The sequence below is a fragment of the Ambystoma mexicanum genome, chromosome 13 (genome assembly GCF_040938575.1).
Source record: "Ambystoma mexicanum isolate Mex_15411 chromosome 13, UKY_AmexF1_1, whole genome shotgun sequence".
NCBI lineage: Eukaryota > Metazoa > Chordata > Amphibia > Caudata > Ambystomatidae > Ambystoma > Ambystoma mexicanum.
This window is the reverse complement of record NC_090938.1, coordinates 577,470,526-577,883,861: the sequence shown is the minus strand read 5'-3', so window position 1 is coordinate 577,883,861 and position 413,336 is coordinate 577,470,526. Positions and strand designations below refer to the sequence as shown.

At 45.1% G+C, this 413,336-nt stretch overlaps 1 long non-coding RNA gene across 1 annotated transcript; it reads left to right on the top strand.

Moving 5' to 3' along the window:
- The first annotated feature begins 705 nt into the window (after nt 1-705).
- Nucleotides 706-240,467, top strand: LOC138521506 (uncharacterized). The gene is made up of 3 exons (XR_011283064.1): nt 706-816; nt 217,462-217,527; nt 240,112-240,467. It is a non-coding gene; the product is annotated as an uncharacterized lncRNA (long non-coding RNA).
- Nucleotides 240,468-413,336: the final 172,869 nt, after the last annotated feature.

The window sequence follows — 413,336 nt, the reverse complement described above, 5'->3', positions numbered from 1 at the left end:
AGCATAATGAGAAAGGCAAATCCCGTGATTTCTTCAGTGGGATGAACTGGACGAGGGACAGAAAAACATTGCATACTTACACATGGATAGAAAGCTGTTAATCTTAAAATGTTTGAATCAGTCATGGCCATTTAGGTCAGTGGTTGCTTTTAGGATTGTCTATTCGGGAACTGTTTCTTTCAGCTGAACATCTTAAAATAGTACCAAACTATAAATGTATAAGATATAGGTGCTTCATTCCATCGTTCTATCCACTCAGCTGAACCCTAAAATGTCCATTTCATACTTATGTTATCTGTTTTACAGACTTGTTTCCCAAACAAAATAAGCCTTGCAAAAGCTGCAACTGCTGTGTGCCGAACTAGGTGAACAGGGAGACAACAAAAATGCAGAGTGAGCTGAAAATGTGATTCTTGCTAGCTGTTTGTTTAAAAAGGGCCATCAAGCAGACCCACACCTTTCCTTTCCAGCTCGCTCCGGTTCTCTCGGTAGAACCTTGTGCCCAATTCATCTCCTTGATGTGACCCTTTGCGCACACTGTCTCGCTGGACTTTCCCCACCCACTCCCTCATTTCATTGATTGACCCTCTAATGATTCCTGCGCTCCATATCTGAAATGCTGCTGCAGGGCATGGGTCAAAGGGCACCCTGCAGTGAGGAGCTGCTAGGACTGTGGTTGGAGGATCCCAGACCAGGGAAATATCCCAAGGGGTCAGCTGTTGTTTGTTTGAATGTTTGCAACAGTAGAAGCGTGACTGCAGTGAAGCCCACACAGGGTGGCATTCATCTGGCTTGGCACTGGCACCGGCCTCCCAAGTAAGGCTATCGTACATAATGCATTTTGGAAAGCCCTGAATTACCCTGAATTACCTATTCATGTGTAGCTGACATTACGAATATCCAAGAGAACCTTCTTCTGAGGCAGAATGTGCGCAAAATTTCTGAATCCGGTTCACTGTTACTTTTCTTTTTTTAAATCAAGAAACGATGGTGTTGTGTCATCAGATAAGATGCTAGGCAGTGGGGTGAGTGACCGGTTTATTCACCAGTCTTCATTTATAACTATGTACAGTGGACAGTTGCATCAATATACTTTGATCATACTGGCTGGGCTTTTGGGAGTTGTATTGAAAAACATCTGGTATGCTGTCATTAGTGAGAGCGTATCGCTGTGTTCAATGCTATACCAGGTGACAGGAAAGTTGTAATTTACTACGTATATGAAATGATGCACGTTATAAGAAATGCAGCATTTAATGCATCAATAGCACAGAACAAGACTGAGTATGAGTATCGCAAAAGGGAAATGATTCTGACAGTTACCCTGTTCGGAAAGTACATCAGCGAAGTGGGAGCTTGTTCCGTCACTGATGCCACGGCATGACAGATGCATTAGTGGATTTAGCTCTTCTCCTCAGAACTTGAGAGCTGAGTGTCATGATATAATATCACTGATGGCCAATTGTGACCTTTTTTGGATGAAGGTTTGTAGTGTGTCTTTATTTGGCCTAATAGTGGCACAAGGAAGGATTTATAATTACATGCATTTTGTTTGCTGAGCATGTGCGTTCTTTCTAATCATTCTTGTATGTTCACTGTGTGACTTGTTCAATTCTTTCCCCTTCAGAATGACTAAATCTTCCAGATTTAAAATCACAGAGTCTTGCAGTCCATATTTCAGATCTTCTGCCGTATTACAGCCCAAAAATGTAATGGGTGGAAGGTTTTGAATTAATAATAACCTTTGGCACTGCTCTGGGCCACATTCCACACTACAGCTTGGTACCCTGTCTGTGCCATTGCAGTAGGGGAGAAGCCTTATGCACATTTTTAGTTTGCACTATTAGGTGTTGCTTGCGACACCTATACAGTGAACTATTGAAACTATTGAATTGGAGTGCAGATAAAGAGGAATGACATATGAGGAGGCACACATAGTCTATATGGGTTGTTTAGAGTACAGATAAGGAAACATGCCACAAAGTGTTTAGTTGTTTGTTTATTTGCCCACCCATTGACTGGGCATGCTAATCCCTATGGCCAGTCCCACCCAGTTCCTACCCCTCCCTGCCCAAAACACCTCCTCGTGGGAAGTCTTTGAGCTCCCTTTAACCTAGCTTTACCATCAAACTGTGTGCTCAAAGAGCCTGCCAGTGTTTTTTCAAAGGAGCCATGTGAGAGTTAATGGCTTAATTTGGAGTTGTAAACCCACAATTGGTGTAATAAAACCTGGTCTGCTTCAGGCACTCAATTTATGAACCCACCCCTTGTCCTTCTCTGGAATCTTGTTACAAACATTGCCAAACACAATCATTTTGGCTAGTGTAGAAGTATTAGGCATTTGGAAAAATTGTCCAAACTGTTGGCATTGGCAATGTTTGTTTTACTGGGAGCCAGTATAGGCTTCTTAGCGCTGGTGTGATGTATATAAGAATGCTAGTTATTACTATTATGAGTGATCTTCCACAATTTGGCAGAAAAGTTCAAAGTGGGACCAGCTCACCTTTTTAAAAGTCCAATGAAGATTTGTGAGAGGCAAATGTCCTCCACCCTCAAAAACCGCCTTCACTCTTGGATTATATGTCCAATCTCTATATAATTTCTTACCCTCACATTTTAGGTTTGCCTGGAACAAACTTTGCTCGCTATACAAGAGAGTGTCTCTGTGTCAGTCAGCTGCACAGTCATGCTTAACTGGTGAATCCTGCTAAAATTTCTGTTACAGCAGCGTCCATTTCTTTAAGGGACAGTTGAGCTGTTTAAGCTGGTGAGAGGTTTGCTGAATGTGCTGTGGGGTTTATTTTGTTTCCATGCTGTGTCTGCACTATTGTTATTTGTTCACTTTTGTTCTTTGAGTGGAACTGTCTACATTAGGTAGAGATTTGCTAATTGATGCATTTGAGAGAATGGTGCTTATGTAGTTGAGTGCTACACATTGGAAATAGGCGCCCTTGGGTCACGTAAGTGCAGATGAAACACAAGGCTACAAATCTATGCTTCATTACTTTACTAAGTTTTTTACATGGCATCGAAATGTTTTCAAGTATGCTGAAAGAGCAAGGTGACCCCACACCAGGGTATTACCACAACAATGTGTGCTGAAAAATTATCCAGAGAACTGAATTTTATAAATGTGAATTAACCATATTTATTTAGCTTGATACAAAAACTATAAATGGCAATTCATTATGTATGAATCATCAATAGTAACAACCGTTAGATTGCAGGTAAAATCACATTTAAAACAGGGAATCCAAATAGTATACTACAAGAGAGTATAAATAAATATGCATTACAGACAACAAAGCTACTAAAATTGAATATAAAACCCTACAAGAATACAAATACAGCTTGAAATCATTCATGCACGTGAACAGAGAAAAAGATCAATTGTGAATCTCACAAGCCAGAGTACACACATTAGCATCAATGTTAAATGTTAAATGTTAAAGGTATTTGTATCGCGCACCGTCACCAACGGAATTGGTCCCCAGGCGCTCTGGCGGATCTGTAAACGATAAGGTGGGATGGGTTAGTAAGAGGAAGAGGGAGTAGGATAGTGAGAGGAGTGGTGTTCTGTTGGCAGCTTCAACTCGGTATACACCGGGTGCTGAGCTTTGGTGCGGGTATTGGATCTGTGTCAGTCCGCCTGTGCTGTTGCTCGGCTTATGTGTTGTTGCAGTGCTGTGAAGTGCGTGCGGCGTGTGGTGCGAGAGATGGTTGTGTGAGTTTTTGAGTGTGATAAGTATGCAGAGTTTGAGGTTATATTAGTTAGTGGGTTACCTGACCTTTAGCATGCTAACATTCACAGTTTTGTCTAAGTGTGGCACCTGTTGGCCTTCACAATCCCATCTAGATGCGGCGGAGGCCAATGTTCAGAATTCTATCTATGTGTGTGCATGCTAACATTCACAATCCTATCTAGATGCGGCGCAGGCTGGTGTTCACAGTTCTAAGTGTGGCAGATGCTAACATTCAGGTTTCATCTAGGCGCGGGCATGATATCCTTCAATCAAAATCCTATCTGGATGCAACGCAGTCTAATGTTCACAATTCCATCTAAGTGTGGACATGCTAATATTAACAATTTCTAAGTGTGTACATGCCAATATTCACAATTTCATCTAGATGCGACGCAGGCTAATGTTCACAATTCTATCTAAGTGTTGACCTGCTAATATTTACAATTCTATCTAAGTGTGGACATGCTAATATTATGGCACTCTATGTTATTGGGAGGTAAGATAGAGTGGCAGAGGTTTTCTAGAGTAGAGTAATTGCTCTACTCCCCACCCATGCCACACTCACAGTTTTTGTTGGTGTCTGTTAGTGGCTGGCTTCCTTGGCGTCCCCTGCGGACACCTGCAGACACATCTTGGAGCCGCCGATGTCGGAGCTGCCCTTAGCCACAGGGGCTGCCGGGCAGAGGGCTGCCCTGGAAGGGTTCATGATATGTGGCCAGGAGACCAATCAGGTGCCGGGGGGAGGGTTGGGAGGCGGGATTGTGCTGGGGAATGAGGGAAGAAGGAGGAAGGGGACTCGAGCGCCGAGCGCGCTGGATTGCTATTTTAAACACTTTGCAGTTTCAATGCAGTGTCCCAGCTATCTTAGTATACTATTTGGATTCCCTGATGAAGACGTGGTCAAAATAATCCTACACGTCGAAACCAGTCAGAAACGGAAACTAATTGGGGATGTGATCATCTATCTATACTTTAACCATCATTAAATCCAGTCCAAATTATGACGACATATTTGACAACTGTTTAACATTATGGACTTTTTTCCTGTTGTCATTTGAATATCATCCAAAATGTATGTGAAAGTATTACTGTATATGTGTGTTTGTATGAGGACGTGTGTTGAATGAATTAATGAATGAATTGTGTGGTGTAGAAATGAGTAATGTCACCTACATTATTTTAAATGTTATTTTAACTGCATTCTAATTGTTGTTACTAGTGATGATTCATACATGATTAATTGTCATTTATTATATAATGTTTGTATCACGCTGAATACATATTTTTGATACAGATTTATTCAATGAGACCTCTGGATAATTTTTCAGCGCGCATAGAAATTTTTTGAACCTAGGTCCTTGAATCATATTTATTGTACTTATTTGTGTTGTAAAGGGAGTAGGGTACTCCATAGTGCATAGTTAAACATTGACAAATATATTTTGTGGCAACAAAAATGATGCAACATTTCCTCTTTGCACCTCAAGCTACAACAGCAGATAAAGTTAAAGAGGAGACCTGCAATACAGATGAGACACATGCAATTATGTTTAAAAGTGAACAAAACGACTTATGAGTGCATGGGATCAGCCGTTTTGTAGAAGCCAGGGCTACCATGTAAGTTGGAGCTAGTGTTGTAGCATGCTGCCTGTAAGGAATACTTTAGTCTACCCTGTGAAGTGCATTGCTGTTGTTCTTCGTATGTGCTGCATTTGTATATTGTAATTGTTCATTTGTAAAGCTCTTATACACAAGTGAAATGCTTCAAAGCATTTCTAGGCGGGAAGGGAAAAAGGGAATACAGTCTTCATTCTTAGGCCTTAAAGATTCCGATTGATCAAACAACAATAACTAGCATACTAGGCCAGAGGCATATCCACTAGTGTAAGTGCTTGACAACGAGTGAGGGGACAAGGGGTGGGGGAACATACAGAACAATAAACTACAGTACTAGGCCTGTCGACATTTCAGATTGCTTGGTGGTTGGTCATCCAATGCGCCTACGCATGAGTATTTCAGGCTAGACCAAGCAAGGGAGGGGAGACAGAGGGAGGACCGGGCAGACAGACTTGCTAGACCTAGTACATTCAAGGTCATGCAAGTACGCAGAACAGGAAGTGCGAGTTTAGGAGGAGGGGACAAAGTGCGACCAGTCCAGCAGGGGCCTGAGTTAAGTGCATAGTAGTTGCCCCTCTCATGGAGCATATTGCATTAATGCCAAGCAGAGTGCAGAGGCCCGGCGGCAAATGCAGGATTGGCGGGGGAGCCTGGGACCTGTGAGGCTCTGAAGGTGCACCAGGAGAACAGTCAACTAACTGAGCAGGTTGGGGAAGAGAAAGAAGGAGGGAAGCAGGAGAGAAGAGAAAGGAGGTTAGCAGGGGAGAGGGAGTGAGAAAGAGGAAGAGAAGAGGAAGGTTTTGTGGAGCTTCCGGAATTTAAGGAGGTCTGGCTCAAGACAGAGAGAGGCAGGGAGGCTGTTACAGAGGGAGGAACCTGCAGAGGATAAGGATCTACCACCGAATCTCTGTTTGGAAAAATGACTCACCCACAGAGAGTTGGAGGAGGCTGAGCTGAGTGCTCTAGAAGGAGAGTATTTGGGAAAAGAGTGTTGTAGATAGTAGGGGCCAGTGACCGAGAAAGCCTTGTGGACTATGAAGAGGTCCTTGTAGCCACAGGGAGTCCGTGGAGTGATTTAAGCACCAGAGACATGCGGTCCCTGGGTTTGGGGCCCGGTTCTGTTTTGGATAAGTTGAAGAGGTCAGAGAATAGAAGTGGGAAGACTGAGAAAGAAACTGTTACAGTAGTCCAGCCTGGAGAGAACCAGGGCTGTGGACACAGTGAGCCTCTGGGGAAGGTGAGTAGAGGTAGAATAAATCTGAGGAGGTGCAGCTGGTAGTGAGACTATTTGGGCATCTGAGATGTGAGAAGAGAAGGAGAGAGTAGAGTGGAAGATGACCCCCAGACTTTTTGCCTCACTGGCGGGTGGGGGCGCAGGCCCAAGGGAGGCAAACCAGAGTAAGAGTGGGAAAGTGGGAGCAGGCGCCCCCGTGAGGACAATCTCTGTCTTGCTGGCATTGAGGCAGAGATCATTAGCAGCACACCAGGACTGAATTGTGGACAGACAGTCAGGAATGAGAGAGGTGGAAGAAGAGGCTGAGGGTAGCCTGAAAGAGAGCTGTGTGTCATCCGCATAACACTGAAAGGTGGAGGTGAAGGCAGAGATCTTGTGGGCCAAAGGGGCCACATAGACATTGAAAAACCAGGGGGATAGATTAGATCCCTCGGGGCACCACAGGTGAAGAGAGTGATAGCGGAGAGAAAGGACCCAATCTCCACCTGGGAAGGACTGTCAGAGAGAAAGGACGCAAGCCACGACAGGGCCTGATCTGTGATGCCCAGGGTATCACGGAGATGGGAGATCATGATGCTGTGGTTTACTGTATCAAAAGCAGAGGATAGGTCAAGGAAAATGAGGACAGAGAGAGAGTTAGAGTCAAGGTTTGAGAGCAGGTCTTCATGGGTGTTCAGAAGACCAGTTTCCATGCCTCTGGATGCTCTAAAGCCAGACTGATGGTCATGGAGACAGCCAACACATTCAGTATGGAGGGTAAGCTGAGAGATAGCCAGAATAGAGGGGTCGGCAGAGGGTGCACAAGAGAGTGCTTGAGAGAAGTGGGGAAAACTCCAGTAGGTGAAGGAGAGGTTGCAGAGGTCTGGCAAGGCTGGAGCTAGAGAGTCAATGTTGTCATTCATGGTTTTGGAGGAGCAAGGGTCCACCTGTTTTAAAGAGGCTTTCATAGACCGGACTTGTCTAGAAGCCTCCTGACAGGCGGGATGGAGGAGAGGGGAGTGGGCATGGTGGGATGGCCGAGGGAGGCCCAGGAGATGATGGTGCATGAGGAGTGGGTGCAGAGGAGAGAGAGGTCCTGTGTTTTGGCAGTGAAGTGTACAGCACAGGCCCCACAAAGGGCCTGGGTGGGTGCAATAGAGGATGAGGCTGCAGTAGGGTAGGCCATCTCCTTACACACACAAAGTCAAACAAAAAAATGTATGGATAATCAAATGAGTATTAATATGGTATGTTACCGTACGTACGGGTAGCTGCTCATCCTTTTTCATTTATCAATGGTGTCTTGTCGCATTCAACAATATGCTTATAGGTGATAATTAAATGTGATCAAAAGAGATCAAAGGTGACGCAACCCTTTGCAATGAATATCCAAATTCATGAACAGTAATCTAAATATATGACTGATAGTTACTGATTGGCCTACAAATAATTCTGAGTGTCAATGTGTAGAGTCACTTGCCATAGGTGGCAAAACGTACAAGTCATGGTAGAGCCAAGACGTCCTGTTGACAGTTAGGACAACCGAGCTTGATTTTTCAATTCCATGAAATACTACTAACCTCATTATGAGTGAAAAAAAAGCAATTATTGGCGACTGGTAGTGCAGTCCACAACGCTGGCTCAATAGCCAAGGTCCTTTTTTTCATTTAGTCCCTGTGCCCCAAAACGGAGGCACCTTTGTACTGGGTTTGCACCCCACGCAGAGACATGTGCTCGATATAAAAAACAATATACTCTTTTGAATTCAGCTGTGCACACTCACTCCCCTCTCAACGTGGAGCAGATTGCCATTTTTAAAAGGACTTACGTGGGGGGTCTAGGGGACAGAGGGCCCACCCGTAAGCAGCGTGGGTGTAACGCTCACCTGACTCCCACGGAGGCGCTGGCCTGGATCGCGCTGCTGTGACCCCTTCTAAGGTGATGCGCAGGGTTCGGAAGACGGACTGGACCGGGCCCCCAAATCTGGCTTGTCTGGCTCGCAGAAGTATCCTTCTGTAGGCGAAAATAGGGGATTAACTGTCTGCGGGGTAATGCAATCGGCCTCCCACTTTCCCCTCTCACCCTCCTCGAAACCCTTCTGTGATTCCCCGTAGCGTCTCACCTTAGGGTCTGGAAGGACGAGCTCTCCATCCTGCTTCTGATGCAGGGGTGCGTTGGTATCCAGTTACTTCACTGGAGTTTCGGATTGGTGAGAACCAAACTTGCTTGGCTTCCAGGTAAGTTTTTTGATAAGAGGTTCCCCTTGTGTCCATGCATTAATGTACTAATGCTAGTGTCTTTTTCCCCATAGGGGCCGGGGTACGGAATGCCGGGGAACAGGCACCGACCCGAGATGAGAGGTGAAATTCTTGTAGAAATCAGGTAAGTCTTTAATGAGCGTTTTTTGGTAATTTCTTTTCATTCGCTCATTAACGCTGATGTCTCTTTTTCCCCTTAGGGGCCGGGGTCCAGAAATGCCAGGATGCGGCGCGGACCCGAAATTAAGAGGGAATGAATCAACAGGTAAGTCTTAACATGGAGATTTAGCTTTCCTTATTCCCTTCTCTCTCTCACCTTTTGTTCTTGCCTTTTTCTCCCTAGGCGCTGGGGCGTGACTGCGAATCCGGATGATCGCTGCTGAACATGGAGGCGCCCTGTAAAGGTGAGTGGAATGCGGCGCTGCAGCGATCGACGCGATGAGCTTTTAAATAAAAGTCTTCCTTTTCAGGATTGTCGGCGAGATGTCTCCGGGATGCGGATTTAGCAGGTAAGGACTTTTCCTTCTTCTGTTCTCTTCTTCTCTTCCTTTGCAGGTGATCCAGGATGCTGGCAGGCGTTACAGAAGTCAGGATGCAGGAGCAGACACGGTGAGCGTCCAGCTGCTAGATGCAGAACAACGCGAAGCACGTGTGGCTGTTCGGGTGGGGTTTAAATAGCCTTGGAAGAAGTTCCAGGTATGTATCCTTCCTCCAATCAGGTATGTATCCTTCCCTGACCACGCCCGGATGGTAAATTAGTCCCACAGGTAAAGTAGTTCCTTTCAGGCCTCAAGGAGGCCGGGATCCTGCAGCATGGTCTGCATCAGGTAATTGCACCCAAGCACTCCCATAATGAGCCTGGCGCCTATGGCGCCAGGACTGATGTCTTTTATGAGTCTGGCACCATAGGCGCCAGGACACTGTCCAAAGGGCCCCTATATGGGGTTGCTGGGTCTTTCCTTGGGGACTGGATGTCCGCTTTCGGGGACGCAGGGCTTGAACCGGCTCCCCGGGAGCAGGCATCATGACAGCACTCCCCCCCAAGGCCCCTCCCAAGGTTGTTCCCTCCGGGGGTTTTGGTTTGTCTGGGAAGAGTCGGTGGAATTTCCTGACTAATCGAGGTGCATGCACATGGTCGCTGGGTTCCCACGACCTCTCCTGAGGTCCGTACCCCTTCCAATCAATTAGGTAGAACAGTTTTGACCTAAACATTTTTGAGTGTAAAATGTTCTTCACTTCGAATTCGGGCTCTCCATCTATTAGAATAGGTTCTGGAGGTTTGAGTAGTCGGGTTCCGGGTACCACTGGTTTCAGAAGTGACACATGAAAACAGGGTGAATTCGCATAGTAGCTGGTAGATCAAGTTTAACAGCCACTGGGTTAATTATTGCCGTAATAGAATAAGGTCCCAGATATTTTGGGTTAAAAGTTCGAGGCCCTTTGAGTGGTAAATGTCTGGTAGCAAACCACACTTGATCCCCAATCTGATACTGAGGTGCTTCACTCCGATGTAGATCAGCATTCACCTTGTATTTTCTCTTGGCTTGTTGTAAATGCGTAGTTGCCTCTTTGAAGGCTTGGGTAATTGTAGAATGCAGATGTTCTACTGCAGGCATTCCGAGGTTCTGAGGTGAGTCAAGGTTTGAGGTTCGAGGGTGATGCCCAAACAAAGTATAAAAAGGACTGTGGCCAGTTCCAGAGTGTACCGAATTATTATATGCATATTCGGCTATCCAAAGAATGTCTTTCCAGTTGCTTTCAGATTGCTGTAACATACACCGTAAGTACTGCTCAAGGGTCTGATTTGTCCTCTCGGTCTGACCATCGGTCTGAGGGTGGTGACTGGTCGATAATCTTATGTCGATCTGCGCCATTTGACAACATTTGCGCCAGAAGTGGGAAATGAATTGGCTTCCCCGGTCAGAGATTAGTATAGATGGGAATCCATGTAGCCGAACAATATTTTCGAGGAATTCTTTGGCTAGGACAGAAGCTGAAGGTAAACCTTTCAAAGGAATAAAGTGGGCCATTTTGGAAAACAAATCCACAATTACCAGAATAGTATTGTACCCTGAACAAGGAGGCAGATCCGTAATAAAATCCATTGATAGGGTGTGCCAGGGTGCTGGCGGTATGTCTAGAGGTTGAAGGAGACCGGCTGGTCTTTTCTTTTGACTTTTATTTTGGGCGCAAACACCACAGGACATCACAAAAGATTTAACATCTTTTCGCCAAGAGGGCCACCAAAATTGTCGTTTCACCTTTTCCTCTGTCTTGGCAATACCGGGGTGTCCCTCTATTAATGTATCATGATAACCGGAAATAACTAGTTTGTGTAATTCCTTATGTGGCAGGACTAAGCGTCCTTGGAAATAAGGTAAACCATTATCCATGGTAAAGTCTGATCCCTTTTGTATCCAATCCTGTAAGGTTGTAGGGTCCAGGAGTTGTTTCACTCTGGCTTGAATGTCTTCAAGCGTCTGTAACGAAGTCATGCCTAGAATCCTCTGTTCTGGAATTATTGGTACTGGTTCTGAGTTTGTATCAGATTCTCCCATTCCAATTCGGGATAAGGCGTCTGCTTTGCCATTCTCGCAGCCAGGTCGATAGGTAATCACGAAATCAAATTCAGCGAAAAACAAAGCCCATCGGAGCTGCCGTGATGACTGAGCCTTGGCGGTTTTCAAATACTGTAAATTCCGGTGATCAGTGATCACTGTGATGGTATGTCGAGCGCCAAGCAGATAATGCCGCCAGGCTTTAAAAGCGGACTTAATGGCTAACAGTTCTTTGTCAGTGATTGCATAATTAACCTCGGGTGCCGAGAATTTTCTGGACCAAAATGCTACGGGATGCAGTTGGTTGGTTTCGGGATCTCTTTGGGACAGGACAGCTCCCATGGCTAGGCTGGATGCGTCAGTCTCGACCTACATAAGGGAGATCTGGACGCGGGTGTTTCAATATAGGTGCAGAGGTAAACTTAGCTTTTAAATCCTGAAAGGCCTGCTCAGCTTCTTCAGACCATTCAAAACGTTTATTTTTCCTCAAGAGTGCAGTAATGGGTTGTACCACGCGTGAAAATTCCGGGATAAACCTGCGATAGAAATTGGCAAAGCCGAGCATACTTTGAACCCCTTTTACAGAGCTAGGTGATGGCCATTTGAGGATGGCATCCACTTTTCTTGAGTCCATTCGGACTCCTTTGGGTGTCAGGATGAAACCTAGAAACTCGACTTCTGTGGTATGGAAAACACATTTCTCCAATTTAGCAAATAGTTTGTGTTGGCACAGTTTTTCAAGTACTGCCCTGATGTGTTTTCTGTGACCAGATTCCGAAGAGGAGTACACCAGAATGTCATCGATATATACGACAACACAAACATCGATGAGTTCCCGAAGGACATCATTCATAAAGTATTGGAAGGCAGCCGGCGCGTTACACAATCCGAAAGGCATCACCTGGTACTCGAATAATCCGTATTTAGTACGGAAGGCAGTTTTCCATTCGTCACCTTCTTTAACTCGTACCAGATGATAAGCCCCCCGGAGATCTGACTTGGTGTATATGCAAGCGTCCTTCACCTGGTCAAGGAGTTCAGGGATCAGAGGCAGAGGATAACGGTTTTTAACCGTTATCTGGTTCAATGCGCGGTAATCGATACAAGTTCTAAGGTCACCTTCTTTTTTGGGCATGAAGAACAAAGCCGAGGATGCCGGGGACTTTGACGGGCGAATAAAACCATTAGCTAGGTATTGATCCAAATATTTTCTCAAATGCAGGTTCTCAGGTTCGGTAAGGGCATAAATCCTGCTACAAGGGGGTTGTGCACCGGGCACCAGATCGATTTGGCAATCGTACGATCTGTGAGGAGGTAACGTGTTGGCCTGTTCCTTTTGGAAGACGTCCTGAAAGTCTTGGTATTCCGGAGGTAGTTGCATGGAGGCAGTGGTTACAGATGCTAGATTAATCTTCAGGTTTTCTGGGTAGCAGGTTTGTGTACAATCCGGGAAGGTTATTCTCTTAGCTCGCCAATCAATTCGAGGATTATGTGTCTCTAACCAAGGGATTCCAAGAATAACCTGAAACTGTGGAGCCTTGATTTCATCAAACACAACACCCTCCCGATGGCCGTCGGGACCAATAAGAGTCACCTCAGTAGTGGAATGTGTTACCGGTCCAGAGGCAATTTCAGTTCCATCGACTGTGGTGATGACATCTTTGCTAGTTTTAGGACGGAGAGGGAGGTTAATCCTAGAGACCAATTCACAATCTACATAGTTTCCAATAGCCCCACTATCGATGTATGCCTTTATTGCATGCAACCGCTTAGGCTGTTCTGGATCTACGAGAACCATTGGCACAATGAAATGCGAGGTCTGAGAGTTAGTTTTCAAGCTCGGCAAGCGGACCCCTACGCTTGTCGGGTGGAGTCGTTTCCTGAAACAGAGTCTTTATGATTTTTATCAGCGGCTCCTACTGCCTTTCGGGGCGGTTTTGCCGGGCAATCTCGTAGAAAGTGTCCAGAATTCCCACAATAAAGACATAATTTTAACTGCCGCCTCCTTTCACGTTCCTTTTGAGTTAAGGGTCCTTTAACCCCTCCAATTTGCATAGGCTCAGAGACATCAACTCCCTTGGGATTAGCATGGGTTTTGACCAACACCCGGGTCTCAAACCTGGACCGATCTGAATTTCTGTTTTGAAGTCTGTGATCCAATTGGACCACTAAGTCTATATACTCTGAGCATTCTTGGGGCGGATTTACAACTTAGGCCAAGACATCTTTAGGTTCTCCCCGTAGGCTTCGATAAAACAACGTGACTCTTTTATCCTCTGGCCATCCCGTTTCCACAATTAGTCTATTAAAGGTTGCAATATAGGATAGGAGGTCCTGATTGCCCTGTCGCAGGGATAGAAGTTCGTAATCCAGAGCCTGCCCTGAGAGTGTCGAGCAAATAACCTTTCCATGCTTGCTTGAAACCCTTGAAAATCACAGAGAATCGGGTCATCTTGAGTAACCATTGGAACTGACCAATCGGCAGCTCAGCCGCTGAGATATGACAATACAAAGGCTACCTTAGTCTGATTAGGGAAGGCCCCAGGTCTGCATAGGAAGTGCAAACGACACTGATTCATGAATACGGCGAATCGTTTGGGGTCCCCAGCAAAGCGTTCGGGTGGGGCCAGCGGCATGTTTCTGGGTAGATTAATCAGCACAGGGTTACTGGAAACCACAGGAGCGGGGTTCCCTCCGGAACCGGGTAGAGGAGTTTGCCCAGCTTGACCTTGCAAAAGCTGTCTGGCCAGGTCATCAGTTCTTTCCTTTGATATTATTAATTCCCTCCTGAGGGCATTAGTCTCTTGACGAGCGGCATGCACTTCGGCCCGTAATTCCCCTAGTAATTGGGCCAACTGATCAGTCTCAGAACTTTCCATAGCGCCTGGGTGGGAATTTGTAGGAAGGCTTTGCGTTCTGTAACGCTCACCTGACTCCCATGGAGGGGCTGGCCATGGTCTGCATCAGGTAAGTGCACCCAAGCACTCCCATAATGAGCCTGGCGCCTATGGCGCCAGGACTGATGTCTTTTATGAGTCTGGCGCCATAGGTGCCAGGACACTGTCCAAACGGCCCCTATATGGGGTTGCTGGGTCTTTCCTTGGGGACTGGATGTCCGCTTTCGGGGACGCAGGGCTTGAACCGGCTCCCCGGGAGCGGGCATCATGACAGTGGGTGCCAAAGAGATAGAGACAGGAGAAGGCAGAGGGACTGAAGGAAGTGCAGGCAAGGGAGCTGGGACAGTAGTGGATGGCAAGGGCACCAGTGAAGGAGGGGCGGCATAGGGCAAGGAGGCACAGATGAATCGACAGTGGGTGGCAAGGGCTCCAGCGTTGGAGGCGGGAAGGGAAAAAGGGAATACAGTCTTCATTCTTATGCCTTAAAGATTCCGATTGATCAAACAACAATAACTAGCATACTAGGCCAGAGGCATATCTACTAGTGTAAGTGCTTGATAACGAGTGAGGGGACAAGGGGTGGGGGAACATACAGAACAATAAACTACAGTACTAGGCCTGTCGACATTTCAGATTGCTTGATGGTTGGTCATCCAATGCGCCTACGCATGAGTATTTCAGGCTAGACCAAGCAAGGGAGGGGAGACAGAGGGAGGACCGGGCAGACAGACTTGCTAGACCTAGTACATTCAAGGTCATGCAAGTACGCAGAACAGGAAGTGCGAGTTTAGGAGGAGGGGACAAAGTGCGACCAGTCCAGCAGGGGCCTGAGTTAAGTGCATAGTAGTTGCCCCTCTCATGGAGCATATTGCATTAATGCCAAGCAGAGTGCAGAGGCCCGGCGGCAAGTGCAGGATTGGCGGGGGAGCCTGGGACCTGTGAGGCTCTGGAGGTGCACCAGGCGAACAGTCAACTAACTGAGCAGGTTGGGGAAGAGAAAGAAGGAGGGAAGCAGGAGAGAAGAGAAAGGAGGTTAGCAGGGGAGAGGGAGTGAGAAAGAGGAAGAGAAGAGGAAGGTTTTGTGGAGCTTCCGGAACTTAAGGAGGTCTGGCTCAGGACAGAGAGAGGCAGGGAGGCTGTTACAGAGGGAGGAACCTGCAGAGGATAAGGATCTACCACCGAATCTCTGTTTGGAAAAATGACTCACCCACAGAGAGTTGGAGGAGGCCGAGCGGAGTGCTCTAGAAGGAGAGTATTTGGGAAAAGAGTTTTTTAGATAGTAGGGTCCAGTGACCGAGAAAGCCTTGTGGACTATGAAGAGGTCCTTGTAGCCACAGGGAGTCCGTGGAGTGATTTAAGCACCAGAGACATGCGGTCCCTGGGTTTGAGGCCTAGGATAAGTTTCCCGGTTCTGTTTTGGATAAGTTGAAGAGGTCAGAGAATAGAAGTGGGAAGACTGAGAAAGAAACTGTTACAGTAGTCCAGCCTGGAGAGAACCAGGGCTCTGGACACAGTGAGCCTCTGGGGAAGGTGAGTAGAGGTAGAATACCTCTGAGGAAGTGCAGCTGGTAGTGAGACTATTTGGGCATGTCTGAGATGTGAGAAGAGAAGGAGAGAGTAGAGTGGAAGATGATCCCCAGACTTTTTGCCTCACTGGCGGGTGGGGGCGCAGGCCCAAGGGAGGCAAACCAGAGTAAGAGTGGGAAAATGGGAGCAGGCGCCCCCATGAGGACAATCTCTGTCTTGCTGGCATTGAGGCAGAGATCATTAGCAGCACACCAGGACTGAATTGCGGACAGACAGTCAGGAATGAGAGAGGTGGAAGAAGAGGCTGAGGGTAGCCTGAAAGAGAGCTGTGTGTCATCCGCATAACACTGAAAGGTGGAGGTGAAGGCAGAGATCTTGTGGGCCAAAGGGGCCACATAGACATTGAAAAACCAGGTGGATAGATTAGATCCCTCGAGGACACCACAGGTGAAGAGAGTGATAGCGGAGAGAAAGGACCCAATCTCCACCTGGGAAGGACTGTCAGAGAGAAAGGACGCAAGCCACGACAGGGCCTGATCTGTGATGCCCAGGGTATCACGGAGATGGGAGATCATGATGCTGTGGTTTACTGTATCAAAAGCAGAGGATAGGTCAAGGAAAATGAGGACAGAGAGAGAGTTAGATTCAAGGTTTGAGAGCAGGTCTTCATGGGTGTTCAGAAGATCAGTTTCCATGCCTCTGGATGCTCTAAAGCCAGACTGATGGTCATGGAGACAGCCAACACATTCAGTATGGAGGGTAAGCTGAGAGATAGCCAACTTCTCCAGGAGTTTGCCCAGGAAAGGAGTGATGGAGATTGGGTGATAGTTTGCCAGAATAGAGGGGTCGGCAGAGGGTGCACAAGAGAGTGCTTGAGAGAAGTGGGGAAAACTCCAGTAGGTGAAGGAGAGGTTGCAGAGGTCTGGCAAGGCTGGAGCTAGAGAGTCAATGTTGTCATTGATGGTTTTGGAGGAGCAAGGGTCCACCTGTTTTAAAGAGGCTTTCATAGACCGGACTTGTCTAGAAGCCTCCTGACAGGCGGGATGGAGGAGAGGGGAGTGGGCATGGTGGGATGGCCGAGGGAGGCCCAGGAGATGATGGTGCATGAGGAGTGGGTGCAGAGGAGAGAGAGGTCCTGTGTTTTGGCAGTGAAGTGTACAGCACAGGCCCCACAAAGGGCCTGGGTGGGTGCAATAGAGGATGAGGCTGCAGTAGGGTAGGCCAGCTCCTTACACACACAAAGTCAAACTAAAAAATGTATGGATAATCAAAGGAGTATTAATATGGTATGTGACCGTACGTACGGGTAGCTGCTCATCCTTTTTCATATATCAATGGTGTCTTGTCGCATTCAACAATATGCTTATAGGTGATAATTAAATGTGATCAAAGGAGACGGCAACCCTTTGCAATGAATATCCAAATTCATGAACAGTAATCTAAATATATGACTGATAGTTACTGGTTGGCCTAAAAATAATTCTGAGTGTCAATGTGTAGAGTCACTTGCCATAGGTGGCAAAACGTACAAGTCATGGTAGAGCCAAGATGTCCTGTTGACAGTTAGGACAACCGAGCTTGATTTTTCAATTCCATGAAATACTACTAACCTCATTATGAGTAAAAAAAAAAGCAATTATTGGCGACTGGTAGTGCAGTCCACAACGCTGGCTCAATAGCCGAGGTCCTTTTTTTCATTTCGTCCCTGTGCCCCAAAACGGAGGCACCTTTGTGCTGGGTTTGCACCCCACGCAGAGACATGTGCTCGATATAAAAAACAATATACTCTTTTGAATTCAGCTGTGCACACTCACTCCCCTCTCAACGTGGAGCAGATTGCCATTTTTAAAAGGACTTACGTGGGGGCTCTAGGGGACAGAGGGCCCACCCGTAAGCAGCGTGGGTGCCAAAGAGATAGAGACAGGAGAAGGCAGAGGGACTGAAGGAAGTGCAGGCAAGGGAGCTGGGACAGTAGTGGATGGCAAGGGCACCAGTGAAGGAGGGGCGGCAGAGGGCAAGGAGCCACAGATGAATCGACAGTGGGTGGCAAGGGCTTCAGCGTGGGAGAGGCTGACAAGAATGTCAGTGCTGAGTGTGTGGGCAAGGGAGGCAGGATAGTAGAAGATGTCAAATGAGCCATAATAAAGGCATGTGACCAGGTGGAGGCAAGGAAGCCAAGGTGTGTCTAGCTGGCAAGGGGGCCAGGGAGGCCTAAGTTGCAGTTGGCAAGGGAGCCAGTGAGGAGGGAGGTGGAAAGTTGATAAGGCGAGGGAAGAGCCTATCAAAAAGAAGGAGGTTGGGTTGAGGCCTTTGTGGCAAGATGGTACGATATTGATATGCATTTATGATGACCCTGGAGGTCGAGGAGGAGATAAGACGGACCTCCCAGCGGGTTCCACCATTGCTGTGTGAGGAAGAGTAGGGAGAGAGCAGAGCAACCATATGAAGAGTCCATATGTCGGGGGAAGGAACGACAAAGAGGATGTCGGTGAGAGTCTCTCTGGCGGAAGCGCTGACGTAGGTGTCAACGATAGGAAAGCCTGGGTTGGAGCCAAGTGTCCTCCTTAAGTTCCTTCCTGCCAGACTTGGTGAGCGGTGAAGGATAGGAGACAGAGAAACAGTTGGAGAAGGTAGTAGAGATAGAGAGTGCCATTATGAGGGGGCACAGACTGTGTTACACTTAACCAGGCTGAGCAGCTGAGGCAAGCGGGAGGGAGTTGACACGAGGGCGCATGCAAACAAGGAGACACAATGGGAATGGGAAGAAACAGTGGGAAGCTAAAGGTAGAGGGGGTACACGGGAGCAAGGGGCAGAAAAAAACTGAGAACCAGGGAGTAAGTATGATTTTAACTAGCAGAACAAAACAAATGCAGAATGGGAGCACACCTAAATATGATTTGTAAACCAGTAGTCACAATCAATGCATGAGGAAAGCACACCTATATATTCTCCTTATTTTGCATCACTAAACACTGACATTTAGCAACGAAGACGCCCTTCTCGTGTGCAAAGGTATGCCACCAATGTATGCATTGTACCATACTGTGGAGGCTAGCACTGGTGCATGGTATGTAGGAGTGCACTATCACAGGCTTTAAAATGCACCATTGGATGTACCAGTTTGCAGTACCGTAGGCATTTAATAGGTGGCATTATGGAATCTGGCACCAACCAACATGTGCCCACAGCGGTCCAGTGCCATATATGGTTAATAGGTGGTGATGTGCATTCTCTCACATCTAATGCACCTGTAGCCACACTACCCTTGTGTCACATTTGCACATGCGATGATAGGGTTTTGAATCAGCAATTCTTTATTTTTTACAGGATTTTGAACCATCTGAGTTAGTCCATTACTCTAAGGCTCTAATCGACAGTGTTGTGCACTAGGGCACAAACATTGGATGTTTTGGATGTACTAGCAAAAACTCTTAATAGGTGGTGCTCTGCAGTCAGGCACAAGTGTTGGTCATGCAGCCAAACTCAATATGGGCCCCTGGCCCTCAAGTGTCTCTGCACATACAATAGTTACTAAACATACATGTGCATCATAGAACACAAAACACACATGATTTTTGTACAGATTTGCCAAATGGCACCAACAATGATAGCCTCAAATCAAGAGCACAGAGGACACTAACATTCCTGAGGGTGAAGGGGGAGGTGAAAGCCAAAGGATTTGCTGTGGAGTGATACATTTATTTATTTGGATGTGTAGAGCCACTGCAACCCGCATGCATCAAGGCGCTATAAGAGGAACTTAAGAAGGCTTGATTCAGGGTTACAGGAAAGCCGCCCATCATAAGTAGTCTTAGTGCAGGGTGTACGGTTACACATACAGAAATAGGTACGTACCAGGTTACTTAGTTACAAATACAGAATTAGATACAGGAAATACATGCTGATTCATAGAGAGTCTGGTTTTGATGGCCTTGCGAAATCCTATCTGAACCCAACTCAAATGATAGTATTTCTGTGTTTGTCAAGGCCCCATGTGTGTCACTCTTTGTGTTGGGAACAGTATAAAAGTACACTAGTTTTAAAAATAAATGTACTTTCCAGATTGCAGTTTATTCACAAATTGCACAATCAATAATGGTAACGTTAAACACGTTTCTTTCCAGTTCGTATTTTCCGTTTTACCGAAGAAAGGCATGTTACAACTTTAGCCCATCGTTACACTTTCGGGATCTTTCTCACCGATGCAGAAGATTTGCAGCATGTGGTCAGCAGCAGACAGTTTCCTACCTGCTCTGTTTGAGTACAAGAACTTGACAGGAAATTGTGGGCAAGTCCATTTGCAAACTCCAAAAACCCACCCTGTGTCGTTCTGTCTGATAATTGTATATCTGCTACTTGGCCGCCACGTTGTACGTGAGTGCGTGATGACGTCACCACGCACGCAGTAACGCGAGCGTGATGACATCACACGCGAAAACAGTATTTAAATGCGCGAATTGTAATTTAAAAAAGCGCACCAGAAAAGGAGCTTGAGAGTGACAAGCGGATCACCTCTGTGAAACAGGTAAGCTAAGGAAACCCTGATTCCCCCTTAGACTTAGAAGTTTGTTTGCTAAACTAGAATGTAGCAAAACAAGGTTTTAATTAACCTAACCTAAATTCTAAAATAAATATATATGTGCCTTCTTGTCCAATAAGGGTAAAACACCCAAAGGAAATTTAAAGCCAACCCACAGAAATACAAAGAACAAAGTTGAATTATTGAATTGTGGCAAAATAAGCCCAAACTAAACTAAATTGGTGAGTGCCATTTACAAGGAACTATTTTTTTCTTCATGATTAATGTTCAGAAAAATGTTAGAAAATATAAAAGCATCTGTTACATATTTTTCATGTTAAATCATTTTTCTTTTTGTGAACTAAATATAAAACATTTATGTTTTCCTTTCTTTAAAAAAACAGCGATCAGATCTCTCCTGAAGATCCTTTGTGATATGAACAAAGGTGAAACACGTGTAGAGAGTAAGAGAACTTGTATATTGAATGAGAATAAGAGCCTGTATATGGAATAAATATACCTGAATTTTGAAAAAGTAATCAAGTGTGAAGAAAATTATTTGGCACTCAAAAGAATTTAAATATCTAATGGGAAGTCGCAAGTGGATATGTATTACATTTGTAAAATGACTTAACCCTACCTTTGGCAATCTAGGTATTGATGCAATACCACAGCTGACAACCCCATAAAAAAGCTAGAAAGTAAGAATTAGCCGAGAACAAAGTCCAGTAAAGGTTGCCAAGAGTGTTTAAAGTATATCTGCTACTTGGCAGGATGGAAATTAGCCCTTGAATTTCAATGGTTGCAGGAGATGACGTCTGCTCTTGTGGTTTACCTGTGGCTGTGGGGCACAATTAAACCCAGAGAGCCCCTTTGCTCTGAATCCCCAGCTCCAGAACGTGAGGAGGATGGGGGATATCTCCTTTTCTAGCACTCCAATCATGAAACTGGGGGTAAGTCCTCCCTATTTGTTTACGATTCCTACACCTCTACCTCAATATAATTTGGGAAGGCCAGGAAAGAAGTATATGAACCCCAAATGGAGGGACTCTTACTACAGATAAGAGCTATGCTATAGTCAAATTATATGTTCATTTGTGGTGTAATGTAATGGCTGATCAATTCAAACACACATTACCTAATTGAGGTCCTTAACATCACGGGTGAGCAGTAATGTAAAAACAAGCACTGTCAAAGCCAATACCTTTGGATAAAACCAGCCCTACTTGCTTTGCTAATGATTGCATTCTTTTTAGGTTTGTGTTAGAACCATGCCAGGAGAAATATTTCTGCTAAGATTAGCTTCAGTCTCTCACCTTTCAGCTAATTGCATCACAGCTCCCTGGCAATCCCCTGCTGAGCTTTTAGCTGTAGGTTATGTCGAATGTTGTGCTGTGCTATTTTGTGTTATGAGTTATTATACAATGCCATTCAATACTCCTGTTGTCTGACACTGCAGGACAGCAACTTTGTCGTGCAGATGATATTTAAGAGATCATCACCCGGGTTTCCGACTGTCCTGTGGATTTGCTATCCCCAATACTTTCGTTGTATCTTGGGTTTATGAATCAGGGCTCACTGCACGGTCTCAATATGGTTTTGCTATAATTAGGGACCATTTTTTCTGTGTATAGGTACAAGGTGTCATTCCTGCAAATGCATAAGGTAAATCGTATAAGTGGTGTTTTTGGGGTCTTGAGACTACATAAACGTTTACATTCTTCTTGACTTCTCAGTCCCTGTGATGTAGCGCCCAGTACGCTTCTTGGCCAGTCTCTGACCAGCAAGTATTTCCACCGTCTTGCCTATGGTATTTAATTTTAACGAGCACCTCCCAGCTATTATTCCCTTCCCCTTTGCTTATGATATTGACTTTCAATATAGATCTAGTAACAAGCCTTTTTGACAGGCTGTGATATCCCCCCGCCCCCTGCCCGACCCCCAGTCACAGATCAACCTCTGGGGCAAGGCTTTCAGCCGTCTAGAGGCTGTTGGTTCTCAGTCTCTGGTTCCTCTCAGGCTTAGTCATATAGAGCTCAGTTGGACTACAGCACATTCCCTTCTTTTAGTTCTGGTCTCAGTCAGTGTCTGCGATAAAGTACTGAGCAGGATTTAGGTTTCCCTTGCTTCCTGGGTCTGGTCTCCAGTGTATGAGATATACTTCTCAGCAGGCTTCTAGGTGTCTTACCTTCTCTAGGTCTGGTATCTGCTGGTGTCTGACATATACCTCTCAGCAGGTTGCCTGGTGTCTTACCTTCTCTAGATCTGGTATATACCTCTCAGCAGGCTGCCTGCTGTCTTACCTTCTCTAGGTCTGGTCTCCAATGTATGAGATCTACTTCTCAGCAGGCTTCTAGGTGTCTTACCTTCTCTAGGTCTGGTATCTGCTAGTGTTTGAGATATACCTCTCAGCAGGCTGCCTGGGTCTTACCTTCTCTAAGCCTGGTATCTGCTAGTGTCCGAGATATACCTCTCAGCAGGCTGCCTGCTGTCTTACCTTCTCTAGGTCTGGTCTCCAGTGTATGAGATATACTTCTCAGCAGCCTTCTAGGTGTCTTACCTTCTCTAGGTCTGGTGTCTGAGATATAGCCTTCAGCAGGATTCCAGTTGTCTTTCCCTATGGCTCCTCCACTCTTTCTGCTTCCAGGTATGTAGCCAGACTCTGTTGCTCTCCGGAGCAACAGGTGGGCATATATTGCCCTCTTGAGTGTCATGGGTAGTCAATAAAGTCCCTGGTTGGTGTTCCTGGGCTCTCGATCTACACTGGCACCGGGACTGTTCTAGTCTTATTTCTGTTTAGGTGTTATCAGATTTCCTCTTTGCTTTCTCAGCTGGTAACACTCTCCTCCGAGATAATAGGATTTAATGATCTTTTCTCCAGGCAAATGTGTGTTTAGAAATCCGAGCCGCCATCATGAGGTCAAGTGGAAACAGTGTCGCAACAATGTGGTTCAGCAGTGCAGGAGTGGGCTCGGACAGCAATACATTTCGGAGCTGCGCTTCTCTATCGGAAATGGGAAGTTTTGCTGAAGCAGATTTCATTGAGTTTTTTTAGAATGGATTTTGACACGCGCTCAATCTTCAACCACTCCCTAACATCGGGAACATTCCCAGAAACCCTAAAAACCTCCTACACCAAACCCCTTCTGAAAAACCCCTCACTCAACCCACTCCTACCCCAGAACTACTGGCCAATCTCCAACACCCGCTTGATGGCCAAACTCATGGACCGCACAGCATACAAGCAGCTTGGCCGGTTCACTAAAGCCAACAACCTCCTAGAGCCTGCGCACTCTGGGTTCAGACCACTCGGAGGAATAGAATCCTCTCAAGTGCACATTTGGGATGCACACTGGACACACATTTAGCCCTATCCCATAAAATAAACTCCTTCTTCAGAACATGTTTCTTCCACCTATGCATCCTAAGGCATATCTTCCCCTACCTCACCTATCCTCACCATTTCTCTGCCATCATCTCCATCTTCCTCTCCCGCTTAGACTATGCAAACTGCCTTTACCTAGGCACACCAGCGTTTCAGCTAAGGAAACTGCAACGAATCTAAAACGCTGCAGCCCGCCGGCTCATTAACCTACTTCTCAGTCTTCCATTGGCTCCCTATTGGCTGACGCACTACCTTTAAAGCCATGTGCATCACCCACAGGGCCATCCACAACACAGTGCCGTAATTCCTTCAAGACCAAGTCACCTGCTACCACCCCTCAAGGACTCTCAGATCTGGCACAGAATCTCTCCTAGTAGTCCCAGAGTACAACTCTGCGGATCCTCTTTCTCTGTCCAAGTGCCAATCATCTGGAACTCCTGATTGCTGCACATCCACAATATTGACAATCACCTGGCATTCAGAAAGGTCCTCAAAACCAGACTCCTCTGCTTGAAACCACCCCCTCTCTACAGTCTCATTAGGCGCACAGAAACGCTGACCCATACATACCAACACTCCTATCTGCCAATACCCCAAGGATGATGGCAGAGTTTGTAATGGCACACCGTGACTAACTCTTCCTTCCCAAACACAACAACACTCCGACCCACCAATACCTCACGGACGCCAGCAGCATTCATAGTGGACCACCGTGATAAACTCTTCCTTCCCCAACATAACAATATCGCATTGATGAGGCACACAATAACAAAATATTGTCATCTCATCAACCACCGGCCTGTCATCCCACTGGGCCCTCTCCCACTACTCAGACTTTCGTTGCAGGGAGACCACGAATAGCGAGACCAACCAATCGCACCGGACCAAGCAAAAGAGAACACTGCAGTCGAACTCCAGCCAAGCCTACGTATATATGTATACCTTACACCACATCTATGAACAGAGGCCACAGGCACAGCCACCGATCCATGCACCCTAGAATGCAGCTATGGCTATGTTATTCCTGTCTAGCAGCACACATATCCGTCTGCACTAAAACCCCTGGCGTGTCCCAACACCCCTGCGATTAGTATACAGCGACAACCAATGAACAAAAATAATAATTCACTCTAGCTGGGCACACATTGAATCTGCAGCACTAGAACTCTATCCTAAACCACCTACAGCACCCACTCACATGGCTGACCTCCGCAGGCTTACTGGAGCATAGCCAGCCCACCCTGCAAAAATGCACACAAGCATCTTTAATTTAAACTCCTAGAACCTCCTGCACATGGACTGTGGTCACCGAGGGAGGTACAACCACAAAGTGCATTGAGGCCAATGGTGAAAGGGTATTATATGCATGACAAACACAATACATATATTGACGGTAAAATCAAATCAAGAGTTAAAAAATGTTTTGGGTGAAATCTACTGCGATGAAAAAAATGTAGCTAAATCACATAGCACCCTGCCAATCTAGACAGTTGAGTGCTCGATTGTGGACTGAATGGTCTGGAGTGGATCCAGATGATATGTTTGCTAAAAGAATGCCCAGGTTCCGTGCAAACGCTTCCTAACTGTGGCTCTATCTCCTGCTCCCTGTGCTGCAGGTTGTATGTATGCAAGATGAATAGCCTTCCTCCATGGACTTGGAGGCGGTAATCTTGGTTAACTTTCAAGAGCCAAGGGAACGGGATATGAACAGAGGTCATGGTGGCGTCAGAGAGGAAACCCTTACCTTACCTTGAACTATGTAATGTGGCACGGGATAGAAAGGGATGCCTTCCTTATTCTCCTGTCTGGGATTGTGGGGTAAGGGTTGCAGGGCATGTACTCCTGTGTTCATGGTACATGCTGGTAGGGGCAGTGGGGAGGGGATTCTGGGGAGTCTCCAGGTGCCACCTCTGGGTAGCTACTCATCAATCCTGAGGACATCCCTGGTGCCTATAGTTCCCCGAACCCCAAGAAAACCCCATGCAAAGTGACTTCAGCATGTAGCAGAGTATATAGTCCGAAAAGAAGAAAAATAGGATTGTACTCTATTTGCTTCCTCTGGTGGGCGGGACACCACTGGAAAAATGCATGCTCTCTTCAGGACCTAGATACTCCATGTTATTCACATGCTTCCTTCTGGATAAACAACACCATGACAAGCTCTTACTTAAACTTTCGCCTCACCTACTGTGCTTATTCTAAATGTAAAATCATGTTCTCCTTCTGTTTTCTTCTCTTTTTGCCTCTGATTTCACTAATTGTTTCACCAGTATGGCAACACTTCTGCTTTCTTGAGCCTCTCCTAGAATCTCCTCTTCAGCTTCTTACTCATTTTTCCTCTCAACTCCTTTCTCTCTGTCTTCTTTCCATTCCCTTTTTGACACTGATGTTTCTTCCTATTTGCCGGTGGCTTATCTTACAACTTCCCCTCTGATCCTTTAACTTACTCCCTGATTCCCAAAATCTACCCTCTATTGTATCCATGTTTAAATGCCCTCTCTAGTTCCTCTTCGCTCACCTCCAATTTTTTGGGGAATTCAAACATGCTTTCATTCTTCCTATCCTAAAGAAACTATCACTTGATTCTTCCTTACCCTCTACCTTGCAGCCTATCTCACTTCTCCCCTTCCTCTCCAAACCTCTAGAATGCATAGTTCACACCCAAGTTTCTGCTCACCTGAATCTTTTCTCGCTTCTGCCTCTATATCAATCTGGGTTCCATCTTTCCATTCCAATGAAACAACCCCCTTCATCTCTAATTCACTTCTTTTCACTCTTTACATTAAACAATCACCTCTTCTTCATTCTTCTCTGTACTCTTTCTCGTATTGGTCTCAAGGGGTCTATTCTTAACTATTTCCGTTCTCATCTCACTAAACGTACTTTTTCAGTCTCTTATGAAGATCACTCATTATCAACTTTCCTTTACAATATGGTTCCTCAAGGTTCTGTTTTTGGGTCCCCTTCTTTGTATCCCTTGACACAATTCCTTTAATTTCTATTCTCTCCTCTGTTGGACTTTCTCACCATGAATATGCTGATGGTTCTCAAATCTTTTTCTCCCATTCTTTCACTTAAACTCTTCACTAACCTTTTTCAGCTTCCCGATGTGCCATGTAATCTTGGATGTCAGAAAAGTATCTTAAATGTAAGCCTTCTAAAACCAAGGTTGTATTTTTTCTCTGGTACTATTATTCCTCCTCCTCTACCAACACCTACCCTCTCTTTTCGCCATCATCTCTCGCTCTCTTACATGTTCTGCCCATAACCTTGGTGTTGTCTTTCATTCTGCGCTTTTGGTCCTCTCACATCTCTACTGTTATTCACTCTTGCCACTTGCATTGATTTAATATGCAGAAATCACACCCTTTCTTTCTACACTATTAAACTTCTTGCTTACTCATTTTGTATCTTCTTCTTGCTCTTCCCACTTATCAACTTGCCCATCTTGGCTGCATCTATAAAACCTTTAGAGATTTTCTCTTTGCTCTATTCTTCATGACTCTATCTTCCCTGCTCTGGCTGACCTTTGATCTTGTTTGCTTTTTCAATTTTTATGTATTGTATTTAAAGGCCTCTATGGGCTGGCTCCTCCTTATCTCTCCTCCTTGGATTCCTTTCACCCTCAAACTCGTACTCTTAAATTGCAATCCCAATTTTTCGTATCTGCTCTTCACACCCTCCCTTGACCCCATGCTCAATCTCGCGTTTCGTCTTTTTCTTTAGCTACCTCCAAACACTGGAATAGACTCCCGCTCGCTGTCCAATTGTCTGTCTTCATTCCCCTTTGTCCCATCTCATCTAAAATATCAACTTCTATCTTGCTGAATTGATCATGTCATTTTATTTTTCACATAAATTGTATCAGTTATGCATGTAAAGCACTATATCAAACAAAATACAAATATATGAACCACTATTAATATAAGGCATATATATTCCACGGGGGCTTCCAATCAACAAGAGCAGAGGTTGAGTTGACCATTATGTGAATCGGAAGCCCGAGATGAAATGAATCCTGCTATTCATAGTCACCCATCTACAATTTGATGATTTGTAAGGCCCCTTTTCCACACCCTCCTGTGTCCCCTTGGCCTAGCAATACATTTGGTGATGGGCGCAGTATAAATAAGTAATAACATAACATAAGGCAGACATGAGGTAGGCCGAGACAATCTGGGCTAATAGGATATATATGGATCCTGCCATCCTCCACCCATCTCCATATATTATTACCCCCTTCCCTGTCCACACCCCTAGACACCCACGGAGGCAGAGAAAATGCTGTATTCCCCCATTCTTGGTCCATGGTGGTTGATAGACTATGATGTCAATATTCCGGTAGTACCCAAACTGATCATTTCCAATTGATGGTATGGTAAATCTGGCCGAATTTGGACAGTACCATTCGATCATTTGGAAAGAATCATATTTGTTAATCACTATCAAACATGGGAAGCGAGGTTGTGGCGGGGCGGGTGGTCGAGTGTATGGGAAGCTGTGGGGGGGGGTTCAAGTTTGGCCAGATTTGCCCACAGCAAAATTGTCTTCACAGCTGAATTGACCACGGTCAATTTGGCCGTGAACAATTGTGTCACGACCAAATCGTATACATTTGATATTCCACTAGGGTCATGTCATAGCAGTGAGCAAAAGGATACGGGATTCAGAAACATATGGATGCATTAATGGCTGACTACTTAATGGCTTTCAGCCAGCTGATTGGCTGAATGGCCGATAGGACTCCTGAGATATTACAATCCTACTAGTCCCATCCACTGCACCTGCAAACATGGGAACATCTCTGCCCGCATGTGATTTTGAGCAAGGTGGAAAGGGTATGGGCTGCTATGGCATCCACAGAGTGTTGCACCTACAAAAAGCTATTAGATTGTATCGGAATCGACGTAAATGCGTACGGATATGCAAATGCATTGCCAGAGGCATTTACGATCATTTCTATCATCAGTTTTAAAACTGCATAGAAACCCATGTCACCCAGATTTGTGTAAATTATTTCCACCTCATAATGCCAACAATCACAATTGCACACAGGGGACTGCTTAGCCTGGTGTGGCTACAGTGCAAAATTGCACTACACCGGTGCAAAGTTTCTGATGCTCAGGTCTTGATACAGTTTCTAAAGAGGGAAAACAAGTAATCTTCTGGTGAGGGGATCAGAGAGGCAGGGGACCCCTCCCATGGCAAGCTAACTATTTTTCATAATGGTACAGGCCAAGTTCCCTTAATATTAAAATGATAACTAGCACACAAGAAAGAGAATATTGAACACTATGTTTTTCTGCCATGAATAATTTATCCATGGAAAGGGCTTATGACATGTTTTATAGCACAATAAATTCTGAAAGCTAAGAAGGATGGAGTGCATAAAAGTCTGATGCATGACAGATTGCAAAAGGAATAACAAATCACAGTTCAATCTGTTTTAATGAAGAAAACTGGAAATAGAAATACAATTAGGCAAAATGTGCACTGCATTTCGAAACCGATCCTCAGTCATCTGCTGAACCTAAGTGACACACTTGCATTGGCGGTAATTAATGCTTTGCATGCTTACTTCAACCGTGAGGTTGTTATGATAACTTTTATTTGCATTGTAGTAAAGTTCTACCTTAAGAAAACCTATCCAAGTACAGAGCAATGATGTTTTGCAAAAATAGGATGGATTTCGACTAGATACGGGTTCTGTGCACTACCTTTGGAGGACCCGCATAGTGATGCCCTTACTCGCTGTAATTGCCAAGTGTAGGTCCCCATCGGGGACTGTGGGTGAGTGGGATGGTTTCCAATGCTCTCTCCTGTGTGTGGGAGTAGGGTGGCTACCACGTCTTTCTTCTTTTAGAGGAGAAGAACGATGGGTTTCACTGTGCTCTCCGGTTCCATGTGATTTCCTCGAGATTTTTTCATTGTGGGAGAATTCATCAGTTTTGGTAGGAAATTTTACCGCAAATGAATGCGTGGGTGATCCTGTGCAGCCCCTCCACACCCCCCTCTGTTTTTTTTAGTACCATAACCCTAGCGCTGGCCAATGGGCCGGCTCTTGCCGGGTCCGAGATCTAACATCAGATGTCTGGCCGGATCTCGGGACCTAGACAGACTCAGCCCTGACCAGGCTATACCGAGCCCCCAGCTTCGCCGAGGGGAGCTGGAAGCTCAGTGATCTAATCCGCCCTGTGCTCCTGTTACCAGCTGTCATTCGCGCGTCTGCAGTCTCTATTCGCTTAGTCTGTTTTTTTTTCCTTCTGACCTGAAAGGTACACCACGGGAATCAATGGGCCATGAATATAACTAGGAGGGGGAATCACTGTTGAAAGCAGGCTTTCTACATGATAGGCACACTTTTGTTTTTCAAATGTGCATTTCACACTTCCATATAAAAACAAAAGTAGTTTCCAAACTGAAAAATGCTGCTTGCGTTCACTAGTTTTCTTTGACATTTTATGTTTGTCATACTACCAGACATACTGTGCAATTTGTGTGCCCTTTGTGTTTTATCACAGGCTATATTTATAAAGATGTAATATACGTGTTAAAATGGTTAATCACCAATAAATGCTTCGTTTATTCTGACAGCAGTTTTTAGGAAATTAAACTTTGAGTTCATGAGTGCCAACTTTTGATTTTTATTACAGGAGCAAATACCCCCACCTCCGTCCTGAACATAAGCAAGCGATCAGCCCAACCCATCCCCTGGCCACATTTTATAGCACCTGTTTTTTATTATAAGGAATTGGAAAATGTCATACGATTAACAACCAGTTTTGAATATATAACATCTCAGCAACGGTCTCTTAACCTACTGAGTTACCCTGGTTGCCTTCTACTGTAGAGAGTGTGTACGCATCCCTTAATGTACTAAAAAGCACTGCATTACCAACAGTATTTTGGGTGCACCACTGCCAAGGAAGTGATTTAAAGTGGAATTGATGTACAGTGTAGAGAGTGACAGAGTTTGTAAAGAAATTGCACAATTTTTAAAAATATTATTTTGAACATTTCCTTTGAGTGGATTTCAACTGCCAGCTCTGCCTCTTTTGGAACCCTGCCCCTTCCGCACTCCATCCCCACCGCAGCGCTTGTGGGATCCCCCTTTACATGTTTTCCATTTCCACCAATGCCTACCCCCCACCTACATTTGCGGTAGAATTAGTTGAAAAGAATTCGATGAGTTCTCCCTCGAAGGAAAAACCTGCGATGGAATCTACCTATCCCATTCTCGCTTGCATGTGGGAGGGAAGGAGAGCATCTACTTTCTTCAGCGTGAGGAGGAGTAGGTTAGCTTTCTCTCCTGCATGTGGGTGCTGAGGATGGATTCTCCTCCGAGCTCCTAAGTGAGAAGGAGTGGCATGGCGCCCACATCTTTCTCATGAGGGAGGAACAGTAGGGTGGTTTCCACTGTTCTCTCCTTTGTGTAGCAGAGAAGGCTGGTTAGTCTTACTCACATGCGCATGAAAGAATCGGGTGGCTGTCAATCTTCTCTCCTGTTTATGAAAGAGTAGTGTGGCTGCCATTAGTATCCTTGATTGGTGAAAAATGTGTTGGCTTCCGTTCTTTTTCATTTTGTTATTAGTTGGGCGCTTTAAGCACTGTCTATAAACCAAAACTATTGTCACAGGTCTTTAATATTGAGAGAGATGGCATGTGAGAAGGGATACAGAGTCTGGAGGTATTATTAGGCTTTTTACCAACTCATTAATACCTGCTTCTCGGCGCCCAAACCACACACCCTGAGGGTCTCGTTGAGTGATGTCTGTGCTTTCTGATTAGTCTTCTGAAAGGTAATGTCTTAAATACAGCTATGAACAAGATAATGGTGTAATAAGCATGTCTTAACCTAGGCTATCTTCAGTAGGGGTGTACCGAAATTCAGCTTTGAGAAAATATTCGCACGAATCACACCTCAAAATGATCCATTCGTCTTTGGCCTAATAATTAATATTCACTCAAAGCCGAATGCTACAGTTTCCTAAACACTACATTTCCCAAGGAGAACCGTAGCTTCCGGCTCCGGGTGTCTGGACATCTCTTCCTCTCGTTTCATTGCAGTGTGGGAGTTGTAGTTTTAAATGGCACCCTGCTTCTATGTTGCACGTAACCAGTCACTTCTCTCTGGACCACACTTCCCATTGTGGCATGCTCTCACTTTGGCAGCGGAGTAAGATGGCAGCACATGGAGTGATAGAGGAGCCGCTATTGTTGTAAAGGGCAGCAGAGCGGGAGTAGGAGACAGGCAGTGGCATCGGGTGGCGTAAGCAGCAGGCACCAGCAGCACGGTGAATGGGCAGAGGTAACTGGAGGACGAGAGAGAGATTCTAGTGAGGCAACAGGGTAATAGGGAATCAGGAAGGGGGGCGGATGAGGGACCGGGTGAGTAAAGGGGGATCCATGGGGTTGAGTGCCCGAGGGGCACTGCCAAGCATTGCAGATGCTTTGAGGAAAACCCTAAATGAGCATTTGCTGGGAGATACCATGTTACTTGTTCCTGGCCTTTGCTCTTGAAGTCAAACATTACCCTCCCCTAATCCTCTTTTCCCTCTGTCCAGACACCAAGTAGTTCCTGCACAGATCCCAGTACTAGTCTACGGTTCTCCTTTTCCCTGATTCCCTCCTCAAGGAGATGGTCTTTGCCAATAATCCTTAATGTACCCCTATGCAGCTCAGCCAAATTAGAATTTTCAAAATCCCTAATTCAATGGGGTAAGGGAAGCACTGAATTTAAATTGCACCTTCCATTTCTGTCCCACTTAAACCCTTTCACAATCCATCTCCCTCCTTATTGCATTTTATAACGATCTTTTCTTATCCACTCCAGTTTGCGCATTATAAGCTCCCATCACTGTCTTCCAGGCTTTTGTGCCTGAAACTCTTTTCATTCTGACTGTGAAATAATCCTCCTCACAATGTCCCCATTGATGTACTCATGCTTATATGTATTCCACCACCCCACCATCTTTAACCCTTTAACGCATCACAGTGATTGCATACATGCATACGATACTTTTCGGCTAGTCTTATTTACTTGCGACTTGCCCAAAGAGAAACACCTGTGAATGCACAACAATACAAACTGCTGCTGTTGAACTGTTTATTTTCCGATAATTTGTTCCTTTCATGGTTTATACAATCATCTTCTGTATACAACAGAAAAGAGAAATGCAATAAAAAATGGATGGTCATATTTTAAAGTGTGTTTTCAATTCACAAAGTGTTTTTCTTGTTTACATAACTATTTATTAAAAAGGCTACTGTTCGGCTCCGTATTCGGTTCCGGCCAAATACTTGTGCAACTATTTAGTATTCAGCCGAATACTTAAATCTACATTTTGGTACACCCCTAGTCTTCAGCCACTTGATTTATAAGCAATATGTGTGCCCTTGCAACTGTAGCTAGCAACACATTCCTTCTATGACCAATAAAAGCTTTTAGATCAGTATTTTCCATGCATTGTGATAATGTATCCATGTACTAACACTATTTTCCAGCTGTTGCCATTTTCCAGGTAGGAAATATTATTATGGCGGTGCCTGGAAAAAGACTGTCACATGCCTACAGAAAAGCCAAGCATGCTGGCTTTGCCAATGCTTGTTTACTGTTTTGTTGCTGTTTGAAATAGTATGAACGATTCAGTTGCATTTTCCCGGGTCATGTCTAGAACAGCATGATGGCTTATGCCTTCTCCTGGATCTGGAAGAGTGAGATTACTTCTGATAGTGTCACCTGTAGGTGGAAAAGTAGAATGGTTTCCGATCCTGTTCCCACTGTGTGGAAACATAGCTGATGAGGGGAAGGGTTGGATAACGTCTGACACCATGTACGGTGAGTAAAGAAGTAGGGTGGCAGCCTCCAAAGTGTCAAGTGTGTGAAAGAGTGGGGTGACTTCCAATACAGCCTTATGGGTGTGAAAGAGCAGAATGCATCCCATGCTGCCGCTGGTGTGTGGCTTCAGAAATTGTGTTCTCTGTGTGGAAGTCTAGGATACCTTCTACTATGTCTGGAAGAGCAAGTTGGCATCCAATAATATATGCAGTGTGTGGAAACGTAATACAGGGAGGCTTTCAATACTGTTCCCATTATGTTTAAAAGTAGACAGGCTGCCAAAATTGGTGTCCGGACATTTCATCGAAAACAATTGGTGGACAGGACATTTGGTTGATGTAATTTCGTCGGAAACCAAATGGTCGAATTTTTTATTTTATTTATATATATATTTTTAAGGTTGTAGTTTAGGGAAAAAAAGGGTTTTTTAGAACGAAAAGGGGCTTGGGGGGACCCCCCCCCATAAAAAAGGGGTAAAAAAAAAAATTCGACCATTTGGTTTTCGACGAAATTGGTTCGACCATTTGTCCAGTCGACCAATTTTTTTCGATCAAATGTCTGGTAACCGCCAATATTGTCTTCAGTGTGTGAAAAAGTGGGATGAGTTCCAATACTGCCCTTTGTGTGTGTAAGAAAAGAATGTTTCTTGCAAAAATAGGCCTAACGGCAATCCTGGCCGCTTTAAAAGGATCTAGAGAAACAGGATTTGGAGATTTTTTCTTCCCTACCAGGGGGGGAATTAAGTGGCAAGCAGGTACAGCAGAAGCTCTGTACATTGGAGAACCCAGCAAAATCACGAACCCCAGAAGAGACCCAACTGCAGTCAGGGAGGAATGAGAACCAGGGAGAACAACAAGAAAATGTTCTTTTCCTCCTCCGTGAAATTCTGATTCAAGTTCTTCAGAAATTGGGAGTGGGAACTCATTCCCTTTAGGCAAAATGAATGTCGGCTAGTAGTTGGAACATGCAGGGATCCTGTTCCTTCAAAACTTAAGGGATAAAGGAACAAACGTTTCGTAACAATGACATCATAGTTTTTCAGGAAACCTGGCTTGTTAATCCTATAGAAATTTAGGGTTTTATAATTTGTCATTAATCAGCACAATAAAAAATAAAAGGTAGGCTGTCAGGGCCTTCAGACCTGTAAAATTTTAATAAGATCAAACAAGCCAGCTTTCTACATCATTGTAATTAACATCTATGGGAAGCCCACCTGTATTGATCTCCAAGCATTTTTGATGATCCTGTCTTCCTTGTTGGAGAGTATTGAACTGGATGTTAAGGGTGCCCATATAAAACTGGCATGTGACCTGAATACCTACTGTTTCCAGAATGCAAATAAGGAGGAAGGGAAAAGAAGTCAGAGGTTTTCTGCCAGGGGAAGAAGGTGGCTGGAATTTCTAAATGATTGGGGCCTCAAAATGACAAATGTTTCGGTTTAATGTGATGTTCTGCCAGCGACAACCTTGCAGCGGGGCGATTCATCTTCCACAATTTACTATATTTTCTTTTCATCAGACCTATTTCTGTGCTGCTTCTCGTTAAGTGTTAAGCATGGGGGCGCAAGTGATCATGTGCAGTTGGAACTGGTGCTTTCTGATTTGACCATTGCACCTATGGATAGACATAGACAAGCAATAACATGCAAAAAAGGGAAAATCAGGCTGTCTAAATACAAAAATGAAGGAAATCGGCTAAATGAGAAATTGTCAATTGTTGATGAAATAGTCCTAGAAAAAAATTGTCAGCCTTTTAATTCATAGAGTTTATATGGTCTGTCAATTTGCCTAGCCTGGTGACATCAGGGAAGCAAGTCCGGCTAACCCAGTGACATCAGGGAAGCAAGTCCCCCATCGTCATGTATTTGACGAGGAAACTTGAGAAAGATAGAGGTCCCTTAGATAAAGAAAGTTAAGGGAAACATCTTTGAACCCCGAATCTTACAAGATGGAAGCTAAGAAACTAACACATGAGTTCAAACATTGGTCTAAAGGGCAAAAGATGCTATGCCTTCAAAAAGATGGTGAGTTGATGCTGAGCACAGTTTCCAAGAATAACTCTGGAAACTTCTGGTCAATTATCAACCGACTTGAAGTACATCATAATAATGTCCAATGCAATCTTGTAGCAGACACTAAGGGGATAGAATATCTGTCACACCATTTCAAGAATCCTTTTATTAGAATACTAAGCAAAAGTGTAGATGGTCCATGGCTATTGAATTTTCATGAACAATTAGAGCTAATAACTAAATCATCTACGTCCAGAGCAGCTGGCCCAAATGGGCTGACCTATCAAGTTCTAAAAAACAATGTGGAACTTTGGTCTTAATTGTTAAATTGGCTCTTTAAGGACATCCTTAAAAGGAACGTGTTTCCACCCTCCTGGAAAACAGCTATAGTTATCCCATTTTTCAAGGGGGGGCGATCAAAGGAACCTGGCGAATTATCGCCCAATCACCCTCCTTGATATTGAGAACAAACTATTCATGAAGCTGCTATTAAAAGATCTGGAAAGCTGGGCTGAAGAGGTGAGTATTCTATCTATCTAAATTCCTGACAGGCTATGATTGAAAAAGCTAGAAGAAAGGGAGACTCCCCATTGTATGGGGCTTGGATAGATCTCTCCAAAACATTTGACCAGGCAAATTGAGATTGTCTTTGGAATTAACTCTCAAGTTGGGGGATTCCAGAACATATCCTGGCGATGCTAGTGGAATTTCACAGAGATACCACATTGAGAGTGAGACTAGATGAGCAGGGTGATTTGTCTTAGTTTATTAAGGTGGAAAGAGGAGTCAGACATGAGGGCCCCTCTTTTCTTTAACCTTTGTCTGGCAGACATGGCAACATCAGCATTGGCCACGCCAAAAATTAATAATAGTAACATCTGTTGGCTGGTTTATGCTGATGACATTGTCCTACTCGATAATACAGCAATAGGGTTGCAACTCCTCTTGAATAAACTGGGTGATTATTCTAAGCTAAACGGCCTCCCAATCAACCCAGAGAAATCAAAAATAGTGGTATTCAGACAAGCGGGAAGGAGGGTGCACCATTTGCAATGGGCATTTGATGGTCAAATAACATCAAGAGTGGAAGAAGTGGTCTATCTGCGGTATGTGATTTATGTATCACCATCGATCGAGAAGGTCGAATCGGAAGTAGATGGAAAAATCATGCGGTTGGTATCCCAAATGAAAAAAGTATCCACTAAATACTATACATTTTCACTAATACCCCGAATTAAATACTATGTGGTCAAGATAGTCCCAGTGGTTTTGTACAGAGTAGAGGCTAAACCTTTACTCTGGAAGACGAACTGGCAAAAATGGAAGAGATTAATTTGGAAGAGGGACTTGGCCTTCCGCAAAGCCTTTCTACCTCCTGTTTGAGATATGAATTGGGATTGAAATCTTTGGGATCCCTAGCGGATTGGAAGTTGGTTTCTCTCCTTCGGTTGATTAAGACCTCACGACCACATACACTATATGCAGCCATCAAAGACTATCTTGAACACTCCAAATCATCCATATTATCTGATCTGGATTTGAGGGTTAAGGGAATTCTCTTGAGAGCAAACGCAGATTTTGAGACATTGGTTGCTACTCCCCTAAAAACAAAAAAACAATAGAACAAATGGACTGGATCATCACAATTGATGCCATGCGTACTGCTGCCCTAGCTAACTCGCTCTCAGTGTTAGACAAGAAATTGGGAGGCATCCCAAGATATCTTGAGAAATTCCCTGACTGGAGAGCCAGACAAAATGTTCTCGGAATTTGTCTAAACCCAGTACACACTGGAGAGGTTCTTTCGAAATGGGGACAGGGGGAAGTCGCTAAAAAACTGTGTGTGATATGTGAAAACCCTGAGAAGCAGACTCTAGAACATCTTCTGATGCAGTGTGAGGGCACCTGGTTTACAAGAATATCTCTCCTCCAGAAATTTGTGGATGGATCTGACGCCATCTTGACAGAAGTGTTTTGGGATAGGTTGATATCTGGCCATGAGACAGGCATGACAATAAAAGGGATACAAGTTCTTGAACATATCAGTATTATCACTTAAAGTTAGATATTTCTTCCTCTCCTTTTTATTTTTGCATTTGCATTTTCTTCTTTGTTTTTCCCTCCTGGACCTAGGTTAGTTAATTGTTTCTTGCTGTGAGATTACAATCGGAATCAATGAATATTATGTTTCATCCTTGAATTTTTTTATCTTATTTGCTAATTTGTGTAATGTTATGCTTGGTTTTCTTAATCTCTCTTTTTATGGTTGCTTAAAATGTTTATTGAAGTAGAACTAGTTGTTTTGAATTGAAATAGAATCTATTGTTCCTCTTCCTTTTGTAAAGGTTCTTGGGAACCATATACAAATTAAGAAAATGAAGACAAAAAATTCTGATAGTGCCTCCGCTGTGCAGAAAAGTGGGATTGCTGCTGATACAGACGCCACTGTGTGGAAAAGTAAAATGGCTGCTGATACAGTCTCCAGTGTGCAGGGGTAGACTGAGAACAAAAAGAGGCCTGGAAATAATGTTCAAAGTGGCCTCATATTACACATTTTCAGCAAGCCTAACTCATCCTATGAGCAAATATGGAAATAAAATAAGTTACTACATAAAAATGAGGCCCAGGGGGCAGAGGCCTACCAGGAAATCTCCAGCGGTTCCTATAGGCCAGTCCACCCCTGCCAGTGTGTGGAAGAGTGGTGTGGCTTCCGACACTGCCTTTTGTATGTGAAAGCGTGGCCCAATTCTGATAAAGTCTCTAGTGTGTTAAAGAATGGGATGGCTGCTAATGCTGCCTCGTGTGGGGTGCCATCCAACACTGCCTTCGGTCTGTGAAAGAATGGAAAGCTTCTGACATTGACTCCACTGTGTGGAAAAGTAGAATGGCTACCTATGCAATCTCCCGTGTGTAGACGAGTGGGAGGGAATCCTATACGGCCTTTTCTGAGTGAAACAGTAGACCACTGTTACTTACCGCTCCGTATGCTGATTGGAGCCTAGGTAAGACGACCTCGCGGAGGGAGGTAGGATTTAACAGATTCGGGTTCAGCCTCCAGGATTCCAGCTCCCCTGAATTCTATGATTCAGGTTTCCTCTGAGAGGGGCTCTTTTCTACGATGTACCTCTCTGCCGTTTGAGTAAAAACCAGCAGAGATGTCTATCGCCTAAAAGAGCGGGGAGAACACACACCACCAATAACCAATGCTGCAAAGAAAACACAGTATGATTAGACGCAATCAGGCAATATTGAATTAACCAGACAATTAGATATTTCTCTAAGTACCTAGACATGGTTGAGGTGGTGTTGGACCTTAATGATGAACCTACAAGAGAACCCAAGATATAAATATGCACAAGTGATAGCCATAACCTCACTATGACTGATACAACACCCAGCAGACCTGATAAGTGGGATTCCTAAGGAAAATGGGTACCAGTTGAAAGGAAAACAACGGCAGGTACAAAACAACAAATGGGAAGGTTAGTAAGGAAGAGTATACCCGGGCGGTACGAGGGTCGCACTAGTGACGGGTTGGTGCATACACTGGAAAGCGTTGCTACTATGCACTCGGTAAAGGGAGAAAAGGCAGGAAATTAATGATATTGTTCCAGGAATCCACACGTATGAGAAGGACTGATGAATGTCAGGTACTGAACAATACAGGAGAATTAGATGAACTTTACCTTAATTGTACATGCACAGGCCAAGTTGGCGGGGCACTCTTGTAATGTGCTAACGTGGTAATCCGCGTAGGAAGGTCTCTCAAATTGCGTAGAGCGGCAAGAAGGAGTAATCTCACCAGACAGGGCGAAGGCACAATGAAAATCCAGGGACAGTCCGAGGTCGGCAGCAGGGTTCACGGATCAGGCTGGAGGAAAAAGCAAATGCAATCCATGGACAGTCCGAAGTTGGCAACAGAGTTCAAATTCAGGTTGGAGGAAAAGGCAATGACAAGGTGGGTCGAAGATCCAGGAAGTCAGGTAATCAAGAGGAAAAAGGGAATAAGCACCGGAGCGGGATGGAACCGAAGGAACGTAATGCCACAATTAGCAGCAACAAACCGCTGAGTCACTTGGGCTTTTATGGTGCAGGGGGGCGGAGACAGAGACAGCATAAGTACTGTTCAATAGTAGCATTAACCCTTTCAGTTTGCCCATCTGTTTGCGGATTGTAAGATGAAGAGTATCTATCATCGATTCCAAGGGAAGCCGTAAGAGCTTTCCAGAAGCGTGAAGTAAACTGCGTTCCCCTGCCGGAGACAATGACAGACGGTAACCCAAAATAGCGAAACACATTAGACATGAACAACCTGGCCAGTTCGGATGCTGAAGGCAACCCGGAGCAAGGTACGAACATAGCATACTTTGTAAAGTAGTCCACTACTACCCAAATTGTGTTGTGTCCTTGTATTTCTGGTAATTCGACAATGAAATCCATCGACACCATCTGCCAGGGTTTATATGGAACCGGTAAGGGATGTAATAAACCTACAGGTTTGGTTCTGGACATTTTGCATTGAGTATATATGGCACACGTGCTTATGTAGTCATGTACATCGCGTGCCATGGACGACCACCAAGCCCAACGTCGTAATGCTTCCAACATTTTCTGGTTACCTGGATGCGCAGCAACAGGTGAATCATGAGACCACTGAAGGGTTAAAGTGTGAGCTTGACCAGGCGGAATGAAAACACGTCCCTGAATGAATGGTAGACCTTGCACCAGATCCAAGTTCAGTTCTGCGATCTCATTTGGATGAGTAGAGGCCCAATCCGTAGTAACGGATCGCAAGGAGGGTTGAACAGAACAGCCACATATGACTCTGTTCGGTAGAAGTAGCTTATGTTCCGCCTGTATGAGCCGGTCACCCGCACAAAAGTGAGAGAGAGCAAAAGCTGATACCTGAGCCTTGGCAGGATGATAGGTAATAAAAAATTGGTATTGTGAGAAAAACAAATGCCAACATGCCTGCCTGGCAGTGAGACATTTCATGGATTTGAAGGCCAACAAACTCCTATGATCTGAATAAACGGTTATAGGGTGTCGAGCACCAAGAAGATGGTGTCTCCATTCCAAGAAGGCATCCCCGATGGCCAGAAGTTCACGTTCTGTAATTGAGTAGTTTCTCTCATATGGTGTCAACTTGCAAGAGAAGTAGGCGATGGGAAGTATGTCACCCGAAAGAGAGCACTGTTCTGATAAAACAGCACCAACTGCATAACCTGAGTCATCCGCTTCTACAAAGAACGGGAGATAACTGGGTGCATAAGAACAGGAGCAGTAGTAAAAGCAGATTTTAATTGATCAAATGCCTTCTGTGCCTCTGGTGACCATACATATGAGACTTTGGCACTAGTCAGGGAGGTCAGAGGAGCTGACAGATCAGAAAAGCCATCCACAAAACGCCTATAAAAATTTGCGAAACCCAAGAAAGACTGTAGGGCCTTAACTGATTTAGGTATAGGCCAGTCTAGGATAGCCTTCACTTTGGATTGACTCATCCGAATCCCATGGTTTGTTAAATCGTATCCCAAGAACTCTACTTCGAAGGCATGAAAGATACACTTTTCTGCTTTTACGAACAAATTATGGTCTCACAGGCGTTGAAGCACAGGTTTGACATGTTGGACATGTTCGGTGAGATTCCGTGAGTAAATTAGAATGTCGTCTAAATATACCACGACGTATTGATCCAAAACATCGTGGAAAATGTCATTCATGAAAGCCTGAACAGTGGCCGGGGCATTGCAAAGCCCGAAGGGCATCACCAAGTATTCGTATAGACCATACCGTGTTTTAAATGCCGTCTTCCATTCATCCCCTTCTCTCATGCGTACCAACTTTTACCCTCCTCTAAGGTCCAGTTTCGTAAAGACCTGCGAAGAACCCAACTGATCGAGGAGAACCGAGATCACCGGAAGGGGATATTGGTTATTTATTGTTACCGCGTTTAAGGCGCGGTAATCAATACAAGGACGCAGGTCTCCTTCTTTTTTCGGAACAAAGAAGAGAGGAGAAGCGACTGGAGATTTCGAAGGCCGTATAAATCCCATAGCAAGTGCTTTATCTATGTACTCCTTGAGTACGGCATCTTCTTTGAGAGTGAGAGAGTACACTCTCCCAGCTGGTATCCTTCCCCCTGGTACAAGATCTATTGGAAAGTCATAGACCCAATGTGGGGGTAGTGTTTCTGCCATTCCTTTGTCAAATACATCCATGTATTCTGCATATTGAGATGGGACCGCGGGTGTGGAAGATTTAGTGATCGCCCCAATATGCATGGAAGGAGAGGCTAGTGCTCTAGCCGGTCCGTCTTGGGTTATACCGAGCAATGAAGTGCATTGGTATTACAAATGGTTGACGGGAATTGGATCTGATTCGTTGACCAGTCAATGGCAGGGTTGTGAAATTGCAACCACGGAATACCAAGAAGGAGTTTATAAGTTGGAGCCTTGATAATGTCAAAGGAGATTTCTTCCGTATGTCCATCCTCAGTACTCATAATTAAAGGAACCGTCTGATGGGTGACCTGGCCAGAAGCAAGAATAGAACCGTCTACGGCATTGACAGTTTCAGGGTGTTTTTTGCAGAGTAAGGGTATTCCTGACTCAGAGACATAACCTTGATCAATATAATTGCCTGTTGCACCAGAATCTATGATCGCTGTAGCTTTTAATGACAATCCCTGGGTCGAGGAAAAATCAACAGGGAGATGAAAAAGCTGAACAGGATCCTGCAAAGGTGAGTCCAGAGCAAAACATCCCGATGTAGGGACTCTATCTACTGTCGGGATTTGGTGTATCCCGCCTTGCATTTGGGTTTTTTAGGACACTCGGGTAACAAATGATCTGAGGCTCCGCAGTACATACACAAGTTGTGGGACCTGTGATATTCCTGTTGAGCAGGCGTCAGTGGACCCCTAACCGCTCCTATCTGCATGGGTTCAGGGGCAGGTAGGTTTGTGGACGTGACTTCAGCTGCTGCCGGGGCGAACACAGTTGTTCTTTTTTCCTCGTGTCTTTCTGCCTTACGGGCATCAATTTGGAGGACTAAATCAAGTAATTCTCCAAATGCAGTGGGAACGACTGGAACAGTGGACAAAATGTCCTTCAGTTCGTCAGATAGACCTTGATAGAAGAGTGCTGATTTCTTCTCTTCAGGCCAGTCGGTTTCAGCAGCTAACTGATTAAAGCGGGCTAAATAAACCGATAGGGTGTTATTCCCCTGTCAGTGTTTTAGTAACTCCAGGTTGGTGGCTTGAGTGGTGTATCTCGTATCAAATACTTTACTCATCATGGCCAGAAGGGCATCACAATTAAAGAGCACATGACTGTTAGATTCCAGCAATGGATTTGCCGATGCAGCTGCAGTACCACCTAGGAGTGATAACACGAAAGCGGCCTTAGTGTTGGAAGAGGGAAAAGAGGCCAGACGACAGAGTAAGTGCAGTTTGCATTGATTGACGAAAGTTCTGTATTGCTTGGGATCACCCAGAAAACGTTCTGGGGGGGCCAGAGGAAACTGAGTGGTAAGGAGCTGGTTCCTGACTGGGAGCTGGAAACCCTGACCCTGAAGCCGTAGCTGCAGTGCCACTGGGTTGGGAGGCTGGAGTAGTCACCAAAGACTGAATAGCATCCACCAGTTGACGCAATGCCTCCTTTGCGTTGGTCAAATCAGTACGTAGATCCAAGGCATCGGTTGTCTCTGTAGACATTTTGTAGGCTGCTAATTCTGTTTCTTAGCACTCCGTATGCTGATTGGAGCCTAGGTAAAACGACCTCACGGCGGGAGGTAGGATTTAACAGATTCGGGTTCAGCCTCCAGGATTCCAGCTCCCCTGAATTCTATGATTCAGGCTTCCTCTGAGAGGGGCTCTTTTCTACGATGTACCTCTCCGCCGTTTGAGTAAAAACCAGCAGAGATGTCTATCGCCTAAAAGAGCGGGGAGAACACACACCACCAATAGCCAATGCTGCAAAGAAAACACAGTATGATTAGAAGCAATCAGGCAATATTGAATTAACCAGACAATTAGATATTTCTCTAAGTACCTAGACAATGGTTGAGGTGGTGTTGGACCTTAATGATGAACCTACAAAGGAACCCAAGACTATAAATATGCACAAGTGATAACCATAACCTCACTATGACTGATACAACACCCAGCAGACCTGATAAGTGGGATTCCTACGGAAAATGGGTACCAGTTGAAAGGAAAACAACGGCAGGTACAAAACAACAAATGGGAAGGTTAGTAAGGAAGACTATAACCGGGCGTCACAAGGGTCGCACTAGTGACGGGTTGGTGCATACACTGGAAAGCGTCACTACTATGCACTCGGTAAAGGGAGAAAAGGCAGGAAATTTATGATATTGTTCCAGGAATCCACACGTATGAGAAGGACTGATGAATGTCAGGTACTGAACAATACAGGAGAATTAGATGAGCTTTACCTTAATTGTACAAGCACAGGCCAAGTTGGCGGGGCACTCTTGTAATGTGCTAACGTGGTAATCTGCGTAGGAAGGTCACTCAAATTGCGTAGAGCGGCAAGAAGGGGTAATCTCACCAGACAGAGCGAAGGCATAATGAAAATCAGGGACAGTCCGAGGTCGGCAGCAGGGTTCACGGATCAGGCTGGAGCAAAAAGCAAATGCAATCCAAGGACAGTCCGACGTCGGCAACAGAGTTCAAATTCAGGTTGGAGGAAAAGGCAATGACAATCCAAATAGACAAAGGTGGGTCGAAGATCCAGGAAGTCAGGTAATCAAGAGGAAAAAGGGAATAAGCACCGGAGCGGGATGGAACTGAAGGAACGTAACGCCACAATTAGCAGCAACATGCCGCTGAGTCGCTTGGGCTTTTACGGTGCAGGGGTGCGGGGCCTCCTTACGTGTTCTCTGCGCATGGGACGTCTCAGCTGATGCAATGTTCTCTGCTGCACCGCCAGGCGCCATGGCAACCAATACCGAAGCCACAACGAAGTTCTGGAACGCGCTTGCCCCCGTATGTAGCCACCAGAAACGGGATGTACTGCAGAACTGGACCGATATGTAACAACCACATTGTGATACTGTAACTCGTCTCCAGTATGTGGAAGAGTGCCATGGTTTGCAATACTTCCTAGTCTACGAAACAATTGTCCACTTTCTGATACAGTCTCCGGGGTGTGGAAAGGTAGAGAGCTTCTGATATGGTCTCAAATGTGGATGCTTTAATGTGTCTGGAAGAGCAGTTTGGCTTCCAATACTTTCTGTCACCATTGTGTGCAAATGACTGCTGATACAGACTGCCCGTATTATCTCGAGTGTGTGGGAGCTCAGGTTGGATTCCAACGCTTCCTCTCGCCTGCGAAGAGTGCAATGCACCAGTTACTGCCTCCACAGTGTGGAAAAGTGAGAATGCTGCCGATATATTTTATTAATTTATTTTATTTTATTTTTTACATTTATAAAGCGCTCACACAGCCCGCAGGCATGAGGCGATGTTACAAGAATTGTTTGTTTTTCTTAGTTGCTAATTGTGTATTTTTTTTTGTCTTAGTTACTATGGACCCGGGGATCGAACCTGTGTTGCTTCGTGTTGTCTTGCTTCCAAGACGTGCACGCTGCCGCTGAGCTATCCTCCGGCTATATGGATGGCATTGTTTGAAAAAGAAAGAATAGCTGCCAACACAGTCTCTAGCGTGGGAAAGAGTAGGATGGTTTCCAATGCTGGCTTTTGTGTGTGAAAGAGTAGACTACTTGCCATACTGCAACTAGTGTGTGGAAAAGTTGGATGACTTCTGATACAGTCTCTTGAAAATAACATCACTCACAGTCTCTGGGATTTCAAAGTGTCATAAACATTACTTTCCTGGCGTTGTATCATTCTTAGTTCTATGTCTTGAATGGATGATGCCAAGATCGCCAGGGTCTTGCATTTCTTCTCCTGGACTCTGCTACAAGGTACTCCACCCTGGTACCGTTGGTCATCCGATGGGAGTCAGGCCGCAGACATTAATCAAACAGTTGGATCCCAGGCTACTCCAGTCTTTTTGCTCCCTTGTGATCTCAGTGATACACCCTTTCATCTTTTGGTGGAACTAGAGACCACCTCCTAAAGTCTTGTTTCTCCATCTAAGCTCCTAGCCTTGAACTGGCTCCCACCAGCTTAGGAACACATTCCTGGCCCAGGTCTGAAATAGCACCACTTTACCTTCATACCAGCACTTGCTCCCATTCCCTCAGTATCCTGTTATTTTCCTCCATTCACTGCTTGTTAGTCTGCCTCCTCTCCACTTTTTCCTTTCTCTATCCCCTCTTTCGTCTTTAATGTGTCTCCTTCTCCTCTTCTCTTGGTGTTATTCCTCCTTCCCTTCCTCTCTTCCCAGATGTTCTTCTTTAATCTCCTCTCCTTCCTCTATCTCTATTAGCTCCTCCTCTTCCTTCAGTCCTTCCTTTTCTAGGCGTTCTTCTTCTACGTCCTCTCCTTTATTGGCTCTTCCGCCACCATCCCTCCCTCCACCCTTTCTAGTTGTTCCTCCTTCTCCTCTAGGAATCGCTTCTCCACCTCATCTCCTTAGGCCCTTTCTTTAGATGTTTCACCTACTATTCATCTCACATTCTCAGTCAAGTTCCAACTCCTACTTCTCGCTTCCAACTGTGCTTAGATTTTTCACATCCTCCACTCATTCCTTTCTCCTTAAATGTTTCACCACCTCCTCCTCTCCTTCCTTTCTCATTAGATGTTTCACCTTCTCCACCTCACTTTCCTCGTCTACAAATTTCTCCTCGGACTCTTCATTCTCTCTCTCCGTCTCCCTGCTCTATTCTCTCCTCCTTTTCTCCCCCACTCTCCTCTCCACTCATCTTGCTCTGTGTTCTTAAGCAGACTCACAACTCCCACACTACCCTTCTGGTTGACCCTCCATATGTAAGGTACATGGGGCTATAATAGGGCTCATGTTCAGAAGAGGCACTGCAGCCACCCTCTAATCAGCAGAATTTTTGATTGGCTGGGATCTAAGCAACCTACCACTTTCACATGTGTGTTTATTTGGGCTGAGGGCCACACTGTGTTTCTGCACCGGATCTAAAGGCTGTCCGCCATCTTAGAGTGAGGCAGCCCTCTCTTCATGACTGACTGACTCCCAAATGGCACCAGCCGGGTATGGCACTGCTCAACTCCAGTGTTTGTGTGTTCATTTGCCATAAGAGAAAGATCGCAAGCTTCCATGTTTCATTGCGGGTCTGACATGCAGTGCATCCAACCATCTAAATTCGTGGCCCTTCCCTCTACAGACACCTGACCATGAGCTCGCAAACACCACTTTCTATGCTCTCAAGGATTCACTCTTTTCCTGTATGTCAGACATCATGGAAAATGTAAGGGTGCTATACGGTACATGACATACAAGGCTAGCAGTGGAATGTAGGGATGCCTGGGACCAGAAACCCTTTAAGACAAGGCAGCAATACTTAGAGATGGATGGAGATGCAGAACTTACTCACACATTAATAATTAAAACGACTCAAGGAAGTTGGCAAAACATAGTACTGTTTTATTAACAATGATCTAAAACAGGGAGCTACAACAGACATCAATGGATGTTCGCTCGATTTCTCACACTCAAAGCATTTCATGAAAAAACTACATTCTTATACTGCAAATTCGTCACTACTGATGTCATCCTGCGTGGCAAGTAAGAAAAACCTACTAGGGGATGTGATAAGCTTAAAGGGAACATTTATGTATACGTTCAATACTGACGGGGGTTGTGATTGGGTCTCTAAGATTAGGTGGACAACTAAGCCCATCCCAAGTGCAAGTCATCTTCCGTGTCATACTAATACTCGACACTCTATTGGTTACACAAACTATAGGGCTCTTTGATACGTGGCCCTACATAATTGGTTGGCACGCTTGTACCCTTCTTGAATATTCCATTTACTAGCAGCTGCAAGCTGTTACTTCAGGTGCTAGGAGGGTCGGCCTGGTCATGCCTCCCCACCCAATTAGCCCAACATCTGTCATCACTCTTGCGGTCTGTCATTCAATTAGGCTTTGAACTTGGTCTTGTAGAGGCTCACTGTGCCTGAGAATAAAAGGGAGTGCGCAGTGGAGTAACTTTGCTGAAAATGTTGGGGGGGGACAGGTCCGGGGTGGAGGGAGGGCGGATGGTGGCTCGTAGGGATAATTTCGGCCAAATTGTTTAAAAGAATTTGGTTGAATGGTAGATTTGACTGAATTCGGTCACCACCATTTGTTCGAAGTCGAAGATACCGAAAATGAAGAGCTGGGGTTGCGGGGGTGTCCCCCGCTCCCCATGTTCGGTATTTTTGGGTTTGGCGGTTGTAGGGGTGTCCCCCCCACTTCCTCATAATTGGTGGCTGGGGACCCAAGAAAAAAAAAGAAGAAAAGGGACTTACAGCATCAGATCCGACCCGCGTTAGATGGATGGATCTGACGCTGCAGGGTACAGGTGAGGCGGCGGATGGAGAAAAGGTAAGTAGGGGGGTTATGGGTGAACTGGTGGTTTGGGGGGACATGGGTATGGTTTTTTGTACCAAGGTAAAGCATATTTGCAGCTAAAATGACTACGGTCAATTCCAACGTGATTTTGTACCTCAGTCAAACAACCTAAATCCTTGAGGGATAACACTAAACTACTACACCACAAGAGTCCATTGCTGACGCTCTTTTATAACTTTCATAAGACTGGTGGCATATTTTTTAAATTCAATTGGGTCCCCACACATCTTCAGCCAGCCTGCCATGCACCCAGTGACACAACATAACATTCACAAACTTAATTCCAATAGAAAGAAGAAAACCCCTCACACTTCTCACTTGGTAAATGCATCTCTACAACATGTTTTTTTAAAAATCAAGTTTTATTAAGTTTCGTTCATGTGATACAACAGTACATAACACGTATGAGCATAGATTAACAAAAAAACAATCGTAACACACCACCCCCACCACTTTCCTCCCCCCACCCCTCTACAGTTCAAGTTTACAGTACTTACTTGTTGCTTGTTTGACGGGCTCTTAGGAAACATTACAATGTCATCACAAAGTGCGCTTGGTACGCCGAAGTAATGAGTCAAACTGGGAGAAATTCAAGATCAAGTCAATGGGCAATGGGCTAGTGCCCCTGGGAGAAGACCCCCGGCCTAGGCGTAAGACATTAAACTGGCCGGCCATATTTGTCAAGAAAGGGGAGCCAGATTTCCTCGATATTGGACTTGGACTCATCGAGGAGGGGTGTGAGAAACTCCATGTCATAAATGGCCCGCACCTTGGTCACCCATGCTTTTTCCCACGGCATTCCAGGGTTCTTCCATTTTTTTGCCAGGCCGCATCTGGCCGCCACCAGCATGATCTGGAGCATATGGTCTTGAGCGCCCTCCTGTCCATCCCCGATGTTGATTCCAAAAAGGAGGAGCCAAGGGCAGGAAGACCGCTCAACCCCGTCCACCCCCTTGATCCAGGCCAGTACTCTTTCCCAATAATTCTGGACCACTGGGCATCCCCACCACATGTGGATATAATCCCCCCTCTGAGTCCTGCATTTCCAGCAGTGTGGGTCGTATCCTGGTTTCATCCTAGCAATCCTCTGCGGGGGTTAGTGCCATCGATGTAATACCTTAAGGGCTTGATGGCGATATTGGAGAGAGGTCGTGGAGCGATTAGCCCTCCTGCACATTTCCGCCAACCTTTCGTCATCAATTACTTCTCCTAGGTCCTTACCCCATTGTGTGCATGTCGGTGGAGGATCTCTGGGGGCTGAGAACAGGAAGAGCTTATAAAGGCGAGATATTATCCCCTTAGAGCCCCTCGCAGATAGGAGAAGCTTTTCGAAATCCGTGAGATCCCTCCGGAGGGTGTCACCCCAAGATGGCTCGGTAAGGACCCCCTTGAGTTGGAGGTAACGAAAGGGGGGCAGGGTACCTATTCCCAGGGCCTCCTCCAGGTCACTTAAGGGCAGGAAAGAGCCCCCCACCCAAAGATGACCAGTCCTGCTAAGGCCTGCCTCAAACCAGGTCTGGTATGCCGCTGGCTCTGCTATTTTGACCAGGAAAGAGGGGGCCCAGATGCAGCTCAGTGGAGAAGGCCAAGTTGTAAGCCAACAATAGCATCCTCCTTCCCTCCACAGGGACCACAGCACCTTTAAAATCGGGTGGTTCAGGACGCTTCTGGGGATCTTTTTCCTTGGGACCCAAAGCCATTCCTCTATTGTAACAGGGTCAAGGGGCCCATTATCCATGGCCACCCATTGTCTTTTGTACCTGGAGAGAAATGATCAACCAAGACCCTCAACTGGGATGCTCTGTGATATGTCTCCAGGTCGGGGTAACCGACCCCCCCATCCTCCTTAGGCCTGGTCAACACCTCGTAGGAGATCCTATGCTTTTTACCCGACCAGAGGAAGTTGAGAAGGACCCGCTTCGTTTCCTTAAAGAATGTTTTAGGGATCAGTATCGGGAGTATTTGGAAGAGAAATAAGAACTTCGGGAGGAGAACCATTTTTATGAGATTGAGGCGTGCCATCCAAGAGAGACCCGACCCCGCCCACCTCTCTACATCTCTCCTGATTGCCGAACAAAGGGGGGGGTAAATTGGCCACGTATAGTTCCTCAAGGTCGCGTGTGACCTGCACTCCCAAATACCGGAATCCCTCCTCCCTCTGTCTAAAGGGGAGTCGGTTCACAAAGACCATACAAAAGATTATTCGGTTTTTAGTAACGCTTGAGTTAAAAGTCATATAGTCTTAAGTGGGCTTGTTAAGTCCAGTTTATTTTCTTGTGCAAAAGACCAGCCAACACGTGTTCTGACATGATGGTCCTCATTCCGAGTAGGGCGGTAAGGGATACCTGGCACCGGTAAGGAGACCGGTGCCGGTAATCCCTTACTGCCCTACTATGAGGTCCCTTAGCGGGTCCCTTCCTTAACGCCTGGTCTGACCATGACTACCACCAACCTCGTAATGAGGGCCGATGTCTTTTTCAAGGCTATTAAATTCTTGAAGCATTACCAGATTTGATACTTGAAGCGTCCTGTAAGGAATCAACTTCAAAACTACCATCTACGTATGACAGGTCCCTCACCCTGTCTGGCCTGACTCAAAGTCAGCAGCCAGGGTGCTGAACTGGGTGTTGCAGGGCCTGGCGCGTGTGCTGCCACACTAGCAGCAGCACTTCCAGGTGCCGCAGCGCAGAGACTCGCTTTCCGGCTTTGTGTTTGTGCGACACACAGACAGGAACTAGGAAGCTCATTCAGCTTGCTAGTTTCTGTCTGGAGGTGCAGGGGGGTCAGAATCATCACATTCAGGGCAGTGGGATGCCCTGTGTCTGGAGGTGCGTGAGTGCGAGGTTAGGTCGGTGTAACATGAGACATGGCCCGGGTGGCATTTGAAAGTAGAGCAGGGGTACTTTTTTCTGTTTTTTTTTATAATTTTTAATTATGTTTGTGTATGTTTGTTGCGGGGCTGGGCTGCTGGCTGACCCTAGTGAGGGCACGTGTCACACTTGGACAATGTGAGCAGAGCTCACAGTACACATTAAGGCCCCAGGTATGAAGACACACAAACAATAACAAATGGTGCATTCTCTGTGGCAAGCCACAGCTCTACAACACCTCTAAAATTAGTCTTGCCACTTTTCAGATGCTACTAAAGCACCACCATCCTAATTTCAAAATGAAGTTGGCGAAAACGCTGCAGTGTTTCGGGACAGAAAAAAAATGCTTTTAGTGCCCCGGTCACGCAGATATTGTGGGTCGGGGTACTAATAGCAATATGCCCCTCGCGGTGGGGGCATTACCGACTTAGGCTTTGCTCGGGCCTATAACTATGGGTCCAGGGCATTACCTGAGTCGGTATTGCCCCCGCCGCTCAGGGCATATTGCTTTATTAGACTATGCATATCGTTAACATGAAAACAGGGCTACCAAGCATTCCTCGTTCCATCCTGCAGGTTGAGACACTGATGTTACTGAGCCACTGATGATAATGATTCCTTACAATACCAAGCCACCAATAATCCTGAGCCATTGACAATACTGTGCCAAAGCTGTTGCTGACTAAATAATAGTACTAGACAACTAATCCTAATGAGTCATCAATGACACTGAGTCACAAGTGAATCTAAGCCACTGGTGATACTGAGCTACTGATGGGCCTTACTGAGACGTTGATGATCAAAACTCAGTAGCACTTTTGCCATTTGGTTTGTACCGCTAACAAGATAAAATCCCTATCAAAACGGCAAGCATGAATGTGGCAATTGGTGTGCAAATTCCACTTTGACTGTGCAACCATTAAGTGTTGACTGACGGCAAGGTAGCTTAGTGGGTTGTGTACGGCTGCTCAAGTAGGTGTGTATGTACTTTTCTCCATTATACAGCTACCACTGGCTGATAACAAGGTCTCGCTCCCAAGCCCCATTTGTGTAACCATGGGGTCCATCTTGAGTGGGCCACATGTTCCCTTCGTTGGATGCACACACCACTGCACATTCCCATACATCAATTGGAACCTATTTGCTGGAAAAGAACAAAATGCTTTTATTTCACTGCAAAACATGCTGAGTACAAATAGTGCTAAATCCCTGTTCAGAGATATGCATGGTCAGTAGTGGTCCTGAGCCATCATTGAGGCCCTTGCTTTGATCGGACCTCCCATGCTCAAACTGGCTGTGAATGGCCATGAACGCGGGACTTAATGATACACTAGCACATGGATTCCATTATAGTCTTACACTCAGCAAATCAGAATGCAGTCTATAATATAGCTTTATAGACTTGTAGCGATGGCCGCACCGGGCCTAATGGGCCCTGAAGACCGAGTTAAAGGGCCGAGGTATGAGGTGTTGGGTGTCTTGACCCACGTTCAAGTTATTATGCTGCAACATTTGGTGCTGTGGGCTTAGGAAATCCAAGATGGCGGAAAAGCCCACATTTGCACCAGAATCCAGGAGAACCGCGCAGTTTTGCGCACACCAAAATGGTACCCTGACCTGCCACCCACCAGTGCAAAGAAAGATGGTTCTGTTCAAAATCCGTTTTTATTAATGTCAAAAATTGCTAAGATCATGGGCCCGAAACCACCAAACAAAAATCCAACTATGGTTGAGTGTTTTACTTTACTCTACTGCAGATCCACATCAATGCCATGTCAAGCAAGGATCATATACTATCAAGTAAAATCCTTTCTTTTTGAAATGTATTAATTCAAGACAGCTGTCAAAAATAGGTGCAGTACCGGCATTGGACACTGACCGGCGCTGGCGGGCGCTCTATAAATCCTGACAGGAGAGCTGTCTTGCAGAACTGTGCGGTGAACAGAAGGGGGTCTTATGTAATTAAAAGTTCAAAAGACTTGCTTTTCCTGAGAACCATTAACACCTCAGAGACACACACAACAGCCCAAGATATCACATGGCCCTGGTGATTGAGAGGGAGGAGTTTCCCCTGCAGCCTGCAGACACAACACAATAGACCCTTTCAATTGAATGGGGTATGCTGATTTTGGGTGTGGACTGTAAACAAGTCTTCTGGAAGAAGGAGAGGCCTGTGATCTCTGACTCACCAAGCTTCTGGGGGCGGGCCAGACTGGATTGTGGATTCATATTGCAGCAAATATATGTTTAAGTTAAATTGCTTATAAAATCTTGTATTAAGCTCACAGAAATGTACAATTTGGGGGTCCTTAATATGGAAAATGCCCTCACGATCCGAAACCAAACTCCACTTTGTGCGGTGTTCTGGGACCAAACCCCGCTATTTATTAATATTGCAGACACTGTGTTTAGGATAGAGACATAGTAATTTCCAGTAATATGCTCAGGGAAGGGGTGCAGGTCTGAGTAAATTTTGAGGAAAAACCAATATGGCGAAAGTCACTAAAGCACAAAATGTTGCCATTTTTTAACCCAGGCTCTGAGGGGGATCAGAGTTGGGCGAGAGTGTATCTTAAATTAATCTGTGAAATGTGTATGTAATTTCAACGATGTGTGTATCTGGGAAACCTGTTAGTTATGATAAAAATTCATTTTCGAAGTAAAAGCAAGGGGCGTTTCTTCAATAGACTGTAAGACTCTGACTCACTCTAACACACTATCCCTTCTCAAATCAGGTCACAGAGAATCCTTGACCTATCAAATCATGAGAGGGTTGGGCATGCAGAATGAGCCGACCCACCCACTTTCAAAACACATAAAAAGAGACTGCTTTGGACGGGCAAGACACTCACTTTCCACTTTCTTGCGAAGCATTTTGCCGGACCAGACAATATCCAGAAGGACCATCTCCAGAACTTAGAACTCAGACTACAGAACTTAAAGCAAAGGCCTAACCCACAAGCTGAGTTCTCTTCAGCAGGCCTCAAAATCCTTTGCAAACTATTCAACCGCCGGGCTGCGCGGTTTGCTGCTTGCTAAGAATCCTGTGTATCCAGAACCGTCAGATCCAATTCAAGAGACCCAGACCAGAACCCTGTGCCAGTACCCAGAAAGCAGTGCTGTATCTAGAATCCACTTGATCCAGACCAGCAGAACCAGAGACCCAGACCAGATCGCTGTGAGCAGAACCGGTACTAAAGACCGTCCGTGGCGACAGAACCAGCCAACCTGACCAGACCTTGACGGCCTATTTCAAATTTGACGGCCTATTTCAAATTTATAGTGTGAGTACTCAGCTATAACTGTGCAGAACCCATCTCTTAGTTTAAAATAATCTGCTTCAAAACATTTGAACCTGTACAGAACTGCATCATAGGAATCGTGTGTTCATTCTGTGATTTCAAAGCTGTAAAAGTGTCATTTTGTCATTCTGAAGTTTACTTTCATTTCGAGAAACTATCTCCACAAAATCGTTCGTTTCTCTGGGACCGCGTGTGCTAGGAATGAGATTTAACTTGAATTTTAAAGCTAAGATTCTAAGCTTTCCAACAAACATAAAACAGACTCTCTATTCGTTATAGTATAATCACGCTCGACGCATTCGGAAACATTTCTGAGAATTGAAAAATTAGCTCCTGTCAAAATAGCCGCTTTTGCTTGAACTGCTAAAATTCGATTTCAAGCTGCTAATCCCTCATTGAGCATTGCCAGTGTGACTTGAACTCATTTTGTGTAAATTTGATTTTATTAAGTTTTACAAGTGTGAGTCATGGTACATCAATAAGAAAAGCAGTACATATCTTATAACAATAGAACTAAGCCATAAAATTCCATGTATTCCGTGTTTGTCCGGCAGACACGATCTTCATACATAATGTTCGGTTGTAAACATGACTTCCCCCCACCCCTGTTGCCCACCCCCCTCCCTCCCGTGGTCAAGCAGCATTTGGTACAGTTCTTGCAGCGTTCATCTTATGATAATCAGAGTTAGTATGTGTTGTCGGGAACTTCCTCAATCCTGAGAGGACGTTTTAATGGTGGCGGACTCAATATTATTTAAGCCTCGTTTCTCTCTTCTGTCCTTGGGGTGGTCAGTCTATGGTTGAGGCATCCGTTGGGTAGGTGTATGTTCTTGTATTCCATCCAGAGGGCTTCAATCTGCGACGATCTTCCGTGTAGTGACGCTGTGATATGTTCCATTATGCAAATATTGTTGGCAACGTTGGTCCATTCGCTTTTCGTAGGGGTTGTGGGGGCTTTCCATTTCATTACCAGCATTGCTCTTGCCGCTAGTAGCAGTTGTGGGGCTATATCCTTTATTTTGATCCAGTCATCCCCATCCTTCTCGAGGGCGAAGAGCATGAGGTAGGGATTAGCTGTTCTGATAATGCTGTCGACTTCTTTAATCCATCCTAACACTTCAGACCAGAAGACTTTTATTCGGGGGCACCCCCACCACATGTGCCAATAGTCTGCATTTTCCCCACATCCTCTCCAGCATTCTGGCTTGGTTGTCTGGAACATCTTGGATAACCTGACTGGATCGTATTGCCATCTATGGAGCAACTTGATTGCGTGGAGCTTGTATTGGTTTGAGATGGATATTTGTGTGGCCGCTTGGCATATGGTATTCCATAGGTCCGGTGTAATCTCTTCAGCAAAGTCTCTTTCCCATCTGCCTTTTAGTGCGTCCGTGTTCACTCCCCCCCCTTCTATCAGTGCCGTGTACATGTCAGATATTAGACCCTTCATTTCAGTTCTTGAGTCGAGTATCTTTTCAAAGGGAGTGAGGTCTCTCATGAATTTAGGCTTCCACAGAGGTCTCGTCAAGACGCCTTTGATTTGTATATATTGGAAAGTGGATAGTGGGCCTATTCCGAGGGCTTCAGTTAATTCTGGGAGAGGGATAAATGAGTCTTTTCTTTGTAGTTGCCCAACTCTTTCCAATCCTGCCTCATACCATGCTTGATATTGTCCTACGTTTGGAATGTGGTCGTTGATTCCAGGGGACCATAAGTGGCTTAAAGGGGCTGGCCAGGTGGTAATGTTCTGCATATTCTTTCCCTGTGTCCAGATATCCCAAATGGTGCTCAGTATGGGGTGACCTTTGAGTTTTCTTCGGATTCTTTCCTTCGGGGCCCAGAGCCATTCCGAAACCGTGGCTGGTGAGAAATAATGATTGTCCATGTTGGCCCACTGAATGACTGTTCGATTACGCAGATGTGGAATTAGTACTCTCAGTTGCGATGCTTCATAGTATTTGTGTAGGTCAGGGAGTCCGACCCCTCCCTTGTCTTTGGGGAGTGTTAAGATCTTGTACGGGATCCTCGCTTTCTTCCCTTGCCATAAGAATCGGAGCATGGTCCTCTTGGTTTCAGTAAAGAAACCAATCGGGATCTTGATGGGTAACATTTGGAAGGGGTATAGGAATCGAGGGAGGGATACCATCTTTATTGCATTAAGTCTACCCAGCCAAGATATTGTGAGCTTATCCCATCTTGCCAGGTCAGACTGGAACTGGTTTAGTAAGGTGGGGAAGTTGGCCTCATATAGGCCACTCAGCTTTTTCGTAATTTGTATCCCCAGGTACTGTAGTTTTGTGTGTTCAATTTTAAGGCCCAGGGGAGAGAATTTGGTGTTGTTTTCATCTTCTGAGCCTTGAAGGGGAAAGAGTGTTGACTTGGTTTTATTTACTTTGAACCCGGATAGTCTACCGTATTCTTCCAGCAGGCAGAGGGCTCGAGGGATGGAAGAAAGGGGGTTAGTAATGTGGAGAAGGATGTCATCTGCATAGAGGGCAATTTTATATTCCATCGACCCCATACGAATACCCTCTAGGACGGGGTCGGCCCTCATCGTTATTGCCAGGGGCTCTAGTGAGAGTGCAAAGAGAATAGCCGAGAGGGGACATCCCTGTCTAGTTCCACGCTGCAAGTTAAACCATCTGGAATATTCACCATTCACGAATATTGAGGCTTTAGGATCTGAGTATACTGCCTGTATTGCTGTCATAAACCTCGTGCCCATTCCCACTTTACCTAATACCGCTTTTAGGAATCCCCATTCTACCCTGTCGAAGGCCTTTTCTGCGTCGATAGAGAGTAGGACCGGGTCATTATCTAGGGTCTGGGAAGTATGAATGAGATGGAGGGTTTTGCGCATCGTGTCAGCCCCCTGTCTCCCGAGTATAAATCCAACCTGGTCTGGGTGTATGAGTGGTGGGATTAGCGTTTCCAGCCTTGCAGCGAAGATTCTAGTGTAAATTTTCGCATCCAGATTAAGTAGGGAGATGGGGCGGTACGAGGCACATTTCGTGGGATCCCTCCCTGTCTTGGGGATCACTGTGATTAGTGCCCTGGTAAAGGAGTCCGGGGGTTTCCCCGTGTCCATTATCTCATTGAAAAGGGTCGTGAGGAAGGGAGATAGTGTTGCAATGAAAGTTTTATAGAATCCGGCGGTGTAACCATCTTCACCCGGGGATTTACCTAGGGTTAGCCTCTTTATGGCAGCTTGGACTTCCGATTCTATGATAGGGGATTCTAACAATTCGGCTTCTTGTTGTGGTATACGGGGGACAATTATCGAGGACAGGTACAGTTCTGTATCTATTTGTTCAGGGTTCGCTTCCGATGAATAGAGTGCCTCGTAAAAGTTAGCAAAGGATTCGGGGATAGTGGTGTGAGGGTATGACGTTGGGAAGTTATCCTCAGAGATTTCCAGTACTCTTCGTTCCGCTCTCTGCTCTCGAAGCCTGGCAGCGAGAAGCACATCTGACTTGTCCCCCTTTTCATAAAATTTTTGTTTCAGAAACCTCAGTTTGCGCACCACTTGTTCGTGTTCTAATAGTTTCAGTTTGTTTCTTTTCTCTCTGGCTCATTTTTATGGGGTCTATTTCTGCGTCTGGGTCAGGTTTGCTCTCCATTTGGTGGATTTCTGTTCGTAGCCTCTGTTCGATAAGGTTACGTTCCCTCTTTTTTGAGGAGCCCTCTCGTATCAGAATCCCCCTCCAGGTAGCCTTCCCTGCCTCCCAGACGGTCTGCTTGGACGTCTCCCCATTGTCATTTGTTTCGAAGAATTGGGAGATTTCCATCTCCATTTCATCTCTGAAGACAGCGTCTTTCCAGAGGCTCTCATTGCATCGCCATTTGCCACTCCTGGTCGGCAGATTCGCCCACTGGATGTCTGTGAGGACCATGTCATGGTCTGACCATGTAATTGGGGTAATGCCTGCTTTAGCTGTAGCCTCAGCGAGGTCTCTGGATAAGTATATGTAGTCAATTCGGGTGTACATATTCTGCGGAGCGGAATAGAAGGTATAGCCGTGTTCTTCGGGATGATGTGCCCTCCACGCGTCTATCATATTATACATTTCCATCATTTGCGCAAGCTCAGTTGGCTCAAGTCTGTTCTGCTGACTCGTGTTGGGGTTCCCAGGTTTACGGTCTTTGACCGGGTCCGCCCATTGGTTAAAGTCTCTGCCCAAGATAATGTGCCCAGTGGCTTCTAGTATTATCTTGGGAATCGTTCTGGAGAGGAATCTCAATTGACCCGTGTTCGGGGAGTACAGGGTCGCAATTGTTACGTTCACCTTACCTATTTGCCGATTCACGAGCAGAGCTCGTCCTTCTAGGTCAGACCATGTCCTGGTAGGAGTGAATGCTATGCCTTTCCTGATGAGGATTCCCACCCCTCCTTTTCTAAGTGGGCCAGAGCCCCAGTATTCATTCCCAACTCGTTTCCCAAGGATCGGTCTTTCTTCTCCTTTTATATATTTCGTTTCCTGCAGGAAGAGGGTGTCTATTTCAGCCCTACGGAATTCTCTGGCAACGAGGGACCGTTTCGTCGGTGAATTGAGTCCTTTTACATTGAGTGTCCCGACTCTCAAGGAGACATTTTTCCTTGTATTAGTGTCTGTTGTCATTGCTCTTTCGCATGGGAAACAGTCTCTTCATGTGTGATTGGTAATGCTTTGTACTCGTGGGTTGCTTGCTGCTGTGCTTGTTTTGGTTTAGTATGTGCGCTGCTTTGACCCACCTCGGTCCTGTGGCCTGTCCCACACCCTCCCTCCATCCCTTCCCTAGTCCTAATTGAAGGCGTCCGATCGAATCCGGCCTGTTGCTCCAGGTCGGCATCGGACCACTTTGGGGGGCCGTTACTTCACGCCCCTTAACCGAATATGTTATCTTTGTCCAGAGTGAGCCCCTCCTTGGTTCCCCCCTAATTTTGGTCATTAGAGTTAGGGAAACGTGTGCGTGTTCGTATCTCCGTATTACATCATTTGCTTATTTAATTGGAACTGTCTTACCAGTGTCACTTGGATTCAATTTTCTGCTTCTGGGGAGATGTTGCCTCTCCGGAATTTTCGTGACCCCTTTACTTTCTTTCTCCTGGGGCCTTGGATTCGCCACTCTCGTCCTTCTTCATGTGTCTCTCCTGGGCCGGCCTCCTCTCCCTGCGTGCCAAGGAGGTTAGATGTGCACGTTTGTATTTCTTTCTCGGATCTCAGCCTGACCCTGGTTCCATCATATTCGAATGAAAGTGAGAAAGGGTAGCCCCACCTGTATCGAACATTCTTTTCTTTGAGCATCTTTGTGAGCGGACCGCATGTTTTCCTTAGAGCCAGGGTCAGGGAGGAAAGGTCTTGGTAAATTGAGATTCGTGTTCCTCCTAGCGTGATCTCGTCGCTCCTTCTGGCTTTTTCGAGAATTCTGGCTTTGTCTCTGAAGCGATGGAATCGGGCAAGAACCGATCGTGGACCACCCGTGGGGCCACCTGCTCTGTGTATTCGTTCCGTTATCGGTTCATCCACTTCATCATCTGCTGTGAGGAGTTTAATAATATTGTGAAGTGTTTCCTTGAGATCTGCCTCCGTTTCCCCCTCTTTCTCAGGAATTCCAAAGATGCGTATATTGTTCCTTCTTTCTCTATTTTCCAAATCATCCAATTTGAGTCTGAACTCATCTTCCTTTCGTTCCAGGTCCTTTATTCTCTGTTCGAGTTGTATCTCTAACGTATCGATTGAGGTCTGGTTATTTTCCACCCCTTCAAGCCTGTCTTCCATGCTGTCGAGTCTTTGGGTAATCCTGTCTATTTTGCCTCCTATGCTAGTGCCCAAGTTCTTTATCTCGCCCAGAAGGGCAGCAATGTCTCCCTTCGTTGCCGCCGCTAGTTCATTTTCCGCAGTGATGTTGTTTGCCATTGCTGGTTCAGTCAGAGAGGGAAGGGTGGGAACGTAGGTGAAGTGCGGGAGCTTGTGCTTGAAGTTCATGCGGGGTTCTCTACAAAGCGACAGGCAGAGGAGGCACAAGCCCCTGTTTTGGGTGCCTTACCCTCTGTACCGATCCGCTAGAAGGCACATGGGGTAGTTCCTTCTTGGCAGTGGCGGGTTGGTTGCAGCTTTAGGTTTGGGTATTCGAAATACACTGCTGTGATGCTGGCGTGGAGTGTGTACTCGGTTCCTTTGGATAGAGGAGGCACACGCCCTGGGTACAGGGGCCTTTCCCTCCGTTTGGTATGGTTTCGGTTTCGCCAGCGAGGTGTACACCGGAGGGGCCTCAGGTCTGAAGATGCGTTGCATGTGTTTTCAGGAGAGTCGGAGCACTGTTTGGTTCACGTGCCGTGATTTGGGGTCTCACCTCTGGTGTCGCTCTCCCCGTTTGACACTACGGCGTTCTGCGCCGGGGTTCGTAGTTCGGAGGGTCGTCCCGTTCACCCCGTCTGCTGGTGGGTCCTCGGCAGACTATACTTCCGGTGGGTTTCTCGTCTCGGTTTCAGGGGTGCTTGTGATCGACCGGTGGGGCCCCTCTACAATGTGCAGGGAGGCCGGTCCGTGGGTGCACCACGCTTCCGAGGTGGAGCCGGGCGCGTCGTGTAATCTCTCCTCGACTTAGTTCCCGGGTGATCCGTTAGGTAGCCTATTGGTCGCTTGGGGGGGAGCAAATGCAGTCCGGGGGCCGTGGGGTGCAGATGTCGGGCAGCCCTGAACTCCGTGTTCGGCCACACGAAGGGGGGCGGGTAGTTAACAGGCCTCGCCTCGTGTTGTGGGGCCTTCGTGGATGCCCGGCAGAGGAGGTATCTCGAGCAAGGGTTTGGGTGGGTTTAGGGTTAGGGCACCCACCTGATTATGTCAGGTATTTGCTCAGGGCCGTGATCCTCCGCAATCGCGTAGGCTCCGCTCGCGAGTTCCTGTCGTGGGCTATTCCCGAGAATGCCTTGCAGCGCACGTGTGCCAGGTTGGTTTCGCTTTCTCTCCGGTTCGGAAGGCCGCCGCTTGGAAGTCAGATTTCGTCGGGATCCCAGGTCCGTTTTCGGTCCGGATTTTTCCCAGTGTTGGGGGAGATGTTCACACAGCAGCTTCACGCTTTATCTCTGGGGGGGGTCCAAAAGATGGGGGCTTAGTCCATCTTTTGGGGCGGCTGCAGCGGAGCTCACGCAGAGTCCATGGACGTCTCTGCGCCCCCTGGTGGCCACCTCTGACTTGAACTCATTTTAAGTAGCTATCACCTACCCTGAATCTCCTATAGGGAATTAAAATCATTTTTAGCATATTTTCACTTCTTTGCAAACCACATTTAAAGTATTTTGCCTGTGTTTTAAAATCATCCCTGTTTTCCTCTAAGCTCGCTGGGGGGAACTTGAACTTTGTATTGCATTTTGTTTGTGTTCCTGAAAATTGTGTGTCACCTTCCATCTCCTTCCATTGCATATGGGGGGAGTGAATTGCCACCAGGGGAAAAGTGAACATATTATCTCTTGTGAAACCCTATCAGTTATTTCTGTACTGCATTCTTTCCATCATTGTTTTCCTTGAAACTATAAAAGCATTCTCAGTTACTTTTTCCTTCCTATACCAACTCCTAAGTAATTAAACAAGCATACAATTGTCATATTATCCATTGTTGATCATCGTCATATTCTTCAGTGTGATATCAAATATTAATTTATTATAAAAGTGTGATATATATATTGTTTAATTTTCCAATAAATATTTTAAATTGCAAAACAAACGTACTTCTTGGCTCAGTGAGGTCAGGGGGATTCAAAGAGAGGGGCGTTATATAAGGGTTTATCATCCAGAGTATAACTTGTCATAAAAATATATAAATAAGGGCTTCTCTTGGGTGTCCCAGACGAGGCACTGGGATTGCTGAATTGAAGTCACTTAACAGATTGGGGGCTCGTCCGGGATTCTGGATTAGATCTATCACTTGTGCAGATTAATACAGTGTGCTAACTGACAGGATATATAAATTCCGTTGGATCACCATGCCGTGTTACACTGTAAAAACACCCCTCAAAGGAACGCTCTAAGGAAACGGTCTGTTTTGCAAAATAAAATACAAACTTCTGTAAGTCAGGAAGGAAATCAATTTCCAGAATGACGACCTTGGTAGATATCAAAATAGCCAGAGAACACCTCTTACATAAGCTATTTGTGAGAGGTGAGTGGGCTCATCAGGACCAGGCGGTCTGGTTGCAGGCAATCGCACCCCAGATCACTGAAACAGGGTCAGATATATGGGGAGATCAGGGTCCCTTACATGTGGCCCTGAGTGAACTATATATGGCCCCTAAGGCCATGGATGAGCACAACAAGATTGCCAGGGTAGCGGCATATTTATATTTATATATGGGAGCCATACAGGACAAATGTGCTGAAGGCCAAGATCTGGCAGATAGGCAACTGATGGCATTAGAGAAGGCCCAATCTGACCTGGTCTCTGATGAGCAGAGGCTGCAGAGGAGCCAGGAGTCAGAAAATGATAGTAGGCAGTATATTATTAAAATAAAGGAGGATATGGATATCCTGCAACAGGAAAGGTCTGACCAGGATAACAGATTTCTGGCCTTGCAGAAGGAGTACCAAGAAGGTTTAGACGCCCTACTGCAGAGCCAGAAAAAGCTGGAGCAACAACTGGACTTCAATAGGGCATGCGCAGAGTAGGTAGTCACCCTGCAAACCCACCTAGATAGGGAGAAGACAGAGAGCAATAAACTGATTTCGAAAGACCTGGATACCCAGGCAGAGTTTGATCAAGAACACCAGAAAGCTGGTGCCTTTCAAAGGCAGAGGGACGACATGGCGGCACAGATGCAGGCTCTTAGTCAAGAAGGGGACACCTTAGGCCAGGAAGTCTGCCAATTAAAAGAAAAAATTGAAGAAAATCACTTGGCCCTCCAGGGACTGGGTGACCTCCAAAAAGAGCATCAGAACTTGTTAAAGCACACCAGGAGGGTGGAAGATGCTCTGGCAAGAAAGGAACAGGCCAGTAGGGATGGGACTCAGGAGGTAACCCTCCTGCAGCAAAGACTGGCCCAGTATTCCAGGACCAACCAGGAAGCGCAGAAAGAAAATGAGGCTCTCTGTCAGCACAATGATAGGCTCCAGCAACAGGTAGCCATGCAGGAGAGACTGATAGAGTCTAGTAAGGCCTTAACTGAGGAACTGAAAGTGCTGGCTCTTGCATTGCAACAGGAAGCAGGGGCTGACAGAGATGAAGTTCACTGGGAAAGGGAAACACCTGAGCATAACCTCAGGAGCCATAGTACCAGAGGCCTTCATCTCTCCCAATCCTTGGACTCTGCCACCCCCATGTCCCCTGGCGCACATGAGCACAGGGCCACAGGGAGGGCAGATTACTATCCAGCCAAAAGTATGGGGTTCATAGGCCAGTACCTCCCAGGAATGGATGGGCGGGCATCTGGGTATGGGCACCCAAGCACAGTGCAATTTAGTGGGGAACCCCAGGAAAGTAGGCCCACTAAGGGCATCCTAAAAACCTCTGCCCAATTAGGTCAGTGGGGGGGGTACCCATCAAATCCTGGCACCAAGGAGCGATCTGAAGACTCCTCTGAGCGGCCCCGGACACAGGAGACTAGGTCCCCACATTCTGCCAGCCATTCCCAGGCTCGCAGAATCCGGGAAAACTTGGAAGATCAGACGGGCACCTCTGGGAGCAGTGCTTCTGAGTCAGAGGATGAGTGGACCAGGGTTACCCGAACCAAAAAGGCCAATAAGGCAAAAAGGGCCTTGCTTAAGGACCCCTTAAAGAAGATCAAGGCAATAAGGAGTGTCATCACCCCTTATCACAAGAACGCCAAGTATTCTGTTTGGGAACACTTGGAGTTTTATGAGCAAATGATGGAGACTTTCCATTTGAAAGACAGCAGTAGCTGCATTCAGTATGTAAAATGGACTTTCTCCCCAGAATACTCCAGTTTCTTTGCGGGGCTAGAGGACCAAATCATTCAAGATGGTCCACCGACAGGGCGGCCATCTTGAAACATTTTTCTGTTCACAGAAATCCCCAAGAGGCTCGCAAGGCAGCCTACAATTTGCAATGTGGGGAGGATCAGGCCCCACAAGAATTTGTGCAGGAGTTAAAGTGTGCTTTTGCGCAGACTACAAGAAGGGTGCGCACCGACAGTAAGGAATTTGTTATTACGTTTTTCCATGCCTTACCCAAATACATAATGACCCAGCTTGTGAGAGATTTTCACGAGAAAAGATCTTTAGACTGGGTCATTGCGCAAGCCACCTGCATCTATGAGGTGCAGAAACCAGTGGGAAATCAGAATCAGCCCATAAACCCCAAAACCAACAGCACCCCTGCTGCTGCCAAGGTGGCAGAGGTTAAGGCTGCCCCCGTTTTAGATTTGGAGATGGGGGGGCCTAAAAACCTGCATGCACCGAATAATTCTAAGCCCAGAAGGCCCTCGGGCCAGTCACAGACAGGGAGTCAAGAAGGTAGTCCCACAAATGGGGTCCCTCGCTCCCCTGACTATGTAAGTCCCCGCTATAAGGGAAACAGTCCAATCCTGGGTTATGTGTGGACTCCTCCGGCCCAAGGGGGGGGGATCCAACCAAGCACCCAACCCAGGGAACTTCCCTCCGCACTTCCCCCAGGAGGGCAGAACTTCACCAAATCCTGGGCAGAACTTGTTCCCCCAGGTATCCACCCAACTTCCAGCCCCAAAATCGTCCATCCTTCTTTCCCCAATTCCCTGAGCCCAGACAACCGAATTCGGGAGAGGGGAAGCCATGGGTGGAGGGGTACCCAAATCTTCCCAACCCGGGGTACTACCAAAGAAGGGATAGCTACCCTTCCCAGGATCAGCCCAGGGGAGAAAATAGAACCCCGTATCAGCCTGAGCGGGTTTCACAGTTAGAGCGCCAGGTACAAAATATGGCACGGGAGCTGGGTCACGTGCTGAGGGCTCAGCAGAACCCTCAGATGGGCATGCCGGCACAGAATGCACCAAACTCTGGGCCTGGTGCTCCAGAACAATGACAGGGGAAGCACCCCGATAACCCACCGGTTCCCAGGGAGGAGGCACAAGGGGAAGGGGGTGCAAAGCCTTGGAGGAAGCTTCCTTCCCCACTTGTAAACAGCCCCTGGAAACCCAGGAACCGGAAACAAAATCTCCTACCTCTGAAAGTCTGCCACCCAAGGAGCAGAGAGGAGGTAGGAGAAACAAAGGACCCAAACAGACCCATTTTGTGGAGGAGCTACAGGTCTTCCAATTTGAGGGAGAGGGACCCTCAGAGGATCCTGGGAAAAGGATCTTCTCCTTCAGAGATGGGGGAACTCCTCCCAAGGAAAAATGGGTCCCAAGGGATTCCAACTCAGACTGGGTAGATGTGGGGATTGAGCTTTCGCCGCCCATCATTCTATCCCAGAACCAACAATACCGAAAACCCCTGGTTCAAACCCATCCTGGTGACTGCCTCCAAAAAGGGGGGGGCGGCCCAGATCCAGAACCAGGGGAACCTAAAACTGAATCAATAGACTGGGTAGATGTGGGGATCGAGCTGTCGCCGCTCATCATCCTATCCCAGAACCAACAATACCAAAAACCCCTGGTCCAAACCCATCCTGGTGACTGCCTCCAAAAAGAGGGGGGCGGCCCAGAACCGGAACCAGGGGAACCCAAAACTATATCCAGTTGCCAACTTTTTCTTTCAGATTCCAGAGACTCTCCACAGAATTTTGCCCAGATCTCTTCTCTCTCAATGTCCAAAACCAGAAAATTAGCCCACCAGTTGTCCAAAAATGTGCATTATCTGTGCCCCCTTGAGGAGAAGGAGGGAAGATACTATGCCCCGGTACAAGTACAGGGGCAGGGTACAATTTCGGCACTGGTGGACACTGGATCCCAAGCTACTCTTCTGTCCAGAAGGGCCTTTGATTAACTAAATGCAGGAAGGGGGGAGAATTAACGAATTCCTCTCACCTCTCTTCCTGGACAACTTCAGAACTTTGACGGGAAGGAAATTCCCGTCGAGGGGACTGCAGATTTGGACATCAAAATTGGGCGACACAAGGTGAAACACCCGGTCATAGTAGTGACTCCAGAGGGCACCCCTTGTTTACTAGGGAATGACCTCCTGAGAAGGTTGTCACCCCTAATAGATTGTGTAAACAAGGTCCTCTGGACCCAGACTAGCCGACCAATAAAATTAAAACAGAGTGTCAACCATGTTAGTTTAAACGGCACCTGCCACATGGTTGAACAAAAATCTGACCAAGTAGAATTTCACTTCCAGAACAACCAGATTCCAGACGTGACAGTAAAAGCAGTAGGACAACAGACTGGTGATGGGGGGGGTCCTCTCTATTTCTGAAAATCAACCTTTCTTCCAGTTTAAGGTGGTATTCCACACTGGAAGGAAACACTCTGAAATTCTTTACTAATCCACAATCAGACATTCCCACTCCGATAGTCCAGAAAGATGTGAAATCAGCTCAGAGCCTGGCTGATATTCAGCAAATTGGAGAGCAGTTGTTCATCCCTGTTCCGTTAAATGTTGGGAAGGACTCTGTTCTCGCCCGAGTGTGTGTGAAGAACGGAAAGAGCTTCATCAGCGAAGCCATGTTCCGCCAACTCCAAAAAGATCCAGCCATTCCCACATTTAAACTGATAGACAAATGGGAAATGGATCTGGAAACACCCAATTCCAAACATCTCCTGCCAAGCAGGTGTATGTTCAAAATCTCCATTGCAACAAGAGCATAGTCCATAATTGTTGGGTCGTGCGAGACGTCACTGCCACCTTTTACTTAGGCAGTGACATTCTCAATTGCTTTGCCATTAGTTTGGACCTAATAAACTTCAAAGCTTGGTCCCGATTAGCGGATAATCCCATGGGCTTTGATGATCCAGAAAAAGCATTTAGGTCAGCTCAATTGCTTCCTTATGCAGTTGAAATTCAGGTTAGAAAGGAAGTCACCATCCCAGAAAGGACCCGACAATTCTCCCTGGAAGTGAAAGTTAAAAGAGGACAAAATTGAAAAACCCTGATGCTTATATTCAACTAAATGCTTCTCTCCAACAGCAAGGGTTGGGGGTAAACCCAACACCATTAGTCAACATAGAACATGACACCATTCCAATAGAGGTGGATAACACCATTGATTTAGGAAATGAACTGTTAGGACCAATCCCCAAGGACAGTTTTGACAGTGACAGTGACGACAATACAACACCAGACAGGATCTTTACCCGGCATGGCGGGAACTTCCTGGTGTACACTTCCTGCCCTTATGGTAAGGAAGATGTGACTTGTGACTTCAGGAGAGATGAGGAGATTTTCCAGGTCCATGAGGGCTGCCTTTCCCACCTGAAGCCTCCAGTCCAAATCAGCACTCTGACCAGGGACTTCTCCACCCAGCTGGAGGAGGCCGCTGAGATAGCAAAACCGGAAGTCTTTCCAGGCTTCAGGCAGATGGTGGAAGAGAGAGTCAACCTAGCTGACGGCTTTGTGACTCTGGAACAGAAGCAAAAGTTGAAACAGGTTTTCTTGGATTTCCAAGATCTCTTTGCGGTAGACTCATATGACTGTGGTCGCACCGACATCCACACAACAACAATTCCCACGCACCCTGGCATGACTCCAGTGTTTGTGAAGCAATATCGCTTGCCTCTTGCATCCATGGAGTCCCTTACTGAAATAATTAAGAACCTTGAGTCCCGGGGAATAATCCATCCAGTACACAGCATCTTCAATAATCCGGTGCTGGGAATATTGAAGCCAAACGGCCAGTGGAGACTCTGTGCCGACCTTAGGGAGCTCAATAAACGGGTCCAAACTTCCCGATGGCCTCTTCCCTACATTGACCAAGGGCTGGCCCAGATCCAGGGGTCACAGGTATTCACCGCAAAAGACCTGACCAATGGGTACTGGAATGTGCCTGTCAGTAGGGAGGACCAATACAAACTGGCTTTTACCTTTGGGGGCCAGCAGTACACATGGACCCGGACTCCCTTCGGATACCTCAACTCCGACAATGAGTTCAACATTTTCCTACATAAGGCCATGCCCGACCTGGGTGCGAGGGGTAACCTGGCTTATGTAGATGATGTCCTCATCAAAAGTTCATCTGTGGAGGAACACATAGCGGAGATCCGACACAGTTGAGGGCCGCTGGAGCAAAACTTTCCTTCCAAAAAGTGCAGTGGTGTAGAACCCGTGTTAATTTCTTGGGGCATGAGATTACTCCTCAGGGTCTCTGTCCCCAGGAAAAGAAAGTGGAAGCCCTCCAAAAATGAAAGAATCCCACAACTCTGCGGTAACTAAGGAGCCTCCTTGGACTGACTAATTACAGCAGAAAGTTCATTGAGGGCTACGCAGAGATCACCAGACCCCTGATTCATCTCTTGAAGGGGGCGGTCAAGTGGGAATGGGGTCCAGAACAATCTGAGGCAGTAAGACAGCTCAAAAGAAGCCTCTCACAAGCGCCCTGCCTAGCTTACCCTCTCAGAAACAAGGAGTTTTTCCTGGAGACAGGGTTCTCTAATACGTGCTTGACGGCAGTATTATACCAAGGTCAATAAAGTTATCTCCTATGCGAGCAAAACTTTATCCTCTGTGGAGGAAAAATTCAAGGATTGTGAGAAGGCACTCCTGGCAACGGTGTGGGCATTGAAGAATTACCACCCATTTATCCAGGGGGAACACATCATAGTGGAGACTCCACACCAGCCTCTGCAATATCTCCAAAGTGACAGAATCCGGGCCAGAAATGTGAGTAATTCCCGAACTACTTCCTGGATTCTGTCAATGCAAGGCTTTCCTGGCTGACTTGCATGATTGTGCCAGAGAAAACTGTCTCGAGGACGAAAGCCTAAAAATCAAGGACAACAAGGAGGCATACCTTAATTCCCCACACAAAGTCTTTGAAGAAGACAAGTGTGGGGGAATGCCCACTGTCTATGTAGATGGATGCTCTTACCATGTTGACAACAACGGGTAAAAAGAACTTGTAGGGAATGCATGGGTGAATGAGTTCCGAGAACCCTCCGCTGGATACAAAATTGGTCCCCGAAGTAGTCAGGTGGCAGAATTGATGGCTGTGTATCAAGCCATCCTCACTGCTGTCCAACATCAACTCCACGAACTGGTCATAATCACAGATTCAGATTATGTACGGCACGGGTTTGTGGAGCACCTAGTTAATTGGAAAACCTGAGGCATGTTATGTGCTAATAACAAACCCTTGAAACATGGGAAGTTAATTCAAAACATTGATGATCTGGTCACCTCGAACGGGATGACCATCTACTGGAAAAAGCTCAAGGGTCATTCCAAAGTAGAGGGACCAGACAACACTGGAAATGACTTAGCTGATCAGCTGGCCAAAACCAGGGCCATCCAAGGGGATCTAATAGGGATTGAGTCCCTGTTGGGGGAGATCCAGGTCACTGCTATCACTAGGTCCCAGACAAAGGCTCACAATGATCTTTCAACTGCACAATGGAGTAAGGAGACCCCAGATGTTGATTTGATCACGGCTCAGAAGGGGGATCCAATAATTGGTAAGTTTTACCAACACATTGAGGACCCTGAGAACTTTCCCCTAACGGATACCGATTACTTTGGGAAAGAGGACCTTAGAGTGTTGATGAAATGTCCAAAAATGTTCTGAATCCAAGACGGTTTGCTGGTAAGGAAATCCCAAGCTGGCCATGATCAGTGGGTGGTCCCTACCTCATTCCGAAGCCTGATGTTAAGTCACGCCCATGATGCGGCCACCGCCGGTCATAGGGGGTTTCATACAACACTTGAGATCTTAAGAGAGGTTGCTTACTGGCCACACATGGGGCAGGACCTCGGCCAATACTTGAAGGGGTGTCTTGTGTGTGCACAATTTCAGCCAACATCCCTCACACACCGTGTGCCTCTCCAAAAGAGGGGGATGACACTGCCATGGTCAGATTTGCAAATCGACTTCATACGCCCCGTGATTCGCTCCTCTAGGGGGAATAAGTACATGTTGATGGTGACATGCTTATTTACCAAATGGGTGGAATGTCTCCCGGCCCCAAACTGCAAGGCAAAACAGCAGCTGCCCTGATTATCAACCACATCTTTTCGTGTTTTGGTGTACCCCAAAGGATTGAGTCAGACAGAGGTAGCCATTTTACCAGCAAAGTAATGACTAAGATGTGGGAGATACTGGGGGTTAAAAGGAAGCTACATATTGCTTACCGGCCAGCCTCTTCTGGTGCAGTGGAGAGAGACAACAGAACCATAGTGAGCATCTTAAAGAAGTTTGTGGCAGATTCTGGGCTAAGTTGGGATATCTGATTACCTCTGGTCCTAATTGCCATCAGATCTACCCCTTCATCTGCAACTAAAATGTCACCATTTCAGCTGATGACTGGACGCAAGATGGTGCTTCCCCAGCATTTGCTCTACAGGACCCAAGAGCAGACATTGATAAATGCCTCCACAACTCATGAGTATGTGGAGAATCTAAGGAAACACCTTCAACATGCTTTTGCCTATGCTCAGCGGAATCTAGAAAGATCAACTGATAAGCATGAAGACCCATTACGATTTGAAAACCACCATGAAAGAGTACAATGTAGGAGACCGGATTTATCTATACAAATACCAAAGAAACCAGGCCAAACAGCGAAAATGTTTGCCTACATGGAAGGGACCTTTTGAAATTATAGACAAGATCTCTCCAGTTGCCTACAAGATCTGCATTCCCAAAGGTAGTTTGGCAGAAGGGGAAGACAAGTGGGGCAATATAAATCAGTTAAACTGTTGCCATCCCAGGCACACTCTGCAGCAACTGGAGGTGTCCTCCGCAATACCAGAGGGGGCCGCTCCAGAGTAATTCAGTCCCAACCCTAAAATATCCCACATATAGTTTCTAAAATATTATGATTCTTGAATGAAAATGTCTTCTGATTATAACTTGTTTTTTAAAAAATAAGAATGTAAATGTCTATTGATTTATAAAATGTATATGCCGCCCCACTATATCAATAGTGGGGGAGAAATGTCTACGAATAGGTACTGCCGCTTTGCTTTGTCATCCTAGGAGTAAGAAAACCTGGAGACTGACCATGGAAGACGACCTGGGGACCGGGAGCAAAGATCCGAGGGGCCAGGGGTACCGCCCAATACTCCCATCAGGACCAGCGAGGAGAACCGATCGATCCACCCTGATGGAGGAAAAGATGCTGAACTTTGTCATCTGCAGAATTGGAAGAAGATGATGCAGACATCCCAGCGCGTGGATCAAAACATCCTTTGCACCCGACTCCACTCGACTCGAAATCAAAGCGCAGTCGGGCGGGGGGGCTTGTTGGGTGTCTTGACCCACTTTCAAGTTATTATGCTGCAACATTTGGTGCTGTGCGCTTAGGAAATCCAAGATGGCAGAAAAGCCCACATTTGCGCCAGAATCCAAGAGAACCACGCAGTTTTGCGCACACCAAAATGGTCCCCTGACCTGCCACCCACCAGTGCAAAGAAAGATGGTTCTGTTCAAAATCCGTTTTTATTAATGTCAAAAATTGCTAAGATCATGGGCCCGAAACCACCAAACAAAAATCCAACTATGGTTGAGTGTTTTACTTTACTCTACTGCAGATCCACATCAATGCCATGTCAAGCAAGGATCATATACTATCAAGTAAAATCCTTTCTTTTTGAAATGTATTAATTCAAGACAGCTGTCAAAAATAGGTGCAGTAGCGGCATTGGACACTGACCGGCGCTGGCACACTATAAATCCTGACAGGAGAGCTGTCTTGCAGAACTGTGCAGTGAACAGAAGGGGGTCTTATGTAATTAAAAGTTGCCTACATGGAAGGGACCTTTTGAAATTATAGACAAGATCTCTCCAGTTGCCTACAAGATCCGCATCCCCAAAGGTAGTTTGGCAGAAGGTGAAGACAAGTGGGTCCATATAAATCAGTTAAAGTGTTGCCATCCCAGGCACACACTTAGAAAATTCATTTTCTAAGTAAAAGCAAAGGGGCGTTTCTTCAATAGACTGTAAGACTCTGACTCACTCTGACACACTATCCCTTCTCAAATCAGGTCACAGAGAATCCTTGACCTATCAAATCATGAGAGGGTTGGGCATGCAGAATGAGCCGACCCACCCACTTTCAAAACACATAAAAAGAGGCTGCTTTGGACAGGCAAGACACTCACTTTCCACTTTCTTGCGAAGCATTTTGCCCGACCAGACAATATCCAGAAGGACCATCTGCAGAACTTAGAACTCAGACTCCAGAACTTAAAGCAAAGGCCTAACCCACAAGCTGAGTTCTCTTCAGCAGGCCTCAAAATCCTTTGCAAACTATTCAACCGCCGGGCTGCGTGGTTTGCTTCTTGCTAAGAATCCTGTGTATCCAGAACTGTCAGATCCAATTCAAGAGACCCAGACCAGAACCTTGTGCCAGTACCCACAAAGCAGTGCTATATCCAGAATCCACTTGATCCAGACCAGCAGAACCAGAGACCCAGACCAGATCGCTGTGAGCAGAACCGGCACTAAAGACCGTCCGTGGCGAGAGATCCATCCAACCTGACCAGACCTTGACGGCCTATTTCAAATTTATAGTGTGAGTACTCAGCTATAACTGTGCCGAACCCATCTCTTAGTTTAAAATAATCTGATTCAAACCATTTGAACCTGTCCAGAACTGCATCATAGGAATCATGTGTTCATTCTGTCATTTCAAAGCTGTAAAAGTGTCATTTTGTCATTCTGAAGTTTCAATTTTGAATTTGAATTCAACATTTGAATTTTAAAGCTAAGATTCTAAGCTTTCCAACAAGCCTAAAACCGACTCTCTATTCATTATAGTTTTTCCGTAATCGTGCTCGACGCATTCGGAAAGATTGCCACAAATTGAAAAATTAGCTCCTGTCAAAATAGCTGCTTTTGCTTGAACTGCTAAAATTCGTTTTCTTCCTGCTAATCCCTCATTGAACATTGCCAGTGTGACTTGAACTAATCTTAAGTAGCTATCACCTACCCTGAATCTCCTATAGGGAATTAAAATCATTTTTAGCATATTTTCACTTCTTTGCAAACCACATTTAAAGTATTTTGCCTGTGTTTTAAAATCATCCCTGTTTTCCTCTACGCTCGCTGGGGGGAACTAGAACTTTGTATTGCATTTTGTTTGTGTTCCTGAAAATTGTGTGCTCCCCTTCCATCTCCTTCTATTGCATAGGGGGGGAGTGAATTGCCACCAGGGGAAAAGTGAACATATTATCTCTTGTGAAACCCTATCAGTTATTTCTGTACTGCATTCTTTCCATCATTATTTTCCTTGAAACCATAAAAGCATTCTCAGTTACCTTTTCCTTCCTATACCAACTCCTAAGTAATTAAACACGCATACAATTGTCATATTATCCATTGTTGATCACCGTCATATGTGATATCAAATATTAATTTATTATAAAAGTGTGATATATATATATATATTGTTTAATTTTCCAATAAATCTTTTAAATTGCAAAACAAACCTACTTCTTGGCTCAGTGAGGCCAGGGGGATTCAAAGAGAGGGGCGTTATATAAGGGTTTATCATCCAGAGTATAACTTGTCATAAAAATATATAAATAAGGGCTTTTCTTGGGCGTCCCAGATGAAGGACTGACTTAGTGGGATTGCTGAATTGAAGTCACTTAACAGAGGGACCATAAAGCCGGGTATGGCCCGAGCTGCGAGCTGCAGGTTTACAAAGCTATTAGAACACCCTTAGTATTCAATTAAATTAGAAAAAATTACAAATGACACATAAATGTTGCAAAAGTTTCATTTTTATTGGGAAAAGTGGTAGAGGGTGGAAAGGGTAGTTTTGTAAAGAAAAATATATATTTTAAGTTTAAGTGTGTGGCACCATAGAAATTAAGGGCGCAGTTAATAAATTGGCCATGTGGAAAAGGACTGGTGATTTCAGTGGTGTTCACATTGGGGGTGAGGTGGTAGCTAGAGATTCATGGACAGATGATGTGTTTGGTAGATCATCTGGTATAGTTTCTTTAGTTGGTTGGTCTGTTTTCTGTGGAAGTTTAGGATGTTTCTTCATTTTGTTGGTTGCAGTAGTGTATATGATAGCAATAAGAGAATAGGGGTTCGATGATGTGCTTGGAAGTTCATCTAGTAAAGTTACTCCCATTGGTTTATCTGTGTTTTGTATCAGTGCTTCTTTTTCTTGGTTGTTGTAGGTGTATTTGTCTCCGGCGTTGGGGTACTTAGGGAGGTTGAAGATTTGTTTTCCCATATTGTGTAGAAGTCCAGACCATTCCCTTTTCTTAGAGTATTGTGGGGCCCAGAAGCTTTTGATTGTGGATTAATTTTTGGGGCCCATAACAGACATTATTTGGTGAGTTTCGAGACCTGCATTGGCTAAAATGTGCACAGTTGTCACGCGCAAAGAGTGATTTGTGTAGATAATAGTTAATTTTGCTTTTTTACTGATTGTTTGCATCACTGAGCCAACTGTTTTTTACCAAGTAGTCTGCAGGTATACAAGATGTGGTTAAGTTCGGCTTCAGCAATTGTCATTTTCTTGGCCAGGATAAAGAAACATGGTGCTTTCTGGGGGAGTTCTTGGATATATAAATGCAAATATGTAATTGGGAAGTCCTCCTCATCTGGAACTTCAAACATTGCTCTATGAAAATCATCTCGTTTTTTTCAGTGATGGATTTGTGTTTTTTTGTAGTTTCATTGAATGTTAATGTGGCATGTTTGTGGCCAGTTTCGTCTATGCGAATACAGAAGCATTAGTTGGCAGGTATCCTTCTCTACCTCGTCATGGAAAATGTAGTTTGATATCGTAGCACACTTTGTATTGTAGAGGGATCGCATGGTCTGTATTGAAGATTCCACTTGTGTTTAGTGTATGCAGAATATTTTCAGTGATGTATGATTTCTGTGTTGTCTGATCTTTGCACTGACGTCTAGCTTTATAGTGATGGAAATGAAGATTTGTTTGGCACTCTGGAAGTCTTCCCCATGCATCAAGCTGACATTTTGTGAAAATTGAGGGTTGCTTAGATATCTATTGAGGCCAGAACGGATTGGAATGAGGCGTACAGCCTGATATTCAGAGCCTGATGCATTTCTAACTTCTGCGTAAAGTTTCTGCAGCAAGTTGTTAAGTATTGGAAGTGGAAGTTCTTCAAAATTCATGGATAGTTTGCACTGTGCTAGCCAGGTTTTGAATATATTGGTTGCCCATCTGGTTTCAGTTTGTGTATTGGCTTCACACCTGTTGATCTCTAGGGCATTTAAATCAGCATCTTAGAGACAATTGTGTCTTTTAGAAATTTCAAAAGTGTCCTGCTTTTCCTCATTTCCTTCCTTGCACCACTCCTCTAGGGTTTGGTTTCCAAGAAGGTCAAATTATATCTCTGCCATTTCAGTAAATATACACAGAGTGTAGGAGTACAAAGTAGAAGCTGCTATCCTGCAGGAGTTTACTTGGTTGTGGTTCTTTTTTATAGGGTAGTGGGCAGGGGTGTTGCTAGGTCTGGAAAAGATCAGGGGCTAAGCTAATGTTGGGACTCGTGGGACTCGGGGCTAGCTAGCATTTTGGTTGCAGCACCTGAGCTTCTATCCGGGGCTACAACCCAAAGACCCTGAGCTATAGCCCCCTCAGCCCCCCACTAGCAACGCCTCTGGTAGTGGGAGGTAATTAGAATTGGGGGTCAAGTAACTAAATGGGGAAAGTACATGCAGGTGAGAGTAGGTGTTTTTGTTTGTTTTTACCAGGAAGCTATTTAGTATTGGAGGGGTGGATAATTTAAATTTGGAAAATTAATCAGGTTGTCAGTAGTTGTTTACTGTTTTTATTAGTCTGGGTAATGAATTGCCAAAGTTATAAGTTTAACATAGAAATACAAGTATTATTTAATAAAAATATAAGAATATATTATAAAATTTAGCCGGTGGGCATTGTAAAAGATTTTACACAACAATATGTTTATAAAATAAAAAAGAGTGTATTCAGAACATTTAGCTAGCAAGTAGGCACTGTTGGTAATCAACTGTAATTAACTGTCAATAAACTTGATTTACCTTTGTTTAGCACGTTTAGTTTGTGTGTTGCAGCATATGTTTTCTTCCTAACGTTTCCGACAAAAAAGATTTCCTTTAGATGATTTGTGAGGTGTGTGGCCACGTTATGTACGCACGCACGCACACACATCAGCAATGTGACTAATGACCTATTGCCGGTGCGGCCGCGAGCTAGGATGTGGGCCGATGAGGAAGGGGATGCGGCATCAATGAAGTAACGGGCTGTAATGGTGGCGCTGATGCGAGTTAAGCAGCATTTAGAATTTTGCAGGCTTTATTCAATCTGCGGGCTATACTAGTTTGTATAGCCCGCTGATTGACCAATCAGGTTACCGAAAACACTGTTAGGGTGCTCTAATCTCTGTTAAAGACTTCATTCTGAACCTTCTAACTTGAGCAGTAGCCTGACAAGCAATGTAGAAACAATTGTCTTCAGCTGTGTAAAGGCAGAGAGGAGCCCGCACTACAATTCCCCAAACTAACAAACTGCAATGACATTATAAATGCCTTGCAAGTATTGTTACTCCTGTCTGTCCATGTTAATTAAATTAACATTACAAGTTACTCTTCTGTGCTCCTTTACCCAGCCTCTCTAAGACAAAGGAATGGGCACTTACTGGTGTCTCTGCCGCTTGTATATCAGGCGGCGGTGAAGGTAAGGCAGTTTCTCTGGTGTCCCACTGGTAATTGCGGTGGGATACAGGCAACATAGTCTTAGCAGTAATTTACTGCCCCAGAAATTCTAGTATAGCAGAATGACTATGGTAGAATAAACATATTTACTCCCCTATTGCTGCTAAATACTGAAGTTGCTTCAGCCACCCAGAGTACTTCCCCACCATTAATGAAACTCTTTAATATGTTGTTATGTTGCTCTGTCTTGCATCACACACATTCTGCTGTTTTCACAGGTTCTTGGACCTTCAGGATCTACCAGAGGGGTGGACGGGGCTAACGTAAAATAAGAGGGAGAAGGGCATATTTCATTTGTTGCAATGTTGATATCTGCAGGTACGAAAAGTTAGGGCATTCTATGAAGTGGAAGTTTCATATATGTTGTGAGTTGTTTGGAGCAGTGATTAATGCATGCTTCAGGTTGCTAATGTAATGTTTTTGCATTTGTATGTGGTGTTTCTCCAAGTGGTGTTAAATGAGTGGAAAGAGATATGTTGTTTTATGAGTGGTTAGTGTGCTGCATAGGGATGTTTAGTGTAGAAGCATGTGTTCTGGCGGTCCATTGTTTAAGCTGTGTTGTTTCGGTGCTGGAGTTGTGTGGTGAGATGTGGTGTCTGTAAGAATGGGAGGTAGAATGATTTTGAGGTGGTTATTGTTACTCTGTCTTCACTAACAAACCACCCAATAACTATGCCATTGAGTGCCGAAAGGCTGCTTCAACAGGCCACACCCAGCCTCTCTAAAACGAAGGATCCATATTTCCATTAGTGGATGTTACTACATTGTACGGGATATCTTCAAGCGTACACACCTCCATTGCCCATCTAGGGCTGACCATTTTCAATTCGCAACTAACCAGGAGATCCGCTTTTCATATTGCCATGACACAAATTCAGGACCCACAATTTCAATTCACTTGCCCAGGACTTCATTCTGACTGCCACTGACACCACAAAGACTCTCCAATGGTGTCACTCAAGCTTACATGGGATTATGGTAAAATGTAGATAGACATAGACCATAAACTACCAATAGAAAAGAAACAATTTGAAGCATTAGTCTACATCTCGACCCAACGAACAATGCAGGCGTAGCCCTCTCCTCTCAAATATCTCAGCTCTCCTTAAGTGTTACAAATGATTGGTGGATGTGCAAATGTGTACAAGATGCATACATTTGTCACAGGATGATCACAAGCAGATTATTTATCACAAAGGCTTTATCTGAGTGCCCAAGTCTTGAACCTATTAAGACGTATTAAACAGTTTAAGAGATATCATGTTTTCCAATGTCATGTGTGAAATAATTAACCATTCCTGAATTTTGGACTGATTACAAAGAAAAATGGTATGGTTAAAAATGTGTTACATCTGTGTTTATATGTGTGTGTGTGTATATGTGTACGCATGTGTTTGTATGGGCCAAAGTTTCAGTTTGTGGGCACTTCGAATAAGAGATGCACCCATGCTGCACCCCTGGATCCCCTTTCCCACTGCATTGTCGCATTCTGCTCCAACTTTCAGTGCTATGCGGATGACACTCGGCTCATTTTCAGGCTCCCCTCCACCTCCTCTTCTCCCTCCCTCATCTCTGACTGTCTGTCTGCCATCCGGGAGTGGTGTGCCACCAATGATCTCTGCCTTAATGCCAGTAAAACAGAGTTTCTCCTCATCGACACACCTGCACCCTCCTTGCCTGTCACCCTCTGGCCGGCCTCCCTTGGCCCTCTTCCTGCTCCCACCTGTGAGGCTAAGAATCCCGGGGTCATCTTCAAATACACACTCTCTTTCTCTCCACACATCTCTGTCATCTCTAAGAAGTCAAACTACCAACTGCACCTCCTCAGAGGTATTCTTTCTTGCCTCTCCTTCCCCCAGAAGCTTACTGTCTCTAGAGCTCTGGTTCTCTCTAGGCTAGACTACTGCAACAGCCTTTTTCTAACTTTGCTTGCTTCTACTCTCTGCCCCCTCTGCAACTCATCCAGAATAGAAATGCAAGGCTTGTCCTTGGCCTCAAGCCCTCGGATGGTATCTATCCAGCCCTGAAATCTCTTCATTGGCTTCCAGTGGCTGCAGGGGTTAAATTCAAGACCCTCTGCATCATCCACAAGGCTTTCTGGGGCCTGGGTCCAAAATACCTTCAACTCTCCCTCCATAAATACCTTCCCACTCGAGCTCTTCATTCCTCCACCTCCAACTCCTCAGGGTCATTAGCTTCTCCAAGCAACGAGTTTGGGGTAGATCTCTTACCTAGGCTGGTGCCTCCCTCTGGAACAGCTTCCCTGCCAGTCTTAAACTTCAGGGGGACCATCTCTGGTTCCAGAAGCACCTCAAAACCTTCCTCTTTGCTTCTGTCTTCGCTCTTCCTCTCCCTTGCTGAACTGTCTGCTTTGGTTCCGCACACCTGCCTACCCTCTGATTTCGGGGCCAGGTCCCTGCCCACCCAGACACACACCCACACTGCCTCCTGGCAACCCTTGCACTTGTGTCTGTATTTGTAACCCTACAGTCCCCTGACCTGCACTCATCAGACACCCCTTGTCTGTGCCTTAAACCTTGCACTTGCCCTTTTCCTGGCTGCACTACCAGTTGTTGCTGTTTTTGTCCCTTGCTCAGCACTTTCCACCTCTTCCCCTCTCCCTTGCACTTTCCCCCTTCCCTCTCCCCTGCGCTTGTGTGTTCTCAATGTCACTGGGCTTAGTAAGATCGCTGTTTCGTCCTCCCTTGTTCCACTCCCTTGCCTCGTTGTACTCTAAAACACGTGTGTATGAGCGCAATACAAATAAAATATCAAATCATATCACGCAGGACTGGGGTCAGCATGGGCATATATTACGACGGGCTGAAGGATTTGATTTGGGCACTGCAGCCTGAAAGGTGGGAAGCGCAAGCATATATTGTTCAGAAAGGCCCTTTTTGCGGGGCAGTAGCAGCATGAAAATGTGTTTTACAGGGGCATTGCTGGCATGTATTGTGAAGACCAGCCTCGTTTCTTTCTTTAGACACAACAGGCATGAAAGGGGGACAGGCCCATTTTAAGGATAACTTGCGAGAAAGTGGGGCAGTGCTGGCATATAATGGGGCGAGGGCATCCTGATTTAATTTTGATGACAGTATCAGCACTCGTACACAATGTTCCTTTGTGCTGTTGTTGATCTGGCATCTATTGGAGTGTTTCATGTGTCGACTGTAGAGCGGAGTGTAAATTCTGCATTGTTACTCCATTTTTCTGAAATACACGATTTCAACCAATTATTTAAAAAGATGTATAAGGGGAAACACTGGCCAAAACCTTATTGGTTTAGTTCACATGCGCTCACTCATTGGAATCAAGGGAAATCATCTAGTGGTTTTCTAGGAGTGGAGCATTGAAGTCCACTAAGATGGCGAGTTAGGTCTTGCTGCCTTCTTTCACCACACATTGTGAGAACCTGATTTCCTTAACTTAAAAAAAGTATACTTTTTCCATAGTTCGCGCCCTGGTCCTACTAGGCGAACAATGTTGGAATCAGGGTCCAGTGAATGGAAGTCAATTGGGGGTCAACATGGCAACGCTCTAGAGAGCCTGTCATTGCCTAGGCAGTTCCAATGGTACTGCTCCCTTGTACATTTCGATAGGCTCCTGTTATCCGTCCAGTGGCAGCAACAATACATTTTAACATCCGTGCAGGAAGGGTCGAACTGGGGCATAACATTGTCTCGGGCACCCGTGTTGCAAATGGCAATTCATTCCTTTTGTGACTGTTTGAGTAGTACCCAAGAGGTTGGTTTTTGATCAAATGTGATGTAAATTGTGCATGTAAAAAATATTGATTCAGTAACACTGGTCAAAACTACTAGCCGCATGGTGAAGTAACTTATCAAACTGGCCCACATCGGCCAGAAAAGTGGCCCACTTTCACACAAAAAACGAACCCACACTAGCATTTGGATTTTTGTTTCGGACATTAATTATCCTATTATCCAATAGGCCAGTCCGAGCCTGCATGGAGGTTCGCAGCAGACTAGATGTTAACATGTATTTTGATTCCTTTGTGGCAATTCATATGTTTTAAAATGCTGTCTGCATATTTGTGTACATTCTCAACTCAACCGTCCTCAGGCAGCTCGCCCCGGCTCAGCCAATCCCCCCCACCCGCCCTCCAATCCCCCCCACCCGCCCTCCAATCCCCCTCCATCAGCCTGGGCCCAGCTCACTGTTCAAAGCAGAGCTGGGTCAGGAACTGTGCCGCTGAGTGCAGAATGACTGTCAGCAAGGTTCATGCACGTGCTGTCTTGCAACAGCAGAGGTGTTCGTGGAGAGAGTGGTACACTGTGCGTGTGACTGGTGTACAGGGAGCGACATGCTGCCTGAGGGAGATAAACATGTCCATTGGGAGGGACAGATATAGAGAAAGGGGTGGGGGGGGGGGGAGGGGGATTTGGTGGGGTTTAGCAACAGACAGGGACCGAGAGGAAAGAGTTGAGGGAGATACAGGGGTTGTGAGAGGTGCACAGGGAGAGAGTGATGCACGGTGCATGCGAGCAGATTACAGGGGGAGTGAGTGAGAGAGGTGAGTAGGTGATAGTAACAGTGGGACGCCATGGGTACAGAGATGCAGGGACATGAGAGAGAGATGGATGGGGACAGACTGAAGTGTTAGACATGTGAAGAAGGGGTTCCGGCAGAGAAGACTGGTGCAAAGCAAAGAGAGCGTTGTGCACTGGGATAGAGGTGGTGCAGTGCGCTGGGCAGGTGAGAGAAATGTGCAGGTGGGATGGAGGCAGGCCAGTTGGAGATAGGTGGATAGGGGAGTGTGTTGCACGTTGAGATTTATACAGCGGGAGTGGGATGTAGGCAGAGAAAGGTGTGTGGGCCCAGGGAGTGTGGAGGTGGTTGAGACAGAAGTGCATGGGAGGATAGTAATGCAGGAGAGCGAGTGAGCTGCAGAGAGGGATGTAGGGTGGAGAGGGGTAGTGTCAATGATGAGCCTGGGCAGAGAGGCAAGTAGGAGCAGAATGCTGTCGGAGATGGGTGGTTTCAGAAAGATTGCTGCAGGTGATGAGAGAGAGAGAGAGAGAGAGAGAGAGAGAGAGAGAGAGAGAGAGAGAGAGAGAGAGAGAGAGAGAGAGAGAGAGAGAGAGAGAGAGAGAGAGAGAGAGAGAGAGAGAGAGAGAGAGAGAGAGAGAGATATGAAAGGGCGAGAGAGAGATATGAAAGGGCGAGAGAGAGAGAGAGAGAGAGAGATATGAAAGGGCAAAGGAAAAAGGGATACAGAGTGATGAAAGGAATGTAGAGGAAGGAGAGATGCAGGGCGGGAGCCAGTGTGTTGGAGATGTGCACATGACAAGAGAGGTGCATGTGAGCGAAGCCTGTGGGAGACAAAGAAATGAATGGTAGAGGTGTGTGCACTGGGGAATATGGGTGCATGAGATTGGTGCAACGTTAGGAGGAGCAGATGGAGGCTTGTGCAGAGGATAAATGGGTGCAGAGGGGAGAAGGAAGGTGACGAGAGTTGTGCACTGCAGAAGTGTGTTTACCAAACACCATCTATTAATAATAGGCATGCTTTCCAAAAAGCATGACACACAGTATTATCATATCTTTCAGTGCATATCCACAATGACACTAATCAAATGGAAGGCGCTGGCTAGGTACCCTTGCCCTATCAGAACCACCTGCGTCGACCTATGCAGGTGCTAACATTCCGTCTATTCCAAATCGTGAATGGCTCTTTGCGTCGTCGTTTTCATTTGTATTTGACATGGTGCTAGTCAGCATCTTATCAGAGTATGCCACAAAATACACCTTTGTGTTGCCACATTTGCCCTGTTTTCTTTGCTCATCTGACTTGGGATGTGTAACTTTTTTTGGAGTGAATAGAATGTAGGCGCTAAAGATTGTGTGTGTTGGTGTTTTTTGGTTGTTCATGTGATGGTGACACGCACATCCACACGTTATCTGCTGTTGCATGATGATATTGTGAATGTGCAAGGGCATGCTATGTACCTGCCTCGTGCTTGCACTGTGCTCCCTGGTTAGCCTAATGTATCATCCCTGGAAGATGCTGTGTTGATTTTTGTTTAACCAAATGCTGCACCCAGTGGCATAACACAAAATTTGGGGGCCCCCGTGCAAGCCATGCTGAGGTCCACCCCCCTCCACTATGCAACAAATCACGGGTCGTGCCACTCTCTGGGCCGGCCTAGATTACCATGCTTGCGCAATACGCATGAACGTGCTGCTGCAGGGGTACGCCGCACACCACACTAGGAGGAATATATAAATGTGTGTTTTAATGCATTATACAGCACACTTTCTGAGAAAAAATTGCTAAAATGCCACACCGTTTGCAATTGTTTTGTAGGGTAGCATAAACCCAAAAATCCAATACATGCAAGTCACTAACAGTGCACAGGAACATTAATGCTTTAATTAACATAATGTTTTGCTATTAAAAATACCATGCCACAATGAAAACATGTTCAACTGGCCACACAACCAAACCAAATCTGCTTATATACCTCTCTGGTATGACAGTCTCTGAAGCAATAAAGCAATATACAGTATATGCCCAAAATCTCTCCTACCTATTCTTCAGGGAAGGGTCTATTGATGTGGCAAGACGGTAAGGAGGTTAGCAAGAATCCCCCTGAGATTACATGTGCGACCAGCACAATATTGGCTCAATCACAAAGGAAATCCCAGGGAAACCCTCATGGGGGAAAAAACCCTGGGCTGAGCTGCTGGGGAGCACAGGTCCCGTGTTCCCCAAAGCCGGCGTGTAGAGATGTAACTGCCTTGATTCGATGTCCTCGGGATGGATGATGTGAATTCCACCACCCAGCTGAACTGGATACAAAAGTAGAAATGATTACCCCGGTGTGGAGGTTTGGAAAAGATAGAATATAGAACCCACTAGTTACCAAAGGTCTTACCCTAGATTGGAGAGGTTGGAAACTTAATTAGACTGCTGCAGTGAAAGATAGTTCGAGAGCTTGCCTCTCTTGTAGCTCTAACATCAAAAGATGAAAAGAGTCCTAGATCAGAAGGGAATTCAGCAAGGAAAGGCACCAACAGACGAAAGAAGAAAGAACCGCTAACCTGGAAGTATAGGTTGATAGGGTGCAGAGAGGAGTGAAGGATTTTGGGATCTGTAGTCCCACCAACACGGCGCCTTCGTTCCAAAGCCTACAGAAATAATAGCCCGTGATAACCAAAGAATGAACACTAACAAGGGTCGACTCCCCAATAGATTTCAGTCCGAACACGCTAAACCTACCCGTGCTCCCAGTGAACTCACGGAGCGTTTTGCAATGTCTGGAAGAGTAGCTAGGCACTGCGTTGTTCGTCTGCTGTCTGTAAATACTGATTACTTCCCGAACAGTGGGCGGAGCTTCATCCTGAAGTCTCGTCATCCCCATTGCTGAAGAAGCTAGTATGCCACCGTAACTTGGTGGGGAAACCATGTTGGAAGCGGACAGTCCTGCCATAGTGCCCCCATTGTGTTCCAAACTCGATGAAACGATCACAACAGCACACTTTCTGAGAAAAATTTGCAAAAATGCCAGAGCATTTGCAATTTTTTTGTAGGGTAACATCAATCCAAAAATCCAATACATGCAAGTCACTAACAGTGCACAGGAACATTAATGCTTTAATTCATATGTTTTGCTATTAAAAATGCCATGCCACAATGAAAACATGTCCAACTGGCCGCACAATGTAGACCAGTCTAGACACGTAATAACATATTACCGAAAAGCATTCCAGGCCACATTTAGACATATCTAGACTGGTTTCACCAAAATGTCAGTCAAAGAAATAATAATTATCATGGTTATTTTATCATAGATGACCAGAAAAATATACAGTACTTCAGTAAAACGGCTAGACTGGCAGCGCCCAAATGCCAATCTAGCCAGGTAATTACGCTTAGCAGGACTGCTTTATCAGAGATGCCCAATTAAAATGTCAAGCCAAACTAAGAAATGACTAGGCTGGCTGCACCAAAATGCCTCTCTAGCCACTAATACCACATATCATGCCTGCTTAGCCTGGGCATGGATCACCATTACTATGTATTGCAGAATCCTCGTCCCACCCTACCCCCATACATCCCCTCTCCCTCCCACGCCCTGCCCCAACCCCCAAAATTCGCTTCTCTGCCCAGAATTACCTACAGGTCCCTTTTCCTTGCCCCACTGCTTACGTATGAGGCTCCTTGAACCATAAGTAAGTACTGGGATGAGAAAGAGTGGGACTAGGAGTAATGAAGATTACATGTAACTAAGCCAGGCATTACCTCCATGTCCCTCCACCTCATCCCAGTACTTGGGTATGAGTCAAAGTACCTCATACACAAGTACTGGGACAAGGAAGAATAGGGCTATGAGTTCTGAAGATTACCAGTAAGTAACCAAGGGATTAAACACAAGTAGTAGCACAGCACCATTGAGACGACCGGGCTTCAGCCCCACCCCCAACCCTTCAAATTTGGGCTATGTTGACTCGACCTGGCTGACCTACAGAGCAGTTGCCAGACAGAACAGGACAAAGATATTAAATGGCACCTGAGTTCCGCTGTTAACAAAGGCCCAGCAATTACTAAGGTAAAGCATTTCACTGTTAGTACTTGCATTCAAATGCATAATTCTTTAGGCAATTGAAATCTTGATATGGGTTTAGTACATGCATGCCAGGGAAGTGGTTTGAAGAGTAGAGAGGGGACAGGAGACCGCTTATTCTCACAGCAGTTCATAAGTGGGTGCTTGCAGACGTAAAGGAGAGAGTTACTGCTTGTAAGATTGAAGCTGCACTAGAAAAGTCATTAGAATGTATAAAGAAGTTAGATGCCCCACACAAATAAGTTTGGCCCTCCCCCGTTGCCCATGAAGTTAGCACCTCTCCCAACATTTGAAGGTTTAGCACCTCCCCAAACCCCGAAATGTAGGTTTTGTTGCACCCCTGAACACAAGCACACACCATTCACCACACACAAACACCCAGCCACCCATACATTTAAGTGTGTACCCTTTCATCAAACAGGCAAACCCAAGCAGCCACCCATACATTTAAGTGTGCACCCTTTCACCATAAGGTCACACCCAGGCAGTTCATTTAAGTGTGCACACTTTCATCATTCAGGCACATGCAGGCAGCCACATATACATTTAAGTGTGCACCCTTCCACCATACACTCACACAGACAGCCACCTATACATTTAAATGTGCACCCTTTCACCATACTGGCACACCAAGGCAGCCCCCCATACATTTAATTGTGCACCCTTTCTCCATAGACTCACACAGGCACACGTCATGGGGTTGAGGGGAACCCTATTACTTCAAAAAGAAATGGTTTATTTTTGAAGTTACTCCGACTTCAAGAAGGAATTATTTCCATTAAGGAACGAACCATAAGGGAAATAATTTCTTTATGAAGGCAAAGTGACTTCAAACAAACTATTTATTTTTGAAGTCATAGAGCTCCCCCACCCCATGACACGGTGGCCTCCAGCCTAGAGGCTTCCATGTCATGAGGTGAGGGGAGCCCTCAGTCTTCAAAACAAAATAGTTAATTTTTTTAGTCACTCTGCCTGCATAAAGAAATTATTTCTGTTACTCTGTAACAGAAATAATGTCATTATGAAGGCAGTGACTAAAAAAATGTTTTTATTTTTCTTAGTCCAAGGGGGGCCCCCCTCCCAGGACATGTGGTGGCATATCCCCCCTACTCCAGCGTACCGCAGGTGCCCCCGTTATGCCAGTGGCTACACCATTCACCTGGCTACCATGCTCATGGTGTTTGTGTTAGTAACCGTTTACTTTATTGATATATAATTTATTTTATTTGGATTTGTAAAGCGCACTAGCAGCCCAAGGGCATTGAGGTCCTGATAATAATTGTGCTATTTTTTTTTTTTTACGTCAGGCATATCACTTCTAGTTAAAACATAAGGGTGAGGGTTATGTGGCCTTATTTCCCATGACATGGTTGGAGTCAAACGTTGTGTGATAGCACTTCCTGTGATGTCACTTCCTGTGAATGTCACCTGGCTTGGGATATCACTTCCACTACACCAGGCATTTTGGTGAATTGGCATCCATGGAACAGTGAGGGTCAAGAAGGGTGTAGTAGGGGCTAGTGGGCTAAGGGGGGCATCCAACTAGAGATGTCACTCTCCTAAGAAAGGGAAAGAGTCCCAGCACGACAGGTGCGTAAACAAGGCAGTTCTAGGCAGATGTGACGGGGGCACCACTTGTAAATCTCTGCCAAATTGGGCAGTTTTGACCAGGGGTGTTGTAAAAGACCAGGGGCTACGCTAATATCGGAACTGTTGGGACTGGGGGCTAGCTAGCCTTTTGGTTGTAGCTCCTGAGATTCTATCCGGGACTACAACCAAAATACCAGGGGCTATAGCCCACTTGCCTCCTTCCCCCACCTAGCAACGCCTCTGGTTTTGACCATAAAAACATCAAATGTGGCCACTGTTTAAGTGTACGGGGGGCATTATCAACTCTACCTGGGCCAACATTAATCCATGCACCAGCCTTGGGTACGAACAGAAAACTGACCCGAGCATACTTTTTAAGATAGTATAGCTAGTGATTGAACTATCTGTATGTGCTTGAGCATTAGCGCATGCGCAGGTCGGCGAGGGTTTTCGAGGTGACCAGTCTGCACAGCCACATGAGTTGTTGCTCCCCCCCACGCCCCCACTTTTGAGGCGATGGTAAGAGAACACCAAGTGCTCGCCAGCCTCCTTCAAGTTAGCGTACTTAGGGCGGCGGCTGTGAAGCATGTCAGTGGGGCATCCATACAGCAGCACCCTAGGATGTTTGCAGGATTTGAGCGGTCGCTTCCCACACAGCACTTTACGACGTGCGCCCCTTTCATTACACTGCAAGATGGCAGCCATTATTTGTCTATTAACAGAATTAAATGCCCTCTTAAAGGCAATGTACTGTAGCTGCAAGAGAAATCACAACTGTGCCTGACAAAGGGAAGCCTTAAACAGCCTACATGTTGAACAACATTGGCCCCATAATTTCGAGTATAATCACATAATTTTTGTCAGCGAAAATGCTTTTGAATAATACAACATCGCCGGGCTTTTATTTTCCATTCAATGGCGATTAAGGAAATGGAGAATTGCGGAGAGAGGGCACTATTTTAAACTGCAAGCTGTTTATAGACAGCGAGGGGATTTGGAAAAGGAATTTCAGACTTCCACCATGACATACCTGGTCTCTGTTGCTGGATGACGTCAGGGATGGGGCGGCAGGTACACCGCCACGCTCCCACACAGTCCCTCTAAAAGTCCCAGCAAGGACACGGCTATGGCAACTTCCTTATAGCTCAATTTAGGCAAGGGGGGTGGTGGGGGAGTTCTGCTTGAAATGGCTAAGTGGCAGCAACAGCTAAGGGCACAACCATGTCTTGCGCCCCTCCCCCGTGCATGCAATCTGTTGATGAAGTGATTAAAATGTACATTCTCATCAACAAATGAAACAGCTATCATGAAAAAGGACCCTACTAAAAAAAGGTAAACTCATTTATTTGGTGTATGCTTTTAAGTTGGGTAGACCAGATTTTAAAAGCAAAAAACCCGGACAGGGCAACTAACATAAAGGTAGGACTAGCTCCTGAAAGGGCTGTCAAGTCACTACACTTCAGTAGAGGTTGGAGGAGAAGGGGTTTAAGTGTTAGTGTTCAAATAAACACATATTCTAATTAATTTATCACAAACTAACACTATCTTAAGTTGTAAAATGCAACATTTCTTATGTGTCAGATTGTGTATTCATGTCTGTCAGCTATAAAGACGACTACCAAAAACCGGGACCACTGCAGTTTTCAATGGAGACATAATCTTGAGAAAGAGGGACAGAGCACCAAATACTGCGACAGTCCCGGGAAAACCGGGATGTCTGGTCACACTATTTTAAGTCCTGGCAGAGTGCTATAGCAACTGGGTCTCTGTAGATTTCTTGGCATTCAGCTGCTTATGTGTCCATTTCAGCTATGATCACTAAAATATTCCACAATCGCTGCTGTCTCTGCTCCATCCTTGGCAAATTATTGAGTACTTAAAGAAAGACACAGTAGGCCGAGGAAGGCCTAAAGTTCATTTTTCCTTTTGGGATTTGATATATCTCAGATGCTCTTGACTTTCCTGCCTTCCCACCAGGGATGTCTTTTCACCAAAATGCCAGGGGTAGCGGAAGTGACATCACTTGACCTTTGACCTCTGATGACATCACAGGAGGTGATGTCATTTGACCCCCCCCACCTCAAAGTGACATCACGAGAAGCGATGGAACATGACCTTTCACCCCCTGACAAAACAGGAAGGGACATCACATATTGTACACTACGAGAAATATGGTTGCGATATCACTATAATGCTATACATTTCATAGAAGAATGGATCGCCATATGTATCATTAATTTCAATGTGTATGGGACCTTATTACCAAATTACTGTGAATGCAAGCAGACGTTCAAGGCCAAATGATAATGATATGTTGTTATATAGCACTTACGCTTAAGCGCTCGCTTATACATACAATATAACCCAACCTGTGCTGGTTCTCATTTATCGACCTCAGAAGGGTGAAAGGCTGAGTTGAGGTGTTTTCGAACAGGCTAAATCAGTGACTCACAGCCTGAAGTGTGCCTGGAAATAAAACTTTGAGTCTGGCAATTATTGGATAGAATTCCAGAAAGACAAACGATGTGTTATTCCTATACTTTCTTATTTAGCGTCACTTCTGAAGGTGATACACTTGTGGAACCCTGTTTTTTTTAGAGGCCTGAACAAGAAAGTCAGCCACTCCAAAAATAAAGAGCTACATGACACTGGCCACAGCCCATGAGCTTACATAAAAAAAAAGAAAAGTTAAACAAAAAAAACGTTTTAAAAAAATTATCTTTTTTTCTAGGGGTAGCAAGGGAGACCACAGGGGTAGCAAGGGAGACCTCAGGGGTCGCAATTGCGACCCCTGGGGACCCCCAAATGACGTCCCTGCTTCCCACTTGGAATCTCAGGCATTTGGCAGAGGACATGGCTAGATGGAAGGTAGCTTGATTAGCTTTCAAGCTGGCTTCTATGAGGCTTAGGTCCACCATCATTAAATGCAGGTGTTGTAAATGTTCCCTCCAGCTAGTGCTATAGATCACCTTATCATTGAGGTATGCCGCAGCAAACGCATGGCAGTGGCATGCAATAGGCATCACAACTTGAAAGTGTGTTTTCCTTTTGTAAGTCTTTGCAGAACTGTCAGGTTTGATCTGGCTTTGGTAGGAGGACAATTGCCAAGGCCCAATGGCTGGTAAAGGGCTCAAGCATACACCGGATTTCCTCCCAGATGGCATCCCATATAGCTTTGAGGAGGAGGTAGGGCCTCCAACCAAAAAGATTTTCCTGGTGATGTATCAATGCGACGGGGGACTCCTTTGGCTTTTCCCGGGATATCATTGAATACATCCCGGTATTGATCTAAGAAGCTATGCAGCTCTCTGGTCTGGCAGTAGATCAGAATGAATGAGTTTGGTGGGTCTTGAACTCTTCTCCTCTTTCTTTGGGGCTACTAAATGAGGCATCAGAGTAGGTTATTTGGGCCTCCAGTACACTTTCAACCAGTTAATGTGATAGATGTGTGCAGTCTTCCGCCGGTCATCTCGTTAGACTTGGTAGTTCAAATCGCTAAGAACTCCAACCACTCCAAATGGCCCAAACCACTTGGTGAGGTGCTTATTCTGCAATTTAGGTCTTGACATCAAAACCTGTTTACTAACCGGGAACTGGTGTAGTGTTGTTTCCCGATCATACCATTTCTTGTGTTTAGCTTCAGCAGTCTTCAGGTTCTGCTGGGCTAGGTTCTACATCAGTTCAAGGCAACTGCAAGTAGCTTTTATCACCTCTTGAGAGCCTGACCAAGGGCTGCTATACCTTCCTAAGATTCACAAAGGATGTTCAGAATGTCCCACGAGTACTGCTTATATACCAACTCGAACAAGGAGAATCCAGTGGATGCTTGTGGCATCTTGTTGGCTGCAAATAGTGCCAAAGAAATCAGTTTGTCCCAATCCTTTGCATCTTCAGCAACCAGCTTCCGGAGAAGGTTGTTCAAACTTTGATTGAATTGGTCTCTGAGTCCATCCCTCTGTGAATGATGAATAGAAGTATGCAGAGGTTGTTTTAATTCTGTCATGCATTTGGAAATAAATGGAGTGCACTGATCCATTGACATTTCTTTGGGGAGCCAAGCCATGGTGGAGTATGTGTTAGGTGGTTTTAGTGTGCAAAAGGAGTGCCTCTGAATAATGAGTGACATAATTAGGGGTGTACCGAATAGTAGATTTGTATTTAGCCGAATACCGAATAGTTCCTTTCCAATAAGTACGTTTAAAACGCACTTTGAAATATGCATATCCATTCTTTATTTTATTTCACTTTTTGTTATCTACGGAACATGTTTCTGTATAGCACGACATTAATACAAAAGTTCAAAATTTGTGCACTTTATATTTTTGTGCGGTGAAGCCTGCGCAGGTCAAGGGCACAGGGTGTTGGCGGCCTGTGGCCGTACTCTCTGCTTGTTTTGGCCCAGGAGGGCCACCATACTGGAAGCCACGCCCCCTCACCTTCATCTATGGCACTACCGAGCCCGGCGGGGTGAAGCCCTCGCAGGTCAAGGACGCAGGGTGTTGGCGGCCCGCAAGCGTGTTAGCTGACCCGTGGGGCTTGATCGAAACATCTGCCCACCCGGCCTGAGAGGTGAGATTGAGCTGGCTATATCTGGGAGGGCAAGGATATTAATGCCTTCGGGGGGACCTAACCACCCTGTCACCACCACAGAACATTGACAATGGATGCAATGATTTGTTCACACCCTCCCTCCCTCCCCTCAGCATTCCTCTGCAAGTCTGCCCTTTTTTCAAGTTTGTCAGCCGCCATGGGGCCTGAGACTGGGTCCGAGCCCGAGCCCAAAACCAAACACAAGATGCGGGTGGAGTGCAGGAAAGGAGAAACCAATCCACCAAGCCAGGCTAGTACCACCCGCTATGCTTCTGACTGTATCACCTGCACTGATAGAGCTCCGGTTGCCACAACACTATCATGGAGCCGCCCTGTGAACCACTAATCCGCTCTTTTAATCTTATGGGGATGGTCTACCCCACAAAAAACATGATTGGCCGACCCCCGGGCGTTTACCTCTGATGCTCCCACCCCACTGTGCCAATCTCTGCTGCCACTCCTGCAACCACAAGGAACCCAGAGAGCTACTTTATGACTACTTCTTCCAGCCTTCAAATCACGGACTTTGGAGCCGGGGGGCTTTGTGAATCTCTTGCCTCTCCATTGGCCTCAGCAGTCTGCGCCCCACCCCTTCCTACCCCCTCCCGCCAGAACATATGTCTGGCTTCCGCCACCCTGCCCTCACTGGACTCTACTCTGGCCCTCCCTTTGCCTGCTCTTGCGCCCCCTGCCCCAGATTCGATGGACACGGAGACTGATGGGGCAACGGAGCACAGCTTCAATTGTAGCACCTCAAGTGAGAATATGTTGGCAGCACTATTGGGGTCTAGTTCTTTTGTACTCCTCACCCCACATAGGGCCACAAAGCTACCTACTTACGGAAACTAATCCAGTCTCAGTCAACCACAAAGGGGGATCCATAACATGGGGATCTGCCCCTGTGCATGGGTGCTTATCAAACTGGAATCCATAAAAAATCTTCTACTGTCCCTGATTGAGGCCCAGGTGAAGACAATGGAGGGGAAGGGAGGGGAGTGCTTGTCAGAGGAGCATTCTGGCTCACCCCCCTCTCCCGACCTCAGCCCCTAGTAAACGGGAAGCTAGCACAGTGCTCAGATGGCCTATGGCTGAGTAGCTCTCACTTGTCACCGGCCCTAAGGAGCTGAACACCAAATGCACCAAACCAACCCTGATGGGAGGCCCGTACGCCCTGTGTACTAAAGTCAAACAGACCCAGGAGGAGAAGACCCAGTGTGTGCAGTCATCGACTATGGGGGCGCACGTCCAAGCCACATTTGTATGCGGAGGAAAGAAAAACTAGTGTCTATCTACACGAGGTACTGAAATTGCTTCCTGGCAGGAAAGAACAGAGGGATGCCCTCTCTAACAAATCCCTCCACTGGCTTCGTACTGTTGGGGAATGTCCCTTTCTGACTACGGAAGATTTGGTGGGTCTTAGAATGCCCAATTTGGGAGATTCGTATGCTGACTCTGTTAAACTGTCCTTTAGGAGCGACCAAATGTCCAGCGACGTCCTGGGAAGACCTGGGCGCCTCGGCAGGGTGGCCAACAGCAGGATTATTTTGAGTCCTGATCCATATATGGGATCTGCAATTCTCCCTGAAAACTCACTAACCAATATGGTTCTATCAGGAGCAAACCTAACACCCCTGGGCACAAGAGTGGCTCGGAGTTGATGGGTCTTGGGTTTGCGCATTTTCAAATTGCGTTTGTTGTTCCCTACTTACTCTATCTTCTCTTCATTTTTTATTGTTATGTCGAAGTTAGAATGTTTTGCTAGGCTGAGCTTTGATGGCCTATGGCCGAATAAAGTTTTTTTGGATGGATTTTTATGCGTTCATATTTGTCACATGGTGGGGCCAGGCCCAAAAACCAAGACTAACACAAAAGTAAAGTATGCACACATGTAATATGTTCCAGGCAAGAAAAACATTATAGCTGATTTTTTAACTAGGATGAATAGATGTGAGGAAAGGACAGAAACTGCAGAAGAGGAGGAAAGGGAAGGTGCTGTGCAAGTGCTTCTGGTGTGCAATGCTGTCTTCAGTGAGAACGAGTGGGCTGTAACAATGTGGGACAATAAAGAATTGAGGCAATTTATGAAGCCCTTTCCCTAACAATATGATTTGCTAGAGAACATGAAAGTATTTGAGTGAGTGAGTGAGTGAGGCAGAGTCAGAGTTTCACTTTTGTGCAAAGAAATGTCAGTTTTGTGACTAGAGTGAAAAGTGCATTTTATTTATTTTTTTATTGAGCATTTGCTAGGCACCTATACAAGAGAATTGTGTTTCAAAGCACCAAAAGGCTAAATGGGAAGGGAAAAGGGGAAACTAACAATACAATGGCAAAACAGTAAAAATATACAGACGTTGTCCTAGTAGGCTTTGTGGCATTCGGATGTGCAAGTGCAGTGAGTAGAAGTGCAGGAGATAGGGATGGAATGAGGGGTGGCGGCAGAGGTGTGGACAAGTGCTGGTGGAGGACCCTGGGGGGGGGAGTGCTATGGGGAGCCAGCAGGAGGACCTCAGGCTAAGTGCTACTGCAGGTGACTCCCAAGGTGGGATGCAGAGCCACTGGCAGGGGCCCACAAGGGCAGTGCAGTGGTTGGGAGGGTGCTGGTGTTGACCAGCAAAAAAAGGCCTGGATCCAGTGAATTTCATGAGGATCAGGCCATCGGTCACAGCAGCAGTGGGGGCATTAACAGGGAAGGGAAAGAGGGAATGTAGTAGAGCAGGGTAGTATTTAGGAAGAGAGAGTTAGAGATAGCGTGGTCCCAGGCCCCAGAAGGCCTTGTGGATGACGCAGAGGGTCTTGAATTTGATCCATGCAGCCACCAAAAGCCAGTGGAGATATTTTAGGGCAGGAGAGATGCGGTCCCTGGGCTTGATGCCAAGCATAAGTCTTGCAGCCCTGTTCTGGATTAGCTGGAGGGGCACAGGGAGGAAAGAGGGAGATTGAGAAAGAGGATGTTGCAGTAGTCCAGCCTAGAGAGGATCAAAGGTCTGTCGACATTGAGCTTCTGAGGGAAGGTGAGGAAAGGGAGAATGCTTCTGAGGAGGTGGGGCTGGAAGTAAGACTTCTTAGTACAGTCCATGATGTGAGGTATGAAGGAGAGAGCAGCATCGAAGATGACCCCAAGTTTTTTGGCCTCAAAGGTTGGTGGGGGTAGGTCCCAAAGAGGGTGGCCAGAAGATAGGAGGAAAGGGCGGTGCAGGTGTCTCAAACAGAAGGATTGCTGTCTTACTGGCATTAAGACAGAGATCGTTGGTTGCACACGATGCCTGAATGGGGGACACACAGTCAGGGATGAGAGAGGGGGAGGAAGAGGTAGCAGAGGGAAGTTTGAAGGAAAGCTGTGTGTCGTCAACGTAACATTGGAAATGAGGAGAGAAGGAGGAGATTAGGTGAGCAAGAGGGGCGAGATAGCTATTGAAGAGCTACTGCAATGGGATAGAGCCCTAGGGGACGCCACAGGTAGAGAGTGTGGTGGTGGGGGAGAAAGGGCCCAGTTGCAGCTGGGAAGGGCGGTTACTGAGGAAAGAGGTAAACCTAGCCAGTGCCCAGTCAGTGATGCTGAGGGTGCCACAGAGTCGTTTTATGTGGATAGAATGGTCAACCGTGTCAAAGGCAGAGGAGAGATCAAGGGGATGAGAACAGCAGGACATTTGGAGTTGAGATTTTCGAGCATGGTTTCGTGGGTGTTCAGGGGAGCAGTTTCCGTGACTCTGGATGCCTGGAATCCAGATTGATGGTCATGAAGATGACCAACAAGATTGGTGTGGTGAGTCAGTTGGGGGGGACCAGCTTCTACACGAGTTTACCCAGGAAAGGGGTAGTGGAGATAGGGCGATAGTTAGCTGGGCAGATGAGATGAGTGTTAGGCAAACATGGATGTTGTAACACTGTGTGAGACTACACAACACTTGTCTACTTGGCATTAGGTAACCCACCTTTTGGTATAGGGCTGCACTACACAAGTTGGTAGTGTGGCTGAACAGCCAGGCCTATCTCAAAAGGGGTAAATGTGAGCTGTAGACCTGTAGCAATGACATTTGCAAATACAAGTGACCAAGTGACGCTTACACTCAAGGTTTCAGTTATAAATATTTATTTATTTAACCTCAATTCTTAAATAAGCATTCTTAATAAAGGGCAAGATATGTAACCATCAAATATACTTTAACAATACCTTTCGGTATCAGCATCAGTTAGTGGATACTATTTGGATATGCGTATTACACACTTCCTTAAGGAAATGCGTCCCATAACTTGTCAAACTGATATTCTTCCTTCTAAAATAGTTTTAGAACACTCAGACATTTTTGCAACGGTGTGCCCGATCTCTTAAAAAATGTCAGTCACTCCCATATTACAAAAACCTAATTTAGATCCTACAATACATTCTAACTTCAGACCTATCACTAATGTCCCATTTCTGTTGAAAGTATTTGATAAAGTAGCTGCCACCCAATTCCAAAATCTTCTAGTAAATCAAATATCCTACACCCACGACAAAGTTTTAGGAGTGCACACAGGACGGAGCCTGCGATGCTTGACCTACAAACAGAAATGTTGGACATAATGGATTATAGTAGATCAGGGCTGCTGATGCTCTTAGACCTTTCAGCTGCCTTTGATCTCGTAGATCACCTCAAACTTTTAATGCGCATTCAGGAAATCAGCAACTGTTCCACTAATACTGTAAAATGGTTCAGACATTTCTAGGTAATAGAAAGTCAAAGATCATCTGGGGAAATGCTTCCTCAGACTTAGAACCTATTACATGTGAAGTCCCGCAGTGGGCTTGTTTGTCCCCTGTCCTTTTTAACATTTTTTGTCACCCATTGTGTGACCTCTTGGACTCTATTGGCCTATATTTCACCAACTACGCTGACGATACTCCACTACTTTTTAAGCTGATTGGAGAATACATAAAGGACACTGGGCTCATTGCGTCCATATATGAAAACATTTGTGTTTGGATGGCAGAAAATGGGCTTTGCCTTAACAGTCAGAAGACTGCACTTCTTATTTTTGGATCAGCCCAAGCAAGGGAAAAACTAGGAACGGACTATGCACACGCTGCATTGATCAACATCTTATAAGCACAGTTAGCAAAGCACTCGGGATCACCATCAAGGCATCGCTTAATGCAGACACCCAAGTCACAGATGGCACAAAAAATGTACAGCACCATCTCAGGCTCTTACGTCTGATAAAACATTTTGTCTCAGATAAAAACTGTGCTACTCTGGTTATACCCTTACTTATGCCAAGACTGGACTACTGCAACACCTTATTAGGCAGAGCAAGACAATCCTATGCTAAACAATTGCAGATCCTGCTAAATGATTCAGTAAGAGTCATTAAAAATGTACCAAAGCACGAGCATATAACACAATATAGAAGAGAACTACACTGGCTCCCTGTAGAAGCTGGAATAGAATTAAAAATGAACATCACGAATCACAAATGTCTGTTTGGTGATGCTCCCAGATACCAGAAAACACGCATCACCATCCAGGACTCTGCCAGAAACACTAGATCAAAGGATTCCATGCGACTGACATGCTCCAGATTCCAACGGGCCAAGGGAAAAGAACAGTCGTACCCTGTAAAAACAGCTGTAGAATGGAACAAATTACCTATAAACCTTTGCTGCAAAAGAAGTCTTCCTGTTTTTAAAAAAAACATGAAAGTCTTTTCTATTTTCTTATATTTCATCACTGCTAGAGGTGTTTCTGTTGCTCTTTCTTTCTACTGACAGATCTGCCTTCTCAGGTGCTTATGGGCTATCGGCACGTTAGAAATAGATAAATAAATAAAAAATCAAAATTCCTACACCCGGAGGTGACTTCATTCACAAGGACAGTAATGGCATTTATATATGACTAGTTATACTTTGCAGATTCTGAGGTTGTAGAAAGGAAAGTTTTAAGGAAGAAAAAAAGGTTAAACAGGTTCTCAGGGCATGTGAGTATACTTAAATCTTTCCAATGAGATCTAGACAAGCCTTTCCCAGCAATAACAGTTAAAACAAGTTACCACCTCTGAGGGACAGAAATATCAAGGTCAAAGGACTAGAAGAGTCTGCAGGGAGCCAGGACAGCCAAAGTCAATTGGAGCATAGTCTATGGAGATGGGGCACTTCGAAGATAATTAAAGTCTTGCAGAAAGAGAGTTTTGTTGAAATAACTTGTAGGGTCACAAGTAGTTAGTGCTGTGAAAAGCAGAGTTAGGATCAACTCTAAAAAACGAGCTAACGCAAGTCTCAACTGAGAAGAGCACAGCTATTGAGACAATGAGGTAAGTACCCCAAGTCTAAACAGTACCTCTGGTTTGAAGAAGAGTGGTCTAGCTTGATTCTGTCCTGTTGCAGCGATGCAGATCCCGGGTTCCTGAGCCTCAGTCATGGGGACAAGAGGGAGGACGTCTGGACGACTCCTGCGGCAGGAATTTGGAGGACATCAGCAGCTATGGACTCTTCTCAGGTCAGCGGCACTTTGCGGTTTCAGCACGCAGTAAACAGCACCACCACGGATCTTGGATACCAGTTGGGCTTCCTTCACTTCTTCAGTCCTGCACTCTGGTGAGGGGACTCGAGCTCTGGTCGTCCTGCTTCTGGTGGGTTCTTAGGAGACTCCTGCAGCTTCTGGTCGGATTGCAGACGTTTCACTCAACTACGGATTTCTCGACCCCTGGCACTCAGTTCTTGCAGCAGCGAAGATGTACAGCCAATCAGGGAAGATGGTTCCAGTGGAGTTCGTCTCTGGGTTACTTGGTCCCACTAACCCAAGGGAAGAAGTTGTCCCTTCTGGAGCTTCTCTTGTTGATCAGAAAAGGGAGTTTCAGCACAGCAGCAGGGCTTCACCGGGCAATTCAAAGGTCCAGGAGGATGCAGCAAGCTTTGTTCACGGTTTATTCATTGGGTGTTCTTCCCAGTGGTCGACTCTGCTCTAGTCCCTAAACCCTCGCCTTTTAAGCAGGTTTCTCCCATTCATGCACATCCTAGGCTGTCAATCATACAGCAGGGTGGCTGTCCTGAAAGGACAGCAAGTCAGCCAATAAGGACAATTCAGGCATTACTAGAGAAAAAGGACAGGGGAGTTTCGAGAACCTCCCTCTCATCCTGCCTTTCCAGACACACTGGAAGGAACAAAGGGCTCAACTCGGCTTTGACACATAGAGTAAAACCCAGGAAAGACCTCACAAACAGAAAATGGTGAAAAAAGAAGACCGGGGCCATTTTGACAAAATGGTCACCCATGGTGCTATACTGCAGCCTAGGATTCAGCATGTGGTAGAAAGCCACAATGGTAGGAACATTAAACCACTGCACCCAGCCATTTAAAGTAGTGAGGGTAACTTAAAATGTTTTACATGAAAAAGTAGGGTAAGGGGCTACTAGGTAACCCCCAGCACTCCACATAGGATGGGGTGTACTAGACCTACAAAGAGAAAGGTAAGTAAAGTCAATGTCACTTACTATTCTTGGGAACAGTAGTTCACGCAGGAAAGGGTATTTAAACCTTATGAGAAATCTAAATAATTTCGCTGTGACACTGCACTGAAGGTGCTGTGTGTCACCATACAAAAAGTAGATGCCTATGGAGTTTGTCAGGCCCCAAAAACAAAGGAAACACATAATCCAAATCAGGTCAAAACACATGCGAGATTGAGAAAAAGGGCTTACTCCAGGGTTAAAATGAAAAAGTCATAAAGTCCAGCAGAAGAGCTGGGGGTCTCTAAGGTGGGAGGAATTTAGCACTAAAATGAGAATTCTTCCTAACAGTCAGCAGATGGCTTTTTTAAGAGAGGATGCCCAAGGGAGTATATGCATTTTTATGGTGCAGCCTCTTGGTGGAATTGAGCACTCCAAAGTTGAATAGAATGTAATATATGCAATAACCTAAAAATATTGTTTTTGGAGGCTGTACTGAGTCACAGTAGATGGAGGGTATCATTGGGGATTGCTAAAGGAATGCAAAACCTCCAACAAATCTACTGGGAGTCTTGATATCCCTGCACTCTATGTGCAATAAAGCCAATCTATTAGACAAGCATGCTGCATATTGTAATGGAGCTCTAAGGGAGGAAAATACACCTATCTCCAGAGTCCAGAGATGAGTGGGGGGGGGATAATGTGTTGGGTGTGGAGAGCAAGAGGTGCACGCAGCAGGTAACCGGGTGTGACAAGGGGCTGCTGGGAGCTGAGCACAAAGTCCCAGACTCAGCTCCCTCTCCCTGCAGGGGCCGTTCACAGCCGCCCAGAATGAAGGCTGCCTAAGACTAGCACAATCAGGGCCTCCCTGCCATCCTGCTGGGGTTGGGACATTCAGCCCAAAGAAAGACCACAGTGCAAGGACCTACCTGTCGCGGCCAGTCATCACGTCAATGTAGACTTCAGGGCAGGCACCCTACTCCTGCCGTTATGGAACACTTTAGTGAAGTTCTGGATAAGAGGGGTGGGGGATGATGGTGTTGGCTTCAATAAGAATGTCAATGGCACCTTCAGGGTCTCTAACCCAGAAAGTTGTCACATGTTATTGTTTACAACACATACACCACCAAGGAAAGGACTGCTTTAAAGAGACAGCTGTTTTAACAGCAGTGAAATGCAAACATTGTTAGTTATATTGGATTTATGGAAGCAGCAAAGAGGGAGGGTTTATGGTGCGATTTTAATCAAAGGTATGTTGGGTGCGGGGTGATGAGGGGGACTTCCAGGGCTATGTGGGGATTGTAGGGCTTTGGGAGGGTCTGTTGACTTCAGACACACCTTACCACATGCCACTGTAACTGACCTTCAGGCCTTCCTTATACGTATTAAAAAGATACATCCAAAACAATGTTCTTCCCGACAACATTTCGGCCACGCTTGTACCAGCCACATGTAGTCAACCTTTTTGATAACCCACCATCTAATGTCATGCACTGATAATGTGGACGTGCACATTTTCGACCTATGGTCATTGATCCTTAAATGTGTAGGCCTCCATGTGTTGCCTTCATATATGTCATCACATTGTCAATTTATGGCATAAACTACATTGGAACTATGACAATTAGTGTGGCTTTCAATTGGCACACTTAATTACAGACGGGGACATTTCGGTTTTAAAATAATTATATATTTTTTGTAAAACTCAAACTACTGGATAGTCAAGTCCTTTAGTAACATCTGTGACTACTCTTTGGACATCCAACACATTGAGCATTCTGTCTCAACACCCCACTCCACTAGATTAAAGGCCTTTTTTCACCCAAACATTATTGTATTGTATTCATTTATATAGCGCCCTTTCTCCATTTGTATGGGCTCAATGCGCTTTGTTGTTGGAATGCCCTCAGTGACTGCAGTGCATGTGTAGGAGGTTCTAATAGTTTAAGTTAAAATATACATGTGTGCATTTATGCTGGGTTAGGACTTAGGTGGGCTGTCCAGTAAGCAGCCCGGAGGTCGGGCACGTGGGTGGATTCTGTTGGTGGTTTAGGATAGAGTGCTAGTGCTGAAAGATTCGATGTGTGCCCAGCTAGACCAAATAATTTTTCATTGGTTGCCACTTTATAATAATGGCAGAGGTGTTGGCGTATGTCAGGGGTTTCAGTGTGGATGGCTATGTGTGCTGTTAGACTGGAATAGCAGCAATAGCTCCAATCTAGGGTGCATGGATGGGTGGCCATGCCTGTGTCCACAGACGTGGTGTAAGGTATATTTACCCTACCCTTGGATGGAGTTCGACTGCAGTGTTCTTTTTCTGGGTCCAATGTGTTTGACTGGTCTCGCTATTCGTCGTCTCCCTGGAGCGAAAGTCTGAGCAGTGGCCGGGGGGCTGGAAGGCAGGTAGTTTACGGGTGGGGGGGGCAATAGTTTGTTACGGTGTGCTGCTGCAAACGCTGCCGGCATCCATGGGGTATTGGTGAATAGGAGTGTTGTTATTGTGTCGGTGTTTCTGGACGCGTATCAGGAGTGTAGAATGCTTGAGGGTTTCAAGAGGAGGGAAAGGGAAAGCCAGGTTTTGAGGGCCTTTCTGAATGCTAGGTGATTGTCAATATTATGAATGTGCAGGGGTAAGGATGATCGGAGCTTAGACAGAAAAAGAGGATCCGCCCAGTCTGGAGGAGTTGTAATGTGGGACAACTAGGAGAGATGCTGTGTGAGATCTGAGAGTCCTTGAGGGGTGGTAGCAAGTGACTTTGTCTTGAAGGGATTTCGGGACGGTGTTGTGGATGGCCCGGTGGATTTTGCATATGGCTTTAAAGGTAGTGTGTTGACCAATAGGGAGCCAAAGGAGGACTCTTAATTTAGGGATGATGCGTACTCTGGGAGGTAGGTTAATGAACAGGGTGGCTGCATCATTTTGGATTATTTGAGTTTCTTTAGCTGAAACGCTGGTGCGCCTAGGCAAAGGCCATTTGCGTAGTCTAAGTGGGAGAGGATGAAGGAGATGGTGGCAGAGAAACGGTGAGGATAGGTAAGGGAAGATATGCCTGAGGATGTATAGATTCAAGAAACAGGTTTTGGATACGGAGTTGATGTGTTGGCAGAGGGATAAATCTGTGTGCAGTGTGCATCCAAGGTTTTTCACTGAGGTGGAGGTTGCCGGTGGGTGGGCCTAGGGATTGCTGCCAGGGAAAAGGTTGGAGAGGAGTGCTGTTTTTCCATGGACTAGGATTTCAGTTTCCCCAGATTGAGATGTGGTGTCTGGTTGTCATCCAGTCGTCAACATCTGAGAGCCATAATGACAGATCGGGATGGCTGATTTTAAGGATGATCTGGGTGTTGTCTGCATAGTTGCAGCAGGTAAGATTGTGGGAGCGGATGAGTGTGGGCAGAGGGTTTAGATAGATGGGGAAGAGCAGGGGAGATATGGATGCTCCTTGTGGGACCCCTTTTGTTACTGGTCATGAAGTGGAGGTGAACGGGTGAATGAGCAAGATTTGTGAGCGATTAGAGATGAAAGAGGAGCTCCAAGAGAGGGCAGTGACTTTGATTCCTAATGATTGTAGCTTGTCTAGGAGGATGGTGTGATTGATGGTGGCGAAGGTGGCAGAGAGGTCAAGAAGGATGAGTATAGAGCAGCCTTCTGCATCAGCTGTTCTTTTAAGGTCACCCCAGGCGGACACTGGGGAGGATTCTGTTCCTCGGAGTAGTCTGGAGCCAGATTGCATAGGGTCCAGGGGGTCGTTGGTTTCAGTGAAAAGGCCAAGCTTCTTGTCTGCTGTGTGGTCCATAAGTTTGGCCATATAGTGGGTGTTGGAGATTGGGCGCTAGTTCTTGCAGAAGAGTGGGTTGAGTGTAGGCTTTTTGAGCAGGGGTTTGATATAGGAGGTGTTTAGGGCTTCTGGGAAGGTTCCCGATGTGGTTGAGGATTGATCGTGTGATACTGCCTGCACAGGTTTAGAATAGGATGTTTTTGAGGGGGTTGGACAGGCAAGGGTCCTCAAGGGAGCCTGGTGGGCGACTTTGTGCTAGGAGCGAGAGGAACACCTGGTGTGAGATTGGAGAGAAAGAGGTGAAGGTTTGTATCAAAAGGGGGTTTCGATGGTGGTCGGGCTGTGGTTGGATAGGGGGCGTGGACATGTTTTCCAATTTAGAGATGATGCTGGGGTGTCGGTTGATAGGGACATTGTGGAAGTGTTCTGATAAGGTGTCACATAGGGACTGGGAGATGGGTGGGGAGGCTTAGAGCAGGCCGGGAAGCTGAATTCGGAAATGATTCTATGCAGTTCCTTGCTCAGGTTGCAAGAGTTTCAGATTCTGTTACCATAGAATGCTTTCTTCGTTTTTCTGATTTCCAGTCTGTATGCTCTGGTTAGTCTTGCTAGGGCGGTTTTGTTCTGGGCTGTAGGGATGGGTCTCCAGGTTCCTTCCAGATGGTGCTTGAGGGGTTTTAGTGATTTGAGCGTGGTGGTGTACCACCTGGGTGTGGGTCCTAATCTTTGAGAGGTCAGTTTTGTTTGGGTGAGCGGTGTAAGGGTGCTCGAGAGCCAAAGGTTGAAGAGTTTGATGGAGTGGTCCTTCCTGGGAGAGAGGTGAGGAGGGAGTTGGCTAGATCTGGGGAGATAACGACTTTATTACATAGTGGATTGAGAGGTGTTGGGGTTAGTGGTGGTTGGCCGTGGCCTTGAGCACGAGCCGCATTGGTCAGTGGTACGGAGAAGATGATTTTTGAGTGATCTGTCCATTATAGGGGACGTGGGGGCAGTGTGGATATGTTTGTGGTGCTGAAGATCACATCGAGGGTGTGACCTCCAGTATGGGTGGGTGTGGAGATGTGTTGTGTCAGGTTGAATGCTGGTTGAGGGTGAGTCAAACCAGATGTTAAAATCCTCTAGTATGGTAAATGTTGGATGGAGGTTGAGGATGGTTGTCAGAGCATCACAGAGTATGTCTGCAAAGTTTTTGCTGTAACCAGGGGATCTGTACATAAGCTGTGTGAGGGTGAGAGCTGGAGTTTTTCCAGAAGAGATTCGTAGTCTGTGGTGTTGGCTGAGGTGTCTTTAATTATTTGTAGGAATTGGTGTTTGTGTAGTGTCGCAAGTCCTCCAACCCTTTACAATCTTTTCTGAACAATAAGATTATACCCAGGTGGGAAGGCCTTGTACACAATGGGCTCATAGTCATCAGGAAACAAGGTCTCTGTGATGAAAAGGACATCTGGATTTTCTTCTGTGATGAGTTCAAAGATGCAGAATTTGTGTTTGAGACTGACCTGGCATTGATGAGGGCACAAGAGAGTTGGTGGGGTATGCGTGCAAGTGCTGGACTGGTCAGGTCTTGGAATGGTAGGAGGAGAGGGAGTGGAGAAGGGGGTGGCTGGGGCAGGGTGTGACCAGGTGTGGGAGTTAGGGGAAAGGGGGTGGTTGGGTGCGTAGAGTCAGAGGGGTGGGCGGTGGAGGGTGAGAGGCGTGGGGGGTGTAGTTGGACCAGGGGATGGGCAAAGAGTGCAATAAGGCTAGGACAGGGTTGGGTGCCAACGTGGAGGTTTGGGCCCCATAGTGAGGTGGCAGTGTTCGGGATCTGGGTTGGAGAAAGGGTGATGCTAGGAGGAGCCTGTGGTGGCCTTGGTCTGGACCTTTCCTTGACTTTCCGGTGGCCCATGGGGTGTGGGTGAGAGTGGTGGGGGGGGTTGTGGAGGTTGGGGGTTTGGCTAGGGCTGCTCTTGCTGCTCTAAGAGAAGGGAATGGTGAGTTGGGGGCGGGGTGCTATATTGTTCTGGAGAGGTGCTCGCGGGGTGGGTGGGATGTTTCAGGTTGTTTTACCTGGTTCATTGTGTTAGGGGGGCCCCAAGGCAGGATGAGCCGTGCTGGGAGCCCGCATGTGCGAACTTGTGGAAGGCCTAACTCCTTCCCTTTGCCCAATCAAGAATGCCAGGTCCACACAAGAGGCAAGGTACTACTGAGGTTTATTATAGCTAGTAAACCACAGGGATCACATGCGTGAAGGAAAGTTCATGCATCTCTCTTAGAACTCTGGCTCGCCGGCCAGTTTTGATGACTTGTGATGTCACAATTGGCATCAGTCTCTGGATTCTTCCTCAAAAACCTACCTATATTCGGGATAGGTTGCTAAATAGTAGGTCCCATATAGGAGCCTATAGAGATGTGATATTAGTGGACAAGGCTGTGTCAGGTGCTATGCTTGGACCATCCCCGAAAACGGTTACTTTGAGAATGTTACAGTGAGCAGGCTCCCTGATTTGTCAGTGACCCCCCTCATCTCCCCCTGGCGTCCTTGTTTCTGATTGGCTAACCCGCAAGCTCCCAAGCCTGGGAAAAACTCTGTTCCCAGTCTGCTGGCCACCTATGAATGGTGCATGTGTAATTATGTGCCAGCAAGGTGCAACTATGTGTCAGCATCATAACCTTGTGTAAGCCATAGCTGCCATGAGATAGTTCCGTTTCCCAACGCAGAATTGTAACATGACGGTGGCGACTTTGTTGCAGCCATTGTCTGGTGGTGAGACAGATTTATCTTCTCTTCAACCACCAAATCTTGGCAGCTCGGCCATATCACATGCTTGGAGACCACGTTTGTGAGCTCGGGGCTCTGAATTATTCTGTATTCTGTCGGAGAGTGCACCTCTCCTGCAGCCGTTGTTACCTTGGTTCAGCGTGAGGAATGTTGTTTGCAACATTGCGACCTAGGCAGTGACTTCATCCCTGCCACAGTAGTTCTGCTTGCACAGCATTCTGTGAGGCTGGGGGTCTCTCTGGGTCGGTCGTGGCCTCCTAAATTTCCTTAACCACGATCTGGCTTCTACTGTATGCATCTTCCATAGTGTCCATAGGTTAGTGCTTCCTGGCTGTCGGGTCCCTTGAGTGCTCCTGTCATACCTGGGGTTATTTGCATGTAAGCATCTGCAAGCATTTACACTAGCTCTTCTTGCTTCTTGCGTTACTGTGGTGCTGCAGCAAGCTAAATGGAAAAAATGATTAACGTGTAGACAGTATGTATATGTCACTGTCCTCTAAAACACATAGGACTATATATCTGTATTCTTCATGTAATTGGGTGTGTGAGCGTTCAGAGGGTGTGGATAGCACGTGTGTTTCATGTCTAATGTGACTATGTCATTGTGATGTCTCTAACGACTCGTGGCATGTTTTCTTGGTGCTTTAGTCAATTCTGTCCATGTAACTGTCTCCAGCTCCGTCTTGTACTTCTTCGTCCACGCTGGTTAAGGTCTGTACTACTGCTGGGAGGATACTTCTTGTGATAGCTGTCCATCGTAGGAGCAGTGGGAATTGGTCTGAGTTCATATGAACGGCGGCCATATTGTCTCTGGTGCTTCTTTCTGTTGGAGGGTCTTTCGGGACTAAGAGCACATTCTGACTTTCCCTCTTCTGTTGGGCGGTCCGGTATGGTCCAGGGTCAATGTTTTTCAGATCCCGCTCTCCATATTGCTGCTCTTGATTGAGCGGAGAGAGATCTACGTGGAGGCTGTAGCAGGTGTGGGAGAGGGGGTTGAACAGGTGAGCAGGAGGGACTTGTACCCTGTGGTTTTGAAGGGTGGGCGGGGGACTGTGAGACGATATGGAGAATTAAGAAGATGTGTTGTGCCATGGGGTGGCTCTCGCCAGGCCTAACTGGAGCACCATTGTGTGGCTCTGGTTTGACCAGTGTGTGGCACAGTGTTTAATTTGTGGGAAGGGTACATCGGATTATGTGACTGAGTAAGGGGGGGCACGTCCAACTGGGGTACAACAGTAGATTGAAGCAAGACACTTTGCATTTTCATGACTTGTCTGATGCCTGCATTCAATCAAAAAAGTGACAGCAGCCTTTGTTTACTTAACCTCTTAAATGCTGAAAACATCATGTCTGGAGGTTTCCAGGAAAGCTTAATGTCTCTAGAATGGGAAACTGTTTGGCTTCAAGTGAAAATTAATAAAGTATTCTGCCGAAGCTGAATAACTTTTTTACAGCCAGACTTAGGCTGAATACTTACTCAAAGCTGAATTTTGGTACACCCCTCGTCATAATACATGATCACTAGAATGTATGTATTCCCTGCGTTTTATGTACTTAGGGTTCCCATCAAATCTATCTCTATCCTCTCAAAATGGGTTTCTATAATCACTGTAACAGTGCCTTCCCCACATCATTCCAGGTTTTTGTTTTTACTGTTTGGACATTCGGTACAATACCACTGGACCGTTCATGAATGAACGTCTAATAGAGCCTCACCAAAATATAGACATAGGGCCTCATTCCAAGTATGGCGCAGCGAGAAAGAATTGGCGGTAACAAAATACCGCCACTTGTTCCACTACGCCATATTATTACAGGTATGGTCTTGGAGTTGAGGATTTACCTCTAGCAAAATGTTGGAGGTAAATCCTCCAACTCTTCACCGGAAAATCAGCAAAATCTGTGGAATCACCGCTGCTGAATTACTTCCACAGTAAGTATGCCAAAAAAGCCCCATAAAGTCCTATGGACTCAGAAAAAATCGGGATTTATGCCACCACCACTTGTAATATGGCGGTAATTCCACCGTACCAAGTGGCGGTAACAGTAATTAGGTTTGGTGGTACCTGGGAGAATTTACTGCCCAGATACTACCAAACTCGTAATGAGGCCATTGGGCCTCATTCCGAGTACGGCGCTAACCAATGGCGCTATTAACGCCTTGGTTGACGCCGTACCCGGACCGGCAGCGCCTTGGTGGTTGGCGGAATTACCGCCCCATTCCAAGGTTGGCGGGGCGGTAATTCCCCAATCCCCATTTACCCTTCCCCATTCCCATTCTTGCCCCATAGGGCATAATGGGAGTGGGGAAGGCGTCAATTACGCCACCGTAAATTACGGTGGCGTAATTAACATCAAGGTCCCTTAGCGCCATGGTATTTAACGCCTGCTAAAAGCAGGTGTTAAAAGCACCATGGCGCTAAGGGAACTCGGAGTATGGCGGTAAGGGATTACCGCCACCGCTCTCGTTAGCGGTGGCCGCTATCCCTTACCGCCATACTCGGAATGAGGCCCATTGTCTTTGTCACATCCTAGTGCCTGGCAGGTGGGAGCGAGATAGCTCCAGGATGGCTAGACAATATTGTGGGGGTACCAAAACCTGATAGCTGTTTGTTCATCCACTTGGGGGTTATTGTGTGCCTGATGGAGGAGCCCTTTCCTATCAACAAAATATGACCCCTTAGTCGACTGGCCTTCCTCAAGTGATATCGGCCTCATTACAGGTTTGGCGGTAAGTGGTAAAGTTGATGGTAAAGCCAAATGATGAGTTTGGGCCTGGAGTGGAGGATTTGCCTCGAGGAAAATCCTGGAGGTAAATCTTCCAACTCTCAGTCGAAGAATTGGCAGAAATTCTACCGCAGTTTATCTGCCAAATAATACCCATTAAGTCCGAAGAACTCAAAATAAATGTACCACTGGGATACTGCCCAGCTCGTAATGAGGCCCTAAACCTTCTGAAAAGCTTTGCATATTGAGGGATCCTCTCTTTGTTTTTGTACGAATTCTGAAGACAGCAGCTCGGAGGAACAGGTTTCTTTAAGGTTCATGTAGGTAGGAAAGCAGACCACACACTCATTCCTACGTGTCATTGGGTTCCACCTCTTCAAATTAGGGTCTCACCCCTAACCCAGCACCACTCTTCCCAGGTTCCTCCTTTTTTCGGTTCTCATGCTTCTCCTCCTTTGCTATACCACTTTCAGCATTCTCCTTAACTACTTCTCCTTTCTTGATTACACCTCCTTCTGCAGTTGTAAAACGTCTTTCTTAATTCTCCCCGGTCTGCGCCTCCTGTCTCTATATGATGCTGTTAAACCACCTCATCCTTGAATCGGCCCTTTCTTTTCAGACCTTTCCTAACTTACTTGAACAATTCTCTGGCCTCCTTTACTTTGCTTCCTTCCTTTTGGTCTTTCCAAACTCCACCATCACCTTCCCAACCTCCTTACACCACTCTCTGTTCTCTTCCTCCTGATCTTTCTCAAATGTTCCAACAATTTTCCCAGTTTCTCCCACGGTCATCACACTCCTTCCTTGTTCTGCTCCCCAACTCTTTCAGACTCTGCCCTTCATCTGCTCCAACAATACATAAACTGACTTGGGCTAAGGGCCCTTTTTTAGTTTCCTGCATCTCTGGTTCATAGTCAGAAGGTTGTGGGGAGAGCTGCACTGTGATTAGTTATATTCAATTGGCTATCACAGGGGGCGCCTAGTTAGACAGGGACTAGGACAGGTGGGGCAGCCATCTTGAATTTCATTAAGATATTCTATATAGCTCTGACTTCCGGCTGTGTGTAGGACTGAAGGGACAAGTTTGATGTAAATGGATGTCTTCCTCTGAGAAGCCCTCCTCCCGAGAGTTTGTGGGGCTAGCAATAGGCTTAATTTGTCCATTCAAAGGGTTTTGGTGTTTTCGTGGTACGCGGATCCAGTAGCAGGTCTTTGGATCAGACACGATTCAGAATATAGTATTCTCTCCCTCCAGAGGCCAGCGGTCCTGCTATCCTTACTCTGGCATAAAGGCACTCTGGGGGTAGTGGTTCCCCACTAAGGAAGCGGGCTGCATGCATAAATCCTTCTCTTTAATTAAATGAATTAACATTTTATAACACAATTATTACCAAAGACCAGTCTCTTAGGACAGGATGGAGATTTGAACCTGTGTTGCTCTGTGTTGTCTTGCTTCCAAGACAAACACGTTGCCCCTGAGCTATTCACTAAACCCACAGTTGCCCACCACCCGTAGGCAGGTGCAAGACACAGGTGCCAGGTGTGGCTCTTAGTACAGAGTGGCACATTTAGAACGGAGGCCTGCAAGGGACAGTGGGTGTTGCTTATATTGTGGCCTCTGCCTCTTCAAAGGACAGCTGTTACAATGAAAACAGAAATTCTGCACTGAGGAGAAGCGTTTGGGGATGCAGGCAGCAATCCCTTTGATCTGATGCTTGCGTCGTCAAGCAGTCGTCCATGGGCTGCTCCAGCGCTGCCTGCCCTCGGCAGATGGTGACCACAGGAGCGCTCAATGCATTGATGAATTCTCTTGTGAGTGGTGCGAACATGTAGTACCCGCCCATTTTTCTTGTGACTTGCAAGAGGTTGCAAACAAGACACGCCAATTGACACAGCAAATTGCGGATTGCAAAATCAGTTTTCTGAATAAATAGCAGATGTGGGGTTTTTGCATTAATAAAACAAGTGCATTATTATTTCCTGTCCGGTTCCTAGTCATTGCATCGAACGCCAAACCGTCGAATGTCATACCATAGAAAAAATGCATCGAAAAAAAAGCATCAAATGCTTTTTCTTTTACATTTTTTTTAATGGGGGGTTCCCCCATAACCCTCCTTTTGTGTTAACCTTTAAAACCCATTATAATTAAACTAAACCCTTTACCATTTAAAAAAATGCCTTTGATGCTTTTTTTTTCGATGCATTTGGATTTCTATGGTATGGCATTCAACGGTTTAGCATTCGATGCAATGACCAGATACCTTCCTGTCCCTACTTAAACAGATAGAAAAGGACACTAAAACAGAGTAAAGTATTCACCTATAAGACGTTATGACTGGTACATTTTGCTCTGGTGCCTTGAAATTCGGCACTGGCAATTTTGTACATGTTTTCCTAAGGGCTCAAATTGCCCTATTGCAAATGTGTATTGCTGCAACTGGGCATCTTATTCCCAGATGCAAATCAGGTAAAAAATGACATTGCACTGAGATGGAAAGTCTGTCTAGTGCGTACCCTTCAGTAAACTGTCTTCATGCCATGTGTTTTCATACAGTGCGGCTCATTATAAGTATCCCGGTATCCCAGTGGTAATTCCGGGGGACTACCGTACCATCTCCACCGCCCGATATCCCGGTATTACTGGGATATTACAGGTGTCGGAGACACCAGTAACTCCCCATTCCATGGAGTCCAATCGGACTCCATGGGATGGCGTTGTCCGAATCACCGGCACCTTTAGTACCAGTGGTAGTGAGTCAGGCATTTATCGGCCGCTAGGGCCCTGATCTACCGGCAGTTCAGGCCTGCTAGTAGATAAGGGCCCCTACCGGCAGACTTGTTTTCCGGTCCGGAAAGGTTCCGGTATACGTTATTACCGGCACCTTATTTCTGGACCGGAAAACTTGTAATGAGGCCGACTGACTGAAACATTACAATATCAGTGCCTGGAGAATTTCATCATACCACAGCGCAGCTTCCATCGCATAAGTCAGCCCTCCTGCGCAGACATATGCATCTCATTGTATAACGCATCATCAATGGGGTCAGAAAAAATCCCACTGCACATGAGCTTGTTGCAGCGCAAGCCTGTTGAGCATGTCCAAAGCAACAGAAATGCTCAATAGGCATGCATGGCAAGGTACACATATGCGAAGAGCTGTTTGTGATGTGCCACAGCAGAAATGTGCATGCAGATGTCCAGGAAGCCCTTTCTGTGATCCAAGCAATATTGCAAGAATATGAAACATACTGCACTCCAGAGGTGTTCTTCTATGACTCTCATGAGTGTACACCATTGGCTATTTATTTATTGGCTATTTGTGAGGCACCTACACAACAAAAGGTGTTTCAAGGCACCACAAGACAAAAAAAGGTGGGGGTCAAGGGAGAAAGATAACAATGAAGGCCCTACTAGGCCTTGTGACATTCGGATCGTGCAAGTGCAGCAACAAGAAGTGCGAGGGAGAGGGGTGGTGCCAGACTGCATGAAATGCAAAGTGCTAGGGTGGGAAGGGAAGTCCAGGGTAAAGAGGAGAGAGTGCAATGGAAAGGGGGGGTGGACGGAGGGTGAAGAAGGGTGCAGGGGCTAGGCAAGTGCTAAGAGGACACCTACAATGCTGCCTCAAGCAGGTAATTCATGTGTAGCTCCAAACGCTGTATGGACCCACACAAAAATGCTTCGTTTACACATTGTGCCCCTTCGGGAGAAAGGTGACGAGGGGGATACATTGCAGGCAAAGCATGAGCCATGTAACTAGCAAATGATCCCTGGCACCCTCAGAACTTAAGGGGTTAAACTCTCCCTGACTTCTTCAAGCTATCAGAACAGTAGTGACATCAGTACTCCTGAGATCTGATTTATACATTTTCAAAATATTAGACTCTGGTGTTAAAGCTCAAATGTTTTTAATGTGGCACCTTCAACCCCAGTAGTTCCCTTCTAGACACAAATCCCATACTAAAGAGTATTCTCGCTCCACTCACCCCTTATGACATCGCACAACTCACCACTTATCCCACACTCATTGCTGGCAACACCCTGGACCTTTTGTTGGACAGGCAAACTTGTAATGAGGCCGACTGACTGAAACTTTACAATATCAGTGCCTGGGGAATTTCATCATATCACAGCGCAGCTTCCATTGCATACGTCAGCACTCCTGTGCAGACATATGCATCTCATTGTATAACGCATCATCAATGGGGTCAGAAAAATTCCCACTGCACATGAGCTTGTTGCAGCGCAAGCCTGTTGAGCATGTCCAAAGCAACAGCAAATATTGAAGCAAATATGTCTTGGTGGATAATTAAATCTGGGTATTGTGGTCTGACCACATTGCTATCCCCTTCACACTTATACTACCACAAATATCCCACACACACACACATCTCCCTTAACCCCAAGCAAGAAAAACCAAACACATAACAGACATAGCCTTAGCACCACCCATACCACTCCACCTCCCCACACTCACACCCCTCCATCCTACTCCACCAATACAATACCATCATCACACATGCACCCAACATAATTGCACCCCAGAAATTACAAACAACCACCACAAACCATGGTTCAACAGTTCCCTCCACTCTATAAATCAGGAATCCAGATGACTAGAAAGAGCCTGCCAAAATAACCATGCCCCTCAACCAAGACACCCCTCAGACACTGCCCCAACAAATATAAAAAGCAATTCACAATGCCAAAGCCACCCATTACTTCCAAGAAATCCAATCCGCAACCAATCGTACCCAGAAACTATTCAACATCATCAAGTCCCTCTCGTGAGCACCATCCACAACTTCTGCACCCCCATCCACTGCAGTGTGCAACTCCCTCATGAACTACTTCAACTCCAAAATTTGCAACATCGGGACAGCCCTCCCCTTAGCTCTCCCGCTCACCCCTGCCCCACTTCCAAACATTCCAACTTGTGGGACACCTTCCACCCCATCAACACAGACTTCCTCATAATTCTCACTGCCAAAATAATTCCTGCACTCTTCTTGAATGATGCATGCCCACCTCAAGCTGCATCCAATTGCATCACCACCCTAGCTCTCCACTGGCTCCACATAATCAACTCCGGTCTCTCACATGGTGCTATCCCCACTACACTCATAATGGGACATATCTGACCCCTCCTCATAAAAACATCTCTCCACATCACACTCCATGAAAACTACCACCCCATTACCATCCTACCATACCTCTCCAGAAGCATGGAACGCTTTGTAACTACCCAACTGCAACAACGCATCACCACTAACAACCACAACCTACTCAATCCCTTCCAATCTGGCTTTCGGCCTGGACACAACACTGAGACTGCTACTCTTCACATCCTCTTTGACCTCCACAGCATCACAGACAAAGGACACACAGCACTACATGTACTCCTCGACCACTCTGCTGCCTTCAACACCATCAACCTCACCATTCTACTAGACATCCCATCCCACAGGATTAATCTATCTGGCACCATACTCGATTGGATCACCTCCTTTCTCATTGACAGGACAAAGTTTGTCTCCATGCCCCCTTATCCATCAGACCCCATCCCTGTTAAGTATGGGGTGCCACAAGGCTCTTCCCTATCTTCATATGTTGAATCTCTTAGACAGACCCTTAGCAAAAACAACACACATTTCCACCAATACACAGATGACACACAAATATACTTCCAAATATCATCCCCTTCACCACTCCACACCCTCAAAAACCTTTCTCTCAACCATTACCAATTGGATGGCCACCCACTTCCTCAAACGCAACCTTTCCAGAACAGAATACTTCCTTATCTGCCCCCAAGGCACAAACCTGACCTCACCCCCTGGCTCTAAGAACTCTCCATGGACCACCCACACAAATCACTTTCCACACTTGTTAAATCCTTTGGCTTCACCTTCGACCCCAACCTTTCCTTCACAAGCTGCATAGCCAATGTCACCAAAACATGCAATCTACAACTCAACCTCCTATGTAAAATCAGACGTATCCTTTTTCCTGACAACCTCTGCACCGCAGTCCAAGCACAGGTGCTCTCGAAGCTGGACTATTGAAATGCTCCCCTCACTGGACTCCCCAACAGCAGCCTTGCCCCCCTGCAAGCCATGCAAAATGCAGCAGCCTGACTCATCCTCCACCTACCCAAAGATTCATACATCACCCCCACTCTTGCCCAGCTCCACTGGCTCCCCACACCCTAGAGAATTGCCTTCAAAGGACTCTGCATTGTATTCAAAGCCATCCAACTCAAAACTGCATGTTACCTTCATGACAAACTCACACCCATCACCCACACAAACACCAGACAAGCCAGCCAACACCTCCTACACATTCCACTTTACAAACTCACATGCACACATAAACAAGCATTTACCCACTCGGCATACAGGGCATGGAACACTGTACTGCTTCACATATGCACTGTTTCCTCCATCACCACTTTCAGAAAGTGCCTCTAAACATACCTGTTTCCCCACACATAACCCTGCCCTCCTCCACTGCTATCACTTGTCTATCCAAAGCTTTCTATCTTTTTCTGAAAACATTTTGGCACTTCTTTTTTCAACTCCCACCTTTTCATTATTTGAATTATGTAAGACGCTCTGCGATCCTCATGGTAGGCAAGCACTAAAACAAACAAAAAATCATCATACAATATAATAAAAGGCCAGATGTATGTTTGTCCGATGCAGTCATGCGCAGTTGAGACTGCCTATTTCGCATTTGTTATCACTTCTAGAGATAGCTGTTGCCTTAGGAAATATATATTAGGCCAGCTGTACATTTGTTCGATGCAGTCATGTGCAGTAGAGACTGCCCACTTCGCCTGTTGTCATGGATATTGGGAACTGTTGCCTTAGGAAATATATAGTGGTCCTACTGTGTGAATGAAAACTGCATTGTCTTTATCCCACTGAAATTTATGTTTTTCTGATGCACAGTAGAGACTGCCCGCTTTGCGTGTTGTCACCGCCGTAGGGAGCTGTTGCCCTACTGTAGTGGTCCTACTGTGTTGATAAAAACCTAAAACTTTTTTTATTAACATGAATTGCAATCAATTACAACCAAATATACCACATAACATATTAACACTCTGAAAACATCTCTCCTCGCGCACTTTGGTCCATGTACACAGGCTTTCAGATGAGTAAATAAATAAAATGTGCCCTGTCATTCAATATATGCGCCTCCATGTGTCCCCAAAGCGGTTCAAAACACCCGATTTATTTTTTGGCTGGTGAGAGCCCATTGGAGCGAATGGGTCTATTGGGAGCTTGGCAGGTGAGTCCCCTGATTTCAAGGTGGTTGACATCCGCCAAAAAAACTTGAGTCAGGAGCCATGTTTAAGCTCTCTCTGGCTTCATAGGGCTGAGATCAGACCAGAATTAACACCCGTTATGCTGATACCTGCTGTAAACATGTGCAAAATAACACTCCCTCTGGCGTAAGAACTCAAAGATGTCCAGGCTGCGCTTTCAGTCAATATATACACCCGCAGGTTAGGCTCTCTCTGACGTCATAAAGCTGATTCTCACAGGGGAGTGTGGGCGGGGGGGGGGGGGTTCGCTGTTTCCAGTGGCTCACCTCGCAGGCACGATCGTGGCATTCTCCTATGATGGAGTATATCATGTTAAGGACACTGACATCTAAGTGGGCGATACACTTGACTTTCGCAACAAGCGTTGTGACATTTTGGAAGAAATGTTAAGTGGCTCATTTGTGCAGCACTGTTGCCTAAGATCCTACCCGCTATCATTCTGCAAATCAGAATAAGCACAATCTAAACAAAACGCCATTTCCAGCTAATTTAGCTAAAGACACTCACCAATAATTGATACACTGAAAGAAGAGCTTTTCTTTGCAAATCTGAAACCAACAAAAATCAATGTTTGTTTATTTACTCTTAAACTGGATTTTGGTGCAGCAGAGCAGAAACATTGGGCCTCATTAGGAGTTTGGAGTTAGCCATGCCGTTCTTAGCGGCATGGCTGCCTCCAAACTCGTGTCCGGGTCCCGGAAAAAGAGAATTACCGCGCCATTCTAACTTTTGCAGACCCAGTAATTCCCTTTTCTGGGGACCCGGATCCGGCACATCCCCATTCCCATTGGAGCCCCCAGAGGGCCCAGTGGGAATGGGGAGGATCCTAACAAAGGACCCGTTAATGACGGGTCTGTTAGCATCCTAGTCTGCTCGCGGGTGGCGGTATGCACGTCTGGTCTGGGCCAGCCGTGCATACCGCCACCCGCAAGCAAACTCGTAATGTGGCGGCCCGTAATGAACGGTAACTTACCGGCACCGTTCATTCCGCGGCCGCCAGCCTCGTAATGAGACCCATTGGGTATTATGCCCCTCTCGCCCCCTATGGTCGATTGTGGTTCTGGCCTTTGCCACCCCAAATTTTTCCCTTTCTTGGTGCCTAGCAGATGGACAGACTAACTCATCCAGCAAAGCTAGAGCCAGCCCCCTTTTGACATCATTTTAAATCCAGGGTAGTCATCTCTCCGATAGGTATTACATTTACCGACTCTTTTTCGGTGAACTGTTGTATGGTTCTTTTTATACAGTATTTCATATGTGCCTTTGGTCAGGTTCAAGGTACTGACAATTTTGGGAGATATGACGATTGAGGCACAGAAAAAGTTATTTAACCAGGATCACACAGTTGCACCGTGCAGGAATCATAAAGGGGATTTGGGAAGGTAAAATGGTAGCTGCCTGTGCCCAAATTGCACTACACCTTCCCTGTGTGCCGGGGGCACATTGTGCCTAAAGGGTATATGGTAAGGGGGGTGGGAGGGTAGCGTATATCCTAGGACATCCTTGATTTAGTGGTGGCCGACCTGTAATCCACCATGTTGCGGGCTAAAGCTACCATCAGCCCCTGCAAGCATAGTCTGTGGTGAAGGATCATGGGAGTTGTAGGCCAAACATCTGGAGGGTAATCGGTTGGCTACACCAACATGCGCTCAGATATGCAATGCTGTTGACCTTGCCTTTCGGTGCTTCTGACGTCAGGAAGGTTACATAACAGACCCCAGCCAACTTGTAATACCCGGTAGAGGGCATCAATGACAAGTGGCGCACAGTGTAAAATGCCTACTCCTCAGTGCTGGAAATGGACACAGTTCACTATGAGGGGGAGTGGAGAGTGATGTGAGCAAGCTGAGGGGGAGATCAGGTTGAGCAATGCTCATTCATTCAAGTCCAGAAGAAATCAAATCAAGTGCAGCTGGGGGGCATTTGCAGGAGTGACTGAGTCTTGATAATTTCAATAAAAGCAAGAAGCCTTTTGGGAACACCAGAATGGCCACAGAATTTTAATTCTGAAATATGTCTGTGATAGTGATGTAAGCCCGAAACCCTCCCACGCAAGTAGTTCAGCAAACCACAGGATATATATATACTCATACTCAAAGCATGCCTATTGCTGCAAGGCTTGGGCTATTTCTGTACACAGGTCAAGAAGTAATTGCTCCTCAAGCTTCCTTTAAGTAACAGAGGGAGCCCAAGGTGGGGAGCAGATCTTGGAGACTGCTGGACTAGTAAAATAAGCCGGTTAGGCAGCTCAGCAAGTTAAATGTCTACTGCAGAGATTTTTGTGCCACCTCCAGTCAGCGGTATGAATCCTGGCGGGCCTTACTAAGCCACACATGCTTCCAAGTTATATAACTTCCATTACATTAAATTGGATGATAATAACACCTGCTATTAGAGTACTTAGAAGCAGGAGGGATTCGGCAATGAGTGTTTTATAAAACAAGATATTATTAAGTGACTTCTGACATTCACATGCACTAGCCTGGGAGCCAAATGCATTCCTAATTATCGACACATCTGCAGTGAGGGCAGGGCTACACTGCCCCTCCCCCACAACACACAGGACTCTTTTGTGAATCAGTGCAACTATGTTTTCTAGAGGCCTGTTCTACTGTAGACTGTGTCCATCCAACACTGGCGGCTGGTGATTTCTTTAATTGGAGGGCCGTACATATTTGCAACAAATATACAAGAGCAACTGACCTTAGCAAGGGAGCCTGAAACAACAAAGTAGGGAGTAACCCGGAACATTTTCTGAATGATGAGTTAAAATGGTGCTTCATACAGCACACATTCTGTGACAAATTGGGTAAAAAGCCAGAGAGTTTGCAATCAGTTTTGTAGGGTAACTCATGAAAAAATCCAAACGATGCAAGTCACCGTCAGTGCACAAGAGCATTTCCTAACATATTTTCATGATGCCTTTGCTCGCAATATATGCCACTATATTTTGTTTTTGCTCTGGTTGTTTCTATACATTTGCATGATGCCAGTCATGACAGTATAACAAAACATGTCCAAGCTGGCTTTGCCAATATATGCCAGTACACACATGTAAGAACATACTCCTGTTGGTTTTGCAATTAAAAATGCCATGCCAGAATAGGAAAACATTTAAGACATGTAAAAACACTAATCATGTTTCTTTATTATACAGGGCCAGTAAAAAAAAATGCCATGCCCCGGTAAGATACTACAACTACACTGGCTGCCCCAAAATGCCAGTATAGACTCGTAATTACACTTATCATGCTTTCTTTATCATAGATATATGCTGAGTAAAAAATGGCATGCCACAGTGAGAAATGGCTAGACTGGCAGCACCAAACTACAAGCCTAGCCACATAAAAACACTCATCATGCTTGCTTTATTATAGATGCCCAGTATTAAATATCTCACTCCTCCTACCACCCAGATCAGCCTCCCGGGCTGGCACAAACCCAACACAAGGACATGCACATTCACTTGCTCATTTGCTTGGTCATTCAAACATACATTCAGTCAACATTCACTCTCTTATTCATACAGCATACACTCACTCATTCACATGTGCACCCTCGCACCACACACTCGTTTAGTTACATGCGCACCCAACCACCTATAAATCAAACACTTGCTCATTTAAACAGAAATACATACACACATAACAACATACATATCATGCATATACAATTCTACACCTACTTTTCGCTGTGCTCTGGATTCTGCTTCTCACCAAGATACTGGCTCCCATGAAGACGGCCCCAGGAACGTGCACACAAGAACAGGAACCAAGAAGTACAAAGCACTTCCTAGTTCCTGCTCATGTGCACATGAGCCAAAGTGCCACATTGTCAGCGTCCCATTCATTCTTAATGTGCGGGGAGGTACAGGAGCGCCCCTCGCATATTCAGACATGCAATTCCTCAGCCTTAATCCCCAATAGGTTATGCAAGGCTGGGGAAAAGAAACACTCGCAACCTTGCATGGTCCATTTGACATGTGCGCTGGGTAACAGCATTTTCCTTTGACATTGTAACCTGCGGCTCCTTCGTAATAGGCGAGTAGACTGACGGGTCGGCACCCCCTCACCCATAATGGACGAGCCACCCTGCCACCCTGCACTCTGGGGATAAGTCGCTTGATCTCTTTGTCCCTCAGTTCAAATGATGGCTAGTTAGGAGCTTGCAACCAGACACTGTCATAGCCTGTCATCTTAAAGGACCACCTTTACTTTCAGTCATTGTCCCCCACAACTTGGAGTTTCTTACACCCTCCCCTTTCCAGTCACCCACCATTCACACTTCTTAAGGACCGAGCCAAATACCCAGGTGTGAACTGGCCTTTAGGGAACTCTGGAGATTTCCCAGTAGGCCTCTGCACCTTGGGCCTCTTTTGTGTGGTATTTTCGAATGTTCCCATAGGAAAAGGGGTGGGCCTGCTGAACATGTGTAATATGGGGCCACTTTCAAAATGATTTCCAGGGCCTCTTTTGGTTCCCAGTCCACCCCTGCCAAGACCCCTCCCACTCACCCATTAACCACACACACAGCTGTACCCAGTGGAAAAATGTTGGTGGGGGATCGCACAAGGGCCGGGGTGGGGGTGGAGTTTGGGGCAGGGGCGGTATCTGAGGCGGGCCTTAGAGGGGGCAGAGCTGGCAGTTGACCTCCGCTCAAAGGAAATATCCAAAATAATAGTTTAAAACAGCAATATCAAACATTCGGGCAATAAAGGAATGAATGGCCATGTGCAACTGTGGGCCACTTTTGCATTGGAGCCGTGACAATTTTATGCCCCAGTCCAACCCTGGCAGCCAGTATGCAGACACATAACATTTGCCCACATCATCACTCACAAATCACACGTTTACTCCGTGCACGAACCTAAACAAGACAAAATTACACAGGGTCACGGAGTCAGGACACATTAAAATCTGGCCTCTAAAAAATGCAGCACATCACATAATATATAACGTATCTGATGTGCTGCATTTTATAGAGGTCAGATTTGAATGTGTGCTGGCTCCGTGTGTCTCTCTGGTGTTAGTTCTTAGTTGGTTATACACATACGTATAACCAACTAAGAGGAAACACCAGAGAGACAAAGCAAATGGATGCACAGTGAAAATTAAAGCACGGAGGTGGGGGCGGGAGGGGGGCAAAATAACAAAAATGCTATATGCCGTGTGCACAGCCCGCTTGCACCGTGGGGCAGATTAGACTCTGAGTACACCAAGGTGGGGGCTCGGAGATCTAATCTGCCCTGTGTGAGCAGAGCACTGTGCACAAGCTGCTCCGCACCCCGCCGTCGTGGGCTCTCTTTTTATTTTTTAAAAGTAACCCAGCGCAGAGCATGGTTTTGGGGGCTGACTCTGGCCGGATCCCCAGATCCCGCTACACATCTGGTGCCGGATCTCGGATCCGGAGAGAGCCGTCCCAATGACCAGCGCTGGCTGTGACTGCATGTATTTCTCGATAATTATTTGAAAATGCAGAACACAGCGGTGCGTGACATTGGAGCAGATCAAGCAGGGTCGACGTTCCAATCCCTCGAGAGAAGACAGCAAAATCCAAACATGCCCTTCGACCTGCAGTCTACAAATAGTTACCAGTGCTGCGAAAAAGTAGGAGAACAATGAATGATTTAATCAAAGAGTAGAGGAACGCCGAACCCTATAGTGCCTGTCCACTTCGACCTCTGTTAAAAAGTAGAACATTTAAAACACAAATACCACCAGAATACAGAATTCGTATACAAACCGAATAAAATACATAATTTCGCCAAGAAATGTGATACTCATTCCTTTTGGAGTTTTGTCAATAGTACATATATCAAAGGTAGTAATCATCTAGACATTATTAATAATGTCATTTCTGAAGGCACTTGGAATGAGTTTTACTCAAAGTAATGTGGATCCTTGGTGAACACCTCGTTACAGTTCTCGTGTGTCACTCTTGGTGCTTGGAAATATCAATTTTCCACTGAGGATATAGTGCACTTGATCAACAAGTCAAAGAAATCCCAGGCTATTGGACCGGATGTGTTACCAAATTTGCTTTTAAAAATGGATCTGAACGTATGGACAAAGGTGTTGCATAATTTGTTTCTCTTGGTTGCAAAAGAGGGCATTGTTCCTCAGCCATTATCCTGTCTTTTGATAAATGGGAATCATCAGAACCCAAGCAATTACCACCCAATGGCCCTCCTTGACTCCTCTTCGACAATGTTTGGCTGTTACCAAATTTGCTTTTAAAAATGGATCTGAACGTATGGACAAAGGTGTTGCATAATTTGTTTCTCTTGGTTGCAAAAGAGGGCATTGTTCCTCAGCCATTATCCTGTCTTTTGATAAATGGGAATCATCAGAACCCAAGCAATTACCACCCAATGGCCCTCCTTGACTCCTCTTCGACAATGTTTGCCTCTCTTTTGTTGTTGGATCTTAAAACCTGGGCAAATTCGATAGGTAAGCCCATGTCTTTGAGATAGGTCTCCGGGAGAAATGTGGAACTTCCCTGAATGGTTTAATACTTCGATTATTACAAGACAAGGCACGATGTGAAGACCAACCATCTTTACATATGGCTTGTGCAGACCTGTCTAGCACATTTGATTGTGTCAAAAGAATCAGATTATGGAATAAACTAGCCGGATATGGGATATCGAGGGGGTATTAAAACTGTTAATAGAGTTCCACTCCATCACATATATACAAGTTTGTCTCAACCAAGAAGGTAACGTGGGGGCAGCTGTAAAAACCTATGTTGGACTTCGACAAGGATGTGTTTTAGCCCCCTCTCTTTTTAACCTTTTTTCTATCTGACTTTGTAGAGGAATTGGTTGCATGCAGATTATTTCCGCCTAGAATATGTGAGTTCACAGTTCCATCATTATTCCAAGCTGATGATATTATCCTACTTGCCAATAATCCAATTGGGTTGCAGCGGGCTCTCGGTTGCTTATATGCCTATTTGTACAGGAATAATTTGAGCCTGAGCATTCCAAAATCAGCAATTTTGGTAACAAAACTATCTAAAGTCAAGCAGGGCCATACATGGTTTGTTAACAATATCAGGCTGCAAGAAGTTGATATTTTAGTATGTTTAGGCTTCCCAGTCTTTTCTAAATTAGCCAAAAAGGTATTATATGATAGATTGAAAACAAAATTGGCACCAATACTCGTCCAAACTCAGAAGTTATTAACTATTAACTCAAAAGTTATTTTGGCGATACTGTAGGTTCACATTAATTCCTCTGATTAGGTTTTCAATCAATCAAAAAATGTATTTCGGATTTTTCCATAACAATAAGCACATACACTATAGGAATCATAAATTAGACAGTAAAACAATATTGTGGGGGTTCCAAAACCTGATAGTTGTTTGTTCATCCACTTGGCGGTTATTGTGTGCCTGATGGAGGAGCCCTTTCCTATCAACAAAATATGACCCCTTAGTCGACTGGCCTTCCTCAAATGATATCGGCCTCATTACCGTTTTGGCGGTGAGTGGTAAAGTAGGCAGTAACTGTTTCCACCAAATTTACCACTAAGCCAAATGATGAGCTTGGGCCTGGAGTGGAGGATTTGCCTCCAGGAAAATCCCGAAGGTAAATCTTCCAACTGTCAGCCGCAGTTTATCTGCCAAATAATCGCCATTGAGTCCAAAGGGCACAAAATAAATGTACCGCCAGGATACTGCCCAACTCACAATGAGGCCCTAAGCCTTCTGAAAAGCTTTGCATATTGAGGGATCGTCTTGCTGTGCTTGTACGAATTCTGAAGACAGCAGCTCTGAGGAACTTTAAGGTTCATGTAGGTAGGAAAGCAGACCACACACTCATTCCTACGTGCCATTGGGTTCCACCTCTTCAAATCAGGGTCTCACCCCTAACCCAGCACCACTCTTCCCAGGTTCCTCCTTTTTTGGTTCTCATGCTTCTCCTCCTTTGCTATACCACCTTAGCATTCTCCTTAACTCCTTCTCCTTTCTTGATTACACCTCCTGCAGTTGTAAAACGTCTTTCTTAATTCTCCCTGGGCTGCACCTCCTTTCGCCATCTGATGCTGTTAAACCACCTCCTCCTTGAATCGGCCCTTTCCTTTCGGACCTTTCCTAACCTACTTGAACAATTCTCTGGCCTCCTTTACTGTGCTTCCTTCCTTTTGGTCTTTCCAAACTCCACCTTCAGCTTCCCAACCTCCTTTAACCACTCTCTGGCCTCCTCCTCCTGATCTTTCTCCAATTTTTCCAACAATTTTCCCAGTTTCTCCTACGGTCACCACAATCCTTCCTTGTTCTGCTCCCCAACTCCTTTCAGACTCTTCCCTTCATCTGCTCCAACAATACATAAACTGACTTTGGCTAAGAGTCCTTTTTTAGTTTCCTGGATCTCTGGTTCATAATCGGAAGGTTGTAGGGAGAGCTGCACTGTGATTGGTTATTTTCAATTGGCTCTCACAGGGGGGGGCCTAGTTACACAGGGACTAGGACAGGTGGGGCAGCAATCTTGAATTTCATTAAGATATTCAATATAGCTCTGACTTCCGGCTGTGTGTAGGACTGAAGGGACAAGTTTGATGTAAACGGATGTCTTCCTGGGAGAGGCCCTCCTCCAGAGTGTTTGTGGGGGCTCGCAATGGGCTTAATTTATCAATTTGAAGGGTTTTGGTGTTTTCGTGGTACGCGGATCCAGTAGCGGGTCAGATCCAGTAGCGGGTCTTTGGATGACACACTATTCAGAATATAGTATTCTCTCCCTCCAGAGGCCAGTGGTCCTGCGATCCTAACTCTGCCATAAAGGCACTCTGGGGGTTGTGATTCCCCACTAAGCAAGTGGGCTGCATGCATAAATCCTTCTCTTTAATTAAATTAACTCATTTTATAACACAATTGTTACCGAAGGCCAGTCTCTTAGGACAGGACGGAGATTCGAACCTGTTTTGCTTTGTGTTGTCTTGCTTCCAAGACAAACACGTTGCCCCTGAGCTATTCACTAAATCCACAGTTGCCCAGCACCTGTAGGAAGGGGCCAGGTGTGCCTCTTAGCACAGAGTGGCACATTTAGAACGGAGGCCTGCAAGGGACAGTGGGTGTTGCCTATATTGTGGCCTCTGCCTCTTCAAGGGACAACTGTTATAATGAAAAACAGAAATGCTGCACCGAGGAGAAGCGTTTGGGGATGCAGGCAGCAATCCCTTTGATCTGATGCTTGCATTGAAGAATTCTCTTATGAGTGGTGCGAACATGTAGTACCCGCCCATTTTTCTTGCGACTTGCAAGGGGTTGCAAACAAGAGACTCCAATTGATATAGCAAATTGCGGATTGCAAAATCAGTTTTCTGAATAGATAGCACATGTGGGGTTTTTGCATTTACAAAACAAGTGCATTGTTATTTTCTGGCCCTACTTAAACAGATAAGGACTCTAACATAGAGTAAAGTATTCACGTATATGACGTTGTGACTGGTCATTTTGCACTGGTGTCTTGCAGTTCGGCACTGACAAATGTGTACATGTTTTCCAAAGGGCTCAAATTGCCCTGTTGCAAATGTGTATTGCTGCAACTGGGCATTTTATGCCCAGATGCAAATCAGGTAAAAAATGACATTGCACTGAGTTGGAAAATATATGTAGTACGTGCCCTTCAGTAAACTGCCTTCATGTCATGTGATTTCATACAGTGGGCCTCATTATAAGTATCCCAGTGTCCCGGTGGTAATTCCGGGGGTCTATCGCATCATATCCACTGCCCGATATCCTGGTATTACTGGGATATTACAGGCGGCGGAGATACTGGTAACTCCCCATTCCATGGAGTCCAATCAGACTCCATGGGATGGCGTAGCCCGAATCACTGGCACCGTTAGTACCAGTGCCGGTGATTCAGGCATTTATCTGCCGGTAGGGCCCTGATCTACCAGCAGGTCAGGCCTGCTAGTAGATAAGAACCCCTACCGTCAGATGTGTAGTTTTCCGGTATACGTTATTACTGGCACCTTATTTCTGGACCGGCAAACTTGTAATGAGGCCGACTGACTGAAACTTTACAATATCAGTGCCTGGGGAATTTCATCATACCACAGTGCAGCTTCCATCGCATAAGTCAGCACTCCTGCGCAGACATATGCATCTCATTGTATAATGCACCAGCAATGGGGTCAGAAATAATCCCACTGCACATGAGCTTGTTGCCGCGCAAGCCTGTTGAGCATGTTCAAAGCAACAGAAACTCTCAATAGGCATGCATGGCAAGCAGGGGTGTTGCTAGGTCTGGAAAACACCCAGGGCTACGTTAATGTCAGAATTGTCATGACTGGGTGCTAGCTAGCCTTTTGGTTGTAGCTCCTGATTTTCTATCCGGGGCTACAACCAAAAGACCAGGGGCTATAGCCCCCTTAGCCCCCCTAGCAACGCCTCTGAGGTACACGTATGCAAAGAGCTGTTTGTAAACACCAATGACATGCTGCAGCAGAAATGTGCATGCAGATGTCCAGGAATATGACACATACTGCACTCCAGAGGTTTTCTTCTATGACTCTCATGAGGTTACTCCATTGGCTATGTATTTATTTATTTATTTATTGGATATTTGTAAGGTGCCTACACAATCATTGGTGTTTTAAGGCACCACAAGACAAAAAAAAAGATGAGGGTTGAGGGAGAAAGAGAACAATAACTTTTTTATTTTTTATTTATTGTGCATTAGCCAAAGTATGACTTTTTACACTGTTCTTTACATATAAAACATTTCACAAAAAGAAAATTCCAACAAAAACAGACAACAATACATATTTTATCTAAAAACATTTGAACCAATGAGAATAAAAAAGAAAGAAAATTAGAACTAAAACATTAATAAAACTTACAACTCTCATCCCGGTTCCCTATCCCTGGAGCGTGGATCTGGATATTTTTCCAGATATGGGGGAAGACTTGTCCTTTTTCTACCCATACTGGAGAACTATTGTGATAATTTTGTCATCCTCATCCTTTCTTCGGTGGTCATCCAATCCCACCTTTTCAGACTACCTTTCACTTTCATTGGGTTTTGGATCAACATATCTGTTGTACAGTCTGAACTGTTTAATAGATCTTGACATTTCAGTCTTAACTTTTCAAGAAATATATTAGTATTATCATGGAGCAGGATGGACAGATCCTCGTATAGGGCATCCTTTATAGGAACCAACAGGGACCTATATAGGGAAATCCATTTCCACTCCAGCCACGATCTTAAAGAAGAGAGCCCCAATTCATACCTCAAAGAGGCAATTGTAACACAATTTGGAAGAGATAGTATTGATTTCCAGAGTTTTGATTCAATCAAGTCCCAATTTACATCCAATGCGAGTAGATTTGTATCCATACTATACAGAATGATCGGGACCACCTTTCCTATATAGAATTTTATCAAATGGAGTATCAAAAATTTGCAGAATTTCATTTTTATCCTTTTCATCTGTGCCCCCAATTTAAGGGCCTTTAAATTAATCATTTCTAATAAATGACTCTTAGTCGGGTAGGATTTAATTGTGGCTCCCAAATATGTTAGCTCAGAGACTATCTCAATTTTTCTATCGTCCAATTCCCACGAGTAGTTCTTGATTATTTTTTTCGGTTGTTTAAATATAAGGATCCTTGATTTCTCCGGATTAATCTTTTTTTTTTTTATAACTCTGTTTATTGAGTTTGAACAACACTACATAGAAAAACAAACATGGATCATCGGCATACATAGGATGAAGGCAGCATAGCATTAATAACAGCTAGAAGGGGACCAAAGGGCCGAGGACCGCTAGACAATAACAAAACAAGGCAGACAACCAATGCTAACAGTGATATTGATCTACCCCCACCAGCAGATCTCAGTGAGCATCTAGCCATTTACCCCATATTTTTTCAAATTTACGGGGGCAGCCCTGTGCATTATAAATCCGGCGCTCTGAAGCTGCGCACCTGTCCAGCTCGTTCTCCAACGGTTCAAGCACAGTGGGTCGGCAAATCCCCAATTAGCTGCAATAAGTCTTTTGCCTGCCCCCAACGCAATTGCCAGAAACATTTTCTCATATTTTGACAGGTCTACTTCACCCCAGATGCCTACGAGTACCATTTTGGGATCCCTGGGAATTGGTGTTGCCAGGGCGGCAGAGATTCTACTAATACAGTCCTCCCAGAAGGCCTGTAACACCCGACAGTCCCATATCATATGGTAGAAGGTGGCAGGTTCATTTTTGCATCAAACGCATGTCCCGTCTTCTAGTCCACCCCATTTGGCCATTACAGCACCTGAGTGGTATGAGCGATGAAGGATTCTCAACTGTATTAGTCTAAGCTTGGATTCAATACCAATTTCTCTGGGAGACATTAATGCATCAACCCAATCTTCAGGTTCCAGGTGACCTACGTCTCTTTCCCACTTTGCTTTGAGCCCGTCTAGCTGTGTAGCCCCAAAGGAGTTAAGGGTCTGGTAGAGAGTGGAGGTGACCTTAGAGGAGATGCATTGCGGGAGGATATTGGTCTCGATGGGGGAGCAGGGGGCTGTGGTTGTCGTGTCAGGGAATTGGGTACGGATGGCGTGGGCCAGCTGCGCATTCTGAAACCAGTCCATGGGTGCCAGGTCGAATTGTTCTTGGATGGTCTCAAATCCCAGGAGGCGACCCCCTTGTATCACCTGTGCTAGTGTGGGTCTTCCTTTTGCATGCCAGTGACCAAAGGAGCCCATTCTCACTATTTCCGGGAGGAGCGCATTGTGCCAGATGGGTTGTGATAGTGTTGGCTGTCCTTTCCAGCCGATTAGTTTGTGTGCGTATCGACAGGCGCGACAGATATGGTGGTTCATTTTGGGCAGCGCCAGGAGTTGGTCGTGGGTGGCGTACAGGATTTGCAGCGGTGTTAACGGGGCCATGATCTCCAGTTCGATACGGGTGTGTGGCAATGTGGGGTCTGCGTGCATCCAGTCATTTACCACTCCTAACTGTGTTGCTAGGTAATAGGTGCATATGCAGGGTAAACCGATGCCCCTCTCCCATACTGATCTCTGGAGCGTGTCAAGGGCGATCCTGGATTGTTTCCCACCCCATAGCAGTGTGCGTAGGTTCTTGTCAATGAGTGCGAAGGTTTCTCGGGGGATGAGGAATGGGGCGTTCTGAAGAACATACAACAGTCTGGGGAGGGTCATCATTTTGAATATCGCGGCTCTACCCATTAGCGATAGGGGAAGTGATTGCCAATGGGGGGTGTCTCTGTTGAACCACTCAATTACTGGTTGTAGATTAAGTCGGAGGAACTCATCGAGCGTCGAGTCAAGCCGTATACCCAGGTATTTAAATTCCTTAATAGAGACATGGTATGGGCAGGTCTCCGGGATCGCAGACTCGCCACCCTGAATCGGGAAGAAGATGGTTTTGACATCATTAACCTTTAGGCCCGCAAAGTTCTGATATTCCCTGAGAATGAGGGAGACAGCCGGGCATGAGATGCTCGGGTTACTGAGGTATATGAGAAGGTCATCCGCATATAGCGAAAGGCAGTCCTGTCCTCTCCCCCTTCCGGCCAAACGAATCCGTTCCAGTTGGTATTAGCTCTAAGCCCAATTGCTAGCGGTTCAATGGCCAGGAGGAAGAGGAGTGGGGATAGCGGGCATCCCTGCCTCGTGCCCCGACCCAAGGGAAATCATTTGGAGGACCCGCCATTCACCCTCACCGTGGCCTCCGGGGATGCATAGAGAAGTTTTACCCATGATATAAATGTCTGCCCCAGGTTCATCCTAGCCATGATCGCCCACAGAGCATCCCACCCCACAGAGTCAAACGCCTTTTCGAAGTCCACCGCCAGGAGGGCCTCCGGATTCATCTTAAGATCATTCTTTTGGGCATATAGGTCAAGTTTATGCAACAATCTCTGAAGGCCGACCTGTGAGTGGTCCAGTACCACCACATCATCCGCATAGGCTAACCAATTAATTTTGGTTAAACCTATCCGTGGAGGTATTAGGCCACTATCATTCAGACCCATTCCTAAATCAACCAAAAAGAGAATAAATGAGAGGCGCTATCAAACAACCCTGGCGTACCCCTCTTTCAACCCGTATTGGGGGTATCAATAGCCCACTTTTAGAAATTCTTACTCGCATTCTAGTATTTTGATGGAGTTCAACTAGAATAGAGAGCAAGTGTGATGGAACTCCCCAAGCATACAATTTCTTCCACATAAGTGATCGATTGACCGTATTAAAGGCTTGGGTGAGATCAATCCAAGCCCCGAAGAGGGGTTTATCATGCTTGTTTGCCACATTTAGACAGCTAAGAGTCAAACCATTCAAGGAGGTAGATAGTCCCTTTCTGAAGCCAGTTTGTTGTTTCGGAATTATACCATTTGATTTGGCCCAATCTTCTAGCTCCCTTAGAATTAGGCCTACAAAGATTTTACTATTAGCATCTAATAGCGAGATTGGCCTATAGTTCACCGATAGGAGTCTATCCCCTTTTTTAAAAATGGAAATTGTGATTGAATTTTTCCAAGACTCCAGGAGCCGATGTGTTCTAATAATTTGATCAAACAGTAATTTAAGCAGATGGGCCCACAGTGAGGGATTCATTTTTAATGTCCAATTACTCAGCCCATTTGGCCCTGCCGCTCTCGATGTAGAAGAACTCTTTATTAAAAGTTCTATATCAGCTTTAGTATATGAGAGTGACCAGTGAGCTGATTCCCAACTACTATCTACATCAGAGCCTACAGCCCTGTATACCCTCGAGAAGTGATGCACCCATAAATGTTCTTGTATTATAGAAAATTGGTTTCCCACCTGCTGATCTTGCTTGGCTCCTAAAATAGCCCAAAAATTTCTTGAGTTTCTCTGACTCATTACCCTTAACATATCTTCGCCATCTCGCTGGAAAATAATTGACCTGAAAGATCTCTTCCAATTTCTATATTCATTATTAATGGAGATTAACACACTCTCAAACGATTTCCTATCGTGATTCGCTCTTCTTAACTCAGTTTTTTTAGATCCTATAGCTCTCTTCTGTTGCAATATCTGGTCGTTAAATGTATGCTTATGAAACGATTTACGAATTTGGTTATTTTGTTTCTAAGGATCCAAAACCATTAGAAACAGATGAAAATTAGATGGACTACATGTATCATACATTTGCAAATCCGAGACATCAGCTATCATATTTTGCAATTTGTTAGTCAAACTTTTCCCACTTTTATCAAATTTTCGAATACAGTTACCAGCCAAATTCACATTCAATTGATCTGTATATGTGGAAACAGTTGTGGACAATTTAACATCAATTACTAACTTAAGCATAGCATGGTCATCAGCATTTCCTTCCTCTACCAATAGAGTAGCACAGTTTTCATAAATATTGTTAGAGGCAAAAAAATAATCAATTGTAGAAAATGCTGGGCCCCTATGCCAAGTAAGGTTACTCGGGATATCATCCCAAGTATTTCCATTAAGCATCCAGAAATCCCAACCTTTCATAAAATGAACCCACATTATCCCATTCTGCGTCTGATGACGAGTTTTTCCTGTGGCTTGATCTTTTGTTGTTAGACATTGGGAGTTCAAGTCTCCAGTTATTAGTATATCGTCCCTAGGAAATCTGGATAACATCTCGACCAAAAGATCAGAGAGTTGTGATAGAAAATCCAAGAGGCCAAACTGACTAGGATTCCAATATAAATTTACCAAAATCCAATTCTGGCCCGTATTTAAGGGTTTCAATTCCAATACCACTATCAGAATCCCCCGTTTCACATTTGATAACAAACTGATTTCATAGTGAGCATTATTTTTACAACTTATCATCAGCCCCCCCGAAGGTCTCCCTCCATCTGACATTGCTGCTATTTGTTGGTACGTGATAAATTCATCTATTCCCATTTCACAAGTCAACCAGGTTTCCTGAAGAAAGATCAAATCAAAGGAACCAAAGATATAAGATTTTCTCGGTTCTAAAATGAATGAGTTGTAACCTCTCGAGTTCCATGATAAAAACTTTAAATTATTTTTTTCCTCTTTTTTTTTTTGCTAGAGGCTCTTCTGTTGAACACCCATTCTGAGGAGGACTTGTGCAATTATCTCAGGAACCGTATCCCATGCTGCCATTGATGCTATTCCCGTGTTGTTACTATTTTTCTGGATTTGATTACCCAGATAGTTTCCTTTCCGTTGTACAGACGGGGTTACCCCGGGCATACCTTAGAGACTTTGAAGCCCCTTAAACCCCAAGCTTCCTCCTCCCCCAAAATGGATTCCAAACCCAAATTCGATTTCAATATTAGTTCTACAGTGTTTGTATCAGGAGAGAGGGGAAATTTTACCGCATCAGTATCATCAGAGGAAAAATATTTCAGACCCGGAATATACTTAATTTCTAATAGAATCCTGGAGCGATTCAACGGGTCCCTCACTTGTGGTTTTGGGGTCAGTCTTGAGATATATACTCTGAGATCTCTCTGCTGATTTACGAAATTAGAGGCTTTGTCACATATAGTTTGTTTGTGCTCCCTCTGGGGCTGATTTTGCATATTTTCTTTTGACTCAGAGCTATTATCAACACAAAGAAGGCTTTGGAAGACTTCTTTACAACCTCCAGACACCGGATTTGCCAGGGATGTAGATTGCACCCCTACAATAGTCCCTATTTTGTAGCTCTCACCATTTGCTACCGGCGCTGGACTCTGCCCCTCCGAGCACATCTCCTGCAGTTTTTTTTTTTTTTTTTTAAATTGGAGCTATCTTTATTGCTGGACCCATCTTCATTTTTTTCTTTGCTGGAAGAAAAATTGGCGCAATACGCTTAGGAGGTTCCACTATATCTGTTGAGTGCCCACTGTCGTTTTCTTTTGGTTCACCTTCATAATTTCTTTTAATTGAATCTTGTCCCTTTCTTTAATATTTTTTTTAGAATTTTTTCCCTTTTCTCTTTCTGGTGGATTCCTTTTTTCTGCTATTGCCACCTCTTCAGCCTTTGCTTTCAGAAGTTTCATAAAACGATTAGTATCAGTTGTCAGATGCTTCCTTTTTTGTTTACGCTTCCCTTTCACCTCCTCTGGTATTACTGCCACATCTTCCATTGCCATTTTTTTCTTCTTTTTATTTTTCACTTTGCCACACAGAATCTTCTTTTTTCCCTTTGCATTCTGTTCCTTCAGATTTATAATAACCTTACCAGGAGGCTCCAAATCAGGCATTCTAGATGTTGCATCTAAATCTATTACCTGTGCCATTCGGATAAATTCCTCCATCACTGATTCTGATAATGGCGAATCATCTGGCAAAGGTTCAGGAATTATAAGTGTTTGCTCACAGTTGCCCTTCTCGTCATTCAATATTAGAGGCGGCTTCGAATTCCCCAACAGATTACTTAGGTCTATTTTCATCAAATCATATTGGACCGAGAGTTGATCCAATTTTAACGCTTGTACATTTCTCGAAGTTCTTTTTGGGTATCTCCCATACCTTCTTTGATGGCTGTTTTCAGAGCCGTTACCATTATGTCATTCAGTTCCAAATCCTTTGAAATTTCTAACAATATCCCTGTATGTTGCTGTACCTCCAATTTAATTGACTCAAAAACTTTCACTAATGAACTTAGCACAAAGTTTAAAGCAGTAATTGTTGGAGGAATTAATGGGGGATTTAAATCAATTCGACCTTCTTGCTGGATATTTCTAGATGAATCCCCAACATGCTTGGTTCATGGTGAGCTGCCTCCTTTCCCCTATTCTCTTCTTGTTCTTCCGGTATTTCATTCAATTCATAAGGTATATTAGTTGATATTGGTACTTCTAATTCCAATAACTCTTCATCACAGGGGTACAACTCGATCGTAGGCACTGATGGATTTGCCTCCTTCAATGACGGACTCACTTCGGAGCAAATAATTGTTCGTTGTGGACCTTGCGAGAATTGGGCTGATATCGTATTTTTCATTGTAGTCATTCTCAAAGTGTACTCTAAGTTAGCTGGCAGTGAATCACGAATAAGATGATTGACTGGAGTTTAAATTCCAACTTCTTGGCCTTGCCAAGCTCGAGGATCTACAGATAGATTCAATAACCCAGATGTTGAGGGCGTTTGATTGTCCAAAGAGAACAAACTGGGCGTAGGGCGCAATATGCCCCCATCTGTCTTATAACGCTTGAGAAAGGAGCTACTTTGCGCATTTTGTACACTCGCCCCTTGTTCCTTATCAACCCCTTCTATGATTATCTTTTCCAGAAAGAGATCTGGGTTCACAGAGCTCTGCAGATTATACATAGTAGTCATTTTACCAGTATTAATTGGTTTGGAACCAGGCCTCTACCATTTGGGTCATTGGTTCAATGGCCCGCAGATCCAAAAAAAAGGAAAAAGGCAAAAAGTTTACACTCAGGGTCACCGTTTTACCGGTTTTACCTGTTTTATCACTCAACACGCAAAAGCGCTCCGGGCTCAAAGGTATTTCACCCACAGTCGCCCTAGCACTCAGAGTACATGACACCTATAACCTGCAAGTACACACAGCAATCAATTACAGCGCTTAGCTAGTTGACTGGTGCCTGCGCCCGTGTAATCCCGTGTACACCGTACCGTTATCCCAGCCGTTATAGACCGTTTTACTTCAACGGCCTATACGGCTTAAACAACTTATATGGGTCCAGCGGCGTGCTACAATCAGCAAATAGCAAGCAGCAGACCACAGTCCTCCGAGCCTCCGTGGAGTCCGGGGGCTCCGAAGCTCCTCAGGGGAGCTGAGGGAGCTGCGTGCAGGAGTCGCAGACTTAGATCTGCGGGGCTTAACTCCCTGGCTCCCGCTTCTCTATCTCTGTCTCTCTGTCTCTCCGTGCATCCCAAATTCAAAAGAGGAGCTCTTGAGAAAAAAGGAAAAAAATAAAAACACACCGAGCAACTCCGACGCTCGTACTCGCACTGCACAGACTGCAGACTCAAGCTGCACCCCCCTGGCAAGACCGCAACCGGAACAGGAACTCTCGACGCTTCAACCTCAACGTCAACAAGGTGCCACTTCCGAGTCTCTCTCTCGATAACAATAACGGTCCTACTAGGCCTTGTGACATTCAGATCGTGCAACTGCAGTAACCAGAAGTGCGAGGGAGTGGGGGGAAGCCAGACTGCGCGAAATGCGAAGTGCTAGGGTGGGAAGGGAAGTACAGGGTAAAGAGGAGAGAGTGTAACTGAAAGGAGTGAGGGGGGAGAAGGGTGCAGGGACTAGGCAAGTGCTAATGAGAGGCCAGGAGGGCAAATGCCAGGGATTGCATGGGGTGCAGGGTGAGAGGGTCCACATGCTAAGTATGAGGAGGGGGAGGACTGGGCATAGGAGGCCTGGTGCCCTGTAGAACTCCGAGGGAACCAGGCAGCCAGTTATGGCCATGCTGGCTAGGTCTGATAGGAGCTGTAGTTCAAAGCATCTGGAGAGCGACAGGTTGCAGACCCCTGTACGAGCATATGCTCAATTAACGTTTTGCAGAACAGACAGCTACAATACTGCCTCAAGCAGGTAATTCATTTGTAGCTCCAAACATTGTATGGACCCACTCAAAAATGCTTTGTTTACACATTGTGCGCTTTCAGGAGAAAGGTGACGAGGGGGATATATTGCAGGCAAAGCATGAGTCAAATGATGCTTAGCATCCTCAGAACTTAAGGGGTTAAACTCTCTCTGACTTGTTCAAGCTATCAGAACAGTAGTGAGATCAGTACTCTAAAATATTAGACCCTGGTGTTAAAGCTCACATTTTTCAATGTGACAACTTCAACCCCGGTAGTTCCCTTACAGGCACAAATCCCATACTAAAGACAATCCTCGCTCCACTCACCCCTTATGACATCGCACAACTCACCACCTATCCCACACTCATTGCTGGCAACATCCCGGACCTTTTTATCACAAGCCAATGTGTCTTGGTGGATAATTAAATGTGGGTATTGTACTCATACTACCACAAAAAATCATACCACAAACACATCCCCTCAGCCCCCAGCAAAAAAAACGAACACATTACAGACATAGCCTTAGAACCACCCATACCACTCCACCTCCCCACACTCACACCCCTCCATCCTACTCCACCAATACAACACCATCATCACACAGGCACTCAACAAAAATTGCACCCCATAAATTACAAAAGCCCACAACAACCTCCACAAACCATGGTTCAACAGTTCGCTCCTCTCTATAAAGCAGGAAGGCAGATGATTAGAAAGAGCCTGGACAATGAACCCATGCCCCTCAGCCAGGGCACCCCATAGACACTGCCACACCAAATAAAAAACAGCAATACCCAATGCCAAAGCCACCCATTGCTACCAAAAACTCCAATCCCAACCAATCGTACCCATAAACTATTCAGAATCGTCAAGTCCCTCTCTTGGCCACCATCCACAACGTCTACTCCCCCATCCACTGCAGTATGCAACTCCCTCATGAACTACTTCAACTCCAAAACGTGCAACATCAGGACAGCCCTCACCTTAGCTCTCCCATTCACCCCTGCCCCACTCCCAAACATTCCAACATGTGGGACACCTTCCACACCATCGACACCGACATGTTCATCACCTTCACTGCCAAAACAAACCTGCATACTTTCCTGGATGATGCATGGCCACCTCAAGCTGCAACAAATTGCATCACCACCCTAGCTCTCCACTGACTGAACATAATCAACTCCGGTCTCTCACATGGTGCTATCCCCACTACACTTAAATGGGACAAATCTGACCCCTCCTCAAAAAAACATCTCTCCACATCACACTCCATGAAAACTACCACCCCATTACTATCCTACCATACCTCTCCAGAAGCATGGAATGCTTTGTAACTACCCAACTGCAACAACGCATCCCCACAACCTACTCAATCCCTTCTAATCTGGCTTTCGGCCTGGACACAACACTGAGACTGCTACTCTTCACATCCGCCTTGACTTCCACAACATCACAGACAAAGGACAAACAGCACTACTTGTACTCCTCGACCACTCTGCAGCTTTCAACACCATCAACCACATCATTCTACTAGACATCGTAGCCTACAGGATGAATCACCTCCTTTCTCACTGAGAGGACACACTTTATCTTCATGCCCCCTCATCGATCAGACCCTACCCCTGTTAAGTATGGGGTGCCACAAGGCTCTTCCCTATCTCCATATATGTTGAATCTCTTAGACACACCCTTAGCAAAAACAATGTGCATTTCCACCAATACACAGATGACACACAAATATACTTCCAAATGTCATCCCCTTCACAACTCCACACCCTGAAAAACCTTTCTCTCCACCATTACCAACTGGATGGCCACCCACTTCCTCAAACTCAATCTTTCCAGAACAGAATACTTCCTCATCTGCCTCCAAGGCACAAACCTGACCTCACCACCCGGCTCTAAGAAATCTCCACGGACCACCCACACAAATCGCTCTGCACACTTGTTAAATCCTTTTGCTTCACCATCGACCCCCACCTTTCCTTCACAAGCACATAGCCAATGTCACCAAAACATGCAATCTACAACTGAACCGCCTATGTAAAATCAGACATATCCTTCTTCCTGACGACCTCTGCACCAGAGTCCAAGCACTGGTTCTCTCCAAGCTGGACTATGGAAATTCACTCCTCACTGGCCTCCCCAAAAGCAGCCTTGTCCCCCTGCAAGCCATGCAAAATGCTGCAGCCTGACTCATCCTCCACCTACCCAAAGATTCACACATCACCCCCGCTCTTGCCCAGCTCCACTGGTTCCCTATACCCCAGAGAATTGCCTTCAAAGGACTCTGCATTGTATTCAAAACCATCCAACTCAAAACTGCATGTTACCTTCATGACAAACTCACATCCATCACCCACACAAACAAAAGACAAGCCACCCAGCACCTCCTACACATTCTACTTTGCAAACTCACATGCACACAAAATCATACAATATAATAAAAGGCCAGAGGTATGTTTGTCCGATGCAGTCATGTCTTAGGAAATATCAGGGGTCAAGTCCTAAAAATGTAAGTGGGGGGACTCATCAACAAACACAATGAGATGTGAAGTCACCAGAAATTAGCATATCAAGGTGAAATATGCACATTTCATTAAATTGGCTTTGCATAACCACCCAAATTGAACAGGACGATTGGCCTTTGCCTTTCATAAAATCAATACACACACAAAACCAAGACAGGGTATTTTCTTCTAATCGTGTTTTTGAAAAGATTAAAAGGTGTGCATGTGTTAAACTCCAAGAACCAATACAACTGTTTTTCCTGGGACTTGCAGTACCGAAATGCGATATTTCACCTTTAGTTGTTTGTTATTTTACATAAGGTTATATAGTGCGGTGGTGAAGTGTCTGCCATGCAAACCTGAAGACTGCAGTTTGATCCCCTAAATCGGCTATATTTCATAAATTCGAAGCAGACATCCAATGCTTCGCTTTTAGCTAGTAGGGGACTGAGTCCACCCTCTGAATAAAGTGGGGTGGACTCCATCCCCCTGCGTGTACCCTCGACTTGAGCACTGGGAAATATATATGGCCGGCTTTACTTTTGTCTGAAGCAGTAATGCATTGCAGAGACTGCCCACTTCGTCTGTTGTCATGGCTAGAGGGAACTGTTGCCTTAGGAAATGTGCTCCTACTGTGTGAATGAAAACTGTATCTTCTGTATCCCACTGAAACATATGCTTGTCGGATGCAGCCATGTGCAGTAAGGACTTCCCGATTCACCTGTTGTCACTGCCAGAGGGAGCTGTTGCCTTAGGATATATAGCTGTCCTACTTTTTTAATGAAAATCTAAAACATATATTTTTTATTAACATAAATTACAATCAATTACAACCAAATATACCACATAACGTTTTAATACTCTAAAAACATCTCTCCTCACGCACTTTGGCCAGAGTACACGGGCTTTCAGATTAGTAAATTAATAAAATGTGCCCCGTCGTTCAATATTTGCGCCTCCATATGTCCCCAAGGAGGGTCCAAACAACCAATGTATTTTTGGGTGGGTGACAACCCATTGGAGCGGATAGGCGTACTAGGAGCTTGGCGGGTGAGTCAGCTGATTTGAAGGTGGGTGACATCTGCCAAAAAGATGTGAGTCGAGAGCTATGGTTAAGCACTCTCTGGCTTCATAAAGCTGATAACAGACCATAAGTAACATCAGTACTGCTGATATCAGCTGTAAACATTCACAGAATACCAGTCCCTCTGGTGTTAGAGCGCAAAGGTGTCCAGGCTGCGCTGTCATTTAAAATCTCCACCCACAGCGTCACGCTCTATCTGATTTCGTAAAGCTGATATCAGACGCCCGTTCTCCTGATATCTGCTTTAAACATTTGCAAAATACCAGTCCCTCTGGCGTTAGAACTCAAAGGTGTCCATGCTGCGCTGTCATTCAATATATACAACCGCAGGTTAGGCTTTCTCTGACGTCATAAAGCTGATTCTCACAGGGGAGTGTTGGGAGGGGAGTGGGGGGGGGGGGGTCGCTGTTTCCAGTGGCTCATCTCGCAGGCACGATCGTGACATTCTCTTGTGCTGGAATCTATCATGCTAAGGACACAGACATCATACACTTGACTTTCGCAACACGCGTTGTGACATTTTGGAAGAAATGTTAAGTGGCTCATTTGTGCAGCACTGATTCCTAAGATCCTAACCGCTATTATTTTGCAAATCAGAATAAGCAAAATCTAAACAAATCGCCATTTCCAGCAAATTTAGCTAAAGACACTCACCAATAATTGATACACTGAAAGAAGAGCTTTTCTTTGCAAATCTGAAACCAACAAAAATCAATGTTTGTTTATTTACTCTTAAACTGGATTTTGGTGCAGCAGAGCAGAAACATTGGGCCTCATTAGGAGTTTGGAGTTAGCCATGCCGTTCTTAGCGGCATGGCTGCCTCCAAACTCGTGTCCGGGTCCCGGAAAAAGAGAATTACCGCGCCATTCTAACTTTTGCAGACCCAGTAATTCCCTTTTCTGGGGACCCGGATCCGGTACATCCCCATTCCCATTGGAGCCCCCAGAGGGCTCAATGGGAATGGGGAGGATCCTAACAAAGGACCCGTTAATGACGGGTCTGTTGTTAGCATCCTAGTCTGCTCGCGGGTGGCGGTATGCACGTCTGGTCTGGGCCAGCCGTGCATACCGCCACCCGCAAGCAAACTCGTGATGTGGTGGCCCGTAATGAACGGTGACGGTAACTTACCGGCACCGTTCATTCCGCGGCCGCCAGCCTCGTAATGAGACCCATTGTGTATTATGCCCCTCTCGCCCCCTATGGTCGATTGTGGTTCTGGCCTTTGCCACCCCAAATTTTTCCCTTTCTTGGTGCCTAGCAGATGGACAGACTAACTCATCCAGCAAAGCTAGAGCCAGCCCCCTTTTGACATATCATTTTAAATCCAGGGTAGTCATCTCTCCGATAGGTATTACATTTACCGACTCTTTTTCGGTGAACTGTTGTATGGTTCTTTTTATACAGTATTTCATATGTGCCTTTGGTCAGGTTCTAGGTACTGACAATTTTGGGAGATATGAAGATTGAGGCACAGAAAAAGGTTTTTGACCAGGATCACACAGTTGCACCGTGCAGGAATCGTAAAGGGCATTTGGGAATGTAAAATGTTAGCTGCCCAAATTACACTGCAATTTCCTTGTGTGCCGGACGCACATTGTGCCTAAAGGTTATATGGTAAGGGGCGAGGGAGGTAGCGTATACCTTAGAGCATCCTTCATTTAGGGGTGTCCGACCTGTAATCCCCCATGTATGCGGGCTAAAGCTACCATCAGCCCCTGCAAGCATAGTCTGTGGTGAAGGATCATGGGAGTTGTAGGCCAAAACATCTGGAGGGTAATCAGTAATTGGCTACACTAACATGCGCTCGGATATGCACTACTGTTGACCTTGCCTTTCGGTGCTTCTGACGTCAGGAAGGTTACATAACAGACCCCAGCCAACTAGTAGTGCCCAGTAGAGGGCATCAATGATAAGTGACTCACAGTGTAAAATGCCTACCCTCAGTGCTGGAAATGGACACAGTTTACTATGGGAAGCCGCCCAACTCCTCTCCGTGGGGGCGGGAGGGTGGCCTCGAGATTTTCCCAGCCGCACCTGAAATTTATCTTACTCTACCTGATGAGACATACTAATACACGACCCTACTTATGAGGATTATCTTCTTATTGAACTTATATTTGCCTAATTCAGTAGTGCCTCCCAACCCCCTATCACCTCATTGTTTTCTTTGTGGCCACAATTAGGGAGTGCACACAAACTACTATAACTACATCAATAGCCTCACAGCAGAGCGATTGATACCACCCATCACTGGATGATGTCTTTTGCCAAAATAGACGCAACAACCAATAACAGAGCTGAATCCCTTGGATTCAGTGAAGAAGAAGCCAAGAGGATATTAAGCCTCATCAAAACAACAGGAGATGAGCTTATCTCATCGGATAAACCTGAAGCCCTAATCAAACAGTTAGAGTGGAAGATACGGAGAGAGATCAATTTGAAACTACATGCAACCACACTGTCAAATTATTACAAAGCCCAGAGGATTCCACAAGGCTTAAGAGTGAATCTGGAACCCACCCTCTGTAAAGAAAATCCTGACTTCGTAAAGAAGTGGCGTAAGATCCTGAACAAGTGTTCCCTTGACCTGGTTCTCCTCACAATTGAGGAATTATTGAACAACTTATCTACACTCAATGAGGAAATTGACACCATCAAAGGCAATCTGAGCAAAAACTTAACTTCAGATCAACTCAAAAAAATCTTGGAAGATACCAATGACAAATTAGCCAAATATAAACAAGAATTAGAAACGAAGAAGATAAGGAAATTCACACGAGATACCCAAGATTATAAACTTGACATAGTATACACCTGGCAAGAGTATTACGGCCAACGGCCATCCAGACCATTCCAACCTCGTGCTCCAAGGACCGGACCACAAAATACCGACGCATCATCATCTGAGGCATCTAGTGCGGAATTGGAGACGCCTGTGGATCCAGCAACAGAGGTTCCCTCCACTTCATCAGCGGAAGAAAGCGCTACAGGTTCGGTCTCTTTTTTAGAAAAAGACCGACCAGACGAGGACAAGGGAAGAAAAAAATCAGAGAGGAAGAAACAAATGGGGAAAAAAAATAGTAGTCAACATCTCTTCGTACCAACTGTCCAAACTAGAGTTACAAGTCTTACATAAGGGTCTTTCCTTTGTTCCCCAATATAACACCAACTTACTTAGAGAAAAACTCGACTTTTTCAAACTAATGAGAAAACTGAAACTCAAAGTCTTTTTTGACTCACTTGAAGAGGAAGAATACATCACTGAACCTCCTGAATTTCTGGAAATGTCACCCAAAAGTGCCTTTAACCCTCCTATCAACAACCATGTATTGGCAGTCTTTGAAAAAACAGTACTTGACCAATTCAAGAAACTAGAATTCAAGTCTAAGAATCGTGGAAACTTTACGTCTGTCGAACGCCAGACACTCAAAAACTTGTTAGATAACAACAAGATCATCTTTAAACCAGCTGACAAAGGCGGAGCGCTCGTCCTGATGGACAAGAGTATGTATATAGCGGAAGTCGAACGCCAATTGGGCGATCTTGAGACTTAACAGCAGATCGATTACTATCCGACAGAACAAGTAAGAAGCCTCATCAAAGGAACCTTGGATGAAGCAGAATTGAGAGAAGTGATCACAGAAAAAACGCATCCGATCACACCGGTTATGTACATTCTGCCTAAAATCCACAAGAGATTAATCGATCCACCTGGACGACCAATCATAGCAACATCTGACAGTCTACTGGAACCGCTAGCGAAGTATCTGGACCGCATTCTACAGCCACTCGTACAAGAAACTGAGACATATATTAAGGACACCACGCATTTCTTGAGAATTAAGTGAAAGTACTTTTGTCAAGGAAAGAGATATACTCTTTACCATGGATGTGACATCGCTGTACACCAACATCGCACACGAGGCTGGACTGGAGGCCGTTGAATGGCTATTGCTGAGGTCGGACAATTGCTAAGGAGACAAACTATTCGTCCTAAAACTACTCAAAATAGTACTGGTGAACAATTTCTTCAAATTTCAAGATGATTTTTACCTCCAACTTTCAGGGACCAGCATGGGTGCCGCTATGGCTCCATTTTACGCCAACACTTATATGTATTATTTGGAATCCGAAAAAATTTCCTCACGTCTCCGAGGTGGGCACGCCATCTTACCCTCTTTGTCAGATACATTGACGATATTTTCGGAATTTGGTCTGGCCCAGAATTATGAAAGCCATGCACCCTTGAATTAAGTTTACTACCTTAATAAGTAAATTGAAGATCAATTTCCTTGATGTGGAGGTCTATGTTAAAGATGAGAACCTTGAGAACAGGATTTTCACAAAAGCCACAGACAGAAACAATCTACTATTAGCTACAAGCTTTCATCCACATCGAACAATGGACAGTGTTCCACTTAGCCAATTTATGCGTTATCGCAGAAACATCTCTGAAGACACGGAATACATAAGACAATCTGCCACATTACGACAAAAATTCAAAAACAGGGGATACAATCCGGCCACAATCACTGGCATTGAGGAAAAAGTATCTATCATGAAGCGGGACACTCTACTAACCTTGAAAAACCAACCAAAGGATGAACATTTGGTCTATGTAACAACATATTCGACCCAAAGCAAGAAAATTAGGGACATTATCCAAAAAAACTGGCCGATGCTCCAGATGGACGCTCAAACTCAGTCTCTCTTTCGACAACTACCTACCTTCGCGTATAGGAATAGCAAAGCAGTTAGAAACAGTTTGATCAGAGCTGAAACACCCAAAGATCTACCCACGGCAAAGACATTTAAGGGGACACAACCTTGCTTTAATTGCCAACATTGCAGCAACATCTTACCTGGCAATACCATCTCACATCCACACACTGGGAAGCCAATCACACTAAAACATTCCTGTACTTGCGACTCCACAAATATGGTCTATGCCTTAAAATGCCCTTGCGGTTTTTACTATGTAGGCATCACTATGAGAAAGGCCAAGCTAAGATGGTCAGAGCATAAGTCAAATATAAGGACAAAGAGCCTTAAATCCCCAGTATCGGTGCATTTTCTAGAGTGTAGGCACTCGATAGCTCAACTGAAATGTCTAATCCTTGAACAGGTGAAGGCTGGCCCCAGAGGAGGTGATATCCATAAAAAACTGCTACAGAGAGAAATCATATGGATAGATCTGTTAGACTGTCTCACCCCTCGCGGTATGAACTGTGAATGTTTCCTTTGATGTTACAGATGTGAATTTAGAAGTTGAGGCTGTGTTCTTCCTTTACTGTTATAAATGTGGAATCAGGACTTTACATACATAAGCTTGAATGTACAGGGCACACTGAGATGCCATATAAACCGAATGTGCCAATATGTGTATATGCCAATCTGCCAGACATATGTGAATATGTATGCCTCTAGAGAATGTGAACGGCTTAGGGACCGTCAACATGCCAATCTGCCAGATATATGTGAATATGTATGCCTCTAGAGAATGTGAACGGCTTAGGGACTGTCAGCATGACAAACTCTTTAGGGGTATTCCATGCAGAGAAAAGCTGTAAGTACCCATGTAGATTGACCATTGATCACTTCTCTTCAGTTCGACCAATTTTTTGATAGGAGCCGGTATGCTTGCTAGCTCCTCCCTCTGGGTCCCAGCTAACCGGCAGGAGGGGGGGCGCCCCACAGTCCGACTGGAACTGTGACGCCCCCCCCCTGCACCCCACTACTCACATTAATGATGACCCTCTTTTCTGCCCTTGCAGATGTTTTTACTTACGCATACAGATGCGCGAGTACAATTTGATTCTTCTCCTGATTGACACTATTGCAGTGCCGCTCGCAATACGGCTCTGTACGGCTTACTGCCCACACCAACATGGCGGCTTAAGCGCTAACACGCATGCGTGGCATCCGTGACAACCACTTTATCTAGGTTCACTTACGAGCGACTCGTCTTGGCGACGGGCCGCTCGGGTTATCCTCCCTGCAGAGATCCAGTAAGTACAATTGAATTTCAAACCAATATGATACTCCCTACGGAGAGATTCTCACTCCTATTACTATACGCGCTCGAACTAGCTCATCACGCTAGTACACAGGGGCGATGTTTTCGCGCGGCAGAACAGTCTGTCAGTGCGACTTCTAAATTGCTTTAGTATGAATCTGCCATCAGCTCTGGTGGGGGCTTTTCCCTTTTACCTGCAGATACCTGCATGAGACCTGAATCCCGCCACCATTTACCAACGATCTAGATGGGAGGCGACTCTCTCCAGACCTGACAACACCTTTTTGAGTCCAGTTCCCTCGACTCACTAGGTTAGTGTATTTACTAAGCCTATTAGTTACTTTGAAACACAATACACTATACCCCTTGACGAGTTAATTTGAATTATTCTTAGGACCAATGAAAGAGATTCTACTTGAATACATTATGAAAAATGAGCACATCCTGAAGATGGATTAATGGAATCCAAAATGCGTTGGCACCTCATACCAACTAGGAGTGCTTTTTTATGTTGAGAATTTCAAAAGGATTGATGTTGGAAACTGTACATGTTATCACCAATGATGTAATTGGGACACAACTTGTCATACACATTCGATTCACCTTCTTTTTGGTTTACCCAAATTTTTTATAGCTCAAACCGTACCATTGTTGTATTTTGAATTACTGTGTTTTACGACACCCTTCAGGGTGCACTGTGGAAACTAACAGTGAAACAGACAGAGACTTTTGTTTATATAAAACCTGTTTACTTTCTGTTTTAACCTGTTTTGAGTCAGTTTGGTCCTTTTCCTTGTCTTACTCCAGCAGGCGGACAGAAATATTGAAATACACACTTTAATGATTACGTATTGTGTTAAACTATTGAGCACATTTGTATGCTGCTCGCCATCTAAATTACAAATTTACAGCCTCAACTGTTATGGATATGTGACTCATTGGAGCCATCTAACTTCTGTTCTAGTTGAGATATTTGACCTGGGATATTATCCCGCGAGGAGTGCAGCTTTGGGCTCCTGGTCGGCAACGTCCAGGGTGTGTTTTTTGTACCTATGTATTTTGATCTCGAGTGGCCTCAAGATTTTCCCAGCCGTACCTGAAATTTATTTTACTCTACCTGATGAGACATACTAATACACTACCCTACTTATGAGGATTATCTTCTTATTGAACTTATATTTGCCTAATTCAGTAGTGCCTCCCACCCCCCTATCTCCTCAAAGCATTTCCTAATATATTTTCATGATGTCTTCGCTCGTAATATATGCCGCTATAATCTTTTTTGCTCTGGTTGTTTCTATACATTTGCATGTGGGCTGAACATACATATGCCAGTATTACCATATAAGAATATCCTCATGTTTGCTTTATGCATAATGCCAGTAATGATAGTATAACAAAACATGTCCAAGCTGGCTTTGCCAATATATGCCTGCACACACATGTAAGAACATACTCCTGTTGGTTTTGCATAAAAAATGCCATGCCAGAATAGGAAAAAATTTAAGACATTTAAAAACACTAATCATGTTTGCTTTATTATACAGGCCCAGTAAAAATTGCCATGCCCCAGTAAGATACTACAACTACATTGGCTGCACCAAAATACCAGTGTGGCCATGTAATTACACTTATCATGCATGCTTTATCATAGATATATGCCGAGTAAAAAATGGCATGCCACAGTGAGAAATGCCTAGACTGGCAGCACCAAAATGCCAGCCTAGCCACATAAAAACACTCATCATGCGTGCTTTATTATAGATGCCCAGTATTAAATATCTCACTCTTCTACCACCCAGATCAGCCTCCCAGGCTTGCACAAAGCCAACACAAGGACATGCACATTCACTTGCTCATTTGCTTGGTCATTCAAACACACATTCAGTCAACATTCACTCACTTATTCATACAGCATGCACTCAGGTGTTCACATGTGCACCCTCACACCACACACTCGTTTAGTCACATGCGCACCCAACCACCTATAAATCAAACACTCGCTCATTTAAACAGAAATAGATACACACATAACAACATACATATCATGCATATACAATTCTACACCTACTTTTCGCTGTGCTCTGGATTCTGCTTCTCACCAAGATACTGGCTCCCATGAAGACGGCCCCAGGAACGTGCACACAAGAACAGGAACCAGGAAGTACAAAGCACTTCCTAGTTCCTGCTCATGTGCACCTGAGCCAAAGTGCCACATTGTCAGCGTCCCATTCATTCTTAATGTGCGGAGAGGTACAGGAGCGCCCCTCGCATATTCAGACATGCAATTCCTCAGCCTTAATCCCCAATAGGTTATGCAAGGCTGGGGAAAAGAAACACTCGCAACCTTGCATGGTCCATTTGACATGTGCGCTGGGTAACAGCATTTTCCTTTGACATTGTAACCTGCGGCTCCTTCGTAATAGGCGAGAAGACTGACGGGTCGGCACCGCCTCACCCATAATGGACGAGCCACCCTGCCCCCCTGCACTCTGGGGATAAGTCACTTGATCTCTTTGTCCCTCATTTCCAATGATCGCTAGTTAGCAGCTTGCAACCAGACACTGTCATAGCCTACCCTGAAGTGGAGCATAGTCGGATCGTGTTGCCCTGCACACATAACATGGTGCTTCACACTAGCGGCCTTGTGGCCTGTGTCTGGTAGAGCAGAATCCATGTGCTGCATCGATCCTGAAGCAGGAGCTTCTATGGAGCTGGGCGCTCGTTTTATTGAAGCATCTTGAACATTATGCAGACCTCAGAAGTAGGTTAGCATTTAAATTGGAACCGATTTGTGTGATGAAGGGAGCATTAGCATTCAATTAAGTCTTTAATGAAACAGTGCTGGAAATGGGTGCGGGTAGAGCAGGGTGCAGGGAGAGAGAGAGAGAGTGCTTTTTATGGATGCCATTGGGGTAGAGCACAGGCTGCCAGGGAGTTGCAGCGCCCCCCATCCATTTCTGAGAGCTATTTGACTTATGTGCTCATTTATTTAATAATTTAAGCATCACCATACATCAAACGCTTAACAAGCATGGGTAAAAGTGTACAAAAAAGTAGTGGAACTATATTCCCTGTCCCCTTCGCCACCTCCACGCCGAACCGATGCCCACCTTCATTCTACCCACCTCTACGATAAAAATACCATACCTGGGTCCTGGCTTTCCTTTACTCCACTCCCACACCAATGTGTTTTACAAATGAAATAAACACATTGAAAGAAAATTCATCTTAAAGGACCACCTTTACTTTCAGTCATTGGCCCCCACAACTTGGAGTTTCTTACACCCTCCCCTTTCCAATCACCCACCATTCACACTTCTAAAGGTGTGGACTGGCCTATATGGAACAATGGAGATTTCCCAGTAGCCCTCTGCACCTTGGGCCTCTTGTGTGTGGAATGTTCCCATAGGAAAAGGGGTGGGCTTGCTGAACATGTGTAATATGGGGCCAATCTGAAAATGAATTCCAGGGCCTCTATTGTTTCCTAGTCCACCCCTCTAAATACCCCTTCAACTCACCCATTAGCCACACACACACACACAGCTCTACCCGCATCAATTTCTCGATAATCATTCTTAAATGCAAAACACAGCGGTGCGTGACATTGGAGCAGATCAACCAGGGTCGACGTTCCAATCCCTCGAGAGAAGACAGCAACATCCAAACATGCCCTTCGACCTGCAGTCTACAGTTACCAGTGCTGCGAAAAAGTAGGAGAACAATGAATGATTTAACCAAAAAGTAGAGGAACGCCGAACCCTATAGTGCCTGTCCACTTCGACCTCTGTTAAAAAGTAGAACATTTAAAACACAAATACCACCAGAATACAGAATTCGAGTACAAACCGAATAAAATACATAATTTCGCCAAAAAATGTGATACTCATTCCTTTTGGAGTTGTGTCAATAGTATACATATCAAAGGTAGTAATCATCTAGACATTATTAATAATGTCATTTCTGAAGGTACTTGGAATTAGTTTTACTCAAAAAGAAATGTGGATCCTTGGTGGACACCTCGTTACAGATCTCGTGTGTCTCTCTTGGTGCTTGGCAATATCAACTTTCCACTGAGGATATAGTGCACTTGATCAATAAGTTAAAGAAATCACAGGCTATTGGACTGGATATGTAACCAAATTTGCTATTAAAAATGGATCCGAACTTATGGGCAAATGCTGCATAATTTGTTTATCTTGGTTTCAGGAGAGGGGATTTTTCCTCAGTCATGGAAATCTTGCTACATTTTCCTGTCTTTTTTTATAAATGGGAATCATCAGAACCCAAGCAATTACCACCCAATAGCCCTCCTTGACTCCTCTTCGAAAATGTTTGCCTCTCTTTTGTTGTTGGATTTTCAAACCTGGGCAAATTCAATAGGTAAGCCCATGTCTTTGAGATATGTGAATGGTTTAATACTTCGATTATTCCAAGACAAGGCACGATGTAAAGATCAACCATCTATCTATATGGCTTGTGCAGACCTGTACATTTGATTGTGTTGATAGAATCAGATTATGGAATAAACTAGCCGGATATGGGATATTGGGGGTGGGGGGTATTAAAACTGTTAATAGAGTTCCACTCTGGCACATATATACAAGTTCGTCTCAACCAAGAGGGTAACGTGGGGGCAGCTGTAAAAACCTATGTTGGACTTCGACAGGGATGCGTTTTCGCCCCCTCTCTTTTTAACCTTTTTTCGATGTCTATGTGACTTTGTGGAGGAATTGGTTGCATGCAGATTATTTCCGCCTAGAGTAGGTTTGTTCACAGTTCCATCATTATTACATGCGGATGATATTATTCTACTTTTCAGAAATCCAATTGGGTTGCAGCGGCTCTAAGTTGCTTATATGCCTGTTTGTGCAGGAATAATTTGAGCCTGAGAATTCCAAAATCAGCAATTTTGGTAATGAAACAATCTAAAGTCAAGCAGGGCCATACATGGTTTATTAATAATATCAGGCTTCAAGAGTTTGATATGTTTGTATGTTTAGGCTTCCCGGTCTTTTCTAAATTATCCAAAAAGGTCTTATATGATAGATTGAAAACAAAATTGGCTGAATTACTCGTCCAAACTCAAAGGTTATTAACTCAAAAGTTATTTTGGCGATATTGTAGGTTCACATTAATTCCTCTGATTAGGTTTTCAATCAATCAAAAACATGTATTTCGGATTTCTCCATTAATAATAAGCACATACACGATAAGAATTATAAATTAGACAGTAAACCCAGTTTTAAATCTTCGCCATCCCCTCCACATAATTACAATTTGACGTGATACTGAGAGTCAGATCAAATATCCATTAGATGCTAATGACCTCTCTTGTCTTGTACTATGCATAATATACAATCTCAATTATGCAGCTCTGCTTATAAACTCTGCCAGATTAAGTAGAAAATGTGCATCCTCAGAGTTAAACACAGCAGACATAGCTCCCTTAAAAGACCTGATATGATGTCCTTGGAGGTATGGTTTTAGCCATTCCTTCTTCTCCTTGTGATACTGTGGGCGCATCAGAAGAAAGTGAGCCAGATCGTCGTCCACCTCCACGTGGAATTGGCATTTGTGTGGCACCTTCAGCCAGCTCGTCCTTTTAGGTAGGGGAAGTAAATTCAAATGAGCCAGAACTAGCAGTCTCCTAAGCTACTGGTGAGGTAACTTAACAATGGGACCTGGACTCGCCTAGAGGTTCTACATATCTGTGTACATTACGAGAGAAGATAGAGATCTGGTTTTTACTGGATTAGACTAAAGGTCCTTTTTTCTAGTCCGGGTTTGGATGTTTAATTTGGCTTGCTTCAGACTGCCCTTGGCGGAGTCATTTGCTGTTATGAACTCTTGCCAGAGACTGCCCCCACTCATATTTGCCCATGCTTTTGGATGTCTCCATCTCTGCGAACCCTATGACCACATTGTAGTAGTCTGGATGACCTAATTTGAGTTTTGCAATATAAGACAGAAATTGGGAGGATGCTAGTAATTCCACGCTCTGGAGCCCCTGCTCAATCCCCAGTGTGCTAGTTGGGCTACGGGGTGGGAGGCCTAGTAACTGTCTCAGAAACCTGTTCTGTGTTACCTCCAGCGGTCTACAGTCCTGGTGCCCATACTTCACTTCCGTACAGCATTAATAATGAGGTTTTATGTAGGCAAGGTTATTCGCTCAATAGGCAAAGGATTATAAATCTATAATTTTGATTGGGGCAAATTAGAAACCATAGAGGGCACGTTCTGGAAGAAACTGTTGGGTCTTCCCTTAACTCTACTCTATGTTGTGCTAGGACATGAACTGGAAATATTGTCTTGGAGGTCCTACATTTTCTGGGCCAAATGAAAGCTATATAGGAAACTGCTTGTTCCCTTGCCCAATTCTCTTCATGATATGTTACACTCTGCCTTAGTCAACAAATCATTTAAACCACTGAGTGTTTTCCATTTGAGTGTGAAATATTTGAAAAGGAAATGGGCAACTGTAGCGAAACCCTGACAGATAATACAGCTAGAATGTATACATCTATCAAATTATCAGAATGGTGCAGAGATCGGGTTTTGATATCGAAATATTCCCTTAATGAGGACTTTTGTAGATTGCATACATCCCCTTGCACACTTACAAAATACTTAGTACAATTTCCCGACCGTTCTTTCTGGTGGGCATTCATGCGGTTCCGTTAGAGGATTAAACAGTGAACTAAGGCATTGTCGCCTTTGTAATAATAAGGGGTTTGATGAAACATGAAAGCATTTATTGATGTAGTGTGCAGAGACTCATTCTTTGCGGTTGCACATTTTTGAGAAATGTGTAAATTCTTATGAAGCTATTTTAGCCCATAGTTCCTGGGAGAGCAGTAATCTTAACTCACTCTTTATTGTCCGTTTTCACTTTTTAATTAGGGTTCATGCTCTTTTGAAAGAAAATGTGTATATTTAATTTTGTGTTTTAATCATTTGATCAATTGTGGTTTCTATAACTATTTGATTAATTGCAAGTTGGAACTGTAATCTGCATATATTATGCATCATTCATGTTTTTATGTTGTTCACAAGATCCAATATTCATGTATGTTTTTATAAAGTTGTTTGATATTTAGTGTAAATGTTTAAATAAACTAGATGAGTTCCCAGCCTTGGTCAATGACTTCAAGAGTGCATAATTGATTAGTTCTAAGTAGCATGAAAAGCCTTCTACATGTACTATCCAGAAACCTCCAGATATACATGTGTCTCTGCTAATGCTGGGATAAGGCTCAGGTATATTCTCTCGCCAGAGCCTGCGTAGCGACCTATCATGCATTCTTTTTCCAGTCTTTCAGTTGGGCTTTCCTTGTTATACCTTGGATAACTAAAGCTATTCTTAGTGACAAATCACCCTTTACCCAAATAGAATTTATGAAAATATCCCTACTTTTTCTACAGAGCCCCACAATTATTCATTTCTAGCAGTTTTCATGTCCACATACAGAACCAACCTTAGAGTCCTTGCGACAGCGAACAAGGTAGTTAAACTTAACTCCAAACGAAAATTGGAGGGTTTTAAGCCAAACCAAGGGATTTTTGCCATACGTTCCCCTCCTTACCTGATAGCCATCTTTCTGGTTGTCCAAGCCATATAATAGAGCAGGGACAACCTTATGTTTGTACATCTTTATTAAGGGTTCTAAGGAGAAGCCCCAATATTGGTGTTTACAACGTCATAGGCCGCTCATCACCTTAACCGCTTTTGCCCTATTATTTCAGTATGTTTGGCCAAAACCATGTGGGTATCTGAATCTACTCATAAATCTACTCACAAATAACAAAACGTGGGCACACACAGCAAGATAGTAGTGCCCAAATGCCATTTGTAAGAAGGAAAATGATTTCCTGATGAGAAACAGAGTATTTATGCCTTCCTGGGGTTTAGGGTTAAATCTTGGTTTACTGCAAAGTTGTTTATAGCAGCTATACTTCTCTGGAGGCCCAAAGCTGTATCATATACTAAGCCATTGGTGCCTGCATAGGCGATATATTTTATTTGATGTTTATCTAGTTTAGGGGAAACACGCCTACCTTTAAACAGTGTCACGCCCATGTCTGCATTATATATTGCAGGGATAACAACAGGCAGCCGTGTTTCAAGCCCCGGCTAGTTTTTATAATATTTGTGCAAGCACCCGTCCACTAGCCCTGGCCCTTGCATGAATGTCTGAATGCAGTAAAACATAATTTGCTGTATAGGCGCATTATAAATACCAAATAAATAAATAAATAAATCCTGGATCCATTTCCCACTTGCTAAGTAACCCTCACAATAATTGCATCAACTAAATCTATCACCATGCGTTGTCAGGTCTGGATTTTGCCATCACAGAAAGTTCTGCTCTAAATTGAGCTGCACATTCCTTAGAGATTCTCTCATACATACCAATAACTAACCTCAGTTAAGAAATACACATCCCTACTACCACAAACATATCCCAGCCATCTCTTCCCCATTGTTTTTCACTCTCTATGTTGGTTTGTTCTAATAACTAATCGCTCTTCCTATCAACCCTCCCCATCTGCATTCTTAATTTCCCCAAACTAAAGTCCAGCGACACCCTGGCGGAGTCACAAGACACCACCTTTTTGGGCAAGTCCAGGTGCCATGAGAACACTCTGGTGGTGGGCAGGGTATAAGTATTGATTAAGATAACATAACATTAACACAATCAAACATGGCTGTGAAGTCTAGATAGGCCACGTATAGGGACGAATTTCCTGTTGTTAAGTCCTTTTTGTCGAACATAGATTTCGGAAAAGACATTGGGCCTCATTACACGGTAGGCAGTAAGGGTTTACCGGTACCAGTAAATCCTTACCGCCTTACTACGAGGTCCCTTTGCGGGTTGGGGTATTTAACGCCTGCTTTTAGCAGGCGTTAAAAACCAACCCGCAAAGGGACCCAGGGAGCTAATTACGGTACCGCAATTTGCGGTACCGTAATTAGCGCCTTCCCCATTCCCATTATGCCCTATGGGGCAAAAATGGGAATGGGGAAGGGGGAATTACCGCCCCGCCAACCTTGGAATGGGGCGGTAATTCCCCTTTCCACCAAGGCGGTGCCAGTATTTTACCGGCATGAACCATGGCGCTAATAGCGCCATTGTTCTCCGCCTACCGTGTAATGAGGCCCAATATCAGGTGTTGACATATTTGCCATAAGAGCCGTTTGTTCCAGCCAGAGAATGTCATTTCTTTCAGCCCAATTTCTCCACCTCCTTCAGTAATGGAGATGCAAAGGTCTTACTTGTTCCATCCACGAGGGCTATTAAGTAGTTGTTTGTGGGACTCTCACATGCTCCTGGTTTATATATTGGACTCGAGTATAACCCCAGCCAAGAAGTAGACAACGTGCTACATTTAATAATGTCTTTAAACGTGCCATATAATTTCTGTGTCCAAAAGTCCAGAGCAGCTTTAAAAACTGTGGCCCACATCAGGGGTTGGGGGAAGCAGCACTAATGCGGTGGTAACGCTATTACCGCTCCACTCAATCCCGAGTTTGGGAGGAAAGTAGGAGGTTTACCTCCAGCTTGTTGCTGGAGGTAAAACACTCGACGTTCAGCCCATATGCAGCGCTATTACCGCAGCGTTAATAGCACAGACGGTAATATAACCATTACTTAGGCTACAGCGACCCCCTTGACATGCACGCTTTCACACAGGTATGTCAGATATGAACTTTACTCAGCTGATTAATGTACCCACTCACTCCAAAGGCAGAACTCTGGACTGGATCCTCTCCCTCAACTCTCAAGTCACTATAGATTCCATCCTCCCCGTAGAATGGTCAGACCACTTTGTCATCACCTTCACCTTGGAATACAAAAGCACGGACCCCACCAGCCCCAAGACACCAGCCACCTTTGAATCTAGAAATATTAAAAAACTCACAGCAGAAAACCTCTCCCCCATTCTGCATATGGCCCTAGGCAATGTTACCCTCAATACAATCAATCCCGACTACTTAGCAGACTGTTATCAACAAAGTCTCACCCATACCATTGACTCACTCGCTCCTGTCACTACCAAAACTCGGAAACCAGACAAACGCTCCTGCTTCTGGTTTGACGAAGAACTAGTCTCCCTCAGACGTACTAAAAGATTGCTCGAGCACCTACATAGGAAAACTAACACCATTGATTCAGCAAAGGCTTTCAAAACAGCTAATAAAAAGTATAAATCAACCATAATCTCTCATAAAGCCAACGCCCTCAACACACGTATAACCAATGCCAACTCTGACAGTAAAGAACTTTTCTCCATTCTCAGAGAGCTTGAGAACCCATGCCAAGTGACAACACCCTATAATTCCAGCAAAACCTGATGCACCACAATACAAGATGCATTAGCCTCTAAAATTATGCTACTACAAAAGAAAATCAACAGCAAAAAAACACTCCTTGCCGAAAAAACACTTCCTAACATAGCCTCCAAACCTCCAACTAGTTCCACCTGCACCCCTTTCAATTCATCCCAGTCACAAATAAAGAAGTAGTACTAGACGCTATAATGAAACTCAAAGCTTCCATCTGCAAAGAAGACCAATTCCCTTCCCATCTAGTCAAACTGTGCACCCCTACCTTATCACCAGTCATTACTGAATTTGTTAACGCATCCTTCAGCTCAAACACAGTCCTCGCTAGCATTTAAAAAGTCATGGGTAACACCCCTCCTCAAAAAAACAACTCTGGACCCTTCAATCTCCACCAACTGCCGACCCATAACCACTGTCCCATTTCTACTGAAAATCATCGACAAAATAGCATACTCCCAAATTCAAAACCACTTAGAACACCATCAATTATTAGGGGACCGACAGTCAGGGTTCCGCCCTAACCATAGTACAGAAACAGCCCTACTCGACCTGAAGATCCAAATGGATGCCACTAGAGAATCAGGCAAATTCTGCCTGCTAATGCTCCTAGATATCTCTGCGGCTTTCGATTTGGTCGACCATGACAAACTCTGTGCCACCCTAAACAACACCTTTAACCTATCTAACAATGCCACAGATTGGATTAAATCCTTCCTCACAGATAGGACCCCAAGAGTTGCCATTGGTAAAGAATCAACAGATCCCATAACAGTCCCGATAGGCGTCCCTCAAGGTTCTTGCCTCTCTCCCACCCTATACAACACCTACACCAAGCTGCTCTTCGCAGCACTGGATGCTATGGGTGTCATCTACACCAATTTCGCAGATGACACTCAGATCCTTATCCCACTAACAGGTAACCATGAGCAAGACTCCTTGCTTATCAATAAGATCTACTCACTAACCCAAAACTGGATGGCCAACAACAGCCAGTGTCTCAATGATGACAAAACAGAGCTACTCATACTAGGATCATCATCCAAAATCACCTCCCTACAGCCTGTTTACTCATTGTTTATCATTGATGGCACCACAATCCCAGTGCTTAAACAAGTGAAGACACTCAGGGTTTACCTTGATGCGACGCTAACCATGTCTAAGCAAGTAAACACCCTAGCCTCCTCTACCTCCTACACAGCCAAACGTATCTCTCTCACCCATAAATTCCTGACACCAGAAAATTGCATCACACTAGCAAGAGCGCTCATATTATCAAAGCTTGATTATTGTAACATCCTCTTCCTAGGCACTTCCAACACCAACCTATCCAAACTCCAACTCATGCAGAACAAAGCCCTCCAAGCTGCATTAGGCATAAAAAAAATCTGATCATATCTCCAATATCAGGAGACAAAATCACTGGCTTCCCATCAAAGCCTGGATATTCTTCAAAGCCCTTAGCATCTCCCATAAATGCATCGCCAACAAAGCTCCTAAATACCTCCTCAACACAGTCACCAAGAAAACCCATACCAGACTCCTCAGACAGAACAACAGCGAAGACCTCGAAATCCCACAATACAAAAGAGAAAAAGCAGGGGGCAGTAGTTTCAAAGTACTAGCTCTTAGGCACTGGAATGCCTTACCTATTAATTTCAAGAGTGAAACGTCCTTCCCACAATTAAAAAAAATAACTCAAAACGTGGTTATTCAACCAGTTCTAAGTTGCTCCCAAATACCTAGTATCTCAGACCAACTTCGCATCTTCACTGAATATAAGTGTATATAAGTGTATATTAATGTATAAATGTAAACCTGTATCTTCTGTCCTAATGCATTGCTCAACACCAAGATTGTACTTGCTTTTGTCTGTAACTACGCCGTGATACCTCAGGGTCTGGGCGTACAATGAATGTAATAAATAAATAAAGAAATACTGCTTCATGGAGTCCTATGGACCCTTCAAAAAAAGGGGAGTAAAAGCCTTACAACAACTCGCGATCCAGCGCTAATAGCGCCGGACCAAGTTGCGGTAACGCTGTTTGCCTTGGCGGTATCCTGGCGGATTTACCATCGGGATACTGCCAAGGTTGTGATGAGGCCCATATGTTTGCCAAATCACCAGGTTCTGGAACTCTACAGAACTTCAGATTTTACACTCACTGATTTTCAAAGGGGTCTTATCTCTTGGACTGTCTTATCATTAAATATTTGACTTATGAAAATGTCCCAGGTCGCACTCGAAATTGGATTGAATTGTACTAGATTGCTTTGGACACTGGTTTTATTTACAACTGACCTAAAAAAAACACCTGTTCTAATTATTCATGACTTCTAACAGTCGTCTCCATTGATCCGATATCTGATCACATTTGTACCGTTTTAGTCCGTTTTTAAAATCTTCTTTATCCCTCTTAAATTCCCTTAGATAACAATTCTTCATCAGCCACTGCTGTGTTTGTCTTTTGCACAACAACTTCCTTATCATATGGGACTATATGGTGATGACTTTTGTAGAAGCCTACTAAACTGGAGCCCGGCTGCCTCCCCATTGATCAGACGATTCAGTGGACCACTTAGAAAAATTGAACGGTTCTGCATCTACTGCTAAAGTAGATACAAACGGATTAATGTGCCACAACGGTGAATGTAGAAAATGTGAGAGTGACCTAATATTCTTACTAGACTATCTGATCAAATTTCCAGCTGAGTTTACCTTGACATTTCCTACCCCTACTAACCTCATGAGGTCTACTACTACCCATCCCAAAACCGCAACAAGTAATGCATGGTCGCTTTACTTATTTTTATTTACACTAATACTATTTATCAGAAAAAAATTAGCCACCAATATAAAAGATGTAATTCAATGTGAATTGTGCTTTGCCACTTTCTATGGTAGGTTTACCTGGCTTGACCCGAGGCAACCTTGCCTTTGCCATGACTAACACACACACGTACAGCAATTCTAGCCATAACACACCACGCTGATTAGATCTTCTTGGTAACATATTTGATTCATCTGGAATGAGAGCAGCACCATCTGTCTCTTACTCCTAGGAAAAATAGTGGTGGGGGATTTTTGCTTTTAAGTCTCCCACCAAAAAAATGTTACAAGTTGGAATAAACAGTTTCCATTATTTTATTAGTATGATAATGATCGGGGGTTATATGTGTGAACAAATTAAAGCTTCTGAACCTCTCCCTCTGCCTTTATAGATATGTTAGCAGACAACACGAAAGGGGAACATTTTCCTCTTCCAAACTTAGTACTCAAAAGTATTACCACTACAACAAGCCTGCACTAAGCCTCGCAGCTTGACCCCTAATCGCTGGTTCTAAAATCATAGTATGACCATCAAAAATTGGTGGTTCTACTAATAAAGCTCCTTGAATTAAAACAATTCCATAGTTTAAAAAAGATCTGGACTTGGTACCCCAGCCATCGAATGTTTAGGACTCTGTGTGTTCCTAGATAGAACTCAAACTTAACTCTGCACATGAGCAACAACAAATCTTTAAGTTCCCTTTCTGCAAATGAAATGCAGCCACCAACCATGACCAATCACTAGAGGGCTTTGAGTGAACATTGACACCATTTATTACCCTTCTATCTTCACCGTACTATGAACAATATAACCTCAGCGGGTCTCCCCTCCCGGAGTAAAACCTTGACTGCCTCCTGGTACATTTGCCCTCTTTCTTCCAGCCTGTAGATTGACCGAAGTCCTCATTGTTAGCACCTTTCTTTAAATTTCGTACTCCAGGCAAAATACACGTCATAGCCCATTATCTGGAAACACTATGCTTCATACACACGCAATTTCACTATTGACCACATTTTATAGTGTGTTTTCTCAACATTTAGAAAAACCAGCCGTTAAGGTCGGGTCCTCGTAATCAGGCGTTAAGGGTTTAACGGCGCTGACACCTTTTACGGCACCGTTAAACCCTTAACGCCAGGGTCGTAATGAGGCCCAAGATCTTCTCAAGTGCCCCCCTCAAGGGGATCTTCTTCTCTATGTTTGGCAGCATCACCTTCGGTGTCCAACTGGTCTATCCAAGTTGTAATGCTTTCAACCAGGGTCAAGACCTAAAAATTAAAGTGGGGGGACTCATCAACAAACACTGCCAGAAATTCGCATATCAAAGGGAAATATGCACTTTTCAGTACATTGACTTTGCATAACGACCGAAATTGCACAGGATGAATGGCATTTGCCTTTCATAAAATCAATACACACACAAAACCAAGAGAGGATATTTTCTTCTAATAGTGTTTTTGAAAACGTTAAAAGTTGTGCATGTTTTAAACTCCAAGTACTAATATTTTTTATTTTTATTGTATTATTTATTTGTATTCAGTAATGAAACTTTTACAAAATTTCAATGAAAAGAAAAAAAACATCATATTGTTTATACATACAAACATACATATGTACTTCTTCTTAATCAAATTAAAACCAACAGTTACGCAATACAAACAGTATATCTACTTGTCAAAATTAATGAAATACATCCCCAATTCTCAAACCCCATCATGATACCCTGCACACAATACCTGGATATAATTATGAGAGAAACATCATTTTAGTAATCTTGTGCACAAACCATTAGTACAATTTATTCCTAAAAACAGCTGCCTTCGCAGCCCAGAATATGTAAAATATTAAAATTATAAATAGTAAAAGTGCAAGTTACCATATCTTGCAGTTTTAAGAAACTCAATTAAATTAATAAATGTCTGCTATATACAACCAACTTTCACTTACGTTACTTAAAGTCAATTACCCAGATGATAGATACCTGCTTTAGTCCTTCGGAAGTAGTTTCCTTATATAACACCATAACCTAAATAACGCTAGGTGCACCCTTTCACTCTCGGTGTTCAAGCAGTACGTCCAAAAAGAATTTGTTTTTATTGAATCGTAACTATGTACGAAACTGCCAAGCGTGGTCATAATTTCGGCTCCAAGGCTCGAACACTCAGTAAACCAGTGTTTGGCCGTCTCCAGCAAAACATTGTTTTTACAAACTCAACATGCACGTTCATGGCGTGGAATGTTATACCTTGCACCATGAGTAGACAACAAAGGCAATTGGTTAGTTCAAAGTTTTAGCAATACATTTCTAACCGCAGGACTAGGATAAATAAATATATATTGTTGTGCCCTGAGATAGGCATACGAAACATTTGCCACCTTGGCATAGGATCTTAAACTGGAAAGGTGAACATAATTATTTGTCCAGTCCCACAATCGTATTTTCTTTTTAAGTACATTTTTCAAAATGGGGAGAATAGTACCCCGTTTAAAATCAGGGGTCCAAGAAATATTAGAGAAACACTTTGTCATGCCGTTAAAATAATCATTCCCTTTGGATTTCCTTACAGCACCCGTAGTAGTAGACATCAAGGCGAGCAGTTGGCATTGCGGGTTAAAATCCATTTTTAAATATAACTAATATAGCATTCCCTGTCTGATAGTGGCCTGACCTTTTAACGATACCAGGGCAAACTCCAACCTAATAAACTCAATAGGCATTGATTGTGGCAGACCGAGTACCCTTTTCCAAAAGTATCCCTCGAGCTGGTCCAACCAATGCCAATCGTCCATAGATAGTGCATCCAAGCCATATAGCACCATGGGACACAGACATTGGGCAGACACCTTCCAAAGAATAACCTGAGGTCCAGTTCACCAACTTGGCACTCAGATTAGTCAATCATGTGGCTCTAATACTTTTGGCTTCTTTAATATGGCTGTAAGTTCTAGACAAGCTCATTTCCAGCCACAGATACGGGTATTTAACCACCCTTTCTAAGACACCCAAACTTGTACAAAAGACAAGGCATTTTGTCTTTTTGGGGACCATGACATTGGCCTTAGTTTTCTGCATATTAATGGTCAATGGAGATCGTGCTGTATCCTGACAGCACGATCTCCAGTAACCGGTCTTCTGGGTAAATATTGGCGGTAGGTCTGCCATATATATACAGTACAGCACGGTGCCACGGTACAACCCTGCTTAACACCCATGGTTGTCTGTACCAATTGACACAACCCACCCTGGTCATCTAGCCTTTTGTGTACCGCTGTATCACAATGCAGACCTTTAAGAACACACAACAACCAACCAGGGCATCCCCAATGCTCCAGTTTTCTCCCAAAGCTTCTCCGACAAACCCCATTTGAAGGCTTCCCGAAAATCCACAAATATGGAATACAATGCAGCCCCTCCAGGGGCAGAAGCCTCTCTATACAGCTTGTCTATCAACCTAATGTCGTGGGACGTACAACACCCTGGCTGGAACACAGTTTGGGCATAACTCAAAATACTAGCCTCCTGGACCCAGCTGTGTAATGCATAAAGGACAAAAGAGGCAAATATTTTCCCTGTGGTGTCCAAAAGGGAGCGAAGTCTATAATAACTGGCAAACTATGGTCCCTCTTTTTATATGCAGGCACCAGAATTGCCCGTTGCCATGAGGCCAGAATAATTTGGGAATAACAAACCCTATCAAAAAGTATATTTAGCAGAATTGCCCACTTCTAGGATCTTGATTAAGGACAGCATTGGCTAGACGCTAGACCATTCGGTCCCGGAGCGCTGAAGTTTTTCAATTTAATTATTTTATTTTCGATTTCTACTTCACTGATATCTAATTGCCAGCCCTCCAGTGAATACTTAAGAGGCCGGATCCAATCATGTGTTGCATTACTCCCCTGTTTGTACTCAAGCCACACCATTTCCTGTACTGTGTTAAAAGTGTTCTCCTTGGCCTCCCCCTTGGCTTTATTCAAATAACGCCAAATGGCCTTGGAGTTTCCCTTTCTCAAGTCCGTAATCATGTCTTGCCATTCTCTGTTTTTTTATGGAATACTTCCAACGTTTACGCAATCCTCTGTATCTGCACTTTAGTACCCGGCGAGAGTTAAGCAGAATGCAACATGCATTCTGATTGGCTCTCGCCGGGTCCTTACCCAGCTGAGAATCCTTTGATTCTCGGCTGGGATTCCAGCCGCCTTGTCATCGGCGGGGGGCGTGGCAGCCCCTCAGCCAATGAGGAGGCTCAAAGCGGGGCCATCCCCGCTCCGAGCCTCCCCACGACTGGGAGGCTGCCTTCGTCCCCCGCCGGGGACTGAGGTAAGCTTTTTATTTATTTGTTTTTTTTCTTCCCTTCCCTCCCTCCTCCCTGCCCTCCCCACCCCACTTACTTGCTTGCTCCTGCATCCCCGGTGGGGGACGATAGCAGCCTCCAGCAGTGTGGAGACTCGGAGCGGGGCCATCTCCGCTCTGCGCCTCCACACGGCTGGAAGCTTCCATCGTCCCCCGCCGGGGACGCAGGTATGTTTTTTTTTTTTTTTCATCCCCTCCCTCCAAACCCCTCTTACCTTCTGCTTCTTTTTCGGGAGCGGACGCGCTGGGAACAATTGTGTTCCCAGCGCGTCCGCTCCCAATGGCTGCCATGGAAAGGGAAAACGGACTCCGTTTTCCCTTTGCATGGCGGCCATTTTTTTGGTCGTTTTTTTTGTTGTTTTTTTTTTCCTGTCCCTAAACGCTGCAGTGTTTCGGGACAGAAAAAAATGCTTTTAGTGCCCCGGTCACGCACAAAATGCGGGCCGGGGTACTAAAAGCTATATGACCCTCGCAGCGGAGGCATTACCGACTCGTTATAACTATGGGCCCCGGGGCATTACCTGAGTCGGTAATGCCCCCGCCGCTCGGGTCATATTGCTTATTTATTTGTCTTATCATACCAGATATAGTATCCCTAGCATGCAACAAACCAGACGCCCATCTAATTTCCTTGCGCTTAATGTGCTTTGCGTCTCGAATTGCCCTATTGTATTTTTTAACAGCTTTTTCAGTGATCATCATAAGTAACTTGCAGTACCGAAATGAAAAATGTCACCTTTAGTTAGGTTTTTTTTCTCCATCAGGTTATATAGTGCAGTGGTTAACTGCTGAACCCATATGCATGCATTAGTAATGGCCGAACCCCAAACCCTCTCCCATAATGATAGGCTCACAACTTGTATCAAGTGTTGGCAATAAAAGGCAGTAGGATTTTATTGTACAGATATGGGTTATGGCAATACCAATATCACATATCATGATGGTATCATACTTTTGGGCACCGGGTCCTGAGGTTACCCTCTCGGACCTGTGCCGCCTTCTTGTGTCCCACGACTTGTTGTGGGCACCGTACAGTGCCTTGTACTTCTTTGTTTTCTTCTCCCCTTTTTGTAGGGTGGGCGGGTTCTGTGGTAAAGAAGCAAGAAGATTTGGAAGACACTGAGTAAACAGTGAACCTCCTGTTTACTTGGGTCCCCGTTCAGGGTCCACAAACAGATTGTGTTTTCTCTGAGCATGCTGCTCTCATATATAGGACCCAGGGAATCCCTGGGCCTTTGTTGTGTATGTGGTGGGGGCTGCTGTTGTCACAGCCCCTGGCCGGATAGCCAACTGTCTGACCCCCCGGTGGGGGGAGATCTTTTGAACCTGGGCCCTGCCTGACGGTTGTTTTCCTTATGGCGCTTAGCACCTTGCTGTTTGGAGGAAGGGTGAGATGACTGTTCGCACCTTACCCTTCCGCGGCTTTTGTGCTGCCGGGACTGCGTGTCTCCGTAGCTGGGGGGAGGAGAGGAGCAGGCACGGGGAGGTTGGGGCTGCCCCCTCCCAGCTGCCGATGATAACAGCAGTTACCCTGCCTCGATTGTGGGATGCCCATGCAGCATTGCCCAGAAGTGTTGGCCTGCAAACCTGACTCCCCGAGGTTGGCATTCTTTCATTCAAAGAGGACATTCAATGTTTCTCATTTTAGCTGGTGGGGGACTGAGTCCACCCTCTGAAAAAAGGGGGTGGACTCCGTCCACCCGCGAGTACCTTCGACTTGAGCCCTGCTTTCGATGATAAACAGACCTGAGGCCATGAGAGAGGATAAACTTTGCGTAGGTGCAACTAACTTTTGCTCCGTAAGTCATATCCCGCATTCAGGCTTACTCTTAAGAAGCAATAGAAAAAACACCAGTTCAAACCATGTTTATTGGTCTGATAGGGTGGTTTACATCGTGTGAGTACAGAGAGTGAAAATAATGAAGTTGGGTGTCTCACCCCCTTTTGCACCTTGCAGAAGAAGAAAGGTGCAGTGCCTCCGGCCCCTCCCGTGCCAACTGCCTTCCAGACTTGGCAGCCACTTGTCAGCCGCTACGTGCCCCGAGGGTTGTTTGGAAGGATGTATGCTCCTAGGTTCCAGCTTCTAGGCGCTTGCACTGCCACTGATGGCACGTCTTCTCAACGCTCCGCTCAACTCTCACTTTTTGGAGTGCAGTATTCTCCACCTGTGCAAGGTTCCGTTTCAGAGAAATGCTTTCTTCCTTGGCCTCAAAGCACCTCTGAACGCGGTGTCGGCTCTCGAGTAGACTGCTTCTATGCGTTCCCTTTGCAGACAAAGCAGTTGTTAAAGTGTCTCCATGCCACACAGCCGCTGGCCTTCTACAGTCAACCACATCCCCAAAATGCCTGTCAAATGTCTGTTGGTTCCGTCTTCAGGTGGAAGCATTCGAGAAATAATTAACACTTTCAATGTGCTGTATACACCTCTCCTAGGTTCCTGACCAACCAATCGTTACTGTGGGCAAATGCATGAGAAGCATCTCAAAGATCACGTTGGGCCTGATTCACAGAAGCATTTTATAATGGCGCAATCCAATAGGGAAATGCTCTGTGAATCAGGCTCTTTATTGGTTAATGCAGTGGTCTGCAACCTGGAGATCTCCAGATGTTTTGGACTACAACTCCCATGAGCCCTCACTATTGACTATGCTGGCTGAGGACAGGGCTGCCGAGTACGCGGGTGATCCAGGGTGCTCCAGGGCCGGGGCATCACCACCCCCATCACAACCCCCCCACACTCCCTGAAAAAACACAGGACTTTTTGTTTTACTACCGGCCCCTTCCTTGCCCCCGCTGGGAAAACCAAAAGTCTATGCCCCTGGCTGAAGACGATGGGAAATGTAGTCTAAAGCACCTAGAGAGAAACAAAGGTTGAAGAACCCTGGCTAAAGAATGGGATAACTTCGGTGAGTCATAAATCACTACAATTAAACAAATAATAAACCTTCATTCCCCAGTTCATATTCATTGCACACTGTGGCCCCAGCGAGTAACTAAGTGTAAATCGCAGAGTATATGCAGAGCATTTTTTTGATAATTGAAAATAGCAATCAGTGTGATGACGGACACTGAAGAGGTGAGAGCAGGGATATTGGTGGGTGGCAGGGACGTCACTTAGGGGTCGCCAGGGGTCGCATCTGCGACCCCTTAAGTCTCCCTTGCTTCCACTAAAAATAAATGTTTTTACATTGAGGCTCTTGGGCTGTAGCCAGCAGCATGTGGCTCTTTGTTTCTGGTAGAGCCTGGTTTTTTGGTAGCTATAGCCGGTAAGATAGCTTAGTGAGTAGAGCACTTGCTGCTGCAATGTGTGTGTGATCTGCAGGTTCGACTCCCAGCTAGGTCAACTCAGCCTTTCTTCCTGCTGAGATTGATAAGAGTACCAAAACAGGTTGGGGGATATTGTATGAATATTTGCTCTATATGAAGTGCTTACGCGTAAGTCATGTATAATACAGCATTATCGTTTGGCCTTGGACGTCTGATTACATTCTCAGTAAATATGTTAATATGGGACCATACACACTGATATTGATACATATGGTCATCCATTCTTGTATGCAATGTATATCACTCTACAGTGATACTATAACCATATTTTTCATAGTGTAATTAGAAACAATGCTATGTGATGCCACTTCCTGTGTTGTTAAGGGGTGAAAGGTCGTGTTCCATCACTTCCTGTGATGTCATCAGAGGTCAAGGGTCATGTGATGTTCGTTCCGCTACCCCTGCCATTTTGGTGAAATGACGTCCCTGGTGGGTGGGTTAGGAGAGCAAGGCTTCAGCGTCCAGTCGAGGCAGGAACAGCCGCTGGTGTGCTGCAGCATATACGGCTTCCAATTTCTGCCACATTGGCCCAAATCCCACACGCCCCACAAAGAGGTGCCACTTAAAACTTAAAATGTAATACTACACAATTTTAAACTACATCTGCAGAGGAGTCCGGCACTTTTATTTGTTTGCACCCTGCGACTTGGAACCATTTGTCACTTGGCATGCTGTAAGCCCTGCCCTGTCCTTACACCCTTCTGGATGGACCCAAACTAACCCCGCTCACCCAGCTGATTGGTCCGACACACTGATCCGCAGAGATCCATATGGTTTCCCTACGCTCTAGAAATTGTCAGATTTCTGGTTTGCTGTCGGAGCAGCGGTGTGGTCACTTGCTTCGCACCACGCCCAGGCCACAGGAACCAGCCTGGAACTGGTGGCGAGGCATTAGACGGAACGTTAGCTGACATTCTTTTGTGTAGGAATACTCAAAGGATGACAAGTGTGCCCCCGGTACTACCACTTCAGCTATTTTGTCTTCGCATTATTTAATCGTTGGTGACTTTGACCTTAAGTAGCTGCTATACTGCATGTTATTTACATCAACTTCCTGTTATTTCATCAGTGTCAAAGGCCATGCGATGCCACTTCCTGTAAAGTCATCAGGGGGATCAAAAGGACACATCACGCCACTTCGGCTGCCTCTATAATGTTGATGACATTATTCCAGTGCCTTGTGCAAAGAATCACTTGACCCAATGCATCAGGCACAGACAACCAGCTCTCAGGCAGTTTTCATCACCAGAAGCAATAAAGTTTGTAGAGTGTGTTATATAAATTCTAAAAATGGCTTCTCTGCTATCTTCACAGTGGGACGTCGCTAGCGAGCTACGATGGCGCCGATGATTGACTCCTCGGAACCGGTGGGGGGTACCCGAGCCTGAGAGAATGATAATGAGCTATAGATTTTATTTGGTTTTGGGGGGGGATTTATTAGGAAATGGCTTGAAAAACAACCCGTATCTTTAAATCTCTTTGTCTTTCCATATATTCGCCTACTCTAATAAAGGCAACAATCTATAGTTAAAGGGGCATTATGTTTCTAACAGAAAAACGGCAAGACCCCAGAAATTCGCCAGTTATGTTTCCTAAAGTAACTATAGCCTGCCCACCGTCATGTGCTGCTCAGTTCCATGTGTTAATATCCCAGTAAAAATATTGCTATACAAGAATGTAATATTAACCCATGGAACCTGTGGGGGACACCCCCATAACCCCCATATTAAGGAACCAAGGGACACCCCCGCAACTCCTGCTCCCATTTAAACCTGATAATAACCCCATCAATAATATCGCCTGTACTGTTATTGGTGGGGGGTTTATTACGTGAGACCGTGCTGCTCATGACGCTACACACCACATCAGAAATTACATCATTCATGACAACACTGATGTGTTCACCCTGTGCCTTAAAGATGGTTAAGGGGGTTAGTGTGTTTTATGCACATGTGTGTACTCAGGCCATAGTAAGGCGGGCATAGAGGGAAGGGAACGTGATTGTGGTGCATGCAAGGTGATCAAGCATCAGAGGTGGTAGTGATGGAGTCTGTCCGCTTCTCATGGTGTAACTCTACAGGCAAAGAAATGCGATGGAGTCTATACTCTGACCGTAGTATATGCCCTGGAGAGGCTTTGCGTACACAGATTTTTGGGAGTATATTCGTAGAGAAATCGCAGCCAAATTCAGTGAATCTGCAGGTAGTTGTGGCACCAGTACTGCATGTAGACCTTGAAAGAAGTGCACGTTCACGGGCACCATACCCTCGCCCAGTAGCACCAGAGTGGTACCGAGTGGCGGCGTCCCCCTCCATACCCCTCTTGCTCGGCCACTGCACTGGCCATAGTAAAATGATATTCATTTTGCAAAGTTGTTGCAAGAGCACTGCAGAGATCAAGGACAAAAGACAGTGTCCAAATTCCACTCTCTGAGCTGTGGTGTTCGGCCACATTAGCATAATTGACGTAAAACATTTTACCTAAAATGTTTGATCGAATTTTTCTTACCTTTTTTCTTTTCGTCGAATTTAATTAAATGTATATATGGTGGTGAGTAAGGGCATAGATTAGGTTGAGTGGAAGTGGGGGCGGTTGTGGGGAGGCTCTCCTGCAATTTAGAACAAAAAAAAGGTCAAATAAATTCGATGAAATGTGATTAGGTCAAATGTTTTAGGTCAAATAGACCCAAACCGTGTTCGGGTCCTACACGTTGCGCATGCCCATATGCAACGTGTCCTACGTCAGTAGATGAAGGCCACGACTTGTGGCTGTAATATATGTGGCATAGTTCTATCTTGTGGCCTATAAGCTGTGGGCTGGGGACAATACTGAATAGAACAATAACTCGAGTACATAGATCCGACTGAAGGCCATTCAACCAAACTCCCAGGGTACACTGCAGCATGTCCTTTCTTTTTACTCTAGCTACTGTTTCTCGCTGAGTGTGCACACATCACCGAAGTCATATGTGACGCCATCAGGGATTTCATGGATGACTTTATTTGTGAGGCAATGTGCGGCGCCATGAGCGGTGCGTGGCAATGGCCGGGTTATGTTACTTTAGGAACCTCAACTGGCACATCCTTGATGTTTTACGCTGCAACCAAAACATGCCTTTAACGTTGCTTCACATGTTTTCTATTGCAGCCGGAAACCCTACCAGTACGTAAAGTTTAGTTGGTTCATTTTGGGGGATTTGGCCTTGCCTGGGGCATGACCTTCGCTGCCAGATGCAGATGCCCACCGTGACAGAGCTAAAGGCCCACACGCACAAATCTATGTCCATATGCCCACAGAGGCACAGCTCAGGGACCATTGGCTGTATGCAAATGCTGTGGGCCACCATTGGTCCCTTTAAACAGGTCTGAAGGTTTAAGATGGGCCTGTGGACTTTGAGCTACTTTAATAAGGCTTTTAGGGCTGTATTCCATCCCGTTACCCCTTTGAGCACAATTGGATGAGAGAGGGCTGAAATTTGCCACTTTCTTGCTGATTTCAAACAACGGTTCAGCGGGTCCTCCCTGAAATTCGCCTCCCCACAATGGCGGCCATTTTTTCCAGGTCCCAAAATGGCTCTCTTTCAATGTCATGCCACGCTATCTTATATTTGTTGATCGGCTCCTGCCATTTGTTAGGGCGTCGAAGTGCTGTAGGTATGATGGCCCCTCAGAAGACCGTAATCTGAAGAGACGACATAAAGTAGCCTCGCAATGCAGGAATCAATAATTGTAGTATATGGGACTGCTCAAAACAGCTCAGATGTCTAGTGTAGAGATGTTGGAAGCTGAAGAATAGATAGAGAAGAGAAGGTGCATGTATTGAAAAGGTAGAGACTATGTGACAGCAGGACTGAATTCTTTTGTGGCACTCAGGTGTATGGTGCGTGGCGCAGCGCTATAGAAAGAGAGGTACTGGGAATAAAAGTGTATGAATCTCTGGTGCAGCTGTCTACAGTTGAGAGCAATGCTACAATTGACGTGCGGCATGCATGCACGCACAATGATTGACATGCGGTCACATGCAAATTACAACACAATTACAGAAGGACACAGCTAAATCGACCCGTACTGAAATGTGTAGATCTGCCCAGGTCAGCCGGTCACATTGGGCCAATCAGGAGCCACAAAGATACCCTGTGGGTCTGGAAATTCGATCTATAATAAATGTGATGTTGACGAATCTGTTTTTTTTCACCAAACCAGTCAAAGCTTGTAACCAAGACCAGAAATTAGCCTCTTGTGCAAATTTGGTGCAAATAAATTCAGCTGTAGGAGAAAGTAAAAAAGTGAATGGCTCCCTACTCGCACTGGCATTGCTCAGCACCTATATGTATCTCCTTCTCCGATGTATAGAACCCTTTGATGTAGCCTATTATACCCCTGCTGATGATAACCAATTGTTGTTGTCGGTTTACGGGAAACCAGACCTGCCTCAAAGTCAGACGCTGGGTGCCTGAGGACTGAGTGCTGTTAAACATCAGGGGCCTCATTACGAGTTGGGCATTATTTCAGCAGTACCTTCACTGGAATACCGCCCAAACGAATAACTGTGACCTCATTTAGTCCAGCAGAATTTCCGCTGGATTACAAGTGGTGGTGGCGGTATAATTCCCCATTTATTTTGAGTCCATTGGACTCACTGGGGCTTTTTTTGGCAGAATTACCATGACGTAATATCCTCTATGGTAATTTCACTGATTCTGCTGATTTTTCAGTGGTGAGTTGAAGAATTTACCTCCAGGAAACTCCAGGCCCGAACTCGTAATTTGGCATAGTGGTAAAGTTGGCGGATCTTGTTTGGATGTCTGACGGTTTATGGACAGCCAACCCCATGCTCTGAACTTAAGTGTCATCTTGGAACAATTCTCAGTAAAAGGGGTCTTCTTTTGGTTGTACAGACTTAAGCATGTGTCCCCCTTTATTCCTAGAGGTGATTAAGCTCGGTACTGCAGTGATTGACTTCCCTAACACACACCTGCATTTCAGTAGTGAATTGTATGCTGGACCTGAGGGGTACCTCCCATATTGATTGCAATTAGCGCAGAATGCATCATTTAGGCTGGTGGGAAGGCTCAAGTATAGTCATCATTTTACCAATCATAGATAAAGTTTTAACCAGGCGTTTTAATGAACCAGAGTCTATCCATGGAGGCCCCTGTCTATTTTGGTAAAACCACACCGTATGTAACCAGCCAGATCCTCCACTCTCAGAACCAAGGACTGACCGTGGTGCCATGGTGGCAAAGAGCAGGGATCATTTTGAGGGGATTTGGAGTGGAGGCCCTCGATTGTGGTATAGCTTACCCTCAAAAGTATGATTCCACACTAACCACCTCTTTCAGGAAAAAAAAAGTTAAAATCACCCCTTTTTATCATGAATAGCTTTATCATAAATATGTTACTGATGTCAATGGATGGTCGGAGCCTCAAGGCAGGTGGTTTTGCAGGGTCACGATTAGCCAAATGTAGATACTCACTCTCCTAAAAGAGGGCCCATCAATTAAAACTTGGCCCAAGCTATCGCAAAGCAAGTACAGGTCGGCTACCGCCATGCGCTGTGCATGACGTCTCTCACGCTGATTGACATTGGAAACCGGGTATTCAAAATCATGTTTGCAGCTGATTTGGGTTTTGTTTTGTTTTGCCCTGCTAATCAAATTTGAAGTCACTTTCATTAGTTCTTTATGTTGGCATGCATGTGATTGAGGTATGCTTGCTCTATGAACCATAAAAGGGGAATTTTTGAAACAAAGTTTTTTTTCACAGCATTTCAATGTTTTTTTTTAAAGATAATTTTAAACGTAACATCGCTAAAATCAACATATTTGTAAGTTATTTTTTAGGGATTATTAACGATATACCCTATCATAGTTAGAGTGACCACTCTCTAGTGGTCATTTTATGTTCCAGCCCTCCCCCTGCTCCCTGAATGTACCTGCAGCGAAATCCAGGGGTCACTTTTTGTGTACCTTTGGGAAACCAGAGCCACCAGATAACCACACCGGCCTTTATACTTGGGCATGGCCTTGGGCGGGGATTCGGCTCCCACAAGGCACCTAATGCACCCACTGGGCATATCCGATGGCCACTTTTCCTGGGTATGGCCTTTGGCACCCCCAAGCCACCTTAAGTGGCCACTGGGCATGACCACATAAATTACTCAGACTTTGCAAACATATTACAACCTTATGATCTCATTTCAGAATTTATAAAATGTGCATACCAACAGCCAGAAACAAAAATGTAAGTTGTTGCCTCTTCCATTGTCCACCTCTCTGGAAAAAAACAAAGATCTTCCATTTTCCCTAGTCCACACTTAGAACTGTTTTGCAATACTAAAGTAAGAAATCTGACGGTAGTAGCCATCTCTTAAGAGGCTGCTGCTTACCGCGAAGGCAGCAGCTTCAACCTGAGGTTATATTTCTTTGACCGGACAAACATACAATCTAGTCTTTTCTATTAGCACCCGGGGTGGGGGACGCAACCAATAAGGTTGCTTGGATCGCGGGCTGAATCTGCAGATTCCAGACCGTGTTCCAAAAAACCTGATGGCTGCTTGCACCTGCCTTGCCATCTTCCCCCATCCTCCCTTCCCTTCATTTCAATTTCCCATCCCCTCCCACCCCTAGCCCAACTTACCTTATTGCTTCAGCAGCGGCGGCACTTGCGCCACTGCTGCTGTTACTCCGTATCCCTCCTGGCCAGCATGGAAATGGAAGAGGAGCTCCGTATGTAGCCAAACCTTCCTGATCCATGGCGGCCATATTGAGAAAGTATTTCATTTCAATGAACAGGACGTTGTGTAAGAGGATTCAATTCAACACTACAGCTAAGTCAACGCCTGGTCTAGAATACTGAATGAAACCCTTATTGATATATCTTTATGCCCAGTTCATAAGTTCTGGATGACTACCCCTGTATAACACCCCTCTCTTAGAATCCCCCTGACCCCACTGAGTCAAGAAGTAGGTTTGCTTTGCAAATTTAAAAGATTTATTTGAGAAATTAACAATTTATAGATATATCACACTTTGATAATACATTAATAATTGATAGCACACTTAGGCATATGAGCAGTAATCGGCAATAAGCAATCCTACAATAGCACAGTTCTGGTGACTTATGACTAGGAACAGGGGAATAAAGTATCAGAGAAGGCTTTATGGTTTCAATGAATTGCACAGATGAAAAAGAATGCAGCACAGAAATCGACTTGATAGGACTTCACTAAAAGACAATGTAATCACTTTTCTTTGAAAATTCACTCCCCCCTTTATGCAATATAAGGAGATGGAAAGGATAGCACACAGTTCTCAGGAATGCAATCAATACAATACGAAATTCAGTTCCCCCCCAGCAAGCTTAGAGGAAAACAGGTCAGAGTTTTAAACACAGGCCCAAAATGCTTTGAATGTGGTTTGCAAGGAAGTGAAAAATATGCTAAAATGCTTTTAATTCCCTCTAGAGGTTCAGGGTGAGTGATAGATACTTTGAATGAGTTCAGGATCACTTTAGCAATGCTCTATGAATGGTTGTCAGGTTGCAAACGAATTTTGCAACGGATGGCAAGCAGCTGCAGATTTTTACACGTGAGCTAACCTTTCAATTAGCGGCACAATGTCAAATCGCGGCAGATTTTTCCGAGTGTGCCGGGCGCGATTTCAGAGGAACTACAAGGAGTAGCACTATCGTTTTGGGGTCCTAGGACAGCCTAGGATCTCAGCTTTCAGATGAAAGTTACATTTCGTTCCTAACCCAAACGGTTCCGGAGTTATGAACGATTTAGTAAAGGTAGATTTTCAGATTTAAAACAACTCAAAATGACAAGTGACAGCGTGCAACTTTGGAATTACATATGACAGCTCGCAGCTTAAGAATGACAGGTGACAGGATCTCTAGGAGACAGTTCTACTCAAGTTAAAATAGCTTGCATTAGATTATTTTAACTAAGAGATTGGGTTCTGCACAGTTTTGGCGGATACTCACTCCTAATTTTTATAAGGACTGGGCCTCGTCACGATCTGGTCAGCGGGTTTTCTTCACTCGCCACGGACGGTCTCGGCACACAGCGTCCGGGTCAGCTCTACTCTGCTGGTCTGGTCTGGGTCTCTGGTTCTGATCAGGTCTGTGGGTCCGGATACAGCGGTCTCCGGTTCAGCTGGTCTCTCTCTGGATACAACACTGCTTTCTGGCAAATGGCAAGAGTTCTTGCAAAGAATTCAAACAGCTCGCCTGGCTGTGAATAGTTGCAATGATTTGAGGCCTGCTAAAGAGGGATTTAGCTTGTAGTTGACCTCTCTGCTACAAATTCTGAAGTAAAGTCTTGGTCTCTGAAGGTGGATAGATTGAAGTCTCTGTGTTGGCTCTCTGGAGGTTGATGGAAGTAAAGTATGGATTTTCCCGGCAGAGCGTCCCGCAGCAAATGGAATTGAATGTCTCTATCTGTCCTGACTGTCTGCTCCTTTTATGTCTTTTGAAAGTGGGTGTGTGTGCAGCATCACTAGCCAGCCCCTCTCTCAACTGCCCATTGGTCAAGCTTTCCTTTCTCTCTTGATTGGGGAAAAGAAGTGGAGTGTCAGAGCAATGTCATTATATGGCCTGTAGAAAGGACACTCCCCTGTCAAATTACACACAATCTATATTTGACCTAAAGACATATTTCCCCGTAGACAGTTGTTTGGCATTGCATACAGACATCATGCATTTACTGATGGTAGCCCCTGTTCCAATTCTGTCGTTTCTAGGAGCTTGGGTTCAAAAATGGCAACATATTTCACTTTTTGGTCGGGTTACCAATATTGGATTTGTCCCCGCATTTACACAAATGTTCGCAAAGCATGTGGGCATTAGGTGGTGGAGTGTCAGATTTTTAACATACATACATTTAGAGTAATATCCTCTTTTCCGCTAAAAACCCCCCTGAACATACCACCGGGTCCTAACACGTCTTCAAATGTGCACAGAAAAATCACAAGAATAATGATATCACTTATAAAATTTTCACAAGTCCGCTCTATGAATGATCCATCTTTTTAGATTTATGTTCTGGCCCCAAAGGGGTGTGGTTTCCCCCAGCACAAGGTTGAATTTCTGGTTTTTCCAGTTCTGCCAAGCCAGCTTGCTCTCACAGGTAGTGCTCCTCCCCTTTCCTTCCAGGAGGAAGTCACTTTTACGACCCCCATAATAAAACATTTGCCTGAGTCAGGACAGGGCTTTGTTCAATTTCCTGCAGAGCCCAGGTAATTCAATCAGAGAAGTGTCATATCCCTTTTGGTGGGAACAGCAAAAGGCAGCTAGGCCTGGGAACACAGCTGTTGTGCAAGTCTCAACTCCTGTCGGGGGTAGCTGGTGGGCAGAATTCAGTTTCATTAAGCCAGGTTTCAGATAAAATGTCACTTTTTGTTCCCCAGTTTAAGTCAAGACAATTTTTACATATGCAGCTAGAATGCTGATTCTAAGTTCAAAACTATGACATTTCAACAGTGACAAACTATGTGACACTCAAAAGTGGGTCACTCAGTTAATTTAAACATTTTCGATTTTTGGTAGTTTTAAATCCAGTTTCAGTTAGGCTGCTGCAGACCTGCAGAGCTCAGCCAGTCTTGTTATGAACATTCAAGTCACTTCAGAATATAACTTTACATTGTATCCACCTCTCAGTAAGTCTTTCTTTGGCCTGCTTTGGGTTCATTTATTCAGTTTTACACAAAAGTCTGGTGGTTTTAAAACGCCGGCTTTCTGATAGTGGTGAGTACTGGTAATGCAACCATTTTGGGGATTTAAGAAAATTAATTCCCCACAGTTCTAGGTTGCTTTTGGCAATCAGCATTGCCATTCCCAATGGTTTCAGGCTACTGTGTGGGTAGTCCAATGGTGGTTTTAGGCAGTGCCCTTCTGTGCCCATAACATCGGCAAAAATGGGTGGCAGCCTATTCTTCATGCATTTCCCTGGGCATTTTCTGGGAAGCTCTGGCTATCATGATGTTTTCAATGCCAGTACTGCACAGTTTTTGTGGTAGGGCTCGGATGCATGGGTAAAAACCTCCCACATGCCCCTCTCTTGCGATGGCCATTCTGTTTCACTGATGGAACTCGCAAGATCTGGGATGTTTCCTCATCTTCTTCCAATAGATGGCACAGTTCAGCATCTTTTTCTCCATCCGGTCGGATCGATCGGTTCTCCTCGCTGGTCCTGATGGGAAGATTGGGCGGTACCCCGGGCCCCTTGCGTCTCTGCTCCCGGTCTCCGGATGGTCCTCCCTGGCCAGTCTCAAGGTTTTCTTTCTCCTAGGACGACAAAGGAAGAGCGGCAATACCTATTCATGGACATTTCCCCCCCCACCATTGATATAGTGGGGTGGCATATATATTTTAGAACTCAACAGATATGAACATGCACATTTTTTTAAATTAAGAGACAGGAACACATAAACTTGAGAAACACAGAATTTGATAGGCTATATGTAGGATCTTTTAGGGTTGGAATTGAATTACTCTGGAGCGGTACCCTCTGGGATTGCAGAGGACTCCTCCAGTTGTTGCAGAGCGTGCCTGGGATGGCAACACTTCAACTGGTTGATGTGGACCCACTTGTCTTCCCCCTCTGCCAAACCGCCTTTGGGGATGCGGATCTTGTAGGCCACAGGGGAGATCTTGTCTATAATCTCAAAGGGTCCCTTCCATGTAGGCAAGAATTTTCGCTGTTTGGCCTGGTTCCTTTGGAAATTGTATAGATAGACCCGGTCCCCCACCTGATATTCCTTCCTGGAGGTTTTCAGGTCATAGTGGGTCTTCATACTCTCAGCTAATCTTTCTAGATTCCGCTGAGCATAGGCAAAAGCATGTTGAAGGTTTTTCCTTAAATTCTCCACATACTCATGAGTTGTGGAGGCATTTATTAGTGTCTGCTCTTGGGTCCTGTAGAGCAAATGCTGCGGAAGCACCATCTTGCGTCCAGTCATCAACTCAAATGGTGACATTTTGGTTGCAGATGAAGGGGTAGATCTGATGGCCATTAGGACCAGAGGTAATCGGATATCCCAACTTGGCCCAGAATCTGCCACAAACTTCTTTAATATGCTCACAATGGTTCGGTTGTATCTCTCTACTGCTCCAGAAGAAGCTGGCCTGTAAGCAATGTGTAGCTTTCTCTTGACCCCCAGTATCTCCCACATCTTTGTCATTACTTCACTGGTGAAGTGGCTATCCCTGTCTGACTTAATCCTTTGAGGTAGACCAAAACGGGAAAAGATGTGGTTAATCATCAGGGCAGCCGCTGTTTCTGCCTTGCAATTTGGGGCTGGGAGACATTCCACCCACTTGGTAAACAAGCATGTTACAGTCAACATGTACTTATTCCCCCTAGCAGAGCGAATCACGGGGCCTACAAAGTCGATTTGTAAATCTGACCATGGCAGTGTCATCCTCCTCTTTTGGAGAGGCGCCCGGTGTGTGAGGGATGTTGGCTGAAATTGTGCACACACAAGACAACCCTTCAAGTATTGGTTGAGGTCCTGGCCCATGTGTGGCCAGTATGCAACCTCTCTTAAGATTTCCAGTGTTGTGTGAAACCCCCTATGACCGGCGGTGGCCGCATCATGGGCGTGACTTAACATCAGGCTTCGGAATGAGGTAGGAACCACCCACTGATCGTGGCCAGCTTTGGATTTCCTTACCAGCAAACCGTCTTGGATTCGGAACATTTTTGGACATTTCATCAACACTCTTAGGTCCTCTTTCCCAATGTAATCGGTATCCGTCAGGGGAAAGTTCTCAGGGTCCTCAAGGTGTTGGTAAAACTTACCAATAATTGGATCCCCCTTCTGAGCTGTAAGCAAATCAGCATCAGGGGTCTCCTTACTCCATTGTGCAATTGAAATATCATTGTGAGCATTTGTCTGGGACCTAGTGATAGCAGTGACCTGGATTTCCCCCAACAGGGACTCAATCTCAATTAGATCCCCTTGGATGGCCCCGGTTTTGGCCAGCTGATCAGCGAAGTCATTTCCAGTTTTGTCTGGTCCCTCTACTTTGGAATGACCCTTGATCTTTTTCCAATAGATGGTCATCTCATTCGAGGTGACCAGATCATCAATGTTTTGGATCAACTTCCCATGTTTCAAGGGTTTGTTATTAGCACATAACATGCCACTGGTTTTCCAATTAACCAGGTGCTCCACGAACCCGTTCCGTACATAATCCGAATCTGTGATTATGACCAGTTCGTGGAGTTGATGCTGGACAGCAGTGAGGATGGCCTGATGCACAGCCATCAATTCTGCCACCTGACTACTTCGGGGACCAATTTTGTATCCAGCGGAGGGTTCTGGGAACTCCTTCACCCATGCATTCCCTACGCCAGCCACCAGTTCTTTCTCCCCGTCGTTGTCAACATGGTACGAGCATCCATCCACATAGACAGTGGGCATTCCCTCACACTTGTCCTCTTCAAAGACTTTGTGTGGGGAATTAAGGTATGCCTCCGTGTTGTCCTTGATTTTTAGACTTTCGTCCTCGAGACAGTTTTCTCTGGCACAATCATGCAAGTCAGCGAGACCTTGCGCGAGGGGACTCTTCTTGTTTTGGCCATATCTGACCTCCACAGGAAATCCCTGCATTGACAGAATCCAGGAAGTAATTCGGGAATTACTCACATTTCCGGCCTGGATTCTGTCACTTTGGAGATATTGCAGAGGCTGGTGTGGAGTCTCCACTATGATGTGTTCCCCATGGATAAACGGGCGGTAATTCTTCAATGCCCACACTGTTGCCAGGAGTGCCTTCTCACAATCGTTGAATTTTTCCTCCACAGAGGATAAAGTTTTGCTCGCATAGGAGATTACTTTATTGACCTTGTCATGATTTTGGTATAATACTGCCGTCAAGCACGTATTAGAGAACCCCGTCTCCAGGAAGAACTCCTTGTTTCTGACAGGGTAAGCTAGGCAAGGCGCTTGTGAGAGGCTTCTCTTGAGTTGTTTTACCGCCTCGGCTTGTTCTCGACCCCATTCCCACTTGACCCCCCCCTTCAGGAGATGAATCAGGGGTCTGGTGATCTCTGCGTAGCCCTCAATGAACTTTCTGCTGTAATTAGTCAGTCCAAGGAGGCTCCTTAGTTCCCGCAGAGTTGCGGGGTCTTTCAGTTTCTGAAGTGCTTCCACTTTCTTTTCCTGGGGACAGAGACCCTGAGGAGTAATCTCATGCCCCAAGAAATTAACACGGGTTCTACACCACTGTGCTTTCTGAAAGGAAAGTTTTGCTCCGGCGGCCCTCAACTGGGTCAGAACATAACGGATCTCCGCTATGTGTTCCTCCACAGATGAACTTTTGATGAGGACATCATCTACATAAGCCAGGTTACCCCTCGCACCCAGGTCGGGCATGGCCTTATGTAGGAAAATGTTGAATTCATTGCCGGAGTTGAGGTATCCGAAGGGAGTCCGGGTCCATGTATGCTGCTGGCCACCAAAGGTAAAAGCCAGCTTGTATTGGTCCTCCCTACTGACCGGCACGGTCCAGTATCCATTGGTCAGGTCTATTGCAGTGAATACCTGTGACCCCTGAATCTGGGCCAGCCCTTGGTCAATGTAGGGAAGAGGCCATCGGGAAGTATGGACCCGTTTGTTGAGCTCCCTAAGGTCAGCGCAGAGTCTCCACTAGCCGTTTGGCTTTAATATTCCCAGCACCGGATTATTGAAGGTGCTGTGAACGGGACGGATTATTCCCCTGGACTCAAGGTTCTTAATTATTTCAGTAAGGGACTCCATTGATGCGAGAGGCAAGCGATATTGCTTCACAAACACTGGAGTCATGCCAGGGTCCGTGGGGATTGTTGTTGTGTGGATGTCGGTGCGACCACAGTCATATGAGTCTACCGCAAAGAGATCTTGGAAATCCAAGAAGACTTGTTTCAACTTTTGCTTCTGTTCCAGAGTCACACAGGCATCAGCTAGGTTGACTCTCTCTTCCACCATCTGCCTGAAGCCTGGAAAGACTTCTGGTTTGGCTATCTCAGCCGCCTCCTCCAGCTGGGTGGAGAAGTCCCTGGTCAGAGTGCTGATTTGGACTGGAGGCTTCAGGTGGGAAAGGCAGCCCTCATGGACCTGGAAAATCACCTCATCCCTCCTGAAGTCACAAGTCACATCTTCCTTACCATAAGGGCAAGAAGTGTACACCAGGAAGTTCCCCCCATGGCGGGTAAAAATCCTGTCTGGTGTTGTATTGTCATCACTGTCACTGTCAAAACAGTCCTTGGGGATTGGTCCTAACAGTTCATTTCCTAAATCGATGGAAAAATGTCGGTCATCAACCGCCATTCCAATAATGGTGCCTGCGGCTAGAGTAATACTCTTTAAGTCGCTGTTATCCACCTCTATTAGAATGGTGTCATGTTCTATGTTGACTAATGGAGTTGGGTTTACCCCCAACCCTTGCTGTTGGAGAGAAGCATTTAGGTGTATATAAGCATCAGGGTTTTTCAAATGTTGTCCTCTTTTAACTTTCACTTCCAGGGAGAATTGTCGGGTCCTTTCTGGGATGGTGACTTCCTCTTTGATCTGAATTTCAACTGCATAAGGTAGCAATTGAGCTGACCTAAATGCTTTTTCTAGATCATCAAAGCCCATGGGATTATCCGCTAATCGGGACCAAGCTTTGAAGTTTATTAGGTCCAAACTAATGGCAAAGCGATTGAGAATGTCACTGCCTAAGTAAAAGGCGGCAGTGACGTCTCGCACGACCCAACAATTATGGACTATGCTCTTGTTGCCAATGGAGATTTTGAGCATACACCTGCTTGGCAGGAGATGTTTGGAATTAGGTGCTTCCAGATCCATTTCCCATTTGTCTATCACTTTTTAATGTGGGAATGGCTGGATCTTTTGGGAGTTGGCGGAACATGGCTTCGCTGATGAAGCTCTTACCGTTGTTCACACACACTCGAGCGAGAAAAGAGTCCTTCCCATCATTTAACTGAACAGGGATGAACAACTGCTCTGCAATTTGCTGAATATAAGCCAGGCTCTGAGCTGATTTCACATCTTTCTGGACTATACGAGTGGGAGTTTCTGATTGTGGATTGGTAAAGAATTTCAGGGTGTTTCCTTCCAGTGTGGAATACCACCTTAAACTGGAAGGAAGGTTGATTTTCAGAAATAGAGAGGACCCCCCATCACCAGTCTGTTGTCCTACTGCTATTACTGTCACGTCTGGAATCTGGTTGTTCTGGAAGTGAAATTCTACTTGGTCAGATTTTTGTTCAACCATGTGGCAGGTGCCGTTTAAACTAACATGGTTGACACTCTGTTTTAATTTTATGGGTGGGCTAGTCTGGGTCCAGAGGACCTTGTTTACGCAATCTATTAGGGGTGACAACCTTCTCAGGAGGTCATTCCCTAGTAAAAAAGGGGTGCCCTCTGGAGTCACAACTATGACTGGGTGTTTCAACTTGTGTCGCCCAATTTTAATGTCCAAATCTGCCGTCCCCTCGACGGGAATTTCCTTCCCGTCAAAGTTCTGGAGTTGTCCAGGAAGTGAGGTGAGAGGAATTTGGTAATTCCCTCGCCTTCCTGCATTCAGTTCATCAAAGGCCCTTCTGGACAGAAGGGTAGCTTGATATTCCGTGTCCACCAGCGCTGAAATCGTACCCTGCCCCTGTACTTGTACCGGGGCATAGTATCTTCCCTCCTTCTCCTCAAGGGGGCACAGATAATGCACATTTTTGGACAACTGGTGGGCTAACTTTCTGGTTTTGGACATTGCAAGAGAAGAAATTTGGGCAGAATTCTGTGGAGAGCCTTGGGAATCTGAAAGAAAAAGTTGGCAACTGGAGATCAGAGCCATTGTGGGTTCCCATGGTTCCGGTTCTGGGCCGCCCCCCCCCTTTTTGGAGGCAGTCATCAGGATGGGTTTGAACCAGGGTATTTTGGTATTGTGGGTTCTGGGATGAGATGATGGGCGGCGGTAGCTCAGTCTCCATATCTCCCCAGTCTGAATTGGCATCCCTTGGGACCCATTTTTCCTTGGGAGGAGTTCCCCCATCTCTGAAGGAGAAGGTCCTTTCCCCAGGATCCTCTGAGGATCCCTCTCCCTCAAATTGGAAGACCTGTACCTCCTCCACAAAGTGGGTCTGTTTGGGTCCTTTGTTTCTCCTACCCCCCCTCTGCTCCTTGGGAGGCGGGCTTTCAGGGGCAAGAGATTTTGTTTCCGGTTCCTGGTATTCCAGGGGCTGTTTACAAGTTGGGAAGGAAGCTTCCTCCAAGGCTTTACACCCGCCTTCCCCTTGTGCCTCCTCCCTGGGAACCGGTGTGTTATCGGGGTGCTGCCCCCGTCATTGTTCTGGAGCACCAGGTCCAGAGTTTGGGGCATTCTGCGGTGGCATGCTCATCTGAGGGTTCTGTTGAGCCCTCAGTATGTGACCCAGATCCCGTGCCATATTTTGGACCTGGCGCTCTAACTGGGAAACCTGCTCAGGCTGATACGGGGCACTATTTTCTCCCCTGGGCTGATCCCGGGAAGGGTAGCTATCCCTTCTCTGGTAATATCCCGGATTGGGAAGATTTGGGTACCCCTCCACCCTTGGCCTCCCCTCTCCCGGATTAGGTTTTCTGGGCTCAGGGAATTGGGGAAAGAAGGATGGATGATTTTGGGGTTGGAAGTTGGGTGGATACCTGGGGAAAAAGTTCTGGCCAGGATTTGGAGAATTTCTGCCCTCCTTGGGGAAGTTAGGAGGGAAGTTCCCCGGGTCAGGTGCTTGGCTGGATCCCCCCCCCCTTGGGCTGGAGGAGTCCACACATAACCCAGGATTGGTCTGTTCCCCTTGTAACGGGGACTTACATAGTCAGGAGAGCGAGGGACCTCATTTGTGGGACTACCTCTTTCACTCCCTGTCTGTGACTGGCCCGAGGACCTTCTGGGCCTAGCATTATTAGGTGCAGGTAGGTTTTTAGGCCCCCCCATCTCCAAATCCAAAACGGGGGTGACCTTTACCTCTGCCACCTTGGCAGCAACAGGGGTGCTGTTGGTTTTGGGATTTTTCTGGGTATTGCTTTTATTTTCTATGGGCTTCTGCACCTCATAGATCCGGGTAGCCTGTTCAATGACCCAGTCTAAAGATCTTTTCTCATGAAAATCTCTCACGAGCTGGGTCATTATATATTTGGGCAAGGCATGGAAAAATGTATTGACAAATTCTCTGCTGTCTGTGCGCACCCTTCTGGTGGTCTGCGCAAAGGCACGTTTCAGTTTTTGCACGAATTCTTGTGGGGCCTGATCCTCCCCACATTGGAAATTGTAGGCTGCCTTGCGAGCCTCTTGAGGATTCTGTGAACAGAAAAATGTTTCAAGATGGCCGCCTTATAGGTGGACCATCTTAAATGATTTTGGTCATCCAGCTCCGCAAAGAAACTGGAGTATTCTGGGGAGAATGTCCATTTGACGTACTGGATGCAGCTACTGCTGTCCTTCAAATGGAAAGTCTCCATCATTTGCTCATAGAGCTCCAAGTGTTCCCAAACAGAGTACTTGGCGTTCTTATGATAAGGCGTGATGACACTCCTGATTGCCTTAATATGTTTCAATGGGTCCTTAAGCAAGGCCCTTTTTGCCTTATTGGCCTTTTTGGTTCGGGTAACCCTTGTCCATTCATCCTCTGACTCAGAGGCACTGCTCCCAGAGGTTCCTGTCTGATCTTCCAGGTTTTCCCAGATTCTGCAAGCCTGGGAATGGCTGGCAGAATGTGGGGACCTGGTCTCCTGTGTCCTGCGCCGTTCAGAGGAGTCTTCAGATTCCTCCTTGCTGCCAGGATTTGATGGGTACCCCCCCACAGACCTAACTGGGCAGAAGTTTTCAGGATGCCCTTAATGGGCCTATTCTCCTGGGGTTCCCCACTAAATTGCACTGTGCTTGGGTGCCCATACCCGGATGCCCGCCTATCCATTCCTGGGAGGTACTGGCCTATGAGCCCCATGCTTCTGGCTGGATAGTAATCTGCCATCCCTGTGGCCCGGTGCTCATGTGCGCCAGGGGACAGGGGGGTGGCAGAGTCCAGGGACTGAGGGAGATAAATGCCTCTGGTACTAGGGCTCCTGAGGTTATGCTCAGGAGTTTCCCTTTCCCAGCGAACCTGGTCTCTATCCGCCCCTGCTCCCTGTTGCAATGCAAGAGCCTGCGCCTTCAGTTCCTCAGTTAAGGCCTTACTAGACTCTATCAGTCTCTCCTGCATCGCTACCTGTTGTTGGAGCCTATCATTGTGCTGGCAGAGAGCCTCATTCTCTCTCTGCGTTTCCTGATTGGTCCTGGAGCACTGGGCCAGTCTTTGCTGCAGTAGGGTTACCTCCTGAGCTGTGTCCCTATTGGCCTGCTCCTTTCTTGCCAGAGCATCCTCCACCTTCCTGGTGTGCTCTAACAAGTTCTGGTGTTCTTTTTGGAGGTCACCCAGTCCCTGGAGGGCCAGGTGATTTTCTTCCATTTTCCTTTTTAAGTGGCAGACTTTCTGGCCTAAGGTATCCCTTTCCTGACTAAGAGCCTGCATCTGTGCCGCCAGGTCGTCCCTTTGTCTTTGGAAGGCACCAGTTTTCTGGCGCTCCTGGTCAAACTCTGCCTGGGTATCCAGGTCTTTCAAAATCAGTTTATTGCTCTCTGCCTTCTCCCTATCTAGGTGGCTTTGCAGGGTGACTACCTGCTCAGCACATGCCCTATTGAAGTCTAACTGTTGCTCCACCTTTTTCTGGCTCTGCAGTAGGGAGTCCAAACCTTCTTGGTACTCCTTCTGCAAGGCCAGAAATCTGGTATCCTGGTCCGCCTTTTCCTGTTGCAGCACATCCATATCCTCCTTTATTTTAGTGATGTACCGTCTGCTGTCATTTTCTGACTCCTAGCTCCTGAGCAGCCTCTGCTCAGAAGAGTCCAGATCAGATTGGGCCTTCTGTAATGCCAGCAGTTGCGTACTCGCCAGATCTTGGCCTTCAGCACATTTGTCCTGCATGGCTCCCATATGTAAATATAAATATGCCGCTACCCTGGCAATCTTGTGGTGCTGATCCTTGGCCTTCGGGGCCATGTATAGTTCACTCAGGGCCACATGTAGGGGACCCTGATCTCCCCATATATCTGACCCTGTTTCAGTGACCTGTTGCGCGATTGCCTGCAACCAGACCGTTTGGTCCTGATGAGTCCACTCACCTCTCACAAATAGCTTATGTAAGAAGTGTTCTCTGGCTATTTTCATATCTACGAAGGTCGTCATTCTAGAGATTGGTCTCTGTCCTGACTTACAGAAGTTTGTATTTTATTTTTGCAAAACAGACCTTTTCCTTAGAGCGTTCCTTTGAGGAGTGCTTTACAGCGTAACACAGCGTGGTGATCCGACCGGATATGTGTATGTGGTCAGCTGGCACGCTGTATTAATCTGCACAAGTGATAGATCTAACCCAAACATCCGGCTCGAGCCCCCAATTTGTAAGAGGATTCAATTCAACACTACACTACAGTCAACGCCTAGTCTAGAATACTGAATGAAACCCTTATTGATAAATCTTTATGCCCAGTTCATAAGTTCTGGATGACTACCCCTGTATAACACTCCTCTCTTAGAATCCCCCTGACCCCACTGAGTCAAGAAGTAGGTTTGTTTTGCAAATTTAAAAGATTTATTTGAGAAATTAACAATTTATAGATATATCACACTTTGATAATACATTAATAATTGATAGCACACTTAGGCATATGAGCAGTAATCAGCAATAAGCAATCCTACAATAGCACAGTTCTGGTGACTTATGACTAGGAACAGGGGAATAAAGTATCAGAGAATGCTTTATGGTTTCAATGAATTGCACAGATGAAAAAGAATGCAGCACAGAAATCGACTTGATAGGACTTCACTAAAAGACAATGTAATCACTTTTCTTTGAAAATTCACTCCCCCCTTTATGCAATACAAGGAGATGGAAAGGAGAGCACACAGTTCTCAGGAATGCAATCAATACAATACGAAATTCAGTTCCCCCCAGCAAGCTTAGAGGAAAACAGGTCGGAGTTTTAAACACAGGCCCAAAATGCTTTGAATGTGGTTTGCAAGGAAGTGAAAAATATGCTAAAATGCTTTTAATTCCCTCTAGAGGTTCAGGGTGAGTGATAGATACTTTGAATGAGTTCAGGATCACTTTAGCAATGCTCTATGAATGGTTGTCAGGTTGCAAACGAATTTTGCAACGGAAGGCAAGCAGCTGCAGATTTTTACACGTGAGCTAACCTTTCAATTCGCGGCAAAATGTCAAATCGCGGCAGATTTTTCCGAGTGCGCCGGGCGCGATTACAGAGGAATTACAAGGAGTAGCACTATCGTTTTGGGGTCCTAGGACAGCCTAGGATCTCAGCTTCCAGATGAAAGTTAAATTTCGTTCCTAACCCAAACGGTTCCGGAGTTATGAACGATTTAGTAAAGGTAGATTTTCAGATTTAAAACAACTCAAAATGACAAGTGACAGCGTGCAACTTTGGAATTACATATGACAGCTCGCAGCTTAAGAATGACAGGTGACAGGATCTCTAGGAGACAGTTCTACTCAAGTTAAAATAGCTTGCATTAGATTATTTTAACTAAGAGATTGGGTTCTGCACAGTTTTGGCGGATACTCACTCCTAATTTTTATAAGGACTGGGCCTCGTCACGATCTGGTCAGCGGGTTTTCTTCACTTGCCACGGACGGTCTCTGCACACAGCGTCCGGGTCAGCTCTACTCGTCTGGTCTGGTCTGGGTCTCTGGTTCTGATCAGGTCTGTGGGTCCGGATACAGCGGTCTCCGGTTCAGCTGGTCTCTCGCTGGATACAACACTGCTTTCTGGCAAATGGCAAGAGTTCTTGCAAAGAATTCAAACAGCTCGCCTGGCTGTGAATAGTTGCAATGATTTGAGGCGTGCTAAAGAGGGATTTAGCTTGTAGTTGACCTCTCTGCTACAAATTCTGAAGTAAAGTCTTGGTCTCTGAAGGTGGATAGATTGAAGTCTCTGTGTTGGCTCTCTGGAGGTTGATGGAAGTAAAGTATGGATTTTCCCGGCAGAGCGTCCCGCAGCAAATGGAATTGAATGTCTCTATCTGTCCTGACTGTAGCTCTTTTTATGTCTTTTGAAAGTGGGTGTGTGTCCAGCCCCTCTCTCAACTGCCCATTGGTCAAGCTTTCCTTTCTCTCTTGATTGGGGAAAAGAAGTGGAGTGTCAGAGCGATGTCATTATATGGCCTGTAGAAAGGACACTCCCCTGTCAAATTACACACAATCTATATTTGACCTAAAGACATATTTCCCCGATAGACAGTTGTTTGGCATTGCATACACACATCATGCATTTACTGATGGTAGCCCCTGTTCCAATTCTGTCATTTCTAGGAGCTTGGGTTCAAAAATGGCAACATATTTCACTTTTTGGTCGGGTTACCAATATTGGATTTGTCCCCGCATTTACACAAATGTTCGCAAAGCATGTGGGCATTAGGTGGTGGAGTGTCAGATTTTTAACATACATACATTTAGAGTAATATCCTCTTTTCCGCTAAAAACCCCCCCAGAACATACCACCGGGTCCTAACACGTCTTCAAATGTGCACAGAAAAATCACAAGAATAATGATATCACTTATAAAATGTTCACAAGTCCGCTCTATGAATGATCCATCTTTTTAGATTTATGTTCTGGCCCCAAAGGGGTGTGGTTTCCCCCAGCACAAGGTTGAATTTCTGGTTTTTCCAGTTCTGCCAAGCCAGCTTGCTCTCACAGGCAGTGCTCCTCCCCTTTCCTTCCAGGAGGAAGCCACTTTTACGACCCCCACAATAAAACATTTGCCTGAGTCAGGACAGGGCTTTGTTCAATTTCCTGCAGAGCCCAGGTAATTCAATCAGAGAAGTGTCATATCCCTTTTGGTGGGAACAGCAAAAGGCAGCTAGGCCTGGGAACACAGCTGTTGTGCAAGTCTCATGTCCTGTCGGGGGTAGCTGGTGGGCAGAATTCAGTTTCATTAAGACAGGTTTCAGATAAAATGTCACTTTTTGTTCCCCAGTTTAAGTCAAGACAATTTTTACATATGCAGCTAGAATGCTGATTCTAAGTTCAAAACTATGACATTTCAACAGTGACAAACTATGTGACACTCAAAAGTGGGTCACTCAGTTAATTTAAACATTTTCGATTTTTGGTAGTTTTAAATCCAGTTTCAGTTAGGCTGCTGCAGACCTGCAGAGCTCAGCCAGTCTTGTTATGAACATTCAAGTCACTTCAGAATATAACTTTACATTGTATCCACCTCTCAGTAAGTCTTTCTTTGGCCTGCGTTGGGTTCATTTATTCAGTTTTACACAAAAGTCTGGTGGTTTTAAAACGGCGGCTTTCTGATAGTGGTGAGTACTGGTAATGCAACCATTTTGGGGATTTAAGAAAATGAATTCCCCACAGTTCCAGGTTGCTTTTGGCAATCAGCATTGCCATTCCCAATGGTTTCAGGCTACTGTGTGGGTAGTCCAATGGTGGTTTTAGGCAGTGCCCTTCTGTGCCCATAACATCGGCAAAAATGGGTGGCAGCCTATTCTTCATGCATTTCCGTGGCCATTTTCTGGGAAGCTCTGGCTATCATGATGTTTTCAATGCCAGTACTGCACAGTTTTTGTGGTAGGGCTCGGATGCATGGGTAAAAACATCCCACAGTTGCAAGCTGTCCCGTTCACTGAAACGAAATGCATTGGTTTTAGCACCCCAGGTTTCCAGATTGCAAACCGTGTGTGCTAATAGCCATAACCACACCTTCCACGGGCTGGAATGGGTGCTAATGGCACCGGGACCCTTGTTAAAGGCCCCCTCCAAGCTCGGCCTATTAACTCGGGCCCCAGGCTGTTCCCACCCATTTCAGCCCGTGCAACGGGTGGGTATGACTTAATTGTTCAACGATGTCAAACACAATTCTTCAAAACAGTTATGGAGACATTGAAAAAGCACAGATGGACTGCAAAACATGTAATGACCAGTTTTCTCTATTAAATGAAAATGCAACAATACACTCATATGCGTCGCGAACAAGAATCTGTCCATTGATGTCTGCTTACTAATTGGTTTAGCACAGATACTCGTAAGGATAATCCTTTTCGTACTGTGTACACAGCTAATATGATATGATATGTGATTTGATAAGTCATTTATAGCGCGCCTGTACACAAGTGTTTCTAGGTGCCATTCAGTACCCGATTTCCCACTGTCCATTTCACACGCACAGGGGCACAATCATTTGGACATATTAAGGATCAAATCTCAAAATGTTAGTAGAAAACCACATCTTCCTAGGATGGTCAAAAACATAAAATTAGAGCTTTAACGACATTGTCCTACATGGATACTCAAAAGTCAAAATTAGAACTTTAAGGATGTTTTAGAAATGTCCCAGAAAATGACATAAATTTTCAATTTACATAATGGACAGTGGTCTGCAAAGTGGGCTAATGACAACTGATACCTTAAAGGGGCATTCAAACAAAGTTCTAAGACTGCATAATTAAACGTTAAGCACCCGTTCCATGGGCTTTACCAGGTGGTAATGACCCGGGGCCCGAGTTAAACGCCCGAGGTCATTAAATGGGGGCCCTGGTATGTTACCACCCAGTACAGCCTGTGAAATGCAGCAGAAGGGATCCAACCCTTTGAACATTTTGGCAACAATTACAATTGGGATCTAACCCTGTGAATTGGCCACTTTTGGGATTTAACCCAATTATATATTTTTTCTTTCTTCAGGTAGTATATTGGCCAGGAATTGGAGTGCGCGCCTCACCCCCCCCCCCTTTTTAATGCTATTAGCACCTATTCCACAGGCTGTGGAGGGGCTAAGTGGAAAGAACTACAATTCAGCAAACGGGCCACCTCGCGTCATCCCGTTCATTGAATGAACATACTTTTCCCAAAATGGCTGCCATGGAGCAGGAAGGCGCGGCTCCGTACAGAGCCCCTCTTCCATTTCTATGGCAGCCAAAACGGAGCAAAAGCAGAAGCAGCTGTGGCGGCAGAGGCACCCGCCACCGTTGCAATCAGGTAAGTGGGGATGGGGGGATTTAGAAAATAAGGTAAGTGGGGTGGGGAGAAGGTAGCGGGCAGGGGAAGTAACCACCAGGCAGGTCGGGACGTAGACTTGGATTGGTAGATTCAGCTTGTGTTCTGAGCCTCTTGATTGGCTGGCTACCCCAAACAACGGCGTGCTAATGAATAAGAGGGGATCTTTTAAACCTCCCAAGCAGGTCAAGATGAATGTAGTTTTATAGGGAATTTTGTACTGAGATCAGAAATGCAGGTAATATTTGTCTTAGATATGGGGGTAGGCCGTCCCCACATGCAGGGGTACAAAATAACAACTAGAGCTGTAAAATCAGTCAGTGGCACAGTTTCTGCCCTTGCCACACACAGCAAGCACAACTTTGACATGTGTAACATGCCCTCAGAAAGAATTGTGATTTTAAGACCAAACACAGACACAAAGCTCTGTTGCGTAGAACACAACTGCCAAGCAGCACACATACACACACACCCAGAGACACAGATGATATACACAGACACCCAAAGCATGGACGAAAGGGCAGACAGGCGGAGGAACACACACGCACACACACTCCCTCTATGTCACTGAAAGCACCAAGAAAACGACCGTCTCCTTACAAATCGGAGGTTTCGTAATGGCATACAAAACACAAGGTTTGGACAACAGATTGTGGCATCTGCAATTAAACACGTATGAATACCTTAAACATGGGAACATAAAATATAAAAGTGTGCACTTAAAACAAAAGAAAGTCTGAAGAAACGTTCTCCACAATCCTACACAATGAGCCAAAACTCCGTTTGATGGTTCTTTCCTCTTGCCACACTTATAAGAGCCTGTACAATATGCTCCAATCAGGAAACCCCTCTGGCAAGCACCATACCACCAATGGCAGAACTCTGGCACACCCTCACCTGTAAACTCTTAGGAATTCAAAACGCAGGGTAAACCCTTTAGAGACAAACATTTTATTTACAATGACATGCAGGGATCACAAACTCTTCGCATACATATTCTCAGTTCATGGGCTCACTAAAGAAAAAAGAAATGTGTGCCTGCCCGGCTATCAAAAGTCTTTTTTCTTCATCTTTCATTGCGTACCATTCCATACCAGGACCATTCCATACAGGACAACTCCTCTCTTCTGAAATAAGTCACGTGATTTGGACAACTGTCCCACAACCTTCTAATAATAACCAATCCTTGTCCATTTCACACAAGGGTTACTCTCTGTTCTGAATTTTGAGGATCAAATGCCAAAATATGGTCAGAAAACTGCATTGGCCTATTATGCTCAAAAGAGCAAAAATAGGACTTGTATATGACAGAAAACTATATAGCCTAACATTTTAGTTAAATGCTGGCGCCCAGAACAGTCTATCGTCTGCATAAGACATGAGCGGGCAGAGCTTACAAATGGTCAACTTGTTCTAAATGATTCGAACAAAGTTGTATTATTCCTATATGGAATTCTGCCTTGAGCCCAGGAAATGCAAGTCATATTTTCTTGACATGTTAGGGGGCGAGGGGTGTCTCATTTGCCTGTCTCGTGAGATGTGTGTGGAAAATAAAGCCAAGCTTAATGAAACGACATATTATTCACCTGTCTATGGTATTCCCAGAAATAACTGATTTTCAGCCAGGCTCTTCGCACAGTGAAACCACTCTGACACACACACACGCACGCGCACACTCACACTCACACTCACACTCTCTCTCTCTATTAAGGTTTTCAGAGCCATGGAAAACTTACTATTAATCAAGGCAAGCAAATACATAATGACAAAAACACACACAGAGGAATGAAAAAAATATTTTTTAAAATTAATGTGCAATTGTCATTTTTTCAAAAAAGGTCAAATTCCTCTTCCCAAAATAGCGAATTACGGTAACTAAAAATACTTTTTTTACTGTTAGTTAAGCTGACTAATACACATTTGGAGATGCCAAAAGTAAGCCACAAACTTTCATTTGAAATTAACTTTTTAAAAGATACATAGAAAGTCCATCCAACTACAAATCACACTTCACTGACTATGCATCACAACTTTGAAACACGGTTAATGTTTTGCAGCTCCACTGTCCCCTCAACCGAAAAGAAAGTCAGTAACCAGGTCACTTTACCCAGGAGAGGCCACCCTACCAAACCCCTCACAAGAAGAAACCTTTACTTTTACTGTGAAGCCAGGAAGTACCCAAGGGTCACTGCCAGGGATGTGCAGGCCCCTCTCACATTGGCCAATGGAAGCATTCATGCAAAATCTATCAGAACCGTGTACACTTCACCAAATGGCTCATAGATGGGGCACAAGACTTTTGGCTTACTGCACAAAAACCCAGACTCATTTAAAAGTGGAAAAGGTTGCTTTAATGTGACAGGCCAAAGCTTACAATTAAACGCTTACCTGGTTCCATGGCCTTACAGACTAACGAAATATTTAAACAACCAATTAACTAATTACACATTTTCATTTCCCCCAACAATTAAATAATTAAATGAAGCCATTTCCTCCCTAACTGTCCCTTGGACCCTACCATCTCCTTACCCCTTTTCCAGGCGTCCCGCTTTCTCCCTGGGGCCATGCCCCTCCAGGCTCAATACCTGTTCCCCCGGGGTGGCCCGCTTGTGCAAACAGCACCACCCCATCCTTTCCCGTATCATTCCCCCATTGTGCTTCCCTCCCCCCACATCAAAAGGGGCCATGCCCCCGGAGCCCAGAACCCCTTCAACACCCCTCAAACTCCCCTCTACACCAATCTCCCCCTTCCTATGACCTGCAGCCAGTCTGACCTGCCACATCAGCAACAGAAATTTTACATCACAACTTCACTAATGCCCCGACCTGTCACACAAAACTACCAGCGAATCGCCCCTTAACCTACACCAAAAACCCCTTAACAACGTGCCCTGGGACGTAAAAAAACCCGTCCACACCAACATACGATGGTCCTCCCCCCTTTTAATAACCAGACCCCAGACCTTAACCAAAATGAAGGGGTGGGAGGGTGGGACAATCGCCAAGTCCAACCGTCACCTGCCTCCCGAACCTTCCCCGGCCCCTTAAATACCCCGGAGAGGCGCTCTGCCCCCACGGCCACTCGCTGGCCGTGTCCAGCGCCAAAAACTTCCCCAGGGGGAAACGCTTCGCGTTCCCCCCGGTGCCCCCCTTTTGGCTTACTGCACAAAAACCCAGACTCATTTAAAAGTGGAAAAGGTTGCTTTAATGTGACAGGCCAAAGCTTACAATTAAACGCTTACCTGGCTCCATGGTTTTACAGACTAACGAAATATTTAAACAACCAATTAACTAATTACACATTTTCATTTCCCCCAGCAATTGAATAATTAAATAAAGACATTTCCTCCCTAACTGTCCCTTGGACCCTACCATCTCCTTACCCCTTTTCCAGGCATCCCGCTTTCTCCCTGGGGCCATGCCCCTCCAGGCTCAATACCTGTTCCCCCTGGGGTGGCCCGCTTGTGCAAACAGCACCACCCCATCCTTTCCCGTGTCATTCCCCCATTGTGCTTCCCTCCCCCCACATCAAAAGAGGCCATGCCCCCGGCACCAGAAAAACCCTCCCCCGAGGTGTTCTTTTTGCCCCCCCCCACAACTTTACTTTATTTCCAACTCTTTAACCAATCTCCTAGCCAAGAGCCCAGGTCCGCCAAATAGTGGTTGTTCCCATAAATCGACAAGTGTACACCATCCTCCCTAAAGATCATAAAGCCCTCATACACTATTTCCTTATGTTTCATCACCTGCACCGCCACAGAGGCACAAAACTTCACCATTTCTCTGTTGATCCCCTTTCTAGCCCGCTCTATCTCTCCCTCGCTCCTTGCTCCCCTCCACACTCTGCGCGGCAACAACTTAGTCCATAACACCTCTGCTTGAGGCCACATTTCCCGCACCCAGACTAAATCCCTTTTCATTTTCCTCAGCAGTGCCACCCCCGTATCCCTTACCAGATCATTCTCCTCAGCGTGAATAATCAACGCCTCCGGCGCCCCGTAGCGTTCCCGCAACCCCACCAACATAGGCAGCAACTGGTCCCAGCGCAGGCCCCCTAACCCATGCCATCTTACCACCAAATCCTTGTAGCTACACCCCAGTTGCCTGCCCATAACCCTTTTCTCTGCTTCTTTCCCAGCCCATTTAACAATTGAATGGTCGACAATCCACACTTGCGCCAACTCCCCCTCCTTTCGCACAGCATCTGAAAAAGAAATTACAAAATTACCACCAAAATACATACAACCCCCACGCTGTTGTCCGCCAAATTCTGCCACCTTCCTTCAAAATTCCCCTTTATGAAACTCCCTGACATACCCCTTGTATCTCCCAGACCTCCAACGCTCCAAACTTTTCACCTTATCCCCCGAAAAACCCAACCTGTTACCCTCCGATGCTGCTCCTATCCTGAATGAATGTGTACCAAAATCCTCTCCCTGTTCTCCTACCACTAGCAGAGCCTTCGCCAATACCCCCAAAACTTGTGCCGCTGAAACCGGCGACCCATCCTCATGCTTAAACACCAAGCCTGTCTTCCCTCCACACCGCTCCATCCACAACCTGCCTGCCTGCACTGGGCATAAATCCTTGCTCATCACCCCAACAAAACCCAGGAACCCTTCCCCCTCTGGTCCGTTTTAGACTTATTAATCTTGATGTCCAAACCCCCTTCTGTGATTTGCACATCCTCCCACTGCAATGCCCCAGACTCCCCTTTTCCCCCCACCAACTCCGAAACCCGAAAAGCCCCGAAAAATAACCACGTAAAACAGGTCGCAAAAAGCTTTCCCTCCCATATCGACCAGCAAACTCCCCCTACTGCCTTAACCAACTTTTGCAGCAGTTCAGCCGATATCGGCCTGCTCCTGTCCTTGTCCTTCTTACTTTCCCTTGCCCATCCTTCCATCATCCTACTCGCCATTTCCCCCCCCACTCGGCTGGAAACCCCAAAACCATTTCCCATAGAAAGCAATTCCTGCTAACTTCCCTGCTATAGTTGCTCTTGACCAGCCCCTGTCCATGCACCTCAGGAGGAAGTTCATGACATCATCCCTCCTCCGCTCTTCCGCATCCCATCTACCCTTCCAACTACGCGCTCCCCCCCCCAATAAAATCCTCCCAGGCCCTCCTGTATGACTCCTTAGACGCCCCGGACAATGAACCCTCCACCAAAGCCAGCGCTCTCATCTTCCCATCTTCCACAGCTCCTCCAGAATCTGCTGCCCCTCCTGATCCGCATCTGGAGTCAATCCACGGAATCTCTGCCATTGAAAACGAGATAATGCATCAGCGATGCAATTATCCTACCCTGACACATGTGTCGCCTTAAACAGCACATTCAATTCCATGCAACGCAACACATACTCTCTCATGAGTCTTGCCACCCTCTGGTCCCTTGCTGACTGCCTGTTTACCACATGGACCACGCATTCATTGTCCACATTGAAATTCACCTTCCTATCCTGCAAATCCTTCCCCCACAACTCCAATGCCACCGGTAATGGGAAAAATTCAAGGAATGCTATACTCCTTCCCTCCTTCAACCACAGATCAGGCCATTTCTCCGCACATCATTTCCTCCCCCAAAATACTCCAAAACCTCCTGCTCCTGCTGCGTCCGAAAATATCTGTACTTCCCATGTCACCGGGTCTCCCTGCAACCACATTGACACCCCATGAAACTTCTCCAAAAAACGCAGCCAAATTCTGCAGTCCTCCCTCACTGACCCCAATACTCTTATCCGATGATGTGGGCACTTCGCTCCCGCCATAGCCCTCGCCATGTTCCTACAAAACGTCCGTCCTGGGGCCACCACCTTGCATGCAAAATTCAAATGCCCTACCAGTCTCTGCATGTCAACCAGCGTCATTTTCTTGGCCCCTACCGCCCTTTCCAGCAACACCACCAGTTTGCTCACCTTGTCGTGCGGCAAGCGTGAGGTCATGGCCACTGAATCCAGTTCAATTCCCAGAAATGTCAACACCACTGCAGGCCCTTCAGTTTTGTCTTCCGCTAACGGCACACCCAACTCCTCCATTAGCTCCTGAAACAACTTTAGCATTCCTTTGCACTCTCCCTCTCTATCTGCCCCGCTAATGAACAAAAAATCGTCCAGATAGTGCAGCACACTCTCCCACCCCGAGTTAACTGAAAAAACCCACTGTAAGAAGGAGCTGAATCATTCAAACAGCACGCAGGAAATCGCGCACCCCATTGGCAAGACTTTGTCTATGTATATGCGGTCCTCAAACTGCAAGCCTAACAACCAAAAATCCTCCGGGTGCACCGGCAATAACCTGAAAGCCGCTTTGATGTCACACTTGGCCATGAAGGCCCCCCGCCCTTACTTCCTTACCAGCTCCACTGCCTGGTCAACACTTGCATAAACAACCCCACATTCTTCCGGGGCAATGAAATCATTGACTGACATGCCCTCCGGCAATGACAAAAGGTGTATTCATCGAAACTCCCCGGAGCTTTCTTGGGCACCACCCCCAGTGGGGATATAACTAAGTCACCCGGCAGGTCATCAAATGGCCCTACAATCCTTCCTGCCACCATTTCTTTGTTCAATTTATTCCTTACTACTTCAACATTTTCTTTGGCTGACTTCAGATTTTCAGCCCACCGGCGCACCCTTGGGCCCAGGTACCCCAATCTGAAACCTTGACTAAACCCCTCACTCAAAATCTTCGCCCCTTCCCTGTCTGGATAAAATTGCAACCATTTCTGCAGCACTCCCACTTTAATTGGCGTAGAAGCTTTTCCCCACAACCCCTCTGCCTGAACCTCTCCCCCTCCCCTGTCTCCCTTTTGGAAACACTGCGTAAGAGGGTGTTTTCCTCCACACTTGCTACACTCATGCCTGAACCTACACAGGGTCCTTGTGCAGCCGTCCTTATTAAACGCCCAACATGCTGCTGAGGACTGCCCTCTGCCTCCTCCCCCCGCCCCTTCATGGGCGGGGCGACCAAGAAAGGGCCGGAAAGGCACCGGCAGCCCACTTGCTGTGTGCAATGTCGGGGCAGGCCTCGTTGGGGCCATCCATTGCAGCCAAAGATCCATATCTATCTCCCCCCAGACTGCCTGACTGTCCTCCGCCATTCTCGCTCTGAATTCCTCATCATACCTTACCCAGGCAAAGCCCCCAAAACTCGTGAAAGCCTTCCTAATGACGTCCATATATTTAAGTAGGGCCACACAACGCTCAGGGAATTTTTCACAATAAACACTGGCATAAATGATAAATGCCGACGTCCAATTCTCAATAGTCACCGGTAGCCTTGGGTGCGCAGCCAGTTCCCTCTCCTCTTCTTTAGACCCCTCCTTAGCTCTCACTTCCCTATGGAGCAATTTAAAAACGTCTACAAATTCCCCCGCCTGAATCTTCTCCCTGGTCGCTGCCATCAAGTGCGCCCCCAACGGTTTTGTTATCCCCATGTATGGCAGTTTTTTCTCCTTGCCTTTCACTTCAACCTCTTTTTCTTTTCCCTCTTGCACCTCGAGCCCCAATGGCTCCACCACCTTGTCCGTTTGAATCTCCACTGAGCAAATGATCTTCTCAACCCCCAAGGCTCCAATGGCCTGTACACCAGTTTCCTTCCTTACCCCCTGCAGCCCAGACCCTTCATTTCCCATCCCCCTTCATGTGACCCCTCTCTGCCATGCAGAAGACCATTCCCTTTCCCGCTCACCTCTTTCCACACTGGCCGTCTGCGGTCTGGCATCCACACCAATGCTCCTCATCTCTTTTCTTAGAGGGCTCCTACTGCGGGGACAAAACATGTCAGCAAATTCACCCAGCCAACAGTTCCCCCACCCTCCTACCCCCCGACCCCCCTGCACCTGCCTTTCCAGATCCCACCTCCGATATCTTCTTTCCTCCCCCCTTTCCCCCACCTCCCTATAACCTTCCCCCTCCCACTGCCCCACATAATCCTCCAAACCACCCTCATCACCCCTCAAATACCATTGTGGATGCGAGCTCGTGCCCCAGTCGAGTTGATCATCCTCCTGCGAGCCCGGGGCGTCTGCCCCGCCACTCGTTTGACGTCTTCTTGGCGGGGCCGCGGAAACCCCTGCCTGGTCCTCTTCTCTCGGGCGAGGCGTCCAACCTCCACCCTGGAGTCCACGTTGCTAGGGGCCGTGCTGCACCCTCTACGCTCTCCGTGCGCTGACCGAGGAGGGGCCGTTCTCAAACCCTCTACCTCCACAGGACTCGCGGGGCTGCGCAGCGCCCTCCGCCTTCACTCCTCCTCCCCGGAGGGGCCGTTCCACGCCCCACCCTATCCTCCTCAATTGATGGGGACCTCTCCCTCCTTTGCCCACCCGCACTCTTCTGCAGGTATTTACCCCCTCTTCCCCTCTGCCCTGCCACCCCTTTCTGTGCCCCATCCATAGCCCCGCCATGGTTCGCTTGAGCCACCTCCTTCAGAGTGCTCACAGCTCCCCTAGGGCTATCATTCACTCCCTCACCAGGCGGCTGCCCCCCCGACATCATTTCTCCCCCGGACGCCCTCTTGTCTAATTCCCTCCTCATCTTCCTGCCCCTGGATTCCCACACCTCCCCTCTACCCGCCGCGGGGGTGCACGCCAACACTGCCGCGAGAGCCCCATCAGCTGCCGCTCTACACTGCGGTCTACCCCCCCTTATCGCCCCCTCACCCGTGACTTCCCCCACCGCCCCCTCCAGCTGGGCCTTAGATGCCTTGCTGATGATTTCCAGGGCCTCCCTCAGAGCCCTAGCATCAACCAGCCCCTTCCTGCCTGCTCCCTGCCCCACCATCGTGCACAACTAGTCTGATAGCACACTGAAATATTACTAGACACTCCCCAGCTAACTACGCCCCCGAGCCGGTACCTACCCTGGGGCAACTTACTCCCAGCAGGAGGAGGAAATAACAAAAATTGCGCTATAACCCTAATAACCTCAGAGAGTTAATTAACTCAAACCTACCAGCTATCTTTTTTTTATTTTTTTTATTTATTAACCCCCCCGCCTAGCAAATACCCCTGTCCTAAAGGGGGCCCCTTCTCCTAGCTCCCTCTTGCTAAGATACTCGAACACCACCCCGGGGCCCACCCACTGCCGATGCTGGGAACCCCTAATAACTCCCTTTCCTTTCTCTTCTTTTTCTTTTTTTTTTTGAAGCCTGGGAACCCCTATGAACTTAACGCATCACCGGCCCGGCTCCTGGTGGCTCACTATCCGCACCGCAATGCCCTGCAGTCACTTAAAAGAGGAGCGGTCCCTTTAAGAGGACCGCTCTGCCCCCTGCGCCCGAAGGCTGTCACCGCGCACCAGGGCCCTGCAAGCCCGGAACACACGGGCTCTGATAACGACCCCCAGCCACCCCCCTGCAACCAGTATGCCCCGAGCGGAGCGGGGCCGTCACCGGGTGCTGTGGACACTCAGGGGAAGATGAGGGATGTGCCGTTTCCCCACTCCCCGTGGCACCCCGGCTCCCCCACAGGCAACCAAAAACCCAGGCAGGGAAAACCGCGGCACAAACTGAAAAAACCTGCCAGACCGGATCAACGAGACATGCCGGCTCCGGTAAGCGGAGGTGGGTAAGGGGGGTAACTTATTTACGATACCCCGGATAATGAAGTGTTCAACAAAAACACCAACTTTTTTTTTTTTTTGTTTTTATAATAATACTGCCGCCGTTATAACTCCCCACTACCTGAACTATACCTGACCACCCCCCACCACTAACACCTGGCTAGACCCTACCTCACCGTCTCACTCGACACCCTAGGCCCAGCTACAGGGAAGGCTCGAGAGCAGGCGACAGGACTTCACAATCGCCAAGTCCAACCGTCACCTGCCTCCCGAACCTTCCCCGGCCCATTAAATACCCCGGAGAGGCGCTCTGCCCCCACGGCCACTTGCTGGCCGTGTGCAGCGCCAAAAACTTCCCCGGGGGGAAACGCTTCTCGTTCCCCCCGGGGCCCCCCTTCTGGAACAATATCCTCTACAAAAAACTAGGGGTCAAGTCCTAAAAAAAAGCGCAGGAACTCACTAATATAACAATTGAATGTGGCAACACCAGAAATTAGCATATCAGGGTGCCCCCTGAAAACAGTGAGGGGACTCTTGAAAAAAAGTGGAGGGGACTCCTGAAAAAAGGTGTGGGGGGACTCTGTCCACCTGCGTGTACCCTCAACAAGAGACACAGGCAAAACCTCAATGAGCAGTGGAATGTTTGCGTTGGAACAGAACATCACTTCAGTAGTCAAGAACAGTGTTCAGAGTGTGATAGTTTGAGGGTGCATTGCTTCCTTCAGATCTGGTCATTGGCACAACTATGAATTCTGCGCTATATATTCCCCCTAGATCTTAGAACCGACCAACCCTACTCCAGATTCAGACGGAAACTCCTAACCTGGCTACGGACTAATGACGCCTAACCTGACCGCCTCACTTTCTACTGACCCCTCACCCCCCACCCATTCTTGAATGCCCCCTTAAGGATTGCTATGCCTGACCATTGCCAACTGTATACCCTCTGGCATCCCTTGCCTGTATCTTGGTATATCTACTGGGACCACCTGGTCACTGCTAACTTATGGTCGCATCTATGTGATCACTGATTATAACTGTTTACTATTCATTGTATGTACCTACCTCTGTAACTATTCCTAAGTATCCTGTAATGTTCTGTAACTAAGCTTCTTAAGTATCCTTGTAATGCTTGCGCCCAGCTACCTGAGGGTCTTGGTCTGCGCTATATTAAATAAACAAACAACCAACAAATATAATCAGAGCTACAAATGAATGGCTGAAGAGGAGAAAAATCAGTCTTTCAGAATGGCCAAGTGAAAAAGCAGATCTAAACCTCATTGGTAGGTAGTGGCCTGACTTGAAGTGAGCGGTCCATGCAAGAAAGCTCTCGGGTGCCCTCAAGATGAAACAGTTCTTTGAGGAGAATTGGGGCACAACTCCTCAAAAGCAAGGTGGAAGGCTAAGCAATGATTACAGAAAATTCTCAAGGGCTTCCAGTGGCACTGAACCAAAAGGTTCACATATTTTTCACAGATGATATTTAATGGTGCTGGATGACTTGTGGGTTAAATAAATGTTGAAAACGCCTCGTGTTTAGTGTCATTTGTTTAATCACGTTGGCTGTATATATAATTAGTTTGAAATAGCATTTCCGTCTTGCAATATGTGAAGCATGGGAACATCCAGAAGGGTTCACAGACACTTTCTCCACACTCTAGCTGGGTAGAGGATGGAGAGGACTTTCAGGAGGGGTAGGAAGAAGGTGAGAGTCACATGATGCATGCAGAGGCGAGGAAGTGAAGTTCGAGTGAGTGGATGAGCTGCGAGGAGCTAGCCTGTAGAGAGAAGTGGAGAATGAAGCTATTCCCGGATCACTCCTAAAATCATCGGGGAACTAGGCCCACATCAGTTGGGTTCTGGCCATCCCACATGGCATGTGCCACACTTAACCTTTTTTCTCCAGGGAAATCTAGCCAGTCAGGTGGCGAGGCGGAACACAGTTAGCCTATGAGTTGCCTGACTTTCCCTTCATTTGCACTACACCCACATGCCCGTCCGATAGCACAGTGAGTAGAGTGCTCGCTTTGACATCTGTATAGAGCCTGCTGATGCAGGTTCGAATCCGGCAGGACCAAACTCAGCCTTTCATCCTACCGAGGTCGATAAATGAGCACCACACACCATGGGTAATAATAAGCAGCGCTCAGATACCCGAGGGTTCGTAGCGCAATATAAATGCTAAATTATTTGTTTTATTATTATGCCATCACAGGCTCACCCAGGTACTCTCCACCGATTTTCCTCATCTGCCATAACCCTGGTGACCTACTATTCACCAATCTTGCCACTACTGAATTGCTGTTCACTGCTGGTCCTACTGTCTTGGTATTCACTACTGGCTTAATTATTTAATGTCTGGTTGGATCTGGCCATAACTTGTGGATGTTGGTGACAACTGGTTGAATTATTGAATCAATGCTCACAAATGGACTTACTTGCTGCACTGCTGGTCGCTACAGGCCTTGGGGCCACGGTAACCTGGAGAATGGTTTTAACCAGCCTAACCTCTCTGCTACCTGCTCATGTGCCCATATAATGCTCCTCCTCATCCTCAAACATCTCCTAAAGACCCTCTGCCTACACTTCGCCTGGAGATTCCATGAGCGTCCCTCATCAATGCCCCCGAAGCTCCTCCCAAGCCCCTCTTATGACATTAGTATCTCCAGTGCGTGACACAAACAGAAGCTCTAGCCACTGCCTCCACAGCCGCTACCAACATATATACCTCAATCCTCACCCACTAAGAACATCCCTCCCCCCCATCTGCCTCCTGCCTCCCTCTGACCTCATAATTGAGCTCTGGAATTGCCAGCAGCTTTGCAACAAGACCCTTCCTCACTGGGCATTTCGAGTCAGACCACCCAAATATATCTGTAATGGCCATCACTGAAACATGGGTTAATGCCCATGGCACGGCCGCTCTTTTGCAGCGCTTTACACCAAATCTACAACCTTCTCCCACTCTACTATCTAGTAAAAGGGGCAGATGGTTGGGCCCCATGATTAGATAGACAACCCCATCTTCCCCCATCACCTGTGACCTTTCCCTCCCTCCTTTTAGAACAGTGTTTAATTCCTCGCCAACAACCCATCTTTGTATGCTCATATGTATCCAGCCTGACACTGTCTATTCCATCTTTTCTGATCTTGAACCACCCTACCATCTGAGACCCCAATTTTACTCCTGGGTGGCTTCAACTTTCTGAACCTCTCTGAGGCCCACACCACACAACTTGCCTCTACAGTGTCCAATTATTTCCTGCTAGTCTCCAATAAACCCACCAACCCACAATCTTGGTTTTCTCTCTACCTCCTTCCGCTTGTCTGCACACTCTATCACTCTCTCTGACCACTCGCCTGTACATATCATGTTTGTCCCCCTCATGTCTCCTGCCATGCCTTCCAAATAAACAAATGCATATTCACCCAGGGCTTCCTAGCAGCCAATCTCGCCCCAAATCAATTCCCCCCTCCAAGCTTTTGCTGCACTAAACATTAATCCCCATTGAAAAGGCCTTCTCGTACTTCAATTAGGCAATAGAATCCCTCTTCAAACATTGCTGCCCCGTTTGAGATTTTGGGTGGCAAAACCGAAGCTGAAATGTCCGAAGGAGAAAAGACCGAAAGTTATGGCCCCCACTAACAAGCTAACTCTGTCTTGTGGCAATCTTCTCTTTGCACTCTATGTTCTCAAGTCCGGCCCAACCTTGCTGTTCCCCACCCACCCTGCAAAGAGCCCTTCTACTGCTCCTTTACCTACCTTTTTCCTTACCACTGGACCTTCCTGGCCCTGCAGTTAAGAATTCAACTACAGTTCTGTTCCTCAAGCTTGCAGTGATTAGGCACCTCTTATCTCTATACCGATTTCCTGTTCCCAATGTCCCGCCTCCATACTCTCTTTATTGTTTACCCGAAGTTCGTCATAGTATTATTACGGGGCCGCTCCGCCTAGCTGTTACTGGCTTACAGTGATTCTGGTGGAAGGACAATAACATTTAAACAAACACAAATACAAAATGTTTGCAGAAGCAACACTAAAAGCTGATATTTTACTAAGGCAACCTCTTTAGCAAATCCTTGACCTTTACTCGGTCACTCAGGTGCCACCCATTTCCATCTGAAGAGAACCATGCTATCTTGTGGTGCGGACCCTGAATACTCCTAAATTAGACATCATTACTACACATTCACCCCCCTTCTGTCCGGGCTTCTTCCAGCTCGCTCTCATTTTGCTATGTATATCATCATCAAATTAGTTTGGGCTAATAGGTGGCGCGTGTGACAACTATAAGCCAAAACTATTGCATTAGCGTACAGTTAGGGAGGAATGGCATATGAGATGGGACACAGACCCTGTAGGCGTTGTGCAGTTATTTGTCCACCCATTGACTGCCCATGACCGTGCTAATCACTATGGGCATTCCCACCCAGTTCCTACCCTTCCCCAGCCAAAACACATCCTCATGGGAACTCTTTGAGCTCGCTTTAATCAAGCCTTACCATCAAACGTTGCACTTGAAGTGCCTGCCATTGTTTTTTCAATGCAGTCTTCTGAGAGTTAATAATTTAATTGGAGTTTTAAACCAGCTAGTGCTATAATAAAAATGTCTTAACCACACAAGGGGTTTCATTACACGGTAGGCGGAAGCCATGGCGCTATTAGCACCCTGGCTACCCCCTTACCGCATTCCGGTCCGTGTTCCCGGAATAGAGATTTACTGGGTCATTCCGACCTTAGAGGACCCGGTAAGTCCCCATTCCGGGAACCATTCCCCGTTCCCATTTGAGCCCCCATAGGGCTCAATGGGAATGGGGATGGAGCCAATAACGGGCCCGTTATTAGCTCTGAAGTCCCTCAACGGGTCCCGTCCATAACGCCTGGTAAAACCAGGCGTTAGGGAAGGGACACGCTAAGGGACCTCGTAGTAGGGCGGTAAGGGATTACCGGCACCCTTACTGGTGCCGGTAATCCCTTACCGCCTACCGTGTAATGAGGCCCAATGTCTTTAGCCACTCAATTTCTAAGCACTCTGCACGTCCTTCACTGAAGTCCTGTTAAAAACAAGCATTGGTTCAGCCAAGAGTTTTTGCTTCTGATTAAGTATTAGGCATTTTCCTGCTATTAGATGTCCATGTCCACATCCTTTTGCACCTGCCAACATCAATGGCCAGTTAATACCACTACGGCTGTGCCTGGCAAGTGCCTTTCCCATGCCTGCACAAAAGCTCAAACTGTTGGCATTGCCAATGCGTGTTTTTGTTTGGTGTTCACCACTGAGGACCGGAAACTGCACTCTATCCATTTTTCCTGAGCACGTCACAGACACACTACCCAGCCAGTCTATCAGAGTCAGCATTCTTGTGTCTTGCACAAAGTGCACAGCTCCTGTGCTGCTCCTCTTACCGATGCTGTATTGTTATGTCTTAGAATACCAACTAATCTGCTTGCTATGTTACTTCCCATGTCCTTCAGCGGCGCAATGACTCGGAAGTGCGCAGTGATGCTTGCATGTGCAACCCTTGGTAGATAGCAGTAACTTTAAACATGACACTGTCCCCCCTTGAGGGTATTCCGGCAGGAGCTGTTTCTGAGGAAAGTCTGTGCTTCAATTTCGCAGGCGAATGATAAAAATTATAGGCAATACATTGGAAGACCCCCGCAAAGGAAGCTTCACACGACAACAGACAAGCTGAGAGCTCCCCCGCGGACGGCAATGCATCGAGTATCGGAGTAAGGGCTTTTTTAAATTTTCTTTTTTAAATATTTGTATTGATAGGTTATCATACACCAGCATCATAACACAAAAAATAAAGAAATAACAGAAGGAGAAACGAAACACCCACTCTGGAGAGTCTAGGCAATGCATACGAAATATTAAGTACAATGTAGTACAAAAATATCTTTTAAAAAGTACTTATTTAACAAGTACGAAAATATAAAATGGTGGCCAGCCAAGTTACTTATTCCAGAGTTTGGGGCCTAGTGTGAGTTAGGGGGGTAAATAGTTCTGGCAAGTATGCAGTGTTTCGTTTACTTGCCCCGAAATCTTCCTTTCTCTTAAATTCTTCCTTTCTGGTTCCCATCATTACTGTCATGGGGTAAGTCTACTTCCAGACAGACCCCTGAGAAGAAACCCAAACGAAAACACAAATCAGTATAACCAAAGCCCCTCCCATTACATCGGAGGGGCTATAAAGCACCGCCCCATCCACTACCAAAGCTCACGAAAGGTCCTCTGTATGAGAGAGAGGGGATAAACCACTGGGAGGAGGAAGGGAGAATTGGAGTAATGAAGATTGCTGGTTACTAAATGAGGCATAAACTCCTCACCTACTTCCCCGTGCCAATTTTAGTATCGTGGTGATATAGCAAAATGGCATGTGTTTGCTTCCAACACATTGACTAAAACAAACACCACCAAAGTAAGGGATGGTGGCGGCTGTGTCCGAAGAACATGTATATACTAAAAAGGGAAGACAAGAAGAGGGAGTGTTACTCAGGTCTATCTATATCAGCAGTCGGCAACATGTGGCACGCCAGATGTTTTGGACTACAACTCACAAATGTTTTGGACTACAACTCCCATGATTCCTTAGTCTTGACTTTGCTGGCTACTGCTGATGTTCACTGTAGCCCAAAATATCTGGGGAGCCAAAAGTTGCATATCCCTGTTCTATATTGTCCTTGAGGCCCCCTGATAGGTAAGGGGGTCCTGAGGTGGTACGGATTTTGATTTCTGAGTGTACTGTAGCAATGACAGAGGAGTAACTATCGGGAGGTGCTTCACCTCGTCACAGCAAGGACTGAGGCACGGAAGAGGATGAGGAGGCAAGGGTTAGAATATTGTACCTTAGAAGCTATGCAGCTGGTTACTCATTATGTGGCCTTCCAGATGTTTTGGACTATAACTACCACTCCCATGGTTCAGACGCTGGTATTTTACAATCGCAATATAAAATGCAAAATGTAAAAAATGCAGCTAAATAAGCGCAAAGTGTGGCATTTTACCATCTGAAATTCACACTCATTTGTCGAGGGGATGAAGCAAAGTGAATTCTTGGATATCGTATGCCCACCTTCCCGGTATCGTCCGCCTCAGAATCACGATTTACAGAACAGACCTCCCTCTTGTTTGTTTTTAATCAGCAGAGCCCTGCAAAAATTGTACATTGTGTAGCATAAGAACTATAACACGTACAATGTCATGATGCTGCAAAATACCACATGCCTGCAAGTGAAGGGGTTATCTTATTACTCCACTAGGACTCCAACAGGCTGGCATTTTTCTGACCCTATGTTGTCCACACCATTCTCCATCCCTTTCTTTCAGTTCATTGCAATGAGCATCAGAAAATGTACTAGAATCTCTGCAGGCACCAGATCCTCTGTAGCATATTTAAGCAATAAGCCCCGAGCGGAGGGAGCATTACCGCTTCAGGTAATGCCCCCTACAGCCAGGGGTTTATTGCTATTGGTATCACGGTCCATAAGGCCTGGGTACTAATGGTGTCTCATTTAAGTTGTGAGACGCCAAAAGAAAACAAAAAATGGCAGCCACAAAACAGGGAGAAGCGACTATACCTAGTCCCTTCTCCCTTTCCATGAAGACTGTTGAAAAACTAAGGAAAATGTAAACAAACTAGATGCCCACCATGGAACGGGGAGAAGGGACTGCACATAGTCCCTTTAACTTTACCATGGCTGTCATTGAAAGAAAAAAAAAAGTAAAAGAAAAAGATGGCTGCCAGGGAACAGGGAGAAGAGACTTCACGTAGTCCATGCTCCCTTTCTATGGCAGCAAGGACGCGGAAGCGACCGGCCCGACAAATGCTTTGTCGGGCTGGTAACGACCGGTCCAGGGACACTGAGCTCGCATTTTTCAAGCTCATTGTCCCTCGCCGGGTACTAATTAAACATATGGACACAAACACATTAATAAAAACACACTGGAAGCAATACTCCCAGACTGTAGCATTCAAACTCACAGAACCGTCCAACCACGATATGAAAATGGAGTTAAAAAAAGAAACGTATATACTTTTTCCCTGAACTAAAATAACCTCAGGTCTACAAAAAGCACTATAGAGAGGCTGAGCCAAATAGTGGGTGTCAAAACAGCGAAGGACAGCATGTTTGCAATGTTATGAAACCTTGTTTTTGGAATAACCCTTCTCCCATGAGTTCTGCTCACTTTTCAGCAGTCTCAAGTAACGCGGGTAGCCTTCTGTATGGGGACACCACTGCTGTACAACGGTCAGGGCAAATGGCATTGGAAGTGGAGGGAGGGATGATTTGCTCCTTGGGGTGCAAACTAAGGTGGCGCTTCTGAATGCCAAATCAAAGGCAGGGACTTCCATTGCAGCTTGCATCTTACCCTATCGAGGCAAGGGTGGCATGGGCTCATAATTCCGGGGGGGTTGGGAGAGTGCGCTGAGCCCTTGAACTCGTTGCAGCATCATAATAGACACCCCTTGCAGCACCTAGCATAGGTTCTGATCACATGTACATACAACTCTTTAACAGCCCTTGGTCTTCATCAGGACCTATGTGTGTGTTGTCTCTTTTCAGCCCCAGCTCCTACTGTAATCGCTTTTATTTCTGTTTCCCTTGTTCAGGAGACAGGTGAAACCGCTCAAAAAGATGTCCGAGCCTGCCATCCGAGCTTCTCGTCCATAGCCTATAGCGCTTCCTTGGAGCTTATAGCGCTTCTTTGGTTTTCGAGCTGAAAATTAGCCAGAACTAATGTGCGTCCAAATAAACAATATCATTTCTTGTACCAGGCATGTGCCTCCAGAGTCTCATTATCAGCACCCCTTGGATGCTAAATTTCTAATAATGGTAATATCTGATCTTCCCCATAAATCCGTCATTTGTATTTTAGCTGCATTTACTAAGTATGTGAGTTTTGTGTACATGTGCAGTTCAACTGAAGCATGGAAAAATCCTTACACAATTCAGACTACTATTATCAGTGTTTTTAAAAAGACAGAAACAGCTAAGCATGTCCTGAAGTAATCCCACAAGTAGCGAGCGTAGGACTTGCAGCGAATAATAGAAAGACAGTAAAATGGCAGCAAGTTGATTTAAGAGATAATTAATGTGAAACCCAGCCCCACTCGGAAAATATCCTCAAAGAATCGAAGATGGCAACATTGTATAATACGAATACAACTGACAATGCAGCAGGAAAACTCATGTCACTGGGGAAAAAGTGATCTTGAGGCAGAAAATGAGCTGGAAAAGACTCCAAGCGACAGCGACAGGTGGCTAAAACGTTGACTTTTGTATAGGCATGGCAAAGGCAGTTAAGAGATGCTGACATAATTGTACTACTACCTGGCCATAAAATGACAACAGCTGGAAAATGGTGAGGGTATCTGACAGGATTTTAGTGCAAAGAATAGATGCGAGAACACACATACAGCTTATAAATTAAGTGGCGGAAGGCACACTTTGTAACAATATAATTTTATTACATCACAATATAATTTTATTACATCAACATCACATTTACAACTAAAATTAAGCCATTACTTCTAAGAAAACTGCTGAGAAATAACACTAGCAGGCCCTATACAGCACACAGTATGAGCTTAGTGCTTGAAAGAGCTAGCCCAAGGAAATCCCATAGTTTTGAGTTGGGGGGGGGAGCAGGTAGTGGCTGGAAATGGCCATATGCATTTGTATGATCAAAGCCAGTCAATTGGTGGTCAAGTAATCACACAACACCCACAGTCTTAGTATCTCTCCTATCTTCACTCACCATGACAATAGCTTCAGCTTGTAGGTATCACTTGCAGTGCCACCCAATTGCCAAAACTAAAAAGTGGTGTGGCGGAGAAACAGATCTGGGATGGTAAGGCCCGAGAGTCCATGGGAGAAAGGGGATAATGTAGAACAGAAATGGTGGGGTGAGTGGGGACCAGGGGAATACGCCAGAGATGTTCAAAATATGAAAAATAATTAGTTAACAAACAATAAGGGAGGCCGCAGAAAGCGAGGGCAGTGCATGTAAAGTGGGCTAAAATGTGTGAACAGCAAGTGGGAAGAAGCTGAGGTTCAAACCAAGTTAAAAAGGTACGTGGGGGAGGGAGAGCAATGGGCCAGCCCAATATATGTGGTCCACACAGTTGACAAACTGGACTTTAAATTTAAAAAACTACTAAAAAACTAAGGAACTCGGGCAGTAGTATTCAATGAATGCATGCTCTCTATGTTAGTCGATATTTGTATCCACTAGGAGAACGGAAATTCATTAGGAAGCAACAAATCGACCACAATGTCTAAGAAATGCTGATGACTAAATTGTTGATGGAAGTTCAAAAATCCTGATAGGAAATCTTCTAGACCTCTGCATGCAATAAAACCTTTCAAAAGTGCAAATAAGTCGTCGGGTCGTCCAGTTCCCAATCAATCTCTACTGCGCGCACGCTTGCGATCTGATTCAAATAAATTGAAGATATGTCGACATAATCTGTTGAAGCATTCCAGAAATGATCCATCTACAGACGACATAACTAAGACACATAGATCAGGAAAAAAAGGATACTTAGAGAGCGACAAGAGAAGCTGGTCAGAGGTAGCCTTAGCAATCGCGCCCCACAATTCATGCGTGTTTTGGGGTCTCTGTATATAGCCGTTATTGCAGGAGTTCTTCCAGGGTACGGGGAAGATGGAGGACTCAATTACTCCTACGGCATGAACATTTTAGAAGTGCCTCCTATTCTATCTTCTGTTTACCCTAAACAAATCAGAGGGTGTCCAGCTGATACGGGGGTGAGCAGGGCATCACTCTAAGGAAAATATTTGTATGTGGGTGGGAACTTACTTGGGCAAAGAGGCGTGAGGTGGGGGGTTGGATCATAATACATAGAAAAAGTGAGGCGGAATAATGTAGAAAGTTGTAGAACAGAGGGAGGCCACCTTTGGCTCTCTAGATGTTTTGGGTTACAACTCCCATCAGCCCTAGCCTGCCTAGTGAATGGGGAGGGATCAAAGGAATGGTATTCCAGAGCATCATGAGAGCCACAGGTTGCAGAGCCCTCATAAAGCAATATCTGGTATTGACCCTAGCACAATAAGGAAGATATTGTATGTCATATCCGGGAACTGGTTTATTAGAAAGTAAGTACAGCAGACAAAGTGTGGTTACTGATTCACGGGTTCATTATTTATGATATGGTAGACTGCAGCTGGTTTAAGAGCCCGGTGAATTCAGGCCTGGATTTGTAATGGAATTTGAATGGTAAACATAAGCCATATAGAGCGAGAGAGGGGTCATTATCACAGCATAATGCCCGCCTCCAAGTTACTGGCTGAGACAAAGGCAAATGGAATTAGTTGAGGAAGGGTTGTATCCCGAAGGACAGTGACCCTTCCGGGGGTCTTCATTTAAGGCAACTCTCATTTTGTGTTACAATGAACTAGTTTATGTAATGACAGCTGTTTGGCTGTCACTGAAGTCCGAATGTTTGAAATCAAGTCAATAATAGAGAATATTGATGGAATTCCAATATGTTTACAGGTTAATAATTAATTCAATTTGCTAGCAGTCCTTATGTTCCAATAATACACCGTGAGTGGTGTGTGGGGTACATGGGGAGACGGCAGAGCTCTTCCAGTTGAGTTGAGATTTTGCCTCAGCTCTTATTAATACATTCAATGGCGCTGATTAATCACTCCAAAGGGCAAATGTTCAGGCCTCCCAAACATGCTTAAAGAGACATCTGGTACTTCTCGCTGAAGGTACTGAATTATTGAAGGTATTAAGAGACTTATGGCGGGTGAACCTCTATAAGACTACCGTGAATACTGTGTGAACAAACATTGAGCAGTAATGTAAGTAAAGCACGCGTGACGTGTGTGAGGGTGAAGCAATTTTACCTGTACATATGCTTTATGTGGGCAGTACTGATATGGAACTGGCCTGCTGGTATCACCTCTTGAAAAATTGATGTGGTCCATTGATCCATAGCACTAGGCCTATTGCTAACACCTATAATGGGATTAAATTAGCGGGTCCCTTTATGAGTCAATGGGAAATCCATTGTCCAATCAATGAAAGGCATTCTGGAAATGAATGCTGGCATACGGTGCCAAAATCTGGGGAAATACTAAATTCCCAACTCTTAGAATATGCAGTTAAATTATATTGTATTATTCCCAACATTATTTTTGACACTTGGGTGACATTTTGGACTTGGTAGCTGTGAAACCTTTAAAATGCTAAATAAGATTGAGGGTGATGCATCGCTCACCCTCCAAAGGGTTAACAGTGCATGGAGGAGCATCTTCGTGACTAAAGTGGGCTGCATCATGATTTTGGCGGTAATCGGCAAGCAGCTTGGCCGGCCTGACGGAGGACTGCTAAATGGGTTAATGGTCCAGCGGGCAATCTATAGATGCGTGACCGATTTCAGTAAGCCTGGCCTTCTATCATTCGATGATGGAAGTACAACTATGGCGCTGCTGCTGCATGTTTGCCTATGGAACGCAATACTGGGGCCTTCGCGCGCAGACATTTTTCCATTGTCGCAATACCACTAACGAATAGACAGAAAATGGATGATCTTTACCAGTTTGCAAACATAAATGAAAATATAGTTGATTATCGACAGGCTGCCACCAGATTGATGTTGTAATACATTGTGTATTCAAATGCAGAGACTTTACCGTTGGCATTCTACCTGGCCAGCAGATGCGTAAATATATTCCCTTTGAAAACAAGGTTTCTTCCTGCCCCGGTAGCCCACGTTGCTCTTTGGCCCAGGCCAGACATGTTGAGGCTTTTTCTATAGATGTGACCACCCTTGGAGATTCTCCAAGTTTTAACAGGCTGTATTCATCACTCCTACTATAAACAGAACTTTATTTTTGCGCTGAAGAAGGCTCGGCCCATTGACCAAGAGAGAGCTATTTCAGCCGAAACTCAAGTAGGCATTTACCAATTGGAAGTCAACTCAAGAAGATCCGTTACTGCTTTCCAGCCAGAATGACGCAGCTTTCATCTCCTAATTATGCTCTTGAAGTATAACAGGCATCCTTTGCACTTTTGTATAGCAGTTTGATCAATTGCTGCCATCAGATTTCAGCACCTTATCACCATTTTTGCATTCCAATTGTTTTTACCGCTTTTCTAGAATGATTTTTGTTTATATCGCCTCTACACATAGCCGTTTATGCTCCATCTTTGGCAATACGGTTCCGTACATGTAGGTGATGTTGTGTGATTGTCTGATAAGCTGACTGTATGACTTTGATTTCAAGAGTTTGTATTTATGAATGAAGATATGATTTGCCAGGCTATATGAACCAAGATATGGTGTTACCATGCAATGTTTGCCCCTTTGATTTACCAACTATGAAAAAATAAATAAAATGTAATTCATTATGGAATGGTGTTTATTGACACTAAAATACTTTCAATTTAATATGGCATAGGAAATTTCTGTTTTGTGTTGCTTTTGGCTCTGTGTATTTCTATGCCAATGAATGATGTTTGTGGAGCAATTCATGTTTTTGTGGACTGTTATTCTCTAGACACGGATGAGCTCACACCCCCATGTCATATATTCGGTACCAGGTAATAATGTCCCCATACATAATGTTGCTGGGAAAAGCCATTGCCAACATTATGGGTCTGATTCACAGAAGCATTTTTAATGGGATTGCGCCATTATAAAACACTTCTGTGAATCAGGCCCTATATGTGGTGACATTACGTAAGGGACGTAAGAGTAAGTACTGTTACATATTCTATTAACACAATCATAAAAACCAATTCAATACTTATGGTATACAAACCCAAGTATAACCTTAGTTAGAATAGAATTCAGCAAGTGAAACCTAACGTTATGCATTCCGAATGGCAATCTGCTATTCTTGGGGAATAAGACCCGGTTAGTTATGTTGGGGAATACGACCAGGTTAGTTATACCTTTATAATACGATAATTATTTGAAGGGCAGCAGACCCTATTGGTCCTAACAGTGTTATTAAATTACAGAATCACTTGATTAGACCAACACTGTTACAAGTATGTCTTGCAAAATATGTAACTTTCTTCTATTAAGAATGGATACATTTACACCACCAGTATTACTCTTGAGAACACAATTGAGAGCTAGTAAGGCAACTCATACTTTCTAAAGGGGCAATCAGCTACTCTGGGAGAAGTATGAACACAGTAAACTATTTTAGAAGTGCACTAAAGCAGTTGAGGGAAAGCATAATCAAATGTTACAGCTTAAGAGCTGGAGTCTCACGGGAACATGGAGTAATGGAATACCGGAATTACCGGACCACCGGGGCTGTAATGTCTGGCTAGTCCGGAGCCGGTGAGTCCCCACGGGTCCGGCGCAAGCCTGCTGGTAAAACCGGCACGGCGAACGCCAGACTCGTAATGAGGGCCAATATCATTGGCATGAATGGTTCTGTACTCATCCAATCCTTAAACCCTAGATGAGAGTGCAGACATATAAGTGACCAAAAGTGGGCGTCACTGATGAGAGAAATGTATTTCACATGGAACGTTTGCCATTCAAATTGAAGTGGCACAGAATAACATTCATTGTTTTTTATTTCTTCAAACAACTTTTCTGTAGTAAAAGATAATTCTTTGTTCAAGTATGTGATTGTTTTGTGTTACGACTTTACTTGGTTTAGTCAAACATTACATACGAAGTCATTACCTTGTATGCGAAGCTCAGCCACATACGTGTAGCTACGTGATCAGATAAAAGGAATCATGACATAATGAATTGCCTTTTTACAGTGGAATTGATTCACTTTTTTAGCTATTCATATTTTTCTTAAATGACCTTTCGATCTTTAATTATGTGATATGTTTTTTAAGGCGTGTGGTGATTGACAGTAGTGTCACGTGATGGATTTGATTTGGTCTGGCTGCATTGTAGGGGAAAGTAAGATCCACAGACGTTATTCGAAAGACAAATGTGGTTGAACAAAATAATGCATTGTTTGTCCTACATTAGCAAATTTGCATAAGAGGACATTTCAAAACTAAGCCCTTGTAAACCTAAGGTTTCCTGGTGAGAATGAAACTAACTATAGCTGCTGCTTAATCAATCGACTCCTTCCAAGAGGTCAAAAATGGGTTCATTGGAATTCAATCACTCGCTGTGCAACATTTTCTGCTGTAAATTCTATAATGCACTTTGAATTTAATGTATCTACTATTGACCCAAACTAAGGATTTTGAGCCTTTAAGTAATTTAAGAAATGATTGACCCGACCACATCAATTTCATTGTCTTTTGCCAAAGGGCATGGAATCAATGACCTTCTCTGGCAGGGGGTGGGGGGTGGTGGGCACATTTTTAAATACAGAATGTTTGTGTCTGCAACAAAAAAATGTGAGAAATATAACAATATACAAAGTGTTGAACATGTGCATGATTTAAGTGATGGGAATAAATCCATATCTACATGGCTAGAAACACCTAGAAACACCTATGTACAGGCGCATTATAAATGCCATATGATATCATATCATACAAAGGGCATGTTTTCCAGCTGTATAACACAATATTCATCCTACACAAGGTACACAAGGTATTATTGTACCTGAATATAATGAAAATATGTCAGTGGGTTCCATGTATGTATCAAAAATGTTTATCCCAGAATAGTGGTCGAATGAAAGATGAGTCATTCTTGCACCATTGCGTATCTAAAAATGAATAAACTTGATCATTTGAACTGATTTTAAAAGATATTAATACATTTTACAAGTGGGGTGTGTACAATATGTTACCTATGTACAGAAAATATGTAGTCTCGTTATCTAATTGACAGCAACACAGAGGGTTGTAACAGATTTTAAGTTGAACGCTTGAATCTTTGCACCCCAACCTACATATTCTAGACATGCGTCCCCGGAGAAGGACAATTAGCTAATCAGGTGTCTGGAAACGCAGGCAAGAACTGCCAGTGTTCCAACCGCGTTCCATCAGCCACCGGAGCCCCTTCCTTGTGGTACGACCTTCCAACATGTTTTTTCAGCACCACGGTGCCTCCACCAGCCAACCTACCTTGCCCCACTCCTGGCCCACACATCAACCACAACCCCCCACCCCCACTCCCCATACCAATTACCTGCTGGCCCAGAGGTGCTGGCTCTGACTGCCACACTCCTTCCCCGTCGGACAGCCATAGAAATAGAAAAGGGATGTGGTCCTTTTTCTATTTCCTTTGGCTTATGCCTTCTTCTTTTAATTTTTTTTAATGGCAATACATGCAGAGCCCATCTCCCGTCCACAAAAACAAAATATTACAACTATTTGCACCCTGGATGAAGCCCTGTCGGGGTGCGAATAGTCGGGAGACATGGAGGGCCGGTAAAAGCCCCAAACACTCGACACGGCGCGAGCGATGCCTGCACTGTCCGACCATTGCTGGCCCTGTCGGCCCTCCGATGTGGGGGTGATACCTTAATTATTCAGTTTCTTCCAAATAAATATTTATTAGTTAATTGGTACTTGTTTGCATTTATTCCAGCACACTCCAGACACTAACGTGTGCAAAGGGCTGGACAGTGAATGTTTGTTCCAGTGTCCAGGCCCAACTGAAATGCGCAGGTCACCTTTGAAAATTAGGTGACCTGTGCATTTCAGCAAACAGCGCAAATGAAAAAATGCATCCTCTATGCTTTTTTTCCTTTGCTCTCATTTTTGAAAGTCTAGCCCTCTACCTTTTGCACTCTCTAACTCGTCATGTGTCTCTGTCATTCTGAGGGAAGTCTCTTTCAATTCGGTCTGTTTTTCTTTTGACGCTCTTTTACTGTCTCGATCAGTCCCTATTCTTCTGCGTAACCCTATTCATCTCTGTGTGTGCATGCGTTTCTCAATCCTTGTTCATCTTTCTGTCTCCCTCTATCTCACCCTCTGTGCCCCCCAATTAAACATTGCCTTGGTACTCACAGAAAAACACGATTATTGGTATTAATCAGAGCATGACTTGTCTTACTGAGCACATAATGGTATCAAAACCTTGAATAACTGTCAAAGTTATTTAATATTATGCTTTTACTAAATGCGCCTATTTAATAGAGCAAGGGGCAAATGGCACCAATGAAGGCTCCTTGCTGCTTCTGTAAAATTAAATAGCATTTTGGGAGCATAAGAATGACAACAAATCTTAATATGTTAGTAACATGTCTGTGATAAAATGGCTGTATGCTTGAATTACAAAGTACATAATGCACACTGGGCTTGGTTCTTGATATGATGTGATATGATAGTTTATTTATATAGCACATATAAGTCATTTTATTTTTCACAGCACTCACCCAAACAGTAAAGTGTTTGTAACCATATGTACTCATTCAAATGAGAATAAAATGGCTGTCAGAATGGTATATTTAGGACCCTGGTTTTTTTTTCTACATTATTTACAACTTCATTTTGTCAACCGACAATTTTGTTCCACATTTTCTTTTTACCACATCATTTTGACCTGTTACCGTTGACCGTCTCTGATGGCCTTGCTTTCCTTGATGTGCTAATTTCTATGAAAACGTGGGACCCAAAGCACCCCAATCTCTGCCCTACGTCCATATATCGGAATACTCGAGTCTAGTTCATAATCTATTCTAAGCAACAAAAATGTATCGTTTTAAATTGAATTGAAGCAATCATGAAATCCTTGAAGACTCCAAGAAATGAGCATCTGTGTATTTGTGGAAAAGACAGACGGAATGCACACATCCAGAAATAAATGATCATTTTAGTATACGGCGGGCGGGCGGGCGGGCGGGCGCTGAGGAGGTCCGATCATTCCGGCCCTGTGTAATGTTAATATGTTTCTGTACTGTGCCAAGTCACCAGTGTAGTAGTTTCAGAGCACCTCAGCTTGTTTGCGGGTGGCCTAGCGTGCAACCTACTTTGGGATGAATGGGAATGCTGATTTGTATCCACACAGAGCTCTCTCCAGGGACAATAACACACATGCACTGTTCTTTGTGCCTTGTACATTCGTTGAATGAATGTTTCCCAGATGTGGAGGCCCTATGCAGCCGTGCCATTTATGCCCTTCTTTCTTTTCCAAAGCTCTCGAGGAAATATCTGAGGAATACTTCTTGCATGAATTGTGAGGACTACAAGCTATTTGCCTAGGTATGCATCTTCCTTTTATTTCTATCTGTATAACTTAGCATTGCATTCTAGCTCAAAGTGGGGGCGGAAGGGTGTGTAAAGAAGGCTATCCTTTTAAAATGGAGCCAGGGTGCGAGAAACATCATTTTTCTGTGATATAAAAGTGTTATTTTTCAAAGCATCCTGTGTAATGCATTCACTATTTTAGGACTGCATGTGGATAAGGGGTTGCGAAACTAAGTGTGGTGTTAGGAGGTAAGTGTGAGTTTCAGAAAGTTATGTTATGAAATATTTATACTGTGCCCATCCCCACCATAGTGCCCTTACGGCGCCTGAACCTTGTCCGAGGGGTGGTGTATTGTGACCCTGCCGGGTTGTTGCAAGACCTTCGTCTGTGGATACGGCGGAAGAAGGTTGTGGGTGGTAGACGATCTTCAGTACGGTAAAAATAAAAATAGTAAAAAGACGTGGGACGTGGGATGAGGGAGACGGGTGATATGGTTGTGTAGTGTGGATGCATGTTTTAAATGTCCCGGCTGTGCAGCTCAATTTAAAGCAAAGACTTCATTGTGATGGCATAAACAAGGCCAGACAATGCCTGGTACAAGATATCCTTGCTGTGTGGTTGCATGATGGACTTGGCAGAGAATGAGTGAGGAGGTGGGTGATAATTTAGGTGAGTGGGATAAGTGAGTTTATGTGTGAGAGTTTAATTAGGTGGCAAAGTAAGAAGCGAGTGAGTTAAAGAGTGTGTGAAATAGGGTGGTTTGGTGTGAGAGTGAGTGAGCTTGAATTACTGAGCTAGTGAGTGATTGCATAAAGTAGTAAGTGATAGGCACACTGCGTGGTTGTGAGATGCTGTGCGTGAGTGTGTAAGAGAGCAAGTGAGGGGGTAAGCAAATGCATTCGTGGGTGGATAGTGAGGAAATCAGTGTGAGTGGCATTGAATGATAGACTACTTGATTGAGTGTGTGTGAGATTGTGTGACTCAGTGGCTTTGGGTGAATGAGGATTTGCCAGACATTTGGAAGCAATGTATGAAATTGATAAGAGGTGATAGAAAGGCAAAGGATAGAAAAATGATGGCATGCAAGGAGAATGAGTGAATAGGTGACTGGGTGCATGAGTGAAGGATTATAAGAGTTTATGGGCGAGACTGGGTGCATATCCTGTTGAATGGGTGATTTAGAGAACGTTGGAGTAAGTAGCGTGGTAAAAGTGGGAGGTGGGAAGGGCGAGATTGTGCAAGAGATGGGGTGTTTGTGCGAGTTTATAATGTGTGGGGGAGATGGAAAAGTGTCCTGCTATGTTATGTCAACTTTTCTTATACTGCGCACTGTTACCATTGGCATGGTCTCCTGGCACTCACGTGGCTCTGCAGGAAAGTGGCCAGGGTGGGTCGATGAGAGAGGAGTCATAGGATAGGTCCAGAACCAGGAGAAACGGCCACCTGTGCGTGTTGGGTTGCTGATGAGTTGCTTGTGTTCACTGACGTCTTGTATCCGTAAGGGAAAGGCCCAGTGTCTGAGCTGTTTGTTGTATTGGAGTGTTTGTTAAGAAAGTGCAAAGAATCAGGAAGAAGTGAGTGTGTGGAGGTGGGATTGGGTGTGTGTGCACACTCGCATTTGATTGCATTGGGGAGAGAATTGGCTGTATTTATAGTGCACATTAAAGACTGAGCTGTCTGTAGACAGTCTGCCACCAGATGGCACTCTTACAGTTAATTCTTTGGGAGAGGAAGTTAGGCATTCAGTCACCAGGGGGAAGTGTTACAGTTTACTCTTTTGGAGAGGAAGTTAAGGTCCCAGGCTTACGCCTGTGAAAGTCATTCCATGTTTTCAGAACACAAAATAATTCCATGTATAGAATAGTGGAATAAGGGACTTCCTCCCAAACCAATTGTAGTCAGCTGTTAGTTAAACATGACAGGTACATTTCACCTAAGGAAACAGCATAGAGAGTTGTCAATCTCACCAAATTGATGACATGTAGGGTTTTCTCGAGACTTGTATACTAGAGCTGGTGCAGCCAGGGATTTCATGGGTTGGGCCGTGCCAGGGCTGAGCCCGGTGGTCAGGCCAAACTCTAGGATCCCACCACGGGCCTAGCCAATGAAATCCCTGGCTCCCCAGAAAAAGAAGAACAATTAAATGTGACCCAGGCGAGCCACCATCAAGGCCGCGTTTATTTTCAAACATGGCCATTTCTTTACATTTTGCCAATGCCCTTTTTTTCACTCTGCACTGACCAGCCATGGTGGGGCCCGTGGCAGGCCCGTGACAGTCGGGAGTACCGGCCCGAACGCGTGGTCTGGCTGCAGCCCCTGGCGAGCCCGGGCCGCGCCAGGCACGCCCACCTCTATTGTATACAGTGACCACGTTTACAAATATTTGCCAGGATTCACGACTGTAAATCAATCTTTAAGCACACTGCAATCTTTGGAAAACGTTCACTCTCTGCCACTTCTCATGTGTTCGATTTGGTCTTTTTGTGGACATAAACATGTCTAAAAGGGGCTTAGCCGAAGCACTTGCCAGAGGGATAACACTTCATGGCGTAGATGTTCCCAATGCGTCCCTGCAGAACGAAAGTTATGAGGCTGAATTCATACCGCGCTGGCTTGTAAAATCCATTACCTGGGCCCACACACGGAGCCCCAGCACCTGAAAAGCGGATTATTTTTCTAACCAGCAAACCCGAGGCTTACAAGACAGTAGCTCATGTCGGAGAGTATCAAAATACCCAGCATTCAAAGGAGGAAGGAATTGACTTGGACGTGGCCGTGTCTCAAACATAAACTAATTATATTTTATCCCTTCCCTTGCTGGAAGCCAGCAACAAATACTTCAGGCTGGGGATATTGGATACCCACTTAAAGGATAGTTCCGGGACTTTTTTTTTATTGTCCCTACGGTTCGGCCATGTGTTTTTAAGCATAAATCGGTAGATCGTAGAAAACTTTCCTATGGACCTTACCCGACTTTTCGTCCATTAACGCACTCGAAATGAGCCGCCATTTTGTGATAATCCTATCATTTCCCCCCATCGACCTGGCTCACCTGCGTTTGCGGCACTAAATCATATCCCCCGCCCCTGAAACAGACTTTATCAAAACATTCATATTCCCCGCCTCTATCCGTGACGTGACTGTGCTGCGTAGGCAAACGCGCCCAGGCGTCTTCTACGCGACTCCACACAGAACCCGGAAACCAACACAGATCAGCTCACAACACAGCGCGCCACAATTCGGAATATGAAACTGTACTTTTAAATCAAACCGCAAGATTGTAAATTTGGTAAAGTAAATTTATTTGACATCAAATGTTTAGAGAATATTCAGCGATTTGCATTTTTCTTTGCTCTCGATCCAAAATAGTTCGTCTTGAGGCAAGCGATGTTCGTGTGCAGTACACAGGGTGTTGGTTTACGATAAAATAAGCTCTTCGGTCGCACTGATAATCGCATGGCTGTTCCAACAACGAGGCACTAGGCCACCACAACGGTATGTATGTTGCATCTAGCCGTTAGTACCGCGTAAGGGCATACTTGTACTTGGCGATCGTCCCATAAAATGGTCAGGGTGGTAACGTTGTTCACGCGGAGAAGCAACTGGCGGTTGTAAAAGCCATCCGCCGGTGTCTGGTACTCGTGACACATACAATAATAAAGGATGTACCTGTTTTAAAAACATAAAAAATGAAATTAGTCTCACCATCAGATCTTTATTAAAATTATTCATTTTATATATTAGGTCGGGAAATTATTTCATAGCTAGGACAGTGCAACTGGGTATTATACGTCATTTCCAGTAACCCACCCCCTCTCCTCCGCCTTTTTCAGAGCCGCCTGAGTGCCAGTGGACCACTTCGTCACTGATATAATATGGCATTTGCAACGCGCCTATACACAAGTGTTTCAAGGCGTGGCGAGGCAGGGAGGGGGGGGGAACAAGGAGAAGACAGACAACGATCCTACTAGGCCAGGTGTCATTCAGATCGCGCAAGTGCAGGGGTAGGGGGAAGTTAAAAGTGCAAGGGGAAGGGGAGGGGGGAAGTGGAGTACAAGGTAAGTAGCATAAAATAATAAATACATAGGGCCAGCTGGTGGCGAGTGCAAGGTAAGTGCAGAACAAGTGCTGGGAAGGGGGGGCTGTAGGATACTGAGACAGTCCCCCAGTGCGGGGGTTGACAGGGAGGCAGTGCAGGTGGAGAGTGGAAGGACCCAGGACCGAGGTCGCAGACAGTGGACCAGTTGTAGCAGGGGAGAGGGAGAGAGAAAGCAGAAGCAGAGGGGAAGGTTTTGAGGTGCTTCCGTAAAAGGAGATGGTTCTTCTCAAGATAGTGCGCGGTACAAAACAATATGCCACATAGAACGAACAAGTACAACTTAACCCGTCTTTAAAGCTACTGTATAGTAATTAAATTGCGGTATAAACTCATCTAAAGAGTTACTTACATTATATTTGCATTTTCCATTGTGTCTGTGCGTAGGGCAGCCCCGAAATACCACTCCTTCTATGCCGACGTTATTTCTTCTAATGAACGAACATTAAATGGCTTTCGTTTCTGAAATTATATTCATTATCGTTTCTTACGTTATTGCACCACACCCCCAAAAAGAAGTCTTTCGGGATGGTCCCGGCCTGTCAAGGTCAAATAACAATAGAACCTTATACTGAGTCGTGGGCCATTCCGGCACCCGAGCAAAAAATCAAAGCAGCTGACCTTCACTTTGAACGAGCACACATTCCTAGTTAGCTACATTCAGTGTAAGGCCATCTCACAGGACTTGAAATTTACACTCCATCTTTGCATTTTGTCTGCGTGCTTTGCAGCCCCAGAGAACCATAAATACGGAGACATTCTATATTTTTTGAAAAATGATTTATATTACTGTTTGGTTTAATTTAATGCGCAAATGAACAAGGTTGGATAGACACATTGCATGTACACTGAGCAATCACTTTTATTTACACAATACATAGCTACACATATTCAATGGGCCTGCGACAAGAGGAGACTCCAGAGCAAAGTCACAGGTGACACCCGGGTGGTTCGCACTACTGCACGGTGAAGGGAGGGGCAAGGGTGGAGAGACACATTGCATGTACACTGAGCAATCACTTTTATTTACACATTACATAGATACACATATTCAATGGGCCTGCAACATGAGGAGACTCGAGAGAACAGACAATCAAATTACAATCATTTAAACCGTGATGTGTATTTCTCAATGAGCTCTGCTTTAGGTGGACATGGAACAGAGGCAATGTTGGGTGGCAATGCAGTTGTCCCCTGCACAGGTTCGTTCACAACTCCATGTATGTGCCTATCTAGGACATCAACAATAAGTCTCTCAATAAACTCATATTGCATATCCTCAAACACTGGTTTGATCACCCATTGTTTACTTCTTTTAGTGAAGGCCTTACTGTAGCGAAACGTCCCTAAAGTTCTGGTCGTCCAACTTTGTTGACGGCCAACATTATGGTTATGTGCCAAGACCGCTAGAAGAGTCCGATTTATCATGCCCTCCATGCCAAAATGCAATCGTTTTGGCCTGTACTTTAGGCACATATTGTGGAACACCTCCAAATCTCCTGTGTGGCAGAATTCCGTGAGTCCCCTCAAATCTCTTGTTATAGTTTTATCAAATACAATCTTTTCAATGGCTTTGTGAGTGGGTGATGAAGGAATCAACCACTTCTTCTTCCGTGCCTCCTCTGTGGACAAATGGCCATGTTCACAATTGTGGAAATGTTGGTTTGTGGTCCAGCGGTGAACGTTGCTACAGTGTAGCATTACTGACCGCCATTTTTCCAGTAGAATTTCCAACGACCCTCCACATGTTTTTGAGCTCCACCAAAGAAGGTTGCTGATTGACTTGGACCACTGTGAAATACCTTGCATATCTTTTTTTTTACCTGCAGCCGACATTTTTTTATTGATTGTTTTTGCAAGATGCCATACGTCAAATTGGTGATTTATATTTTTGTACTCTTCTCTCATTGTCTTGGCAATTGAAACGTGTCTGTCCGTGGCTATCAGGTCAATCACCATTCCCCGCGATTGTAGTTCTTGCAATGATGCTACAAAGCCAACTTTCTCCATGGCCACTGAGGATGTACTTTGTGACACCTGCACGACCACCGAACTCACAATTTCCTTACTTTCCATGTCCTGAAAGTGGTAGGTGCAGTACTTGGCTGAAAATCCTGGGCTGTCGCACTGTCCATCACCGGCTAGCCTGAACCGTTTGCCCGCGAATGTACTATCAATAGACATTTTTTCCATTCTCCAAGCTTCGCTAATGGCTGGAAATAGATAATCGGTTTGGTATTTGTAGAACTGAGTTTTCGCAATGAAATGGATTCCCACAAACTGAAAGAAATACTCTAACTTTTTAAAACTTGAACCACTGAAAAGTGCGGCCGCTGCACAAAGTAGATTGCCTGCTGGCAGTTGCCCCAGCATGGGTTGTGCAGACCATGAGAAAGGATGATATTTTGTACAGGTGGCATGTATTTTAAGGTTAGTGCCTCGAATTGCACGAGTCACATTAATCAATGGCTCCCCACATACTTCCCCACCAACCGAATGCCCACATTTCATCCTAATAATAATATCAAACAACTATCGAATACAATGAATTTGGCCTCTTTCCTTATACTGTCACTCTGCATCCCAGCTGGTTCGGCCTGTAACGTTGAGGACATGTCACTCACATTAAAGGTACAATCTCTGATATCGTCTTCCGCTATGTTCAGTGATATTGATGGTGTTTCATTGTCGTCCATTTCATTCTCTTCCATTGCAACATCTGTTCCTTCTCCGGCGATGGGAGAATACAATTTCTTCAACTTTCTCGCGGTCTTAGTTTTTGCGGGTGTGGATTCTGTGAATTGATCTCCGACTGCATCCGAACTACCAGGAGGACATTCACTATCAATGGCTGGTGGTGGTATAGCTCCAATGTCAATCACTTCATATTCTTCCCATTGGCACAATGCATCTCCAGTCCCTGCCAAAAGGTTTGACAAGCAACATCTCTCGTTCGCTTCACTGTCTGTGTGGATCTAGTTCGTACACCCACTCGCAACTAGAGGACAGTCTGGAAAAGGGATGTTCAGTTTAAACACAATTTACAGTATTATTAACAGTGAAAAACAACATAATATAGTGACCAGGACACTAACCTTCTTTTGCTTTCTTTTCTTTGAAACTTTCTTGCCTCGAACTTCAACATCTGGACGCTGTTGCTCCGACTCGTGTGTGCATGTCTCCACTTCCTCTTGCGCACCAACGACTATATTTCCATGATAAGCACATCCATCACGCACTGACGCTCCATCGACTCCCTGAAACATAGAACTTTCATTAGTATGTATAATAATATTGAAAACACAAAATGGACTTGGGGACCAATACCCACGTACATCTCAATAGCAAAACACGAATGAATGCATTGTGTAGAACATTGAAACGACAAGTATTCACGCATTGTTGATCTAGTTAGATGGAACTGTCAAGATCCATACCTCGGGCTCCGCATAGACTTCCATTGATGATATTATTGAAGATGACGCTTCATCAACTCCCTGAAACACAGTAATTGCATTAGTATGGTTTTCTATTTTGTTAAAAAGAACATAAACTTTGTGCAGGCGTCAACGGCTCATCTAAATAGACCTGCACAAATGATCAGTTGTCTAAAATAAATAATGGATATCTAAATATGATTCGATTTGCTCGATCGTTGGAAGTGTCACCACCCAGAGATCTGCATCAACTACTAGGGGTGATGTTCTTGTAGAAGAAGCTCCGTCATCTCCCTGAAACATAGTACTTGCGTTAATAAAGAAGGAAGTATAGCGGATGTAATCACGTCATATGATCTCGCTTGATCGAACTGTCAGTATCCATACCTCGAAATGCATAAGAACATCAAGGGACGCTGTAACTGCGGTGCACACTTCTGCAAGCTGTTGCGCCGACCCGTAACTGCATGCTCCCCCTTCTTCTTGGACTAATGCTCCATCGACTCCCTGAAACATAGGACTTTCATTAGTAATGAACACAATATTGAAAAAAGAAGACACATAGGAGGGCGATGACAGAAGGACATATCAATGGCTAAAAACGAAAAACATTGGGTGTAACAATCACGCTACAAGAATGCAAGATCTGATGATCTCCATCGATGGAACTGTCCGGAAACGTACCTCGAGCATCTGAGTGACATCAACGGTTGTCGTCAATGCGTTGGACTCCTCAGCATCTCCCTGAAAGACAGTACTTGCATTATTTTGGATAACAATAATTATAACTGAAAACAAAGACTAGAGGACGAGTACTAGGGTGTACCATTAGGTAAAATAATTACACGATAAATTAAAACTATTGATTTACATGCCTAAAACAAGTCAGTGGCAGAATAGCTAAGTAAGATTACCCGATAGGCGCTTGAAGTGGCTGATGACTGCAATAACGACACGGATGGAGAATCTTCCGCCTTCATATTGAGTGGATACATAAATGGGGAAATTATTGTTAGCTAATGCTACACACTACCGCAAGGCAGAGAGCTAAATCCGTAAACTTGACTCACCAGTGGAAGGATGTGGACGAATAGAGTGGGAATAGCGGTTGAGAGCAATTTTCGCGTCGCTCGCGGTGTTTTCTTCTTTATTAGCAATGATGTGGAGTACATGTCTGAGCTAAAGTGCCTGCTGCAGATGCGGTATCGATCACCCCTCTTGTCCGCAAAGACTTCTAGGACTCTACTTTCAAGCTCAGACGGTGGATATCCGCAATATCGGACCCATTCTCTTATCTGATCTATTGTCTTAGGGAAAACATGCATTATAGTACCTTCAGATTTTTTATGGGTCTTCGAAGGGCAACCGCCAATGGAACAGGCAGGCATTGTGGAAAGTTCTGAAAAGTAAAGATCAACAATTCTCTATGAATACCAATGTGTTAAAAAATTAAATGACACATAAAAGGTTCAATGCAAGGTTCGTTTTGGTTCTTGGAACTATACACGTTATTCACATGCGGATAAGTATTTGAATAACTTTAAAAAAAATAGAAAAATAATTTGACTAAACTCAGAACATGTGACTAGTTCCTTGCATGTACTGTCTTGAACGAAAAGAAAACATGGATGCAATTTGATGACTACTAGCAAATAGATATAAATTAAAAAATTGGACGCAAAATGATTATGGTACATGGCCTTACCTTGACGAACAAACAGTTAGATGCAGGGATCAGAGTAGTTTCTTGTCGTAGAACAGGGAGCAGTTCACAGGTTGCAAACTGACGAGTTTGCTCGAAGTGGTCACGGAAGTTCACAGAGACGAAGAGCAGATAACCAGCACCTTCACGGGTTGACTAGCAAAGCGCAAAGAAGTTCTCATTAGAAATATGAAGTGGGTTATAAAGAATTCGAAACAGGGGTGTGTTTGTGAATGAATGACGTGTATATGTCGTGGCATTATGCGGATTGCAGGGGGGCGTCCAGCGTGAGGGGGGATGCTTGGCAGGAGACACGGGGTCTGGAGGTAGACATGGGAACAACAACAACCATGCTCTATAGACCACTTTGAAGTGTACATGGTCTTTGGCACCTCTTGGCCTTTATCGCTCCCTGACAGCTCCACTTGCCAGCGCAAGTACCCCGGTGCGAACTGCCTTTGATAGGGCGGGGGGGGGGTGGATTGGGGCGGTGGTCGTGCAGACAAGACTCGTTTGCCGCAGGGCCTCACCAAGGAGAGGCCATCTAACTGCATGTAAGAGGCAGGCTGCAGGATCTAGTATATGGAAGGCAGGGGGGTGAGTTTATAAATACCTCACCCTCCCAGGAGAATATATGGGTGCAGTTGTGGTGCAGACATGTGGTGTGACAAGACAAGGCACAGGAAGACTATTCAATGGAGACACACTAGATTCATTTAAAAAATCAAAACAACCATTGTTAAAATATATGTTGGGTTTTATTTTAGATCTTAATTTCAATTGAACATAAATAATAAACATTACACATTGTAAAGTTCCGGTTGCAGCACATCCAGGGAAAATCCGCGGTATTGTCCACTGTCGCTGGGGAAATGTTGTCTAATGGCAAGTACCGCACAGGCAGGTATTACTCTCCGAACGCGGTGTCCGAGCCTCCCATGAAGCCACCAAGTGAAGCAACGATAGGCCACCAGCCTGTACCACCTGTGAAAAAGAAAGATGCAAACTGTATTAAAATGACAAAACTTTCTTATCAATGTCGATTCAGGTAAAAAATGTCAATCTGCTTTGAAAAAAATTCCATCTAGAAAATGCACAATATGGAACCAATTTACATGCGTTCGAATGATATGTAGATGTAATTTTATATGTGGGAGACGACCATGAAATAGTAGTGGCATCACTGACATCACAACCAGAGTATACTTACTCGTTACTCGGATTACGCGGACGAACAGTGCCGCGAAGTTCGTGCATAAGCACCATCATCATCCTCAACACGGTCCGTGAGAGGCAGGCTTCCCTGAACTCTGGCAGCTCGGTGATGAATTGCGGACTTGGCTCGCCTTCCAAAATGTAGGCCAAGCACCCAGAATTTTCACGGCAGCAGCAGTTCTCCTCCTCAGTTGGCATTAGCTCGCACCGATTGCACGTGCACCAGGTGGAGACGCCGTCCATGCGACATGGTCCAGGCTCTTCATCCGTTGACTGGTCCTCCCAACTGCCGTCCGAATCCCCATCGTTTTCGCGTGCTTGCCTTTCCAGTAGTTCCTCCTCGGTGTACTCGGGCTCGTACATATACGGCATTATTGTAGCCATTGTGTGGTAAAGAAAGTAAAATAATTTACAGAGATGGTACAGGTGTTCACAAGGCCTAGAAGCAGAGAAGGTAGCTGACCAGAGCACAGAAACGAGTCACAGAATACTCAAAGTAACACAGAGAGAGTAATGGAATCGAAAATCTGCTGCTGTGTGTTGTGAAACGGTGTGTTTATACTTATTGAGGAAAGAGGCGTCCTGCCATTTCCATGGCGACACTTCATTAGCTGAGGCACAGCGATTGTTGACACGAAACATGCTTTGGCGTTGGGAAATGGGCGGTACGCGTCTGCTGATGTCAGGCTCAGGGGCGGGGGATTTGATTTAGTGCCGCAAACACAGGTGAGCCAGGTCGATGGGGGGAAATGATAGGATTATCACAAAATGGCGGCTCATTTCGAGTGCGTTAATGGACGAAAAGTCGGGTAAGGTCCATAGGAAAGTTTTCTACGATCTACCGATTTATGCTTAAAAACACATGGCCGAACCGTAGGGACAATAAAAAAAAAGTCCCGGAACTATCCTTTAACTGGAGCGGTTGATCTGTCGTTTATAGGGGAGGATACACAGATTGCGTGTTGATCAGTGCCCCCGCACCACCTGTAAGAACGGGGAAGGAGTAGGTGTCCTCTTTAATGTACACAAGGGATTTTACCAACTTAACCACCTGTATATCACCAATAATTTTCTTAGTTGTAATGTAGCGCCTATTCCCATTGTTATGGTTCAAAGCGCTGTAGGTGAACGCCCTTTGAGGACCGAAGTCTGAGGTATGAGAGATTGGTCAGAGGAGTGTAGAATGCGTGAGTGCATTTTAGCTAGTGGGGTGGTTAAGTCCCTGCTAGAGGCCTATGTAGCACTGGTTTGTGGATGGGTGCTCTGAAAGACTGTCCGGAGAATATGCGAGTCAAGGAGACTGATTATATGTCCAGCTAGACCAACTTTTTATCGTGGGACTTAGCTGCATTCTAGGGGCCGAGGTGTTGTGCCATGTGTTTTCAAGTAGCGGATGATTGCAGATGTGTGCGGGTGGGTGGCCGTGCCTTCGGAGGGGCACAGCTATCTTCCATCGAGATGGAGTGTGATATGTACCCGTGAGTCATGGCTGATTACTTGTTTTGTTTACGGAGTGCAGGTCCTGTCTTGTGGGTCTATGGGAGCCCTTTCTGTGCGTGCTTGGTACTTTCTTGGAGTGACTCATGGATGCCCGAGCCGACATGTCTGGGGGTGGAGTTCCTTCCATCAAGATGCAGGGGGGAGAGCCAGGTCTTGAGTGCCTTCCTGAAGGTGAGGTGATCCTCCATGCAGCAGAAGCTAAAAGTGATTAGAGTTTCATATTATGGGTGCTCGGACGGAAAAGGAGGCTCCCACCTATTCTGGTTGATTTGGCAGGAGGAATGAGAAGGAGGAGTGCAGTGCCTGATCTCTGGTTTCTGTTGGGCCTGTAGGGGTTGAGCGTGTGTTGTAAATATTCTGGCCTTGTCTTGTGCAGGGCCTGGTGGGTGATGCACACAGCCTTGAAAGTGGACCATCAAACGACAGGGGGTCAGTGCAGGATATGGAGGGCGGGTGCGATGTGCTCTCTAAGGCCTAGGAGGAGCCTGGCTGCAGTGTTTTGTTTTGGAGTTTTGAGTTGAGATGCGTGGGCGCCCAAGTATAGGGAGATGGTGTAGTCTAGGAAAGAGAGGACGATAGTCGTAATTGCTGCGACTCTGTGAGGGTAGGGGAGGGAGGGGAAGATGCTTTGGAGAATGCGTATGTGTAGATGGCATGATTTTGACACAGAGTTATTGTGATGTGAAAATTTCAGGTCTGCGTCCATGGTGCATACAAGGTTCTTTACTGTGTTGGAGGTAGGGGGTGGAATGCCTAGGCAAGATGGGCAAGGGGCAGGTTAGGGGAGGAGGGCAGACTTCCCGCAGATAATGATTTCAGTTTTTTCAGGGTTGAGAAGGAGGTGGTTAGTCGTCACCCAGTGGTGCATTTCTGTGAGACATGAAGCGAGACATGAAGCGAGGTTGGGGGTCAGGGGGGCGTTTGAGGTGTACTTTGGGATCTTGAAGATGATCTGGGTGTCATCTGGTAGTTGTAGCAAGTCAAGCCATGTGAATGGATAACAGCAGGGAGGTAGCCTAGGTAGAGGTTAAAGAGCAGGTGTGATAGGGAGTGTCAAGTAGAACGGAGGCATGGAAGTTATTTGGGATCTGTTGGTGAGGAGGATATCCACTTCATGGCTGCATCCCCGATGCCAAGCGAGTGGAGTCTGCCTGTGAGGGTGAGGTGTTCAATGGTGTTGAAGGCTGCCGAGAGGTCAAGGAGGAAAAGTGTGGCACAACCTTCAGAATCTGAGGTTCTTCTTAGATCATCCCAGATGGACACTAGGGAGTATTCAGTTCCTCTTAGGAGTATGATGCCAGACTGTGCGGGATCGAGGAGGAGATTTCATTAATTGCAAAGGCCTAGCTAGGATTATGCTGTTTGGTCAATTAGTTTGGCTATGAAATGGTTGTTTGAGATAGGTCTCTAGATGGCCAGTAGAAGAGGGTCAAGGGAAGGTTTTTTGAGCTGGGGTTTGATGTGGGATTTCTTGCAGTCTGCTGGGAATGTGCCTGTTGTGAGGGATGAGTTAATGATAGATCTTGCTATGCTGCCTGCACAGGTTGAGGAAAGGATATCTTTTAGGAGAGTAGGAGGGCAGGGATCTCCTAGAGATCCAGAGGGACGGTTGCTAACAAGGAGCTCAAGGAATTCAGGATGTGAGATGGGAGAGGATGTGGAGAAGAGTGGGCAGGTGGCGTGAGGGTCTGTGAGACTGGACCTGGGTGCAGGGGAGCGGGGGGAGAGTGCTGCTAATTTATAGCCGATGATGCACTTTCTTTCCATTGCTATGTTGTGGAAGTGGTCAGAGAGGTCATCACAGAGTGCTTGAGAGTAGGGTAGGGAAGACGAAGTGCAAAGGGTGGCCTTGAATTCTGAAATGACCATGTGAGGTTCCCTGGTGGTATTTTGGATGTTTGAGATTCTGTTCCAGTCGAAGGATTTTTTGGCCTTCTGGATTTCTGCCGTGTAGGCTTTGATCTGTTGGGGGTATGCAGTTCTATTCTGAGGTGACGGGGTCAGCCTGCCATCTGCATTCCAGGATGTGTTTTTTTGTTTTGAGGGTTGGTGTGAACAATCTGGGGGCTGGGCCTTGTCTGCAGGAGGATCTAAAAGGGGTGAGAGGCTTGAGGGTTTTGAGACCGATTGGTCAAAATGGCTGATGGAGAGCTGACCTTCCTGGAGTGGGAGGAAGGGTAGGGAGGCAAGCAGGGTGCCAGCCAAATCCAGAGTTACTTTGAACTTGTTCCATAGTGGGAAGTGGGTTGATCGTCCCAGGGTCAGTCAGGCGAGTAAGACGGTCTGCTGTTGAGAGCGTGAAGAAGATGGCAGCATGGTCTGTCCAAATTAGTGGTCGGAGGGGTGCATGGAGATCAGTTTGGAAGAACTGAAGTTCGTGTCTAGGGTGTGACTTGGGGAGTGTCTGTGACCTGATACCAGTTGAGTCATGTGGAGGGCTTCCAGGTTGTCCAGGGTTGGTCATGTCGTGGGGTTATGCGGGACATCAAACCATATGTTGAGATCTTCTAGTACGGTGAGGGAGGGGTGAGTAGATAGGATGGCAACTTAGAAGTTGCTGAGGATATCAGAAACATTTCTGTTGTAGCTGGGGGTCTGTATATGAGTACAAAGCTGTCAATACGAGTTGGGGTGATGAGAATTTTCACTAGGAGAGATTTGCAATCTGCGTTGGATGGTGATTCCTCAGAGTGTGAAATGGTGTGCATGGAGAGGAGAATCTGGTGTCAGTGCCCGGCGTGTTGTGAGTGGATTGGGGAGGACTGGTTGGGGGCCTGTGTAGGAGGGGCACCAAGGTTCATCTGGAAAGCCTTGGTAGTGAGAGGGGTTTTCCCTGAGGGGCGAGCATGGGAAGGGAGCGGCAACGAGTAGAGGTGGGGTCTGGGTGAGGTCATGGCATTTTTTCTGGTGTGCCTGAGTGCCCCTCTAACCTTCTAGCTACTTGGCATGGTGGATGATCATCCACTTCAGCCCAGGGGGCTTGAGGGGAAGGGCAGGAATGAGAGATTCAAGGAGCAATGCTTAATTCCTGTGGACAGAAAGCAAGCCTAGGGCACTAACCCTTTGGAAAGAGATGCAACGTGGTGGCCCAAGCGGTAATGTGATGCAATTTTACAAAGCTACTGTGGTAAACACTATGCTAGATTCTGGATTACAGTCCTAAAGCATTATCCCTGTGGGAAAAGATGCTGGGTAGTGGCACAAAGCATTAGCTTGATTCAGAATATGGCTAACTTTAAAATCCAGCCTATAGCACTATCCCTTAGGGAAAAGATGCACGGTAGTGGCACAAAACAGTAGCTAGATTCAAAATACAGGTAACTGTAAAATCATGGACCTATGGCACTGTCCCTGTGGGAAATGTTGCAGGGTAGTGGCACAAAACAGTAGCTGGATAGTTCATCTCTGTGGAAGTTCTTTTTATCTAAAACTCTAATAGCACCAAAATATTTTCTGAAACACCATGGGAAGTGAGAATTGACTAAAATGTTCAGAATTGTAATATTTCTCTAGGATACCTTTTGTGTTTACAAAGAGTAGATCCATTCACAATTATTTTAGCAATAATAACCGATTCGTTCAGGCCACATCAGGTAGCAACGGGCCGGTGCCCAAGGTACAGGCTTGTGTGCAGCAAGGGCCTTACTGATGGGCCCCGGTGCTATTGCCACCCGATTCCAGCCCGCAGGATCGGGTATTATTGCTGTTAGCACCCAGGTTTGCCAATCGAAAACTTACTTAAGATGGCCGCCATGGATCAGGAAGGCGGGGCTCCATACGGAGCCCTGTCTTCCATTCCCACGGTAGCCAATAGGGACACGGAGCAGCAACAGTGGTGGCGGCGAGCCATCATCAGTGAGTTAAGCAGGTAAGTAGGCCTGTGGGTGGGAGCAACAGGAAATGTGAAGGGAAGTGAGGGTGGGGGGAAGATGGCAGGGTGTGGGAAGCAGCCTTCAGGTTGCTTGTAATGCAGGCTTGGATCGGTAGATTCAGACCACGATCCTAGCAACCTGATTGCTTGAATCCCCTGCCCCTGTTTTCTTTAAAAAAAACATTTTTTTAACTATATTAAATTTTTAAAAAAAACATAAAAAAATGCATTTGAAAAAAATTGTTTTTCGATCCTTTTGACTCGAACTTTTTGTCATTTGATCCTTTGTATTCGATCAAATGACTGGACACCCTTACAGATACTGCACACATACCAATCATGGAACTGAGACTGCTCTTCTTGCACAGTTGCTTCAATTGATGGATAATGGCGAAACCTCGTTGCGCATGATCTTAGACCTTTCTGTGGCCTTTTGACCTGGTGTATCACTCCATCTTGATCGCCAGGTTAAGGGATATGGCCTTTTTCTCAGACCATGCCACGCAACAGATTACCTCCTTCCTGTGTGAAAGGCAAGGCAGGGTTGCTAGTGGGTTGGCAAAGGCAAAACCGTTCCCTCTAACCTACGGGGTATGTCAGGGGGCATGCGTTTCACCATGTCTCTATACTATCTTCATGGTCCCGTTCTTCAACCTGCTAGATTTGGAGGGCATTCTATTTGCCAACTATCAGATGACACAAACTATGTCATCCCTATATCAGACTCGCACAGTACCGATGATAATAATATTAATAAGGCATATCACACTATCCTTACCTGGATGGTATTGAATGGCTTAGCCTTGAATAGTGCGAAAACGGAGCACATGATTGTGGGAACGCCCAATAGGTTTGCCAAATTAGGCCCGATGTTTTAGACCTTCAATTTTGACAATTGCAAGATCGAGGTGAAGAGAAAAGTAAAAACACTAGGCATTATTCTGGATAAAAACCTGAATGTGAAAGCACAGTTGAGCAACCTAGTCTCCACATCTTCTTACTGCATAAAGTTGCTCAGACACCTGCGTCCACTTATATCAGAAAAGAGTGCAGAAACCAGAGCCATCATTGGCTCAAAAATGTTTTATTGTTGTAGCCTTCTCGCTGGCATCACACAAGTAGACACCAACCACTTACAGGTCATTCAGAATGGCGCAGTTAGGGCGGTGAAAGGTCTAAATTGGAAGGACCATGTGTCAGAGGCAAGGAAAATAGCTTGCACTGGCTCCCTGTCAAAGCTAGAGTGCATTTTAGGATGCTGCTCATCACACACAAATGTATCATGGGTTACATGCCAGCCTATTTATCAGAGGCGATTGGAAAAAAGCAGAGCTCTAGATCCTTAAGGTCCAACAACACCAAGCTCCTAAAAACAGCACGATGCAAAACAATAGAGCCCTTAAGGGAGCTTTCCACTTAGCTGCCCCAGCATCCTGGAATGCCCTTCCACCAGATCTCAGGGACATTGGGCCTCATTATAACTCTGGCAGGAGCCAGAGTTATGCTTTTTTTCTGGCGCCTGGCAATGTGGATTCACCGGGGCATTACAGACGGAAAAAGTAAAACTCCCCATTCCCATTCGAGTCCCATAGGACTGACTCGAATGGGAATGGGTAGGATGGATGCACCGGCACTGTGTGCAAGAGTGCCGGTGCGTCAGTCAAAGACTGCGTGCGGGTGCCTTTCCACCCGCCAGGACAGACCAGGCGGGCGGAAAGGCACCCGCATGCAGAACTCGGAGTGTGCTGGTCCAGTAACAACGGTGCCGGTACCGGCACCGTTGTTACAGGACCGGCATACTCATAATGAGGCCCATTGAGTCCACAGACTTGTTTAAGAATAAATTGAAGACTTTCCTGTTCAGTTAGTCTGTTGAAATCTCAGGTCCACTTTACCGTTCGTTTGAACTTATCTGCTCCATTCTATACGTGTGTTTGTATTGTTCTGTATCATGTTTGCGCCCTTAAGCCTTCGGGTACCTAGAGCGCGGTATAAATGCAAAGTGAAGCATTACAGATCTTAATGCTACATGCCTGAGTGCTCACTGAAAATATTCGTGGGCCGATACCATTTGGCCAGTCAGGATAGTTAATACAAATTTACCACAGTAATACAAATTTGCAAGATTTGATCTTAAAAGGGGTCATTTGCATATTGTTTGATTATGAACAATCAGCCGATCAGTAGATACCCCTTTCAACCTCCAGCAGTTATGGCCTACAACCTCCATAATCTCTCACCACTGACCATACTTGTCAGGGCTGATGGGAGTTGTAGGCCAAAATATCTGGAGGGAACAGGTTGGCTCCTGCCACTAGGGCCCTCGCATAACCTTGAAGAAGTTAAAGAATGAATATGACACACAACCTATAACCAACGCCATAAACACGTAAAAGGCCTTGGAGGAAGCCAAAGAGGCATATAGAGGGAGGAGCTTTCTAAGGGGCGCAAGATGTCATTTCGACGAGTGCAGGCACCAGAAGTTCATTGCAGAAAAAAACAATCCCAAAGTGGACTTGATGAATGTGATAGCCAGGGTGAGGACGGGGCTGTTTGAAGGGTCTGGATATATATCATGTGACTGTGGTCACTTTTATGGCCCATTTTCACTCCCACACAGGCATTCAGATTACTTTTTGTGATGTGATTTAACCCGGGCTTTTCTGCCTGGCAGCTCTAGCCGCCGCTTGCCATGGTGGGTGGACAGTAATTGTTGTGTAACACGGTCGCTAGGAGCACAACGTATATCCTCATCATGAGTTTTGCGGTATGCCATAAAATAGAAGGTAAATAAAATACTGCACGTTTCACCCCAATATCTCATTAAAGGATGTGGGGAAACTGCTTAATCATGAATCGTCATCTACCACCCCGTTTTACTGCAACCGAGGGCCACTGGCAAATGCAACTCCTTTCATTTTGATCACATCCGTAGGTAATGATTGGAGTTGACTTTTATCATAGATGTTCCCAATTCCCTAGAAGGTCACAGTTGTTTGTATCACTTTCTGCCCGAACTAAAATGGCTAATTCTATTATTTGACCAACTCATCCTTTGTCTTATTCAATGGCCCGAAACGCCCCTGACAATTGATACATTACTGTAGGTCTTTTTGTTGATAGGTTATGCTCCCAAACATGCCTCCATCAAAAGTAAATAACAGTTTTGGCTTTGCTAAACACGACGCCATGAACCACACTGGCCTCTGTAGACACACGAGGTGGTGCTAAAGTGCCACCTATTTCTAAAACCAATGGTGGCACAAAAACACCCTCTCCGGGTCTAAATTAATGGTTGCAGTGCAGTGCCATCTGTAGGCTAATATATTTAGTGGTGCTAAATGAGCCAAAAATAATGGGCTACACTGCCACCTATGAACCAAAACTAATAATGCCATAGAAGCACCACATACAGGCCAAAACTAATGGTGGCACTTTACCCCCTGAGCCAATTCTAACTAAGCAGCCCAAGGATGCCTATAGGGTTGTTCTTACTCCACAATGCCATGCCCTTCTGTACACACTCTACACCGATATATTTGTCCCAACAGGTGACACTAGTCATCTATGAGACTAAACTAAGGAAGGACCTCCAGAAAGAGAAATGGAAAGGAGACTTGACTGTGCACTTTGACGCTTCCAATCATTAATTTAAAGTGGTCATCTCTGTCCTAAACCAACGTAAAGTTAGGCCTCTTTTAGGAGACTATTTCTCTCTGTGGGGCCTTTTGCCTTATGTGCCTTTCTTTGGTTCTCCCTTTATATACCAAGCATATATGTAAGGTATGTGGATTGCTCGAAAATTGGAGTCAGCTTTAAGAGGAGAATGGGCCTTATTACGACCCAGATGGTAGCCGTGCCGGTAAAAATGGCACGGCTGCCGCCGGAGTTGAGTTTTTTCCGGCACCTGGCAATGGGGAATTACCACGGCATTACAGCCCCACCGGTCCCGGTAATTCCCCGTTGCCAGGCGCCAGAAAAAATTACTCCCCGTTCCCATTAGAGTCCCATAGGACTGAATGGGAATGGGGAGGACCGAAGCACCGACACTGTGTACAACAGTGCCGGTCCTTCCGTCAAAGTCTTTGGGTGGGTGCCGTTCTGTCCGCCAGGTCAGATCTGGCGGGAGGGACGGCACCCACTCGCAGAACTCGGAGTGTGCCGGTCCGGTAACAACAGTGCATGTAGCTTATTTTACATTAGGATAGCTTTTTTAGGTGTCTCAATAGACTTGCGGTGAGCTTGGCAGACTGCAAATTTGCTCTGGATTTCCTGTCATAGCCCCCCAGAGACAGATAGGGAATAATTAACGTGACAATATAAAAAAGAAATATCTATGCTTACTGATGATAATAATGACTATTAAAACAAGCTAATAAAAGCATCAGAAAAACAGAGCGTAGAAAATGTTCTGAAGGAATTGGCAGTGGCATATCTCAGTGAGTAGAGAATGATGTGTGTCTTAAGTAGGAGAGGTTGGAATTCCAGTGGGGTTTACTCTGCCTTTCATCCACCGTAGGCTTATGAGCAGTATTGCTTGTATTTAGGGTGACCAGATTTTGAAAATAAAAAACCAGGACACCCCACTGACATAGAAGTAGGACTACAGCTTCAGTGGTGAAACTGTAGTCCTACTTCTATGTGGGTGGCATGTCCCGTGTCATGTTGCAGCGCAGGTGACCCGAAGCTATTTTAAGTTTAAAAAAACATGTCCTGGATTTGGGGTTCGGGTGGCTACCATTCTGTTTTTTGCCAAAAATCATGATGTCCGGGCAAAAACCGGGATGGTAGCCACCCGATCCCCAAATCCTGGGACTCGTTTTTTAAACTGAAAAGTTCAGGACCCCGGGATGGAGGTGCAAATACCCGGACAGTCCCGGCAAAACCGGGACGTCTGGTCACCCTACGTTATATTAACATCTCTTATTTGAGTGCCAGTTTTTGCACCCTGCATTGTATAAATTATCCCTGCTCTAAGTGTGAGTGAGTAAGATAATTTCTCTAGCTCAAACTGCCAACCAAATTGCCTCTGTTTCTAACAAGCTGTCCAGGGTAAGGTAGTTGCTTGCAAGCGATGTTTAATAACAGGCTTTGAATGAGATTTCTAATGTGGGTTTTGGTTAGATACAAAGAAAACCAAAGCTTTCCTAAAGCAGAGCTCATGACTAGTAGGAGCATGCGCCCGGGTGGAGAGCTCAGCGGTTTGCCTGGGTTATCTAGTGAGAAGAAGCAGGTCCAGCTCTCTTTATCTGGACCTGCATCACCAGCAACAATCACCCACATTCCAGGATGTAGCTTTGTCTGATGGTGCCTGGTGGAGTGTGAAACCTATCGTGACAGCATTCACTGGACACCGCCTTTAAAACCCCAAAAGTGCTTGGGTCAAGTAGATGCGTCCTGAGTTCCATAACAGATCTGTATAATGTTTTGCTTTAAGTGTGAAATGTTCAAGCGCCTTGAGCAAAGCATTAAGTAGCACGCCCCCTAAAACCACAAAGAAGAGAAATAAACAGGAACCAACAGTAGACCTGGAAATCTAATCTGCCAGACCCTACACCCCTGTTGTGACCTAACATTGGCATGATGCCCGTTATTACAGGACACAGTAAATGCAGCCCAGACTGCACCATAAATATTCTCATAAAGGTCCAAGCAGGGCTCCAGGAAGGCTGGACCGGGGCCTTTGCTCCCAGGGAAGCCATGTTCGAAATTCCTCCCTTAGTTGAATGTGCCCATGTTTCCTTACAGCTTTCCCATCTGCAGAACCAGGCCATTCGGGGCTCAGGGGAGTGAATAGAGGGGCTTTGCATGCTGTGTTTTCTTGGGCATGGTTTCTGCATGCCTTGGCTCACAATGACCCCGGAAAGCTCAAATGTCTGACCACTGCCAAGCCACAGGCAGGTTTTGTGTCCATAATTCTTTTGCAGAAGCCTACAGTTTTGGTTAAAAAAATCCTTTAGGTATGGATAACCTAAATGAGGAACCCCAAAAATGAGAGGTTGCTTTTGCTCGCTTTTTTCAAACTCTGCAAATTTGCAACCCCTTCTAAATGTTTGTTGGGGGCATACGGAAGTAAATAAGAAGGGCTTTGCTGTCTGGGTTTTCTTGGGCTTGCTAAAATGCCTTGGCACACCATGAGATCGTGACATTCCAGAAATATCTCCTGGAAGCTGTCTCTCCTTTTGGCTCTGCACTCCATAAAATAGTCTTGTCCCGCCAGAAATTCGGTCCAACTGTACACATATCCCCTCCACCTTTTTCTTCTCCTGCCTTCCCGAGTCTCTTATTTATCCCCCGCCTTCATCCCAACTATCTACCCAACTTTGCTCCTGCCTACCGCTACTGCATGCTCTATCATACTTACTCCACCTTTGCGTTTCTGACAGGCAAAGCGCTTTGATGCCATAACCCGTGGGAGGAGGCGCGATACAAATGCAAGACAACAGCATAACATTAGAGGCTCACCCCTCTACTGCAGTTAAGTTAGTGCATGCGACTGAGAGCTGCATTTAAAGGTCATTCAAAGGTTGGAATCCGAGCAGGGATGACTCAGCCTTTCACGATTCTGAAGTTCATAAATTGAGCACAGTGAAGTTGGAAAAAGTGTAGTGGCGAATGCCATGCAAACCATTATTATTGTTATTATTATATACCGGCATGCATGAAATACATGTCCTACTAGCTTTCTTGTGCAAGAATGTCCTATCGGTTACAAGTAGTATAATTCTGTAAACTGCCTGATAATAATTCTCGAATTCTCTTGTTTTTCTATTGCAGGGAAAGATAGAACTGATGAAATACTGTGCTGGCTGTCCCCCTGACATCTTGACAACTTGATATCCTGATGGAAATATCTTTAACAGCTGGCGCTCAATTGACATTTTTTAAGAGCTTAGAATACGGTTCCCACAGAGTGAAAAATAATAAATTATTCTGCACATAACGCAGCGCCTCTGTGGCTTCCGCCAATGAGCAGAAAGCCTGCCAGTCTCGTCTGCGTGACTGATGGCGCAGTCAACTTTAATTCTTAATTTATTTATATTGGAGGAAAGGGAGCAAGCTCCACCGACCAAAGGGGAAAAAAGAATGCTTAATTTATTTCTGAACCCAATAAAACCCGTTGCCAAACTGGGCGTTTTCTCTTACAATTGTGGGCGCGTTATGGTGGGGAAATTGCTCTGCGTTATTGCTGTTACGGGAACTTGGGTGATCATAATGTGACTTCATTTTATTAGCGTTAATTTGCATTGATGTATAAACATGATAGTGTGTAGTTCTTATGAAAACGCTATTTATTCTCCATGCCCAAGCTGCCTCCTTGAATATACGGGTTGGCACTAATAACCACACGCTTTTCGTTTTCTGTGGGTGGAATTTGCAGGTGCTCGTTTGCTGGTTGGAGCAATATTTCTACAAATAATCAGGACAATAATTTAGACCGTCTTTTTTCAGATGAATAGCCTGATTTCATATTGATTTGTTTCGGATGGTGTTGTATCGAATTAGCACCCTTGGCAGGGGAGCTAGCCAATCAGGAGTCTATGAACGCAGGCTAAATCTCCCGATGTTAGCCTGCGTTCCATGGCCGCTTCCCACGCCCGCCATCTTCCCCCCCAGAACTCCTTTTAAATAATCCTCCCTCCTCACTTACCTCATTGCAGCGGTGCTGCTTCCTTCATCCTCTTTCCTTATGCGTGAGGCCGCCATGGAAAGGGAAGAGGGGCTCCCTTTCAAAGGCGGACATCTTTGAACAGTCTCTTTGTTCCGTGAATGGGATGCCGCAAGGACACCCGTTCACAGATCTTTAAATTAGCCCCGTCACAGCCCATGGAATGGGTGCTAATGGCATTTAACACCCGTTCCAAGTGCTGGAACGGGTGGAAACAAGTATGTCACAAGTTAGGCTTGGGTTCTAAAAGCTACTGTACAATGCTGTGACAAATTAATTTGTCACGCCCATGTAGGGTCGACAGCACAGCAGTAGAAAACACATCTCTGGCTTCCGCCTGCAGTGATTGATGAACAGGTTTCGCTGCTTCAACCCTCCTCTTAATGACATTGCCTAGTCTATGGCGGGCCAGGGCAGCAGTGGACAGATAAGTAGCTGCACCTCTGCGGCTCAGTCACACAGGGCTGCTGGGATGCGTGACCTAGCCCCTGCATGCTCTCCTGTGTTGAGAGTACAGGAGCACATTGAGTTCTTCAGGACAGGTTGATAGGAAACCCCAATTAGATCCATTATTATGATAGCTCAATGGCTGAGTGGCTGCTCAAGTAACTTGTGGGTGACAGTGGTTTCACGTTTTCACTGCCATTAGAACACAATAGGCTCGGACTGGCCTATAGGACACCAGGGCAATGCCCGAACCAAAAACGCAAAATGCTAATGTGGGGCAGTTTTTGGGGTCAATAATTGATAAGTTACTTCACCATGCGACTTGTAGTTTTGACCAGTGTTACTGACTAGATATTCTTCAAAATGCCCATTTGCATCACATTTTATCAAAAACCTCCCCTATGGGTACTACTCACATAGTGAGTCACAAAAGGAATGAATTTCCATTAGCAACTGTGGGCCACTTTTTCATTGGGCCTGAGACACATGTATGCCCCAGTCCGAGCCTGGAACAGAAATATATGTCCAAATTCCCATTGGGCATGTGTCTGCAACTTGTTGTTCTCCAGATATTTTGGACTCCAAATACTATTAGTCCTATGCAGTGGAGTCAAAGGTGAGGTATCATGGGAGTTGTAGTCCTACACATCTGGAGAGCTGCAGGTTGCAGACCCTTACCATAGGAAATCAGTGAAGTCCGGGCAGTAAAATAAAGTAATAGGGGGCCGATTAAATAAATATATATATATCTGTGACGAGGAACGTGAGAGGGACGAAGAGCGTCCGAGATAAGCCAAGTGTCCTATACTTAAGATGTGTCTAGAAGGAGCCGTCTCAAAACCCAAGTGGGTAAACCTATGCTGCATATAGATAGATCTATAAGAGGAGACAACTCACACTCCTATCGGAGTAATTAGGGGCAAGTGATAGCAGTGAAGAGCGCTGAGGAAGTATGTGTTGAAGAGTCGACTAGTTTGTCTGTTTGTGTATTTTATGTGTAGGAGAGGTGAAGTGTCAAAGAGCGACAAGGAAATGTTGTGTTAGGAAGAGATCAAAATGTTATAATTCTCTACTAAAGCTATTATCAGCGCTGATACACCCAAGCTTAAACAGTACAGTGCCGGATGGGTTAAGTGTACCGCAGACAAAATGTTCATGCCATGGCCACAAGGGGATCGCTGTCAAAAATGGTTTAGCAGCACATGACCACATACTTGCACGCTGCGTACACAGGAAAGAAATTGGAGAAAAGAAAAGGTGAGCTAGCTTAGAGCTTTGGAAAATGTACCGGGAGGAACAAGAAGATCTGCCTCCTGGGGATTGAATGCTTAACCAGTGCAGGGAGGAGGGTGGTGAGCCTTCTGCTCCCCCACTGTGCCTGAAGTAAATAGCAAAAGTACGAAAGATGACGGGTTGTATCCTTTGAGGTAACTGAAAGCGGCGATTGGATATAGTAATCCGATATCTGAACCGCCTCCTTATAGCAGTGATGAGAGTCCAGAAAGAGAATGGGCTAAAGAAAAGGAGGAGACCTCCACGGTCCTGCAAGTGAAAGAGGAGAAGAGTGAATAGCCAAATGTTTCTTTAGATATAGAACGAGAGATTAAGAGATGGAAAGGAGAAAGAGATAGAACTGACGAGGTTATGCTTGTACAGAACTAATGGATGGGTGGACAGATAATGCTCAAGCTCGCTGGAAAGAGCATTGAGGAAGTAAGGCAAGGGGAAGACCAAGAAGAACAAAATAGAAAGGACAGGGAATGAGAGAAACTATTGAAAGAGGATGAGCATAAAAGGAAGAACAGACAAAGGCGAGAGAAAATGCATCAGGAGGAACAACTCAGAAAGGAAGAAAGGGCAGAAGAACAGAGAAAGTATGACAACAGGCAGAGAGCAATCAAAAAACGAGACAGGTTAGAAAAGAAGAGAGAAGAGGAAAAACAGAAATTACAAGATAAAAGAATGCAGAGATGAAGAAGTGCATAGAGCAAACGAAAGAAGGGAAGAGAAAAGGTAGGAAGAAGATAGAGTTAGATGGGAAGGGAGAAAACAAAGGGAATTAGACAAAGAAATAGAATGAAAAAGGAGACAGAGAGCATGCAATATTGATCACATTGAGAAAGAGCTGATGGAACCAAGTCCGGTAATATCATGGGGTGACATAGAGGAGTTTCTCCCATCACAAGGAGAAATGGCAGGACCATCTAGGGTAAACCTAGATGAGAATTTTGAGATGGCAAGTATTGGAGATAGAATCGATAAAGCTTATCAGGAGATAGACAAAAAATGAGCCAAAAAGAAAGGTAAAGGAAGACCGACTCATCGGTGCCCAGTCACGAGGAAAGGAAGGATGCCCGTTTAGTCTTCAGCACAGAGCCTTGTCTTCGGACAGGCTAATGTTAAACAGAGATGAGAAAGATGAAAGCCATACTAGTTGGGGACTAGACATGTCAGACGAAGAAAGAGAAACCTCCCGTGGGGAGGAGGGAGAAAGTGCATGTGGTCCTGAAGGATGTCTGCAGACGGATAAGGAAGTAAAATGGTCAGATTTAGACCAACCAAGAGATAGGACGTCAGATCATATGGGGTACCCAGGACAATCTAAAGGGCGATCACACCAGTGAGAGGAGAATCACCACCATATGTGAGCAGGTTGAGGTCATTGCCAGGTAGAAGGCAATCAGGAACCATTGTTCCCACTATGAGTAGGCAGACGATGGGAGCAGAATTTGGATTTGGGTTTACGCAATTCCCGCTACTAGAGAAAGGAGTGGCTAGACTGCAGTATATTCCATGGCCCAAAATGGACAAGGACAATTTAAGATGTAAACTCCCCAGTTTAACAGCGGGTGTGGGAAATGGATTTATGAGTTAGAAAAAATGACAGGGGGAAACATGTTAGCTATAGGGGACATTAAAGGTCTCCTAGCAGCCATGCTTGGGGAAAGAGCCGATGATATATGGACAAGAGCAGGTTATTCGAGTGTTACAGCACAGAACACAGCTCAGGATGGAGCGCCGTTTAATAATTGTAGGGCGGCTGTCTGGATATCGCTCAGAGTACAGTATCCTGATAAGTCAGATTTGGGTGCAATCATGGCATGTAAGATGCTTGCTTATATAAAAAAAAATCAGGAGCGGTGGACCTTGGAAGCCCGAGAGCCTTGGGAGAAATCCTTGCCAGTATTTTACCACATTTTGTGACAGGGGATGCCAGAACAGGTACAGAGACAGCTCAAGAAGCTAGTGGGAATGGAAGTAAAGACATAGGCGGAGAAACAGTTGACGATCGCACATCATTGCCGATTGCTGCAAGAGAAAAATAAGAAGAGGGAGGATGCTTGGAAACTTGAGGAAGTTCAAGTTAGTCCAGAAGAAGTTATCAAAGTATGCAATAGAAGGAGCAGTACTGACAAGCACAGAGGGCCTGGGAACGCAGCAAATAGTGGGTGTGCAATAGGCAAATAATCAAAGCCAGTTGGATCAAGGAGGAAATGGGTTTATTCCGAGAGGCAGATGTACAGGTTTTAGAGGAAGAGGTGGCTTCCAGAATAATCAGGGTGGTTTTCAAAATAGCCAAGGTGGGTTTCAGAATCTGCAGAATGATAATCAAAATATGGAGGGAGGGCAATTGAGGTGACTCTCTCCTATATGTTGGACATGTGGCATGACAGGGCATATTGCGTGAACATGTAGGAGCCAAGTGTATGTACAGAATAGGCAATTCTCAAGAGGGGGGGACAGTTTATCCTCTGGCATATAGTCCACAAGGAAGGGACGGGTTCGCCCAAGATCAGACAGTGTGTCAAGCACAAGTGCCACAAACAAAACAGGCTTTACAACCACAGCAAGCACCATTGAATCCGCCGCAAGGGCGGTCACAGCACGCACCCATGCAGATACAGCAGAGTGCAAACACAGGACAGTTATTGACTCCCAGAGTAGTGGGTGTCACTATTGCAGGAGAAAGTCCTTTCACGGGCACAGGAATAAGTCTGTACCTACAATAAGACAGCTCACAGGGCAACTTGATGTGTTCAGTACTATCAGTGACACCAAATCCTTAAGAGGAACCAAGGGTCGATGTGACCGTAGGAGGCCAATCTTTTTCTTTTTTAGTAGACACTGGAGAAACTCGCTCATGTATACGAGAGGGAAGGTTTTCGTTATCAGGAAATGCCATGAATGCTCAGGCTTCTCTGGAGCTACAAGTGTGATATGTCTGTGCCTTTATTGTATTCAGGGCAGACACCAGGTAATATTCTGGGTAGAGATTGTATAACAAAAATAAATATGACAATTTCTTTCACTGATGAGGGAATAGTGTGCTCCACTCCAGGGATACATTATTTAAACGTGGGTGAATTTATTAGAGGGCATATAGCTCTGCAAGGAGTGCCATTAAAGCCAGAGGTTTTTGAGTATGGAGTATGTATTAACATGGCTTAGTGGGAAAGATTATGAGGATAGCTGATGAATTTTCGTTCAGGCCCAGATACCTATGGACGAAGAGAGGGGACAGATTGTTCCCTTACAGTTATAAGCAGCTATAGTGTGAGGGGAAGTAGCCATGCTTGAAGGATTTGATGACGAAGGCAGGCCATGGAGAACGGTTATCACCAAAAACTGAAAATTGATTAACTAGAGAGTGAGACTTTGGGCTGAAAGCTGACCTCAGACCAGATTCAGCCCAAAGTCTCACACTCTTGTTAATCAATTTTCAATGTTTGGTGAAATACTGACCTGGCTAAAATTGAGAGCCTCCTTTTTCCTACATACTCCCCCTTGTGTTTATGCTTGGACCTGACCAAAGAGTCATTGCAGAAACAAACTAATATCAGCTTTACTTCTATACAAATGTGCGATCCTGAGCGAAATAAATTTCAGACTGTTACACGCCAAATCATCCATGAATTCTTATAATATTAAACATCATGCAATTGGTAACCAAAAGTCTTCACCCATCTCTGAATGTATGTATATATTTTTAGACCTTTTTTTACTTGTTTTTGTTTTTGTCCTTTTTTTAGTGATCTTTATTTTGATTTTTTTCTTAGATGCATGAAAAAGATGTATTTAAAAAAAGGAAATTTGATTTCTTTTTTAAATATTTTGTATAGACAAATCATTATAAGGTAGGTAAAATCAAGTCCTTTTGCTATCCAAAATGAAGAATGTTCATAGTGTCGATTCCATGTCTGGGTGGCTGCATGAGTCCACTTTGAATTTCTCTTAACTCAGTGGTGGCCATAAGGAGCCTACTACTGGACTTTCAATCAAGCTCTTGTCCATGAATTACGTCTTAAAGTGAAGCAGGCTTCCATCATCTTTTCCCCCTTCTTCGATCCAGGTTTTTTTTCCGTTCTGGGGTGGTGATCTCCTCTGAATCCGGCCGCCTCCAACTCCCAGAGCACTGGCGGGAAAAGGAGTTAGTGTCTAAAGTAAAAGAGAAAAAGACCAATTAAGAACCAAGAACAACAGCTCATTCACTTTTATCTTTTCTCTAAAGTTTGTCTGCAATAAAACTTGGATTATACAACATAATATTTACAAAATATACAATGATGATTTTTGAACCAAGGATATTTTCCATGACCACCTGTAAATAACACATGGATTAAGCACAAAAATACAACACAACACCTTTTTTTTATCTCTAACTGTAAATGAGCATGTATGTTAAACACAACAAAATTCAACACAGCATCTAATCAAGAAACAATATAAATAAATTAATCATTGCTGCAAAGATTTGATTTTCATTCATAATCCCTGCTAATCTAATCATACATCACCATGTGACACTACCTTTTGACTTTTCCTTTTTATTTATATATTTTCTTGTACTTGCTATACCCCCTTGCGTATTTATTTATTTCTTAAACACCTTGCACACATATTTCCATTTATATACTCACCTGTTTTTCATCCCCCTTATAAACATACATTTTAAAATGTATTCACAGTTACTCAATTAATGTATCTCTCCTTTCAGCCCTTTTCTTTTACACTTCAACTTGAAATTTGTGTATACTATTCATACCTACTTACCTGCTACGATGAATCTCCTTGAGATAAAAGTGCTTCATTTTCAGGATATAACTAAACTTTTCTCTCCTTACTAGTTTCTCCAATTTGTTCACACTTCCTCACCTCCTGTTTTTGGTGGAACGGTTTAATTTGGTTAACATGGGCAAATTGTTCCACAGTTAACTCCCCCTCCTTTATAACAATTCGGTAAACTACAGGTGAAACCTTATCCACAATTCTAAATAGCCAGTGGCCTGATACGAGGATCTTGGGATTTGTATGTTTGCCCCTTCCAAAGTCAAACTTATATACCTGGTTGCCTACTTCATGTTCACTCACAAATGTTTTCTTGTCATAGTATGATTTTGCACTGCCAGCTGCTTTTTCCAAGTTCCGCTGCGCAAATGCAAAAGCATGTTGCAAGTGCTTTCTCTTCTATTCCACATGTTTGTGGATTGTGGCTGCATTTACCAGGACCTGCTCATTGATTCAATAAAGCAGATGTTTTGGTAAAACCATGTTTCTACCTGTCAAAATGTCATGTGGGCTGAGATTTGTTGGTCTAGATTGTGTTGACCTAATAGCTATTAGCGCCATCGGGAGTCGCAAATCCCAACTGGATCCAGCTTCAACAGAAAACATTTTGAATATATTAATAATTGACCTGTTGCAACGTTCCACACCCCCAGAAGAGGAGGGCTGGTATGAAATGTGCAATTTCCTCTTCACACCCAAGATTTGCCACATCTTTGTTATTACTGCACTAGTAAAATGGCTTCCATGATCTGATTCTATCTTCTTGGGTAAACCAGATCTTGAAAAAATATGATTGACCAGTAAAGTGGTCACCATTTGCGCACTGCAGTCAGGGGCTGGGATACATTCCACCCTCTTGGACATCAAACAAGTGACCATCAATAAATACCTGTTTCCCCACGCTGACCTTTGCACCGACCCGATGAAGTCTATTTGTAGATCTGACCATGGGAGTGTCAGACCTCTTTTCATTAATGGTGCCCTGTGTGTTGTGGAAGTAGGTTGAAATTGTGCAAACACCAGACATCCCCTTGTATAAAGTTCAGCATCCTGAGACATGTGTGGCCAATAAGCATAATCCTTTAAAATGTCCAAAAATGTTTGGGAACCTCTGTGGCCAGCTGTTATGGTATTGTGGGCATAATGTAACATCAGCCCCCGAAATGACAAAGGTACTACCCATTCAATTTGGCTTGACATGGATTCCTGAATCATTAGTCCATCTTGTAAAGAAATTATTTTTTTGTTTTTTAATGACACCCTCAGTTCCTCTTTCCCTTTGCAGTCCTCTTCAGTCAGAGTATTTTGCACTGTGGTTATAATATGGGGCTAAAATAAGATCTTCCTTTTGTGCTTTAATTATGTCTTAATCAAGAGTATCAAAGCTTCACTGTGCCACAGGATGTTCAACTGTTCTCTGAGTTTTGGAGCGTGTTGTCGCATCCACCTGGATTTCACCCAGCAGGTGCTCAATAGAAAACAATCCCCCCACCCCCAGCACAGCTCCAATTTTGGCTAATTGATCTTCCTTGTCATTTTCTGAAACAGGTTTGTCTATGGCTTGAATCATTTTGCCATGTTTAAGTGGTTTCTTGTTATATGTGAGCATTCATCTCAATTTCTAGCCGGGTAAATATTCCACAAGACTATTTTGTGCATAATCAAAATCAGTGACTAAAACTATTTCTTTAAGTTTATTTTACACGGCTGTAGATATTGCCTTATAAATGGTGGCCAATTCTGCAAATTGGTGGATTATATGCAATAGCATCCCAAGAGTAAGCATGAGGGTAGGCTCTAAAAACAGTCAGTTTCCTACTCCTGCCACCAGTTCTTTTTTAGAATTACCTTCCACTTGGTAAGCACTTCCATCTACAAACACGGTTGGGAGATCCCTACATGTTTCTTCAGTGCTTGTGTGGGGATTGCTCAAATTCATTTAAATGTGTCTCTAATTCTTTGTCTTCAGGCTCACAGCTAGCTGCACAATCATTTAATTTTTGTTTTGTCCATATCTTACTTCCACTGGAAATCCCTATAGTGCTAATGCCCATGAAGTAATTCTTGACTGGGCCAAATTCCCTGATCTTATCCTTTTACTTTGCAAGAATTGTAGAGGCTGGTGATTTGTTTCAAATATCACCCGCTCCCCTTGAATTATGGGGTGGAAATGAAGGGAGGATAGCTCTTTGGCAATGCGCGGGTCTTGGAAGCAAAACCACGCTGAGCAACATAGGTTTGAATCCCGGATCTGTGTTTGTTAAATAACCTGCACTTGCATGATCTGAATTTACAAGGCCTAGTAGGATTGTTCCACCCTCACCTACCCCTTGCCTTGTTGCGCTTTGAGACACACACATGTATCGGCGCATAATAAAAGACCAATAAATGTTGGGCAAATGTCCCTTTTAACAATCACTAAACTTGGGGCCTGATTCATGTAATTATTTGCATGTAAAATATGGTACTTGCGCACGCAACTGCGTGCAAATCCACCTTCGTTGATTCATGGAATCAAATGTGCAGTACTTTTCCTGGACTTGTGTGGTATTTGCGCTGGCTTGGCATGCCTGTGCGAGCTGTTGAGACTCCATGCAGAGCGTTGGCATGGGTTGCGCAGAGGGCTGGGAAGGAGGAGGTATACCAAAAATGGGGAATAAAATTTGAAAAAAAAGTGGGCATTCCGAGGGCCGGCCTGCAGGCAGTCCCTCGCACAGCCACAATTACGCAGCACAAGACCTATTCATGGATTCGATTGTACAACCTCTTGGCTGGGAAATGGCCACGCAAGTCCTTCATACGATCTGCCACCAGAAGGCAGGCGTAGGTACACTTGCGTGTAGGATCGGCAGCATGGAGGTCGGGTTGCATGTCGGATTTTGGGGTGCGTGTACTCAACCGGGGATCTGATGTAATTTAGGGGTGTGCGTAAGCAGTGTACCAGGGTGCAGGAATGGTTTTACTGGGGTTTGCATGCAGATGTTTGGAGTTTAGACTGAGTCTCAATATTTCATATGCAGGTTGTCAGGGTGCCGATAACAGTTACGTGGGACCCTGCACAGGGTCCTAGAGATGCAGGTCTGCTTGTGGGGGACCCCACATACTGTTTGAAGGGTGCGTGTATTTGCGCCTGGGGAGAGCGCAAAGATAGCTGATCTGACCTTTTATGCTTTGCATGTGGGCGTGTGGGGGTGTTCTGACTGTGACTTTCGAATACAGTTACTTTGCGTGAACAATTCCATGAGTACGCAGGGTGCACATTTTTATTCTGCGCACAGGCTCATGCAGTGTCCTTCTTGGTGCGTGGCCCTTGCAGGATTTCTGTGTACATTTTCATGAATCCAATGAATTCTTTGCTGGCATATGCAATGGTTTTGTTATTTGCATCATGTTTTTCGTATAGCACTGCTGACATACATTGATCTGTGAATCCTATTTCTACAAAGAAATCTTGATTTTTTTTATTGGGTATGCTGAACATGTTGCTTTTATCAAACAGTTGTTTAACTTGGCCACTGCCTCACTTTGTTCCTTTTCCCATTTCCAGGGTACACCTGCTTCAGTAATTTAGTCAAACGCTGTGTAATCTCTGGATAATTTTCAATAGATTTCCTGTTGTAACTTGTCATTCCCAACAAACTCTTTAGAGCTTTTAAGTTATTGGAATCTTTTAATGTCTGAATGGCTTCCACCTTTCTTATTTGTTGGTTTAACCCATGTTCTGTCACTTCATGGCTTAGAAAATGTACCTTTTTTCTACATCACTATGCTTTCTGTAAAGATACTTTTGCCCCAGCCTTTTGTAACTGACCCAGCACATGTCTAATTTCATTGAAAGCAACTTTTTAAATCTTCATGTTTGATTAGCACATCATCTACATAAGCTTTGGTTCCTCTCTCAGCTGCATCTGGGAGTGCCTTGCTCAGGAAAATCCCAGATTCACTCCCGCTATTAACATACCCAAACGGGGGTCCAGCACCATGCATACTGTAACTTGTCAAAAGAGAAGGCAAATACATTTTCTATATGTTCAGCTAGTGGCACACTACAGTACACTGCGGTGAGATCCATAGTGGTAAACACCTTTGATCCTTGGACCTGTGCAACACCTTGATCAATGAAGGAAGGGGACACCTTGAAACTGGTACCCTCTTGGTCAATTCTCTTAGGTTTGCACCCAAGCGCCACTGGCCATTGGGTTTTAGTACACCTAAAATAGGAGTATTTGAAGTACTACGAATGGGCCTGATGATGCCTCTCGATTCCAAATGTTTAATCATTTCCACCAGTGACTCCAGACATGCTAAGGGTAATCTATATTGCCACACAAATACCGGATGCCTACCAAATCCTTCTGGTAGTGTGGCAACATGTAAATCAGTCAGCCCACAGTCATAGGCGTCTTTGGCAAAAACCTCTTTGAACTCCATACATATTTTCCTTAATTGGTCTTTTTCCTCTTCATGTGTGCAAGCATCTGCAGCTTGAATCTGTTCCTCTACCTTTAGAAAATTCAGGGAAAATCTCCACGGAGAAACCCCTGTACTTTCCTCTAATTGTGTGGCAGTGTCTCTTTGGAGAGCCGCCCCCCTCAGACATTTTGGAATAATGACCTCCATCTCAATTTGCTGTGTTTTACCTTGCTGCTTTTCTCTTTCAGATTCACACAATTCAAATAGGACACAATTATCCTGATGACAGCATATCATTTCTTTTGGCTCATAAGGGTATACAAACTTAATTCTAAAAATTCCCTTTGGTTTAGAATCCAATGACTCAGGTAATTCACCCTGTGAAGTGAAATAGCTTTCAGGGATATTACCGATCACTGGATTACATAGATGAGCAGTATAGGAGGATTATTGCATTGCCACTCCTAATGCTGTATTTTCTTCCAAATGAATGTCCTGACACACCCATTGTTATTCACCATAATTCAAATGGGGCCATCTCCAATCTTTACCAATGGTGTATATTCGCATTGTAACCCTTGCTGTCTCATGGATTCATTGAGGCACACAAATGCATCAGGCCCTTCCATCTGTTGTCACTTTCTGTACTTTAATGCTAACGCGAACTGTCTGGTAAATGCAGGAATAGTCACAACCTTCTTGGCTTGAAGCTCAATTGCATATGGCATCATTTGGGCACAATGTTAAGCTTGTCTTTTGTTTTCAAATTCGGGCGCAGCTCCACCCAGTCTAGACCAGGCCTTTTGATTTAAGAAATCTGTGCATGATGTAATATCCCTAATAGAATTTATTTTGGGTTCCGCTTACAATTCAAATTTTGTGGTGAATGCTCTTAGAGACAATTGTAATCTTTAGCATGCATCTTCCCACAATTCTTTGCCCCAATTCAGGGTCATCCAGCCCAGAAATCTGTTGATTTCAAATTTTAAAATTTAGAATTTCCTCTCTGTGACGTATCTGTTTAAACACCTTCTCGTTAATGAAACTTCTTTCCTGCTCTAGTGCCAAAGTGGCTTCAATCATTTCAGGATGTCCATTCACATGGATAGGGATCCATGGATGTCCTTCTGGCATGTGTATTTCTGCAATTGTTAAAGTTTATGTTTCCTCATCTAGATAAAAACAAAAGGGCCCTGATTCACAGAGAGTTTTCCAACGGGGTTTTGCCATTATAAAATGCTTCTGTGAATTAGGCCCAAGGTGTTCATGTATTTCTGTTTGCCAGTTTTTCTTGGGATCCAAATAAATCTCTAACAATTGTTTCTCTTTTTCTCCTTGCATTTCATCCAGACACATGAGAATGATAGTGACGCTAGGCACACATCCATTCTGAAGATAGACTTCCAATGCACTTTCTGATTTAGCAATAGTGTGGCATTCTTTTGCGCCGTTGTTCTGAGCCATTATTTCTTTAGGTTTCAGTGGTTTTTTGGCTAAAGACCTCAACACTCCACTTATCACATCAATGAGAGGTGACGGCCTCCTCAGGCAATTTGTCCCTATGAGGAACTGTATTTCATTGATGGGTGTGACCAACACTTCCTGTCTTATCCTATGCTTCTCTAATTTTATGTCAACCTCGGTGGCACCTTCCACAGGTGTTTCTTCCCCATTGAAATAATGTATAGGGCCTTCACTCTGTCTCACCGTTACACAGTTTTGTGCGGATCACCCCTCATTTATGCTTTGCATCAGTTCCCGAGACATTATTGTTGCTTGAGCACCTGTGTCAATCATTGCAAATGCATTACACATCTCTTCAATAGTGAGCATAATATCTGTCCTCATATTCTTCTAGTATGCATAGACAATGGGAATTGTTACTGATTTCAGTGCTCACTTTTCTCAGACCATCCTGTCATTTTGTTAGGCAAAGGGGTATATGAAAAGACATTTTACCCCCCTTTTTGACAATTTCTTTTTTAATTTCTTTGTCTATTCTCCTGGGTTCAGAACCCATTTGAAGTGCACCCACCAACGGCCCCTCTGATTTGGGACCACTAATGGTCACTCCCCATTCCGCTAGTGTATTTTTTCCACTACCTGGGTCCTTTCCACTTACCTCCACTCTGGAACCTATTGATTGTGTATTTTCACAAGTGTCAGGTGACAGAATGTCTGTTTTTGGTGTGTGACACTTACCTGCATTTTGCACGGTACCTGACATTTCTGTCCCTTGGAATATATGGGGCTCAAAATATTCTTCAGGGGACTGACCTGCACCTGTCTCTTGGGTCATTTTAATTTTTGTGGAGGTATGAACAGTTATCAAGTAAGGATAGACTATCAGTTGATCCCGACTTTTCATTTTGTGTTTTATTTTCTTGTTGCATAAATTGCCATCTATCATGTTGTTCCTTAAGTTGTTATTTTCTTATTCTCCGTTCCTCATTTTCACACACCTGAATGGTCTGGTTCAAATCTAAGTTAAACCACACTCCCTTTTTGTCTGTGCAATTGTTCTGTGTCTCACTTTCATTCATTTGTTTTCTTGTTTTTATATTGGTAAGCAATTCAGTGTTTTTATTCAAAGGTAATTCCTGGATATCTCTGTTCTCATCATGGCAGGAATGACTGACTTGTCGCTCCGCACAAGATCACTCCTATGACCTTCTGCACTTTCATTTGGTTTGTTTTTGTACTGCACATAGGTTCCTTATTTTCTCAGACAACATTTTAACCAGGGCCTGTAAGCATTGGAACCTATCCCTTTCCTTAAACTCATCGCTTTGTGGTCTGGGTCGATAATGAGCACCCTCGATATAACCCGGGCGGCTTTAAAAAAAAGATTTTTCCTCATTCAACGGGATGCCGCGCACATCCCGTTGGATGAGGGAAAATCCTTCACAAAGATGGCCACCATGGAAAGAGAAAGCGAGGCTCCATACAGAGCCCTTCTTCCCATTCCATGGCAGCCTGTGGAACGGCAAGGAGAAGGAGCGGATGCAGCGGTGGGGCTCACCGCTGCTGAAAAAAGGTACGTGGGGAAGAGTCGAAGGGGAGGATTCCAACAAAAAAAGGGAGCAGAGGGTGGGGGAAGATGGCGGTCGGGAAGCCGGCGGTCAGGTGGCTTGGAACGTGGGTGTATACCGGCAGTTCAAGCCCACATTCTTAGCCCATCTGATTGGCTGCCTCTCCCACCCTGGTGCTAATAGTTACATTCACCCTGATTAGGCCTGATCTGATACTTTTCCGGGAATTGATTTCTGTTTGTATTTCCCCTGCATTTCTGTGACACAGGAAATGGGGAATGTGGGGTGACCATCCTCTGACCATGGTCAACCTGTGGTGGGGATTGACTATATTGGCGAGGTGCATAATTCAATTCACGTTTTGTCTTTCATGTGGTGGGAAAGGTTCCCTATGCTGATTTCCTTTTTCAATGAATCGATCGACATACCCTCGTCTTCCCTGATGACCATACATCATTGTGTTATAGTCCAAGTCTATTCTGGGCCCCTAATGTCTGGTATAGACCATTGTACATCTGATTCTGGTTGTTATTTAGTCGTAGCATATCAAAGCAAAATCCGACCTTCAGAGAACTACCAAGATACCGAGGACTAATGTAAGAACTTCTGTTATTGGGATCTATGGATTGGAACACAGGAGTTTAGGGTGGTGTTCTCTGTGGAGCCACACCCCTTTAATTGTGTGTTGTGTCATTCTTTGCCCGAGTTTGGGCTGTTTATAGTGGCATCTTTACAGACCTTACCTCTAGAATTGCTGGTGGGATGCTTTAGTTTTTAATTTAGTTTCCTTACCTTTAGTACCCTGTTCTTTCTCATTAAATATGATATCATATATCTTGGTTGCCTGTTCAATGATCCATTCTAATGGCCTTTGCCTGTCAAACTCATGAATTAACTGGGATACAATATATTTCTGAAGCCCATAAAATTAAGCTGTTTTGAACTCTACTGAGTGGGGGTTAAAGGTCACATCAAAACATGAGAATGCCCTTTTTAAATTTTGAAAACATTGGTGATGGGGATTCAATTGACTGTGCAGACAAGCTACAAGCAGCCTTCTTGTCTTGCTGTATAGACTGATAGGATGAGAATTGGTGCCTAATTTATTTCTCAAAGCCATCCCATGACACATGTTTCTGTTCATTCAGGCCACGCATAACACTGGCAGAAGCAGCTTCTAAAGTGAGGAGAAAGTACCACCCATGTTGTTCCCTATGAATCTGGAGGGTCTTAAAGATATTGTATACTCAAGATGACCTTCTGTACAGCTATCACCTCCCTTTTTGAATGGTTTGATCAAAGCCTTGATACATTTCATAATCTTTAAGGCACTACAATGGAGCATTGTGGGATGTCATTTTGTTCCCCACTCCTGTTTTCTTGTGGGTGAATGTGTGTGTGAGCATACTTGGGTGGCCTAGCCTTTGAACATCAGACTATTGCCAGGCCTTGTCAGGTAGACTGATGCTGGCAAACTTCCCTGGCTATATATGATATGTTATAAGTAATTTATAATGCATCTGTACACAAGTGTTTCTAGGCACGACAAGAAAGGGAGGGAATACAAAAAGAGGACAAAACAATGATCTTACTAGGCTTTGTGTCAATTAGATTGTGCAAGTGCAGGGGGAAGGGAGGGGAGAAGTGCCGGGGGAAGTGGGAGGGGAGAGTGCAAAGGAATTCATAAGTGCTGCCAGGGAGGTGGCTCTTAAGTGCAGATAGTCAGGGGACTGTAGGATACAGTCCCTAAGTGGTTGGGAGGCCCAGAGGCAGTGCAAGGGCAACTGGTCATGCTGGAGCCTGGTCCCGTAGGTTCAGTGGGTAGGACTCCGATTAAATTCAGATTCAGTGAACATGAAGCACTGCCACTTTTCCTGAGATTCAAAACTCAGGATTTGCTGTTTCATTTCTCTGCACTGTGCATGGAGCTGCTGTGCTGCATGGCAAAGAGCAGAATTCTCATTCCTCATGTTAGTGATTACCCCTTGCAACTCATTGATTTGGGCCTGATAATGACCAACTGTTTTGTTTTTACTTCATTTTCATCTAATAGTCTGAATATTTCACTTTCCATAGCACGCAATTCCTTATCTTTTTCACTGTTATCCTTTCTATGTGTCTGAATTTCCGATATAGCCACATCTCTATCTTTTTGTACACTGTCTAACACAGTTTTTAAATGAATGAATCCTTGCTCACTCTCAGCAAACAGTTTGTTTCTCTGATTCGACTGCGCACTGGGGTTGTGTCACACTTCGCAGCGCTCGCAAGCGCTTGCAGGACTCCTCCATGCCGCGCACGGGGAATGTGCAAAAATACCTTGCTGCAAGGCGTAAGACCGTCACCTTGCCTTGTGGTGTACGGCGCTTTGTAGCACCATTTTTAGCCCGATGGAAACTGCAGGGGAAACTCAGGCAGCATAAGTTGTAAAAGGACTACTATTCCCATGCTGCCTGTCTGGTTGTAACATGACCTTGTTCAAAGCATTGCCGTACGCTTTCCTTAATTGCGTTTCCCTTATAAACAGCTGTGAATCTTTCTTCGCTGCTTCTGTTTGAAGTTGCTACCTGAAGGTTTGTCTTCGTTTGGGTACCTGTTTCCCGTTTTCCCTCTGATCTTCGGACTGCCTGTTGTTGTTCGGAATTCTGCTCATCCGTGTATCAGGACTCCTGGCTTGTCATACAGACTGCTCTTGCCTTCGTTTTGTTCAGAACCCCGTCCGCCCATGTACCAGGACCCTTGCCTGTTTAAGTGGATTGTCTCATCTACTGCCTGAGCCTAGGACTTCTACCTGTGTATCACAACACATGCACTCCTTACCTTCACAGACTTTCTACTTACCTGTGTGAAGGCCAATACAGCGCTGCATTCGTCCCCTGTGCAGCGCCGTTACTTTTGCTGCTGAGTCGGTGGGTCTCTCCACCTTTTTTCACCGCTTCATAAAGAATCACCTTCCTGTATTGACCTATCTCCTCTCCCCCGTGTCTCACGGATTTCTTACTACTGGAATCACTGCTACCTCCACCTGACTCAAGTACTGGAACGCCTCCTTTTCTCCTGTGTGCATATAGAACGCTACGCTGAGATTGCACCATCCCGGAACTAGAGCGCTCCTCGTGCCGTCCGGGAGTAGAACCCTTACTAACTTCCCTTTTTTTTATTTTATACTTGCTGTTGTCTCCTTTACAACGAATCCAGTACTCCTCGTGGTAAGACACAACGATTTATTTGTAATATAATCTGGTTCCCAAGTAGTAGTGACAACATCATTTTCTTGTTCTGTTTATTTACTGAGAGGAGGACGGTCGGTGTCTCCTGTAGCCAATCTTGGGGGGGAAAACACATCAGGTATACTTTGTGATTCCTTGGGACATATGTACACGCTCATTACCTGTGGCTTACGATTTCTATCTTTCTTTGCAGCCGGTTACTTGGCGGTGTGTTCTCCCCGCTCTTTTAAGTGATCGGGACCCTTTTTACTGTTTACCCAGTGGAGGGCCATATCACTGAAAAGAGTTACTTCCCTCACAGAGAGGAGGCTCGGGTAGGAGGCTCCAACCCGAGCTCTGCAATGAAGTCCCCAACTTCAGTATACGGAACTTGGTTTCGGGCATTCACCGAGCGGTGAGTAACAGGTTGCTACATTGGCCTGAAGCTTCATGTCTAGTTCTCTATGTTTTGAATCTGCCTTCATCTGTTCCACCCATTCACATTCTGCATCTAAACTACACTATAACTTGCTAATGACCTCAGCATGTTTTCCCTGCAGCTTTATGAACTTATGTGTAGAAAACCACAACTATGCACACAGCGTAATGATACAGATGTCCTTCTATTTACATTCCTTGGCGTGAAATAACCTAAGAAGACATGTTTGTACAATACTTCCGTCTTCAGAGATCTTTTCTGGGGCTTCTTTTTCTACTTCAGTACTAATCCTGTCTTTCCAAGATATCAGATGACCATATGCCAAAAGCCTAGAATTTCATCTCCAGATAACTAGATAATTCAGCAAACCCTGCTTCTATTGCTGACATGGTGACTTTTAGTGCCAATAACACAATAACAAAAATCAGTGTGCATACAGCACAATTGCTGCCAGTTCCCTCACAGCTCTAGATCAGAGAATGAGCGCACAATATGGTTATGCTATACGGTGCAAGGCAACACCCAATAGTTGCTTTACTGCTTCCTGGCCAATGCACCATAAATATGTTAGGGGTATTATGCAGTAGTGTTGGTGAGTCTTTTGGGGTATTTTGTGATATTTTGGTGAGCCCCAAATCTATAAAACCACCTGTATTATTTTTTTATTGGGATCATAAGGGGTAAGCCAAAACCGGACCTGGTGAGCCCTGAATCACAATTTCCTCATGTGGCATTTTATCTACAATACCACTTTGGTGATAACTCAGAATACTTTCCATGAAACATGGATACTGTTATTCATATAACCAGCCCCTGAAATTGACCCAGTTCACAGTGACTAGTTTGGTCTTGCATTGTTTACCACCTGTGGTAAAATACAATAACCACCTGCTTCACTTTTGTCTGCATAGTATCATCAATGACTAGGACACATAATAAGTAGACTGAGGCGGGCTTATTTCCTGTTTCGTGTGCTTTATAAGGTTTTAGAATTTATAAAAGGTACAGATTTTTTTGCAATGCATTGAATTTTTGCATGAGATCCCTTGTGATACAAAATGCAAATAAACAAAGTCACGCTCATGTCACTAGTAAAGTTCCCCCACAGTGGTAAAAAGCCTTTTCTCGTAACAGGCTTCAGACACCCTCCTTTTAGTGTTGCAGTCCAAAACATTGTTATCAAGAGTCCTTGAAACATAGAATCTGCTTTTCTCAGCTTAAAGACTTCAGCTACATTTGACATTTGTTACATGGAATGAATGACACATGAACATATATGCCTGTGTTTATAAACATGACCATATCTTTCCTGGCTGCAACTGTCTGCAGAATGCACTTGCAAGGCAGATCAAGCCACACCTACATTTTCACTAGAATCTTATCAAAAATAATGCTTGATTCTGTGAGCCCCCAGTACAGCAAAGTCAGGACACCCTCCACACAGCTGAGGATCCTCCTCCATCTGCATGGACAGAAACCGTACTAGAGAATGTCTTTATCTGGTTTTCATTCCCCCTCGGCCTGAACAAACTCCACAAAGTATTTTCCCCAGCTTGCCTTCCTGCCAGCGAATGCAGCACACTCTGACCCAGAGTCAGCCACAGAACAAGAACCCACCCATAACCGGCAGCCTTCTTTTCAAATCCTCCCTCCGTTGCCTGCCACCAATGTACAGATACCTGCCTCTCACAGTCATGTCATATGCCAATAAAAAAACACCTTCCTTTGTCAAGCCTCCAGAAGGTTCCAGAAAGCATGTGTTCAGCCTGCACTTTTGACTGTGATGCAGAGCAGCAAGCAGATGAAAAGTGTTACATTTCTCTGCATTGTTTTCCATCAGAGCTAACATGAACAATGGAGCTACTTTGAGCAACATGGCCCTTTACATTCCATGCAAAACAAACCACTTTACTTCTGCACGTTTATTCCCTTTTAAAATGAGCTGGCTTGTACCATTACCTGCACCAACATTTTGTACCACATGGCTATGGACTGATTTGCATTGAATATTAGCAGGATAGGTTAGAGTTTAGGGGTATTAGTAGGATGAGTACATTGTTAGTTGTATGCTTCATTGCAACACAGTTCATATTCCAACGGTGTGGTGCTACTGAAATTACCAGCTTTTATGTAGTGCTAAATTCAGCCCCCCTTTCTACCTTGTGTGTTCTATGCACTCACAATACTGACTCACACCAGATTCAGCCCAAAGTCTCACACTCTTGTTGTTCAATTTTTGGTTTTTGGTGAAATGCTGACCTGGCTAAAATTTGGAGCCTCCTTTTTTCCTACAGATGGCATGTGAGGAGGGGCCAACTTGAGTGTGTTGTTTGGTTATTTACCCACCCATTAACTACTCATGGCCATAGAAATCCCTATCCACCCACTACCTGCAAATCTCTGCCCAAAACACAACCTCCTGGGATCTCTTTAGACCCACTCTATCAAGCATTAACATCAACCATCGTGCGTGCCAAAACCTCCAAAACCGCATTTTTCAACACACAAAAACATGGCTGCACTATCTGCCACCCATGGTGTATGTTTGGTGGAACAGAGCACACGCGTCTGAAAAAGTGCCAGTGGGCTCCATGACAAGTAAACATAGAGTGCAGAGGGAGAAGCAGCGCTTTGCAAGTGAACCTCAAAAATGTGCCTGTAAATGACATTTACTTTGCTGCTGAAACTTCAAAATGCCTGTACATAACACTTTCCAACACTCAAAATCTTGCTTGACGCTAAAATTCATTTATTCTAATGAAGCACTGTGAATTTACAAGGTCCTGAAATGTTAAGAACAAAACACCTTCTCAGCAAAACTGGATTTCCAGTGTATGACAATTCCTGTCAAAATCTTTTTGCAGCCACACTGGGCTACCTGTGAGTGACAGCCCCTGTCAAATGGGCTCTCCTGATTAAACTTTAAGGTTGTCTAAACTAAAGGTCTGCCAGATTAGCAAATATAAAAGGACTGTTGCTGAAAGGAACACAGAACTCAGTTGTTTTGATCCCACAGGTTTAAATCAAGAATGTAAATGATATATGTTATCTGATTCAACAGGTTTGTTTTATGCTGGATTTCAAGACAAGAAATTAAGAATTAACCTAGGCTGGCTGGGCCAGCAACGGGTTGACAAACAGGTTTCCACCCAAGGGCAGGGCATTGCTCTCAGCAGATGCTCACTGACACATGATAATTGTGGGGTATGCCAGACTTGTGTCTGCTGCCAGGGACTGAACAATGGCAGATTCTCCAGGCCAGGAAATGGACATGTGAAGAGGTCATAAACTAGGCTTGCAGAAGGAAATCCCAAATGTGGGGGCTGCTCCTTGCCTCCAGGCTGACCATTTGCTGCTAAAGAATAAGTAATTAACATTTTCAGAGATTTATAACTCGCTATCAGAAGTGGTGAACAATATAAAACGGGCAGATTTGTTAATCAAATTTTTGGCCCTACATTTGAGAACTTGGTGGAACTGTGTAGCATATTCTGAACAGGAACGGCAATATATGTGTTTTTTGGGAACTGTATTTATGCTAGAATTATTAAACTTTGCACACACATTCCTATGGTAAACATGCATATTTGTGGAAATTTGGAGAAATTTTGGAAAATGTTTTCATGGTAAAATGGACGAAAGGCTGCAGAAAGGCGAAACAAGATCTCACAGCTGTGGGATTCTGATGAACAGATACCCCATAAAATGTGTAATCCTTATATGTGATTTTCGTAGAGGATACAAATGTATAATTATGCATTTAGGACAAAATTTGATTCTGATACTAGTGGCTAGGGGAGGTTTCTAAGTATTGTAAAAATCAAACCATAAAACTGACATCATCTGTCTTTGATCCAATCACCCGGATGCAAGGCGGAGATGAGGCTCTGATCCAATCCCAGTTCACAGGGGCAAGTTTAGTTAAGCCAGCCTATACACCCATTTGGCAATATCATTTTGAAAGGATAAATATGGACATTTGACAACACATAGTCATTTTTTATTTGTGTAACTCTTATCCATAAATCCCACTTCGAGTGTTTGGACTGGTTCTGCCGAGGAAGGCGCTGGGGATCTGTTACTGAAGTCATGAATCAGACTCAGAGCTTACTTCTTCCCAACTTGATTGTCTAGTCTGAATGCTCTAGTCTTGAGTAAAAGCATAATCCTTATTGTCTGGTTTTAAACTGAAGTTCTTGTCCAAATTCGCGTCTTCCCGAAATAACACCTCTCACTAAAACCTCTATAACTCCATCAGTTTTAAAGATAGAAACACAGTTTTTCTTCAATATCGCATAGTAAAGGTTTGCCACAAATTTGTAATTTCAGCCAAAGTACACGTGTCTTTTGCCCATTTTGAAGTGCTTTTTCCATCCCATCCTGATCTGAAGTATATACTGTGGTTCATATTATATCCCATGCATGTTAGGACCTGATTAGTGTTGCTTTCTTTAGAATTTGTCTCCATTTTAGCATTTTTGACCGTTTTGCAGTATTTCACCAAGCCATTTTCACTTGTCATTTCAAAGTGTCATTTGCCAAAATAAGGTTTTCTCTCTTGTGTGGGAGGGAGGATTGCCTATAACTCTAGACATTGTATTGCATTTCTGAAAACCTGCTGATTACTAACATTGTGTAGGATTGCTCATTTGTATTTAAACAAAATGTTGCAGGGGAAACATTACCTTAAATGCTATCTGTGTGCAAACCAAAACTGTTCTTTTTTTCTGTGTTTTCTATTTTGCCTCCTGATACGTGAATTCAATTGCTTGACTTATATTTCTGAATTGTATTGTCACTCTTTGGGTGATTGCTGCCCCATATATACCTATCTATAGTAAACCTATGTGTGATTTGAATATTAAAATACATAAATTAATAAATATTTACCTTTGCAAACTAGCCTGATTCCTGGTTCAGTGTGACCTGGAAGGGCGGGGGGTATTTTGAGAAGGGTGTGATATGAGTGGTAGATCATTCAGAATATTGAACTTATAGACAAAAATACATAAGGGTTTCATTTGCGCACTACATGCTAGGCGAGACTTGATTTATACCACTTCAATGCACTGAAGTCCTATTAAAATCAAGCAACAGTTTTGGCTTGAGGTATTAGATAGAGGTACTGCCCTCATCTGTCCACTTAAGCGCGCTATTTGTCTGCTGTCATCATTTTATGGCCTAGCAAATGCCTACTGCATGCCTACCCAAAAGCCCAAACTGTTGCCTTTGCCAATGCTTGTATCCTATTTGTTATGGTAATTGTAGTCCTATATTTATCATGGTAAAATCGAACCTTATACTACCACAATGCAAAGAATGAAACCAGGACTGGATAATTGACTAAATGTCTGAGCAGGGGAACTTGAGAGTGCTGAATTGTATTAGCTTAACAAATGGATGATCTTCATTTCATGTATGTGGAATATCAAACTCAATCTTTGTACAATACATGTGATTAAAATTAGCGATAAAAGTCGTATAAACTTTAAGAAATATTCATAGAAATAGTTTTAAAAAGTCACATGTGCATATTTTGGCCACAGTGAAAGTGTCTAATGTTAATGTAGAGCATTCTTAAAACTTCAGACTGCAAAGGGCCCAAAATGCAGCGATCAGACTGATTGGACATTTGATTGGACATTTGAGAAAAAGGGACCATGTAGCTTCCCTTCGTAGATCGTTGCACTGGTTGTCGGTCGAGGATCAAATTAAGTTTAAAGTAGTGTTTCTGATGTGCAAATGCCTCAATGGCCTTGCACCAGACTATTTCAGGGGAAAGGTTCACTATTATCATCCGGCTAGAGCACTGTGCTCAGGAGACAAATTGTTGTTGGCTGTTCCTCGTTCCAAATTTGTCTCCAGAAGGGATAGGAGATTCAGAGTTTTTGGACCTAAGCTCTGGAACCAACTACCAATGGAAAAGCTTGTCAGTCACTGGGCCAGTTCAGAAAAGCTTAAAAAACCCACTTGTTTAAGTAGGCCACTTAACTTGGAGATACTAGAATAGTTATTCATGACATCTTGATTTCAGCTTCCTGATCATCTGCGCCTGGATACAGTTGAGTCTGTCTTGGAGCACGGTATAAATAATCAAAATCATTCAGTAGCCACACACACACACCCCTCCTCCACCTCTTCCCACACGTTTTTGTATTTCAGTTTGTTTTTGTATTTCAGTTTGTCTTTTGTATTTCACTTTGTGATCATAGATCTCTCAACAGAAACACTGAACAGAGAACAGTAACAGACTGCAGAGCAATCCTGTCACTAGGTGACAAGGTGGTGGAATATGGATGACACATGAACCTGTTGATGAAGAATAAGTAAGAATATGAGGCGAGAGATGAGACATTAACATTTTGAATAATACGGGTAACAAAGCATGACACAATACATCACATTGGCTCTATAAGCCCTACAATGGCACCCTGTGAAAGAAAACGATTGACTACAAATCACCATGTACTTTACACAGGGTTTACACAGGCGAATTGAGATTGACGATGGCCATACGGATATTCGGGGTAACCTCCAGGAACACTAGAACAGGACGATCGGTTGAGAGGGCACCTAGAATTTTACGTTGTGTATAACCCGTGTCCCTTTTACACTTCCTATGGACCAGCATTGCAGGTGGTTAAGAGGAGTGGCATGAGGGGGAAGCAGTGGGTTGATGGCGCTGGGGTGCTGGACTTTCTTGTCTCTTCTTGGGTTTTAGGAGAACATGTTGCACGCCCCTCCGGTGTCGTCACAGCAGTTGATTATAAATTCCCTAATCCTCTGTTGTGGTGTCACAGTGGGAGGATATGGCATTTTGAAATAAATAGTTGTGGATGGCTTCTAATAACAGTCATACTCAACAATAGGAAATATAATTAGAGAATTGAATCTCTTTGTGAATTGCACCGTCTACGATTGTTGACTTTGCCATTATGTGTCCATTCTGAAGAAGAACTAACTTCACCCTTTAAAAATTGCTATTTGATTACCAGGAAGAAGGGAGGGATAGAAGGAGGCCTGGAGGCATTGAGGGATGGATAGAGCGCGGGATGCTGAATGCATTTAGCCAATCAGGGGTGGACTGGCTTATAGAGAACTCTGGAGATTTCCCGGTAGGCCTCTGCACGCTGGGCCTCTTTTGTGTGGAATATCCAAATGTTTCCATAGGATAAAGGTTGGGCTTGCTGAAAATGTATAATATGGGGCCATTTTGAAAATCATTTCCAGGGCTTCTTTTGGTTCCCAGTCCACCCCTGGATCCATTTGGGATGGATGGATGTATTGGCATGGGATAATAAATGGATGGATCCAAATGGTGTTGGAGGGATGGGTGGGTGGATGGATGAATGGATGGATCCAAATGGTGTTGGAGGGATGGGTGGTGGATGGGTGGAAGGTTGAATGGATTTTTATAGTTTAGCTCTGCACACTAAATTGTTGAATTTGTTCAGGGTCTGAACAGATTGGCGTATGGGTCTTAAAATACATAGGTGAGGTTGTGCTCCATATGTACAATCGGCCTACAGTAGAAGGCCCATAACGTGATTCCCAGATCCACGACAAAACAAAATCCAGCAAAGGCAGCAGCATCAGTCCCTTGAACCGCAGCAAACCCTCCCAGAGGAGCTCCACCCAAAGCACGCTTTCCCTTGCAGAACTCTGCAGCTCTGCACTGCCCTCAGGGATGCCTTCGTCGCCACAGACATGGTCAATTTGCCAACATCCTTTTCTTCGGCTTTTATACTAAGTGTGAAAGTGCAGAGGCAAATAATGATGTCCTTGTAATTCCATTATGTGAAGGTGCCTCGCAGAGCGCCGTACCGTGAACTGATTGTGTACTCTATTTGTGTTATTACGCTTCTTCTCATGAATACATAATTAACCCTGTGTCGCCCGCCCAGGCTGCATGTCTTCATCGGCCAGGCCAAATTGCTGATTAGGATAAATGGAGTTCCAATCTGAATGCACAATGTTCCTTGTGCCTGCATGTGAGCTCTCTGTGTGTGATAATGCGCGTAAGCAAATAATATTATAAATCACTGTGGCGCCATCTTTGGCCGCTACGGCGCGCCATTTCCCAGAAACCTGAACGGCATCTTATTATGGGCACGTACAGCGTGTCCTTTGAGCAGTTCACTTTCTGTCAGGCTGAGCGGCAAGTGGTGCAGCGTTGGCAAAGCTCCATTGGCATTTTTTCCAATGGGAGCAATATGAGTCAAAAATATTCTTTATGTTGTCATTCGACAAAATACGCAAGATCGCCATGTTTCGAGATAAACAATGCAGTGTGTGATATATTTAGAAAAAAGGGACATACTTGTAATGCTGAAATAAGATATAGGGCCTCATTATGAGTTGGGCGGTATTCCAGCGGTAAATTGGCCAAAATACCACCCAACAGAATTACTGTTACTGCCAATTGGTCTGGAGAAATTACCGCCAGATTTACAAATGGCGGTAGCAGAGTTAATCCCCATTTTTCGAGAGTACATTGCACTCTATGGGGCATTTCTGGCAGAATTAACGGAGGCGGAATTACCACTGCAGTAATTCTGCTGACTTTGGCAATTTGTGGCAGAAAGTGGGAGGATTTACCTCCAGCATGATACTGAAAGTAAATGCCCCACTCTGGGGTCATACTCGTAGTATGCGGTGCGTGAAAACCGGAAGTAATTCCATTGCCGACAATTTATTCTCGCACAGGCCATACTTGTAATGCGCCCATACAGTCTTGATAAAAGGTCTGTTGTCTTATCTGTGCAATTAGCCAAACTGACTCCAGCCAGGAGGACACCACAAACGGAATGAGAACAAGGTCATAGGTTCGATACCCTGGTTGGACTGACCCAGCCCAATATGTGATAAACTGATCATGGTGGGTAATAATGATGATAATAAGTAGCATCAGGTACCAAGAACTCTGAAACTGGGTTTCCAGTGAGAGTGGCGCTATATAAAGCTCCCAAAAAAAGTCTGCATAGGATGTTAGTAAAAGATGCCATGCGGGCGCCAGAATAATTTATGTGATTAATAATTGATAATAATTGGGTACAGGGATCGGACCTGTGTTGCTCTGCATCGTCTTGCTTCCAAGGCGAGCTCGTTGCCCCTGAGCTAGCCTCCCAGACCCACATGACAATCTTCATTTTTATTGACGACCTGGAACTATCAACTTATAATACAATATACATTGGTTAAACATCCTCTATGGCAAATTGTTTGTTTTCCTTTCTAATGCTTGAATGCAGCAAATAATAATTATGTAATTAGTGAAATACAATATTCCTATGGTGTATTAACATGTAACCCCTTTCTGGCTAGGTGGTGATGCTTATATAAGATTAATAAAATATTTAATTTTAGGTTTATGTTATTTTAGGGTTTTTATACAGTGCTGATGCCACATTGCTGCCCCAACAGAGCCCCTGATTCATGGAATTATGTGCGCGTAAATCACAGATTTGCGCGCCATCCTGCCCGAAAATCCGATACCTCAAACAGGGATTTTCGGGCAGAATGGCGCGCAAATCTGCGTTTTACGCGCAGATAATTCCATGAAACAGAGTGTTTTGATTGGGTGTGGGAAGTGAAGCACAGAGCAGAATGCTAAAGCCCAAGGGTGCTGTGGGCCTATTAGATTACGACAAGTGTGGCGATGTCCAGTCTTTACCTCATCCGTCGAACAACCAGCACCTAAACATGTGCAGCGATGGCCAAAGGAAAGTCAAGTCCAAAGGCCTCTGCGGAATCTGAGGGAGCCTTTACCGATCTTGAGGTGGCAGGAGTTCCAAAGGGTAGATCCTTGTGAAAAGAGTGATATCCCTCACCCCACCACTCCAGGAAGCAACATTATTTACACCTAGGAGGAGGAATTGCTGGGGGGTTCACGAAGTGAGCATTCTCTAAGCAGAAAACTGTTCTCATCTGACGAATGCAAACACATAATCCCATACACTGCACGCCCATAATTATAAGTGAAAAGAGTAAGTCATGAACACAATTAAGCAAATGAAAAAGAAATATCTAAATGCAGGGGAGAAAAACAATCCTGGCACTAAATTTAAAATACAAAAAGCAAATGAAATGACACATTTTATTAGATTAATAGTTAACAGGAAGATTGATTTATTGTTGGGAATTCACATAAATCATAAGGCAAATTGCCTAGGTTTTTTGTTTTATTAGTACCCAGTGAGGGGAGTGTGGCGGAGGCTCAGAACGTGGGCGTTAACAGACGGTAACGCCGCCACCCTGAGCCTCCTCAGGGCTGGTAGCCGCCATCTCCCCTCGCCGGGGTATGAGTTTGGTGCTTCTAACACCCCCTCCCTTCTCTCCCCGACCCCACATTTCCCTTCCTTCCCTCGCCCCCCATCTTACCTGCAATTCGCAAGCGGGCACGCTGAAAACACTTCTGTCTCCAGTGCGTCCGCTCCCGATCGGCGACAAGCCGCCACGGCCATTTTCCTTGTTTACTTTTTTAGAAAATGATAACTTGAAGAAACATGTTGTCTAAATCATTGCTTATCCATAACTTAGGCAGTAGTTCAGTCAGGGATCTCAGCAAAATTACCAATTGGGACACAAAACCTTCATGCACCTCACTTAATTGGGCTGAAAAAAAGAGACTATCTTTTTTATCATTGGCGAAAAATAAATGGCTTCAGTTTATGTACAATTGTTATCAAGATCAGGACCATACTTTCAGTAGATCATTCGGGGAGTCCTGGACTACTCGCCCATGGAAGACAACATTTTGATATTAAGCAACACCCCTTTCTGCATTCCTTTACATGTGGTCCCACTCCCCAACCTTCCCTTGGCCTCCTCTATGTACCAGCCGTATAGCTTCAGGAAAGGAAAATGAGTGGCTCGGTTCCTTCCCCTGAATGTATGCCCTTAATTCTGGCCGCTGATTGGCTGGGGCTTCCTGCGCTGGACACCCCACTCTTTTCCTGAGTTTTGGCCTGCTTAGCCACTGTAACAGCCACTTAAGGATCAATCAGTTCAGCGCCAGCTGTAGCTGGAGACAACCGTTCTATTGCGGATCGTCCCTTACTCCACCATGATGTCCTTTGACCCCTCATTGTCACCTACGATGGCTAAGCCATTATTTTTTCCTGCAGGTCCCAACGTTTTAGGATACTGCTCCTGTTCACCAGGGATGGTGTCGGGGCCTTTCAATTTTTTTCAAATGAAAGGGGCCTCAAGCCTCAGCGGGCCACAGCAACTGCCCCCATGTGGTTAGTCAGCAGTCTTGAAATACAGAAATATATTACTTTCTCTATTTTCATTCTGGGGCTTAAAGTGTGTGCTTTGCAGCACTCGCATTACAAGGTGCGTTTCCAGGACCCTTCCGGCTGACACTTCGCACGTGATATTGTTATCACCTCATGGTTCCGCCATACCAGCCACTTTCTGAGAAAGAAGGGTTTATAGCTCTTCAGTGGTCATTCAGTGTTTAAGATCCCTGCTGCCTGCCCGTCCAGTGATCATCAACAGCTATTAACCATATATTTGTCGCCATTTTAATGTATGCATCCCAGGGGTGCCCCAGACTGTTTTCGCTCTAAGCAGAGGAGCCCTCAGTCAACATGTTGAACTGGGCCCCCACACATCTTCAGCCGGGCCTGCTTCTTACTTGAGGCGAGGGAGGCTCTCTGAGATTCTATGGGTGCTAGCATGAGTGCAGGTCACCTTACAAGATGGCAAGAGGGTTTTGGTGACTGTTGTCAGCCTCATAAAGGGATGCAGGGTCACAGCAAGACATTTCTCCATCACGGTAATGCTCTCACTGGAGCCTGGTAGTGCAGTTCCCAGCGCCATCCAGGAGTATCCGGCATGGAGACGCGGGCAGTCAGGTGACATTGTAGTGCTTCAGGTTGGTATAGAGTCCTTTCCTTCCTCACTGTGGAACTGTGCTTCTGACACACATCTGCAGTGTAGCAATGAGCCTGTGATCACCTCTCTATGATTCCACCACGTCTCTGCGTCAGCAGTCCCGGTTGCCAGTGCTTAAGCCAGTCTTCAAGACCAGTCCTAGAACCAGTTCAAAACAGAGAACAGCAACAGCATTGTGCTGAACTAAGGGAGCATACCTGCGTCTGGGTATCAACCATTGGGTAATAAAAGGAAAATAGGTTGTCTGCAAAATAGCCCATGGTTCAAGCTGGCCATAGTTTTGGACGTGCATCTTTCAACAGAGATCGGAGGACTGCTGCAAAGGAAATTAGAGTCACCCGACACTTTGCTACAGGATAAAATACCTCGGGAATCTTCCAATCTAGTTTACACATACACTTTTTCTCGACAGAGTGAAGAAAATTATTTCAAAACGCTGAGATATTTTTCAGCATGATGAAGACACTTGTAAACTATTAGTTAACAAACCGATGTTAGCCTTTAAGAGCACGCATTCAATAGGGAAAGGTCTTGTACATGCAGAATGTGGGGCCAGTACTCGGTCCAGATGCAAGAAACTTGGCACTGTTCCTTGCCTATCGTGTCAACATTGTAAACAATATCATGACGGGTCCAACCATTAACCACCGCTACACGGGTTAGAAAAAATCAAAGTGAAATCAGCCTGCACCTGTGGTTCTAAGAATGTTATATAGGCTTTGAAATGTCTGTGTGGTCTTTATTATGTAGGACTGACAACACGAAAGGCCAAACTCTGATGGATGAGCACAAGTCCCAACTACGCACTCAGAATGTACACTCTCTTGTGGCAATGCATTTTTAAGGACCGAACCATTCAGTTGCTCAGCTTCAAGGCAACATCCTTGAACAAGTACAGAGGCCAAGAAGAGGTGGAGATCTGGAGAGACTATTACTACAGCGAGAAACATGGTGGATCGAACAACTCTCCTCGATGTATCCTAAAGGCATGAATTAGAAATTTGACTTAAATGCTTTCCTGTAATTCCTTCTTTTTTTTTATAAAAGTTTTGGACACCATGACACTACCCGGTACCACATTATTTGTGTTGATTTATTTTCTGAGAGCCTATTGACACTATGGGTTTACTATCTGACCATTGCTTGAGGAGTCATTAGAATGGCCTTGCACTCGATTTTTAAATTTATTTTCTATCTGTTTTTCAATTAGTTTCCTTTGGCTATTCTTTAGGTGTCTTTTTTGCTCTATGGCACATCTTGCTTGACCTTTAGGGGCCTTTGGGCCTCATGGCATCACTTAGATTGTTAGCCACAATCTACTTGTTTGTAATTTGGCTACTTCTTTAGTTTGTGCCATATAACTATCATAATTATGCTGTTGTGGTTCTCTATTATGGGTGATTAGCAATACGTGGCAATATTCCTGGCCCTGCGGCTCCTTCACTAATCACCATTATCGATTCCATTGTAATTACGGACGTTGTTGGGGGACTGGGATGAGTGCCTCGCTGATTCCCGTTTCTATGGGCGACGCTGCCAGCGGCTGCTTCTCCCGTTAAACTCGGCACCGGAGGCACTCCCGGAGTTCCTCACACTGGCCACCATAGTTTTCTAGCAACACCATCACGAGTTATATTTTTCTGTTAAGACTACGGTCATTTAAGAAATTTACGTTGACTACTTAAACAGATGCCGCTTCGTTTTTCCTTTTTCCCCCTACTTCTGTGCTTATGCCAATTTTTGGTTATCTTTATGGTTTATAGGTGCCAAGCTTTTTTTATCTTCCTGAACCTCTCCGTTGTTGTTGACACCATAGATGCACTCCTAAATAGGATGTACATCTCTCCAATATGAACACCGCCGTTCTTACCTCAGATAAGAACTTTCTTCGATGGTCAGTTCTCTTGGTCTAAATTTCTCCTAAACCATGACCTTTACTTAACAGCTCTGGTATACGGACGCAGCTGTATTGAGGTTGCTGATGTTCCCACACACCACGGTTTCACAGATGCTTGGATAATTTGGATGCGCTGGGTCTTGATATACCGTCATTTGTAGCACTTCCTCTAAGGACTGATACATGTTACGATCATGGACTGTTTAGATAACTAGTCTCCCAGTGACTCTCCGCCATGTAACACAACATCGTTCTTACTAGGTTTAGGTGTTTAGAGGTGAAACCTTCGCGATCAGCTTTTTATACGCGTTGCTGACAACTGCAGTTGGTAGAGATTATCTATACTGACTATAGAGTCCTGTGAAGTCGACTAGCACCTTATTTAAGGTAAATTCTACACCCACCTTATTCTGGGCGATGGCTTATGAGCACATGATTAGGCTCTGGTATATATTTAACATATGGTTTGATGTATTCCTCTTTGTGTCATTTTATTTTTTCACCATGCATTGGCACTTTTAGCTTGCTGTTATCGACGAGTACACCCAATTGTCGGGACCTGTTCCTGAGAGGGGCTTCTAATTCCAGTTGTGCGTTACTCCTGTAAGGAAAGCATGTCATCAAAGTAATACAGATAAAAGTGATCACAGTTCAAGGGTGTTTATTAAACTGTAAAATGGGTGAGATAAATGCCTAATCTAAACCTAAATCTAAGATGGGAGCAAGCTACAACCATTAAATATTAATAATACAGTCCTAGTGGAGTCTAGTCAAATAAAAAGGGCCTATACTAAAAAAAATGGTTGGCAATCCCTACCGCTATGCGACAAAAGAGGGTGAAATAGTGTTCACAAGAAAAGAAATCACTGTTCACAAAATGATAGGTCAGGATGTTATGGCCGGGGTCTCCCTTCCACCGTTTTTAAAACGGGACAAGGTAGGAGTCTTGAGCACAGCATACTCCTGGGCTTCTCCGGCATGAGCTTACAGTTCCCTTTCCCAGTATTCGGGCCTTCTGTGCCCAAGTCTATTCTCATGCAAAGTCTCTTGCTTCAGAGGACCTGATACACCAAAACAACAAAATAAAAGTTCTTCTTTTAACCTTTATGTCGGGTGATGAGCCTTCACACTTGGATCCCCCTCATCCAGGCTCTGATCCATCTCTCAGTCATCAGCCTCCATCAGTCAGGCTCAAACCAACCACACACTGTGGACATCCCTCAGTCGGGTTCATACTTGTTGTCATAATGTAGTTCACTTTACCTTCTTCGCAGAGTGGGATTCACTTCCCCATGCTTTTCTCTTGACGTCCCTCCGCCGGGTTCACTACCGCCTTTCAATCATTTCTTCATTTTGTAATATTCAAAAGTCTTAGTGTCTTTTTAAACAATCACCCAATGTTCATGTTAGGTCCCCCTCATCCGGGCTCAGACCTCCCCAAAGCACTTTGCCACCTTTAAATAGAGACTTCCGAAGGACGATCTCGTCTCGCCGGGTCACTCTGTTAGCCTAAGCCAAGCGTGGGCTTCATACCATCACAGTTCGCACTGTGTTACCCTCAGCCGGACACAAACGCCTGTTTCACAATATCAAAAACTTCTGCAAATTGTCAAGGACTTTTGATTGTACAAGGGATTTGGCTTGACCCTTGTATGACCAATTTAACACCTTATACCGGCCTTTCCTTTGGCTTCTTGGTGCTTTTAGTTTCTTTACTCACAATGATTAACACAGTGTCTTTGTTCAGGAAAGGGGTACCAGCCAAGAACCTTGGACTGAGTGCACATGTGGTACTGGACCACTCTATCTCTGGTACCAAGGTTGTTCATAAAATACCTCCAGTCTATTTATTTTCTTAATGTTGCCACTGTAATCTTGAGACTAACATAGACCGGTTGACTATTATGTTCTTCTGACTCACCGGCTGGGCTGAACTCGGCGATTCCGGCGATTCCTTTGCTGCCGGAGTCAAGGATGGTACCATGATGGCAACCACATCTCCCCACCCTGGCTGTCAGTGCGGGAGGGTGCCATGTACCACTGACATCCGTCACACCACCTGTTAGCTGCCATTCCCATTGTTATGTTTCTTTTATTGGAGGCTTCACGAGTCTGGATTGAAAAGAGCAAGGGCAACTCCCTCCTTGACGTCCTTTCAGGTCTCGCAGCCTTTCTCCTCCATTTGAACTGCCGTCCTTGAATGGCTGCTTCCTCGTGCATTCAGCCTTGTTTGGAGTGTGGTCTTGTGTTATGCCATTTATCCCTACGAGGAAGGGAAAGGGTAGTCAGGTGTGTGTAGTTGTCGGTAATTTCCTGACTCTGCCTGACACTTGTGTTGGGACAAGTAAGGTAAATGGCTCGGTTAGTAGTCTGTTGTCATTCATGCTGTGAGAAAGTGTTTGTGTTGGAAAAGGGGGGGTAGAGTTTTTAAGTATTATACTGGGCAGGATGGGGAAAAGGTGTCATAAGGAAGGGAATACCGCATCTCAACCTTCGTTGTCCCACTGCCACTCCCCAAAGATCCCTCATCCAGGTAGTCCTCCTGCAGTAGTCCACCCCTAGGAACTGGATCGAATAGCGATGGCCGTGTCCTGGCCATCTGGAAGACAGACCCCCAGGGACTAGTGAGTGAGACACCTTCAGGTTTCTCACACAACAAAGGAGCCTTTACTGGTGTTTAGGTATTTACGCATTTTTCATGCATTACTGCTGCAGTGAAGTGTAATCTTTTAGCCACGTATTTTGATCCAGTCTCCTTTCTTCACCTTTCCGGTGTTACCGGGTGATGTATATGGTTGCCACATTTCCTCTTGTTTCCCTTATTAGAGTATGTCCCAGGGTGTAATGAAACACCAGCAAGGTTGAGATGATTTTTCCTTTCTTGTACGCTACCTTTGTTTGTTATTGACAACAATCAGTATGTTTTGATTTAATGTGTGTTGCTAATGTTTTTTTTAATTTATTTCTGATACACAGATTTGTAAAGGATGTGTCCCTGATGAAGGGGCATTGAGACCCCAAAACACATAGGACTTTTTTTTACATAATTATTTCCCTCACAACTAGGATTATAATATCTATTTAATTTGTGAATTAGGACTGATATTTTTTTTTGTTTACTTGTTTTCATTCTAAGGCCAAACGAGTCGCCATAGGCGACGTATGGCTTCTTACGTTGGTTAAATTCATGACTGCATTTAGGATTGTTGGTCCTGTAAGCAAGTCATTGGCCCTCATTACGACCCTGGCGGAAAGGGCTTTACGCCGGCGTAAAGCATGGCGTACCTTTCCGCCTGACTACGAGTTCCCGTAGCGCCATGGTGATTTTTACGCCTGCTTTTTGCAGGCGGAAAAATCCATGGCGCTACGGGACTTGTTGTTAATTACGCCACCGTAATTTACGGTGGCGTAATTAACGCCTTCCCCACTCCCATTATACCCTATGGGGCAAAAATGGGAATGGGGAAGGGTAAATGGGGATTGGGGGCTTACCGCCCCGCCAAGGTCGGAATGGGGCGGTAAGTCCGCCAACCACCATGGCGGAGTTGGCAGCTTAGCGCCATGGACCATGGTGCAAATTGCACCATGGTTCTCCGCCAGGGTCGTAATGAGGGCCATTGTGTTTTTCATATCTTTGTTATTAAAGCACAACCTCACAGTCATACTAATTACTTTTTTTTTGGTGGTGTAAATTATTTGCTTGAGTTATTTATGAGATATTTCTTTAGAGATATTTCCATTGTTAATACATTGGAACTGTTTGGGCCAATCTTGGGTTGAGTGCAAATTGGGTTCTAAGCTGAGGTTGCTCAGACATTTACTGCTGCAAAGGGAAAGGGGACCATAGCTATGTTATAACGTAATTTGATGTGCATAGAACCCTTATTAGAACATTGCAACTTAAACGTGATTACATAATCATGGCTGTGCAGCAGGTTAGTGATAAAGGAAGTATTATAAAGAACACAACTTTAAATTAGACCAGCTTAAAAAGAAAAACGACAGGCATAAACATAGAAGAAATGGAAAAAGGTAGTGGTATTTTTTGCTTAAATCCAGACAGCATAGCAACCGGGGAGTGGCGGTTTGACCAATTTCTTATAACCAGAAAAAAATGGGAAGAGAAAGGAAATCAAATTTTAGTAGAGAGACCCATTTTCACTCCGCCTTTGATCTCTCTGTGAGGGCAGGTAAGACCCTCAGTTGGAGACAGTCGCTAAACAGGCAGCTGTCCCAAGCCTGAGCATCAAAGGTGCACAGCCATTCAAAGAAGTAGCATCACACCAGGATGCTTGATCTCTAAAGGCTTTTGTTCTTAGTGAGAAGGGAAATGGGCGGGATTATGATAGTCATGAGTGCTCTGGTCCATGGAAGGAGACTTCCACAATGTTTTTTCTCTCTGTCTCTCTCTCTCCTGTTCCTCCCACTTCCTCTAGAGCAAAGCACTTTGGGTGTGACATCAGAACGGCAACGTACAATCCATTCAAGAGCAGGGATTGGACCCCTAGGGCAGGCTATCTTTATTCAAATCACCTCAGGACATTTGCCTTTAAAATAAGGGTTCTGTGCCCCTTCAGCAGATCCCTTCAATCCACCGAAGATTAGCTCGGAAGTAACCAAGAAGAACCTACTGGACTTCCTTTGGGAAAGTTGCACTTTCCAAAGCCCTCAGCCTGAGGTGATGAAGGAGCCATCAAAGACAGAAGAAAAAATTGCTCCCTCTCTATTCCCAGGGCACAGCAGCAAGAGGACCAGGACATCCAAAGCTCCCTATTCTTCCACACTAAACTGGTCGCTCATGTTCCCTGCACCTTGGACAAGATAGAAGACAGAGAGAAGATGCTGATGCTGGATTTTACACCCCTCCACCAATCTGAACTATGATTGAACTTCGAACCAGCTCCATTCTATATCATGCTTTAGCTAAGTCATCACCTGCTAGACCTGAAGCAACTGCTCAACATCAGGACAGATATGAATCACTGGAGAGTAACTAACCAGCTCTGACCTAGGATTACAACCATGGCTCGACCCAGCTAGCTCTTGTCCGGCTGCCTCACCGACCTGCACATCAACACACCCAAGATCACCACTTCGACGAACGTCCTCTCCCAACTTGAACTGCTGGAGTGTCACTCATCGACCAGTCCTATCGGCTAAAACCTGACTTGGCATGGCCCTACTGTAAAATGATCCATGCACTGCCCCAACCTGCATTGTAGAGTGCTGCCCTTTGACCGAACAGAGCAACCACATTCACCCCTTTTCGATGCCTGCCTGCTGCTTGGGCCCACAAGATCCAACATGTCCGAACTGAGCTTGATCCAGTCGTATATACGTTCGACACCGTGCCTGACTCTGTCAACCCACCAAGAAATTATTCCAGGTACTGTTGATCCTGAACTGTCCTCTCGGTCCACTTGGGCCCTAGAGACTGGTCAGGTCATGATCTCACCGGTTTTCAACAACAAAATCATTTTGTGGCTAGTAACTTACCTACCACCCTTGGAACCCCACTCAGAGTGCTACTTTCCCCAGTCTGTCGCATCTTCTCTGTTCTTCCTTTGGAGTGTGTTTTTGTACAGTATTTCTGTTTGTTCTGTTGCAGATGGTGTGTTTGATTAAAGTGTTTATATTTTACAGTACCTTGATTGAACATTACCATTATTTTGGACTGTGTTACTGTGTTATTTGGTCACTACTGGGTTCACCATCACACCTCTCTTAAGCACATACTCTGCCTTCGGCCCACATTATCAGAATAGGCAAAGGGGGTGTATCTCTTAACTGTACCTGTTTTTCCTTTATGATTGCAGTGGAGTTTGGTTTGTAGAAGTGCGAGGGCTGAGTGGCCTGTTTGACCCCTACTTATTCTTGTATTCCTGCGGAGAAGAATCCAATTTGTCAGAGATACAAACACGTCTCTTGGCTATTTGCTTCCCTTGGGTGAGTTCGGCCAGAGTGCCCCTTTTGAGAAAAGACCGAGAACAACTTTGAGCAAGAGCAGGGTCGGCGTCTTAGATCCACCATGCCCCTAAAGCATTGACTTGTGCGCCAGTCTTCATCTGTAATCCAAGGACCCAGGGTGGGGAAGCATAGCACTGGCTGGGCAGATGGTGAGCCCGGGAGACGAAGAAGTGCCACTACAAAGAATTCCTTGGAGCTGGAGCTGTAGTAAGTGAAGTGGCCGAACTTTATATCCTCCAGCCTCTTCAACACCCACTCACTCCCCAGTCTCCCACCATACCCCATAAGCCAACACAGGCAACACGATGCCCTGAATGGGAAAATGGGAGAGCCACAAGACACAGTCTCACCATTCATCACATGGTGGCCGAGGGCACCACCCCTTTCGACTGCATGTCCCTGTGCGGGCCACCTGACGCTATAAGGCTGCCCTACAGTACTCAGAGGTCAGCTGACCTGTCACGGAAAGTTTGGATCACCATTCCACCTGTAACAGAGGCAAAAGATGTGTACAGCTAGTATAAAAGATCACGTGATGTCTTTATATTTGCCCTATGACCATTCAAAAACCTCCATCATTACGGCTAATGTGTGTTACTATTATACAAGAGAGGACATGCTTTCTAAGTGAGAGAACTATATATAATCTAGACGATGTTCCCAACTACCAACTAATATACATCTAACACTATTCAAGCCTCGACAACCCTTCTTACATCCATGTGATGGGGTACAACAGCCATCTATAACTACTCTGCACCACAGCTCACTGCTGACACATCGCATGCACAGTCCTTAAATACATGGCAGAGTTCTAAAGTCATTACATCTCGTGACTTTGGTTACCGAATTTTAATTCACTTGAAATCACAAAACACAGACCTGTCGCTATTACAGAGGTACTTTGTGATCTTTCCGCTATTATAAAGGTACTCTATGTTTAGACATGATATGGTATTTATAACGCACCTATACACAAGTGTTTCAAGGCACAACGCGGCAACCAGGGGCTTTTTCAGAGGGAAGACAGAGACAACGATCTTACTAGGCCAAGTGTCATTCAGATCGCGAACATGTAGTACTATGAACATGAAATGCACAGCAGAACATGCTCTGGCAGGTGGTTGCATGAAAGGGCAGCAACACGCCTTTCCATACTTTATGGCACGTTTTGTAAGCAACACGGGTCAATTCCTAAAGTGAACTTGGACTTTTGCCTCTCTGCGTCTTATTTACAATTTAACCTCTTCCACACTAACCCCCCTCTCACTTTACACACACACACACACACACACAGGACACCTCAATGATCCATATTGCAGCTCGAAAACAGGCACGCAAGCACACACGTGCCATTAGCATCTACAACAGAGGATTAATCTTCATTCAATAGGGGGAATCCCAAGAAAAAAGGGTTGACAACATTATTACTGAGCTAATAACAACACCCCCCACAATAGCCTTATCCCATTACCTACCCAAACAACTCCTATCAGGACCAACCAATATCTGAGCCAACCCAGAAGCCACCCTCACTATTAACCAATGACCTTCATATTACGCCACCATGGAAGGGAGGGTAGCTAATGGTCCTTACTCAGGACAGCCTACCCACCCCCAAAACAAAAAGCAATATACATACCCTCCCACCAAAGTCTTCCAATCCCAAGTCTCATCACAATAACATGAATCTTTATCAAGAACTTTATAAACCCATAAGTATTCAAGGACTTAAAACACCCCTAAAACGCTACCCAGGAGCCCCTAGTGCCCACAAAGTGAATAATAAAAACAAACAATTCTCAAAAAGGGCATCTTCAATGCCATGGCAGCCGATAAGAAATGACCCTGAACATCCGCCACACCATCCAACAGGACTTTTACATTAGGAGAATCACTGAAACATGGTTTCCCAATAACAGCACCCCCTTCGTTGATGCCCTGCTCCCAGCAAGATTCAAAACATTGGCAAAAGATCAGGAAAGAACAGGAGGCGGCTTGCATTGACTTTGCCGACACCCTCAGGTGTACTGCTGTAGCTGCCCCACAACTTACATTATTTGAAGCACCACTTGCATGCAAAAACCAATACAATCATCGCCATCGCTTATGCAGGCATCTTTATTAGAAAAATGGCTAGTAATCGTAACTAATCAACGGTCAACTTCTAAAAGAACCCCCATTATGGGTGACCTGATCCCTTGGCTAGAGACCCAAACACAGAACACTGTGCACGGATTCCCATTGATCATGACATATCTAGGCTTCTTTCAAATGCTTATAGAAGCTGCCCGCCTAAGTGGGCACACCTTGGATGCAATATTCACATGCCACCTTAGCTTGACAACTTCTATCTAAACCCACTCATTCTGCATAGACTGCATCTTGAGTGCTAGTAGCTGTGCTGAACCCCTTCTTTCACCACCTGGCCCAAAACAAAAACACTGCTACCCAAACCTGTTTATGGAGACAAACAAAATTAACCATGAAGTATGCAAAACTACTTTCAATAATCCATTTTCCAACCTACCTCCGTAAACATTGAGCGATTGCTCAACATACTCGACCCACCTGTTTCCAAGAGACAAACACACCTACAATAACTCTCAAACAAATGCTTTAATGGAGAGCTGGCAAGGCGTACAAGAACTGGCAGAGAACTGGAACACAATTGGTGGAAACCAAATGCCTCTTCTGATACCCAAGAGTGCAGAAGTTGTGCCCGCGGATACCAACAGGTTATACAGCACAGAAAGGGAGAATATTTTACTAATGAGATCATGGAAGGACTCAACAAGAACAAAGAACTCTGCAAAATATATAGCAAACACTCTAATCCGTCTCACACAACTACCATAATCCCACCAGCCTCAGAACCAACAGACAACCTTGCCACTCATTTCAGTGCGGACATTGGCAAAATAAAAACAAACAGAAAAGCATGCAAAAGGCATCATACCCGATTCTAGAAGTTCTAAGATATAAGTAAGATTTTACTTTTTAAATACACTTTTCCCCAGGGAGCTAAAGCAATGCAAAACATCAAGGGCTGAACTACAAAATGCTTTTGCTGCCTCACAACACTGATAAAAGCAGACTTTGGAACAGTAGCGTGACATAGCGCAATAGTTTGCAATGTACCACTAACAGGCGATATCCCAAATAAACTAACGGAAACTGCAATATCGCCGCTGCCTAAGAAACAGTCTGTTCTCTCAAGCAATCACCACATCTGCAACCTCCCCTTTCTGGCAAAGGATTTAGAAAAAATAGTAACAGGAAATGCCGGAACATACACAAGTGGAAAACCTCCTCCTTGGCGAACAATCAGGCTTCCGATCCACCAGATGTACCAGGAGAGCGATCTTGGACATTAGGATAGACATTGCAAAAGCATCCAACACAAACCAAAGCTCTATAATGATCCTCCGCGATCTTTCAGCAGCGTCCAAGAGAGTCGAACAAAAAACCTGATAGACCGGCCTCGGAACACAATAAACCTGGTGTGCCCCACCCTCAGCTAGATCAACCCATTCCTAGTGTTGGTTCCACTCAGGTCACACTAGGACACGTCACTCACTCACCAAACACACTCTCCTGTGGAATCTCCACAAGGATCTGTCCTCTCCACCTGCCTTTTCAACACATTCAAGGGTCCACTTGCCAAAGGCATTGAAAAGCAAACTCTGATACACTGAAATCACTCCTTGGTGACAATCAACAGTCTATGCCTAAACTGAGAAAAGGCGAAACACAACTGGTTGTCCCCAACTATACTGACCATACTTTCGTGCTGTTCACACTGGGCCATCCCCCTCACTCCCAACCAGTAACAAAACCAGAAATCTACATTGTTGGTTTGCTACCCTGCTCATTCATCCCCAAGGTAAAGACTGTAACGTGCAACATGGTTACTACCTACACCACCTGAAAAAAATGCTTCCGTACCCAAACCTGAATTATGGGATTCAACTAATACAAGCCTTAATCCTGTCTAAGCTTGAAAATCTGCAAGGGGTAAAAAGAGGACTTCACAATCAAGCAACTGCAACAGATTTTATATAAAGCAGCTTGATTAAAGGCATGGTCTCATGCCCTGCCACAACATCATACCTGCTTCCCAGGAACTAAGGGATTCTACCAAAAACACTTGGCCACACCCACAAAGCAGTTTGAACAAGCTATTTAAGCCAGTACTAGCCATCATGATCACTCGACCAAAACCTACGACCAGCCCATAAACATAGATGGAGAATTGAAGTCAAACTTCTATCTGCACAAGGACCTTTACCTTGGAACAACTAACTACATGTGCGAAAAAACCAAGAAGACCACACCAGGTTCAGAATACCCCTCAAACATGATGTGTAAAACAATGGCCCTCATTATAATGTTGCTGGTCTGTCGACCGGCACCCTTGTTTCCGGACCGGCAAACTATGTGTATGCCTGCCGGAGCCGCTGTGCCCGACAGGTCTGACCCTGCCGGGCGCAGCAGTGACAGTAGGCAAACCCTTCACGTTAGCAATGGTGAAAGTGCTTCTGTGTCCCCACTCTCATCGAGTCCTATTGGACTCTATGGGAATGGGGATTAACAAATATACCAGCGCCTGACTTCCCGGCCGCCGGACTTGTAATGAGCCAGTGGTCCATTTTTACAGGTCCGGCGGTGACCCGCCGGTAGCCCCGGTAGTTTTACCGCCGGACCCGTAATGAGGCCCAATGTCTCCCATAAGGTGTCACCCATTTTCATCAACCTCGCTCTAAGAACACTAGATGCTGGTGCCTGGTGTAGCATGCATCACCTAAACCACCTAGACCACCACTGCGAGACTAACGAATGGGACTTCGCTCTTACTGTTAATGGACTTTCGCACTCCTTCGTCATGCTACCTTCACTACTACCTGCCTCCAGTTCACTGACCAGTCCTACTCCCACCATCACCATTGCACCCTAAAATGATGATTTGTTGTTGTTGCATGATTTGAGGTTTACAAATGAAACCAATAAAACAGAAATATGAAGTTTTTAAAAAAATTCCCCTTTGCATTGGAAACCAATGTAGGTGATGAGTAACATGATGACTTTTGCGGGCAGACAGGAGAATACGAGATGCCACTCTCTGCTAAAGTTGCTAAAGTTGCAGGTGCAGAATCAGGTATGTACCGCAGACAAGAGAAAGTTAATTTGCATATCCAGCCTGGAAATACTGAGAGAAGTAACAGCAGTGGCACAGTGGGGGATGGAGAGAACATGTAGAACCTTCATGCAAGACGCTGAGATGTAAAAAGCAGGTTTAAATGACTGGATTCGGGAAAGTAGAGAAAGTGATTGATCAAATTTGAACCAGATATTGTTCACCCATTTAGCTGGAGCAGGACAGTCGACAATTACAGGAGGCCAGGGGGGAAACTATAATTATCGAGTTATAGTTTCCCCCCAACACCTACTGTTCAACGAACATCTCCACAAACATTCCTTCCCCACTACCTCTCCCCCAGGGGTCCTGCCCCCTGCTTCCCTAACCCATTCCAGCAACCCCTGCTGCCCCTGCACCACACCTGTAACCTCCTGCAACCTGTAACCTCCTGGGGTGCTTCCCCTATGTACCAGGCCCAGTTGCTTCCAAGCTCGGTTTGCTCTTTATTAATGTTATCCAATATTTATATTGTGCCCATCACCACCTTAATGGCTTTCACCCCAGCAGTGGGGTGGTGGACATGTCCAGTAACGGTCCGCCAGCCCGAGCCATGGTAGTGAGGGAGAGGATGGGGAAAGGGTATGGTTCGTTTGGTGGGGTGGGGAGGCAACAGGCGAATGGTCTTGTGGCACCTGACCTTGTCCAAAAGTTTGCATAGGTGTGGCCAGAACTTTGTCTGTGGAAAGGAAGATGGGGGGTTGGGGAGGAGGCGATAGGTAAGAGAAGCTAGACAATGGGATGACCAAAAACAGAGAAGAAAAACAATTGGGATGCATGGGAGCAGATATGGCTGTAGGACTAGGGATGCATGGGAGTGATTATGGCTGTCGGACTAGAGATGCATGTTTCTCAATTGTGATAGGCTATTGGTATGAGTATAGGTCTTAGGAGAGTAGAGCTCGGTTTAGAGCAGAGTTGTATTGTGATGGTAATAACTAGAACAGACAAAGCATGATACTAGATGTACTTAGGTTCCATACATATATACATATCAAGGCAGAGCAGGGACTATCATGGTGTCTACCTTGCTCATGCAGTCCTCAGACAGACTGCAGTCAAGAGCTGCTACCCTCTCTGATTTATGCCAGGAGGAAAGCTGTGCCCTGCCTAGCACCGCAGGCTTCCCTCTTGCTGCCCCAGCTCCTACACAGACAACAATGGCCTGTGCTATGGGGTGTGAAAAGGGGGATTAATGGCTGTGACAGAGTTAGGGGAGGGCGCTGGAGCGGTCCCTCATCCGCGCTGCCCTCTGTGTCTCTTTCCAGCTCCTGCCACCTGCAAAGTAGTGAAATGCTACTGACCAGTGCCCTTTGCCCCCCTCACCTCCAAAGGCCCCTAGCTCTGCCAATGACAAACCCACTCAGACAGGGTTACATGGGCAGTCTTTTGCAAACTCATAAAAAAGTCTTCTTTACTGACCAACCTCAGGAATGGGAAATGGACAAGCAGCTGTCAATCTCGTGTGAGATGTCAAACACGCCTACTGTAAACTCAAAGGTTTTTAACTGTAAACAAAAGATTTACAAAGTTTGTTTTCAAGCGCAAGTCAGATATACTCCTGGAAAAAGTAATAATGCATGTATGCATATAATATACCAATTTCTTTTTTTTAATTGTTGTTTTGGCTGAGAAAATGTTTCCAACCTTTCAACATTTTACACAATATAAAAAACATAACAATTCCTTATTTACAATAGAGTTAAAAGAAGCATATCCTACATTTGTTATCAAAACAAAATGTTACCTATTTAAAAAGAAATTTATAAATGATCCTATTCCAGAATTATAACGTTCATGACTATATAACATAAACAAATTACAATTTCTATTAGATAAAAACCGTGCAAGAAAATGATAACATGCAGTTTTCTCCACACCCTCTTGGTCATAATTCTGCAGTTTCAATACATTCAAATAGTTAACTGTTGCATAATGTACAGATTTCTTGTTCGTATGAAGCACAATGAGTCACAGTTGATCATGCGTGACATTTAAGTGTCCCTCAAAGTGTGGTTTAAAATACTTGCATCTCAGTGGTAGCAACTTAGCACAATCAACTAGCAGATGTCTCAAGGTTTCTCTCTCCATGTGACAGAAACAACAGCATATTTTATCTTGAGACAATAGGTTGCTCTTGCATAATACATCTGCTGTTAGACACAGATGAAGCCTGAAGCGCAGAAATGCTGAACGATGCAGAGGGCTAGGTGATATTAATAAGTAGCAAGCAAGTTGTCCATATTTTTTTAATTCGACTGGATTTTCTCTGAATTTCCTATAGCCTAAACAATGGACATGTGTCAGGTTCCAATTATACTCCCACAATTTCTGCTTCGCCTTATTTGGATTATCAAGTACCAGCTTTATCGATATATCTGCATCGTGCAGCAATTTCTGCGCTCCTAATCTCCATGTTTTCATAAATTCATCATTCGCTTCTTGAAATATGTATGTTGCCATCAACCGAATTAGTCAATTTGTATGATCATCCATCATCAGTTTCCGGTACAGTGTGCACCATTTCCATTTATACATACCATGTAATGAGATCAGGCCTAATTCATGTCGAACTAATGGAAAGGGCTCCGACATGGGTAATTGTAAGATTTTTTTCCAATACATGCCCTCAATCTTAGACCAATAAGTGTATGAATGTCATCTTTTGGTCTCTGCGCCATATAATAACATTGGCATCATCTTTTGCTTATAATATACTATTAGGGGGTATATGGAGAATTTACAAAATAGCTCTAATGATCCTGGCCTGATATATGGCTGTGTGTAGTTTGATTTGTTTACTTTCTTCGTAGGGTATATCTGAAGGTTGGTTGCTTATTATTACTCCCAAATACAGGTAACTTGTAACCACACTCAGATTGCTATTTTGTAACATCCATGAGTAAGTACAATATCTCTGTTTTGGGTTACCGAATTGCATGATCTGTGTCTTGGTCACATTGATGGATATGCAATTTCTTTGTGCATAATCATCAAGTGCCCTCAGCATTGTTTTAAGACCTTGCAGTGTTTTCGATAAAAGAAACATGTCATCAGAATATAGCAACTGTAAATGACTTCAATCCAGCAATCCAACCATGTCAATGCTTAGGATGGGATGCCCAACGTAAGCCCTTATTTATATATTTTATGTCAAAGTTCATTAAATCTGGATGATGAACCCTTATATAACGCCCCTCTCTTTGAATCCTCCTGACCTCACTGAGCCAAGAAGTAGGTTTGTTTTGCAAATTAAAAGATTTATTTGAAGAATTAAACAATATATATATATATATATTACACTTTATGAACCAAATAATATCTGAATAGCACACTTATGAATATGGGCGGTAATCAACAATGGGTGATAATACAAAATTGACAATCTCTTTAATCACTTAGGAGTAGGAATAGTAAGGATAAGGTAGCAGTGAATACTTTTATGGTTCAAGGAAATGCAAGATGGAAAGAACGCAACACAGGAATAAACTTGATATGATTTAAAAAAAAAATAATATGATCACTTTTTCCCCTGTGACTACACACTCCCCCCCTATGCAATATGAAGAGATGGAAATGAGGGCACACAGGTTTCAGGAATACAATCAAGAATGCAGTTCAATTTCAGTTTCCCCAGCAAGCTTAGAGAGACACAGGAATGATTTTAAAACACAGGTCAAAATGCTTTTGAATGTGATTGCAATAGATGGGAAAATATGCTAAAATGATTTTAATTCACCAAAGGATATTCAGGATAAATGATAGTTACTTTAGATTGGTTCAGGTCAACACTAACAATGATTCATGAATGATTATCAAATTGAAAACGAATTTCAGCAATTGAGAACAAGGAGCAGCTATTTTGACAGAAAATGAAATTGAGCCAAATTGCAATTCACTGCAATTTTTCCACGTGCGTAAATTGCGATTACGGAATAACTATAATTAATGTTTTGGGTTTGTTGGAAAGCTCAGGATCTTAGCTTTAAAATGACAGTTACATTTCGCTCCTAGAATGTGCGGTTCAAAAGATACAGATGTTTTTGTGAAGGTAGATTTTCAGAAATAAAGTCAAGATTTCAGAATGACAGATGGCGCTTTACGGATTTGGATTCAACAGGATAAACACAGGATTCTATAATGCAGTTCTGGATAGGTTGAAATGAATGGAAGAGGATTACTTTAAACTAAGAGATTGGTTCTGTACAGTTCTAGACTAGATACTCACTCCTAGTTTTGGAATGGAATGGAAATGGGCCTTGTCACCGATCTGGTCAGGTTTAGACTTCACTCGCCACTGGACGGTCTCAGGCACTGGTTCTGCTCACAGCACGGCCTCTGGCCTGGGTCTGACGGTTCTGGATACAGCACTGCTCTCTCTGGGTCTGGATCTGGGTTCTAGCACAGGGTTCTTAGCTAGAACAGTAAAACAGCTCAGCCAGGCTGTTGGATTTTGAGATGCCCCTTGGAAGTTTAGGGGTTAGAATCAGGTTGCTAGATTCTACAGGCCTGCTGAGAAGAATTCAGCTTTTGGTTTAGGCTTCTCAGCTTCAAGGTTCTAGAGTTTGGGTTCTAGAGTTCTGGTCTCTGGATCTATCTGGAGGCTGGAGGCTGGAGTCTTCCGGCAGGGTGCTTTGCAAGGAATCGGTTGAAGAGTGGAAATAGTGTGTGTGTCCTATCTGTCCTAAGCAGTCTCTTTTTATGTGTTTTCAAAGTGGGTGTGGAGGCTGATTCTACATGCCCAACCCCCTAAGGATTTGATAGGTTAGAGAATTTCCTGTCACCTGACTGGAGAAGGGAGTAGTCTGTCATCCTGTGTCATCAGGTGTCATGTTTATGGCTTAAGAAAAGAACACTCCCCTTTGCTTTTACTTAGAAAATCAGTTTTTCATAAAAAACACATTTCCCAGATACACAAGTTGTTGAGAATACATGTACACATCATAGATTACTTAAGGTACATTCTTGTCCAACCCTGATCTTCCTAAGAGCTTTAGTTCAGAAATGACAACTTATTCATGATTTTGGTGGGTTTGCCAAGATTGGTTCTGCACCAAATTTTACACAGACATACACACCCTCTCTGAGCATGTTACTGTAAGTTTTTATGTTTCTAGCATAAACACTGTATCTACAATATTAATAAATCCCGGGGTTTGGTCTCCGACCATCACTCGGCATCCAGCTTAGTCTTAAATTGTGAGGAAATTTTTCATTGTCACAATCTCAAAGTTGTACATTTTTGTCAGCTTGTTACAATATTTTAGACCCATTTTCCTTAAACATATATTTGGTGCAATGTTAAATCCACATCCCAGTCTGGTCCGCCCCCAGAGCTGGGTGAGTCAGATGGTCACATGGCCTGCCTCTCCCAGAGCAGTTGTTGTTGACAGTTACACCAAAATTTAGCATATTCTATTCAGTCAAGGAATCTATTGTCTCTTTTTCCTGCCAGCAGGGGAAATCTCCTCCTCTCACAACAGTTCTAATTAACATGTCCATGCAATATCTTCTCTTGTTGGTAGGAAGGCCAGGTGTGAAGGGTTCCCATGGACAGAAGGAAGCTTCTTTTGTCCAGGGGGGAGATGTGGAATATGTTTGATCCCAGTGTGGGAACACTTTTTAACTCTGCAACCAATGTCTAAAAATTGTCTCTTCTTCCAATATAACACACATTTTTAATACATACATTAAACAATTGCTTCATTCAAGTCATTTCAGAATATAGTTTTACATTGTCTCTACCCCTTAGGCTTCTGATAGCCAGTATTTCTTTGGCATAGTTTGGGTTCAGTTGTTCATTTTTACAAAGAATTGTTTTAAAACGCCGGCATCTGGTACTGGTGAGTACCGGTATTGCACCCATTTTTGACAGCTGTCTATCTTTAAAAGGGGATTTAGCTTGATAGCATATGATTCTTGCTGACATTGTATTGATGTGGATTCTTGCAGTAGAATAATGTGGAACACCCAACAAGAAGGTTGGATCTTTGTTGATTTGTGAGCCATGATTTTAGCACATTTTTGAAAATCAAGAAACAGATTCCCACACAGTTTTGTGTTACTTTTGGCAATCCGCATTGCTTTTTCCAAGTGGTTTCAGGCTACTGTGTGGGTAGCCCAATGGTGGTTTTTGGCAGTGGTCTCCTGTGCTCACTAATATAGGCAAAAGTGGATGGCAGCCTATCTTTCAGATTTTTACTGCGCATTTATTTTGGATGGTTTTGAGCAAGCATCATGCTTTCCAGTGGTCATTCTGATGTTTCTGCTGCCAGCAATGCATAGTACCGTTTCAGTGCTCGGATGAGTGGGTTAATACATCCCACACAACCAATTAACAGGAACTCCCATGAGTCTTGGTGCATCAGTATTTAGGCCTTTGAAATTGCGTCCTATATCGGAGCTAAAGAAATTGAACACAGCAGAGGCTAGCAGGCACCCTTGTTTCCAGCCTTGCTCCTTTTTTATATCTTTAGACAGCAAGCCATCTCTCCTTAAGCAAATTTTGATGCTTGTATCAGTGTGAAACTGCACAAGCCACTTCAAGTTTGACCAAGGACAACCCTCGTCCATTCGTTTTTTTGTACAATAATTCATGTGACACAGCATCTAAAGCAGTACGAAAGTCTATGAACGCTGCAAAAATCCACTGTTTATGTTGTTTGGTTAGTTCAATAACTACATTAAGGCTGATTAAATTCATTGTTGTGCCTAGCCCTGCTATAAATCCAGTTTGAAACTCATCCCTTAAATTTCTTTCTGTTAACCAAGTGTTGAATGCTACTAATAATAGGCACGCAAAGATCTTACCTGGGCAGTCTAATAGTGCAATAGGCCAGTATGATCTTGGATCAGTCCTGGGTCCTTTTTTGTATATCGGCACTATCATAGATTTCTTCCAGGACTCAGGAATTGTGCCGACTTGAAGCACATGTTTAAAGATTTTATAAAGGATGGAGGCCCATATTGATGGATTCTGTTTCAGCATAAATTTGTGCAGGCCATCCGGGCCAGGTGCTCTAGATCGGCTGAGCTTCGTTATACAATGGATTATATCATCCTTGTCAAATGCAAGATCATGATCCATTTTTTGCATTGACCAGTATAATTCAATTTGAGGAAAAGGAGTCCAATAGGCACCAGCATAAAATTTATTCCATTTTTCTTCTGGTATTGGATTAACTTGTGATGCCATTTGCACCGAATAATTAGCCCCATTGAGTAACGACCAAATGCCACCTGATGATTTCAATATAATTTGGCTCATCATTCTCTCGCCACCAAGCTGGTATTGAACCGACTTCCGAGCCCTTTGCAAATTTATATATGTCAACCTCAGATATTTTATCACAGCAATGTTCTTTTGCATAAGATCTTTAGATAAGTGTCGTATATCTTTTCTCAATTGAGTTTTTCTTAGTTTTAAATCAAGATCCAATGCATGAGTGTGCCTGTTTTTATGCTGGTGATTACGGGTCCCTTTTTCAATAAACATCTGCATAGATTTTACACAGCAGCCTCCTTCTTTAGGATTGTGACCCCCCAAGTCGTTTTCCAGAGCACGTTCAAACATCAAAAACTTATGATGCATCCATTTTATACGATTTCCTGTTTGGTTAAATTAAATGTGCGCTAATTCCTGCTGAATACGCGGGATATTAGGATCAGATATATCTGGCCATGTCCATGACAGGCATAGTTGGTTATGATCACTTAGTTTTGTTTCTTTTGCAACCAATGTAGTGATCATATTCAAGAATGTTCTATCAGAATAGATATAATCAAGACAGTGAGAGGATACTTCTCTATACCAGGTTGCCTTGGCCGGGATGTCCCCCTGGATAGACACATTTAACACGACATAGTTTCTCTCCCTCATCATTTCTATCCAGTGCAATTCATCATATGAATACTCCTTGGTCTTGCACATTAATAGATGCAGATTGAGATCACCCATAATTACAGTATGACTGAGGGTTTTATCCAATAGCAAGGAGTTGAGAACTTCATTCATATGTGAAAAGAACTGCTCAGAGGCTAGTTGCTGTGTTCCCCAATATACATTGATTATAGCAACCGTGAGTGGAGCCTTATGTATTTTTATCTCTTGGATGTATGAGGAAGGTGAAGCGCATGGAGTTACTTTGAGGTTCATAGATTTTTTAACAACTGTAAGGAGGCCTGCCATGGGACGGCCAAATAAATTATTAATAGCTGGTATCATTGAGACATAATATAAGTCCCATACAGGTTCATTAGTGAGCCACATTTCCTGGAGCACGATAATATCAAAGGCGTTAAGTTCATTGCATTGTGTATTTCTGAAATGTTTGTCACCTTGCGTGTTCCAGGATATTATGTTCACATTTTCATTTGTCTCGCATTGTTATGACTTATTTGTATGCGATTGCCAATTACCATACACATTTTTGTTCAATTGGTTATTCTGATGTGTATCCATCATATTCTGATATACTCTAGAATGCATTTGAGACGGCACTATGGGCGTCCCTGTTGGTGTATCTTGTGCAATTAGGAAGCCCAAGTCAAAAAAATTCTGATCTTGCTTGCCATAGAGCATTAAGCGTAATCCCAGATCTCATGAATAATCTTACTTCCGATAGATCAGTATGATCAATGAACTCAACTAGATCAATATCTGAGCTCATTAGATCCTGTAAGGTTGAGATGTCGGCACATATATTCAAAATGCTCATGCGGTTAAGATCATATTTTTGAAATGGGTGATCTCGGCATGTCATTATTAATCGATGGCAATATCTATATTCACCGCGATTTTGTACCTGCCTGTCTTGTCCCATTATGTCTTTACTGCTAGGCGCATTTGTGACATGCGTTTTTACCAATGGTAGAATAGAACCATTATCATCACCATGGGGTCCTTTCAATAGAAGGGATACATCCGGTATCGACATATGACATATGAGGGTTCTGAGATGCCACTAAAGTTCCCAATGCATCTTTAGATTATGTGATGTATTGGGTTATGGACTCTCCAATCTCATCTCGCAGTTCTTGTATAGTAGGGCACATTTGTTTGCCTATCTCTTGTTGCTCAACAACTACATGTTGTGACTGGCGTTCCTTTTCTTCTATCGCAGTAGACGTTTTTGCTTGTGTAATATATTGGGCTATAGATCCCCTGATTTCAATTCGAAATTCCTCAATAGTAGGACAGGTTTGCTTGCTTATTTCTCGTTGGGCTGGTTGTTGAATCTGACTGTCTTTTTCAGTCACAGCCATAAGATTTTTTGGGTTGGTGATCATGGCTACCAAATTATTTAAGGGTTTGTGCTCCCGAGGGGGAACCACACCCTGTATCTGTTCTTTGGTAGCTGAATTAGGCTGGACTAGATTCAGATCTTTCATTTTCTAAATGTTTAGGCAGGTTTTTTGTGACCAGCTTCTTTATCTGTGATGTTTTAGGGAGCCTCCGCTTAATCGTTGTCACCGGTTTATATCTTAGTAACTGATGGCACGTTGTTGTTTTCCCGAGAAAGGTACATGGATTGGTCAATTTTAAGCCTGCACACTTCTCAACCACTTGTAAATTTTCACTAATGATGCCAACCGCCTCCTTCGGCAAGTTTAAAAGAGAGATTTCCCTGACTTCTTCCGTGCAGGTAGACAGTGACAGTGTTTTAGCTTCTGTCTTGCTACTGACAGCATAGTTTTCACATGATGTGTCACCACCATCACAGGCCAGCATTAATTTTGTATTCAAGTAGTTTGTATAATCTTGCTATGGACATTAGGGCAGTGTTCATAGTGCTTACAGTGTAATTTAATGCTGGCGCCTCGGGGAAAGAAGGGCGGCCAGGGTGTTGTCCGTTGATTAAAAAATGTGCTCTTGGGCTAGCTCTTCAAATTGAGTGCCCCGTGGTGTTGGTGCTATAAATGACACAGAGTCGTTCAATGAGTTATCCAGTGATTTGTCAAACATAATCAGTGATTAAGATAGCTCATGGCATTGAATTATTTTCTCACTTTCTATTGTTGGTTGTCTACAAGGTGTTATTTTTTGTATTCCCAATGAGATATTCCTATGATTCGATTGGTTTAGATCACCTGTATTTGAACAGATATACCTCACATCTCCGGTATCAATGTAGGCATTAATAGTGTGTTCATTAAGTTTGTCATGGGCCTCATTATGACCCTTGGCTCACGTAATGAAGGGGGCGGGTACGGGACCGGCCCCCTTCATTACGGGAGCGCCAATTATGAGGTTCCCTTTGCGGGACCCTGTAAGGACGCCTGGTAAAACCAGGCGTCCTTTCCGGGTCCCGCAAGGGGAAGAGGGAGGTAATAATGGGCCAGTTGTTATGTGCCCGTTATTACCTCCCTCCCCATTCCCATTGAGTCCTATGGGGGCTCAAATGGGAATGGGGAATGGTTCCTGCAAGGAGGAATTAGCGGCTCCTCCTATGTCGGAATGAACCGGTAAATCCTCATTGCAGGAACCCGGTAATGGAGCCCGGTTTGGAGGCAGCCATGGTGCTACCTCCAAACTCGTAATGAGGCCATGTCTTCATCGACCTCACCCGCAACAAATAATGCCTTGTGCGCAGCTCGCAGCTTCTGTTGCGCTAGAACCGTACAAACTTGGGGGGGATAGGTCGAGCAATGGAGTCTCTTGTGGTGAATGTGAGCTGGAGAGGATGTGTGGCCATCAATTTGCTGCTGTTATATACCCAATTGCTAAAGGAAAGTAGTTTGTAAAGGACGCCTGAAAGAAGTGACTCCCATGTGCGCGTTGTGCCCTATGATAGTATACTGTACACATATGTAAATCACTAATGGGCGTGTTCATGAAGATGGCGAGCATTTGTGATGCAAAGGAATAAATAACATTACATGAGTGCTGCTTCATGGGATTGGAGGCACACGATGAACAGTTCTGTGTCATCATCTTAGACGTTCAAAGATAGAATGTGGAGTCCTTAGGGGTCTGCAGCCTTCGGCTCTGTAGGTGTTTTGTACTATAACTCCCATCAGCTCTATTCAGCATAGTCAATGGTGAGGAATCATGGGAGTCACAGTTTCAAATATCTGGAGAGCCGCAGGTTGCAGACACCCAACAGTCAATAGCTCCAGTTTCCTCGAGGTGCAAGTGTAAAATTGCCCCTGGTAAATGCCAAGGACGCCATGTTTTGCTCTTTTCACACCTAGACATGCACAAGTAGTCTGCCCAGGAAATGCATTGGGCACTCTGGGGAAGAGGCTGTGGTACTTGGGAATCGCGAACATTTCCACAGGCTGAACACGACATGCGTGATGTGTGCACGAAATATATGGAAATGTATGCGAAGAAGCAAACACAAGTAATTACCCTTAGAAGCAGACATAAATACTGCATGCTGTATTTTCCTCTTAATTTTGCAGCTGTGTCAATCAGTCTTGAGATCTCCAGATGGCAGCCATGTTTGTACACAGTTATAATTCTGCGCGACACAACACACTTTGGCCTACACGCTCTGGATTTGAAGCTCGATTTGGAATTCTGCTTGGCCGGCCAATTTTATCCAGCATGGCAGCTATGCGCTGTCTGAGATTTTAGGATCAGGGATAATCGAACCATGATGCGCAATCTGCTTCCGGCTCCTCTCTGCACTGGTTCAGGGTCTGCACTTGCTCATAGAGGGTGGACTGATGTGTCTCTGCTGGTAAAGTAGACACGTGGATCTCGAATATGTGGTGTGATTGACAGCTCCTGCATGCACAGCAATGAAGAACATCATCCACGTGGCAAGATATCCTAGGGGGATATTTATACGGTGTCCAATTAAAGCCCCGGCAACACAATGTGGCACATGTGCAACTTTTTTTTAGTTTGCAATTTCCATTTTTACTTTTGCAAATATGGTCTTTTTGCCCCGCGGCATTTTCTTCAATCTTCCCGTGACTCATATTTGCCAGTGAAGTTTGAGATGCTTCAAAAAATGTGTGCTTCTAAATGTTTCATGGCTGTTGTTTTTTGATATCATCAGACGGTGCCTGGACGCTCCAGTGTGCACTAAGGTACATAATTGTCCTATCGCATACTTGCAATTGTAAGAGAGCACAAATTGTGCAATGGCCATTTCTGTAAAACATATTTTCATGGCTAGTGACAATGTATCTGGGGGCATTTAAGGATACTCTGTAGTGATCTACAAACACCTTCTGAACGCACTTCATGAAAGGATTTCCCCCCAAAGAGACACCCAACGAAGCTTGGATTATGCACTTTCTATTGGGGCGCATTGACTTCCGGATTGATTGATGTTAAGGTTGCATTTTACACCAGGTCACGTGCATCTCTGAGGCAGCTCCAGCATATGGGGTCCTCTATTCTGCAAAAAGGCAAATCAACAAGACTGATGCGAAGATCCACGAAGAAAAGACCATTGAGCATTGAGAAGGCTCTCTTGAAGAGTCTAACTTCAACCCCCCCCCCAACTTGGCATAATCCAGTGAGGCAGGTGCTCATTCCATCATCTAGGGCCTCATTATTGGAAAATGCATATTGTAGAGTTTGCTAGAGAAGGGATCACGTGTCCCCATCTGCAGCCACGCCCATAAGGCGGAGCAAACTGGAAAGGGCGTTCCCGCCTTTGCATCGTGATGTGCCCCATGTAAATGAGGGAATCTGGTTGCCCACCCACATCTGCTGTAATATTAAAACATGCCCGTCAAGCAATGAGGCCGGGATACCACAGGGGGCGAGAGCATGGCAGGCCTGTGATGCTTCCAGGGACCCCTGTAAGAGGTGCAGTTACAGATGCCCAATGGCCCCACAAAGGATATTTGGCTTCTGACATCATTAGCAAAGGTCAAAGCCAAAGGCAGTAGAAGAACCGTGCTTCTCCACTCCCAAGGACTGCAGATGTGCTCAGGGGAGATATATTTTTTTAGCAGTGGCGGCCAAAGACCCAGCATGTTCCTAGGGCAGCAGGTATATTGTTAAACGCAGATGGGAGTTGTGGGCCAAAACATCTGGATGGTGACGGCTGGCTACCAATGCGCGATATACATGTCTAATTACATTCATAATATTGCTTCCCGTCTTGTGGACATCTTACTCAGGCAGCGGCCCTTAGCCTGCCCCAGCAATCGAGAACCTCAGGAATCTGATTGTACATAGACTCTCCTTTACTCAATTGGCCAAAGCAATGTCCATGCCCTTTTCCATGGGGTGTTCTCCTTTTGCCCCACCGCTCTAGGGCACCTATTACCCCAGTAGTTGTCACCTACAGGATTGGTGCTGCTGTAGTCTGCAGAGATAATTGACACTTGACTCGATGAAGGGTGTACAGCAGATCCACACTTAGGGCCCGATTCATGACTTTGTACTGCTAAAAAGTGAGTGTAGAGTAGGAGCCAAATACCCCTACTAGAAGATCCGCCCTCATTTTGCCTATATGTTGGAAACCGAAAAAATTGAAACACGTGCAGTACCAGTGAGGAGGCCTGTACCGCGAAGAATTCTTGAGACAAGGTATCCATTGAGAAAACCTTATATCCATTCAATAAGAAATAATGGTCTTCTGGATAGAGTTCCAGACAAAGTGTGAAAATGGATGAGAAAGAGGACTGGTGATGTCATGCAAAGCAAGACTGATGCACCCTGAGAAGATACAAAAGATGAAAGAATATAGACATTCTATAAGATATGAAGAGGAGGTGTCGAAAATAAGCAACATTTCGGGATCGAAATGAAGATGCTCATGCAGAGAAACACTGAAGAAAATGCCGTCATTTTACACTTGTACAGATACTGTAACGCAAGTAGATGAAATAATCCTGAGGCTGGCTACGTAGTGAATAGATTACAGCGATGCGCCCAAGTATATACATAGGAATGTATAGAATCTTGATGTTCCACAATGCACTTTAGCAACACTTTAACAACGTGAATGGAAAGGGCTTGAATGTGGCACAGTTGGAAAGTAGCTGATGGCGAAGGAGAATTCAAGAAAGACTAGCTGGCCCAGCACCAAGAGTCAAGGCCACTCTGTGCCTGGTTGTCTGTCAAGAACCTACATGAACCTGAGAAAGAAACAAACGTCTGTTTGAGGTGGAATGGAAAAACACTGAAGGAGTCAGAGTTCATCATTTAATAATATTATATGCAAATAAGAGCTCGAAAACATGGTCTCCAGTTACATGATCAGATCAAAATAGACTTTGGGTCGAGCTACACCTAAACCAGAAGATAAGACCATGCCACACTCCCTTTTATTCTCAGGCACAGAGAGCTTCTGCAAGGCCAAGTTCAAAGCCCTAACTGAAAGGCAGACCGCTGGAATGATGATAGATGTTGGGCTAATTCGGTGGGGAGGCATGACCGGCTGACCCTCCCAGCACCTGGCGTAATCAGCTTGTGTGCTGCTAGCAAGTGAAATATTCCAGAAGGGTACAAGCATGCCAAACAATTGTAGAGGGTCATGTATCAGAGAGCCCTATAATTTGTGTAACCAAATAATTGTCATGTATTTTGTGACAATGAAAATGACTTGCACTAGAGGAGGGTTCAGTTGTCCACTTGATGTTAGAGACCCAATCAAAACCTCCGTCGGTATGGAATGAATACCTAGATGTCCCCTGTAAGCCTATTACATCCCCAAGTAGGTTTTTATAGTTTGCCACATAGTGTGACGTCAATGATGACAAATGTTTTCCATAAAAGTAATGTTTTTTATGTGATGCATTGAGATAGTACTTTGCGATGTCCGTTGTAACTCCCTGTTTTAGATAATTGCTAATGAAACAGTACTAAGTTTTGCCAACTTCCTGAGTAGGTTTGATTATTGATGTATGAGTAAATTCTGCATCGCAATCCTTCTCTAAGTAGTGCTACCTCATCTTAAAGGGCCCCAGGTCCCGGGTTCATGACTTTGCACTGCTGACACACACCCTGAACAATGGAACTGTGCAAAGTGTATTTTTGTAATGCAAAGAACATGTAAAGTCATTTTGTTCTGCAAAAGTGACTTTGCAAGGATTGTGCACTGCAAAAATACTCTTTGCATAGTTCCATGGATCAGGGTTTGAGTCGACATTGCAAAGTCAGTTTCAAAAGTACAAAGTCACTTTGAACTATCCAGAAAATTCCATGAATGGCCCTTAGACCTGCTGACTGGTGCGTGATCCCAGGACCATATTAGCCCTTATTGACTGATTTCATTAGACATTGGTCCGATCTTAAAGTATCGGACTAATTATTTGAGATTTCACCAACACAAAAGGAATTGCAAGGCATTGGTGGGCAAGGACTGGACATGACTTTTCGAATGCTTTTGAGCTAAACGAAATGTTGCAATATGCAACTCAAAGAGGTTGAGAAAGCATGTGTTTGTGCGAAACATGTGTCCGTCAACGTTTAAACACTTGTGTACAGGCGCGTTATAAATGTCATATCATACATCAATAAAGAACATCAATTCATGTACCTTGGATCTCCATTATATAACTTTGGTTTCCGGTACAAGGTGGCATTTGCGACTTCCAACATGAAAACATTTTAGAAGCTGCCTTTCATTGTCTATAAAGAAACTTTGCTCAGCTCACTCATTGACGCAAAAGAGAGGGCAACTTCAGCTACAGAACCAAACCTTAGATTCAGATTCTTTGAGTGATCATTCGGTTATGGTTCAATTAAGTGGTATTTTGTTGCACTCGGTTGAAATGTCTAACTTAACTGAACAGCAGTTTGAAAAAAGTGCTGAATGTATTTTTCAGTAATGGGGTATTTTATGTGTATTCTGCTCTTTTGTTAAGTTAGAGGTTCATGTAATTCCCTACCACCCTAATACCTATTACTTTATTTTTATTATCACTATTATTTATTTATTATTGTTAATTTGATATAGTTTAGTACACAAGTACAAACTTTACACATAATAACCATACAAATGGAAGGAGAAATAGATATACAAGGAAGAAGAAGATCATCTTAAAATCTTAAAATCCACTAAACATACCATGTTCTATGTGCAAATCTAAAACAAATAAATAAATAAAATGACATAGGAAAATGAATAAAGAATGACATAGGATAATGAATAGATAAATAGAAACTATACAGCCCCCGTCGTGTTCGGACAACAACTCTAATCGTGACTGTAGCCGTTAATCTAGACAGCACAAGCACCCACACGGTCTCTACTACAATAATCCAAGGGACCCTCTGGGACTACGTTTTATACAGACCTTAACATCCCGCCAGACCTGAAAAAGTGCCATGTGTAATTTAGGGTTGCTGGTATTGACACACTGTGTCCAGAACTCTGTTTGTTCAATGTATTCTATGTTATGAACAAATCCGCCCAGGTGTCTAATGCGGCTGTCTCCCGTCATCGTACACAATGTAAAAACATGTCGTGCAGTTTCAGGTTCCTCAGGGAGATCACATACTCTACAGAACCTATCATTTTTAACTAGTCCCTTCTCCTGACCCCTGCCAGCCAATAATGGTAGATGATTAATGCGAAGAAGTAGGATAAAACGCCTCAGTTCATCCGACGGGCATAAATTTAAATATGGCTGTGGCTTCATAAAGGTGTATAGAACATATGTGATAAAGTTGTAGGTTTTCAGGCCTTCAAGATGGACGTAGTTACATTGCCAGTCCCAGAGCCTGAGTCGCTGCCCAAACTCATTGAACAGACATTCATTATCATTTGCATTTTTCACTAGAAACCTTAAATACATTTTACAACGCACTAATGAAGAATATCTTTATAAACTGAAAATGCAGCGCATTTTGTTCAACAAAAAAAAACACAAATCTCATATTTCAGGTTATGTATCAATGTGTTGCACTTAGATGGATTTTGGGCATAGACAATGTATTGCACTTAGATACTGAAATGGATTTTTAGGAGATAGGCAATGTATTCAACACCAATGTATTAGGGGGTAGGCAATGTATTGCACTTAGATCGATTTTGGGGCTGGGCAATGTGTTGCACTTAGATGGATTTTTGGGATAGGCAATGTGTTTCACTTAGATGGATTGTTAAGGGATAGGCAATGTTTTGCACACAGGTGTATTTGGGGGTAGGAAATGTATTGCACTTAGATTTGGGGGATAGGCAATATATTGCACTTGGATGGATTTTGGCGGTAGGCAATGTATTGCACTTAGATGGGTTTTGGGGAAAGGCAAGATATTGCACTTGGATGGATTTTGGGGAAAGGCAAGATATTGCACTTGGATGGATTTTGGGGATGGGCAATGTATTGCACTTGAATGGATTCTGGGGCTAGGCAATGTATTGCACTTAGATTGATTTTGGGGATAGGCAATGTATTGCACTTATATGGATGTGGTGGTTGGACAATGTGTTGAGCCAGATGGTCCAGAAAGGTTGCCAATGTCTAGCATTTAGAGGATTTATAAGTGTGGCCATGGTACTGCTCTATGAAATCCATGAGGGTATCAAACATGTTGCACCTAGAGGATTTGAGTGATTGGCCAATGTGATGCACCTGGGATAATTCATGAGGGTGATCTGGGTGTGGATCTCAGTAGATTGTTGAGGGTAGCCATCATTTTGCACAGATTGCAGCCATTGCACGGAAAAGATCTCATGTGTCACTCTCCACATAGCACTTGAAAAGTTGTCTAGCTGGCATGGGGCACCTAGTCGATTCTATGAGGCTAGACAATGTATTAATTCTAAGCAATTGTAGAATGTGTCTCTTACATGGAATACAGGTTTTGGCAGAATACAGCCTCATTTCTTCTCTACACCACGTATATGGATTTATCTAAAGGTGAGTCCACAACCGCTTTCATTCACAACTTGAAGGACACTTTGCACAACACTTTTACCATAAGAATGAGGCTGCCTCTCACGCCAAAAATGTGAACTGTAGCTACACACATAATTGACTATCCTCTTACACATCCCCTCCAGTCTGCTTCTCTAGTGTACCTCTCTCCACCGATCCACATGCCATTTAGACATGGGTGGCCATCAGGGAATTGGCCACCCCTCATAACCTCTAATGGCCTTAACGCAAACACGTATAATAGTACCTCCCAATTTCCCATACTTTGGCCTTCGTTTCCTCCAAGGGTGTTCAACCTATAGCTCGTTGTGACCATACGTATGCTGAAAGGCGCTGTACACATTTCGAAAATGAATGAACATGAATGAATGAAATACATCTTTTTTTCCCATACTCACCTTGGCCTCGGTCTCCTTTTCCAAATTACAAATGCATGTACAACGTTAACCTCCAGCAAAAAGAATTTATTTTTAAGAGTGTGATCTTCAGCCATTGGCATAAGAGCCTCATTTTCTTTTACGCTGGCACTTTGCACAGCATCTAAAGAATGATTGCTCTGTACGGATCTGTGCTTGTCTGTATAGTTTCTGTGTGTGTTCACAAGTGTTTGCAGTATGTTTAAGAGTGGCTTTATGAAATGTGTAAAATGTTATTCCAAATTGCTCAAAACACTTATTTCTGTGTATTTTTCTACATTTCAGAAAATACTTCTTTTTGAACAGGGTGTAAAAAAGGTTTAGTGAGGTAAGTGATTGCTGCGTTAACTGTGTTTACCCTGCAGCCTGTCAGAGGTTTCAATCCCAACACGGACAAGTCAGCTTGTTGTCATTCTGATGTTGGTAAATCGAGTACCGTTAAGTTTCAGAACATTAATATCCGTTATTAACAGGGATACTCAATGGTAACATTTTGTAAGCAAGAGCTTCATAGAAAAGAAGAGAATAAATCCTGCTTGTCTTACTCAATGACCCTCATTATTAGTTTGGTGGTGTCCTGTCAGTAAATCCGGCGTGACACCAAACGGACCTACAGTTACTGACACCTGGAATTACCAGCATATTACAGGTGCCAACAATAGCAGGTTAATCCCCATTGCATGGGGTCCTAAGGCTCCAAGGGGGTTTGCCGATATTACCGGTGCCGGTAATACGGGCAGTTTTTTGCCGGTGGAGTGCCTGAGTTACCGCCAGCTCTTAGCTAGAGGTAAATCAGGCCTCCCCACTTGCAAACGTTTAGTTTGGCATTCCATGAAAAGTGGCGGTAAAGGAATGATGCACTAATTAATATGTTCTTATCAAGATTTTGTTTATATTTTTGGGATGCTTTAGAGTGTGGTTTAGTGCTTGGCAAATCCACTTTACTGAACATAACCAACCGGTTCTGCTCATAAAACCAAACAATGTAGAAATATTAGTACTGCATGTTGGTGTAAAAACGAATGATGGAATGTAGTAAATTGTGTCTACTGGGTAAATTAGAGACGGTGAAACAAGGACATCTGGTTCAAACCTTGGCTGCTCCATTTATCCAAATTGTTTGATCCTTGGTAAATAACTTTTCCTCGGGGGATTTTATTTTCTTGAAATGTTCACACAAACATGGTTCAGTTCCATTTGTAATTAAAAAAAAATAAACATAATCGTTTACACTTTCATCACACTCAAAACCTGTCCACCTCAAAGTCTGCCTCCTCAACTGCCCCAGTCCCATGCCATGTCCATTCCAGGGCCATTTTTACATTCTTCACTACAGAGCCCTTTGTTTTAAATCAATCACTTCTATGGGGGCCATGCTATCTGACCTAGTGGCCAAAGGCTGTGCTTTTGTGTCTGGGATAATCAGTCTATGCTTAACATTGATTAGTACTCGGCAAGGGTCAGTGAGCTTGTTATAAGAAAGCTCATTGGCTCTCGCCCGGGCCTTACCTGCCTGACAAGGCTCCAAGCCCTACCACGTCCCAGAGTTCTTCCCGCGAGTGGTCGCCATGAAAAGGAAGAAGGGACTATGTGTAGTCCTTTTGCCCCTTCCATGGTGGTCATTTTTTGTTTACTTTTTTTACATTCGATTTAATGGCCACCATTGAAAGGGAGAAAAGACTACGTGTAGTCCCTTCTCCCCGATCCCTGGCGGACATTTTTTTGTGCTTTTTATCCTCAAGTTCCAAAAGAGTCGCAGTGCTGTTTCTCAACTTGAGAAAAACTGCTATTAGTACCCTGGTATGTTGTGCTGGAGTACTAATGGCAATAGAACTCTTGGAGGGGACATTACCAGTAGGGTAATGCCCCCGGGGCTACGTTAAAGCCCATGCCTTGCTCAGGCTTCTAACTATGGCCCTGGGGGCATTACTCTATTGGTAATGCCCCCCCCTCTGGTTATATTGCCTAAGTATGATGGAAAAACGTGGACATGTAAGGCAGCTATTTTGAAATGATGATTATCCCTGGCATATCCGATTTTATTTTGCATACAATGACTTGTATACTTGGGTGATTGAAGCTGTACCTTCCATTTCCTGACAATACATGTTGAGTGAGGCCTAACTTGGTTTAAAATGGCATTACTTGGTTATATAAGTGTTCTGAGGCAGTAAAGAGGGGTTGGGATGCTTCTGGACTTTGAGGTTGCTGGAAGATTCAATCCAGGGTTTCCAGGGACAAGTCCTTTGTTTCCCCTCTTTCTCTCCAGGAAGCATGTCCGGCACCTACAGGGGTCTTTCACCTCCAATAAGCATGGTCCTGGTTCCAGTGCACAATCAGCAGAGGCCTTGGTCCTCACTAGTTTCACCCCAAATGTGCCCTTGAGGTGGGAAGGGAGAAGAGATGTCCTCTTCCTTAGAGATTTATATCTTCACCTCTATGGCATAGGACTTTGAAATAGACTGTATCACCAACAAAGTTCTAGGTGAATCCTCCTTGTCTTCAAGCAAAAAGATTAAGTGTGCGCCTTTCTCCCCTTTTAAAGGTATAGTGCCACAGTGGATTGGTGCACAGCATGCCATTTGTCAGGGGTCCAATCCAGTCTCTTGTAATGTGTCATGTGCCTGCTCATGTTATACTCATAATGCTTTGTCTGCAGGAAGTGATGAGGAGGCAGGAGGTTTGGGGAGTCAGTACACAATCCATGATGGTAGAACCAATCTCTGGGCTAAATCTCTCCCATGGGCTACTTTACCTCCACCCCTTCCTCTGTCTGCCTACTTCTACGGGACTCCAGCAATCAGTACCCTGGAGTGAGAGGTCTATAGTAATTTCTCATTTCAGGACTATCTTTGAATCAACAGGTACCTCCTATGTTCACCTTCCTCAGGGAATCAAAATAAAGCTTTCCTGGGCTAGGCATCTAGGCCCAACAGCTCATACACACCCAGCCCTGTCAGGAATGAGCCAACTCACCAAGCTGAAGAGAAGGTCCCATCACCCTCTCAATAGGCCTTGGCACCCCTCGGTCAGGAAAGGCATGCTGAAACACATCAGGACACTCAGGCTGGTTTTCAAAATACATCAGTTTATTCTTGTCAGCAGACCAGGACACTGCATACAGCATATCTGATATAATGTCTGATCCTGGGCACAAAACCCCTCTCCACTTTGTTGATTGTATGCAGGCTGACATGCCCCCCCTCTTTAGAATGGCCAGTTTTGCACAAACCCTTGACCGCCACACATAAGTGCAATGTGTTCTGTCATTCCACATGTTCAACATACAGAAGGTCTCCCAACTTGCCTTTCCTGCATGCCTTGACTATCGTTCTGTATGTTTTAAAAATACACTTTGATTATTCTAGAAATGTCCCTGATTATCCTGGAAGCCTCTACCCCGGCAGCCGCCCCTACCTCGTCGTATAAATCCATTATTACCGTGATCAAACTGCCTTTGGTTATTCACCTGTGGCATGCCTGTAGTTTGCTATGAACCTGACCCTTCCCCACTAGTCAACATCGCCCCTTTTATGGTGTATTTTGTCAATTCTTTCTGCACCAATTTCGTTTCTTCACCTTCCCTAACATCATCTTTCTGTCAATTCTTCTCCTTCAGTAATCTGCAATAATGTGCGATGGTCAGCTGTATTTCTGACCATGGCTTTGCTTTCATGCCACCAATTTTTCGAGATGCTTCTATACTTGCTCTGGCAACCCTTGACATAATGTATGGCAAAACACAGGTATAGATTCTCCCCAAAGTTTGCAAGTCTCCAGGCTACATTCCTTCTGAAAATTCTAAATGTAAATAAGAGGATCATCCCCTTCCTGCATCTTTTTCGTCATATAGATCCCATATCTGACCTGTCCGGATACAGCACTCTAAGCGCTTTCCAGCCCTACAATTGTTAAACGGTGCTTCATCATGAGCGGTGCACAACACGGTAACACTCTAGTATCCTCCTCTTGACCAAACGCCATCAGCTCTCTCCCCAGAGAGAGTCACTAGAGGACCTTTAATGTCTCCTATGGCTAACGTATTTCCCCCTGTCATTTTATCTAGCTCATGTATCCATTTCCCAGTGCGAGAAATTAAACTAAGGATTTTACACCTTAAATTATCCTTATCCGTCTGTGGCCAATGTATATACTGTGGCCTAGCACCTCCTTTCTCTCAGAAGGGAAACTGTGAGATCCCAAACTTACATTCGTCCCCTATCTTCTGTCTGTCCATAGCACGGACAATGGTTCCACACCGCCTTCTTCCTGGCAGCGACCTTACCCTGCTCACATAAGGTGGCAACTCCCCCCTCTCACCATGGGATCGCCCTCTAGGTGGATCTATCCACGTCAATGATTCTGACGCCCGAGAATTAGATAGGTCTAGATCGGACCATCTTACTTCTCTGTCCATTGGAGAACATTCTTCAGGAGCACATGCGTTACCTCCCTCCTCCTCATGGAAGGTTTCTCTGTCTTTGTCTGACATATACTGTCCCCAACTTGTACAGCTATCATCTTTCTAGTCTCTGTGTTAAATCATCCTGCCCACAGACAAGGCTATATGCTTGAGGCAGAACAAGCCTCCTATGTTTAGATCTGTCCGTCCTGCATATTCTTGGCTTTCATATATGTGTACAATGTGCGCTCTGTCGTCTCATATATTTAATGCACAGAAGGAGTTCTTCTGATTAGCCTTGTTTACACAGTCATCATTCTGCATATTTCTGAAATCTATCTTGCTTTTTCTGAAAACCATCTCTTCTTTTGAAATCTGTTTCCCTTTGCTTTTGAGCAAACACCCATCCCTTTCTTAACCCATCTGGTGCTTAATTATTTGCCCATGGCACGCCCACTGATTGCTGCATTACCAGCTTTCTTCATCACTAGCCAGCCTTGACTTTCGCAGACTTTCCTCAAGGCTGCCCAGAATGTGTGATAATTACTGCATCCTTCTTTGGTGATCTCACTGGTACTCCCACTTGTTCCCAAAATGCTATCATATCTGCTTCAAACTGTATTTTGCTATTGACCACAGTAAAATATAATTACTGTTCCCTACTCTCGCATTTCATTTTTGACAAAAACATCTCAATATTCAGAAACACACACATTTCTGCTCTTCTTATCTTTCTCTAAAGATGCTGTTCGTATTTTCCACATCAGCTGTCATACTAACTGTAAAAACAAAAGCCTGCTGTGTGTTATACATGCGTGCAAGGATGCACTGTATGTAGTATACTAGTCTCCTATACTTCCATAAAATCATGTGTGTATATATGCGTGTGTGCTTGTATGTGTGAACGAGTGTGTGTGTATGTGTTTACATTCTCTCCTATGTCAGTGCATTTACATTAATGCCTGCCCATGTCGGCATGACTTGCAAGCACTTTCTTCAATGTGTACTGCATCCTTAAGCTAAATACAATAATTTTTCCATTTTTGTCATGTATCCCTAAACTTTTTCTAAAACAATTTTTTTTCTTATGTATGTTTCTCATTTCCCACAAATATTCACTGTGCCTGGTTCAAATAACATTTACTATCACATTGGCCTGTTTTTTGCCACCCTTTGCGCTCAAAAGTACATTTTGAATCTCGGCTACACCTGTGATCTTGGACACATTATTTCCGATTTTATCTCCAAATGTCCTCACATTTTACAGACATAATATACAGTACTGAAAACATCGGTGCTTTGCTTGGAATTTGTCTACTGTCTTCCAAATGTATTTGATGCACTTTTTAAACTCACATGCATTTATATGTCATGCTATCATTGCAGTGCAATATTTCTCTATTCACAACTCCCAGTCCTCTCCTCATTCTGGTTGCCTAAAGCACCCTGATGTTTCCTTTTGGAAAGCTATCTCCTTTCTTCTTCATGGCACAATCAAAACCCATTTTATTCAAAAGAATAGATGCCTCATTCTCTTCTCATTTTGCACATCCAACCTGTGCATGACTCAATATCCTATGGGACTGCTATTGTGGACATAAATGACCTTGCCTAACTGTGTCTGCTGTTATCTCCTAATCCTTTAAGCAAACACTGTTCACTTTTCAGAAGCACAATGTATCTTGGCCAACTGCCAAGCTATGCACTTCACTTTTTTCCTTTTTAAGAGAATATATTTAGTCTTCAACATTCTCATGTGCTGCCGTATTATTAGCTTTACTTTTTTTAAAAAAAACAAGAAAGGAATGCATTGGCATAATTACAGTGCTCTCCACTGCAGATTACACAGTCGGCTGCAAACAACTTAAAGCCACGATTTTTCATATCTTGTCAAGTCTTATCTGGTCTTTGTTTCCAGTAAAACTAGTGCAGTTGTTTGTCATGTGAAGTTAATTAAGTAGTTTAACCTGTCTATTTTTGGCAACTACAAGAATTAACCCCGTATTTACTATATTCTGGTTTTTACAAGGGTTAAAGATGAGTACTTTTTCAAACTTTGTTCTGTATTTTTGCATTTTTGTAAATTCCATAATTTAAATGATGCACACATTCACATTCTCATCCTTAGCTCTTATTTACATCCTATTTTCTCCACTATTGATTACTATTTTTTGGATTGGTGCCAATTTTTCTTAACTCAATAAATACATTTTCTTAATTCCACAATATAAACAAATGTACAGTACACAAGACATAACACATAATAACAATTTGACAAACATGGCAGACTGGCCGGCCACATATATCTTAGTCTTCTCTTCAAGACTTATCCTACCCCTAAAAATACCCCAATTGGGATGTGAACCGTTCTCTTTAAACTTGTCTTTAACCAAGTTCATCGCCTACATCACCCGTAAATAGGTCTCTAGAAACGGTTCCTTCTGTTACGTCTTTAAGACGCAGGAAACTGGGTGTACTCTTTATCGTGGATCCTTTCCTCATGATATCTCTTAATTGCTTGGCCTCTCCTCAAGTCAATTACTCAATAAGTCAGTTGCTTAATTGCTTGGCTTCTCTTCAAGTAAATTACTCAATAACTCAATTGCTTAATTGCTTGGCCTCTCCTCAAGTCAATTACTCTATACTCGACGCTCATCTTCTCAAGTTAATTACCCCAACTTCCCGTTACTTCTTCTAAACTACTATATTTACACTCTTAATACTTTGATTTACCCAAAATAAAAAACATTTTTCTAAATACCCACCAAAAATAATACTTCAAAAATAAATAAATAACTTTTCTAAGAGGGTCCCCCAAAATAATTAAATCATTTGCCAGAAGACCCCCAAAAAAATCCTTCAAATATTTTTTTGCGTAAAAGTGTACAAAAAAAAGGTTAAATAATAATTTCTTAGAAGTCTTCCAAAGCCCTCTCCAACCACCTGGTGCCAAGGCTCCCCCCATGCTATCAGGTCTGGGAATCCCCTCTCCTTAGTGATGTGCGGGCATCTGCAGTTTGTCCTCCCATTTCTCTCTCTCTCTCTCGCTCCCAATCCTGATAGCATGTACCTGCATTCCAGATTCACCTCATAGTTCTGGAGAAAATAATCTCAGGACTCCTGGCTTGGATCACCATTTGAAGAGAAGGTCCATCACCCTATCAATGGAACTTGGCACCACTGGGTCAGGAAAGGCATGCTGACACTCAGGCTGGTTTTCAAAAGACATCGGTTTATTCTTTTAAGCAGACCAGGACAGAGCATACAGTATATTGAAGAAAGCTCTGCAACTCTTACCTTCCCTCAGATTTCAGCTCCTTAGAAACTATTTTAAAAAGTGATGTCATGCAATGAGCAATATAAAACATCCTGGTTGGCTTTGGTGCTTGAAGACAACCCCTTTTCCAATCCCTGGTTGGTTGCCTTAGCTGCCACTCAGAACTAGTCTAAACAGGTTCCACCTATCTCATTCTAAACCAGTGGACTCCATTAATTTCTATGAAAATATTATCCACTGACATCATCATGACTATGTACAAATCAACCATTTTGTATGCTCAAGCATCCATTTTAGAGTTGCCTGACTTGTCTTAACAAAAAAGGCCGACCAATTTACGAAATACCTGACCAACCTATTTTTACTCAAAACTTGGTACCTGCTCAGTTTCGAATCTAGTTTGTTTGATCATTTATGATGTACATGTACTACTTGACATATTCTCTACTGTGCACAACATTCTGACCCCACAAAATAGATCGCCTTAAAAGCGCTTTTCTGAAATGGACTACATTTCTGATTTTTACAGTATTAGAGTCATTGATCAATCTGACGAGTTACCTGTATTCAGTTTGAGGGGTGTGGTTTCTATCTCCTATACAGTCAGTTTGAGGGTTAGGGGGCTACCTCCTGTACAAAGTTGAGAATAATAGGCTATCCAAAGGTCAGGGTCCACCATACAGGACACATTTCAGGGAGAGGGCATAGGAATATATAACCCTATAAGGCATACAGATGGGGAGAAGGTGGGGGAGGGAACAGACATGGATTGAAACCACCTCCCCCTTAGCAAGGATAGCTAGAGAGAGGGGCAGGGGGGTTTGATGTATCGATGTAAAGGGATTCAGAGGGTTTCAGCATGGGAAAGGGAGTAGGATTTAGTGGGTGGCCTTTGGATGGAGGGATTTTTGATTTAATGTGATTTGGTGGAATCACATAGATCCAAGAAGTCTACTGAGAGGTCAGTAGAGAGCCACAGCCAGGTACATGGCACAGTTTGCTTTCTGTCATAGAGCATTTTATGAAAGTGAGTCTGATTAGCAGAAATCACATTCAGAGAAGGAATTACCCACATAATTATATTGCTACAAATGCAAAAATAATGCCTTTACACTCTCACAGATGGCATCCAGTCACATTGGCCATTTCACCCATTCTGCCAAGCCCCAAAAGATGCTGACAATATTGTAAACATCGAATGGCCTTTTCCAGTTTCTCTTCATATAGAAATCAAAAGGAAAAAAGAGGGTCCCATTATCCAGGTACTAATAAAGAACCATAAAAGGGCAAACACAGAACAAGGGAAATGGAAAATAAAGTCCACCCAGTCCTGTCGAGCTTATCCTCAAAATGCCCAATCATGACCACCATATGGTCCAGCTGCTTTTGGATTGGACAGAACTTATTTCTGGTGGATTGGTTCCAGTGCCACTTGGGGTTTACTGCAAGCTGTTGACTCTTCTTATTGCAGATCTCTCACTCCTATGCATACATCCTTTGGTTCAGTGCCTTCCCAGCACCATTACATGTTCCCAGCTGCAGCTATTTATTGTGATCTGAGGAAAGGAAATAGATATATAGTATTTAATAAATAGTATAACAACATATTGTGTAGTTTACTATACAGTGCAGCTTAGTAAATAGTATAGTTTAGAGTTTAGAGTGAGTTTAGAAATAGAGTCTACAGACAGAGTTTGAGTTTAGCTTTTAGAGTTGCATATTTAAAAGTAAGTTAAAAGTTAAATGAGACAAGGATTTCACAATTAACTTGCTCTCACTTACCTCTGTCTTCTGCTGCTGGCTTGGGCTTCACCGTCTCTCTTACCTCTATGCCCTGACCTGTAAGCAAATCTGGCGTTTGGTGTAGCGCATTGTCCCACCAATGCGAGACCTGTTTAGGGGTAGGAGGAGGGTTTATGCTAGTTCTCACTTCCATCTTTTAAAGCCGAAATTAGAGAAATGGAGTCCACAGAGTCCACCCAACTAAAGTAGGAAGCACCAAAATGGTTTCTTATTTTATTCATGTGCATTTTATTGTTCTTCAATAACAATGTGAAAGGTGTACTTGTGAAATACAAACAGATACCGCTTTGGTCAATAGACAATACCAGACAAATGATGATGATTTCCCCACGCAATTCTAGTCAATGTTCCAATTGGACAGGGCCAAAACATAAGAAGGCCTATGGACTGGGTTGTAATTAACTTTAAATTAACAGCAAGAAATGCTGAAAGACCCTTTTGTAAATGAGATTTTCTGCATTGATCTGGAAAGTGTTGCCATGTAATTTCAAATGAAGCATCACATCGTGCAAAGCTTTACTTTAACCTTGCAGTGCATCTCATTCAGAACATGTGAGACAATGTTAAATGTACATGGAGTATACATTTTTCCAGCAGAAGTCAAAACCAAGTGGACTATGCGTTCAAGAATATATGTCAGAGAATATACTCTTATGCATTGATAAATACAATTAGAAGCCTATGGTAAATGGATTAAATGTTATAGTTACATGCTAGACTTAGAAGTTATACAGGGCATGCATTATTGTTTCAATCTGCATGGCCCGATCGACGTTCTGATGTGGCTTCAACAATGGTGAATTTATTGGTTCTTCAATGAGTCTGACGAAGAGCTCAACTTCTTTGCAACCCAGGATATACATTGCTGATCAAGGTATGGCTGAAACCCAAGGGGACTGAAAAGTATCCATCTGGATAGGTCCTTATTCAGCCATCAAAGTAGTTATGTGTGCCCAGCATTACAGAGCAATTCCAAACTCAAGCCTCTGGTTATTGGGCTACCTTCGCCCACCTGGTCTAATCTCAAGAGAAATATTGCTGAAAAAATGCATTGAAATAAATTCCAGAAGGGCCCAAAAAATGGTTCTTTGAATTGATAGAATCTCAACTGATCACATGATGCGGTGTCCTGAGAATTCCTTTTCGAGGCATGGCACTAACCTACCTATTAAAATCTACTAGTTGCTGTACCAATGAAAGTACAAACAAAATGAGACCATGGGTGGCACTCCCACTAATAATTAACTAAATGCAAGTCTGTACATGAGGCTTCATATCCCCAATTTGAAAGCAATGAAACTTATCACTTCAAAAGGACATTTAAGATGAAGAGAATAATGTTCAACATAACTCTACAATGATATGACTTAGAGCTATAAAACAAATGATAGTCATATATGTTAATACATTTGTTAAACGTACTCTTACACGCTCACGTCACATGTCCCTGAATTCATGAATCCATATTTTATTGATGGGAGGGATTCATTTTGGAGGCTATGGAAGAAAGTATTATTATGAGTCCAAATTGTTCATAACACACCCTTCTCACATGCTGAAATAATTCTGACCTATTCAAGAAAGGGTGCATTTTCAAAGAGTCTCAACCTGTTAAGCAAGCCATTCAAAAGACTTGACCAATTAAAAAGTGTGATGGCAGGTATGACATACTGTGGGAATATTAGACATTATATGAGCATAAACACGCATGAATTGAGAGAGAGCTTTGGGATTGTGACGGCTACAGAAAGGGAAACGTCTGTCCCACTGAATGATTACTGAGCTTGGATAATATCTAGAGGTGAATGGGCCTTGTCCAGGAGGAAGCCTGAAGCAGATTTTGCTTGAGGCAGACCTGATATCATAGAGGTGGGTAAAACAGACAAGAGGGTCTTAGCCAACTAGGTAAAATTGCCTGGTAACTCTGAGGGCCTATGCTGGCTCTGTAACTTAAAGGAAGTACCAAAAGTGAGTATAACAATGACCCAATGTAACTAGATATAAGCACCCTAGAATAATGTCCTTGCCAAATGTCTGGAGTGGGGAGAATTATGGGGATTCCACTAGTGGAAACAAATGCCAAATAAAATGATTTTAACATTATAGTGTGAAATGTAACATTACTTTCTCACTTTACTTAAAGGCAAGTGAAAACTGATTAAGTGTAGAACAAACAGCCTTTAATAGTGCACAGCTTGCAGTGGCTGCAACACTTTGACAAATCAAATGCAAATTGGGGATTGTAGCATGTTAGTGTGAAATGCACTTTGCCTTCTCATTGCATTAAAGTTACAGAATTCAGATTACATATAAATAGTAACAAATAGCATTTTTCTACATTTCTCTATGCTGCATGTGCAGTTTAGAACAGATATAATTTACTAATGCAGAAAGTGAAGCATTTTGCAAAGCAAAGCCAGGTAAATCACACCCTGCGTGTTTTCACAGGTGTAGTCTGACACAGATTTGTGGACTGATATACAAAAGATCCACAGTTCCTGAATGTATTGATATGTACTGACCTATGAAAGACAAAGATATTCAAAAAGATGCCATGGTAAGAAAGGGAGCATAGCTGCAACATTTCCATAGAAAAGATACAATTTGAAATGAAAAGTACAATTTCCCCAATGACATTGTGTCAAAGTTATAGGACCCTGAACTAGACACACTCAAATCAGCCGAGGGAATTGGGACGATAGCTGTTGTACTTTCAGAAAATCACTATCTTGGATGGATACATCAAATCTGTTCTAAATTGACAGTGCAACTTCTGTAAACACAAACCTGTAGCTTGTGATGCAACTCACTTACGCTACTATTTCCTTTATAGGCATATCATATGAACACACAGCACCATAGTTACATGATGAAGGCATTGTAAATGAAGCTTGTTAAGTTGGATGATTATACCAACTTCCTGTGGTACCAATACTTGTTATTGATATGGGAGAAAATAGAGTATGTGTTAAAATCTGTAATATAAAAAAGGAAGTTAGTTTATGTATTTGTGGTGTGAAGTATTTTAACACACTGACCGGCAAGTTATGTGTAAAGAAATGTGAATTGCATTGTGCCATTTAGAATTAGATGTTAAGAAATATTCAGAGGTAATAATTTGATTTATGGAATGACTGTGGGCCTCATTACGAGGTTGGCGGAATGGGTTTACCGGTAATGGTGCCAGTGCCGGTAAACCCATTCCGCCCTATTACGAGGTTCCTTTCCGGGTCCCACTCAAAAGGTCTAGTCAGACCAGATGTCCTTTGCGGGTCCCGCAAGAGGACCAGGGAGCTAAAAACGGGCCCATTATTAACGGGCCCGTTGTTAGCTCCATCCCCATTCCCATTGAGCCCTATGGGGGCTCAAATGGGAATGGGGATTGGTTTTTTGAATGAGGAATTACCGGGTCCTCCAAGGTTGGAATGACCCGGTAATTCCTCATTCAAGGACCCCGGACCCAGACACGATTTTGGAGGCAGCCATGGAGCTAATAGCACCATGGCTACCTCCAAACTCGTAATGAGGCCCTGTGTTTGTTTTTTGCATCTTAGTGAGACTGTCACAAGCAAGCATAGTTTTCTTTCAGCGGTCTGTGTATTTCTAAGTTACTTTTGTGATTTCCACAGCATAAAATTAAGGGACCATCTTTAAATTACTTTTAACTTTAATAAAACAAAATATTGATTCCTAACACAGCCTGTTTCTTGTCCCTGAATTGTGGGGTGGGATTTTGCACCAGGGGGTGGTAAATCAGAGGTTTCCACTTAGTGAAGAACAAGTACAACACACCAGGATATTGTAGCAATCTTGAAGACCACCTTCTCATAAAATGAATTTCTTATTGGGTTGGGTGGCAGCATGCCCTCCTACCCAACTCCCACCCACATGGTGTGTAACAGGCTATTTGGCATATTGGGCAGGCCAACACCTCACTAAAGTGCTTGCTGCTAGCAGGAGCCATCATTCAAACCACAGACACCAAGTGACAGCCACCAAGGGAAAGCTGTAAGCAGGTTGATTCCAAAGTCGCGTGTGTTATGCGTGTACATAAATTTACACCTGAGCCATGTTAACTAAACATAAATAAACTTCTGAAAATGTAGATATGTCTTTTTGCTTTCTGCTGAATGTACATAACAAGTAATCCAATTTGCAATTGTGGTTATGCATGTGTTTTGTATGCTCAGCTGAATGTACTTTCGCAAGCAATATACTTCACAAATTGGGTTATGCTTCTCAATTTTTCTGCAAAACCATATTTTTGTGAATACTTCATACTATGTGTGCGATGATTTTTATCTTCAAAAAGAATAGGTGAGAAATGTCATTCACCAAAAGAGTGGGGCAGAGCAAAAACAGTTCCCTGCTGGCATAGGCAGAAAAGAACTACACACTTTGAAACGTTATGCAGGTGAGATGTCTGGAAACTTCACAAACTGCCAACAGATACATCTTTGCATATGCCTAGATGAAAACTGGTTGACGTTGACCCTAAATTATATAAATACCCTCTGCTACATTGGGCAAAGGTTATCACTCAAGCAGGTTTGAGACATTCTTTGCTTAGGGAAGATCGTTCTATATTCAGCAAGAGAACTTTTGATTTAAAGGCCTTTTAAGCTGTTTTCTATGACCCATTTAAATAAAGTTGTTCTATATCTCTTTTCAAATCCACTTATTTTATATAGTTCTCATTAATTATATTCATGTTTTTAAATGTATTGATTACTGTGACGTGGTTACAATAAAGAAAAACTTTGAAAGATATAGACAATTAAATAGTCAGCTCCATTAAAATGCAGTCTACAATTAATCAAGTTTTAAAACAAGTTTAAAGTCATTACGATCGTCAATAACAGACAAAAACAGTTTAAAAATAGCACAACACACAAAAAGCCCAATAATGTCAAAACACAAACAGTTCAAAATGTCATAAAACTGAATTCTTCAAAGAGAAACAACCGCCAATCATAGCATTACACTGGCCACTCAGCAATGCTTACAAGATCCTTAGTTAAAAGTGCAAGGTCTTCCAGAAGTGTTCAGGCCCCTGCTAAATATTCCAACAGCCAAGGCTTTAGAACAGAAAGTGTGAACAGTACTCATCAGCTTTGCCCATAGATTTTCAGTAATTACTGCTGAAGAAGAGTGGGCGAAACAGCTAAAATAAAGCACTCCTTTAATCAGTAGTTCAGGACATTTCAACACCAGATGATGCAAGGACTCCGTTTTAGACTTGCATAGACGACATGTGTAGTCTGTGAACCCAATATGTGGTCCCACTTCCTCCAGAGATGGATAGCAGTTCATTCTGAATCGGAGGGATGTGTCCCTGAATACACGAGAAGGAGATTACACACTACAGGGTTGTGGAAAAGTCGATAAAGTCACCATGATCATACAAGACACATAGGACCTGATTCACAGAGCGCTTTCCTATGGGATTGCGCCAATATAAGACGCTTCTGTGAATCAGGCCCATCGGGCCTAATTCACAAAAGCCTTTTATAATGGCAAACCCCCCACTGGCAACATGCTGTGAATTAGGCCCATAGTCTCTGAATAAAATTAAGCATTTTAAGTGCTCAAAAGCTTCACTTCCATCAAGAGCAGTCAGTCTGGACTTTATGCTAGTCCAAACCAATTCCCCAGACCATGCAATTTCGACAAGGTACTGTTGGCACTCCTTTAGGAACACAGATAATGGAGGGTTTGGTTTGGCCAACGTTGACTCTCTCAAATTGGTGAGAATGTCCACAGCATCTTTATTCTGAAATGTAAAGTATAGGCGGAGTTTATACCCTTTATAGTAGAACCACCAAGAGTTAAGACCCAGTTCGAGTCTGATGGCTTCTATAGGAATATGAGTGGGCAGGTTCAAGGCCCTCAGCCACACTGTCCCTTCTTTCACCTTGAGCCATTTCATACTTGACTGTGGAAGTAGTTCACAGAAGTACATCATTGAAGGAGTCGCCTTTGGTTTAAAAAACTGAATAACCGGCAGTAAAGATTTGCATTGCTCTCTTCTGTAAAGTAAAAGTGTCCACTTTTATATCAAGTCTGTTTTTACTGTATGTAAATGGCTTTTGGGTGCAAACAGATAGAATTAACAGCTCTTTGTAAAAAACCTGAGGGATGTTTTTCCCATTAATCTTCGAAGAGAAGCTCTTAAATCTTGATGGTGAATTGTAAGTCAAAATCCTTGTTTTTGTAGGTTTAATAAGCAACCTGTTTTCAGTTAAGTAGTGTCTATTAAGCATTACTAATATTTCTGCAAATATTCTATTAGCTAATGGTTTTCTTGACACGTTAAGGGCCTGATTCACAGAGCGTTTTCCTACGGGATTGCACCATTATAAAACGCTTCCATGAATCGGGCCCTAAATATCTCTTGTTGGATAACCTTTTGCGACCACTTCTGGTAAGCCCTTTGGTTCACCGCTCCCTGCCATTCATGTCCTGAGATGTACCAACACATCTGGATCCTTAGTTCGAGGTCCTTGATTATTCAGAGCTCTTAGTGTGATCAGGTGACTAAATTCTACCAAAGCACAATTGTTCCATTCCTGGCCTTTCATTTAACACAATGATGTATTCTGGGAGTTGTAGTCATCATTCCCTTTAGTCGAGCAAAAACAACTTAAACAGCCGATAATATATAAACAAATGTAAAAAAAAGAAAGCAGCTTAGAAGTTGACAAATAGTGTTTTTGTGACATAGGGCCTGATTAATGAAATTGCTTGCACTGTGCAAAGTGACTTTTCACTGGTGCAAAGTGACTTTGCACTGCCAGCAAACACCCTGATTCATGGAACTGTGAAAAGTGTATTTTTGCAGTGCAAAATCACTTTGCACTGCAAAAATACACTTTGCACTGCAAAAATACACTTTGCACTGCTCCACCCTGATTCATGGAACTGTGCAGAGTGCATTTTTGCAGCGCAGTTATTTTTGCAGTACAAAATGGCTTTGCGCTGGCTTTGCATTGCAAAAATACACATTGACCAGTTCCGTGAATCAGGGTGTGTGTTGGCAGTGTAAAGTGACTTTGCACCGTGCTAAAAATTCCATATATCGGCCCCTGGTGTCACTCCACTTTGCCAGATTTCTCATTTATTTGTATTTTATAGTTGGCAGAACTTGCAATGATTATCTATATAGTTCTGGTTTAAAGTGTGTGTCCTTAGCACTTAAGAGGTAATAATAATCATCATCATCATCATCATAATTTATTTGGTTACATGTGCAAATAACAAGACGTCAATCACAATATAATACATGTCACAATAAACAACACATACAAGAGTTCATGAATATTTATAAAAAGAAAATTAATTATGAATTGGATACAAAGAAAGTTAATAAGGTCATCCAGGCAACATCCTGCACAGAAAGCTGCCAATTATATAAAGTGCCGTGTGCAACGAAACCCCCACACTCATTTCACAATACAGGCAACAATGATGATTTATCCATATTTCCCCCCAAAAGCCAATCTGTCCATAAACATTAACTCTTAGCAAACCTTTTCACTTCATCATCTGAGGTTCTAAGGAAACAAAAGGCACCGCTAAAACCTCTTAATCTATGCTCGTTTAGTGGCTGTGTACCACCCACTGGGACCTTAATTTCAAGTAACAGTGGCATAGAAACATAAAGTGCTAAAGTGCCTCTGCTTGCTGAAATTCACAAGTGCAAAGCAAGTCGTGTTCACTAGCCCCCTTTCATTTTCCACCTAGGCTCAGCACAGGAAGCAACTGAGCCGAAACTGAAAATAAAGAGTATGTAACACAGACTGGCCTGTAGCGACATGCCGAAGTGCAGGGCTAGCATGCTAGTGTGGGTCCGTTTTATCCGAGCAGGCTCGGTCTGGCCTGCAGCGACATGCCGAAGTGCAGGGCTAGCATGCTAGTTGTTCTAAGTGGGCTAGTTTGATGAGTTACTTCATTGGCCCGGTAGAGGTTTTCACCTTGGCTGACTAATACATATTTCTTAAAATGCATTATTTGCAACCTATTTAAACTATATAACAACTCCCTCTTAGAAACTGTTGAAAAGGTCTGTCACAAAAGGAACATAATGATATTTGCGACTGTGGGACACTATTTCATTGGTCCACAAGACAATTTTATTGCCCCCGTCCGACCCTGGATCCAAGTAGCATTAAATCTTTACATGCAGAACAGAAGTCATGATGGGCAAAAAAAGACTTCAAGTCCCAGAATGTAAAGTATAAAGCAGGAATGGACGTGCTACTTGCATCTGACATGGGGCTTCTTAAAAAGTACTTCACACATTGCAGTTATAATCCTTTATCATTCTCTCCTGGGGTATTAGGCACAGCTGGTAGTCATTTACTAAGGCAATTCTTTACAGGCAATATGAATTTATTTAGGTTACACATTTTTATTATTATTTCAAGTGTTTTACTAAACAAAAAATTGACTCCTAGTCCTATTCGATGACTTGTGATTGGTTCTTGTAATTCAAAATCAAAATGTGTTAAATATTAAACAAAAGAATTGTTGTACAAAAAAGAAGTTTAGTCTTCACTTCTTCTGATCCTTATGATACACATAAACAAATTAGTGTACTTAAAATGTTACAGAAATTATAAATGCATTGTGCCCAAGAACAAATTATTGTACTTCAGCCGACACGTGTTTCGACCCTAGAGGTCCTTTTCAAGTCTTTACAATGGGCAGATTACAAAATGACATACATATATGGTCCTATAGACTACAGAGAGCCCAGAATGTTGTGATTAGGCTGATCGGTCAACTTGGGAAGAGGGACCATATTTCGGCCCTACGCAGATCTCTACATTGGTTAACGGTGGAAGACCGTATTAAAATTTAAGGTGGCCAGTCTGATGTTCAGATATTTTAATGGTCTTGCACCAAAATACCTGACTGTCAGGGTGTGTCGCTATCATCCAACAAGAGAACTCTGTTCGGGAGATGAATCGTTGATGTGTGTACCTCGGGCCAAAACTGGTATTTAAGGGGGACAGGAGGTTCTCTGTGTTTGGCCCCAAACTGTGGGTTCAGTTACCAATGGAACTCTGGGCATGCCAGACCATGGAATTGTTCAGAAAGATGTTATAAACCTTCCTATTCCAATAAGCTAAACACCTTCAGATAATACGCAGTACTTACAAACTCTATTCTTGATGGATAGTTATCATCTGCGCCCGAATACAGTTAAGTCTGTTTGGTGCGCGTAAGAAATATTCAAAATATACAAATTCCCTTAATATTGGGTAAAGTAGTAATTCATAGCAATATTCTTAGGATCCTCATGGATTTAGGAATTGATCTGAGCCAAATGTTAGTAATCATAGCTCTCATGGTATTTGGTGATATATTGGGCCTCATTACAAGCATGGCGGTCCGGGAACTACGGTACCGGTAAGCATGCCGGTACTGTAGTTCCCGGACCGCCATACTATGTGCTCTGCTCGCGGGTGCCGTTTCACCCACCAGGTTTTTTCTGGCGGGTGTAACGGCACCCGTGAGCAGAGCACGTCGGATGCACCGGCACAACTCTGAATGTGCCGGTGCATCCGACCTCCCCATCCCCATTCAGCCCTGTGGGGCAGAATGGGGATCGGAAGGCCCTTGATTCCGGCACCCACAAATGGGCAATTACTGGGTCCGCCAAGCTCGGCATGACCCGGGTCTTGCCCATTCACTGGTGCTGGAAAAAATGCAACTCTGGCGGCAGCCGTGCCCTTAATAAGGGCACGGCTGCCGCCAGAGTTGTAATGAGGCCCATTGTGTTTCTTTAGCTTCCATCTTCATGCTAAGTCCATCTTTAGTATATCATTACATTGAGGATGTCCTGTACGGAATCATCCTCATCTACTCTTTCGAGACGCGTGTGAATTTATTTAGGTGCTTCACAAAGTGCTGCCATGCATCTTTTATCCACTTCATAGTGCTTTGAGTGGCAGTAAGTTTGTTTGTTTGTTTGTTTGTTTGTTTGTTTGTTTATTCATTTGTTAAGCGCACCAGACTCGTAAGTAAAAGGGCGCAGCAGTATGGAAATGCGAAGCTTACAAAGTTACAACATAAGCATGGAATACAATAATTACATACTTACAAGAAAGACACAGTGTACAAAAAATAGTGGCAACGAATAAAATATCCGAAAATTACAGAAATAATCACTCATCAATGTACAGAAAATGTATATTACAAAATAAGGCTCTTCATATAACACTTCAGTTCACTTGTAGTCTAGGAGGCGCACAGGAGGACTAGAGAGCACGTTATCTTTGGAGGGTGGCTCTGAGTACACAGTTAGTGCAAGGTATAAGGTCTCTACAGAGAATGGTCAGTTCACCAAAGGTACAGGGAGCTAAGGATCTGTGGCGATGATGTATTTTATAACATTTTTTCTAAAGTTGGTCAGCTCTCAACTCTTGAGGCAAGGAATTCCAGAATTTGGCAGCCTTTACAGTAAAGCTCTTACCACTAATGATAGTGAGCTTGTATTTGGGAATGGGCAGACAGTTAGTATTCCCTGTTCTGGTAGGTCTGAGGGAGGTTCTTCTTTGAAGTTTATCGATAAGGTAGCTAGGAGCTGCGTTATTGAGGGCTTTGTGGGTCAAGGAGAGGGTTTTTAGTTGTATTTTATTGGATGTGGATAACCATTTATGCTGGCGTCTCACAGAGGAGATGTGATTTTTTTATTTATGCCTAGGGCTGCTCTTAGGGCATTGTTCTGTAGTGTTTGGAGCTTTCGGATGGTGGATTTATTAGCACCACAATAAAGGGCATTACAGTAGTCAATTCTAGAGAGTATTAAGGCTCTAGCTAAGATCAAGCAGCTATTGTCAGAGAGGAAGGGCTTACCGGCTCTGAGAAGCTTGCAAGTGTAAGCAGTAGAGGAAGTAAGAGATTTGACCTGTTTATCAACGGATAGTGTGGAATCCAGGTAGAAACCAAGGGTTTTTACATCCTTCGAGACTTGAATGGAATTCCCATCAATATTAAAAGAGGAAAAATCTTGGCCTAGTTTTTTTTATGTTGGCCTGAGAACCCAGAATTATTAGCTCAGTCTTATCACTGTTCAAGCACAGGCCATGAGTAGCCATCCATGCTTGGATGATAAGGTAAACTTTGTTCACTAATCCAGTGTCTGTAGTGTAATCCCCAGAAAGCGGGAGGAGAATCTGAGTGTCATCTGCGTAATTAGTGTAGATGACACCCAGATGGTCCAGATCGTCAAACAGTGGCTTAGTGAAAATATTGTAAAGGGTTGGCGAGACGCAAGAGCCTTGAGGGACACCGCATAGTATGGGTGTTGGATCAACGGCTGCCGACGGGGAGAAAACTCTCATAGTTCTCTTGCTCAGGAAAGACTCAATCCATTTGATGGCTCCTGGGGAGAAGTGGGCCGCAGAGTCAAGGTGTCGACAAAGGACCTTATGATTGACCAAATCGAATGCGGCAGAAAGATCAAGTAGGAGCAAGAGTTTTGTCCTTCCTTTGTCTCTCTCTCATCTATCTGTGACTTTAGGTCAATTAGTGCTGTCTCTATACCGTTTAATAGACGGAAACCAGATTGTCTATTACCTAGGAGTTTATGCAGTTCAAGGTGTTTTTGAATTTGGATATAGGCAGCTTTATCCAGTATTTTGAGTAGAAATGGGACCATGGTGATGGGCCTGTAATTCGTGGGGATGAGAGGATCTAATGACTGTTTCTTGAGGAGGGGGAGCACCCATGATTGCTTAAGGTTAGCAGGGATGGTACCTGTAGGAAATGAGGCATTTATCAGTTTTGTAATGAATGGTGAATGTTCTCTGGCAGCATCTTTTATTAATTGTGCTGGGCAGATATCTCCTTTGCATTTGGAGGGCTTCAATGACAGGATAATTTTTTCTGCCTCCAAGGTAGACATTTTAGAAAAATGGAAAGTCGTGTTATGCACCGGTAGTGGGGCATTAGGCAAATGGGTATTAGGTGAGTTCTGTAAGTTTAGTGCTTCTTTTTTTGTTGAATTTTATTTTGGAGTGTGTTAATTTTGTTAGCTAGGGCATGTTGGATGTCTGTGCACCAGGATTTGTCCTTAGTGCATACATTGGGTACAGCAATTGGGAACTCTAGTTCCTTGAGTATGGAAAAGAGTTCTTTCATGCTAGAATTAGAGTTGGCAATACGCTCATCATAGGAGTTACGTTTTGCCTGGCAAATTTCCTTCTTGTAATGTGAGGAAAGTGAGGTTAATTTTGCTCTGTTCTCGCTAGAGGGGCATAGTCTCCAGTTATTTTCACTTTTATTCTTTAAGATACGGAGGTCTTTAAGTTGAGGTGTGAACCATTTGTTTAAGTGGGCTAATGGTTTACTGGGTCTGAGTTTGACAGGAGCTATTTTGTCCAAAGTGGAGAGCATAATATTGTTAAATTCCTGAACTAGGATACCTGGATCAAGATTTTCTGGCAGTGCGTTGAGGATGGGCAGGATCGCAGGGATAATTTTCTCTGCAGTGATGCTTTTTTTGCTTCTAGTAGAGCATGGTGGCGCTAATGGCTGAGCCATAGGAGTAGGTCTTATAGTGGAGAGTTGGAATGGTAATAGAAAATGGTCTGTCCATGATAACGGCAGGATAGGGGAGATGGTAGCAGAACAGTTAAAGTCCGCTATCCAGTCCAGTATTCTTCCTTTAATGTGGGTAGGTTTGTTGACTTTTTGAGAGATTAAAGTCTCCTAATAGGATTAGTTGCGAGGTAGGTTTAAGGTTGTTTGAGATTATGTTATGCAAATCTTCCTCGAAGGAACCGAGAGGGCCAGGCGGTCTATATATTAAGTGGATCATGAGTGATTGTGAATTGTTTATCTGAAGTTTGGTAGTAAGAACTACACATGATTGAGGCAGATGGGTGGGTACTAGCCTGAGTCCCAGAGTAGTTTTAGAGATAATGGCAATACCGCCACCTCGGGCGTTATCTGGGTCTAGTCTTCCAATAGTGTAGCCATCAGGAATGGCCAGCATAAGTGAGGGCCCTGCTGCATCATGGAGCCCTGTTTCCGTGATTGCGAGGAAGTCCAAATTGGCTTCAGAGATTAGGTCGGCAATGTCGGTAGCATGGGCAGCAAGTGATCTTACATTGAGAAGTGCTCCTTTGAGGGGGGAAGTTTCAGATGCTTTTTTGACTGGGATGGGTTTGACAAAATTGTTATTACTGGATTTAAGTTTATAGTTGTTAAGCTGATGAAAAAGTATACAGACAAACACAATTCAGAACAAAACAAATTGACGGCAAGCAGGTTCTAGCAAGAAACTAATGAGGAGGCCCGCTGTGGTGCAGTTGATGGTATGAGGATCCCTAAATCTCCCTGAGGGTGCATTTACACTCATTCTAGGATTTAAAAGCCCCCTTCCTCTCATTTCATCGGGATCAAAAAATGTGTGATGTCACTTCTTGTCAAGACATTGTGGTCAAATGATATCACTTCCTGCCCAGTAACTCTGTGGACTTTTGAGTGGGTTGATGGTAGGATGTATCTTACTCACTTTGGGTGCCTAGGTAAAGTAGAGTGTGCTTCCCACATTTGTGCGGGCAGTTTTTTTCTGCAGGCTGAGGTTAGGCAAGCAGTAACTCTTGGTGCATGCATGAAAGTCAGTTTCACAAATTATTGGTAGCACCCTGATTTTAAAAAAGCCACTTCGGGGAAAATGCAGTTTGTAATATTACTAAATACAAATTCATTTTGTGTACAACATTTGAAATGTTGCGTTCATTTAGAACCTAAGAGCTGAGTGTACAAAGGGTTTGCCCAAGATCACAGGGCTGCACTGCATCCCAATCCATCCACTTCCGAATGAGGAATCCTCTGCTCGCCATTGGGAAGGCAGGTTCAGAGACCTTTTGTACGAGGGTCTGTACACTAATAAAGGAGACCAGGGCAAGCACTGTTTAGGTGTTGTTCACCCCCCTTACCACGCACATGGTAATCCCTGCACTTTTCCATGTGTAAGGTGCCAGGCATACAAACATTGGTGGGGCTTGAGCCCATGGGCCCATAGAAAGTTACACTCACATGTGCATGATGTGGTTTAGTTGAATAGTGCTATAAGAACAGAGTTACACAGTAGGCCAGACTGTGATCTGCACTTTTATTGGAAAGAGAGTACTGTAACTTGACAGAAGTGAAACAATGCTTTCGATTACACAGAATAAGGCCTGTGCCAGGGTGTGCATGCCCCTTGTAAAAGTGCTGCTGGGGTGTCATTCTCTTTTTTAACAGGGGCCGCCCCACTGTGCCACCCTTACCGCTTCTTCTCCCATCATCCAACCTGTGCCTCTCATCCCCTTTATCGGGAGTGATATGGCACCCCTGTATTTCTATCAGCAGCATTCAAGTGCTTGCATTATCACATCATTATTAGTGGAACAGCACTGGCACTTTTCATCAAGCTCACAATATGTTTAGCCTCTCAGTGCATGTTTCGTCCTTTCAATGAAAGAGTACTGGCACTTCTCAGTGTGCGTGCAATTCTCTCAAGCTAGAGTACTGGCACTTCTCACTCAATGCGCATGTCGCTCTTTCAGTGGAAGAGTACAGGCACCTTGCAGTAGCAGCCAGGTGCCCTGGTTTACTGAGACTTCACTCTTCTATGAATCCATGTCAAAGGCTTTTTTCTCGGTGAGGTGAAGAATGCATTGCTGGTTGTGGCTCCTAGAGGTGGTGATAGAACGCTACATGAGAAACAGCTATTGGCAGAGCCGGCCTTAGAGGGGTGCGAGCCGAGCGACCGCCCGGGCTGCCACGCCCCCCAGAGCGCCATTATCCCCCGACACGCCAGCTCAGGGGAGTCTTTCAAAGGCTCCCCCTAGCGCGGTGGGCGAGGAGGGGCGCTATTTCACCCAGAGCGATGCTGCCCTTAAAGCCGGCCCTGGCTATTGGTATCGAAAGATTATATGGGTTTGATACTTTGCTCTGGCATTTTCAGGGGGGTACATATATGCCACCCCATGAACAGTATACAATTCTCAGTGTTATCTAAATTCTTGTCACATTAAGGTGATTTAAAGAAGCCATTCGTGCATGCAAGAGCATATGTCTGAAAGATTGTATGTTAATTGCAGCCATGAAACAGCTTCTTGTGTAATAAAACATAGTGACCAAGTGTGCCTTGAGTCATTTCATTTCAAAGCAACATAGCATCCCAGCACCAACCCCTGAAATAAAGTGTTTTGTTTGTTATCTTTGGTACAGAAAAAGAAGACTAGGACATTTTTTTTTTAATTGTTTTGCAAAGTAAAGACGAGCAGTAGTGTCGTATTAATTGAAACGGCATGATCTGTGTAGGACAATGAAAAATATAAACAGTGTAACGTTAAAAATAGCTGACTAGGTGGAACATGTCGACCAAACCTGTTGGCTTCGCCAATGATTGTTCGAATTTGTTTTGGCCTCTAATGGCAGATTATCTTCCATTAGATGGCAAAACAAATTCGAACAATCATTGGCAAAGCCAACAGGTCTGGTCGACATGTTCCACTTCGTCAGCTATTTTTAACATTACACTGTTTATAGATAGCATCTTCACATGACTTGCGAGCATGGCATTTCTCCTCGGGGGCACGAGAGTTGGGAATCCGGAAGCACAGCGGTTTTTTTTGGCGCAGTCTCGGTTGTCTAGGCTGAGTAGTGTGGGCCCCCCTCCGCTCTTGTTTCTGATACCCTAATACCTGGGGGAAGAAATAACCATACAGACAGAGTATTTGTTTCGTGGAAAAAATTATGGCCGTAGGCTATTTTATTTTCTACAGAAAATAACACCACACCATAATCATAATGACCAACAATAAAAATCGCTTTTGGGCACGACGTGTCCAGGGGATGTGAAGCCCCGCCTTCTCTTTGGCTAATCTCCGATACCCATGGACATCCGTTCCTGGACCCGCGCTGCCGCTGCCTACGACTTGTCTTCTACCGTGTACCGTATCCGAGTACTCGGCGTGCCTGTTCCATGTTCTTCTTCTTCTTGTTGTTGGGCGGGCTGGGTGGCAAAATGTTTCCTGTCCACCTTTTCCAGGCCCTGGAGCTTACCCGAATGAGGTGAGCTCCTACCTGGTTGTGCCCTTCCTGCCTCACGTTGGGGTACTTATACCCCTCTCCCCTTTGTTGTCCCCTTGGGGGGGGGCTGGACTTCCTTCCTTCCCCCATTGTCCTTCCTCACACCTTTCCCCATTTGTTGTGTATTTCCCTGGCAACGAAGAGAGTGGGGGCGCCGCATTGTCTGCCCCTCCCTCTTTGGTTCGCGCCGTTTTGGTCCCCCACCCTGCGCCTAATCCCCCAGGCCCTCCATCGCGTTGTACTTTGTACGACCCGGGACCTGGGGCATAGGCTGAGTAGTGTGGGCCCCCCTCCGCTCTTGTTTCTGATACCCTAATACCTGGGGGAAGAAATAACCATACAGACAGAGTATTTGTTTCGTGGAAAAAATTATGACCGTAGGCTATTTTATTTTCTACAGAAAATAACACCACACCATAATCATAATGACCAACAATGAAAATCGCTTTTGGGCACGACGTGTCCAGGGGATGTGAAGCCTCGCCTTCTCTTTGGCTAATCTCCGATACCCATAGACATCCGTTCCTGGACACGCGCCGTCACACCTAAGTGGGTGTTGCCTAGGCCACTCAGGTCCCCCCAAAAAGCGTCCCTAACTGCATCCCCGTGCTGCCAAAGCTCTGAAAATGTTATCTGAAAATACCCCCATCCCCTTGTTGGAGAGGTGTACTCCATCCTGATGGAACAAATCCGGGTCATTCTGTGACAAGCCATGTTTTATGAAATGGATCCCTGTGCTCCTACAGTACCTTTCTACTGTTTTGTTTAGCTTTTTTCTAGCTGTTTCGATGGCATGTCTCCTGTGTGCCCCGTACCATACTCTGCGGGTGATGATCTCGGACATGACAATTTCTGTTTTCCACCAGCAGTGTGCTATCGCCCTTAATGACTAACACATGTTGCGCATTAGCTCGGCCCTGTTTGTTTTGACCAGGTCGTTACCCCCGAGGTGTATTACCAGGTATTCGGGAGGGTCCCTGAACCCGATCAAATCAGACAGCCGGTCGTGAATGTCTTCCCACCGCATTCCTGGGAGGCCCCACCATGAAGTTATCGTCTTTTTAAAATGCAGGCCCTCTTTGAAGTCTTATATCCACCTGCCTGCCCGGGTCACGAAGGAATGGCCGACTATCCACGCTGATCTGTATGGCCCTGTATCTGCATTTGTGGGTGGGAAAGGCATCATATCAGATTCTCTCGTACATATTTTTTGAAACATTGCGACCTCCACCCCCCAATTTTCCTTACGCCCTTTGCTCCCAGGCCCCCTGCCCATGCTGATATGGCTGCCCCGATCCTGAAAGAGTGGGTCCCAAACTCGGCTGCATCCCACCCTGCTTTTGCTATGGTTTTCTTTAGTATTGTTTGGAACTGGTATCTGCTGAGGGCCCTGCCATCCCTGTGTATCAGTAGCTGCCCCCCGACCTCCGGTCGTACCTCCAGGAATTGTTTGGTAATGCACCTGGGGCAATGTTCCCTTTCCTTGATGCAGTTTAGCTCTATTGCTCTTCCCTTCCCCATTTGGTCTGTTTTTGATTTTCTCAGTAAAATTGACATGCCTTTGGACCCTATGCTGACGTCACTTTTTGCTAGCCCGTCTCCTGCGACTGTATTGCGTGTTACTAGTTCCCCGATCCTGAATGCCCCATAGTATGCTAGCATAAAAGCCGCCCTGAATAGCCTAGTCTCATAGCTGTCGCTACATGTGTCATGCAATACTTGTAACAGCTTCACCACTTTCTTGAAATTCAAAGGTCTCCTGCTGTCTGGTTTCCTTCCTTCCAACCTTGCCCAACCCTTCATTGCATATTTTATCCGTGGGCTAACTGTTGGGTCTATTGCCCCGGCCACCTTTGCCGTATATGCGACTGCTGCCAAATGCGCTGCTGCCCAGCTTTTCTTTTTTCCTTGCGCAAATGCTTTTGCCAAAAAATCGCACATTTTGGAAACTGTAATTTCCCCAACTTCTTGTGAACCTGTTCCTTTTAGCACATCAATCACATGTTTTTCATATTGCTTACTAGTCTTGTATGTTATCGCGCTCCTTGCCAATCTTTCAATCACTTGGCCTTGATCCTGCGGTTTTTCCTCCTCTTCTGAGTCAACCTTGTAGTTAACCGATCTTTTTCCAGTGCTTCTAGTGGGACCCATGCCTTTTTTGGCGTGGGCGTTTTCATCCATTTTGCGTCCGGCCGTAGCTCTATGAACCTGCCCCACTGAAAACGAGACCATGCGTCAGCCACCATATTTTCTTCTCCATTGATATGCCTCGCCCTTATGTTAACATTATTTTTTAGACACTCCAACGTTATTGCCCTCATTAGCTCCAAGACCAACGGGCATGATGCGCTTCCGTTATTTATCACGTGCACTACTGCCATGTTGTCGGACCAGACATTTAGCTCTCTGTTGTTTAGCTCTGTTTCCCATGCGCACAGCGCTACCCAAATCGGGAACAGCTCTAGTAGCGTAATGTTACTTATCCATGCAGCCTCGTGCCATGATTCAGGCCAACCTTCTGCGCACCATTCTGTACCCAGTATTGCTCCAAACCCAAAGCCCCCGGCTGCATCCGTGAACAACACCCTTTTGTCTTCTTCATTTATGGGTATTCGCCATATCACTGACCCGTTAAATGCTTTAAGGAATTCGCTCCATACCTCTAAGTCTTTCTTGATTCCTCCACCCATTCTGACCCTGTGGTGTCCCTGTTTGGTCCCTCTTGTTCTCTGTTCCACCCTCCTCTGGAATATCCTGCCTTGTGGTATGACCCTGCCAGCAAAGTTTAGTTTCCCTGCTAGCGATTGTAATTCCTTCACTGTGGCCTTGTTTCTCCCTTTAAGGTCTTTGATTGTGCCTAGTAGGTCTGACACCTTCTCATCCGGGATCCTACACACTCCTGCCCGTGAATCTATTTCGATTCCTAAAAATTGGATTATCTGTGTTGGGCCCATTGGTTTTTCTTCCGCCAGTGGGAAGCCCCACTCCCTTGTTACTGCCATGAATTTCCTTAATGTATCTTTACACAGCTTGGAACCCTGTGGTCCCACAAACAAAAAGTCGTCCAGATAGTGAACCACTTGCGCCTCTGGCAACTCTTTTGTGAGAGCCCATTGTAGGAATGAGCTTACTTTCTCAAAATATGCGCATGATATGGCGCAGCCCATTGGGAGGCATTTATCGACAAAATATTCGCCCTCCCAATGCATGCATAGCCACTTCTGTGACTCCCTATTCACTGGTAATAGACGAAATGCTGACTTTATGTCGGCCTTCGCCATCCATTCCCCTTGACCGGCTCTCCTGACCTCTTGTACCGCTTCCTGAAAGACTGAGTAATTCACAGAAGCTGCCTCTTGCTCTACGCCGTCGTTCACTGATGCCCCTGGTGGGCATGATAAGTGGTGGATCAGCCTAAATTCTCCTGCCTCCTTCTTGGGGACCAAGCCTAGTGGTGAGCCTATGTACTCGGAAAATGGTGGTGACTTGTAAGGGCCCCCCATTCTCCCTAGTTCTACCTCCTTCCTGATTTTCTTGCCCACCAGTTCCTTGTTCTCTAATGCGGATTTCAGGTTTCTAGGGATATTCTGGGACCCGTGCCCCTTGAAAGGGATGTTGAAACCCTCTTGAAAACCTTGCCTGATAGTCTCGGCTACCTCTTGGTATGGGAAGACCTGTAGCCACTTCTCCTTTTTCTCGATTTTGACTGGTGTGGCCCCTCTCTCTACTTCTTCGTCAATTCCGTTTTTCCTGCACCCTGTGCGTGCTGGATGTCGCTCGGGTGCATTTGGCGGTACTATGTTCCCCCTTACAATTCTCGCATCTGTGACTAAACTTGCATTTCTTACCCCAGCTACATGGTATCCCATTCTCGAAATTTCTGCATTGGGCTGACCCTGACTTATCTGGCCCATAGCTCCCCCTACAACCCACTTGTTCTGTTGGTAGTATGTTGTTCTGCCAACTTCTCTGAGTGTTGTATTGTCTGCTCCGAAAGCTCTGATCCCTCGTTCTGTCGTAATAGTTATCGTACCTCCTATTGTTATATCTGTAATCACTTTTGTAGTCGTTCTGCCAATATTGCTTCCTATGATAGCTTCCTGTACTACCCTGTTCTTTGTTGTCCCATTTTTCTTTTAGGACATTAAATATGTACAGGTTGTAGTTTTCTTCATCCCACCCTATGTCTGGAAAGCAGTCCATTTCCTTCCTAAATTTGTGGTCATATTCTTTCCATGCCTCTCCCCCAAATGCCTTGTACACCTTCAAACCTTGCTGTTGGTATGTTAGTAATGATGCCCCGTCTTCCGGGTATTTTTGCAGAATAATGGTGGACATAATCTGAAAAGCCGCCGTCCAATTATCGAAACTCCTTGCTACTGGTGCCCTTTTTAATAAGCCCTTCTCATCCTCCTTTACATCCTCTATTGATACATTCTGCCCTCTTCTTTGCACATCTAGTAATGAAAAGATGTCTATGAGCTCTTTTCTCCATATCTTTTCCTTCACCTTCTGACTAATGTACCATGCCTGTGCCTTAAGCGACCGACCCTGTGCATCCTTTCCCACTGTGGGCCTGCCATATTTTGTCATAACTGTGGCTGGGTCTATTGCTGCTACTGTAGTTGACCCTGCTGCAGGCACCGATGGGCTGGTGGGGGCTCCCTGCGGAGTGGACCCTGGGGGGGGCCCCTTGCGACACTGCTTGTGGTATGGAGGCCCTGTCTTCTGCTGGTGCTGGCCCTCCTGCTCCCTGACCGACACCTGCCCCACCCTCTGGTACTTTTTTCTTTTTATCTTTGCATACTACCCCCTTCCATTTTACCCATGCCTGCAAATGGTCCCTTTCCTCATCTTCGCTATCTTCCGTTTCAGACAATACATTTTTGTGCTTTTTCTCTTTCCCTCCACGGGCTCTGGGCGACTTACCCTGAACCGTGATGCATGTTTTTAACATTTTCACAATTTTGTCCCCAATATTATTATCAAACTTTTCAGTACCTTTTTTGTTTCCTTTCTTCTGTTTCTTCTTCGGCACCTCCGTCTGCTCCTGTGGGTCCCTTGTCACCTCTCTTGACCTTTTCTGGCCTTGTGGCAGCGCATCCTCCTCTTCGCTGCTGCTGGAATCCTCCTCTTCGCTGCTGCTGGAATCCCCCAGTAGCAAAGGCGACATATCCCTAGCCCTTTCCTCCTTTTGCATCACCTCTAGCACCCATTGTGCTCCATACTCCTTTTCTGCTTTCTTTGCCCATGCGCTGAATTCCTGCGCTCTCTTTTTCCTTTCCTCTGCCATCTCTCCCCACTTGGCTCCTTTTCCTTTCCTTTTGCATGAACTGGGTACTCTTTATTTACTACAATCTTTTTTCTTGATCTGCTTTGCTTCCTCTTTGTTCTGGATATTTCTTCTGCTGTCCTTGTATGGCCTTTACCTTGGCTTCAGATGCCTCATTCTGGCCACCGTTACAAGTGTGTTTGTCTCTTTAAAATCTCTTGTGTCCTCCTCTCATTCTTGGCACCCAGAGCGTTAACTTTGCTCCGTGCCGTCTGTGGCCACGCCCCCTTGCACCATCTTCGCCTGCTTTATTGTTCCGCCTTTACTTGGGACCCGAGCCCAAGATCGCTGGATCAGCCCCCCCCGCAGTCGCCTGGTATCCTTCCGCCGCGATGCCTTCCGGTGCGCCCACCTCTGCTGTACTTGCTCGGGGGCTGGGGCTTGTGAGCTCCGAGGTGAGCTGGTTGTTGGGGTGCAGTGGGGTACCGACTTGCATCCAGCGACGCCTCCTTTACTTCCGCACTCCTGCCGGTCCTCGGCTCCTCTAGTTCCCGCATCTCAGCTCGTCCGCCTTTGTCCCGACGCGGACACGGCACCCGGTGCCCGCTCTTCGTTCGCTGTCTCTTCGCCTCAGATGAGGGCTTCGACTTCTCACGGCTCTCCTATCGACGCCACAGCACACGGCGCTCGTAGATCTTCACCTCAGATGAGGGCTTCGTCCTCTCACGTGCTCCGTCTGCAGAGGGGGGGGAGACATGAAAACAAGGAAAGCCTGCAGAGGCAAAACGTTTCCTGTCCCCCTTTTCCAGGCCCTAGAGCTTACCCGAATGAGGTGAGCTCCTACCTGGTTGTGCCCTTCCTGCCTCACGTTGGGTTACTTATACCCCTCTCCCCTTTGTTGTCCCCTTGGGGGGGGGGGCTGGACTTCCTTCCTGCCCCCATTGTCCTTCCTCACACCTTTCCCCATTTGTTGTGTATTTCCCTGGCAACGAAGAGGGTGGGGGCCCCGCATTGTCTGCCCCTCCCTCTTTGGTTCGCGCCGTTTTGGTCCCCCACCCTGCGCCTAACCCCCCAGGCCCTCCATCGCGTCGTACTTTGTACTACCCGGGGCTTGGGGCATTTGCGTGTGCAGTATTCACCTTCACTCTCACTAAGTAGAGTGGCAGGCAGCGAGTACTGCACGGCGAGCTGCCGTGGTGTGTGGCACACCCTCCCAATCGAAAAATGTGACGGCAACCGCCTTCAAATGCCCTACCTCGGCCCTCACTGGCCTAGTAGTTCTTTCTCGCTGCTAGCCCCGGATTTAGTCCAACACTCGTCTCGTGCTCACACCGAGGCACACGTGGGTTGGTTCCAGGTCTATTGTGCGGTGTCCCCTTTGCCGGGGTGAGGGTACCGAGCGCGGGTCGCAGCAATGACAGGCCGACACGGAGCGGTGCTGCAAAACCTCTATCTTTATTCGTGCTCCAACATGAACTGATTGCCCCGCCCCTCCCGCGTCACTTCCCTTTCTCTTCCCGCCCGGGTCCCTCCCGCCCCCATTGTCCAGGATACGTCAACATGACATCTCCCCCCTTTTTAAACGGTTACCACACTCTTCGCAACAGGTGATGATCTGGCTAGTCTCTAGTCCATTTCCTCGATCCACCGGCGAGGTCTGTTCCGGACTCGCTGTGGTCGTGTCAGCTCAGCCCTTGATGACGGTCTGCTCGTGGCCGTCTTGGTTTCTGGATCTTGATCCGATTCGTCAGCGTCCCACGGATCTTCTCCTTGTTGATCACTGTATTCCTCCTCTGGTGGGGCTTTTACCCTGCCGCTCAGGCGTCTTGTTCCGAGCGGTGGGAGTTCCTTGAAGTGGAATGAGTTCCGGGTTATCGCTCCCGTGGAGCCTTGTGCAGTGATCATCGACCCCTTCCTCTGGGTAACGAGAAGGGGCTCTTCCCGAAATGCAGGCGTGTGCTTATGGGTTGAGGGCTGTCGAACGGCCACCACATCCCCTATGGTTATTTGGGATGTCTGGGACTTTCTGCGGGCGTCAGTGTATTCCTTCATTCTGTTCTTGGCTGCTTCATCCCGCTCTCGGACCTCCGCATCCATCGCCGGGCGTGGTGCACTTGCCTCTGCTTGGGGAATTCGGGTCTGAGGGTTACGCCCAAACATGAGTTCGGCAGGGGTCTTCCCTGTTGTGCTATGGGGCGTTCCCCCGTAGTCCCGTAGTAGTTGATTGAGTACCTGTTCGTATGGTTGTTCCGTGAGGTGTTGCAATCTGTAGGGCCCGCTTGAGATTGGCCATGAACCTTTCGATCATCCCATTGGCTTGCGGCCAAAGCGGGGTCACCTTCCGATGTCGGAACCCCAAGTACTCCGCAAACCGGGCAAATTGATGTCCACAGAACGGGGCCCTGTTGTCTGTATTGAGCACCTTGGGCACTCCATAGGCAGAGAAAATATGGTCCAGTGCTGGAACGACGTGATGCGCGGCCGTGGACGAGATCAGCTGTACTTCTGGATATCGGGAGTATTCATCCATTACTGCAAGGACATATCTTCCCCCTTCGATAGGTCCAAAGAAATCGGCGGCTACCACTTCCCATATGTTTTGCGGAATTTCGGACATTTGTAGTGGCTCAGGATGTCGATTAGGTGTAATGATGCAGCAAGTGGGGCATGTTCTCAGGGCGGCCTCTACTCGGGCATCCATTCGTGGAAACCACACCTTTTGGCGCAGCATGCGCTGTGTGGAGACAATGCCTCGGTGGGTCTCATGTGCCAGGTTGATGACTTTCTCCCGCATGGTTGCTGGGATCACTAGCTTGCAGTCCTTGAGTAGGAGATGGTCCTCTTATACGGCCTGCTCTTCTTTCACGAGGAGAAGTCGTTCCACGTCTTCCCATGTGTGGCCTCCTGCCTCTTTTCCTCTCTCCTTAGCCCTCCTCCATTGTCCAGATGTGAGACCTTCACATATGATGCGGCATGCAGGGTCGTTTTCAGTTTCTCTTGCCAGTTCTTCTGTGTTAACCCCCTCCGGTGTGGTTTGGTGAACCAGATATCTGAGGTGGCGGTCTGCCACAGACGGTTCAGGTCTGCTCTCGCCCCTCGGTCTCCTTGACAGGAAATCAGCAGGGTTTTCACCCTTCCCTGGTCTGTGAACGATGTTGAAAGCATAGTCTTGCAGACGTAGCCCCCATCGGGCGATCCTAGGGGGCATCTTATCTTGGGGATTGCCATAGAGAAACAGTAGCGCCTGGTGGTCGGTGACCACCTGAAATGGCTTTCCATACAGGAACAAGTGGAAGTGTTTGCATGCCCACACCACCGCCAATCCTTCCTTTTCAGCCTGGGAGTAGGCTTGTTCAGTGGCAGATAAGCTGCGGCTGGCATAGGCTACTACATGTCTCTGTTGTGGGTCTTTGGGATCAAATTGAGCCAGAATGGCCCCTAATCCCACGGGGCTGGCGTCAACTGTTAGTTCTGTTCTCCGGTTAGGGTCGTAGTAGGTCATGTTTTCCGCCTTTGCAACCCTCTCCCTGATGGTTTTGAAAGCTCCCTGACATGCGCCGGTCCACTCGAATTTCTCGTTCTGGTGTGTTAGTTTCTTTAAGGGTTCGCTAACCGAGGCGAAATCCTTGATGTACCTGCTGCAGTAGCTGGCTAGGCCTAGAAATGAACGAAGTTCCGACACATTGATTGGCGCTGTTGTGTCATTCAGAGCCAAGACTTTGTCCGGATCTGGGGTCATCCCCACCTCTGAGAACACGTGGCCAAAGAATTTTAGCGTGCTCTTACGGAACTCGCACTTGTCCTTGTTGAGTGTGAGGTTTGCATCGTGTAGAGCTTTACAAACCTTCATGAGGGTTTCATCGTGGCTCTTTATGTCCGTCCCGAACACCAGAATGTCATCCGAGTAGTTGAGGCAGTTGGGAATGTGCTTTATGATGTTATGGACCTCGGCTTGAAAGATTTCTGCGGCTGACGACACCCCAAAGCTCAGCCTTTTATATCTGAACAAACCAACGTGAGTGACAAATGTGGTTATGTTGCGACTCTCGGGGTGTAAAACCAGCTGATGGTATCCCTTCTGGAGGTCTAGTTTTGAGAACACCTTGGCTCCGTTTAACAGATGGATCATGTCCGTTATCCGTGACGCAGGGTATCTTTCCCTGCGGATTGCTTGGTTGGGACGCCTCATGTCGACGCACAACCTGATAGCTTCAGATCCCTTCTTCGGGACGGGGACGATGGGAGAAACCCAGGTGGTTGCTCCCGAAGCCTTTTCAATGATGTCCTGTTCTAGCAATTTCCTTAACTCATCCTCCACCTTTTGTTGGATGTTGACAGGGATCCCTCGATATGGCTGAGCCACTGGGCATATGGAGTCGTCTACGTGTAATTTCACAAGTGAAATTACACGTAGACGACTCCATATCCCTCTGAATATTTTTGGATATAAGTTGTTAATCATGTCAATCGGGTCGATGTACTTGTGGACCATGATGTTATATAAGATGTGTATCAGGCCCATGTATGCGGCGGCCTTGAAACTCAGAACACATCCGCTGTCAGTTTTGGTGGCCAGGACGTGGATCGGGACTTTCATCTCTTGCCCCTTGTATCGGCATAGCCCGCTGAACCTTCCTACGCACTTGAGGGGAGTTTTCGCACCATAAGCGTAGATATCAACAGTGGCTGGCTGGAACTTTGGTTTCGGGGTTAGTTCGGCATATACTTGTTCACTCACCACGTTGACGGTGGCGCCAGTATCGATGAGGAATTCCGTTGGTCTTTCCTGCAGCTTGATGATGAGGGTGGGGCTGTGGGCCGTGGCTGTGGGATTTCCTAAAGCGTAAACGTACGCCTTCTTCTTGTGATCACTCCTGGAAGAGCTAGGGTCTGATTCGGTGGGGGATTGTTCGACCAGATAGCGGACATGGCGCCTTGATCTTCTTTCGGGTTTGGCCAGTGTCATGAATCGTCTCCTTTCTCTCCGCTTTTGGCGGTCGTCGCCGGAGTCCTTATCTCTCTGGTCACTTCCGAGTTGACTTGGAGGGTTGGAGGTGCTACTTGGGGTCGAGTGCGTGCTCGGTGTCCCCCCATATCGATTCCTCGAGCGAGTGGTGCTGTCTCGGGGCCTCTCTCCCCCTCGATCCCTGAACAGTCTGCATACCGCTTTGAAATGACCTTCTTCACCGCACGAGGTGCAGCGTTGTCCTACGGCCGGGCATGTCCCTTCATGGGGATATTCGAACCCACACTTGTAGCAGAATAGTTCTTCTGTCTTTTTCTCTAGGTGTAATTTGTTCAAATTTTCGCCCAGTGGTGTGCTCCCGAAACTTTCTACTTGACAGTCAATGGCTCTTTCGACCCTGGCCAGTGCCAGTATTTCCTCTAGCGTGCGGCACTTCTGGAGCAATTTCCTGCGGAATGTTTGGGACTCGCAACCCGATATTATCTGCGATCTGAGGGCTTCAGTGTTCGAATAATTTGCAAAGTCACAGTGTTTGAGCTTTGTGCGAAGTCGCATTACATACGCGTCCATGGTCTCCCCTTTTGCCTGCTTTGTGGTGTGGAACAGGTGCCTTTCGTAATCGACATTGGTGTGAGGCGCGAAATATGCTGCCAGGGCGTCTTTTAGTTTCTGTATGGAGTCTATGGAGTCCTGGGGCATTTCGTCTATGATGTCTCGGGTGGCGGAGCCGACCGCTAGCTTTAGTAGACACACTTGCCTTGCATCCGCCACTGGCCCCGGGGCCCCCATATATAGGTCGAAGTCCTGAATCCATTTGGTCCACCTGGGGCCCATGTTGCTCGTGTCCGTCACGTCAAAGGCTCCAGGCATCTGGGCAGCCAGTGTGTCCGGCAGTTGGTAGGGCACGTGATCCAGCATTTGATTTTGGGGTGCTGGGGGCCCATTTCCTGGAGCTCCTGCGTCTTGATTTGCATCCTGATCAGACATGGTGATGGGAGCGTACCTTCCCTACGCATGATTCCGCTGTTGTGGTGTGATGGCCGCCTTATGAGGCACAAGCACCATCAGTGAGCACCACGCCTGTTGAAATGCTCTTCCCTGGCTTCACTTCCTTTGTGTGGGGCTCCTCGTGTCTCTGGCGTGGGCCTGGCCTGGTCCTAGGCCCTGGGTTGTGGCTGCGCGAGGGCCTTCTCCCTCTCTTGGCGTGGGTCGGGGCTCGACCGTGACTAGGCACTTGGCCACGTGTGCTTACGGAGGAGGGGCCCGCACCGTACCCTGCCGCGTATCATTACGCTCACGTGCACTCGCCTGCTTCTCCGTGTTCACTGCCGCGGCCCGGATCTTCTCTCCGTGACTCGATCTTGAGCGGGGAGGAGCCTAGACGAGCTTCCTCTCTCCGCGTTCTGTCTGTCGGGTTCCGTGACACCCCGATGCTGCGGCGACGCCACGTGCTTCTTGGCTGCTGTGGGCTCCGGTCGGCGAGCGTTCTACTCGCTGTTGCGTGTGGATGCACGGCGCTCGTCTCTCTCTCTCAGGGGACCCTGCCGCTCAGAATCACATCCTCGTCGCCATTGCGGTGTCCCCTTTGCCGGGGTTAGGGTAGCGAGCGCGGGTCGCAGCAATGACAGGCCGACACGGAGCGGTGCTGCAAAACCTCTATCTTTATTCGTGCTCCAACATGAACTGATTGCCCCGCCCCTCCCGCGTCACTTCCCTCTCTTCCCGCCCGGGTCCCTCCCGCCCCCGTTGTCCAGGATGCGTCAACATGACATCTTGGGCGGGTCATCCGGGGTAGGGGGATGTCGGGACCATGGTCGCTGGAGTGCATGGAAAAATGCGTAAGTACCTGTATCGAAACCCGCAGTAAGAACAGAGGTCTTATGTAATTGCGTTTACAAGCAGAAAAAGAAAGGAAATGTGTCACATGGCCACAGGGGGGCGCAGGATCTGTACTCAGAATAGATTACTTGAGACGTACATCAGTGTCCCAAGACTCGAGTTATGACTACTACCCCTGAATTAAATGAATGCTACTGTACTGAGAGAAAAAAAAAACCTGTTGTTATAGAAACCGGTACTTCTTGGCTCACTCTATCTAAGTGAGATCAGGTTAATACAATAAAACAGTGGCTCCTTTAAATGTTGTATGGGTTAGATCATGTTTTATTTTGCTCCTTTCTTGTTCGGTTGCAGTAGTGTGTGAAAGGCCTGTGCTGTTCTCCTCGCTCCCTGATTAAAAAAAAAAACAAAGAAATAATGCGCGCAGCTCGGAGTCCTTGCATCGCGCCGAACCACTTGACTGTAGGTAGACGCGCCGGCTGCCGCTGACCACGGCGTGGATGTGTGCAGAATGTCTTATCAGCCCTGGGTCCCGGGTTACCACCCCCCCAACCCCCTCGCGAGAAACCCAGCGCTTTGCCCCCTGCTTCTAAAACCTGCCTCCTTGGTGCCCCTTGGATCACACACACTGACACTCCAGACTGTCAGGTCGTATGTGCCCCATGACTACCCACGCTGCCTCTGGCGCCTGAGATATACACACACGCCCTGTGCCTTCTGAAGTATACTCCCAGAACTCCCGCAGGGATCGCTTCCATAGGCTTCCAGGACCCAGATTACCGCCACTTTGCACCTGTGTAAGTGCAAAATTTGCAACGTATTAGCACTAGGGCAAAGGTTGCCCTATTTTCAAAAACATTGGGCCACATTAAAAAACCGTTGCACCTCGACAAGTGCAGTTTTTTATTTTAAAAGCACCACGGCAAAGATTGCCCTAGTTATAAAAAGATGCATTTTAACTACAGGTGTGTATAGGGAATGGTATTAGCACTAGGGCAAACTTTGCCCTAATGCAAAAATGCATGAACATTTTATCTTTTTTGCACTAGGTGCAATGGTTTTTAAAGTTTCCCAGTGTTTTTTAAAAAATAGGCCAGGCTTTGCACTAGTGCTAATACTGAGCAAACTTTGCACTTGCACCAATTGCAAAGTTTCTGTAATCTGACCCCTGGAGTATGCAGATGCTGTGCCCCTCCAAGTCTACACTACACACGCCGTACCTTCTTCACACACTAGCTAAAACACATAATCTGGATCCCTTAGATTTCATAAAATCCATGCCAGCCAAAGTGCACAGAACTCGTGATTTAGGAAATAAACATGCTATTTGCCCCTGGCGTGAGCATACATTGCTACTTCATGCACAAGTGCAAACAGTAGAGGAAATGTAAAACATTTAAAGGGGGATCCCACAAGGGGTGTGGTGTTTGGAGGTAGGGGCGCAGTATCGAGGGGGTGTAGCTCTGAGGAGGCGGAGATGGCAGTTGGACTCCACTCAAAGGAAATGTTCAAAATAATATTTAAAAAATGATGCACTGGGGGCGTGGCTAAGCGCCGGGGAAAGAGGGCCGCCTAGAGGTGCAGCTCCTCCTCATATAATATTTCTAACGCATTAGGTATTTTTATTTTTCAAAAACTTACCTGGAATCCGGTGTACAGTGTGTCGCTATCACCTAGAGAGGGCTTGCCGTGTTTTCTGCTCTGCTCCGACGCAGAGAACTGCTCCTTCGGCAGCGGGCCGCTCTCACAGGACGGGCACCGAGAGCTCATCTGAACGCGCGCCGCCCCTCGTGTGGAGTGGTGCGGTGTCACGCACTAAGTGACGCGCCGGCTCGGGCCTGCAATACGGGCTCCCCCACAACAGCTCGCCACCTACTGGACAAAAGAAAAAAGGAAAAATAAGAAGGAAATAAAGAACAAACATTTTAACAGCATATATAGAAACACAGAAGAAAGAAGATCACTGATAAGCATTAAAGGTGAGCGGAAAGTGATAGGGGGCTGCAAAAAGGGAATGGTGATGTAAGCTGTCAAGAACATGAGCAGATAGGAAGATAAGAGAAAGGAAAGGGTGGAAAAATAATAAAGACATATGGCTGAAACTAAAGTACTCTGCACTATATTTTGAATTCCTCTTGCATAATCACTCCTCTCCTTTAAATATTATAACAATTGCCACATCTTGTTGCCGAAATATTTTTCTACTGAATATACAAACTGGACTATTAATACCCAACCTGCACACCTCCTCAGCTTTGCAGGCTTGCTTCTCTCTTTATTATAGTCTGCTCTGGAAATCTGCGTTTGGATCACTTGAGGATAGCGCAAATTCCTACAGGATATCTTCATTCTTTTAAGCTTCCATAGTGTATGCCTTATTATTCACTGTTTTTTCCATTTTGGTCTCTTTATCTAAGAGTAAAACATGAAGAATAATATGGATGTAATAATATTTTACTACGTGACATTATAGAAAATATCTACAAAGAGCTAAACGCCTTAACAACAACAAGCATCAGTCAACAACTGTTTAACTATGGTAACCAACAAAGCTAATCAAACAAATGTTTCCTCTACTAAAGATGCCTCCTCCTCTTCAACAAATCTTAAAAGACCTAAAAGTGATTCACCACCTCCACTAGGTATCTCAGATCCTGCTATTGAAGCCATTCTTGCGGAAATTATGGCACTTAAACCCTTTATAGAAACCACAAACACTAAACTACAGCAATTAGATGAAAGGTGGATGGGAGTCAACAACAGAGTGGATGAGGTGGAGAAAAGAGTTGGCGATCTTGAAGACATATCCCCTAGGGTTGCGCAATTAGAAAAATCTATTAAAGAACTCCAAAAACACAATGAAGATTTGGAAAATCGCAGTAGGCGCAATAACCTATGCATCTCAGGCTTACCAGAGGAAGCCGAAGGAACCGACCCAATTGTTTTCCTACAAAAATTCTTACCAGCCATCCTACATTTGCCTTTGGAAACTACATTTAACATACAACGGGCCCATAAAATTGGGCAACCTACAGTCTCTTCCACATCTCGTCCGAGGCCTAGGACACTTATATTTTACCTTTTGGAATACTCTCAACTACAATTTATTATCTCCACAGCAAAACAACGCAAATCTCTCATTTGGCATGGCAGCAAGTTATTTATTTCACAGGATGTGGCCAGAAGCACAGCGCAAAGAGAAAAGTTTTTCTATCATTCCATCCTGCTCTAAAACAACTAAATATCCGCTATGGTTTATTCCACCCATGCTCCTTTAAAGTAACACATGAGGGGCATACAGCAGTTTTTGATGATCCAGCAGATCTGAAGTCCTTCATACAATCCATTAAAAATGACGGTATGGACACCACCTCTCCTGTAATGGCCTCAACATCACCTACTACTTAAAACCCAGCCTTCGCAACTTATATATTCTTTTTATTATTTACCTAATGCAATGATTATCTAGTTACATTAAATAAGCGGGGCGGGCGCTCTTTTTGTGTCCCTCTTCCACTGATGGTCGCTCTTTTCCTTTTGGCGACCCAGTTGGCGTTACCTATCCCCTGTATATCTTTCTTCCCTGATCCTTCTCCTATGTCCTGTTTGATCTCTAAAACCACTTGTATCACATTGTCCGAGTTGCCTCAATGTTGGATCAGACCCCTTCCTCCCCTCCCCAACCCTCAATGTTCTATCCTCCTGTACAACTATTTGGGTATATAGGACTAAGGAAATGTTTCTATAATTGTATTACACCTATAGCTTGCATGTCTATCAATATGTTTTTGACTAAATGACCTTTAAGTGCATAACAAGGTACATCAAGGGATGTAAAAATCCCAACAAAAGATGCTAAGTTAAATCTCATCTGAACAAATTTAAACCAATAGTGGCTTGTCTACAAGAAACTCATTTATCCCACAAAGAAACAATGAAACTCAAGTCTCTCTGTGTTAAAGAAGTTATCTCCAGTCCTGCTATTTCCAAGAAAAATGGAATTGCTATATTAATTAGCAAAAAACAACCCTTCAAAATTCTTGCCCAAGATGCTGACGTCAATGATAGGTGGGTTTGGGTAAAACTTTTAATTGATTCCAAACAAGTATCAATTTTAAACATCTATGGGCCCACACTACCAGATTCCCCCTTTTGGATTGCTATAAAACAAATGATACTTAAAAATAACTTTACCATAACTTACCAATTTGATAATGTGCAGAGATGTTAACCAGGTCCTAGATCCTTTTTTAAACCGTAAATCCAGCTGCATGTTTAAGCCCAATAAAACGCATAAATCCTACATTAATTGCCTAGCAGAGACAGGATTAATTGACACATGGAGGTTATCTCACCCCACACAATTGGAGTATACCTTCCATTCCCCTCCACACAATACATTATCATGCCTTGACCATATTTTTGCAACTAAAACCCTCTCTGGTTCCATTATTGATTCTAAAATCTCTAATATTATTATTTCAGACCACGCACCGGTTATCACATCTTTTTGCCTTACAGAAGTAAACAAAATTGCTACCAGATGGAAACTTACCAATTTCCTTTTAAATGATTCACAGTTTATTCAATCCGTTCAAGCTTTCATTCAGCAATAGTTCAATAACAATCAAGACTGTGATACCTCTGTGGTTAACAATTGGGATGCATTCAAAGCAGCATTAAGAGGTCACATAATGGCCCTTTCAGGTATGAATAAAAAACTCAGGAAAAAACACCTAGATGACCTTTATTCTAAACTCACCCTGGCAGAACAACGCTACTATGTTGACATTAATTCAACAAACTTACGACAAGTAATTAAAATACGCATTGAAATCAATAAAGAAATCACAGAGCTTGCAGCAGGAACCATACTTAAATACAAAACAAAGAAATATCAAACATCTAATAAAGCGGGCAAAATGCTTGCTTCTTATTTAAAAACCAAAAAAGAAAAAAGCAGATTTCTCACATCAAAGACACTCAAGGCATATCTCATCACCATTCTGACGAAATACTTGAATGCTTTAGAACATTTTATACTGATCTCTATACTCCAGAATGCTCTATTCCCAAAGATAATATTGATTCCTTACTGAATAATATTAGTCGCTCCTCATACCCAAGATTAGACCTGTCTCATCTTGAAAACGATATTACCTCCTCAGAAATTACTAAAGCTATTCACAGCCTTGGTAAAGGCAAGTCACCTGGCCCCAACGGACTATCCACCAAATTCTTTATCAATTTATCTCAAGTATTAACCCCAAGACGTAAAACACTTTTTTCATACTTCATATCACAAAAATCTTCCTCAGGTTACTTCTCAGAAACTTTACTTAGCATCTTCCCCAAACCTGATAAAGACTCTACCCTTCCCAGTAATTATCGACCTATTTCCCTTATCAACATAGAAAGCAACATTTTTGCTAAAATACTAGCCAACAGAATTGAATCCTCACTCCCAATTCTGGTCAAAGCAGATCAAACTGGTTATGTAGTTATGTAAAAGGACGTAACATATCTTCTAATGCCAGACTTCTATTTAATGCCATTAACCTAGCAGCCAAAGATAAAAAAGACAACCAAGGATACGCTGACATTGCATTAGACGCAGAGAAAGCTTTTGATCGTGTAGATTGGAATTTTATGTCCCAAACCCTACGCTGGCACGGTTGTGTTGAAAAATTAATCTCACTAGTTAAACTCCTTTATTCAGCCCCCAAATCCGCTATCTGCTTAAATGGTGAAACATCCTCATTCTTTCCCTTGCTTAGAGGCACGAGGCAGGGCTGCCCCTTTTCACCATTATTATATATCCTCTCACTGGAACCGCTACTAGAACTAATAAGATCTAATAAGAATATCCCGGGAATTCAAGTAGGTACCTCAATTACTTAAGTAGCTGCATACGCTGACAATATTCTTATCTTAATCAAAAATCCCAAACTTCATATTCCTAACCTCCTGAATGCTCTATCTCAGTTTGGTCATGTATCAGGATACAAACTTAATAGACAAAAATCAGAAATTATGCCCTTAAATCCACACTGTCTCAAGCATGACATCGACACTTTTGGTCTTAAATGGTGCAGTGGTTCCATCAAATATTTAGGACTTCGTTTTTCCCCCACAATCCAAGAAACCATCAAGCTTAACACTAAAACATTACTGGATACTCTTAAGGACCTTACATCCAAATGGTCTCCCCTTTACCTTTCCTGGTGGGGACATTTAGATACAATTAAAATGATGCTAACTTCCATAGTTCTATATTATCTTCAGCTTCTCTCCGTTCCATTTTCCCTTTCCTTTTTCAAATCCATGTATTCCATACTACTAAATTTTCTTTGGGGAGTAGGAAAAAGTAAAGGAATTGCACTAACTAAACTTAAAGCACCCTATGAAATGGGAGGAGTGAGATTCCCTGACTTTAAGTTATACTACTCTGCATTTTTTATAAAACAGTCTCGCCATTGGTACACAGATCCTGAATTTGTCAACACCCCGACATGGTGTACATTAGAAAGACACATAGTTCATCCAAACAACATTACTGATTATGTATACATTTTGTAAACAAACATCAAAAATCATCTTGGAGCCTATTAAAGCCTCCGTTTTAGCCCTACAAACTTATATCTTCCCCCATAATAAAACTCCTAATAAGTATCTTTCCCCGTTAGTATAGCATAACAAGAATATAGTAATAAACAAAAAGATCCTCAATCGCAAAGCATGGATTGAAAAAGGAATCAGATTCATCCAACACATTATAGACGGTCCTTCTATTCTCTCCTTTCAGCAATTCTCTACCATATTTACTATACCCAAGACAGATTTCCAGTTTTACAATAAATTAATCAACTCCTGTCTTGCTGCACTTGGTCACTTTTCTTATGAAACTCTTACTCCAGACACCCTCAGACTAATGCAGCTCACCATGACTGGCGAAGTTAGAGCCTCAAAAATATATAACTTGCTCACCTCAACATTCAATGTTTGCCAAATCCGTCTGAAATGGGAACTTGACTTGGGTTATATGTTTGAAGATCACATATGGCTCCACCTGTTTTCTAAAATTAAACAATTATCGGTGTCCGCAAATATTAAATAACACTATTACTTCTTCATTCATAGAGCATTCATTACCCCGGCTAAATTAGCTAAAGCTAACCCGAATTATGATGCTAAATGTTGGTCATGTGGATTTTCTCCCGCCACATATATACATATGTTCTTTGGGTGTTCATATATTGTCAATTTTTGGTATAATATCTGGAAGCTTATTAAGAGTATCTTTTATGTAGATGTTCCATTCTCTTCTGTGAATATATTTTTAGGAAGCTTGGCTATTACAACATACATTCCAAAGGACTCAGCCAGATTATACGATTGATTTATTTGCATAGCCTTTAAAAGCATCACAGCTAACTGGAAAGACTTCAGCTTGCTCTCTACTAAAGTATGGTGGAATGCTATTTGTCACACTCATAAATTAGAAATGTGCATGGCTAACAATCAAAGAACAATTCCTAAATACAATGCTAAATGGTACTATTTCACCTGTTATCTTAACTGTTTCAATGCAACTGCTCATGGCTCATGAACATATTGTCATGATGCCTACCCCCGGAGCGCCAGGCCAGGCCCAGCACCCCCGTGAGTAGGCATCACGCCCCCGGGTAAAAGCCCAGCGGCCCTTTATAGGGGCTCTTTGGACTCTGTCCTGGCGCCGTTGGCGCCAGGCTCATGTTGGACATCAGTGCTCATAAGGGGAAGGGTTTGGTGCACTTACCTGAAGCAGACCATGCTGCACACTCACCTGATGCAGACCATGTTGCATGAAGAACCAAGCCAAATGAGGCTTAGGAGGGACTATTTTTCTGAAGAGGCCACAGCAACCCAGACCAGACCAGCGCCTCCGTGGGAGCCAGGTGAGCGTTACACATATTGCCTCACATATACTGCATTAAAATGCTTGTTACATAGTATTACTTAAATGAATATATCAGTTTTATGAAAGAACATATTATACCCATTCTCCCCCCTCATCCTTTTCCCGCCTATTTATATTGTTATCTCTATATTAGTTACTCTTTACAGACTTGCCTTATAACTCTCCATGTTCAATAAGTACTATATAGAACTTCTTGTTTAAATTGGTACAATTAGTTAAAATCTGACCAATGAATGTCTTGAATAGAAATCATAATCTAGTTTTTTAAAATCATTTACTCTGTTCATTCTTTATTGTTACCTGATTCACTCTAAGTCTGTAACTTACCAACACATGTATAATTTATTTCATTATCTTGAACAATAAAAACCATTAAAATTAAAAAAAAAATGGTGCACTTTCTTTCATGCTGCTTCTTTCCAAACTCCACACTGTCCATCAATTCCACTTTACATCACTTCCATGGAAGCGGTGTATCCAAAATACTGTTGGTAATGCAGGGCTTTTTAGTACATTGAGGGATCCATAGACACACTCTACAGTAGAAGGCTATTGGGGTAGCTCAGCAGGTTCAGATACCATGGCTGAGATGTTATATATTCAAAGCTGGTTGTTAATGGTATGACTTTTTGCAATTCCTTATAAAACAAAACAAGTGCTATAAAATGTGTTTGGCCAGAGGATGTGTTGGGCTGGTCACTGGCTTATATTCAGGGCAGAGGTGGGGGTATTTCTGTCCCTGTCATGAATATCAAAAGTTGGCACCCATGAACCCACAGTTTAATTTCCTAAAAACTGCTGTCAGCACATTTATTTGTGATTAACCAGTTTGACAAGCATACAACATCTTTATAAATGTGGCCGGAGCCAACCAGGGCCGGACCCCAGCAATCTCCAGAAAGGGCTCCCGAGCCAGAGCCCTGCCGGAGCCCACACCCAACTAGCCCCACCCAGCCGACGGTGGTCGGTCATAATTTCGAAAACAAAAGGTTGAATGACAATAATGTCGAAACAATAATGTCGAAAAAGAAAAAAAATCAATTTTTTTTAATTTATATATTTTTTGGGGGTTTCGTGAGTAAAATAAAAGATGAAAAATAAATTTAAAAAAGGGGGTTGGGGGGGAACCCCCCCCCATTTCGAATAAAAAACGTAGTTAAAAAGAAATTCGATTTTTTATTTTTCGACATTATTTTCCGCAAAAATGACTTTCGACATTTTTGCTTTCGAGATTATCACTATAAACCCCAGCCGACACCTCAGGCAGCCCATTTAGAGTGTCAGCACTTTGGTTTAGAAAAAAGAAAAGGCACCGTGCATTGCTTGCAGCCTGATGTCTATGTACTCGAAACAGGAGGAGGGCTGGACTTCCCAGCTCTCCTTTTGTTTCGAGTAACTAACTAGTCATCACCCAGCATGATGGTGGGTGATGACTACTTACACAAAAATAAAAGGAGAGACTGGGCCCTCCAGCCCTCCTTCTGTTTCAAGTACAGACCTTTCATTCAAGGAGCCTGTGGTTAAAGCAGACTGCTTGAATGAAAGGACTGCCTGCTGCGTGCGATCTGGGGCACACTGGTGTCACAACCTTTGGTGTGCTCAGCCCCCTCTTTTGTTTAAATGGAGGGGCTGGGCGCATCAGAGGTAATAATACCAGTGTGCCCCAGCTCCAGCTTTTACCAGCCGCCCAACCCACTCCCCCCTTTAATCGGGGGGGCTCTTGTAGAAGGGTGTGTCCTTAGGCCACACACGCTAACTAGGCCCCCCCTCGATTTCCAATCCCACTTAAAGCACTGAATATAACCTGTGATAAAACACAAAGGGGCACACAAATTACAGAGTATATGTGGTAGTCAGATGTAAAGAAAAATTTCAAAGACAACTACTGAATGCAAGGAGCATTTTTCAGTTTGGAAATTACTTTTATTTTTCTATGGAACTGTGAAATGCACATTTGAAAAACAATAGTGTGCCCATCAAGTAGAAAGCCTACTTTCAACAGTGATGCCCCCTCCCTGTTATATTCATGGCCCATTGATTCCCGTGGTGTCCCTTTCAGGTCAGAAGAAAGAAAACAGGCTGAGCGAGTAGAATCTGCAGACATGTGATTGATGGCGCTTGAAAGGAGCATAGCGCACATTTGATCACCAAGCTCCCAGCTTCTCTCAGCTAAGCTCCGGGCTCGGTAAAGCCTGGGCAGGGCTGAGGCTGGCCGGGTCCCGAGATCCAGCCAGATATCTGATGCCGGATCTCGGACCCGGCAAGAGCTGGCCCATTGGCAAGCGCTGAGTACAACACGTACACAAACATGCACACACCAAATTGCCTGTACTATAAACACGCATACACACAGAGTGCCTTGAAAGCGCACCCTTGCTGCACCATTGAAGTATGCGCTTTCTGTTCCCACAGAATTACACATGCTCTGTACCACCCCATATACACACACACACACACTGTATCCCCTGTAGTTTATACATATTCATACACACTATGGGCCCGATTCATGGAATCCAGCACAGAAATGGTGCAAGGGCTGCGTGCCGAAAAGGAACCTGTGCAAGCCGTGGCACAGAAAATATATTGCACGCCATGCATATTCATGGAGTCCAATCGTATTACTAGCAGTCGCGCAAGTCACAAGAAGCTGCATGCGGAATGCTTGCACCACGCCCTCACGCATGCCAAAGGACTAACACGGCGCAAGCCTCAGCACCACCCCTGGTCCAGCTTCCAGTACCCCAGTGAAATTGCGCACCTCACCTCGCAATCCCAGGTCACACCACAGAGAAAACACGTGCCCTCCAGCCCAAGTCCATGCCGCACCCCAGTGAAATTGTGCACCTCACCTCGCAATCCCAGGACGCACCCCAGAGAAATTGTGTGCTCTAGCTCGCAAGCCCAGCCCGTGCCCTAATAACATTGCCCACCCCCTAGTAAGTGTAGGCTATACCCTTACAACAACATGATTTGCCCCCTACACCCGCGGCACCCATCCTGTCCACATACCCCCCTACTGCACATGAACGACTGTAGTCCACACACTACACACAAAACCCCTCGCCTGTTACATCACCCCCGGGCAGCCCACTCCAGACTGAACAACACCCACAGGCAGCCCCCTCCAGACTGGACACCCCCCCACAGGCAGCCCCCTCCAGACTGGACCCACACCACAGGCAGCCCCATCCAGACTGGACACAACCCCCAGGCCCCCTCACCTGTGGCATTCCCCACAGGCAGTCCCCTCTCACCTGTGACACCCCCACAGGCAGCCCCCCCCAGACTAGACAGCCCCACAGGCAGCCCCCTCCAGACAGGACTCCACCCTCTAACCCCCCTCACCTGTGACACCCTCACAGGCAGCCCGTCCAGACTGGACACCCCCACAGGCAGACCCCTCCAGACTGGACACACCCACAGGCAAGCCCCTCCAGACTGGTCACCCCCACAGGCATCCCCCTCTAGACTGGACACCACACCCCTCACTTGTGAAACCCCCACAGGCAACCCCCTCCAGACTGGACACCACTCTCAAGCCCCTATCACCTATGACACCCCCCAGAAGCAGCCCCCTCCAGATTGGACCCCCCCCCGCGGGCAGCCCACTCCAGACTTGACACCCACCCCCAGCCTCTCTCACATCCCTCACAGGCAGCCCCCTCCAGACTAGACACCCCCCACAGGCTGCCCCCTCCAGACCAGACACGCTCAACAGGCAGCCCCCTCCAGACTGGACACAAACCCCAGCCCCGTTCACCTGTGACACCCCTACAGGCAGCCCCCTTCAGACTGGACACCACTCCCAAGCCCCCTCACTTCTGAAACCCTCCAAAGGCAGCCCCCTCCATACTGGACACTCACCAAAGGCAGCCCAATCCAGAATGGACACCCCCACAGGCAGCCCACTCCAGACTAGACAACCCCCGCAGGTAGCCCCCTCCAGACTGGACACCACCCCCAGCCCTCCTCACCTGTGACACCCCCCACAGGCAGCCCCCTCGAGACTGGACACCACCTCCCAACCCCCTCACCTGTCACACCCCCCACAGACAGCCTCCTCCAGACTGGACACCTGTGACACCCCCCACAGGCAGCCCCCTCCAGACTGGACACCCCCCACAGGCAGTCCCCTCCAGACTGGACACCCCTCACAGGCAGCCCCCTCCAGATTGGACACCACCCCCAACCCCCCTCCACTGTGACAACCCCCACAGGCAGCCCCCTCCAGATGGGACACCACCCCCCAGACCCCCTCACCTGGGACACCTTCACAGGCAGCCCCCTCCAGACTGGACATCCCCCACAGGCAGCCCCCTTCAAACTGGACACCGCCCACATGCTTCCCCCTCCAGACTGCACACGCCCTACAGCAGCCATTTCCAGACTGGACTCTACCCCAGCCCCCTTCACCTGTGACACCCCCCACAGGCAACCCCCTCCAGACTGGACACCACTCCTCAGCCCCCCTCACCTGTGACACCCCCCACAGGCAGCCCCCTTGAGACTGGACACCCCCCTCAGGCAGTCCCCTCCAGACTGGACACCACCCCAAGCCCCCTCAACTGTGACACCCCACACAGGCACCCCCTCCAGACTGGACACCACCCCCCAACCCCACTCACCTGTGACACCCCCCACAGGCAGCCCCCTTCAAACTGGACACCGCCCACATGCTTCCCCCTCCAGACTGCACACGCCCTACAGCAGCCATTTCCAGACTGGACTCTACCCCAGCCCCCTTCACCTGTGACACCCCCCACAGGCAACCCCCTCCAGACTGGACACCACCCCAGCCCCCATCACCTGTGACACCCCCACAGGCAGCCCCATCCAGACTGGACATCACCCCCATCCCTCCTCACCCGTGACACCCCCCACAGGCAGCCCCCTCCAGACTGGACACCACTCCCTAGCTCCCCTCACCTGTGACACCCCCCACAGGCAGCTCCCTCCAGACTGGACACTCCCCACAGGCAGCCCCCTCCAGACTGGACACCACGTCCAAGCCCCCTCACCTGTGACACCCCACAGGCTGCCCTCTCCAGACTGGACACCACCCTCCAGCCACCTCACCTGTGACACCACCCACAGGCAGCACCTGACAGTCTAACACATCACAACTGCAATGCATGTCTGTTGCTCACCTGAACTTCCGTGGTGTGACAGCACAATGAATTGCAACATCAACATGTATTCCACAAATCCGACCAACTGGAGTCACCCGAGGTCCATCCATAAATTGAGCATATGCTCACCCTCCCTTCCAGATGTTAATCATCCCCAACATACACATGTGATAAGTGAGTGCAAAAACATGTGCATGCTGCCCATGGCACATTGCCAAGGCATCAAAACACAGTGACAGAATGTGTGCTTACGACAGAAGAAAACATACTAAAAGTTGTTGCAAGATCCACAAACAATGGCCAAGCGTGTCACAGCCTGAGAAAGAGTGAGCCTGGTGGCAAAATAACTGTCAGGAAACTATTACATGACAGGTCAATGCATGGATGATGGTAGGGCAGTCATAGAGAGCATGACTCACAGAGACCGGTGAATTGTGCAGCCACTCAGGAAGATCAAATTTGTGCCACTACTGCATTCCAGTGGTAGAGGTTGAGCAACACATGAGCGAAGGCATTGTGTGTCTGCACATGCTGGTGAAGGTGTATGCACGACATGTGTTTTACAAAGCTATAACATAGTAATGTGCTATGAACGTGACCATGTAACACTCCCAAAGTGAGCCCACTTCCCTCCACCCCAACAACACTGATGCCAAACACAGAGTGACGCAGCACAGGTAAATGCAAATCCAAATATACAGTGCATACCCATTCGTCTGATGGACACACCACCACATGTCAGGCACATGTGCATCCTGCCATCTGCAACCATCCCTGCAACAATACACAAGGATGCATGCAACAAGACACATGACTTGCAAAGGAGAGATGCACTGGCTGAAAATAGAACTAGCAAACAGGCCGACACACAAATGAACTGCATGAAGCATGGAATGTAACAAACAGAATGATGTATATTGAAGAAATGTGTACAAAGATAAACTTTGAATGGAGGTAGCCCATGTAAAATATGTACAAAAATCAAATCCTAAACTATATACAATAAAAACGGGGAAGGAATGTCTAAAAGGTCTGGGTAAAATAATAAAGAAAGAAAGGAAACCTATACCTGAATAACTATGTACACAAGTAGTGCCCTAGTCCAACTCCTCTTTGCCAGTCTCACTCAGCCTCTCTCTACCAGGGCTGAGTCCAGCGCCACGTCCTCACTTCTCAAGTGGGCCTCTGTTCTTGCCCGGAGGGGTTGCAGGGTCTCCAGCATCTGTATCTCTATCTCCTTGGCTTCCCTGCAATTGGCCTCCAGGATGGCAGCCCGCCAGCCCGACGCAGCGCAATCCCAGCCCTAGCCAACACAATCCTCGCTTCCCGAGCCCGCTGCCTCTCTGCTCCGATCTGCTGCCCATATCTCCCGAACACAGAAGACATCCTTTCCACAGAAGAGGTCCACGTGTGCCTCTCGCCTCACACTGCGCACTTGCCCCCTTTGGATGTTCTGCCCTGAGAAATGTAGCCCCCTCCAAGTTCCCAGCTGCTGCCACAGTGCCCGGTGCCTGCTTTGCGTGTACGCCCTCTGGGCTAATGACGATACCCATGGGCATACGGCCCGTGCCCTGCTTCTGGTTGCCTGCTGTTCCTCCATTGCCGGTGACCCTGTGGGCACAGTAACCAACTCAGCTGATTAACCTTGGACTCCCAAATCGGGCAGGGATGTTGGATCCGCCAGACTGGGCAATGTGGGTGCGACTGGTGCACAGGGGGCCCTGGTGGTATCTGGGCTGGACACATCAGCTTACACCGGGTGGTGGGTCTGGGTGGAGGAATCCCGGCAGGCGTATACAGCTGCATCCAATGGCCCAGGGACTAGAATTTGTACAGGAACCTCCAGGCTGGTCTGCAGAGCCTCATGCCCCTGGGACAGGACTGTAGTAGGCACGGCCACCTCAACACCCTCACCTGACCCCATGGGCTGGGCTGCAACGGCCACCTCCTCCCCCTCCCCAGCCAACCTGGATGACTCTGGGGCATCTTCCACCATGGATGGCCCCTGTGTGGCATAACCTGTCCCCCGCGCTGCTGAGGAGCCCACTCCCACTTTCACATTCTTGAACTTACCCCCAGCAGCCATGCCCGATGTCACTGGCACAGCTACAGCCACATCGCTCCCTGAAGAAGTGCTTTCATGGGGGCGTGGCTGGGTCTTGCGCCTCTGCCTGGTGGAGGCATCCCTGCTGCCATGCTCCACAGCACTGGTTCCGCCCTCTTCATCAGATTCAACTGTGGAAAAGGAGACACAGAACAGAAACATCAGTGTACTGCACCAATTTGTGCGTGGCAATACCAATATTCAGATGAACATGTATAGTCAAGGGAACAACCATCAACCTCCTACCCCACACACATGGACATGCAATCCACATCCATGCAGATACTTGAGTGCCCATCACTCCAGACATTCACATCAGGCTACTTGCCACTGTCACGACCAATCAATTGCGTATGCTCCACACACATGCATCATTTGCACATGCACATATCAGCATGCCACAACAACAATCACATACACATGTCATGCACACACATCAACAGAGAGACCACAAGCAGTGTGATGAGCAATCCCATCAGAGTCCAGTTAACTGTAATCCCTCTACATGACTACGTCAGACATCCAAATGCATGTGTTGCATCCATGCATAAGTGATGGGCAATCACACATTCACATCTTTGGCACATACACATGAACATCATGCATGACAAGATGCAGGCAACACTACCTCAACTGTCACACTTGTCACACTGGCACGTCTCAGACACAAGTAACAAAACATGTGCATGGTCTGAAAAGCAGCACTAAAACACACAATGCAAGTGATATCTCATTCAAAATACATATTGTCTGAATGCAAACATGGAGAGCAATCTCTGGGGCATGCACACAGACATCTGTCTCAGAGGCAATACTGCTGCAAGCCTAAGGGACCCACTGCCAACAAGCAGCAACATGCGCATGCACTGTAGAGCATAGCAACACATGAGTACTCACTAGTCGACTCCAGACGTTCTCGTAAATTGCAGACCTGGGTGTGCAGCGCTGGGTAAAACTTCTGCAGGACCTGCATGTTGGTATTAGACATGCGGTACCTGCGTGCATGGTGTACCTCTGTGGTGGCATTGGCCTGGATGTAGCGCAGGGCCTTGCTGTGGGTCCTGGATTTCAGGTCCTCCCAGCGATTGTGCATGGTGTTGAAGGTACAGGATGCCACCACCTCCACGTTGATGGCATCTGTTATCCCACCCCAGATCTGCTGATGTCCTTCCTTGCTGCGTTGCATCACTGGGTTGAAGTGGGCATCATAATTCTCTAGGACCTTCTCCACCAGGATTTCAACTTCCCTGGCAGTGAAGTTGACAGCCTCTGCCTCGCTGCCATGGGGTTGCCGCTCTGGTCTGAAGATGACGGTGCAACATGGCAACCCTCAAGGCAGGTGTGCATTGGCAAGGTGGTCCTGGAGCTGGGCTGTGGAGGGATGGTGGTGATATGGCATGATGGGAGTCACATCAAGCAGCTGAGGTGGTCACAGGGCCAAGGACAGGATCACTGAAAATGGATGAACAGCAGACACTCCAAACACAGTGCAGGTGGGTAGCAGGCACACACATTGGACAGACAGCAGCAGATGGCTAAGTAGGAGACAGCATAGGGCAGTAGAAGGCAGGTATAATGGCACAGAGGCAGGAGCATGGGTCTTCTGTTTATTAATCTGAGGGCAGCAGGAAACAGAGTGACGGGAATTTGCATGGAAAAAATGAGCGTGGACACATGAAATCCGAGGAAAGGCCCTCAGCACGTATCTTACATGACACACGCTGCGCACTGTCATTGAGTATGCCAGATTCGGGGATAAATAAGTGCACATAGAAGCAACTCGGACCATACGTGCAAAGGGGGGTAGATGGACGAGTGGAATATTGTGAATTTTGGGGTGCCACGCAATTTGTTCTCTTCAGGGACCATACGAACATCTTATTTTGGTGGGGGATTTGCCTCCACGCATATGCGTATCTACTTTTGTATTTTCAGAGGTTAACAGTTAGTTGTGTACACATTTCTCCTACTCTGGGAGCCCCAGTGTATCATGTACCTCTATTCTTACCTTTAGTGTAGTTTTCCAGGTTCGCGTACGCATTTTCTGTGTTTCTAGGTGCCACTGTGTATCGCGTAATGCTTTTTCTTTTGACGGAAGCTATCTTGCTCTCCCATATGAAATTTGTAATTTTTTGGGGTGCCTGTGCATTATGCATCCTGTATTTTTGTCACCTGAGGTCCTTTTGAGCCTTGCTGGACAACAGAAGTATGTCTTCCATCACATACACTGCCTCCTCACTCTAATTGCCCAGGACAATTGCTTGGTGTGTCTTCCATTGTTCACTTACACCTGGAACATGAGGGGAAAGGCCCCAAGAGGGAAAGGGGGCAGAGGTGGCTGGAGTCAGGAACATCCTGCAGAAGCAGCTGTCCCAGGGCAAAGGAACCAGAGGCCTCCTGCAGAAGCATCTGTCTCAGTCACAAGGGTTCAAGGACATGCAGCTACAGCAGCTGTCCCAGTCCCAAAGGTCCAGGGACATGCAGCGGAAGCAGCTATCCCAGGCCAGAAGGGTAAGTGGTGTGCAGCTGAAGCAGCTGTCCAAGACCAGAAGGGTAAGGGACATGCAGCTGAAGCAGCTGTCCCAGACCAGAAGGGTAAGGGACATTCAGCTAAAGCAGCTGTCCCAGCCCAGAAGGTTAAGGGACGTGCAGCTGAAGCAGTTGTCCCAGCCACAGGGGGTAATGCCATGCCCCACAGCATTAGGTGGTCTGGCATCTGGAGCCCAGAGTCGTCCCAGCCACACAGGGTCAACACCACGTGGCAAGAAGGCAAAGCCCATGGCACGGCACAGGACACCGACAAATTGAGGAAGAGGAACTTCCATGATGAAGAACTCCAGATGTTCATGGACTACGTGACCGAGTACCACCATGACATGTGCCTCCATCCGGGGTGCACACATCCACCTGCTCATCGTATGGTGCACTGGCAGCATGTCACGGATGAGATCAATGCCTTAGGGTTTGAGAAGTGCACTTCTGCGCAGATATTGAAGTGCTGGAATGACATCACCAATCGCACCGACTCCAAGCTGGGTGCCTCTGAGGGGGGTCACCAGAGGAAGAGGAGCTCACCCTGCATGAAGATACTATGAGCCAATTCATTCTGACGGAGCAGGTGCAATGCGTGGTAGGCCTGCCAAATTACAAGGGCATGTCCAGTGAGTGACCAAGATTGTGCATCCTGAGCATGTGCTGATTATGTGCAATGAAGCATAACCAAGATGTATGATTGTGTTGCGCATCTGGCTGCATTTGAATGAGTGCCCTGGGTGAACCATGTCGTAGTGTAATGACTCCTGTCTAGTATAATCAAGAGTGGATACAACCCATGTGTTGTACATCTGTTGAGCATGGCCGCCTCACAGTACTCATCCCCCACTAGCATACCTGGCCAACCAGAAAACCAACATCTGCAACATGATACCACAATATGCCCTCTTGGTAGTTGCTTCCTTGATGTCAGTGACTCTGCTCTGCTAGACACATGCTTGTGTCTGAAAAATGAGTTACACTTCATGCACTGCAGGGTATAGATTCTTCATTCACACATGTACGTTGGTGCTTTCATGCTACATAGAACACCCGAGATGGCAACCAACACGCCTCACAGAGTGCCATGAGTGAGCGTGCATATGTCTAGACTGTGCACATCCCCGCTGCCGCTATGGCAATGACTCCTGAGTCAAATTGTTGTGAAGCCTGATCCCTGTTACACACACACAGTCAGCACACTCTCCATGGGTACATGCCCCTGTCCCTCTTGTGGGTCACTGTACCTTGTTCCTATCGCCAACTCCATTTACTTACTCTCTCGCTTCATAGTCCTTGGCTCAGTGTTTATATTACAGTCAAACTTCAAGTGGGGCTGTTTGCTTTTTTCCACACTTACGGCATGTTACCATTGTCTGCAGTCCGTGTGCCAGGTCAACACTGGTGTGGCATGTGATGGCTGCAGAGTTGGATGTGAATATGTGTGTCTGCCTGTTGACATGTCATGTATTTGCACGTCACAGAGCCACATGACCATGCCCATTTCACTGGTATTAGTCAACTGTTCGCTGTGCCATGTGCAATACTATGCTTGCTAACGACCATGTTTGATGGCAATGTGTCCACTGACAGCATAGACCTGCAAAGGGGATGTTGTTTCCAGTCTGCATATGCCATGATCAGATTGCTTCTTGTAGATACTGTGTGGATGCTGTTTATCTCATGGTGACATGCCCTACATTTTGTTGCATGACAGCAATGTGATACGCATGTTTACTGTAGACACATTGCACATGACTCCTCATATCTTTTTCTGTCCATATGCCGGTGAGCAGGCAACAGATGCAGAGGAAGAGGAGGAAGAAGAGTCTGTGCTAGTTCAGACCACCAGTGGAGGACGTGGTGTGGCAGGCCGTGAGGATGTGGTGTGGCAGGCCGTGAGAATACACTGGTGCTACAGTCCATCGTGGGCCTTTCTGCATACAATTCAGACTCTTTGAACTCCAGTAGCCCTGATGCTGAACCGGATGTGCAGTCCTCAATGCTGGCAGAGGTGAATGCACCAATTGTTGGAGAAGTTGGAGCCTGTGAGTCTGCAGGGGGTCAGGTGCCTTCACAAGGCCAGTCAGTGGTGTCTGGGCCATCTGTGGTGGTTACAGATTGCAAGGTCACACTCCCATGTATTGGTTTCTGGTCCTGGGGCAGATATCCAAGGGAGAGTTGCAGTCCTGCAGCCAGAGACAGTGGCATCACATCAAGGGCCTTGATTGGGTCAAGTAGGCATGGGCCCCACACACTTGGGGGACATGTGCAGTCTGGGCAGACTGTGTGGGAACAGCATATGTTCCGTTCCGCACACCAACAGAGTGTTGCCTTTGAGAGTTTGGCTGAGGGCATGGATATGGTGGCCAGATCCATGATCCCACTAGCAACACAGGTGGAGCAACAGCTGCAGGTAATGTGGTCCACATGCCGCTCCCAGAGGCTGCACAGGGAGGCCAACATCAGGAGCTGACGGGCAGATCTGAGGTCTCTGCAGCCAGCCCTGCTTGCAGAGGGTCGGGCACACAGAGCTGCAATCCGTGAGGAAGTGGCAGCCACCAGGAGTCTTTTCCAACAGGAGATGCTAACATTGAGGCAGAATATCTCAGAGGAAATCTGTGCATACATGAGGTTATGCATGGGGACCTCCAAGACCTCAGTGTGCTGGTGCAGTCATCAGTTTCACGCATTGGGTGCTGCCACTGAGGACCAGGCCAGGGCACTGTGTGGTCAGCCTCAAACACCACTACTACCTTCTGATTCCACCCAGCATGGTGGTGCCAGCAGAGACATGCCTCCCGGTCCACCATAGCCGTGCGGTCTGTGTGCCCATGGAGGATTTTTTAATTTTTACATTCTTTTAACATCCACCAATGTGGAAGTTGACATGCACCCTGCCCCTCCCGGGTGGACCCCCCTCACCCAGTCCATGATGGACATTTCTTTATTTTGTTGATACCTTTGTTCACCCAATGCCAGGACGTTGGCATTTTATTTTTGAGTTGCCCTTTCCTGGTTTATTTTTTATTATTTTACTTATTTTTTCCTTGAGGTGTGCTGTTAACATCTCCAGGCCATGATGATTGCGGTGGTGGACATACAGGCATGCATAGTGAGGTGAACTTGCATGTTTGCATGGTGGTGCACAGGATGGCATGTGCAGGTAACTATGGTTTCTGTGTTCCCTCACACCTGTGTGCTGGGTGAATGGTACTTCACTATGCCTGTTGTAATGTCTTCTCCCATGTTGTTTCAGTAATCCGTGATCTGGCAGTGACTGCTGTCCAAGGGGAGACAGCCTTTGACGTCCATCCTCCCCATGCCCTCCACGAGGCACTGTCCCTCCAGTACCTAATTTGGAGACACAGTTCCGGGTGAAGGTGATGCGGGATTCACACCATGTCAATGCATTCAGCTGGTCAGCATGAGCACTGTCTTGCATGTTGAGCATGCATGATTGGTCACTATGTTTGCTGCATGTGTTACTTAACTTATATGTGCTTTGCATGCTAACATGCCGGTATGGTTATTTAAGTGGCACTCATGTCACCGTGTTACCTACCTTGGTCAATTCATCTATCAATTCAACACATACTGTGGTGTAGAGCATGTTATTGTCCATCTCCAATCCAGGCAGTGTACTCATTGATGTGGCATTTACTTGGGCTTTCCTCTCAGTGTGACTCTCTCCCTCTCTGTGTAGTGGTACGCTGCACTCCTGGGCAGATCAAAATATATGTCCTGGCACCCTCTTGCACAGTGTGGTGCCCCTGCAGTGGGTGCTCTCTGCATATTTTCTGTATCAAATCATATGTTGTCATGGATGTGCATGTTGTTTCTGTTTTTACTATGCATGTGATTGCATTTAGGGGAAGCATCTCCAGATAGTGTGCATCATATGTAAGGCAAGTGGGTACCCTGTACAGGTAAGTGAAGGGCATTAGCAGATGCTTGTGTGGTGTTTGCATGGGAGTTTTGCACTGTGTAGGATCACTTGGGAGTGACTTGTCTTGTGGGGCACCAGTAAATCTTCATGGGTGCATGTTTCACAGGTTGTGCTGCTGGTGCTGGATCTGGGCATGCTGTTGTTTGGATGGATGGGTGGGGCCACTGATTTCATATTCTACATTGTGGGTGTTCAAATTGTGTGGACCTTTCATGGGGGTTTGGATGTGGGTTGCATGGATGGCTGTTTGTAGCCTGTGACAGTTGTTGATGGTTGTGCTGGTGTGTGTCTCTTGGCACTTTTAGCGTGTGTAATGAGTGACACTTCACATCCCTTGCAATGTTTGTGGGGGTGTGAAATGACTGCACATTTGGGCAGTCTTGATTATTGAACAACCATTATGGTGTGCAGTACCAGTTAAAAGCCACAAACATGTGGGGAATTATGCACTTTTTGTGGATGCTATGTTGTGTACCAGCACATTAGGGTTAGTGGTGTTGTTGGTTTCTCATGCATGTAGCATGCATGCTATACCATGGTGTTTGCAGCTTCAAGTTTACCGCAGCTGGGTACATGATACTGCTGCCTTATATTTAATGTAGTATTTCACCAATTGTATGCAGTGACAATGAAATCTGCATTGACCATGCACTTTTTGTTTGCATCCTACATTTAGCATGCTTTTGTCCTTGATTGCTTATTACATTGCTTTGTGTTGTCTGCTTATGTCTTACATGGCAGTTGCTTCGGTGGCCTGCCTTCCATTGTGACATCGGCCTCTGTGAATTCATGCGTCAAGCGTGATCCTGCCGGGAGTGCAAGAGTGAGTATTTGTGTACTTGCATTCTTGTGTTTTGCATCACGGCTGCACTCTAAAAAATGTGCAGCCAACTTGCAAACCCATCTGCTGTATCTTCTGCCCCTAATCCTTCAAAGTCCCTTTGTAATGCACTTGCACCTCACTTATTTTCAAAAAGCCAGGACATACTGAACATCCTTGTGACACGCTCTTCCAACACAACCCTCCCAACCACCTCCTCTCCTCCTTCACTGCTGTCTCCCCTGAAGAAGTCACCAGTGTTGTGAACTCCATGAAGGTCTCTTCCGTACAGGTAAGCCTATGCTCATGCTCATCCAGAACCATCAACGCAACATCTCTCTGGCTCCTGCTCTTGCTGATCTCTGCAACCACTCCTTTGCTGCTGGTTCTTTTCCATCCTCCCTCAAGCACTCCCTTGTGCGCCCCATCATTACAATACCATCTGCAGACCCTTCCTGCCCAGCCAACTAATGCACCATTTCAATCACCACTTTCTGGGGAAAGTGCTCAAGAAGTTGGCCCTCCCCCAAATCAACGCCCATAACATACTTGTTGGCGGTCTACATCAACACCAGTGTGGATTCAAAGCTTCCTGAGCCATGCACACTGCTCTCCCGCGAAGAACTGCTCGCATCCCTGAATTCCTAATCCCCTGCTATCCTCATCCTCCTTGATATATCACCTGCTTTTGACACAGTGAACCATTCCATCCTCATTAGAATGCTCCATGATACACTTCTTATCACGGAACGGGCTGTGGAGTGGCTTAGCTCATTCCTAACCAACCATTCCTACTAAACCATTCTTGGCCCTTTCTCCTCCCCTACTTCCTCCTCCACCAGTGGCGTCCCCCACGTCTCCATTCTTTTGCCCTGCGTTTTTGACATATACATTTCCCTGCTGCAACGCTTCATTACCTCATCCTCCCACAAATTCCAATGGTACACTGAGGACACACAACTCTTCAGCAAAGTACATACTGACACACTTGAACCTTTATTCATCCCTGACTGCCTCTCCACCATCTTGGCCTGGTGCACTGCAAATTACCTTGGCTTGTAGGCCTTCAAAGTCAAGAGTCTCTCTATTGGATCCCCTGCAGCCTACTTCTTCCCTTCACTTTGGCCTTCCTCCATGGCCTCACCGCCCTGCCCCCTCCTCTGAAGTCAGGAATCTTGGAGTCATCTTCAACTCCACCCTTTCCTTCATCCCTCATATTCTGTACATTGTCAAGAAGACCCTCTTTCAGCTATTCCTTCTCAAAGTAACTGTAACCTTCCACACCTTCCCCCAGAGACTCAATGTTACCCGTTGTTTGGTTCTCTCCAGGCAGCACTACTGCAACAGCCTCCTCCTTAATTGTAACGCTCACCTGACTCCCACGGAGGCGCTGGTCTAGTCTGGGTTGCTGTGGCCTCTTCGAGCGTGATGCGCGGAACTCGGAACACCGACTGAACAGGACCCTCAAATCTTGCTTGTCTGGCCCGTAGGAATACCCTTCTGCAGATGAGAAAGGGGATTAACAGTCTGCAGAATAGTGTGCTTGCTCCCCCCTTCCCCCCTTCGTTCTTCTCTTACTTCCTCCGAAATCCCCGGTTGAAGCTCACCTTATGGTTTGAAAGGATGAACTCTCCATCCTGCTTCTGGTGCAGGGGCGCGTGTTTGTCCAGTTACTTCACTGGTTTTCAAAATGGCGCTGGCAAAATCCACTTGACTTTTCCCGAGCGGAACGCCGTAAGTATGAAGATTACAAAAGTTCAAGTGTAGAGCCTCCTTTTCTGTTGCCTTCCTAACCTATGATCTGACCTTTATTTCAGGTGCAGAATGAAGGCGATGCGTTGAGGGATTCAACTGCCGATGGTAAACTCAGGTGAGTTAGCGATGGGGGCGATCCCTCTTAATGTCTTTATATTCCTCCAGTAATGTCTTTTGTCCTGTCCCCATAGGGGCCGGGGTGCGGTACCTGCCAACGAAGCGGCGCCGACCCGAAATGAGGAATGGTCCACCAACAGAAGACCGGTAAGTGTTATGGCGGAAAATTAGGCTTTCCTCATATGTTCCTTCTGCTCACCTTTTGTCTCTTCTTCTCTCCCCTAGGCGCAGAGATGTGGCGACCGATGCAGACAGTCGCGGTGGAGCCAGAAGAACTCCTGAGGACAGGTGAGTGAAGCGTGGCGCTGCAGCGAGCAACGCGGTGCTTTTAAATGAAAGTCTTTTCTCAGGAACGCTGGCGTGAAGGTTCCGGATGCAGGTAAGAAGTTTGATAAAATTCTTGGTTTTCTCCTTTCTCTTCTCTTCTTTCCTTACAGGTGTTCCAGGATCGAGGCGGGCGTGGCTGGAGGCCAGATGCAGGAGCAGACACGGTGAGCGTTCAGCTGCTTGGATGCAGAACAACGCGAAGCGTGAGCTACTGTCTGGGCGTGGCTTAAATAGCCCCCCAAAGTAGTTCCAGGTAAGTATCCTTCCCTGGCCACGCCTGAGTGGCAAAATAGTCCCAATGAAAAAATAGTCCCTTTCAGGTCTCAGGGAGGCCTGAATCTTGCAGCATGGTCTGCATCAGGTAAGTGCACAAAACACCTTCCTTTATGAGCCTGGCGCCCATGGCGCCAGGACTGATGTTCAACATGAGCCTGGCGCCAACGGCGCCAGGACAGAGTCCAAAGAGCCCCTATAAGGGGCCGCTGGGCTCTTACCCGGGGCATGATGCCTGCTCCCGGGGGTGCTGGGCCTGGCCTGGTGCTCCGGGGGTAGGCATCATGACATTAATCATCCTTGGTCCACCCTGCGACCCCTCTAGCTTACACAGAATAGGGCAGCAAGACATATCCTTGGCCTCAGGCCCAGGGACCACTTCTTTCCTGCCCTACAAAGCCTTCACTGGCTCACGGTCACAGCACGGATTAAATTGTAATCCCTATGTATCATCCACAGGGCTATCTGGGGCCGGGTACCACTCTATCATCAACGCTTGCTGATCAAATACTGCCCTCCTATAATCCTGTGTTCTTCTGGCAACAACTCCTTGCATGTGAAACACTTTGCTATAGAAAGGGTTGTTGGTCCATCAGCTTCCTTAGAAGGCTGCCTTCTGTGTAATAGCTTTGCTCTCCCTCTCCGTCTTGAGCAGGACCTCCTTAAGTTCCCAATAGGTCTCAAGTCCTTTTCCATCTCCTCTTCTCTTCCCTGCTCATCATACAGTAGTGTGACTGATGTGCAGAGCCCTTATGTATACACTGGGCCCTGACCCTCCCCCCACAGGTATCATCCAAGCCACTGTCTATATACTGCACTTGCTCACACTCAGCTTCACCACCGGAGGTTGCACTTATGTCTACTTTTCTTTGCACTTCACACCAAACAGTTCTCCATGAACAACTCAGAACCTTTTCCCTTACCACACTACCCTGTACACTCGCATGTTGGGAACACTCACAAGGCATAGTAGGTTTTTCCCCATCCAAGTTATTGTCACGATTTGTTTGTAATATTGATTCCATTATTTCTATCTGTTGTAATTCATTGTCTACCTTCCTCTGTCCCCACCCTATTGCCATGTGTGCACTTAGAGACATTTTGGGTAATTGTATGAGTGCCTAACACGTGAGCAATACATAGGTTTATGAAAATTGTGCTCCCATGACTGTGTTCAGTGCACTGTCCCAATACTACGTAGGTGATGGCATGCCATATCATGGCATTGGTAGTCTTTCAGGGGTGTCCCTGCTTTTTTGTGGGATCAATTATCTACATATGTGATGTCTTCTAATGTTCATGCAGCATGTTGACTGGTGCGTGCATTGTGTATGTGCCATTGTCTAGTCAACTGGGATATGTGACATGCACATTTGCTGCATGTCATTGAGGGGGACAGGCAGTGTGTGGGATGTTGTTTGTCAGTGTGTGTGTTTTGTGTGTTTCATTTGCATGTAGTGTGCAGGTGTTTCTGCTTGTGTGGTGGGACACATGTTGATGGTTGTCTTGTGAGTTGTTGTTTGCATGTATTGTATGTCACTGAGGGGTGCCCGTGGGTCTTGCATTTTTTGGTGCAGGGATGTGTTAACTGCACTATGTTTCATTTTATTCAATGATAGAAGGTCCTTCCATCAGGGAATGATGGCTTTTTAATGGGATGAAATTTGACTGTCAACTGCATGCCAAAGGGATAGGTAAGATATTCATTTATAATGATCATTATTGGATGTTGAGGAACTTGTGGGTCAATACTGCATTACTTTTCTACACCCCCACAATAAGGACATGTTTGTGCGCATCATGCACAATCTAGGTAGGACATGGTTGTTTGTTTGTTTGTTTTATTTATACAGCGCTCCCCAACCAAAGGTATCTGGGTGCAAATGTACATGTTACACTTAAAGATACACAGTTTACAAGGTTACAGATGCACTACAAGATACACTACAAGTGTATTATATTACCATAAATGAAGTACATAATTTCATGTTGTAATTACAGTAAGTATGCAGACAGAATGGCATATACCTATTGCCAGTGCAGGTTGGCGGAAGTCATGGTCAGTTATGGGTGATTAAACAGGTTAGGTAGTGAGGAGGTTATGAGCTTGGGTAGGTCTCAGTGGTCCTAGATTATTCTTGAGATACCAGCCAAGTGTTTTGTTTTTTTCGAAAAAAATCCAGTATACTGTCTCTGTTCTCATGTCCAAGGGTAAATAGTTCCCCAGTTTGGCGGCTAAGACCGGGAAGCTCTTGCCTCCAGATTTCTCAAGTTTATACCTCGGCATCATGAGTTGGTTAATTTGTGCTGATCTTGTGGGTCTGTTGGATAGATTTTTAGAGAACTTGCAGTTAAGGTATTTAGGGGCTAGGTTGGCTAAGCAATTATCGGTAAGAGACAACGATTTGTACATGATTCTACTCTTAACTGGAAGCCACTGTACTTGTTGCCTGGAGGCCGTGATGTGGTTGGCTCTAGGAATGTTGAGGGCCACTCTTAGAGCATTATTTTGGAGTACTTGAAGTTTGTTCAAATTACGAAGACTAGTTCTGTTGTATAAAGTGTTGCAATAGTCAAGTTTCGATAAGATAAGTGCTCTGGCTAGGGTGGCACAGCTTTCAGGAGACAGGAATGGTCTGCAGGCAGTTATGAGCTTTGATGTGTAAACTGCTGATGAAGCTGTGGCATTAATTTGTTTTGTGAGGCTAAGGTTCGAGTCAAGGTATATTCCAAGTGTTTTCACTACTTTATCATCTTGAATGGTATTGTTGTCAATGATGAATGATTGGAATTGGTCGGGCAGTTTGTTAAGGCAGTTTTGAGCGCTGATCAATAATACTTCTGTTTTGTCATCATTCAGGCAGAGGCCGTGTGTGGCCATTCATGTCTGAATGATGAAGTAGATTTTGTTCAGGAGATCTGAGTCCGTTGTGTAGGAGCCTGTGAGGGGGTAAGTATTTAGGTATCATCAGCATAGTTTGTGTAGATGATGCCCAAACTGTCTAGGTGATCAAATAGTGGCTTCGTAAATATATTGTACAACATGGGAGAGACACTCGAGCCTTAGGGTACTCCACATAAGACTGGGGCTGGGTCTGCAGTTGCTGAGGTGGAGAATACTCTCATAGTCCTATTTGTGAGAAATGATTGAATCCAGGTGGCGGCATTAGCTGAAAAATGTGCAAATGTTGTAAGGTGCTTGCATAATACTTTATGGTTGACCAGATCGAAGGCCGCAGAAAGGTCTAATAGGAGGAGGAGAGCTATGTTCCCTTTGTCCTTTATCTCATCCATTTGATTTTTGAGGTTGATGAGAGACGTTTCTGTGCCATGACCTGGTGTAAAACCCGACTGGCGAAGGCCCAGGAGGCTGTTCCTTCCGAAGTGTTTTTGAATTTGGAGGTACGCTGCCCTTTCCAAAATCTTGAGTGGGAACGTTACCGTGGTTATGGGTCGATAATTAGTGGGAGTGTTAGAGTCTAGTGTTTTTTTTTAGAAGTGGGCGGACCCAGGCATCATTAAGGTTGTTTGGGACTGTGCAGGTTTCAAATGAAGAGTTTCTAAAGGTTGTGATGAAGGGTGCGATATCAGCTACAGCCTCTTTGATGAGGGTGGGCGGGCAGGTATCACCCTGGCATTTGGAAGGTTTGAGGCTTTCAATAATGTTGATAACTTCAGGCGCTGAGATAGGTGTGAACTGGAAAGGAGTGCACTGGTTTTTGGTGACTTTAATATTATTGAAGCTTCTGGCTTCGATGGAGAGGCTACATTTTTTAGTTTGGAGGAGTATGATTTTGTCCAGCAGTGATTTTTGGATGTCAGAGCACCATTTGGTATCTTTGATACATTGTTCATCAGGTATAACGGGTGTTTCCAATTCTCGGAGGATAGAGGTAAGTTCTTTAGTCTCAGAATTAGCATTACTGATTCTCTGATTGTAGGTCTCACTTTTCGTTTTGTTTATAGCATTTTTGTAGTTGGTGGACGCTCCTGCATATTTCTCTGCCCCTTCTGCTGCTCTCTTAGTACTCTGTAGCCTTTTTAGACTCATAGTGTATGAAGAGTTGAGGGGAGCAGCTTGTTTGGCTTTCCTCATTTTTAGTGGGGCTATTTTGTCTATGGCTAGAGAGAGTGTTTGGTGATACAGATCTACTCGTTTTTCCGCTCCTAGGTTGTCGATGTTCTGCAGGCTGGTGATGGGGTAGAGTAGCAGAAGCATCTTGTCCACTGTGATGTTCTTTTTATTTCTGGTGGGTACCGGGGGGGTAATAATATGGCTAGCGTTTGACATATGTATGTCCTGGATGGTGAAGATGATCACATGGTGGTATGACCAGGCACATGGTGTGTTGCAGAGAACATTGATGTCACAATTAAGGTCCGCAATGCAATCAAGGGCTCTACCCTTATTGTGCATGGGACCAGTGATGTGACTCAGGAAGCCAAGTTCTGTAATGGTTTTTGCTAGTGCTGATGCATTGGTGTCATTAGTGTCGTTCAGGCCCAGGTTGAGGTCACCTAGTAGGACAATTTTGGACCCTGGTTTGACATTGTTAGTAAGAAGTACTGTGATCTCTTCATCTAGAGTGGAAGCTGAACCAGGTGGATGGTACAGGATATGAAGGGTCAAATTAGTTTTGGAGGAGAGGGGTAGGAGTGTGCAGATATTTCCAACTATGCCTGTTGAATTGTGTGTCCATGTAAATAGTTGAGGCCTTGTATGGCTTGCAGCTCAGACATGATGTTTCAGGATTTATTGATGTTTACACATTTGAATGTTATGTTAGGAGCAGAAGGGTACCACTACAGTGGGTATGGCACGCAGTATACATATCCTTTTACATCACATATGGGATGGTTTTGGTGACACAGAGGTGATTTAATTGAATGGTTGGCATGTTGGTAGTGGTGTACTCAATGTGTTTCTTTTGGAAACACAAGATGAAATGTATTTTAGTTCTAAGGGATGCACACAATTTAGCACTTCCAGGGAAACTTTCTGAGGGTGGTTTTGTGGCCACAGTATATTGGCCCATTGTCATCATTGAATGGCAACTGGGATGTAGCAGGATTGTGTGCACCCCACAGGGAAGGGATTTTAAGTGAAATATGATTGCACAAGCTGGGTACATGCAGCCTCTCCATGTGCCCTTTGCCCATCCATACTCAAGCAGTGGACCTGTGGGTGTGGATGGGGTGCCACCACCATGTCCACCAGCACGCCATGCCATTTTGCAACATTGTGCAGGTCACATGCTGCCACAATGATCCTGCAGACTACTGGCGGTGCATAGAGCAACACACCACCAGAGTGGTCAAAGGACCGGAAACGTGACTTGAGCAATCCGAATGTGTGCTCCACTATGCCCTGTGTTGCAATATGGGCAGTGTTGTATCTTACCTCGGCAGGTGTGGTGTGGAGGTGGCGTATGGATGTCATCATGTATGTGCTCAGAAGGTAGGCACTGTCCCCTGTAGAGGTGAGAATGGTTGTCATTGTCATTTGTTGACAGAGTCTATCGGTCTGTGTGCAACAGACATGCATGTGCATGGCCATTCATACTCACCAATGAGCCATTTGTTGCCTTGCTTCCCAGCTTCCAGTGCCTGATGTAGAGGGGACATCCTGAGTGCTGCCAGGATAGCTGACATACACTTCAGTAATGATGCCCTTGGCATGATACACAACATGAACATTGATGGATTGCCAGTGTTTCCGGTTGCGGTAGATGTGCTCTGTTGCTCGAGTGGACATAGAGCAACATGTGTGCAATCAATGGCACCTAGCAGTTTTGGGATGTACGCCACCACATAACATTTCTGGACCACTGCTTGCATTTCTGTAGGTGTTCTGGGCATTTAGATACGCCGGCTTACAGAAGGACGTGCAGTTATTATTGCCAACTCCTGGTGTTGGCAGCGTGACTGTGTGGCCTGTGAGATGCCACTGACTATGGCGGTGGTCTGCTGGAATGAGCCAGTGGCCAAAAAATGCAGTACAGTAAGCACCTTTTGCAGGGGGCTCAGTGCTTGGGAGCACATGGTGGTTGATGTGAGGTCATCTTCCCACTCCTTGACAAGGTCTAGGATGATATGGGGGGGGACCATACCTGGCATAGAACTGGTCATCAGGCATCCCAAAAAGGCTCGTCCTTGGTGGAATATCCGGGCCCTGGCCATCCTCCTCCTCCTGCGGTGTCCCACGACGACTGCTGCAACAAATGGTGCATTCAGTGTGGCTGTATATATACGTTTGTTGATTGTGCATGCTTTTTATGCATTTGTTTGTGTGCACATTGACATTTACGCGTGCTATCACATCGTGTAGGTGTTTCGGGATTTGTGTGTGGTTTTTTGCACGCTGGCGATCCCTGTTCAATTCCATGAATAGGGTTGTTTTTCGCATTTATGGGAGGTGCGATTGTTTGACAGTTGAACGTCCCTTGTAATGCCCACATTTTTGCTTGTTCTTCCTCATTCCACGTGTTCCACTCCCTTTTTAGGTGGGTGTGCTGGCCTGGCCAGGCCGGCCCTTCCCTTGGAGTCTCGCACAACGTGTACATGGGGTCGTAATGAAGTGTTGGACCAGCAAAGATTCATCGCAAGCCCTAGTTAAGACCTGTGCATAGTGTTCCATGAATTGACGAACAAGGACTTGCGCGCGATTTCACGCGCAAGTCCTGTTTTTGCAGCGCAGATTATTCCATTAATCGTGCCCTCTGCCTCGAAAGCAAGCACATGCTGTACAGCTGAAGGATGTGAGTTCGGGTACCCGAGAAGCCTACATACTCTGTGCCACTTCACGTATACACATGCTTTGTGCCTGGTAGACTATCCACACATACGTACTGTCTCTAGAAAATGTGCCAACACTGTGCCACTGAAGTATACACAGTCCATGTCTGATGAAGTATACAAACCACATGCTCCTTGAAAGAAACACACTTTGTGCCCCCGAAGCATACACACTCTGTCCCACCTCACGTGCATACACTTTCTATCCCTTGTAGTACACAAGCTCACACATGCCCACAAACAGTGCCACAAATGCATGTGCATGGCACCCCTGAAATTAGCAGACTGTGAACACAGAAGTATACTTCAGGTACGCACATCCTGTATCACTGTGTGACTCACACAATAACAAGTGTGCTTCAAAGTATGCAAATGCTGTGCCTCTGAATATAAGGAGCCTGCGCCCCCTGAAGCAAACATACTCTGTGCCACTTCACACATTGCCTCTCTCAAACACATACACACGCACACATACTGTGTTACTGTAGCATATGCACACACACAGACGGTGTCTAAAAAGTATGCTCATGCTGTGCCCCTGAAGTACACTTGGTCCATACCTAATGAAATGTACACACCCTGTGCTCCCTGCAAGAAACACACTATGTGCCCTTGTACCACCTCGGGCGTGCACATGTTGTACCCCTCTAGTAAACACTTCCACACACACACACAGTGCCACAAAAGCATGTACATGTGGGGCCCCTGAAATATACACCTTTTGAGCATACCGAGGCATACCTCACGCGTATATGCAATGTCCTCTATAGTACATTGACTCATACAATAGACAGTGTTGGGTGTCCTGACTCACGTTTGGACTATTATGCTGCAACATTTGGTGCTGTGGGCTTAGAAAATCCAAGATGGCTGAAAAAGCCCACATTGTGCCAGAATCCAGGAAAACCGCACAGTTTTGGCACACACCAAAATGTGCCCCTGACCTGCCACCCACCAGTGCGAGCGTGATGGGCCAGGAGTGCCATGAGTGAAATGTGTCCCAAGGAAAAACAGCAGGGTCTGTTGGCTCAAAAAGCGCTTTGAAATCACCTTTGTTTCTCTGAAATGCAAGCTAAAAATGCCTATTTTAAACATTGCAAGATATTCAAAAATCTCACTGAACACCAGCAGACATTTGGCAGAATGTAGTCTTGTGTGCATACAAAATCTGGAAAGATGAAGAGCCCTAAACAATGTTTATAACAAAACTGGCTGAGCTGTGGATGTCAGCAGCCTAAGTTAAATTGGACTGAAAGACACTAAAATCTAAATGTTTAAAATAAAGGGGTGACCTACTGTTGAGTGTCACATAGTTTGCAACTGTTAAATGTCATAGTTTTGAACTTAGAATCAGCATTCTAGCTGCATGTGTAAAAATTGTAAGTTTGTTTTGAATGAAGAAAAACTGGGAACAAAAGTGACATTTAGCTGAAGCCTGGCTTAAAGAGAGTGAATTCTGCCTGGCAACTACCCCCAACAGGAGTTGAAACTTGCTCAGCCACTCTTCCCAGGCCTGGCTGCATTCTGCTGCCCCCACCAAAAGCAGATGACACCTCCCTGATTGGATTAGGGGAGGAGCAGCTGGGGACTGCAGGAAACTGAACAATGAGCCTTCCTTGGCTCAGGCAAATGTTAAATTAGGGGGGGTCGTAAATGGCTTCCTCTTGAGAGAAACGGGGAGGGGCAGTGCCTCTGTGAGCAACTTGAGTTGGAGGAAGTGGACAAACCAGAAATTCCACCATGTGCTTTGGGAAACCACACCCCTCTGGGCCAGAGCATAATTTTAAAAAGGTGGATAATTCATAGTACGGATTTGTCAAAATTATATAATTAATATCATTATTCTTGTGATTTTTCTGTGCACATTTTAAGAGATGTTAGAACTCTGTACCATGTTCTGAGGCAAAACCCCATGAATTATGGAGATTGCAGACACTGGGTTCACGCTAGAAAAATGAAAATTTACTGGAATATGTGTAGAAAGGCGGTGTACATCTGTGTCATTTTTGGTAAAAATCCAATATTGGTAAACCAACCATAAAGCGCAAAATGTTGTCATTTCTTAATCCAAGCTCTTAGAAACATCAGAGTTGGAACAGAAGCGACCTTATGTGATATATGATGTGTATATGTAATGTCAACCACTTGTGTATCTGGGAAATGTGTTTAGTTATGAAAATGATTTTCTAAGGTAAAAGCAAAGGGGAGTGTTCTTTCTGTATGCCATAAAGATGACACCTGATGACTCACTGCTCCCTTCTCAAATCAGGTCAAAGAGAAATCCTTGACCTATCAAATTATGAGTGGGGTGGACACAGAAAGTTAGCATCCAAAAGACATAAAAAGAGCCACCGGAAGCCAAACAGGGACATTCAATTTCCAACCTTCAACTGAATTCCTGCACAGCTCTCTGACGGAGAACTCCAGAATCCAGAACTTCACTCCAGAACTTAAAGCAGAGAGGCCTGGACCACCAGCTAAATCCTTTTTCAGCAGGCCTTCAGAATCCAGCAATCCAACCAAACTGTTCTACAGCCGGGCGAGCTGTTGGATTCTTGCCAAGAACTTTTGCCAGAACCGGTAGCAGACCCAGAAAATCATCCGTATCTCTTCAACCGTTTGTGCTAGGAACAAGATTTAACTTTCATTTGGATGCTAAGATTCCCAGCTTTTTAACAAGCTCTAACCCGACTTTCTATTCATTATACTCGACGCACTCGGAAAGCCGCGATTTGCAATTTGGCTCCAATTTCTTCACTTGTCAAAATAGCAGCTTCTTGCTTTCCTTTGCTGAAATTTGTTTGCAACCTGACAATCATTCATAGAGCATTGCTAAAGTGATCCTGAACTAATTTAAAGTAGCTATCACTCACCCTGAACCTCTAGAAGGAATTAAAAGCATTTTTAGCATGTTTTTTACTTCTTTGCAAACCACATTTAAAGTATTTTGCCTGTGTTTTAAAATCATCCCTGTGATCTAAGCATGCTAGGGGGGAACTGAACTACATTTGATTGTATTCCTGGGAACTGTGTGCTCTCCTTTCCATCTTTTTATATTGCATAAAGGGGGGGGGGGTGAATTGCCAAAAGGGGAAAAGTGATTCTATTATCTTTTGCTGAAATCATATCAAGTTTATTTCTGTGTTGCTTCTTTTCCACCTTGCATTTCCTTGTACCATATAAAGCATTCTCAGCTACCTTATCTTCTATACTTCTCCTAAGTAATTAAACCAGTGTGCTAGTATAACATCATCAATTGTTGATCACTGTCATATGGCTAAGTGTGATATCAAATATTAATTTATTATAAAAGTGTGATATATATATATATTGTTAAATTTTCAATAAATCTTTTAATTTGCAAAACAAACCTACTTCTTGGCTCAGTGGGGTCAGGGGGATTCTAAGAGAGGGACGTTATACAAGGGTTCATCATCCAGATTATAACTTGTCATAAAAATATATAAATAAGGGCTTCCCTTGGGCATCCCAGACGAGGCACTGACTTAGTGGGATTGCTGAATTGAAGTCATTTAACAGAGTGGGGGCTCGTAGCCGGGGATTCTGGATTAGATCTATCACTTGTGCAGATTAATACAGTGTGCTAACTGACGGGATATATAAATTCTGTTCGATCACCACGCCGTGTTATACTGTAAAAACACCCCTCAAAGGAAAGCTCTAGGGTAACAGTCTGTTTTGCAAAATAAAATACAAAATTCTGTAAATCAGGAAGGAAATCAACTTCCAGAATGACGACACTGGTAGACATCAAAATAGCCAGAGAACACCTCTTAGATAAGCTATTTGTGAGAGGTGAGTGGGCTCATCAGGACCAGGCGGTCTGGTTGCAGGCAATCACACCCCAGATCACTGAAACAGGGTCAGATATATGGATAGATCAGGGTCCCCTACATGTGGCCCTGAGTGAACTATATATGGCCCCAAAGGCCAAAGATGAGCACAACAAGATTTCCAGGGTAGCGGCATATTTATATTTATATATGGGAGCCATGGAGGACAAATGTGCTGAAGGCCAAGATCTGGCAAATAGGCAACTGATGGCATTAGAGAAGGCCCAATCTGACCTGGTCTCTTCTGAGCAGAGGCTGCAGAGGAGCCAGGAGTCAGAAAATGATAGTAGGCAGTATATTATTAAAATAAAGGAGGATAGGGATATCCTGCAACAGGAAAAGGCTGACCCGGATACCAGATTTCTGGCCTTGCAGAAGGAGTACCAAGAAGGTTTGGACTCCCTACTGCAGAGCCAGAAAAAGCTGGAGCAACAACTAGACTTTAACAGGGCATGCACAGAGCAGGTAGCCACCCTGCAAATCCGACTAGACAGAGAGAAAGAGTAAAGCAATACATTGATTTTGAAAGACCTGGATAGCCATGCAGAGTTTGATGAAGAGCGCCAGAAAGCTGGTGCCCTTCAACGGCAGAGGGACGACCTGGCGGCACAGATGCAGGCTCTTACTCAGAAAAGGGATACCTTAGGCCAGGAAGTCTGCCACTTAAAAAGGAAAATGGAAGAAAATCACCTGGCCCTCCAGGGACTGGGTGACCTCCACAAAGAGCATCAGAACTTGTTAGAGCACACCAGGAGGGTGGAAGAGGCTATAAAGGGGCAGGCCAGTAGGGATGGGACTCAGGAGGTAACCCTCCTGCAGCAAAGACTGGCCCAGTACTCCAGGACCAATCAGGAGGCACAGAGAGAGAATGAGGCTCTCTGTCAGCACAATGATAGACTCCATCAACAAGTAGCCATGCAGAAGAGACTGATAGAGTCTAGTAAGGCCTTAACTGAGGAACTGAAAGTGCAGGCTCTTGCATTGCAACAGGGAGCAGGGGCTGACAGAGATGAAGTTCGCTGGGAAAGGGAAACACCTGAGCATAACCTCAGGAGCCCTAGTACCAGAGGCCTTCATCTCTCCCAGTCCTTGGACTCTGCCACCCCCATGTCCCCTGGCGCACATGAGCACAGGGCCACAGGGATGGCAGATTACTATCCAGCCAAAAGTATGGGGTTCATAGACCAGTATCTCCCAGGAATGGATGGGCGGGCATCCGGCTATGGGCACCCAAGCACAGTGCAATTTAGTGGGGAACCCCAGGAAAGTAGACCCACTAAGGGCATCGTAAAAACCTCTGCCCAGTTAGGTCATTGGGGGGGTACCCATCAAATCCTGGCAACAAGGAGGGATCTGAAGACTCCTCTGAGCGGCCCAGGACACAGGAGACCAGGTCCCCACATTCTGCCAGCCATTCCCAGGCTCGCAGAATCCGGGAAAACCTGGAAGATCAGACGGGCACCTCTGGGAGCAGTGCCTCTGAGTCAGAGGATGAGTGGACCAGGGTTACCCGAACCAAAAAGGCCAATAAGGCAAAAAGGGCCTTGCTTAAGGACCCCTTAAAGCAGATCAAGGCAATAAGGAGTGTCATCACCCCTTATCACAAGAACTCCAAGTATTCTGTTTGGGAACACTTGGAGCTCTTTGAGCAAATGAAGGAGACTTTCCATTTGAAGGACAGCAGTAGCTGCATCCAGTACGTCAAATGGACATTCTCCCCAGAATACTCCAGTTTCTTTGCGGGGCTGGAGGACCAAAATCATTCAAGATGGTCCACCTATTGGGCGGCCATCTTGAAACATTTTTCTGTTCATAGAAATCCTCAAGAGGCTCGCAAGGCAGCCTACAATTTGCAATGTGGGGAGGATCAGGCCCCACAAGAATTTGTGCAGGAGTTAAAGCGTGCTTTTGCGCAGACTACCAAAAGGGTGCGCTCTGACAGTAAGGAATTTGTTAATACGTTTTTCCATGCCTTACCCAAATACATAATGACCCAGCTCGTGAGAGATTTTCACAAGAAAAGATCTTTAGACTGGGTCATTGAGCAAGCCACCCGCATCTATGAGGTGCAGAAACCGGTGGAAAATAACCTGCCTGCACCAAATAATTCTAAGCCCAGAAGGCCTTTGGGCCAGTCACAGACAGGGAGTCAAGGATGTTAGCCCACAAATGGGGTCACTCACTCCCCTGATTATGTAAGTCCCCATTACAAGGGAAACCGACCCATCCTGAGTTATGTGTGGACTCCTCCAGCCCAAGCGGTTGGGATCCAGCCAAGCACCTGATCCAGGGAACTTCCCTCCTAACTTCCCACAGGAGGGCAGAAATTCCCCAAACCCTGGGCAGAACTTTTTTCCCAGGTATCCACCCAATTTCAACCCCAAAACCATCCATCCTTCTTTCCCCAATTCCCTGAGCCCAGACAACCTAATCCGGGAGAGGGAAGGCCAAGGGTGGAGGGTTACCCAAATCTTCCCAACCCAGGGTACTACCAGACAAGGGATAGCTACCCTTCCCGGGATCAGCCCCGGGGAGAAAATATAACCCCGTATCAGCCTGAGCGGGTTTCACAGTTAGAGCGCCAGGTCCAAAATATGGTACGGTATCTGGGTCACATACTGAGGGCTCAACAGAACCCTCAGATGAGCATGCCACCGCAGAATGCCCCAAACTCTGGGCCTGGTGCTCCAGAACAATGACGGGGGCAGCACCCTGATAACCCACCGGTTCCCAGGGAGGAGGCACAAGAGGAAGGGGGGTGTCAAGCCTTGGAGGAAGGTTCCTTCCCCACTTGTAAACAGCCCCTGGAAACCAAACAGCCCCTGGAAACCCAGGAACCGGAAAAAAAATCTCCGACCCCTGAAAGTCGGCCACCCAAGGAGCAAAGACGAGGTAGGAGAAACAAGGGACCCAAACAGACCCATTTTGTGGAGGAGGTACAGGTCTTCCAATTTGAGGGAGAGAGATCCTCAGAGGATCCTGGGAAAAGGATCTTCTCCTTCAGAGATGGGGGAACTCCTCCCAAGAAAAAATGGGTCCCAAGGGATTCCAACCCAGGCTGGGTAGATGTGGGGATTGAGCTGTCGCCGCCCATCATTCTATCCCAGAACCAACAAGACCAAAAACCCCTGGTTCAAACCCATCCTGGTGACTGCCTCCAAAAAGGGGGGGGCGGCCCAGAACCGGAACCAGGGGAACCTAAAACGGAATCAATAGACTGGGTAGATGTGGGGATTGAGCTGTCACCGCCCATCATTCTATCCCAGAACCAACAGCATCAAAATCCCCGGGTTCAAACCCATTCTGGTGACTGCCTCCAAAAGGGGGGGGGCAGCCCAGAACCGGAACCAGGGGAACTCGAATATCCTCTTTTAAGTTGCCAACTTTTTCTTTCAGATTCCTGAGACTCTCCACAGAATTTTACCCACATCTCTTCTCTCCCAATGTCCAAAACCAGAAAATGAGCCCACCATTTGTCCAAAAATGTGCATTATCTGTGCCCCCTTGAAGAGAAGGAGGGAAGATACTATGCCCGGTACAAGTACAGGGGCAGGGTACAATTTCGGCACTGGTGGACACTTGATCCCAAGCTACCCTTCTGTCCTAAAGGGCCTTTGATGAACTAAATGCAGGAAGGGGGGAGAGTTACCAAATTCCTCTCACCTCTCTTCCTGGACTACTCCAGAACTTTGACGGGAAGGAAATTCCCATCGAGGGGACTGCAGATTTGGACATCAAAATTGGACAACACAAGGTGAAACACCAGGTCATAGTAGTGACTTCAGAGGGCACCCCTTGTTTACTAGGGAATGACCTCCTGAGAAGGTTGTCACCCCTAATAGGTTACGTAAACAAGGTCCTCTAGACCCAGACTAGCCGACCAATAAAATTAAAACAGAGTGTCAACCATGTTAGTTTAAACGGCACCTGCCACATGGTTGAACAAAAATCTGACCAAGTAGAATTTCACTTCCAGAACAACCAAATTCCAGATGTGACAGTAATAGCAGTAGGACAACAGACTGGTGATTGGGGGTCCTCTCTATTTCTGAAAATCAACCTTCCCTCCAGTTTAAGGTGGTATTCCACACTGGAAGGAAACACTCTGAAATTCTTTACTAATCCACAATCAGACATTCCCACTCCATAGTCCAGAAAGATGTGAAATCAGCTCAGAGCCTGGCTGATATTCAACAAATTGGAGAGCAGTTGTTCATCCCTGTTCAGTTAAATGATGGGAAGGACTCTGTTCTCGCTCGAGTGTGTGTGAACAACGGTAAGAGCTTCATCAGCGAAGCCATGTTCCGCCAACTCCCAAAAGATCCAGCCATTCCCACATTCAAACTAAAAGACAAATGGGAAATGGACCTGGAAGCACCCAATTTGAAACATCTCCTGCCAAGCAGGTGTATGCTCAAAATCTCCATTGGAAACAAGAGCATAGTCCATAATTGTTGGGTCGTGCAAGACGTCACTGCTGCATTTTACTTAGGCAGTGACATTCTCAATCGCTTTGCCATTAGTTTGGACCTAATAAACTTCGAAGCTTGGTCCCGATTAGCGGATAATCCCATGGGCTTTGATGATCCAGAAAAAGCATTTAGGTCAGCTCAATTGCTACCTTATGCAGTCGAAATTCAGGTTAAAGAGGAAGTCACCATCCCAGAAAGGACCCAACAATTCTCCCTGGGAGTGAAAATAAAAAGAGGACAAAAATTGAAAAAACCTGATGCTTCTATTCATCTAAATGCTTCCCTCCAACAGCAAGGGTTAGGGGTAAACCCAACATCATTAGTCAACAGAGAACATGACACCATTCCAATAGAGGTGGATAACAGCGACTTAAAGAGTATTACTCTAGCCGCGGGCACCATTATTGGAATGGCGGTTGATGACCGACATTTCTCCATTGATTTAGGAAATGAACTGTTAGGATCAATCCCCAAGGACTGTTTTGACAGTGACAGTGATGACAATACAACACCAGACAGGATCCTTACCCGGCATGTGGGGAACTTCCTGGTGTACACTTCTTGCCCTTAGGGCAAGGAAGACGTGACTTGTGACTTCAGAACGGATGAGTTGATTTTCCAGCTCCATGTGGGCTGCCTTTCCCACCTGAAGCCTCCAGTCCAAATCAGCACTCTGACCAGGGACTTCTCCACCCAGCTGGAGGAGGCCGCTGAGATAGCAAAACCAGAAGTCTTTCCAGGCTTCAGGCAGATGGTGAAAGAGAGAGTCAACCTAGCTGATGCCTGCGTGACTCTGGAACAGAAGCAAAAGTTGAAACAAGTTTTCTTGGATTTCCAAGATCTCTTTGCGGTAGACTCACATGACTGTGGTCGCACCGACATCCACACAACAACAATTCCCACGGACCCTGGCATGACTCCAGTGTTTGTGAAGCAATATCGCTTGCCTCTCGCATCCATGGAGTCACTTACTGAAATAATTAAGAACCTTGAGTCCCGGGGAATAATCTGTCCAGTACACAGCACCTTCAATAATGCAGTGCTGGGAATATTGAAGCCAAACGGCCAGTGGAGACTCTGTGCCGACCTTAGGGAGCTCAACAAACGGGTCCATACTTCCCGATGGCCTCTGCCCTACATTGACCAAGGGCTGGCCCAGATTCAGGGGTCACAGGTATTCACTGCAATAGACCTGACTAATGGATACTGGACCGTGCCTGTCAGTAGGGAGGACCAATACAAACTGGCTTTTACCTTTGGGGGCCAGCAGTACACATGGACCCGGACTCCCTTCGGATACCTCAACTCCGGCAATAAGTTCAACATTTTCCTACACAAGGCCATGCCCGACCTGGGTGCAAGGGGTAACTTGGCTTATGTAGATGATGTCCTCATCAAATGGTCATCTGTGGAGGAAGATATAGCGGAGATCCATCATGTTCTGACACATTTGAGGGCCGCCGGAGCCAAACTTTCCTTTCAGAAAGCACAGTGGTGTAGAACCCGTGTTAATTTCTTGGGGCATGAGATTATTCCACAGGGTCTCTGTCGCCAAGAAAAGAAAGTGGAAGCACTTCAGAAGCTGAAAGACCCCACAACTCTGCGGGAACTAAGGAGCCTCCTTGGACTGACTAATTACAGCAGAAAGTTCATTGAGGGCTACACAGAGATCACCAGACCCCTGATTCATCTCTTGAAGGGGGGGGTCAAATGGGAATGGGGTCCAGAACAATCCGAGGCAGTAAGACAACTCAAAAGAAGCCTCTCACAAGTGCCTTGCCTAGCTTACCCTGTCAGAAACAAGGAGTTCTTCCTGGAGACAGGGTTCTCTAATACGTGGTTGATGGCAGTATTATACCAAAAGCATGACAAGGTCAATAAAGTAATCTCCTATGCGAGCAAAACTTTATCCTCTGTGGAGGAAAAATTCAACAATTGTGAGAAGGCACTCTTGGCAACGGTGTGGACATTGAAGAATTACCGCCCGTTCATCCAGGGGGAACACATCATAGTGGAGACTCCACACCAGCCTCTGCAATATCTCCAAAGTGACAGAATCCGGGCCGGAAATGTGAGTAATTCCCGAATTACTTCCTGGATTTTGTCAATGCAAGGCTTTCCTGTGGAGGTCAGGTATGGCCAAAACAAGAAGAGTCCCCTCGCGCAAGGTCTGGCTGACTTGCATGATTGTGCCAGAGAAAACTGTCTCGAGGACGAAAATCTAAAAACCAAGGACAACATGGAGGCATACCTCAAGTCCCCACACAAAGTCTTTGAAGAAGACAAGTGTGAAGGAATACCCACTGTCTATGTGGATGGATGCTCTTACCATGTTGACAACAACAGGGAGAAAAAAACTGGTGGCCGGCGTAGGGAATGCATGGGTGAATGAGTCTCCAGAACCCTCCGCTGGGTACAGAATTGGTCCCCAAAGTAGTCAGGTGGCAGAATTGATGGCTGTGTATCAAGCCATCCTCACTGCTGTCCAACATCAACTCCACAAACTGGTCATAATCACAGATTCAGATTATGTACGGAACGGGTTCATGGAGCACCTGGTTAATTGGAAAACCAGAGGCATGTTATGTGCTAATAACAAACCCCTGAAACATGGGAAGTTAATCCAAAATATTGATGATCTGGTCACATCGAATGGGATGACCATCTACTGGAAAAAGATCAAGGGTCATTCCAAAGTAGAGGGACCAGACAAAACTGGAAATGACTTAGCTGATCAGCTGGCCAAAACCGGGGCCAGCCAAGGGGATCTAATAGAGATTGAATCCCTGTTGGGGGAACTCGAAGTCACTGCTATCACTAGGTCCCAGACAAATGCTCACAATGATCTTTCAACTGCACAGTGGAATAAGGAGACCCCAGATGCTGATTTGATTACGGCTCAAAAGCGGGATCCAATAATTGGTAAGTTTTACCATCACATTGAGGACCCTGAGAACTTTCACCTGACGGATACCGATTACATTGGGAAAGAGGACCTTAGAGTGTTGATGAAATGTCCAAAGATGTTCCGAATATAAGACGGTTTGTTGGTAAGGAAATCCCAAGCAGGCCATGATCAGTGGGTGGTCCCTACCTCATTCCGAAGCCTGATGTTAAGTCACGGCCATGATGCGGCCACCACCAGTCATAGGGGTTTCATACAACACTTGAGATCTTAAGAGAGGTTGCATACTGGCCACACATGGGGCAGGACCTCGACCAATACTTGAAGGGGTGTCTGGTGTGTGCACAATTTCAGCCATCATCCCTCACACACCGTGCGCCTTGCCAAAAGAGGGGGATGACACTGCCATGGTCAGATTTGCAAATTGACTTCGTAGGCCCTGTGATTTGCTTGTCTAGGGGAAACAAGTACATGTTGACGGTCACATGCTTGTTTACCAACTGGGTGGAATGTCTCCCGGCCCCAAACTGCAAGGCAGAAACAGCAGCTGCCCTGATGATTAACCACATCTTTTCCCGTTTTGGTCTACCTCAAAGGATTGAGGCAGTAAAGCAACTAAAGAGAAGCCTTTCCCAAGTGCCTTATTCGGCTTACCCCATAAAGAACAAGGGGTTCTTCTTGGATAAAGGGTTCTCAAATACTTGCTTAACAGCAGTATTATACCAAAGCACGACAAGGTCAACAAAGTAATCTCCTACGCGAGCAAGACTTTGTCCTCTGTGGAGGAAAAATTCAACGATTGCAAAAAGGCACTCCTGGCAACGGTGTGGGGGTTCAAGAATTACTGCCCGTTCATCCATGGGGAGCACATCATTGTCGAGACTCCTCACTAACCCATGTAATATTTACAAAGCGACCGAATCCGAACAGGGAACGTGAGTAACTCCAGAATTAATTCCTGGTTTTTGTCCAAGCAAGGCTTTCCTGTGACTTAAAGACCACCAAGAAAGAGTATGAAGTAGGAGACAGGGTCCACCTGTACAATTTCAAAAGGAACCATACCAATGAGCGTAAATTCCTGCCATTTTGATGTGGGATTTTGAAATTGTTGAAAAAATCTGCCTAAAAGATCTGCATCCCTAAAGGAGAACAGACTGAAGAGAAACAGGTTCATATCAGTCAGTCGAAAGGGTGTCCTCCCAGACAGAACTTGCGACTGATTGAAGAACCCAGTGAGGATAGAGCCCAGGAAACATCTGAAGAATAAAAGTAAAGAATAGAAAGCCAGATGGAGAAAATCAAACATTTAAAGGGAGTAAAACAACTTATACTTATCAGGAATGTACCAAAAGTAATGATCATGTTCTGAATTGTATATGTCAAGAGAAAAGTAATGTGTTAACAGGTGGTTTGTTTGTAAATTTGCATGTCGATCATACCGGGGAAATTAGTACTGTATGAAGTACTTAAACCTCTCTTTTATTCTCTGCAGATTAAAGAACTCCTTGACTCTGCAGGCCGAAGGTGGAGCTACCGTAAAGGGGGGGATCCAGGAGCAAAACCTAACATCCAAAAAGAGTGGAGTGCAGACAAGAGCACCACTCCCTCAAGATGGGGAAAAGAGTGGACATGCCCTGATGGAGATTCCTGGAATGAACCAAGGTCACAAGCAAACAGAAACCCCACTCTCTCCTTGCTCTTCTCTCTGTCTCACTGGAATCAAAGACCTAGGAGGGGGGCCCTCGGGATGAAATATAGCCCCTGGAAGCCAGAAATAAAGAGGCAAGAGTGATTTGTAAACTCCCATTGAAGTCTAAAGCCAGCACAGACATGAAGATGCCAGCCATGAGGCCTATTGAAACAAAGGCAGGCCTAAATCGCAAATGAAGGAGACATATGCTTTGAAGTTCAAAAGTGTGAAGATATGCGCAATCCATTTCAGCAAAGAAAAGAAAGACATGTGGCTGACAACGCTTTTTTACTAAATCCATGGAATGCTACACTTTGTCCTTAAAGAAATAGATAGCAGTGTGTACATTATCTTCAATGTAATACGAGATTGTGCTCCAGTAATTTCAAGTGAAACCAAGCTTATTGCAATTATAAGAAATAAAAGAACTTCCCTTTTCCTCATTCAAATGACAGTAGGCAGAGAGAAGTGCCCACTAGGCTTTCAGAGTTTGATTATGGTTTTCCCATATAACTGCCCTATACATATGGACAATACAGAAGTGATACTCATGTCTTTTGCAACTGTGGGATTAAAGAAGTACATTACACATGGATATAAGGCCCTGATGACTCATAAAATGTCATCTAAAATGTATTGAGTGTGGGTTTAAAAGCCACGTCTTGCAGGATTTGACATGCCATTGGGCATTTTCTCCTGAAAATAAAGCTTAACCTCTAAAACCTTTCCTTTTCTGGTCCTGGAGAGGGAGGTCTGTTTGTCAACCATCAATAAGGTCCATTGCTTGAAAAAATAGAACAAAATACACTTCCTAGATTTAAACCGCAGTGGAAATAGATAAAGCCATGCTAGTTCTTTCAGCAGAAGTGATCTTAAAGTCACAGCTCCCATAAAATGTACATTAGAGTTGCAGCCAGGGCCATTATAGGCCAAGAAGGGATAGGCGAAGAGAAACGTGAACCAGCCTCTGGCTGATCACATGCTTAAGGGGAAATGCAACTTAAGGGAACAAAGGAAAGGCTGGAGTTTATTTAATGGAAAAATACATATTATTGCATAAAAAGGGCAGCATATATGCCACAACGGTCATTCCAGAAATGTATTAAAGGTGACAGTAACCCCCTTTGAACCATGCCAAAATTATTTTTGTGTGATAAACATAAAAAAAGTTATTAATACAAATTTGATTCGGGCCTTCCCTTGATTCTGAGAGTTTTGAAAGTTGGTGTGAGGGTGAAGGTCAAAATTAACATGGGAACTATGAAGTGGCATATTTTTCACTGATAAAGCTCCTGAGTAAACAAAGAAAAAACATATCTCTGCGTAGGAAGGGTGTGCCGACTTCAGAATAACATCATATGATTGGCCTTAAAACGTAGTTCTTAAAATTATATCCATACATGTAAAGATTTGAAAAATTAGGGTACTTGCCATGTTGATAGATTTTCAGAGTTTAAACAGGCCAAACCCACATGTCAGTTTGGGATGAAAAAGCTTTCTCCTCCCACAGCTTTCCTAACTGACACCCCTCATTTCCTTGTCCTAGCACACAGGGTGAGGTGGGTAGAGAAAAACCAACCAATCCCTTTCGCTGGAATCATGCCAGGTTTGTGATGTCATTTGCCATATAAGTAAACCGGCTTGCATCAGAACTGGGCTTTTTCCACTTATTCCAGGAGGTAACCTGCTGCTGAATTCTTGCTAGAAACACCCAAGCAGAGAGGCCCCAAATCTTGCATTGGAGACAGGGACCAGGAGACATAGAAGCTGACTGGGACCCCTTGGAGGAGCCAGAGGGGACTATCCTTGATTGATACCCTTGCTGTCCCAGAGTTGCCCTGCTGTTGCCTGATGCCCATTACAAGGCCACTCCTGTAAGTAAAACTATCCCCAAAGCTATATATTGTGTAGGCCCTGCATTTTTCAAGTATTGTTCCAGTCAATTCCCCATAACAAAACATTCTGGTTGTCTGTCTAGATCCTTAACATATTTAATTAAAGTAAATCAATTCATTCCCCTATAGAAATCACGGATGTGTTTTGTTAGCGTTTGAAACTAACAAGCTCTTCCCAGTGTGTATTGAACTGTTATAGACATAAACATTGCCCAAAATAATTAATCCCAAAACCCTGTTTCCAAGTGCGGGTTCAGGGTCCAAAACGAAATTCCCCATTGATCCCCTTCATCTTAAATCAATAATGTGAAGCCTTGTATTTCCTTTGCATGTGTGGTGAGAAAAATGAAATTGCCATTTTGTTCCCATTGTCCTCTGACCCAAACCATAAAGCCCTGCATGTTCTTTTTAGGTGTGGCAAAACAAATTTTCCCATTGCTTTTCTTTCCCTCATATTGGATTTGTGGAGCTTTTCTTTCCCTCATATTGGATCTGTGGAATACGTGAAAAATGATTTTTCCTCTTGAATCCCTTTTTCCAAAGAGTGATTTTATCTGAATCCCAAAATGATTTTCCCATTGTGTTCTCTCTGCAACTGGCCTTCAATTCAGAGAGGCAAAGTCTAATTGATGTTTGGAGGGTGGGGGTTGCTGGGAGAAAGAGGTATTATAACCAAATCAGCAATCACTGTCTGTTTTGAATTGTTCTTGTTCTGTATTGGTGATGGATTTGAAGAGAAAGCTTTGGGAATTTGTGACTACATATCTCAGTATTATCTCTGTGTTGGTGCCATTACGGAAGTCATTTTTGTTCTTGAGTTGCCACAGCATTGGTGGCTGATGTTAGTCTGTTTGTCAAATTGGTTTAAATAAATGTATATTCTTACTCCACACAGGCCTGGTTCCTAGTCCATTGTGGCACTGGGTATTTGTTTGGGTTGGCTGGCAGACAGGTTGGAGGCCTTACCAAAGTGAATCTTGAGTGAACAATCTTTGTTGTGTGCCACCTTGATTGGGGGGAACAGCACTCCCTGAGTTGAGTGTGACCATGTAATAAACTGCGACAGTTGTGAGTTTCAAAGTTTTCTTTTCAGTTTCCTGAACTACGACACAGAAAATTGCCCAAGATCACAAAGTGTCAGAGTTAAATATTAAGAAAATCACCAACAGACTGTCAAATAACTCACACTTTCTTTGCACCTTGGTGGAGAAAGAAGACCAATTTTATGCCCCGGTCAAGGTGCAGGGTCTGGGTGAATTATCAGCTCTGGTGGATACTGGATCCCAAGCCACTATCCCGTCCAAAAAGGCCTTTAACCACCTAAACTCAGGATGTTGGAGGGCCACCAAATTCCCCTCACACCACTTCCTGGACAAATTGAACTTTTCAACAGGAATTACTTTTCTGTCAAATGGACTGCAGATCTGGAAACAAAAATTCGGCGACATCGAGTTAAACATCCGGAGATAGTCTTGACTCCAGAGGGCACACCTTGTTTACTGTGGAATGATATCCTGAGGAGGTTATCATCACTGGTCAACTGTGTTAACAAAGTCCCCTGGACCCAGACTAACTGGCCTATCAAATTAAAATAAGTACCAATTATGTAAGCAGTAATGGTACCCCTCATTTAATTGATCAACGTTCTGAGAATGAAGAATTTTATTTCCAGAATAACCAGGTCCCAGACATCACTGTCATCTCTGAAGGAGAATCAACTGGTGATGAGAACCCTTCTCCATTCTTGAAAATCAACCTTCGTCCGAGTCTTAAGTGGCAATCCACAATGGAAGGGAGCACCATAACATTTTATACCAGTCAAAAATCAGAAGAAACAATGAGTCACGTGAAAGCAAACAAGGAGGAACCTGCTCAGGAGGATAGCTCAGGGGCAACGTGCTCGTGTTGGAAACAAGAAGACACGGAGCACCACAGGTTCGATCCCCAGGTCCGTGCTTAGAAACCTCCGGGTATTAAGAGCGATATTGTCATGCGCCGTGCGCTCTGGCAGCCATTGATGGTTCCACCATGTTTTCTATCCGTCTGGTGCAGCGGTCTAGTGGTTCCCAACATGCCCGCCGCCGGGAGGCTTATCTGTTTCCTCCTCCCGGCGGACGGCGCGTTGTAACCCCACTACTGAGGTAGTTTTCTTTTGGTCTAAGCACTCGTTTTTCTCCTCTGTACATGTCATTGTACGGCGTGCCTTCATTTTCCCTGTCCCTCTCTTCTGCATCTCGCTGGGGTGCTTCACCTTTCATCCTCTGCCGCGTCACTTTGCGGTACTCTCTTGTTTCCTCTCTCACGCTCCCAGTTGCTGCTGCTTACACTCCCTCCCCTGTCCTGGAGTGCTTGTGTTTGCTAATCTCTTCCTCCTTGCTTTCCTTGTTCTCCCCTTTCTGGCCCTCGCTCTCTCTCTCTCTCTCTGGTCTCCCTCTTCGTTATCCCGTTACTTCCCTTTACACTCCTCCTCCCTTCAACGTACTCCACTAGAGTCCTGCTCTCCACCTGGTCTCTTTACGTCTCTCCCTTCGGTCTTACTTTTCTTGGACACCTTACACCGACTGCTAGTATACTGGAACCCATATTCCACCGGACAGTAGCTGCTGTTGGTCTTGCTGATACCTACCGTCCTCACGTCCAACTGCTGTTCCTTGGACTTGTAATTTTGCAGACCTGCAGAGTACCTGTATCTACATAAGGTTTTTTTGTTGTGCCTTCTGGCTTTTTCCCCTTATCTGGGTCGCCTCGAGAGTGGGGCCAGCGGGCCGCATATCTCTAAGTGACCACGGTGGCTTCCTCCCATGGCAGGTCATATCTTCACAGAAAAAAAGGAAGTCTTTGGAAGAAGAAGACGACTCCGCAAGACACCACCAGTTCAGGTGAGGAGGAGAGGGCTCTTGTAGAATCTGAGGAAGAAGACTAAATGTTCTGGACTGGTCCAGTTGACAGAGAATGGGGGCCGAACAAAACAGGCCCTTTAGGTGACTTAATGCTTTGTCGGCTTGTTCCGTCCACTTGAAGGGTTGGGCATCCTTCTTGAGTAGCGCTGTGATGGGCAACACTACCTTGGAAAAGTTGGCAATGAACTTACGGTAAAGGTTCGCCAATCCTAGAAACCTCTGGATTTCTTTCACTGTAGACGGTGTCAGCCACTCTAGGATTGCTGATACTTTCTTGGGCTCCATCATTATGCCCTGTTTGGACAAGATGAATCCTAAATAGGGTATAGCAGCAACACAGAAGAGGCATTTTTCAGGCTTGATCAGTAGGTGATGTGTCTGTAGTCGGTGGAGTACTGCTCGAAGATGCTCTGTGTTCACACCAAGATATCGTCCAAGTAAACGATGCACAGGATAACTGGAAGGGACTACTGCCCCTAGCAGAGTTTGCGTACAATAATGCCACACACTCAGCTACTTGTCTCAGCCCTTTTTTCTGTACCTATGGGTTTCACCCTTCAGTGTTCACCTCGTTAAATCCCTCAAAATCTTCATTTCCAGATATTAACCGTTTAGTAGACATCATTCAAAAGGGACATAAAAGAAGCTAAAGAAGCCCTACTCGAGGCTCAAATTAAAAGCAAGAAACAAGTAGACAAGCACTGAACCCCAGCCCCATCGATACAAGTCGGAGATCGTGTATGGCTGTATAACACGTTTCTCCCAAGAAGATTAGTCCCATCCAAGTTGTCTCCTAAATACGTTGGCCCTTTTTTATTTCTAAACCAAAAAGGTCCAGCGGCTTTCCAGCTGAAGCTCCCACTCTCCTGAAAGCGTATACATCCTACATTCCATGTCTCACAATTGAAACCTGATGAACGGAATGACTTCCATTTAAAGACTACCAGGAAGCCCCTTCCCATCCTTACTGACACCGGCCCTGCATATGAAGTATCTGGAATCTGTGATTCTCGCTACAGGAGAAGGGTTTTACAGTATTTGTTGAATTGGAAGGGTTTTTCACCAGCAGAACGATCTTTGGAACCCGCCTCGGCTGTGCATGCCCCTCGGCTGGTTCGTTCATTCTATCGCTTCCATCCAGGCAAACAGGAGTTTGTCTCCCATAAAAGGGGGTATACTGTTACGAACACTCAGGGTGTCTTTCGCAAATGGTCGTTATGGTGCCACTGGCATCATATCTCAGGAATACAGATTCCACCACATAAAATGGCCGCTGTACCACAGGGTCACAGTTCAGTTGTATTAAAGGCAGCAGATCTAGCTCAACCCCTCCTTGCAGGAAAAGTACTTCCGGTCCTGGATCAAGGGCGGCATCGCATTGCTACTGTTTGAGCGGGTTCTTCCTTGTTTGCTTTCACATGGTTTTCTAACCTTGCTTAAAAAGGCTTTTGAACGTCCGGAAACTACGTACGTAGCCTATGAAGAGCTCTTGGACATCCATCAGGGGTCAAATGGCCTGCTTACATACATCACCTCCTTCAAACATCACGCTATGGAAGCAGGTTGGCCCGAACAGGCCCAGTATGCCATATTCTGGCGAGGGCTGAAGGAAGAACTGAAGGACGAATTAGCATGGACCTCCCGACCAGCCACATTTTCATATCTCCTCTCCACGGTACTTCAGATTGAATACAGCCAAAGGGAACGAGGATGCGAGAGACGGAAGAGCAAGGCCTCTTTAGCTCCATCGACAGCAGCGTTCTCTCCATTTCCCCCTACTACACAACAAACTAAGGACAAACCTATGAGGATTGGCTCAGCCAGAGCCCCGCTGACTCTTGAACAGAGAAAACATTGACGGGAGTCGGGTCTCTGCATGTACTATGGCTCTGGTAACCACCTTCTTCGCTCCTGTCCAGAAGTCCCTCCAAGAAGATCGGGAAATGACCGGCCTGGGAGCGAACAGGAACGGGTATGCGAGGAATGTCAAGCAGTCCCGATGTATCACTCACTGTGGCTCCTACCCCTGCCAACGAAGACACCCGCCTCATGGTGATCACATTGCAGTTTACCGCCAATCACCAGACTATTGACACCTTGGCTCTCATTGATTGCGGGGCAGCGGGAAACTTCATAGACAAGAAGAAATACTCCACCCCCCAACCTAAGTTTCTTTCCCAGATACCCTTCAAACCCCAATTTCCAGAACAATCCTCCTCTCTCTCCCCGTTTTCAGGACAATAGGTTCCCAAATCAGGGAGAAGGGAGGCCAAGTATGGAGGGTTATCAGGGAACCTCTCAATGCCCGAGCTACTCTGGCAGAAGGGACAGCTACATTTTCCGGAAGCAGCAAAGGTATGAATCCAGACCCCCTACCAACCAGAAAGGATGTCTCAACTGGAGCACAATGTCCAACATTTAACACAAGACCTGGGTCACATGTTGCGGGTTCAGCAGAGCCCTCAAATGGAAATTGCTGTCCAGAACAGCTCAACACCCAGGTCGGGTCCCCCGGAGCACTGACGGGAAGAAACATCTGACAACCAACAGGTTCTAGAGGAGGGGAACAGGGGTAAGGGAGATGTAAAACCCTAGAGGAAGCTTCCTTTCTCACCAGAAAAAAACCCTGGAAATATCTCAAACTTAAAAACAATCTCTACCCCCGAAAAGCTGGAACCTAGGGAACAGATGATAAGTAGGAGAACTGCTGAGCCAAAGAGAACCCACTTTGTGGAGGAAGTCCGCTTCATGCCGTTCAAATGGGAAGAATCCCTGGAGGATTCAGGGAAGAAAATCTTCTCTTTCAGGGATGGAGGGATCCCTCCCAAGGAAAAATGGGTCCCAAAAAACCCTGATTTAGATTTGGTAAGTATGGAGACTGACTCAGAGCAACACATTCTTAAACCCCAACAATGTCAACCAGATGTCCCTGAATGCAATGAGGGATCCTCCCCCCAAACAGGTTTGGGTAAATGTCTCCACGAAAAGGGGGAGAGCAAAGAATCAGGGGAAAAAGGGAACATCCCAATCCCACAGATATCTGGGTGCAAAATCTCCTTTACAGATTCTCGGACTCTGACACAGTGTCAGAGTTCAAAATAAAAAAGTTAAATGCCAAGCTGGCACAAAATGCACCTTTTCCTTGTCCCCTTGAAGAGAGAGAATGAAGATTGTATGCCCCCATCAAGGTATAGGGTCAATGTGCATTATCAGCGCTGGTGGATACTAGATACCAAGCCAACCTCCTGTCCAAAAAGGCCATTAGCCAAATACATTCAGGAAGGGGGAGAGTCACCAGATTCTGCTCACACCTCTTCCTGGACAACTCCAAAACTTCAATGGGAATGATATTTCCATTGAAGGGACTGCAGATCTGGAGATCAAAATTGGACGACATAGGGTGAAACAGACGATGATAGTTGTCACTCCAGAGGGAACACCTTATCTACTGGGGAATGACCTCCTTCAGAGGTTATCACCCCTGATTGACTGAATGAACAAGGTCCTCTGCGCTCAGACTAACAGGCCAATCAAATTAAAAGAAAGTACAAATGATGTGAGTTTAAAGGGTACATGCCACATGAATGAACAACAGTCCGACAAAATAGAATTCCACTTAAGAAACAATCAATTCCCTGACATCACTGTCATCTCTGTAGCAGAACAAACTGGTGATGGGAACCATTCTCCATTTTTGAAAATCAACCTCCCTCACAGTTTTAAGTGGCATTCCACACTGGAAATACTCTAAAGGTTATACCAATTCACAATCTGAATAAAACCCAAATCCCATGATAAAAGATGATGAAGTCTGACCGACATCCAGGTAAAGGGTGAATAGCTATTTTTCCCCATTCAGCATTCAGGTAAATGAGGGGGGGGCTGTTCTCATCAGAGTATGCCTGAATAATGGATGAAGCTTCATCAGAGAAGCATTATTCAGGAAACTCCCAAAATATCAGTCCATTCCCACGTTTTGGTTGATTGATAAGTGAGAAACGGGCCTGGAAACTCCAAATTCCAAACATCTCCTGCCTAGCAGGTGCATGCTCAAAATGTCCATTGGCAACAAAAGCATAGAACTTAATTGTTAGGTTATGGGAGATGTCCCCTCTGACTTTTACTTAGGCAGTGACATTCTCAATCAACTCGCAAATTAATTTTGACCTAATTAATTACAAAGCCTGTTCCCGACTGGGGGTAACCCCATGGGCTTTGACAACACTGAGAAAGCATTTTGGTCAACTAATTGCTGCCGTATGTGGTTAAAGTTCAAGTGGGAGAAGAGGTCACCGTCCCAGGACAGGTGCAACAATTTAAAACTCCCCCAAAAATTAAGCAAGGACAGAACCTCAAAAACAATGATGCTTATATACATTTGAATTGCCACCTCCAACAGCAAGGTTTGTATTTACATCCGACAGCCCTGGTTGACCTAGAACATAACACCATTCGAATATTGGTGGATAACAGAGACCCTAGAAGTATCAATTTGGGTGCATGCACCTTTATTGGATGATATCCCTCCAGAAAAGATTTTCACCCAGCAAAGGGGACGTTTTTGGTGCACTCCTCCTACCCTTATGGTGGGGAAGAGGTGACCTGTCACATCAGGAAGAATGAGGTGTTATTTCATATCAACAGTAACTACCTCCCATCTTTGAAATCGCATGTCCATGTCAACACCATAACAAGAGATCTCTCCACCCAACTGGAGGATACTGCCGAAATTGCCATACCCGAGGTCTTTCCAGGCTTTAAGCAGATGATCAAAGAGCGAATCAATCTCGCTGATGCCTGTGAGACCGAGGAGCAAAAGCAGAAGTTGAAACAGGTGTTTTGGGATTTTCTGGATATCTTTGCCGTGGATTCGTATGACTGTGGACAAACAGAGATTGATTCAAACTCCATACCTACAGACCCTGTGATGACTCCAGGGTTTGTATAGCAATACCCAGCACTGGCAATAGGGCCCGCTGGCACCGGATCCGAGATCCTGCACCAGATGTGTAGCCCGATCTCGGGATCCGGCCAGAGTCAGCACTGGGGGAAAATAAAAATAAAAAAGAAAGGAAGCACCCACTAGCAAACTGTAACTTCCTCTAGTGACCCCGTGCAAGGGGTCACAAGAGGAAGTTATAGTCCTCAGCCATGACTCGGTCCTCAGACACGACTCGGTTTATTTATGCAATGTTTGTCTGATACATGGATCCAGATTATTTATTTATTTATGCAATGTTCGCTGGATACCTGTAGCCGGCAAACATTGCATAAATAAATAAATATACAAGTATCCGACAAACATTGCATGAATAAATAAATACCCTCATTAACATTGAAACTAACACACATGATGCAGCCACCCAACTGCTTTCAGAGGGGAGCTGTAGGAGCTGTGCCGGGTGTGGTTCAAGTAAAAGAAAACGTTGCTTATGGTGAACTGAAATCACCCTGTTTGAATCGTACCTAAGGGGGAGTTTTTTTTAATAAAATGGGATGCAAATTGTGCATTTTAAAGAATATTTACTCAGCAACACTGATCAGAACTATTATCCGGATAGTGAAGTAACTCATCACCGGTGCCATGGAAGTGGTTTAAAGTGGAATTGATATATAGTTTGCAAAAAAAGCAGCATGAAAGAAATAGCACTGTTTGAAACTATTATTTTGAACATTTCCTTTAACCAGAGGTCAACTGCCAGCTCTGCCCCCATAAACCACGCCTCATCGGGCAGTGCCTCCACAAACTCTACCCTCACCCTGGCCCTTGTGGGATCCCCCACCAGTTATTTTCCATTTCCACCACTGGCAATACCGGTTGCCTCTCTTGCCTATGGAGTCACTCACAGAGATTATAAAAAGTTTAGAATGCCGTGGAATAATTTGTTCAGTCCACAATACCTTTAAGAACCCGGTACTGGGGATACGCAACCACAATGACCAATGGAGACTTTGTGCAGATCTTAGGGAGTTAAAAAAAATGGGTCCACATGTCAAGTTGGCCCCTTCCCTACATCGATCAGGGACTGGCCCTTATCCAAGGGACAAAGGTGTATACCTCCATTGACCCAAAAAATGGTTACTGGACAGAAGCCGTGAGAAGGGAAGACCAGTACAAGCTTGTCTTTACCTTCCGGGGGCTGCAATACACATGGACCCAAACCCCCTTTGGATACATAAACTAACTCGGGCACCAAATGTAATATCTTGCTTCATAAGGCCATCCCCGACTTGGGTGAAAGGGGAAACCTAGCCTATGTAGATGATGTCTTAATGGAGAGCTCAACTGTGGAGGAACGCATAGATGAAATACGCTATGTTCTGACCCATTTGCAGAAATCCCGAGCAAAACTGTACTTTCAGAAGGCACAGTGGTGTAAGACCTGTTTGAACTTCTTAGGGCATGAAATCAACCCTGAGAGTCTCAGTCCCCAGGTGAAAAAGGTGGAAGCATTATTGAAATTAAAGGAACCTACTACTCTGCGAGAACTAAGAATCCTTCTTGTACTCACTAATTATAGTAGGAAGTTCATTCAAGACCACACAGAGGTCATGCGACCCTTGGTCCATTTATTAAAGGCTGGGTCAAGTGGGTGTGTGGTCCAGAACAATATGAGGCAGTAAAACAACTAAAGAGAAGCCTTTCCCAAGTGCCTTATTCGGCTTACCCCATAAAGAATAAGGAGTTCTTCTTGTATATAGTGTTCTCAAATACTTGCTTAACGGCAGTATTATACCAAAGAATGACAATGTCAACAAAGTAATCTTGTACGCGAGCAAGACTTTGTCCTGTGTGGAGGAAAAATTCAACGATTGCAAAAAGGCACTCCTGGCAATGGTGTGGGCGTTCAAGAATTACCGCCCGTTCATCAAGGGGGAGCACATCATTGTCGAGACTCCTCAGTAACCCATGCAATATTTACAAAGTGACCGAATCCGAACAGGGAATGTGAGTAACTCCAGAATTACTTCCTGGATTCTTTCCAAGCAAGGCTTTCCTGTGGAGGTCAGATATGGTCAAAACAGGAAGAGTCTCCTAGCGCAAGGTTTGGCTGACTTGCAATGGCTGTGTTCAAGAAAACTCTCTCGAAGACGGAAGTCTAAAAATGAAAGACAATATGGAGGCGTACCTTACTTCGCCACATCAAGTCTATGAGGAAGACACGTGCCAGGGGATACCCACAGTTTATGTGGATGGGTGCTCCTACCATGTTAATAATCACAGCGAAAAAGACCTAGTGGCTGGCATTGGGAGTGCCTGGGTGAATTATGCCCCAGAGCCCTCTGCTGGGTACAAAATAGGTCCCTGAAGAAGACAGGTGGCAGAGTTGATGGCAGTACATCAAGCCATCCTCACTGCTGTGCAACACCAACTCAAAGAACTGGTCATAATCACTGATTCAGATGCCAGCAATAGGTTTGTGGAGCATCTGATTAATTGGAAAAATCGAGGCATGCTGTGTCCGAATAACAAACATCTCAAGCACAGGAAATTAATCCAGGCAATTGATGATCTGGTCACCTCTAATGAGATGACCATCTATTGGATCAAGCTATTCTCACTGTCGTGTGAATAACAAACATCTCAAGCACGGGAAATGAATCCCAGCAATTGATGATCTGGTCACCTCGAATGAGATGACCATCTATTGGATCAAGCCATCCTCACTGCCGTGCAACACCAACTCAAAGAACTGGTCATAATCACTGATTCAGATGTCAGGAATGGGTTAGTAGAGCACCTGATTAATTGGCAAAACCAAGGCATGCTGTGTTTGAATAACAAATGGCTCAAGCACAGGAAATTAATCCAAGCAATTGATGATCTGGTCACCTCTCATGAGATGACGAGCTATTGGAAAAAGATCAGTGGTCACTCCAAAATAGAGCGACGAGACAAAACTGGAAATGACTTAGCTGATCAGTTGGCCAAAACCAGAGCCATCCACAGGGATCTCATGGAAACCGAATCCCTGTGGGGGGAAATCCAGGTCGCTGCTGTCAAAAGGTCCCAAACACATGCACAAAATGAACTCTCAGCTGCCCAGCGGAGTAAAGAAACCCCAGATGCTGATTTGATTACGGCACAAAAAGAGAATCCGATTATTGGGAAATGTTATCAACATATTGAAAACCCATTGAATTTTCCACTGACAGAAACCAATTATATCAGTAAAGAGGATCTCCGGTTGTTGATGAAGTTTTCCAAAATGTTTCTGAATCCAAGACGATTTGTTTGTATGGAGATCCATATCTGGATGTGATAAGTGGTTGGCCCCTACCTCATTCTGAAGCCGGATGTGAAGTCATGCCCCTGACGCGGCCACTGCTGATCACAGGGGGTTTCATACAACTTATGAAATCTTGCAAGAGGTCACATAATGGCCACACATGGGTCAGGATCTCGACCTATACTTAAATGGGTGTCTTGTGTGTGCTCAGTTTCAGCCAAGTTCCCTCACACACAGAGCTCCCCTACAGAAATGGGAAATGACAATGCCTTGGTTGGATTTGCAAGTTGATTTCAACGGGCCAGTGATTTGATTCTCTAGAGGAAAGAAGTACATGTTGACCGTGACATGATTGTATAGCAAGTGTGTAGAATGTCTTCTGGCCCCAAATTGCAAGGCAGAAACAGCTGCCGCATTAATGATCAATCACATCTTCTCTCATTTCCGCCTTCCCCAAAAGATTGGGACAGGTTGAGGAAGCCATGTTACCAGTGAGATGATGACATAGATGTGGGATATACTAGGGGTAAAGAGAAAACTCGACATTGCCTACCTCCAATCCTCAAGCGGGGGAGTTGAGAGGTACAATAAGATAATTGTGGGCATCTTGAAGAAGTTTGTGGTGGACCCTGGACCTAATTGGGACATCCGATTACTGCTTGTCCTGATGGCCATCAGGTCTACACCATCTTCTGCAACACAAATGTCTCCCTTCGAGCTCATGGCTGGACGAGAAATTTTGCTACTTGAGCATCAGCTCTACAGAACTCAAGAGCAGACTTTGATTAACTCGTCCACGACTCATGAGTTAATTGAACATTTACGACAAAACCTTCAGCATGCTTTTGCTTATGGTTAGCGAAATTTAGAAAAGTGGGCAGAGGGGATGAAATCCCACTATGACTTAAAGACCACCAAGAAGGAGCACGAAGTAGGAAACAGGGTCCACCTGTACAATTTCCAAAGGAACCATACCAAAGAGCATAAGTTCCTGCCATTTTGGAGTGGGGATTTTGAAATTGTTGATAAAATCTCACCTGTTGCCTAAAAGATCTGCATCCCTAAAGGAGAACAGACTGAAGAGAAACAGGTTCTTATCAGTCAGTCGAAAGGGTGTCATCCCAGACAGAACTTGAGACTGATTGAAGAACCCAGTGAGGATAGAGCCCAGGTAACATCTGAAGAATAAAAGTAAAGAATAGAAACCCAGATGGAGAAAATCAAACATTTAAAGGGAGTAAAACAACTTATACTTATCAGGAATGTGCCAAAAGTAATGATCATGTTCTGAATTGTATATGTCAAGAGAAAAGTAATGTGTTAACAGGTGGTTTGTTTGTAAATTTGCATGTCGATCATACCCGGGAAATTAGTACTGTATGAAGTACTTAACCTCTCTTTTATTCTCTGCAGATTAAATAACTCCTTGCCTCTGCAGGCCAAAGGTGGAGCTACCGTAAAGAGAGAGATCCAGGAGCAAAACCCAACATCCAAAAAGAGTGGAGTGCAGACACGAGCACCACTCCCTCAAGACAGGGAAAAGAGTGGACATGCTCTGAGAGAGATTCCTGGAATGAACCAAGGTCACAAGGAACAGAAACCCCACTCTCTCCTTGCTCTTCTCTCTGTCTCACTGGAATCAAAGACCTAGGAGAAGGGACCTGTGGGGTGAAATATAGCCCCTGAAAGCCAGAAATAAAGAGGCCAGAGTGATTTGTAAAGTCCCATTGAATTCTAAAGCCAGCACAGACATGGTGATACCAGCCATGAGGCCTATTGAAACAAATACAGGCCTAAATCGCAAATGAAGGAGACATGCTTTGAAGTTCAAAAGTGTGAAGATGCGCAATCCATTTCAGCAAAGAAAAGAAAGACATGTGGCTGACAGTGCTTTTTTACTAAATCCATGGAATGCTACACTTTGTCCTTAAAGAAACAGATAGCAGTGTGTACATTATCTTCAATGTAATACCAGATTGTGCTCTAGTAATTTCAAGTGAAACCAAGCTTATTGCAATTATAAGAAATAAAAGAACTTCCCTTTTCCTCATTCAAATGACAGTAGGCAGAGCGAAGTGCCTACTAGACTTTCAGAGTTTGATCATGGTTTTCCCATATAACTGCCCCATACATATGGACAATACAGAAGTAATACTCATGTCTTTTGCAACTGTGAGATTAAAGAAGTACATTACACATGGATATAAGGCGCAGGTGACTTATAAAATGTCATATAAAATGTATTTATTGAGTGCGAGTTTAAAAGCCATTTCTTGCAGGATGTGACATGCCATTGGGCATTTTCTCCTGAAAATAAAGCTTAACCTCTAAGACCTTTCCTTTGCTGATCCTGGAGAGGAGGTTTGTTTGTCAACCATCAATCAGGTCCACTGCTTGAAAAAATAGAACGAAATACACTGCCTAGATTTAAACCACAGTGGAAATAGATAAAGCCATGCTAGTTTTTTCAGCAGAAGTGATCTTAAGGTCACAGCTCCCATAAAATGTACATTAGAGTTGCAGCCAGGGCCATTATAGGCCAAGAAGGGATAGGCGAAGAGAAACGTGAGCCAGCCTCTGGCTGATCCCATGCTTAAGGGGAAATGCAATTTAAGGGAACAAAGGAAAGGCTGGAGTTTATTTAATGGAAAAATACATATTATTGCATAAAAAGGGCAGCATATATGCCACAACGGTCTTTCCGGAAATGTATTAAAGGTGACAGTAACCCCCTCTCAACCATGCCAAAATGATTTTTGTGTGATAAACATAAACAAAGTTATTAATTAAAATTTGATTTGGGCCTTACCTTGATTCTGAGAGTTTTGAAAGTTGGTGTGAGGGTGAAGGTCAAAATTAACATGGGAACTATGAAGTGCCATATTTTTCACTGATATAGCTCCTGAGTAAACAAAGAAAAAACATATCTCTGTATAGGAAGGGTGTGCCGACTTCAGAGTAACATCATATGATTGGCCTTAAAATGTAGTTTTTAAAAATATAGCCATACATGTAAAGATTTGGAAAATTAGGGTATTTGCCATGTTGATAGATTTTCAGAGTTTAAACAGGCCAAGCCCACATGTCAGTTTGGGATGAAAAAGCTTTCTACTCCCACAGCTTTCCTAACTAACACCCCTCATCTCCTTGTCCTATTAGCACACAGGGGGGGTGGGTACAGAAAACCAACCAATCCCTTTCGCTGGAATAATGCCAGGTTTGTGATTCATTTGCCCTATAAGTAAACCGGTTTACATCAGAACTGGGCTTTTTCCACTTATTCCGGAAGGTATCCTGCTGTTGAATTCTTGCTAGAAACACCCAAGCAGAGAGACCCCAAATCTTGCATTGGAGACAGGGACCAGGAGTCATAGAAGCTGACTGGGACCCTTGGAGGAGCCAGAGGGGACTATGCTTGACTGATACCCTTGCTGTCCCAGAGTTGCCCTGCTGTTCCCTGATGCCCATTACAAGGCCTCTCCTGTAAGTCAAACTATCCCCAAAGCCACATATTGTGTAGGCCCAGTATTGTTCCAGTTATTTCCCCATAACAAAACATTCTGGTTTTCTGTCTAGATCCTTAGCGTATTTAATTAAAGAAAATCAATTCATTACCATATAGAAATCACGGGATGTGTTTTGTTAGCATTTGAAACTAACAAGCTCTTCCCAGTGTGTTTTGAACTGTTATAGACATAAAGATTTGCCAAAAGAATTAGTCCCAAAACCCTATTTCCCAGAGAGGGTTCACGGTCCAAAACAAAATTCCCCATTGATCCCCTTCATTTTAAATCAATAGTGTGAAGCCTTGTATTTCCTTTGCATGTGTGGTGAGAAAAAAACGAAATTGCCCTTTTGTTCCCATTGTGCTCTGACCCAAACCATAAAGCCCTGCATGTTCTTTTTAGGTGTGGCAAAACTGATTTTCCCATTGCTTTTCTTTCCCTCATATTGGATCTGTGGAACACAGGAAAAACGATGTTTCCTCTTGAATCCCTTTTTCCAAAGAGTGATTTTATCTGAATCCCAAAATGATTTTCCCATTGTGTTCCCACTCTCTGCAACTGGCCTTCAATTCAGAGAGGCAAAGTCTAATTGATGTTTGGAGGGTGGGGGTTGCTGGGAGAAAGAGGTATTATAACCAAATCAGCAATCACTGTCTGTTTTGAATTGTTCTTGTTCTGTATTGGTGATGGATTTGAAGAGAAAGCTTTGGGAATTTGTGACTACATATCTCAGTATTATCTCTGTGTTGGTGCCATTACGGAAGTCATTTTTGTTCTTGAGTTGCCACAGCATTGGTGGCTGATGTTAGTCTGTTTGTCAAATTGGTTTAAATAAATGTATATTCTTACTCCACACAGGCCTGGTTCCTAGTCCATTGTGGCACTGGGTATTTGTTTGGGTTGGCTGGCAGACAGGTTGGAGGCCTTACCAAAGTGAATCTTGAGTGAACAATCTTTGTTGTGTGCCACCTTGATTGGGGGGAACAGCACTCCCTGAGTTGAGTGTGACCATGTAATAAACTGCGACAGTTGCGAGTTTCAAAGTTTTCTTTTCAGTTTCCTGAACTACGACACAGAAAATTGCACAAGATCACACAGTGTCAGAGTTAAATATTAAGAAAATCACCAACAGACTGTCAAATAACTCACACTTTCTTTGCACCTTGGTGGAGAAAGAAGACCAATTTTATGCCCCGGTCAAGGTGCAGGGTCTGGGTGAATTATCAGCTCTGGTGGATACTGGATCCCAAGCAACTATCCCGTCCAAAAAGGCCTTTAACCACCTAAACTCAGGATGTTGGAGGGCCACCAAATTCCCCTCACACCACTTCCTGGACAAATTGAACGTTTCAACAGGAATTACTTTTCTGTCAAATGGACTGCAGATCTGGAAACAAAAATTGGGCGACATCGAGTTAAACATCCGGAGATAGTCTTGACTCCAGAGGGCACACCTTGTTTACTGTGGAATGATATCCTGAGGAGGTTATCATTACTGGTCAACTGTGTTAACAAAGTCCCCTGGACCCAGACTAACTGGCATATCAAATTAAAATGAGTACCACTTATGTAAGCAGTGATGGCACCCCTCATTTAATTGATCAACATTCTGAGAATGAAGAATTTTATTTCCAGAATAACCAGGTCCCAGACATCACTGTCATCTCTGAAGGAGAGCCAACTGTTGATGAGAACCCTTCTCCATTCTTGAAAATCAACCTTCCTCCGAGTCTTAAGTGGCAATCCACAATGGAAGGGTCCAACATATAATTTTATACCAGTCAAAAATCAGAAGAAACAATGAGTCACGTGAAAGCAAACAAGGAGGAACCCGCTCAGGAGGATAGCTCAGGGGCAACGTGCTCGTGTTGGAAACAAGAAGACACGGAGCACCACAGGTTCGATCCCCAGGTCCGTGCTTAGAAACCTCCGGGTATTAAGAGCGATATTGTCATGCGCCGTGCGCTCTGGCAGCCATTGATGGTTCCACCACGTTTTCTATCCGTCTGGTGCAGCGGTCTAGTGGTTCCCAACATGCCCGCCGCCGGGAGGCTTATCTGTTTCCTCCTCCCGGCGGACGGCGCGTTGTAACCCCACTACTGAGGTAGTTTTCTTTTGGTCTAAGCACTCGTTTTTCTCCTCTGTACATGTCATTGTACGGCGTGCCTTCATTTTCCCTGTCCCTCTCTTCTGCATCTCGCTGGGGTGCTTCACCTTTCATCCTCTGCCGCGTCACTTTGCGGTACTCTCTTGTTTCCTCTCTCACGCTCCCAGGTGCTGCTGCTTACACTCCTTCCCTTGTCCTGGAGTGCTAAACTCTTCCTCCTTTCTTTCCTTGTTCTCCCCTTTCTGGCCCTCGCTCTCTCTCTCTCTCTCTGGTCTCCCTCTTCGTTAACCCGTTACTTCCCTTTACACTCCTCCTCCCTTCAACGTACTCTGCTAGAGACCTGCTCTCCACCTGGTCTCTTTACGTCTCTCCCTTCGGTCTTACTTTTCTTGGACACCTTACACCGACTGCTAGCATACTGGAACCCATATTCCACCGGACAGTAGCTGCTGTTGGTCTTGCTGATACCTACCGTCTTCACGTCCAACTGCTGTTCCTTGGACTTGTAATTTTGCAGGCCTGCGGAGTACCTGTATCTACATAAGGTTTTTTTGTTGTGCCTTCCGGCTTTTTCCCCTTATCTGGGTCGCCTCGAGAGTGGGGCCAGCGGGCCGCATATCTCTAAGCGACCACGGTGGCTTTCTCCCATGGCAGGTCATATCTTCACAGAAAAAAAGGAAGTCTTTGGAAGAAGAAGACGACTCCGCAAGACATCACCAGTTCAGGTGAGGAGGAGAGGGCTCTTGTAGAATCTGAGGAAGAAGACTAAATGTTCTGGACTGGTCCAGTTGACAGAGAATGGGGGCCGAACAAAACAGGCCCTTTAGGTGACTTAATGCTTTGTCGGCTTGTTCCGTACACTTGAAGGGTTGGGCATCCTTCTTGAGTAGCGCTGTGATGGGCAACACTACCTTGGAAAAGTTGGCAATGAACTTACGGTAAAGGTTCACCAATCCTAGAAACCTCTGGATTTCTTTCACTGTAGACGGTGTCAGCCACTCTAGGATTGCTGATACTTTCTTGAGGTCCATCATTATGCCCTGTTTGGACAACATTAATCCTAAATAGGGTACAGCAGCAACACAGAAGAGGCATTTTTCAGGCTTGATCAGTAGGTGATGAGTCTGTAGTCGGTGGAGTACTGCTCGAAGATGCTCTGTGTGTTCTTGTGGGCTGCGAGAAAACACCAAGATATCGTCCAAGTCAACGATGCACAGGATAACTGGAAGGGACTACTGCCCCTAGCAGAGTTTGCGTACAATAATGCCACACACTCAGCTACTTGTCTCAGCCCTTTTTTCTGTACCTATGGGTTTCACCCTTCAGTGTTCACCTCGTTAAATCCCTCACCATCTTCATTTCCGGATATTAACCGTTTAGTAGACATCATTCAAAAGGGACATTAAAGAAGCCCTACTCGAGGCTCAAATTAAAAGCAAGAAACAAGTAGACAAGCACCGAACCCCAGCCCCATCGATAAAAGTTGGAGATCGTGTATGGCTGTATAACAAGTTTCTCCCAAGAAGATTAGTCCCATCCAAGTTGTCTCCTAAATACGTTGGCCCTTTTTTAGTTCTAAACCAAAAAGGTCCAGCGGCTTTCCAGCTGAAGCTCCCACTCTCCTGAAAGCGTATACATCCTACATTCCATGTCTCACAATTGAAACCTGATAAACGGAATGACTTCCATTTAAAGACTACCAGGAAGCCCCTTCCCGCCCTTACTGACACCGGCCCTGCATATGAAGTATCTGGAATCTGTGATTCTCGCTACAGGAGAAGGGTTTTACAGTATTTGTTGAATTGGAAGGGTTTTTCACCAGCAGAACGATCTTGGGAACCCGCCTCGGCTGTGCATGCCCCTCGGCTGTTTCGTTCATTCTATCGCTTCCATCCAGGCAAACCGGGGTTTGTCTCCCATAAAAGGGGGCATACTGTTACAAACACTCAGGGTGTCTTTCGCAAATGGTCGTTATGGGCCCGCTGGCATCATATCTCGGGAATAGAGATTCCCCCACATAAGATGGCCGCTGTACCACAGGGTGACAGTTCAGTTGTATTGAAGGCAGCAGTTCTAGCTCCTCCCCTCCTTGCAGGAAAAGTACTTCCGGTCCTGGATCAAGGACGGCATCGCATTGCTACTGTTTGAGTGGGTTCTTCCTTGTTTGCTTTCACGTGGTTTTCTAACCTTGCTTAAAAAGGCTTTCGAACGTCCGGAAACTACGTACGTAGCCTGTGAAGAGCTCTTGGACATCCATCAGGGGTCAAATGGCCTGCTTACATACATCACCTCCTTCAAACATCTCGCTATGGAAGCAGGTTGGCCCGAACAGGCCCAGTATGCCATATTCTGGCAAGGGCTGAAGGAAGAACTGAAGGACGAATTAGCATGGACCTCCCGACCAGCCACATTTTCATATCTCCTCTCCACGGTTCTTCAGATTGAATACAGCCAAAAAGAACGAGGATGCGAGAGACGGAAGAGCAAGGCCTCTTTAGCTCCACCCACAGCAGCGTTCTATCCATTTCCCCCTGCTACACAACAAACTAAGGGCAAACCTATGAGGATTGGCTCAGCCAGAGCCCCGCTGATTCCTGAACAGAGAAAACATCGACGGGAGTCGGGTCTCTGTATGTAATTTGGGTCTGGTAACCACCTTCTTCGCTCCTGTCCAGAAGTCCCTCCAAGAAGATCGGGAAATGACTGGCCTCGGACCGAACAGGAACGGGTATGCAAGGTATGTCAAGCAGTCCCTATGTATCACTCACTGTGGCTCCTACTCCTGCCAACGAAGACACCCGCCTCATGGTGATCACATTGCAGATTACCGCCAATCACCAGACTATTGACACCTTGGCTCTCATTGATTGCGGGGCAGCGGGAAACTTCATAGACACTCTTTGGGCAGACAAGGTTGGACTACAGCACCTACGATGAGAAGAAGACCAGAAGGTGGAGGTGGTGGATGGTACACCTCTCACTTTTGGACTCATCACTCATTCGACCGAAACTCTCAGAAAGATTAACGTTTGATATTATACAAGCCCAAATCCCTGGCCGGGGCTTCATTATTTTTCATTCTCAAACATGATTCCACTGACCTAAGGGCTTGTATAGATTATAGAAGTCTGAACAAGGTCACCATAAGGGATAGATACCCTATGCCTCTCATCTCAGATATCCGTGAGGCGGTCCAGGGGGCTTCTGTTTTTTCCAAACTCGAGCTTCGGAGCGCTTATCATCTGCTCCATATCCGAAGTGGGGACGAATGTAAAACAGCCTTTAGAACTCCCTATGGGTTGTTTGTATTTAAGGTCATGCCTTTCTGGCTTGTTAATGCCCCTGCTGTGTTTCAGCGATTTATGGACTGTCTGTTCTCTGACATTCTTTTTCTGAACACTATCGTTTACTTGGTAAACAGTTTTTTTATGCCTTCCGGTTTTCTCCCTTATCTGGGTTGTCTTGGGAGCAGGGCCAGCAGACCGCTATATCTCTAAGCGACCACGTTGGCTTCCTCCCGTGGCAGGCCATATCTTCACAAAAAAAAGGAAGTCCTTGGAGGAAGGAGAAGAACAAGAACAAGAACAAGAAGAACAAGAACAAGACTCCGCAAGACGTCACCAGCTCAGGTGATGAGGAGGGGGATTTTGTAGAATCTGAGGACGAAGACTACCCAAGTGACAGTTTTAAATAACCTATCATATCATATCAAAGTCTGATGGACATTCAGAAAAAGGGCAAACAGTTGTTTTCCCCAGGAGACGGTGCTCACCATAGTATGCCTGAATAATGGAAGGAGCTTCATCAGCGAAGAATTATTCAGGAAACTCCCAAACGATCGGACCATTGCCACATTTAAATTGAATGAGAGTAGGTCTGGAAATCCCAAATTCCAAACATCTCCTGCTTAGCAGGTGTATGCTAAAAATGTCCATTGGCAACAAAGGCATAGAGCATAACTGTTGGGTTTGTGAGAGATGTCCCAGTTACATTCTCAATCAGCTTGCAATCAATTTGGACCTAATTAATAATAAAGCCTGGTCCCCACTGGGCAGTAACCCCATGGTCTTTGATAACATTGACTAAGCTATTCGGTCAGCTCAATATCTGCCTTATATCGTTAAAGTACACAAGTGCGAGAAGTGGCAACCATCACAGGGCATGTGCAACAATTCATTCTTCCCCTCAAAATTAAGAAAGGACAGAACCTCAAACATCATGATGCCTATATAAATATAAATTCCCATCTCCAACAACAAAGTTTTTATTTGAAACTGAAACTTCTAGTAGACCTAGAATACAACACCATTCTAATATTGATGGATAACAGCGACCCTCAAAGTATTACTTTGGGAGCAGGCAACTTTGTTGGAAGGGCGGTTGATGCCCAACATTATTCTATTGATTTAGGTAATTAAATCATGGGACCAATCCCAAACAACTGTTTCGACATCAGCGATGGTATTCCTCCAGAAAAGATATTTACTTTACATGGGTGGAATTTCTTGGTGTACTCTTCCTGCCCCTACGGGGGGAGAAGAGGTGACATCAGAAGGGAAGTGTTCCAAAACAATACTGGTTACCTCTCGCGTCCATGGAGTCACTCACAGAGATTATTAAGAACTTAGAATCCCATGTGATAATTGTCCTATGCACAGCACTTTCCATAACCCGTAAGTGAGGATCCTCAAACCAAACGGCCAATGGAGACTATGTGCAAACCTGAGGGAGTCGAACAAACAGGTCCACATGTCAAGATGGCCGCTTCCCTACATCAATCAAGGGCTGGCCCAGATCCAAGGGTCAAAGGTGTACACTGCCATTGACCTGACCAATGGTTATTGGACAGTACCCATGAGTAGGGAAGACCAGTACAAGCTTGTCTTTACCTTCAGGGGCAACAGTACACATGGACTCAATCCCCCTTTGGATACATCAACTCCAGCAATTGGTATAACATCTTTCTACTTAAGGCCATGCCGACTTGGGCAAAATGGGAAAACTGGCCTATGTGGATGAGGTTATGATCAAGAGCTCAACTATGGAGGAACACATAGAAGAAATCCGCTATGTTCTAACCCAGTTGCAGAAAGCCAGAGCAAAACTGTCTTTTCAGAGGGCACAGTGGTGCAAAAGCCGAGTGCACTTCTTAGAGCACAAAATCACTCTTGAGGGTCTTAATCCCCAGGTGAAGAAGGTGGAAACCTTCATGAAATAAAAAAACCTGACTACTCTGCGAGAATTAAGAAGCCTTCGTGGACTCACTAATTATAGTCAGAAGTTCATTGAAGACTACGCAGAGGTCACTCGATCCTTCATCCATTTATCAAAGGTGGGAGCCAAGTGGAAGTGGGGTCTGGAACAAGCTGAGGCAGTAAAACAACTGAAAAGAAGCCTTTCCCAGGCTCCTTGTTTGGCATAGCCCATTAAGAACAATGAGTTCTTCTTGGAGACAGGGTTCTCAGATAATTGCCTAACAGTGGTGTTGTATCAAATGCACGACAAGGTAAACAAAGTCATCTTGTATGTAAGCAAAACTCTGTCCTCTGTGGAGGAAATATTTAATGACTGCGAGAAGGTATTCCTGGCAAAGGTATGGGCGTCGAAGAATTACCACCCGTTTATCCAGGGGGAGCACATCATTTTTGAGACTCCTCACTAGCCCTTGCAACATCTCCAAAGTGGCAATATCTGTACTGGGCTTGCTAGTAATTCCATAATTACTTCCTGGATTCTGCCCATGCAAGGCTTTCCTTTGGAGGTCAGATATAGCCAAAACAAGAAAAGTCCCATAGGGCAAGGGTTGGTGGACTTGCATGATTGCCCTCAAGAAAACTGCCTTAAGGAGGAAAGTCTTATGACCAACAACAACATGGAGGCATACTTAACATACAATGTCTATGAAGAAGACACGTGTCAGGGGATACCCACCATTTATGTGGATGGGTGTTCCTGCCATGTTGAGAATAGCAGGGAAAAATAACTGGTGGCTGGCATTGGGAATGCATGGGTGAATGATACCCTGGAATTCTCTGCTATTTATAAAATAGGACCATGAAGTAGTTAGGTTGCAGAATTGATGGCCGTTCATCAAGCCATCCTCAATTCAGTGCACCACCAACTCAATGAACTAGTCATAATCAATGACTCTGATTATGTCAGGAATCCCCCAACCCCCACCTGTCTATTCCAAGTCTTTTCCAGGGAATAGTCCACTAAAAAAACAGAGCTCCCAAATTCCACTGAGTACGGCTCAGTGTTCATTCAAAAACCTTGGGTCGCAGTTTATTACGCAGTCACACTCAACTCAGGGGGTTCCTTTCCCCCAATCAAGGTGGCGCACAACAATTCACTATTAGTTTGTTAAGGTTCACTTTGGTAAGGACTCCAATCCGTCTCGCACCCAACCCTAACAAATAACTGGTGCCACAATGGACTAGGAACCAGGCCAGTGTGTAGTAATAATCTAGATGTATTCATTTATTTAAACCAAATTTGACAGACTAGCATCAGCTACCAATGCTGTGGCAACACAAGAACAAAAATGACTTCTGTAATGGCACCAACACAGAGATAATACTGAGATATGCAGTCACAATTTTCAGCAGCTTTATTTTCAAATCCCTCACCAATAACGAAAAATAACAACTCAAGACACACAGTGATTGCTGAATTGGTTATATTACCTCTTTCTCCCTGCAGTACCCACCCTCCAAACATCAATCAGACTTTGCCCCTCTGAATTGAAGGCAAGTGGCAGAGAGTTGGAACACAATGGGAACATTGTTTTGGATTTCTGATAAAAGGCACTCTTTGTAAAAAAAAAAAAAGGGATTCAAGGGGAGAAATTGTTTTTTCACTTATTACCAAAGATGCAATATGAGAGAAAGAAAAGCAATGGAAAAATGATTTTTGCCACACCTAAAAAGAATAGGCAGAGCTTTGTGGTTAGGGGCGGAGCACAATGGGAACAAAGGGGCAATTTCGTTTTTCCCACCACACATGCAAAGGCAATACAGGGCTTCACACTTCTGATTTAAAATGAAGCGGGTCAATGGGGAATTTCATTTTGGACCCTGCACTCTCACTTGGAAACAGGGTTTTGGGGTTCATTCTTTTGGCAAATCTTTAGGTCTATACCGGCTCAAAACACACTAGGAAGAGCGTGTTCGGTTTGAATGCTAACAAAACACATCCCATGATTTCTATAGGGGAATGAATTGATTTACTTTAATTAAATATGCTGAGGATTTACACCGACAAACTGTGTATTTTTCTATGGGGAAACACTAGAAAAATACTTGAGAAAATGCAGGGCCTACACAATCTATGGCTTTGGGATAGATTTACTTACAGGAGAGGCCTTGTAATGGGCACCAGGGAACAGCAGGGCAACTCTGGGACAGCAAGGGTGTCAGTCAAGGATAGTCCACTCTGGCTCATCCGAGGGGTCCCAGTTAGCTTCTATGTCTCCTGGTCCCTGTGTCCAATGCAGTATTTGGGCCTCTCTGCTTGGGTGTTTCTCGCAAGAGATCAGCAGCAGGTTACTTCCCGGAATATGTGAAAAAGCCCAGGTCTGACGCAAACTGGTTTACTTATCGGGCAAATGACATCACAAACTTGTCATGATTCCTGCAAAAGGGATTGGTTGGTTTTCTCTACCCACCTGTGTGCTAATAGGATAAGGAGATGAGGGCTATGAGTTAGGAAAGATGTGGGAGGAGAATGCTTAGTCATCCCAAACTGACATGTGGGCTTGGCATGTTCAAACTCAGAAAATCTATCAACATGGCAAGTACCCTAATTTTTCAAATCTTTACATGTATGGGTATATTTTTAAGAACTATATTTTAAGGCCAATCAGCTGATACTAATCTGAAATCGGCATGCCCTTCCTATGCAGAGATACAGTTTTTATTTGTTTACTCAGGAGCCGTATCAGTGAAAAACATACCACTTCATAGTTCCCATGTTAATTTTGCCCTTCACCTTCACACCAACTTTCAAATCTCTCGGAATCAAGGGAAGGCCCAAATCAAATTTTCATTAATAAGTTGTGACCCCAAGGTCACTTCTGCTGAAAGTACTGGCCAGGCTTTATCTATTTTCATCACAGTTTAAATCTAGGCAGTGTATTTCTTTAAATGTTTATAACCAATGGAATTGATTGATGATTGACAACCAGACCTCCCTCTCCAGGACCAGAGAGGAAAGGTCTTGGAGGTTAAGTATCATTTTCAGGACAAATGCCCAGCTGCATGTAACATTCTGCAAGAAATGGCTTTTAAACTGACACACAATGCATTTTACATGACATTTTACAAGGCACCTGGGCCTTATAGCCATATGTTATGTACTTCTTTAATCTCACAGTTGCAAAAGAAATGAGTGTCACTTCTGAACTGTCCATACGTATAGGGCTGTTGTATGAGAAAACCATGTTCAAACTCTGAAAGTCTATTAGGCACTTCTCTCTGCATACTGTCATTTGGATGAGGAAAAAAATAAGTTATTTTATTGCTTATATTTGCAATCAGCTTGGTTTCACTTGAGATTACTGGAGCACAGTCTAGTATTAAATTGAAGATAATGCACACACTGCCATCTGTCTCTTTAAGGACAAAGTGTAGCTTTCCATGGATTTAATAAAACAGCATTAGCATTGTCAGCCACATGTCTTTCTTTTCCTTGCTAAAATGCACTGCGCATATCTTCACACTTTTGAACTTCCCAGCATATGTCTCTTTCATTGAAGATTTTGGCCTGTCAATAGGCTTCATGTCTGATATCACCATTTCTCTGCTGGCATTAGACTTCAATGGGACTTTATAAATCACTCTGGCCTCTTTATTCCTGGCATTCAGCAGGTATATTTTATCCCACACCTGTGACAAATACTAATCTTAAAATGCCTGATGAATTAAATAGTACCCTTTTAGAACATTCTGATTGGCCGAGCCAATCAACAACAAGGATTATTAGCAAATTCCAGGCACTCTTACCTGGTATTTTCTTGGAATTTTCACTCTTGTCCTGCTTGGCCAAGCGGAAGATCCCTTGTGCAGTGTTCCTCTAAAAAGGAAAATGCTTTTGTCCATCCCACACCTGTCAGGCACTGTCTCGCCGCTCCATTCACGGGCTGGATGCTGGCATATCCTTTCCCACATCCTGCAGTGCGCCAGTGCCGTGCCCGTCTTCACATTGCACATCCATATGTCTAAAGCAGCGTCCCCACCACAGCCATGTTTCCATGACCACTCGCAGCAACAGGGAACCAGCGGTAATTGGCACACTGGTTTACATGTTTAGGAAGACTAGAGCTCAGCCGGCCCAGGGTGCTAAAAGCTTCACCTGTGATGTTGTTAAGTCATGCTTCCGGTCACCTAATTCCCAGGAATTCCACCCACCCCAAGCCCTAAGGCTTAAATATAGTCATTCGTGCTCCCTAACTCAGGGGTTGGCAACCTTTGGCTCTCCAGATGTTTCAACTACAATTCCCGTGATATCTGGTTATTGACTATGCTGGTAACGGATCATTGGAGTTATAGTCCAAAACATCTGGAGAGCCAAAGGTTGCAGACCCCTGCCCTAACTATAGTTCATCAAACAGAGGTTCCTTCTGTTGTCCATTTCTCTAGGTCCGTCCACAACATCCAAAAGGCTGATTTTCGGTAGGATGAAGATGCGCCCATCGCCTCGGATAATCCGCTGGGCCTGCGCAATAAGACTTTAAGACACATGAAGGTATGCCTACGACAGCCAATGTTAAAATGTCCAATTGTCTTCTACACCGGGTCACTATTGTTATCACGAATGTCCCACATCCTCCTGGCCATGAACCTTGGGCATCCCTGGGAATAAGTCTGCGGCTTGGTTGAGAGGGAAGGCTGGCGTCTCAACCATTGGTGAGGGAAGGTTTGAAATCTCTAAAAAAGGTTTGTGTTGACAAATGGAACTCTTCCCTGGACTGTATCAGAATAGAATAAGGGAAGAGCGCTGCCCCTGATTTTCCTTACATAAAAAAGTACAGCCATGACCGCATTACAAGTTTGGTGGTGTTCTGGCGGAAAATCCACCTAAGTTCCACCAAAATCGATGACCGTTACTGCCACTTGGATTCCGAGTGGTGGTAATCCCCCATTTTTGGAGTCCATAGGACTACATGGTGATTTTGGGACGATTTAGTGCTGGCAGAATTACTGCAAGCTAAATCAGACGATTTTTGGAGGTAACATGCAGGATTTAACAAGCTGGAGGTGAATCTGCCAATTTTCCTAAGGAAACCTGCGTATTTACCATGCAGTATTTCCACCGGCGGTAAATCTGCCAAAAATGATAATTTGTGGGTAAGGGAAAAGTGGTGGTAACAGAATTACCGCCACTTTTTCCCCTGCACCACCAAACTTGTAATGAGGCCCATTGTCTTCCCAGATTAATTTTTGTAAGTTCTTGATTAAAAACGTTATGCTAAGGTATCACTGTAGGAACAATATGAGGCCACAGATTTGTTTGCAATTTTGCCAGCTCCATGTTTTACCAAGCAATTTTTCACCGCTCATTTTTTTACTG